Source organism: Phocoena phocoena, chromosome 8 (genome assembly GCF_963924675.1).
Source record: "Phocoena phocoena chromosome 8, mPhoPho1.1, whole genome shotgun sequence".
Taxonomy (NCBI): Eukaryota; Metazoa; Chordata; class Mammalia; order Artiodactyla; family Phocoenidae; genus Phocoena; species Phocoena phocoena.
In genome coordinates, this window is record NC_089226.1 from 12,366,799 (window position 1) to 12,833,931 (window position 467,133).

Below are 467,133 nucleotides of genomic sequence, written 5' to 3' on the forward strand. Positions count from 1 at the left end.
ATTATATATGTGACCCCCATTAGACCCCAAATTCCTCAAGGAAAACATTTAAGGCAGAGGCCTCACAGACGTAAAGAATGTCTTTGTCTCTTATATGAATATATGCATATGTATGTATGTATGTATATATATATATGCATATATACTTAGTATATATGTACATCAAATACCATAATGGGGAAAGGGAAGTGAACAGTTGGTTAGATGGGTAGAGCAGGAAAAGACTCAAGAATTTACAGAACCTCAGCTCCTGCCAAAATATTCTCTCCACTCATAAACTTAAACTTTTCAGTTATGTTGAGGACGTATAAATGAATTGTGGAAGTCATGTAAGGGGAGATACATGTTTTTTATTTGTTCATTATTGTGTACCCACCACTGTGTACCAGCCATTATGGTTAGTGCTATACAATTTAGACTCCATGGTCCAATTTCAATTTTCTTAAATTTACCAAGGCTTGATTTGTGACCCAAGATATGATCTATCCTGGAGAATGTTCCATGAGCACTTGAGAAAAATGTGTATTCTGTTGTTTTTGGATGGAATGTCCTATAAATATCAATTAAGTCCATCTTGTTTAATGTGTCATTTAAAGCTTGTGTTTCCTTATTTATTTTCATTTTGGATGATGTGTCCATTGGTGAAAGTGGGGTGTTAAAGTCCCCTACTATTATTGTGTTACTGTGGATTTCCCCTTTTATGGCTGTTAGCATTTGCCTTATGTATTGACGTGCTCCTATGTTGGGTGCATAAACATTTACAATTGTTATATCTTCTTCTTGGATTGATCCCTTGATCATTATGTAGTGTCCTTCTTTGTCTCTTGTAGTAGTCTTTATTTTTAAAGTCAATTTTCTGTTATGAGAATTGCTACTCCAGCTTTCTTTTGATTTCCATTTGTATGGAATATCTTTTTCCATCCCCTCACTTTCAGTCTGTATGTGTCCCTAGGTCTGAAGTTGGTCCCTTGTGGACAACATATATACGGGTCTTGTTTTTGCATCCACTCAGCCAGTCTAGGTCTTTTCTTGGAGCACTTAATCCATTTACATTTAAGGTGATTATTGATATGTATGTTCCTATTACCATTTTCTTAATTGTTTTGGGTTTATTTTTGTAGGGCTTTTCCTTCTCTTGTGTTTCCTGCCTAGAGAAGTTCCTTCAGCATTTTTTGTAAAGCTGGTTTGGTGGTGTTGAATTCTCTTAGTTTTTGCTTGTTTGTAAAGGTTTTAATTTTTCTGTCGAATCTGAATGAGCTCCTTGCTGGGTAGTGTAATCTTGGTTGTGGGTTTTTCCCTTTCATCACTTTAAATATGTCTTGCCACTCCCTTCTGGCTTGAAGAGTTTCTGCTGAAAGATCAGCTGTTAACCTTATGGGGAATTCCCTTGTATGTTATTTGTTGCTTTTCCCTTGCTGCTTTTAATAGTTTTTCTTTGTATTTAATTTCTGATAGTTTGATTAATATGTGTCTTGGCGTATTTCTCCTTGGATTTATCCTGTATGGGACTCTCTGTGCTTTCTGGACTTAATTGACTATTTCCTTTCCCATATTAGGGAAGTTTTGAACTATAATCTCTTCAAATATTTTCTCAGACCCTTTCTTTTTCTCTTCTTCTTCTGGGACCCCTATAATTCGGATATTGGTGCATTTAATGTTGCCCCAGAGGTCACTGAGACTGTCCTCAATTCTTATCATTCTTTTTTCTTTATTCTGCTCTGTGGTAGTTATTTCCACTATTTTATCTTCCAGGTCACTTATCCGTTCTTCTGCCTCAGTTATTCTGCTGTTGATTCCTTCTAGAGAATTTTTAATTTCTTTTTTTGCTTTGTTCATCGTTTTTTTTCTCTTTAGTTCTTCTAGGTCCTTGTTAAACGTTTCTTGTATTTTCTCCCTTCTATTTCCAAGATTTTGGATCATCTTTACTATCAGTACTCTGAATTCTTTTTCAGGTAGACTGCCTATTTCCTCTTCATTTGTTTGGTCTGATGGGCTTTTACCTTGCTTCTTTATCTGCTGTTTGTTTCTCTGTCTTCTCATTTTGCTTAACTTACTGTGTTTGGGGTCTCCTTTTCACAGCCTGCAGGTTTGTAGTTCCTGTCGTTTTTGCTGTCTGCCCCAATTGGGTAAGGTTTTTTCAGTGGGTTGTGTAAGCTTCCTGGTGGAGGGGACTGGTGCCTGTGTTCCGGTGGATGAGGCTGGATTTTGTCTTTCTGGTGGGCAGGACTGCATCTAATGATGTGTTTTGGGGTGTCTGTGAACTTAATATGATTTTAGGCAGCCTCTCTGCGAATGGGTGGGGTTGTGTTCCTGTCTTGCTAGTTGTTTGGCATGGCGTGTCCACCCCTGGAACTAGCTGGTCGTTGAGTGGAGGTAGGTCTTAGCGTTGAGAGGGAGATCTCTGGGAGAGCTCTTGCCGATTGATATTACATGAGGCCGGGAGGTCTCTGGTGGTCCAATGTCTCGAACTTGGCTCTCCCACCTCAGAGGCTCAGGCCTGACACCCGGCCGAAGGATCAAGACCCTGACAGCCACAGGGCTCCTGCCCCAGCAACCATCACCTCCTGGAAATCAGGGGCTGGGTTACTGGCCGCCATCCTTCCCTCCAGAGTCCTGCCTGGGTCTGACACAGAACAGGCACTGCATTTATAGAATTCCACTCTGCCTCTATCACTCCACAGCTGATGCTTGGCCAGGACCCGAACCATACGCCACCCAATGGCCTAGGTGCGACTGGTTGGGATGACGCCTCGTACTGCCTCTTCCACCAAAATTCTCTAACTTCCTTGAGACACCTTATAAAATCAGTTTGCTATAGCCGTGTACACACGTACGTACGCCTCTGCTTCTTTCAATATTCACTCTTCGGTTTACTCCATTCTGAATTCTTTTTCCACTGCCCTCCGCTGAAACCATACTCGTGAAGGCCACCAATGGATACTTCTGTTTTCATTTTAAATTCATAGTAGCATTTGCTTCCCTTAACCTCTCCCTCCTTTTTGGCCTCTGGGGCATCATTTAGTTTTCCTCTTTCACGCTGACTGCTCCTTTTTAGTCTCCTTGACTAGTTTATCCTCCTCTACTCTACCTCCAAATGTTAGAGTTTCTTAGGGTTTATTTCCAAGGCCTCTTCTTTCCTTTCCCCCTCTAGTCTCTCCCTAGGTCATGTCATCTATTGTCCTTATTTAAATAACATCTTCACGCTGATGAATTACCAGCCCAGACATCTCTGAGCCCCTAGACATGCATATTCAAGTGCCTTTTTAATATTTCCATGTAAGTTGTCCTTAGATGTCTCAAATTTAACGTGCCCAAAGGAAACTCAGTCTCTGTCCTCCAACCCCTCCTAATCTAGCCTTCCCTATCTTAGTAAACAGCACCACTTTCTACACCAATTGCCAAAGCCAGTAACATGGAATTTATTCTGAGCTCTACCAAATGTTATCTATCAATACCTCCAAAATACACCTATCTCTGTCTCCACAGATACCCAGCTCAGAAAGGCACCCTATAAATATTTGTTTAACAAACAACAAATGGGGAAAAGGTTTATATTTGCTCACTGAAGAAACCCTGGAACAGGTTGCTGGGAGTCTTATGGTATGAGAAGTTGGTGCTCTTATAGGGTAAGAAGACGCTGGAATTAAAGCATGCCAGAAAGAAGTGGAGAAAAGATTTCCCCAGCTTCTGGGATAGGAGGCAAACTTGCCTGGAGGTGGATAAGAGTCAAGGTGCATAGATCATCTGAGTCACTGTGTTGTGGTGCGGGAAAGGATGTTCACACAGGATGGGTATCAGACCCTTCTAGTTCACACCATGGGAACTTTCCCCAACTTTCTTCATAGAAGAACTTATAAACTCAGAGAGCGAGGCAGCACTTTGGGGAGCCTATTTAAGGGACTGTAGCATCTTAAGGAAAAAAGCAGTTCTGAAGCATGTAACATGGAGGTTAGTGACAGTAGGAAAGCAGCAGGGAAATTTTATAAGCCACTAAGCATATGTGAGCTGAGGACCCTGCCAGTGAAAGAAGGTCTAGTAAAGGTGAGTTTGGAAGCCCTCAAGTACGCAAATTGCTGCAGGTGCTTTTACACACACATGCACACACACAGCCTTTGTCAAAAATGTCTGGGGAAAACAGCATCCTCTATTACCCTCTTGGAGAGTCGCTGTACTATTCTCCTTATAAATGGTCCAAAACGTTGTGCAGTAGAGAAAATAGTTTAACTTTATTTCATGCAGCGTGTTCCAAACACGTTTGGCCTCAGAGACCTCTGTCATGAAATACATGTCACTGAACACGACTGTTCCCCAAAACAGACAATGACAGGGAGACAAGGTTTCCTTAGCCACAGACTGAGACTCTGTGGGTCCTGGAGAATAATTTACCAGGGGTCTGCAAATCCCTGTGTGCTCCAAACCCTGAATAAACAACACTTCTCAAATACACATGTGCTACTTTTAAAAAATGTGTCAAGATTTGCAATTTAAAAAATACTGATTCTTAATTAATACTAAATGTCTAACTGTGATCCTATTATGTGGGAGCATGAAGAATATGTTCTCATTAAAGAAGAATTTGTATAAGTAAAAGTTTGCGAGTCTACCAAACTTAAAATGATTTTAATCCTATAAATAATAACGGCTAATATCTTTTGGTGCTTCATATTCAGGTACTATACTCAGCGCTTCATAAAATTATCTCACTTAATCCGACAGCGGTCCTATGAGGTAGGTACTCTTATTATCATATTCATTGTATAGTTGAGAAAAATGAGGCTTAGTGAAATTAAGGGCAGGGATTCGTTGAGCATCACAAAATAAAACGTGGTCGAGTTGGAATTTCAACCCAGGAGCCTGACTCCAGAGCCTATATTTTAACCATTTGGCGGTCACCCCTTATCAAGACAATGTGTCCTGAAGGGACTAAGGCCCAAGCCACGTGTCTGAGCTTCGTCAGGGAAGAATGGAGGTTTCTGTGTTTTATGGCAGCTGATTCTGTTCCCGAGAAACTTGTCTGTGGACTTTTCTTCCACCAGACCACTCTTCCCTTCTCCTCATTAATTCTGCAATTTAAAAAGAAAGAAATGCTATTCAGCATTTCGAGGAAAATGAAGGCATGAGAGAAGTGACCTTTCCTCAACTTTCTTTCAGGTAAAAAAATTAATGCTTTTCCCTCGTGAAATTACACCCATCTCCACAGCACCTCACCAGGATTTGGCCTAGAAAGAATTGAAAAAAGCACATTTTGACAGAATTACCAAGAGAGTTATGAAGCAAAAACAGTCCTGAGGGAGAGAAGCCTCAACGTGCTTTTCCTAAAAAAGGGGACTCTGCATGGTTCGATCGAGGCCTGTCGTCTCACTTTTGGTAATAATGCTGAATTATGTGCACTCTCAGTCAGAGACAAGACAAGTGATTTGAGTGAGTTAAGATGTACCTTTGAACCTGTGGCAAGGCTTAATATATATAATTTTTTTAAAAACTGGCACACCAGAGAGCAAAAGGAAGGCAGAAAATGTACTGGTGGTCCTTCATGCATAAAGATGACAATGATTGCAAAGTAAGGGTCCTCGACTCTGTGCTGTATACATTATCTGCTGAGTGCCACGGCCTAATGGCTCCGATTGGCACTGATTTGGTCTTTCTTTCAGCATATGGAACAGATTTTTGCCTACACATAACCAGTAACACCCCACCCCAGATAGTATCCCACCAGCAAAATGGAACATCAAATTGCTTTCCCGAACTGTTTTTCTTTTAGCAAGTTATTTTCCAGAGTTTTCCCAGCATGTCTCAAGCAGCTCTTTAACACCTCAACTCCTGAGGTGCAACAGTATATTATAAATGGTGTACTGGGGAGAACACTTAGTTAGGATCTAGATGGGAGTTAATAATTTAACTGCCTTTTTAAGAGCTGCATTTCGACATTTGTCGATGAAGGCTCCATGGGAGAAACAAAACACTAGAATAGTCTCCCTTAAGCCGATCAGTACTTAGACCACCCAGGGTGACAACACTTGGCATAATTTCTTTTATAGATTAGTATGAGCACACTGTATTGTACAGATGTAATATATATATATATATACTTATATATAATTATATATGATATATAATTCATATATACATGAATGTTCTTCCAACTAAAAGCAGGGTGAAAGAAGAAAAAACAAGGGCAAGAACAAAGAGGACTCCAAAGTGAGGCTTATGAAATGCACACAGCGATGACATACAGTTTACAGTTGGGCCTCAAATCGAGCTTTCCAGATGTTCATTCAACAAAGGGAAGTAACCTTGTCAGTTCACAGCATTGAAAGGATAAAACCAAGTACCCAAGGGATTTTTTAAGCTGTTTTTGGCACCAAGATCAGATATGGCTCTATCCCTAGAGGCCTGGTAAAATGGACGCTGTGTGATGCAGTGATCATCAGACTCAAAAACATTCTGTTTTTTGTTGTTGGTTTTTTTTTTTTTTTTTTGCGGTTCGCGGGCCTCTCACTGATGCGGCCTCTCCCGTTGTGGAACACAGGCTCCAGACGCGCAGGCTCAGCGGCCATGGCTCACGGGCCCAGCCACTCTGCGGCACGTGGGATCTTCCCGGATCGGGGCACTAACCCGCGTCCCCTGCATCGGCAGGCGGACTCTCAACCACTGCGCCCCCAGGGAAGCTCTCAAAAACATTCTTTACAATAGAGTTAGTGACATTTATTGGTTGTTTCTCATAAAGCCCTTCCATCTCAGCTAATAGCATCTCACCAAAGGGTAACTCTGTAAGAATAATTCTTCAGGGGCCCCGTATAGTCTGTATAATCAGCTTTCTGCTGATCAACAATGTGCAACTAGAAATTGAAACCAGAAAACCTTAATTAATAAAATATACTGGCAGGTTATCACCTAACGTGCAAGAAGTTAGACTTCGGGCTTCCCTGGTGGCGCAGTGGTTGAGAGTCCGTCTGCCGATGCAGGGGACGCGGGTTCGTGCCCCGATGCTGGAAGATCCCACGTGCCGCCGAGCGGCGGCTGGGCCCGTGAGCCATGGAAGCTGAGCCTGCGTGTCTGGAGCCTGTGCTCCGCAACGGGAGAGGCCACAACAGTGAGAGGCCCGCGTACCGCAAAAAAACAAACAAACAAAAAAGTTAGATTTTGCCAGTAAATGCTTTACTGAATTAAATTTTGATCAGCTTGAAAAGTCCGAAAAGCCTTTCCACCAGCATAATAAATACCAGAAAAAGGATGCAGCTAATGGCAGTGCATAGTAGCAGCCTGGGAAAGGGTCGTTGTCGTCATCATTATCACCATCATCACAATCGGTTGCATTTCTTGGGCTCTTCTTATGTACTTAGCTCTGTCTATATGCACTTTACATGTGTCATCTCTGTAATCCTCTGTAATCCAATACTGCAAGAGATTTTATTTTACCAAAAAAAGACATTGGCGATTATAATCATTAAATGAATTGCTCAAAGCACCACCAGCTCCTAAGTGGTACAGCCAGAATCTGACTCCAGTTCTGACTTTCTGTCGTCCCATACCACCTTTATATTTCTACCGTTAATTAGGACACCCCCCCCTCCCAACCAGCACCACCAATTTCTTGTAAACCCTTTCTATTTCGTATGACTTCTTTCCAGATGGCACATAGGACTAAAAATCATTTGAAAACAGAAATCACTCTGTTGATCTGTTGAGTAGAATTAATATTCTAGTAGAGAGAGAGAGAAAAGCACTTCTCAATCCTTTTACTTTGTTGGTAGCAGTAGTGCAATCTGAGTCTTGGACGGTCTTGATTTCTACTGACTAACACACTCTCATTAAAAACCACTCACCTGCATTCCCTTAACGAGGTTACTGACCCTTTAACGCGTTTGTGGTAGGGCGTTGTTCTCTGGTTTTGTTTTCCTGCTTTTGCATCTGTTTCGTTCTGTCAGTACACACCAAGACAATGACAGTGCCGCTACAAGCAGCCCTCCATATGTTACAGACGCACTCAAACCATGAGACCTTAGGAAAAAGCATCCCTGTTGGCCTTAGATCGATAGTTCAGTGTCCCCAAATATCTAACCAAGGCTACGTCCATATAATTAAGCATATTGCTTTGAAAGAGTGACTGAGTGAGTGTTTTTGTGGTCAATGATTAAACTTGAAAGACAGCATAGTTCGCCTGAGATATGGGGCTTTTCACTCAATATTATACGGTAAAGAGTTATCCATATGTAGAGTTGTTTTTTTTCACCTTTACAACTGTGGATGGTTCCATTTCCGATTAAATCATAACTTTAAAAAATCTGTCCATTTACTGGCGGACACTTAAATTTTTTCCAGGTTTTTTTTTAAACAGTCTGTTTGTTTTGCTGTTACAAGCTGCTGCAGTGTATAACCTTGTTCACGTCTACTTGTGAACACCTGCAAGAATTTTTCTAGAGTATATGCCGAGATCTGGAATTGATGATTCATAGAGTATTCCTTCTCTTCACCTTTACTAGATACTGCCAATTTTTCTTTCCAGATTACACTCTGACCAACAGTGCAGGTATGAGACTTCTTTTAAGCCAAAATCCTCACCAGCCCTTGGTATTATCAGACTTCTATTTATTTATTTAGTCTCCTTGATAGGTATGAAATAGTATTGTATTATTGTTTTGAAGATCTTCAGGTGTTTGAAAAATAGCTGACTTGGTAGCTCTGTGAAAACGTAGCCTTGTTCTAAATGTAGTGGACGATACATGAGAATCCATTCAGTGTGTTCTATGACTGTGGTCAAGGAGACCGGTTGCAGCCAGTGCTTTCAGCGGCTGTATTTAAAATAAAAATGTCATTGGCATTCATATTTTGACAAATTGTTAAAATATGTCTTCTCCTTTTCCTATGCTACTTGCCTTTTCACCTTTTTCTGTTCAGATTGGGTTATGAATTTGGTGCTACCAATAAATAAGTCAGGATTGGTGCTTATCTGCATGGGGCAAATAGTTGCTTAGAAATTTGAAGGCTTAATTTAGACTGTGGCCTGGACTTCCTTAGACATGCTTTAAGATGTTCCAGATGGCTGAGGTGGGGCAGAGTGGGGTGGGAGGGGGTGGGGTGGGGGATTCGGCCTCTGCCACCGAGACGCAGGCTGGAAGCTGAGTAGGGAGGTGACTGCAAAGGCACCTGTGAGGATGCTTATTTCATCCTTTTAGCCTTGTTGTAGCTCTGCTACAGGGAATTAAGAAAGAGTCCTATGTCCACTTGAGTCCTTTTGTGAAAGAGCGAAAGTGGCCCCAGAGACAAAGGTAGCAGCAAGAGTGATTTGTGATGAGATTCCAAGGTGAAGGTGAATCTTGAGGGGACAGAGATCTGGTCCAGACTCTTCCGTTCTCGCAAAGAGATTCTACCTGCATTTCAATCTTGGAAGGTTTTATTAAGGGAGACTGTGGGGTTTTTTACATTTAGAATTTCCCACAAAGGCTGCTGGGGCAGGTGACCCCTGGCTGACCCAGTTGTGAAACAAACCTCCTAGTCCTTAATTTCCATGATGATGCAGACAGAGCATGATCTTTGAAGCTGGCAAGCTCAAGTTCACATCCACGCTAGGAGAGGTTTGTGAACCTGGCAAATTATTTCAACTCCCTGAGTCTCCAACTCTTCAGTCCTAAAATCAGAGGGAAAAAGAACTACCTGAGAGGGTTGCTGCGGGGATTAAATGGAATTTATGTAAAAGCACCTAGTATCCTACCTGGGACACAATCGAAACGAGAGAAACATTAGTTTCCTTCCTTCCCTGCCCCACCCCATCCTCACCCCTCTGTCTCTGGGACCAGCTTTCCCACAGACCCAGTGCGCCCCGGAAACCCCAGGATCCTTGGAGGCAGGAACCTCTATCACCTTCATAAAAGTTGACCTCTCCCAGACCTTGCCTCTGCTATTGTGTAACTGACTTACAATGATTAGCTCAGTGTTATACCTGCTGAACCCAAAGAAACCGCTCTATCGTCAATGTCAGACATCAGAGCAGGTTTATGGGGGACATGCAGTCTTTGGGAACAGTTGGAATCTCGCTCAGTGTTATACCTGCTGAACCCAAAGAAACCGCTCTATCGACAATGTCAGACATCAGAGCAGGTTTATGGGGGACATGCAGTCTTTGGGAACAGTTGGAATCTCGCTCAGTGTTATACCTGCTGAACCCAAAGAAACCGCTCTATCGACAATGTCAGACATCAGAGCAGGTTTATGGGGGACATGCAGTCTTTGGGAACAGTTGGAATCTCGCAGTAATTAACACTAATGTCCAGGTCATGCCACTTACCTTCAGGGCAAGCCTTGGTGTCCAATTTTGAAGTGAATGGATTTTTCTCCCGAAGTCCCCAGGGAACAATCATTGTCCTTGCTGCCCTTAAAGTAACTGCCTCTCCTCACTGCTGGAAGAGGTTGAGGACCAATAGATAGGATTACGATTATCCGTGACACTCTTTGGTATGAAATTAAAATGCTTTCAATAGTCGGTGGCTGGCTTAGGTGGCTGCCTATGGAACCTTTCGTCTCTCTCATCACCTTTCAAGGTTGCCCCTGCAATGGCAGTCTCCAGGAAGAAAGCAGCCTCTGATAGGGAATTCGAATGGGGTCTCAGCCCCGTGCTTACCCATGGGACACTCAGCTGGCTGGAAACACCCTTCCCTTTGGTACAACAGCTCCTTACGTCGCAGTGGAGAAACGGAAGATCAAACAAGTGTGATCTCTGACCCCCACGCTGGCCGCCTAGCAGGGTTCTGTCTTCAGGGCAAGGGGGATCTGAAATAATTCACGTTGTTCTCCTCACAGTGTTTTGCCTCCACAGGAGGCTGTCAGCTGCTTGGGGTCATCAATCTGACACACCTTTTTAGTTCTACAGGGAGACTAAAATACCACTTAAATCTTATTCCAACATTTCTCAAATCAGGTGGGTATTACCAAGCATGAAGACATCATCCAAAAGCTCAATTTTAAAGGGTTAGTTCTTTGGGAAAAATAAGAAAGAACATTTCCTCCTGTTTACTCTGAGATTTGCTTTTTTCCAATAGTGTGGTCATGGTACCTTTCTTAATCTTTGGAGATTAGGCTTCAATTTTTCACCTAGACTCCAATTTGCTCATAAATCTCTTCATTTTGCTTAACTTAAATGTTTTGGCCAACTTCATGGTTTAATAATGAGAGGTAAAATTGGAGCCTTAATGACGACTAAGGAGGGAATTTTCATTTCGTCTGGAATTAAAAGAGCTGTGGAAGGGGCAGCCATCCTGTCAGACCAGCCGTCACAACCTTAGCCGAAGCATGCCAAATTACACATTTGATATTACACAGTTCTTTATACCCAGGTACGATGACGTGAAAATCCTTCAAATCCAGCCCTACTTACATCCACCTGATTGCTATGCCCCTATTGATTAGCTGCAAACTGTTCATTGAATTCAGGCCACCTGAGAAGCTGCCAGGTCCCCAGAGTGTCCCCCTCACATGCTGCACATTGAAGCCAGGCAAGTTACCCAGCTCCAATAGGCCTCAGCACAAGTTGTATAATGGGGGCCCTGAGACCACAATTATCAGATAACCAGGCAGGAGAGAGTACTGTTTCAGCACTTCCACTTGAGCAGACTTTAACTTAAAAGAAAGAAAGAACTCTAAAAAGTTTTAAAACACTTTCCTCGTAAGTTTACCACTCGAGAAAGGTATCCACCCCATGGCCATGTAGCCTAGAATTCCCTCCTTATTCCAGAGTGAGAGAAAACACTAGCTGGGTAATTCCCCTTGTGCAGAGAGAGGGGCTCTGGTTTCTTTTGCTTGTATAGAATATACTGGGTCCTCTGAGACCGTCGGTGGAGAGGCCACTTGGCACTGAGGAGAATAAAGGGAACCGGCTGGAGATAGACCAGCCCATTTCTACTGGGGGCCTCTTGGATGGTTAGAAAAGAATAAGCTCAGATTCTTCCACCATAGTTACGGCCCTTCAGGTATGTCCCAGGCCATCTTTCGTCACCACCTATCACTTCTTTCTAAGAAGTATCCTGCAATGACTCAATGTGCATTTAACCATATATTGGCTTACGTTAGAATGCTTTGTGCAATTAGATTTCTAATACAGACTGTAAATTCCTCAAGGTTGAAGAACCTTGCTTTATATTTCTTGTTCATTCATTTATTGATTGATAAATGAGTCAGCAATTAATCTACTCATTATTCTAGCACCTACTACGCTGAGAGCACGGTGCAAGGCTGACTTCTTAGAGACTCCAGGGACTCCAGAAAAGTGTGGTACCTAATTCCTGCCTTCTACTAGTTCAGAATCTTGTTGGATAAGCTCAGTGTATATGGAGATGAAGTTAGGTAATAATGCAATGGCATACAGTAAGATAACAATGATTCAAAAACAGTAAAATGACTAGAAGACAAATTTAATAATGAGTGTCTTTTGGTATTGACATTTGGGGTGGTTTATTCTTCTGCTTTTTGGATTTTCCAAATTTTCTATAACGTACGTGTATTACTTTATTAATCGTAAAACACCAAACCTTAAGGTATGAAGTAAGTAGCAAAACAATAGCAGAAGTGTTGCCAAATCAAATTAAGATTCAGGGTCAAATGAGTGGCTCAGAAAGTGAGTTCCTTCTGTGTTAAATGACTTGTTTCTGTATCCTTCAGTATCTAGACAGAAATGTGCACTAAATAGATGTTGAAAGTACTTTTTTGACTATATAATAATAAATTCTTGCTGAATATAAAGTTTGTTGATTATATAACGCCTTACTATGTCTTTTGTAATCATACCTTTCATTATTAAATAAATCTTTCCTATTATTTTGAAACTATGCGTTTCCTATCTCTTCAACAAGATAATAATGTTTTGTGTTCTATATTATCCTCTGCTCCCGGATTACAGTTATGTACATTTGTCTCCTCTTTTAAATGGCACTTTGAAGTCAGACCCCCTGCTGACAATCATAGGATCTCAAGGTTGAAATGAAAAGGACTTTGCTAAAAATAGTGAGATTCTAGAGCAGGGCGCTGTGTTCAGATCCTAGTTCCACCACTGACTTCTAAATCGCTGCTGGTCAAGTAAAATAAATGGTTTCCTTTTCTGTAACAGGAGGAAAATAATATCTTCTTGTTGTGAATATAAAAAGAGCATATACAAAACACAGAGCATATTATCTGGTCATTATTAAGTACTCAATAGAAGATAGATATTACTATTATTATCATCTTACTCTTCTATAAGGGATCATAGCACATCATCTAATCTGACTTACCACAAAATATAAGAATCCGCCCTGATATCCTTAACTTATTAAGGTATTTCTGATACCATCAACTTGCATGCTCACAGTGTTTTGTTTAAAAGTTCTTCTTTCATTGATCTATATCCTGTATCTCAGCAATATGCACGATTAGTTCTAGGGGCTACATAGGATAAAAAGTCCATGGCCTTTTCCACATGACATTATCCATCCTCATATCCTTCAGTGGCACCCACAAATCTCCTTCCCTCCCCACCAGTAGAAACATAGCACTTAATAAAGTTTTATTGGTTTGAATGGGTAGAATTAACTCTTTGCTCACAATGGCTTGGGTATCATTGTAATGGTAGGGAATGAACTAAAATGGAGTAAACAGCTACTGGAGGATCCTTCCAGATTTATAAGTCTAGATGGTAAGCTTCTAGGTCTACGGGGCTTTATGTATAATCTTCCTCATTTACATTGTTATCTCTGATCACTGAACGGGACTCTGTCTCTCTGGAATCAAAAACAGGGCAGCTGGATGTTTACATCAACTAAATGACCATTCTGGTTCATTGAGGTGTGCTGTATTAAAACCATCAACCATCATTGCTGTTAATAATAAGAAACATCAGGGCTTCCTTGGTGGCGCAGTGGTTGAGAGTCCGCCTGCCGATGGAGGGGACTCAGGTTCGTGCCCCGGTCCGGGAAGATCCCACATGCTGCGGAGCAGTTGGGCCCGTGAGCCATGGCCGCTGAGCCTGCGCGTCCGGGGCAAAAAATAATAATAATAAGAAGAAGAAGAAGAAGAAGAAACATCATCGGAGAACCTAATAAAAACTCTTCTTCTAGTAAAATTCCATCTCTAAAGTAATATATTTTAGCATCTCTGGTGATTTCTCAGCATTTGTGGAAGCAGGTTGTTTCAAAAAGTAATGCAAAACATTAGGAGTGAACAAAGTTATAGAAATAAAGTGATTTGTTTGCTTCAACAATAAAAAAGCAAGAATCCTAGCTAATAAAAATCGAGCATATGCAGAACCCTGCCTGTGTTCTATTCTTTCTGGAGGAAAAGCCCCCAGATGGATTGGGATGCAATGGAAGATACCCTGGTAAAGGAGACAGACAGGACTGGGTTTGAATATTTGCCTTTCATTATGAGGTTTTGTCTTTTACTAGCTGTGGAAATTTGGACATGTTATTTAACTTCCAGAAGACTTCTCTCCTGAAATAGTAATATTTAATTCAGAGGGCTATCAGGAGGATTAAATAAACGAACGTTTGTAGTGTGTTCAGTATGTAGCCGATATTGAAGAAAAGCTGGTTCTTTCCCTCTGCTCCTTTCCTTCTTCTTTGATCTAAATGCTAACACTTAGGAAAATAGCAGCATTTTTCTCAACTCGTCAAAACTGGCCAGACTTCCCAGAATGGTAATCAGTCTACATGCTAGAGCTATAATATGTTAACTTTTCAACCATTACTATGTTTTCACATTTTAAAAGCAAATCACCAAGGGGAATTTCTTTCGGTTTTCCTGGTGAGTAAGGAAGAAACTGATTTTGATTATTTTGGTAAAGATGATCATATTTTTTCCGAGCAAGTACCACCTTAAAGGACTTATACTGAAATGGATAGCCCATGAACCAAGTTTGGGTAATTTTAGTTTGGACCAGAAATCACTTTTTGAGGATAATGAGCAGAGAAGGGAGGAGGCTGATTGATTTTTTCCAAAGCTGGCATGGGAGTCAGGAGGCTGAATTCTTATAACCTTTATGACCTGTATAGAAGGCATGTAGACAGCTGGAAGAAAACGTTCCCTTGTACCTACCAATTGGAAACAACTCTCCACCAGCTTATGAATATTATCAACCTGCTGTCCCCACCAGGTTGGTGCCCAGCAAAATAAACGAAATAATATTTTTGCCTTGCATAAATTATTAAGTTGTTCTATGCACGGTTGCTTTAAATCGGAGATGTATTAGCATATTTCTGCCACTCAGTTTCAAACATGCAACATTTTTATGTATATTTGCTCTCAGTTGAATTTGCCTCATTCATTCGTGGGAAGCAAATATGTACAAAGAACCCTATACGCTGTGAACAAATAAAAGATGGAAAGGGCATTTTCTCTGCACTTACAGGGCCTTACGCTGGTAGGTGAGAGTAAACACATATGATTCAATGTAGGAAGTGATAAGGGACAGAGAAAGGTTGGGAATGTTCAGGACAGGGAGAGGCCATTACTGCCTTGGGATGGGGATCATGAAGCCATCATGGGGAGATGACATTTGAGCTGGACCTTAAATATGCGTAGGCGGGGCTTCCCTGGTGGCGCAGTGGTTGAGAGTCCGCCTGCCGATGCAGGGGACGCGGGTTCGTGCCCCGGTCCGGGAAGATGCCACATGCCTCAGAGCAGCTGGACCCGTGAGTCATGGCCGCTAAGCCTGTGCATCTGGAGCCTGTGCTCGGCAACGGGAGAGGCCGCATCAGTGAGATGCCCGCGTATAGCAAAAAAAAAATGCGTAGGCGGCCATTTGCAGCAACATGGATGGACCAAGAGATTATCATACTAAGCAAACTAGTCAGAAAGAGAAAGACAAACACCATATGATATCACTTATATGTGAAATCTAAAATACGATACAAATCAATATATCTATGAAAAAAAAAGACTCACAGATATAGAGAGCACACTTGTGGTTGCCAAGGGGTAGGGGAGATGTGGGAGGGAAGGATTGGGAGTTTGGGATTAGCAGAGGCAAACTATTACACATAGGATGGACAAACAACGATATGGAACATGGAACTATATTCAATATCCTGTGACAAACCTTAATGGAAAAGAATATGAAAAAGAATATATGTATGTATATATATATATAAAACGGAGTCACTTTGCTGTACAGAAGAAATTAACACAATATTGTAAATCAACTATTCTTCAATAAAATTTTTAAAAATACTAGAAGGGTAGACTTTGTCAATGGAGAGTTGAATGGGAAGAGTATTCCAGGAGCTGGGAACTGCCAAAGCATAGGCAGAGGAGAAGAAAAGCATGGGATACACAGGATAAATGCAGAATAGGAAGCGGTATGGTTAGACTGCAGGGTAGGATGGAAGGCAGGTGGGAGAACTGTTAGGAGAAGGTTGAAAGATCAGCGAGGGCTGACTCAAGGAGGGCCTTACATCCTCTGGAAATAATGGCAGGCTCAGCAAATCTGTTGTTTTATTTGCAACAAAAAATAGGCTAGCTGAATAAAAATGTAGTTTCTGAATTCTGTACCTCACTGGCCAACCTAACCACTTTCGTTTTAACAATTTCATTGTCTGACCTTTCTGAAAATTATTTTCTGCCTACAATGGGCAAGGCTATTGATAAGTGTTGAGTACAGAGGAATGTCAACCTGCATTGCTCTTGTTCTCACTGACTGTGTTCTGCTACACCATCGGCAGAACATTTTACTTGGTCACTTATTCATGCTAGAGGAACTCTGTTTTGCAGCTGATGGGGGTGAAGGGGGAGAGGTTTTAAGAAGTCATCTCAGGCATCTTATCATTCAACTGGGAATGGTTGTAAGTAAAACACCTTTTAATTCATGCATCTACATATAGGTTGGCTTAGAAATAAATTACATCCAAGACCGCTCAGTGAGAACCAATCCACTAAAAGCCAGAAGACTAAACCCAGCAATGTTATCTAGAAGCACGGACACAGGCTGAAGTGATCATGGAAAGTGTCTTCTCTCTTTTGAAATGGACATAAGGAGCCCTGATGGGAATCTGCAGGTCTGTGCTAAACTCACATACACACACATGCCAGCTTAGCTTATATAAAGGGGAGCAAAAGCAGTGCAGAGAAATAAATTTAAGTCTCTCTGTACAGAAGTAGTTTTTCATTGGATCCTCTTTAAGCTAGTTTTTAAGTCCCGTTACCACATTTGAGTGTGTGGGTATATACTGTCTCCGGTAATGCTGTCCTGTACTGTTTACCTCTCCTTTGACCATCACATGTCACCAGGTTTTGGTGATTTAGTGTGCTTTTCTATGCCCACTTGGTGCTCCAGGATTACAGATGATGTAGAAATGGAAGTTACATTCTGTTACTTTTAATGGAAAAGATACTAAGAATCTAATCAGAACAATCCAAGTAGAATAATTTTCCAGGCGGACTCCATGTGCTTCAGATAACTGGATGGTTTAATGGACCGAAAAGCAAAATCATTCTGAATGTTCCTGTACATCAGAAATTTGGGGATTTGGTTCTGCATTAATTTTTCACGTAGGTTCCACACCTTCAGTTCTGTATTCACCATCCTTACCCCCAGTTTAAAAAGTATTTGATCTTTTTCTTTTTTAAAGCGCTCATAATCCACTTCAGATCATTTCATTGATTATTTCTCAGTTAGTCTTTCTGTATTCTGTAGAGCTAGGCTGTTCGTCTCTACAGCTAATCCCACTAATACAACTTAAAGAAGCCCAGGAATGAGATAGCGGTGAAAATCTCTAACCAGTATTGGCAGCAAACAGGAAGAAGCATAACAGGCGAGCTGGAATCCTGCAAAAAGGAACGTTGTGGGTAAAACAAAACAACAGCAACAACAAGCTGTCTCTTACCAGAAGGGCACTGATTTCATCTGCATGAATTAACCATATTTCATTCCCAGGGAGATGAAGGGAAATCTTATTTTTCTAGACGTCAAAAAAATTTTTTTAACAAACCCAAGACACAAACAGTCCTGCTTCTTCCCCTAAGCCAATCTCAACTACTGGGAATCTTTAGCCTCTCTGAATGTCTATATGGTTTGTATTCCAAATCACACACTCCAGCACTTGGATATTTTGTGCTTTACTTTCATTGTTTCTTACAAGTAAGTTTTGTCTTCCCAGACAGAGGACAGATAGTTTCTTCCACTTCTTCATTATATCCCACAGAATCTAATGTGGGGCTGTGTACTAAAGAAGTACCTCTCAAGGTCACTCACCAATGTATGAAAAAGTCCCCACAGGGTGAGAGGTCCCTTGGTCCCTGTTCCCCTCTGACTTCTCTGCCATAGTCAAGAGAGAACATTGGATTGCGCGCAAGGGTTACTGAGGAGTGGGCAGGATTCTTTAGCGAATTTTCCAGCAGGAGGATCATTGTACTTATGGGTCTGACCTCCATCCTCTATAATATAGACTCTGCATATTCTAACCTTTGTAAACAGGGTCAATTCCCCAGACACAGCACCGTCACAACGCACTGGTTCTCTGACATGCTTTGTTCAGTCCGACCAGTGAAATATTTAGATGCATGCTCTTACCTAATGTACGGGGAGATTGTATACTCAATTTCTTTACGCCCCTTCTTTGCCCTCAAATATTCTGCCGTTTCTGATCAGAGAGGTTGTTTTTCACTTTATTCGCTTTGTACCCTTTTTTCTTTCTTGATCTCAGTGCTATTTCTACCATTTGTTTAATGGCAATATTCATATTTTTTTCATTCATTCTTCAGATTTGGAAATTGGTATGAAATTAACAAAATTTGAATGATAACGTTCTGTTGATAGTGACAGAACTTCTCTTGCCCAGTTGCCCTTAAATTATAAATGGGGTTGTTGACCTCTTCAGTTCTAAAACTTGGCGACCTTTTTCTTTGCAAGCCACACCAGTTGTGAGAGATGATAGATAGGTAGGTAGGTAGATAGACAGATGATAGATAGCGTGAGTCTATATTTTTTCTGTGAGAAGAGTTTTCTGAAGTCACATCGTCACCACTCTTTGAGTCATACTGTAGGTTTCCCAGGTTGTCAGCCACGGAGGACACTCCGTTGGGCTAATGGCGAGGGATTTGCCTGTGGGGGGCAGGGAGCCACCTTTCACAGAAAGGCACTGGAATAACTCAAGGCAACTAAAAGCTTACTTTTCTCTTTGAGAGGCCCCATAGGAAGCACCAGCTTTAAGTGAAATCTTTATGAAAGGATTCCTTCTCTGAATTTTCCCAACAGGTCTCTTTGTTATTACCCCAAGAGAGCTGCCTACCAGTCAGGGAATCAAATCTCCCTTATCGTGTCCAGACTGCTTTACCGCTGCACACACCCCCTTGGCGGGAGGGCTACAAATGGTTCTCTCAAGCTCCACTCAAACCACCAACCTGCCGTGTCTGAAATGCCCCAGCCCTTTCTGGCCTCGTGTATTTGACTCCTACACCATAGGGAAGTCCCCCTTGGATTCCAAAAGAAAATTAAACTCCTTGGAATTCCAAACTAATAAACTTTCACAGAGTGGCCCCAGGTGGATTGGTTATCATGATATTTTGGTCTCACCTAACCAATAAGAGGGCCGGTTGGCAAGTTCCCAGGATGAATATTCTCATATAAGCTTTGGATTAGAGGAAGCCAAAAGATTTTCGGCCATCTACATGCTCAACTTACACCCCACCTGGGTTCTGAGGTAGAGATCTGGTGACGATTGGGGCCCTGCAAGGCAATTAAAAGAAATAAAGCGAAGTATTATATTTTAATTGATGTAATCTTCAAGCTCCCAGTGGAATCTGGGGTGATATCTGACTAGAGTTACCCCAGGTATCAATAGATGACTATTCTGTGAAAGTGCATTTAGGAAGACAAAACCCTATGAATCCTGAACTTCATTAACATGTGTATCCGTTTGGGGAGGGGCGGGGGATTGGCTCTGCCTCCAGGACTACAAATTGAAAGAAGCCACCTAGATTTTTCTGGGGTCTGAACAAAGAGCGGAAGAGGATAGGGAATGGAGAGGGAGCGAGAAAAGGGCAGGTGGAGGGGAAGACAAAATGTGGATTTCTACTTTTATTTGCTTTCAGAGTACCTGGATTTTAGACACACCAAACCATTCTTTCCAAACCCAAACAGCTTTCATCCATCACTAACATTTCAGGGTTTGTTTCTGTTTTATTGTAAATATTGCAGTCGAAGAAAGATAAACAGACAAGAAAAACGGCTTTATACAGTATACAGAATCAGATAGAAAATACAGAATGAAAAAGAAAGCCGACAACCAACAGATAAAAAGTGGAGACAAACCAAGGAAGAGAACTAGCTGGTTGCACATTCACTCACCAGCTTGAGTGAGGTGCAGCAATGGTCCCAGCAGCTGACAGAAACTGCCTAGCGCTGTCAGTCTTATCTTTACTCCGTGAAAGAAACAGACTTTATAAATGATTCATGTGGACATTTATTTCACCAATCCATTTTATAAAAGTTTGCTATTGATCAAGATATGCTGCTCATAAAAACGAGTTTTTTTGTGTGTGTTTTTTGTTTTTGTTTTTTTTTTAAAAAAACAACCCTTCCTGCCCCACATGACAGTAGGGACCACATTGTCAGAAGCGCGGAATGGAGCTGTGGGTCGGGGCAGCATGGCACCATTGCAGTCTGCGGTCCATCTGCCTTCAGGTGCCCTTCCCACCAAATCCACGTTTCTCCAGGAGGCTCTAAGCAAGGTTTAAAAAAAGACTCATGTCCTGCAGAGCTTGCCGACATTTGATGGTTTAAGAGGGAAAAGTAAAAAGATTCAAATTCATAAGAGAGAAGAGGTCAGCCTAGGACAAAACTGGCATCCTTTATAGGAACCATCGGGGTACCCCCAGGATGACAGTTCTCACTAATAGTCCTGGCACAAAGAAGATGTCGACCCAATGTCGACGGCAAAAGCATGGAATTAAGCTCGTTGTCTTGCAAAGGTGTCTTTATTTTAGTACGTTCAGAACAGAAACAACGCGAGGACGATTTGATTCAAGGTGGTGACAGCGGGGGAGATGGCCCTAGTGGCTGTTTAGTTCTCTCTCCTCTGAATTTTCTAAGTTGACAAACAGAAATTGCATAGAATTTGTTTTCAATCAGAAAATGAAAACTCTCTGTGTGAAACTCCCAACTGGCGAAGCCAACCAAAGTTCAAACAGCTGCTGAGAAGCTTCACCCCTCCCGCTGAGTGCTCCGGACACTGTAAACATCTCACAAGTAGAGAAGTACTTAGCAGGCATCTGACAGCCTGGAAAGCATCAGTAACTCTGATTGTGTAGATGAAAGAGAAGTGAGATGCTTCATGTAAAGTCATACAAGGGGGGGCTACTGCCCATGCTTAGGTGAGGACTCAAGAGTCCCTAGTTCCCAGGCCTGTGTATTGACTACAAGACCCTACCTCTCTCCCAGGAACCCGGCAAATTCTTGATTACTTAAGATCTTCCCATATAATAAACACACACACACACACACACACACGCACACACACGCACACACACACACATTTGCACCGAGGTCTCACATCTAGTAGCAAGAAATCACCCAATCCATGATAGCCTTGGGGGGGGTCTGGCTTCATAGGCAGCTACCGAGTTTGATTAAAAAGAGGTGCAGTTGACAAAGTATGCACCAGACCAGCAGGGCAGCCCCATCCTTCCCCACCTGAAGACAGCACGTTCCTGCTGAAGCCAAGGCCACTGTTGGGGAAATTTGTATTTACCCTCTCTGCTCCTTAAACGAGGGCCTGGGATACTTTGTGCCTTCCACTCTCCTCCGTTATCTCTCTTCTTCAGAGATCACATTCACCAAAGACCAAATCAAACCCAATCATAGGGAAAGTCGAAAAGAGAGAGAAAGAAAGGACAAATTAACCTCTGAAATCCCAGGCATTTCAAGGTCTCTCAGTAAACTATGAGTTAATTGGGTTTTGGCATTTAAAAAATTACTGGACCTTTCTTTGATATTCTCCACCTGATTCACCACCTCCTACATGCCCTGCGGCCCCAGTCACCACACAGAAAGGAGAGTTCAACATCTGGAGTCTGATGCACTGGCCGCTTCATATCCTAAAATTTAGGAAAATGGTAACAGGGATTATTGTGACTTCAATTCCCTAACCCAGCCTCCCCCTCCAAGAAAACGAAACAAAGGAATAGAATTGAGACAACAAAGAAGAAAAGGAAGGAAGGAGAGAAACAGAGAAAACAAAAGAAAAGAACATTAACAAAAATATACAAATCCAGAAAAGAAAAACTTCCCTGTTGAGTTTAATTTTTTTTTTTTTTTTTCCTGTAAGAACTAGACCCAGGGTACAATGGCCCCTTCCTAGGGGGAAATTCCTCTGATGATGCCACCAATCCATCAGACGGTCTGGGCAGGGACCCCCCTCCCACCCCGACTCTTTAGTTTTGTTGAGAGGGAAAGGCCCACTGCGGGAAGAGGGGGCTTGTGGCCAGGTGGGAGAGCGTCCCCTGCCACTCGGGCTCAACGTCTCTGGGTGGCCCCAGCTCCCCGGACCAGGGCGCCGTCTCCGGCTGGGGCGTCAGGCTCTTTGATCGTTTTGTAAAGTTACTGGATCCAAAATCTGGAGAGAAGGGTGGACGCTGTACAAGTCCGGGGGCCCCGCCGGCAGTATGGCGGGCTCAGCGCAGCCCGCCTCCGCACCGGGTCGGGGAGCCGGGCATCCTCGGCGGCGGGGCTACTCGGGCTCGCTGCTGTTGGTGGTCTTCTCCCACTCCAGGCTCTCCTCGCTGCGCGCCGGCGACGGCCGCGCCCGCAGGCCCTGGAAGCGGCGGCACTCGGGGCACACGCGTATGTGCGTGCAGCCGCGGGCCACCAGGGCGGCCTCCTGGGCCAGTCTCTGCGCCAGCTGGTCAGGCTCCCCGGCCCCGCACAGCTTGCCGTTGCTGAGGGTCACGGTGCCCCGGGGCCGGCGCTGCTCCTCGGGGATGGGGGGCTGCGGCGGCGGTAGCCCGGCGCGCCGCCGGCGCGGGTGGACACTGTCCTGACACAGGATGATGCTGCGCAGCTCGCTCACCATCTCCTGGCAGACGGACACCTGGAGGACACGAGGAGGTCACAGCCCGACCTCTCGGGACCAGCCCCCGAGGGTCCCCTGCGGGCTCATTCGGGCGCGCGATTAGGGTGCAGTGTTTCACAATTATATCATCTTACATGTTTGAAGGTCTTTCAATCCACCTCCTCACTTCCACCCGCTATTTAATATTCCAACATCCTCCATACCATCCCGCCAGCTGGTCGTCTCGTCTTTGAACAGCTTCAAAGACACTGATCTCACCATGTTGGGAAGGTGCCCCTACCATTTTTGCAGATTACCCTTAAACGCTGCTTCCTTCTACTGACTTAATTCCTCTCCCTGAACTTTTCATCCATCCATCCCAGTTAAATTTGGACCTTGAAGCCGACTAAGTAAATAATCCCTTTACCGCATGTCAGTCTTTCAAGCCTGTGAAAAAACAACCATGTCTCCATGAACTTTCTGTTCTCAGGCCAAAGAGTCTCATTTCTTTTAATCAGCTGGTTATGGCTGGAAAGGCTGCGTTCTAACAATAACTATAATAACAAAAACAAGGCAATCTACTCCTGCAGCTCTGCCATCTCCTGATAAGAAACTCTTGGGTCCAGCTGTGTTTCAAAATATTTTGAATTTTGACAAGGTAATACAATGCACATAAAATATGTATCACTTCCAGTGGGCTCTGGGGAAGACCCTGTATTCAAACACATTAATGTTTCTGTAGCAAAATGAATATACGTTCACACCAAGTGAGTTAAAGACCATAAACATTAGCCTCATACAAGTCCAAGTCAAGGTTTGTCACCAAAAGCATTGGCATCAAACTTACAAAAAGCTTGGAACTTTTTGAGCTTTTGAGGTTTCAGAATTGTGGATGAAGAATCTTGAACCTGTACCACGACTACTACTGTTATACCCATTTCACAGATGTGGAAATAGAGGCTCCGAGAAGTTAGATACCTTGCCAGAAATTACTCGACTAACAAACAGCTGACCCAGAATTTGAACCTAAACCTACATACTGCAGAGCACATGCATGCTCTGCTTTCTTCTCTGCTCTGTGCTGGAAAGGACACTTTCTCCCATTAGGATGGGAGAGGCAGCTTTCTGTTCTTTCATGTTCCTTCCTCCAGTCTTCCCGTTCTATCAACAGGATAGTTGTTCTACCATAGTCAAATAGTTAACTTAGCCTTTACTGTTCTTTCTAGATGTTGGGAGAGCTTGAACTCCTCACTGAATTTTTCAAGGTACATCCAGACCACTGGCGAGCTCTTGGGAGAATAACCCAGGGTGCACAGATCCTCTACCTGAAGCAGCTACAGAGAAGTAGACTCCCCTAATGGAACACGGCCTGAGTTAGGACTTGAGACCTGGATTCTGGACCCAAGGTTGTTGGTGAATAGCAGAAACTGTAGTCAAGTCACTTAACTTCTCTGTGCTTCTAATAATAATTACAACAAAAACACCTCCACCTGCCTAATCTATTATATGTGACAAGAACATAAAGACATATATTGATATTTATTGACTGTCAACTAAGTATCAAACACTGTGCTTTGCAGTGGAAATACAGACACAAAGGACTCAGTCCTTACTTTCAGGCAGTGCAATGTCTCGTAGCCAGGCTGATACGAAAATAATTGACACACAGTTTGTAAGTGCTCTATGTGCTGTTTACAGGGGTGGTGGAAAGGAGGAGGAATGAGCAACTTTCTGGTCCAGGGAAGAAGGCAGGAGAACTCCGGAAGGTTTCACAGGGACAGGAACACCTGAACGAGGTCTTAGGAAGAGGTAAGAGCACCGCCGTTTAAGGGGTGGACAGAAGGAGAAAGCCAGTAACGCTGGAGAGGGAAGGAGGAGGGAAACCAAGAGAGCTGGGAGCAGGCAAGGCAAGGGAGGAGAGAGTTCTGGAAGGAGCGGTCCACTTCATCGAGGGCCACACTGAGGTCCAATAAGGCCCAGTGGGTTCTCTTTTGGTTTTGTTCATTGGGAGGGGTCAGACCTCTCAGCCATGACCTTTCGGGGAGGGGGTGGGGAGAAGCCAGCTGCCGTGGAGTGAGGCCCGAGTGGGAGGCGAGCACATGGAGAGAGAGGCAGTCGGATCACCTGGGCTTGCGAGAGGAGAGGGGTAGGGCAAGAGCTACAGCATCATGGCTATTATTTGAAAATGTGGATAAACATGAGCATAGTTTTGGACTTGGGGGAGAGAGCAGGCAAAAAAAAATAAAGGGGAGAAAAAGGATAATCCTAGAGGAGCTGAGGAAAGGTGGGAACAAGGCAGAGATGGAGGGATGACCAGAACACCTGTGGAAGCCCTGGGGGTGGCTCCAGTTGTGGGTAAATTTTCAGGTGGGTGTTTTAATTTGGGGCTGGTCACTCCTGAGTTCCAGGTGAGGCAGGAGGTAAAATTAGTCATGGAGGAGCAAAGGGATGTGAGGAGTGGGTGATGGCCTGGAAGTCCTACTGGGAAGTGGGAAGGAGGCTGAGCACAGAAAAGGAAAAGACCGGTCAGCAGTGTTGAATGGAGGCCCTACATGAGGCTGGACCCCCTCGGTTTATAGGGGTGCTGTACTCTTCTGTACTGTTATCTGCTGTTAGGAGCTGTCAATTAGGGAAGGAGATGTTAGGATGATCAGGAGTTGGGAGATTGAGATAGAGGCCAATATATTTCAAAAACCAAACAATGCAAGTAGCGTGTAATGATTTGTGCCCTGGAATGGAGATAGAATGGGGTAAAGTCATCTTCCTTCTCTCAGACTCTTCCATCTGTGTGAAGTTTATATTAACCCAGTTTCTAAGCCACAGGTTTGGGAACTAAACTTATTCAAAACGCCTGAGAAGGAAGATGTCATTAGGAGCTCTCGTGAATTGGGATACCTCTAAACAGCTTTACCTGCAAGGCCAAAACATACGTAAGATGGAAGAACCAAAGCCATCGTTTCCATTAGTAACCTGGTACTTTCGCCTGTTTTCCCTTATAACACTACATCTTAAATCATAGTTGTGTTAAGTCTTTGTTGTTCATAAAACATTTTTCACAGATTTATTTACTGGGCTGTTTCAAGGAAGAATCTGAAGCCCAGAGAGGTTATGTGCCCTTTCTGTGGCTGCATAATTAGTAAGTGATGAAGCCTGAACCCTGAGCTCCTGTCCTCGGAACTGGGGTTCTTTCCGCTGTGCTGCTGTTCCATGGGTGCCCCACCCTCCTGTGGGATTTCACAAGTTCTGTCTGAAATGACCTTTGTCCCTGTGTGAGCCTGTGAACTTGGCCCTGCTTGCCAATACTATAGGTCATACCCCTTAGAAGGTTTACCTCGGTCGCTTCTGAGTGTCGGAGAGTCCATAAAAACTCCAACATAGCCATAAAAATGGCCACGATTAAGCCACAAATAAGAACCACAAAGATTCCACCAATATTCTCCATTCCCAGTCCTGTAAGAAAGTGAGAACGAACAAAAAATAGTGTAAAAGAGCTGGGAGACATAATCATTCTACCAAAAATGCTGAACGACCAGAACTTGAGTCTTGTAGACATTTTACACACATGTTCCTTGAGATATAATTATTCTTTGGAACCAAAAATGCAGCATAGCTGGAGTAGAAGAGGGGAAAGGGCTCTAGATGCAAGTGGAGGAGATTGGTGAGAAGCTTTCTGGGGTGGGAGGGTCAGTCAGTTTTAGAAAAGGGCTAAGGAAAATTTTGATTTAGCATATAGAGACATGATAGCAAAATACCAGTAAATTCTAGCACTTTCATAAAAATTTCATCAATCTTCCTAATATTGTGTTTGCTTCATATAAAGCAACTGTCGTAACCAAACTATGGATAGAAAAAATTACACTGACTTAATTGTGTCAACGTGTTACTAACAGACTTACTTGGAAAGCAAAACGTTTTATCCCAGGTGGTTCCCGCACCTGGCTGCCATCAGAACCACCTGGGAAGCTCATTAAAGGTATGGATTCCTAACCCTCACCCCAGACATACTGAATCCCTATCTCTGGAGATGCGGCCCAGGAATCTATACTTTAAAATGCATTTCACAAGTGATTCTTTTCCAGCCAGGCCTAAAATTTGTTGGCAAATTGGTATTTTGGGAAGCATGTGTATGGCTAAGTTCCTTGAAGGTAGGCAGTTTCTGGTTGTAACCTCATTGCCAAGCATGACACCTGGCATATCATATATACTCAATAGATATTTCTGGAATTATATGGTTGTGTCCAACACTGAGTTAGCTACGTAATTGGATGCTTTTTTTTGTACTAGAGAAACCCAAACGTTAGGGGAGTGTCAGAAACACATGAAACCCTGATTCAAGAGGAGCCGCAATCATAAATCAAAAAGCATCTTTTATCCTGAAAAATGCCAAGAGGGTAGCTTATGTCCTGTGCTGTTGGAATGCCTGCACACTTGAGTGTTTGTTCAACCAGCAGTGGCTTCATGGGACACAGAGCTATGTCGGTGTCAGGGAAAGCCAGCTTCATACAACACTGAGATGAGCCATGGATCAGAAGCAGAAATCTGACACTGCTTCCTACACTTTGGAAAGCTGGGAAAATGGTCCTACCGAGCCATTTTACGATTCCTTGGGTTTTCTTTCACAAAGACTCAAATGGCTGTCTGTTGGTTTTTTGTTTTGTTTTGTTTTGAAAATAACACAGCTCGGCACAGTGCCTGCCTACACCAATAATCTGCTACAATGGCTCCAAGGGCTTACAGCATGAATGTACCTAGTGGATTGTATACTCTGGTCTGCAGGTCCACACAGCCAACTCTTGGGTACCTGTGTGAGTAAACATCCTCTATTGTGAATAATCAGAAAGAGGAGATGACTTAAAAACTCAGTTCTAAGGGAAGGCACACAGCGTTTGGAGTAGATTTCTACCCTCCAAGAGGAAGGTGCTTAGGCTTCATTTGTTCACCTGCCCCCCTAACCTGGGACCATTTGGGAAGAAGGCTTTTAACCATAGGAACATCCGGGGACAGAAGGGACACTTAAGGGGGAATGCACCAAGGACATAGCTGCAGTGTCCAGCCAGATTTAGGGGTGGTGAGAACCGGGTATTGGGACGTGCATCTGAGCATCATGGACAAACTAGTTTCTCCAGCCAGCCCATGTAGAGAAAGGGCTCCCCAGTGAAGGGGAAGTGATGACTGTGATACCAAAGATGCCCACCTGTTCAGGTAAACAGAGCTCCAAGTGACTGGTGAGGTACCACAAGACTTTCCTGTCACCTTGGGATAGCTCTGCCTGATGTAGAAAAAGACAAGGATCCCCTTGAAGGGCTTCAACCTCCCCTCGTGTTTCTGCAGAGGTGTTCTCCCCTCCTCGAGTCCAATTCGGCCATCTGGACTCTAGTGTTTCCCTGTCACCCTCAGTCACCATCCCAGCCCTCCCCAACCTTTTTCCCCTACTGACTCTTTCCCTCAGTGCACACACACACTCACATCTTTCCCTTCTTAAAGAAAAATACAAAATCCTTCTCCCTCCAGCTCTGTCTAGTGAATACCCTTCTCTTTCCTTCCTTCCCTAGGCAAGATTTTTGAAACTGTCTATATCAGAACTATGTTAAGACAGTCCTTAAAAGGCTTACAAAAAAAAAAAGGCTTACATTTGGAGACCCATCCCACATGAAAGCAAGTAGGAGAAAATGCACCCACATCTTATGTTAAATGCATTTTAAAAATTTTGCTTCTGATGTGACAGAGTGGCAAGCAACAGTTAATGTATAATTGGCTGTGATTTCTCAGCAGTCGTTGTTCATACAAGAGAATGTTTGCAAAAGGAGAAAAATCAAACCAAAAAAAATTGTTTCTAGGGCTTCCCTGGTGGCGCAGCGGTTGAGAGTCCGCCTGCCGATGCAGGGGACACGGGTTCGTGCCCCGGTCCGGGAGGATCCCACATGCCGCGGAGCGTCTGGGCCCGCGAGCCATGGCCGCTGAGCCTGCGCGTCCGGAGCCCGTGCTCCGCAACGGGAGAGGCCACAACAGTGAGAGGCCCGCGTACCGCAAAAAAAAAAAAAAAAAAAAAGTTTCTAAATGTAATAACGTTTTTATGAATATTAAATTTAAAAATTAATGAAGTCGAAACAATGTTACATTTTGGAGATAGTTAATTACATGTCTTAATTTGATTTAGCAGTTTTCTTTTTGCATTTTGAAGCTAATAATTTTTTTCAGATCTCAAACATAATTTTGAACACTTGAAAATCTTTTAGGCGCTAGGTGGTCTGTCTATGGTATCTAAAGGAGAAAATGATTGCGTCTGAATTCACTTTTATTCTCCCGATATTCACTTGTCATCCCATGAAATTTTGTCTTGTACCACTAAAACCAAGCTCACTGAGGTTACCAACGAACATTTTGTTTCTAACCTATCGGAAAATTTCCAGTCCCAATCTTAAGTGACCTCTGGTAACACCTGACATTGTCAACCACACCCCCTTCTTGGCATTTTTTTTTTTTTTTTGTCCATGCTGCGAGGCTTGTGGGATCTCAGTTCCCCCACCAGGGATTGAATCCAGGCCATGGCTGTGAAAGCACCGAATCCTAACCACTGAACCACCAGGGAACTCCCCCTTCTTGGCGTTTTATGAAGCCATTGCTCTCTGCTCTCCACCAATCTTCTCAATTGCCTTTGCCTGCTCTGAGGCATATTCTCCCATTTCCCTGCATTTGGCCTCTTATCTCTCCTCCACGCACTGTCCTGCTGATTTTACCTCCTAAATACTTTTCAATTTCTTACCCTCTCTCTCTCTCTCTCTCTCTCTCTCTCTGCTACCACTTCCCTAGCTCAAGGCCACACCATCTCTTGCTTGGACTTTGGCAGCATCTCCAAAGTGATTTCCCTGCTCGTAGCTGTGTCCTCCTCAACTTTACCGTCCACCTAGTTGCCTGAGTGATCCTTCTGATCAGAGATGCTTTCTGATACAACATATGCCACTCTAATATTGCATAAAATAATAATTAGTTTCATGTTATATACCTGGATTTCGCACTAGACTGTGATTCCCTTGAGAGGAAGAGCCATGTCTTGTTCAACTCTATAACCCCTGGCACATCATAAGAGCCCAATAAATGTTTGTTGAAAAAATGAGCTGACAGAAAGAGGATAAGGACATCCCAGGTGTAGAACCATGAATTCTCAAAAGCTTTGGATGCATACTGTGATATGTATTCATTCCTAATTAAATGTTGTTTAAAATAATCATAAAGTGGGCCAGCCCTCGTTCAGTGCTCCCAGCCTGGCGGCCTAGACCGCACTCTGTGGCTGGCCAGAGTGGGACTGAACACGATGTGGACCATCCACAGCATGGACTTGACCACACGCGGTCGCGGGCAGGCGTGGGGGGATGGGCTAGGGTTATAAATGGACAGGTGATCTGTGCTGGGATAATCTTGATCAGATCAGGGAAAGCTTCTTTGAGGAGCTCAGGTTTGAACAGGATGCTGGTAGAAACCATGAGTCACTGAAACACCCCACAGCCTCTCTTTCCCAGCTTCTCGCGTTTCAGGGCCAGCATGTTAATCACGGGTGTTGGCTCCAGCGTGCTGACTCCTCGCTGAGTGGCCCCCTCCTCTTAGGAGCGGGGCTTGTATACCATTGGTGCCTTTAGGAACTTATTGGAAAGTGGAAGCAAGAATAGATTGCTGGCAGAGTCGGAGTTGAGAAACAGATGGAGTGGGGAGCGGGAAGCGGAGTTAGGAGACAGCAGCAGTTCCGTTAACGCTGTCGTTAGTCATTCTCCTAGAAGTCAAATGCCTTCCCCAGCTCAGAGCCCTTACTCAGAGGAGCCTGTCATGTGGACTCCCTCCAGGCTGACCCCAAGGCCCTCCACACCAGCAGGGGAGTCATCTCATCACTCCCCCTTCCCTTCTTCAGACGGGACCTCACAGAAGCCATCCAGACAGATGGCGTTGAAACTGAGATTTTCTCCTGACACTTGAGTCTCTGAGCCTCAGCTAGGCCTCAGCCATAAGACTGTATTAACCGAAATGGAATCAAACTCTCCCCACAAACTCCTGGTTGATTGAAGACCAGCTGTGGTGTGTCACTCACAGATTGCCCACAAATACAAATGATAGTTGACAAATGCAAATGAAGAACATTGTCTCTAGAACTAGAATGGCCACCTGGAAGGGAGAATCTCTGAGTAGATTTGAATCTCCACCCACCCACCCACCTGCTCTGTCTTCCGTTCTGACTGGCAAATAATCGCTTCTTGGATTCAGGTGCACGTATGTCCCAGCCCTTAAAACCCATTCATATCTCCAGATGGCACTGTGGAAGTTTGTAACTGCGATGCAGGAAAGCTCATTCTGAATGGGAGCCTGGGAAGCAAAGAGGCAGGATCACAGGAGCCACAGAGCAGGTGCAGAGGGAGGAGAGACCATTATACCACAATCCCGTCAAGGGACAGTGTATTTAGTCTTTGACTTTGGTCAACGCATCTTTCTCAAGAAAGCTCCCGTGAGCTGAGCACTACGCTAGGTGCTGAAGCTTGGTGCAATCTTCCACATTGAACATATTTGACAAAAACATGGATTCTTTGACCATTTTGACTTTCCAGCACTTCCTAATTCAGAGCTACATTCACCTACATCCATGCAAATACATTAAGTGGGCCCATCTCCATGGACGTATTTGTTGTCAACAGCAACTTCACGTGCCCATACGTGAGCCGACCCGTATCACCTTCCCAGAAAATATAAAGCGAATCATCATGTTCGCACTGCTGAGGACTGTGAAATACTAAGTTTGCCATTTCTTCTTGCATTGACCATGACATCTGTTGACTAGCCCTAGCAGATTCTGGAGACGGTGATGCCAGAAGGGTAGAGAAAGGAACGCAGACTAGAAGAGGGATGGTAGAGGCATCTGATAAATATTGCAATTTAGCAAAACACAAGTCATGGGAGAGGTACTTTACAATTTATCAAAATATAGCTCAAGCACCTCATTTTAAAAAAAAAACATTATCTCATTCAATTATCATTAAAAATACTATAAAGAAAGTCCACGGTTGGCATTTTACAATTAAAGAAATGGAAATTCAGAGAACTTCAAGAATTTGCCCAAAGTCTTCAGAGCTCAGATGTGAAATCTAGATAAATCTGACTCTGCCCAGCTAATATTTATAAAAATAAAGCTGACCTTTATGACTATTTACTATGAGCCAGGTTACCAGGCTAAACATTTTAATTCAATCCTAACAGTTGCCCTGTGAAATTGGCACTACCCTTACCTCCATGTTCCCGACCAGGAAACCAAGGTACTGGAGTCAGGGAACTTGCCCAGGGCTCCACGGCTGGCGAGGGGAAGTGCCAGGTCCAGATGGAAGCCAGAGCCTGAGCCCGTATCCCTACCCTCATATCACTTCTCCCCAGAACTCAGGGCCCCCATGGTCCCTCATGCTGCAAGGGGCGTGCTAACAGACCTCCACCTGGCTCCCTGTGACTGAGTTCATTCCTAGGACCACGCCACCCTCACCCCCAGTGACTGGGGAAGTGAGACCTATGTACGGGCTATTAGTTCCACTTATAAAATCCCCTTCTCTCCTTGGGAACATTACAGCAAATGTCTGAATCGATGATCCATTGACTTAATCTTGGCTCACTTTCCAGACACAGTGGGGCTGTGGTCTTTGTAACTGCTGACCTCCTTTGACGCAGACACACTGGGCCATGGTTCACCTCTGTTCCCGATCGCGCTTTCTGGCACCCCCTCCCCCGGAGTTTCCCAGTCTCTTAGCAGAGTCAAATCTGATTTGATTAGGAAGAGGCTTCCTCGGCAAGCATCACTTCGAGACACTATCTAAACTCCCATATTCAGGTTTCCAGTCTTGGCCCTCTCCAGAGAAACCAGAGAACCAGGATAATAGAGCTGAGCCCCCAGGGAAGAAAGAGAAAGGAAAACCTTCCCGCGATTCCCCCAACCCCCCTCATCACTCGCCCCCGCTCTTGCTAAGATGTCTTACACTTTCATTCCCGCCGTGCCAGACAGCAAACTTCCTGCTCTCTAAGGATTTTGTGAGTCAATGCCACCGGCCTCTTTTCCATCCTTGAAAGGGGACCCTGATTTTCACAGCCTGGTGGTGTATTTATGTTCCTTTGAAGCCTGATTGTGAGCTTGTGTTTTTCAAGATAAAAGTATTTAATTTCCTTGGAATTCACCGACTACCTTTTTGTCTGGCAATTGTTCTGCAAAGCCTTCGGTAATCCAATCCCCTTGAATTGGGATGCTGGCCTCTGTGAGTGGCTAGCGATATTTCTTTTTATAGGAGTTGAGTGAGAAAATAAATAAAATAAGTGTTTTTGAAAAGACAAGGCAGAAGAAAATGAAACAGCTTGGAATGAAGCCTGCTTCTTTTTGTAATTCTCCAGTCTTCCACATGGTCTGCCATTGCGTTTTTCAGCTGTGTATGCAGGTAGCTGGTCACTGAGCTATAGGCAGGGAAAGAAACGGGGAGATGAAGCCAAGGGGTAATGTTGAGGTTCTCACCAGAGCCAAGTAAGACCCGACCAAAAGACTCAGGTGGTGGCGTCATCCCAATGTGAGGATTCTTCTCTGGAATTTGGCAGTGATACCGGAGCTGGTTAGAAGTGGAGTAGCAGCAGATCCTTTTCTTTGAAATTTCTCACATTTTAATAGGATAATGAAGTAGAAAAGGATTATGTGAGGCACTGCACGTTGTCTGGTACATTGCAATTGATGTCACTCTCAGTTTCAGAGATCTCTTGAGAACAGGACCGCCCTCACAGTTCCCTTCACCTCCATCCCTCTCTGTCTTCTCCATCTCCTCCTCCTTTCTTTAGGCACACGTGGAAGCCAACTGATCCCAACCACGAAAAGAAAGATCCCCTGGAAGCTGCGTTGGAAAGCAAATGAAAAGGACTGCCCTTTGTTCAATTTGAGACACAAGAAAAAACATGGTCCTGCGGCTCCATTCCTGGCCACCATGAAAGACTTAAAGGAAGAGATCTTTCAGGCCAGACTGGTCCCTGTTCTTCTGCCACAGGACGGGGGGTGTCTCTCGAGCAGTGAGTTTTATTCCGGAAGTTTGGTGGCTAATTTGTCACAGGGAGACCAAGCAGTGGCTCTGTTCCTTCCAGGCTAGTGCTTCTGGCCTGGCTTGGGGGAGGTCACGTGGACTTTCATTCAGCCAGGAAGCCTTTTAGTCTCTCTGAGTAATGTCTGTTTGGGTTTCAGCCATGGCAGAAATGGGGCCACTGCATTAAACTGGCACTAGCTGCTGCGGCTGGGCTGGGAGCCGAAGCCCTGGTTCTTACGGTGATTTGCACAGCATCTCCCAGACAGACCCCTCTTGGACATCACCACTTATTAATACAGCTCCCCCTCTCGTTCCCAAGGACGACCGCATGAAGGCAAGTTAACATCGGCTGGTTGGTAGAACCCTCGCATTTTCCGAAGCATGTGGGACCCGGGCAGGATGTCTTCCACTGTTTATCTTCCCTCTTCATCTGCTCAGTTCCCTTCTCCGTGCCAGGGAACATTCAGTCCCCCAGTGCGGAGTGGAACGAAGCCTCCTGATCAGTCCTTTCCATCTTCGCTGGGAGCCTGCTTTCCCTGTGTCTCCTCTCCATCCATCCTGAGCTCTGCTGTCAGACCAGGCTTCCTAAAATTCTGTAGAATGGGGAAGAATATCCCAAGCTAACCACTCTGCAAAAACAACAGCTTAATTTTTCTATAAAGGTACCTAACATCTACCTCAAACTCCCATTTCCACCTGATTGCCAAAAATGTAGCGATTTCTTTATGTTTAAATTTCAGGGGCTTCCCTGGTGGCGCAGTGGTTGAGAGTCCGCCTGCTGATGCAGGGGACGTGGGTTCGTGCCCCAGTCTGGGAACATCCCACGTGCTGCGGAGCCGCTGGGCCTGTGAGCCATGGCCGCTGAGCCTGCGCGTCCGGAGCCTGTGCTCCGCAGCGGGAGAGGCCACAACAGTGAGAGGCCCGCGTACCGCAAAAAAAAAAAAAAAATCTTTAAATTTCAGATTTACATTCAGTTAAATATGGTGTTTTCTCTGTTCCCCCTTCACTCCTGGATGTATTTCAGGTCTGGGGCTGGGAAGGAGATTATGTGTCATGGGGGTGGGGTTAGATGTCCCATCCTAATGCCAGATTCCTCTTAGAATTCCAATATCCTTGTCTGGGGCCCCAGAAAATGTAGATCTATCCCTGGGACCTCTCTGCCCTGGGTCCCCATGTGCTATCTCTCACGCACCCACTCCACCATGGCGTGACACGTATTTATGGGGCATGCCAAACTCCAGAAGTAAGCAAAAATCTCTTTACCTCTTGGTATCCCCAACGAATCTAGGAGCTCTCTCTGGCACTCTCCCCCTCCCAGCAGGGCACAAGGCTCCTTCTCAGGGACCTGCCACATTCTAACATATCCTTTCTTGGTCTGCATCTTTTTATCTGGTTCACAGACTGGGTGGCCTGGCTCTTTGAACTTCTAGTGTTAGCTTTATGCAAAGCTTCCTTCAGGTACTGGCCTCCTGTATTCCAAAATAGTGATACTTTGTTAGCAAATCAAAAACCGTGAATTCTAAGAACATTGTCTCTGCTGAGTTGGAACAACTTCTTTTGGAACTTAAAGCCAATAACTGGACTCCGTTCTTCCCGAGGCAATGACTGTGCCCTGGGACCATGAATGCCACCGACAGCTCAGAATTCCATCCACAGCACCTGCTTTCCTGAGGCCACATCTCACTCCAGAACCTTTGAGGTCTTCCACCAATGTCTCCAACTCGGTCCACTGTGCCGTCAGTGTGCCAAGGCATATGCAAAGCTCTGGGGTGTTTACAGGGCATCTTCCTGGTACACTGATTTTACTTAGAGTCTAGGAGTGAAAAGCATTTTTCTACTACATAAACATGCCCCTATTACATTGTCAGATGCAAAATTCACATGTGTTTTTAGGACAAAACAGAAGAGGAAATTCCAAACATGCTGGGCTGCTTTAGACTCTGTCCCCAGATCCCCAAACATGCATACTCAGGGTCCTCTGCTATTAATTCTTTCCCTGGGAAAGTTTGGGACGTACTGGTTTGCTGTCCACACGCCTTGACCTTGTTTTCAATGCCCTCTTAACTCCAACCTCATCCTACTTATCCAAACCAATCTCTGAGTGTGACAACTCTGTTCCACAACCTTCCTAAAGCTGTGACTCGTAATGAAAGCATCAGGGCCCAATGTCTCTGTAAACCTTCCCCGACTATTGTGCAGAATTAATCACTTTATTCTCTGGGCTTCCTAACACTTTCCGTCCAGCTCTATGAAAGCATTCCTACATTGCGACCATTATAGTGATGCTCTGTGCCTCTCTTTAAACCTCTTGAGGGCGGGGCCATGTCTCATTGTTTTTCATATTCTCAGAGCCCAGCACAATGCCTGATACACAGTGGTCTACATGGGGTGTCAGGGCTCCTGTTTGGGGGGAAAAAAGACTTAAAAAGTAGGACCAGTCTGGACGTTCTTGAGATGATTGCCCATTCATTCATTACTTGTTCATCCTTTCATCAAATACGGATGAAATGTCAGATGATATGCTGGTCAGTGGGATAGAAAAATAAATAAGACACAGACCCTGCACTTGAGATTTTCATAGTCCATGGGGGACAACTATCAACAGACAAACCAATGCCCTGAGTGTTCATCTTAGAAAAGCTACGGAGCCTTGAGGAACATCGAGTGGATGGGCGTACTCGTGGCGTTGGATACTATTCAGACCTCAATTTCTTCTTTAGGCCTAGATTTTAGAATAAAATCGGTTCTCATTTCCTTTGCGCCAGTGCTTTGCTGAGTGTTTAACATGGTTTATCTGGTTCAGTCTTCACAATAGCCCGGGGAGGTGGCATTATTATTTCTAGTTCTATTCTCCAGAGGAGGAAACAGAGGCTTAAAGATGCTTCACAGTGTATATAACAAGGCCATTTATGGAGCGGAGTCCATTTGACCCAGTGCCTGTGACCTTGAACCCTGTCTACACTGCCTCAGGGGAGAGAACCAACCTAGCGGCTGTCAGCAGAACAAATAGGTGGGCAGGAGGGAAATATGTGAGCCCCATTCTTAGAGTGGGGCGCGGGGGGAGCCCATTGGACTTCGGGTGAAATCTCTGATGGGAGAGAGAGACAATCTAAATTGAGGTGCCAGAGTGAAAACTGTAAGGTCCCAGCTCCTGTGTCGTCATCCTCATCCTTGTCAATCTGCTGCCCTCCAACTGTTTCTCTATAGATTAGCAGTGAAAATAAACACAGAGAAATAAGGGCACAAAGGGGAAGGGCCTGTGGCTGGGCTTAGGAGTCAAGGATGAAAGGGGAAACTGGAGAGCTGGGATCAACTCAGTAGTGAGTCTCGAGGGGAATCAGGCTCAAAGAGATCAAATAGGGTCAGGTTTATAAAAGAAAGGAAAGCCAGGAGATCCACAACTAGTGGTAAGGAAAAGAGGCGGGAGGCCCGGAGCAGACAGAGCTGGCAGCAGGGGGCCGGTGGGGAGCCTGTGGGTTCCCTGCACCCCTCTGAGCCCTTGCTCTTGCCCACCCCCTGTTTTGCTCCGGCCTCCCGCATCTACAGCATCCCTGCATCCCCGCATACGTTCAGTCAGCTGTTCAGAGGCAGGAACAGCTCAAAGGAGTAGAGAGCTGTGAGCGTGAAGGTTACTCGGGAAAGCATCATAGCACAGTTTCATTTGCCACCTTAGCGTGGCCCAGGAGGACAGTAATTGGTGGCTTTTGACAGCTACCAGTCAGTGGCTTTAATCACACATCCCACAGAGCCCCTACTACGTGCCAGGCTCTGTAGGGAGGCCAGGGACACAGAAGCGGGTGAGACGGGTCCACATCTAAGGTGCCATCACCCGGGCAGAGGAAACCAAGAGTTGTAACGTAGTGTGTTGAGGGCTCCATCCAAAATCACGGAAGGCACCCGACCCACTGTGGGGAGGGGCAGCTGGAGGGCGACCAGGGGCTTCTAGGGCAACAGAAACCTGGACATTTCTCTTGTTTCACTCTGGGTCCCAGGTCCACCTCTCTGTTTCTATTGAGTTTGTTCAGGTTTTTCCGTAAGAGGTTATGGAACAACCCAAACGAACTTTTCGGCCAACCCTAAATTTTAAATTACTCCAGATCAAAAGCCACTACTGTTTCCCTCCATCTCCTTGGTAAGATGGCGCTCCTTCCCGCCACTCTGAAGTTCATTGTTCCCACAGAAAAACATGGACATATATTATCTTACCAATAATCTCACTTTACTTTGACTTTTCTGGGCCCAGTCAGATTTAGACTGCTTTCAATCCATGAGTCTTTTTCTGGGGAGGGGGCGGTGGAGGCACATCCTGCCATCCACACCTTCCCGGGTTCGAACCGTCTAGGCAGCCCAGATCGCCCCACGGGAATGTTTCTTCTCACACCCACACCACCTGCGGTCCCCACTCACAGCCCTGCCCGCTGCACCGATCTCTGCCTCTGCATCCTCCCTCAAGGTGCTTCTTGCCTGCAATGTCCCGCTCCCCGCTTCCTTTCCTATACTGGTCCTGGGCGTCTTCAACATCTAGTGCATTCTTTCAAATCCATGAAAGTTTTCTGATACTTTTCTCTGTACCTCCCCCATTTCTTTTTTTCTCTGAACAAACAGAGTCAGTCTCCTCCACCTTTGACCTTTGGGGAGTGGAGAGCCAAGAATGGTGTGGCCTCCCACCGTTCCTGCAAAGGAAGGGGCAGCATTTCCTCCAAACGACAAAGGGCTTGTCCCTGTAGGTCCACATTCCTGAGCCCTCTCCTCAAAGGATCAAGAGGCACAGGGAGACCCTTAGAAACACAAAGTCATTCCCTTACTGTCTCATCCCGGATAATCACTCACGCTGAGCAGAGAGGGAAGCACAGAGCATCATTCATTTTACTCCCCAGCTGCCTCCCCAGCGGCGAGTGTGCATAGGTAAATTTGCTGCATATTTTAGCAAGGCTGCAGTAGATTACTGGGGTGACCATATGATTCATTGCCCAAGCCAGGACACTTTGAAAATGAAAGGGCATTCTAAAAATAACTAACAGGCATTCATGGATCTACAACAGATGTAACCCGAGACTATCCTGGATATGTTCCCCCTATAGAAAATGCTGGGTGTTCAGGGACCCTCGACACTCTTCAACTACACGTCAGTCAGGGACTGCTTTCTATCCAGTCGTATTTATGATTCATTCAATAAAATATCCATGTGCCAGGCCCTGTGGACAGCCCTGTAAGGAAGACAAACCCTGCCCTCATGGAACTTACATTCTAGTCGAAAAGGCAGAAAGTAAACAAATGAATAGAAACTATACTATCAGGTAGTGATAAGCTCTGAAAAGCAGAGCCCGAGGGAAGGGGAGAGATGTGTGGCGTGGGGAGGGAAGGCCTCTCTGAGGGACCTTCTGAGGGAACAGTGTGCAGACCCCGAGGTGGGAGGCGGCTGGGAGGCTTGGGGAACAGGAAGAAAAGGGGGAAACAGATCAGGAAGGGTCGGGAGGCCATAGAAAGCTCGGATTTGATTCTGAGTGAGATGGGAAGCCGTTGGAAGGTTTGCGCAGGCCAAGGCTGCAACCTTACGTGCGTCTTACAAAGAATCACCCTGGCTTCTGGTGGAAAGAACAGTGCAGAGGCGCCAACACGGGAAAAGGAGCCCAGGCTGTTGTAATCGTATGACCGTGGGGTGCTGGTGGCCTGGGCCATGGCGGAAGAGGTGGTGCTGGCGCAGAAGTGGCTGGACTCAGGAAGCATGGCGGGGGTGGCATCTCTAGGACTCGGGAGCGGGCGGGAGTGGATGCCGTACAGTAAGCCCAAGACCCTGGGACAGGGGTGAGCCCAGCCAGTCCCAGCCCGGCCTTCAGCTCCTTCCGAGGCTTGCTCTCAACCTGGTGTGACTTGGAATTTGGACGCCTCACGAGCAGCAGCTCTGGTCCTCCAGGCAGGCGGGGGAGGCCCTGGCCACCCTTACCTTTGGCTCTGTGGTCTTCCTCCTTGGGGCACTTGCCCCCTTCCCACCACTTGCGCTTCAGAATTTCCAGACGGTTGTTCTCCTGCAACTGGAGAATGGCCAGGTCAAACTCGTCCCGGAAGACGGAGCCTGTGGGTCACAGGAGAGCCCGGAACACAGGACGTGAGCGCCCCCGTCTGCATCTCTCTGCTCCCTCCCAGGCAAACCTCCCTGCCACCCTGCCCACGTAACATAGGAGGGGAGGGACAGGGGTCCCCCCGCAGGAGCACGGCTCTCTACTGGCTCAGACTGAGGACTCTCCGCGCCATGCAGGGCACCAGGCGTTTCTACTTTCCTTCTCTCCACGCTGACTGGCACGCCCAGCCCACGGCCAAGACCCCAGCATGGGTCAAGTGACAGCCTTCCGGGCAGCTGTGCTGCCCACCTCCCCACCCAGGCGCCAACACTTTCTACCTGGGTGAACCCACCTCCCCACCAGCACGCGGGAAGCTGGTTGCCAAGCTCCCGGTCCGCCTGCCCCTGGGAGGCCGAGGAGGGAAATCTTCTGTGACACAAACCTCGCAATCAGTTGCCTATTTTCTACTTTATTGAAATTAGTTTCTCTGCCATTTGTAACTCTCACTACATTACACCCGACAACTGTTTACCCGGAGCGGCCACCAATAAGAAAAGGGCCACCCAGAGCGAGGTGGAAGCTTCCTCTCCTCCATCTGTGTGGAGAATCGGTCTGGGGCACCCCCTTTCCCGCACAGCTGCCTGCTGGGTGCCCCAGAACCCCTGACCCCGTCCACTGCTCCGTTTACATCGCTCCTCTCTCCCTCCTCAGACAGAAGGCTCTGTTGAGTGCAATTCTTTTTAAATTTTTCGTATGGGGTATGGTCAAGGAGCTTTGGTTCTGGAATGTAGGTTTAATCACAAAAACAGGCTTAAATGAAACCGTGGAAAGCTCGATGCCCCCGCACAGGCTAAGGCCTGAAATTATTAAGAAAAATCATTAAGAAAAAGCTGCCAGGAGGCTGGAAGTGAACTAAGCTGCCTAGTTTTCTTGTCCAAGCTCTGTAAAGGCCTGATGTGGACAGACGCCCCAGGGAAAGGGGCTTTGTTGCAGGATACAGGCAAAAGCTGGAACAAATAGATTCCTGCTCTCAAACTTTCACGCACACAGGAATCCCCCGGGGATCTTGTCGACCTGCAGACTCTAATTCAGTGGGTCTGCGGGTGGGGGCTGAGATTTTGCTTTTCTCACAAGTTCCAAGGCAGTGTCCTGCCGCTGGGCCATGGGCTGCACTTTGACAGGTAAGGAACTAGATCAGCTCCCAGATCTCTTAGCACTCTAACAGCCCATGACTCCATAGATAGAACCTTCCCTGCTCCAGATGCAACTACCCTTGGGCATTCAAACCCCAGGCCTGCAGCGCTGAATGTGATCTGGGTGAATGCCAGCAGCACCTCATATATTATATAGCAGGTGCTTACCACACATTTGAAGTGAATGGCTACTGGACCTAACAGATGGTGTTAGGTGGTGAGACTAATGACTATTCCAGGTTTAGAGACAAGTATCCAGCCAACAAGGCATTTCAAGCAGTTTTCGAGGCATTTTCAACCCAATCTCAATAGCACACCAAGGGCCCCATGAAAGGATTATTCTGCTTACTCCGTGTTTGCCCACTTAGCTCCTAAGCTACCCGACTAATTTTCCATCTCATTCCTTGTCCTGTTTCTCGTCATCTTCCTGGGTCTAACCACACTGCTTATTCCATAGTTACACCCTTACTTTCCACTTAAGAAGGACACACATGCTCGTCTTTCCTGGACCTAAATTCTGTCCCATCGATCGACTATGCAATGCTCTTCCCAGGCTGATCTAAGAACCTGGGCTAACCCATAGCTCACCTTCCCCATCTATCCTGTCCTGTCGAGCTGGTGGACCCGTTTGGCAACACGGTCTGAGAGGTGAAATGCTGGATTTGGAGATAGGCCCCCTAGGCTCAAGCACAGCTTTTCTCTCCACTTATTCTGTGACCTTGGACAAGTAACTTATCAGCTCTGAACCTCAGTTCTCTCCTCTAGAATGGGAAGAACCACATCTCCCCTGCAGGTGGGAGAAGACTAAGATAACACATATGGAAACAGCATCACCTCAGACACAGAACCAATGCATTTGCCTCCCCTTTTCCTTGGTTACTGATGAGAATTAGAGTCAGTCTGCTTTACGCCAACTCTACAGGTCTGTGCCATGAAAACTTTTGAAGCACTTGACAGTTCAGTTAACTTGATTAAATTGCTAGAGTATTTCCAGGTGCACCTTAGGTTCATTTTGTGCTTCCCTCCACCATCTTGAAACACAACGTCAACCAGTAAATTTCTCAAAGGGGCCCATAATCTATATTATTAATGAAATCAATGAAATATGATGCTAAGTGGAGAGGGTATGCAGGTGCCCTGAGTGAGGCTTCCGGTTTACAGAACTACTAGGGTCAGAAATGACAGAGTTCAAGAGTGAACCATATTATTGCCTATATTCAGTGGCTTGGTTTCTGATCAGTCTTGAAGAAGTCATCTGCTTTTATCAAATAACAGAGGGAACATTGGAAAATGTGGGGAGGGCACTAATGTTGCCCCTAACAGGCTAAGTGTGATGAAACACTGTGGTGAGGCCAGATTATTCATTTAACCTTTGTAACGACCCTCTGAGGTACATATTAGAAACCTGAATTTAAAAATGCGATAATTGAGACTCTGAGAGGTTAACTAACCTATCCAAGGCCCCACAGCCAGGAAGCAGGGTGCATTCCCAGATCTACCTGACTCCATCCCATGCCCTTCACATGACACAGGTATAAGTGAGGCCTATAATTTATAGAGCTCTGAGTTAGGTACCGATCAAGAGAAGGGGTGTGACACTACTATATATACAATAGATAACCAACAAGGACCTACTGTATAGCACAGGGGACTATACTCAATAGTTTGTAATAACCTGTAAGGGAAAAGAATCTGAAAAAGAATAGATATACACCTGAAACACTTTCCTGAAACTAACTTACACCTGAAACTAACACAACATCGTAAATTAACTACACTTCCAAAAACAAAAAGGGAGAGAAGTGGTGTGTAACATACCAACAAAGATGCACATCCTGTGTATCAGTTTCCCCACATGAGATGATTTCCTCCATTCCTGCTTCTTCCCCCGCTGCTTGGTTTCAGGACAACCTTGCATGAGGACAGACTTGGACAAGGACAGCCCTATACAATGTGGCTCTCCATGGTGTGTGTGGGAAGGGTACATGTCTGAAACACTGGGGGACATTTTCAGACCTCCTCCACAGTCACAGAGTCACAAACATGCTCCCCCCCACCTTCTGATAGAGGAACCATCAGCAGGGGAAGGCCTAAAGCAGGGATATTCTTTACAAGGCACAGCTGGGATACCTTTCTGGAAGCCAAGCATCTCTACCTTCCTATAACAAACCGACGGCGCAGTCAGCAAGGTGAATGCCAGAGCTTTCCTGCCCACTCTCAGCTCCCTGCTCTGACCCAGAGCAGATGGACCAGTGAGATCCACAGATGATGTGAAAGCCACCTCCTCCGATCACATCAGTCCCCTTTCGTAGTAAACCTGTCACCAGGGACACTAATAGCAAAATTAATTCACTTGAGTCCTACCATCTCTTCCATCTCCTTTCCACTGCTAGTAGAGATGGCGGACATCAGAGAAATGGCCAAAGGGCAGGACTCGATGCTTTCACTGCCCAGGGCCTGGGTTCAATCCCTGGTTGGGGAACTCAGATCTCACAAGCTAGCTGTGTGGTGTGGTAAAAAAAAAAAAAAAGAATACACCAAGGGCATCCATGTGCCCTTTAATAATTAATCTATTAATAACTAATCAATTAGCCCTTCCATAATTAAGGGCCTGGGTTCAATCCCTGGTTGGGGAACTCAGATCTCACAAGCTAGCTGTGTGGTGTGGCAAAAAAAAAAAAAAAAAAATACACCAAGGGCACCCATGTGTCCTTTAATAATTCATCTATCAATAACTAATCAGTTAGCCCTTCCATAATTAAGGACTGGGTACTAATCTCTGAGGACTTGGAAGGATGTGGATTGGCTTTTTTTTAAAACCTTAAGAATGCCCATCTCAAGTCCCTGTGAACCTGGTTCTAGAAACAGGGGCTGTCGACTTCAAGGCTGCATTCGACCGTTTGCACTACCCGGAGCCTGCCTGGGCGGAGCTACCCGAAGAGGCTGTTCCTCTCCCGCATACCGACTGGCATGCCAATCCCATAGCCCTTGGTGTCCAGCAGGCCCCCAATCTGAGTGAGGTTGCAGTTGCGCTGCCGATAGTACTCGTTCATGGTGGATTCCAGAAGGAAGGCGTAGTTGGAATTCAACACCCTGGCGATCCCCTCCTCCGTGCTCTTCACGAACACACTCGGCTGCTTGGAGTACATGTAATTCCACATGCGCTGGTAGGTCTGATAGCGGGAATTCTGGGAAAAGAACGCAGGGAAGCAGGTTGAGGAAAGAGAAAGGAGATGGTGGCCTGGAGAGGGAGGGCATCCAAGCGGCCCCTAAAATTCTGGCCCTTCTGCTACCCAGTCCCCTCCTTATACTCAAGAACCCGTTCCCTTTCACCTCACAACGTCACTGCTGAAAGGCAGGTGGAGAGGGTTGTGCCTCTGATACCTTTTACAAAGACAAAGAAGGAACAGGGTCTGAAGGTGTGTAAACTCCGCCTACTGCTTCGATCATTGGTTCTGCTTCATCCACCCATCTTCCGTTGCCAACCTCCATGTCCTGACCAAAGTGAGAATGGAAATTCTGGCTGTGTCCTCTACTGTCCTTCAGTGCAGAGGCAGCAAACTCAGGTTCATTCTGGACTTTTAAGAGACGTCATCTGAAGGAGCAGTGCCGGCTCTTCTCTATCAACCCTAAACTAATCTGTCAATCACATATCCAATGTTGGCTTCTAGTTTACAAATGATAACAAGACTGAGAGAATCCTGGGGGTCTAGCCAAACCCTGTGTCTGCATGATGTCTTCACTGGTCCCTGTGCCAGTACCCCTGAGACTTGCATGGGAAACAGAAAACGGAAGGCCTTGGACTTGTTTAGTGTGATAATGAACTTCTTGGGTCATAGGTTGGATAGACACTCACTGACTCCAGGGGAATCTGCTTCCCTAGAGAGCCTGAAGCAAATGCAAACTACTCCTATGCCTGGCCCGGCTCTGCCTGCCTTGGTAGCCTGCCAGCTGACACACCATTGTGGCAGGGCCGGCTCCTGAGCCTTGCAAGGGAACCTCGGAGAAGCCAAAAGGGTCCTGATCTGAGATCTATCTAGTCTGGGATCAACGAAACCAGCTCGGCTTAATCTAAATTTCCTTACACGTTAGTCATTCGTGTATTACTCCAATCTTGCTTTGTCTAGGCACTACTTATAAAATGTAGCCTACTTAAAAAATTTAAATGCATATGTTAGCCTCATCTTGTGCAGAAATATAAATAAAAGTACAGGTTAGAGTCACTGCATATTTTTTTCTAATACTCATTACAATAAATATGAAACCACTGCAATTAAAAAATAGCTCTACCACTAAAATCATCTCAAGTAGCACTAACCATTCATGTATAACACTTTGGGACAAGGCTGATATTAACCCAAGTGCTTTGGGGACCTGGTTCCATGGGTATTTGGGGGAGCAGGGGAAAAATGAGCCCCATGAGAACCTCCAAACTAGGTGTTCAAAAGGGATGATGGGATGAGGCAAGATGTTTTTATCTCCAGTGGACAGACATCTCAACTTTATTCTGCCCGATTCCTGATGTTGGTGAGCAACCATATGGGTTTACTTGGAAGAAGGTCATGCTGGAGCCTCCGTGAATCGTGCCGTACTCAATGGCGGTCTGGTCCGCCAGGTCATCCACCGACTCAATGGGCACATCCATGCGCTGCACGGTCAGGAAGGCTGCCAGGTTGGCCGTGTAGGATGAGATGATGATCAGCGTGAATGCCCACCTATGTAGGAAAAGACCAAGACGTCATCATTGCCGGGGCAGCCCAGGAGTCTTAAACCCCCTCCCCAGTCCTGCTGCGACACGGGAGAGACCAGGTGGCCCTCTTCTGAGGGGCTTAGTGGGGGAAGAGAGAGGAGGCAGGGCATTTGATGGCAACAGAAACGAACAGCTTGGGAGGGTGGCCTAGAAGAAGACAGTGGTTTTCTTTCTCTTATTTCCTAAAGGAGGTGATTACTGGGTTTCTACTCAAAAGAAGGGTGTCCATGAACATGAGACAGCTTGAGAGATGGTGAGTAATTAGCTAGTGAATGAGCTAAGGGTGCCAGCCCTGGAGGCTCTGTTCAGAGCTAGACCTGGGATGCCTCCCGCAGCCCCGTCATGACGCAGCCGACATTCAGAGCAGCATCGCCATGTACTGAGCACCTACTGTGAGCCACACCCACTATCTCCTGTACTCCCTACAACTCAGGGAGGTGAAAATCTTATCCTGATTTTACAGAAGAGAAAACCGAGGCTCAGAGAAGCAAAGTCATGTGGCCAAGTGCCTGAGAAATTTGTATTCTAGAACCAGTTCTACAAATTGTAACAGCAGAAACTCTTCAAGATGAACTGGTGAAAAGCACCTTCAGACTGCTGAGAAGTTGGAATTAGAAAATGCTTTTAGGGCTTCCCTGGTGGCGCAGTGGTTGGGAGTCCGCCTGCCGATGCGGGGGACACGGGTTCGTGCCCCGGTCCGGGAAGATCCCACATGCCGCGGAGCGGCTGGGCCCGTGAGCCATGGCCACTGGGCCTGCGCATCCGGAGCCTGTGCTCCGCGGCGGGAGGGGCCACAACAGTGAGAGGCCCACGTACCGGGAAAAAAAAAAAAAAAAATGCTTTTACAATGGTCATGCTATTTCAGAATGGAAGGTTGTTTTATTGGGCAGATCGGACTTATTTAAAATTAGAGTAGTTTTGCAACTCAGGCAGCATACATGCTAAAGTCATTAAAACCAGTTTGCTCACTTAAGTAGGTTAAACAAGACTTCTACCATCTGGTCAGCAGTATGGATCTGCTTCCTAATTCATTTGTTTATAGGGGTTCAAAGATATATGTAAGCACAACTGAGGTTGGATAATCGCCAAATTCTGAATCAGTGGAGTCTGAATTAATGAGGCTTCACTCATTATGAAGACATTGCCAACCAAGGCATAGTGTTTGCCAGGGGCTGCAGCAGCCGGCAGCTTCCAGGTGGATTTCCAAGAGCAGGAAGTCCCATGGTCCCCTTTGCCACGTGTCCAAGAATTCCTTCAGGCTGCCTCCCAGGAGTGAAGGAACAGGGGCATCCATCAACTTGATGGGCGCATCCACACGCGCCAGATCACCAGTAAGGGATCTGGTTTTAGTTCTGGCTTTGTCCAGTTCCACCTGTGAGACCTTGGGGAAAAGCCACACACTTCCTCTGAGCTCGTTTGCTTGTCTAATAAATGGGGGATAATAATGTCTGGTCCACCTGTCTTTGGAGTGTTGTGAGATCAGGTGAGATAATATGTCATTAGTGACTAATAATCTGTAAAGGATGACATGAGTGTGAGATACAGAGACATGTAGAGATGCAATGAAAATCATTTGTCCACCTTTCCTACTTGTGACCTGTAAGGGCCAGGAGTCCCTCCATCTGCAAAACCTGTTCTCCTTGCTCCTGCCTGGGCTCTTACACTCTCTTGGAAGTTGTTTCTCATGAGTTTCCCCCAGAGGAGGCTGGGGTGGTGGTGGTGAGTGGTCCCCAGGTGGAGGCGTGCATTCGGAAGCTGCTCTACCACACTGTCACGGGTTAATGAGCTCTGGGTGTGGACAGGACCTCAGAGCTGGCTGGGGAGCTTCCCCCAGCCCCATGGCTACACTCCGGCCTCCGTTCATCCCTGGGCAGCCACGTGGCTGCTTTTGCCACTGGTCACAAAGGACGGGTCAGAGAGAGTAAGGAGCTCATTGCAAGCCCGTCACCTTTGCTCACAAAGCAAATCATGCCCACTCTCCCTCCAGAGGGGCCAGTGGAGGCTTGCTCCTGGGTGAAAGGGGCATTATCATTGTGAAGCTGGCATTCTCGGCAACGTGGCATTTTCCGTTGCTTGCTCTGGGTGAGGGTGCCACGGTAGGCCACGATGGCCCTGTTTTCTGACCTCCCGCTCCCCAGGGAGCCAACCTAACTGAGGCCCTGATTTTATAACCAAGAATTCCAAGAGGCAGAGGGGTGCACCAACACCCCTGGGTCGGGCTGGGAAGGGCGGAGCCTCGCTTCCACAGACGCTCTGGAGCAGCGTAACCGAGCCACCTGGGGCCAGCTATTTACAGCCTGCAGGACAGGTGGTTCCCCTCAGCACCCGGGTGGACTTTCGCTGGAGCAGGGAATTCCTGGGGGTGGGAGCTGACAGGTGGAGGCAGCAGGCAATGGAGCCCTACGTGCAGCACGTGGGAACAAGCACCTCTGGAAGGAAAAGCCCAAGCAGAATGGGATCAGAATCTGCCTCTGACCTCTCATCTGTGGGTTTCTGCCCAGATTTCCTGGATTTTGAGGGAGCTCTGTGGCTGTGCCTGACAAGACCATCCTTTCTGCCAGGGAACGCGAGACCCAGCTCTCCACAGTGATCCGCTCAGTGACTCCTGGGCACAACCTGATAATGGGTGAGCACCTTGCCCCAAGGGTTTAAATCCTACTGTATCAGTCCCAGCTGTGTTCCCACCTGCCGATGAGCCCCAGTCCAGTGGCTCCTAGGTAACTGTCCAGGTCCCGCACTGTCCCCAGCACCCATGCCCCTTTCCTTTTCCTCTGGCTTACACGGGCTGAGAAGGAGAGGAGCGAATGAAGGTTGTAAGTCCTATAAGCTGTGACGCCAAACCTGACAGTGGGTTTTTAAGTGAGGATGGGAAACTTGCCTTTCAACACTACATCGGTATTTCATTTCCCCCCATAATGGCCTAATAGCAATGATTAGTCCAAACATTTATGTAGCACTTCCAAATTTTCAGAGAACTTTCCCACACATTAAATCATTCCACCATGTTCCTTTTGCCCTGCCAAGAGGAGAAGAGAGCTCCAGGAAGAGGCTGGCTGACTGTCCGTGTAGACCATGATGGCAACTTGCTCCCTGAGGTCCTGTCCAACTCCGAGCTACTAACAGCTTGCGTTTTCCCACACCTGCTAAGGTGGACAGGTCCGGCAGGCCCCCAGAGCCAGGTGCAGAGGGGCAAAGCTCCAGAAAGCTGCTGGAGGGGGCGTGGGCTTGGATTTCTCCCGCAGGGACGTCCTGCTACATGCTTACATTTGCATAAATCTGCATATGTGTTCACAGGCCCTGCCTCTCAACCTCTGGTCGTTCTCAGGTCAGGAAGTTATAACTGCTTTGCTGTGGGCCGTCAAGGCATTTTCTCACTCGGTCTCCTTTCCTGCCTTGGCTCCCCTCTGCATCTAGACCTCCAAGGCAGAGAACAGAGAAGGAGAAAAGATGGCACAAAGCGCACCCAGCCACTGCCCCCAAACCCTCTGAGCTGGCAGAGGCTGTCCTAGGGCAGAGCTGAGGTTCCTGCCTACCGGAAGCTTGATCAGGGCTCATCGGAGCACCCAGGATCTTACCAGACGCCACTGACGCAGCGGGTGGATAAGGCGCGAGGCGCGATGGTGGAGCCCTGCTGCATGAAGCCCCCGACCGGAAACCAGAGGCTGTTGCCGAGGGAGTACTGATTCACCAGGAGGTTGCACCGGCCCTGGGCACACGGGTGGGGTGTGTACCACTCGTAGGGCGTCAACCTGTGAAAGAAAGGGACACATACCAGTGCTGCGGAGGGTGGGCGTGAAGGAAGGGGTGCTGAGGGTGTGAGGGCGCTCCCCTGCCTGGCCTTGCCCCGAGACCTTGGTAGCTGGCCTGTGGCCTTGGCTAAGCCCCTCCCCTCTAAGGGACTTGGGTGTTTCCCCTGAAAAATGAGAAAGCTGGACTATGTTGGCAGTTTTGGAACTGTTTTTCTTTAATCAAAGAAACATTTTAATTTTTTCAAAATAAATCAAGTCACAGAATAGACGGCTGGGAATTGCTTGTTCTGCCTCCTTCAGTTCCCCAAAGTGACCAAAGAGAGACCCTACAGCCCCACGGAGCCATGGCTTGAAAGCCGTCGGCCTAGAGTAGTAATTCTCAAACTTTAACTGACAACAGAAACACCAAGAGGGCTTGGGAGAGCACAGATCGCGGCAAAAGCGTCTGATTCGGTACATCGGGTTGAGGTCTAGAATCTGCAAGTGCCTAGCTGATGTGGATGCCACTGGTCCAGGGACCACACTTTGTGAACCACTGGCCCAGATGGTCCCTCAGGCACAGGCCCTGGTTCTCAACACTCTCTGTGTTTCAGACTCACCTGGGAGCTTTTTTTTTTTTTTTTTTTTTTTTTTGCGGTACGCGGGCCTCTCACTGTTGTGGCCTCTCCCGTTGCGGAGCACAGACTCCGGACGCGCAGGCTCAGCGGCCATGGCTCACGGGCCCACATGGATCTTCCCGGACCAGGGCACGAACCTGTGTCCCCTGCAGCGGCAGGCGGACTCTCAACCACTGCGCCACCAGGGAAGCCCTGGGAACTTTTGAAATAATGCCAATACCTGGATTCCACACCCAGAGGTTCTGATTTAATTTGTTCAGGTAAGGCCTGGATATCAGCATTTTTAGGGCTCCCCAGCAGAGCATGATGGGCACACGGGGCTGAGAAGGGTGGCGCTCCCTCCCGCTGTCGCTCGCAGCCTCAGGCTGGCCTCTCTCTCCCAGCGGTACCTCTAATGCCCTTTCTTCCTGCCCACCAGACACATGCTCTCCCTCTTCCGCCCCAGCCTGTCTCCCACACAAAGCCTTCCAGCTCTGATGTGAGAGACGCGTCTGGGCGTGTGCTGAGCAGAGCAGGGCAGGTCTGCCTCTTCACAGGGTGTTACCATCATCCCCGGCCTTCCCTTCAGCCTAGAGCGCATGTGCCGTGCTGCAGGGCTGGCCCACATTCCCATCGCTGCCGCCTGTTCCCGAATACGAGGCCAATGTGCCATCGCTGGCCCCTGCCCCAAGATGTGCCCCTCCTCTTCGTGGCCTGCGGGGCCGGCTTGTACCCGTGGTGCCTCACCTCGGTGGTTCCCAAGCCTACGGGCCATTGGAAGTGAGCTTCAAAAATACAGATTTCCAGGCCTCATCCCTAGAGATTTGGAGACGATCAGACATAGAAATTCAAGTTTTTTAAAGCTCCTTGTGTGACTGTGGTATCAGCTGGCTTGGGAACGGCTGCCTTAGAGCAGTGGTTTTCAAATATCTTTTCACCTCTAAAATCTTACCCGGAAGTACAATATATAAGAGAAAAGTGGAGCTGGTCTGAATGAAGAGCTGTCTGTCCAGCCTCTGGCTGTCCAGCCTCTTCACACCGCCCCTCCACGTCTCTGTAAACTTCCAGGAGCCTCCACGCTCGGGGAACCCTGTCTGAAAGCCACTACCTTGGGCCAGATTACCCTACGCTCAGATATTACGTATATAGGATATTATAGATATCTGTATATATAGGATGTATGATCAGACCTTTTGTACAGTTTCTTCTTGGTTAATCTTTTTGTTAATTCTGGATCCTAGGGGGCAGTGTGTGCATGTGTGTGTGTGTTTGTGTGTGTGTGTGTTTGTGTGTATGTGTAGGGCAGAGAAGAGGGGCTGTTTAAGCCCCCAGGGCTGATTGAAAAGCTTCAGGCTGTGGCAGGGGTGGTGAAGCAGCCGTGTGTGTGTGTGTGTGTGTGTGTGTGTGTGTGTGTGTGTGTGTGTGTGCGTGCGCGCGTGTGTGTGTGTCTGGTAAGCAAGCCCTAAGACCATTTGCAGGCCTCCGAGGTCACCTGAGAGCCATGGCTTACTACACACAGGGGCTCAATCAAAGGGAGCAAGAGCGAACTGCAGGGCAGCGGAGACAGGACTCAGGCAGACAGTTCCGTTTGAGCAGCCGCAGGCAGTGCGGCCAAGTGCAGAGGGGAAGCCTCGCCAGTCGACACGGACGACAGATACTTGACAGTGGCAATGCCTACAGGCCCGGGGTGGGGGGCGGTGGCGCCCGAGTGCCAAAGCATCAGCAGCCTTTGAAGACGACCAGGTTGTAAGCAAGGCCTTTCCCTGTTTGGTTGGATCTCATGGGCCAGGGAGGACTTCCTGAACTTGGCTTTGATCTCCACTGGAAGAGGCTCAGACTGAGTGATTCAATGCCTCTCGGGCAGGCTGGGAACTGCCCCGGGGTTTGGAACCCCGCAGTTCCTTGAGGCTCCATCTTCTAACCGGAGGGAGCACAGTCTCCCCTCAAGCACTGAATAGACATGCTCTTGGGGAAGACCCCACCCCAGAGAGGTGGAATGTTCACTACAGAATCATCGGGCCCTGCTACTGTGGCCCCGAGGCAAAGGAGACCGCTGGACCAGAGCCACTGTCAGCCCTTTAGAAGCTCCTCCAGGGTGGTGAGCTGAGCGCTGGGTGGGAATCGGGGATCTGAGTGAATGACCCTGAGCCACAAGAGCTTGTTCTGCTTCTGGAGAGTCAGCTGGCTCTCCTGAAGCCCAGGCTGGTCCAACCGAGCCTCAGAGAGAAACAACCCTCTCTGTGCCTCTTGCTGGGATGCTCCTCGGCTTCTTCCGTAGGCCCAGGGACAGTCTCTGGTTTCCGGGGGTGGGGGCAGGGGTGCTGGTTCTCTCCCCAGCCCCTGATCCGGACCATTTGTCTCAACTCAGCACTGCTTGCCAATGCTTCTGTCCTGCCCCCCTGCTGTCAGCCGCCCTCCACAGTCCCCATTCAACAAGGCAGCTGTGTTTTCACGGACAGACTCGGGCTGGGGAAGGGCCAGGCCCTCTGCAGAGGAGGCCTCCGTCGCCTGCGCCACCGAGGCCTCCAGTCCCCCACCCCAGATTCGCAGGCTCTGCTTCTTGTCATTCAGCACTTTGTAGCAGATCCTGGCAAGGACGGATGCCAGGGCTGCCAAAGGCTCGGAGCTTAATCAGAGTGATCTTCCTGCCACCTTCCTCCCCTCCTCTCTGTCCCAAAGCTCCTACACAAGCAGGCGGGCTGGAGACTGGGGAACGAGAGGGGTAAGAGGCAGGGGCGCAGAAGCAAATTCGGACAAGCTCGCCTGTCTTCTTTGCGCATAGTAGGGGATGTGGGCAAAGACGGATGGATGGGCAGTGCCAGGTCAACAGCTGGGCAGAGTGGTTCAGGTCCTGAGTCCCTCTCCCGTCCCTCTGGTTTGGCGCCAAGGGCTTCTCAACCCACCGTTCTGCGGCTCCCCACCCCCTCCCATGCAGTTCCCAGAGGTGGACACGAGGTGGCGGTGTGAGGACAGGGAAGGGGAGAGGAGAGTACCGAGCCACTAGGAAGAGGACGCAGCTGACGGCCAGATAGGCTAGAAGCATGAAGAGCCAGACACCAGGAGAAAAAGGGTCCAGGAAGGAGAAATAGCCGGGTCTGCGGCCCTGGAAATGGAAATAAAAACAAGATTCACCGTCTACATTCAGTCTGCATGGCCCTTGGGAAGGGCAGCGCAGGGCAGAGGGGATGGTGACCTGGGTCTGGCCCCAGATTGCATTGCCTTGGGTTATGGGTGATTGGTTTAAATGACACAGGGCTGAAGGTGTAGAGGGGGCTGCTCTGAAACACTTACCCAGCCCTGATCTCAGAAGATGAAACAAAAGAACAGCCGGGGGCCCTCGTTACTTCCTAGGATGAAGGAGGCTCTGTGCTGGGCAAGCAGAACAGCCCTCAGGGCCCCTTATGTGCTGTCCCCACATCCTCCAGGGGCAGTGTGTTTGGGCTCTGAAGCATTTTTGAACTGTTGATGTCTGCGGTGGTGGATGGAACGCTAGCCCCCCACTCAGACACTCACCTCTTTCTCGTGAGGATGCTAATATGACAGGCATCCTTGGTTTATTTGTTTGCAGTGTGATCTCACGCGCAGTGAGACCTCCTCAAACCGGTGCTGTGAGGCCCAGATTCTTATTTTCATTGTATTAGGGAAGAAATCAAAGCCCAGGGCACTCGAGAGATGTGTCCAAGGTTATAGGGCTAATCAGTAGAAGAGCTGGGACTCAAATGCACGCTTCCTGACACAAAGCCCAGGGCTGGTACCATGATGCTGTGGGAAAAATGTTTGTCCCCAGCACAGGGACGTGCTTGACTAGAGTCATGGGAGCCAAAGGATGGAGCCAGGAACAGAGAGCTGAGGACCAAGCTCCAGGGCATTTTCTGTAGGAAAGTGAGATAGAATGAGAAGGAAGGAGCTCCAGAACCTGGTCCCAGTCTTCAGCTGTGTGGTCTCCGGCAAGTGCACACCCCCCTTCAGCCTCCGTTGGAGCTGGACTAGATCAAAGGTGACACTCTGGTGACCTGCAGCCCACAGACAACTTGTTTGTTTACCTGCAGTGCTTACCCACTTTGATTAACTGCCAACATTAAATGATTGGGAGATTTCACATAAAAATCCAGATTTCTGGCTTAAAAAATGGGCGATCTGGCAACACTGGGCCTAATTCTCAACCAGCTGGAGCTGAGTGGCGGCTGCCCAGTCAAGACAGGGCCCCTTTCTGCAGCTCCCCACGGCTGCCTTGGTCTTGCATCAGGCTTACTTCTCCCATTTACTATGAAACCGCTGGACTAGATGCTCCCTAAAGACCATTCTAAATTGAAAATGATATGATTTTATGATTCCAGGAATCTAGGAAGTCCATGGATAGGGCAGAAAATCAGTATTAAGCTCAGGGGTTCTACAAACATGTAAACTTTCAAGCTCAAGTGTATATGAGTCACAGCACAGCCTACCGTCACTAACAAGGTATATGTCACTTTTATACTGGGGTCCCCAGAAACACAAAGGGCAGCTGCCTATGCCAGTACTGATCTCAACCAGCTTTCTGGGCTTTCGTTATCCAAGGACAGCCAGACCATGGAGCCCATGCTGAGAAACTCTGGGTAACAATAGCTCTCCCAATGCAGCATCTAAGGTGCGGGGGAGACAACGCTGCATGGTCCCCTTGTATTCGAACAGCTCCAGTCGTGGGTGATTTTCCACTTCTCTTCTGGTGGGCTTTCCATCCCTTCCCAGAAAGCCAGTAGGCAAATTCCCAAAGCACTTGGGAGTACAGTTTTTACACTCCCATCTGGGGACACAGTCCGGAGGGTACAGAGTGAAGAAGTCAAAGCTTATCCTCTGCCAATGGGGCACCTGTTCTTGGGCCCTTCATCAGTGTGACAGTGACTCCTTGGGTGGTCTGTCTGAAACTGGTTTTCTCTCCCAATAAGGCTGAGACCAGGGAACTGCCCTCTGATGCCAATTGCAAGTACTCTGCCTTATGTGCATTCATGCTTGAGTTGCACAGAACACCCAGGTGATTGGGAAAATAAAACAACTTGAGGGACAAAGCCCAGTAAGCAAGGGAACAGGAGAGAAATGGGGAGTGGGCCCTTTAAGTATGTCTGGTCCTATCACTATGTAAATTCTCTAACAGGAAGAAGGACTCAAGAGCAGCAGAGTTAGTCATTCTTGTGTCCATCACGGGCTAACCATGTCTTTGTCTTCATCCTAAGAGCCAATGGCAGACAAAGGAAGACACAGAGTGAGTCCAGAAGGGGGAAGAAGGCCCTCATGGTGCATATACACCTTCTGCGCATGGGCCACTCCTGGGGTCCTTCTATCCCCCAGAGCTTCTCTGGGCAGACGGACATGAATTCTACGCCCATCGCTCATGACTATTTCACTCTGTGTCTCCCAGTTGAGAGATATCCAAGAGAAAAAAATCTTTCATTGTAGCTTTCTGAATCTGAAACCCCATTAGATGCTCGATGTCAGAAATCTATACCTGATTATATCACAACAAGTGAAATTGAGGAAAATGACAGCACTATTTAAAGCTGCCATATTTGGTTATGGGTGATAAGAAATGATGCACAGCCATGGGAAAAATTCCTGGAGACTCAAGTTATAAAACATAGAACATCACACAAACAAGGATCAAGACATAAACAGAGCTCCATTGGAAACGTATCAGTCACGTTGGCAAGGCAACATCTGATTCCACTTGTGATTGACTGACGCCAACCAGAAGAGCAAGGAATGGGCAGTCATTTGAGATTTGGGTCTGAGCTCGCACAGCCTAGGCTTGGGCTGAGCCCAAGCGGTTTTTCTGATGCCAAAGAGAAGTATGTTACTTGTAAGGCTCTGACCGCCTACCTTTTTTTTTTTTTTTCTATGCAGTTGCTTTTGACTGCTTCCTTCCCCAAAGACATCTGAGTACTGGTGCTTGGGGCAAATCAGGTGTCACATGCCACAGGCATTTCTTCCTAGTAATAGATTTTCCTTAACCCAAAGGATGTATGACGGTGATGCTCTTCTTCTGAAGAACTCAAAATGCTTCACTATGTTCTCTTGATTTCAGTACCCAGTTCTCCATATTGACAGATGGAAGAACTGCGACCCATGGAGATTAAGCGCCTTGCTCAAGTCACTGGTGATGGCTTCAATTTCTCTGGTGCTCATTTGTCAAGCTGTGCCATAGGGATGCCATGCTCTCCTTCTTTCAAATGGCAGCTGTACCGTGTCTCCCTCTCCTTTTTATCTTTGCAATTTGCTCCGATAAACTCCTTAATTAATCCCATGCCTTCTTCCCAATACCAACAGAATCCCAACCTACTCAATCTCACCCCCTTAAAGTACTCTAAACATCATTTATTTATACCCATCATCATTTATGATGACTCTGTTGCATTTGTATTGATTTATACATGTCTCTGTTGACTACAGGTTGGGCTGGTTCCTTCTGGCGAATACAACCACTTTGAAGGTAGATAACTGGTTATATATAGTCTATGCCCCAAATGTCTATGACAGATCAAGTCCTGCAGATGGGGTGGAAAATTAGATGGCACCGAAATGAAAACTGGTTCCTTGACTTTTGTACTGTCCACCTCAGAGACAATGATGCTTCAGACTGACCACATCAGAGCCAGCATCATTGATGCCATCTGATGGTGAAAGAGACTGGGCTGGTCACCAAATAATCACAATCCCTGCATGGTGAGGCCCTTTGAATGTTAGCAGTGGAGCTGTCCATGGAGCTATGAAGTGGTACTAATCTCCCCTTGCCTGTTGAAAATTCCTCTTATCCATAAAGAAAATCTGTGAACTCACTGATACTTCCTTCTCTAGGTACTAGAAGAAATGACATTATAGTAAGGAAGTAATTGCCTTCCCAGAGTCTGGAGCCAAATGCATAAGGACACCAGAGCCAGGTAATGCAGGGCAGGTAGTGAATTAAAACACAGACTCTGGAGTCAGCCCGCCCAGGATTGAATCCTGGCTGTGCCACGTACAATTATGTGTTCCTGTGCAAGTTGCTTCACCTCTCTGGGTCTCCATTTCCTCTTTTGTAACATGGGGGTAGTAATAAAACCTACCTCATGGGTTGTTTTAACACACAGTAAGTGCTATAGAAGTGTTTGCTCCCCCTCTGTCTAATGGTAGCCACGAGTGAAGGGGGTGCAGGGAGATGGTATATGACAAAAGAGGGAACTTCCTTTTATATTGACTCTCCCTCAGTGGACAAGAAATACTCTTTTCTGTCCTATAGGAGCACATGCTAAAGATGCTTGGAGGGAGAATGCCGTCTGGCCACAGTTGCTTTCCATAGCTCCTAGAGTTTCCACGGGTAATAACACATAAATCATGAGGGTTCCCCCAGGGCTCTCCAGGGAAGCGATTAGGGTAATACCAGGCTCTCTTCTGGAAGGCTGGCTCTTAGAAGCTGGTGATTGCAATCTTTGGAACTCAGTTCCACCTCAGCCTTCCCCAAAAAGTCAAGACAGAGTGGCTCAGATGTGCAGCAGGTTCTGCTGTGTCTATGTAAGGGCTGTGCACCCTCATCCCCATTTCCTACACACAAACCAGTGATAGCAACTCTCTTCCTTCCCTGAATCCGCTCCTTCTCCAGCACAGCCAATGACAAAGGCGCATCCTGTCGCCCATGTAGTTTTGCCAGTCTTTAGAACTAAATGGCCATTCATAGAGAGGTTTCTTTCCACTCCTACTTGTCATCAATGGCCAATAAAATACTCTTTAGGGCTAAAGAAAGTGCCAGGAGCCCATGGATAACCTCCCTCAGTGCGTCTGCAGTGGATTTTCTTGATGATACTTTGGTTTAGCACGCACTTCTCACATCCGACTCCAAGAGTAAAAAAGAAGTAAGTAATTAATTCCTTTTCACTTAAAACACCCAGATGGGTTTGTTGCCTAAATAACCCAGATGCTGGCATATCTATTTTCACTATGCTGATTGGAAATCTGGCAGGAGAAGACCTAAGTTCTAAACCTGGCCCTACCTTGCCTTGCTGAGTGATTCTACGTGAGCCACTCAGCTTCTCTGGTGCTGTTTTCTTCTTCCAGAAAGTGGGACACCACAATCAACGTGAAGGGGGCGATGTGAGAACTACTAAAGTAATGTTGATAAAATCCTTGAACTTCTTGAGAGTGGAGAACTCAATAAATAACGAATATTAACATGATTATACATTCAGGGAACCATATTTCCGTTATATGGGCTATCATGTTACTTAGCTTTAAGGAACAGAACTTTATTCATTTTCTGTTTTCTTAGAACAGAGTATTAAGCAGTATTAGAAATGATTCACTGGTTTACTTAGCTTTGTTCTCCATTTTCCTAGACAGTCTTTCTGAGATGAAACAGACCTTCTTGAAAAACAACTGATACATCCAGCAAAAATGCCAGGCATTCATTTAATGTTGACATTTATTTCTTGCTCACTTTTTAATCACTGTCTGCTTTGTTTTTTTCTTTTCTTTCTGTTTTTTTTCTTTTTTTTACTTTTGTTTAGAGATAAGACTCTAGCCAAGAGTTAAGAAGAGAAAAAGAACAGAGTGTGAAACTTTCACATTTGCTATTCAAAGGTGGAGCAGGACGTCGGAGGGGAAAATAGTAAACTCACATTTTCAAGGGAGCCTTAGATGTTCTGGCTGGCTTAGGACATTATATGGGATCATAGATAGTATCTTCTGATTGGAAGGGATCTTGAAAGATCACCTAACACATGACCTTGACACAGAGAAATATACCTACTGTACCATAAAGATAGATACTTGGAAATGTATGGACTTGGAGATCGAAAACCTGGGTTCCATGCCACCCCACCATTGCACTCTCTTTCCTCTTTCCACTGCACCACTCGCCACGACTGGCCTCAGAACCCTTCTGTGCAAAATGGGAATCCTACTGCCTGCCTCGGGGGATGGCTGTACTAAACCAGAGACTATGTGAAAGTGCTTCATGAATAAAGAGGTGTTAGTCAACATACAAATATAGTGGACATACACCCAACCTCCTTGAATATATTGACACTGAATTGTTTAAACTTGATTGTCCATTTGGGGGCTGTACGTGCCAATGTCAAATCCCAGGTTGGTTTCTGGCACGCTCCGATGAGGCTTTGCTTCAGTAGTCAGTGTGTGCTTGAGGCACACAAACTTACTTTAATATTAATCTGAGCAAAACAGCATTAGGGAAATTGCTGCCGCAGAAAAAAAGAGAGAAAATGACATGATATACTCTAACATCAAATGGGAATGGTTTTGTTTTTCTATGATCTTTTCTCTCCCATTCACAGATATTTGGGAGCTTACAGTATGCATCAATTCTATAGAACTCTGGACTGCAAAATGCATCAATTCGATAAAACCCTGAACTGCAAAATGCCCTTGGGATTACACTGCTATGCTAAATACTGAACTTCTCAATAAGAAGAAATGAGCTAATATGCCAAAAATCAAGAGAGTCTTGAACTTCAGATGTCCGGTCGTTTGACTCCTATCTTTGCAGTACCAGGGGACACCCCAGATTCTAAAGGCTGAATCCTCCATGTATGGCCTGGAAGCTCATCTGGCCCCAGCCGGGGGTTCCCATGCCTTCTCAGGTCGGTGCTATGCTGTCCGTGGTATGTGCAGGCATCAGGGAGGGAGGGAGCAATGGGTTCAGGTGGCCGCCACGACCAGGCCTGAGCACAGGATGGGTCTGAGCTGCCCCAACATCTGTCTCCCCCCACTTTTTGTTCTCAAGGCCAATAGGGTAAAGGCCAGAAAGTAAAAAGAAATCTATTTAGGTCACTCATCCTGCTGCCTGGAATACTGGGCCTCCTGGCAGAAGCCAGGCTCCTGGGGGTCAGTGCTGCTCGACCGTGAGCCACCAAGGGAAGTGGTGGTCACTGCCTGCAGAATCAGAGGTCCCTCCCTCCCTCCCCCTTCCTTTCTTCCCTCTGTACTTATCAAGTAAATATCACATGTTTAGGATGAGACATTTTCCATACCAAAAATCATATCATAAAAATTTATGGTCTAATACCATACAATACCACTTATATGTGGAATCTAAAATGTGACACAAATGGACTTATCGACAAAACAGAAACAGACTCACAGACATAGAGAACAGACTTCTGGTTGCCAAGGGGAGGGGGGGCGGGGGAGGGTTGGATCGGGAGTTTGGGATTAGCAGATGCAAACTATTATATATAGAATCGATCAACAACAAAGTCCTATTGTATAGCACAGGGAACTATATTCAGTATCCTGTAATAAACCATAATGGAAAAGAATATGAAAAAGAATATATAGGTACATATGCATAACGGAATCACTTTGCTGTATACCAGAAACTAACACAACATTGTAAATCAACTATACTTCAGTTTTAAAAAATGTATGGTCTGGCAAAAGGGTACCTTCTCCCCAGTGTATCTCCCACTAGGATCTACTTAGGGAGAGAGAGATAAACAAAGAGTAATATAACGCAGCATATAAATGTTATAGAGGTACAGGCAGAGGGCAGCAGCTCAGAGAAAGAAGCAATCAGCTCCATCTAGGGGAGTCACATTTGACAAGCGCCATTTGAGCTGGGTATTAAAGGCTAGGGAAGACCTCGTTAGACAGTTGAGCTGGGTATTAAAGGCTAGGGAAGACCTTGTTAGACAGTTGAGGGACAGGAAGATGAGCGTGAATCCAGATAAGAAGACAGGAAGAGGCTGACATGATGGGAAAAGGAGTGAGCAGTACAGGATGAAGGTGCCTGCAGCAAAGAGATGGAAGTGGAGCAGGAGAGATCGGCTTTTATTCTCCATGCTAAGAAGGTTGGACTTTTTCTCGTAAGTGATGTGTAGCCAGTGAATGATTTTAAGTCGGAAGCTGATATGATGACATTTGTGAAAATAATATAAATAAATAAATAAAATAAAACAACTCTCAGGCTGCAGGATGGATTGAGGATAGATGGTAGTGGGGAGAAGTTCACATACATTTATGAAATGTAATAGCTGGGGGAAGGGATAAATTGGGAATTTGGGATTAATAGATACACACTACTATATAAAAAATAGATAAATAACAAGGACCTACTGTATAGCACAAGGAACTATATTCAACATCTCAACTATACTCAATTACATATATAATTGAATCACTTCGCTGTACACCTGAAACATTATAAACCGACTATACTTCAATAAAAAGTGTAATAACTCACACTTTATTGTACACATGTCAGGCGCTGTTATACGTGCATTACATATGTATCCTCATTAAGTGTGCATGGCAACCCATTTTCACAGATGAATAAGCTGAGATACAGGTGCCCTGCGACCAGTGAGTGTCAGATCTGGGAATAAACCAGGCAGTCTGGCTCCAGAGTCCATGATTTTCACTCTACTGCTTCCTGGTGAATGCTTACAATAACAGTGGCCCTTTGATGGGGACACAGTAATGGATAAGAAACACCTGCCCTCAAGGAGGATACAGGCCACTGGAATGGCAACAGTTGAGGTTAGAGATGAGGAGAGCCTGAACCAAGGCAGATTAAGCGGAGACAGAGAGGATATCTGAGGACTAGTTAGGACGTGAGCGGACCAACTGATCATGTGAGGAAAGATAAGCGATGGACAGCTCAGGTGGCTGGATAGAGATGGCGTTACCTGAGATGGGGCGGAGGAGGGGAGGGAGGAATATACCGAATGAAGTTCGTTTCACTGTTTTTGAGGTGCCTCTGAGATATCCAGGTGGGGATGCCTTAGTAATGTGTTTAAAATATGCTTCTGGAATTTAGGGGAGCAGTCAGGGTTAGATTTATAGATTTGGGAAAGGGTGAGATTATCTAGGCAGAGAATTGGGAGAGTGAGAATAGAAAAGGGCCACGGACATTTAAGAGGCAAACAGAGGGAGAGAGAGAGAGAGAGAGAGAGAGAGAGAGAGAGGAAGCAACAGAAATGGTGGAAGAGGCAATAATCAGAGAGGCAGGAGGAACAGCGGGAGAAAATGGTGACTTGGATGCTAGGAACAGAGAGAGTTTTAATAAGCGAGAGGGATCTACAGTAACAAATGCCAAAGCCAGGATCCTTAGTCAGCCTCTGAGTGGCAGGGAGTAGAGGTCAAAAGAGCAAAACATTTTTCTGATTTTGGTCCTGGAGATGCCTGGGCAAAAACATTATGCCCCAAGGTTGGGAGGAAGGGAAATATCCCATAATCAACTTGTGGTGATCCACATTCATGAAAGAACCTAGGTAATCTGAGATTGCTGGAAATTCACAAATTATTTCCGGTTATCTTCAGGCTTCAGAGACATACCTGCCACCACTTGTTATCTTGGAAGGTTTTGAAGAATTTCTAACTAGTCATTTATACTTTGTGTTAATTATTTTTACTTTTGCACACAGGTTTGACTATCACCAGACGCTCACTTTTCAGTAACAATCACTCCTGACTCAGGTGACCTCAGACGTAGAGCTAAGAGATTCTAGGTCATTATAGATTATAAATGAAATTAAATGAACCATATTTTTGCTCACAGAGAACTATCAATCAGAAAAAATTCACAAAATAATAAACACCCAGCATTCAATTTCATCGACTTAACACTATTGTATCAGAGAGAGCTTCTCTGTGTAGTTTTAGATTTTGGCACTCATGGTGAACTCTGCCGGGCTACCCTTCGGTATTAGCTGTTCCTGCTGATGCCTCTTTTCTTTCAGATTCTGTGAAGTTCATCTCAGACTTGTTCTCATTGGATCTCCCCTGACTTAATCGATTCAGGATCGTTCTCTCCCCAGCTCACCCTTTGGTACTTTCTAAGCATTCTGCCTCATACTCAGAATGCACTCAATAAATATTTGTTGAATAAATGCATAAACTGTCAGTTCTGCTTAGTGTGAGCTGTTCACGCCAGCACCCAATTTTTACTCAGCTTGGCCCCCTGTTAGAAATCAGATCTGAGCAGCTGTGTGGTACACTAGTGTCTCAGTAAGGAGGTGGGGAGAGGGGAGGAATGCTGACCAGAGAGGGGAGCTGTGTGGGTTAGGTTCTCCAGAGAGACAGAGAGAACCAGGAGGGGGTCTGTGTGCGTGCATGCGTGTGTGTGTGTGTGTAAAGAGAGGTATTTCAAGGAATTGGCTCATGTGATTGTAGGAGCTGGTAGGTCCCAAATCTGTAGGGCAGGAAACTCAGACAAGATTTCTATGTGATAGTCTTGATACAGAATCCCTTTTGTTTTGGGAAACCCATTTTTGTTCTCAAGGCCTTTTAAATGATTGGATGAGGACCACCCATATTATCAAGGGTCATCTCCTTTCCTTAACATCAGCTGATTGTAGATGCTAATTGCATCTACAGAATACCCTCACAGTATCATCTAGACTAGGGGTTGACCAAACATCTGGGCATTAGAGCCTCGCTGAGCTGGCACATAAAACTTCACATCCCAGAACTAATGCAGGGGAGCTCATACAGTTATAGGTTTGCACGTGGTAGGAAACATCTGGCCAATGATCCAATTGAGATTGTCCAGAGGATCGGAGAATTGGAGTTTGGTTCTGGCCAGAGTTGATATTCAGGACAATTGTGTCCTGGGTGGTGACGGTAGCCTAGCAACAGATGTTCCCAGGCGGTGGAAACACTTGGGGTGATGCGTCTTCACCCATGTGGTTCCTCTTTGCCCATCGGGTCACGAGTGGAGCTCTAGTGCCCTTGGCCTTAATCAAGAAGTCAAGGTCAGAGCCTTGTCATGTGGTCTGGCCACAGCAGAAAGGCTGTGTGTCTCCATTTCTTTTGGATCCTCTTCAAGGCTCAGTTGGGTGGGGGTGGGGGGCACAGTGGGGCAGGCTCAAGAAACAGCACTGGCTGGAAAGCTGCCTCGGGGGTACCAATAGATGTAATGATGACAAAAACGTTGTCCCAAGAGTCAGGAGACCTGGATTGCAGGCCCAGCTCCAGAGGTGACCTTGGTCTCCTCATGTGTAAGATGGGAAATATAACATCTTCCTTCTTTCCTCAAAGAACAGCCCTGAGGACCAACTGAGAACAGGGGCACAGAGAGCCTCACTTACAAGTTACGCACAGGTCACACAAGGCAGGTGGCAGCCTGGTGTCACAGAGAGAGCACAGGCTCTCACCACACCATCCTGGGTTTGAACTCTGCTCTTACATTAAGTGGTGCATGGGCTTGGCCACGTTTTTAGAACTGATGGCCACTGTTTCCTCATTTCTAAAATAGGAACAAGTCGACTGTATTCATTCACTAGGGCTTCCATAACAAGGTACCGCCGACTGGGGGGCTTAACACAACGGAAATGTATTGTCTCACAGCTCTGGAGCCTAGAAGTTCCAAATCAAGGTGTCAAGGACCATGCTGTCTCTGAAGGCTTTACAGGAGGGTCTTCTTCGTCTTCTTCGAGCTTCTGGTGGCAGCTGGCAATCCGTGGCGTCTCTTGGCTTGTAGATGCGTCACTCCAGTCTGCCTCCAAATTCACAAGGTCTTCTCCCCTGTAGGCCTATGGCCAAATTTCCCATTTTTTATAACGACATCAGTCATTGGATTAGCCCTGCCCCATTCCAGTATGACCTCATCTTAACTTGATTCTATCTGCAAGGACGCTGTTTCCAAGTAAGGTCACATTCAAAGGGCTGAGGGGTGGTTAACGCTTCAATACAGCTTTGGAGGGGACACAATTCAATCCATAACAACAGCCCACATCACAGGGGCCTGAAGAGTATCTGGCACATAAGAGGCGCTCAGTGAATGGGAGTTATCCTCATGGAAAAGAGAGGAGGAGGGATCAAAATCCCCCTTCACTCACAAGACAGACACACCCGTCACAGCACTGACTGTGACCAAAACCTCCCATTTCTTTCTGTGTTAGCCTAGAGAGCTTGGGATTTTGAGGCTGTCTCTTCTTCCAGATGATTTGGCCTCTTTTTCCAAGTCAGGCAGGGGTCACGATGGACGCTGAGGTCCAGCCCAGAACCGGGCTCTTCGGAGCTGCCTGAGTGGGCTCTACAAGAAGACCTTCCTCCTGCAGAAACGGGCCACAGCTCCTGATGCCATGGCAGCTGGCAGGCTGAGGCTGCACATACAGATAATCCCCTTTCTACAAGGCTGAGATCAGAAGCTGGAGGGTCACTTCCTCAGCAGGCATGTGAGGTGAGCTCTTGGGTCCCTCCCTGTTGGGCAGCCTTGTGGTGCCAGGTGCTGGAATACACCATGTTGGCATGACCTTGGACGCCTAAAGTGACTGGACCATTGGGGAAATCCATGTAGTAGCTGTGCACTTAGAGCCAGTTTGGATGAGGGTATACTCTGCTCCCACCAGCCAGTAACTTTGACATCACGTCCATCCTCTGGTGCCCATGGGGGAGCTTTCTCAAACTCATTTTTATACTGACTTTAGCCACCTAACCAGAGAAGTCTTTTTTTGTAAGGAATGCAGAAGAGGGGACAGGCCAGGTATAAGTGACATTATATTATCCGCTCTTTATTCCCCAGTACAGATAACCAAGAGAGGGAGTCTGCATTGCCTCACCAGATGCAATGCGCAAAGTGAACAGAGGTGGGCCTGAAAGTCGCTGAAGGCCTTGAGAAGCCCGGGGTGACTTATCTGGGCTGGGGACCCACCCCCTTGGAGGAAGCAGAGTGACTCATGGGGCCGATGACCAACACACTACGAACCAAGGGTTGAATGATTATTCTCGGCCTTCCCTATTCAGTGCGGCAGAAGCAGTTTTTACTGGAAAGCCCTCAAGTGTGACTCTTCCATTCCTCCTGTTTGCAAGTCCTTGCAGCTGATGGGGGAAAAAATAGCCCAGCACATTTGCATTTAAGTCTTGAAATCTAAATATTTCTGTGAGTCATTCATTATTATCATATAACTCAGTGTTTGCATGCAAATAACTTTAAGGCCATAAATGCTTATAAAATAAATCTCTTACCATATGAACTCGGTAAAGAATGCTAATTCCCAGAGTCATGAATGGCTTTGAGAAATCAATCACCTTCTCCCGTTCAGCAGTAATGGTGAGGCCCGCCACGGCCAGATCTGCTTTCTGAAAGGAACAGACAGAGATCATCAGAGGGGTGGCCACAGGAGATGGGGGCACAGGGACTTGTGATCAGAGGCCGTCACTAATGGGGAGATGTTTCTCTGGTCTGGCTTCTCTGCTTGGGGACTGACCCTGAGTAGCCAGAGGTCTGAACGATCACTCATGAAAAGACATGGATATTGAAGCTGTAACTCATGTTCATTCGAGGTTAGACCCCTTTAAATATATAAATTAGTATTAAAAGGGGGGATCACTACTGACTGTTCAGACAGACTCAAAATGCCCTAGGCGAGGGAGAACTGGCAGATACAACTTCTGGATACTCAATATTGAGTAGTTTTTTATTCAGCTGATTAACTTGTTGAACAACGAAACTTCACTGAGTCCCTCTGCTGTGTGCACTTTGGTGAGGGAGTTACAATGAAAGATAAAAATGATGGCCCCCTGGAAATTGGAGGCAATCTAATGCAACCCCAGGAAATAAAGGCCAAGAAATTGAGCAAGGGGCCCAACATCACAAACCTTGTCCTTGTCAGCGGTAGGACCTCACCTCAGGCTTCCCGGACCACTGGCCTTATGTTTCAGTCAAGGTTAAAATCCAGGTGCCACAGGGCTTCCCTGGTGGCGCAGTGGTTGAGAGTCCTCCTGCCGACGCAGGGGACACGGGTTCGTGCCCCGGTCCGGGAATATCCCACATGCCGCGGAGCGGCTGGGCCCGTGAGCCGTGACCTCTGAGCCTGTGCGTCCGGAGCCTGTGCTCCGTGATGGAAGAGGCCACAGCAGTGAGAGGCCCGCATACCGCAAAAAAAACAAAAGAACACATTGAGGTCAGGGGCTTCCCTGGTGGCGCAGTGGTTAGGAGTCCACCTGCCGATACAAGGGACACGGGTTCGTGCCCCGGTCCGGGAAGATCCCACGTGCACTGAGCGGCTGGGCCCGTGAGCCATGGCCACTGAGCCTGAGCTCCTGGAGCCTGTGCTCCACAACGGGAGAGGCCACAGCAGTGAGAGGCCTGCGTACCGCAAAAAAAAAAAAAAAAAAAAAAAAAAAAAAAAATCCAGGTGCCACAGCAGAACTCAGTGAAGGGTCTCTGGTCCCTTTCATGCAAAATCGCCAGGTGTTTCCTTCTTTTCTCTTTGCCCCCACCGTGTACCTCAAGTGCCCACACCTGATGGAAGTCTGGCCTGAATTAAGGTCTCCTAGGAAAGGAGAGGCTGTCAGCTTCCTCAGTACACCTCTCTGTCCGGAAGTTCTTCCTTGTGTTTAATTTCAATCCACCCTGTTGCAAAGCAAGCTTACTACCTATTGGCGTGCTCCCCTATACATGGAGCGGCGGGAAAGGCCCAGAGCTGGCGTTCAGTTCTGGCCATACTCTGCCCTAACTAGCTAACTCGCGTAGGCTAGTCATTTCACGTCTCTTGGCTTCCTTAATCTCATCTGTAAACCAAGGATGTGGGGTTGAGACAGTGCCAGAATCCTTCCCAGCAATTCTCTGCAAGTGATTCTCAGAATGTGGTCTAGGACCACCAGCATCAGAATCACCTTATTCTTATTAAAGAATAAGAATATTAAAGAATAAAGGGCTTATTAAAATGTGAATTCCTGAGTCTCATCCCAGGCCCCCTGGATCAGACTCTGGTCGTGGGGCCTGGGAATCTGCATTTGTGACCAGTTGCCCAGATGATTCTGACTTATACTGATATTTAAGAACGATGTTTTATAACCTAGGCATGTATCTCAGACTGGTCTCCACTGAGGTTTACATTTCAGCTTCCTTAACTCCTAATTCTGGTGGATCAGTTGATATAAAAGATGGAGAAAGAAATGAGGGAAAGTGAGGTATCCAACAACCTACAAACAGGCCAATCAGTTCCGAATAAGTACACACACACACACACACACACACACACAGAGGCACACAGGCACATACACACACGTGCACGATTCTTCCTAAATCATTGCAAAGGAAGTAAGGAGAGAGACATGCCACCCTCATTTTTACGCACAGGGGATTTATAAGCTGTGAACAAGAAGAATATATCCATTGGCAAAGATCAGTTTCTTCTCATCTCAGCCCCAATCCTCCACCCCAATTCATGCTAAAACAGTCACACGATCCGGCATCGGTTAACAACTTAGGGCCTTACAAAGTGAGGCCAGGCTTAAAAGAGACTAGAGCGCAGATGTAAGAGATTTTTAATAAAAAATGAAAAATGTGAATGACTCATTGGGTTCATTCTGTATTTCTCTGAGAGAGTGCTGATGACTGCTATCAAGTGAATCAACCCTGGAGGAGAGAGTGAAGTTTGATTAGAAGATTGTTAGTGCCTTCATTTGGGGGACCCTTCAGAGAGTTGTTTGGGCCTTTCAGAACCTCAGCCCCTCCCTCAACGATGGCGGCCCCAACCTGAGGTCCTCTCGCGAGCACACGTGTAAAGCAACGGAAATCAACCACAAAGGCGCAGCAGGTGCAGTGCTGGTCCCCTGTGTGCAACCAAGCCCCGCAAGGACCTTGGGAGGAGGAGACAAGAGTTAAATGGGCTGGAGTGAATGAACTGAAGAAAAGGGTAGAAAAATGCAAACTGATAAGATGGTCAAGAGGTAACCACAGCATCCCGTCCTTTCTCTGGTTATTAAAAAAAAAATAGATCTATCCAAACCAAGTATCCAAAATCAACAACTCTATCCTCAAATTTCTTCCCCCGAAACCCCCCACCACAGCCTTCTTCCCAAAAGGGCAAACTTTGGATTGCAATTTGGAAATCATTTCACAAGTTTATAAAAGTTGGCCAGCGATGACATTATGGTGAAACAATTCCATATGGAGAGAAAGATGGAAATGGACAGCGTCCCGGGAGGGCGCTTTCCTGGATAGGAGCAGGACCACACACCCCGGGAGAGAGTCTGCCCCAGGCTCGGACAGGGCGCTTCTGTCGATTCACAAACGGACAGCTCCCCAAACTGGGCCAAACAGGAAAACTGTCTCCTGTGGAAACTGCTGCCTCCTTGCCCCGCAGCCCATCTCTCTCTCCTTTGTCCCCCGCTCAAGAGTAAGCTGGGGGCAGGGGAGGCAGGGAAGGAGGGATGAGAAGCTAGGAGAAACCGCAGAGGTTATGTACTGGTTGTTTTTTATTTTTCATCGACTCAGTATAGAACAGTAATCAGGTACCTTGGCTTCAACGCACCCTGGGGTACCAGCAACAACCTGGTGGGAGCAGGTTATTCCAAAAGGCGTGCATGCCTTTTCTTTCACCTTAGTTAAAAAGACATTGTGCTATAAAGCAGACTTAGATGCGGAGATCATGTGCCACAAAATCAAACTAATGATCAAAGCGGCGTGGCTGCAAAAAATGCTAGCAATTGTGGGCGTGACAGGCCAAGGGAAGAGCGGGCACCATGACAGTTCACCCCAGCCCTTCTGCATCTCTGGTCACTCGTTGGGGAGGGCTGCGCTCTCCCGTTGAAAGAGCCACAGACAGGGCGTCAGAAGACCTGGCTCTCGTCACAGCTGGGCCACAAACTCACCGTGACCTTGGGCAAGTTATTCCGCTCTCCAGGCCTTAGTTTCCTCCACTCTGAAATGAGAGTTCAGTCAGATGCTCTCCAAGCTCTTTTCCAGCCCTAAAATCCCAGGCTTTCATTTTGCAGGGCTCGGAGGGAAGGAGCTTGGTTTAACTGGCCCCTATTTGCTCTAGAAGATGATAGCGGTCTCCAGAATTGAATGCCTCAGACAGGTGGAGGAGGAAACTGTTTATCAGACTAGTCAGCAAAGAGTAGCACCCAAGGCAGGGAAGGCCAGAAAGGTCCGGAAGATACAACACCATCTGGAGAGAGCAGATCCGGAAGTGTAACCCCGGGGGCTGGGAATGCAGAAGAGGGTAGGACACCTGGAGCCAGAGAAGGAAGACTGGGGAAAGGGAGCATGCAAAGAGTTCTATCAGCATCACGATGCTCCTGGTTGCTGGTGTGCGTGTGTGTGCGTGTGTGTGTGCGTGTGCGCGTGTGCGTGCGTGTGTGTGTGTGCGTGCGCGCGCACACACACAGGTTTATAAATACATTCTCTCTGAGAGAAAGACCTCTCTCCTCTTCCCATTTTTGATCGAAAGTGTTCTTTGAAGAGCTTTGTGTTCTGCCTCTGAGAGACCCCCTCTTTTATCTCCTGGATGTTAGTGGCATTTCCCAGGGGAGGGCAGGCTGCAGGCAGCCTGGAGGTGACTTCCAAAACATACTACTCTTCGCCTCCTGGGTTTAAATAGGGGTCATGCGACTGCTACCCTCGCCATCAGAACCTGAAGGCTTGGGGTGGCCGCTGCTCTTCTCCTGGACGTGGGGCCTGGCTGGGAGGAAGACAGTGAATTCACAGCAGGGCTCAGGTCTGCGCCTGTCTCAGCCTGCTGCTCCCACCCTGTGCTTCCCCCGAGATGCCACCAGGGAGGCCTCTGCCCGCAGTGCCAGATCCTGAAAGACCTGAAGGAACAAAGCTTTCCTCTGTCCCCCCTTCCTCCTCTTTTAGACACCTGCTGCCCCCTGTTGGGCCCAATTCTCTCCCTTCCCCTCAGCAGTGCTAAAGCACCCTGGGCAGACTTCCATAGCTTCAGCCCTGCCCCATCCTCCCAGAGCCCCTCCCTTATATGGGGCCCAGTTAATGAGAGGATGGGGCGGGTCAGAAGACCTGGCTGTGCCTTTTGCTGACCAAATGCCCATAGCAACTCACTTACCCTCTCTGGGACTCAGTTTACCAGGCTATACAATGGGGCAATGCCTGCCTATCAGTATTATGTGAGAGTCAGGAAGAGATGATGGGTATGGAAGAGCCCTATAAACTCTGCACACTGTAGAGTCCGGCCACACCTATCTGGGACCATGAAGGCAGTAGAGAGGGTGGCTGAGACTTAAGACTTCAGCATGGGAGAGACCTGTCTGGACTCTGTTACCTACTTACTTGTTGTGTGACCTTGGGAAAAAGTCATGTAACCTCTCTGAGCCTCAGTTTGCTCATCTGTAAAGTGGGGATAATAACAGTACCCATTTCCCAGAATGACTAAGAAAGTGAATGAGATGATGCTTGTAAATGCTGCGCATGGAGCCTGGTTCAACGTAAGTACCTGATAAATGTCTGCTGTTAAGACGATAATGATAGCGATGATGATGATGAACTTGATGACGCTGAGAATCTCAACAGGGACCTCTGGAGACGATATCTTTTTTTAAAAAATATTTATTTGGCTGTGCCGGGTCTGAGTTGCGGCATGCGTACAGGACCTAGTTCCCCAACCAGGGCTCGATCCCGGTCCCCCCGCACCGGGAGCGCAGAGTCTTACCCACTGGACCACCAGGGAAGTCCCTGGAGACAATATTTTAACGCATGATGTAGGCGTGGCTGGGGAGCAGTCAGGCCTGTTCTACCTCCATGTAGGCAGAGGCCTCTGGACATTTGGCCCCTGGTAGCCTTTCCTAGGTGACCCGAGACATCCACACAGCTGTACTGACACACTGTGTTTCCCTGGTGTGACTGCCCATCACTGAAGATCCACGTAAGGACCCTTTTAGGCCTGGTACTGTCCCATCACTTAGAAAACTCAAGGAAAAACTGCCATACAGCTTGGAAACCAAATCGGGTCATTCTCCACAGCCTCTTCCTCGTTATATGATTCTCCTCTGGGGATGGCAGATTAAATGACGTCCCCAGCTCCCTTTGAATTCTTGGATCCACCATGCTATCTCTGATCAGCTTCCAGATATTTTTTCTCTGGCTTTTTTACACGGCCCTCCTGCCTCCCAGTCGCCCAGGGTCCTGCCCCCTGGGGAGGCAGCCGTCCTCTACACCAACAGCTTTCCACTCTTTTGCCGGTCACATCTGCACAGATCTTGTTTCACCTGCTGCTCAGGCCCCATAGTGCCTCACATTCTTTGCTGGTATTTATTTAACTCTGTAATTGTGTTACTTAATGTTGGAAAGCTTTGGGAGGCTACAGTTGGAATGAGAAAACACTACACAGAATAAGGCTGTACTGAGCATTGCTGGAAGCCTTCATTCCAAGGTAATTGTCTCTGGAGATCCCCTGTACATTGAAAAGGCTTACAGAATTCCAAGCAAGGCCAGGCCTGAGGCAGTGAGAGCGGCGAGGACATTATCCATAAATACCCAGAAAGGAAAGACCCCCAAGTCCACCAAACCTGGCTTCCCAGGGAGGGACAACTCACATTAGACTCTGGTGGAGGATCTGCGGGCTGAGGGTGACATGGGGCCACGGAGCTCATCCGGCCCACAGTAAACGCTGTGTCCTGGGCTCTGCCCTTGAGTGTGGAGTCTCAGGGCAGGCAGAAGCCACTGCCCCCTCCCCAGCAATCCCTTCCTCTTTAACACTCAGCATCCCCTCAACACTCTTTATTGACCGCCTGCCCTGCTCCCGGCAGTGTGCAAGGTTCTGGGATACACGGGGTGGGCAAACACAGCATGCCCCTGATGGCCAAGAGCTTGCAGCCCGGTGCGAGAGGCAGTTGTCAGATTGTTGAAGAAAAGATCTGTAAAACTACAGCTGTGGGGGCGGGAAGATGGCGGAAGAGTAAGACGTGGAGATCGCCTTCCTCCTCACGGATACACCAGAAATACATATACACGTGGAACAACTCCTACCGAACACCTACTGAAGGCTGGCAGAAGACCTCAGAGCTCCCAAAAGGCAAGAAACTCCCCACGTACCTGGGTAGGGCAAAAGAAAAAAGAAAAAACAGAGACAAAAGAATAAGGACGGCACCTGCACCAGTGGGAGGGAGCTGTGAAGAAGGAAAGGTCTCCACACACTAGGAAGCCCCTCCGCGGGCGGAGACTGCGGGAGGCGGAGGGGGGAGCTTCGGGACCGCGGAGTGGAGCACAGCGACGGGTGCGGAGGGCAAAGCAGGGGGATTCCTGCACAGACGATCGGTGCCGACCGGCACTCACCAACCCGAGAGGCTTGTCTGCTTACCCGCCGGGGCGGGCGGGGCTGCGAGCTGAGGCTCGGGTTTCGGTTTTGGACGGAGCGCGGGGAGAGGACTGGGGTTGGCGGCTTGAGCATAGCCTGGAGGGGTTGGTGCGCCACGACTAGCCGGGAGGGAGTTCGGGGAAAAGCCTGCACCGGCCGAAGAGGCAAGAGACTTTTTCTTCCCTCTTTGTTTCCTGGCGCGCGAGGAGAGGGGTTTAAGAGCGCTGCTTAAAGGAACTCCAGAGAAGGGCGCGAGCCGCGGCTAAAAAGCGCAAACCCCAGAGACGGGCGCGAGCCTCGGCTGAGGGCGCGAGCCCCCGAGACGGGCGCGAGCCGCGGCGGGAAGCGCGAGCCCCCGAGACGGGCGCGAGCCGCGGCGGGAAGCGCGAGCCCCAGAGACGGGCGCGAGCCGCGGCTGAAACTGCGGAGCCCAGAGACGGGCGGGAGACGCTGGGGCTGCTGCTGCCGCCACCAGGGGGGCTGTGTGCGAGCACAGGTCACTCTCCGCGCCCCTCTTCCGCGGAGCCTGTGCAGGCCGCCACTGCCGGGTTCCCGGGATCTGGGGACAGCTTCCCGCACGGCGGGTCTCAGGCTGGTGCAGCGTCACGCCGGCCTCTGCCGCCGCAGGCCCGCCCCGCACGCAGTGCCCCGCCTTCCCCCATCCCCCAACCCCCGGCCTGAGTGAGCCGGAGCTCCCGAATCAGCGGCTCCTTTAACCCCGTCCTGTCTGAGCAAAAAAAACAGACGCCCTCCAGCGATCAGCGCGCAGGGGCAGGGCCGGGTACAAAGCTGAGCTCCTGTGAGCTGTGAGAGCAGGGAGGAGAGGGGGAGGTCTCTCCCGGCAGCCGCGGAGGCGGCGGATTGAAGCTCCACAATCAACTTGATGTGCCCTGCATTGTGGAATACCTGAATAGACAGGGAGTGAGCCCAAATTGAAGAGGGGGAAGTTAGGAGCGAGATCGGTGATTTTTTTCCCTTTTCCTCTTTTTGTGAATGTGGGCATGTATGCTTCTGTGTGAGATCTTGTCTGTATACTCTTGTTTCCACCATTTGTCCTAGGGCTCTATCCGTCCATGGGTTTTTTTTTTTTTAAAAAAAAAAAAAAAAATTTTTTTTTAATAATTAATTTTAATTGTAATAACTTTATTGAACTTTACCTTCGTTCTTTCTTTCTTTCTTTCCTTCCTTCCTTCCCTCCTTTAGACAACTAATCACCCCAAATTGAGGAGGTGGTCTCTGGGAGCAGGATTTATGATTTTTCCCCCTTTGCCTCTCTTTGTGAACGTGTAGGTGTATGCTTCTGTGTAAGATTTTCTCTGTATAGCTTTGCTCCCAATAGTTGTCCTAGGGCTCTATCCTTCCATGGTTTTTAAAAAAAAAAAAAAAAAAATTTTTTTTTCTTTCTTATTAATTTTAATTGCAATAACTTTATTGTACTTTACCTTCGTTCTTTCTTTCTTTCTTTCCTTCCTTCCTTCCCTCCTTTAGACAGCAAATCACCCCAGGTTGAGGAGGTGGTCTCTGGGAGCAGGATTTAGGATTTTTCCCCCTTTGCCTCTCTTTGTGAACGTGTATGTGTATGCTTCTGTGTAAGATTTTCTCTGTATAGCTTTGCTTCCAACATTTGTCCTAGGGCTCTATCCGTCCATGTTTTTTTTTTAAAAAAAAAAAAATTTTTTTTTCTTAATAATTAATTTTAATTGTAATAACTTTATTGTACTTTACCTTCGTTCTTTCTTTCTTTCCTTCCTTCCTTCCCTCCTTTAGACAGCGAATCACCCCAGGTTGAGGAGGTGGTCTCTGGGAGCAGGATTTATGATTTTTCCCACTTTGCCTCTCTTTGTGAACACGTATGTGTATGCTACCAAAAGATTCTGGGGCCCCTCTGATATCTCCCTCTGGGACTCAAAATTACCTACTTAGCTAAGGAGGTTGTAAGGGAACTCAGAAGGTAAATTACTCCCAGTTACAACCCCCAGACTGAAAGCCACCTGGGGAAGCCAGCGAGTAGACCAAATCCCCCAGAGCGTTGGTAGGCACACTAAGAATGGTGGGGGACGGGGGGGAGCTCCGGGGCCCAGCTGCTCTTCTCTTCATTTTCAAAGAGCAGGGTCTCATGGACCTTTCTTTCTTTCTTCCTTCCTTTCCTCCTTCCTTCCTTCCTTCTTTCTTTCCTCAAACTTCTACTAATTCTCTCTACATTTTCTCCTTCTTTCCCTCCTTCTTTCCTTCCTTCCTCCCTCCCTCCCTCCCTCCTTTCTTTCCTTCTTTGCTTCTTTCTTCCTTCCTTCCTTTCCTCCTTTCCCTCTTTCTTTCCTCAAACTTCTAATAATTCTCTCTACATTTTCCCCTTCTTTCCCTCCTTCCTTCCTTCCTTCCTCCCTCCCTCCCTCCTTTCTTTCCTTCTTTGCTTCTTTCTTCCTTCCTTCCTTTCCTCCTTTCCTTCTTTCTTTCCTCATACTTCTAATAATTCTCTCTACTTTTCCTCCCTTTTATTCTGAGCCGTGTGGATGAAAGGCTCTTGGTGCTCCAGCCCAGGAGGCAGGGCTCTGCCTCTGAGGTAGGAGAGCCAACTTCAGGAAACTGATCAACAAGAGACCTCCCAGCTCCACATAATATTAAACGGTGGACATCTCCCAGAGACCTCCATCTTAACACCAGCACCCAGCTTCACTCAACGACCAGCAAGCCACAGTGCTGGACAACCTATGCCAAACAACTAGCAAAACAGGAACACAACCCCACCCATTAGCAGAGAGGCTGCCTAAAATCATAACAAGGCCACAGACACCCCAAAACACACCACCAGACGTGAATCTGCCCACTAGAGAGACAAGACCGAGCCTCATCCAGCACAACACAGGCACTAGTCCCCTCCACCAGGAAGCCTACACAACCCGCTGAAACAACCTTAGCCACTGGAGACAGACATCAAAAACAACGGGAACTACGAGCGTGCAGCCTGCAAAAAGGAGACCCCAAACACAGTAAGATAAGCAAAATGAGAAGACAGAAAAACACACAGCAGATGAAGGAGCAAGATAAAAACCCACCAGACCTAACAAATGAAGAGGAAATAGGCAATCTACCTGAAAAAGAATTCAGAATAATGATAGTAAGGATGATCCGAAATCTTGGAAGTAGAATAGACAAAATGCAAGAAACAGTTAACAAGGACCTAGAAGACATAAAGATGAAACAAGCAACGATGAACAACGCAATAAATGAAATTAAAAGTACTCTAGATAGGATCAATAGCAGAATAACTGAGGCAGAAGAACGGATAAGTGACCTGGAAGATAAAGTAGTGGAAATAACTACTGCAGAGCAGAATAAAGAAAAAAGAATGAAAAGAACTGAGGACAGTCTCAGAGAGCTCTGGGACAACATTAAACGCACCAACATTCGAATTATAGGGGTTCCAGAAGAAGAAGAAAAAAAGAAAGGGACTGAGAAAATATTTGAAGAGATTATAGTTGAAAACTTCCCTAATATGGGAAAGGAAATAGTTAATCAAGTCCAGGAAGCACAGAGAGTCCCATACAGGATAAATACAAGGAGAAATACGCCAAGACACATATTAATCAAACTATCAAAAATTAAATACAAAGAAAGCATATTAAAAGCAGCAAGGGAAAAACAACAAATAACACACAAGGGAATCCCCATAAGGTTAACAGCTGATCTCTCAGCAGAAACCCTACAAGCCAGAAGGGAGTGGCAGGACATACTGAAAGTGATGAAGGAGAAAAACCTGCAACCAAGACTACTCTACCCAGCAAGGATCTCATTCAGATTTGATGGAGAAATTAAAACCTTTACAGACAAGCAAAAGCTGAGAGAGTTCAGCACCACCAAACCAGCTTTACAACAAATGCTAAAGGAACTCCTCTAGATAAGAAATGCAAAAGAAGGAAACGACCTATAATAACGAACCCAAAACAATATAGAAAATGGGAATAGGAACATACATATCGATAATTACCTTAAATGTAAATGGACTAAATGCTCCCACCAAAAGACACAGATTGGCTGAATGGATACAAAAACAAGACCCTTATATATGCTGTCTACAAGAGACCCACCTCAGACCTAGAGACACATACAGACTGAAAGTAAGGGGATGGAAAAAGATATTCCATGCAAATGGAAACCAAAAGAAAGCTGGAGTAGCAATTCTCATATCAGACAAAATAGACTTTAAAATAAGGACTATTAAAAGGGATAAAGAAGGACACTACATAATGATCAAGGGATCGATCCAAGAAGAAGATATAACAATTGTAAATATTTATGCACCCAACATAGGAGCACCTCAATACGTAAGGCAAATACTAACAGCCATAAAAGGGGAAATAGACAGTAACACATTCATAGTAGGGGACTTTAACACCCCACTTTCACCCATGGACAGATCATCCAAAATGAAAATAAATAAGGAAACACAAGCTTTAAATGATACATTAAACAAGATGGACTTAATTGATATTTATAGGACACTCCATCCAAAAACAACAGATTACACATTTTTCTCAAGTGCTCATGGAACATTCTCCAGGATAGATCATATCTTGGGTCACAAATCAAGCCTTGGTAAATTTAAGAAAATTGAAATTGTATCAAGTATCTTTTCTGACCACAACGCCATGAGACTAGATATCAATTACAGGAAAAGATCTGTAAAATATACAAGCACATGGAGGCTAAACAATACACTACTTAATAATGAAGTGATCACTGAAGAAATTAAAGAGGAAATAAAAAAATACCTAGAAACAAATGACAATGGAGACACAACGACCCAAAACCTATGGGATGCAGCAAAAGCAGTTCTAAGGGGGAAGTTTATAGCAATACAAGCCCACCTTAAGAAGCAGGAAACATCTCGAATAAACAACCTAACCTTGCACCTCAAGCAATTAGAGAAAGAAGAACAAAAAAGCCCCAAAGCTAGCAGAAGGAAAGAAATCATAAAAATCAGATCAGAAATAAATGAAAAAGAAATGAAGGAAACGATAGCAAAGATCAATAAAACTAAAAGCTGGTTCTTTGAGAAGATAAACAAAATAGATAAACCACTAGCTAGACTCATCAAGAAAAAAAGGGAGAAGACTCAAATCAATAGAATTAGAAATGAGAAAGGAGAAATAACAACTGACACTGCAGAAATAAAAAAAATCATGAGAGATTACTACAAGCAACTCTATGCCAATAAAATGGACAATCTGGAAGAAATGGACAAATTCTTAGAAATGCACAACCTGCCAAGACTGAATCAGGAAGAAATAGAAAATATGAACAGACCAATCACAAGCACTGAAATTGAAAGTGTGATTAAAAATCTTCCAACAAACAAAAGCCCAGGACCAGATGGCTTCACAGGTGAATTCTATCAAACGTTTAGAGAAGAGCTAACACCTATCCTTCTCAAACTCTTCCAAAATATAGCAGAGGGAGGAACACTCCCAAATTCCTTCTACGAGGCCACCATCACCTTGATACCAAAACCAGACAAGGATGTCACAAAGAAAGAAAACTACAGGCCAATATCACTGATGAACATAGATGCAAAAATCCTCAACAAAATACTAGCAAACAGAATCCAAGAGCACATTAAAAGGATCATACACCATGATCAAGTGGGGTTTATTCCAGGAATGCAAGGATTCTTCAATATACGCAAATCTATCAATGTGATAAACCATATTAACAAATTGAAGGAGAAAAACCATATGATCATCTCAATAGATGCAGAGAAAGCTTTTGACAAAATTCAACACCCATTTATGATAAAAACCCTCCAGAAAGTGGGCATAGAGGGAACTTTCCTCAACATAATAAAGGCCATATATGACAAGCCCACAGCAAACATCATCCTCAATGGTGAAAAACTGAAAGCATTTCCACTAAGATCAGGAACAAGACAAGGTTGCCCACTCTCACCACTCTTATTCAACATAGTTTTGGAAGTTTTAGCCACAGCAATCAGAGAAGAAAAGGAAATAAAAGGAATCCACATCGGAAAAGAAGAAGTAAAGCTGTCACTGTTTGCAGATGACATGATACTATACATAGAGAATCCTAAAGATGCTACCAGAAAACTACTAGAGCTAATCAATGAATTTGGTAAAGTAGCAGGATACAAAATTAATGCACAGAAATCTCTGGCATTCCTATATACTAATGATGAAAAATCTGAAAGTGAAATCAAGAAAACACTCCCATTTACCATTGCAACAAAACGAATAAAATATCTAGGAATAAACCTACCTAAGGATACGAAAGACCTGTATGCAGAAAATTATAAGACACTGATGAAAGAAATTAAAGATGATACAAATAGATGGAGAGATATACCATGTTCTTGGATGGGAAGAATCAACATTGTGAAAATGACTCTACTACCCAAAGCAATCTACAGATTCAATGCAATCCCTATTAAACTACCACTGGCATTTTTCACAGAACTAGAACAAAAAATTTCGCAATTTGTATGGAAACACAAAAGACCCCGAATAGCCAAAGCAATTTTGAGAACGAAAAAAGGAGCTGGAGGAATCAGGCTCCCTGACTTCAGACTATACTACAAAGCAACAGTAATCAAGACAGTATGGTACTGGCACAAAAACAGAAAGATAGATCAGTGGAACAGGATAGAAAGCCCAGAGATAAACCCATGCACATATGGACACCTTATCTTTGATAAAGGAGGCAGGAATGTACAGTGGAGAAAGGACAGCCTCTTCAATAAATGGTGCTGGGAAAACTGGACAGGTACATGTAAAAGTATGAGATTAGATCACTCCCTAACACCATACACAAAAATAAGCTCAAAATGGATTAAAGACCTAAATGTAAGGCCAGAAACTATCAAACTCTTAGAGGAAAACATAGGAAGAACACTCTATGACATAAATCACAGCAAGATCCTTTCTGACCCACCTCCTAGAGTAATGGAAATAAAAACAAAAATAAACAAATGGGACCTAATGAAACTTCAAAGCTTTTGCACAGCAAAGGAAACCATAATCAAGACCAAAAGACAACCCTCAGAATGGGAGAAAACATTTGCAAATGAAGCAACTGACAAAGGATTAATCTCCAAAATTTACAAGCAGCTCATGCAGCTCAATAACAAAAAAACAAACAACCCCATCCAAAAATGGGCAGAAGACCTAAACAGACATTTCTCCAAAGAAGATATACAGAATGCCAACAAACACATGAAAGAATGCTCAACCTCATTAATCATTAGAGAAATGCAAATCAAAACTACAATGAGATATCATCTCACACCAGTCAGAATGGCCATCATCAAAAAATCTAGAAACAATAAATGCTGGAGAGGGTGTGGAGAAAAGGGGACACTCTTGCACTGCTGGTGGGAATGTGAATTGGTTCAGCCACTATGGAGAACAGTATGGAGGTTCCTTAAAAAACTACAAATAGAATTACCATATGACCCAGCAATCCCACTACTGGGCATATACCCTGAGAAAACCAAAATTCAAAAGGAGTCATGTACCAAAATGTTCATTGCAGCTCTATTTACAATAGCCCGGAGATGGAAAGAACCTAAGCGCCCATCATCGGACGAATGGATAAAGAAGATGTGGCACATATACACAATGGAATATTACTCAGCCTTAAAAAGAAATGAAATTGAGATATTTGTAATGAGATGGATAGACCTAGAGTCTGTCATACAGAGTGAAGTAAGTCAGAAAGACAAAGACAGATACCGTATGCTAACACATATATATGGAATTTGAGGGGAAAAAATGTCATGAAGAACCTAGGGATAAGACAGGAATGGAGGCGCAGACCTACTGGAGAGCGGACTTGGGGATATGGGGAGGGGGAAGGGTGAGTTTTGACAGGGCGAGAGAGAGTCATGGACATATACACACTAACAAACGTGGTGGGGTGGATAGCTGGGGGGAAGCAGCCGCAAGGCACAGGGATATTAGCTCGGGGCTTTGGGACAGCCTGGAGGGGTGGGAGGGGGAGAGTGGGAGGGAGGGAGATGCAGGAGGGAAGACACATGGGAGCACATGTATATGTATAGCTGATTCACTTTGTTATAAATCAGAAACTAACACACCATTGTAAAGCAATTATACCCCAATAAAGATGTTAAAAAAAAAAAAAAAAAAAAAAAACTACAGCTGTAATAAATGTTATAAAGGAGTCATTTGTGGCCCCATGAGCAGGTAGAACAGGGGTTGGCAGCGTCTTCATGGGAGCTTTCTCAAGATGAGACTCAGTTACCTGAACAGGAATTACCAGTGAGAAGGCCTGGGGTGAGCACTCCCAGTGGGAGGGTCAGCACGTGCAAAGGCCCTGAGGCAGGAGGGAGCTTGGTGCATTCCAGGGGCTAGAAGAAGGCCAGAGTGTCTGGAGTACAGAGGGCTGGGGAGTGTGCTGTAAGATGAGGCTGGAGAGGCAGGCAGAAGATGCAATGCCTTGAAGAGCAACTGAAAGGCCCTGAAGTATTTTAAGCACGATGAGACTTGTAATCTTAACACGTCTAAGGCCTATAGCCCTTCCTGTGTGTGAATTTACGAACTAAGCAATTTACATGTGTTACTTCATTCAGTGCTCACAATACCCTTATGAGGTAGGTTACTATTATTACCCTCATTTTACAGATCAGAAAACAGGCACAGAGAGGTTAAGGAACTTGCCCAAGCTTGCACAGCAAGTAAGTGGCAGAGCCAGGATTCAAACCTGGGTCATTTGGCTTCAGAAGCTGCATCCTGAACCTGCAACAGATACAATTGGCTCTAGTGAATTCAAAAGATGGAAGAGAGACAAGAAAGTACCATCCTCCTTTTTATCCTCACTTCCTTGCCATTTATACCACTACACTAAGGGCAATCTGGTGTCTATGGCATTACTTCACCAATGTCACTCCAGCCGGTCAGCAGTGACCTCCATGCTACAATGCCTACGGGGTGCTATCCAGCTCTTATCTTGCTGAATCTCCTAGGTGGTCACTCTCTCCAGCCCCTGCCTGGCCCTCCTGAATGAGCCCAACATCAAGGACATAGCTCTCCCTCCCTCCACCTGCTCTGTCTTGTGACTACATTGTCCTGCTTCTCTGCCACCAGACCAAACTGGGCTCAAATCCCAGCCCTCCAGGTACTGTGTGACCATGAGTAGGTTTCACATCCTCTCCAAGCTCACTTTTCTCATCTGTAAAATGGGGATTATAATTACCAGCTGAGGGTTGTTATGAGGATAAATGAGATAATACATATAATGCACAAAGCACAGTGCCTGGCATATTGTAGGTGCACAATAAATGGTGGTTATTAATATTCTTTTTCTAACAAAATTCACTTTTATGCCATGACAGCTATACCTGTCCTCCCTCTTGATGTGTCTGTGGGAGGAGGTGAGCTCCACATCCATCATCTTGATCTCCACCCCTACCTGTCCTCCCTCTTAAACAAGTATCTATGATCCACACTCCTTTAAAGCCCAGCCTGGGAGTCAGGTCCTCATGGCCCGCCCATCCCTCTGAGTTCAGTTTCATTTTCCGGCACTCCTCCGGAAGCCCCCCAACCCTGGGAGTCTGGTTCAGCCAACTTTCAAACACACCTTGTACTTTCTTACAGGCGGAACTCAAATGATGCCACTCCTTCTACCTGGAATGTCCAACAGTAACTCTACTCTTCAAGGTCCATTCAAAGTTTACCTCCTCTGTAAAACCTTCTCTATCATCTTCCCAGGAATAAGCCTTCCCTCCTCACAATCAATAAAGGAGCTAAGACACGGCTTATACCATTCAGGTGGCATTTGCCATAAATTGCCTTGTATTAGAACAGGGGGCCTGGGCTCATACTCCAACTCTGCACTTATTAGCTGTGTGACGTTGGGAAAGGACTTACCTTCTCTGTGTCTCAGTTTCTTCATCCATAAAGTGGGCACAACAACAGTTCCCACCCTCATGCAGCCTCTATAGGAATTAAATGAGCAACCATGCAAGGTCTCTGCCTGTTGCAGAATAATTCTCAATAAATGTTAGCTCTTACTATTATTATTATTGTCACTGTGGACATTCATGCACATAACTTAGCTCCCCATTAGATTATAAGAAGCAGGGACCATGTCTTCAAAAAACTTAACTTATATAGTATTTCAAAGTTGCCATTTAGCTCCATTTTACAGACGAAGAAACTGAGGCCCAGAGAGGTTATTAATTTGCTCAAGTACACACAGCTAGGATACGGAGACAGCTATCTTCAGACGTACAGATTCTCAGGTCTGCTTTCTTGTGACTGCACTGTTCACAGTGACGTTCCCAAAGTGGACACACAGTAAATCTCTAATTAACAACCACTGCAGCTAACAGTACAGGGTACAGGGGGACAACACCCCGAACATGGCCTATCCTCCAGCCCCTCCTTGCTGACAGCAGAATCAGGCTGATTTCGGACATGTGCCTGTATGTAGGAGGGATTTTGTCAGGAAGCTGGGTCATTATAACCGGACTGAAGTCATGGTCTGGACACTGTGAGATACAATTCCTTATCCTCCAGCCTAAGGAAGACTTGAAGCCCTAAGTTCCCACTAGAGGGCTCCCTTCTCCCCTTGCCCCCTCCCCAGGCTCAGTTCCCTGCAACTCCTCGGGCTACACAGGGAGCCCAAGCAGAAGGGGAAGGGCCTCACACCCCGCCATTAAGGCAGCAGTCAGCGGTGCTGGAGATGGGGGCTGGTTAATTACCCGCCGGAAAGAACGGGGACGCTGAGGACAGGCCCTGGCTTTCGTGCTGCTCAGTGGAGCAGATTAACATCTGCAGTTCAGCCCATTTCAAATTAGATTATCTGCTCACTTCCTGTCTTTGATCCATTCACCTGCTGGGCGCCTTCCTCCCGTCCTCCCCTGCCCTCACCTCGTGAGATGCCCAGGGAACCTGCCGTGATTCACCGGGGTCTCCATGTTGAGCCGCAAAGGGATCTGAAGGCGCCGGGGAGCTCGCTCTCACTCCTGGCTCCCCTGGCACTGGCAGGAACCCTCAGACTCCCTAATAACAGGCCTCAGCAACGTGCACAGCTGCTCTCCTGACGCAAGAGGAAGGCGGCCTTCCCACTCCACCTGCCGTGTGCTGGGGGGCCGAGGAGAAACTTGTAGGGTCCCATGGCACCTGCAAAATGTCTGGTGCCCTGTTCACTGGGGAGGCTGGGGGTCAACCCCACCCTTCCTCCCTTCTTTCAGGCCAGGATATGGGAACAAGGAGTAGGACCAGTTAGTCACCTGTCTCACACACACACACACACACACACACACACACACACACACACAATCAAACCAGCCTGCTTGCTATTCAGAGGGAGGCCTTGATCAGAGCCTTTTCAGATCCATCTGAGCCCAAGTCTGTGGGATTTACTCGTGTTCCCTGGACTCAGCCTACAGTGCTCGGAGTCAGGCCCAGAGGGGCATCAACATTCCTGGGGAAGCAGCAAAATCATTTGCAGGCCCAAGGGCTCCCCAGTGCTACTACTCGAGCTGACAGCATACTCTCAGGGCTGGATGAATTTCTTTAGAGTTAAATTAAATTCCCCATGAAATATTTAGTTAGTTCAGCTCAGGGCTGCGTAATTGGCCTACGTGGGCAGATTTGAGGAAAGAACCAGGCTTGAGGAAAGAAGGGATGGCAATTCATTCACGGGTGAAGTTGTGTAGCACAGGGGTCCAAGCTGGGTCAGGAGGCCAACTAGATATTGCTGACCTTTGACCTCTTATCACATGCTCCCATCTCTGGCCATAGACCCTCTCGCCCTTCGGGGTCAGAGAGATGTATGTCTGAATCCCAGCTCTGCAATTCTCAGCTGAGCAAATTACCTGAAATCTGGGCTTCGGCTTCCTTACCTCTAAAATGGGCAAAAGCAGGCCTATTTCTCGTGATTGTTCTGAGGATTAAATCCGGTAACCTGTGTAGATGGAGCTCAGGGGTAGTCCCGCCCCTTACAATCCCCTCTTCCAACTGTAGCCAGTGGGGTGTTTGAAAGCTAAAGCAGATCATGCCATTCTCTGTATTGCCTTTTTACTCTTTTTTATGCCATGGACCCTGTTAGCGGTCTGGTGAGGTCTGTTAACCCCTTCTTTAAAAATATTTTAGGGCTTCCCTGGTGGCGCAGTGGTTGAGAGTCCTCCTGCTGATGCAGGGGACGTGGGTTCGTGCCCCGGTCCGGGAAGATCCCACATGCCGTGGAGCGGCTGGGCCCGTGAGCCATGGCCGCTGAGCCTGCGCGTCCGGAGCCTGTGCTCTGCAGCGAGCGGGGCCGCAACAGTGAGAAGCCCGCGTACCACAAAAAAAAAAAAAAAAATTAAAATGTTTATTATATTTGCTGTATCAGGTGACTGTATTACACAATACAGAATTACATAATTGTGATACACTGACCACGAGAGCCAGAGGTAGCTCTCATAGCAACATTCGAATGGTACCTTTGGCAACAAAGTCACAGGTATGGCTAATACCACTATGATTTGTTGCCCACATTTGTAATCGAAGGAAATTTTACATTTCAGTTTGAATTTAGAAAAAACATAGATGTAAAATTTTCCCTTCTAAGCTTATGGTCTCTCTTGATGCTCTCCTCAGACGCTTGGGTGTGTGTGGACCCCAGGAAAGGAACCCAGAGAGACCCCCCCAGTTTACTGACTGTGATTCCTTACTACAGCCCACCAGGCATTGTGTGATAGGGCCGCGCCCTGCTTCTCAAATATGACCAGTTCATTTGCGCCTTGGAATCCTGGCATTTACTCTTTCCTCTCCCTGCTCCACTCTGCCCTGGCCTTGGCGAGGCTGGCTTCTGCACACTCTGTTTGGATCTCAGAGTGGCCTTCCCAGAGTGTCCATCCAAAGACACCCTCTCCCTGACACTCTCTGTGTAATTTCCTGGGTTTCTTCCTTCACAGCAATAATCACAATCAAAAATTTTCTTGTTCATTTATTCATCTACTTGTTTATTATCTTTAAAGCAAGTTCCAGGAGGCAGGAACCTGTTGTTTGCTGGGTCCACATGTGTCTCCAGAGCCTGGAACAGTGCCTGGCACGTGATAAGCACCAAACATTTGGTAAAGGAAGGCACAACCAAATGAATGAATAGATGAATCAAAGCAAGTAGGAGCTCAGTTCATGTTATTTTCTCACCTTGAGTCTTGACTCATTGTGTCATAATGACTTGGCTAAGAGCGCCCATGCTATGGCCTCCCTTGCCACTCACCAGCCACGTAATCTTAGGCAAGTGACCTACCCTTTCTGTACCTCAGTTTCCTCATCTGGCGAATGGGACTGTAATAATACATACCTCATAGGTGTGTTGTGAAGACTAAACGAATAAATATATGAAAAGCACTTAGATCAGTGCCCGGAACAGAAAATGTTACAGAAGTGTAAGCTATTATTTTTTGCTGCAAGTTAAAGGATCAACTTCAATGTTATTTAAAACAGTAATTGTTTCAAAAAATCAATGCAGGTTTTGAAGAGAGAACAAAGAAATCCCATGATTGGAAAAGCAATATATACGATAGATGTTACACTGTGTTTAAGTAGTTGGGACGTGAAAAAGAAATAGCACTGAGAGGTTGGGTCTAGGCAGCTTCCACGGATGCAGTGATGCCCAGGGAAGCTTGAACTCTGCTTCCTCGCCTGGCAGCACCATTACCATCCCCGTCATCATCCCCCTGATTTTCTGAAGGTAGACCACTGATTTACACATCAAAGAAAATGATAGAATCCTGTCTAATTTTTCAGGAGGATATGCTCATTCCTAATCCAAATGCTCCTTATTTCCCAATCAAACTCATAAAACCTCCAGCCCACATGAAACTGTGGCCATCAGTAGGCCCTGTGATAAGAGGCGGGGGATTTCCACTGACGAGTTCACACACTTCTGCCAGTTTCCCACCCTGCTGGCTGCCAGAAAAGCTGATTAATAATGGTCTGGGACACAGCGTGAGGCCCTGACATTGAGCAAGGCTAACTGGCCCACACGGGGATCAAACCTGCAGCCCTGACCTTTCAGATAGAGAGCCTGCCTGCACTGACCAAGCCAGTTCTACACCTACTAGGGGCCTCTGGTTTTCAGGCCTGTGCGTGTAAAGCAAACTCAAGGAGGCTCAGACAGCAGTGTCGGCTGCTGGAGAAATCTGACAGTAGCTCTAGCTCACAGGGCTTTCTTTTATTTCCCTTCCCACTTGTCAGCCCTGTATTTAGGAATGGCGTGATTCACAGGCCTGTTATTAGGACTGGTTTTTGTTTTTTGTTTTTTTTTTGTGGTATGTGGGCCTCTCACTGTTGTGGCCTCTCCCGTTGCGAAGCACAGGCCCCGGACGCGCAGGCCCAGCGGCCATGGCTCACGGGCCCAGCCGCTCTGCAGCATGTGGGATCTTCCCGGACCGGGGCATGAACCCGTGTCCCCTGCATCGGCGGGCGGACTCTCAACCACTGTGCCACCAGGGAAGCCCCCAGGACTGTTTTTGTTGGGTGAGATAAAGTACCACCAGTAGCTGAGAGCTCTGTTGACAGCCACAGAGAACTTATGGAGGCCTCCTCTTCACCCCCTCTCTACTCCAAGCCAATGAGCCTCCTCCACTGGTTCCCCCACCCCTTACTGTCCTGCTACACAGAAGGGAGGCCTGAGCTCGGCCTCAGGCTGGCCCCTGAGGTGCGCCAGGGTGCCAGGAAGGGTGAGCAAAGATCTTTTTCTCATTTCTTATCAGCATATGCACAAGCCAAAACCATTGCCAAGGGCAGAGGGCATTTTCTCAGGGATCCCTGCAGTTTTTCCGAAGAGGACAGCTAGAGATGCTGTCATAAACCTCTGGCCACTCCTCCTAGGTGATGAAGTGTGTCTGGTCTACTTCAAAGAGGTGCTGACAGGGCTCAGGTGTCCACCCATAATAACATCCCCAAAGTTCTTTTCCACTGACTGCATTTGAGCCCCATGGCGATCTCAAGGCCAGCAGTAGCCAATTGAGAGACAGGAGAATAAGACTCAGCAAACATGGCGTTCGGTTCGGGACGATAGTTACCTTTCGGGAGGAAGGAGGGTTTAGAGTGAAAGGAGGCATTTTGGGGGGCAGGGAAAGGAGGCATTTGGGGGGGCAGGGACAAGGGTCTACAAGGGTCTGCAGGGTGCTGGTGTATTTCTTGACCTGGATTGTGACTACATGGGTATGTCCCCTTTGTGACAAGTCATCAAGTTGACACTTATGATTTGTGTACTTTTCTATATGTATATTTCAATTAAAAGGTTTTTTAAAAAGGTAAGTGACTTGCCCAAGTAAAAGAGAGAGTGGCTACCGTCAAGCCTGACACTCAGCGTCCTGCTGACTCTTTGGAATAAAAAAGCCTGGAACATACATAGCGGGCTGCAATGGCTGCATTATTTGTGCCAGGGGCTGGTAATTCCACATAGGAGAGAGGGAAGCTCAGGCATGGTGAATCTACTGTGTATCTCTGTTTAAACACCTGTGTGGCTTCTAATTCAAGAAGGGCTAAAAGGAACATCTGGACGTTTTAACTGGATTTGTGTTTTGCATCTGGATGAAGAAAAGTCCAGATCCCTTGTCTGGTCCAAACAACTGAACAGGTTGTGAAACTCCCAGAGAAGCCGACTCTCTCTCTGCTCTGAACACTGGGCAAAGCCCTGGGGGGGACCTGGCGGAGCTGCAAACACCCTCCAGCACTTGCCAGACCCCACTCTAGATGGGTCTTGAAACCCAGAGGAGGGGGACAGCGCTCTGCCCCACGTTGGACAGTGTTCTCGCAGTGTTTTGTGACAGCTGTCAGAGGGTCCTGGTTGAAGTCTGTGTCCTGATAGCTGTGGGCCCTTGGGCAAGTTTCTTAGCCTCTCTGAACTTGTTTTCTCAGGAGTAAAGTATAAATGCTAACAGCTTCTAGTTTACAGAGTTGCTGTGAGGATTACATGAGTTAGCATACAAGGCCTGACACACAGAAAATGTTCACCACTCAATAAATGTTTACTGCTATTATTACTATGCTGTTGCTGGTTCTGGCATCCTGCCTCCATTCTCTGCCCATTTGTCTGAAGCTGCTGAGACCTGGCCTCTGCTTTGGGCTGTACCATCCTGCCTGGTGGGGCTTTTGAAGGCTGAGCTCTTCTACCTAATTTGCTCCTAGGGACTCCCCTTCACTTTTGATCAGACTGACACCAGCTGACACATTTGCTGTACTTACTGACCACACCTACTCTCTGTTTTGATCTCCTGCCTGTATTCCACTGTTCATCACCCCCTGGCAGCCAGCCAGGCCCCCAGTCGGCCACCATCCAGGAACCCAGCAGGTCGGCTCAGGGAGTGTCCTGGATTTGGATAAGGGATCCATTTAGCAAGAGCTGACAGTCCTTCTGAGCAGTTCAAAGTCACTGAATGGACCACCTGCTGCCAGTTTTAGAGATCTACGCCTTCATTCTGTTGCCTAAATTGCAAACGTAGACACAGCAAGAGCAGAAGTTTGTCATCAAGCAAGGGAGCACATCTGAGGGCTGCAGAAGATAAGAAATAATGCCGTAGTTTCTGCACAGGGTGGGGCAGAACGGGGCTCTCAGAGGGCTATCTCCAGAGCTGCCAACACCGCCATTGGCACGATTGAGCCAGGCCTGGTTCTCACGCTGACAAATGGTGGGATGTTAGTTGCTGCTGACAAGCTACAGCATGGCAAGAAAAATAGGCTGTGAATAAGCCCCCCGAAGCATATAAGGATTCTGGCCAGGAACCGAGATGGTGAGGCCAAGCCATGGCAACAAGCAAGTGGAAACCGCAAGACCTTCTGGTGCAAATTCATCTCCGTGAGTGAGGGATGGCCAGAGAACAGAGGGAAATGTCACATTTGGATGCTTTGAAGCAGGCGTGTTTATTCCTAAGAAGGCAAGGGATAAGCAGTGCCCGCATGCCGGGGGTAGGGAGCTGGGGTGGGCAGGGAGCCACAGTTGCAGGATCTGATGACCAAGAGATTGCTAGGTGAGCAAAGCATGGCATGTGTTCAGGGCAGCTCCCCACAGTACTTAAGGGGACATATTACGGACGCATTTGATTTTGGAGTCTGATTCTGTCACTTCTCAGCCCCATGACCTTGGACAAGTGAACCTCAGAGCCTGTTTCCTGATCTATAAAATGGCGATAAGAATACTTTACCTTGTAAGGTTCTTTGACCATTAAATGAGGTAATATTTGTAAAGCAATCAGTAGCACTGCATCTGGCACGTAGTAAGTGCTCAATAAACAGTGCTCATGACTATCTTTAGTGCAAAATCAGTCAAGGGACAGGCACAAGGTCAGCCTAGAGAGTCACAGGGGGTTGAGCACAGCACACAAGAGTCTCAGGGGAGGTGACTCAGACGTCCAGATAGGCGATCCGGGCTCCCGCTGCATGGCGTTCATGGTGTCACCCCTCCACCAACACACATACTCGAGGAAATAAAGCTGGCAAGCACAAGGGGGAAGCTTTATTCCAAAGGCAGATGGAGGATAAACGTGTGTGTGATGCAGGCTGAGCAGACACCCAGTTAGGCCGACTAACTTAAAGAGTGAAGAAAGGGGGATGTGACTTGGGGGGCAAGATAGAAGACAGGGTCAACTTTAGAGTCAGACAGCTCACCCCGGGAATTCCCACCCCATGGGGAGAGGAACGAGGGGTGAGGTGGCTTAAGCTCTTCTTTCTCAAGGCAATGTAGGTCTGGGAAGTGGGGCAGGATTGAGCATACAGGGGTGAGCTGAGGGCCCAGCTGTGGGGACACGGGGAAGGCAGAGCCAGGAAGGGAAGCAGGGATGTCCAGGAAGCGTGTTCAGGCCCCGTGGCTGCCCTGGGAGGACAGGCCCAGGGGAAATGTCATCTCCTGCTGCCCCAGCCTGCTGAATGCACCAGCACTTGTGGGCCACTGGTGTGTTTTCCCTGTTACCAGTCAAAGGGATCATCTGAAAACCTACAACTGATTCTGGCATTGAGATGTTCTGTCCAGGCTCTGAGGTCCTTGGACTCAAGGGCTATAGTGGTTAATTCTTTTACACATGTCTTCAAAGCATCCCATCCATCTACCCATCCATCCATCCATCCAACCAACCACCAATTCATCTATCCATCCACCCATTCATCTATCCATCCATCTATCCCATAATTTCTGAGTGCTGTGTATGCTGGGGCCTGTTCCAGGTGCCACCGGCATACAGATGAACAAGACAAATGTAGTTCCTGATCTCAGAGAACTTACATTCTAGTCTCATAATAAGAAAGGTGATTTCCGTTGGTGATAGCTTCTTTGAAGGTCATACAACAAGGTAATGTGGTAGAGAGAGATTCAGAGAGAGAACGGAGGTCCCTTAGGGTGGCAGAGAAAGAATGCTTCTTGGAGGAGGTGATATCTGGATTAGACCTAGATAACAAGGTAAAAACAGTAGACTGGAGACTTGGGGAAAGAAGTTTTTGCTAGAAGGAAGAGCAAGTGTACACACCGTATGCTGGAACTAGGCATACTATGTACAAGGAACAAAGAAAAGGCTAGAGAGTGAGGGGCCAGCGATGGGAGATGCAGGCCCTTGTGAGCTCTTAGTCATTTCTCCGGATTGTAGGGATGTTGGTGAAATAGTGGCTGGTGAAGGCAGAGCGTGTTGCTCACTGAGCAGGTGAGCAAATGGTAGCCCAGGGAGATTCAGCCACCAGCGTAAAGCCAGGGATAGACCCAGATTTCCAACTCAAGGTATTTTTTTTCTAAGATCAAGAGGACACTTGGGGCTTCCGTGGTGGCGCAGTGGTTGGGAGTCCGCCTGCCGATGCAGGGGACACGGGTTCGTGCCCCGGTCCGGGAGGATCCCACATGCTAAGGAGCGGCTGGGCCCATGAGCCATGGCCACTGAGCCTGCGCATCCGGAGGCTGTGCTCTGCAACGTGAGAGGCCACGGCAGTGAGAGGTCTGTGTACCGCAAAAAAAAAAAAAAAGGACACTTGCCATCAATGCCACCACCTTGTTACCTAACAGAGGTGACTTCTCCCCCAAGAGATGACCCAGAGACCATCCCTCTGGAGGGAATTCCTGCACCTTGTGCCCCCTTTTCCTGCAGAGTGTAAGGACAGGGGGTCAGAGAAGCCCGGCAAGCCGCCATCGCTGCAGACAACCTTTAGAAGGCAGCTGGAGCTCGCTCCGCAGGAACACAACCAGACACGTGGTGCTTCAGTTTTGTATTGATCGATTACACTTTTGTAGTGTCTAGACAGGTGTGGCAAGGAGGGATTAACCCAGGCCAGCCTGGGAGAGGAAGGACCTGGCCCTGGAAGAGTACGTCTCATGGAAGCAGGTGGACAGGCAGGCCTGTGTATGTGTGTGTCTGGGGAATGGATGGAGGGGGAGCTGAGGAACTGGGCTTTAGGCCTGGAGAGGAAGTGCAAGCAAAGCCTTAGGTGGAAAGCTGGGTAACAGATGGCAGGGAAGGAGAGGACAGGGCTGCCTCTCTCTGAGAGTCACTACATGCCAGGGACAACAAGGAGACTATAGTTCATTGATTTCTCATAATAACCCGGGGGTGGATGCTTGTGTCCATTTTGAGGATGAAGACGTGGAGTGGGGTGGGTCAGAAACACTGGGTGGCTTGTCCAAGCCCACACAGAGGGCAGGGATCTGCACGTGGGGGGCCGGCAGGGGGTATGGGGTGAAGGATAGGTGAGAACGCTCAGCGCCCCCCCCCATTTCACTACCATCTGCACCCTGACGACCCCCAAACGGAACTCAGGCCCAGCTTTGCCCTCTCGCTGGCCTTCCTCACCCACCTTTCCCCACATACTGTATTCCTCTACCTCCAAGTCCCGCCGGCACTTCAGACCCACGTCATCAACTGCGTCTTTGCCGTCTAAAGCTTCTCTTTTTCCAGGGACTGTTTCTCAGTCCATGACTCTACCAGGTGCCTGTCCTCCAAAACCGAGACCAGGAGTCAGCCAGAGTCTCCCCTCTGCCCCCGCCATACCACCTCCCTGCTCTCTCTCCATTCCATAAGCAAGCCCCACCCATTTTACCTCTGAAATTCCTGTGTAATCCATCACTGCCACTCGGACCTGACTGCTGCTGGCATCACTCAAGTCTTCCCTGGAATTACTCAGTAGTTTCTGCACTGGCCTCACTGCTCCTAGCTCCTCCCCAGTGCATCCATCCAGTTTAGCGGATGCCAAGGGCACCTGTGGTCCTCGAGCTTGCTTGAACATGCAACACAGCCACCTGGAGGGCCTGTGAAAATGCACATTGCTGGGCCCCACTCCAGAGTGTCTGATTCAGTAGGTCTGGATGGGACCCCAGAATTGGGGTTTCTGACAAGTCCTAGGTGATCCCGATGCTGCTGGTTCAAGAACCACACTTTGAGAGCCACTGTTCTAGAATCGATTTCCAAACCAAAGATCTAATCATACCACTGCCCCACTGAAAGAGACTCCAGCCACTCCCTACTAGCTTTAAAATATGGTCCCATCTCCCTGCAATGATCTTCACAATCTGTCCCAGACTCTCTCTCCAGCATCACCTCAAGCAACCGGCCTCACTTCACCCTAAGATGCAGAGAGGTCGCACTATTCGTATTCCTTACACCTGTCATATATTTCAAACTCCGTGTCTTTGCCCACACAGTTCCCTCTGCCTGCAGCTCTTTCCATCTTGAGGCTTGTCAAATTCCTACTTATCCGTCAAGGTCCAACTTGACTGTAACTTCCCTTAGAGGCACCACAGTATGTTAGAATGACCGTGGACTTTGATGACAGGCTTGGCTTTGAATTCCAGTTCAGTCACTTGTTAGCTGTGTGACCCTGAGTTCGTCTCTCTGTTAACATGGAGTTAACCTCAGCATCCTCATTGTAAACGGAGAATGATGACATTTATTTGTAAGAGAGGAAATGATGCGTGAGAAATGCCTGGCAGGTAGTAGGTACTCAGTAAACAGTAGATATCATTATTGTTAACTCTGTTCTAAAGCCTTACCTAGCTCTGGAGCTGAATTATTTCTTTTTTCCTCTGTCCCCATAAAATTTTGTGTATGATTCCATTTTGCTTATATCACATGCTGTGGTCTCATAATTTTTATACACTAGGGCTCATTCCTAGTAGAGTAGAAGCCATTGTACAAATTATAGGAATTGATCCTCCTAGCAGACTTAGTGGGCACACAACTTGGCGAACTAAAGGTATCTTTGAAGGAAGAAAATTGACAGGTGGATAGAGCCCCAAACCAGAGCACATGCTTGGTAAGCAGCGTGAGGCAGGTTTCAGGCCCCACTCACCCCTTGTACTGTATACAACCTGCACAACCAGCCTTGGAGTCTCTATGTAGGTAGAATATGAGCCCAGTGAAAGTAAAACCTGGGTCCTGTTCAACCTGAAGTCACAACCAATGTTGAATCAATGCATGTAGGGCCAAGGAATATTGCCCGAGGATGGGAAGCACATAAGTAGTATTAATAGGGCCTGGCCCCAGGTTCGGGAACAGGATCCTTACCCCTGGGGCAGGGGACAGTGCAAGAACCAGGGTTAGCAACATTAGAGACTCAGGCTTTGGAGAATAACCAGCAGCTGAATTACTGGGTGCTTTGGGGAACAAGACAGAGGTTAAGTGTCCACGTGCTGAACTGGACCTCTTGAAACGACCCCTGACCTCAGACCACAGCCTGGTGCATGGCTGAGCTTGCAGGTGACACCTCACCTCTCCATGTGAGGTGAGCAATCAGGACCAGAGGATTCTTAGGAGATATTAAGGTACCACTTTCCATAGCTTCCTTCCCTACCCTGGCCCCAAATCAATTCCCTACTGCCTGTCTCTTCTGTGTCACAGCAAGCCAATCTCTCAGAAGGCTTTCAGATGCCTTAATTAATCCATTTTCATTTCCCTAGCAGACCCTCACTCCCCTTAACAGCTGGTACTCGGCAGGGAAGGCGGAAATAATTCCCAAGAAGTGAACCTTTTGACAAATTTCCCAGGCTGCTTCTAGACACCCATGGCGTTTGGAGGAGTTCCCAGTCTGGAGCTGCTGGGGTAGCTCTGAACATAAATGAACTCCAAAGCCCCCTGGGATTCCCATCCATATCAACTTCTTTAGCGGAAAAGAACACTCACGGGGGTCTAAGGACAGCCAGGCAAAGGCTCTGCTCTCTTTTCCTGAGTCTGTGGCTCACCTTCTCTGAGCCTCATGTGCTATGATCCTGGGGAGGGAAGCGGCTTGACACTGCTTCCTGGGAGATGAGGATTTAAGCTGTGCACCCTCACAGGCGATGTACAATGTCTTTCCTTGGTCCTGCCCTGCTTAGGGCTCCCCCGGCAACCTGCTCACCTCTCTCATGCCCACACTAGAGCACACGTTTCTTTTACGTGTCTATCCTCTGCCTACCTCCATACCACCTCATCTGTAAGCTCTCAAAGACAGCAGCAAGTCTCATCTGTCCTTTGACCCCACACCTCCAGCACAGTCGCTGGCTCACTGTGTTAAATTGCTACCTGCTGATGGATTAATCCGTTGACGGCCCTGTTTTCTACACCTCGGGTTGACAGTTGGGTTGATGGAAACCTGCTGAGGAATGAACTCCCTAAGTGTATTCAAGGCATGCTTATCAGCTGGTGCCTTGCTCTGCACGATCCGAGGGAACTCGCTGTTAACACCTGCCTGTGTCCCAGGCACTGTGTTAGGTGCACATGGATATCAGGATGAATAAGATACTGTGCTTGCCTGCAAGGAGCTGGTGGCCTCACTGCCACTAAGAACCCGTCCCGGAGGTCCCCGTTCAGAAGTAATTTCTGCCTCCTACTCTGCTCTTTATATATGATGAAGTTTGTATTTGTAACAGAGCACTTATCCTGTACAACCCTGGGTTAAAATAATTTCCGTCCGTCTGTCTGCCCTTCTTGCTGGACAGCTCCTAGAGGAAAGGGACCTGGCTTCAAATCCTGGCACTTCCAGGTGCCGGCCTCTCTGGGGCTGTGCATTCTTGGTCTATAAAAAGGAAGTAGTGGGCTTCCCTGGTGGCGCAGTTGTTGAGAGTCCGCCTGCTGATGCAGGGGACATGGGTTTGTGCCCCGGTCCGGGAAGATCCCACATGCCACAGAGTGGATGGGCCCGTGAGCCATGGCCACTAGGCCTGTGCACCCGGAGCCTGTGTTCCGCAACAGGAGAGGCCACAGCAGTGAGAGGCCCACGTACAGCAAAAAAAAAAAAAAAAAAAAAAAAAGGAAGTAGTTATAACACCCACTTCCTGGATAACAGGGTTGAGGATGTAAGTGTAATCCATGTGACCCTCTCACACTGGCCACCCAGAACCTCCTCTCTTTTTGCCATTCTCCTGGTCCAGCCTATTCCTTCCTCTCTATTCTCCTAGCAAGTAGACGCAGAGGACAGGAAGGCTGAACCAAAATCACTCTCCGCTCCAGCCACCAGTTCTCACACGCCCCTGGTGATGCAGTAAGACGAGCACAAGACAGGGGTCTGAATAGGGTATGAGTCTGGGCTCTGGCCGCTTGCTGTGAGTCTGAGCTTGGGTTAATTGCTGACTCTCTGAGCCTCCATTTCATCTGGAAAATGGAGTCACAATCCCCGCCATGCACAGATAAATGAAATAGTATGTCTAGAGCTCCTGCCTAGTGCCTGGCCCTTGGTCAGTAGCCATCACCGGCCCCCTCTCCTTCCTGGGGGCTCAGCTTTGAACAAGGAAGAGGTGCCTTCAGCAGAGGACACCCCCATTCTAATTCTCTACAAAGCCATGGGAATGGAGAGGAAAAAGAAAATCTGAAGGCCCATGGCGGAGCCCTTCACTGAAAGCTGGTGATAGACAGGTAGGGAGGTTCACAATCATCGCAGGCTGAGGCTCCAGAGGCCCAGCCACAGTCTTCTGGGGGCTGTGCACCTCACCCCTGAATGCAGAGAGAGGGGAGCAGTCACAGAGGCAGACAGCAGAGCCCAGCTGCATGGGCGGCAGCAGACACAGTCATCTCAGAAGAAAGGCTGTGCGGCTGCAGTCTCCAAACTGCCTTTATTGGCTTTTGATCAGGTGGGTGAAAGGACTCAAGTGACAGAAAAGAACCTCTGAGAACTCAAAATGAGGCAAAGAGTTGTAAAGGGAGGGTCTGATGAGAGATGGACAGCAAAGGCGGTTGTGGTCCAAGATGCAGCCCAGGGCTCTGGCCCTTTTATTCTCAAGGACGACAGCCTGTGGATAATGAACCAGACAAGATGGATTTCCTCCCTTCCCAGGTCTTGGGGGGTGGTATGCAGGGACCACTGCTTGACATGCATCCCTCGAGAAGCCATTCCAGGAAGGACCTTGCTCGGAGTCAAACAGCCCTCCCTCTTCTCCCGAGAGGCAGGATGAGCTGAACCCATGCTTAAAAGTCTCCGGGAAAGGGGGGCTCCCTCACGCAGTAGGTCCTAGAATTAAACGCTGAGACCCCACACCGTCGCCATTTTCTCCCGCGCATCCTCACCGCCATTGCCTTCCTTCGGGCCCCATCCCGTCCCCCTGCATCACTGGACCATCCTCTGATGAGTATACCTGCATCTGGTGTTCCCACCTCCAATCCATCCCCCTCTCCCTGTCGGACTAACCTTCCGGAATCAACGCCAATTACGCCACTCTTCCCCTCCTGGAATAAAACAAACAGACCACCTCACTCTTCAACAGCTCCCCATTAGCTCTCTGGACATAGTTTAAGTATCCAACCATTTAAATCCTGTCACGATTGGCCCCTGCCTACAGCACTCCTCTCCTCCACTCCCTGCAGCACCTGACACCAGCTGCAGAGAACCACTCACACTGCCTGGCATGATCTCAGCCTTTGTTGCACCTAGAATATTCTTTTCTACTGAGATGATGCTTCTCCATCCTCAGTACTCTGTTCAGTGGTCCTTTCCTGGGTGAGCCCTTCCCTGTCCATATCTGTACATACCTTGACAGTGCTTCCACCAGACCTACCCCTGCCACTCACTACCCACGTGACCGTGAACGGGTTCCTTATCTGCTTTGCGACTCAGTTTCCTCACCTGCAACATTTGGTTATTGTGAGGACTAGATGAGTTAGTATAGTCAAGCACTGAAAACAGTGCCTGGCCCACAGGAAACACTTAGTAAATGTCAGCCATCGTTATTCTCATCATTATTAATATTACTAATAGAGCATGTATCACACTGTACGGGAGTTCTTGGTTTGCCTCTTTGAGTAGATCCTGAATTCCTTACCAGCAACCCCTCACATCCACATGGTGCTTGTCAGAAAGGGAGCACTTTGATGACTGAATGAAGGAATGAATGAATTGTTGAATTAAAATTGGAGTTCACCTCTTCCTATTTGAGTAAATGCAGAGACCAGGCTTTAAGGAGGAGAAGAAAGCCGTCCCTGAGTCTGGCCGTCACATGCGGAAAGAGTCGAGCTTGCAGTTTTAGTCCCTGGATCTGTACCTTGATTTTAAAGAATAGAATTCTATGACCTATTTGCAGTTAAAATAGTCTCTGGCTTCAAGGTGAAAAGGAATCCCAGGGGACTAGTTGTATTTTTATTTTCGTTCAGCAAAATGGCTCTGGACAACTTTCCCAGTGGATTAAGGCCACAGACAGCCCACCCTACCAAGTCTCTGGCAAACTCTCTCCACAATCCTTTCTCCCAGGGAACCAGGAGGGGAAATGGAATGAGGTATTTCAGCTTCATTTATACTTAATTCATCAAAATGTCATTGGTAAGAGCTATTCGATGTCCAAAGCTTATGAGCCTTGAATCTAAGCCTTCTAAAGCCCTTTTCTCTTTGAACCTAAACGGGCCGTTCTGCCAGTGTGGCGTTGAAAGCCAGCAGGGTACTTGGTTCTGAGCTTGGAAGCTGGAGGGGGGTCTCTCTCTTCCTGAATGTGCTTTGCTCTCTCCCAAGCTGGGCCCCAAGGATGTGAAATGTAGTCTCTCGCCTTCCAGGATACCAGTGCTCAGGGCTGAACTGACAAGGATGCCTCACACACACCGGGCGAGAGGAGAAGGGGTCAGAGAGCTCATCCGTCCAGCTCTTCCGCTTTAAAGATAACGTGCAATTCCTTTATGGGCCAGAATCAGACATGGGTACCAAATTCTGGGCATCCTCCAAATGTTCTGCCTAGAAGGACCTCTCAGGAGGGGATGCCATTTGTGACTGGAGGCAGATGAGGCTGTAATTCCAGCAGGAGAGGCCATATGCTGTGGCTGAGGACTCAGGTGCCCATTCGCTGGCTGTGGGACCTTGGGTGAATCATTTGTATTTCTAAGCCTCAGGTGCTCACCCATAGGACGGGGATAAGGATATTCACTTCGCAGAGCCATTGTGGATGATAAAGAGGCAATGCTGTGAAAGCAGTTTCAAACATGAAATCAGTGCACAAGGGCTTCCCTGGTGGCGCAGTGGTTGAGAGTCCGCCTGCCACGGCAGGGGACGCAGGTTTGTGCCCCGGTCCGGGAAGATCCCACATGCCGCGGAGCGGCTGGGCCCGTGAGCCATGGCCGCTGAGCCTGCGCGTCCGGAGCCTGTGCTCCGCAACGGGAGCGGCCACAACAGTGAGAGGCCCACGTACCGCAAAAAAAAAAAAAAAAAAAAAAAAATCAGTGCACAAATGTGGGGGGCGACTAGGACAACACCCAGGACAGACACACCCCTGACTGCAGTGCTTCCCAGTTATCCACTGAGGGAAGAAGTGCTCGTGTCTTGGCAAGGATTCCAGATCCCTTCATGAATGCGCCGTTCCCCAACCCTCTCTGTCCTGCCCACCTTGACTGTCATTACCCCCCACCCCCCGCCACGATGCTCCAGCCACGTGACCGTCCCTGCCTCTCCTCAATCCCTGAGAGATGCATTCTCAACTCCCAGCAGCCACTTCCATAAACGATTTCATTCTAAACAATAGCCAACATCCCAGATCCACAGCTCCTTCTAGCTACAACCCTTTATCTTGCTTTCCCATAAGAGCGAAGCTACTTTGAGGAGTATTACACAATGATTCAACCATTGCAGTCTGATTTCAATCCAGCCACCCACTGAAACCGCTCTTGCCCGTGGCTTCTGCACTGCTAAATCTGATGAAGGCTCTTCTGTACTTCCTTTCAAGAGGTGGGAAACTTCTTTACCCACTCTCTCTCAGCAGCCTTCACAGGCTCTCCTCCCTCACCTCCCTCTTGAACGTATGATTTTCCCCCTGGGGATTCCTTCTCTCCTCACAGCTTCAGTAACCATCTACATCCACTCCCGCACCTAGAGCTTCGATCCGCTGAGCCCATTCTAGCCAACTCTTGCTGAATGTCCCTACCTGCGTGTCCAAAAGGCTTTTCAAAGTTACCATTTTCAAAGCTGAAATCATCCCTCTCCTTCCTCCCAGACCTATTTTTCTCCTGAACTTTCCACCTCAATGACTGGCACCACCATCCACCCAGATGTCCACGTCAGAAACCTGGGTGTCATCCTACTCTTGTCCCTCTCCCCTTGGCCACATCCATTTGGTCCCCGAGTCCTGATGATTTATCTGTTAAATAGTTTCAACAGGTTACAAAACAGCATAAGCATTATGATCCAGTTTAAGGAAAAACTTGAGTAAAGTATATACTCATTAAGAAATCAGAAGGGCCCATATGGAAATGTTAACCATGGGTATTACTAGATGGTGGAATTACAAGTAAATTTTTGTCTTTTAAAACATACATATTTTGTAAAGACTGCATACCTCTATATAAAAGAAAAACTGTTATCTTTAAAGATAGCCTCTGAATAGGTACCTTCCTCTAACTCCTAAGTTACTTTTGGTTCTCATCAACTGTTGGAGCAACATGACCTTCTACCCGGTTCCCCTACCTCCAGGCTTGTCCCGCCCCTCCACATTCCATGCTGTAGAAGGTCATATAGGACCTTCGTCAGTGAGCACTGCCCACTTCCTAGCCTCGCTTTCTACCATGCTCTGTTCCAGGTATAGTGACCTGAAAGAGAAACTACCATATGCACCTTCCTGTCTCCACACCTTGGACCCTGGTTCCTTCCCACCTGGCATGTTCTTCTCTCTCCATGTCCCTCCTCTCCCTGGCCAACTTCTCCTGGTCCTTAAAGATTCAAGTCAAGCATCACCTCCTGCAGGCGTTTTCCCTACACATCACAAGCAGAGTCAGGAGGCTGTCCTCCAGTCCTCTCACCATCCCCTATCCCTCCCCATCCTATAGCCTTTCTTCCTCTGCTTTTACCCAACTGGTCCCCCATCAAATAGTGACCTAGGGACTACCTCATTCAACTTTGTTTCTGAATACCTTGAACAATTTCAATTAAAAGCTCACTTTAAATAAATTTAGTGGGGTGATACAGGAGGAGGCTGAGGCTGTTCTGAGGGCATCTTCTTCTTCAAGCTGCTCTAGTCCATCTCCTCCTCTCTGCCAAGTATACCTCCACCAAGACACACCATCACTTCTGTGCAGTCCTGCTGTGGGCTCAGCTGTGAAGGATGTGACTGGAGTAATATAAATGCAAACCCAAGAGGCTCCCAAACAGACATGGTTCTCATCTCCCCTGCCCAGACACAGCCCTGGGGGTGAGAGGCCAGCCACCTGGCCCATTTTATGTGAATCCACTTGTTTTCACTCCAACCACACTCCTACTTTTAATGGGATTTACACCAAAAGACAGGCTCTGATGATTTCTAAACATAAGCAGAAAATATGCTTGAATGCTCTTCCACAACCAACACGCCACATGTCCAAACCGCAACGGTCTTGGGTAAGCAGGTGACAATGGAGGGGATATGGGGATATATGTGTCCGTATAGCTCATTCACTTTGTTATACAGCAGAAACTAACACACCACTGTAAAGCAATTATACTCCAATAAAGATGTTAAAAAAAAAAAAAAGCAGGTGACAATGGATGTGAAAGACTGAGGCTCTAGAATGCCCAGTGGAGATGACCCAGGCCTCTACTCCTTACTGCACATCACTCCAACATCCAGGAAGCTACTGCCTTCCTCACACTCTCTAAAAAGAAGAAATTCCTGTATGTCAAACTTTCTATGCGTGTGTGCATACTCAGGTGTGTGTGATTTTAAATCCTTCCAGAGATTCTTTCTAGATAAACACTGAAGCCTTGGGGGATGGAGCGGAAAAGATAAAATAAGTTACGTAAGAACACCCAGCTAGTAAGGGCGTGAATTGATGTTAGGTCTAACTTCAAGATTCACGCTCTCAGACCACGAGCACTGAAGTCAGACAAGGGCTTAAATGCTGGCTCCGAACTCACCAGCTGTGCGATCTTTGGCAGGTTACTTAAGCTCTCTGAGCCTGTATTTCCTCATCTGTGTAAGTGACAGATTTAGGTGCCGTGACCTCTGTGGTCTCTTCCACTTGGGACATCAAGTAGCCCCAAGGCTCTACTGTTACAACCTCTGACTCGTTCCTGTGCAGCTTGGGGAGGGGGTCGTACAGGAAGGATGCAGGCTCTAGGACTGCTGTGCTCCTCGGAGAACGCTGGGGCAGACACATCAAAGCGTTGAACCCCGGGGCAGAGCAGGGCCGGGGTCACGCACTCCTGCCCAGAATAAGCCCCCACTCCGTGGCATTCAGACGACCTTCTGGCAGACATGCTCTTCTCATTCTTCACACATCAGCTCAAACATCATTTCCCAAGGGAAGCCTTCCCTCCCCTGTCCCCTTGCCTCTCAAGGCTGGACCCCTCCCCCGCAGGTACCCTCTCATAGCTCCTTCTACTTCCCCTTTCTTTGTACTGAACACAGTGTGTTAGTGATATCCTGCTGTGATCATTCATTAATATCTGTCTCTCACTAGTAAGATTCATAAGGGTAGTGAGTATGTTTATTTTGTCCCCCATTGTATCTCCATTGTCTAGGAAAGAGGAAAGTGTTCCATGGATCTGTATTGAACGAATGGGTTAATTAGTTAAGTAATTAATACTACACAGTCAAGTCTTGATGAGACCAAAGCAGCAGTGTTTTGACTTGCAAGCCGACCTGGAGTGAATTTTAAGATCCTGTCTGATTGCCCAAGTCGTTCAGTACGAAGCTGCATGTCCTTGAGCCTTGGATTCCTCTCCTCTTCCTGCAAGTCCATGTCACAGCTCATTTGGGAGTTGATGAGGGTACGGCTGTGCACTGACTCTGACATCCCTGAAGTCACCCCACCAATCACCAGGAAGGCCAAGGGGGCTGAAGAGACAGGCTCAAGGTGACAGAGTACATCGGTAAGAAGGGAAGGAAAAGGCCTAGCATTTCAGCTTTCTGGGGTTTAACCACTGGACTGCATCTCTACCAGGGGATCCCAACAAGAGGACTGCTTCGGGAGGAGCTCTGGGACTTCGAGAAAAGCCGCACATCCTTTGCTGTGGAAGGAAGTGTGGGCATCGTCAGCTGGGGACTTGAGTCTCAAAGACAGCAGACAGCTCCCTGAAGAAGTCTTCACCCTCCCACTCTGCCCCTGTGAGAGGCTCCCAGGGCTCCCTGGGCCTTCTGCCACCTTCTGTTGATTGTTTGCAAGCCTCTCCCTGACAGCAAAGCCTCCCTCTGGACTCTAGGAACTGGACAGTTCACCGTCTCGCTGAACAAGTCTTGCCGCTGACCCCGCTGGGTCACTGCAAATGCTGTCAGGCAAACTCCTCACCACTGTCCCACCTTGGCTCTCAATTACCTTCTCCATGCTCTTGTCTATACAGAACTTTTCATCATGCATTGCCAAGGATCACTTATTTAATACCCGGACTAACACTTTTATCCTTCAAGACTAGGATTTAAAAAATGTATATTTTACCCCAAGTTTGGTACATATAAAGGGTTAAGATCATATTAATTCAATGGATAAAGAGGAGGGAGAAAAGAAGGAAAGAAAAAAGCAAGCAAGAGTGAAAGGGAGGGAGGATAAAAAGGAAGGAGAGAAGGAAGGGCCTAGACTTATGCAGACCTTTCTTGGTGACATCCCACTCCAGCTGAGGTCATGTTCTTAGGTGGGAAGAATGTGGGTTCTGGAGTTAGACAAATCTGGGTTCAAATCCCAGCCCCGTCTCACCCTAACTGTGGCTTCAGACAAGTCATTTAAGCTCTCTGAGTTCAGCTGGCGCCTTTGTAAAATGAGGATAACAGCTAACTAAAAGGTATATTCCCAGAGGAATATACTGGCTGGGAGGCTGCAGGGGCTCCTTCTGCACTCGGAAAGCACAGAGAGGTAGGGACTGGTTCAAGAACCAACCCATAAGAACCTAGGTCTGTGCTCTCCACATTGGATGCCCATCACCTTTCCTGAGCAGAAAAACTCAGTTATGGAAATATGGACAGTGAATGAGTAACAACCAAATTAATTTTTACAGACGTTAACAGTATATACCAAGAAAACAAGAGCTCTGCCCCCGCAAGAACTTTCTATAGCCTTGCTCTAACCTAACGACGACTGGCGCTCTATGACGCTCACCTGCGTTTTAATTGAGTCTCTGCATTCACCCTGAAAATCTACAGTCTGCCCAAGTGCACCTTGGCCCTGGGTCTGTAAAAGCACATTAAGGAGAGCGGAACATAATACAAGAAGTAACGAAATAGCCATAACTGTGACCAACTCCTCTGCCAGGTGATCCCTTTTCCCCTGTTATTTAACCATGTCTCCTCGAGAGTGCTTCTCGAGTGTCAAAGTCAACGGACGTGAGTGTGTTCTACTCTCCCAGGGCCTGTCCAAGCTCTGCCAAAGGCGCTAATGACCAAAAAAATATTCAGAACAAACAAAAAGCACCTGGATTATCCAAGAACGGAGCCCCAATTCTCTAAGCCGCGTTCAGCGATCAAGGCCTCCGTTACCTGTTACAGGTGCTGGACTGGGACCAGGAGAGCCACAGGGCAGGGATCAAGGTGGTCTTATTCTTCAATGTATATTACCAGTGCCTGGCTCGTTGCCAGCTCAGGAAAGATTTGTGCAATAAATGGACAAATAAATGAAAACTGCATGACCGATTGACTAATAAATGGGGGATTCATGAGGATACAGCACAACCTCCTGTCCTTCCAGCTGCCTCCCCAGCCCACCCCCAAATCCAAATCACCTGTTCTTTCCTTACCCGAGCGATCAGCTCCCCGACCATTCCCGTCCAGGTGCCATTGGCCTCAGGCACGCCGTACACGCCGTCCCCGACCAGGCGGATCTTGTAGTTGAACCGGAGGATCTCTGCCAGCTCCTTGAGCATGTCCACGCAGAAGCCCTCGTAGCGGTCATTGCCTTCCATCTCCTGGTGGTTTCCCTTCAGCATTAAATACGGGTTTTCCTGCAGCAAAACTGGGCAGCTGTCATTCTCATCTTAGCCCTGGTTCTCAGCCACATATGACGAGGGGGTCGGGAACACGGGAGGTTGGGACGAAGATGGGGTGGAAGGAGGGAAGTGGCTTGGGTAATGGGGTACTTCGGAGGTGGCAGTGAGCTCCCCTCCCTGACTTCAAGGCACTTCTCTTACCTGGAACGCATAAGGGTCCCACTGCACAGAGGGTCCAGTGGAAGCCCCTCCACCTTGTTTGAGGTCATCATCTGACCCCACCCTGCACTTCATTCCTTCCTTTTTTTCCCCTTCCTTTGTTTATTCCACATAGATGGATCACGGCGGATTATGAGATACAAGGATGCTGACAACAGAGCAAGCGAGATTCTTACATGCACAGAACAACCACAAACCCGAGGCAGGACGCATCCAGCTGTGAGTGTTGGGAGGAGGGTCTTTGTGGTGAAACGTCCAGGGAAGGTTCTATGGAGAAGGTGGGATGCAAGCTGGGCTCCGGAGGAAGACAGAACACGGACAGATGGAAGTGGTGTGAATGGAGGGCTGTTCGTGGGCAGGGGAAAGGCAGGATCAAGGGCAAAATCCCGAGTGAGAAGGAGTGTAGCCCATTCGGTGGACAATGCGGCTGCCCTTGAGTGGGAGCCTGGGCTGTGTGGAGGGGAGGGGTGGTGGTAAATTTAGAAAGATGAATTAGGGTCAGCATGGGCCTTGGGTGCCAGGACGAGGTGACTGTGCATATATAGTAGGGAAGCACTAAGGGTTTTAAAGACTTAAGGATGTGAGTAAAGAATATTATATAGCAAGAGAGAGGTCTGGGAGTGAGGACGGACCCTCTCCTGATACGGGATGCTGAGTCCTGAGCCGTGCTTGGGGTCAGATTGGATTGCAAGGCTGAAGAATCACAGAGAGGGTCAGGCTTGATGCCAGGTTGGGTGTGAGGCCCAGAGGGTAGGTCCTCAGACCCTTGGAGCCTGAGCAGATGACCAAGGATGATGTCATCACGGCCATGGATGGTTTGAAAAGGAAGAGGTTTTGGAACGTGTTGAATCTGAGGTGCTGGTCATCGATCCAGGAGGGCACATCTGACTGAATGTTGGAATATGGGGTGAGGGCAGGATCGGGGGCAGAGATGGGGCAGCCTCCGGACAGAGGTGGGGCTGAAGCTGCAGCATATGAGAGACCATCGGGGGGAAGGACAGCAGAGGGACAGACGTGATCTTAGGGAGGGGGAAAGTGAAGAGCAGCCGTAGAGGAAGACAAAGCAGAAGCGGCCAGAAAAGCCGACGATCGGGAAAATGTGGTCATGAAGGTCAAGGAGGAAAGGGTTTCATGCAGGAGAAGGCAGACATTCCCACAAAGAGAGGAAGCAGGGCTGTGAAAGGGCATCTGGGTCACATGTCCCTGGAGACCTTCGAAGGCAGATTGGGGTGGGGAGGGGGGAGGGGATGGCAGAACCCCGCAAGGACGGGTGTGCACGAGAGGTGCACGGGTGAGAGCCGACCAGGATGTTGAGAAGTTCAGAGACAAATGCTGGCAGAGCTTCTCCACCCAACTACTACCGGCCATGTCTCGCTCCAAACCTCAGTTCCCCCTCTGCCTGCAACAGGCTTGGAGGATGCCCAGTATCCACCAATCCCTTGATGGATGATTCCCTAAATAGGAGGGTAGCCCAAGGACAGCAGGGTGTAGGTAAGGTGGTAGTGATGGCGTCTTAGGATGGGAGGGACCAGAGTACATGTATAGGTACGAAGGGAGGAATCCTTAGAAAAGGGCAGATTAGAAAAGGAAGAAAGAGAAGGCTAGTCAGTACAGCAAAGTCCCGGGAGAGCCAGGGTCTAGGTGAACATGGGAAGTGGGCCTGGGGGTGAGGTGGAGAGCATAGATGTGGGTACAGAGGGGGCGCGGAGGAGGCCCAAGGTACAGAGCCATGCCAGCCCCCAGAGCTGGGGGCAGGTGGGAGGGAAGGCTTGGTGCCTGGAAAGGTTTCCTCGGGGAACACGATGTGGGGTGAGCAGAGAGGAGCGCAGGGTTACCCAGGCCCAGCTGAGTCAGGAGGCTGAATGCAGATGGGCAGCTGGGAGCAGGGCTTGCAAGGACAGTTGGACTCGGGGACGGGCAGGAGGGGAGAATGGCTGAGCATCACGGTGGAGTCAATTCTAGAAGCCAACAGAGGGAAGTGCTGAACTGCTGGTTTGCTGAGCTCGAGCTGGAAGGGGCTTCTGGGCTGGGGAAGATGGGCAGCCAGAGAGGCCAGAGGTCGCAAAGGGAGGAAGAGGGAGAGCGGTCTTGTGGGTGTGATGAAGCGGAAGAGGGGAAGGTCGGAGGTTCCGTGCCAGGGAGAGGGAGCTCCAAGTTGAAGGTGATGTGCTTCTGGTTCATGGTCAAGTGCGCTGTCATGTCCGTGAAACGGGCCCAAGCTCCTTGACTTCCACACATGCTGTCCTCAGCTCACGGGCCTCTCTCTGTCCTGCTTTTGCTTAACCTAACTCATCTCTGTCCCTGGGGTCCCATCCCACCTCTGACCCCAACCCACTTCTCAGAACCCCTACCGCACTCACAGCCAGGCCTCCACACACTCATTATTCGTCCTCCTACACGTGCCAGCTCGCAGGTAGAACGTACGTGGAGCCTGGGACGGACTCCTCCCTGTCTCTGGGGCCCCCACCTGGCCCCAGCATCCAGCACTTGTGGATTGTGTGGGTGAAAAGTGCTGAAATGGCCTCACCGACAGGGCCTGGCTTGGAAGGCAGCCTCCCAGGGTATCTTTAACGATCCCAAGGAGTGTCACAAAACTCTTCTCCCCGAGAACTCTCCGCACTTAAGTTAATTTAAAATTCACTGACATATTTAGAGTAAATAAACAGGAGGCCAGTGCTGGAGGGAGGAACCATGTGGGAGGGGCCAGTGCTCACGGGCACTTTGGAGGGTCTGGGTGCCGTGTGCTGGCCTGGAGCCCTGTCCTGGCGGGCAGTGATGAGGGCAAAGTGCTTAACCCGGGTTCTGATGCAGGGGTGTGCTCTAGGGGCGGGAGCCGCGGCTAATTCTGTGTATTTGCCGGTGTTAACCAATAAATCACCCACAAGTCCCAGCCGCACCCTGACAGTAGCAGGATGCAACAGGCCTGTGTGCTGAGTTTTAAGGGATAAGTCATTCAGATGGCCATTTGCCAAGGAGGTCCCCCAAAGGCCAGCAGGGACTAAATTAAGGTAATCATTCCTGGTAAGAGTTACTGACTTCCACACACATGCACAAGAGAAGGTTCTCATTTGAATCGTACTGGCCATGTTTTTAAATGTTCCCTTTCACAAAAGTGTCCTTCCCCACCCTCATGAGCACACGTGTGCATATGTGAACAACCGTGTGCGTGCATGCACTCACACACAGGCACACACACACAGGGTCAGACTGACTTTCCCAGTCTAGAAACATGACCCTGCGGTCTCAGTGTCCCCGTGGGTCTGTGCCAGAGCTCTGAGCCCCGTCCAATTCCAGTTCCGGAAAGGCAGGAAGTAAAACCCGGCAATGTCCCCATTTCTCTCTCAAACTCTTAACTGGCTTTTGAGGGACATCTCTGACCCTGTAGGAAGGAATTCCTTCATTCAAATTCTAATCATCAGGAACTTCCCTGGTGGCGCAGTGGTTAAGAATCCGCCTGCCAATGCAGGGGACACGGGTTTGAGCCCTGGTCCGGGAAGATCCCACATGCCGTGGAGCAGCTAAGCCCGTGCGCCACAACTACTGAGCCTGTGCTCTAGAGCCCGCGAGCCACAACTACTGAGCCCATGTGCCACAACTACTGAACCCACGTGCCACAACTACTGAGCCCGTGTGCCACAACTACTGAAGCCCGCATGCCTAGAGCCCGTGCTCCGCAACAAGAGAAGCCACCGCAATGAGAAGCCCGTGCACCGCAATGAAGAGTAGCCCCCACTCACCGCAACTAGAGAAAGCCCGCACACAACAACGAAGACCCAACACAGCCAAAAAAAAAAAAAAGGAAAAGAAAATTGTAATTATCAGGCTCCTACTTTGTGTCAGGCCCCCCAGTCTTTCAGGAGCCCTCATTCTGGAAGGGGAGGTAGAGCTGTAAACGCCAACTCTAATAGGAGAAAGGTGTGTACAAAATGTGAGAGGCAGGGAGCAGGCAGGAGGCAGATGAGGGAAGACCTCACGGAAGAGGGGACATCAGAGCCAAGCTGTGAAGGCTGTACAAGTATTTCCAGGTGGAAACAGGAATTCACAGAGAGGGTATTCCAGGCAGAGGGAACAGCATGTACAGAGGCAGGGAACAGCATGACGCAGTGAGGAAGTGTCAGGCAGTCCAGTGCTGCCAGACCCCACGTGGCATGGAGAGGAAGCAGGTACAGCAGGCTGGGCTTCATGACGAGAGGTTTATATTCCAAGCTCAGGGCCGGTCGCTCCTGGGTAGCACTGAAGTGAGGAAATGACAGGACGGTTCTGATTTTAGAATGACCGTGCAGCCAGAAGGGCGGGGCTAGGGAGAGACAGACTGAACAAGTGAGAAGGGGGCCTTTGAGGAGGCCACACGCAGCTCCAGTGAAGAGGTGGCTACACCTATGTTAGGGCATGTGCTTGAGGATGGACAGCAGGTGACAGACTCAGGAAGTCCTTCAGAGGCAGAGCAGGTCCCAGCAATCGAGCGCATGTTGCCCCCACTCGGCCAGGACTGCCAGTCAGCGTCACTGCAGCTCAGCCAGGCGCTCCCAGGTCTCAGGGGCTTGGTGACACCACCCCCACCCCCAAGTCCTGCTGACATTTCCACGTTGGTTCAGAGGGGCTCAGGTTGGGCTGAGATGGGGAGTGGCTAAAACCCTGCGAGCTGGAACTGCCTTCTCCATCCTTTGCTTTGTTCCCTCTGCCTGGAATGTTCCTTCCCGGACGGCCACGTGGTTGTCACCTCACCTCATCAGGTCTCTACTCGGATCTGCCCTTCTCAGTGAAGCCGGCAATCCCTCTCCCCTTCCTTGGCTCTGTCTACACCCGAGCACCTAGAACAGCGCCCAGCACACAGGAGTGCCCCCCAAATATTCACTGAATGAATGACTGAAAGTATTCGGTGAGCCCCTGTCTCGTACCAAATGAAGGGAAAACTCACAAGCTGGACATTCAAGTCCCTAAGCATTATGGGCCCAGCCCACTTCTCCAGCCTCAGGCCTTTCCCTCTCTACCAATGCCCATTTCCTAGAAACCTGCACTTTTTGGCATTTCCTGAGTGCCCGACAACACTCTCCTTAGTCCACTTCTCCCTCCTCATCAGCCCTGTCTTCGGGGGCCCATCCTCAATGTCCCTCTCCTCGGATGGCTTTGCTGACCTCCCCGATGGCACGGGACCTCTCTCTCGTTCACCCCCCATGGCGCTAGGCGTGCGCCTCTTTCCTGGCTTTTATCCTGCTCTGCTCACGGGGGATCAGTTACTTCAGTGCAGGGCTCCTGAGCCCCAGGAGCTCATGAATGTAGTGATGGAGGTCCCTGAGCTCTTTTTATCATCTCGAAAGCCTGAAAGAAACGGACACGTTTCCAAACCTTGCACAGTTAGCAACAGCACAATAAGCTGAACAGGCTAACAGTCGAGCCTGTTCGGGGCTGGGATTCCATCAGTGCGGCCACACTGATTATCTCCTGTGGATAAGATGCTGGGCCCGGCAGGGAAATAGGTTTTTGATTGGTTAAAAGGAGGTGGGGGAAGGGGGCAAACTCATAATTACTTAATACATGCAGTTGGTTAATGGACAAATCTTTTAAAACCTGGAGTCTTCAGGGATGGGGGGCGGGGAGAAGAAGATGACTTTGGCCGTGAACGCACTTGATTCGTGCCATCTAATAAATTACAGCCTGTTTGAGGACAGAGACTGAGTCTTACTCAGCTTCGCGTCTCCAAGAATGAGCACAGTGCCTGGCACGTGGGGGAAGGGCTTGGTAATTGTCGAAGAGAGCTGAATCAAATAAAAAAGGCAGATGGTCCCTTGCTCTATAGATTGAGAAATTTCTTCCGATCAACTGGAAGTGAAGAAATAGGCCATGAAAACCCACTGAGATTCAGGTGTCCACCGCCAGGGATGCAACTTGTACAAGTAGGCGCCAAGGAAAGCAGGCTGTCGTGAAAGAGTAGGAGCCACCCTGGGGGACTTCTCCCGCGTGTCCTAGGTGCCCTGCCCTTGGCTGTGCACAGCTGCCCTGGCTGTCAGGGTGCCCCTGGAAGAGGCGTCCACAAACTGTGCTGCCTTGCCACCCCATCCTGCTTCCCCAGCTGCTTTGGAACTCATCAGATATCATTTCCATATGAAACAACAACTTGAGTTTAATTACACTGTCATAAATTGGCCTCCGTGCTGTGATTAGAGCTCCCATCTTCTGTTCACGGGGAGGCTGGGAACGCCTGGAGATGGAGGAGGCACCCCGGAGAGTGGCAGCTGGGAGGCCCAGGGGGCACCCGCTTACCAGGATGGTGGTGACGACCAGGGTGGTATTGAAGAGACTGTCGGAGACGTTGGAGGCGTAGAGGCGGCTGTCCATGCTGAGGCCGTCTGCCACGTGCCACTGGCCAATCTGAGGAGACCAAGGAGACAGGCTGGGAAGGGGTGGGGGGAGGAGAAGGCTGGGGAGCTGGGGTGCTGAGGTCCTTCGGGCCTCCAGGGCTTGGGGAGCTGAAAGGCCGGTCCCCTGCCTCTGGTGGGGGTACATGTACATCACAGAAGGAGGGAGGGATGCAGAGTGCAGAGCAGAGGGGCGGGACCGGGGCAGAGCTACCAGGGCTGGGGGGTCAGGGGTGGGTGGGGAGACTGCGAGGGGAGGGGAAGACTTAAGAGAGAGGGGGAAGAGGAAAATGGAAAAAGAAATCAGGAATGCAACGCAGTTCAGGGATGCTGTCTCACCCAGAAGGGAAGGGAGCCCCTGGAACTGCATCATCTGGAGGCAGGACAGAGCCTTCCCTTTCGCTACAGTCGCCTTCAATAAACCTCATTATCTAAATAAGAACCAGAATGGCTACTGGAGAGAACTGGCCTTTACGAGGCTCTTCAATAAATGTTTGCTGAATGGTTCAATGGATGGATGAACCAGAAGAGGGAAGGAAGACCAGGCTCTAGTCCTGGTGGATTCACTTTGCGGGCTGCGAGAACCTAGGCAAGTTACTTCGATCTTTGCAAGTCTCAGTTTCCCCAGCTATAGATGGAGGCAGTAGCGTTTGCTCTGCCTTCTTCTCAGAGCCAGCTGAGATCGTGCATGTGCCAGTTCGAGGTTACATGGTTCAGCCAGACCCAGGAGCGTGGATCTCCACTGAGTAAACCCAGAAATGACTGCACCTCTCTGAAGGTTTTTCCTCATCTGTAAAACGGGAATAATAGAAACGTTATGTGGTCATTGTGAGAATGTATTGAAGCTGAAACTCAATAAATGCTAGTTTCCTTCCTTTTCCCCATTGTCTTGACTCCTAGGGGGGAACATATCCACAACTTACTCAGTTCCCCCATTTTAGAAAGTCACCTAAATTGAAATTCATTGGGTTTTTAGGGAGTTTGTTTGTTTTACCAGTGGAACCCTTTATAACTACACATACGTGTGTGTGCTACCAATACATTTCTACTGGCTGGAGCCCCTGACAACTCATTTCTGCTGCTGGGTGCTGGAGGTGGGCCACCAGGAGAGACGGGCTGATAGCTGGCTAGAAAACCAATGAAATGCACACGTACACCTCTGCCAGGCCCCAGCGGCAGCTTCCCTGGAAAACCCTCACAAGTTCCATGGATGCCACATGGCTCTACCCACCAGAGCTGGGCTCTGGGCTCCTCTTGTGGAAGCTCCAACCACAATAAAGACACATCTCACTCTTGGTCCCCGCCCCCCCTCCCCCGGGGCCGGAGCGTTGGGGGTCACAAGGAGCAGTAACCATCTCCCTGACATCATGGTCTGGGCTTTGAAGAGGAGAGGGCCAGGCTGGATGCCTCCAGGTCCAGGCAGGAGCCCGATGGTCTCCCCAGGTGAGTCTTTCACCTGCCAAAGGAGAGATGACCAAAAACCCCTCTCCAAGCCTCAGCGAGGACGCCCCCGGAGGGGGCTGGGCAGCTTTCTCCACCTCCGTGTGGGCAGAAAAGTGAGGCGCGTGTCCCTGCTCATTTTTGTTTACAAGTCCTGTGCTCTGCACATCCACGCCGGAAGCCCCCTCTAGATAAAGAAACTGGTGCCAAGATAGGAGCCCACCCAACTTGCCCAAGGTCACCTCCTCATCAGCTGAGACACCTGAGCTTTACCCCCTGGGCTCTTAACCCTGGATGAGTCTCCCCAAGGAAGGCTTCGTGGCTCTTCTGCCCGGCTCTTCCAGCGTCCTACTGCACGTCTTGTTTACTCGTCCACCTGCCTGGCTAGCCTGCGAGGGGCTGGCACGCTTGCGCTCACAGCCCGGCACCCCGCCCAGGACCGGTACTCGGAGGCGGGCGAAACCATCACTTGGGCTGAGTGCTGCTGTCGGTAGGGCATGAACAGGAGGTAGGCAAGCGTCCTCTGGTCTCTGGAGGGCCCACAGGGGGGACCAGCCAGGTCAGGGTACGGCCTGAGCTTCCCCTCCTCCCCTCTCTCTGCAGGGGAGAGAGATGGGGAAGATGAGGGATAAGCAGCTAGATTTTCAAGTGAAGGGCAAAGGAGAGCAATAGTTACCGGACCCCTCTTGTGCTGGATGTGTTCTATCATCTCTTTGAATTCTCCCACCAGCCTTGTGAAGTAGTGATGATGTTTTTATGTACGAGGAAACTGGGGCTCAGAGGTTTAATGGCTTGCCTAAGGTCACCTGGCTAGCAGGTGATGCACGGGCTTGAACACAGAGCTGTCTGACTCCTAAATCCAAGACTTTTCCGTGTCCACTGCTGTCTCTTGGGCGGGGATGCCAAGGGCTCCTCCACATAAGGAGGAGGAGAAAGGCTCAAAGGAGTCTCGGCCACACAGCAAGAACCCTGGACATGGCTTTTTCCCTCCTGGGTTTTTATATCCACAAAGTCAGGTGAAATGAGGCTACTTCCCTCTCTTCAAAATGGCTAGAATTGGCTTCTGACAGTCTCCTAGGATAGGAAGGGCCAGATTTGGACAGAAGGACAGAAGGACATAGAGAACAATTAGGCCGGATGGCAGCACCTGGGTGTTTGGGACAGGACTGAGCTTCTCCGAGTCCTGTCATCTAAACATGCACTTCACACCGACAGGGCCAGCAAGACCTCACCCCCCCCACTCCCCCCCAGTTTCCCACCCGCATTGTTCTCAGGGGACCCAGTCCTCACTGATTGCCCGCCCCAGCTCCACACTCCCTGTCTGACCCAAGCCACGAGGTAGGTAGGTTGCAAAAACCAGAGATAGAAATGATTTACCCAGACCCAGATCCGACAGCCCGAGCCATGTCGCCTCCCACACCCACCTCTGTGGACGTGGCAAAAAGACAAATCAGCCCCCAAGCTCCAGTCAGGAAATGAATGTCCCACCAACGCTCCCATTAGCCCCCAAGAAATTAATAAACTCATCAGATCCAACAAAACGGCTTTGGCAGCTACTACCCGGAGCAATCTAACTGAGGAAAGGCAGTGGGAAGGAGAGCAGGGGGCAGAGCCAGGCGCCCTGGGGTACAGGCTAATCGCCCCACCCACTGGGCATCTTCCATGCCACACACATGCCAGGAGATACGGCGCTCATCACCGACAATCTGCGGCTCTGTCTCCAGCCAAATTCCCTTGCTCCACCCCGCTGACACCTGCCCCCAAACCTCCTGCAGGAACAGCGGCTTTGTAAACCTCTTCCACATGCCCACGCGTGCCAGCTTGATTATGCTTCAAATAATGTCTTTCCGTGGCCCTCTCTCTGTGCTTTCTGTCTCTCCCACTTGCTCTGCCTTCCCACCAGTTTAGAGACTCCAGGGGTTGCAGTGAAGGGAGGAGAGGGTATGGATTTGGACACCACCACTGCAAGCCCATATAGCACCTTAAGGCAGGTAAGAAAAAGGCACCCCCTGGGCTGATGTGGCCCTGCGGGTGCGCAGCTGGGCATGCTGACTCCAGCCTCTACTCACCACTGAGCTTTTCACAGTCTGTACCACGAATGCAACGGCCCCAGAGTGGGAGGACCTGAGTTTAACTTGGCTTCTCTGCTTATGAGCTGTGTGACCCTGGGTGAGTTACTTAATCCCTCTGAACCTCAGGTTCCCCATCTATAAAATGGGGGTTAAAATAGTAATGATTACTTCCTAGGGTTCTTAAGGAGATTAAATCTGATGGTATATGTGCCAAGAACTAGGTGAGTATTCATAGAGTTTGTCATGCCATCGTCTGAGACAGAAGATGGGAATCTCTCCTGTGCCCTACACTTTGCCCTGCAGACTCCAGTCTAGTAGATTAGACCAGTGTCTCATACTTTGGTTCCCACACCGGCGACGTCAGCGTTAGAAATGCAAATTCTTGGGCTCCATTTCAGACTGACTAAATCAGACAGTCTAGGAGCAGGACCCAGTGGTACGTGTTGTAGCCAGCTCCCCAGTGACTCTGATGCAAGCTGGATTCGAGCAAAGCTCATAGAGCAACTCAGATGACACACATGATGTCAGGGAAAGGCAACGGTGCGGGAATGAAGAGAGGCTGAGGGGGCACCTGTGGCAAGCGAGGAAACGTTTAAAAACTGGCTCTCCAGGAAAAAAGGCCTTGTCTGATCTGCCCACGTCTGTGGTGTAAACACGCCCACCATGGCTGACTTCAAGCTACCCACATGCAGTCACGGGACACCGAGTTGGGAAAAGTGTGTAATGGGCTCTGGCTGGCCGGGCAAGCTGGTGCCACCACGCTCACGGGCCCTGTGCTGGGCGCTCGTTTATGCTTACGAATCTCACTGCCACCCTACTTATGAGTAAGGAAAGTGATGTCCACCTAGGTAATAATTTACCTGAATCTCAGAGCTGAGGTGTGGAAAAAATCAACGTGCTGCTTCATTGCGATCACAATATTTAAAACAAATGTGTATTCCCTCTCCCTGCTGATTCTGTGCTCTCAGAAGAAACTAGAATGCTTTGTCAAATATGAAAATCGAGGTAAATATAACTGATATGACACGTGTTTGCACGTGCACAGGAAGTATCATTTCTCCAACTTCCTCAAAGGACACAGAATCCATATAAATTAATAATAATCATCTTGCTCCCTGGCTGTATAAAAATTAAATAAATAAAATAAAATTCAAATTAAAAAATAATAACGTTGCTCCTTTAAGCACTAAAATTGGGGGGGGGAGGGTCTTAATTATTTATTTACAAGTATTATTTCCCAAAATTCTTTCAAAGGGAATCATACTTTCTGCCGTCCTCTTAAACAGAGGAGACATCTTTACCTTCATGCATTGTCATCATTTTGAAGCCAGTTATTATCCTGTCCTGTGATATAGTGCTGGTCATTGGTTACTGAAATGTGATGGCCTCTCACCCTCATTTCCGTGCTTTCCTACGTTAATTTGTCTACTTTTCATAGTGTCTCTTTTCTGATCGTGAACCGTCATTTCCTTCTGCTATTTGGATAGCTGTCTCGAATTGGTCCTTTCCCTCCAGCAGTTGTGTTTAAGATTCCTGGCTGAGCAACCAAGTGACCAAGCCTGAAAGAACTGCTGTAAGGAAAGTACAGACAAGGCCTGATGGGGCTTAGGGCTTTTAGTGAACAGACACTGTGTCATTGATATGGGCAACCCACGGTCCCCCGGAGAGGTGAGCGTTGTACAGTTGAATGAGTGTGGTCTGCCGTGTGACCCTGGGTCAGCGTGAGCAAGCTGGTCACTCCCTCAGCAATGCACCATGGGAAACGCTTGTCCAGGGGCCCTGACCGCAGGCATCGCCTGCTGAAAGAGCTGGTTGTGTGTCACCCAGAGACCGCATTAGCATCCAGCACTGTGACCTCGGGGCTGGGTGACCCTGAGCAAGTCACTTAATTTCCCCGAGTCTCACCTTTCCCTGCCCCCCACCCTAATCCAAGCTCCCACTGAACTTGCCCTGGACTAGGGTCCCCCGGGGCCTCTCTTTGTTCTGTTCTCCACTCAGAAGCAGCCAGCCGTCTCTATCAAGTCTCAACTATGATCACACCGGCCCCTGCTGAAACCCTTCAATTCTTCTCCCACTTTCGTTTAAGGATAGAAACCAAAATCCTTAACATGGTCCACCAAGTCCCGTGAGGCCTGGCCTCTGCCCACCCTCCACGCTCATCTCACACCATCTTTCCCGGCTTTATCTGTGCTCCTGGCACACCTATGGGTTCACGCGCAACAAGCGCCTTCCTGCCAGGGTCTCTGTGCGTGCCGTTCCCCGTCTGGACTCTCCTTGCTGCCTGACCCTTGGCCCCCAGCCCCATTTCAGCTAGTTCAGGGGTTGGCAGACCACGGACTACAGGCCCAATCCAGCCCGCTGCCTGTTTCAGGAAATAAAGTTTTATTGGAACATAGTCACGCCGATTCACTGATGTATTGTCTGTGACTGCACTCACCTACAGCAGTAAAGCGGCAAAGTCTAAATTTTTACTATGTGGGCCTATTTTATAAAAAGAAGTTTTCCAAACCTTGATCTAGTTTATACCTGTTAAAGCCTCAGGCCTCAGCTGAGAAATCACTACCCTCAGGAAGCCTTTCCTTCAACTCCCAAAGTCAAACTTCTCCCCGAACCACATTCTTTTCCTTTAGAGCAGCTGGCCCGGGCTGTCATCATACATTTATTAATGAGACCATTGCTCACCACCTGTCTTTCTCCCTGTGCCGCAGGGGAAGAGCCCTCCGCTGTCGCCTGAGCTGGGTGGTCCTGCCCAGAGCAGCTACACGCTTCTCGCTCCCGCCTAGAATCACTCGAGGTTGTCATTTTGCCGCTTTGTTCTCTACCAAATAGGTAAAAAGGGATTCGTGTGTAAAACCCTGAGGGATTTCCTGACATCCGTACCTGCCTCTGTGAGTACGCACACGGCTCTGTGACATTTAATATTTTATGTACGTGTAGGTGATCGTTCTTTGCATCAGCGCTGCCAGGATGCAGCTTCTAGACAGGCTGACGTAACTCCGCGGCCTGGCAAGTCCTTCTGCTCCAGAGTCAGAGTTCGCAAACACTTACCGATCACCTTTGCACGCTGGGCACTCAGCCACGTGATCTGCTCATGTACATTTCTCTGATTCCGCATAACAACCCGGTTATCATTCCCACCTGAGAAATGTAGGCGCTTCAGACAACAGTCATAACACTTAAAGGCTTAAAGTAGGCATTTCATACAAGCTTTTGTTGAATGAATGAATGATCGAAATTGAGACTCAGAGATGTCAAACAACTTGCTGAGGATCACAGTTCATAGAGGATGCAACTGGGATTTGAACTCAGGTCCTATTTACTGCTATACTATCTGGTCGGGGTAGGGCAAGTGCAGGCTACCCCGACCTTAAGATCTGGGCCTTCCCACACACCTCTCTGATCACCGTGAACTTGTTCTTTGGAGAATACAGACCTGAAGGTATTCAGCTACAAGAGTCCACGAGAGTGATCCTGACCAAGCCACAGGGTAGTTTCTTAGGGGCGTAGCACAGGGAGATGCAGAGGGAGGGCACCAGGAGACCTACATTTTCTTAACTCTTCTGCTATGCATAAGCTCTGTGACCTTGAGCAAGTCACTTAACCTCTCTGAATCTTCCTCATCTGCAAAGTGGAAATAAACGAATCTGCCTACCCACAGTACAGCAATGCTGTTGCTAATCAACTGAGTTAGTGTGTACCATGGCTTTCGATGAGCCCTAATAAGCCATGGGAACTTAAGATAAAAGCACTACTGTCCGTGTGGTGGAAATGCAGCTGACCAGAAGTCAAGTCCTCCCCTGCCACGTGCTGTGTAGCCCTGGGAAGTCAATTTTGCTGCCTATAAGACAAGGGTAGTTAGTCTTTCTCCCCTTCTCCTCTTATTGGGATGATATGAGGTGATCACAGATGTGACAAAAGTTTAAAGCCCTATGCAAACGCAAGCTCTTTCTTCCAGATCCTTGTTCTCTAGGGCCATCCCAAAGGTGCACGAGCCATAACCAACGACTCCGTTTTTTTAACCTCCGTTTCAGGGTTCAAAGTTGAAGTCCTCACTAGGAAGAATACATAAAATAATGTATTAGTGTCTCCTTGAGTTCACGGAACTAATTTCAACATACAGGCAGGAAGAATGACAGTCAGATGTGAACTACTACGGCTAGAGGCCCCAGGAATTGAGACTGAGTTATAGTTTGGAGTGTCTATAGTATAGGTCTGTGCCTTGATATATGACCAGCCAAAAAGATCTGTAATGTAAGCCTCCGTGGTGAACTCCTGGCATGAAGGAACAACATGTTTATTGACTTTAAATCTAATATCTCCAATCATAAAACTTTACTTCACATGGGAGACTGGATCATGAGTGAGGGCCCCGGCCTCAGGGGTTGACCTGGGGAACAAAGGGAGTTATCCATGTTGGTGGAAGAGCTCATTCTCTCAGCCAAAATATTCTTTTAGCGGAAAATATGTGCTTACATGCACAGTACTGTAAAAACCCAGGATCAAAGGACAACAGTGGCAAATGCCACAGGTAAGAGATCAAAAACAATCCCGGGGAAAGCTGGGAAGACTTCCTATCAAATGAGCCCTTCCTGGGCTGATTAAGCCTTCAGCTGAGTTGGTCTAAGGCAGTGTTTTTTTCAACTGCGCCTGCTACCCGTTAGTGGGTTAGGAAATCAATTTAGTGGGTCCAGACCTGCATTTTAAAAATGAAATATATATCCAGAATAGATCAGAGTGCAACCCACACACCAGGGGCAACTACTGTTTCATAAGCTTTGGTTTCAATTATGTGTAGGTGGGTGTCAATGTGCACCCTGGATTGGCAAGCAGAATGCAAGTCAGGTTCAAAAAGGATGAAAATGCCTGGCCCAGGGGATTCGGACACCTTACCTGTTCACTACTCTATACGCAGCCCCCTAGCCGAGTACCTGCAACACAACTGATGCTCCATAAATACATTTGGGGCATCAGTGAACTCCTTTCCTAGTCACTTATAACTAAAGGACTAACTATAAGGAAATTATACAAGCTGATACTTTTGAGCATTTATCACATGTCAAATACTGGACTAAGTGCTTTACATTTGTTATTTAATCTTCCCAACCACACTAATAAGGGAGGTACTATTGATACTATCATCCCCATTTTACAGATTAGAAAACTGAGGCTCGGAGAGGTTAGCTTTCTTGCCCAAAGTTCCATAGGTAATGCGGATTCAACCCAGGCAGGTCCACTCCACTGCACTGGCCCCAAGATATTAATTTTCCTGGGCTGTGGATGTGTAGTTAAATGTTTGGAAAACATTTTAATTGTTATTCCTTATCCATTGGTATTTGCCATAAGCTTTCCTGCTTGAAAGTCCACATCCCTGAGGTCAGACTTTGCTTTTCCTTGCCTTTGATTCTGACTTACGTACTTATGAGAGGATATTTATTTATTTTAACATCTTTATTGGAGTATAATTGCTTTACAATGGTGTGTTAGTTTCTGCTGTATAACAAAGTGAATCAGCTATACATATACATACATCCCATATCTCCTCCCTCTTGTGTCTCCCTGCCACCCTCCCTAGCCCACCCCTCTAGGTGGTCACAAAGCACCGAGCTGATCTCCCTGTGCTATGCGGCTGCTTCCCACTAGCTATCTATTTTACATTTGGTAGTGTATATATGTCCATGCCACTCTCTCACTTCATCCCAGCTTACCTTTACCCTTCCATGTGTCCTCAAGTCCATTCTCTACGTCTGCGTCTTTATTCCTGTCCTACCCCTAGGTTCTTCAGAACCATTTTTTGTTTTTAGATTCCATATATATGTGTTAGCATATGGTATTTATTTTTCTCTTTCTGACTTACTTCACTCTGTATGACAGTCTCTAGGTCCATCCACCTCACTACAAATAACTCAATTTTGTTTATGGCTGAGTAATATTCCATTGTATATATGTGCCATATCTTCTTTATCCATTCATCTGTCGATGGACACCTAGGTTGCTTCCATGTCCTGGCTACTGTAAATAGAGCTGCAATGAACATTGTGGTACATGACTCTTTTTGAATTATGGTTTTCTCAGGGTATATGCCCAGTAGTGGGATTGCTGGGTCATATGGTAGTTCTATTTTTAGTTTTTTAAGGAACCTCCATACTGTTCTCCATAGTAGCTGTATCAATTTACATTCCCACCAACAGTGCAAGAGGGTTCCCTTTTCTCCACACCCTCTCCAGCATTTACGGTTTGTAGATTTTTTGATGATGGCCGTACTGACTGGTGTGAGGTGACATATGAGAGGATATTTAAATAAAGTTTGAGGAAGAGGACAGTGGGGGACAGTGGAGCAAGTGAAGCATCAGGGGTTCTGGCTTCCTGATGTGGCCCTGTCTTCAGCTGGCCCTGGTCTCTGAACTGAACACGTGACCACTAGCTCTGGCAGCCCTTGTTCGGGCTCATCACAGTCCCCTCCACCTGGGGATGCCCAGCTATCCATCACCCCTCGGCCTGAATGTCCCCGCCTTGGGGAGGCCCTTCCCCACCTCTCACTCCCCATCACAGAGACTCAGGCATAATGCCCTGAACTTCTTCTTTGTAGCACTCATCATATAATTATTTATTTCATATACTTATTTAGATAATTATTTGTTTCAAGTCCATCTCCTGCACTACAAAATACATTCCATGACTGGTGAGGCTCTGTCTTATTCCCCACATATGCCCAATGCCTAGTGAGGAATCAGTGCTTAGTAAATATCTGACAATTGCATTAATAATTTCCCCTTTGGAGCTCCAGCTCCCAGGAGAGTTGCCTGGCCTAGAATGGGTGCTCAAGAAATATCTGTTGAATTGAATTATGAAATTCCTTTGGGCAAGTCCCTTCGTTTTAGTCTTCAGTCATCTAACCTATAAAAGAAGGATCTAGTCTAGCCCCTTCCAACTCATACGTGAATTCCTGAAAGTGCCAGGTAGATTTATAATGTGGTATAGCTTTTCAAAGGGCCTTGGGGCAAAGCCGGGGAGAGACAGGCCTGAGAGGGACAACACAAAGAGGCCTCGGAAGGTGACCGTAGGAGGGCACTGGAAGCTCGGCTGCCTGGACACGAAGATGAAGCAGGTTGGACTTCCCTGGTCGTGCAGTGGTTAAGAATCTGCCTGCCAATGGAGGGGACATAGGTCCGATCCCTGGTCCGGAAAGATCGCACGTGCCACGGAGCAACTAAGCCCGTGCACCACAACTACTGAGCCTGTGCTCTAGAGCCCGCAAGCCACAACTACTGAGCCTGCGTGCCTAGCGCCCATGCTCCACAACAAGAGAAGCCACTCAATGAGAAGCCCGTGCACCACAACGAAGAGTAGCCCCGGCTCACCGCAACTAGAGAAAGCCTGCGCACAGCAAAGACCCAGCACGGCCAAAGATAAAATTAAAAAAAAAGTTCTACTGAAAAAGAAATAGATGAAGCAGGTGGCCACCTACGAGAAGGATGCCAGGAAGGGCACTGTCCCACCTGCCAGGAAACAGCTCTCTCTGAGCCCGGGGGCTGATTGATGCCTGGTATTCCTCCATTAGAGAGCCTGGTGTGAGAGCTGGTCAATGTGGAAATAAATATCAAAGTGTTAACACATTATTATTCAATTCACCAGATATTTATTGAGCACCCAGTCAGCAGCACACACTACTTACAAAGGGATGGCAGGTTTGATGCAAGGGAAGAGAGCGCTCTTCTACTCAGAACACACCTGAATATTGTTCCACACACCACTCTTTCAGGGAAGCATAGACTAACTGGAGTGTATTGCAAGCATATTGACCAGGAAAGAGATTGAAATCACATTCTAGAAGGAACAAGTACAGGCAGTTCTGGGAAGGATGGACTAGACGTGTGGACCCAAGAAATGGAACTAAGGACAAAAGGAAGAGGGCTTCAGAAAGAAAGAATTCCACCCAATAGATGGAGAAACTTTCTAACAATGAGAGCTTCCCAAGATGGAATTTGCTGTCCCTATAGGTATTGAGTTCCCCAACACTGGAGGCATTCAAGCACAGACTCTACTTCATGAGAACACATTTGCAAGAATTCAAGCATTTGATTTGAGTAGTGATCTAGAGGGCCTTTATTAATCCTTTCGGCCCAAGAATGTGGGATCTAGATTCTACTTCTATATCAGGGGAATCAGAAGCAAGGCCAGAGTATCAAGGGGCAGATGAGGTCCTTGGACACTGTGAGAAAACAAGAGAGCAGGAGGATGGGGTCATGAATGCAGAAGGAAAAGGCCACTGTAGGAAAAGTTCAGCCATTCTTGTTTGCTCCTTCCTGGTCTTCTCTCCTGGCTGAACCCATTACAGTTCGTTCTCATTATTCATGGTAGTTGTGTTCTATAAGGTTGCCACAAGCACTGAATTAGGGAGACTGAACCATTTCTCCTAAGGGAAAAGCAGGGTTAGGTTCCTGCGAACCTCTGGCCACAACATTTTCATCAACCAATTAGCACATAACCTCGACTTATCTGCGTTTCCGCTGATAGACATCTTATTTAATACGTACTGTTGATTCAATAACATTGGACAACAGCACTAGATGTCATGCCTGAACAACACCTTTCTAGCGCCTGTATTTTCTCTGTAAGGCACATTGCAGATTTCTTGCCCTTAGGAACACTAGACAGCACTTCAGCATTAAGTGCGGGGGTCATTTTAAACAGCAAAATCTCCAAGAAAAAGTACGAAAATGTGAAAGACATGACACTGCAGAGACTGTGAAAAGCACACTTGTTTACAGTACGAGCCGGAAGAAGGCAGAGCATCACCTTGCTGGACCCCAGCTGGGAACATGCCTGGCGACCCACTCAAATTTTTCACTGCTCTGTGCGTGTCTGTGAAAGCACCATGACTACTGCATTGGGGTTACAAATACATTTTAGTGAGCAGATCAATTTGCAGATACGGAATCTGCAAAGAATGGGGATCAACTGTGCTCGTCTGCACCTGAATTTTCGACTCTTGCCAAGATGTGCCCAGACTTCTATCCCGAATCCCCAACCTCTGGGATGTGACGTGGAATTTAGTCTCGCCCTCACCACTCCTCCTGCCCGAGAGAACAAACCAACAGTGGCTCTGGTGACAGATAAATACTACGTAGGGCAGGAATGGAGCCCAGCTCACCCCACTGGACTCGCTAAATATGCCAATCCCCAGTGAGGCTCTTAGGAATCTAACAGACTCTCCAACTAGCTGAGGGTTTCAGAAGTTAAATTTCCCTGAGCAGGGCAGCGAGGACGCACACATCACCTTTCTTTTTGGACAGATGTACTGATTTTGATGACTTCTTTTGCCTACATCTCAACTCCCTCTTTTGTTCTCATATGGTCCAAAATCTCACAGACTCTCCTCTAAACATTTTGGAAGATAATCAAACTAGCACGGGGTGAGTGCACGGCGGAGTCTGTAAATATGAAGACAGCTGCACAGCCCTCTCTCACCTCCCAGAAGACGGAAGACATTTCAAATTAGCTGCCGAGGAGAGAACTTATCAGAGAGCTCAGGCATGCTCGAGATTTTTCATCTTACAAGAAAATTACTGCCCACGAACACGACACAGTCAGGGCATGGAGAGTGCCCGGCTTCATTTGTTAAGCTCGCCGGGTACAGAAGTATCTTGGAGAAGCAATTGTATTCATAACACACAACTTTGAGCTCTGAACGGCAGATGCCAATTGAACTAATGGTTCTAACGAAGCATCTGGGCTGAAGGATGAAGCTGATCACCCCCATCTGCCGTCCTCCAGGAGTCAGGAGAATGCTGGAGGGTGGGGGAAGATGCATCGCTGAGCTTTCAGGATGGACTGAGGATGGCCCATTGCTGCCCCTAGATGGATGCAGGCTGCAGGTGGGAGATGGTGTGTGGCTGGGCCTCACCGTGCTCTGGGAAGATGGGGAGCTTTTAGCTGGGGGTGGGGGTGGTGGGTGGGTGTCAGCAGCTCTTGTTTGGGCAGTGCCATGTCAGGCGGGCCCTAGATGTGCTGGGGATTCACACCCACCCAGAGCCACTGCAAAGTGGAACTGGTGATACCGCCACGTTAGGGAGTGGAGGACAGAGGTTAGGGACGGAGGAAGGAGAGGGAGGGGTGGAGGAGGGCCATGGGGAACCCTTCCTGAAGCAGGGAATTTATTTCTACCAGCCTGGTTGGCATGGGCTGGCCCTTGCAGCCTTCTTGCAGGGCTCTGGAGTTGCAGCAGGAGTGACGTGAGCATATGGCTCAGCCCTGCTCTGTCTTTCTGTCTTCCCCAAACCAGGCGAGAAGCGAGATCCCGGGAATACTGCATGCAGAGAAAGGGAGATATATTGACAGCCAACCCCCGAGAGACAGCAGGACTAAAATTTGCACAGCAGAGTGGAATCCTCAAAGCACATCTATAAAAAATATTTCATTTTGTTCTCTCAAAAAATTGATGACGCACACAAAGCAGATCCTATGATGACCGTCGTTCCTGTTTTACTGAGGATGCGATCAAGGGACGGAACGTGGGGAGCTATGAGAGCTGGCACTGGCCTGAGCCCTTCCATGTCCCCACGGCGCCCGCCCTGCATACAGCTCCCTCTCACCTCCCCGGATTTCCCCTTCCCTCCGCCCGCCTGTCTGCGCTCCCCACACCTCTGGCCTGGAGCCTGCCCCGTGTCTCATCAGAGCGAACTGATGCGGGCTGCTTCCTGAGACTAAATTAGCAGCTCTCCCAGGCATGAGCCGGCTGAAGAGACGCGGGAAGCAGTCGCTCAGAGCTGGCAAACTTCCCCAGGCTGAGCTCAGGCGGGCTGCGTGATCGGGCATATTACAAGAAATAGATTGCAAACGCAGTCCTTTAAAACCCTGCTCCTCTGTCCCAAAGCAGCTCCCCCCCCCCCCCCCGCCGTTGAAATTTTAAGTAGCTCTAATTTGTTTGCCGGCTGATGTGTGAATAAGCTTCTATAGTCAGTGACTTTTCCATCAGAGCTGATAAGTAGGAAGTCCCTGTGCTTTGGGAGAAAGAACCAGAAATCTGTGGGCCAGGGAGGCAGGAGGAGAGAAGGCCGTCAGGCAACACCCTTCGGAAGCCAGCTCTTCGGCCCCTCGGCTGTCAGTCATCCTGGGGGGTGGCCAGGAGAACCAGATGCCCTCACGGGATGAGGCACTTGATAGACTTTTAATTGACGAGAGGACTATTGCTGTTAGAGAACGGAAAGCAAATGGAAAGGGAGAAACGCATCAGTGATCGGAGGGGCCTTCCACTCCAATTTTCAAATTCCAGTTGCCAATGGGGAGGCTTGTCGTGTGGAATCTCTCTTGGACAAATGGGGAGCAGTGGCTTTGGAACATTCTCGTGACAAAATCCTCAGGCCCCACGCTCTCCGCACACTCCCCAGGTCCTAGCACCCCAGTCCCTCGTTCACTGGTGCATCTTTTCTCCCAGCCCAAGCTGAGCCCCATTCCCAGCTGGGCGGTCTGTACTCACGGGGTCCCCAAGCCTGGAGCAACAGCAGTGTAAGCATGCTACAGTAGAGGCAGGCCCAGGGGGCAGGCTCCCTGAGTTCTGGAGACATGAGCGGGTGGAGGGGGGATGGCACAGGACGGGGCTCGAAGGTGGGCAGGGACCAGCACGTGACCGCCTTGCTCTGGAGCTGCCATTTACCCTGAAAGCCAATGGGGGCCACGGTGAGGTTTTCAGCCCAGGAATGACATTCCCATCTGCGTTCTCTGCTGGAGAGAACTGGACTTGATAACCTCTCAGGTCTCCTCCAACCCTAAGAATGTAGGATATTCTGTGAGATATTGTCAACTATTTTAAACCTCACGCCAACCCCCGTTCTCCCGGTGCCTTAGTTAAAAGGAATAAGTGACTTCTCAGTAACCTTCAAAGCAGCCCCCAGACCACCGATCTCTTTCTCCCCTCCCTCTGGAGAAACTGCTGCTTCAGAATTTCCTCATCAAAGGCCAAGTCTCTGGGAATGGCCCACCAAGCAACACCCCTAGCCGGCCCTCTCTCATCAGGTCCGTCCCCCAGCCGGGGAGCTGGCACGTTTGATTCCTGATTTCCAGCAATCAAACCTCACTCCTGTGCTCTGAGCCAGGACCCACAAAGGCAGCTTCAAAGGATCTGCATATTTATGGTAAACCCCCTCCTCGGATTGAAAATGTATTCCACGGCAGCAATCACGGGCGCCCTCCTAGCAGCTAGCCCACTGGCAACTTGTCTGAGCCTTAATGACTTCTCATGAGCGCAGGTGGGATCTGAGCTGTCCCGGAGGCTCACACTAACAGGGGTGGGGGACCGGGCACAGATGCCGGGGGTGGGTGATGTGTCCATGGAGAGGGTGTCTCCATCCTCACTGTTCCCCCAATGCCGTGTACGGGCAACGGCAACACAGACCATCACCTGACAGTGTGTTTTTAGGATTTTCTATTGTTCTTTGCTTTTCAAGTAGGAGAAGAGGTCTGGAGCGGGGAGAGACCCCAGCAGGTCTGCCACACTTCCTGGTGTTCTGGCTGAGAGGGCCATGATGAGAAGTGTAGCTGTCTTTATATTACTCAGGGGTGCCGCCGAAACACGTTCCATGGCCACAAATGCTGGAGCATCCCACCCAGACCTCCCCGGAAAGGGGGCAGACATGCCTGTGTGTGGGCTGCTGTCAGGGAAGGGGGCAGCACAGGAGATCAAAGAGAGGCATCCTGTCCTCCCAGCAATGGGTGGGACCTGCCGGAACTCCAGGAAGCTGGAGATGGATTCCCCAAACCTTCTGGAAGACACTGCATCCCTGAATTCTTGGTTTGCAAGGGTGACTCACAAAAGCCACTTGTCCACCCTCCTGCGTCTGGTTAGAGCCACACTCAAGTCATTCCAGGAAATCAGGCCCTTGGAAAGCTGAGTTTGTATCAGCTTTGGAAAACAAAATATGGCTGTCGGTTCACAACGTTTTTTATTCGCCCACTCCTGGCCAGCTCTGCCAGTCTCCATGGGAACAGAGTTAAATAGATCCATGGTCCAGGAAAAGGTGGCTCAGGGCTGGTTTCTATGAAAAGTTCACGTGACAATAACCCTGTGTATTTTGGAAGTGGGGATTAGGGGGAGGGGCAAGAGGAGTAATTAATTGACTCCAAGGCCCAGAGTTCAGAATGAATCAAAAATTTGAAGACTAATTCCAGTAAGCGACTTAATGTGGTGAATAGAAACTGAGTGTTTTGAGTGAGGAAGGTGAAAGTCCCACAGGACTCTCAGCTCTGTGCCAGTTTGCCCCATCTGGAAGCTGGTACCCACTTTGGGCCTTATGTTTTAATAGAGCCCCAGACAAACCAAAAAGCATTCGTGGTGAAAGATTTGTCACCTGTGTCGCATTGGGAACAGCTATGGGCCACTGTTTGGGGGAGGAAAAAAATCAGAAGGGCAGAAGAACTCAAGCACTAGACAGTGATCACCGACTGCAGTTTTTGCCTTTCCCAAAAGACTAGGAGCTCTGGAAGGAACCATGACTTATTTATCTCACATTTCTAGCCCTTGACACGAAGTAGGTGCTCAAAAAGTTTTTATGCTAAGTTTCAGAAGAGGATGAATAAATGAAGGGAAGTCAAGCTATTTTTAAATATTTGAAGAGCTGGTAAAAAGAGAGAAAGCTGATTATCCTGGGTTGCTTAATGGGGCAGGACTAGGAGGCAGGTTTTGACTCAGTGCCTGGAAGATTCTGGAATGTGTCCCGGCGGGGGGGTGGGGTGGGGGGTGGGGGGGTTGGTGAATCTCCCAGCCCAGGACGTGTGCAAGGAGAGGCTGTGTGGCTGTTTCCCTCAGGGATGCTGTGGAGAACATTCTTGCACTGGGTTGGAAGATTAGACCAGAGGCCTCAGAGTTTCCTCCAGCATGTTCTGGGCAATTCTGCAGAGTGGAAAGACCAGGGACTTTGAAAACAGCTAGACCCAGACTCAGTTCTCAAGCCTGGAACTAACCAGCTGAATGGATGAGGAACATGCCTTTCTCAGTTTCTTTACTTGTAAGATGGACAGAATAGCTTTTAGGCATGGTTGATAAAAAGATGAGAAATTTTAAGTACGCCCAGCACAGTGTGTCTTGTAGGAGACACCCAATAAATGAGAGCCATTCTTACTATGTCAGCAGAGCACGAAGAGAGGGCTATGCAAATCTAGTTTTCAATAATCCTTGAGCTTAGCCAGACCAAATGTTGAGGGGTTACCATCCTCATTGCACAGAGGAAGAAAGCTGAGGTGCCCTGTTGCGATATACAGTGAGCCAATGGGAAAGTTTCAATTTTCATCTTTAGCTAGAGATAACCCCCTCAACAGACACTACCCGGCCTCATCCCTCCCTCTCCCGAAGGCTTAATTAGAGCCTGTTAAGCCATTTCTGATCCTCAGATGAAAGGTGTGCTCATCTTATTACAGCCCTAACAAAGTCGCTGGGGGCCTGCTTGGAACCTCTGATCTTTAAACCAAGTTAAAATGAAGGAGATTAAGGGCCCTCTAAGACTGTGCTTTTTTTCCCTTGCCTCTTTCAAATATGATTTCTCGCAAATTAGGAAAGGAGATTATACTATTCCAATACCACCCAGGACATCTTTTGTGGGATGGGGAAGGAGAATATGGGATGGAGATGAGATAACTCACACTGGGGGCAAAAACTGGGGGCTGGAGCTAGTGAACCTGGTCCAGGTTTGGAAGTGTCACTTACAGGACACTATAGGGGACATTTTCCCCCAAACAGGCTCCAGTGGAAGCTCCACAGAGTTCCAAGATGGAAAACCTCTCCAAACAGAATCAAAACAGTAATTTTTTTGAATGGTAAAAAAAAACAAAGCCCTAAGTTCTAAAAAACTATTTTTAAAATGGTAATAATCCCTTAATCAGCCACTGGCAGGGAATATGGTATTTGGTTCAGACATTTTACCATTACAACCCACTGGGTCCCTGCATGCTTTCTAAATAGTCAGACCCAGCTCTTAATAGTCACTCGCCCAGATAGGAAGAGAAAGAAAAAAACCAGATCCAAATGAGAAGATACCATGACTAAAGAAAGCCCAGCCCAGCAGGTCACCAGGAGCCAGGCTCTGTCCTGGTTTGCAGCGGGTGGCAGCAAGGTAAAGTGTTTTGATTTGGGGGCTTAGGGATTCCAGGAAAGAGAAAAGCCAGGAAGGGGAGACCCATGAGCATGGGCTTGGGAGTTGGACAAGCCTGAGTGTGAATTCCAGCTCTGCCCGGAGTCCTTGCTACTTGTGGGCTTGAGCCAAGTTATCCACCATCCTTGAGCTTCTGTTTCCTCACTTGTGAAATGGGAGTTTATCTACTTTGAAGGGCTGTCCTCCAGATCAGAAGTGACCTGTGCAAAGTACCCATGTAGCTTCTGCTATACAACAGGTCCTCGAGAGATGTTCCTTGTCACTCTCCCCTCCCCTGCCAGCATCACCTTGGATGGAATTGGGAGAATATTAGAGAGTGATACTGACATTCCTCCTACCCTGGAACAGAAGCCCAATTAATTATCAGTCCCCAAACCATTTCTTCATCCTGTGATAAGCAGGGGAAGGACAGCTGTCAAGAGGCAAAGATTGGGTTGGTGATTGGGATGGGACCTGGGGACCAGAGCTGCAAAGCTATATCTGTGCCCATGATACATCTTGCAGGGTTCTCACTGCTACTCACGGCACGTGAGCCAGACAGGAAAGCAGCGGTATGGTCACCAGATTTGTTGAAGAACAATGGGTAGTAAAGAGGATTATGGTGATTCACTTTATAAGTCCAATCAAGGAGGTGTGCCCCTTAGGGTAGTTGAAGGTCAAAAACATCATCCTCTTTAAAGGTCACTTCTGTAGCAGATTCCATTCAACATTCGCTCAAAAAGATGGGGGTGGGATGCAGGAAGGTCAAGAAAAAATTCTATGCATAGAGGCTGCAGTACGTCTTTGTCAAAGGGCAGCCTGTGGACCACCGGCATGATGACCATCTATCTGAGTGCTAGTTAAGAAGACGCAGATTCCTGGAATGCACCTAGTTTTCTAACTCAATTAGGAAATAACTTAGGAAATAACTCATTTCCTAAGCTGTAGGGCTTAGGAAAGTACATTTTAAGACAAGCACCATTGGTCATTCTTGTGCACACCTGGGTCTGAGAAGCCCTACCCTCCATAGGTGCCGCGGAAGAAGGGGCAGCAGCTGTTGTGTAGGATGCCTCCGAGCAGAACCCCTTGCTGCACTGGGGTGGGGCTGAGGGATGGGTGCTGGTGGCTGGCGATGCTATTTCCTAATGACTCAGGCGGTCTTGCAGCCTGGCAGCTGGGAAAACCAGCCTGAGTGGCGGCTGGTGGAGAAGCACAGGTAAGGTGAAGAGGTACTCCGAGCTTAATGAGCTGTTCTTCAAGTAGAGGGTGGGATCGGAGCGGCCAGCCAACTCTGTCACCGCAGGTGTTGCCTGATGGAAGTGGGCTCTTTCCAGGGAGCATCTCAAAGCAGGGCTGAAGGCCAAGGGGCGTTTTTCAAAGCCTGAGCTTGGGCTTTCTATGCAGGTGGTCTGGGCTTGGCATTGCTCCCCTAACTACTGCTTCTCCCCATTATTTTCTCATTCCTTCCTTTTCCTGACCCTGTTTCACTTTTCCTGTAACACTTACCTCTACTGATGTATTATATAGTATTTGTTTGCCTGCTGTCTGTTCCCTATTAGAATACAGGCTCCACGGAAGCAGACACTAAGCCCACTTTTCACCTCTGTCTTAGAAGACAGCCTGGCACATTACAGGCACTCAGAATATATATATTGAAAGAATGAATAAATGTTCTTTACTTCACATCCCCCACTGGGACTCAGGAAGTCTGCCTGACAATTTTCCTACAGGCAGGCAGCTTCCTTTGTTCCGAGAATTATGAGCCCGAGGGCATGATTTGAGTTTAATAACCTAAAGTGCACTTATTTTTTCCGTCAGTCTCTCTCTCCAGAGTGTGGGCTGCCTCGGTGCAGGGACTGTGCCTTTTCGGTTTTGTTTCCTGAATGCCCAGCACAGTGCCTGACTCATAGGAAGGGGTCAGTACATGATTTGTTACATAGATTAAATGACCATTTTGTGATCCTCCATCCCATAGTTTCTGGCCGCCTACCTAACTCCCACCCCATTTGGGAAGTTATGAAAAAAGGTTGCTGATGTCATTGCTTAAAGATCACGTAGCTCCGGCCCTGAGCTACGAGGAGTCGTTAACATAGCTCCTCTCTCGGTCTGGGACTCCTGTCTTTTACTTTCTCGCTTTCCAAGAAGGGTGACCTGGCCTCGTGGCCCAGCCTCACTGTCCTACTAAAACGAACTCCACTGGCCCCCGTGAGAAGGGCTGAATTGGAGCCTCTCAGGCATGAGGACGGAGGGGAAGGATGCAGATGTGACGGCCCTCCCAGCGCAGCCCAGGGTATCACCTGGATCACCTTGGGTGCCTGATGTTGCAGCCGTTCCTGGGCCCTCTGCTAGGTCTACCCAATCAGATTCTTGTGGGGTGGAGTCTAAAAAACCTGCATTTTTAACAAATTACCAAGGTTAGTCTGATGTACAATTTGTCATAGTGGTTAAGAACTTGGGCTTTAGAATCAGAGGTACTTGAGTTCAAAACTAACTGCCATTATTACATTGTTCAAGGCCAAGTCAGTCTCCTGGAGCCTCAATTTCCTCACTTGTAAAATGGGGATTAATAAAAAGTAACTACTTTGTAGGATTAAATGAGAAAATACAAATGACACACTTCTTGTGGTAAATGGCCCATGGTAAGAGCTTAATAAATGAAAGCCCCTACGATAATGATGATGGTGGTGGTGAAGACGATGGTGATGGTGGTGGTAGTGGTGGGGGTGGGGGTGGTGAAGACGGTGGTGGTGGTGGTGGTGGTAGCGGTGGTGGTGATGGTGATGGTGGTGGTGAAGACGATGGTGATGGTGGTGGTAGTGGTGGGGATGGGGGTGGTGAGGACGATGGTGGTGGTGCTGGTGGTGGTAAAGAAGATGATGATGATCCTTCATAATCTCCTGAAAAGGTGATTCTGTGACCCCTTCAGTGCTACGTTTCCTTGGTCAGCCGCTCTGCTAGGCAGGAGGCTCTTCAGTATGTCTGCTTCCTGCCCTAATTAGTGCATCCTTTCCTACTTCTAAGGCTCTTTAAGGTTGGAGAAAGGATACACTAAGAATAAAGAGTTGATTATTAGAGTGATGGGGAGGTTGGAAGACCTTCCGAGAGGCACTTGGAGTGACTGCCAGAATCCCTGTTTCCTCTGATGTAAGAGAATCAGAGGAAAGGAGAGTGAGAAGGTTAATGGAGGAGAATGAGAAAGGAAGAGGGTGTTGAAAGGAGCTCCAGGGGACAAAGCATCCTGAGCTGGTAGAGAAGACAGGGAGCAGCCAGGAGGGGGAGGTGTGGTTGGCACGGCAGAAGGGTGTGGGTGGGCTGGTCAGAAAAGAGCTGACAGAAGAGAACTGAACGCCGAAGGGATTCCTCAGCCCGATGGGATCCGATCTGTACGTGATGGGCAAGCAACCTGGAATCTAACCCTGGTTCCAGGATTAGGGCGAGATTCAGGGAGTAGAATAATCCAAAGAGTGGAAAGACCTGGGAATTCCCTCCGTATACGATGCTCCCTTGTCTCGCCTCTCCCCACATAAAGCACGGCTGCCTCTCTCTTGGCATTTTGCTGGGGCTGCGGCCCCTGACCCACACTGGCTGATCCTGGTGCAGGAAGGGGGAAGCCAGGACTTGCCAGGAGCCTTGCACTGGACACAGCCTGTTGCTCCTGGGGACAACTGAGAGCAGGAGGCCATCCTGAGTGCCAAGGAGAAATGGGCTGGGGACAGAGAAAGGAACAAGGAGGACGGATCTGCCACCACAGCGGCATGGCTAGGCTTACCTGCCGGAAACCATTCCTTGTGAACTGTAAGATTTTCAAGGCATAGTTGGACCTCTGGCCTTTGCTGTTGAATTCAATGTGGCCGGTGAGACCTTCCAATTCTACCTGTCCAAGAGAGAGTGAGTTACAGCACCAAATAGGCCCTGCCTTCCATGTGGCCCCAAGCAAGCATTCCACCATGTTGGTTAAGGATGCCCAGGAGAAGGGAAGCCATCAAGATCCATTCTCCTGTCCACCTCTCAGCCACAGGATCTTCAGACTATGCAAGTGATGTCTCTGGAACCAATTCAGACTTGACCGGGGCTAGAGGAGGAAAGGATGTCCCACACCCAATGACCTCACAGCTGCTGCAAAAACCGACTTGATGCTGAGATGCTAGCTTGAGCTCAGTTCCCCCTGAGCTCCTCCTCCAGGCCCTTGGCTGTGAATAGCATTTATCCTCCTTGGGCAGCTACTCACCCACCTCCAAGCTGCGGGATAACCTGACTCTAACTGCAAAATCCTAGCCGCTCTCCCCCAGGCTCCTCTGAAAGGAGATGGCTTCTTCGTGGGCTAGAATCACGTCCATCCCACCAGAGATGGCTTGGCTGGGAGAACCCTGGCGGAACCCAGCATCAGGCCAGAAGTGTTGAGCCTGCAACTCCCTGAGGGGCCACAGTCTACGACAGCATCATCCATCTGTCCTCACTTGTGCAGAGCTTTGCAGGGACGACCTCTGAGCCAAGGGGTCAAGTTCCAAGCCTGGAATTCAGAGACCCCCTGACAGTCTAAGGCTCAAAGCCCATTGCCCTGTAAACAAACTTGCCATGGGTTCTCGGCGGCTTTTAGGGATTAGGGAACAACTGTGACGGATGATCCCTTCAATGGGGTCACCACAGATCGCTGTTTTACCCGGGGCTGTGATGTACCAGGGAGGTCTGGAGGTGAGGGGCCCTGAACAGTGGTCCCTCCCACCCCCTGCAGGCTGGGCATGGCCCACAGGGCCCCCAACACCCCTCACCATGCGCAGGTAATTCATGAGGCTGGTGCCGTGCTGCCAGATCTGGGCTGAGCCACAGGACAGGGGCTTCACGCCGATCTCCTGGCTGCGGTTCAGCTCCTGCACCGCCATCACCACAGCGTAGACGGCGTCAAACAGCAGGGCGGAGGACAGCTGGGAGGGGGCAGAGAGACGAAGTGACAGGTGCAAAGGAAGGAAAGGGAAAGGAGGAAGAAAGGAGAAGAGGAGGAAGAAAGAAAAGCAAAACCAAGAAGTAAAGGCGTGTCCCTGATGCCCTGGGCCCACCTCCTGCCTCTGGGGTCCACTTCCCCTAAGAGTCCAGTGCTGGCCCAAGGCGACAATGGTGGCCAAGGCTTCTCTGAAATTGGACCATCAAGCCACCTCCCTGGGCCCCAAATGATTTCAAGGGTATCCTATTCTCTCTTTCCTCCAGGGAAGTAACATCTTCCACTGATCTGAGAAGCCCCAAGGAAGGGGCAGGGGGCTTATCTCAGGAGGTGGAAGGAAGCCTACCCTCAGATTTGCCCATTCTGCAAGGCTCAGTTGAAGGTCACTTCCTCCTGGAAGACACCCTTGATGTTGTTTCTTCCTAAATGTACCTACTATTACGGTCTACTTTGTACTATTCAACATGATGAGCATATATGAAGTATATGGTGAGTTCAAAGCCCAGCAGTAAGCAAGACCCTATTCCTGTGACAGATTAGAGTGGAATGGGGGAGGGGAGATGGGGAGATAGGACACAAATAAAGGTAACATGAAACTGAGTGACACGGGCCAAAAGGTCTGTTGGGGGGTCCAAAGAGAAGATACCTTAACTGGTTGGGTGATCAAGAAAATGTTTCTTGGAGGATTCAGCGTTGGAACTGAGCACTGAGGGATTTGGTAGGAAAGACATTGGATCTGGGGGTGGGGAGAAGCTGGGAAGAGGAGAAAGGCATTCCAGAGGGGGAACTGCGGGGCCAAAGACAAAGTGTGGGGGAGGGTAGAGCACACAGGGGGGGAGGAGGGCAGAAAGCAATAAACCAGAAGTGAGGGGGGGAGAGTGTTGTGAGGGCCTTAAATGCAGGGGAGGGCGAGTGCATCTGTTTGTCCATATTTTCACCTCCCTGTGAAACGGCCAGTGCTTAGGGCAGGAACACACAGGACCTCAATATCGCCTGCATCTCGTCTAGAGCCAGGACCCTGCGTACAGGAAGCCCCCAAGACGTATTTCTTGAACTGAATTAAATGTTGAGTGAAATCTGCCCACAAGGCTCAGCCTGAACACACACCCGGTTAACCGGATGTTTGCAAGCTTTGGGGAGGCGAAGGTTGGGGTGTTTGGGAGGAGGTGGCAGGAGCAGAAGAACAGAAGATGCCTGTCCTTGGGGAATGTGCCATCTGAGGAGGGGGCCACACTCTGCTGTGTTAATGACAAGAGAACCTACCCAGTGTGAATGACTACGGGGTCTACACTGTACGGGGCCCTGAGGGGAGGCCCAGGAAGGCATGCAGAGGCCTCCTCATGGGAGGTGTGATGTTGGGCTCTGGAATTCAACCCTCGGTCCCAGTGCAAAGCAAATTCCTCACTGAACTCTGACATCCCACCGCGGGCAATCAGCACCGTCCCTTCAGAGCCTAACCCGTCAAGAACACTCTCCATGTGGCATCTTACAACCTCCCTCCTAGCTGGCTGGGCCCTGGGACACCGGTCCTTCCAAGGCTGGAGGGAGAGGGACCAGCTTGTGACCTCTTGGATCTTTTTCAAGCTCTCCAGACACAGTATAAGCAGCCTGAGTCAGGGATGTGCAGGAGAAAGGGCTCAAAACTCAGAACACCGAACCCCGAGTCTAGCGCCCAGGCCTCTCTTACGTGCTGAGTGACGGAACCTCGGGGGCAGCAAGTTTCCTGCACACAAGAGGTAGCATCCCTGCCTCACAGGTCAGTGAAAGTGCCCTCTAAACTGCCAGTCTCAGGGGTCACCATACCCGAGGGCGGGGTTATGCACCCCAGGTGCCCACGGGCATCAGCAGGGGCTCAGGAAGCCCGTCCTGGCTGAGCTAGGACCCTGGGGAGTAGCGAGAACAGGGAGCGACGGGGCAGAAAATGGGCTGGGAAGAGGGATGTATTTCCCCACAGTTTTGCTCCATGTTGGGCAAAAAGGTCTGTCATGGGAACTGGGTGGGCTGACTTTGGATAATCTTTCTAGAAGGCAATTAGAGGGAAAAATAGCAAAATAAAGTTCTCTGCCCCAATTCCAGTTTACTTGCACGCAAAATTGCCTGGCCAGTGTGTTCTTCCTTCCTCCCTCTCACCCTCTCTCCCTCTCTTGCTCCTTCTTTCCTTCCTTCCACCCGCCTCTGTCCCTTCTTCACGCATCTATTCAGCTCCTACGATCCGGCAGGTACTGCAGACCTCAGCACCTCCTGTTCTCCGCTGAGACATCCCACCAGGCGTGAGCCATTGTGTCCCCTCTGCCTTCGCTGGGTCTTCTGCCCTCCCAGCTCTATCAATCACCCCTCCTTTCTGGCCCGGTCCTGAAGCCACCTGTGGCCACCTGTGGCCACCTGTGACCTGGAGACCAAGCAGGTAAGGGCACCTAAATCGCATGATCAGGGTCAGTGGAAGCCTCTGTGGTCCCGCTGAGCCGTGAAAACCAGCCACGTTCCTCCAAGTTCATCCATCACCTACCGCATCCTCTTCTCCATCCCACTGCCCTACCCCTAGCAGCTGAGCTCCTCTTTCACTTGATTCGAGGCTCACCTGCGTGGCGCTGGATGCTTCTCAGCAAGCCTACAGCTGTCTTGTCCTTTGCACACAATTCGTTTCCCCCTGAGCACAAGTGGCTCCTTTATGAATGGACCTCTCACATTTCCTTGCCAAAGGACATATGGAAATTATGAATGCTACAGACTCTCCCTTTCCAGCTCAGACACACATCTACCTGAGGGAGAGGTAGCTACCCCTATTGACACTGATTCTCCATCCTTCCGTTTGGCTATTTAAATGATGCCTTAAACTAATTTCTGTCTCCCTTGCCTCCCAGTTAATCTCTCCATCCTGAGATTCTCAAAATCACTCGTGTCAGAGCTGGAAGGGATCTTAGAAATCAACTAGTCCAACCTTCTCATTTTACAAATGAAGGCAGGTCTTCAGCCAGGACAGGACTAGACTGGAAGCCCAGCACCCCTTTGTCCAGGATGGTTTCCACCCCTCTCTGCAGCACTCTTTCCCCCTCCCTTCCTGGCAAGGCTCCTCTGGAGAAGCCAGGGGATGTCATTGCTCTATCAGAATTATCCGTGCCTCGCCTCCCAGGACAGCATGGGGCAATCTTCCTGGATGCAGTTACCTTCTCAACAGCAGATGCGAGCCTGAGACTCTTGAGCCAGAGCTGGGCACAGGGAAGGGTGCTAGGCAGGCTTCTCTGCTACCCTAGGTTTAGTTATCACCCAGTTTGCCTCGTGGTCTGACTGGTTGTTTGTCCTCAAGTTAGCCCTTCAGTTAAGAGCCACTTAGGGCCTCTACTAGAACAGGACTATAAGGGCAGGACAGAAGGGCCAGTGGAAGGTTACCACCAGCTGCCCCCCAGCACCCACTCTCCCCTTCCTCCTAACAGAACCCCCGTTTCCTGCAGGTGTCCTCCCCTCCCCCAATCAGCCATGTGCTTCTGGGGTCCCAGCCCCAGCTCCCAGGTGAGCCTGAGCGCTCCAAGAGTCATCCCATCTCCCCTGCCAATATGGGATTTGGGACTGGGCAGGTGGTCCAATTCTGACCAATGAAACACGAACTGAGTCCTGGAGTGCGGGGCTCCAGCGAGGGGCTTCTCAGACGAGTTTCCTGTCTCTAGGAGAGGCTGTCCTTCCTCCTCCTCTGGACATTACTGGGTCTGGACATGACACCTGGACCTGCCGCAGCCATCCTGGCTCCATCCTGAGGATGAAGTTGACACCAAGGGCGCAGAGCAGAGATGCAAGGAACCTGGGTTTCCAACGACATCGCTCCAGGATCTGCCCTACCTCTGGACTTACTGTGACACATGATAACACACTTCCTTTTTGGCAAGAGTCCGTTTCATTCCGGATTTCTGTTACTTGAATCTCAGAGCATCCTAACTGGTACCGAGGCCTTGGGGACCCCCTTTGTCTCAGGGCAGGCCCCCAGAGAGGCCTGGCCTTCTCTGCTCTCTAACCCCCTTCTTCTTCTCACGAGGCTGCGTGCTGGTCCCCGGAGACTTGCAGACACAGCTCACCATGCCATTTCTCACATCCTCCCACCAGGCCCCAAGCTCCTCCTGCCACATGGTTGCCGCTATCCCCACTCCGTCTGGGACGTGGTTTTCTTCACTGATGCTCCCTTATTAGCAAATGATCCAGACGCTGGGAAATCGGCGTGTGTCTGTTTGCAGTGTTCTTTGGCATCTTGAACTCTGGGGCCTTCAAGATTCTTCGAGTGCTTCTAGTAATTACAGCCCCAGCAAAGGATGCTGGGGGTGGGAAGAAGGAAGAGGATGGAAGGAACATCATCAAGGTCCCTGTCTCCCCTCCAACTGTATCCTGCCTTCAGAGAGGTGACACAGCTGACGTGTCCCCAGTGTGCTCTGGGCTTCATGGGTCCTTTCTGCAGTTCAACTTGGGCTGATTTGAGCTCCTGAAACCTCCTAAGTCCCGAACACCTTCTTTTTTTCTCAGCTCAGCCTCCTAAGGGTCCTCCGTAGATCACCAGCCGGCTCCTCTCTCACAGGCTCCTGGCAATCAGCCCAGGTCTCTCACTGGGATCCTCCAGCTGCTTCTCTGAAACCTTGTCTCCCATCCACACTCCTCCAGCTTATTCCCCCCACCCCGTCCACCATTGCCAATGTCACCTCCGATGGTGTGAGAGCCTGTAATCTAATCTCTGCTCATAAACTTTTCCATCTCACTGAGGGTCTCCATCCCAAAGCACCTTTTTGCTCTCCGAATTGCTTTCTTCCTCTACTATTATTTACTAATTTAGCTCTGGAAAGCATTTGGGGAAGAGTTCCGGTACCCAAATGGTGCTCCATCCATGTCTCCAGGGCTGGGCCTGTAGTGCCCACCATCCCTGCCCCTTCCCGTCGTCCATCCGCTTCCCTTTCACGAGCCCTCACTGTCTTTCTGTGGTTTCTGTTTCCCATCCACATGTGTGTGCCTCTGGGTCTTGTCTCTGATTCTCCTGTCCTGTCTCTTCTGAATATTAAATCCCCCAAATGACTCAGCCCTCATTTAAAATCCTCTCCTTCCTTGGCTCCAAAATGTTGCTTGGCAAACACCCTCGATTCTCTTGTTTTTATATTTTAATTTGTTTCTTCATTGTTATCTTCTTTTGAGCTGTTTGTAAATTGTTCAGGGGAATGAAAGACTCTGTATAAATTAAGATGAATCAACCTGACTCGGAATAGCAGCTGAGTTTCTCCCCCACCCATCCAAATAAAAATAAGAATGTCTTCTAAACTCACACCTGTAACCCTAATCTTCCCCGACATCCCCCAGATCACTGGATTCCCAGAGTCCTCTTGGATGTCCGTTTGTCTCAGAACTTCTGTCGCTTAAACTCTGACCCCCAACATAATACCAGGACAGGAACCGTTAAAATCTCATGGAGTAGTTCTTACAATCTGGGTTTTATTCAATGAAATAAACACTTAATTACAAACAGCTGTTTTAGCCTAAATTCTAATTACTTAATCTAGCCATCTGTAATTTTAATGATTTTCCACTATTTCTGTTCTTTGCCACGCGATGAATGGGATCGGCACGTGAAATTAGAGGGGATGTGTCTCCCTTCACGACACTGTCTTCTGTCATTGTCATCACCTCTGGCAAGAAGCATGTCTGTCGCTCGCTGGCAGCCACCTGGCGGACACAGCCTGGTGGGCGCAGCACTGAGCTTTTTCCTTTGGTGGTCACCCTTCGGTTCAGCCACTCCCTCTCTGTGCCCTTGGAAGTGGGCCCCCGTTCCAGCGAGCTGCAACTGGAATATCACGGGCCGACTGGGAAGATGAGGAAGACAGGGAGACACACTCCAGTTGGGAGGAAAAGAAATGAGACAGAAGAAAATGCAAAGAAAACGTGGCATGTGGGAGAGAAAGAGGAACAGAAAGAGAAAGGAAGGAAGGAGGTTATGGTGACAGAGGAAAGTGGAAAGGGAAGAGTGAGGGGAGGAGATGAGAAGGAAAAGAGAATGGAACCGATGGAGAGAGGAGGGGAGAGGGGAGAGGACCTTGGAGGAAAGGGAGGGGGAGGAGAGCAGTCCCTCCGAGACAGGAGCGGTTGCAGCCTCTTTAGAAAGCTGGATGGGGCGACAAACCAGGCTGCGCTTTCCTGGAACTGATTCTTTCTCACCTCCCGGCTCCCCAGCAGATGAAAGAGCTGGGCTGTTTGTGCTGGGAATTTACGGGAAGAGGCACAGCTTTGCCAAAGGTAGATGCTGAAGCGAGAAGCCTCGAGAAAGATTTGTTGCTTCCAAGTGAGGAGTTGCTGTATCACCTTCCCTTCAGTGACCACAGAGACCATGGCTGGAAGGTTCTGTAAGCTCTAGTCCAGGCTTCCCTGTAGCACCATCCTCTGGAGGCCCTCGGCAGGCCCCGGCTCTCCTCATTTCTCCTCAGTTTCTTCATTTGTCAAAAAGGGATGCACAACCGCTCTTGTCTGTTACTAGGGTGCCATGAGGAGGAAGACGTCAGGGTGGGATAATTTCAAGCATCAGTGGTTCAGCATTCTGTCCGTTTCTTCACTCCCTGACTCTGAGTGTGTGAACGTGGCATTCTTTGGTCAACGAAATGAGGTGGAAGTCACAGTGTGCCTGTCCTGGGAGCCTAGGACTATGAGGTCTTGTGCATTTCCACTTGCTTTGTTGCTCTCCTGCCACCCCCACGAGCACATGCCAGGATAGCCTGCTGGGTCGGGAGAAGGATGAGAGGCACGTGGAGCAGAGCCATCCCAGCCTAGATCAGCCGACCCCCAGGCATTGAGTGAGCTCAGCCAGATCGGCAGAGCTGGCTGCTGAGCCAGCGTAGACTAGCTGATCCCTAGCTGACCCTCAGATGCACGAGCTACATAAACGTTCATCGCTGTAAGCTGGTGAGATTTGAGGGTAGCTTGTTACACAGCATTTCTGTTGCAAAAGCTGCCTGATGTATTTACTAATGCTTCTCCCAGTGTCTGGCAGATGGGATGTTAAATAAACTCATTCAATGAATAACTGTGAATTGAGGATGGAAGCATATCCCATTTTACCTTCACAACAATCCTCTAACATGGTCAAGCGTAATTGCCCAAAATTAGAGAAAAAAGAATCTGAGGCCCAGAAGGGTTACATAGCTACCTAAGATCACACAGCAAGAAAATAGCAAAGCCAGTGTTTGAATCCAGGTCCTGTGCCTCTAAGGCTAGTGCTCTTTTCAGCACATGTGAGCACAGCCAGAGCTGGCCCTACAGCCCTGTGAGTGGCACTGCCTGGCCTTGGTGTTGGGCCCTTATGAGGCAGGTACCAAGGGCTTCCCACCTGCCAGTTCGTGGTCAATGTGAGCACGAATGGAAGGGCTGAAACCCTCAGAGGGACATCAGCAGTGTGGCACCGGGACCCTTAATTTCACTTGGCCAAAGCCAAATGTGGAACGGTTCGGGTTGGAGAGGAGGTGGCAGGTTTTGTTTTCTCTCCTGATACTGTGCTGTGAGCCTCGGAAGTGTGTCAGCACCTCATTACAATACTGAGTCATGACTGTAAGACCCACGGACGAGACCAGGAGCACAGGGCTGCACTCCTGCCAGGAGGGGTGAGCCTGGTCCTACCCCTACCCTGTGCTTGAGGAAATACTCACTATCCCTTAAGCCCCTGGGGGTGAGGACTCCCGTCTTTCAGATGTTTCGCCCCTGCCAAATCCTTCCTATGGAATCTTCCCTCTTTCAGCTCTAAAATACCCTGTTGGGATGTGCTCTGGAACCTTAAGAGCCTTGCGACTCAAGTTCTCACGCCTCCTTCTCCCATGCGCTTCCCTGATGAAAGCTCCCCGAGCTTTGCATGAGCTCTGACCCTTTGGAAAGTTATGTGAGCATCACATGAGCTGCCTTACGGGGCTTTGGGAGGCTTCAGTGTAACCTGGCTAGGACAGATCTAGAAAGCCACGCCATCTCATCTCCTGAGAACCTGTCATTTAGCAAATGGACACGAGCAGACCTTCCTGAGCTGGCCCACAGAGTAAGGACATCAGGCCCAGTGGAGAACAGCCAGGGAAACCTCTGTCTCCATCACAAATGGAGGGGAAGGAAGCGCAGGGGGGCAACACACGGGTGAAGGCACAAAGGAAGTCTCTCTGGACAAGCTCTACCGGGGACAGTGGTCCAGGGAGATGAAAGGCACTGGACCAGGAGTATCAGAATCTAGCGTCACCTGCAAGAGGCCTGGTGATTGTCCTTGAACAAGAGCCCTGCATCCTCGTCCCTCACCCCCATTCCCAGCCTGGGCTTCAGTCTGTCTGAGAAATGAGGGAACAGATCAGCTAAAGCTCTTTCCAGTGGTGAGAGTCTTGGATCCTGAACTCAGGCGGGTCTTAGCAACAGCATCATCAGGAGTCTGGCCACAGACATCACTAAGTGACCCGTCGGGGCCTCTCTCCCTGCTGACTCCTCCACGCTTGCTGCTCACGGCTCCCCACCTCCCCAAACATGTCCCTTGTGACCACTTCCCAGCATTTCTACAGCCTCTTTTTGAGCTGGGCCCGGAGAAGGCTGGAGTCCAGGGGGGTCTGGCGCACAGAGGGGGCGTGCGTGGCGGCAAAGGGGCACCAGGGAGGGGCTTGGTGGGCACTTACTGCGGGCCCCGTGAAGGGCACATGGTCACAGTTCTCCTGCCAGGACTGGTTGAGGCTCTGGGCAAACTCTTGGAAGAAAGCATGGGACTGGTTGAAAATGGAAAATCCCAGGATGTTGACGCGGTCATCCACGAGGCTGTCCATCCTCTGGAGCGAAAACTCCTGAAAGACGCAGCAGTCAGAGCAGAGCAGGGTTAGGAAGGGAAGAGTGGGGTGGGCTCTGCAGGAGTACAGCTGGGCAGTGCGTTCTAGCCACGTGGACACCATTGCCAGGCGCTCTGCTAGGTGTCAGAGTCCAGAGATAACGGAGAGTTCTTCTTCATGTAGCTCACAGTGTTGAGGTGCCAGGAGGGAGAAGAGAGAAATAAACAGAAAGATGTCTAAGAGAGGCATGTGTATGATGCTCTGGGTGGAGAGAGAAAGAAAAACACAGATGAGATTGTGGAGGCAGGACTGGGTCTGCAGAAGGTGTGACCCATGAGCTGAGTCTTGAAGGATGCCTAGGCGTTTTCTGGGTAGAAAATGTGGATGGACAAAGGCTATTCCAGACAGAAGTCACCATGGATACAAAGGCATGGAGGTGAGACAGTGCGTGGGCGCCTGCAGTGTACTTTGACAGAAGCATCGCTCCTCAAAGTGTGTCCGCAGAATACCTGCCATCAGACTCCCCCAGGTATCTGTAAAAAAAGTGATGATCCCTGCACCCCACCGAACACCAGCTGAATCTGCGTCTCGGGAGCCGAGGCCCAGGAGTCTGCTTTTACAGCAGGGCCCAAGGTTATACGCACACTTCATCCTGTAGTGATGGGACCTGAGGGCACTGTCAGCGGAGGAGTGACAAGGTCAAGTTTCCTAAGAAGGTCTGCAGGTGGGGCTGCGCCTTCATTTGTTATTACTATTGTTTACTCATTTAACACACATTTAAGTGCTTATTATGTGCCAGACACGGGCACAGAGGATGTTCTAGACACAGAAGTTGTGAACAAGAAACACATTTCCTGATGTCCAGGAACTTGCAGCTTCGGGGAAAAGACAGATTGTAAATAGACAAATAAATACATATACTGTCAGATATCTATGGGGGGTTAGGGTGGGGCTGCTACTTGAGATGAGGCAGTCAGAGAAGCCCCATGTGGGGCAGTGACATTTAGAAGCTCAAAGGAATTCTCCCAGGAGGCGTGGCCCTCACCCGATCACCTGACCGGGGCCACGTGTTCACTCAGCTATAACCTGCAGGCGTGAGTCTCACTGAGGCCAGATAGTGTCACAGGGAGAAGAATCTCCCTCCTCAGGCAGGGCTGAGCTCAGAGCCCTGGACTCCCAAGACCCACCTTGGCCCTATATAGGGAAACCAGGCAATTCGGCTCGCCAATTCCCGCTCCCGGAATAATGCCTTCAAATGCGGGTCAGGCCATCCTTGTGCGTTGCATTCACATTCATCACACGTTCATTCCACGTGCCTCGCACACAGCTCTGCGCCCGGTGGGCACATGGTCGTTAGGCCCCAGGACTAAGCCATCTGCCACTAGCCTGACAGGACCGATGGCAGGGGTCTTGGGCTTACTTTGTGGCTGAGCAGAAACACGACTTTCCTTCAGGAGGCCTCCTTGTCTTAAGACTCAGCTGCTCTAGGCCCCTGGCACATCCCCGGCATCCTCCCTCACATCCACAGCCACGGCCAAGCCCTTGGGCCGCAGGCCTGAGCTCTGCCCGGAGTCCATCCTTATTAGCTGCAGCTTGCGGACTGAAGTTACAAAGGCCCCTTTGGAGCCACCAACCCCTGACAGTGTAGAGTGGGGTGAGGATTAAGTGTATTTTGGATCCTGCCACACTCCCGCCAGGGGAACACGGACGTGCCAGAGAACGTATTGATTCATAAGCTGATATTATCTCCTGTCTCCCTAATAGGGCAGCTACCCATGCGCCACGGGCTATCAGCAGACACGAGGGGACAGATGGCTAATGAGAAGAGACGCACCTGGCAAGGGGGAGGTGGCAGGGTGCAGAGCCAGGCTGCTGTCAGGCAACCGAGGGGCCTCCCCAGCTGTGGTTGATGTGGAGGGAGACGTCCCCACTCCCTCGGCTTCCTCGTCGATGTGGGCAGCTCATCACGCCCCGCCCTATCCTCACACGCACAGCCTGGTGGAAGGAGGCCCATTTCAGGAATCCCCGACACTGTGATGTCTACAGACGCACCGTGGCAGTAGAGGGGATACGCGGTAGGGGCTTTGGTGTTCCAATCCAGGTCCCACACTATACTGAAATGTATGACCTTCAGGAAGTATGGCCTTCAGGATCTGGGCTTCAGATCCTCATTTAGTAAAGTGGGTGCAATGACAGCAACCTCAGAGATTGTTCAAGGAACAAGTAAGATGCACGCACAAGGCGTATCACATCTGGCCCAAAGGAAGTGTTCAACACGCGACAGTTACCGAAATGCTACCATGAGATCGCGGGCAGCTTCTGGCTCCCTGCTTCTTTAGTTCCACTTGCCTTGGAAACCTGAGTTTGGAACGTGTTTCCTTGAAATGCACGTCACCGGCAGAGTAAGAATGAATGAATGAATGAATTACAGACACTTAGCGACAGCCCCTCCAGAAGTCAGCCAGCCTGTCTTCCTGCCTTTTAATTCCTACCTTCTCATCCCCTAATTATATCCTATTTTCAAAGGCCCCCTTAAGATAAAAAGATCCAGGAGCTTCCTTGATAATCCATTGCATTTATAATGACCCATGGGAGAGCTTGTAAAAGGACAAGAAAGGGGTGGTGTGTTCTCTTACTGTAATTTCCCAGGACACTCCAGGCTCTATTCTTTAAGCATCCCCACAGTTAGGAAATGCTTCCTTATGTCTAAACACTCTCCTGCTGCTATTGAAGACTGGTATCTAAGCAAATATGGGAACCAGCTGACCACCACCAGTCTGTACGCAAAGAAAATCTAAGCTCTAGTTATTTCTCAGAGCGTGTTCCTCAGGACACTAGCTTTTCCAGGAGGCGTTAACAGGCGTTTCGTGAAAACAAGGTCCCACGTTCAAATGAGGTGAGCAAACACTGCGTGTTCTAGTCACCTTTTCAAGATTCACAATGCACGCTAGCACATTAAAGGGTTAAAGAAGGCCTACAGTAAAGCAGCTTAATTTTGCTCAACCCAGAACTTTCCAAACATACTGACCATGGAACACTTTTCCGCCCCAAATCCATGAATGTCTCGCAGGAGCCTTCTACAGAATGTCCGGCGGGAAATGTTACCCTAAGTATATCCAGGAAAACATGTATCATAACTCCCAAACTAAGTGGTGGAGGCATATCACGTAAAATTAACCAGTTTCAGGATGGGAGGGGAGTAAAGGCCCTCTGGCTCCTGTCGTCCACCATGAGCTCTAGCCAAGCCTCACTCAGGTGCCCTGTGCTCCCCCAGCCACGCCGCCCGGCTGGCTGTGACCTTAACCGAAATGACAAAGTGTTAGGAGCCCTGGGGTGGATCAGGTTCTCACGGGGACCTTGATTCTCTTCTTATAAATGTCCCGGGAAGGAAAATCTCAAGGTCCCCACTCCCAATGGCAGTGGATTCCATCATCACCGAGAGACCGGGGGAACCAGGGTGAAGAACAGAGCCAATGGCCGCCTGGTAAGGCCGAGTGGTGGCACAGAGACCAAAATCAAGTCTTCAATTACCCCAAGAGCGCTTGCCTTTGTGACGGTGCTTGTGGTGCCAACATATTTTATGCCTGTGTCTTCTTGCGCCCGAGGCCTGTGTTTTCCTGAGAGCAGGGATGTGTCTGCCCCATTTTCGAACCCCACACTGCACCCAGAATAGTGCCCGATGCCTAGAAGTTGTTTGGTAAATATCAGTCAAGGCTGTTGATGGAAGACGTTTCAACACCCTGGGGTCCTCCCTATGCCTGACTCCGCTCATGGTCTCACCCCTATAGAAGGTATAAGAACCTGCGCAGAACTGGTACCACCCCTTGATTGCCTTCCGGAAGTTACATTATTATGTTTTGAAAGGCAAATCCCTGACAGCTTGTTTTCTTATCACTGGGCTTCCTCATTTAAAAGGTTTTAAATGTGCACACATTTGTGTATGTGTGAGCATACGTGAGCATGTTTGTGTGTGTGTGTGTCCTTCTGTATACAGTGATCTTCAAGGGACTGAGTAACTGCAATTAAAGGTCACGTCATGGCCACAAGTGAATACAGGGGAGTGTTACCTGGAATGAAGGGTGTTCAGAACAGGCCTGGAAGGAACGCGGCACGCGTAAAGGCTTGAGAGCCACGTGGGTGCTGTATCTTAGCTGAGTGACCCTCACTTTCTCCAGCAGCTGTGACATGTCCAATGTCCTGGTTTGCCCACCGGCGTCCACTCACCGGCCCGTTGCAGGGGCCACTCCACGGCCCTACAGCCTGCGCATCCACCAGGCCAGGAGGAAGGGCAGGCTGTGAGGGGGGAGGGGAGGGGGGAGGGGGCAAGGTCAGCCGACTTTGATCCAGACTCGGCTCCTATACTTGACTTTAAGGAGAAAAGCAGGAAGCCAAAGCACAGGTCCAGACCACGTCCTGGGGTCAAGTCCATCTCCTAACCCTTTGCTGCCTAGGCCTGGGTCCAGGTGAAATGGGGAAGTGGGGGAAAGGCATTGTATTCTCTCTGCCCAGCAGCCCCTTCTCCCTTATTTCTTTTCCCTGTTTCTAACCCACCTAGGGCATGACTATCGCCTGGGACACTTAAGCTAGACACTTCAAAGGCAGCCTCAAGCCCCGCTTCCTTTAACTGGTCAATCCTTTCCAATCTGTCTCCTAAATGTCTCCTGAATCTGTCCCTTCCTTTCCAATCCCACCAGGTCAGGCCTGCATCATTTCTCCCTTGCAGTCGCCCATTAAGCGAACTGCCCCTCTGATCTCGGGAGACGTGGCCACTACATGGCACAACTCCCAGCTGCCATTCACATCGATGGTAATGTGAATGGCGCCCCCTGGAGTTGTGCCATGTGGCAATCTCATCAGGAGACAGCAGGATATGGTAGAAAGAGATTTCGAAATAAGACAGTCCTGGGTTCAAATCCTGTCTCGTCACATATCGGTTGGGTGATCTTGGGCACGCCGGTAACCTCTCTGAATTTCGATCTGCTCACCTGTAAAATGCAGATAAGGACAACCACCTTGCAGGGCTAATTCACACATAGTGCAGTCCATCCTCCATGCTGCCTCTTCTCCTTCCTTCTCCTGGTCTCCACACTCTAGCTGGGTCCTGACAAAGGGAACTATCTGGCCTGGGGGCTTCTCTTGCCTTCTCCTCTCCCCCCTCGCTCTGCAAGAAGCTATCCTTAGCTCCTTGTCAAATGAGAAAAGTTTGGCTAAGCAAGTCACCATGAGGTGCTAAACTGCTTGCTGTGGCTATTTGTGTCGAGACAGAAGCCTTGAGTTGAAGCTCCAGGTCTTCCAACTATACATAACTCCAACAAAGCAAAAATTATAATAATAATAACTGAGACCATTTATTGACCACCAACTGTGTGCCTGGCAGAACTAAGCACTTCACATGCGTGATCTCAATCCACCCTTACAGCAGCCCTATGGCATGAGTTTTCAGCGCCAATTTATAGCTGAAGGAGCAGAGACCCGGAGGAGTGAAGTGGCTTTCCCATGGCCACACAGCTGTAAACAGACCCAGACCCAGTGCTCTATGTGCTTGGACCACTTGCTCACCACCCTGAGTGGGGCACCAAGGGGCAGAGGACACTGTGGGTTCGTGCTGATTGTGCCGTAAAAGAGCTGGTAAAATAGAGTTAAATTCATTTCAGAATACACACAACTCGACTTTAAGAGCAGTGGCTTCTTTTTTTTGCGGTACGCGGGCCTCTCACTGCTGTGGCCTCTCCCGCTGTGGAGCCCAGGCTCCGGACGCGCAGGCTTAGCGGCCATGGCTCACAGGCGCAGCCGCTCCGCGTCATGTGGGGTCTTCCCGGACCGGGGCACGAACCCACGTCCCCTGCATCGGCGGGCGGACTCTCAACCACTGCGCCACCAGGGAAGCCCATGATTGATAACTTTTAACTTTCTCACCCCGGGAGCACTGAGAACACCAAAAGATTCCAATTTCTTAAGCCATTATTAAGAAGCTGGAATGATGGAAGACATCCTCAAGACTACATCACTCCTAAACTTGAACTTCTTATTGTTCCACCCCAATCTAATCCCCTCCCTTGGTTGCCTACCTGTGAATGTGACCACTATTCACCCATCATTCAGGCTAGGATCTGGAATTCACCCTCCACTTCTCCCATTCTCACACACCTCATCTCATCCATGTATGCACGCATGCAGTCAGTCATTGTCACTGGAAACATTTCATCTCCTTAACGTCTCTTGAATTTGTCCCCTGCTCTCCATCCCTGTCGCCTCTACCTCAATTCATATCTTCACCAGCTTATTCTTGGACTACAAACGAATTTTGGTTTCCCCTCCTCCAGTCTTGCCTTTCTCCAGGTTCCTCCTTCATGCTATAGCTGGAGAGCTCTTTCTCAACTATCCATTTGATCACGCATCCCTCTCCACCTCCCAATGCTGCTGACTGCACACGGGACAAAACCAAACTCCTGGACATATCTGTCTTTTCACGCTATGACTCCTGTCTACCCCCTGCTCATTCTTCACCTTGACCTCCTCCATCATCCAAGAACTGGCCGCTGTCCTCACAGGTATACCTATCATCACTTAAAGATTTTTATCACATGGGTTTGTTCAAAGCAACTTCCCAAGGACTGGGTGCTATTGAAGGCAACTGTACTTACATTACCAGCAGCTACCCAGGTGCAGAGCTTATGGAAAGAAGTCAGGGCTGGTGACTGAATGAATTGAGGAAGGGAACACCTGTCAGGCTCTTCCTCATCTTACCGCATGGGCAGCCTGGTCCTCTCTACTTTCAAGGCTCTTTCATATGGCTATAGCCATTCATTTTCCCCTGGGACCCAAGGTAGGGTGGAGGCCAGGACCCAGACCCTTGTCTTATAAGTGGCCTTGTAGTCTTTCTCAGGAAAGCCCCAAAGCCACCAGGAGTCCAGAATCTCCTGGGTACGCTCACATCCTCTCCCTCCCTCCAGGGACCTGTCTATTTATCTGCATCAAAGCCTGTGCTCTCAGCAGACTAGGTGATTGCTTTTTGTGTAATAGGTCTTTGAAGAAAGGAGCAGCTGGGAGGCTAATTCATACCTGTCAGTGAATTCCAATTAATGGGAGATCTGGCCCTAAAACTTCCGGCTCCCAGCTCTCCTGGCTTCTTCTCCCTGCGTGTCTCCTATTCATTTATCTCCATGATCTGAGCATGTTACAGCCCTCCCTCCCAGGAACCCTGTCCCTCCTCTGCTTTTCTTTCCCGACATGAGTCCACAAACAGGACTTCAAAAGCAGACCGTATTCTCTTGTTCAGCATTCTGTTGTCTGTACCTTACTCTGCGTCTGTGCTTAGCAAGTGCTCACGCATTCATTAAATGAATTCACGTTCACCAGCAAACGCCCATCAGGGTGGGACCACCTTTACCAGGAAGAAGGAAGACAGAGGCCAGGGGGGAGAACCCTCCCACCTCTCCCCCAGCAGCTCTGTCTTCATTTTGTCTTTAGAAGACTTTTGCGCCGCTGGGGCTAAATAAGTGGTTACTAACTATACAGCCGAAACCTCAGTAGATCAGACTGACACGAGCAATGGTGGAGGCTTTGTGCTCTCCCCTTGGGCTGGGGGCGCCACTGCTTTTCCGAAGGCCTGCTTCCTCTGTCAGGCATTGATTCCTCACCTCTGAGGCCCCCTGCACTCAGGATCCACTGATCAGGCCTTCTGTCTACACGTCAGGTACTAAACCTCTCTCTTTCCAGGTCCCAACTCATTAGCCGCAGGCATGTAGAGACCCAAGGCACCCCTCCCCATCTCAGCAGGGGTGTTAGGAGTTGTTGAGGAAGACGAGTGACACTGTCAGTCAGCAGCCTCGGCCACCTCCCCATTCTGCAGCAGGACCAGTGAGGGGCTCCTACAGGGGCTGGGCGTCTCGCTGCCTACGACACGCTCGAGATCACTCAGGAAGTATGTGACTAAGGCAGGACCGGGACCTGAACCACCGGGCAATCAGACGGGTTCCCACAGCAGGAGGGAAATGTACGTAACAGGAGATTTTTCAGATCTTGGCCATTTTTGCCTCATTCTGCAAAAAAACAAAAACAAACCAAAAAATCCTATCTCTGTCAAGGTACATCTCCTTAGTGGCAAGAGGAGGCAAGTCCCAAACAGTGGTGAGCACAAGTGCCAGGGGCACAGAGAGGGGTGGCCCTTCTCTCAGAATGCCTGTCTATTTTCCCAAGCTGCGAGCTAACTGCAAGCTGAGGCCTGAAAGGTGAGCGGGAGTCAGCAGGTTAGGAGGTGGAGCAGCTTCTAAGACAGAGAAAGCCCAGGATGCACGGAGCCCTGAGGAGTGAGCGAGGCAGTGGCTCCGTGCGGGGCCCTGCAAGCCACCCCGTCTGGCTGGGGTGCTGGGCTACGGGGAAGGGTGCAGGTAGAGCCCAGAGGTCTGTTCAAAAGGGGCTGCTTTGGACTTTATCCTGGGGGTGATGGGGAGTTATTGCAGGGTTTTAAGCAAAAGAGAGGTATCATTAAAAGTAGTTTTAGGGTTTCCCTGGTGGCACAGTGGTTGAGAGTCCACCTGCCGATGCAGGGGACACGGGTTCGTGCCCCGGTCCGGGAAGATCCCACATGCCGCGGAGCGGCTGGGCCCGTGAGCTATGGCCGCTGAGCCTAAGCGTCCAGAACCTGTGCTCCGCAGCAGGAGAGGCCACAACAGTGAGAGGCCTGCGTACCGCAAAAAAAAAAAAAAAAAAAAGTGGTTTTAGAAAGATCTTAACTCTGGGCCAAGATAAAAATCCAGCTTTGAAACTCACAGGAGAGGCGTCCACCATGTGGGTGATGGCTGGAGGCTTCAGCTGGATGGGCAGGTGTCATGCTTACCACTGGGCTGTGAACGGGAGCTGTCAGCACCACAAACACAGGGCCGGGGGAGCCTCAGATGGTGATTCATTGAGCGGTTGGTGCCTTTGACACTGAGGGAAGCCTGATGCTGGGGAGAGAGGAGCTGGATTGCTTAATAATAACAACAGCATTTGCTATTCCTAATGGCGCTTGTAATACAATCACACTTATAATGTAATAATAATACGATTTGCCATAATGTCTTTTCTGCTCAGTTTCTTTATGCTTTCCAAACATTCATTACATCCCAAACACTCTTCTCAGCAGGGCCCAAATTCCTCAGTGCCAGGATCCCCTGAGGTAGCTGCAGCATCCCAAGGGGGCTCAGTTTCCCCTCTGCAGAGCACCAAAGGCGTCGAGGGGCATGCCCCGCCAGAGCCCCGCAGTGGGCCAGCAGAGGGAACCTGGGTCTACCATCTATACTGTCAGGGGATGTACCATTTCCTGTCCTAAGAGACTCCAGGGCCTTCCTCCTGCTTCCCTGGCTCTCCATTCACCAGGTGACTGGGGGGAGGGGGAGGGAGAAAATGAAATAAACTAATTCACATGATCAGTGCACGGAGTAGGCAGGATTCTAAGATGACTCCTGCCAGGATTCCATGCCCCCCACACACACACAATCCCTAGGAATGTGACGGTGTGATGAATTTGACTTCTGTGATTAGGTTATGCTGTATGGCACAGCTGACTTTAAAAGAGGGAGATTATCCAGGCACACTAGCCCTTTAAAAACAGTTTTCTCTGGCTGCTTGCGGAAGAGGAAGTCAAAGAGATTCAAAGTATGAGAAGGCCTGGACTAGAGGGAGATTCTCTGTTGATGAAATGGAGACATCACAGAGGGCATCATGGCCAAGAAAGGGATGAGATGGAGGGGATGGAGGGGTCACGGGCAAGGACCGGAGAGTGACCTCCGGATGCTGAGAGTGGTCCCTAGGCAAGAGCTCGGAAGAAAACAGAGATTCCAGTCCTGCAACCGACCACAAGGATATGAATTCTGCCAACAACAGGAATGAGCCCGGATGAGGTCCCCGAGTTCCTGATGAGAACGTGGCCGGCTGACACCTACATTTCAGCCTGAGCTGAGAGCCCAGCCGTACGGTGCAGACATCTGACCTACGGAGCTGTGAGCCAGTCGCTGGTGAGGTTTAAGCTGCTAGCTTTGTAGTAGTCAGTTTCACAGTAATAGATAACTCAAACAGCACAGGAAAGCAATAAAGATCAGTTTGTTAAGGACAAGATGTGGGTAGGGAGGTGAAGGGCAAGTTCTCCGCTGGACCACTTGTTGATTGAATGACCTCGGATGAAGCTTTCAGATTTCTCTGGGCCTTAGTTCCCTGCTTGGTGGAACTGGAGCCTTGTAGTGATATTTTGAGGATTTAACATCTTGAACATAAATTTCCTGGTATGGTGTCTGGCACATCGCTGGAACTCGGGGGGGATGATGATTACAATACCAGGTTGTGGAAATGGGTAGATTTTTATGATCAGACTCTTGATTGTGGATTATTGGGAATTACTGGATCACTGGACAGAGGCAAGGCTGGGGCATCTCTCACTGAATTAATGGGACTATCCATGACAGAGGTCAAGGCAGGTCTCCCCTCTCCCAAAGCTCTATTAGGCAGAAGGCGCGAGCAGTCAGAGGGGGACGTTTCCATTACGTTTCTAGAAATACTGAGTCAGCGTAGTCCCCAGAGTCTAGTTCTTATTTCAATTTGATTTATCTCACAGGTGCAGTCTGGTGCAGCCTGTCAGCAACACACACACAGGCATGGATGTGGGAGAGCGAGAAGAGAGAGAGAGAGAGAGAGAGAGGGAGAGAGAGAGAGCGTGTGTGTGTGTGTCGGGGCAGATGCAAGGAATGAGCTTCAATTCTGTTAAATGGATGATACCCAAATATCTCCAAACGTGGTTCTGGGAGTCCCGTGGGACCTGTGTTCACTGTCACACTGTTTGTCAAATGTGAGTAAAGGGGCTGACAGATAATTGGTTCCTCCAACGCCAGGGTTTCTTCACCTCCACCAGGGTTTCCACACCCCCTATTGAACACTCCTTCAGTTTCTACTGATTTTCCTGGCAATATTCATTCTGCTCTCATACCCCTTGCCGCACGCCGTTAGGGATCAAGTGTATTTGGAAACTCCTGCCTCACCTTAAATAGCCAGGTCTCACTGTGAGGCCCAGGTGCCGGGCTCCTGTTCCCCAATCCAAGCCCTGGCTGGGATGCTCTCTTTAGGCCAGTGGTGCCCATCACCTTGAGGGGAGAATGGTTGACAGCTATCCAAGTGAGCCTGGAGTGACTCTGGCATTTACGACCAGCTACCACCACAAGAAAGGTGTCAACTTAGGTTCACTTGTGACTCCCATCTTCCTTCTTCACCTGCCTTACGCAGGACAGGGAAGTTGGCAATTGGCTGCCTGTGTGGAGTGATGTGAAGGCTCTGAAGGTTTCTCCCCGCCTCAAAATACCTTCTTCACTAAATCTACAGTCTCCCATAGGATCCACTTCCTTGGTAAAGGCTTTGGTTAAAAAGCAAAGGTCTGAGGCATTAAGCTGTGTGTTTAGAATATCCCCCTTCCCCCCACCCAACCTAGCTAACTATTAATTCTTTAAGGCCACTGGGTGTGGCCTCGTCCAGCAAGCTTTATATGAGCTGGCCAGGCTCACAGGTAATACTCTGTGCATATCTTCATCATTTTAACCCACTGCTTTACAATCATCTGTTTGGGTTTGTCTGCCCTCCTAGTCTGACCTCCTCAGAGAACGGACTTGTTCATTGTTGCCCCTGACCTGCAGCCCAGTAAGTGCTCAATTGATGTTGACCAGTGAATGCATGAAATTTGGAGAGGAGACCTCTCCCGGCCACTTCTGACCACTGTGAGAGCTAAGTCACTTTGCCGCTTCAGTTGTTTTCCCTCAACTGTAAAATGACGAGATTCAGTTAGATGCTCTCAAAGATCCCTCCAAATTCAATGCTGTCATCAGCCATTCACATATTGGCACGAACTGGATTTTCAGTTTGAGAAGGCCCGTTGTCCATCAGGGCTCCGAGGAGGTGGCCTGGATGCGGGACACAGGACAGCTCCTTCTGGGCAAGAGGGTGTGAGAGGACCAGACACTCACGAGCCAGGGGTGCTGCCCACCAGGGTGGGGTGGAGGGGACTAGGACAGCAGAGGGCACTGGAGGGACAAGCCAACCGGATAGGGACACTAGAACCCATGAAGAGGAAAGCCACCTGCTTCATGTGCCAGGAGAATCCATCCAGTCATTTACTACCGATTCATCCAGTCCATAATGTTGACAGAATTGAAGAGTTGAAAGGTCTTTGGAGATCCTTTAGTTTATCCCCAGGGGAGAAAGGTCTTGTCCAAGGTCACATGTGGTCAGTTAGTGGGACAGCCAAGAATAGCCCTTGCACCTGCCAATGCCAGCTTCTAATGCTGAAAAGTCCAGCAATTTTGCAGAGTGGATGGAATGTCATCTGACAGGACCCTTCCTCTGCCGGCCCTGGCTTCCCTCTCTCCATTACACGCCCCTGCTCCAGCCATGGCAGGCACCGTGCTCTTTCTTTCTCAAGCCTACAATGCTTACCTCTGTCCACATGTCACCCTCCCACGATCCTTTCTAACCTTCCCTCAATAAACCATTCAAAGGAAGCCATATCTGCAAACCTCTCTCCCAGTTCCCAAAAAAGCACTAAATACTCCCTCCTCTGGGCTTCCACACCTTGCCTTTATAGAGCTCTTCAAGCCACATCCTACTGCTGCTTGCATTCCCAGCACACAGTAGACACGTGATAAACGTTTGCTGAATAAGTGGAGTTGACTTTAAGCATTTTCCATAGGTAAGTCGCTTAATCATGACTAGCTAATGTTTTTTATTTTGTTTTGTTTTTGTTTTTGCGGTACGCGGGCCTCTCACTGCCGTGGCCTCTCCCGTTGCAGAGCACAGGCTCCGGACGTGCAGGCTCAGTGGCCATGGTTCACGGGCCCAGCCGCTCCGCGGCATGTGGGATCTTCCCGGACCGGGGCACGAACCCGCGTCCCCTGCGTCGGCAGGCGGACTCTCAACCACTGCGCCACCAGGGAAGCCCGCTAATCATTTTTAATCCCATAACTTGGGCCAAGGGACTCCCAACTGTCAGCCAGTTTCCCCAAATGCAAATTCAGAAAATAAGTTTCAGTCAATGCTTCCTGAATCTTTTTCCAATTCTCCCTGCCATTCCCCCTGAATACATCCCCCTCTACCAAGAGCCTAGTTCAGACAACAGACACAAGAGGGTTGGCAGCCAGAGAGCACAATTCTGGAGTAATAACTTCTCCTTAAGATGCTGTTGTACCCATGTACGCCCAGGAGACATCCGTCACTGCCAGATATGCCACCTCTCCGGGTCTGCATTTGGTAGCAGGGGTGCCTGGGAAGCTCAGACAGACACATGGGGAGCTTTCACTCCATTACTCTTTTCCTAGTTGCACTAAAAACATATTCACTCACCAAAGTGTACTGTATTATGCAGAGTGGTTCTCTTAAAAGGCACACTAAAGGTGAAATATGTAGATGGTCTTAATAATTTTACAATAAACTACACTTTAGAACCAATTGCTCTGGCACTGGAAAGTTGTCCGACTGATGGATTGTAGCTGTTGGCTAGCTGTGTGTGTGCGTGTGTGTAGGGGTATGTGTGTGTGTGTGGGGGGGGGTATGCTTTCAGTAAAAGACCGCAAGATATGAAAGACGCTCACGTACCGTGGGAACTGTAGTTCTAACTACAATTAGGCGAGAGACCAATTATGAAATGTCTCTGATAACAACTTTGGCGTTTTGGAAAGCTAGAGGCAGTAAACCAGGACACCAAGGTCTAAGCGTGAACACACTCAACAGGGAAGTGGGAAAGAGGGGAGAAAAGGGAGTAATGTTTACCAGCAGCCCACTGAGGATTAGAAACCTTCCATGTTCCTCACAAAATGATGTTATAGGAATTACCATCCCCATTTTACAAAAGGGAAAACTGAGACTCCAGTAGGTTAACGTGCCATGTGTGCATCTCATGTATGGCAGGGCCCAGATTCAAACTCAGGTCCTCTCTGATCTGAGTCCCCGGCTGCCTCCTTTAAGCCATGTTTCCATCCTCTGTGTCAACACAGCCATGAGGCTCACCAAACCTCACGTGCCAAGTCATGGGGACAGCGGAGAGGACTAGATAATTTCATAATGACCTTGAAAACCTGAAGTAGAGGTTTTGTTTCAAAGACCCTTGGGTTCTGGCTCCATGAGTCTGGTGCCAGGTGCTGGCCTGAAGAGGCCACTTGACCCAGGCTGACCCAGGCATGGTGTGGCCAGTAAAAAAGTATGATCAGTCTTGGTGCCAACGCTGGGCCTCAGGTTTTGACACCTCCCTCACCCATCAGAACCCCCTGAAACCCTGTATCTTAGATCCTGAATGAAACCGCCCTTCCCGGTCTTGCACATACCTAACTTCAAATCTGTTCAGCCCAGAATGGAGGAAGGGCATTCCAGACCGACTAGTTACCACGTGGGCTATGAAAATGCCAAGGCATCCTCGGGAAAGGGGGGGCCGGGCCCAGCTCCTCCTGCCTAAGCTGTGGAACTTTGTGCTCATGGGCTTAGCTGGGATGAGCTAATTCCTACTGGATGAAGGAGATGAGCCATCTCACCCGGCCACCCCTCCTAGTCCAAGACCTCTATCATGTCATGAACTTCTCCATTCATTGACTCAATACGTATCGATTGTGTGCCAGTAGGTGACTGGGGTACAGTGATGGACCAGTGATGGTCTTGCCTTTACGAAGTTCAAAGTCTGGTGGAGAGGTCAGATATAGAAGGAGGAATTCCCACGAGATGGATGCTACAAAATACGGAAGACAAGGCGCTGTGAGAGCGTGTAACAGCAGACTCAACACAGCGGGTGTCAGGGGAAAGTTCTTTAGGAAGCGACATTTTAGGAAGACCTAAAAGATGAATAGGGTTGGTCCGTCAGGGGATCAGGAGAGCAGGACGGTGAGCATTCACGTTCTCTGGAATCATTTGTTTCTTCCCTCCCTGTCTGCCCCGGCTCCCCTTTCTGTAATAATTTTAGCAACTTCAGTTACTTATGGCTAATCTCTCTGATCAACCTCTAGAAAAATAAACACAGGCTCAGTCTGCTTGACAATAACATGGACCCAGAGGAGAAAAATTGGCTGCATATATCCATTCTGCCCAAACAAGATAGAGACTAGGGCATGGAGGGGTTATTTCTGCAAGACTCAGAAGGACCTGGCTACTCCTTGGGAATCCACGGAGCTGTTAGTTTCTACTGCTTCCAGGGCCCCATGGGCCCTCGATCCAATGGATCATCCTCCCCTCTCTCCAGGAAACATTCCCAACCACAGGGTGCTATGAATTGTAATGCCCTCAACTATGTGTAGGATGAAATAAGTCCAGAGCTGGAAAGACCCTCAGAGATCACCTAATACAACATCATAATTTTCAGATGAAGAAGCTGAAGCCCAGCGAGGAGAAATGGCACGTCTAGATAAACGCAGTAGAGTGAGGTGGCTAAGAGCTAACTGCCTGGGTTTGTGCTCTGGCTCTACTACCTTGTACAGAGTATCAAAACTTTATGAGCCTCAGCTTTCTCATCTCTAAAATGGGGATAAAACAGTGCTCTGCTCGAGTTGTTGTGTGAGGTTTAAACGAGAAAATAACTGAGAAGCACTTATTACAGAGCCTTGCATGTAGAAGGTAGTCAATAAATATCAACTATCACTGTTACTATGTCACCCAGCTATTTAGTAGAAGGGCCATAACTAGAAGCCACAGCTGCTTCACTGTCCATCCTCTGCATGATGAGGCCTCCTGCTGATGCAACCCTTCCTCATGCACATGTAACCCTACAGGTGCTGGTATAACCTTGTCCCATGCAGGTGTAACCCTACAGGTGCTGGTGTAACCCTTCTCCATGCAGGTGTAAGCTTTCAGGTGCTGGTGTAACCCTTCTCCATGCAGGTGTAACCCTACAGGTGCTGGTGTAACCTTGTCCCATGCAGGTGTAACCCTACAGGTGCTGGTGTAACCCTTCTCCATGCACGTGTAAGCTTTCAGGTGCTGGTGTAACCCTTCTCCATGCAGGTGTAACCCTACAGGTGCTGGTGTAACCTTGTCCCATGCAGGTGTAACCCTACAGGTGCTGGTGTCACCCTGCGCCATGCCTTCTGACACCCAGCCAGCACTTGGCCCCTTCTCTCTAGATTCCCCAAAGGAAAAAACTCTGAGATGCCGGTGCCTCTATACAAACAGCACTACCCTCCAGCGTGCTGGTGGTGGCATCAAGAGCATGGCGCTCTAGCCTTATCTGTGGCAGGAAAATGAAACGGTGGTCACCACATCCAGCGAGCCATGCTGCCTGCAATGTCGGTGGAAGCCCAGGTGGCCCACTGACCATACAGCTCCCTGCTTCCGGTGCCCACTTACTACCTTTCCTTGACATTTCATGATTCTGGCCCTGACCCTGAATCTCCACACTTCTCCCTGCCAAGGCAGCAGCTCCCTCCTTTGGCACAGGGCTCATCTGTGCTCGCTGACAATAGATTAGGGTGATTTTCTTTTCTTTATTAGGCAGTGCCTACAAATCTCCCTGGGTTCATTAGTAGCTGGATAATTCTCCCAGATTTATTAGCTCAAATTGCACTTCCTCCTTCACCTCTTCTCTTCAGATGACATCTCTGCTCTCTCAGCAGCCGACTGGGCTTTGCCCAAAGGCCCTTAATTCTTCACGTCCTTTATCCAAACTACCATCAGTCTTGCGGAACAATGGTTCCTGCAGCCAAACCCGGAGGCTGACTGGAGGACAGAGACTCCTTCCAGACTAAAGAGCGGAATGAGCCCAGAGAATCTATACCTGTCCAGTGCAGTCCCCAGCTGGAAGTGCCAGACAGGACCGTCAGGCCAGCGGTCCCCCTGGGCAAGACCATTCGAGGTGCAGACCCTTTTAGTTATAAGGGAGCTGACGCCTTTATAATGAAGTGCTGATCGCCACGGATACAGTCAGTTAGCCTCTAAACAGACATGCCAGGGCTTGGGATGCTAATTGCTTTTCCAGCATACGCAAAAGAGACGTATGATGGTCACTAATCATTTAATGATGTGGCAGATACGGGTAGCGGATCAGCACACTCATCTCCTCTTCTCCCTGGACACATGGTACGTGATGTTTCCCCATCGCACTCTCGGTCGGTGTGAGTACGTGACTAAATTCTCGCCAGTGGGATTGTGAGGGGAAATACTTTGTGCCACTTCCAGGCCTGGCCCCCAAAGCCCTCCTGCGTCTGATCCTTTACGTTTTTCCCCATTCCTGGCCTCTCAGAGGACACATTAGAAGCTAGAAGAAGCCTGGGCCCCCAGATGACATTCTGGAAGGCTGCCTGATGATCAGGAACACACTTGGGGGACTTCAGTTGAGTGAGAAATATACATCTACTGTGTGAAGCCATGGGATTGGGGTTTATCTGTTAAAGCAGTTGGCATTGCCTACTGGATACAAAGTGTTATCCATCGCTATTTTAAAATTTTACCGACATCTCTTGAGATGGATATTATTATTCACATTTTACATATGAGGAAACTGAGGCCCCCAAGAGCATCAGGGCGCACAGCTAGGAAGCTCCCGAACTGGGGATTTTCACCAGGTCTGATGGACTCAAGGACTGGTTTTTACACACCAGCTTCTTTCTCCCATTATAAAGCTTCTTAATCAGGACTCTCAACTTCAGCCACGTGGTCTTGCTTCTTTCAGTTGGAAAACTCCAAATAGAAATAAGAAACACATCTGAACACTTCATACCATTAAGATGGCTATTATCATAAAAACAAAAAATAACAGGTTTTGGTAGGATGTGGAGGAACTCAAACCCTCATACATGACTGGTGGGAATAAAAACTGTACGGTTAGAAAGGCGTTTGGCTGTTCCTAAAAAAGTAAACATAGAATTACCATATGATCCAGGGATTTCACTACTAGATATATACCCAAGAGGATTGAAAGCAGGACTCGATCAGGTATTTGTTCACCTATGTTCACTGCAGCACTATTCATAATAGCCAAAAGGAAGAAGCAGGGGGCTTCCCTGATGGCGCAGTGGTTGAGAGTCCGCCTGCCGATGCAGGGGACACGGGTTCGTACCCCGGTCCGGGAAGATCCCACGTGCCGCGGAGCGGCTGGGCCCGTGAGCCATGGCCGCTGAGCCTGTGCGTCCAGAGCCTGTGCTCCACAACGGGAGAGGCCACAACAGTGAGAGGCCCGCGTACCGCAAAAAAAAAAAAAAAAAAAGGAAGAAGCAACATAAGTGTCCACATGATGGATGAAGAGATAAAGTGTGGTATATACATAAAATGGATTATTATTCAGCCTGAAAAAGGAAGGAAATTCTGACACACAGAGACCCCTGAAGACATTATGCTAGGTGAAGTAAGGCAGGCACCAGAGGACAAATATTATAATTTCACTTACATGAGGCACTTAGAAGAGGCAAATTCATAGAGACAGAAAGCAGAATGGTGGCTGCCAGGGACCGGGAGGAGGAGGGATAGGGAGTTAGTGTTTAACGGGTATAAAGTTTCAGTTTGGGAGGATGAAAAATGTTCTAGAGATGGATGGTGGTGACGGTTGTACAACAATGTGAGTATACTTATTGCTACTGAATGAACTTTTTAAAATGGTAAATTTTATGTATATTTACCACTATAAAAAAAAGAGTTAAAAAAAGAATGAAGTTGTGATACATGCTATAACATGGATAAACCTAGAAAACATGCTGAGTGAAATAAGCCAGACGCAAAAGGACAAATATTACGTGATTCCACTATTATGAAATATCTAGGATAGGCAAATTCATAGAGTCAGAAAACAGATTAGGAGTCATCAGGGCTGGGGGGGGAAGGGGAATGGGGAATTACTGCTTAATAGTTAAAGAGCTGGGGCTTCTCTGGTGGCGCAGTGGTTGGGAGTCCGCCTGCTAGTGCAGGAGACACGGGATCGTGCCCCGGTCCGGGAAGATCCCACATGCCGCGGAGGGGCTGGGCCCGTGAGCCACAACTACTGAGCCTGCGCGTCTGGAGCCTGTGCTCCGCAACGGGAGAGGCCGCGACAGTGAGAGGCCCGTGCACCACTATGAAGGGTGGCCCCCGCTCGCCACAACTGGAGAAAGCCCTCGCACAGAAACGAAGACCCAACACAGCCAAAAACAAACAAATAAATTAATTAATTAAAAAATAAATACCCTTCCTTATTTAAAAAAAAAAATATTTAAAGAGCTTCTGTTTGGGGTAATGAAAAAGTTTTAGAAATAGGTAGTGATGATGGTTGCACAACATTGTAAATGTAAGTAATGCCACTTAATTGTAAACTTAAAAATGGTTAAAATGGCAAATCTTACGTTCCATATATTTTACCAGAATAAAAACGTTCAAAAAACAAAGAAAGCAACAAATCTGGATAAAGGCAGGAACCAGTTTCCGAGGTCACTCATGCCTCTGTGTCCTTTGTGTCTTTGCAGAATAATTTTCTTGTTCACCTTGCTTTGTCCCTTAGTTGGTCCATCTTACTCTGGCCTGGACTCTTGACCCCTTACCTTGGCCAACCACCAGGACCTGCCTCCTTCTCGTTCCTCTCCAGATCCCTGGCCAGGTGCATATCCAGGTTCTCAATTTACCATAAAAGTTCTCATGATTTGGACCCCAGGAGCTGACCCTCTGGCTGGGTTCCCGCCTTAGCCAGGTGCCTTCAGGTGACCCATTCCTACCTGTTCATCAGAGGTTTGTACCCCTGATGGGACTGACTCCTGACCCATCAGAACCAGAAGCAGGGACAAGAAGCTGTTTCACGGATCAAACCTCTGACGCCAGTACAAACTACGCCAGATTCTATTTCGAAATAGAGATATAAGTAAAAGACCTGGGTATTTGTTTGCTGTTTGCTATGACTGTCTGCCCTCAGCGGCTCCCAACTTCCTGTACGTGACTTCTTCCTTTGTTCTGCGGCGAGTCTGTCCCTGTTCCTGGGTCTCTGCCCTCTTGCTGAAGTGTCTCTCACATTTGTCACACACCTCACTGAGCCTGGGCTCCCACTGGACCCCCCAGACCTGGCTCTTCCCTGGACCTGTGGAGTTCTTCCCCGGCTCTTCCCGTCATAGCTGCAGGATCCTCCCAGCCAGCCTCAGCTCTCCTGGCCCAGCCTCTCCTTGCATCAGTCACCTCCGTCACTCAAAGCTCAAGGCTGGCACCCTCACTCTCCCTGCTGGCCAGACCCCGATAGAAAGAGACTGTGCTTTCTATGAGGTCAAAATGAATTGATGGTTCAGAAGTTTGATTCATGATGGCTACTTCTGTCCCAAATCGTGTGATGGATGGTCAGCTGATGGAGTCCAGAGCAGTCAAACAAACCCATTGATTACAGACGCCCTAAACCAACTGTAACACCTGGTGGGACAGAGGCATGAAGACCTGACCAACTACTCAGGCATTACTGATACCAGCAAACCCTACAACGGTTCTGAACAATAACTGAACTTCCTCGCTCTAGTCATTCTCTGGAAATCAATAAAATGGCATTTTAGGAGTCACTTTTATAGGCCATTAGAGGCTGGGCAGCAAAATAAATATCTCCTGCTCTTTTCAGTACATGGGAAGCACAAATAGGACTTTTTAAAATAATACCTTCCCTTTACTAAACTTGTACTGTGAGTCAGTTTCTGTGTGGGTATTATCTACCGAGGCAGGTGTTATTAGCGTCCAACAGCTGGTGAGGTCACTGAGGCTCAGAGAGATTAAGTAACTTGCCCAGGATCACACAGCTGATCGCTGGTCAAACTGGAATTCTTAGTCATGTCTACGAATGCCAAAGCCCACACCTTTGTGCTAACTCTCAAAAAGCTAATCTGAGTGCCCGCTGCATCGCTGTGGCAGAATTCAGAGAGGTGAGACGTGATGGGGATCCTTGAGGAATTCAGAGAAGAAATAAATAAAAATTAAAGTCTAGGTGGCATCTGTATTTGGGGAAAGGGACTGGAGAAGCACAGAGGCTCACTTATGAACCTCTACGTAAAGCCCCTAATGCTCTGGCCCAAGACTCCAACAGCAACTGGGCAGAAAGAATGGACTTAAAGATAGTTTTTTTACTCCTCATAGGGTCCGTCCCTTCCAGAGAGCCAAGGCACTAATGAGAAGCAGCCAGCATATTCTCTCACTGACTGATTTTTGCAACAGCTTTGCTTCTCTTTTCTTGGCTATTACTCAGCCATCATCATTCATGCAGTTACTTTTCTGATTTCCTCTTGCAAACTTACAAACCGTGTGAATCCTGTTAATTCCAAGTTGAAAGAACTCTCTGACTGAGGCACGCTCCCAAAGCTCATCTCGTTCTGTGCCCACCCAAGAAGGACAAAAGCTCTTGGAAAGCTGAAAGTATCGGAGTGTTACAAAAGAAATACAGTGCCTTAGCATATGGTATTTGTTCTTCTCTTTCTGGCTTACTTCACTCCGCATGACAGGCTCTAGGTCCATCCACCTCACTACAAATAACTCAACTTCATTTCTTTTTATGGCTGAGTAATATTCCATTGTATATATGTGCCACATCTTCTTTATCCATTCACCTGTCGACGGACACTTAGGGTGCTTCCATGTCCTGGCTATTGTAAATAGTGCTGCAGTGAATATTGGGGTGCATGTGTCTTTTTGAATTATGGTTTTCTCAGGGTATATGCCTCTAGAGGGATTGCTGGGTCATATGGTAGTTCTATTTTTAGTTTTATAAGGAACCTCCATACTGTTCTCCACAGTGGTTGTATCAATTTACATTCCCACCAACAGTGCAGGAGGGTTCCCTTTCCACCACACCCTCTCCAGCATTTCTTGTTTCTAGATTTTTTGATGATGGCCATTCTGACCAGTGTGAGGTGATACCTCATTGTAGTTTTGATTTGCATTTCTCTAATAATTAGTGATGCTGAGCATCTTTTCATGTGCCTCTTGGCCATCTGTAATGGGATCTAAAAAAAAAAATGGTACTGATGAACCTAGTGGCAGGGCAGGACATAGACACAGAGAATGGACTTGAGGACACGGGGTGGGAGGGGGAAGCTGGGGTGAAGTGAGAGTATCATCGACATATATACACTACCAAATGTAAAATAGTTAGCTAGTGGGAAGCAGCTGCATAGCACGGGGAGATCAGCTTGGTGCTTTGCGATGACCTAGAGGGGTGGGATGGGGAGGGTGGGAGGGAGACACAAGACGGAGGGGATATGGGGATATATGTACGCATACGGCTGATTCACTTTGTTGTACAACCAAAACTAACACGGTATTGTGAAGCAATTATACTCCAATAAAGATCTATTAAAAAAATACAATGCCTTCAAAACATACAGTACTTGGCAATTTATATTGCAGTTTTCTTTATCCTCACAACAACCCCGTAAGATTTTATTATCCCCACTTTACAAAGGAGAAAGCTGGGGCTCAGAGAGTCAATGTGACTCCCCCAAAGTCACACAGTGAGTATAAGGCAGGGTGGGGACTTGACCCAGGTCTCCTGACTTCACGGGCCAGTGCTTTCTCCACAAGTCTCCTCATCACAATCATTATCACCATGTTTGAGAAGAGGCAGTGGCGGGTTGCAGCGCGGGTGACGCTTTCTTAAACATCTCCAGGCCAGGCAACCGCGCATTATTCTCATTACCGTCCTGGGAACTTATCTTCCAAAAGACTAGCCTCCTTCAATCTGCAAAGACACCCCCGCGACTCCTTGCTGCCCCGCTCCTTCCTCCTCTGCCGCCCTGGCTAACTGACATGGGGGGTGTCCCTGGCAGGTGGGCACAAGGCAGGTGGCCCCTGGCTTGCCTTTTCCCCCTCCTCCCCTCTACTTCCCAGGCTCCCCAAATGGAACACAGTTGGAGTTTCATCTCTCTCTATTCTTCTGCTAACTTGCTGGGCTCCCCCAGATGCCTCCTTACATTAGGCAAATGATTTTGCATTGCTCTGGGAATAGTCTAATCCTTTTCTACCCTTTTCCATGTTAATGCTGTGATTTACAACAGCAGTGTTAGATAGGAAAAAATAAATAAATAAGCAAACAAAGAAGTTCCTTGTGCTTTACATTTTGAGGGGTAGTGACTGGGAGGGGGCGTGAGGGGGACATCTGGGGTTCTAGCAATGGGCTATTTCTGGATCAGGGTGCTGCTGACACAGGTGTGCTCACCTGGAGAACGTTCATTCAGCTGTGTACATATGATTTGTGTGGCCTTCTATATGTATGCTAGACCTCAGTGGAAAAATTCCAACAATGGAACAGGCAGGTTTGTGGTGGGGCAAGCCTGCCGTGGAGGGAGTCCCTACACCAGAAAAGCAGCTATACTGGATTCTTCGAGGGGCCTTTCAACCCTGAGAGCAAAGGCCTGTAGGATGCTGCAGGGGGAACAATTCCACAGCAGCCCAAAGAAAGGGCTGTTCACGACACTACAGCTGGACAAGAACAGGGACCACAGAATCCCAGCTCGTCTCTTTGGGCAGGCATCTCCTCAGCCTCTCAGGACATTTCAGGAGACCTGGCCCCTAAATCCCTGAAGGGACACTGCACAATCACCTAGGTTACCCTACCACCTGTGTTGGCCAAGAAAGGCTTAACTTCTAGGTAACCTTTTCCATTTTAAGATTCAAGAGTCATAATGGTGAGGTTGAATTCTGCTCCCCAAGCACAGCAATGATCTTGCATTGATACCTGCCTTACATCTTTTAAGTAGCTTACTTTCATGAATGGCTACAAATGAATAATAATTAACTGGCACACCCATTCCTGGCGCAGTCCATACGTTTGAAGTCACTCAAATCTCCAGGTATGTGAATAAGCTGTTGCTCACCCCCGAATGTTCTTTCCTTCTTTGTTTGTCTAGGAAAAAGCCTACCTGTCTTTCAGGGTGTAACTTAAAGGCCCCTTCTTCTATGAAGCATTTCCTGCCCGCTCCAGGTAGAGCAAGTGACCCCTGCTCTAGAGTCTAAAGCATTTTGTGTACACGTCTCATAGAATTTGCCGCTATGCAATAGGACAGGTACCTTGCAATAGGTTTTTCCTGGGCCGGCTTGGTTTCTTATTCCCATTGTAATCCCGAATGCCTGGCCCGGCTCCTGTTACATCAAAGCACGTCTGGATGAAGGGGCTACTTAAATGATCTGGATATCTCGTGCATTTATAAAATAAATAAAGGCATAAAATAATTAAACCTCTTCTCTGAATGACTGTTTCTAACAGCTCTATCTGTAATAGCCAAAAACTGGAAACTATGTCTCTTCATAGGTGGATAGTTAAGGAAACTGGTACATCCACACCCAAGAAATCTGACTCGGCAATACTAAAGGGCAAACTATTGATTTATGTAACACCTTTGATGGATCTTGAGGGCAGTACTTTGAGTGAAAGAAATTAACCTCAAAGGTCATTTACTCATGCTCCATTTATATAAAATTAGAAAATTTAGAAATAGAGAACAGGGTAGCAGTTGTTAGAGGTTAGAGATGGTGGGAAGAAGGGAAGTGGGTGTGACTATAAAGTGGTAGCTTGAGGGAGATCTTTGTGGTAATGAGATTTTGTATCCTGATTGCAGTAGGAGTTACACACATCTACACAAGTCTTAATAGCTTTGATATTTTGATATCCTGGTTTTGATATTTACTGTAATCATGTAAGATGTAACCATTAGAGACAAATGGGTTAAAGGTACATGGTACCTCTCAGTATTATCTTTGCAGCTTCCTGTGAATCTATAATAATCTCAAAACAAAAAGTTATAATTTTTTTAAACCTGTTCTCTGAGGTTCTTTCTACTCTCTAACTGAGTGTGTCTGTACTTCACACCAACCTTTCACATCTCTTAATGCTTTACAATTTCAAAATACACGCAGATTAAATTACATCATTTCGAAATGACGGCAACTCCAGAACGTAGCTGTCCTTATGCCCATTTTACAGATAAGGAAAACAAGGCTCAGTGCTTGTTGAAGGGTACACAGATGGTACATGGCAAAAATAGCGCTCCAACCTGACTCAGTAAAATATCTACAGAATTGTCTTCTCAGCTGCGAAACAAGGGGATTTGGCAAAAATGGCCTCTGGACGTGCATCCAGTTATAACACCTTTGTACATAGGACTCGATACATCTTGTGCTCTAGCTTTCCTACTTCTGAGCCAGCCAGCATAAGGGTCTGGCAGTGTAGAGACTGGACTGCAGGCCAGTAACTGGACCTATAGAGGAGAGCATCCATCAGAGGGCTCAGTGCTATGTTGCTGGTGGCATCTGAATGGAGGCATTAGATTCCCCAAATTTCCATTCTCTCCAGGCTAAGAATTGTTGGGATGAGAATCCCAGTGGCTCCTGGGTTTCCATTTTTCTCAGATGCCTTGCCTCTCTGGCTGGCTTCTGCTCCTCTGTTCCATTTCCCTACTTCCCATCTCCCGGGCTTCATTCCGTCACACCCCACTGACCCTAATTAATGATACTCTCTATGCCAAGGAGGTGAGCTGTGAAAATGTCTTACCAGATTAGTGAAGATGTATGTGTAATAGGCTGACACCATCCCTAGTTCCGCTGCCTGCAAAGGGAAGAGAAGGAGATTAGAGAGGAAAGTAAAAACCCGCTCGAAGTGCGTGAGCAGGGAGGGCTCCAAGTGTCTGCCCTTGGTCTGGCCCACTACCCTTCAGCACCAGCAGAGTCGAACATCTTGATGGATTGTTTCTTACATTGCCCTCGGCCTTGGAGGACGGAGCACAGAAACCCTGGCCTCTAGAGTAAGGTCCCTCCCCCTCCCCCCCACACCTCACCCCTGCAGTGACACTCCTAGTAGCTGATATTCTCAGGTAAAACACATTCCCACGGATATAACTGGGTATTCTGGAAACCAAAGTGACTTTACGGGAAATGAAACAAATAATAAGACAGACTATAATAATCATCCCCACAACCATTGACAATACCAATGGCTAACACTCACTCAGTGTTCAGTCTGCACTAGAAAGCATTTCACTCGGGTTCACCCGATGAGGTAGGCACTATTACTCCTTCACCACCCCCACTGACAGCTGAGCGCTGACCGCTGAAGCACCAAGGGCTGTGCAACTTGTCCAGAAGATCACGCGTCTCATAAATGGAAATGTCTCGTACTCCCCTTGGAGGGCTATGATATTGATGGAACTACTGACACGCTTCTCTTAGGGGCCGAGGCGTAGACAGCAGAGAGTCCGTGGGTTGTAGGCAATTCCCAAATTAACTCCACCCCTAGCAGGATGAGAGTGAGTGAGACTCGTAAGTGTATTCTTGAATCTGCAGTAATGTTGGAAACAGGTGAGTCACCTGCAGACTCTGGTCCTTTACTAGTAGTGAGGAGCGAGTCGCCTGGGACGTGCCCTTGGTCACAGTGCATCAGCAAGTCTCAGCCCACGGTTGAGAGCTGTGACTTCGGAAGGGTCTCCTTTTGTCTGATCTTTGTAGCCATCATAAATACCCCTAAGCAAGCTTCCCTGTCGGCGTGCCTGGCTTGGAGTGTGCTATAGAAGTTGACAAGGAGATCACGGAAATAATGAGCCCAGCTCTCCCCAGGGCCCTCATCCCTCCTGACCGTCGGTTAGATCTGCATCATGTAGCCCACAGCCCTGGGCCCCCGGGAAACCGTTTTTGTCATGACTACTGAGGTGCATGGGAGGAAAATACAAGGCCAGGGATGATTAAATTTTCCCCTTACATCGTGTTGACCCCGCAAGGCACTCCAATAATTTTGTAAGCATTCTCACAGGAACCTTCACAGGCTCCTTGAAGGATAGGCCAGGGTAATTATATCACTGCCATTCCAATGGGAAACAAATGTCTGGGGTGAGATTACACGGGGGGTCCTGATGGAGCCCAAGGACCCTGACGGGAGGCTCTTCCTTCTTCTAGCAAAGCTACATTGCCTCCTCCACTTCCAAGAAGATGGTGGGCACGATGCTCACCTCCATCCCTTCCCTCCCCCACCGCTGTCCGTGCCTCTCACCACTGCCTAGTCCAGCGAGAGCTCCCGGGTTACAGGGATGGGCTGGGGGCAGGGGGCTGGGAGAGGGCACCGTCAGATGGTTAAAATCCACTTTGTGAAATCTGATGTCCTAAAAATAAGAGACAAGAGACCCTTGGCTTTTGAGACCTGAATTCTGGGTAAACATGGAGTTCGTTGCCAGAACAGCCGCTCAATAAGGTAGGGGATTACTCTGGAAATCTTCCTGAAATCAAGAGGCAGCGGAGTGCTGTCTAGCTCTGGGGCCAGGCTCAGGAGTGCACACCAAGACTCCCAGAAGCTCTGTACATCCTCTGATCACACTGCTTCCCACACTGAGTTCATCCTCCCTGACGCCCCTCAAGGCCGGGTTGTAGCCCCGTGAAAGAGGAGTCTGAAGCTCCAGGGAAACATGCGGACTGAGTCCAGGACGGATGCAGGGCCGGCCTGCTGGGGCTGCTAGGAATTCAAATGGGAACAAGGTTTCCTGAAACCTCGCTGGTCACTGATGGATTTGGTTCCAAGGTCACAAGGGCTGAGTCTGACAGGTGGCCTCAGGAAAGCCTGCACCCAGCAGAACCATTTGCTAATAATGATCATTACAAGGGAATTTCCTTCAAATGCACAGCCATAAAAAAAATTAAAGGTGTTTTTAATGAAAATACCCAGTATTGGCAAGGGTGCTATAAGACACCTGTATGCTGCTGGTGGGAGTGTAAATCCTTACAGCCTTTCTAAAAGGCAATGTGGCAAATCATATCAAAATCCTGAAAAGCATATGCATACCTTTAACTCAGTAATTCCACTCCTAGAAATTTATGCTCAGAAAATATTCATGAATTTGCATGAAGATTTATGTACAAAGACGTGCATCCCAGCATTATTTATTATAGCAAAGATTGAAAACAACCTGTATCTCCAACAATAAAGGATGGTTAAATAAATTATGGTACATCCATGGGACAGGAAATGATGCAGCCATTAAAATATTTGTAGAAAAATATGCAATGACATGAGAAAAATGCATGGCATGTTATTAAGTAGAACAAAAACACAGCTTTCCAAAGAGTGTGTGCCGTGTGATAATAATTTTGGAAAAGGAAAAAAATGTGTCTGTAAAGGCAGAAAAGCTAGACACCAAAATTTAATAGTGGTTCTCTCTGGGTGATGGAATTGTGAATGATGTTTATTTTTTTGTGTGTGCTTTTCTGTACTTTCCTAAATTTCAACAATGAAATACACATATTAAAGAGAGGCGGGGAGGCAACTGCATATCCTGGGAGCGATGAAATATTCCTGGGCAAGGGCTGAGCCTAAGACTTCCACCAGGGGACCATCCAGGTAGGAACCAGCTACCGTAGGTTCCAACCCGCCCCTGGCAAGGGGACTGAGGGAAATCTATCTCACTCCCTACTCCCCACCTTCCTGAGGACTCCTCAGCCTTTATCTCTCGTGCCCTGAGACTTAGAGGAGCTTTTCTGTCTTTGATGACTTCCTCGATCATAGCTCTGGACATAAGAGAAGAAAGAGAAAGACAAAAATTCTGTGTTTGAGTGTGTGAGTTGGGTATACCCACACAGGCAGACGTGGGTTTGGAGCTGTGGAAAATTACTATAGCAACAGGCTGAAGGGACAGCCCGCAGTACTCAGAGAACTCATTCTAATCTCTTATTAATTCTGAAACAAAACTAGCTGGGGTGGGGAGGTTAGGAGACAGCGAGGGAAGGAGAGGAAGAGAGAATCATCGCGTGTCTGCCGGCCTCCTCATGGCTCCACAGAAGTTAATGAGGAACCTCACTCCCCCACTGGAAGATGGCAGGTTGCAATTAAATGTGCAATTAAAATGGCATTAGAAGAGGCCAATGTGCCTGGAGAGGCTGCGGGAGCTGCCAGAGCCATGGCGGAGCCTGGAAGCACGGTCTACTCTTTCTGGGGCTGCTTGCCTAGCCGAGCCACCAGCCCAGGAAGTGGAGCCAGTGATTCCAAGGATGCCCAGCAGTTTGCAGCTGTTTGTCCAGAGTGGACCCCCAGGTATTGACTTCTCTCTCTCTCTCTCTCTCTCTCTCTCCATTTCCATGTGTATATGTTGATTCAGGAGCTAGCACCCTGCCCCTCTGTGTCCCGGGGGGTAGTAGAAATGGGCTGATTTGCTGTTAAGAGAACCAATGCCAACTTCGCTCTGCTCCTCACAGGGCCGAGCCTTGGACAAAGCTGCTCATCTCGCAGAGTCTCAGTTTCTTCATCTGCGGAGGGAAGATATCAGGCCCACCTTACGTGGTCATGGGGAGGATTACACTGAGAAATTACATGACATCACTTGGTGAACTGTAGTACACGTGTAAGGATTACACACAGGCCCGATATTCAGTAATACACACGGATGTGACTGCCCTGGTTGTCAAAATATGGAGATGCTTCTACTCCTTTTGGCAAATAGCCTCTGTCCCAAGTCCCCAAGTGGCCCACGCCACCACCCTAGCCCCTCCTAGGAACCCCTGGACCACAGAGCTCCTGGCAGGTCTAGGCTCGGCCAGTGTTTCAGCTGGTGGCTGCCCTGTTGCACCATGAGTTACATGTTTCTATGACATTGCCATCACCCTGCTTTCTCCTTTTAGCTCTCAGGAGCCGTCCATTGAAACTGAAGCACAAAGAGGTTTGTTAGGGTCAGAAGTCCAGCCCCGGGCTCCTTCAGCCTTGGCGCAGGAGGATGCCCAAGGCAAGAAGGGAGCAGAGTGCCAGCTCAGAAGGAGGGGAAGGGGAAGGGGAAGGGGGAGGACGCTCGGCGCCCACCAGCACCCGCCCGGCCCAGCGCCCACCTTCAGGAGGATGGTGTGGGACATGGACGCGTTGGCATGGATGATGATGGTGGCTGTCTTGTCGTCCCGGATCTCCTTGAGGAGTGGGGTGGGGTCCCTAGTGTCATCCAGCATCCGGACCGAGAGGGTGTCCTTGGAGATCAGGAATTGCCGGAGCAGCTTCTCGAGGTTTAAAAGGCCTGCAGGGGAAGAGAGGACAAAGCCCCTGAGGGTCCACGGCGCTGCCTTGGGAGACACGGGAGCCAAAGCAGGACAAGCGAAGACTCGTGCCGGAGTCAGGGTCGCGGGTCTGCCCCCTGTTGGTTAAGCAGGCACATCCTAACCTGAGCGAGTCTCTTAACTTCTGGGGCGTCCTGTCACCCCATCTCAAATGAAAAGAACCCTCCTCAGCGCCCAAGGCCTACCCCGACTCCCTGGGGAATGCTCTTTTAAAGCAGAGAATGAGGCTCCCTTGAGTCCGACAAGAGAATCCCCAACTCCTTCTCACGGCCCTGGGGGCAGCGCTGCCCGGAAGCCAAGACCTGTGTTCAGAGACCCACCAGGCCTGGGTTTCTTCCCCTCACTTGGTCACTTGCTCACTGGGTGACCTCACGTGGCCGGGTCTCTTGACCTCAGTTGCTCATCTGAGAAATGAGAATACAGGCAGACCTCGGAGATACCGCGCGTTTGGTTCCACGCCACCGCCATAAAGTGAGTCACAAGAATTTTTTGGTTTCCCGGTGCATATAAAAGTTATGTTTACTCTGTACTGTGGTCTGTTAAATGTGCAATAACATTACGTCTAAAAAAAGCAATGCACATACCTTAATTTAAAGATATTTTATTGCTTACAAAGGCTAACCATCATCTGAGCCCTCAGTGGGTCGCAATCTTCCTGCAGGGGTAACATCAAAGATCACCAATCACATAACAAATATAACGATAATGAAAAAGTTTGAAATAGGGTGAGAATGATCAAAATGTGACACAGAGACACGTAGTGAGCAAATGTTGTTGGAAAAATGGCACCGACAGACTTGCTTGGGGCGGGGTTGCCACAGACCTTCAATTTGTAAAGAAGCAATATCTGCGAAGCGCAGTAAAGCGAGGTGTGCCTGTAATATCAGCGGCCAGAGCTCGGGGCTGTGGAGAAGATTAAATGAAGTAACACGCCAAGTGCTTAGGCCAGAACCTCACGCATGGTGAGCCCTCATAAATGTTACATCCAGCCTTTATTTCCGTGGTGGAGGTCGGGGAGCAATTCCCTCAATGTCACAAGGCCCAGAAAACAGGTCTAGCGAAACCCTTTGAACTCCTCAGAGCACCACGGCTGCACTGAGACAAGGTATTATTATGATTCTGAAAGAACAGGTGTTGAATTGCATTCCAGCAGGCAATCAAGTGGGAGCAGAACAAAACAGAAGACTGGGATTGTGCGCTAAAGACTCTCCCCCTCCCTCGCTATCTGCCTTCTAGCATACGGGAGGAGGGATTCGGGAGGAGGGATTCCAGAAGGATGTCACCGAGACACAAAGGTCTTAATCCTGCTTTGTCTCTGAAAAGGCAGGCCAGGAGGAGGGTGTGTGGTTGGGTGGGAGGTCTCCTGAGAAGTCAGCAGGACTTCCAATGGAAAGAGACCTATAGGCATTTGCTCTCAAAAGCCAATCAATGATAAGAGTAACATTTTTCTTATTGTGTTCCAGGCAATGAGCTAAACATTTTAATGGCTCATCTCATTCAAGTCCTCCCAAGGATCCTATAAAGTATTCGAATCCCACAGCACAGAGGCGAACAGGAGGCAGGAGAGGAATAACTCTCCCAGACACAGTCTGCACACACACAGGATGGCCTGGGAAGGGCTGCTTTCTAACCAAAGATCCCAGTGCTCTGGTGTCTGTACTGGTTAAGGGAATATTAAATGCAGAGATGTCATGAATATGACCCTCCCCGTTCAGGTCACGCCCCCTCCTGACCCTTGAGAACCAAAAGGTAGGATGGGGGGCATCTGAAGAGCATTCGTAGCACCTCCCTCATTTTGTAGAGAGACGACAAGATGTGCCCGGGAGCACAGCTGGGACCACAATCCCCATTTTCTCGTCTCCATCCAACCCTCTTCCCCTGAGACAGACTGCCTCTTAGGATAAAATGCAGCAGGGAGCGTCAGGCACGGAACCCAGGGAGGCCTGGAGACACGCGTCTCTGGGCTTTGGCGGGGAAGCCTTGGTGTGTCGTGTTAACAAGGAAAAGGGAGCAGGGTAGAGCCCACGGGCCTGGCATGATGGAGACTGGAGCTCCGGAAGGTGGGGTCAACCCCTAACTCCCATCCCCCAGGTCCTGAGAAGGTGGTCCCAGGAGCTGGAGGCTGCATCAGGGAGCAGGGAGCCCCCGGAGGGCCTGCTATTCACAAAGAGGCTTCAGAAACCCAGGCCGTGCAAGCCCAGCATCCGGTTGGCCTTTCCTTCCTTCCCAAACAGGCCTCAATAGAGGCTTGTACAGACCCCCTGCTGCTATCGGTGCCCCTCCCAGCCCCTCACCACCGGCTTCCATCCAGAGTGGCGCTGATGCTGCCAGGGCACTTCCTGCCAACCCAGATGCAGAAGATCTGGATTCAAGCTCAGGGTCAACCCTCGCTGGCTGTGTGACCTTGAGAACCATCTAACCTCTTCAAGGCTCCACTCTTCATCTGTAAAATGGGCATAACAGGTGAGAACTCACTGAGATCCCATGTGAAAGCACACTTGGAACTGGCATGCGTAGAATCAGTGTTACTTCTTTTGTGTCTACTCATCCCCACAAGAACCCAAAGGTCAGGAATGGTGACTCAGTGAGGCAGAAGGAAGAGGGAGGAAGGTACACGTCTGTTCATCCAGCACTCACTGTCCTAAGGGCCCGGCACCCGGCCAATAGGACACCAGCAGAGAAGATGGATCAGGCACAGACCCTGCCCTCAGGAGCTTAGAGGCCAGGAACCTGTAGCTAAGTCTATAGCAAAGTTCAAATCATATCCCCACTACCATATATAAAATACAACTAATAAGGACCTGCTGTATAGCACAAGGAACTCTACTCAATACTCTGTAATGGCCTATACGGGAAAAGAATCTAAAAAAGAGTGGATATATGTAGAACTGATTCACTTTGCTGTACACCTGAAACTAACACAACATTGTAAATCAACTATACTCCAATAAAAATGAAAAAAAAAAAAAAACCCAACCCAAATGATATCCCTATTTTGTTTGGTGGCCTGAAAATCTGGTTTTCTATGGGGTAGCTCCACTGTGTCCTGTCTGTAAAATGGAGAGAATATTCACATCTTCTCAGAGATGATGGGAAAAGCAAAATCCCACTTGGACAAAGGTCTGAGCACCCGATCAAAGGACAACGAGCTTGGGGAGGCCACAGAGCTGGAGCTGCTGAAGTCATGGCCATCTCCTTGGCTCAAGGAAAGATCTGCCAGGACACATTCTAAGGGAGCAGCTGGTGGTATAAGTAACGGAGGAATGGTGGGTGTGAACCCCCATAGGGCCTGGAATGCAGCAGGGAGAATCTTTGGAGCCTGACGGGGAGAGAGGCCAAATCCCCTGGGATCCTTCAGATGCGCAATGAGATTCAGTGGGAGAAGACAAAAGCCTGGGGAGTGACAGTACAATTACACACAGCACGGAGCAGCCTGGCAAAGGCAGCCCAGGGACCCTTCATCCCGTTAAAGCTGGCAGGTGCACTGAGCTCCCGGGTAAAAGAGCCCCAACGTGTCAGGGAAACTGGGGACCCTGCTCTAATAGATGCCCACATGCTGCACCCCCCGCTCCCCCTTGGGGTGCTCTGGTGTCTTTTAAACAAGGAAGCAGCATCCCTTCCCCTTCTCATCCAACACTGTTTGCAGGGAGGCAGGGAAGGCCCAGGGGAGGGCAGGGGAGAAGGGCAGCGAGTCCCTGGGAGGTCCGCAACTGTCCCCAGGATCTCCTACCCCGTCACTCCCTTTCCCAGGCTGCACTGCACCTGAAGTGACAGAAAGAGCGCCAGGTGGGCCGTGAATCCCAGCTCCTGCACCACCCATAGGTTAGCTAGTGTGAGCCATTCTCTCTGCCCCTCTGCCCCTCCATTTCCTCATCTGTGGGATAAGCGTCAAGACTACCTTACAGCGGGAGTCAGAGGATGGCAAGTCAGCAGCACAGTGTCTGTCACCCAGAAGGCGCCCCCCCCCCAATCTGGCTTCCATCCATCCCCCCCACTCACTCACATCCCAACCGTCCTTCGCCCCGTCTCCTCCCCCAAACCCTCTGTCCCATCTCTAGCCCCCACCCACTTCTCTCTTCTCCCAACTCACACAGGATTTATTACCCAATTCACAGAATACAGCCCTTGGTTATAGACCATATGAAACATCTGGCAGCACATGCTTAGGCATATACGCCTGCATTATGACAGACAACACGTGCTGCAATTATTTCACAGTGTCAGGCAGGCCTCCTATTTCAAACTCCTCGGCACATCCCCACCGTGAGGTGGGAGGCACGGTGCTTGCTGGTGGACTGGACACAGACCTCTGGGGGAAGAGAGAGACTCTGCATCCTAACAGATCAGGGCAGCAGCACTGCCAGGTGGGGACAGACACCACGTCACTTGAGGAGCCACTAAGGAAGTGTGTGCCTGGTCTGAGGAAGAGGGGGAGGGCTGTCATAAGACAGACCTGCTCCTGAGTTGTAGTCAAGGGCTAACCCCAGAAATAATGAATGGATGGAAGTCGCAGGGGGACACACTTAGCTATCATAAGGAAGAAGCTCTGTTGGAACCATCTAAAGAGGCAGTGGGCTGCATCAGGAGGGAGTGAGTCCCCCATTGCTGGAGGTAGTCAAGGAAAGACTGAAGCCCCAGTTGAGCACGGCTGTAGAGGGAATGAATCCAGGGGTCGGAAAGCTGAACTACAAAAATGTCGATGTCTTTCCAGCCCAGAGAGTCTTTATGAATCGGAAAAGGATCCTTTTTTTATTCTAGGTAGAGGAAAGCATCTGCAGAAGAGGAAAAGTGGTTTAGTTACATAAAGAAGATTAGAGTTTTTCAGTGCAGTTTGGTATTTTCCAATTGTCGTTCTCCTCACCTCTATCTGTTTCATGGAACTAAGGGATTTGCCAAAGGCAGCTGCCACCAGAAGGGTTAAAAGCTGCTCTCTCCCTGCTTCCCCTCCACTTCCACCCTGACCCTCCTCTCCTGAGGGACCCTTGGCCCAGCAGTGAGTCTGCCTGCCGAGGCCAAGGCTGAGCGGGACCTGGGGAACCTATTAGTCTCGCTCAGTATGCAATGGGATGGATCGATGTGAAACCCAGTAGGCTGGCTGTTCTAGGAAGAAGGAAGGAGACTGGCTTCTGGGACTGGGACCCAGGGGCCAGGTGGGGCGGGGAGGAAAAGGATGGAGAGGCTGAGAAAGGCACAGCAGGGGGTTACACAGGTCTGCAGGACAAGGACACAAACGCCTAAGGGATGGGTCTGCAGGGGACACAGAGGACCTTTGCATCAAAAATTAAGAATAAATAATCATGTCAACGGGCATCCCTCCTCTCCACTGGCTGATTCCCTGGGCTGCAAGCTTTGATTCTGGAAAATGTTAATATTCCCAGCAGGGGCGACACTTTAAAATCTTGTGGGAGGCAGCTGATGGAATACCGACCAGAGGATTATGGTGAGGATTTAGGGAGACGATGTGAGTTCACCACCATGCACCGTGCCCTAAACCTGGTACATCTCCAGTCCCCTCCCCCTGCTAGGTGCAAGTGCCTCGGGTGTACGGTTTTCACGTCCTGTTTTTCCAGGGAGCAGATTCTGATGGAGAGAGAGGGAGGAGGGTCCGAGGTGTTGTCAGTGGGGCAGGGGCACGGAACAAATTCAAATGTTTGAACGACGTACGTATTTCACCTGCTTCTTGGTTTTGTCCCATCCCACACCTGGGCTTGGCCCCAAGAAAGGACAGAAAGGGCCAGACCACGGGGACCAGAGGAGGAGACAGAGAGCGGACGGAGGAGGAGGCTGAGACTTCTCAGTCCCAGGAGGACCACCTGCTGCCTGCTCGGCCATGGAGGCGGCCCCCTTCTCTGACGGCAAGGATGGGCGTGGGGAGAACCTGCCCTCTGCGCTCCCCTCGGCCTCTCCACTTCAGGGTGTTTGTTGGTTTATTAATTACTGGGCCCAGGAGACATCCCTGCCCTGAGAACTGCCTTCAGTGTTTCCTAAGCTTCTTCACATACTGTTGATTTAACCCTACAAGTGCCCTGGAAGCAGGTATTATCATTATTCCTGGGTAGAGACCAAGTCACTGCAGCAGGAGAGATGCTGGGACAGATCACAGAACTAACTGGCCAAGGTCCAAACCCAGGTTTCTGATTCCAAGTTCTGGCCTCTGATTCACCACTTGAGTTGCCTGGGAAGAAGGCCTCAGTCCTCCCATAATATAGGAAAAATGGTCCCTCACTTCTGTCTCTTCCACAGTGTTCAGAGATGCAGGGAGAGAGGTAAGAAGAACCATGTGACCTTGAAAATGGACTTAATCTCTCTTTTCTTCACGCATATAATAAAAATGTCTATAGAGCCCATCTTATGTGGTTAATGTGAGGTTTAAATGAGATAATTTCAAGCTCTCAGCAGACTGTTTGTCATATGGTAAGTGTTCCGTAAGTGGTTAATTTGTATCACCGTAAGCAAAAGCTCTCTCACAGTGCCTCCTGGGGGGGTGGCACTAGAAAGGCCAACTACTGCCCCTCCCGTCCCCCAGCTACTCACACGGGACTCTGGGTATCATTCCCAGCACACCAGTCCTCCACCCGCTACTGCCACAACCAGGGTTGCAGGATAAAGTAACAGTAATTAAACGTGTATTACATTCTGGGCCCAGATACCTTCCACCTGATCACCCTGAGAGGCATTATTATCCCCACTTTACAGGGGAGGGAACTAAAGCTCAGAGAGGTAGAGTGACCTGCTTCACATCACACAGCTCATGAATAGTGGAGCAGCTTGGTTTGCTTGCAAAGACGGTTCCCATTTTACGGAAACAGCCTGCGTTTCTTTTCAGCCGCACTTCCTCCCCAGGAGACAAGAGTCTCTCCTCTCCAACATCTGGACCGAGTTTAGCCAACACAGGTATGTTACAAGGATAGAGCGGAACTCCGGTCACGCCACTGCAGGTCCTGGCCTGGCCTTGTTCAAAAGGGATTCCAGGAAGGAAAGAGAGTTAAAACCATGTGTGCTGTGTGTTCCCTAGGTGTGGATGCTGTTATACACCATGTGTCATCCTATTTTATCCCCTCAACCACCCTGGGAGGGAGGAAGCCTCATCCCCATTTTATAGATGAGACAACAGAGGCTAGCAAGTGCCTAAGTCACTTTGCCAAGATCACACAGGTAGCACATAAACGGCAGAGGGTGTAGGGGCTCAGGACTTGTAGCCACAAAAAAAGGACATTAAAATACTTAGAAACACCAAAGCAAGCCTGAAAAAAAAGTTGATTTGAGCTATGTACAATGATACCAGGAAAATACACGGAATATTATACTTGTGGCCACGAAGAGTGAAAGGCTCTGGGTCCAGCTTGAGTGTCTCAAAAGGTAACTCTGTGGCAGGGCTCACCAAAGGGGCCTTGGGGACAGTCGTGGGGAACCCCAACTTTCCTAGGAAGTCCCCTAACAGCAAACTACCCCCCTCCCCAGGCTCCGCAGGGTTGACGAGATGGCCGTGCCTGGATTCCTCACTTCTCCTCCCCCAGCCTCACTAGAACTAGGTACTTGCAGAGATGTTCTAATTTTTTCCCCCCATTAAAGAAAAATAATGTAATCCACAGTACAACTCTACTTGGTCCAAAACCTGCTTATTGAAAATCTACTTTGGGGAAGAAGGAGAGTACATGGCATGATTCCCCGGGGAATGATCTCTGTTATGCTTAATTTTGACAGCAGGAAAATAGAATTAGATTCCTGTTCCTAATTCGACTTGCAGCGTCTCTTGGCCCTGCATTAATAAGGAAGATGGAAGAGTGTCTCCTCCCAAGCTCTGAGCTGCATTTCCCTTCAGTCCCTCATTTCTTCAGCCTTTGATTAGATTTTGAATCCTCTTTGCCCTTGAACTTCTCCTGCTCTGCCCCACCTTCCCTCCCCCTGGTAGGTGGGGCCAGAGTCACTCAGCAGCCTCCATGAGTGCTCGGAGCAGCACTGTGTGGTTGATGCGTCTCCCCTGGGATGTGGGCCGGCCTCTCTAGCACTTGGGCAGGCTCATCCTCTCCAGAACTTTGTGCTCAGCCATCCCGCACCCCACTCAACGGAGCAAGGGGACACACTGCTCCAGGGAGATCTCTGCCCTTCAAAGGACCCTGTGCCTGCTGGGTAGAGCCCACCCCGAGGTGCTCCTCTGAGTCTGCTGGTACAGCCCAGGAGGGTGGGAGGGGCATCGGAGGAGGAAGCCCTGGCTCACAGTCGGAGGACCGGAGTTAAGAGTCTTGGTTTTGTCATGTACCAGCTTCGTGACCTTAAGTCAAGTCACTTAGCAGCTCCAAGACTCTTTGCTCAGCTCCGAATGACTGGGAAAGAGGGAGGTAGAGTGGGAAAACATAAGTGAAAGTGCTTTGCAATCTGCAAGGAACTGTTAGAATGTCAGAGAATGTCAATTCCAGTGGAAATAGCCCTGGGCTAGGAGGCAACAGTATCTAGCGTGGTACTTGGCACACAGCAGGTGTTTAACAAACATCTGAACAACTTACTTCCCAAAGCCCAGTAAGAGCTGAAGCAGAGGAAACAGGGCTCAGCTTCAAAGCAAGAGGGACTGTGGCTAGACACAAGAAAGAACTTCCTGTCAGGTTGGTGAGACGCTGTAGCCAGCACAGATGAGGACTGCAGGACAATCTTTGCCTGGGCATATTTACAGCCTGTCCTCTGTCTCTCAACATTCTCGCTGGGTGCCTGGGGTGTGCCAGTTCAGTCCTGCCTGAGTGGGCTCGTGGCAGAAATTTCCGGGGGAGAATCCTTGATTCTGTTATACCTTTCAATGCTGCGAGGATGCTACACGAGGAGGGCCACCTGGTGGAATGCAACATATCCCAGCTCTGTTCCATCAAATGCTAGCATCCTGTGAGCTTTTAGCTCAGCATCCTTTTGGGGGCATATGATCAACCCTATTTGGAATATGCTGAGGTAAATAGTTGTTTTGGCCACAGGACAACTCGGGGTGTCCATGCTAATGTGTGCTGAAAATCTCCACGAGGGAGAGAGAGAACGAAGTGTTATCTAAACATTTCTCTCTTTTTTTAGCCACAAAATGCTTTGTCCATAAAACCCTTATGGTCTAAAACAATGCTGTCCAGTAGCACTTTCTGTGAAGACAGAAATGTTCCATATCTGTACTGTCCACACGTGGCTCTTGACCAGTTGACGTGTGGCTAGAGAGACTGAGGAACTGGACTATACATTGTATTAAACTTTAAGATGGGGAATTCCAACATTTCCAAACCCACAGGGTTGTTGTAATAATTAAATAAGGTATCCAAAAAGCATACATAGTTGGGACTCAGCTACTTTGTTTCTTGGGTAGCACAGAGCAAATAATCACGTTGTGTTGAATAAATGAATGCAGGTACAAGTGGAGTCAGTAAGGTGCAGAGGTCCCGTAAAGAAGATGGTTCTGACCCTTGGCAGGGAGGGGGCTTTTGTTTTCAGATGCTGTAGGGATTCCAGGATGGAGGAGGGACTTACACTGCAGAGCAGTTCTGAGGAGCCATAGAGAGGAGCCTTATGGAGATGGCGAACCTCTTCCACTGCAGCCCACCCAGACCCGCAGGGGAAGACTTGCACAGGTGAGCCACACGACACAGACGCCTGCATCTCGGGCTCCGGGCCCCAGTGGTAGCCAGTAGCCAGCACCTGTCTGACTGTGTGTGGTGCACAGCTGTCACCGGGAGCACACAGATGCACAGATTTGCTGGAATGTGCTGGCTTAAATTAGCTAAATCTCATAAACACTAAATTTATGTCGCAAGTTGAGACTCAGAGAAAATGCATTTCTAAAACCTGCATTTGCAAAAACAAACAAAATTTATCGGGAATTGACCTTGGACCTTGTTCCATCAGAAAAATCTACGCTCTGAGGAAAGAAGCTCTTCAACCCATCAAGTACAAATGCATCTAATTTTATATTTTCCCTCTCTCTCTCTTTGTAGCTCCTTAACAATGAGGCTGAAAACGTGGGAATTGCGTTTGCAGATGCCAAAAGGCTTAGTGGTTGGCCAGTCTCCCTGTAACTGAGCTCCTCTCCGTTCCGCGCATGCACAGGGAGTTCTGGCAAAGGGTGTTCCTGGACTGCTCTCTCTCTTTCACCTACACACACGGACAAACAGCCAAGGACACTTAAGAATCCGCGAACCCTTTGGTCGTCGTTCCCACGATTGGAAAGAGCCCGCCCCTTCTTGGCCTATCATCTGCGGCCGGGGGGCAATGCAATCAGGTTGAAATCAACAAGATCTGACCATCTCGGGTGGAGCCAGCCTGGGGAAACTTACATTCTGCTTTGGCACAGATGAGGCAGGCGGTGGTGCAATTGAAGAAGTTCAGGATCCCAGCTACAGCCACGCTGATGTCAGTGCTGCTGGGGTGGAGGTTCAGGGTTGTGAATCTCTGGAACTGGAACTTGATAAACTCCTCCGGGGCCACTTTGAAATGAGGGACCTGGGCGGAGGAGCAAAAGTGGGCAGCAGGGAAGATCCGGAACCAGCGAGACAAAAAGAAAAGAGGGATGAGTGAAACAAAGCTGCAGAGGGTGGCTTCTTTTGTAAAAGACCTTTGCCTGGCAAGAGATGGAATTTGCAAGACTCGGGGCACCCACTCCACAGGAGGAAGGTGATGTGGCATCCATGACAACGCTTGAGACCCAGAATGGGAAACCCTTCAGCCGGGGACCTGGATAAATGTACTGTGGACCTTGCAGCTGGGGTCTGTGGCCCTGAGAAGACAAAACAATAGGTCTTTATTCTCAGAAGAACAGACCACTGCTGGGCAGACAGACAGATGGCTCTTGAAGGCATAATCCTTATACTATTTGATGTGTGGTTAATGAATCAGAGCAGAGATGCCCTGGGGACTAAGGGAGGGGCCCCCTCAGCCCAGCCTAGCCAACAGATAAACCAGCTCCCATCCTGGGTAAAGGCCTGGGATGGGTTCCTCCGTAGACTCACGTGAGGAGGGGGAAGGAAGCGCTGCAGGCTGGGAAACCATCTAGAGGGCCTCCGGATGGAGCCCGGTAAATAACTACCTGCTATGGCTTCATTAGGACAGTGTCAGCTTCCCTCTGCATCCATTCCTGACATTTCAGGGAGGCACTGCCCCTGCCTTCTGCCTCTCTTCTCCAGGAAAGAGATATTAACAGGCTGGAATGGCTGCTTTACCGGAAGCTTAGACTACTGGGTAGGTAATAGGAAAGTTAAAACGTAATAAGCTGCCATCCACCTTGATTTTATTATGTCACCCTGGTACCCAGAGCCAGAAGAGCTAAAGGCTGCTTGTGCCTCTATCAGAGATGGGGCTGAAACCTCAACCCTCATCCTCACTTAGGGTGCCCAGTGTGAGGGCCAGATTACTGTGAGCATGGGTTTGGACTGATGTGAAAGTGAGTAAGATTGAGGGTGGACAGCAAGAAGAACTTCCTGATGGTGAGTTGGTTGGTTCCTAGCATGGGTTATTCAGACATGATTGCAGAAGTTTACCCTGCCTGGGCTGGCCCAGAGTCTGGGATGACATTGACACTGTCTCTGTAGGATTCTGCTACCTTATCCTTTTAAGCTTTGGGAAGAAGTCAGCCAGAGACCAGAGCTCCTCTGAGACTGGGATGAGGGGAGGGTAAAAATTTAGCAGAACCTCGGGAGAAAATTCCTGAATTCAACTAGGATTAGCCCTTGAACCACAGAGAGAGGGCAACCAATATTTTTTAGCAGAGACTGAAAAGCATAAAACTGGGGAGAGAGACTGGTGAGTAACGACATTAAAGAGCGACGTTGACCTGGGGTGTGTCCTAAGGGGTCTTTCTTCCCACGGCAATGCTTACAATCTGTCTAAAATGAATAACAAATGCACTTTGAAAGGGAAAAAGGTCACAGAAGGGTAAGATGGAGGCCAGGCTGGGCAGGGGCAGGGTGGCCAGGCTGGCTGGCTTACATATCTGAGCATCTCTGCCCAAGACCCTCCCCGTGTGGCCATCCAGCCTACTGGGTTCCAGCAGCAGCTAACTTACCCCCCCATAGAAAGTACCCTTAGAGAGTCCCTTGGATCCACCAATCCCAGAGATGAAGCAGGCAAAAGGCTCAGGAAAGCGAAGAGTCAGGAAAATGCGTTTTAGAGTCTACAGTCCTGGGTTTGCATCTCGGTTCTGCTGTGTGATTCGGGGCTTAACCTGGCTAAGCTTCATTAACATGGAGAAACAACAGGTGCTTCTTGAGCTTTGGGAGAACAAAACGAGACCCTGTGTGTGAAGGATGTGCTAGTTCAGTTCCTAACATGTGGGGTAAGTGTTTAGGCAATGCCTTTTCTCATTCCCTTCCCCCTTTCTCCCCAAATCTTGAAGCTCCTGGAAAAGCTCTTAGGTCTGTATGTGCAAGGGGTGAGGGCTGAGGGGCCTCCCTAAGAAGGGGAGCTGGTGCGAAGTCTCCAGCACAGCCTGGCATCTTGAAGGCTGCTGGGAGGCAGCCAGCTGCTCTGATGGGCCCCAGAAGGGATGGCCAGGCCAATCCTGCTGAGTCTCTCTCTGGGACAGAGATGAATCCAAAACGGATCTGCAGGTGCAAATGCAACCCCGGAAGTCATCATGGAGGGGTGGGGGGATGGAGAGGTGAGCGGCACGGAGGGGAGGGCAGCAAGGCAGAAAGCAGCCAGCCACAGGGGCTGCAGACATCTTAGCAGCATTTAAAAGAATGAACTCCTCAGTGAGAACTCCATTTCTTTTCCTTGAAGCTGAAGGGAATCAGTGTGAGGCAGTTCAGCCTCATAAAATAGTAGAAGAAGTGCAAAATCTGAATGGAGAGGGAAGGTTGCTCTGGAAGGAACATGACCAGACAAAGGAGGGGTAACCATCTGGCCATTCCCTGGGCAGCACAGCCCGCCTGGCTGGTCACCGGCACAGGGTCCGGGGCGGCGGGATGGGAAGGTGGGTGCAAATCAGGGTCTCCACCTCCGGCCTGAAATGCCAAGCAGGGTTAAGGGATGTGTTCGCTGAACACCAAGAGGAGGCCATTCTGGAGTGGGCACTGGGGGGATGACTGTAGGGGACAGTGAGGAAAGTGTGCTGGGGAAGAGGGAGAGGGGGGGAACAAAAAGGAGAGAGCAGAAAAGAGGAAATGGGCAGCCGAAGTCTTGGCAAGCTCACTTGGTGAAGATCAGAGCAACTGGGAAATAACAACCTGCCACAGATCTGAGCTGTTACGTGGAGCCTGGCAAGAAAGACTTAAATTAAGCATCAGGTCTAACTTGCAGGGGCCCAGACCTGGGAGATGCTGGAAGGGACTGCAGTGGGACAGAAGCTCTTTTTTTTTGGCCTGGGCTGGCTCGGGAGTCATCTTCCAGGACATGTGGGAGGAAGGATGGGGAGTTGTCAACACAGACCCTGCCCATGGCCTGAAGCTCAAGGATTCCGCCTACAGGGCAGTGGTAAGTAAGACCCATTGCAGGACTGGAGCTAGGACCGCAGGGCACTCTACCGTGCTGATAACAATCCCGAGAGTACGTTCCTAAAACAGAGAAGACCAGTATTCTTCCCAAAGCCGCGGGGACCAAGCCCTCTGATCATAAGAGAAGTGGGAGCATCAAGAGAGTGGCTTCCAGAGGGCCTGGGCTAAGCAGGGGCCTGTCTATTGCTCCACTGCCTCGGTGAGGGCAGCTCACTAAGGAGGTGCCCCATCCTATTGCAAGAGCTGGATCCTCCCAAAGCTAACACCTCTGGAAGGCTGAGCCTCTAGGCTCCCAGGACAGGTGCAAAATTTGCCCTTCTGTCTCCTGTCCCTCCGCCCTGCCCCTCCACAGCTCCTGGCCATCAAGCTCCATCTGTTCCCAAAAGACCTGGCTAGAAGGCCCTTGGGAGGCTATGGGGTCACCTTGCCACTGTCTCCCAGGATTGTATCTGAAAGGGGAAGGACTGATTGATTCCAAGAAGGACTAGGAAAGATTCCGGCAATACAATCTCTGAAGTTTCCAATTTGTTTCCTCTGGGGGAAAAGGAGGGATAGAGTTGCTGGAATAGGGAGCAGGCCCTCTTTATCTCCCAGGGAACGAGGGCTAGAGGGAATGGACCCAGCAGTTTGGAGAAGTAAACCCTGGAATTGGTGAATGAAGAAGAAAGCGAAATAAAATCTCTTTTCTAGAGAGCTTACAAAACAGAGCTTTTCAAACTTTATTTCAGCACTAAAATGTAGCAAGGCCTGGCCCCAAAGGCATTCTTCCCCAGAATCCCAATATCTAAACAGAGACTCCGCAGCTGTTCCTGTGGAGCTCAGACTTCTGCCCTCTTGGCCTCCCCTGGACCACCACCCTCCCCAGCCTCTCCCTCTACCCGCCGCCTTCAAGGGACACCCCCTTCCCCTGTCACAGGACCCCAAGACTCGGAGGGGCTCAGCTTGAAAATATTATGAAACTCTTCCTCTGAGTCCCCTCCATCCAAGCAACCTGAAAAAAGTAAGTGCCCAACAAAGGCCCAGTTCTTTTATTTGTATTGATGTTATTAGTGACACCAACCAGACCTTGATTCACTCTTGAGCCCTTAAGAATCCACGATATCTTTGGGCCTGGGGCACAGGCTGCCAGCCTGCAGAGAGCCCCCCAACCCTGCCCAGCACTCACCTCCTTCTCCCCACAGATGTTGCTGATGATGGAGCTGGAGGCCGGGCTGGAGGATGGTCCCAGGACAGCGACCACCCCCTTGGGAAGGATCTGACACACTGCAGCCAGCGGCAGGGGCAAAACGTGGGGAGCAGGAAAGGAAACAAGGCGCTCATCAGGTGGGGCGTGGGCTTCGGCCTCGAGTCCTCCGATCTTCCCCCCGCTGGCCCCTCACCTCCCGCCCACCCCCGTCCCCGTCCTGGTACCCCTCCTATTCTTCCAAACCCAGTGCCTCTCCTCCCCTGGACTACTGGGCTCCAGGACAGTTTTATTGGAGTTTATGGATGGTATTAAATGAGGAAATGACCCAGGTTATGACAACATACGGCCTCAGCCGACAGGGTGTATAAATTGTCTGGGCTGTCACCGAAGGATGGAGGCGCACAACGGAAACCTGCACGTCCCACCCTCTTTCTGCCTAGCCTGTAGGATGGGTGCTGGGAGCCCGGACATGGCTGCTGCAGGGGCTACGGGTCTAGCTCACAGGATGGCCAGCCAGCATGCAATCTGTTAGCCACCCCGCCAAAGAGAGTCTAGAGAGGAAAAATGGTAGACAAGCAGAGAGAAAAAGGATAGTGAGGATGAGGCAGGCAGAGAGAAGAAAGCAGCCCAGCTAAAGTCAAAGGGAACAGGAGAGAGAGAGGAGAAGGAAGAGAGAGAGTGAGTGGCCGAGAGGGCCCTCATCTTTCAATGCCACCCTCCTTTCACCTGGCCTGGAGCCTGGCGCTCCTGCTTCCCTGAGCCCATCACGTGCCTTCCTGACCAACCAGCACGCTCTGTGACCTTGTACCTCCCCCCTGGGGAAGGCGCCCTTCCCTCCTCTACCCCAGATGCTCACTCACCTGTCAAGAAGCACCTCAAATGCCACCTTCTCCTTACCCCTCCCGCAACTCCTTTTAGTAGAATCCATCCTCCCTGGGGCTCCGAGGCCCATGGATTTTCCCTCTGTTCTAAGACACTTGTAAATGTGTCTGTTTCAGTTTGTTGTTTAGATGTGTTTCTCCTCTCGCTAGATTTCAAACCTCTTAAAGGCCAGAGCTGAGACGTATTTATCTCTAAATCCCCACTTCGCATTTCCCTGCTGTCCAGCACAGTGTTTTCTAAGCGCCCAGTTCATGTCTGTCCAATGAGTGAGTGGATGGGTAGGACACGCAGTCAGAAGAGGAGAGAATGTAAGATTTTAAAATGCTACATCCTTTCGAATGATGGTTTTCTCCAGATATAGGCCCAGGAGTGGGACTGCTGGGTCGTATGGTAGTTCTAGTTTTAGATTTTTAAGGACCCTCCATACTGCTCTGCACAGTGGCTGTACAAATTTACATTCCCACCAACAGTATAGGAGGGTTCCGTTTTCTCCACACCCTCTACATCATTTATTGTTTGTAGATTTTTTTTTTTTTTTTGCGGTACGCAGGCCTCTCACCGTTGTGGACTCTCCCGCTGCGGAGCACAGGCTCCAGACACGCAGGCTCAGTGGCCATGGCTCACGGGCCCAGCCGCTCCACGGTATGTGGGATCTTCCCGGACCAGGGCACGAACCCACGTCCCCTGCGTTGGCAGGCGGACTCTCAACCACTGCGCCACCGGGGAAGCCCTGTTTGTAGATTTTTTGATAATGGCCGTTCTGACCGGTGTGAGGTGATACCTCATTGTAGTTTTGATTTTACAATAGCCAGGACATGGCAGCAACCTAAATGTCCGTCGACAGAAGAATGGATAAAGAAGATGTGGTACGGAGATACAATGGAATATTACTCAGCCATAAAAAGGAACGAAATAATGCCATTTGCAGCAACATGGGTGGACCTAGAGATTGTCATACAGAGTGAAGTAAGCCAGAGAGAGAAAGACAAATATCGTATAATATAGCTTATAAGTGGAATCTAGAAAAATGCTACAGATGAACTTATTTGCAAAGCAGAAATAGAGTCACAGAGGTAGAAAACAAACTTACGGTTACCAAGGAGGAAAGGAGGGGGTGGGATGAATTGGGAGATTGGGATTGACACATATACACTATTGATACTATGTATAAAATAGATAACTAATGCGGACCTACTGTATAGCACAGGGAACTCTGCTCAGTGCTCTGTGGTGACCTCAATTGGAAGGAAATCTAAAGAAGAGTGGATATATGTATACATATAGATGATTCACTTTGCTGTACAGCAGAAACTAACACAACATTGTAAAGCGACTATACTCCAATAAAAATTACTTTAAAAAATATTACAGATTGAGAAAGGAAGGGGGGAAGAAAAGGAGAAAACAGACAGACAGAGAACGTAGGACAATTCTCAGCACACACATGGTGATATCAGAACCACAGAGCTGCCCCTCAGATTATACTCTGTGGTTCCCAGTCTCGCTACGAGACGTCCTTCTCTTCAAACCTCAAAGCTCATCTCTGGACACATTTTCCTCCTATTCACATCAAGTGTCAGGTCAGTACAGTGAGGTTAAGGAATCAGTCCAAGCATCCTTACTGAGCCAGCTGCAAAGCCACATCTGCAACCTGGTGCTCTTTCTCCTAAAGCAGAGTCCTAACCACTGGCCCCTACAGCCAAGTTATGGCTCTGATGGGGCACAGGCGGTGGGGTAGAGCACCAGGGTTCAAATCCCGGTGCTGTAATTTATCACACAAATGACAGATCTGTAATTTATCACACAAACGATAGACCTGTGGGGTCTTCTTTCAGCCTGAGGCTCAGGCGGGGGTCCTTTAACATCGTGGATCTCAGCTGACTGACAGGTTGCCAGCAGTGGGTGCCTGAGGGGGACTCAGTAGTACCAAGTGTCAGAACCATCCCCAGCAACAGAGTAACTTTGGACAGGCTTTACCTTTGAAGAACACTCTTCAAAGTTCAAGCTACTTCCATGGCTTGAACAGAAGTAGCTGGGGGCTCTAAATTCATTGGCCATCAAATTCCTATTCCTACAGCAGCCTCAGGGGTGGAGCTTAGTTCCTGATTTTACCTATAAGGCAACAGCATCCTAGGGATGTTAAGTGACTCCCCGTAAAGTCACACACCTAATAAAGGTCTGAGCCAGCGCTGGAATTCAAGTCTGCGGACCCCACCCAGTGTTCGTCCCACTACCTGTTCTGTCTGCCCTACTCCTTGCAGCCACTTTGCCCATCTCTTTTCAACCCCAGACCACACCCCATCTTGTCCTGCTGCACCTGCTTCCCCAAGGTCACCAATGTCTCTTAGCAGTTCTTATCTCTCTTTTTGTAGCATTTGATGCCGCCGATTGCATTGCTCTTTTGAATTTCATGACGCTATCCGATCCTGATTCTCAGCCGCTTCTCTGATTGGTCTTTCTCACTTCCTTAGCCAACTCCTCTTCCTTCTCCTCTCCACTAAATTCAGATTTTGTCCATGCCTCACTCTCCCTGGGCAATCTCGACCTTGCCTGTGGACTCCACATCTCATCTCTGCCCCGGTGATCCTACACCCTGACCCATGTCCTGGGTTACAAAACGCGTTCCACCTACCTGCTGGGCGTTGCCACAGGGACTTCCTTCTGGTGTCTCTTCCAGAGAGAGAGGCAGAAAGGCAGAAAGCACAGTCCTTAAGAGCACGAACTCTGATGCAAGTCTATCTGAGTGTGAGTCTTGACTGGGTCACTTACTAGCTGTGAGACCTTGAGCAAGTTACCCAAACTCTCTGAGACTGCTTTCTCATCTATAGAACTGGGATGCTAACAGCACCTCTCCGGCAGGGATGTCGTGAGAATTAAAGTGAGTTAATACATACAAGGCACTTAGAGTGGTACTGACGTGCTACAGGACTCATTATTATTATTCCCAATACAGCATGTCTGTTATATACTTTTCATACATAATCTGATTTGATCTTCACACTGTCAGGAAGACTCATTATTATCCCCACTTTACAGATGGTGAAACTGAGGCTTAGAAAATTTAAGTGCCTTGTTCAAGGTCACACAGGTCATATATGGTAGAGCTGGGCTTGAATTTGGAGATCCATCTGGCATCAAAGCCCAAGCTCTTAACCACTTCACTTTACCCCCCTGAGCTCCTGAAGTTCAAACCATGGTCGCCCTTGACTCTTCCTTACCTCTCCTTACTGCATCTACTCACTCGCTATACCAATCAGGGGCCAGGTTCTGACCATTTGACCTGCTCACCCCCCACTATCCTTTCCTTCCCACTCCCACTGTCACAGATCCATCAGCCCCTTTTGCTACCTGCCTCCTAAGGGCTTTCTCCGTCTCCAGGATTCTTCATTTTCCAATCTGTTCTCCAAAGCAAGGCCAATTATAATCCTAAATGTAGGTCTGTGTGCTCCTGCAGGGCAGAAAGCTTGTCTTATTTATCTCTGTGTCCTCCATGCCTAGCACAGGGCTGGACTCAGAGTTAACGTGCTCAATAAATAGCTGTTGAACCACACTGAAGCCCACTCAGCTCTTTTCATAGAAAATTGGAAATAAGCTAAATGTCCAATCATAAGGCAATAGTTATCTAAAGTGTGGGTCATATACCCAAGTGGAATATTACTTAGGCATTTAAAATGCTTATGAACAGTTTATAATAATCTTAAAAATATTTATGTAATAATATTAAGAGCAAGAAGCAGGATATAAAATTATATGTATATCTACATGAAGGCTACAACTAAGCAAATACAGAAAATTGTTATGCACTGCGGAGTGACTGGAAGAAGAGGTTATAAAAGCCCACATTTATTAAGTGCTACTTATGGCCCATTCTAAGCACTTTATGTGAATTGACTTATTTAATTCTGGAAACAACCTGATGTGATAGATACTGTTACTGTCACCCTCATTTTACAGACAAGAAAACAGAAAAGTTAAAGGGCAGAGTCAGGGTTCAGACTCCCGACCCCTCACTCCAGGGTCAGCTCCCAACCACTGCACTCCCACTTCCCGCCAGCTCACCTGGAATACACCTGGAACCTATTCCCAAGTTGTTCTCTCTGACTAGACCAGGGGTCTTAACCTTCTGCCTGAGATCTGTGGGCAGAAGTCAGTGGTCTGTGAACATTCTGGGGGAAGAAAAATGGCATTATTTTCTCTTAACCCCTAACAGAAATTCAGCATTTCCTTCAATTTGGAATATAGGCAATAAACCACAGTATATTAACAGTTGCTGTGACTTTGTCATTGACAGACATCGTGAGTGTTTTCATATCACATTACAGTACTGCAGATGTCTTGAGATATCATTCATATTCATAATTACTTTGAAATTACACTAGTCGTAACATTTGGCTATTGAATGCATTAATAGATAGGATGTTTAAAAAAAGTTTTTAAATGAATAAAATTACATAGATAGGATGACCAGGGAAACCAATTACATGGAAATACAGTTAAAATACATTAATATATCACTATTAAAATATTTTAACTGCATTTCCATATAACTGGTTTCCCTGGTCATCCTATCTATGTAATTTTATTCATTTAAAAACTTTTTTCTGAGAAGGAGTCCATTAGCACCCACAGACTACCATGGTCTAGGCCCTCTCTTGCCCTTCCGCCTGGAAAACTCCTACTGATCCTCCAGTGCCCCACTCAGTTCTTGCCCATGGGTGAGAAGGTGCCATTCCCTCCCAATATTCACATCACACCGTGGCTCTGAGTCAACTTCATGCTCGGCAGGTCAGCATCCTTGTTCTCTGAATTCCTGGCCAGCTTCTGCCCCAAGCTAGCTCATTATGCTGGGTCTCAGTAAGGAGAAGCTTATCCTAAAAAGAAATTCTTACAGAAGGTCACAATCCCTTATTCCCAATTCCAAAATCCAAAAGGCTCTGAAACTGAATGGTTTCATCAAACTCATTTGGTGGCAAAATCTGATCTAAATAGATAGATGTGAAGCTATTTATAATATATGAATATCTGAATGTAAGCATGCATTTAATTTTGAGTGTGGGGTTCAGCCCCAAGCCCCATCTGAGATGCTACTTAATGTATGGTATAAGCACCACATGACCTTTCCAGTATCCGGCAAGTTCTGAAATCTAAACACATCTGGCCTCAAGGGTTCATGGACTTGTGCCTGCTGTTGTGAGTGTCCATCTTCCATTTCCCACTGGATCGGAAACTCCTTGAAGGCCGGGGTCACATTTATTCAGTCCTGGCAAAAAGGAATTAGTCAATAGATGTTTGTTCAGCTGAACTGAAACGATTCAAAATGAGTGCAATGAAAGTGAATTATCATCTTCCCAGTAGCCATGGCCTGGGGATTTCCTGGGATCTGGGAATTGTTCTTTCATTCCCTATGAAGGGTGGAGGCATCGTTTCAGTAGAAATGAAAATCGGTTATAAAGGACCTCAGTTCTGAAACTTCCTGGACCCTGTTTCTGCAGGCCCCGGCTGTCTCGTGAGGATCTCTGAGCAGTTTGAGGGGTGGAGGAGAGGGAGGTGCACTCTGCTTCTGCCTCCCAGGGAGCAGGGAGAGGTGAGAGATGTTGCCACGGCAACCAAGTTTCCCAGAGGAGTTGGAAGGCAACTGACAGAGCAGCTGCAGGAATAAAGCACCATGATGGGATGTTGTAAGAAGGGGAAACTTCTTCCCCTGGAGATACCAGCTCCGGCCTGGATTTGAAGTCTCCTTAGACTCCTGGGCTGGACAGGAGGTGCTTATGGGAACGTCACCTTCTCTGAGTCTTCACAGGGAGGGGAAGGGTCTGGCTGTGCTGAAGGTGGTGCAGAGCAGTTACTCACAGGCTCACTGGTGGCAGGCCCTCCAGGGAAGGGGCAGCTTCCGGGGTGGGGACGAGGAAACTCAGCGCCACAGCGTGGCGCTCCCGGAGCCCCTGTGGTAAACAATCGGGGCCACCGGTAGCTGATATCGATGTGGAGCAGAGGCCGGGAGAGCTCAGAGTCCTTCACATAAAGATAGCGGGCTTCCCTGGTGGCGCAGTGGTTGAGAGTCCGCCTGCCGATGCAGGGGACGCGGGTTCGTGCCCCGGTCCGCGAAGATCCCACATATCAGCCGCGGAACGGCTGGAGCGGCTGGGCCCGTGTACGGAGCCTGTGCTCCGCAACGTGAGAGGCCCGCGTACCGCAATAAAAAAAAAAAAAAAAAAGACACTTCAGGGCGCCGAAGCCCGAGTGGAGTCAGAGCGCAGGTCTCTCTGTGTGCTTGGTCATGCTATCGGAGTGAGGCAAACAACCGTCCCCATCAGCACCAAGAACTAACCCCTCCTTGTGCCAGAGCCTCGGGAGCATGGTCCACTCTCAGTTCTGTGAATGGACCAGGGGCTGAATGGACTGGCCATGCTGGCCTCAAGAGCCGAGAGGGGTGCTGTGAGGGTGCAGTGCCAGGTCTGTGCACTGTCACGCCCCACAATGGGGACCTCCCTGGTGAGCGTGCCCCAGCGTATCGGAGAACTCAAAACTGCCACTGGCTGTCACAGGGATGAAATGAACAGTGTGGGGAATATAGTCAATGATAATGTAATATCTTTGTATGGTGACAGATGGTAACTAGACTTATCGTGGTGATCACTTTGTAATACATAGAAATATCAAATCACTATGTTACACACCAGTAAGCAACAGCGCTGTAGGTCAATTATTCTTCAAACACAAACAAACCAACTCATAGGAAAGATCAGATTCATGGTTACCAGAGGCAGAGGGTGCGGGGAGGGGGCATTGGATGAAGCAGTCAGAAGGTACAAACTTCCATTATAAAAGAGCTAGGGATGTAACGCACAGCGTGATAAGTATAATTAACACAGCTGTATGTTCTACATGAAAGTTGCCAAGAAAGTAAATCCTAAGAGTTCTCATCACAAGGAAAACATTTTTTCTGTTTCTTTGATTTTGTATCTATAGGAGGTGATGGATGGTCACTTAGCTTACCGTGATAATAATTTCACGATATATGTAAGTCAAATATTATGCTGTACACCTTGAACTTACACAGTGCTGTATGCCGATTGCGTCTCAATAAAACTGGAAGGAAAACAAACCCACCATTGGCTCCTCTCACCAACGGCGTATCATTCAAAGCCCTCAGCCTGGTCCCAGACCACCATGGAAGCAGCAACACCGTACGGGGAGTTTACACATGCAGGCAACGGGCTGGCAGACACAACACCACCCTGAATCCCTACGATGATCCAGAGAGCGAGGAGTTACAATACTAGTTCTACTACCAAATCATACTAATAGGTGAAATTTATCAAGAGTTCACCTGACTCCTGGCACTGCTCTAAGTTTTCTAACCGCATCATCTCACTTAATCTTTCAGCAACCTCATGAAGTGAGAACTCTTATTGTTCCCATTTTACAGATGAGGAGTTTGAGGCACAGGAGATAAGCCCACAGTGCTGGCGATTAGGATCCTGACCGCTATTCTACACAGCTCTCCAGTCCTGGCCTTCACCACCGCACCCCACCCCCCCCCCCACCACGGCAGATGCTCCCTGTTTTAGCCACACCCAGCTGTCATTGTGCCCCAAGGTTTCCGGTTTTTTTCCTTCCTCAAGCATGCTATTAAGGCTTCTGCGTGGATGCCCTCACCTGTCAAACATTCCAAGTTCTGGCCCAGCGGCCTTACCTGACCGCCTAGCTACACCTATGACCTATTTCTGACCTCATTCTGCCCTTGTCTGAGCCACTCCCTGGCAAGCCCACAGCAGAGCTACTGAGATTTATGTCACTTTTCAGATGTGTGGTCTCACCGCCTCCTGGGAAAGACTGTGAGCCTCAGTTTCCCCATCTGTAAAATGAGGAGGTTGGGCCAGGCCATTTCTAACCACTGTAATTCAATGCATTTCTGCGTCCCTGTTATGCGTACGTGAGGTGGGAAAGGGAGGCGGGGAATGCGTGTTGAATGACTCATCACTATTCCGATGACTTTCTCCTCTGGCTTCTCACCATTTTCCCTCATGCTGACTTGGAGTCATTCTATTGAGCTGATGGAGGGATGTTAGCCTTTACTCACTAGAAGCAGCCCTGAATCAGCAGAGGTCGTGCCCACAGAGCCTTCGAGAAGCTCGGGATCCTGTGCAGGAGGGGCGGCTGGAACCTCACTCTCTGTGCCCATTTCCAGGCACTGGGGCCTCACGGGGCCCGAGAACCAGTGAGCCTCTGGGTTTCCAGGGGAAACAGTGTGGACAGCTGATAGCACGCTTGTCCTCATAGAGACAAACCAGGGCAGAGGTGAGGGGCTGACAGGGAGGCTCCTGCTTCTAGCTCTGCAGTAAATTAAACTTCAGACTGGCTCTGGCAGCAGCAGGGATGGTGCCTCAGGGTGTCTGGGTGATAAGGGAGGGGGTGGCACTTAGTTTAGCTCTAATACGTTCGCTGTAGGAGACACAGGGATCTATAGGAACAGAGGAGGGCGATGCTGTGGGAGCTTGCTGCACGAGAAAGGCAGAGATGGAGATAAGATACTTGAGCCAGGAGGGAAGGGATGGCCATGCGGGGAGGTGACCTGATAGGTCTTGTCCAGCCCTCTTATTTCAGACCTGTGGGCTGCGCAGAGGGAGCTGGGAAGTCAAACATCAAGAAGCCTGAGGCAATGATGGTGACCAGGCAAAGAGGTAGAGGGGATTGGACGAGGGTCTGAGGAAGCTTTACGGGTGACCCTCACTTTAAATAAACCCACTATATGAAAATCTATCTGAACCAGATAAAAGCGGGGTGGTTTGCTACTTGTATCTTTCCAGTGTCCACGTCGTTATTAACACCCCGTGTGATACTTTCCATCTCCCAGCCTTGCTTTCAACTATCAAATGAGATAGTTGAACTCCAGCATCTTTAGTTTTACACTTCATCCTCTTTGATTCTGAAATTGCCATTGTTTCCCTTGAATGACACGCCCGTCCCAAATGTGACTCATTATTTGTGCAGAGTTTTTGAAACTCACCTATTGCCCTATTGCCGAGAGTGGGCACAAGAGTTCCCTGTAGGATTGCTACCACCTCCATTTAGATCAGAGCCTCTGCTTTCCGCAACCAAGGATGTCATCACTAGGATCGCTTTTATCCCCTTGAAGTGGAGTCTCGGGGCACCGGGTGACAGGTGTGAGGTTGGGGGCATTCGTCAGGGCCCCAGAGCCACTCAAGTAGTTTTACATTAACAATGCAAATCAACCCCAGGCCACCAGCCCAGGGAAGACACAGCCACCATGAGCTGGAGCAGTAGCTGGCTCTGGGAGGCACACAAAGGCTCGGTGCTGTCGGATGCATCAACCCAGAAAACGGGGAAGAGAGGGGAATATCCAGTTATGATCGAGGCCCCACGAGGCACCTGACATTAAGACAGGCGGTGTGAGAGGAGTCCGGGAGGTAGATGGTGCTGCCAGGTAGGGATGGCTGAACTCTGGGACAGGGAGAGAGACATGATGGTAAGAGGGGGAGGAAGCCAGCTCCAAGGTGGGGAGGCGGTGGTGGTGAGAGAATAAAGCCAACAACGAAATCCATAGCTGCCACTTACTAACTACCTGGTACGTGCGCGGTGCTAAGGAACTCACCTGCACTGTCTCGTGTCCTGCTCCGAATGACCCTAGGAGGTGTTATCACCATCACCTCATTTTACAAATGAGGAAACGGAGGCACGAAATGGTTCAGCAGCCTGTCCACTGTCACACAGCTAGTAAACAGCAGAGCCAGGATTGAAACCTGGTCGGTCTGATCCTAAAATCCATGTTCCTACTCTTTATACCACAGTCTCCCCAACGTAGGGATCGCAGAGATGTCGCTCCTCCTTCATCTGGGGATCCTGCCTCCTTTTAACCTCCTTCCCCCATCCCACCACTGACCCCCCCCAGTCCCGCCCCATCCCGCTTCAGCTAAACGCGGTAACCCACCACCCACTCTCCCCCTTATTGTGGGAGGGAAAGAGCAGGCGGGGCTGGAAGCTTTCTATGAACTATCTGGGTGGTGTTTAAAATCCACTGTGGGAGAGCAGCTCAGGCGTTAGATGAAAAGCCTTTGGGGTAGAAAGATCCAAAAGCCCTCTTTTCTAACAAATGCTCATCGTGCCTCAAACACAGTGACATGTAAAAGCTGAACCAAGGGCCACGTGTTAGTAAAATACTTGGTGCCTAAAAGAGGGGCCTTAGAAAGATGCTCCAAAGCTCTGTAATGTGGAATAAAGATACCAGTTTCCTTTCTTCCCCTGATTCATCCAGCTTAATATTTTAGATGTATTGACTCCACTAAGCCTGGGTCATTGGGAGAAGAAATTTACATCTGCTAATGACCCCCATCCTCAGTGGGCAATCCATGCTTTCTGTTCTGCGAAGGAAACCCTGAGGAACCAAAGAAGAAGAAGGGGAAGCTGGTTTTTCAAAGAATAGGCTACAGAACTATTTAGGCCCCCTGTCTGCGACCTGCCCTCATGGACAAAAAAGAAACACTACAATACAGACAGGACCAGGAGATTCATGAGAAGTCACTGCTAGTATTTCTGCTTTCATTTTGAAGATCCTGAGAAATCTGAATCTTCCTTTTGTTGGACTCGAATTTAACCTCTATGACAACTAGGATTTCTACCTGTGCCCTGCTGAATCCCCATTGCCTAGGATAGAGTACAGCAGGCACTCACTAAATATTTATTGACTGACCAAGTGAATAAATGAATGACAATTCCAGGTACCGTTTCCACCATGCCTTCTTCTGAAGGAATCTGTGTCCATAGATCCTGCTGGCCTCAACAACCCTGTTTTGTGTGATAGAAATCCACCCTCAGTCTTTCGGAGTGGACTTTTTCCCCAAGGGTAGCTCTTAGGTCATCTGGTCAATGCCTGTGGCTTGTGAGACAGGACCAACCAGATCCTCTACCTTGTCTCCAAACCAAGAGGCACTGAGGGAAGCTGCACACTGAAGAGAGACTGTAAGCCACCTGAGGGCAGGGACTGTGTCTCTCTTGTTTTCTGCATTGCTCCCAATGCATGATATCCTGAGTCAGGCCTGAAATAGAGCAAATGCTCTATAAAAGTTTCCTGAAAGGATAAACAAATTGTCAGCTGGGCCTGGATGGCCATTACGGGACATGATGAATAAACCAGGGAAACCAAAGTAGCAGAGAGGGAAGAGCATGGATCCAATACAACAAGAGCACTAAAGACGCTGTGGGACAGACAGAGAGCCACTGCCTTCCTCCCGTCCTGCTCTCTTTGGATCCATACAATATCCTACCAATTGTACTTAAGCCAGTGTAAATGTGTTTCTTCTCTTGCAATATTAATAACCCAGACGAGAGCATGCAGACGACCAGATGTCTGACATGTATATTTGAGCGAGTTGTTCTTTAGTTTGGTTTGGTTTTGCCACTGAGTGTCATTAAAGGTTGAAATGGGCTAGAAAGGGAGGAGATGGGACTCCAGAGCCTTAGGGAATGGAGGCCATCATCTCTCTGGGCTGAGGGTCTCCCGCTCTTTCCCTCTGAACTGGAGTTGTTCATTTCCAGCTTAGCTACAAGCCACCACCCCACTAACCTGGAAGCTCATCCTGTAAAGTCATCAAAGTAATACCAGCCACACACCAGAGAAGTGCAGGGGAGGTGGAGTGGATGGGACACTAGACGTGCAGGGTCGTGATGCAAGTTCAGGGTCCAGGACTTGCTCAGCCATTGACTAGCTCTGGGGTTATCCAATGTCTTTGAGCATCAGTTTCTTTGGTAAAGTGGGAATAATAACACTTAACTCTCTGGTTGTTGGGAGAATTAAAAGCAGTGCCCAGCACATGGGAGGGGCTCCGTAGGTGTGACTGGAGCGACCAACTGCGTGTGAACGTAAAGCACTCCAGCTCACAGAGGATTCCCCTATACTGCAAGTCATTTAAATCTCACAATGACCTGCAAGATTTGCGAAGTAGACCTTAGGGTTCCCATTTTACAGGTGAAGAAACTGAGGTTAAACAGAATCACTGACTTGTCCAAGGTTACCCACAGAGTGAGTGGCTGACGTCCAGCCCAAGTCTCAGCTTCTTCCCACGACACTGCCCTCAGCAAAAGAAAGCAAGACAGGAAACAGATGTGCCATGGCTATGCTTCCCTGGGGCTGGCGGAATCTCTCCTTTCTTAAGCCCATACAAGGTTTCATTCAGGGATCTGTGTACAAAATGTCCAGGAGATGAATGAATCAATATATGAAGGAGTGAATGAGTGGGTAAATGAAGGAACGAATGAATTCCCTGTCTTAATTCTACTCCACACGTGATTTGCAACAAAACCTGGGATCTTGTCTCGACTAAGCCCTATAGGGCTTCCTGGTGCATGTTTCTCTTCCTCTCTTGGGAATATCTACATCACAGGCCCGGCAATGGGTGCGGCTCACACCACCAGCCCCTCCTCTGCCAGCAAGGGAAGCAGAGGGCAGCCCTGCCCATGCTACGTACTGGTTTCTGCAGTCTCGTACTCGCTGTCTCTGAGAAGCTCAAAGATGTCCACTTCGACCTTGGCCTTGCCCAGCCTCTCGGGAGCACGGTTGATGCGGTTCTTGGCCAGGGTGATAGACAGCCGCTCCCCTCTGCTGCATTCCATGGGGTCATCCAGGATAGCAGCTGTGGGCAGGCAACCACATGGACACAGTTGGTACCCTCTACCGTTACGCGTCCTCCTACTCCAGTCTCCCCCGCCGTGCCGCCTTCCACCTCCGCCCTGCCATCCTCAGAACTGTCCCCAAAGCAAGTCCCCTGCATGCTAAGGGTCTAGGTCTGTAGCCAGGTGTGGCGGTGAACTCTCGTGTGGCTAGTCACCTCAGGGACACTGTAATGCCACGGCAGGCCACCAGGGGCCCTACCTGGAAGAGGTCCCCAGGCTCAGGCATAGCGATACCCTTGGATCTAGGTTCACCTGCACACATGGGCACACGTGTGCAAAGGGAGGGAGATGGCAGCAGTCCTTTGAAAATGGTATTCTGGGCATATGAGAAACTCTCCTTGAGGTGATCTAGGGTTGAAGAAGGCCAGGTTTGAGAGGGAGACCTGTGGTATCAGGACCCGCTACAGGGCCCTGCTGAATGCCTGTTGTCCACCGATGACACATGTCACCTAGTGAGCTACATAGTTTCTATGAACTTCTGTCCTCACTGAACATGGGGAAGAATAAGACAACCTCATGGGGCTGGTGTGAGAATTCAGTAAGACAATGTATATAAGTGGCACACCCTCAAAATTTAATCAGTGTGACAATCAGTGTGAATGGCTGGAGTGGTGTGGTACCAATAGCTGCCCAACTTCTGGAAGCAGTATTAAGGATACGTGTTAACCTGAGTTCAAATCCCGGCCCCGCCCCGTCTTAGCTATGGGGCCTCTGTCTCCTCACTTGTAAAATGGGGAGAGAGCCTCTCCTTTGGGCTCCAGTGAAGATGACACGGATAATGCGTGTGAAGCGCTCAGTGCAGCATCTCGTGCACAGCACACACTCAGTAAATCTAGCCATTGATACCATTCGTTCTCTTGGTAGAGGAAGTTACACAATTGGAAATCTCTGCACAAAAACTTGTACACAGCAGTGTGGGTGAAGGGATAAATTAGGAGGCTGGGATTAACATATACACACTGCTATATATAAAATAGATAACCAACAAGGAGCTCCTGTATAGCACAGAGAGCTATACTCATTAGTTTGTAATAACCTATAAGGGAAAAGAATCTGAAAAAGAATATATATATATATAACAGAAGCACTATGCTGTATGCTTGAAACTGACACTATATTGTAAATCAACTATACTTCAAATTAAAAAGCTAAAAATAAAATATGCCCTAAAAATACCATTACTCTGTCTAAATAATAATAAAAAAAACTTGTATACAAATGTTCCAAGCAGCATTATTCATAATAGCCAAAAAGTGGGAAAACCCAAATGTCCATCTACTGATGAGTGGATGAACAAAAATGTAGTATATCTATTCAATGGAATATTACTCAAACACAAAACGGAATAAAGTACTGATGTATGCCACAACGTGGATGAACCTTGAAAACATTATGCTCAGTTGAAGAAGCCAGACACAAAAGGTCATGTGTTGAAAGATACCATTTATATGAAATGTCCGGAATAGGCAAATAGAGACAGAAAGTAGATCAGCTGTTGCCCATGTTGCCCAGTGGCAGTGGTGGTGGTGAGTGAGGAAGCTGGGGAGAAATGGAGAGTGACCACTAATGCCCATAGTGTTTTTGGGGGGATGACAAAAATGTCCTAAAATTGATCGTGGAGATGGCTGTACAACTCTGTGAGTATACTAAAAAACGCAGAATTGTATACTTTAAATGGGTGAATTGTGTGTTCTATGAATTATATCTCAATAAGGCTGCTACAAAAATAAAGATCAAGCTTATCTTGCAGAGCTTGAAGCCGCAGAAGAGCAGCACAGAGAATCAGACCAAATAGATTTCACTGGCACGTGGCCCTTGAATCTCTGTGGCTGGTGTGGACAGAGACCCAGTTTCTATGCCATCTTTTCTGTATAAGGTTCCCATATCTCCTGTGACCCATTTTCCAAACCAAAACCAGGACACAGAATATGACAAAGCACTTTTTTTCTGATTTGTGGATTTATTTATAGGCATAGCCTTACTGAACAATAGAAATTAGATTTCATTTACACGGGTTGGCCATACATGGGGCCACAGAGGTACATCCCAAGAACTAGGCGATAAAGTAGGCTTCTGTGAGTTAAGTAGCAAAGTCCATGCACACCTGATAGGATTAGCCCCCTGAGGGAATGGACAAAGGACTGGTAAATGTATGACTGAAGAGCCCAGAGACACCTAAAATTCCTACCCAGGTCACCTTAGGGAAGCAAGACCAGAATGAGATTATTACTTAGGAAGCAGAAATGTGAACAATTACACTGTGCTGTCCCAGGAAAGGAAGACTTTGGGAATAGAAGGAAAGTGGGGCAGCCCAGAGGAGCGATTCTCAAATGGTGTTCCCTGGAGGGCCCCTGGGTTCTTTCAAGAAGCAGAGGGGAAGGCTGAAGGGAGGTCTCTAGCCCCACACCAATTTCAACCAGCACAACTCCACATCCATCAGTTTTAGATATTGGAGTTCTCCAAAATACACATCGTGGGGAAAAGAAAAGTTTCACTCTTAAAGATATAATAGAAACCATTAACCCAGCCCTGGAGCATAGAAAAGAGACATCTAAAGTGTCAGGAATTGGCAGTGCCATCCTGCATGAGTCACAGGAAAGAGGCACCGGGTCCATGGGATACTAGCCTCACGTTAATAGGTACACATTTATCCAGTGACAACGTCAGGGTAAGTCCTAGTGGACTTACCTAGTCTCACTTACTGTCTGCAACAACTCTGTGAGATAAGAGTGTTATCTGTGTCATCCTCACTTGGAGATGAGACAACAGAGGTCACAGAGGTCAAGTGGCCCGCCGTTGTTCACAGGGCTGGTGAGTGTAGAGGAGGGAGGGGATCCCAGGTCAGTTTCATATGGACCCTGCATTCTTAACCACAGGTCATATTCCTTCTAATGAAATTCATCTTCCCAGGGGTTTGCTGCTGAGAAGGGAGTAGGCTAGGTAGGTGTGTCTTAGCTCACACTGCTATAAGAAAACACCATAGGGGCTTCCCTGGTGGCGCGGTGGTTGAGAGTCTGCCTGCCAATGCAGGGGACACGGGTTCGTGCCCCGGTCCGGGAAGATTCCACATGCCGCGGAGCGGCTGGGCCCGTGAGCCATGGCCGCTGAGCCTGCGCGTCCGGAGCCTGTGCTCTGCAACGGGAGAGGCCACAACGGTGAGAGGCCCGCGTACCACAAAAAGAAAAAAAAAAAAAAAAAGAAAACTCCATAGAGTGGGTGGTATTTATTTCTCACGGTTCTGGAGGCTGGGGAATAGGAGATCAGGGTGCCAGCATAATTGGGTTCCAGGGAGGTCCTGCCTCCTGGTTTGCAGATGGCTGTCTTCTCCCGATGTCCTCACACGGCAGAGAGAGGGAGATCAAGCTCTCTGCTCACTTTGAAAAGGGCACTGGGGTCTCACCTTCAGGACCTCTCCTAAACTCAATCACCTCCCAAAGTGGGGAGGGATAAATTGGAAGTTTGGGATTAGCAGATACAAATGACTTTCTATAAAATAGGTAAACTACAAGGTCCTACTGTATGTATAGCACGGTGAACTATATTTACTATCTTGTAATAAACCATAATGGAAATAAATATATATAAAACTGAATCACTTCGCTGTACACCAGAAATTAACACAACATTGTAAACCAACTAGACTTCAATTAAAAAAAAAACCGGTGTGTGCTGTGGACTGAATTATGTCCCCCCAAATTCCTTTGTTAAAGCTCTAATGTGTGCATTTAGAGAGATAGGACCTTTAAGAGGTAATTAAGGTTAAATGAGGTTATAAGTGTTGGGCTCTGATCGCTTGGGATTGGCATCCTTAGAAGAGACAACAGAGAAGGTTCCCTCCCACTTTCTTCCACCCCCAAGGCAGGAAGCAGGCTGTCACCAGGAACTGACCCTGCAGCACATTGACAGCAGACTTTTAGCCTCCAGAACTTGAGAAATAAATGCCCCTTGTTGAAGCCACCCAGCCTGTGGTATTTTACTATGGCAGCCCAAGCTGACAAAGACAACGTGCTAATTAATATAAACCCTCACATGCAGGACGCCAGCCAGCCATGTGACACCACACAGTGAACTCACAGAGCGTCACCAGACACACTTTGAGACAGAGGGATCATGGCTGGGGGTGGGGAGAGGGGATGGCAGGGAAGAGAGAATGTGGGAATGATACACTACGGGGCACATGAGGTCCCCTCGGTGCTCAGCACTCAGGACTCTGCCTTCAGAGGTACCTGGCAGGTGCTCACCAACTCACTAAGATCCACAGTCCCGCCCTCCCTCCCTCGCCAGCCCCCGTGCCATTCTGGGCACCACTTTTTCATTAGGGTTTAGGTTTTAGACACTAATTAATTTCTGGCTGGGAACAGCCTCAGCTGGGTGGTTGGCTGGCATCAAGCATACTGGGATCAGAATAATTAGGATGACCACAGGAGCCAGATTCCAGGGCTGGGGGCAGCAAGGATGAGGTACAGGCTCAGGCCTTCTAGGGACACCAGAGGAGCATGTCCGCAGCAGGCATTACGGAGCAGCATCCCTGCTGTCCAGCTCTCACCTGCGGGGCCCGGGGGGTGAAGGAGAGCAGCTGGCACAGGACTGAATGTGTGGCCGCTGCCCCTAACCTTCAGCCCCAGGCCTGGCTGTCGGGCTGGGCCAGGATGCTGAGTCCCCAGCCGCTGCCTAAGGAGGAGTCACGTCATCTGGCACATCCTCCACCCCTGCAGACAAGTCAACCTGCAGCCACAGTGAGGCTGATCGGGGCCGGGGGTGATCTGCCTCTACAGCAAAGGCCAGGCTGAGACGGGGAGACGTGTTTAGGGACCAGGGTCTGCCCCCTTTCCAGCCATGGGGACTCTGCAATGACTCTTCAAACCCACATGGACTCATGAGTCCTTCCTGCCCAGGGAGCCACGAGCCCTCACGTTTCCCTTGGCTTTTCTCCCCATGAGCCAAGTGCTTTACCCTCTGCTGGGACGTCTCTGAGTTCTAAGGCTCGTGCCAAGGAAAGGGCGGCCTGTTGACTCTGCCCACCTCCACCCAAGCGTCCCTCCATGTTCTGGGCCCATGCCTGTGTCTACTCTGGAGAGGACGCCTCCCCCAGGGCTGGCAGGCTGGGGCTGCCCACTGGGGTGCTTTCTTACTCACCCCTAGTGGTCCTGGCCATGACCACCCAGGGGAGGATGTGTGATCACTGACCCGCTCAGACCCCTTAAGCCTCCCCGTGGTCTGAAGGGCTGGTCCCAATCGAGCCTCCAGGATGGCATCAGGCCCTCCACACCTTTCTACCTGTGGCACACCTTCCATCCCGCTAGGGACAGCTCCTCTGAGCTAGGACCTGGGCTGACAGGTTATGTTCCCTCCTCTATGCCTCTACTGACACTGGCCCTGCCTCTTATTCCCCCTCTCCCTACAAGGCCCACCTCAGACCACCTCTTCCAAGAAGTCTCCTCTGACTCCCCAGGCCAGTGCTCTCCTTGGATTTCCACGCACTGCCTTGGAGGGGTATTTACCTTTCCATTTCCAGGTGAGTTTCCTCATCTAGCTTGTACCTTAAAAGCCCAGAGCGATCCCTCCTTCCTTTGAAACTCCCCAGATTCCCTGTCCCACATCAATTATCCCTTCTCAGAACACTCACAGGAACTTCTCTGTACTTGTCCTCAGACAGTAACCACTTCTGACTTTCTATTATTTATTATGCCCATTTGTCCATCTTTTCTCCCCTAGACAGCTGCCTCCCTGAGGGCGAGGGCCATGCCTTATTCATTTCTGCAACTGTGCAATCCCAGATACATACGCATTGAGCCCTTAATGAATGGTATTGAGTGAATAAATAATGTAAGGCCACTGTATTCTCATGCCCTACAGCCAGGAGCAGACACTGTGCCTGGTGCAGTAGGCATTAGACTAGGCGTGGACTGGGGACAGTTCCTATGCTCAGGCCTGCAGGGCAGAGGACCTGGGCGGACCCCTCCTTCCCAGGTTTGGGGCTTTCCTGCTCTCTGCTCACCTGTGTCCATCAGAATGGGGCTTGCCTTCCCTCCACAATTTCTCAGCAGCCCATAAGTGACCCCTCAGATGGAAAATCAGCCTCCTTAATCCCTTGGTCCTTCCAGAGTCCCGCTGCTGAAGATTTCGAAGCACTTCGATAACTCTTACCTCTTTAAGGGCAGGAATAAAGAGGTTTTACTGGAGAGTCTTTATAGGCAGTATCTATGACGCGCCTACAGCTGTTAGAGCCCTGTGCTAACAAGAAGAGGAGGCGATGTGAGCCTCCAGGGAATCCGTTGGCTTTGCTCCCAAGCCAAGCCCCGGGCTGCTTGCTCCCTGGGGCCCCAGCCCCTCACCATCACTCATCGGGCATCTCACTCACCTGTGTCCTCCCAGTGTCCCTCGTTTCACCCCTGTTGGTCCCAGTCATCTTGCTGGAGGCAACCGCACCACTGGGCAGGCTGCTCCCACCGCAAACTCACACCCTCCCCCTCACCTGGGGGGCAACACACATCATATCCTTGTCCTCTGACATTACAGAGTATCTGTTTGCTGGGGCTGCCGTAACAAAGCACCATGGACAGGGTGGCTTAAACAACGGAAATTGATTTCCTCCCAGTTCTGGAGGCTAAAGGTTCAAGACCAAGGTGTCGGCAGGTTTGGTTTTATTCTGAGGCCTCTCTCCTTGGCTTGCAGATGGCCGTCTTCTCCTGGTGTCTTCACAAGGTCTTTCCACTGTGCCATGTCTGTGTCCTAATCTCCTCTGCTTAGAAAGATATCGGTCATGTTCGCTTATGTCCCACTTATACGACCTCACTTTAACTTAATTACGTCTTTAGAGACCCTACTTCCAAATACAGTCACATCCTGAGGTCCTGGGTGTTGGGATGCTAACAGATGAATCTGGGTGGGGAGGAATGGTGTACAATTCAGGCCACACCATGGACCTTCACCTCTAGCCACTGCCCGCTCTCACCTCCCCACTCTCAGCCCACAGGCTGGCTAAACCGAGGCCGCTCTCGGTGAACTGCCTCAGCTTTGTGCCCCGACCTCTTTCCACTGGGCTCAGATGAGGCGGATCCTGTGAGAGGAGGTCCCCAGGCCTGGCTCTCTGCCTCACCACGCCTCCCTGCTCTCCTTTATGTTCAGTGTCTGTCCCAGACCCACTCATTCCCCTCCACTAAAACATGGCCAGAGCCCTCCCCTCCCATCAGGACCCTCCACTGACCACACGGACCAAGCATGTCCCTCCGGCCCTCCCTTTACCACACCTGCAACTCAGGTCAGGCTTCTCCAGCGATGGATCAACGTTTTCTAACGCTACCTTATCCCACCCTGGACTCTCCCTCTGTCCTCACCACCCACTCAAACTGTACTCGCAAGGCAAATAACCTTCAATAGCCCTTTTTTGCAAAACTGGTGGACATGTTTGATTCCTTGTCTTATCATGTCCCGAGCTGGCATGACTGTTTGTATCTGCCATGTGCTGTTCAAAGAACATCGTGTGTATCACCTCATTTAATCCTCACACAACCCTACAGCTTACTGTCCCATTTTATAGGTGAGAACACTGAGAAAGAGGCCGGTTAAGCAACTTGCCCAAGATCACCCAGCTCTTAACGGCAGCCTTGGTCCAGCCCATGAGCCACTAGACCACGTCATCAGGTCGCCTCCTGGGTTCTCTTTGCATCTGAGGGTCCCCGGTGCTCTTTTGTGCCTGGGACCCTCAGCTTCTGTGGCTTCCATGGCACGACACCCCTGGGACCTTCCTCCCGCTTCTCTGCCCATTCTCTCAAGGTACACTTCTCCTGCCTGACCTTTAAATACCGGGGAACCCCAAGGGGCTGTGTAGAGCCCTCTTCTCACCTCACTCCCAGGGGCTTCCTAAATGACCTCGCTCACAGCCACCTCCATGGGGGTACTTGACTTATGTCCACCTGCCTGATGATCTCTCCATGCAAATGTCTGACGAGGATCCCAAATTTAGCAAAACCCAGACTAAACCCACCCTCTTCTCTCCTGTATTCTCCCTGATATATTCCTGAGTTTAGTTAACGCAGCACCAGCTACCCAGGCATCATGGCCTCACCCCAATTCCTCACCTCCTGGTTGCTTCTGATCTTCCCTCCTCAAGATTTCTCAAATCACTCCTTTCTCTCTGGTCTCAACACTGCTGCTCTAGTTCAGTCCTTTCATTTCAGCGATTTCACCGCAAACTCATAACTCTCACTTTTTACTTTTAATTTTTAATGTTTTGATTTTTATTTATTTGTTTTTATTGAAGTACAGTTGTTTTACAGTGTTGTGTCACCAGAGTTTTAACCACCACCCAGCACTCCACAATCACTCCTACACACAGCTGCCAGAGTGATCCTATTAAGGTACAAACCCTCGCTTTTAGCTTCCAATCTCCAAATAAATGAATTACTTGATATGGCAGACAAGAGCTGGCTCTAGCTTTTGAATCTTGTATTCTGCTTCTCTGCTCATCTGTCTCCAGCTTCTAGAAATACCGAACCACCTAACTCCTATAGTACCATCTAAGGTGCGCGCGCGCGTACACACACACACACACACACACACACACACACACACACACACACACACTGCTGCCTTGTGCCGGATACTTCAGCTCAATCTCCTCCCCCTGCGTCCTCACCTTTGCTCACTCACCACTTCTACTCAGAATGAATCCTCAGCTCAGACCTCCCCTCCTTCCGGAAGCCTCCTCTGAACACGAAGCTTGATCAAGTGTCCCAACTATGTATATTCATAGAATCCCATGCATCTTATACTCTAATAATCGGTTTAGTCTTTAACTTTCACGCTTTCATTTTTTCCGCCCCCAGTGCCTGGCGCCTCACCTGATAACACTTTATCAGCGTTAGAGCCAAATTTGTTTTGGCTTTTGAGGAATTATATGCTGACTTCTATTCTTCCATCAAAATTACTCTTCTGATCCACACATATATGGACAACTAACTTTGACAACAAAGGTGCAGCGAGAAAAATGGGCTTTTCAACAAATGATGCTGCAACAACTAGATATCCATGTGTTTTAAAAAAACTTCAAACCCCGTCTTATGCAATATACAGAATAAACTCTGTCTCACACTATATACAAAAATTAATGCAAAATGGATCATAGACTTAGAATTATAAAACTTCTAGAAGAAAATCTTTGTGACCTTGAGTTAGAAAAAGATTTCTTAGATGTGATGACACCAGAAGCAACACACATGAAAGTAAAAATTGACAAACTGGACTTCGTCAAAATGTTAAATATCTGCTCTTCAAAGACACTGTTAGTAGAATGAAAAGATAAGCCACAGACCGAGAGAAAATATTACCTGCAAAGCATATACCTGAAAAAGACTTGTATCCAGAATATACAAAGAGCTCTCAAGACTCAACAATAAGAAATCAAACAACCCAATTTTTAAAGATGGGCAAAAGATTTGAACAGACGCTTCAACAAAGAGGTTATATAGGCAGCAAGTAATCTGTGAAATATACTCAACAGCATTAATCATTGGGGAAATACAAAGTAAAACCCTAATGGGATGTTGTCAGAAACCCATTAGCATAGCTAACACTTAAAAGCTCAACCACACCAAGTCGGTGAGGAGGAACTGGACCTCTCATATGCTACTGATGGGGCTGTAAATGGGGTCTGACCACTCAGAAAACCATCTGTCAGTTTCTTGAGAAGTTCAACATACATCTACTGTATAATTCAGCCATTCCACTCCCAGGTAGGTATCCAAAAGAAAAGAAAGCATGTGTCTACACAAAAATATGTAGACAAATGTTTATAATTTCTCGATCCAGAGCAGTCAAAGACTGGAAACAACCATCAACAGGTGAATGAATAAACGAACTGTGGTCTCTCCATACAATGAAATACTAGAATGAAAGAAGCCAGACAACAAAGACAACATACTGTATGTTTCCGTTTTTATATATTTCTAGAAAATACAAACTAATCTGTAGCGCAGGAAGCAGATCAGTAGTTGCCTGGGGCTGGGGCTGGGGCAGGAAGGAGCAGGCTGAGGAATGAAAACGTGACACTCTTTTTGGGCGATGAAAAAACTCTCTATCGTGGTTGCGGTAATGGTATTTACAGGTGTACGCGTGGCACAACTTATCAAATTTTACCCTTGAAAATACGTACAGTTTATTGTCTGTAAGTTATACGTCAGTTTTTTACATCTTTATTGGAGTATAACTGCTTTACAGTGGTGTGTTACTTTCTGCTTTATAACTAAGTGAATCAGCTATGCATATAATAGATCCCCATATCTCCTCCCTCTTGCCTCTCCCTCCCACCCTCCCTAGCCCACCCCTCCAGGTGGTCACAAAGCACCGAGCTGATCTCCCTGTGCTATGCGGCTGCTTCCCACTAGCGATCTATTTTACGTTTGGTAGTGTATAGATGTCCATGTCACTCTCTCACTTCGTCCCAGCTTCCCCTTCCCCCTCCCTGTGTCCTCAAGTCCATTCTCTACAGTCTGCGTCCTTATTCCTGTCCTGCCCCTAGGGTCTTCATGACCATTTTTCTTTTAAATTCCATATATATGTGTTAGCATACGGTATTTGTTTTTCTCTTTCTGACTTACTTCACTCTGTATGACAGACTCTAGGTCCATCCACCTCACTACAAACAACTCAATTTTGTTCCTTTTTATGGCTGAGTAATATTCCATTGTATATATGTGCCACACCTTCTTTGTTACCTCAATTTTTAAAACATGCTTTTATGAGAAAAACATTACTATTCCTCTGGCTTCTTACTACCTTCTCCGTCCCCTCTCCCTCCCCCTCAGCAAATGAAGCATCTTAAACTCTGTGGTCTACACCTACTGCCTCCAATTTCTCTGCATCTTCTCTATCCCGAGCCTCCACCACCTCTGGACTCACCCTCAGAAATCACCAAGGCTCTCCTTCCTTGGTTTTCAGAGTTTTGAAGCTCTCTGAAGCATTTGTGACTGGAACCTTCTTCTTGGCGTCATCTTTTGCCATCCGTGATATGACACTATTTTGATTTTCATTCTGCGCACCTTCACCCCAACCCCCTTCCCCAGCTCCCTTCCCTTCTATACAACCCTAGTTGTCTGTGTTCCCCAGATCTCACACTCTGGATTTAGTCCTCAGTTCATTTTCTCTTCATGTGCATTTTCTCCCCTTGAAGAATTGATTCATTCTCAACTATCAGCTTTATGCAGATAACCCCAGAATCTCTGCCTCCAAGCTCGGTTTTTCATCTACACATTAGGCTCCTGTTTCTGGCTGCTAAAGGAAAACATCCCCTTGGAGATCCTTCCAAACTCCATGTCCCAAATGTAACCCTTTATTTTTCATAGAATGGTGGGGGGTCTCTCTGACTTCCCCAATGCAATTAATAGCAGCAGTGTCCCACACATCATCCATGTCAGAGCCGTCTTGCACACCCCCATCCTTCAGCCGCTCTACCTGCTCAGTCACTAAGGACCGCTAAGGGATTTGCTTCCCATCCACTGCTTTCTTTCTGTCCCCACTGCTGCCACCCCGCCTCTCTCCTGCAATTCCCCTAACCTGTTACCTGCCTCCAGTCTCTCCTGCACTCATCCAGCTACTCCACACTGCAGATTCACCTGCCTGGCCCCTAACCCCTGCACAATCTGGTCCCCACTTGCCTTTCCAGGCTCACATTCTACTAAATTCTTTGACCACCTAGTTAACACCTAGGCAGTCCTTGCTGTCACTCTGCCCTGAGTCTTTTCTCCGGATGGTCTCTTCTTCCTGGAAAGCTCTTAGCTTTTCTTTATCCACATCTAAATCCTACCTAAATGATGCCCCACTCTGCTGCCCACTCCCACCCTGCCCCTGGCAAGCGCTGGACTGCTCTAGCCCGGCTGGTTTTGCCCTCTTCAAATCCCCCAAAGCGCGTATTATCAGCATCATTCATTAAGCACGTAATCTGTGCTTTGTAACTGATATAAGTAATGCATCCATTCATTCAATCATCCCTTGATTAATTCACCAAACACCTATTAAATGCCTATCTTAAGCAAGGTACTAGGTATATAGAAAAGGATAAGATATGACCATAAACGCAAGTGGCCACAACCCAATATGGTATGTGATTGACAAAATCATACTACACTCCAGCCATAAGTCACTCAGGTGCTCACTGTGCCGGGGACTCACAGACAACTAAGACCAGGTCCTTGACTCTCAAACCTTTGGCCCCTCCTGGGAGTTGGCAGGGGTGCTGGGAGAGACAGACTGTTACTGTATAATGAAGTCAGTGGTTCCATAGAGAGAATCACAGATGTCTAAGGAAGTACAGATAAAGGAAAACCAACCTCTTCCAGGTGATGGAGGGAAGTTTTAGGGAAGGCCTCATACATTTCTCCAACACACACACGGTGAGACCTACTAACTACCAGGCACTGTGCCAGGTTCACAGAAGACGCAACCTTGAAGGAGGCACGTGAGTTTCCCTGGAGAGGCAGGGCAACCAAGTGTGTTCCCGTGTGGGGAGCCCCCAAAGGCATGAGGAAGCCTGGGTTGACTGGTTCAGCTGGCATGAGGGGCTCGAGCCGCTGGCAGGGGAGGCTGGACAGGAGGACAGGAGCCTGAGCATGAAGGACCTTGTGTGTCACGCCAGGGAATTGAGAGAAAACAACAGGAGGATTTTCCGCAGACAATGACGTCATCTTTGCATTTTAGGGTTATTACTCTCACATCAGTAGTAGATATATTGGCGAGAGTTCATGAAATGGGAGCTGGGAAGATCAGTTTGGGGGTGACGTTAGTAGCCCAGGAAAGAGAAATGAGGCAGGTACTGAGGGGCAGGACGATGAGGGTCAAAGACGTGGGGCACATTCAAGCGAGATTCAGGAGGTGGAATCAAGAGGGGCAGCTGGGAGGAGATAAGAAGGGCTCTGGCTTCACTTATCATTTAGATGGTGACATCACTGACTCAGATGAAGAGTAAGGGGAGAGCAAGGCTGTTCTCTTTTGATTCTGGAGAAGGGTAGGGATGATGAGTTTGGGGTAGTATTCATTAAGTTCGGGGTACGGTGTGGAGCAGCAAAGTTGCTGGCCTGGCTTTCCCGAGAACCGTCCAGGCCGGAGACACAGTCCTGGGAGACCTCGGGGTTAGGGTGGTGATGCCAATTTGGATTCGGCATAAGGTGAAGGGTAAGGAGAGGAGAGGGACAGGGCTAGGGCCAAGGGACTCAACCTCTGAGGAGAGTGTGGAGGAAGAGAAGCTGATGCAAGAGACACAGTCGTCAGAGTGGTCGGGATGGGGGAGGGAAGGAGGATGGACGTCAAGTAGAATAAACACTAAAAATTTTCTATGAGATCTGGCAATCAGGAGGTCACTGGCGATACCAGCAAGAGCTGTTCCCATGGAGAGGTGGGGGCAGTGTTTAGGTGGCCGCAGGTGAGAAGTAGCTGAGAAGTGACCGGAGTCAAGCAGCTCGTCTTCAAGAAAGGAGAGCGATCAGGGCAAGAGGTGGAGTGAATCACATTGCCCAAGGAAGGGTCTTTAATTCACATGAGAGGGGCTCAGAAGAAGGAGCTGAAGGGGAGGGAGAAGCTGATGATGTCAAGAAAGGGGCCACTTTCTGAAGCAAGTCCTGCAAAAAGGCTGGTCAACAAAGAGTCTGAGGCACAGGTTACAGGTTCACCTGGCCTGGGGGCGGGGACAGCGGGGAAGGGGGAAGGAGGCGGGGCCGACAGTGCTCACTGTGCCCCTGGTGCCCTCTCCTTTTCTCCCTTTTAACAACAGAACACCCCGGTGTTACCTGGACCCCTGGTAACTACAGATTCATTTCCCAATGTCCTCTGCAGCTGGGGGAGGCCAGAGCTGAATTCCAGCCGTCAGTATGAGTGGACGCAACCGTGGCACATCCAGGCCATCTTGCCCTGGACTCTCCTTCCCTTTCTTGCTGGCTCAAATGGTGACAACAGGAACATGAGGAAACGACATGTTCATGATGGCAATGCTGCTTCTGCCTCTACCACCCCCCGCCAGCCTTGGACTACCACCTGCCTCCGAGACCCTTCCATCTTTGAGCTACTTCATTTTCAGGTCTCCTTGTTATAATAGCTCAGCCTAAATTCTAACTCAGTGCCATCCAATAGAAATATAATGCAAGCCACACATGCAGCTTTAAATTTTCCAGTAACCATGTTGAAAAAGTAAAAAGAAACAGGTGAAATCATGGAATTAATTTTAATAATATATTTCATTTAACCAAATATTACTATTTTAAATTCTAATAAATATAAAAATCACTGAGATATTTTGTATTCTTGATTTCATACTAAAACTTCGAAATCCAGGGTGTGTTTTATACTTACAGCACATCTCAATCCAGACTAGCCGCACCGCACGGGCTCCGTGGCCAGCGGCTACCATATTGGACAGCGCAAGTCTACCTAATTCTAATAGATGGAGCTTTAGATAGATTTGGGGGGCGGGGTTGTTGAGAGAGACTGAGCTTGAGCTTCTACTTCCTCTGAAAAGAGGTAAGATAATCACTTTCTGAGCCAGAGTGACACAGAAGGGATGGGTAGTTTCAGGTGAAAGCTTAGCATAGGTGCTCTGAGATGTAAATGTATTTCTGTCTGCGCCCAGTTGAAATGAAGAAAGTCGGTGTGTTTCTGCGAGCGGCCTCGGGGCATGGACAGGAGCAGGGCAGGTAGACATCAGAAGTGTCAAGAGTAGGAGTTATTAGGTGGGTGGGCAGGACGAGGGGACAAAGGAATTGAAGGCTCTTACAGGAGCGTTAGTGGGGTGACGGGCCGTGTTCTTTCCCCTTGATGGGAAAGCCAGTGAAACCCAGAAAAAGTTGTCCAAATGGTTTGGCCCAGAGGGGCTGAGGAACACGTGGGGCACTTGGATTGTGAACATATGGAAAAGCATTGAGAGCAAGACGGTAAGAGCTAGGGGCAGAGGATGCTGTTTTCAGACTGCGGGATTTTGAAATTAAGGTTTTAGAGGCAGAAGAGGACCAAGAGTTGCCACAATCCAGAGTGTGGTTCAGACAGTGACGTGGAGAGGGAGAAGGTCACTGGAAGGGAGGACGTTGAGGATCCCCAAGGCAGTGGCACGAGAAGGAAGGATCCACAGGCACTGAAGATGAGCAGGGCGAGAGCCAAGGTAGGATGAGAGGAAGGCTGTGAGCCAGGAACCAAAGCCACAGATGAGAAAGGCAGGCACTAGGTGAGCGGAGGCTTGTCCTGGGGGACAATGGTAGCGGGGGAGCAGGTAATCACACCTGCCTCTCTTCTGAGTGAGCAGTTGCCTCTGGAGATGGCTGGAAGGGAAGCACTGCGCCTGACAGGTTTGGGTTCTAGCAAGTGGAGGGGGGCTGTGTGATGGGCTCGACATCTCAGCAGAACTGGGGCTCCGTGTCAAGCTGACACGGATGTGGAGGGAGGTCAGGAGGGGGTGTCCGAGTGGAGGAGGCAGCACAGAGCGGCAAGGGGGAAGCATCCGAGGGATGATGGGCACTGGGGTGTGCACACAGTGGTGCAGAGGGCTGCGTCCTGCTACCGCGCGACTGCTCTCTGGGCTGGGAACCCTGTCTCCGCTTTGCCGGTGTCCTCCATCTCACTCAGCACAGATCCGGTCAAACTCGTTAAAAGACTCGATCCTCATGTGTGTTAGTCGTCACACGTTCCAAACACGATTTGCCTTCCGGTCCATTCCTTAATCCTTCATACTCCCATAGTTAATGAAAGGAGATGACCTCCCGGAAAAAAATGTACGAATAAAGGCCTCTGTAAGGTCTCTGCACACCCTACTGATATTCCCAGTTAACCCCAAGCTCTTCCTTTCTCTCCCTGCATCTTGCCACTTCCCTCTGGGTTGTCTTTGGGGAAGGAGAGTCCCCTTGCGTTCACATGGTCACAGGTCTGCGGCAGTTCCCCTGGCCAGTTCCGGCTGGACCAGTTGCACGACTGTGGCAGGGCAGTGCCCCGCACTGCCACACTCAAGGCTCTCTCTCTGCACACAGCCAGGCGGGGGGACAAAAGAGCGGGCCGGAGTTGCCCGTTCGTCTTCTGTAACAGCTGCTGGTGACAGCTTTCCGGCCAAGTTATGGGATGGAGCGGACTGAAGCCAGAGGGCCGGGGAGCGATGGGGGATGCTGAGAAACTTAGCGGGTCTAGCTTGTACAAGGGTGACAGGCAAGGTCTGCTTTTACTCCACAGGAGACCGAGCCCAGGTCAATTTCACAGTGGCGGGGCGGGGGGGATTCAATTTGATGAGCCCTTACTGAACGCCTATCTGACTCCAGGCACTAGTGGGGTAGATGCATTTGAGAACCCAAGACATAGAGGCATGAAGCAGCCCTGGCCCCTGTTCTAAAGACTCTGATTAGCTGGGGAGATGGTGATGGGGGCAGGGAAGGAGAGCAGAGAGCACAAGCGACGTGCTGGGCAGACTCTGAAAGGTGAGCTCAGCTGGGCAGCTGCCAGGTGCCACCCACAGAATCCATGCTCCTCTGTCACCACTGCTCCATGCTGTCTGTGACTCACCTGTCAATTTCCATCACATGATGTCACCATTGTTCCATGCTCCTTCCCTGACTCTAGGGAGGGAGATCTTAAGCCGTAATCCCACTGAGGGGTTCTCATCTCTACATTTTACCCAAAGCTGTGATAAATGAGAGTGGTGCCCACCTGAATCCACAATGCAGAAGCTTGTCACCTCCAATCACAAATGGCAATTACGATGGGAGCTAGAAGTCTGACACATTGGTTGATGCTAATCTCTCTTCCACCCAAGCAAGTGAGAGATAAGGACAGATAAGAACTGCTTTGAGTTCTTTGCAAGAATATGGCTAGAAAAATCTGAAGGGCCATTACTTTGATTGTTTCCACCTTGGAGTTATCTGTCTCTTTTCCCAGGAGATCAAAGCACAAGTAACGGATCTTCTCATCATCATCCCCCTGGGAAACAGTCAGAACAGGATAGAGAAATTTATCCAGGAGGACCTGGCGTTAGAGCATCTAAGCTAGGGCCCCACATGGGAGAAGTGCTCTGCTTAGTACTCATTCACCAATTTATTTGAAAAATATTCAGATAATGTCATCTTCTCTTTTGTGTTGTTTTCCTAAGGTGGAAGGGAGGAGATTCATACCAAGAACATGTGTCAAAATTCTAGGTCACATTGTAATGACTGTTTCTGATTGGGGAGGACAGTCATTGTTCTATGTGCTGGGGAGACAAAGTCCTCATGGAGTCTACATCTAGAATGTAGGGAGGAACTCTGCCTCACTGCCTCTTCAGCCTCCCTGAGGCTGGCACCTCCCTATCACCCTGCCTCCCTCATAATCTGCACATGTCTAAACATCCTTTGTGACACTTCACCAAAACCAACACCTCTTGGGTCTCTCTTCCCTCAAAAACCCATATCATGCACCATATTTCACTTGGAGACTAACTCACTTGTTAGCTGGTATCCATGGGCACCTCAGGGTGTCCCTAGGGAATCATGTGTGCTGGGCTTTGTGGAGGGACAGTGGGGGGTTGGGGTGGTCCCTTCAGGGAAGAACAATGGTACTGGCCACCTGGAGCCCAGAGGAGCAGCCAGGATGGGGAGGGGAGCCCTCCAAGGTGAGGGGAATCTGCTCAAGTTCTACACCAGAACCCAGCAGACCACGTCTTGTTTTTCTGGGCAACTTGACACTGACTGGCTGAGTTCCCTAATGAGCTGTTTTGGGCTGAAAGAGATGCTCAGCGGCTGCTGTCAGCATATTTAAAATGCGTAGAAGGACAAAGGAAAAGAAGTAGCACCAACCTGCAAGAGATAAAAAGCAGTCCCATTCTGATGCCATATGCCCCAGAAGCAAAAAGCTAGTAAATTTAATTTAGCGTAGACCAAGCAATTACCCACTTTAAAAATTAAGGACTGAGACCATAAACCCAGTAAACTTCAAATCTTTATAATGAGCAGTTTAATGAGAGAGAAAGGAGAGAAAGCAGGACAAAGGAAGAAGAAAAAGGCAAGAGGAAAGAGGAACGAGAGAAGAAAGAGGAGGAGGGGAAGAAAAGGGGAGGAAAAAGAGACACAGGATTAGCAGGACAGAGCGGGAGACAGTGAAAAACAGGAGGGAGGAGAAACGGAGCATGTGCACGTCCCCAGAGGGATTTCCCGTTCTTGGGGTCTTCTGAGTCTGTTGCTAAAAAGATTTAAAGTCACAACGGTAGGCACAGATGGTGACAAAATCTTACCCTGCGGAATAGAAAATATTCACTCCTGTTTTTTTCTCTCCATCCCCACAACTGCCACCTTAGTTTAGAGCAGGGTTTCTCAACCTCGGCACTACTGACATTTCAGCGTGGTAGTTCTTCGTTAGAGGGGGCTAGCCTGGGCATTGTACAAAGTTTGGCAGCATCCATGGCCTCTACCCACTAAATGCCAGGAGCACCCTCCCCAGTTTTGACAACCCGACATGCCTCCAGATACTGCCAGGTGTCCTGGGGCGGGGGAGAGGAAAACTGCCCCCAGGTGAGAACCACTGGTTTAGACCATCATCATTTCACAAGTCCACTCTGGTCCCTGAGAGCTGTCCTTCCTTTCAGAGTCTTGCTGCTCCGCCAACCCTCTACATAAATCCAGAAGAGATTCCCCCAGGGCCCCACGTTGAGGGGGTCGCTTCACTATTCAGAACCACTTAAGAGTATCCCAGTATCTACTGAATACAAAAATAATACGGGATACTCACTATGTGTCAGGTTTTGTTCTAAGCACTGGAAATAGACTGGTGAACGGGGCCAAGACCCAAACTCGAGGATCTTATGCTCTAGTCGGGGAAGGCAGACAGTGAACATGTTAAGGAAGAAATGTAGGATAATTTCCGAGAGCGAGAAGTGCTTTAAAAAAAAAAAAAGGGGTCTCAGGAGAGGATGATGGGGGTGGTCAGGGAAGGTGTATCTGCAAAGAGGCATCATCTGAGCCGAGACCGAAATAATGAGGAGGAAGAAGCCATCGGGGAGAGGAAAGAACATTCCAAGTTGAAGGAACAAGAAAGAGCTTGGGGCTTCCCTGGTGGCGCAGTGGTTGAGAGTCCGCCTGCCGATGCAGGGGACACGGGTTCGTGCCCCGGTCCGGGAAGATCCCACATGCAGCGGAGTGGCTGGGCCCGTGAGCCATGGCCACTGAGCCTGCACGTCCGGAGCCTGCGCTCCGCAACAGGAGAGACCACAGCAGTGAGAGGCCCGCGTACCGCAAAAAAAAAAAAAAAAAAAAAAAAAAGAGCTTGGCAGGCATTGGAGTGCAGTGGCTGGAGTGTAGTGAATGCGGGGAAGAAGGAAGGAGGAAGAGGGGGACAGAGGCGTCGTATGCCTCCTGGGTCATGATGAGAAGTTTAATTTTATTCCAGTTGCAATGGGCAGTCACCAGATGGTTGTAAACAGAGCCCAACTCCCTAACCTAACTCTAGGCTTCATAATCTAACCCCTAACCCCCCACCCCCCCAATCTGCTTCTACTCCTGTACAAAGCTGAGTGTGCATCCGTCTCCCCCAAAGGATATTACAACACAGACTGCCTGGTCCCATTCCCAGAGTTTCTGACTCAGTACAGGTCTGGGGAGGTGCCCAAGAATTTTCAGTTCTAACAAATTACCAGGATCTGCTGACACTGCTAATCCAGGGACCACTCTTTGAGTAGCATTCTCTGAACAAACTCGACTGCTTCTGAGATGTGCCTTCAACCATGTTATTTTCCTGAGCAGACGACCCACAAGTCTATCCCTCCTCTGCAATTTCTGTGTATCAAAATCTCAGCCATTCTTCAAGGTCTGGTTCAAAAACTAAGTCTCACACATCCCTTCAGTTATCACCCCAGGCAAATGGACCACTCCCCCTGTCCAATCATCATTCGGACACCATCTGTAAGTGACCTGCAGTACACATATTGGTGTGAGAGCCTCAGTTTCCTTCTAAACCACGACTTCTTCCAGGGCAGCGCCCTCATCTTAATAAATTGGTTTAGAATCCCTCTCTCTTTTCTGTTTTGAATGAGGTGAGCTATAATTAAATCAATTACTTATATAAATCACTAACACTGTGTCTTCTTTTTTACCTCACATTCATTTGGATGGCCATTACCAAAAACAAAAACAAACCCCCCCCCAAAACAAAAAATAACAGGTGTTGGCAAGGATGCAGAGAAGCTGGAACACTTGTGTACTGCTGGAGGGAATGTAAAATGGTGAAGCTGCCATGGAAAATAGTACGGTGGCTCCTCAAAAAGTTAAAAATAGAGTTACCACACCATACCCAGCAATTCCACGCCTGGGTATATATTCAAGAGAATTGAAAGCAGGGTCTCAAAGAGATATTTGTATACCCACGTTCATAGCAGTGCTATTCACAATAGCTAAAACATGGCAGCAACTCAAGTGTCCATCAACAGATGAATGGATAAACAGAATGTGGTGTAGACATATGGTGGAATATTGGTCAGCCTTAAAAAGGAATGAAATTCTAAGACATGCCACAACATGGATGAACTGTGAGGACATTATGCTAAGTGAAAGAAGCCAGACACAAAAAGACAAGTACTATATGATTCCACTTACATGAGGTATCTAGAGTGTCCAAATTCATAAAGACAGAAAGTAGAAAGGTGGTCGCCAGAGGCTAGGGGAGGAGGGAAGTGGGGAGTTATTATTTAATGGGTACAGAGTTTCAGTTTTGCAATACGAAAAGAGCTCTGGAGATGGATGGTGGTAATGGTCGCAAAACACTGTGAATGTACTTAATACTGCCAAGCTCTACACTTAAAGATGATTGATATGGTAAATTTCACGTTATGTGTACCTTACCACAATTAAAAATAATTTTTAATGGAAAAATGGGTCTTCTTTTATAGTTTACAAAGCACTTTCACACATCTTATCTCATTTGCACCTTTTAATAATCTAGAGGATGATAGTAAAATATTAGCATTCCCATTTTACAGATGAGTAGTAACAAGTCCAGAAATATCAAGACAACTCAAGGACACGCCGCTGATGCGTTGAGGGGTTAAAACTAAAGAACAGATCCTTTACTACCAATATGCTGTGCAGTATATCCCAGTGCTTTTCCTGGAATGTTCTGTGTAATAAACACATCACTTCTTAGGTGCTAAGTGATGTATGAACACTAGCTGGCGAGTTGGGAGGAAGGAAAGAAGGCAAGGAGGGAGGAAGGGAGAGAAAGAATTATTTCATGTGCGGAAGATGCCTCTCTCATGATTTAGGGAAAGAGGGAAAACCAGTATTTGCTGGATGTTTCTATGTCCCTGGCAGTCTGTATACGTTTTTTCTCTTAACTTTTACACACCACAACCCTATAATGGTGGGTGATAGTTTTATTCTTTTTAAAAATTTTTATTATTATTATTTTAATTTGTAGATGATGATAATGAAAACCAAGTGCTTAAACCACCTGACCATTTTCACCTCTACTTTGAATCCAGGCCGGTGTGACTCTGGGCCCAGGCTCCCACTACTGGGCAACACGGCCACCTCCATGTTCTAGAATGCTCTGGTTAACACACATTCCTGTCCTCGATTAGCAGTCAACTGATTATGTACCCAAGTCACTGTCTTCCTCCACCAGCACCCCAACCAGGGCACTTAGAATTCAAAGAGACGCTTTCCTGAAATGTTCTTCCCTCTCGGCAGGCCCTCTGACCAGCCCATTCTGCTTGGGCTCTCAGGGTGAGCAGAGGTCAGGCCTGTGGGAGTTTCTCCTTCACTCTCCTTTCCTCCTGGCTCACACAGGCCTGTGCACCATCTCCTGCAAGACTGGTTGGTCCCTCCTCTTTGTCACAGGGCTCACACCCCCCAGGGTCTTCACAGCGGGCAGGGAAGAATCGTACCCAGGCAAACACTCCTTTGTCCCAGCCCTTCCCCTCCCTCATGAAGGAACACACCACGGGGGCCAGCACTCCCCGCTCCTGGGCCTGATGGACAAGCAACAGAGGTACGTCCCGCCAGGGACCGGACTGCTGGGCAAGGCTCCCGGGAAGCCCACTCTCTCAACTCACCAAGGCATCTCACACCACCCCTTGCACGCCAGCTCATTCCCCCAGCCCTGCCTCCAAATAGTCTGGTACTTTGGAGCTGCCCGAGCCAAAGGCATCCCCACGTTGCCCTGTTGTAAGAATGTGTGTGGAAGGATCTGAGTCCCCAGTGATTTGAAGCAAGGGCTCATCGACCCCTGCGTGATGGACTTGGCTGCAAATGTGGCTCCAGCCCCTGATTCTCCATCACACCCTGTCATCTAGTAGCTTTCATTCCTCAGCATCCGGAACTGGTTAGCCTGGCACATGTTAACCCGCTCCACGAATCTGATGGTAATGAGGTGGACTTTCACTTTACTTATCATTAGAGCTGGCAGACCCGAAGGGTAAGTTAGTGTTTGAAAAGGCCGCTTTTAAAACTTTATGTCAGGGGACGCATTGCCAAATGCAGCTTAATAACTGCATCATTATATACAGACTCAAGTCTTTATTTAAATTCACGTTCTCTCATCCCTGTCTATAAAACATAGGGACATGTACGGAGTCAGTCTTTAATCTTCAAAATACATTTATCCTTCTTGTTTTTCTCCCCCAGCCAGTCTTCCTGGCGTCTGCAGAAGCTTGCTGGAGGTCTGATCCTGTCTCTCTCAGGCACTTTTCAGCTCCTGTCCATCAAAAGGACATTAATTATTCAGCAAGCCTCTACCACTTGCCCACGGTGCAAGCGGTGGAGATGCAAGATCGACATATTCATGGTCCCTGCCCTCAAGGAGCTTACAGACTTGTATGGAAATGGACGCAAATGATTGCAAGATGAATGGCCGTGAACACTCTGTCCCACTTTGTTTTTGTCCATAGCACTTGTCAACTTCCAACGCTCCACACTTCCTTGCTTATTTGCTGTCCCTTGGTCTCTGCTGCAATGTAAATCTCCGTGGGGCAGGAATTGTGTCTATTTTGCTTTCTGCTATACTCCAGCCCCAGCACAGCACAGGGAAGGCACTCAAGCAATACTTGCCGAAAGTGGGCTGTATCGGTGCCGTGTAGAGGGGCACGCAGAGTGATTCTGGGGTGCTAGGAGGGACCTCCTTTCTCTGGGGAGTTGCCTAGGAAGATTTCACAAAGGATGGCACATTTAAACTGGGTCGTGAGATACAAATTTGCTTGTTGGAGAAAAATTCCTAGTCCATGGGCACAGAGAAATGAAAACAAATCGTTCCTATAGCTGGGATTTGGGGTCACTGGAGAGAAGGGCAGAAAATGAGACTGGAGGTACTGGTGATGGGGACGGGGTAGACTGTTAAGGGCCTTTTGTAAGCCATTTAGAGAGACGTGAACCTTATATCAAAGGTACTAGTTGAGAAACCTGTAACAGCATCTTTAGAGCTGGAGAGCAGACCCCCCCCCCAGGTGAAGTTTCTAGTTCCCTGACGACTCTACCAGCACAGGAGTCTGCTAGGCCTATGTAGTAGTCAGGCCACAGACGGCCCCAATGATCTCTGCATCCTGGTGTTCACACCCATCTTCTAACTCCCTCCCACACTGTACTGGGGTTGATCTGACCGATAAATAGCATACCGCAGAAGTGATGGGATGTCACTTCTGAAACTACCTTCTTAGGTGGGTCTCTCTCTCTCTCTGTGTCTCTCTGTCGGTCTCTCTCTCTCTCTCTCTCACACGCCCTTCCTGCTCTGGGAAAGTGTGCTGCGTTGTGAGCAGCCCTATGGAGAGAATCACATGGCCAGATGCTGAAGCCTCCAGCCAATAGCCGGCAGGGAACCGAGGTCTGCCCAGGTCCACATGAGTGAGCTTACAGATGACTGCAGCCGTGGTCAATATCTTGACTGCAGCCTGGTGAGAGACCCTGAGTCAGATCCACCCAGCTAAGCAGCTCCTGGATTCCTGACTCTCAGAAGCCATGTAAGACGATAAACATTGCTTTAAGCCACTGAGTTGGGGGTGATCTGTTATGTAGCGGTAGATCATTAATACAGCCTAATTCCCCTCCAAGAGCATCCAGCAACCTCCCACCTTTGGGACAAGACTGGAGTAGAGATGGAGGCTGTCACTTCTATAAAGAGATTCCTAATGAGGTCAGGCAACGAGGAAGGGGAGCTCCAGCCTCCCAGGAAGTCAGCTTCCTGATGAGCTGGGACAGACATGGGACAGCACTCTCTCCAGCTCTGGGGCTTGCAGCTCCCGCAACCTGGTGCTCTGACCCACATGAGTCCCAAAGATGCAGCAGAGAGGTAAGCATGCAGCCTGTTTCCTGCTTTACTGCTTCCCCAGCCACTTAATTCATGAGCTCAGAGGGTACTGTGGCAGCATCTGCCTAGCAACAACAGAACACACGACACGGGACAGGCACAGCTCCTGTTGACACAATACTCAGAAGCTAGCCTTTCTCTGTCATGTTTAGTAAGTGTTATTAGCTCTCGTAAGAAGGCCTCAACGTGCAGGTTCACAGTCAAACCAAGGTGCCTTCTCAGGGAAGTCTCCCCGGCCTGACATCACACCACACAGCCTGCCCAGGGGGCCCAAGCGACAGCCTGTGGTGAAAGAAGCTGGGCCTGACGCCAACAACATTATTTAATTAATTATTGGGATAGAACTGACACGTAACACTGTGTAAGTTTAAGGTGCACAAGGTGTTGGTTTCATACATTTACATACTGCGGCGTGATCACCACTGTTGCGTTAGCTAATACCTCGAGCATGTCACGAAATCATTTCTTCTCCGAGGTGGGAAAATTGAGATCTAGTCTCTCGGCAACTTTGAAGTTTATAGGGTATATTGTTGACTACGATCACTATGCTGTGCGTTAGATCCCCAGGCCCCAAGGACAATAATAAAATCATCTCCCAAACACACCAAGAGGGTGTATCGTAGGGCGGGGAGCCCCCCAGTCCTGGGAGTCAAGCACTCCCGAATTCCAATTTCAGCTCTACAATTGATCTTTTGCCCTCCTGCAAATACTTGATTTGTCTGACCCAAGTGTTCTCATGGGGTCGTCATGGGTTTTAAAAAGCAGCCGCATAGCAAGTGCCCACCGGGAGGGTCTGGAACACAGCAGGTACTTGGTAAAGGTCTTCCTCAGCCCAGGATGATGTGTAAAAACCTCCTACCCCATCCCACTCCAACCAGTACACTGGAACTTCCCTTTTCTGTGCTTCATGCATATATTGAGTGTCCTTAAATAGTATCTGTTGTGGTTGTTATGTCTTCTAATGTTCAAAGCACTTCTGCATTCATGAACTTGTTAGACCCTTAGATAACCTGGTGAGGTCTGCGGGGCAGGTACTGTTAGCCCCAGTTTTTGCCCAAGTCACACAGGTGGTAAAGGGCAGAGCTGGGACCAGAAGCCCGGCTCCAATTCCCGTCCTCCTGCCGCCTAACCCCAGCTGCCTCTCTAGGCACTTTTCCCTCCTTCCTCTCATCACATGATTCTCCCCTTAGGGGCCCTTCTGTATAGCTAGTGTACAGTTTCACACGTGAGACTCCAGATCATTCAGTCGACAGCAGATTCTAGGAAGCTGGGGCCCTGAGCATGATCAGGTGTAGAAGAAAGAGAGGCCCAGGGACGTTCCAAGACATCAGATAAGGAGGGACCATGTGACAAGGTCCTCATCCAATACCAGTGAAATGAAGTTAGAGGTACTGAAACCATGAACTGCCCCTGGGGTGCTCAGGGCAGAGAAGCGGAAGAGAGGGGAGGGCTGCTGGGTTCCCTCATCCTCCTGCCCCATCCACACACCCACCTGCACCTACTCCCGTGTTTATGTCCTCTCCCAGGACATAGGTGTCACACATCCTAGCATCAGCTAGTCCCTCTGCTGTCACTGAGATATTCACTCATTCATACATTCATGCGCTCACCAGGCTCAGCGTGCCCCACGTGGCTCAGGAACTCCCTGCCAGGGTCCTACCACTACCTCTCTGCCTCCCACTCCTCAGCCTCCCGGGCATCCTAATCACCTCACTCTCAGCAGATCACCTTGCCTCCCAGCTCACAGAGAGGACACAGACTCTCAGGTCCCACTGTGTGATGGTCAGTTCTGTGCGTCAGCTTGGTCACGGTGCCCAGATGTTTGGTAGAATTCCAGTCTAGAGGTTGCTATGAAAGTTTTTTTAGGTGTGATTAACATTTAAATCAGTAGACTTTGGGTAAAGCAGATTACTCTCCATAACGTGGGTGCGCCTCATCCAAACACTTGGAGGCGTTAAGAGAGAAAGACTGAGGTCCCCAAAAAGAAGAAATCCTGCCCTCAGACCGGCCTTCAGACTCAAGCTGCAACATCAGGCTTCCCTGGTCACCAGCCTGCTGGTCCGTCCTGCAGCCCCGCAATCACACGAGTCAGTTCCTTAAAAAATTCTGTCTCCATACAAATGCACCTGTACACACACACACACATACACCCTATAGGTTCTGTTTGTCTGAAGAACCCTAATGCCACACCCCAGCAATCCCTTTAGCAAACGCCTACCCATCTATGCTCAAATGTGACCAGGGTGAGGCCTGCACTGACTCCCCCCGGGCTCTGTATCTTAGACCCTGAGCACCTTGCAGTATGAACATGACTGTCTGGTGCTGGAACTGAGTCCATCTGTGGGTTCTTTAGCACCACTTCCTTTCTCCCCCCAAACATTTTAATTAATTATTTTTTTTTCTGTGTAGGTGCTACTAGGGATTTTTTTTCAGCTTTATTGATATATGATTGAAAAATAAAATTGTGAGATATTTAATATGTACATCATGATTATTTGATGTATTTATTGTGAAAGGATTCCTCCAATCTAGTTAACATATCCACCACCTCATATATAACATATATATATGTATATATAAAATATATCATATAATATGTGATATATAAATATAATATAAACTTATATGTATATACTATATATAATTTTACATACATATAACTGTAACTAGGTAGATAGATAGATAGGTAGATAGATAGTGTGAAAACATTTAAGTTCTACTCTCTTAGAAGATTTTAATTATACAATACAGTGTTAGCTACTATAGTCACTATGTTACACATTAGATCTTCAGACCTTATTCAACTTATAGCTGAAAGTTCTCCCTATTTCTCCCACCTCTGGCTCCTGGTAAACACTTTTATACTCTCTGTTTCTATGAGTTTCACTCTTTTCTTTTTAATTCCACATGTAAGTGTTTGTCTTATGTGCAGTATTTGTCTTTTTCTGACTGGCTTATTTCGCTTAGCATAACGCCCTCAAGGTTCATCCACATCGTTGGAAATGGAAGGATATTCTTTGTTCCGATGGCTGAATAACGTTCCATTGCGTATGTGTGTGTGTGTGTGTGTGTGTGTGTGTGTGTGTGTTTGTATGTTTTTTTTTTTTAACAGCTTGTTTATCCATTCATTCACTGACAAACACTTAGGTTGTTGCCATATTTTGGCTATTGCGAACAATGCTGCAATAAACACAGGAGTGCAGATCTCTCTCTCTTTTTTTCAACATCTTTATTGGGGTATAATTGCTTTACAATGGTGTGTTAGTTTCTGCTTTATAACAAAGTGAATCAGTTATACATATACATATGTTCCCATATCTCTTCCCTCTTGCGTCTCCCTCCCTCCCACCCTCCCTATCCCACCCCTCCAGGCGGTATCTCTTAAAGATCCTGTTTTCACTTCCTTTGAAATGAACTGCTGGATCATATGGTAGTTCTATTTTTAATTTTTTGAGAAAACCTCCATACTGCTTTCCAAAGTGGCTGCACCAATTTCCATTCCCATCAACACTGCATAAGATTCCCTTTTCTCCACATCCTTACCAACACTTATTATCTCTTGTCTTTTTGATGATAGCCATTCTAACAGGTGGGAGGTGATGTTTTTGGTTTTGATGATGTTGTAGCTTTGATTTGCATTTCCCTGATGATTAGTGATTAGAACCATTTAATGCAGCTGTTGGTCATTTATGTGTCTTCGTTGGAAAGGTATGTAATCAGCTCCTCTGCTTATTTCTTAATCAGGCTGTTCAGGTTATTTTGCTATTGAATTGTGTGAGCTCGATGTATATTTTGGATATTAACCTCTTATCAGATATATGATTTGCAGAATTTTTTCCCACTCCACAGGTTGCCTTTTCATTTTGTTGATGATTTCCTTTGCTGTACAGAAGCTCTTTAGTTTGATGTAGTCCCACTTGTTTATTTTTGCTTTTGTTGCCTTTGTTTTTGGTGGTAAAGCCAAAAATTACTGCCAAGATTCACATCAAGGTGATTACTCCCTATGTTTTCTTCTAGGAGTTTTGTAGTTTCACGTCTTAAATTTAAGTCTTTAATCCATTTTGAGTTGATTTTTGTGGAGGTGTTAAGATAGGAGTCCAGTTTCATTACGTGACATGTGGCTGTAGTTTTCTCAAAACAATTTACTGAAGAAACTGCCTTTTCCCCATCATATATTCTTGGCTCCTTTGTCATAAATTAATTGACCATATAAGTGTGGGATTATTTATGGGCTCTCTGTTATGTTCCATTGATCTATGTGTCTTTTTTTTTTTTTTTGCGGTACGTGGGCCTCTCACTGTTGTGGCCTCTCCCGTTTCGGAGCACAGGCTCTGGATGCGCAGGCTCAGCGGCCATGGCTCACAGGCCCAGCCACTCCGCGGCACGTGGGATCTTCCCGGACCGGGGCACGAACCCGTGTCCCCCGCATCGGCCGGTGGACTCTCAACCACTGCGCCACCAGGGAAGCCCAATGTGTCTATTTTTATGCCAGTGTTATACCGTTTTGATTACTATCGCCTTGTAATAGTTGAAATCAGGAACCGTTATACCTCCAGATTTGTTCTTTCTCGAGATTGATTTGGTTATTAGGGGTCTTTCATGGTTTCATATGAATTTTAGGGTTGTTTTTTCTACTTATGTAAAAAAAAAAGTCATAAAATTTTGATTATGTTTACACTGAATTTGTAGATTGCTTTGAGTAGTATGGATGTTTTAACAAGATTAATTCTTCTAATCCATGAGCACTGAATATCTTATTTATTTACATTATTCAATTTCTTTCATCAAAGTTTTATAGTTTTCAGTATATAGATCTTTCACCTCCTTTGTTAAATTTATTCCTAAGTATTTTATTCTTTTTGATGCTATTGTAAATGAGATCGTTTTCTTAATTACTTTTCTGGTATCTCATTGTTAACATATAGAAATGCAACAGATTTCTGTATATTAATTTTATATCCTGAAACTTTACTGAATTCATTTATTAGTTCTAATAGTTTTTTGGTGGCATCTTTAGAACTTTCTATATGTAATACCATGTCATTGGCAAACAGTGTCAGTTTTACTTCTTACTTTCCAATTTGGATGCCTTTTTTTTTTCTTGTCTGATTGCTGTGGCTAGGACTTCCAATATTATATTGAATAAAAGTAGCACGAGTTGGTGTGGACACCTTTGGCTTCAGTTGTTTGGGATTCTCTTTGCTTCCTGGAACTGCATGTCAGCTTTCTTTCCCAGGTTATGTAAGTTTTCAGCTACTACTTCTTTAGATAAGTTATCTGCCCCTTTCTCTCTCTCTCTTCTCCTTCTTGGACCCCCTATGATGCCAATGTTAGTACACCTGATGTTGTTCTAAGGGTCTCTTAAACTAGCCTCATTTTTAAAAATTCTTTTTTCTTTTTTCTGTTCAGTTTGGCTGATTTCCACTACTCTGTCTTCCAGTTCATTGATCCATTCCTCTGTATCATCTAATCTACTATTGATTCTTCTAGTGTATGTTTTATTTCAGTCATTGTATTCTTCAGCTTGGTTTGGTTCCTTATATTTTCTTACTCTTTGTTAAAATTATCACTGTGTTCATTAATTCTCCCAAGTTCAGTGAGCATCTTTTTAAAAAAATTCTCTGTATTCCCCATGTTGTACAATATATCCTTGAGCCTATCTTACACCCAAAGGTTTACACCTCTCACTCCCTCACCCCTATATTGCCCCTACCCCCACTGGTAACCACTAGTCTGTTCTCTATATCTACGATTCTGCTTCTTTTTTGTTATATTCACTAGTTTGTTGTATTTTTTAGAGTCCACGTACAAGTGGTATCATACAGTATTTGTCTTTCTCTGTCTGACTTATTTCACTTAGCATAATGCCCTCCAAGTCCATCCATCTTGCTGCAAATGGCAAAATTTTGTCTTTTTTATGGCTGAGTAGTATTCCATTGTGTATGTATGTGCTTGTGTGTGTGTGTGTGTATCTTTATCCATTCATCTGTTGATGGACACTTAGGTTGCTTCCATGTCTTGGCAACTGTACATAATGCACTATGAACATTGGGGTGCATGTATCTTTTTGAATTAATGTTTTTGGGTTTTTTTGGATATATACCCAGGAGTGGAATTGCTAGGTCATATGGTAATTCTATTTTTAGTTTTTCATTGAGCATCTTTATTATCATTACCTTGAGCTCTTTTTTAGGTAGATCATTTACGTCCATTTCATTTGGTTCTTTTTCTGAGGTTTTGCCCTATTCCTTTGTTTGCAACATATTACTCTGTCTCCTCATTTTGCCCAATTTTCTCTGTTTATTTCTATGTATTAGGTAGGTTGGTTACATTTCCCAATCTTGGAGAAGTGGCCTTATGTAGGAGACATCCTATGGGGTGCAGTAACACACTACTTTCTTGTCACCAGAGCTATATGCTCTAGGGGGTGCCCCCTTATGTGGGCTGTGTGGGCTCCTCTGTTATGGCAGGGCCAAATACTGTGGGCATGCTGGCAGGTGGGGCTGGCCCCCAGCCTGGTTGGATGCCAGGTCCTACCTTGTGTGGAGGCTGCTGGCCCACTGGTGGGCAGGGCCGGGTTCTGGCATAGCTGGCTGCATGTCCTGAGGGGGCCTGGGGCTGATGCCTGCCCACTGGTGGGAGGGACCAGGTCCCAGGGCAGCTGGCTGCATGGCCCAAGGGGGTCTGGGGCTTATTTTGGCCCACCAATGGGTGGTAAGCCCCCAGCACTAATAGGCTAGAGCGAGGATTCCAAAATGGTGCCTGTCAGCACCAGTGAGGTAGAACAAGTTCCTAAAAATGGCTGCCGCTTGCACCTGTGTCTCCAGGGGGAGTCTCAGTTGCCTCCTGCCTCTCCAGGAGGATTTCCAATATCAGCAAGTGGTTCTGATCCAGGCTCCTTTCAAATTATTGCCTCTGTGATGGTACTTAGAGCACGTGAGATTTTGCACGTATCCTTTAAAAGCAGAGTCTCTTTCCTACAGCCCTTCAGACCTCCCATCACAAGCCCTGCCGGTCTTCAAAGCCAGACATTCTGAGAGCTTGTCTTCCCGATGTAGAACCTCCAGGTTTGGGAGCCTGGTACAAGGCTTTGGCCCCTAGCTCCTTGGGGAGAACCTCTGCAATTGTGATTATCTTTCCATTTGTGGGTAACCTACCCGGTGGTATGGATCTTGACTATACTGTGTCTCCACCCCACCGCTCAACTCATCTTGTGTGGTTCCTTCTTTATAACTTTATTTGTGGAAAATCTGTTCGGCTAGTCTTCAGGTCATTCTCATAGACAGTTGCTCTGTAAATAGTTGCAATTTTGGTGTGCCTGTGGGAAGAGGTGAGTTTAGGGTCTTCCTACTGCATCATCTTGGCCTCACCTCATTGATCTGTTCGATTGTCTTTTTAGTCTCTATTTCATGTATTTCTGCTCTAATCTTTATTATTTCCTTCCTTTAACGCTGGGTTTAGTTTGTTCTTCTTTCTCCATTTCCATGAGGTGTAAAGTTAGGTGTTTATTCGAGATCTTTCTTTTTTCTCAATGTAGGTGTTTAATACTATAGACTTTCCTCTTAGAACTGCTTTTGCTGCATCCCATAGGTTTTGGTATGTTGTATTTCCATTTTCATTGGTCTCAAGATATTTTTAATTTCTCTTTTGATTTCTTCTTTGACCCATTGGCTGTTCAGTAGTATGTTGTTTAATCTCCATGTATTTGTGAATTTTCCAGTTGTTTCTTAATAGCTTATTTCTAGTTCATACCATCGTGGTGAAAAAGAAGCTTGATATGATTTTAATCTTTTAAAATTTATTGACTTGTTTTGTGTCCTAACACACGATCTACCCTGGAGAATGTTCCAGGTGCATTTGTGAAGACTATGTTTCTGCTGCTGTTAAGTGGCAAGTGCTCCGATACATCTTTTAAGCCCATCTAGTCTAATGCGTAGTTTAAGTCCAATGTTTCTCAACTGCATTTCTTGAGGGTCTAATCCTGACGTCAGCTGCATCTGCTTACTCTCATTCATGAGGCTTTATCTGTGGGAATCCTTTGCAGCCATGGTTGAGGATTCATCCGTTTGAGAGGTTTAATTTTGCTTCTGTCAGAAGTTCCAGGAGCATAACCAGCCTGTAACTACTTTTTATACAGATGCTTCCACTTGGTAATTCTTGGACCAGCATGGAGTATAAACTCAAACCTCAGACCCATTAAGGGTACCCCGTGGTTATAAAGTCTCAGAGAGACTATTTTTTCTTACTTAGAGCCCAAGTTATCACCCTGTGCCTATGAGTGGGCTATTTTATAGGTCCCCGTTTCACTGAGGGCATCATCTTTATGTGGGGTTCTCAATTCTAACACTCCACCTTACAGGTCTTGCCTCCTATCTCATCACAGTCAATGAAATCCAAACTCTCTGAATCCCAACACTAGCACTTCTCCACTTCCCCACTCCAGGCTGCCACAGCATCATTTCACATGCTCACCACTTTGGTTTTTAGCTTTCTCTTCATTTTGGGTTCCTGGTTGTTTTCCTTCCTTTCATTCCTGCTCAGCTAGTGTTGGAAAGGTTTGCTATTATAGTTTATCCAGCATTTCTTGGTATTTTCGTGGAGAGGAGTTTTCAATTTATTAGTCAACCATACTGTCAAAAATAGAAACCTGCTGCATTTTGATTGTCTTCACATAAGCATGGGCTTCAGAGCACAGGCTGACTGAGTTCAAAGCTTGTCTCTGCCACTTATCAGCTATGGACCATAGGTTACCTAATCTCTATGTCTCAGTTTACCCATCTAGAAATAATGATAACATTGGCATCGCTGTTATGATGATTCATTGAAATAATACATGCAAAAATCTTCAAACAAAACAAGCACATGATAAACACTCAATACATATTGCTATTTGTGTTAGGAAAGCACACAGCAGATAGGTGCTCAGCAAATATGTATTGAATTCATTATTTTCAACTTTATACCCTCATCACCTTACATAGTAATGCTGGTACATCACAGCACTCAATATATATTTAATGAGTTAATATGACTAAATGAGTGAATGAATGCATCAGTACTTATACCCATTTTCCCTCCTGTCCCAGGGGAAGAGACCCCTCACCTGATCAAGGCCAATCCTTCTAGCAATATTTTAGATCCCACCCTTTCCTGCTCTTCCCATGCCTTCTCTCTACCTTCCCCTCCCTCCTCCCCAGCATATAACATGTTCTCATTTTTCCCATGTAAAGCACTCTCTCTCTCTCTCTCTCTCTCTCACACACACACACACACCACACACACACACACACACACACACACACACACATTCCTTCTTTGACTATATATCTCCTAATTGCATATCCTGGTCTATGGACCAAGTCCAGCATCTGGACCAACTCCTTTCTTGACTTCCTGAGCTTGGGTTGGATGCCCTTTCCCATGAGCCACTGTTTTCTGCCCTAATGTCCATCCTGACCCTTAAGCATTGCATGGTAATTGTCCACTTACTAGAGGATAGGGACTATCGCTCTCCTCTTGGGATCCCCCAGTACTTAGCACAGAGCCTAGCATGTGGCAGATACTCAACAAATGCTGTTAAATGAATGAACAGAAGCCAGTGATAGCACAATATTAACAATATTCATCATCCCTACCCCCAGGAGCTAAAAAAAAGGAAGAAAGAAGCTTCAATCAGCCTTGGCATCGCCAAAGTGAGCCAGTTAGTTGTCAAGGTTCCTAATTAGATTTGTCTTCTTGCTGCCCTGATGAATAGGCCTAGAGAGAAGTGAGGATGGCCAGGGGCTGGTGGGGCAGGGGGGAAGCATAGCTCGATGAAAAGAACATACATTTTGACACAGTCTGAACTTCTAGGTTCAACTCTCTGCCCCACCAATACTAGCTATGGAGTAACTCTGGGTCAGCTAGTCTCTCTGAGCCTCAGTTTCTTTACCTATAAAATGGGCATAATGGTAATGGCACGATCTTTTTTTTTTTCACACACACACACTGTATTTTATTTTTACAAGAGATAAATAAACTGACACCAAGCATTGTAAATGGATGACCACAACAAAAGCAACAATGATTGCAATTACCAAACACGAAACACTCATACCATGTCATAATATTGACATTCAGTCCAGTAAATGGCACGATCTTTGCCTTACTATCTCACAGGGTTTGTGAGAAACAGTGTGTGTGTGTGTGTGTGTGTGTGTGTGTGCGCGCGCTCTATGAACGGTAAAGTGAAACCCAAACATTGTTTAATATTGCTGTGATTTCTGCTCTCTTTCACTTCCAGCTCCAAACCAGTCCCCACCACATGCTTGCTTTGGCCTGAAATTACCTGCTCCAGAGACAAACTCTCATTGCATACCAAAATGCATACACAGGATGAGGAAAAAAGCCCTGAAATTCATTTGAAAGAAAGTACACCCTGTAAGCCAGTCTCCAGTGGGACTGGCCAAAGGCAGATCCTTGTTAATGATAAAGGATGGAGCAAGGTCAGAGAGGAAACACACCCTGGTACAGTGACAGGACTGGAAAAGAGTTTGCCACTCAAAGAGGGAACACATCTTCAGAAAGGATGGCTGGAGCCAGAAGCTGAACTTTGGTTGACTTCCCAGTTTAGTTGAGGGTTAGCCCTCATTAACTTTCACTGTGTGGCATAAACAGATGCTGGGAGTTGAGGTCGTTTCATCATGCCACTGTCACCGGGCGGCTCTGTACCACAGAACATGGAAAGATTTGTGTCTCTTTGTCTTGGATGCCATGCCTTTGCCATAAAGGAGAATCATTCAACGCCTCTAGCTTCCCCTATTGTACCCATGGGGGCTGCAAACCTGGTAAGCATTTCAATGACTACTTCCTGACTGACTGCAGGTATGCCACAGGGTCTAGCAACAAAAGTGAGGGCCCTGTCTTCAGGAAGACCCCGCTAACATGCACGGGTTTTGGTGTTACCTGGAAGTGAGTGGGAGATTCCTCAGCCCATTGCCACAATTTTCCAGGGTTAATTCTTTAACTGGTGTATTGGTGAAGCTGGTAGGGCATCAGGGCAGTACCCGGGCGGGAAGAAGGGAAGAGCATCCCAGGAGTGGCTGATGGAGGCTTTGTGTGCCATGAAGCATTGCAAAGATATTGTGATGCTCACTGTCTATAATCCAGCCACTGGACTTCCTGCAGACCCTCAAAAGGACCAAGTTCTCAGTGCAGGACACTGAGGTTGACTCCCATCCACTCCACCCCTCCCTCACTGTGTGACAGTGACATGGCTTAGGGCTGAACTCAGTCAGCCTGTGCTCTGAAGCCCATGCTTATGTGAGTTCTGATCAATCTAAGGGGGGGTCACCACACTACGGCCTGTGGGCCAAATCTAACCTGCCACCTAGTTCTTTTGTAGGGGTGAGGGTGTGGCAGGGGGTTGGTATGTTCCACAAGCTAAGAATGGTTTTGACATTTTTAAATGGTTGGGGAAAAAATCGAAAGAAGAATATTTCATGATGTGAAAGTTACATGAAATTAAAATATTAACATCCATAAATACAGTTTTCTTGGAACACAGCCACACTCATTTACTTACGTCTTTTCTGTGGTTGCTTTTGTGCTACAAACGAAGTTGTAACAGAGACCGTAGGGCCCACATCTTACCAGTGTCTTCTACTTTTCTTGCAAGAACCCAGACTAAGCTAGTCAGAGAAAGGCATTCCCCTGTGATGCTAATTAGTTCAGGGTGGTTATGTGCTCCAAACTGGCCCAGTAAGGCTTGCAGAGTCTGCCTGGTTCTGCAGACAGACAGTGAGAAGTCTGTCTGGTTCTCACTCTCCTACAAGACTTGAAAAAAATTGCTACTAATAGCCCACAATGTAAGGGGGAACTGATCTCAGGATAAAGCTGATGCTGTGGACTCTGGAGTGGACAATGGGAAAAACCCACGTTCCCGCTGCCACCACTGAGACACTACAAACAACCAGCGATGCTGCCCACTCTACATCCAGAGAAGGCAACTGTGGAAGCCAGTTCATTTTCTTATCCATTAAGTTGCTTCGGTTTGGTTTTCTGTTACACGCAGCCAAAAGCATCTCTCAACTCTGGCCGTTAGAACATACTGTTCCCTCTGCCCAGAAAGCTCTCCTTGTCCCATCCCTTGCCCAGCTAACTTCTACTCATCTTTCAAGATTCACAATAGTTAGCAATGTCCTAGGAAGGCCATCTGTGACCTCGTAGACTAGGTGACGCCCCTGTGCTGCATACCATCCCCATCCACAGTGCTCTGGACTTGTCCTTTGTAACACACATCACATATCTATTATGAAGTGTTTACCTCACCCTCCTGGCTAGTCTTCCTGCTCCATTATGGCCACGACCAACCATGTTAATTTCGCTCTCCACTATATCCCAAGGGCCGAATACAGTGCCTGGCAACTAGGTGCTAACTAAACTGCATAAAGGACGGTAGCTGGGGAGCTCGAGGTGCCTGTGGCTGCGGCGCTGAGGTCGGAGCGACTGCGTGTGTGCTGGCTGCTTTTGTGGCAGCTGCGGCTGGAACTGGAACATTTCCCGAACAAAAGATTAAACTTACAGAAGAATGCAGTCGAGTGATGGCTTTTTCTTTAGAATTTGAATATGGAGGCCACGGGGACAGATGAAGTTGCCAAGCTAAAAACTAAATTTATATCTGCCTGGAACAACATGAAATATACCATGGGGCTGACAGGGTCTTGGTGATCCAGCCTGTTGTCAGGCCTGAGCCTCTGAGGTGGGAGAGGTGAGTTCAGGATATTGGACCACCAGAGACCTCCCAGCCCCACATAATATCAATCGGCGAGAGCTCCCCCAGAGACGTCTGTCTCAACACTAAGACCCAGCTCCACCCAATGGCCAGCAGATTCCAGCAATGGATGCCCCATGCCAAACAGCTAGCTAGACAGGAACACAACCCCACACATTAGCAGAGAGGCTGCCTAAAATCATATTCAGTTCACAGACACCCCAAAACACACCACCGGACACGGTCCTGCCCACTAGAAAGACAAGATCCAGCCTCATCCACTAGAACACAGGCAACAGTCTCCTCCACCAGGAAGCCTACACAAACCACTGAACCAACCTTACCCACTGGGGGCAGACACCAAAAACAACAGGAACTACAAACCTGCAGCCTGTGAAAAGAGACCCCAAACACAATAAGTTAAGCAAAATGAGAAGACAGAGAAATATGCAGGAGATGAAAGAGCAAGGTAAAAAGCCACCAGACCAAACAAATGAAGAGGAAATAGGCAGTCTACCTGAAAAAGAATTCAGAGTAATGATAGTAAAGATGATCCAAAATCCTGGAAATAGAATGGAGAAAAAACGAGAAATGTTTAACAAGGACCTAGAAGAACTAAAGAGCAAACAAACAATGATGAACAACACAATAAATGAAATTTAAAATTATCTAGAAGGAATCAGTGGCAGAATAACTGAAGCAGAAGAATGGATAAGTGACCTGGAAGATAAAATAGTGGAAATAACTACCACAGAGGAGAATAAAAAAAAAAGAATGAAAAGAATTGAAGACAGTGTCAGAGACCTCTGGGACAACATTAAACACAACAACATTTGAACTATAGGGGTCCCAGAAGAAGCAGAGAAAAAGAAGGGGTCTGAGAAAATACTTGGAGAGATTATAGTTGAAAACTTCCCTAACATGAGAAAGGAAATAGTCAATCAAATCCAGGAAGCTCAGAGAGTCCCATACAGGATAAATCCAAGGAGAAATACACCAAGACACATATTACTCAAATTATCAAAAATTAAATTCAAAGAAAAAATATTAAAAGCAGCAAGGGAAAAGCAGCAAATAACATACAAGGGAATCCCCCATAAAGTTAACAGCTGATCTTTCAGCAGAAACTCTGCAAGCCAGAAGGGAGTGGCAGGACATATTTAAAGTGATGAAAGGGAAAAACCTACAACCAAGATTACTCTACCCAGCAAGATCTCATTCAGATTCAAGGGAGAAATTTAAAACTTTACAGACAAGCAAAAGGTAAGAGAATTCAGCACTACCAAACCACCTTTACAACAAATGCTAAAGGAACTTCTCTAGGCAGGAAACACAAGAGAAGGAAAAGACCTACAAAAACAAACCCAAAACTATTAAGAAAATGGTAATAGGAACACACATATTGATAATTACCTTAAATGTAAATGGATTAAATGCTCCCACCAAAAGACACAGATTGGCTGAATGGATACAAAAACAAGACCCATATATATGCTGCCTACAAGAGACCCACTTGAGACCTAGGGGCACATACAGACTGAAAGTGAGGGGATGGAAAAAGATATTCCATGCAAATGGAAATCAAAAGAAAGCTTGAGTAGCAATTTTCATATCAGATAAAAATAGACTTTAAAATAAAGACTATTACAAGAGGTAAAGAAGGACACTACATAATGAACAAGGGATCAATCCAAGAAGAAGATAGAACAATTGTAAATATTTATGCACCCAACAGAGGAGCACCTCAATACATAAGGCAAATGCTAACAGCCATAAAAGGGAAAATCGACAGTAATAGTAGGGGACTCTAACACCCCACATTCACCAATGGACAGATCAACCAAAATGAAAATTAATAAGGAAACACAAGTTTTACATGACACATTAGACGAAATGAACTTAAATGATATTTATAGGGCATTCCATCCAAAAACAACAAAATACACTTTCTTCTCAAGTGCTCATGGAACATTCTCCAGGATAGATCATATCTTGGGTCACACATCAAGCCTTGGTAAACTTAAGAAATTTGAAATTGTATCAAGTATCTTTTCCAACCACAACACTATGAGACTAGATATCAATTACAGGAAAAAAAACTATAAAAAATACAAACACATGGAGGCTAAATAATACACTACTAAATAACCAAGAGATCACTGAAGAAATCAAAGAGGAAATCAAAAAATACCTAGAAACAAATGACAATGAAAACACGACCACCGAAAACCTATGTGATGCAGCAAAAGCAGTTCTAAGAGGGAAGTTTATAGCAATACAATCCAACCACAAGAAACAAGAAAAATCTCAAATAAACAACCTAACTTTACACCTAAAGCAATTAGAGAAAGAAGAACAAAAAACCCCAAGGTTAGCAGAAAAAAAATCATAAAGATCAGATAAGAAATAAATGAAAAAGAAATGAAGGAAACAATCACCAAGATCAACAAAACTAAAAGCTGGTTCTTTGAGAAGATAAACAAAATTGATAAACCATTAGCCAGACTCATCAAGGAAAAAAGGGAGAAGACTCAAATCAATAGAATTAAAAATGAAAAATAAGTAACAACTGACACTGCCGAAATACAAAGGATTACAAGAGATTACTACAAGCAACTATATGCCAATAAAATGGACAACCTGGAAGAAATGGACAAATTCTTAGAAAAGCACAACCTTCTGAGACTGAACCAGGAAGAAATAGAAAACATAAACAGAGCAATCACAAGCATTGAATTTGAAACTGTGATTAAAAATCTCCCAACATGGGCTTCCCTGGTGGTGCAGTGATTGAGAGTCCGCCTGCCGATGCAGGGGACACGGGTTTTGCTCCAGTCCGGGAAGATCCCACATGCCGCAGAGTGGCTGGGCCCGTGAGCCATGGCCGCTGAGCCTGTGCGTCCAGAGCCTGTGCTCCACAACGGGAGAGGCCACAGCAGTGAGAGGCCTGTGTACAGAAAAAAAAAAAACATCTCCCAACAAACAAAAGCCTAGGACCAGATGGCTTCACAGGCGAATTCTATCAAACATTTAGAGAAGAGCTAACACGTATCCTTCTCAAACTCTTCCAAAATATAGCAGAGAGAGGAACACTCCCAAACTCATTCTACGAGGCCACCATCACCCTGATACCAAAACCAGACAAAGATGTCACAAAGAAAGAAAACTACAGGCCATTATCACTAATGCAAAAATCCTCAACAGAATACTAGCAAAAGAACCCACAGCACATTAAAAGGATCATACACCATGATCAAGTGGGGTTTACCGCAAGAATGCAAGGATTTTTCAATATATGCAAATCAATCAATGTGATAAATCATATTAACAAACTGAAGGAGAAAAACCATATGATCATCTCAATAGATGTAGAAAAAGCTTTCGACAAAATTCAACACTCATTTATGATAAAAACCCTCCAGAAACTAGGCATAGAGGCAACTTACCTCAACATAATAAAGGCCATACATGACAAACAGACAGCCAACATCGTTCTCAATGGTGAAAAACTGAAACCATTTCCACTAAGATCAGGAACAAGACCAGGTTGCCCACTCTCACCGCTATTATTCAACATAATTTTGAAAGTTTTAGCCACAGCAATCAGAGAAGAAAAAGAAATAAAAGGAATCCAAATCAGAAAAGAAGTAAAGTTGTCACTGTTTGCAGATGACATGGTACTATACATAGGGAATCTTAAAGATGCTACCAGAAAACTACTAGAACTAATCAATGAATATGGTAAAGTAGTAGGGTACAAAATTAATGCACAGAAATCTCTTGCATTCCTATACACTAATGATGAAGAATCTGGATGAGAAATTAAGGAAACACTCCCATTTACCACTGCAAGAAAAAGAATAAAATAAGTAGGAATAAACCTACCAAAGGAGACAAAAGACCTGTATGCAGAAAACTATAAGACCCTGATGAAAGAAATTAAAGACGATACAAACAGATGGAGAGATATACCATGTTCTTGGATTGGAAGAATCAACATTGTGAAAATGACTCTACTACCCAAAGCAATCTACAGATTCAATGCAATACCTGTCAAACTACCAATGGCATTTTTCACAGAACTAGAACAAAATATTTCACAATTTGTATGGATACACAAAAGACCTCGAATAGCCAAAGCAATCTTGAGAAAGAAAAACAGAGCTGGAGGAATCAGACTCCCTGACTTCAGACTACATTACAAAGCTACAGTAATCAAGACAGTATGGTACAGGCACAAAAATAGAAATATAGATCAATGGAACAAGACAGAAAGCCCAGAGAGAAACCTAGGCACATATGGTCACCTTATCTTTGAAAAAGGAGGCAAGAATATACAATGGAGAAAAGACAGCCTCTTTAATAAGTGGTGCTGGGAAAACTGGACAGGTACATGTAAAAGAATGAAATTAGAACACTCCCTAACACCATATACAAAAATAAACTCAAAATGGATTAAAGATCTAAATGTAAGGGCAGACACTATAAAACCCTTAGAGGAAAACATAGGCAGAACACTCTGACATAAATCACAGGAAGATCCTTTCTGACCCACCTCCTAGAGAAATGGAAATTAAAAAAAATAAACAAATGGAATCTAATGAAACTTCAAAGCTTTTGCGCAGCAAAGGAAACCATAAACAAGACGAAAAGACAACCCTCAGAATGGGAGAAAATATCTTCAAATGAAGCAACTGACAAAGGATTAATCTCCAAAATATACAAGCAGCTCACACAGCACAATATCAAAAAAACAAACAACCCAATCCAAAAATGGGCAGAAGACCTCAATAGACATTCCTCCAAAGAAGATATACAGATTACAGCAAACACATGAAAGGATGCTCAACCTCACTAATCATCAGAGAAATGCAAATCAAACTACAATGAGGTATCACCTCACACTGGTCAAAATGGCCATCATCAAAAAATACACAAATACTAAATGCTGGAGAGGGTTTGGAGAAAAGGGAACCCTGTTGCACTGTTGGTGGGAATGTAAATTGATACAGCCACTGTGGAGAACAGTATGGAGGTTCCTTAAAAAACTAAAAATAGAACTACCATACAACCCAGCAATCCCACTACTGGGCATATGCCCTGAGAAAACCATAATTCAAAAAGTCATGTACCACAATGTTCACTGCAGCTCTATTTACAATAGTCAGGACATGGAAGCAACCTAAGTGTCCATTGACAGATGAATGGATAAAGAAGATGTAGCACATATATACAATGGAATATTACTCAGCCATAAAAAGAAACGAAATTGAGTTATTTGTAGTGAGGTGGATGGCCCTAGAGTCTGTCATACATAGTGAAGTAAGTCAGAAAGAGAAAAACAAATACCGTATGCTAACACATATATATGGAATCTGAAAAGAAAAAAAAAAAGGTTCTGATCAACCTAAGGGCAGGACAGGAGTAAAGACACAGACGTAGAGAATGGACTTGAGGACGTGGGGAAGGAGAAGGGTAAGCTGGGATGAAGTGAGAGAGTAGCATTGACATATATACACTATCTAATGTAAAGTAGATAGCTAGTGGGAAGCAGCTGCATCGCACAAGGAGATCAGCTCGTTGCTTTGTGACCACCTAGAGGGATGGGATAGGGAGGCTGGGAGGGAGATGCAAGAGGGAGGGGATATGGGGATATATGTATACATAACAGCTGATTCACTTGTTATACAAGAGAAACTAACAAAACATTGTGAAGCAATTATACTCCAACAAAGATGTTAAAAAAATAAATAAATTCCATAAAGACCAGCATTTCCCAGCTTCTGTTTAATGGAATACCAGTGTCCCACTCGTTATTAGGGAAGACACCAAGGCATTCCGATTTATTTACATCCATTGTAGACCAAGTAATATCTGATGATTATTTTTAGCTGTCCCCCTTTTCTCTGCAATGGTTCACTCAAAGGGTCCTGTATGGGTTATATTTTTAGATATAAACCCGACTATTAAGTTTCCAGATCTGATATTTAAATAATTCTGAGAAACAAAGCTAAGCCGTTGTGTTTCCTACACGATTTCTCAGAGATCTGACTGCAGTGCAGGGCAATGCTGAGGCCCTGACTGTGTAGTGCTAAGAGGGTAATGTAACATGTAGTATTTTCCAAACTTATTTGATGATGGTCCCCTTTTCTCTAAACCAGTAATGCCTTACTGAGCGCTCGACATTTTGTGGGATTTTTTTGTTTGTTTGTTTCGTGTTTTTTTTTATTTGAAATGCTGGCTGAGAACCTTTGGGAAAAGACAAATGCAGAGGCAAAGCATTAAGAGATCCTCAGAAATCTCTAGCGCAAAGCAACTAGTTTGCTAAAGTGCTCCAGAAACACAGATATTAGGCGCAGGGGCCCCGTAGGTCCTCAGGATGGGATGCGAGGCAGTAGCCAAAGGTGGGTGTGGGGTGAAGGGGAAGTCCACTGCCTGTTCTATGGCATGATGTGCCGCCCCTGCTCCCGGTGTGGTGTGAGGGGCACAGACCACATTGCTTGAGCCTTAAGGGATGCAGGGGTGAATGCATCTAGATGGGTCCCCTGGAAGCCAAGTACAGTCCCCGCCTGGCATCTCGGCCCAACCTTTACTCCTGGGCTGGGAGCTAAAACTATTCCCGAAGCTTGAATTGCAGGCTATGGAGATAATTCTTCTGGTGAGGTGGGGCCGCAATTCTGCATGATTCCCCTTTGCTGGCTGTGATATCAGTCTCCATACTGTCAATTTCATAAACTGCAAGGAATTTACAAAGTCACTCATTAAGGTCCTGCCAAGGAGAGCTCCTGAGGCACCTGAGGCTGAGGTTCCCTTCATGTTTTCTGAATGCATCAAGTAGGGGGTGGGAGTGGAGGAACCCTTCCCCCAGAAGTCCAGAGGGAAGGAATCCCATGGATTCCACATTTCCCCCAGCCAAACTCTCCTCCACAGACAAGTGGGGCTTGGTAACAGCCCTCTGATGACTGAAGAGGGAGGAAGACTGGAAGCTTCCTGCCCCAGAGGGAAAACCAGTGTTTAAATGTATCTTTCTTCCTTTCTGGAGCCCAAGCCTTATTTTGGAACCCCCAAAATAAAACAGAGAGGTCTGGGAGACTGAGGTTTCACTGCTTCCCCCTGACCCCAGGAGCTCTTCTCCCTTTTATAGCTCTAGAGGTGGACAGATTCTCCAGAAAGAGAGATTAATAGTTACTGAGGCCTCCCTGGGCCTCACACCATCCTTGGTATTTTCCGCATGTTAAGTAGTTTTTCCTCCCAAATAGTGACACAGGTTCCCACATTTTACAGGTAAGGTACCTGAGGCTCAGGGAAGCCAGAGGACTTGTCCAAAGACAGAGCCAGAGTGAAATAAAGGTGAGATTTGGCTAAAAGCCCATGCTCCTTCCAGTAGGCCACAGCACCTTCTGGAAAGCCCCAAAGCAGAGATCAGACCCAGCAGACAAAACCCGCTCTGACCTGCCTGGTGGCCCTCTCCATTCTGTCCACCAGAGGCTGCTTTCAGGGGTCTGTTGGTATCTCTGCAGGGCTGGTGGCCCCTGATGGCCAAGGATGTGCCTCCCATGGCCTCAGCGGTCCCCCTGGGAGCCTCTCCCCTGCTGGGAGAGGAGCCAGGCCCCCCTGAGGCTACTGCTGTGCCACTGATGAGACCAGACTCTCACGGGCCATTGAGCTGACGGGCATACATTCGGTTCACTCAAGGGTGAATCCTGTACCTCCTTCAAAGAGCAGAAAAAACAGCTCCACTGAACTGTGTCCTCAGGCAAGAAATGAGCCGAGCTCTGGCTGGGATGTCTGGCTGCAGGTGTTTGATGCAGTGGGAGACAAAGGTGGGAAAGGAGCTGAGTTATCCTGGCTGCATAAAGCCTGTGGGAAAGCTGCCTTCGGCCTGGGTCCCAGCCTCGGGCGGTGGGAGGGCTGGACACTCCACGGAACTTGCTTCCTGCCTGTGGGGGAGGAGTCTTGGGGTCAGAATCTGAGCTGTGTGCCCTCTGCAGACCAGTGGTAGATCCATGGGGTGGAAGCACAGGGGTCCATCTGCATGAGGGACTGAGGAGCCACAAGAGAGGATATTTGCCCTGAGAGAAAAGGGAGTAATGGTAAATTTGGTTTAAGAATTTAAGAAAAACTGACAGGAAGAGAAACGACTTTGGGTCCAGTGTGGCTCATGGGCCTAGCCCTGCCTTTTGGGCCAAATACTCGAGAGCGTGAAACAAAGAACAAGCCAAAACAGGAGAGAGGTTTTCTTTAGGATACGGAGCATATAAGGCAGCCCTGTTCCCTTCCCCGGGCAGCTGACGGTACACAGAGAGGATGGGGAACATTATATCCACATCAGGACACCAAAAAGGACTTGAGGGTCAGGAGTTAGAGATGGGCCTGGAGCCACTGGGACTCACGGAGGGCCTGAGGTCAGGCTGGGGGGTCCCAGCCATTATGCTGGAGATGGGGGCGTAATATATAGAGTAGGCATACACAACAAATGTTTGATGAATGAAAATATACCTTCAAATATACCGTTCCTCAGGCTGGTGTGGCCTGGAGAGCCCAGAGTTGCAAAAGCAATGCCACATATTGGTCTTGGGTAGAGCAGGTGACAAGTGGTTTATCATCTGGGGCCATGAGCATCACCCCTGTCTTAGGGAGGGCGCCAAGTTTACACAGCTGGGGTCAGTCGGGTCTGGAATCCAGTACATAGAACAGAGCTCTGTGATGCTGGAGGGAACTCACCCCTGTCCTAACCCCAATCCCAACAATTAACGATTGTCACCTTGGGCAAGTCACTTAACCTCCCCAAGTGACAGTGACGATGACAGTTCACCCATCAGTTTATCATGAGGATTAAATATGATGAAATTGTCTTGGGCCCCACAGGGAGCAACAGAAGAATCCAAGCAGAGAGCCCTCCCAGGGTGAGGGGCTAAGCCTCCCACATCTCTGTTAGCATAGAAATGAAAGCCACTGGGGCTTGAGGGGCCTTCAAAGCACTTTATTTTCCTAAATAGTTTTCACTGCTCATTTGCATAGTAAACCCTTTTTTAATAGCAGAGTTAGCTCCTCCTTCCCCAGGGCTCTGCCATCAGGACTCATCCCCTTGGCTAGATGATACGTTTGTTTTCTCCTCACTGCAGACTGTGGGCTGCAAAGGCAGGCTTTGCCCTACTCACCCTTCTATTTCCAGGGCCTGGTACAGTTCCTGCCACAGACAGTCTCAGTAACTGTGTGTTGAATGGATGGACTTTGAACCTCTACCCTGACCAATTCCAATTCCAATTCCAAACTATCAGAGTCCAAATTAATGAGGTTTCAGTGTAATTAACATTGACATTTTTTTCGCAATTCAGATTCAGATATCTTGCTTCAAAGGACATCATCAAGAAAGTGAAAAGACAGCCCACAAAATAAGAGAAAATATTTGCAAATCATAAGGGACTATATAGACTATATAGAGAATTCTTACAACTTAATAATAAAGACAACCCAATCAAAAATGAGCCAAAGGGGCTTCCCTGGTGGCATAGTGGTTGAGAGTCCGCCTGCCAATGCAGGGGACAGGGGTTCACGTCCCGGTCCGGGAAGATCCCACGTACCGCGGAGTGGCTGGGCCCGTGAGCCACGGCCGCTGAGCCTGCGCGTCCGGGGCCTGTGCTCCGCAGCAAGAGAGGCTGCAGCAGTGAGAGGCCCGTGTACCGCAAAAAAAAAAAAGAAAAAAAAAATGAGCCAAAGAACGGAATAGATATTTCCCGAAAGATCTACAAATGGCCAATCAGCACATGAAAAGATGCCCAACATCATTAGCCATTAATGTTGAAATACAAATTTGAAATACAAATCAAAACCACATGAGATAGGATGTGCAGAAATACATGGCCAGTGGGAATGTAAAATGGTATATAGTCCGTTTGAAAAACAGTTTAGCAATTCCTCAAAAAGTTAAACATAGAATTACCATACAACCTAGAAATTCTACTCCTCGTTATATGCCCAAGAGAAATGAAAACATATGTCCACACAAAAACTTGTACACTAATGTTCAGAGCAGCATTATTCATAATAGAAAGTGGAAAAAACTCAAATGTCCAATAACTGATGAATGGATGAATAAAATGTGGTCTATCCATCCAGTGGAATATTATTCAGTCATGAAAGGGAATGAAGTACTGATACGGGCTACGACATGGATGAACCTTGAAAACATTATGCTACGCGAAAAAGGCCAGGCACACAAGGCCACATATTATATAATACTATTTGTATGAAATATCCAGGGTAGATAAATCCATAGAAACAGAAAGTAGATCAGTGGTTGCCAGGGGCCGGGAGGGATGAGGAGATTAGGAATGAGGGCTAAGAGATACAGGCTTTCTATTTTGAGGTGATGAAAAATATTCTAAAAGTGATGGTGGTAATAGTTTACAACTCCAGATATACTAAAAACCACTGAATTGTATACTTTAAATGGGTGAATTGTCTGGTATGTGAATTATATCTCAACAGAGCTGTTTAAGATAACAACACAAAACAACAGACCAAAAAAACCAGATGACTTCCTTTTCCCGACATCTAACTCTCAAGCCTCTAACTTTGGAAAACAAGGATATGAGCGGGATCTTACCTATCGAATCCTCCACAGCACCTAAAACAGGGCTGGAGGTAGAATACCTACTCAAAAAATATTTCTGGAATTGAAATGATGACCAATTAGTCAAAAATGAAAATAAGGTATGTAGCCTCTCATTCAAATTCAAAATCATCAGGGTAACCATCTCCTGACGTCTGGAGGGGACTCGCTGACCTATTTTAGCTTTGTCTAACCACAACTGGTTAGGATGGGTATGGTCCCCATTTTACAGAAGAGGAAATCGAGTGTCAATGAAATTCAAGGATTGGTCTGAGGTTGCAGCTAGTGGGTAACAATGGTGCAAATGGTTGGACTCCAGTATTCACGACCTGTGTTACTTCTCCCTTCCCTAAGCAAAGCTACCCTAGCTTACCTCCCCTCCCCGCCCTACACCCCATGTTGTGTCTGATCACTCACCTGCTCACCAGGGCTTGGCATCTGGCTCTGCTCCCCAGCCTCAAGCCAGAAGCCCCTCAGATTCACCTCAACTGGCTGAACGCAGAGCAGGGCTCAGGTGAAGCCCTTCTGCTCTGGGGAAAGCTGGGCAAAGCTCCAGAGCGCTCCTGTCTTCTCCAAATCACCAACCCTGCTCTCAGCCTCTTCCCTGCCAAGGACGTGGTGGGATGTGCAGGGCCACCTTGAGTACAAGTGCCCCCCTGCCCCCAGCTGAGTACCCCTGGTACTCTCAGGCCAACTTCCCTGGAGGCTGCAAGATGCAGAGAGTGAGGAGGGGGCAGGACCGAGGAGGCGGCGGCCCCTCGAGGGCATCTTCTAGCCCAGGCCCGCAGTTCTTCTGCCTCCGCCCCAGGATTAGGCGGGACGTCCTCTGACCTCACCCTGGAGAAGAGGCTCAGAAGCCTGCTGTGTGTCACCAGTCTCTGCCATGTTTTGTGCCTTGGCTGTGCAAACAGTGACAACAGGTGGCCCTTTCTCCCCTCTTTAAAGGACCAGAGAGCAGAACAAAGGAGAAGCAAGACAGGTAGAGTGAGCTCTGGACAGGGCACAGGTGTGGAGGGGGGAGGGGGGTAGTGCAGGAGGTTGCATCCCAGTCCTGGCCCCTCAGCAAGGCTGTGTGCTCCCTGCTCCCCCATTGCACAGAGAAGGTTAGAAGGCATCATCGATGAATGAAAGTGGGAGAACTTTAAAAGTAAATTTAAACTGATGACCTTTTTAAGGGTCACTCAAAGGCCAACTTTGCTGAGCTAACCATGATTATGAGAAGACCCACCGGGCCCAGGAAAAGAGCAGATCTCCCCACTTCCTGCCCAAACTCAGATTACTTCTGCCTTTGCAACAACTCTCAGACTGTGGACCGGCCCCACCCTGGCAGGCTGTGTGACTCTGGACCGAGTATCAGATAATGTGGCAAGGGGGCTCTGTTGAGGATGACTCCCCATGCAAAGTTACACCCCACTAATTACCACAAAACTCCACCAGGAGAGCTGTTGCTTCATTTTCAAGGACCTCACTCACTAAAACGCAGCGGATTTTAAATCAAACTCTCCTGCTTCTTGACTGAGTGACCTTGGGCTTTTCTTGGCCCATCTGAGGGAGGATCTTTTCCTCCTTTGTCATAGGAAGTTGGTTATCTCCTCTTCACAGGTTGTGGGGAGACTTCAGGGTGAGGGCCAGGCCTTTGTGGGGCATGCGGCGTCCCTGGGGAAAGGACCCTGTCACCCTGCAGGGAACACTTGGCATCTCATCAGCGCCCACCCCATTACCCTCAAGTAGGGGTGCTCAAAGTGTGACTTCCCACCCCCCCAGCTGCGTGCTGGAAGTCAGATTCCTGCGCCCCAACCCTGACAAACCACATCAGTCTCTGAGATGGACCTGGGGACCTCCACTGTGACAAAGCTTCCCAAGGATTATCCTGCTTACTCGACATGGAGAATTGCTGTTCAGAAAGCACAGAGCCTAGCCCCGAAGTCTGGCAGGGCTGGGGAAGGCGGGGGAGAGACCCTTCCAGAAAACATGGGAGAAACCTGCAGAACTGCGTGCTGGTGGAACACAAGGGCTGCTTTTATTGAGTCCAGGCAGCTGCCCTGCTGTGTCTCTGACCTGCCTGCTTCCTCTGGAGCTGTAGCCTGAAACCTGCCCCTCCCCCACTCCACCCTGCCCCACCCAGAGCCTTGCAGGGAGGGCTCCTGGGGACTCTAAGAAGAACTCAACAAAGCAATAATAACTTGCTCTTCGGAACACAGGCTTTGGGAGTCCGCTTGGCAGCTTCACCAGCCCATTCATTTTATTTATTTTATTTCATAAAGCTATGGATAGGGCTTCCTATGCAAATGACTCCCAGATGAGATGCAAATTGGGATTCAGAGCCAAGAACCACTGTGGGTTTTGTTTTACCTTTCTTTCTTTCTTCTTCTTCTTTTTTTTTTTTTAATTGCAATAGCACTGAGGCATCTCCTACCTGGTCCTCTGCCCTTTGCTCAGCATCTTGGCATGTGCTTCCCACAGGCAGCCACTGGGCAGGGCGCTGCGCCCTCCCGCCAGGCACCAGCTCTGAGCTTGCCACGCACGGGAGAGCTGGTTAACTGCGCTCAAGTAGGGGACCTGGGTGGTGAGCAAGCCTGCGGGCCCTGCCAAGGTGAAAAGGCACCATCCCCTCTCCACCGAGATTCTCATCCTGGAGTCTTCCCACCCTTCCTCCTCTGCACACAAGGTAAATCCAACGCAGGTATGTTGCGAGGACACCTCTCTGCTAGACTTGTACACTGCAAAAGCCTTGACTGCCCATGTATTTATTTGAGCCCTAAAGATCTAGGTTCAAATCCTGACACAACCACTGTGTGACTCTGAGCAAACCACTTAATTTGTCTGAACTTCCATTTCGTCATCTGTGATGAGGGTAACAATGCCTGCTTCCTGCCTTGGTAAAGATTACATGGAATCATTTATCTAAAGTACTCAGTACAGAATAGCTGATCAATAGGTTATGAGAGTATTTTAATAAAATGGAACATGGAGTACCCCACTTTGAGGAGCTTGTGCTCTAGAAGACAGAATAACAATTGCACCAAAAAGAATAAAATACCTAGGAATAAACTGAACCAAGGAGGTGAAAGACCTGTACACTGAAAACTATAATATGTCGAAAGAAATTGAAGACATGAAGAAATGGAAAGATATTCCATGCTAATGTCCATAGTACCTGAAGCGATCCACAGATTCAGTGCAATCCTTATCAAAATCCCAATGACATTTTCCACAGAAATAGACCCCCAAAATCCTAAAATTTGTATGGAAACACAAAAGAACTCAAATAGCCAAATCAATTTCAAGGAAAAAGAACAAAACTGGAGGTATCACACCCCCTGGTTTCAAATTATACTACAAAGCTGTAATAGCCAAGACTGCATGGTACTGGCAGAAACACAGGCACATAGATCAACGGAACAGAATAGAGAATTCAGAAATATACCCATGCATATATGATCGATTAACTTACAACAAAGGAGCCAAGAACATACAATAGAGAAAGGAAAGTCTCTTCAATAAATGGTATTAGGAAAACTGGACAGCCACATGCAAAAGAATGAAACTAGACCACTATCTCGTACCGTACACATAAATTAACTCAAAATGGATTAAAGAATTGAATGTAAGACCCGAAACCATAGAACCCCTAGAAGAAAACATAGACAATATGCTCTTCGACACTGGTGTTAGCAGTATCTTTTTGGATCTGTTTCCTCAGGAAGGGAAACACAAAAGCAAAAATAAACAAACGGCATTACGTCAAACTAAAAAGCTCCTACACAACAAAGTAAACCAGCAACAACAACAAAAATAACCTACCAAACAAGAGAAGATCTTTGCAAATCATATATCCATAGGTGGTTAATAACCAAAATATATAAAGAACTCATACAACTCAACAACAAAACAACAAACAACCCGATTAGAAAATGGGCAGAGAGTCTGAATAGACATTTTTTCAAAGAAGACATACAGATGGCCAACAGGCACATGAAAAGATGTTCAACATCACTACTTATTAGGGAAATGCAAATCAAAACCACAGTGAGATATCACCTCAAACCTACTGGAATGGCTATTATCCAAAAGGCAAGAAGTGGGAATTCCCTGGCGGTCCAGTGGTTAGGACTCCATGCTTTCACTGCCTACCTGCCGAGGTCCTGGGGTGTTCAATCCCTGATCCCCCAGGCCACAAAGCGTGGCCAAAAAAAACGACAAGAAGTAACAAATGTTGAGAGGATGTAGAGAAAAGGGCATGTACAGTGTACACTGTTGGTGGGCAGCCACTATGGAAAAGCATATGAGGATTCCTCAAAAATTAAGAGTAGAACTACCATATGACCCAGCTATTCCATTTCTAGGTATTAGTCCAAAGAATGCTCCTTTGTCCATAGCAGCATTATTCACAACAGCCAAGATCTGAAAACAACCTAAATGTCCATTGACAGATGAATGGATAAAGAAGATGTGGTGTATATCTATGTGGACTAAGCCATTAAAAGAAGATGAAATCCTGCCATTTGTGACAACACAGATGGACCTTGAGTGTATTATGCTAAGTGAAATAAGTCAGAGGGAGGAAAACATCTTATGATTTCACTCATATGTGGAATACAAAAAAATAAATAAATAAATGAACAAACAAAACAAAAACACATAGATACAGAGAACAGACTGGTGGTTAACAGAGGGGAAGAGGGGTAGGGGAAGGGCAAATGGGTAAAGGGGGTCAAGTGTATGGTAATTGATGGAAATTTGACTTCTGGGGGTGAGCACACGGTAGTGTATACAGAAGTCAAATTAGAATGTTGTACATGTGAAATTTATATAATGTTATAAACCGATGTTACCTCAATAAAAAAATTTCCTTTAAAAATGAAAGGGAGGGCTTCCTTGGTGGCGCAGTGGTTGAGAGTCCGCCTGCCGATGCAGAGAACACGTGTTCGTGCCCCGGTGCGGGAGGATCCCACGTGCCGCGGAACGGCTGGGCCCGTGGGCCATGGCCGCTGAGCCTGCGCGTCCGGAGCCTGTTCTCCGCAACGGGAGAGGCCACAACAGTGAGAGGCCCGCGTACCGCAAAAAAAAAAAAAAAAAAAAAAGAAAGGGAGAGGTTTCTAATCTGAAGATCCGTTTTCACGACTACAGAAGGGTCAGCATGTACTAAGCCCACGTCTCAATAATTTTTTTTCAAATCAATGAACATCTTTTTAATGCCTACTGTGCCCAAAGCACCAGGAGAAACAAAGAGCCTCCACCCTCGTGTTCCGGAGCTTACCCCGCCCCTTTGCACAGAGCCGTACCAGCCTGGGGGTCAAGAGCATCGCATCCTGGTCTCAACTCTGCCGCAAAGCAGCTGCATGAACTCCAGCAATTCACTGCCCCTCTCTGCCCCAGTTTCCCTGCTCGTAGAATGAGGCGGCCACACCAGGACTCGGGGGCTCTGTCCAGTGCTAACACCAGATGCTCTATCCAACCTTCGTCCTCCCTTCTCTCCCCCAGCACAACCGAGAAAGCATGTTAACAAATAGCTCTCGCACACGCAGTACACCAACCGTAACCTTGGGACCCACTGCCAGATTGATTTCCCTTTTCCATCTGTCAGTAAAAAATTAATACATGTAAATTTAAAAATGATTCTGAACCTTTTCGCCACCCCATCAGCCCTCCCGTGGAATCACGGCAAGGATGCCTTAGTGAGGACACCCTATTTCAGATCTGCAGAAGACTGTGTAGTGGTGGAGAGGGTGGGGACGTGTGGGAGGGGGCAAAAAAAGTACCAGGGGCCAAGCACAGATATGAGTCTGCCTACAGAAATCTCAAACCCATGCAGCTCTCTCATCCCTGCTTAAATAACCCACCTCAGTCGAAAATCAATTTCCATTCCTTAGAGGTCCATAGACAAAGGAGGAGCTGGAGGCCTAAAAACTTGAAAACAGCCATAGAGCCAAGGCAAGTGAACTAAAAATAGGAATCCACTAAATTTTCAATCCGGGTGATGGGTGGTCAACTCCACCTATGAGGTTGTTTGATTAAGAAGTTCTCAAGCTCTTTTGGTCTCCATTTCCCACTCAAATCCCAGGACACACACCAATGGTATGGACTGCTCAGAATTTGGTTAAAGGGCATTCACATTTTCCTGAGGAAAATAGGGATGCTTTGTCAGAGGTACTGGGGAAGAAAGGCACACTTCTATAACAACTCCAGCAGGTGGAAGGCTGCAGCTTGCCCAGCCTCTCCAGCTCCCAAAGGACCCTGGAGGACTCTCTGTCTGGTGGTTTCAACAGGAACCTTACCTTTTTCATGTGAAGAGCTAGAAGATATCTATGAGATATTGAAATTCCCAGATGTGACATATTACTGCCATCATCATAAGCGCTGACAAATATTAACAGAGGGGTCTACAGTGGGTAGCGGACACTGTGCCATCCATTGTGGGGCGTCTCAAAGAACAATAACCCATGATACCAATCCCCCAGCAGTTCATGACATAGGAGGGGGGACATAACAATTAATACAAAATACAAATAAGTGACAAAGTGCCCAGGAGAGAGAAGCAGGGCGCTCCAAGAGAGTCCCGAGACTTGAGCTCTTGCCCTGGTCTGCTGCTGGGCAAACCTGGAAAGGTGATTCTCGGGGGTCAGTTTCCATTTGACGAATGAGAGTGTGGGACCACATGATTTCTCATGGTAACCAGGGAGGGCTTGACAGAGGAAACAGGTTTGGGGGTCCTACTGAGAATGATGAGTAGGAGTCAGGGGGAGGGGAGGGCATTCACCAGTGGGAGAGACCCAGATGCAAACGCAGAGCCCGGAAAAAACAAGGCACATTTCATTCATTCATCTGTCATTCTCTTCACCAACTATTCATCACTCTCCTGTGTGCAGGTGCCTTCTAGACACAGGGGTCCCAGCCATACGGTCCCAGTGCCTGGGGGAAAAGAGGGGACATGGAATCTGTGGATTCCGGTGCCACCACGCATCTTCTTACCCAAGACACGTACCCAATTCCCTCTTCTCTCTGCAGACGCTGGGGCCTGCTTCTATCAAGGACAGGTTTAAAGGTGATAAATAAAAGCAAGGAGAAAATGAGGTGCAAGAAGAAGACAGAATCAATTATTCCAAGCAAATTAAAAGTGCTCGGCAGGGGGTGGCAGGAGATGGAAGGAGGAAGGCGACCCTTGAGTAGGCTGAGGAGGGAGGAGGGATGATCTGTCAGCGTTTCCTGAGACCACCTTGGAGACACACAAACACCCCAACCAGGCTTTGGAGGTGAATGGAGAGGCCGAAGCCTGGCCCTCGGAGCAGAATCACATTCCCCGATGGTGCTTCTTAGAGAGGATATTGAATTAGCTACAATAATCCACACAGGTGCCTGGCACGGGGTAGCAGTGATAAGCTTAATTAAACCATTTAGTTACTGGATCATGGGCTTGGGTTATAGTCAAGTTCAAGCATCTTGTTAAGGATTCAGACCCACATGGCCCTCACCCTGGGTCTTATGTGAAAAGCATAGTTGGAGAGGGTGAGGCTTGAGAACTAGGTTGTGTGTGTGTGTGTGCGTGCGTGTGTATGTTTGTGCACACAAAGATTTTGTACCAGGCCCTGTGCCCACTTCTGGAAACTGTGCTAAAATTCTGATTAAATTATCTACAATAATGTTCTCAATATTAACCACAATACTAAAAATATTACCAGCAATGCTTGGCTGTGCTCAAAATAAATCACTAAACCGAAGCATCACAGACAGGAATGGTGTACAGCACCAGGAATCCTGGCAGCCTACTTCTCGCCCCTTCACACAGCCCACCCCATATTGTTCTGAATACTGCCAGAGCAATTTCTAAAGCTCAGCTATTTGTCTGAGTTTCTCAAGAACCTCAAACTACCTTATCACTCCTGACTCTACATCTAGGTAATCCATTTACGGGGTTTGGGACTTTTTCCATCTCTTCCTGGCCTCCTTCCAGACATCTTCACTTCCTCTAACACTGACTCGGTTTGTCACAAACCCTCGGAGGGGAGGAACCCGTGGCGAGTCAAGGCAGGCCGGGGATGCGTGGGGCTCGCTCAGAATGGAGGTTGCCCAGGGCCTGTCAGGACCCACAGTTAATCAGCTTCCAGCTAATGCCAACTGACGACCAGCAGATTAATAGGACATGCTGAGGAAGAGCCTTCTGCTTGCCCACTAATTGCTTGTTTACGTAACTGACGGAGCATGGCGCTCATTAGGGGTTGTTAGCACATCAAGGCAGCAGTACTAACTGGGAAAGCCCTGAGTTTGTGGACCTTAGTTTGTTGTCAGAGTCGGGCAACAGCATACACAGCAGCTACTTCAGGGGTTCTCTACCCCACAGAGCTGCCATGTATTGAGAGCTTACTCTGTTCCAGATATGTTACCCCAATTAATTCCATAGCAAGCCTGTGAGGAAGCGATTATTTATTATCCCTTTTTCAGCACTAAGGAAACCCTGGCTCAGAGAGGGTTTACGTGATTTACATAAGGTCACACAGCTTACCCGTGGTGGAGCAGGGATTTCAACTCCACAGCATTAACCACTCGGTTGAACTGTCCCCCTCTGTCAACACCTGCCTTCATACATAGTGACATCATCGACGCGAGAGTTATCCAGATTGGAAATTCCAGAGTGATGTGGTAAGAGAAGATGAGAAAATCCATGCTCTGCCCACCTCTTTTCTGAGGAATCTGGGATACCTAATGATGGCAGAGACCTTTTCGTCTGATGCTTGCAACTCCTGAATATTTCTTGATTTCTCCAGAGCGAGACTGAATAAAAATGGGAACTTTATTTCACCTGTCAGGTAAGTGCAAGCTCCTCCCGGTCTGGTATCTAGGACAGTCCCTTGGCTCCCAAGGTATTTTTTATGCCAGCACCCCGTGTTCTGTGTCCTTGATTTCTGAGAGCACAGAGCCTTCCCCTCCTGGCCAGGACACAGGTTTGGAAGAAGGATCAGTTTGCTCTTCTCGTATTGCTCCCACGACTTATGTATCTACTTACCTACCTGTCCTACCTACCTATCTACCTACCGGTCCTACTTACCTATCTACCTACCAGTCCTTACTTACCTATCTACCTGTCCTACCTACTTACCTGTCTTACCTATCGGTTCCACTTACCTATCTACCTACCTGTCCTGCCTAACTACCTGTCCTGCTTACTTACCTATCTGTCTCATACTCTATCTAAAAAGCAGCAGAGCACCTCTGCTTAGGTGTACCAAATCAGACGGATGTTCTCTGGTGAAAGATGCTACTGATCACAGGTTTGAGCCTCTTACACAATTGTGTCACCTTCAAATCTTCAGAAGGGGAAATTCTGGCTTAGAGAGGTTTCATAACTTTCTCAAGGTCAAAAAGCAAAGCGAAAAAAAAAAATACACATCTGGGGCTTCCCTGGTGGCGCAGTGGTTAAGAATCCACCTGCCAATGCAGGGGACACGGGTTCGAGCCCTGGTCCGGGAAGATCCCACATGCCACGGAGCAACTAAGCCCGTGCGCCACAATTACTGAAGCCCGCGCGCCTAGAGCCCGTGCTCCGCAACAAGAGAAGCCACCGTGATGAGAAGCTCGTACACCACAACGAAGAGTAGACCCCGCTCACCACAACTAGAGAAAGCCCACATGCAGCAACGAAGACCCAACGCAGCCAAAAATAAATAACTTAATTAATTTTTAAAAAAATACACGTCTCTCCTTTAGGCCCTGGGACGCAGCACTGTGGTGGAGGCTTGGGGAGGCGGGGGAATATTTCGGTCAGTTTTAAATAAACCTCAGATTCATTATTAATAAAGACACTGACATTTAAGTAGTGCCTTCTACTTTACAGAGCAATATTACAAGAATTATAATATTTAATCCTTATGAAAACTCTGTGAGGTGTGTGTGATGGTCCCCATCTCACCCAGCAAGAGGTTAAAAATTGCACCTGAGTCCTGAGTTCATCAGTGGCAGAGCTGGAATCCCAGTGCTGGTCTTGGACAGCAAGTCCCAAGTGCCTCATGCATCCTCAGTGCTCAATGGTAGCTGTTATCTCCCATTTACATCCCTACTCAATTCCCTTTAGTCACCAAGTCCCATCAACAGCCGAGGTAGCAAAGGGGGTTATCACTAACCTGGAAACCCTCCCAGGTCATACCTCTGACATTGTCAGTGGGGATGGGGCTTAACGTCCCATATTCCAAAACTAGCTCCATCTCCTTCTCAACCTTTGTCCTGGCCCCAAATAAGCAAAAGCACCGATTTCCAGAAAGATCTTTCACAATTTTGCCTACCTGTCTGACATCATGAGAATCCATTTGATCTATGGGGCAGAGGTTGTCAGATCTCATTTTTCAAGGTCAATAATGTTCGGTTGATTCTAATTCAAAATGTTCATACCCTCTGACCCAAATCTTTCACTTCGAGGTATTAATCTCCAGAGACACTCCTGCAAGTGTGCAAAGACTCTGGCACAAGGATGGAAACAACCCACATGTCCTTCAAAAGGGGAACATTTACTTAAATGATGGATATTCATATAAAGGAGAAGCATTCCACTTTTAAAAAGAAGTATGCAGATTTATATAAAGTGACATGGAAAGCTGTTCATAATATAGTGAAAAAGGCCGATTCTAATACACCATGTATAGAATGATCCCGTTTTTTTTTGTTTTCTGTTTTTTGCGGTACGCAGGCCTCTCACTGTTGTGGCCTCTCCCGTTGAGGAGCACAGGCTCCGGACGCACAGGCTCAGCGGCCATGGCTCACGGGCCCAGCCGCTCTGCGGCACGTGGGATCTTCCCGGACCGGGGCACGAACCCGTGTTCCCTGTGTCGGCAGGCGGACTCTCAACCACTGCGCCACCAGGGAAGCCTTCCCCTGTTTTTTTAAAGAAAAAAAGGTATGGATTTTTATAGAAAAAAAATCCAGAGGCATGTTCATCCATGGTGGTTAACTTGGCAGGTGGGAGAGAGGGAAATTACAGGACTGGGGAGTAAACTTTCTGGAAGATGCCAGTGGATTCTGGCAGGAATTGCTCCTCTGTCTCCACTGTTTTCCCTCCAGCTGTGACGAGGACAGAAGCTTGAGGCTTCTCTCCCACAGTCATATCTGGACATCAATAAAGATGCTGTGGGGAAAGTCACTCCCATTTACATCCCTACTCAATTCCCTTTAGTCACCAAGTCCCATCAGATTCAGAATGAAATCAAATAATAAAACTGAAACACAAAGTTATTTACCACTGTGGTAGGATTGGCCCATTCTTTCCTATCAATTTCCTAGCCCAGAAATTGCCTTTTAAATGGATAATGATGATTCTGAGGGTCCAATTATTACCTTGAAACCTCACATTTTGATATATCCAAGGCTGTTCTCTTATATAAATAACAGTTATTATTGCAAAGTGATATTTTCCCCTGCACTTCCAAAGTGTGCCTGCAGGAGACGGCAAGAAAATGGATTCCATTAATATTCCACTTAGAATGGTTGCCTTTTCCAGCACTAACGTCCACATAAATCTCCTCTGAGTATTTTATACAAACGCCATCCCTTCTACCCTGCACCGCCCCACTCCCTCTACCCATTTCTCTTCCTCCTCTCTCATCTCCTCTTCCCCAGAAAAAGACTCTCCATCCTCTGGTTGGTTAGTCAGTGGCTCCGATGATGCTGCCACCTGCGTTGCCCAGGTCCTGGCACAGAGTTCCCGTGGATGATATTATTCTCGTCACCGTTTACACCCCCGCTCTCCCTCCACCAGCCAGGGAACGAGCCTTTCAGCATTACTTTCCTGACTATTTAGTCCTAATTAGAACCCCCAAGTAAAATGCATCAGCAACAAAAAGCCCAACTGACTGACATGAGCCCGGCGGTGTCACGGGTACGGCTGAGGCCAGCATCCAGGCTGGGGTGGGCTGGGGGGAGGGAGAGGAGGAGGCCTGAGCCCCACAGTTTCCCGCACGTTCCCAGCCTCCGTGGAGCCGGATGGAGCTGGGCTGCAGCAGGCACCTAACAGCCTCATTAACGCTCCCGCCAGCCCCGCTCCCGCTGGAAACTGTGTAGGTTGTTGTTATTAGGAAGTATTTATAAAAGACTCTATCACGGCAAAGTGCTTTACAGTCATTTCACGGGAGAGACCAGGGTGCCGGGAGAATCAGACTCCATGCTATCGCTGTCACCGTCTCCCCAGTTTTGCTGAGCCCCTTCAAGGACCAGTCCTGTCTTTCTGTGCTGTAACCCGAGATCCCGGCTGCCCTCCGCACACCCCCTATGCCGGCCTCGCTGGACCAAATCATTACAGCGAAGAGACAAGTTCACATCTAAAGAACTTTCATCCTCAGTAAACCGTTTCATCTCTGCCACAAGCTTGAAAGGTAGGGCAGATCTGACTGCTCCCGCTTCATAAATGGGACAATTGAGGCTCAAGGAGGTTAGCTAACTCGTTCAAGGTCACAGAGCTAGTGAATCAGATAAATATTTACTGGTGCTGCACCTCATGCTGGGTCCTTTGACACATCATCTTTGCAACAGGAAATGGCAGCGCTAGGAGGAGAGCCCAGGCCTTCCTCATGAGAATTCCAAGATTCTATGAGACCCAACATTTCCTCAGTTCCTGAGAGGAAATCCCGTCTACAGGCTCCCAAATCAGGCTTGCTCCTCTGTGTGCCCAGGTAGTTCACACACGCTTCTACTGCTGTACCTGCACTTCTACCACTGCACATTTACCCATCTAATCTCCTCGGAGCCCGAGAACTCCCCTAGGGCAGGGGCTGCCTCTTACTCCGCTTTCAAGCCCCAGCATCCACTACGATGCTCAGTGGGGCTCAATGGGTTCTGGTTGTTTGAGTGAACGAATGCATGAAGAGCAAGGCAATGACTACCTGTTAACGTGAATGTGTGTGTGTGTGTGTGTGTGTGTGTGTGTGCGCGTGGAGTGCATGCGTCAGCACACATGCGTATATAATGATACCCGTGGGAACAGAAGGAGGATTCTGTCTGACCTGAAAGGTTAAGCTCCCCTCTGTGGCATTCACATGAACAGAAATTCCCCCTAGGAGGGAAATCTACATGTTTGTTCTTTGCAGAAAGGCAGGAGGGCACCATGGTTAAGAGTACACAGCTGGTTCTACCACCTTTTAGACATGAAACCTGGGGCCAGTTTCCCAACTTCTCTAAATCTCCCAATTCCTCAACTGTAAATGGGGGCGCTGTGATTGGTAGGTAAATTAATGCAGGCACACATTCTGAATGGCCTCCAGCATCTGGTAAAGGCTCAATGCTGGCAACTGTACCAGGGAGGGGAGCGCAGCAGTGAGCTCTGGAGCACTTCCCAGAGCCCTGCCCCAGGGGATGTGTCTAGGCACGTGCCCTGCACACCACCTGTGGCCTCTGAGGCCACACCTCCCTCAGATGGTTAGGTCCCTGGCCCAACTGGCAGACCCAGAAATATGGGGTGGGACAGGGTTGGGCATCTCAGGGCAGTCCTAGCCCTTGAGTTCACAGAAAACCAAAGGAAGATGCCATCTCCATGGAAAGGTGAGGGTGACATGAGACAGTCCATAATCAAAGCATTTTGCAGAGCACATGACCAGGAGAAGGGTGAGGGGTCCACTGCACTTTACAGATGCACTGAAGTTCTCACAGGGAAGGGGACTGACTGATGGGCAGGAGGGAAACTCACAGCGCTCCCACCCCTCACCAGTCGCTCAGCTCCTGACACAGTGGCTGAGATGATCTCCTCTGGACCCACCCAGGGAGGCCTTTTGGGCCAGGCAGATCCCAAAGATAACTACAGTGATCCCAGGTCACCAGGCAATGTTGGATCCCTTCCCTGCAAGGGCACTTGCCCTCTCTCTGTGGGGGCTCTGTGGAGGTGCAGTGCATGGTAGGCTGAGTCCCAGCTGAGACAGGGCCACGGGGCAGCTGTAGACAATGGGGGGTCAGCACGTTCCTGTGGGGATGGCCCAGTCCCTGCCCTTACTCTAGCTGGAGGCTCAGCCACTCCTGTGTGTTGGGGCAAGGCAGGGGCTCAGAGCTACTGCCATGGTGAGAGGCCAGCTGTGATTGTCCCGGGTGCCCTTGGTCTTCAAATCAAAAGCAGCTGCATGGACGGCATATGACTTTCCCAGTGGCCTAACTACAACCCACTCCTACGCTCAGGTATAAGAGGTTTAGATTCTAGAGTCGAGCCAGGCTCAGGTATTTTATTAAAATTCCCTGAGGCTAAGAGTGGGCTCAGAAAGGGGAGGAAAGGGCAAGCTACACCTACCGACCTGTGATGCCAGATAACAGGTTGAATCTGCACAAGTTCGGCCAATCATCCTTGTGGTCCAGATCCCAAGCTGTTCAGTGTCATGCAAACCAGCCATCTGCGTTTACCAACTGCAGACTTTAACCACCAGATGGGCTGTCCCGGTGGACAAGGCTGGAGCTCACGTGAGGTAAGCTGGCTGGAGCACAGTCCTACGACACGGGTCCTGGATCCAATCCATGTGCCATCCTGTGAGTGTGATTCTGTTTATAGCCACGAAAGTCACCTTTGGTTTAGGCCTCCCCCCTAGATATGAGACAGGCATGTGATTGGGCCAGCTCAGTGCCAATGCATCACAGATGCTAGAAAACGACCGCATATGCGTAACTGATGCTCAGCATTGTTACCTGAGCACAGAGGGATAGTAACAGAAAGAGAGACAGAGATGGATCCACTATCCTTTTCATCCTCCAAAATGCCCCACAAAGCAATGTAGAATTTTGGTTCCAACATATACTGAACACTTGGTCTCAGAGCAAAACACAATGGAAGAGAAAACTCTAGAAGCAGTAGAATTTCTCCCTATGGGCTTCAGTTTTCTCATCTACAAGATCATCTCTGGGGTCCCTGGCACCTCACAACTCCCTGGGCAGCAACGGTCCTGCAGGATATGGAGCAAGGCTGGGAGGAGGCCCAGGCTCAGTCTCACAAAAATGTCTTAAACTCCTGACAGAGAAAGTAAAGCAGCAGACCTACAGGAAGCTTAAGGGACCAGATCAGCTAAGACTGGCCCCACCTGTGTGGCAAGCCCAGCTATAAGCACTTTGAGGGCACTAATCCATTGCATTCTTTTTTTTATTTTTTAATTTTTATTGGCGTATAGTTGCTTTACAATGTTGTGTTAGTTTCTCCTGGACAGCAAAGTAAATCAGCTATACGTATAGATATATCCCCTCTTTTTTGGATTTCCTGCCCATTTACGTCACCACAGAGCACTGAGTAGAGTTCCCTGTGCTATACAGTAGGTTCTCATTAGTTATCTATTTTATACATAGTAGTGTATATATGTCAATCCCAATCTCCCAATTCATCCCACCCCCCTTTCCCCCCCTTGGTGTCCATACGTTTCTTCTCTATGTCTGTGTCTCTATTTCTGCTTTGCAAATAGGTTCATCTGTATCATTTTTCTAGATTCCACAGCCAGGACATGGGAGCAACCTAAATGTCCATCAACAGAGGAATGGATAAAGAAGATGTGGTATGTATATACAATGGACTATTACTCAGCCATAAAAAGGAAAGAAATTGTGCCATTTGCAGACGTGGATGGACCTAGAGACTGTCATACAGAGTGAAGTAAGTCAGAAAGAGAAAAACAAATATCGTATATTAACGCATATATGTGGAATCCAACCCATTGCATTCCTGCAGAAACTATGAGGTGGGCGCTATTACTATGTCCACATAGGTGAGGAAACCCAAGTCTGGCTCTGCATCACTCTGCCGTCCTGCTAGGATGCCTCTGCTCCTGGGCAAGGTGGGTGGCTACACAGTGGGGTCTCTAGCCTCAGTAAACAAACAAGGGTGAGGTTGGGGGACTGGCAGGTATAGATCCAAGGCTCCAAAGCTCCTTTCAAATTGCCAGGCTGCTCTGAAGAGGGCATCCAGCCTGCTCTAAAGCTTCTCTGCTCCAACTTTTTGGCTCTGATCTTTCAATGAACAAAAGGGTCTCCTGTTCCTCTATGTCAGCAAGTCTGAGCCGGCTCCCCACTGGCTGTGTCTCCAACGCCCTGGCCTGTGCAGCGTCCGGGCCCTCCTGTCTCACCCAGATGAGAAAGGGCCAGCCGTGGCCGAGCTCTGGAGGGAAGAATGGGGAGAATTAGTTCTCTCAGCTTTGCCAAAGCAGAGGGTGATGGAGATCAGCAGTCTTGGCTGAAGGTGCTTTGATCTGACTGGCGTCCACTCAACAGTTGTCTGTTGTTGCCCACAAGCCTGGTGCCCCCCCTGCCCTTCAGGCCCTGCTCACCCTGCATGCGAAACACCAAGCTGGCCACCGGCAGCCTGGTCTCCTCAGCATCCTGCACTGGCCGGAGCAGGATGGGGGTTGAGGCTGGGGGTAGGGTGACGGATTTCAGCAGAAGAACGGGCCATGCAGCTCATCTTCAGGACCGGGTGCCCGTGCCACGGGGCTGGGGAGAGTTGCCTTCCTGCCTGGCACTAAGACGGCTCAAGGGCTTTCCTGACACATCCCTCAGCCCTGCCCCCTTTACACCACTCCAGATTCCCCTGAAACAGTTGTTTTTACTCCATCTCCATCGCACTTTCCATTCTCACCTTCACCCAGCCCACTGGGCTGGGTTTCGTCCTCACCACTCCAAGACAGCTTCCACTAAAGTCCCCAGTCACCTACATCTCATTGAAGCCCATGGATAATCTTCTATCTTCACTGTATTTAATCTCTCAGAAGCATTGACCAGTGAACTCGTTTACTCCACCTTCAAATACTTTCTTCTCTAAGCTCCCGTCACATCTCACACACCTGTTTATTTATAGCTGTCGTTTTGTCTTCCTGCCTCAATGGCTCCTTCTCAAATGTCAGGTACCCCCAGGATTCAGTCCTGAGCCATCTTCCCATCTATACTCTCTCTCAAGTGACTTCCATCCTTCCCATGGCTTTAAATTCCACTTATATATTCATGACTTAAAAAAATTCTTTACCTATTTATTGTAAAATAAACCATAGATGCAGAAAACCACACAGAATAAATATAAAGCTTAGTGGGTGAACAACCTCATAATAACTACACGGGTTAAAATATACAACTTTGCCAGCCACCCAGAAGGCCTGCTGGTCCCCATCCTAACCACAGCCCCTCCTCCCCTCCAAAAGTAACCACTTTCCTGACTTTTATAGGAATCCCTTCTTGTGTGTTTTTTTCCCCCTTTTGTGGTTTTATCACCCAAGTGCATTCCTAGACACTGTAGTTTAAGTCCTGCCCAGTTTTGGAAATTTTATCTTTTAATTCTCTTTTAATTTACAAATTTCTCTTTCATCTCTTTCTTTTCCTCAAAATGCATCTGTTCCTTTGCCCTGTAGGGTTCCCCACCGTCTGGATTCTGTTGCCTGCACACTCCTGGTGCAGTTGAACACGCTCCTCTATCTCTTCCTTCTTAAAACTCAGCCACTGGGGGCTTCCCTGGTGGCGCAGTGGTTGAGAGTCCGCCTGCCGATGCAGGGGGCACGGGTTCGCGCCCCGGTCCGGGAAGATCCCGCATGCCGTGGAGCGGCTGGGCCCGTGAGCCATGGCCGCTGAGCCTGCGCGTCCGGAGCCTGTGCTCCGCAACGGGAGAGGCCACAACAGTGAGAGGCCCGCGTACCGCAAAAAAAAAAACAAACAAAAAACAAAAAGATCAGCCACTGGATCCAGAGGCTTGGTCAAGCTCAGGTTCAGACCTTCAGCTGAGACTATAAGTGATGCTATGTTCTTTCATCAGAAGGCACATAATGTCTGCCTTTTACTCTTTTTTCAGTATTAGCAACTATAGGTGCTCAGTGTCTAACATCTAAACCTTAGATCCATTCATTCATTTAAGTTTTCATATATCAACCTGAATAATTTTATACAGAGACGCTGCCCGCCATGTATTATTTAGTTACCCAGGGGCACAGTTCATATAGGAATGACAGGATAAATGCTAATTTCCTTTCATTTACATGGTTTTCAAGATAATTAGTTAGCCCCCCGTCATCCTCAGATGATGACCAGTCAGGTAATTTTTTACATGTCATTTTGAACTCATGCATACAAAATTATTAAACCCATGTTTAAACATGGGTTTCAATCCATTGCAATTATTATCCTTATTAAAGCTCAACTTGTCATCTTTGACCAGTGGGAGTCCCTTCAAGTTGGCTCCTAAGTCCTTCTGACATGACTGGTCCAGGTGGTCATTTTGTACAGTTCCTGCCTACACCTGGGATCAGCCATGTCTCCAAGAAGCCCTGGTTTCTTTCAGTGGGAAATGGTATAGCACGACCATAATCTGGTTGCACCTCTTGGTCATAGTTTCTAGGCCTTTTTCAGTGGACAGAGCTAAGGGGCAAAAACAAACAAAAAAATCTATCTATGGATAGGTAGAGATATAGATAAAAAATATTATATATATATTAAACAAAATATATAACATATAGATAGATGGATATAAAATATTTATACAAAATTTATAAAATAAAAATTCAAGTCTACAGGGTTTTTACTCTGCCTCTTCTATAACTACATCTATATTTCCATTCTTTTGCACTGAGAATCCTGGTTCTCAAGGACACCAAAAAGACAGAAATAGGGTGACCCATAATTATTTATTTGCTTTATCCCACATCACACATACAACAGTCTCAGAATAACCATACTTATTGGTAGCAATACTAACACCACTCCCAGCCATCATGATTACGTATTAAAAAGGTTTAAAATATCTTTGCATATGCCACCTCTGTTCCCCAATTCTTAACACTATACCTACATTGTCAGATGACATTGCCATTGCATCATGCAACGTAGCCCTGGGAACACTCACTTAGTTTTGTTGCTATAAGTAACCATACGTTTAATGCTCAACACTGGTCTTACACCCATGTCTCTCTGACCATTGGGTTTTCTGAACTCATTTTCTAGTAGATTCCTGAGGAAGGACTCATAGGGACAATATTCTCTGAGTTCTTACATGCTATTTTAATGATAGTGTGTTCTTTATACTTGAAGGTCAATTTGGCTGAATGTACAATCTTTGGCTCATGTTCACATTTCCTGTTTTGAGTACCTTTAATATGTTACTCCATTTTCTTCTGTCATAACATGTGGCTGTAGAAAAGTCTGATGATAGTATCATTTTCTTTCTCATATAAATCACTTACTCTTTTGCTTAGATGCCCAAAAGATATTTTTCTTTTTCTTTAAAGCCCGGTAATTTTACTAGAACAAGCCTCCATCCTTCTGGGTCAATATTCTCAGGTACAAAGAGTGTTCTTTCAATATTCAGCTTTAAATTTTCTTTTAATTTCAGGAGGTTTTTTTGAATTATATTTTTTATGATTTGTTACCTTGCTTTAGTTTTCTTTTTGCCTTTCAAGGATGCCTATTATCCATATGTTGAACCTTCTTTGCCTTTCTTAAATATTTGTCACTTTCTCTCAAACCATATTTATCTCTTTCTTAACTTCTTCTTGGTTTAAAATTTTCCCCTCCTTTATGCCTTTTATTTCTCATAAGGTATTATTTATAGTGTTTATTTGCTCTTGTGTTCCTTCTAGTTCATGCCTCACTTATAAATTTTCTTTTCTTTCTAATTCTTGAATTCTATCACTACATTTCTGTTTTTCTAAATCTGATTTATATTACGTTTCATGCCTTGTACCATTTTTAAAAATTTTAGCTCATTGTGAAATACTGTGTTATAGGTTTTTTTTTTTTCTGGTTGTTGTTGATTTTTGGGGGGGTGGTTATTTATTTATTTACTTTTTGGTGTGATTTCACTGTCTGCAGGGATGTTATTCTCATTTTGTCTTCCTTACAGTAACTTTTATGGGGTTTGGATGCAATCATTTCATTTTTAAGTGAAATGAGTTTTCCTGAACTTTTAGAAAAAGACTTTGTTCAGGTGTCTTTTGTAACTCCACAGAGCTCCCTCTTCCATTGTTTTATAGAGTGTTAAAAAATAAGCAGGTTGGGCTTCCCTGGTGGCGCAGTGGTTGAGTCTGCCTGCCGATGCAGGGGACATGGGTTTGTGCCCCGGTCCGGGAAGATCCCACATGCCGCGGAGCGTCTGCGCCCGTGAGCCATGGCCGCTGAGCCTGCGCGTCCGGAGCCTGTGCTCCGCAACGGGAGAGGCCACAACAGTGAGGGGCCCACGTACCGCAAAAAAACTACCTAAAAACTGTGCTGCCGCTATCTTTCCAAAATCTCTCCTGCTGATAACTTTCAGTGTTATCTCCAGACTGCATCTCTCACTTGACCTTATATACCTAAGTATTAATTGATATCTCCACGTGGATGTCTTTTTTTTTTTTTTTTTTGGCTGCACCACACAGCTTATGGGATCTTAGTTCCACAGCCAGGGATCGAACCTGGACCCACAGCAGTGAAAGCATGGAGTCCTAACCATTGGACCACTGGGGAATTCCCTCCACGTGGATGTCTAATAGGTGTCTCACACTTAAGTTGGCTGAAAGAAGTCAACTTTCCCCCTCAATTCTATCATCTCTCTTAATCTTCCCCATCTCAATAAATGGTACCTCTTCCCTCCCAATTGCTCAGGCCGAAAACCTAGGAGTCAGTCTCTTTCCCTCATACTCCAAAATTAACCATATCCATAGGCTCTGGCCGTTCTTCCTCCAAAACACATTTCTAATTCAATTACTACCTACCATCTCCATGCTTTTCCCCGATCTAGGCCTCTACTACCTGTCTTCTGGACTTCTGCACTAGTCTCCTGGTCTCTCTGCCTCCACTTTCCCTTCAGGGCAGCCAGAGTGGTCTTTCTAAAGCATAAGTCAGATCACATCATTCCCATGTTTAACACAACCCCTAGGCTTCCCACTGCAAACAATGAAATTCCACACATAACCATGACCTATAAGACCTGCATCATTTGGAGAACTTTGGCTTCTTTGTCGCCCTCTCCCTCCACTTCCCCTATATTCTCTATGTTCCAGACACCTGGTCGTCTTTTTGCTCCCAAAGCATCCCATATGCTTCCCATCTCAGGGCCTTTACCACCGCCATTCCCTGTGGTTGGAATGCTTTCCTGCTAGATCTTTGCAACGCTGCCTCTTCTCATTTTCAGGTCCAAACTCAGAGAGGCCTTACTTAATTCCCCAAGTAAAGCGCTTATCTATTTTACCTTCTTCTTAGCACTTACCAGTGCCAGCAATTATCTTTTTCATTCACTTGTATATATAAATATACTCTGTAAATATACCCTCCCACCCCTACCACTATTAGAATTCTCCTTGCGGATAGTGATACCACCTGGCACATAATAGCTGCTCAATAAATATTTATCAGCTAATTATTTTTCCAAATCCCTCTGAATATAGCCAAGGGAACCAAGCCCTGCTACAGCAAGCTCTGGAACATGAATATTTTCCTAAAATTGCCAGCTGCCAATGTAAACTGTTCTCTCAGGACACAGCCTTGTCTATACTGATGGATAAAGTGTCCTGACCGCACAACTCTTGTGAGGAGGAGTAGTCCTCAACCCTATTACAATCAACACTCCCTTTCCTGAACCAGTATTTTATAATATGCCTTTTCTATCCCCAAATAAAAATTCATATATAACTACATACCTAACGTTTTTTTTAAATCCACCTCATTCCCCTAATTATAATACAAAGGAGTAATAAAAAGAAAGTAATTTATACTAAAATGATAAGTATTTCATTATGCAAATGCTTGAGTATGATTAAACTAGAAGACAGAAGGAAGGAGTCAGATGTTTGCAGCTTTATGTAGCATCGCCATGAATACAGCAACTATAAATTCAAACTAATACAAAAAGTGTTGTGCTGGCAACTCAAATACCACAGCTAAGTTGGCAAGAGTGATGAAGGGTGATGTGATTTTCAAATGTTGACCAACTTTTGGTAAATGCTGACCAACTTTTGGTAAAATTCAGAATAAAACAAGGTATGGCCTTCCCAATTTTCTTAGTGAATTTTCATGGAAAATTCAACACATACTAAATCTTGACAAAAATATCCTGTGTTTACAAATACATAAGATGTATTTACAAAATGCCCCCTTGGTTTATATTATTGCAAAATAGCAGCCTTGTCCATGGTCTTCCAAAACTGGAAACAACCCAAAAGTCCTTCAACTGGTGAAGGAATAGATACACTGTGGCTCATCCATACAGTGGAATACTGCTTAATAATACAAAGGAATAAACTTCTGATATTGGCAACAACCTGGATGACTCTCAGAAGCACAATGCCAAGTGGAAAAAGCCAGACTGAAATGGCTACATACTGCTATGTCTTAGAATACTACAGAAATTTATTTCTTATAGTTCTGAAAGCTGAGAAATCCAAGATCAAGGAACTGGTAGATTCAGTGCCTGGTGAGGGCCTGCTTCCCAGTTCATAGACAGCCGTCTTCTCACTGTGTCCTCACATGGTGGAAGGGGCAAGAGAGCTCTCTGGGGCCTCTCTTTATAAGGGCACTAATCCCATTCATGAGGGCTCCACTCTTATGACCTAATTACCTCCCAAAGGTCCCACCTCCAGATACCATCACATTGAAGATTAGATTTCAACAAAGAATTTTGGAGGGAACACATTCAGTCTATAGCACTGTATCATTCCACTTATATGATCTTCTGAAAAAGGCAAAAGTAGGGCCAGAAAACAGATCAGTGTTTGCCAGGAGTTGGGGAGGGGAGAGGGGCTGACAACAAAATGACACAAGAGAATTTTCAGGGGGGTGATGCAACTGTTTTTATATCTTGGTTGAGGTGGTAGTTACATGATTGTACGTGTTTGTCAAAACTCATAGAACTGTACACTATAAAAAATGAAGTTTACTGTATATTATTATACCTCAAATTTTTTAAGTCTTTAAAAAAATAGGTAACTCCCCACTGAGAACCACTGGTATAGAGCTTCACTGAGTATAAAGCACTTTCAGATGTCCTGTGCACCGTGAAGAAGGCTGGGCAAGGCTTACTGACCCAGTTCTGGGAACGAGTAGCGTGGTATGTGGGAAGCTTTATATGGGACTTTCTGTGGGAAAACCAACACTTAGATTGAAGGTCTAGTTCCAGAGCCTGAAATTTACCAGCTGGGTACGTTATGGTACCCAAGTAACTGCTCTGTTCTGAACCCTAGTTTCCTAGCTGTTGGTCCTAACCCTCTTTGAGTCAGCGATTTGCCTGGGGCCAGGGAGCAGGGGAATAGCTCGTTTATGGCAGGCTTCTGGGTCCTGGTCATTACTCCTTATCCTCGCTGTGCTGATAACCGGAATACTTCTCAGAGGGAGACCCACCCATCAGCTGTCCCCTCCTGCTCAGGGTCAGTGCAAAGGACAGGGGCTGGGAACCAGGCCCAGCAGAGCGGGAGGCGGGAATCACTGAGAACGGGCACTGGAGGGAAGTGCCCACGGCAGGTGGGTCAGGAATTCAGAAGGGGGAGAGTCTGGGCAAGACAACTCTGTGACAAATAGGAAATCAAGGCCATCTGGCTGCAAACTGTCGTGACCTTGACAAGATCGTCTTTCTAATGACCAGCAGCACAGGGGTTCCCAAGGCCTAACTTTTCCCTTCTTATTCTGCTGCCCCATTTACAGTACACCTAAGGCTCAGTCATTCCTGAAGGCTCCCTGTCTGATCACCTATAAGGGGTAAAGGAAGATACTTTGCCCCACAGACTTCCAGAGGGTCTTCCCAGGCTGGGAGCTGAGCCCCAGCCTCCCGAGGAAACCCTTGTGGTACCTTTAAGAAGAGTTAATACTAACTGAAGCCTGTTACACACTGGAGCCTAAGCCACCCAAACAGAGCAAGGAAGGGCCAGTTAATCAGAAGTCGAAACACAAACCCCAAACTCAATATTTCACATCTTCCTCTCCAGCTCATGCAGCCTTTGGAACTTGAACCCTTCAAAATCTTTTGTTTATGATTCTGCTGTTGAAGCACCATTTACTGATGAGAAATGGCTGCTGTCTGAATAAAGCCCTGTTAGTTACCGCTTCCTTTAAACTTCGTTAAGGAAAACATAATTACCGAGCAAATCTCATTTGGATTCACTCAGTGCTCCAAAGGCTTCCGCACAGACTGTTCTTTGCCCCTTCTTTATAGAAAGAACAGTACATGGGCTTGCAAGAGATTCTTTGAAACCTAGAGACAATTAGTGCGTATGCAAATGAAGGAAGCAATGTTTTGGGGAAGCCTGCTCAGCTGCCCAGAGAGGGAAATGCTGGTTCCGTTCAGAACAGCCCCAACTGGGAGCCTGACGCCCCGCTGGAATCAAGATGTCTCTTTGGGAAAGCCTCAAAATCTTTCCGATCCTCAGTTAATCCTCCTGCAAAATGTCATTACCTCCGTCATGGTGGAAGCAGTAGGATCTAATGGAGAATTTTGAAAAGAAAAATGCCACATAGAGCTACATGAACTTCTCAACTGTAATTAAAATGATCACTGCTGAATGAGCATTCTACAGCCTGTGCTGAGACTCGCTTGGCATCCACTAAAGAGGCAGCACAGCACACTGAGGGGGACCACCAGCCCAGGAGCCAGCCTCCAAGCCCAGTACTAGCTGTGTGATCTAGCTCAAGTTCCTTAACTTCTCTGAACTTGACTTTCCTCATCTGTAAACTAGTAGTACTTAACTCCTAAAGATGCTGTGAGAGTTGAGCTAAAACATGTACATTACTGAGAAGAGTACCAAACATACAGGAACTGTCCAATAAATGTCATGTATGATCCCTTAACTGCCTGTATTAACCATATCTTTGATTTTTCAGTATGCTGATGCTTTCACATCTGGAGCCTTGCTGACCCGGGATGGACCGCCCCTCTCAGGGTTACCCAATTCCTAGAAATATTAAACTAGCCCATAAGGGCACTTTTCAAATACAAACCACCCATTCCACACCTCAGCCTCCTCCTTTATTGGGTACTCACAGGGCACTTACACTCCAGGCTACTAGCTATCTGCGCTCATCACTCCCAGGACTAGGTACCAGGCAACTCGGGAGAGGCCCTGTGCCCCGGAACTCACTGAGATTATTCAAACTAGCCAATCCTAAGCCTATGCACGCTGCCTCACCTGGTCCTCCATGAAGAAACCACAACAAAGACTCTTACCCACATTGCCCCAAGCTCCCACTGCCTCCTGACAAACCCTGATGCTTCCCATGTGGGAAAATTAATGCACAGAAATCTCTTGCATTCCTATACGTGAATGATGAAAAATATGAAAGAAAAATTAAGGAAACACTCCCATTAACCATTGCAACAAAAAGAATAAAATACCTAGGAACAAACCTACCTAAGGAGAAAAAAGACCTGTATGCAGAAAACTATAAGACATTGATGAAAGAAATTAAAGATGATAAAAACAGATGGAGAGACATACCATATTCTTGGATTGGAAGAATCAACATTGTGAAAATGATTATACTACCCAAAGCAATCTACAGATTCAATGCAATCCCTATCAAACTACCAAGGGCATTTTCCACAGAACTAGAACAAAAGGTTTCACAATTTGTATGGAAACACAAAAGACCTCGAATAGCCAAAGCAATCTTGAGAAAGAAAAACGGAGCTGGAGGAATCAGACTCCCTGACTTCAGACTATACTACAAGTAATCAAGACAGTATGGTACTGGCACAAAAACAGAAATATAGATCAACAGAACAGGATAGAAAGCCCAGAGATAAACCCAGGCACATATGGTCAACTTATCTTTGATAAAGGATGCAAGAATATACAATGGAGAAAAGACAGCCTCCTCAATGAGTGATGCTGGGAAAACTGGACAGCTACATGTAAAAGAATGAAATTAGAACACTCCCTAACACCATACACAAAAATAAACTCAAAATGGATTAAAGACCTAAATGTAAGGCCAGACACTATCAAACTCTTAGAGGAAAACATAGGCAGAACACTCTATGACATAAATCACAGCAAGATCCTTTTTGACCCACCTCCTAGGGAAACGGAAATAAAAACAAAAATAAACAAATGGGACCTAATGAAACTTCAAAGCTTTTGTACAGCAAAGGAAACCATAAACAAGACAAAAAGACAACCCTTAGAATGGGAGAAAATATTTGCAAATGAAGCAACTGACAAAGGATTAATCTCCAAAATTTATAAGCAGCTCATGCAGCTCAATAGCAAAAAAACAAACAACCCAATCCAAAAATGGGCAGAAGACCTAAATAGACATTTCTCCAAAGAATACATACAGATGGCCAACAACACATGAAAGAATGCTCAACATCATTAATCATTAGAGAAATGCAAATCAAAACTACAATGAGCTATCACCTCACACCAGTCAGAATGGCCATCATCAAAAAATCTAGAAACAATAAATGCTGGAGACAGTGTGGAGAAAAGGGAACCCTCTTGCACTATTGGTGGGAATGTAAAATTGATACAGCCACTATGGAGAACAGTATGGAGGTTCCTTAGAAAACTAAAAATAGAACTACCATACGACCCAGCAATCCCACTACTGGGCATATACCCTGAGAAAACCATAATTCAAAAAGAGTCATGTACCACAATGTTCATTGCAGCTCTATTTACAGTAGTCAGGACATGGAAGCAACCTAAGTGTCCATCGACAGATAAATGGATAAGGAAGATGTGGTACATATATACAATGGAATATTACTCAGTCATAAAAAGAAACGAAATTGAGTTATTTGTGGTGAGGTGGATGGACCTAGAGTCTGTCATACAGAGTGAAGTAATTCAGAAAGAGAAAAACAAATACCATATGCTAACACATATATATGCAATCTAAAAAAAAAAAAAAAGGTTCTGAAGAACCTAGGGGCAGGACAGGAATAAAGCCGCAGACGTAGAGAATGGAATTGAGGACATGGGGAGGGGGAAGAGTAAGCTGGGACGAAGTGAGAGAGTGACATGGACATATATACACTACCAAACGTAAAACAGATAGCTAGTGGGAAGCAGCCGCATAGCACAGGGAGATCAGCTCGGTGCTTTGTGACCACCTAGAGGGGTGGGACAGGGAGGGTGGGAGGGAGACGCAAGAGGGAGGAGATATGGGGATCTATTATATGCATAGCTGATTCACTTTGTTATAAAGCAGAAATAGCACGCCATTATAAAGCAATTATACTCCAATAAAAATGTTAAAGAAAAAAGAAATAACATCCTTTAAAAATTAGTGTTTATGTATACTGTGGGCTTATGCTTATGACAAAGCACGAATCTATTTAAACCACAAGAATAAAAGAGGCATTTTCCTCAGAAATAAAAAAGAAAGAATGAGAGAATAACTGCATGAACAAGTAAACTCAACCAGCGTTTACAACCGGTAGATGTCCTTAACTATGCGCACCTTTCTCTCTGTTCCCCCCATTCTTCCCTCTTCCTTTCCATCACCACCCAACTCCTGCATCCTTTCTATCACATGCTGAAACAGAGCAACAGACTCTTCATTCACCTTCCCAATTCCAATATCTCCCCCTCCAACCCAGACTGCATGCCACCACAGCAAACTCCTTAAAACGTGAACCATAAATCTTCCATCGACCTCCTTCCCTGCCCCTCCCCAGCCTGCACCCTCATAGACTTAACGTAACGCCCCAATTGCTTCTCCTCGTGTCAGCAGCTCCTCCCTCTCTGCAATCTCCTCGGCCTCTTCTCCATCTGCCCGTGGCTGTGCATCACCATCGCCCACCTGAAAGCTTATTTCCTTCCCAGTCTCGAGCTGTCCCGACCAAAACAGGACACGTGTCAACACCCTCAGCTCCCAACTCCCACACTGTCCAGGCCTGGGATCTGGGGGCCCAGCACCATCCCAAACAGCCTCTTACCCCCCATAGGCGTAGGACTGCCAGGGATGCAGCCTTGAGACCTGGAATGTGGTGGGAAAATCTATATTCATTTGCTCTCAGCCACAGACATGTCAGAGGATGTCTGGAGAAAACAGTCTACAACAAACCAGAGTCAAACACAAAATGGAGTGTTGATCAATTTCATGACCAATCCTGCCTCGGTGGACCTTAATGTGCTGTGACCGGCAGAAGTAGTTTTAACGGCCATGCCGATAGGAGCCCTCGCCTTTCAATTTCATCCTCTCCTTTCCTCCCCCTCTCTCTTCCTTTTACACACACACACTCTCGACGAGCTCTGCATTCTAGGTACAAGGTAGTGCAGTGCTCCACAATTCAGGTGTACTTTTGCTTTATGCAAAAGTTGTTTCCTGAAACCATTTGAATTTTTGTAAGTCAAATCCCAGTTTCCCCAAATCTTACTTTTCTGATGTCCCTTCTCCTTTTCTCTACTTATTCTTTAGGAAACAAAGGTTCCCGATAACTCCTAATATTTATTCCTGTAGCTTTCAGCCTCTCTTGACAGTTTCTCTGTCAAATGATAGCATCTAACACGGACAAAAATGCTCTGTTAGCAGAAGAACCCTAGAAAATATCATTATGCAAAAGAAGGATGCTTCCATAAGAAGTCTAGCCATTGTCCCTTAATTTTCTGTTTTGTAAATTCCAATTTTGAATATTAGGTGGGAGAGAAGCTTATCTAACTCATTTCAGATAAATCTGAATCTGAAATGAAATACATTTTTAGTATGAAATGGAGTGTCTTCAATAACTCGGGACTCCTGAAGCCTAAAGGAAAAGAAGAGCTTCCCCAGGCCTCTAGAAGACTGACAGCACATACTGTATCTCAAGGTCATCTTCACAATTAAAAGGTAGGTATTATCGTCAGTCTGACTTTACCAAGAGAGAGACAGCACTTAAGATGCAAGGCGTCAGGTAGCTGGCCCAAGACCACACAGGCAATGAGGGGCAGAGCTAGGGTCTGAATCTAGATCTGACTCTAAAACCTTCACCTTCTTCTAGGTTGTCTTTGGAGGAGGCCATCTGGTTGACCTCCACCCCACCTCTAGTTAAGCCGGACAGATTATCGGAAATACTGCTTTATGTGTACGCACAGAACTTGCTCTAGTCTTCCTATATTGAAAAAACCTATTGTTTTACTTCTGTAAGTACCACATTCTTCTATAAAGGATTGGAGGAGGCCACCTGCTTTCTTAGCAAATCATCCCCATGACTAACAACTCGTATCAAAACTGGGGCTCAGCCAGTCGTGAAACTGTTCAGATCAGAGTCAGTGTGGAACCCAAACCAGGCAGGATGATGGGGAAAGAGTTGGGGAAAAGGTCCATGCAGCTTGGGAAGCAGGCAGAAAACAGGGCGAGGAGGGTCCTGCAGCTGCCTGAGGTAGGGAGTCAGGAACCAGAGGCAAAGTCACAGCAGGACCAAGGTGGACGCTGCCAGCACCTGGGCTGGGAGAGACGCAACAGCAGCTGGGCTGATCCTCCCCAGGCAGCAGCCCGGGATACCCATGGGTCCAGCAAGGTGAGGATGAAAGCTCCCCACTTAGCTGAAGCTTCATCATAAAGACAGTGCTCAGTATGTGAGCCTCTCCCTCCTTCCTTCCATCTCGGGGACAAGACTAATCCCCTGCTGGGGCAAGGTTGTACTTACAGCTGGAGCTTAAGTGTCCCCTGGCTTAGAACACCGGAGAGGAACAGGAGAAAGGGGCCCAGCAAATCACTCGATTCAACGGCATCACATGCTTTCTTAGCCCAAACCTAAATCCGGCTTGCTGCTGCCTACATCTATTTCTCCTCAGTCTATCCTCAGGGAAAACGGAAACTGGCAAGCATCCTCCCCTGAATGTGGATGCTTTAGCATCTTAGAGACTTGGTCACATCACTCCTCAGTCTGCTGGGAGTCCGAGGTTTTTCTGCTGTTTCTGGAATGGCTGGGTAAAGACTGGGAGAGGAGAAGGTGGCTGGGAGGTCTCCGACTGACTTACAGATGCGGCAGTGCAGAGCATATGCACATCTGGTGTGTGCTGGCTTCCTTGGGAACTCCAGTGACAGTCACACGACTGCCCAGTCTTTATTCTTGGTGAGGAGATGGAGGAAGGAAGGAGTCAGAAAAGAGGGGAGATGGCAGGAGAAAGACGCCAGGCTTCTCAGCACCCAAAGCAGCAAGCAGGTGACATCTGACCTTCCTTCCCAGGAATCAGGTGTGTGTCTAGACAGACACTTAAGTGGGGGAAAAAAAGCCGAAGTGACTTAATTCTATTCAGAATTTCCTCAAACCCTCTTGCAAAGGCAACCGCCTTGGTTCAGAGGGCAGAGCTGGGGCTGGGGAGGCCACCTTGGTGATTTTCTGCCCCAAATCTATGTGGGGCACAAGGCTGCTGGGCCCCCAGGAAGGATGGAGCCTGAGCGTTCCTGCCCACAAACCCATCTGGAACGTTGCACCTGGACTGGGCTTCCCTGGTTAGATCCCCACACACCCAGAGGGTGCTCCCCACTGATGCACTCTCTCTTTTACTACCTCACTCAGCCTCCCTGCCTCATCTTGGTGAGACAGGATGCGGGAGGATCCTTAGTTCCCTTCTTACAAGCAAGAACACGGGGACCAAAGAGGTCTGCTGATACAGCCCTGGTCACAAATCAAACTCTGGGACCCAGTTTTGTGGCTTTTGGGGTTCAGATTTCCTGGTCCTGTATGGTCCTTCTAAACAGGTTAGGAGGTTAGGAGGATGGTGGCAAAAGAGAGGAGTGGGCCCTGTCTCTCTCCACCATCTCAGCATTGCCAGATCCTTGGTGCGTTCGCTGTCCCTGTGAACAGGCTCAGCAAACGGAAAGAAGGAAGAAACCCCACGGGCAGCCTGGTCTCTGCCCGGTAACAAGGCAAACATTTCCAGCGGGGGCCTTTCTGGAAGCATCTGTTCCTGCAGCGTTGCCCACCACCCGTGTGTTTGCAGTCGCTTCCTATTTCTCATCCTTCAGTTACATTTGAATTAGTCCAGCCAGGCGACCCTAGCCCCTGGCTCGCATTAAGGCGACCAGGTATGCAACAGACGCATGGCATTCGGCCTCCATTTAAAGGTCATTCGGTCATCAGGGAGAAATCTCCCGGCTGGACCCGAAACTGCCCCTCCGAGCACTGAAGAGATGCTTCCTCGGCCTTTTCTCTCCTCTTGGGGATGAAGAGTTCCCCACAGCAAATATTTAGAGGGTTTGGATCCTAAGCCCTGCCCATGCCCCCTCTAACCCTCCAAGCTAAAAGCTCAGCCCAGGGCTGCGCAAATAGGGTTTTGTCTAGGACGCTGAGCCGCTAAATGGAGCTCAGGGGACTACCACACCCTAGAGCCAGCCCCCCCCCCCCCCCCAAGCGCCTTGTGAGTCCGTCATTAACTCTGGTCAGAGTGGCGGCTGCTTGGGAAGGCTTTCTCTCCCGGCAGCCTCTGGGAGAGAATTCCTTTTCTTCCTCCCAGCGCTGGAAGGGTTCCTGCACAGGGCAGGAGAGTGGCTGTGGGGGAGGTGCCGAGGTATCTGCTTCCTCGCATCTACTCATCACACTACGTTTCTGTTTCCCCGGCCAGGCTGCCGACCCTTTGAAGGCAGGGACAGCACCTTGTCTTTGCATCTCTTGGTGCAAGTTCTGAGCCTGCGAATACCAGGCACTCGATTCATGTTGGGTAAATTAATGAGTTCTATAACTGCACAAATCCACGTTTGGGCTTCTGCAAGTCAGGCTCCGGTTCCTTCACTTCAGATCTCCATTGCCATCTCAGAAACCACTGCCAGCTCCCCACTGCCTACAGAATAGTCCGGACTCCTCACCCCCCTTGCATTTCGGACCACCATGGGGCTCCAATCTGCCCTGGAGCCTCATCCCCCCCATGGTGACATCCCATGTGCCCAGTCCTTGAGCAACCCTGAAGCCCTTTCCCTGCTCAGGATAACCCTGCCTCTGCGCCTTTGCTCGGGTTATTTCCCTCACCTACGATCCACACGAAGAACGGACTCAGGAAGAATATGTTTAATTCATTTGAATTAAATGCAAGTGGGAACCCAGAGGAGGCTGCGTCCTATTTTCTGCTTCAGTCTCCCCAGCTCTGTCTCAAGGTGCGACTATCTGCCCGAGTCCATCGGCCCCACCAAAGGGAGCCAGTGAGGTGCCCATGGAGCCTGGTGTGAGATGATGCTGTAAAAGCGTGATGCTTCCTTTCGGTGGTTTGGGGACACCGGGACTTGAGAACCCCTGAGCCCTTGGCAAATGTCATTCTCCATACCTGACTGGGAAGTCACTGGTGGGGAAAACGAATGTCTAGAAAAGGAAACAGGAAGGGGGAGAAGGGGAGAGAGGGACAGCAGGATGAGACGATTAGGGAAAGGAAGGGGTGGAGACCCGTCCTCCCTCCAGGGAGGTGCATGAGAGCACGGGTTCTTCATCTGAGTTCACTGATCAGCCTCCAGGGCTGCATAAGCTTCGAGTCTCTTTCTTTATCTGAAAGACGACTCACAGCTTTCATTGGATTCCACTGGGACTCCTAAAAGGGCTTCTGTTTCTGGAGTATTTGCTTACCTTCAGAGGCTGGTGCTCAGGATTCTGTCCTAGATGCCCCCTCCCTCTTGGTGGTAGCATCCATAACCATGGCTTCGATTATGGTTTGATAACTTGACTCCCGTCACCCGGCCAGGACTAGCATTAGCGCCCTAGTGCTAGCAGAGACACAGTGAATTCCTGTTCCCAGACTACACCTCTCTTCTGAGCTCCAGAGCCACACATCGAGTTACCTACAGGTTACACAGCTCCACCGGGAAGCCCAGGGGCACCATTAGCAGGACCTAAACCGAGCACCTTCAGTTCGTTCTCACTGCAGCTGGAGGAGTCTCTTGAAAACAGAAACCTGATGATGTTCCTCCCTGCTTACAACTCTTCAGTAGCTTCCCCCTGTACTAGGCGGAAGTCCAACCCTCCTCAACAGGACTGCTAAGACCCTTTATGATCTGGCCCCTGTCTACCTCTCCAGGCTCATGTCTTCCCACTTCCCTCTCTCTCTCTCTGCATTTCATAAAAGCCTCATGTTGTCTCTTGCCCCCAGCCTTTGCACATACCTCTCCTTCTCAGTACACCACCCTTCCACATGCTCTTTACCAGGGCTAACTCCCAGCTTTTACTGAAACTTCAGGTCTCAGTTTAAGTCATGATTTGCACTAGGAGAGTTTCCCTAACACCCAGATCAGGTCACAGGTCCTTGCTAAGTGACCCACACAACCTCACACTTCCCCTATGAGGACATATTTGACCCTTTTAAATAAGTGCTTAGTCCTCTGTATCCGCCACTAGATTCCACGTTCCAAGAGGCCAGAAACTGCACCTGCCTGTTCACCACTGTGCCATAGCACCCGGAGCAGTGCCTGGCACACAAAAGAGCCTCAATAAATAATTGCTGATAGACAAAAATAAATGGGAGGATGAATGAATAGAAGGAGGGAGGCGGAGGGGAGAGATGGAAGGCAGGGAAGGATTGGTCTTTTCTAAGAGCCCCTTGCTTTTACTCCAGGGTTACTTCCTGACATTATTAAACATCGAAAAGCCAGGACGGCGGATCCCACGCTTTGCATCCCGCGTGGTGCCCAGCACGGTGTCTTGCATACACCGAGCCCTGTCGTAACAACAGAACCTGTTGGTAGCCCTGCTAGGCTCCCCTTCACGACACGCTGCCGTGCATATCATCTCACAAATAGTGCTGGAGGAGGCATGAGTGCTGAGCGGACATGAAGTCCCATGAATGACGCCGGAGGAGCAGTGTGTGAGTGGCGGGAACATCAGAGCCCGAGACCCGGATTCCAGCCCCGTTCTCATCCTGACTATTGGCAGGACCTTGAATCAGCCGCGAATCCACTCTTGACTCAATTTCCCCCTCTGTAAAACCGAGAATTGAGCCCTCCTTTCCCTATCTGCCAAGGTTGCTGTGAAGAAATAAGGCCAGAAAGGCACTGCTACTGCAGGGAACTGTGAACGTTCGAGCCCTACATCTCTTAGGGCGACCTTCGCAGCTGTCACTCATCCAGTCACTGGTCACCACCCCTCCACCTTGCAGAGTTCCCAGCTCCAGTCCCACTCGTCTTTCTTCCTCCCTTAGACATCCTCAGTAGCCAGAGAGGATGAAAGAGACACATCTATCACCTCCTACAGCGACGGTTATAAATCCCACTGCAATTAAACCCAGCCTGGGAAAGGGCTCGAAACACAGAACACCCTGTTATTTCGCTTTTGCCAATTACAACACGACAGTGATTGAATAGCCCGGTGGCAGTGATGCAAGGGGACCCACTTGGCCTTCCTCCTGCTCCCATATGGAGTTACCAGCCAGGGTCTGGGGGTTGCAGGTGTCAGGGGTGACAACACACGGAGCATGCTGATCAAATCTGCAGGGGCCGTAAGACTGGGAGGGCGAGCTCTTAGCATGTCGGGCGATCGAATCCAAACTCAAAATGACTGGCAGGATAGAAGACTGAGGGAAACAAATAAAAGGAAATCTTGGATGGAAAATACAAAGCCTTACATTTGGATTCCAGAAATCAGTAGCAGACCTATAAACAGGGGGACACCTGGCTTAGCACATTTATTAAAAGAAAAAGATATGGCTTTGCTTGTTCATTTATTTTTTGTTTGTTTGTTTGTTTTTGCGGTACGCGGGCCTCTCACTGTTGCAGCTTCTCCCGTTGCGGAGCACAGGCTCCGGACGCGCAGGCTCAGCGGCCATGGCTCACGGGCCCAGCCGCTCCGCGGCATGTGGGATCTTCCCGGACCGGGGTACGAACCCGTGTCCCCTGTATCGGCAGGTGGACTCTCAACCACTGCGCCACCAGGGAAGCCCCTGTTCATTTGTTTTTGCACCCCAAGCTTACATGAGCCAACTGTGATAAACTGCCCCTTGTAAAAAAAAAAAAGTGCAACCCTGGGTTGTGTTAATGATAGCAGAGTGTCTGGGACAAAGAAGGAGAATTCCTCCCTCTGATCCCTGCTCTAAGCCAGACTAATGCCAAGCAACGGGACCATTTTGGTCACCACTTTCACAAGGACAATGACAAACCAGGAAAGGAGAGGGTCCGGGCTAGTGACACAAAGAGAAATCAAATCATATGAGAAGTGGCTGAAGGGGCAGGAGGTATTCGTCCCAGGGGAGACATCTAAAAGGGACACGATTGCTGATTTCAAGTGCGTGAAGGGCCATGAAGAAGAATTAGGGATACACTTCCCTAGGCCCATGAGAGTCCAACCGGGGCCAGCAGAAAGAAGTGACAAGGCTTAGATTTGGACTCGGCCTCAGGAAAAGCTAGCCACCAACCAGGGCTGCCGCCCCAGAGGCAGAGCACAACCTGTCCCTGGCAGGATCTAGCAAGAGGCTGAATTTAGGAGAAAACAAAAACAGCAGAGTCTGTGGCCTCGGCTGACACTGCCTCCGCAAAACACAGAAATGACTGAATAGGAGGAAATTTTCCTGACTGAGCAGAAAATGGTCACAGACTGATTTGGCTGAGCTGCTTCAGGAGACCAGCAGGGCTGCTTCCGTGTCTTCTCTTACATCCTGCCACTCTGGGCTCATTTTCTGCCGCTTTTGCCCGTCTGTGCCCAACCCCCAGCCCAGCCCAGCGCATGGCTGGACACCAGGACACAGCTTCTCCATCATGTCTGCTGAGAAGCCTTCCATCAGCCCCAGGAGCAGGCTGGGTGTCCCTATACCCCGGCTCCCTTAGCACCCCCATGCTTGTGGCATCAGAATACTTTCCCCCTTTGCAGTGATTGCTTATTTACCTGTCAAATTTCCCTGCTGCGTGTAGGCAGGGTGAAGGCAGAGAGCGTGGCCAGTTTGCTCTTTACTGTACCCAGAGCACCTGGCACAGGGCATGGCACACTGCGGGCATGAAATTAACAACTCTGAGTACATGAATGTATGAATGAACTGGATTCTAAATGGAGAATCCCAAACTAAAGGATGGGGAGATTCCGCTGCTAGGTCCTCCAGGCTTCCCATCCTCACAGAACCCACCTTCTATCTTCTCTGGGCTGCATGGCAGCTTTAAGGCTTTTCTGCCCTGCGGCCTCAGGTGCAGGGGAGGAAGCCCCTTCCCCCTTAACCCCGATAGGCCTCCCGCAGCTTCTGGGTGCTTGAGCTACATCTCCTCATTCTGTCAATGGACGTTTTGGAAAGTTCTTTCCTGAAAAACAGTAAGGATCGATCTGTTTGATATGGTTTTGCCAGATGGTTAGAGATTGCAGAAGATGGTCTCTGAGACCCCTTTCTGCCCTGGGAATCTCTGCTCTAGGATTCTGGAAGGGTCTGTCCTCGTGCGCTTGGGTTATCCTGACAGAGGCCCCTTGAATAGAAATAGGCCCCTTCCAGGGTGTGTCTCCCAGCGTTTTGAGATGGATCCACGGCATCCCAGGCCCAGAGGTAGGAGTCACCCCAGGAGGAGCTTGCTTTTTCTCCCTGACATGGTGGGCTGTGTGAGAGGCAGGGGAGGGGCCCCAGGACGGCTCTGACTTGGGACAGTAGATGAAGCTGGACTATTCACACCAACTCGGTCAGCCCGTTGAGAAAGTTAAGACCCAGGGAATTCAATGCCTTGGCTCCGCTCTGGAAATGCTAATCCTACTCTCAGGAGTTAACACAGTTGCGCTTAAAATGAACATTTTCTAACTACTGTTTACCCTCTGCCTCCATGGCCTCTCTTGCTGCCGTTAATATTTAATGTCTCTCGAGGAAGGCACGCTTCCCTGACGTGACAGCCCTGGTGCAATATGCATCAGAGAGGCCGACTGGGCTCTCACGGCCCCCTGCAGCTCAGCGGGGCCCACCCTGGGCCAGAATCGGGGAGCAGGGCCCTGCCGTGGCTGGCTTGTCCTCTCCACCTCCTGCAGGCATCCTGGCTATGGCTGGGAGGCTGGAGGCTCAGGTTCTGTGCTGTCCTCCAGGTAATGGCAGTCCTGGAATCTGCTGAAGGCTCCCCGTTTATTTACCGGCTTCCTTACTCACTGGCCTCTGGCAAAGAGGTTTCCAGGCACGCGGATTTTAAAATAATACAAATCATTAACACTGAAAATGGGAAAGTGGCAACGGTTCATTCTGCTCCGTGAGGGGGCAAAGCATCACAGAGAGAGGACCCAGGAGTGGGCTGTGCCGGGCTCCGTCCTTACACATAAGCCCCACTGGGGACAGTCTGGAAGTGGGCTCACTTCCTTGGAGAAAGGCCAGCTGCTCCTGGCTCCCCTTTGACCTCTGTACAGGGAAACCGCCCATATATTCCAATCTGGGAAGAAAGACTATTGTGAGTCACAGCGCTCAGGAGAAAGGGGCCCAAACAGCTGGAACTGGGCATCCAATGCCCAACTGAGACAATGCCATCTATCAGAAGGAGGTAGGGTGGGGGGCAGAAGGCCCAGTTACAGCTTGACTTTTGTCATTGATAAGCCCATGGTCTTAGCCAGGCCTCTTAAACTCCCCTCAGCTCAGTTGAACTCAGTTTTCGCATCTGACTAATAGCAGAATTATTTCATTTTAGATCTGGAAGAGGCCCCAGGAAATATCGAGTCCAATCTCCGCTCTGTACAGATAACGACTGTCCTCCCTACCTCTCAGCGTTGCTGTAAGGGTTAATTAGAATAGAAGGCACCTTCTGTATCTGTGAATTTGGGATTTAAGACTTGACATGGAGTCAGTCCTTTCATTTTGTTCCTGCCTTGCCTCTTGCTGACCACTATTCAGCCGGGACCTGTAGGCAACTTAGAAAGCAAGGCACAGAGTTCTCATTACTCATCATAATGCTTTGCATGTGTCTGGTTCCTGCTCAGTTTTCAAAGCACCACACGTGCTTTATCTGTTTGATCCCGATGAGGTGGGCTGGGAGGTATCAACATGGCAGATGGGAAAATGCAGACAGAAAGGCACACTCCACGTCTCATGGGTCATAAGTGGTCAAGGGGGACTTGAATCCTGGTCATCTCACTCTCTGCCCAGGACTCTCTCTTCTACACCCCTCTGCTTTTTTTTGTTACACAAAACAGACTCTCTTTGGTATCATCAGAAAAGCTTAAAGAGCCTCGGGAAAGAAGGGGCTTTGGGAAATGGATGAACAGCTGCCCAAAGCATTCTGTGTATGGAACAAATACTTCTAGATTTGTCTCTGTGCAGGGATAGTCAAAGGTGCCATATACAAGTAAAGTATGGTTATTATTAAAATCCATATTGCCAAACCAGATGGCATCAATTCCCCAGAACTATCAAACTGACCTTTTATTTCCTATAAGCTAGTCAGCATTTGTAGATAATCCCTTAGGAAGTAATTCTGAAACCCTGCCAGAAGGTAAGGAGAGGGGTCAGGGAAGTGAGTCCTCATTTTCAGATGATAACACTTAGTCCAAGAGTTTTTGGAAACAATTATCCCCTCCCCGTCAGATACCATATCTCCAGCCCCTAACGACCCGCGGCAGGGACAGAGGTGAGTGAACTGCTGTATCTGGCTGTCTAGATTGGGGGAAGGGATTACAACTGGGTCTCAAACTTGAGAATTCCTGTGAATCACTGCATGCTTGTTAAAATGCAGATGCCAGATTCAGAAACTCTAGATTTCAGTAGGTCTGAAATCTACAGGCTGTTTTTTGGGTTTCTTTTTTTTTTTTCTTTCTATTTTTTTTTTTTTTTAAATTTACATTCTTAATAAGCTTTCCCCGGTAAGATTCTAAATAGGTGATCCTTGGCCCTCCCTTTGAAAATTATGGCTCAGAAAGGATTCTGAATTCCCAAGCTGGCAGGTTCTCCTGAGGATATTTATATGTATGACATCCACACAGTCTGCCCCCAAGCTCTTGGGTTTTATAAATAACCCCAGGCCAGGCAGGTAAAGGTTACTGCCCTGACTTTGCTCAGCTCAGGGCCATTAGCAACGAGCCAGCTGGCTCCTTGGAATCCTACAAACGCACAAACCAACCTCCCAGGGTGTGGGAGTGGGTGGGAGGTAAGAGACGGCAGAGGACTCCTTAGGCAGCAGTGCTGGGCCTCAGGACAGCAGAGCTTTGGGCTGGCTCAACGGAAAGACTTAAGCCTGTGCAGTAGAAGGACAGGCCTCAGACACTGCTTTCTGGCCTAACACTGCTGAGGGCAATTACCCTTTAGAGGGGCAGCTTCATTTTGGAATCAAGCAGCTGCCTCCATCTTCTGGAGCCTGTGTTCCCACAAGGAGCACCGGGCCGGGGCATCTCCCTGGATGTGGCTCTGTTCCAGAACCCAGAGATTCAAAAGGAAAAAAAAAACCCACACCGGCCAGTCTGTCAGCTGCTGGGGCTGCAATTCTGAGCCCCGAGCTCGTGCCCGCCTCTGCCTGGCTATCAAGCAGGAAGATATTTCTGGTCTCTCCCTGGTGAGGATGATCCATCAGGGATTTCTGTCGAGCTGAGCTACAGGTGGGAGGGAATGGGGAGACTCAACACACGCAAATCCCATTCGCGTTTTTCCCACAAAGGGTCTCCCACATACACCAGAGAAGCAGTTCAAAAGCTTCGTGCTTCCCCACCTCTCCACTCCCCAATCTCCCAGAGCAGAAACAAGTTTCCTTGTGCCAGTGGCAGGACTCAAGCCCTCAGCACCTTGCCTTTTACCTGTTCCCATTTCATCAAGTCCCTTAGGATCCTAAGGATGTGGTAATGTCCAAATATGGCTATCCCTTCCCTCTCCACGGCTCATATGGAGACGGTACTTTCCAGAAATGGTCAACAATATCTCCCATCCCACATGCTCTTCTAGTGATGTGACCCTGGAACCCCGCCCCTTGAAGGCGGGGCCTATGGCCCCTCTTCTGGCCTCCGGGTGGGCTTGTGACTACAGTGGATGCGACACTACGTGACTTCTGCTGGGTCAGAAAAGGCAATATAGCTTCTTCACAGTTCTTTGGGGTTGCTCGGTCTTAGCACCTGGCCACCATGCTGTGAGGAACTCAAGCAGCCTGCACAGGAGCCCGCGTGGAGAGGTCCACATAGAGAGCAAGAGAGGCCCCCTCCAGTCACTGCCAACCTGCCAGCCACGTAAGGGAGGCATCTTGAAGTAGATCCTCCAGTTTTACGCACGCCCTCCCAGCTGCCCCAGTGGATGCTACGTGGAGCAGAGATGAGCCTTCTGAACCTTCCCCACTGAGCCTGGCCCCAGGTGAAGACTTATGAGCTAAATAAACGACCGTTGTTGTGTTCAAGCACTCTGGTTGCCAAGCCACTCAATCACTCCCCTTCACCTTTGTCAATCTGTCACCAAAACGGGCTCTGCGATCACAGAGAGCCACACGCGTTTATGCGCTAAGACAAATGTGCGGGATCTGCAGGGGGCAGGGCTCAGAGTGGATTCAGTCCACACTGACAGGTCCCTCCTTGGGCTTCGACTCGATGGCTCGCCCCGAGCAGAGTGGCTGTGCCTGGTAGGCTGGCCGCCAAGGCGTGGGTCTCAGCCAGTGAAATGATACACGGCAGTATCAGGCTGGGGCAGTGTGGGGTAGCCTTTGGCGTCTGGTATGATGACGTGCTGACTGTAACAAAGAGGAACGGTGCTTGTAGGAGACAAGGCTGCCGAGCAGGGGGGCACCTGCAGACCAGGGGCCTGAAATCGGGAGGCAGCCACAGAGGGGGTGGGCCTAGTTGCCATCAATCCAGTCACAGGTTCCTAGGGTCTTGGTCATAAGCCCCCCTTTCTTAACCTCCCATGTTGCTTTGACACTGCATGGAACAGACTCCCTGTACGTCTTATGCGATAAAGATCCCTGCAGGTTGAGTACTTCCTGGGCCAGAAATCGACCCCAGACCTTGAAGGGGTCCCCTGTACTCCTAAAACCTTAGAGCCACACACACAGCCTATGGGCCTTGCAGTCCAGCCGTCCAGCGCATTCCCTGTTGTGGCCTATCGGTGGCCTCCACGCTCTGGTGTGTGGAAGCCAGGTGGCGGGCAAGGCGGACTTGAGGAGAGGTTCACACACAGACACGTGAGCACACCCACTCCTTCGGAACCCCAGCAAGCTGTCACAGTCATGATGAGAGGTGCGGGAGCTGAGAAAGGAGAGCTGTGAACAAAACACTGGGGCTGGATCGGTGAGGAGACCAGGCAAAATTGGATCTGAACGATGACAAGAAATCTACTTTACACAGAGCAGCTAAAGGAGTGGGGCTGGCAGCAAAAACACGTGAAAAGAATTACAGGCAGGGATCAGGGCCAGCTCTAGGGCCCTCAGTCCCTTCCCAGGACTTCCAGGCTGGATCAGCAACCTCTTGCAAATAAGCAGGAAGAGGTTCCTGTGTCTCCCCTAAGTGGATATCAAATGGACTTGGTCATGATGTCTGCCCAGTTCCACAGATCTCCGGAAAGCTCGGACCTGGCTGGACGCTGGGAAGCAGTTCTCTGGTGTTTAGGGTCCAGTGCTGGGAGTGGGATATCTTGGAGGCCTCACTGTGGCTAAAGGAGGATGTCGGACAGTAGCCCGAGACATTGGGACCCTGGCGAAAATGAGCAGAAAATGTGGATTGGCTTTGGACTTTGGCACCGGAAATGACCGAAGAAAGAGGCCACAGAACTATGTAAAAAGTGGCTTTGAAGCTTCATTAACTGTGGTATTGTGATTTATATATTTGGTCTTCATCCCTGCTTCTGGCACAGAGCTCTTAAAACCCTAGGAATTTCCTAAGTGATAAGAGCACAGGACCATCTTTTGTTCTGTTACTTAGTCTTTGAAGTCACAGGGTTCCTGAAACCCTTGTGGTTGCCTGGGCGATAGGAGTGTCTTTTGTTCTAATGAGGCATCTCTGGGTGGGATTCTGAATGGGGGCTGGTCACCGGAAAGACCAAGCCAGGATTAGAAGCTTGGAATTTTCAGCTCTGTCCCCCATTCACTTGAGAAGGGACAAGGGCTGGAAATGGAATTAATAATTGATCATGCCGATGTGGGGAAGCCCCCATAAAAACCCCCAAAATACAGGATTCAGAGAGCTTCCAGGGTGGCAAAAACATTCACACCTGGAGGATGATGCACCCCAACTCCACGGGGACAGAAGCTTCTGTGCTCAGGACCCTCCCACACCTCACCCTGTGTAACTCTTCATCGGGCTGTTCATCTGTATCCTTTATCACATCCTTTGATAAACTGGTAAATGTAAGTATTTCCCTGAGTTCTGTGAGCCGCTCTAACAAATTAATTGAACCTGAGGAGGGGGTCGTGGGACCCTCCGATTTGCAGTTAAATCAGACAGAAGCTGTGGGTAACCCGGGGACCTACTACCTGCGATTGGCATCTGAAGTGGGGGCAGTCTTGTGGGACTGAGCCCTTAAGCTGTGGGAGCTGACACCATCTCCAGGTATTTTGCAGAACTGAGTTGTAAAATTAAATTGTAAGACACCCAGTTGGTCGCAGAGAATTCCTTGGTGTGGGAAAAACCTCCACACATTTGGTGACCAGGGGTGACGTGCTGTATGCGAGCAGTAAAGGAGACACACAGGAGGAAAGACTGCTGGGTTTTTCTCATACATTAACCATGGCCAATAAAAAGAAATATATATCACATCATTAACCAGGACCTACACGTATATATAAAACTGAAACAAACATCTCATGAAACAATAACTTTTTACTGTCTGTGACAACCTGATATGCTCTTTTCCATTCTTTTTCATTTTTCTGAAATTGCTGGTTGTGACCCATTAAATTGAGTTTCCAACTTACTAATGGGTCTCGACCTGCAGTTTGAAAAACAGTGCTCTAGAACAAAGGCTGGCAAACTACGGCCCACAGGCCAAATCCTGCCACCTGTTTGTTTTTGAATTAAGGTGACATTCATACAGTTCATGTAATTTCATACATACATTTTATAGCATGCGATTCGATGGTATTTAGTGCATGCCTTCACAACACTGTACAACAATCACCTCCCTCTAGTTTCAGAAATGTTTCCTCACCCCAGAAGAACACCCGATACCCTTTAAGTGATAACCGCCCCCATTCTCTCCTTCCCCCATCCCCTGGCAACCACTGATCTTCTTTCTGTCTCTATGGATTTGCCTGTTCTGGACGTTTCACTTAAAGGAATCATAAACTGTTTTTCTTTTGTGTCTGGCTTCTTTCATTTAGCATAATGTTTCAAGGTTCAAGTTGGAGCTTGTATCAGTACTTCATTCCTTCTTATGGCTGAATAATATTCCATTGTATGTATATAACAATTTGTTTATGCATGCATCTGTTGATGGACATTTGGGTTGTCTCCATCCTTTAATGATGCTATAAACATTCATGTGCAAGTTTTTATGTGGATATACATTTTATTTCTTTGGGGTACACACCTATGAGAGGAATTGGTGGGCCATATCGTAATTCTATGTTCAACATTTTGAAGAACTCCCAAACTGTTTTCCACAGTGGCTGCACCATTTTACATTCCCACCAGCAATATACAAAGGTTCCTATTTCTCCGTATCCTTGCCAATACTAGTTATTTTCTGGGCATTTTTTGTTTTTATTTTTTATATAAAAAGCCATCCTAGCAGATGTAAAGTAGTATTTCATTGTGGTTTTGATTTGCATTTCCTTAAAAACCAAAGAAGTTTTACATCTTTTTCACACATTTGTTGAACATTTGGACTTTGGAGAAATGACTATTCAAGTCGATTGCCAATTTTTTTTTAAATTGGGTTGTTTGTCTTTTTGCTATTGAGTTATAAGGGTTCTTATTATTTACTAACCCTTATCAAATTTATGATTTGCAAATCTTTTCTCCCATTCTGTAGGTTGTCTTTTCATTTTTTGATAATGTCCTTTGATTCACAAAAGTGAAGATTTACTGCTGTTTTCTTCTAATAGTTTTATAGTTTTAATTATTATATTTAGGCTCTTGATCCATTTTGGATTAATTTTTACACAGGGATTGAGGTAGGGGCCCAACTTCATTCTTCTGCAGATGACATTTATCTACATATAGAAAATCTCCAACAATCCACCAAAAAACTAATAGAGCTAACACACAAACTCAGCAAAATTACCAGGTACATGGTCAACATACAAAAACTAGTTGTGTTTCATGATACTAGCAATGAACAATTCAAAATGAAAATTAAGAAAACATTTCCATTTATAACAGCATTAAAAAGATAAAGTACTTAGGAATAAATTAAACTCAGGGGATGAAAGACTTAAGCACTGAGAACTACAAAACAGTGCTGGAAGAAATGAAAGAAGACACAATTGAGTGGAAAGACAGCCCAGGTTCATGGGTTAGAAGACTTAATATTGTTAAGACGGCAATACTCCCCAAAGTGGTTGACAGATTCAATGCAATCCCTATCAAAATTCCAATGGTGTTTTTACAGAAATGGAGAAGCTGATCTTCAAATTCATACAGAATTCCAAGGGACTCTGAATAGCCAAGACAATACTAAAAAAGAAAAACAAAGTTGGAAGACTCACACTTCCTGATTTCAAAGCTACTATAAGCACAACAGGGTGGTAGTGGCATCAACACAGACTTATAGACCAGTGGAATAGAATGGAGAGTTCAGAATAAACCCAAACATTTATGGCCAGTTGATTTTTGACAGGGGTGCAAAGACTATTCCATGAGGAAACAACAGTCTCTTCAAGAAAGAGTGTTGGGGGCTTCCCTGGTGGCGCAGCGGTCGAGAGTCCGCCTGCCGATGCAGGGGACACGGGTTCGTGCCCCGGTCCGGGAAGATCCCACATGCCGCGGAGCGGCTGGGCCCGTGAGCCATGGCCACTGAGCCTGCGCGTCTGGAACCTGTGCTCCGCAATGGGAGAGGCCACAACAGTGAGAGGCCCGCGTACCACAAAAAAAAAAAAAAAAAAAAAGAAAAGAGTGTTGGGACAGCCCGTAAACCACATGCTACCTGCTTATATAAATCAGTTTTATCGGAACATATCCTGCTCGTTTGTCTGTGGCTGCTTTTGTGCAGAGGTGAGTAATCACAACAGAGACAGTATAGTCCCAAAGTCTAAAATATCTACTATTAGGTCCTTTACCAAAAAAAAAAAAGTGAAGACCCTGTGTAACATATTACTTCTCATGCCCACCTGTGGACTTTCCTTCATTTAACAAACATTTATTGAGCACGTACCAGGCATTGCTCTAGACAGTGAACAAAACAGACAAAAATATCTGTCCTCATGGAGATTACACTCTAGCAGGGGAACTATCCAGGACAGCTCTGCAATCTAAAGAAATCCAGTGATCCCTTGGGGAGGAGAAGCAGTGTGACTGTCTGTAAATTACAAGCAGACTTCTAAGCTGAGATAGAGGCTATGAGCCCTCTAGACTTGGGCTCGTCCAGGTGCTGTCTGTTGGCCCCGGTCATGTCTCATTCAGCTGCATGTCCTGAGTTGGGGCCAGAGGTATCCAGCAAGCACTAAACACTGTGGCTCTTCCAGAGGACCTAATATGTTTAGCGGATTGTGTAAGTGCTACAGAGGACAATGGTCCCTACATTGCAGAAGATCACAGTCTAGTGAAGAATAAACTAAATACACATCATCATAAGAAAAATCAAGAAACAATAGCACTTAGGGGAGAGGGTTAAATTAGGAGTATGGGATTAACAGATACATACCACTATACATAAAATAGATAAAAAACAAGGATTTACTGTATAGCACAGGGACCTGTATTCAATATCTTGTAATAACCTATAATGGAAAAGAATCTGAAAAAAGAATATATACACACATATAAAACACTGAATCACTTTGCTGTACACCTGAAACTAACACAATATTGTAACTCAACTATAGTTCAATTTAAAAAAAGAAACACTATCCCTTAATGAGCATTGTGCAAAAACTTCTATCTGTAGCATCTCATTTGATCCTCAAGAGAATGCCTGGAAGACTTGTATCACATTTCATAGACAAGGAAACAGTTTCAAAGAGCTGAGTATTTCCCCTTTGACCACAAAGCTAGTGGATGGACACACAGGAATCTGAACCGACACTATAATGAACCTAAGTTTAGCCATTAAATTATTAAACAGACATTTATGGAACTCCCACAAATTTCTAAGCATGACTCCGGGCTCTAGTGATACAAAGATAATCAAGACTAATGTTCTTTACACCATACCACCCTATACCCACCATGAACAGGAGACAGGACATGGATAATTCACCTATCTGCAGGGATTTATAGGTAATTCAGGAGTCAGGACATAAACATAAGTGAGATAGTGACAATAACAGCAGGTACATCCCAAGCTTCCAAAAAGACGCTTAAATAACAATATTTCAAAGCAATCTTAGGGATGGGATGGACAGGGGAAGCTTCACAGAGGAGAGGGAATGGACAGGTGCTAGGATTTATATAAATAGTCACATGTACTAGGTACACCCTGCCCTCAGGTACACCCAGCCCACAGAGCTGGGGCTGGGCTGAGCAGCAGAAGATAAGGGCTTCAGGACACCTCGGAGAACCTGTCAACTGGCTAATAAACCTGAGAACTTTGGAGGAGCCCCTAGGTCTTCTTCTCCAACTCTGCTCTCCCCAGAATGCACCAGCTCAGGCCAGCCTAGTCCTCTTTGGAACATCCTACCACCTCCTTGGGGAGCAGAGGATAGTTTGGGAAGATCCACGGCTTTGGGTCAGAAGGCCAGGGTTTACATCTAGGTTTGTCCACTTAGAACTGCACTGTCCATGAAGGTAGCCACTAGCCACAGGTGGCTCTTTAAATTTAAATTAATTTAAGTTAAATACAATTAAAAAGTCAGCTCAGTTGTACTAGCCACATTTCAAATGCTTCAACAGCCAGATGTAGCCCAGAGATCCAATACTGGGCAAAGCAGGTAGAGAACATTCCCATCACTGCAGAAAGTTCTATAAGCCAACACTGATTTCAAAGCCCATGACCTAAAGTTAGCTATGTTTTCTCTTTGCGCCTCACTTTCTCCATCTAAAAATGGGAATAACCCTACAAATACACCCCTACCAGGACTTCTTGTGGGTAAAATGAGATAATGAACTTGAAAGTGTGCTGATATCTTCCTCTTTCCCTTTTTTTTTTTTTGCGGTACACAGGCCTCTCACTGTTGTGGCCTCTCCCGTTGCGGAGCACAGGCTCCGGACGTGCAGGCTCAGTGGCCATGGCTCACGGGCCCAGCCGCTCTGCGGCATGTGGGATCTTCCCAGACAGGGGCACGAACCCGTGTCCCCTGTGTCGGCAGGTGGACTCTCAACCACTGCGCCACCAGGGAAGCCCCCTCTTTCCCTTTTGATACAATAAATCTTCCCTCCTGCTTTCTGCAGGACTGGTGCCTCCAGTTCCACCCAGACAGAAATGCCCCCACCATGGGCTCAGCTACTCTTCCCCAGACCATGACCCATGGAACAACAACAAAAAATGTGGAGCATTAAAAAGAAAAGTGAAAAAAAAAAAAAAAAAAGAAAAGTGAGACAAAAGTCCCCCCAGAAGTGGGCCCACCTCTCAGTCCTCACGCTACTGGGTCTCTCAGGAGCACTTGTCAAAGCAGATCGCTCTTTCCTTGGCTTCCAGAAGACCATGCTCACCTGGCTTTCCTCCAATGCTTGGTGGCATCTCCTCATCTCTTTGATCTGTTAATTTGAAAGTGCCCCAGAGCTTTGTCCTTGGTCCTCTTCTCTATCTACACAAATCCAATCTCATGGCTTTAAGTATCATCTATATGCTGATAACTTTCAAGTCTGTATCTCCAGCAGAATCCAGTCACTTGAACTCCAGACTCACATTCCAAATGTCACTGGCATCTCAGAATTATACCAAGACTGGACTCGGGTAGCTTCTAGTCCCAGGCCAGCCCACTCTCCTTTCCTATCACTGCAAATGCCAACTCCATCCTTCCAGAGGCAAGACAAAAACCTTGGAGTCACTCAATTCCTCTCTTGCTCTCACATCTCATATCTAAACCAACAGGAAATTCTGTTGGCTTTACCTTCAAAATCTATCCAGACTCCACCACTTCTTACTACCTCTGCAGCTACACCTGGTGCAAGTCAGCATCATCTCTTGCCTGGATTCCTGCAAGTCTCCTAAATTGGTCTCCCTGCATCTTCCCATGCAACCAGAGTGATCTCTTGAAAACTGAAATCTTCCCCTGCAACCAGAGTGATCTCTTGAAAACTGCAAAGCCTTCTGTTTCCCACAGCTCAATTAAAAAAAAAAAAAGCAATCAAGAAATGGGCAGGGGGCTTCCCTGGTGGCGCAGTGGTTGAGAGTCCGCCTGCCCATGCAGGGGACATGGGTTCGTGCCCCGTTCTGGGAGGATCCCACATGCCGCAGAGCGGCTGGGACCGTGAGCCATGGCCACTGGGCCTGCGCGTCCGGAGCCTGTGCTCCGCAACGGGAGAGGCCACAACAGTGAGAGGCCCGCATACCGCAAAAAAAAAAAAAAAAAAAAAAGAAATGGGCAGAAGATCTAAGTAGACATTTCTCCAAGGAAGACATCCAGATGGCCAATGGGCACATGAAAAGATGCTCAACATCACTAATTATTAGCGAAATGCAAATTAAAATGAGGTACCACCTCACACCAGTCTGAATGGCCATCATCAAAAAGTCTACAAAAAATAAATGCTGGAGACGATGTGGCGAAAAGGGAACCCTCCTACACTGTTGGTGGGAATATAAATTGGCGCAGCCACTACAGGAAAGCAGTATGGAGATTCCTTAAAAACCTAAAAATAGAGTTGCCGTATGATCCTGCAATTCCACTCCTGGGCATATATCTGGAAAAGATGAAAGCTCTAATTCAAAAAGATACATGCATCCCAATGTTCACAGCAGCACTATTTACCATAGCCAAGACATGGAAAAACCTAAGTGTCCATCGACAGATGAATGGATACAGAAGATGTGGCACATATATACAATGGAATCTTACTCAGCCACAAAGAAGAATGAAATAATGCCATCTGCAGCAACATGGATGGACCTAGAAATTATCATACTAAGTGAAGTAAGTGAGTCAGACAGAGACACATATCACGATATCACTTACATGTGGAATCTAAAAAATAATACAAATGAACTTCTTTACAAAACAGACTCACAGACAAAGAAAACAAAGTCATGGTTACCAAAGGGGAGGGATAAAGTAGGAGCTTGGGGTTAACAGATACACAGTACTATATATAAAATAGATAACCAACAAGGACCTACTGTATAGCACAGGAATTCATATTCAGTATTTTGTAATAACCTATAATAGAAAAGAATCTGAAAAAGAATATACATATGTATAACTGAGTCACTTTGCTGTATACCTGAACCTAACACAACATTGTAAATCAACTATACTTCCATTAAAAATCAAAACACAACGCCTTCTGTTTCCCATTTTACTCTAAAGAACCCACGTGGTCTGAGCCTCACACCCACCTCTCTGACCTTGTCTCCTATTGCTCTGCCAGGTCAGCCCGTGGTTGTGTCCTGGACATGCCAGGCCCACTCCTGCCTCTGGTCTCTGCGCGTTTTGCACGTGCTGTTCCCTCTGTGACTTGCTCTTCCCCTGACACCTGCCTGGCTCCTCTCTCACTTCCTTTACGTCTTTACTCGAGCATCACTCTCTCAGTGAGGCTTTCCCCGGTCACCCCATCTAAGAATCTAACACCCCTTCCCTTGGACCTTCCCTTGAGCTGGAGGCGCAGGGAGCCACAGAGGTGGGGACACGGGAGCAGCAGCAAGCGGCCACAGCACGATGGAGGCAAAACTGCCTTCAAAGGTGAAGCACAGAACAAGGTGAGCTGGAAGGATATTATGAGTATCACCAGGGGATGGTATCCAGAGCAAAAGATGCGGGAGGGGAAAAGTCAGCTCTGGGCAAAAAGCTTTAAAATACTGCATCTCATTAATATCTCTCATCCACACAGGGGGCAGCCATGGTTCTGTGGAATTTATAGATGGGGAGCCAGGAGCTCAAAGAGGCTAACTCACTTGCCCAAGGTCACACAGCTATTGGTGGCTGGATACAGAATTTTTTTTTTTTTTTTTTGTGGTACGCGGGTCTCTCACTGTTGTGGCCTCTCCCATTGCGGAGCACAGGTTCCAGACGCGCAGGCTCAGTGGCCATGGCTCACGGGCCCAGCCGCTCCGCGGCATGTGGGATCCTCCCGGACCGGGGCACGAACCCGTGTCCCCTGCATCGGCAGGCGGACTCTCAACCACTGCGTCACCAGGGAAACCCTGGATACAGAATTTGATCCAAGTTTCTCTAACTCCAAAGCCAGTGCTTCTTAACAAGAGCCCTATGAGGCTTTCTGGAAATTTGGGGGATATTTTTGCCCTCTAAGTGTAGCAATTTATATACAGGTGCACCTTGGAGATATTGCAGGTTCCGTTCCAGACCACCACAATAAATCGAGTCACACGAATTTTTTGGTTTCCCAGTGCGTGTAAAAGTTATGTGTACACTATACTGTAGTCTATTAGCTGTGTGATAGCAGTATGTCTAAAAAACACAGTGTACATACCTTAATTAAAAAATACTCTATTGCTACAAAATGCAGACCATCATCTGAGCCTTCAGCGCGTCATAATCTTTTAGCTGGTGGAGGGCCTTGCCTCGATGTTGATGGCTGTTGGTCGGTCACAGTGGTCACTGCTGAAGGTTGGGCCAGCTGTGGCAATTTCTTAAAATAAAACAAGAATGAAATCTGCAACATCAACTGATTCTTCTTTACGAATGATTTCTCTGTAGCAGGCAATGCTGTTTGATAGCATTTTACCCCCAGCAGCAGAACTTCTTTCAAAGTTGGAGTTAATCCTCTCAAACCCTGCTGCTGCTTTATCAACTAAGTTTAGGGGATATTCTTAAGTCCTTTGCTGTCATTTCAACAATCTTTACAGCATCTTCACCAGGAGTAGATTCCATCTCAGAAAACCACTTTCCTTGCTCATCCGTAAGAAGCAACTCCCCATTTGTGCAAGTTCTATCATGAGATGGCAGCATTCAGTCACATCTTCAGGCACCACCCCTCATTCTAGTTCTCTTGCTATTTCTACCACATCTGCTGGTATTTCCTCCACTGGAGTCTTGAACCTCTCAAAGTCATCCATGAGGGTTGGAATCCACTTCTTCCAAACTCCTGTTAATGTACATATTTTGACCTCTTCCCGTGAATCACAAATGTTCTTCATGGCATCTAGAATGGTGAATTTTTTCCTTTTCAGAAGGTTTTCAATTGACTTTTCCCAGATCCATCAGAGGAATCACTGTCTATGGCAGCTATAGTCTTATGAAATGTATTTCTTAAATAATAAGACTTGAAAGTTGAAATTGCTCCTTGATTCATGGGCTGCAGAATGGATGCTGTGTCACCAGCATGAAAACAACATTAATCTCATTGTACATCTCCATCAGAGCTTTGGGTAACCAGGTGCATTGTCAATGAGCAGTAATATTTTGAAAGGAATCTTTTTTTCTGAGCAGTAGGTCTCAAGAGGGGACTTAAAATATTCAGTTAACCATGTTGTACACAGATGTGGTGTCATCCAGGCTTTGTTCCATTTAGAGAGCACAGGCAGAGTAGATTTAGCATAGTTCTTAAAGACCCTAGGGTTTTCAGAATGATAAATGAGCACTGGCTTCAGCTTAAAGTCACCAGCTGCATTAGCCCCTAACAAGAGAGTCAGCCTGTCCTTTGAAGCTTTGAAGCCAGGCATTGACTTCTCCTCTTTAGCTATGAAAGTCCTAGATGGCGCCTTCTTCCAAGAGTAGGCTGTTTTGTCTACATTGAAAATCTTTTGTGTAGTGTAGCCACCTTCTTTAATTATCTGAGCTAGATCTTCTGGATAACTTGCTGCAGCTTCTATATTAGCACTTGGTGCTTCACTTTGCACTTTGATGTTATGAAGACGGCTTCTTTCCTTAAACGTCATGAACTAACCTCTGCTAGCTTCAGATTCTTCTTCTGCAGCTTCTTCACCTCTCTCAGTCTTCACAGAATTGAAAAGAGTTAGGACCTTGCTCTGGATTAGGCTCTGGCTTAAGGGAATGTGGCTGGTTTGATCGTCTATCCAGAACACTGAAACTTTCTCCATTTAGGAAATAAGGCTGTTTCACTTTCTTATCATCCATGTGTTCACTGGAGTAGCACTTTTAATTTCCTTTAGGAACTTTTCCTTTGCATTCACAGCTTAGCTCACCGTTCGGTGCAAAGGCCTAGCTTTTGGCCCACCTCAGCTTTTGACACGCTTCTCTCACCAAACTTAATCATTTCTAGATTTTTTGATTTAAAGTGAGAGAAGTGTGACTCTTCCTTTCACTTCAACACTTAGGGGGCATTGCAGGATTATTAACTGGCTTAATTTCAATATTGTTGTGTCTCAGGGAAGAGGGAGGCCCGAGGAGAGGGAGAGAGATGGGTGAACAGCCAGTTGGTGGAGCAGACAGAACACATACATGTATTAAGTTTGCCGTCTTATTACACGTGTTTCATGGTGTCTCAAGACAACTATAACAGTAACATCAACGATCCCTGATGACAAATCACCATAACAGTTATGACAATACTGAAAAAGTCTGAAATATTGTGAGAATTACCAAATGTGACACACAGACACGAAGTGAGCAAATGTTGTGGGGAAAATGGCTCCAACAGACTTGCTCCATGCAGGGCTGCCACAAACCTTCAATTGGTAAAAAAACAAAAAACAAAAAACAACAACCCACTATCTGTGAAGTGCAACAAAGCAAAGCACGATAAAATGAGGTGTGCCTGTACTGAAACACCTTTTATTACGTTGTTGTCTTTTAACTTATCCCTTATGTTATATTTTGGATATTATACGTTTTTACATCATGTGTGCAGAAAGGTTATAGTATCGGTGAGTTTCACTTTAGGATAGTAAAGCGGGCTTTTTCAAATACTTGTAAAATACACTGGATCCAGTTGAGAAACATCACACTACACAAGGCCAGAAAGGGCGAGTGATGTCACCTTAGCTCTGGCCAAACCGTCCCACCCCTAACCCCAGGACCTAGAAGGGGAGAGGGCGGTCCAAGCAGGAGAAGGCCAGGGGAGGGGTGTAGACTGATGCGGGAAGGTGGAAGGGCAGGTGCGTGAGTGAGACCCTCTGTTGAGAGCACCGGGTTCGCATGCACTACTGCACTGCCAGCCCTTCCCAGAGGAACTGGGCCCAACCTGACGGCCCAGCCCCGCACGCCTCCCCAATATATTACACTAGGAGGGTTGGTGGTGGCCAGCACACCTGATGGTGCCACTGACACCTCCACAAAAGCCTTTCTGCTGAAGTAAATGTGCCCTTGTGTGCTTTGCGGCTCATTCCTAGCTCATCTGTAACCCTTCCCTTTGGCAGTCAGTGTCACACTCTTAAAGGTCAGACTTAGCGAGGCCAATTTGAGAACAGCGTGCTGTCAGGCATTTAGGTTCTGGGTTAGCTGATGCTTTGGACTGTTCGTCACTGTTCCCCTAGACCAGCACAACCAACCAGGGCTCTAACTGCCACACCTTCGAGAACAGAACTGGCTGCTTAACCCAGGTTGAACCACCCTGGCCCTGGGGCGGGTCTGGAGGGATGTGGTCAGGGAAGGAAACAAGTGTTGGGAAGAGGATGGGACTAAGGATGGGTGGAAGAGGCAGAAGGCAGATTCTTTCATAAGGGGAAACACAGACACCAGTGAAGGGCAGAGGTAGGAACGCTGCACCAGGCGCTGGACACCAAGGTTCCCAAGGTGGGGCTGCCCCACCATGATCCCATCTTCCCCCTGGGTCTCGGTCTTCTCTTTTGTAAATGACAGAGCTGGACCAGGAGATTTCCAAAGGCCTCTTCCAGCTCTGACAGCCTATGAGCTGGGGAGTTCGTTGGAAGGAGGGTGCAGAGAGCACAGCTTTGGCCCTGCAGCTGGCTCTGTCCAGCAGGCTCTCTGTGGTCGCTCAAGACACCCAGGTGTGGGAGTCGCCCGGGGCTCCCCCCTCCCTCCTGTCCATCCTGCTGCTGCTGCCTTGGCCAAACCCTCATCATGTCTCCCACCACCCGCTTCTCCCCACCCCAAGCCCATCTGGCTGCCTCCAGTTCTCTTCCAAAAGAGAAATACGAGGAAGCCACCACCTATGCTAACACGGCACCGCTCCCGGGATGACGCCTCGACTCCATGCTGGATGCAGGGCTCCGACCCCCCTTTCCGACCTCGGCTCTCTCACCTCAGGACTCGGCCATCGCTGCTTCCTGGGCTCTTCGGCCCCATTTCCTCCCCTCACGTCTATCTAGAAACATTTCGGATTTCGCCTCCCCGGGAAGCCTTCCCTGAGTCCCCGGGCAGAGCTTAACAGCCACTACTCAGCTCAGCCTGTCCCTCTAGGCCTCTGCGCACTGGGTTATAACTACCTGCAGAGATCATCTCCCTTTCGGGACCCAGACCCCTCAGGACAGAGGGGGACCCTCACACCATACCAGCCACAAGCCGGAAAGACTGGCCTTCCCGAACGCCAAGTTCGCTCTTATCTCCACACCAACCAGCTCTGTGGTCTTAGGGAAGTGCCACATCTTCCCTGGGCCTCAGTTTCCTCATCGGTAAATGAGTGCGTAGGATCTTAGTCTGAGGCTTCTTTCCAGCTCTGAGCTGAGGTGGGCCCTGCCCGTCCTGGCCCACCAAGAAGGATTCCGGGACTCCGTGTGGGTGGTATGAGCTGGCGGCGCAGGCGCGTCTCCTTTCCCGGTCACCACTGGGGCCGACAGATGCGCTCACACGCAGCCCCTGCAGAGATCCATCCTCCCACTCTGCACTCCCAGGGTTAATTAGCCTGCAGCATCTATAGGGCTGCTTTCTGCTTTAATAGCCAATTAGATCTTGTTAGCTCTATTATCATTTATAGGACAAGTTACAGAGGCGCTCCCGAGGCTGCTGTCCCATCTTGCAGAAGCGGGCAGCCCAGATCCCTCTGCTGGCGAGGGAGAGCTGGAGGCCTGCCGCTGGAGTGAAGGCTCAGGGAAGAGCACCAAGGCAAGTCAGCTCAGGGAGCCGGAGTCTCCAGGCCCCTGGGGGGAGGTACGTGACAGCCTGGTGCTTTGCTCCTCCGAGGCCACATAGCGGGGCTCTGTGTGCATGGTGGGAGGTCCCTCAGGCCTCTTCTGGTGTTGTCACCTCAAAATGCTCCCTCTGAGGGCTGCACACGGCTGGGCGGGGTGGTCTGCGTGGTGGCTCCAGCTGCCAACCCCCAGGCCTCTATAGGGCGGATCGATATCCAGCCAGGCTGCCCTGCTAATGACACTGCATCCCAGCCTGGTCACAGGGCTCAAGACGAGGCGCGGGTTGTGCTAAAGAGGCAGGGGCAGCTCTGCCCGGCCCTGCCTTCCGCCCGTGGCCGCCTTCCAGGCCAGGGAGGCGGTGGGCTGGCCAGACCCCGTAGGCTGGTCTCTCTTCCTCTTCTGCATAGATGACATTTCTCACAAGCGTGGCCTCAAGCGCCCTTGGCGCTGAACAGCTGACGTCTTGACGTGGCCAAAGCAACCTCTCTCGCGCTTTGCAGTAAGTACAGAGTGAGTCTTTGTCACAGGGGCCTGGGTGAAATATGTTTCTTGGAAACAATCCCTTGGCGAGTCACAGAAGGCCCTTCATGGCAGGACAGAGCAGCCATGCTGGCCAGAGGGAGAGCCAGGGCCTGGTTGGGGGAGCAGCCCGGCACCCGGGAGGCTGGAAGGGAGGGGACAGGATGGCCCCAGGCATAAGCCCAGGGCCAGGGGAGCGGAAGATCCCTGGTCTATTTATAGCCCCTCGGGGAGCTGTACCACAGCTGGCAAACTCACAGCTTGGAACACAGCTCAGCACAGCCTCCATCTGCAGGCGCAGGCCAGCTTGCGTGAGGGTTAGCCATCCATACTCCTGGGCTGGAGGAGCAGGGCTGGGGCGAGCGCTCTTAGCCAGGGGTCTCTGAGTCTCCTCTTTGGGGACTGTGAATCATAAATAGCACAGGCCTTTGAAAGGGGTGAGAAGCAGAGCTGGCTTCAGCTGAGGCTCAAGATCTTCTTTTTTTAACCTTCCTACATGTGCTGGAGGGGAAAAGGAAATAATAAAGTTCCTGTGATCAAGCCTGAGGATGATAGACTAGGAAGAATGGAAATGCAGGAGGGGATGGGGAAGCATTACAGGAGGCTGCAGTGTTTTATGGCCTGTGCTGCTTTTCTTTCTCTCTCTCTTTTTTTTAAAGGAAAACAAATTAAAGGGCTTGGATTTTAATTAGGCTACTGAAAGACAAAAATTATCCTGGGCCTGTGCAGGTGGGGATGGGCTCCAGGCTGCCTTTTCCTCCCCCATCTCCCACTGGCCCTACTGCAACCTCCCAAAGGCCTAAGGCACAGTCTCTCCCTCTTGCACCCAAGCAGGCTATGAATCAGTTTCCAGAAAGCTGGCGTTGGAGGGAGGGGATCTCAGAAATCACACAGATTTCTGATTCTCAAACTGTGCTCCCCAGAACGCCCTCAGAGGCCACGGCTGGGAGTTGGGAGGTGGGGTGAGAAGGGAAGCCAATCTCCAAGACCCCGACCTCCTGCTTTGACCCCGGCAACTCAGTTTTTTTTACCTACTGTGATTCTGTGTGTGAACAACAGATGTACTGTAACCACTAAAAATAAGTTTGAAGACCACTGATCTGGTCTGATCATCTCATTTTACAGATCAGGGCCTCCGAGGCAGTCCAAGAGGGAAGAGCTGGCCTTAGGATACACTGCAAATGAATGGCAAATCTGAGCCCCAAGCCAAAGCATCTCGATGTTTAGTCCACTGTTCTTTTCACAGCACCATTCTTCCGGCAATCATTTTGTCTGCTCTCACAGTTTCCTTTGCTGACAACGCCAAAGCTACGCTTCCAGTCCAGACCCCACCTCTCATACTTCAGACCTTTGTATCCAGCTGTTTACCGAAGGTCCTGGGCACCTGCAGCCCCCTGACATCTCCCTCTCACCCTCTGCCCCTGGGGGATGTCAGTCTCCCAGTCTCCCAGTGGCAGTTCCAGGATTTTTACAGGAGAGAATGAAAGGCAGTCAGGCTGAAAGGGGAAACGGTGCTAGTGAACTTGTCTTAGAGCTGAGTCTGCATGGCAAGAGCACTGCTTTTCTTAGGTTATATGCATAATTGGGGTGCTAAGGATGCTAATGGAAGACCTCCTCCTGACTCAGCCGCTGCAGTCATCCCGAGCGGAAATCAGGGGACATCCTTGCCTCCGTCTTCATGTTCCCTGCCCACCCCATTTGATCAATAACCCAATCCTGCTAAATTGACCTCTGAAATAATTTTTTACTTCATCTTCTGTCTTCTATCTGCTCTACAAGAGAGGTCCGGGCCTCCTCGCCTCTCCTATGTCAGCTTTAGAGGCCAGGGCTCTGTCTTTCTTATCCACCTCTATATACACACACTCCCCAAGTACCAGATACATACTAGGTACTCAGTAAATATTTACGAAAAGGATGGACAGATAGACTGATGGACGGATGGATAAACAGATGGACAGACTACTGCAACAGTCTCTTAATTGATCTCTCCTTTTAAAGTTTTACACCCCCCCCCCCAATATGCCCTCCGTCTTACTGCTGGGAGGATTCATCTAAGAGGTAAGTTGCCAAGGCACTCTCCTTACTTAAAACCCTTCTTAATAGTTCGCTGTTCCTCCCAAAGTTGAAGTTTCCTTCTCTGGCACACAGGGTCTCCACGATTTGTCCCAGGATTCCTCTCCAGGCTCATCTCCCCCGCTCCCTATCTGCCCTCCTTACAATTTCCCTTTGGCATATCCTTCTTCATCTGGCCCACTTTCACTCTTCTTTTAAACCCGGTTCAGGGGACGTCGCCCTTAAAAGCCATTCCTGGGGGCTTCCCTGGTGGCGCAGTGGTTGGGGGTCCGCCTGCCGATGCAGGGGACGCGGGTTCGTGCCCCGGTCTGGGAGGATCCCACGTGCCGCGGAGCGGCTGGGCCCGTGGGCCATGGCCGCCGGGCCTGCGCGTCCGGAGCCTGTGCTCCGCGGCGGGAGAGGCCGCAGCGGTGAGAGGCCCGCGTACCACAAAAAAAAAAAAAAAAAAAAAAAAAAAAAAGCCATTCCTGCCGCTGCCACCCCTGTGCTAGGCTGGTGGGTGCCTTGCTTCCAGTGCCATAGTACAAATCTCCATCCCTGCAATCGCCACCCTCAGTCGAATGATGTTATGTGTCGTCTTCCCCATTATATTGCTCACTCCTTGAAAACAAGTCCCCTGTCTTATTCATCTGTCTTCCCAGTACCCAGCACAAAGACCAGCACAGCAACCACAGTTGGGTTCTGAAATGAGTAAATGTGCCTCCGTGGGGCTGATTCAGAGAAGCAGAGCCTCAGAAGTCTTCCCTAGAACTCAGTGTGCTCCAAAGGAAGGGGCTGAACCAGCTTTTTTCTGGCCTCCCCCCAGGTCGTCACAGGCATTGGTTACCTCCAGTATGGGAGAGCCAAGCCTTTCCCTTTATATTTTCTGATGGGACATTGCTCTTGTTTACTCTTACACAGTGGGCAGGAGAGGGGGTGGAAAGGTTGTCAACAGCACAGCGGTAGACCCTTTCCTGGCTCTCCACTGAGTGGCAGGGAAAGCAACCATCATCCCCGGTACCACTGAAACTTGGTTAGTTTGCCATGTCGGGCTATCATGTCCTCCCCCTGCTGCTTGGCTGGGTTCGGAGAGGAATGGGATGAGAGCCACCCACAGCGGGGCCATGCTCAGCCCAATCCAATGCATAGGCATCACAGGAGGGCACCCTCACGGCAGCCCAATGGGATCGGAAAAGGGCTGGGTACAGCATCAACCAGTGGGGAAAATTCCCAAGCTCTAGGCTACGGAATGCTCTCCATCCAGCTCAGGAGTGAGGAGTAACGGTAACCCCAATATGCCCCTCCAGGCCAGTGGCAGGGTATCTGGGGACATATGGGTCCCACTGCACAAGAGGCAGGAAATAACCTGCATTCAGGATAAAGGGAGAGGCATTTGGACCAAAGCAGGTGAGGTGTTTTCTTTTTGTTTTTCTCTTTCAGGACATGCCAGAAGAAAGCCACTGGTCCCCAGGATCTGGGCTCACTAAGGACAAAGGAAACAGAGTCCTCACCTTAATGCTGCTCTGGGTTCCAAAGCTCCCTCTGCAAGACCCTCTCTTCCTACTTTCTTTAAAGGAGGCTGCAGAGAGTGGAAAGAAAAGACTTCTGGGGGTCATCTCACAGCCTGTGTTCAAATCCTAGATGCGCCATTTATTAGCCATGCGCTCATGGGAAAGTTATTGCACAAGTTTGAGCCTCAGTCCTTAACTGGGAAAAGGGGGCAATAATATATATCTCAGATGATTATGTGAGACTTCATGGAGATAATTTATGGGTGAAGAGTCTTGCAAGGTGCCTGTACATCATAGGCTCTTGGGACCTGCTGGTTCCCTCCTTCTACCCTAAACCTTCCTAGATGCCTCACCCCCACCTCAGGCCTGAGGACTGGACCATGGTAAGGATACGCCCATTCCAGGGGAAGGCGAAGTTCAGGGTGGATGATTTGGGAGCAGTGAGGCCCCAAAAGGTAAAATAAGACACACACAAGAGCTTCATGGCAGGCAGGGGCCAAGAGTCCCCAAAACGGGGTCCCTGACTGTTGAGGCCATTCTTGGAACACATTCTGAAGTTCAGGCCTTCTTGCTCTTAAAAGAAGCCAAGAAGGGAGACTGAATACAAAGAAAGGTAATAAAAATGATTAAAGGAATGAGAAGGCTTGACCTATAAAGGGAGGTTAAAGGAACATAATATGTGGGACCCAGAGAACCAGGGCCTAGGAGGACATGATAACTTCCCATAAATATGTGAGACAGAGCCACATAAAAGAAGGGCAAGAATTATTTCAGGCAGCTTGGGACACCATTAAAAGAAAAAATGGCCTGAAACTAAAATAAGAGAAAGTTAAATCTGGGCCTTGGTTGGTGGGGAGGGTGGGGGCCAAGACACCTGGCTTGTTGGTGCAGAGTCATCAGGAAATGAAAGCCAGAGGTCCCAGGGCTGTTGTCCCCGTTTGGGAGAAATGGCCCGTTTGGGACCCATCTGGGCCGCTCGGGAGGTGTTCTGACTTTCCACACTGAACTGCTGTTTCCAGGCGTCCAGTTCCTGACAGGTAGGGCGCTGGCGCTGGCTGCCTGGCCGCCCCCTGCTCGTGCTCAACTTCATTTCCGAAATAAAGAGACAGGTGCATGAGCTTCCCTGGTGGCGCAGTGGATAAGAATCCGTCTGCCAATGCAGGGGACACGGGTTCGAGCCCTGGTTTGGGAAGATCCCACATGCCGCGGAGCAACTAAGCCCGTGCGCCACAACTACTGAGCCTGCGCTCTAGAGCCCGCGAGCCACAACTACTGAAGCCCACGAGCCACAACTACTGAAGCCCACGCGCCTAGGGCCTGTGCTCCGCAACAAGAGAAGCCACCGCAATGAGAAGCTCATGCACCGTAACGAAGAGTAGCCCCCGCTCGCCACAACTAGAGAAAACCTGTGCACAGCAATGAAGACCCAACAAAACCTCACATAAAATTTATCTTGCTTTTTGCCTGAAATTGACTATAAAAAGAACTTAATTACAATAAGAGGCAACTAGAACAAAACACATGGAAAGCCCATTCAATACTCATGTATTCATTCAATCAATAAATATTTATAGAGCAGTGGGAACGCACTGTGAGGTGTGATGGAGACCACAAGATGAATAAGGCCTTCTTCTCTGCCTTCAAGGAGATTGCCCTGGGTGGGAGGCAGCCACCAACAGACAGAGACACAAAAGCTCTAAGATAGGCAGAACGTGATTTATTTTAACAGAGGGGTAAACTATTAGGTAACTCAGAGGAGAAATGAATCATTCTGACAGAGAGGATCAGGAAAGCTTTCAGAGAGGAGGTGACATGTGACAAGGGCCTTGAGTAAAGGGTAGAATTTCATCAGGCATAGATGGCAGGGAAGGGCATTTCAGGCATAAGGAACACCATGGACAAAGCCATGGGGGCAGGAAAACGCTGGTTGTCTACAGGAATCGTAGTCCAGGAAAACTAGAGAACAGGGCCCCAGGATAGGGTTGGGGAAGGTGCTGAAGATGGTGAAAGGGCAGTAGGTTACAGTCAGATCACAGGAGGGCCGAAGGCATCCCAAGGATTTTGTACTTTATTTTATAAATAAGAGAAACCCTAAGAAGTTTTTGAGTGGTGAACAACAATGGCCAGGTCCGAATATTAGGGGAAAAACATGGGTTCAACGTGTAGGATAGACTCAGGAAGTGAGAGTCAGGAGGTAGGCGGAAGGCTCTCACCAGGCAAGAGGTCATTGAAGACCTGGCCAGGGCAGTGGCAGAGGCAACGGAAACTCCCAGTTTCTGTAGGATCACGTGCGTGTTATCGCAATATTGTAGCAGCACATTTCCTCAACCTATTGCTTCTGCCTAGAATGTCCTCCACCGCACCCAACGGGCTCACCTGAGAGATCAGCTCAAGCATAGCTGGCCCCCCATCCCCAAGCCCTGTCCCTATTCTGTGCTCCAATGCAGCAGGGACATTCCTACATCGAGTGCCTAGTACCACGGTTATTCATCATCTGGCCACTTGTCAACCTTCACCACCAGACTGTGAGGTCCTGAAGGGTAGGACTTTGGTCTTCTTTATCTCTGTATTCGCAGGACCTGGTCCAGACTGGGTACTCAGAAAGGGTTCTGTGATGGAAAGGATTACCCCTGAAGCACTGTGCATACAATGTCTCTCTTCCTTTCATACCCACACACATAAGCACACTCCAGTTTGGAACACGTGCAGACCAGTCCCGTGTCCAATGCTTCTCCATCCCACTCTCACTCTGAGCCCCGTCTCCCTATTTTCAGCGTTCGTTATCCTGACTAGCCTCTGTCAACCCCATTAAAATATGATGACTTTTTTGCAGCTTTCATGCAGGACTCCATATTAGGTGATTCGGGCTGAAACACAAGCTGTTTGCTGATATCAAAATGCTGCTGCTCACCTGGGGGATTAACACTGACAAAATCATTAGAAACCTGATGGAGTATCGAGGCCTCCTGAGCTTGCCGAACGCTCATTTCTCAGCCTAATGAATAACTTCCTCCTGGGCCACGGAGTTACAACCCATCCATTTCCCTGTCTTCTTCCTGGCTGGGCAGCCCAGAAACTCTAGTAAATGCCTTGGGGAAGGTTCACCCCCAGTTAGCTAGGCCACCTCCCAAGACCCCCCCAGCTAAGAACTGCCCACATGAGCTGTGGCATTTTTGTGTTGATAATAAACATCGGATTTCCACTTCCAGTTAGGAGGGGATAGTTTGAGGCAGATCAATAAACACTTCCACTGAGAACAACTAGAAATGCCAGATAAAATACAATGTTCATCAGTTTTAAGGCCTCATAGACCTGCTGGAGCAAGAGGGTTAGAGAGGATAAAATTACAGAGAGGGGAAAGTGAGGAGATGCGAACTCATGTTGCACAGTTGCTTCTAACCTGGAAGAATCTGCCATTTCTGGGCGCAGGACAAGAGGCTGAGGATGTAGGCTTTACACAGGCACAGGGCTGCTGCTGGGGTACAAAGAAGTCAGCAGAGCTTCTGGCAGTATTAGGACTGGGAAGAGAAAATTAGGGGCAGGAGGGGCCTCAAACACATGGCCAGTTTTCCCCTGAGGTCATTTACAAAATTCTGAAGCTGAATGTAACAGAAGGCCAAACAAACATAAATTAAGCAGAAAGCCTCCATGAAACAGAGTTTTTCTGCAGTATTAAGGTACTGAAAAGACAAGACTAGAATCCAGGACCTAGCAAGGAAGGGACCCGGTGAACACACCAGGCTCTCAATTAATGCTGGCTATGCCCTGGAAGAGGGGCAAATCAGACTGAACGTTATCAAAACACCACCTCACATGGACTCGATTGAGTCTTTAGTTGGATTAAGATCACTGGTTGCACTCTGTCTAGCAAAGAGTAAACCCTCTCTTGAAGATCAGAGCATCTTACAGCCTATACAACGTCCAGCATTCAATAAAAAAAAAGTATTAGGTATACCCAGAGTTAGAACCATATGACCAAAATCCAAGAGGGGCAAAAAAAAAAAAACAGAAACAGACCCACAGGTGATCTAGATATCAGAGTTCAAAGACAAGGACTCTAAATGTGATATGTTTGTTCAAAAAACAGAAAGAAAATTTACAGAATAGATTAAAATAAAGAATTTAACCAGAAAATTGGAAACTATAAAAAGAATCACCTGGAAATCTTCCAAGTGAGTCATAATAAACATCTTAAAGAACTGGAGGTTCCTTAAAGGAGCATGATAAAGTGGGAAAAGCACTGGGACCCAAGAGTAAAAAGACAAAGGCTGTGGTTCCTGGCTCTGCCTATATCTAACTAAGAGAGCCTGGGGAAGTCATTTAATTTTTCTGAGCCTTGGTTTCCACATCGGGCAAATAGGAAAATGAGACCTACTCTATGTACTTCAGGGCATCAAGAAGATAAAATTAAATAACATACATGAAAGCTCTTTATAAATCATTACACAAATGTAAGGCATCATTATTATAATAGGCTGGCATCAATTCAAAACACAGAGCTTCTGCTCCATCACCAGAAGTATTTTATGTCAATAAGCGATTAGCGTGCCCTTGACTGATGCCCATATTGTTATAAAGGGGTTTGACCAGAGGAAGCTGAGAGAAATAATAATAGAACAGCCATCTCTCAGTTACGTTGGGGTTGATTATTCACTTTGCGGATTATCCCTGGATAACTGAAATCCTAAATGAGCTTCTCCCACCGCTCAGTGCACTTTTGGATCATCCCCTTCAGTTTCCCGGATGGTGTATGCACATGGAATGCAGAGTCATTTTGATGTGTGCCTGATGGAACATAATCAACAAGGTAGATCGGAAGCAGAAACATCACAATGCCTTCCAAAGCCAACAGCACTCATGCTGGGACAGTTGGTTATTTTGATTCTCCACATCGCTGCTCTCTTCTATTAGCATATGTAATGGAGAGTAATGTGTTGGCTTTCACAGGTAAAGGTGATGCAGCCTATCCACTACCAGTAGGACATCTGAGCTTCCCTGGCATGAAAAGGACAGGCACTGTGCAGGTCTTCTGGGAAATAAAACTACTATAAGGTCAGAAGCCCAGCCCGAACAGAGCGTTTAGTCTTGCTAGGAAGATGTCATACGCCTAAATAATTATAGTACCAGGTATAAGTGATTTAAGTACCATAAGAGTAACAGAAATACAGAAATTTGTGCAAAAGCTCATTTGGTATTGAGTTGATCATAGACTTCAGGACCAAGGTGGCAATAGAGTTTAACCTTGAAAGACAGCAAAACTGGAAATGATCCAAGGGGAGGGGAGATTATGAGCAAAGACACAGAGCTGAAAAAAATGCAGCATAGGTACAAGGAATTCAGTTCGATGGAGGTCCCTATCAAGAAGAATTTTTTAAAAAGTAACAACATTTATGAAGCATTTCTTATGTGTCATGTTTTTTTTTTTTTTTTTTTTTTTTTTGCGGTACGCAGGCCTCTGACTGCTGCGGCCTCTCCTGTTGCAGAGCACAGGCTCCGGACGCGCAGGCTCAGCGGCCATGGCTCATGGGCCCAGCCGCTCCGTGGCATGCGGGATCCTCCCGGACCGGGGCACGAACCCGCGTCCCCCGCATCAGCAGGCAGACTCTCAACCACTGCGCCACCAGGGAAGCCCTGTGTCATGTATTTTATATACATTGTCTCAACTGGTCTCGAAAACGCTCCTCTGATGTAGATATTATTCATCTCACTTTAGAGGTAAACAGACTCGTAAGCAAATTAATTTACTCAAGACCCATCAGCTGACAAGTGCACGGTAGGATTCAAGTCCAAGACTGTTTGGCTCTAAAGCCCACACACTTGCTGCCTCTGAGGGTAGCATAACTGACCCTCAGCCTGAATGGTTCTATCACACATGGGGGACCTCCCACATACAGCTGACATGGAAGTTGTTCACATCGAGATGGTAGTCACAGCCACAGAGTGGACAAGACAGCCCAGAAAGGGTGAGGGAAGAGGAAAGGGCTCAGGGAAGAAGAGTCAGAAAAAGAGATGAAGAAGTAGTTAGGAGTAGAAGAATGGGGAAGACTAATGGAAACGAAGGTCAAGAGAAAGTTTCAAACAGGAAGTGGTCATCAAAACTATAACTGCTGCACAGAGGTAAAGGAGGTTGAGAGGATGAAGACCAAGAAAACGCCATTTGGTTGGTGGTCTTGAAAAGAATGATTTTAATGGCAAGAAGAGTGCCTACATCCAGGTGTATGCATGGTGAATAGCTGGCCTGACCCAGGGACACGGGCCACAGCTGGAGTTGAGCTTTCAAAACTGCCCTGATGGCAGGAAAGTCATCATCTGAGGGTACCTGTTAAAAATATGAATTTCCAGGTCTCAACCCAGCCCCACCAGTTGGAATCTCCAGGGAGGAGGGCCCGGGAAGTGGCCCAGAAGCTTCTTTTATTTTAAAAAAAATTTTTTGATTTATTATTTATTTATAAATTTATTTATTTTATTTATTTATTTTTGGCTGAGTTGGGTCTTTGTTGCTGGGCGCGGGCTTTCTCTAGTTGTGGCGAGCAGGGGCTTTCTCTAGTTGTGGCGAGCAGGGGCTACTCTCCGTTGCAGTGCGCGGGTTTCTCGTAGCGGTGGCTTCTCTTGTTGTGGAGCACGGGCTTTAGAGCGCAGGCTCAGTAGTTGTGGCGCACGGGCTTAGCTGCTCCGCGGCATGTGGGATCTTCCCCGGGCCAGGGCTCGAACCCATGTCCCCTGCATTGGCAGGCGGATTCTTAACCACTGTGCCACCAAGGAAGCCCCCGGAAGGTTCTTAAATCACCAGCGCTAGATTAGTGTTTCTCAAACTTTAATGAACCGGAGAATCACCTGGGTGGTTGGCTAAATTGTAGATACTGATTTTATAGGTCTGGGATAGGGCTTGAGATGCGGCATTTTAACATACTCCCAGGTGATTTCAATGCTGCTGGTCTGAGGACCATAATTTTAATGACAAAGGACTAAACCAAAACTTACTCATCTCAGAGAGGTGGGTGCCAACACCTGTTCTTCTTGGCACCTTCTGTTTTTACCACCTGCGGACCGTGCTCCTGGCTCCTTTCCACACTCACCGATAGATGGCAGCAGATCTAAATGTCATCGTCCACAGAAGTACAGGCTCAGAGATTCCATTTCACTCCATCTGACCTCCTGTATACCCTAAAAAGCACCCTTCATTCACTTCCCCAAGACAGGCAATTGGATCAGATGAGCACAGAAAAGCTTCCCTTGATGACTTTGGTACAGAGAAAGTGAGATCTCCCTTTACTAGGCTCCTATACCATATATTATCTGCACCTTTCATTGGGCACTTAAATATGTTTTGCCTTACTACAGTTATTAAGTTGTCTTACACTGTCATTCAATTTTTCATATGTGTTAGTATTGTCTCCACAAGCCCTTGGAGGTCAGGAATCAAATTCTATCCTTTTTCTTCTTAAGATTGACTATGAATGAGAGAATGAATCCATCAATCATCAATTAAATCAAATGTATATTCTATTTGTTGCATTCTGCTTTCTCCCAGAAAAAAAAAGAAAAAAGAAAAAAAAGGCTTACCAGAAAGTGTTAATGGTCTGGAAAAGTTTTGCGCTTATTTGCAAGTCTGTGTTCATGATTTATCCCTTGAGAATCTTCTAACACATCACTAGGAAAAACTTTTCCTAGCCTGGCAACTGGACACTCCAGGGCTAGTGTTTGCTTTATCTAGGATGGAGTGTGAGGTCACATTGGACTGACATGGTGTCAGCCAGTCTACCAAGAGACATGCTGATCTTTCAAAAACATTCCCTATTTTTCTATAGCTAGTCTACCATCATTGGCCAATATGCCCCCCAGACATAAAATTCAGTTTTCCATTCTTACTTGCCAATTAAAATATTTTGCCTGGTTAAGTCTTTAGATACTTCAATCTTGCCGCTTACTGTGGATTCACTAAGACTATGTCTACTTTGCCAAATGGTGTCTTTCTTGAGTAATGTTTTTGAGTAAACATTTTAGGTTGCTCAGTCCTAGATTCTCCATACCGTTCTCTCCCTAGAAGGCTGCCTGATCCCGTGGCTCAGGATCCCACTTACATGCCAGTGACTCCCCTCTTTATCTAACCGTCCAAGACCTCTCTTCTGAGGTCTACTGTCTTATAACCATTTGACTGCCTGACATCTCGACTTGGATATCTCACAGTTCCTAACCTCCCCTTCCCCCAACCCCAAACCCAAGGCTGCTCCTCTTCCATTCTTCCCCTTTTTAATAAATGACACCTCTATGGGCTTCCCTGGTGGCGCAGTGGTTGAGAGTCCGCCTGCCGATGCAGGGGACACAGGTTCGTGCCCCGGTCCGGGAAGATCCCACATGCCGCGGAGCGGCTGGGCCCGTGAGCCATGCATGGCCACTGAGCCTGCGCGTCCTGAGCCTGTGCTCCGTAACAGGAGAGGCCACAACAGTGAGAGGCCCACGTACTGCAAAAAAAATAAATAAATAATAAAATAAAATAAAATAAATGACACCTCTGGCCACCTAGCTGGTCAAGCCAGAAACCTGGTCATTCTAACCTTCCTTCATCCTCCACATCCAATTTATTACCAAGACTGATCAATTCAACTTCAAAAAGATCCGTTTACTTCTCACCATCCCATTTTTTGAGTTTTCAAAAAACTTTTTGAGCACTCATTTGTACCCTCAACAATTTAGAGTGCCCACTCTATAGTGATCAAAGCTCTCAGAAGAGCACAGCAAGTTCAGGAAAGACCCATAAGCAAACCTGCTAGGATAAAGGTGTTCCTAAGACATAATGACCCAAGAGAGTGTGAACAGTAAGAGGGAGGGGAAAACGGTGCCCGGCAACACTTCATGGGGAACAGGACATTTAAACTGGGTTTTAGAGAATGAGTAGGGATTCATCAGGCAGTTGCATGGACAAAGTCCTTCTGGGTATGGTGACAGGTAAAGTATGACATGTTCAGGGAATCCAGCAGAGCAGAGTCGGGAGGGTAGGTGGAGATGTGACTGGTGAGACGGGCAGGGGCTAGATCACATGGGGTGCTGTTATGGACCGAACTAGGTTTCCCTAAAATTCATATGTTGAAACCTAAGCCCCCTGTACCTCAGATTGTGACTATATTTGGAGATAATATCCTTTAAAGAGGTGACTGAGTTACAATGAAGTCATTAGGGCGGGTCTTAATCCAATCTGACCAGTGTCCTTACAAGAAAAGGAAATGTGGACACACAGAGAGAACACCAGAAGGGCATGTGCACAGAGAAAAGACCACATGAGGAAATGGTGAGAAGGCAGCCGTCTGCAAGCCAAGGAGAGAGGGCTCAGGAGAAACCAAACCCACCAGCAGCTTGATGTTGGACTTCCAGCCTCCGGAACTGTGAGAAAATTAAGTTCTGTTGTTTAAGCCACACAGTATGTTGGCATGGAAGCCCTAGCAAATGAATACAGGCGCTATATGCAACTGAGTTTGAACCTGGAGGTTATAGGTGACTGGGGAAGGGTTTAAGCAGGGAAAAGACTCTTTATCCATCCATCCCTCACTCCACATATGCGATGTGGAAGCTGCCTCAGGCACTAGAAGTACAGGTCAAAGAAGCCCTATCTGCAGAAATGATACTTTAGCCTGGGATGAGAAAAAGGGGGCGGGGATGTCAAATTATGGTCTAGACAAAGTATGTGTGAGGCCCTAAGACAGGAAGGCTCTGGGCACATTCAGGAACCTAACATTAGACCAGTGTGGGCAGAGCTGGGTGAGAGAGACGAACTCTAAGAGATGCAGACGGAGGGGTCAAGGCCAGATCATGCTGGGCTTCAAAGGCCTCATAAGCAAGTGTGTCCCTTCTCTGGAGAATTCCCCTCTGGGCCCAGGCCAACTCCCCGATGGGGGCAGAAGCTGAGGCCACTTCCCTTCCACTGAGCAGCTGGGGAGGCTCTCCCCGCTTGCCCGTCTGGCTGCCCATCAGCCGCCAAGGTGACACCACCAAATGCATTTCTTCCCAGCCAGGGCGCTGAGAGACACAGGATTTGCATTTCAATTTGACTTTATTCAGATGATTCCAGCCAAAGCTTGGAAATCACTCCCCTTGTCATTCTCTCACCAGTTCTGTTTTCCTTTTTTTCCTCCCTCCACCCCACGGAGGGCTCCTTTTTCCTTGACATCCTGCTCCTGGATGCTGAGAAAAGTCATCCTTAACAGCAGTTTTATTGCCAGGTCATACGAACACAATGAAGGAAATCACTGTTAATTTTTATGAATTATCTCATCATCTGCAACTGATTAACAGCTGCAGAAAGAGCAGGAATTCTGTCTCCCCTCGGACAGCCTTTACCTGGAGCACGCTTCCCAGCCGCCCTACTCTTGCTGTCAGGAGGGTCCTCTGCTGGAGAAGGGCACTTCCTCTCCAGCAGCCTGCCACCTCCACAGCCCCCAGCCCCAATTCTGCGCTTTCTGGCCCGCCCCAGCCTGGGCAGGCAGCGGGGGGCGGGGGCTGACCCTTTCCACTCAGCAGTCGCTGGGCCACCTGTGATGCAGATGATTTAGGTTAGCTGGAAACTTTATTAAAATCCAATCTAAGTGGGCCGCCGCTGCCCTGTTCTCATTACCCTCTCTCTGCAAAATCAGGCCTTGGCCCCTGTGCCTCTCCGAATGTGTCTACAAAACTGAGTGAACAGGCAGCCAACAGCTAAATGGCACTTAATCAGGGTATAATCTAAACCCAGGTGGACAGTAAATACTTAGGGGGGCAGAGGGAAGAGAGCAAGGGAAGAGAAAACAACGGAGGAGAAGGACAGGAGGACGCGCAAATGCATCTGTTGCAGCCTCCAGAGAGAGGAACTGCCGGGAAACACAGAATCCCGGGCTAGACAGGGTCCGGAGGACCACAGCTGGAGAAACGGGGGCCCAGAGGGGTGACGTGACCCCTTAACATTCAACAGCTCGCGAAGCCTGGGGCTCATTCTCCTCCTGGGCTTCCCTCCCGAGCCCTGAGCTTCTCCGGTCCCGGTTCCTGCCCGCGCCGGCTTCTGCCCCCAGTCCCTCTCTATCTTCCACCACCTAACCGCGTCCCTTCTTACGGCTGTCTGAGGAGCCTCTCCTCAGACACCCTGGCATGTGGCCAAACCCCAGGCGGCTGCCGGTTGCGTCTGCAGAGATGAAGGGAAGGGCACGGAGGGATGGGGGTGAAAGGGTGCGAGGCCGGCCCACCCCAGCGTGGGGCAGTGCCTCCCCGGGGGGGAGTTGGGCATCAGATCCACTTCGGGCAGGGGGTCCCTGTGATGCTGGCCCGAGCACGCAATCCTCCTTCTAAAGGTAAGATGCTCCAACAGTGTGTCTGCTAGAACTGAAAAGGCCAGAGGCTGTACGTCATGTTACAGGGAGGAGAGGGGCACTGGGAGGATGTTCTGGAAGTTTACTTTTTGCACCCGGCCTGCGTCTCTTTCTCCTCCTTTCTAAACTCTGAGACACACAGCCAGCTAACATCTTCCCTCCTTCCCCCGCCAGAATGTTCCAGGCCCCTTGCCGTTCTATTTCAGTATGTGTAACCTAGCTCCTGTAGTCCCTGCTTCCTGCCCCAGGGGCCCCATTTTCAAAGCCATTGGGTATATAGTCCTGAGGGGAACAAACACCTTCTCCATGGTAGCCCAAGGTAAGAACTGAGTCATTCATTCATTCATTCATTCATTCATCCCACCAATGTTTACTGAAAACCTGCTATGAGCAAGGCTGGGGGAGTGACAGGTAGTAAGACGTGGTCTTGGCCCCCAGAGAAACCAGCGCCTGAACAAACACTCGTCACTATGTCACGTGGGCTGAGGGCTGAGGTGGAGCCGGCTGCCCACACCGTGCTGTGGGAGCGGGAAAGGGCAGAGAGCCCTGTGAGTGGGGAAGGAAGGGACAGTCAGGGAAGTTTTCTTAGAGGAACAGCGAGGCCTTGAATGATGAAGAAAATTCTGCAGGGCACGTAAGGTGAGCAGTATTCCAGGCGGATGGAGCAAAGGTCCAGAGATTGGAGAGGCAGGGGCGTTCCGGGGACGCCAGTGTGTCTGGAGGGCAGGATGCCCACTGGTGAGCGTTTACAGGGCAGGGATGGGAATGGGGACGTGATGATGATGGGGCTGTCTAGATGGTCTGCAGCCTGCCTGCAAAGGCTTCAGATGCCCTGGAAAGGAGCTTGAGGTTCCTTCTAGAAAGACGAGCTGGGCAAGAGGGAGGAAGTGAGAGGTGAAAGGGAGAGCACCCAGGGGCTCCGAGGGGCTGTGGTGGGACAGGTTCTCCTGTGGTGGGATACGGCTTCCCATCCTTGGGCACCAGGGCCCAGAAGTGCCCAGGCCTCTACCGCCTCCACCTTCAGATGCCCTGGCTGCCCCACTCTGGGGCTTGGGAGGGGAGGTCCCATCGTCCGAGAAACCTTTACTCAACATCCTGAAACCCTCATTCCCCGCCCCACCCAGTGGCCTGCTCCAGGTGTGTCCCAGGTGGCTCTGGGTGGAGCATGCCCTGGGGACTGCTGGCAGCTCATCCCCGAGCAGGTTGTAAAGCACTCAGAAAGCACAAAGGAAGCCAAGAACTCCAGTCTCCACATGCTTTTCAGGCCTCAGGGACAAGTTTTCCATTCTTTTCCTGGGCTCTTTACTCAAAAAGTTAAGCTTATGCAAGAGGAGAGGACACTGGTTTTGAAGTAGGCAGGACAGTATCATGGGCATACAGCTGCCAGAGGTTTTGATGCCAGCTCCGGACACACCAGCTGTGTGACCCTGGGTAACTTATTTAACTCTCTGAGCCTCAGTTTTCTCATCTGTAAAACAGACACGATGGCAGCATTCAACGACTTTGAACAGCGTGGTCCCTGGCACATAACAAATATTACTTAATAAATGTTGCTGTTATTATAAGTCTAGATATTTCTGACCCCCAAAGCCCCAACTCTTACTTTATACTCTTCTTTCCCTTTTTTTTAGGGTGTTCTCTCCAACTCCCATCCCCACTCCCTCTATACCAAAGGACTGCTCCTTTTTTAAAAAAAAATACTCCTGGGGCTTCCCTGGTGGTCCAGTGGTTAACACTCCACGCTTCCACTGCGTGGGGTGTGGGTTTGATCCCTGGTTGGGGAACTAAGAGCCCGCATGCTGCGGGGCACGGCCAAAAAATAATAATAATAAAAATTAAAAGTACTCCCAGCAGAGCCTGTCACCTGGTCTTCAGGACCACCTGCCAAGCCCCCTTCTCTCTCAGTCCCCTGGGGCTTTGTGCTGATCTTACAACGCAGGGACTCTCCGGGTCCCTCTCCTAGGCACCTTCCTGGGAGAGAAGCACCCAGTACGTTTAACAGGGCAGAATAAACAGCAATAATAATATATGTTGAGGCATTAGCCACATAAGTAATCAAAGATCACCGCCATATGATTCCTGGTTAAACACCATTTGGAACCTAATAAACAAGTGGCTGTAAATACAGGCAGCGAGCAGATTCGTCCCCCCTGAGCGGCGCAGCCTCTGCTCTTATTTTTAGCCCAAAGGTGCCTTCAGCGCTACTCTTGTGGTTCAATTTTAAGTTAATTTCTCTGTCAAATGTCTGCAAAGGAAACCGGCAAGGGCAGGGGGCAATGAGCGGGGCTCAGGTGCGGCGTCTGCCTTCTGCTCTCTAAAGAAATCAAGGCGTCCCAGGGGTCTTGGGTAGAACTCGTTCATACCCACCTTCTCCCCACTCCTCCCAGGGGCTCCGCGGAGGGGAGCACAGTAGGGGTTAAGGATGGGGAGTGCCTAGTGTGGCGGACAGAGCACGGGCTTGGGGCCAAAGAAATCTGGGTTCAAATCCAGGGTCTTGGGGCTTCCCTGGTGGTGCAGTGGTTAAGAATCCACCTGCCAACGCAGGGGACCTGGGTTCAAGCCCTGGTCCGGGAAGATCCCACATGCCACGAAGCAACTAAGGCCATGCTCCACGACTACTGAGACTGCGCTCTAGAGCCATGAGCCACAACAACTGAGCCCACATGCCACAACTACTGAAGCCCGCACGCCTAGAGCCTGTGCTCCACAACAAGAGAAGCCATCACAATGAGAAGCCTGCCCACTGCAACAAAGACCCAATGAAGCCAAAAATAAGTAAATAAAATAAATTTATAAAAAAAAAAATCCAGGGTCTTCCATGTTCTGCATGGGTGACCTCAGTCTCTCCAGGCCTCGGTTTCTGTACCTACAGACCAGACATTATCAAACCTACCTCTGAAGATCGTTGTAAAAATTAAATGATGTAATTTATAGACAGTGATGGGCACATATTAGGTGCTCAGTACACATGAATGCCATTCCATCCCCTGTGATACGGTCCTTGAAAGTGATGGTCCCCCACCCTCTCATTAGATGGAAACAGGCAACATATCAAGAAGGTAAAAGAAGCCCAAAGTGCCAACGTGCCCATGGTGCCCGGACCACAGTCATCATTGCTTAACTCTGGAGCTGGCCGGTTGGCATTCAATGCTTCCCTGCTTTGTGCTCTCCTGGAGCTCCTTCATGTCTGAGTTTTGCCTTTTCGCATTAGAACATTAACAACAAAATATACTGTTTCCAGTATTTCCCACAGACCCTGGCCCGCTGCAGGGCGCTGTCAGCGTTAAATAAGGACCAATGGACAGAGGAACAAAGTTGGACCAGCCCTAAAGCCCAGGTCTCCTAATTCCTTACTCATAGCAATACCTTCCTATATCACATGCCTTCCTAAAACACAAGAGGATCTGTTCCTTTCTGGAAGGATGACAAGCAGAGTAACAGACAGTTTGCTGTGACTCTGGGGGGACATTATTCTTTCTAGGCGCCACGGCAGGAAATAAACACATCACTCCAAGCCAAACCCAGCAGAGCCCACGTGACATGGCTTCAGATAACATTCTGCTTGTAGGTTACTCCTTTAGAGGCCTGACATGTTAAATCAACGTGATGAAGTGCTTCCCGTTACACAGTCCCTTTCCAGCTCTCTCTCTCCTGTGGCACAGTCTCAGTCACAGTCATGTGGCCGTCCTGTCGGGGTCCCTCTACCCATCGAGGGAACGCATTGGCTTCAGGGCTCTGGGCTTGTCTGCTTCTCATGCAAAAGATTGACCTTAACAGGAGTCAGGCAATCAGATCAAGGGTTGGGCTGGGGCCAGTTTCCAAGTGCACGCACAGTCCCCTGCACACAGCACTGCTCCAGAGAATGAGTTCAAGAGGCTCAGGCTCCTATTTTGGGAGCCATCCAAACAGAGGAACAGAATAATGGTCCCCAAAGATGTCCACGTCTTAATCCCCGGAATCTGCCACGATTCTTCCATGGCAAAACGGACTTTGCAGAGGTCATTAAGGTTACAGACCTTGAGATGGGGGGATTATCCCGGATTATCCCAGCAGGCTCAATACAATCTCATGAGTTCTCAAAATCAGAGAACCTTTTGTGGCTGAGGTCAGGGAGCTGTGATCTGAGTATGACATGATCCTGAGCTTTGAGGATGGAAGAAGGGGGCCGTGAGCAAAGGGATGCTGCAGACTCTAGAAGCTGGGAACAGCCTCAGCTGACAGCCAGTAATAAAGTAAGAACCTCGATTTTATAACTGCAAGGAATTGAATCCTGCCAGCAACCAAAATGAGCAGGAAATGGATTCTCCCCTAGAGCCTCCAGAAAGGATCACAGCCCTGCTGACATCTTAGTTTTAGCCCATCAAGACCCATGCTGGACTTCTGACCGTAAATTAATAAATTTATCTGGATTAAAACACGAAGCCTGTGGTAAGTTGTTATGGCAGCAGTAGAAAATTGTAGTAATAGTAATTATAATAGAACTACTGATAATAACTATTATTTATTGGCCTCTTACTAATTATCAGGTACTGTGCTAGCTGTTTTGCATACATTATCATACCTAAACCTCAACAGACAGGGTGAGTATTATTACCCCCATTTTATAGTAGCAAACAGAGGCCAAATAATTTGCCCAGGGTCACATGCTGAAACTATAATTCATTTCCAAGTCTGTGTGTCAATAAAGTCCAATCCCACCCTACTACCCTGTGGTGCCACCCGGAATTATGCTTTGCCATAATGTTGGGCAAACTACTATTTTTGCAAGAAACAAAAGAAAGGGAACTGATATTTATTAAATATTACTAGAGGCTACACACCATGTATGGTACTTTACATATCTCCTTTCAATTAACACGATAAACTCCTGCATGCTAAAGTGTTATCTCCAGCTTACAGACGGGAAACTGAGCATGAGAAAGGTTGAATAATTTGCCTGAAGGAACGTGGCTAAGAAGGGAGAGTCATACCCGTGGATTTTGAATCCGAGGCTTCCTTGTCCATAATGCCTAGGATATGAAGACTTGAATGTGATGTCCAAGCTCCCCCAGGTGGCCATCCTCATGGCTTCATGGTAAGATAGGCACTGGATGGAGACCCAAGAGGGAGCCCCGCCCAGGCTCTAACCACAAGCCAAAGGCAACAGGTCCCGCACATCCCACAAGAGGGTGGCCCTGTCCAGCGGCCAGTACTGCTCTCTGCGAGATCATTCCTGGGCAGATGAGGAAGAAGTTGATTAAATAAAGGGAGAGCTCCAATGGGGGCAATCCATAGATACTCACACGCTATTTCAACTCCACCGAGTCCGCTCATTTGCACTTCACAACTAAATTCCTTTAGCTCTCAAGGTTTTCCCAACTGGCTCTAAAGGGGAAATTGGCATTCAACCATCATTAGAGGTAAAGATCCCTTTAGGTTCAGGAACTCCAAGGGCTCTGGGGAGAGTAGGGAAAATTCCCTACAGATGGCCATCGGAAAGCGCTCCCCTTCCCTGTCCGCTGGCCCGAGGCTGCCTGGTGGCCAGCTACTGCTACTCTGTTCCCACCCAGGCCTCTTTGGAACGAGTCCTTAGCAGAGCTTCCTGCTGAGGCCCCCAGGCCTATCCACTTCCCTTTTCTGTCATCTCAGAGAAAATCCCTCTTCTTTCATCTGTGAGCTGAAAGCTCAGTCTCACGTGGTTAGATCCCTGCCACTGGGGGAAATTTATGAGTGTTGCCAGCAAAGTGGCATTCCCTCCCCTGCCAGTGTCACTCCCTGCTTGAAAGACCATGTACTATAAAGGGTGGGAAAGCACATCTCGGAAGAAGCCACAGGGGTGACACAACCTAGGGAACCTCCCAGCACCCGACTCCTTAACACAGGTACCTTCAGACATGGGGGCAACCTGCTGCCTGCTTTCAAAGAGTGGCATCAGGTCTGGGGTTGAGAGCAAAGTCAGCCTGAGAAGAGCCGGAGCAGGAGGTGTGAGGGCGCATCTCACAGGATGTAGATGGAGACCTAGATGGGCTTTCTTTAGCCAAAAGACGGGTCAGCCGGGGCTTGGCGGGCATGGGTCTGACCGGGGGTTCTGAACCTGGAGGCCAGATCCCATCAGGCCGGAGCAGGTGCCTGTGCTGGACTGGAAGCAGATGAGGGGAGTGCCTACCTCTGATTTGGGGACACATCCTACCTGGGAAGGAGAAAAGAGAAAACCCATTCAGAGGAGGGTGACCAGGATGACAAGTGGAATCCAAATGCTGAGAGGGAAGGAACAGTCAGATGAATCTGTGAAACGAAGAAGATGCTGGGGGCTGTGAAATGACAGCGCTTCGGACCTCGGACACGCCGTCCGAGGGAAGAGCGCAAGGCCTGTTCTGTAGGCTCCCGAGGGACAGGCGGAGCTAGGACAGTAGGTGGAAGGCACAGAGAGACAGGTTTGGCTCAACAGAGAGGAAAACCGATGGTCGGAGCTATTCAAAAGTGGACTGCGTTGGGCTACCCTGGTGGTGCAGTGGTTGGGAGTCTGCCTGCCGATGCATGGGACACGGGTTCGTGCCCAGGTCCGGGAAGATCCCACATGCCGCGGAGCGGCTGGGCCCGTGAGCCATGGCCGCTGAGCCTGTGCGTCCGGAGCCTGTGCTCCGCAACGGGAGAGGCCACAACAGTGAGAGGCCCGCGTACCGCAAAAAAAAAAAAAAAAAAAAGTGGACTGGGTTATACTGGGGATCCTTGCCACCATCGAGATTTTGTGAATCTAAGTACAAGCAGACAGGCCAGGTGAAGCACTTGGAGAGTCTGTGGCAGACAAGAAGCAGGTACCCTGGTGAACATGGGCAGTTTCAGGAAAGAGCTGGAAGCAGGTGGCAGGGTCCCAGCTGGGAGGCTGGGTCCAGATTCAGGTCCCCAAGCTCTACGAAGACTAAGACAAGCAAGGTCTGATCAGAGTCCCACGGGAGCTCAGAAACAGTCGGAATAAGAAAGTGAGGTTTCAGACTTGATGACGAGACAGAAACTTGAGCACTGCAATGGCCGTACAGCTGGGGGAGGTGACTCTAAATCAACAGCTCGGCGTTTGGATCTGAGGGACAAAGTAAGACCAGCAGACAAGACTCATGTTGATGCTGAGTCATTAACCTGCTGGCTTGGACTACCTCAGAATGGGATGGAGATTAGCCTGTGGACCCCGGGCTTGCCGCAGGGATCAGAGAACCTGGGGACAGGAAGCCAGCAGGGCCAGTGCACTGTCCTTGGCAAGGAACACTTGTTTAGAACTTCCTTTGTGTTGAGTGAGGCCATCATCATCTCTGCCTTCCAACAGCTTTCAAGTCTGAAGCTCCTCTGGACCTCCCTTGGGTCTGCGTCATTCACTCATTCAGTAGACATTTAGTGAGTACCTTCTGTATACCAAGCACTGTCTTACATGCTGGGGAAACAGCAGAGAACAAAACAAAGGGCTTTTTGCCTGATGGGAGCACTCAGATAATAAGCGAATAGGACCCAGTCTGTCAGATGGCGACAAGTGCTATAGAAAAATCAAAGCAAGGAAGAGAGAGACAGAGAGATGGTGAGCAGGGCATGACCTACAGTAAGTGAGAGAGTGAACCATGCAGACATCTAGGTGAAGACTGTTCTAGGCAGAGAGAACACCAAGGAAGCCAGGGGGAGGGGCTGGTGTGGAGTGAACAAGAGGCAGAGGAGTAAGAGATGAGAACAAATAGTCATAGAACAGTGGGGCAGATCGTGGAGGGCCCTGTGGGAGGGACCCCGTAAGGACTCTTTCTTTTCCTCTGACTTGAGATGAGATGAGATGAGAAGGCACTGGAAGAGTTGAGCAGAGGACTGATGTGATTCAACTTACATTTTAAAAGAATCATCCTTGCTGCCATTTTGAGAAACAAAAGTGACAGTAAGAGAGAAGCACAGAAACTAGTAGGAAAGCTTTACAGTGATCCAAGGGAGAGAGAATATTGTCTCGGAACGGGAAAGCCACAGCGGAGGTGGCCAGGAGTGGTTGGGTTCTGGATATACTTGGAAGGTACAGCAAACAGGATTTGCTGATGGGAAGGGTATGGGATATCAGAGAAAGGTGGGGTCAAGCGTGACTTCAAGGATTGGAACCTAAGTCCAAATAGAAAGAATGGCGTGACCATGTATGCAACAGGGGAGACGGTAGGAGAAGCAGGCTTAGAGGGGCACAACGGGGGAGACGGTAGGAGAAGCAGGCTTAGAGGGGCACATCAACAGTTTGGACAAGTCAAACTTGAGTTTCTCTTAGACATCCAAAAGGGAATGAGGAGTAGGTGTGTACGTTTGGAGTTATGGGGAGAAGTCAGAGTTGGAGATGAGACCAGAGAGTCACCGCATCGAAAGCCATGAAACTGAATGAGATCACTAGGGAGTGGGTGGAGAGAGAAGAGGTCTAAGGACAGAACCCTGGGGCACATCCGTATTCAGAAGTCGGACATACGAGAAGGAATCACCAAAGGAGCCTGAGAGCCCAATGAGGGAGGGCAAGAACCAAGATGGAGTGCGACCCAGAAGCCGAGAGAGAGAAGCGTCGCAAGGAAGAGCGATAGAAAGACTATGTCAAATGCTGCCTGTGAAATGAGACCTGGGGACAGATGACTGGATGAGGCCGTGGGGGCACCATGGATGGGGGTGAAAATCTGATGGGAGGGAGGCCTATCGACTGGGTAAGAGAGGAGAGGAAATGGAGATAGCTTTGCATAAGAATTCTTTTGCAGAGTGTCTCTGCAATGGGAAGGAGAGAAACAGGGGGTTAGCTGAAGAAGGATGTGGGGTTAAGGGAGGTTTTTAAGATGGGAGATCATTCAGATCCACTAGCCAGTAGCGGGGACCATTACCTCAGTGTGAAAAGCCCGCGACACCGGAAAGGTAGAGAGAATAGAGCCCAGTCTCTCAGGATGCTGTTAGGCTGGTGGGACGGATGAAATTCAAATAAGGTTTTTTAAATGTTTGCAAAAATTGGCGGGTGTGCATCAGTGAAGACACTGCAACCCGTGCGTGACTGAGTCAGCATGTGTACCTCTCGCGCTCTGAGAATTCTGGAAGTAAGAGCTTTCCAAACCGGGTGTGGATTCTCGGCTCTTAGAAAGAGGTGAATTTAAAGCAGGATTTAGAAAAAGGGGAGAGACAGCATTTGGTGGAGGAGTGGAGAAGTGTGCTCCAGGCAGGGGAAGGCTAAGAGACGCCAACGGTGCCATTCCCAATAACAGGTGTCACTTTCCTAGCACTTACTGCACGCCTGACACTACTCTAAGTGCTTTCTAGGTAATAACTCATTGAATTCTCATAAAAACATGAGGTAGCAACTACTGTCATCCATGTTACAGAGGAAAAAATTGAAGTACCAAGAAATGAAGTTCTCGCTCAAGGTCATATAACTAGTAAAGGGTGGTGCTTGGATTCAAACCCAGGCAGTCTGGTTAGAGCACAGGCTCTGGCGTCCACCTCTACACCATGATGGAGCCTTCCTGAGCCAACCCCAGTGCTACCCAGAACACATCAGGCTCTGTGGTGTCCCCCTTGCTCTCCAGACTCCTATCAGCTTGGAATAGCCATAGAAGGCAACTGGGTGAGTCAGGACAGAAGGGGCTAAGGGAAGAGGGAAACACATGGGGGACCCTCTGACGGGCTGTCCCAGGTGGTCACCCACCCCCAGTTACGTTGGTTTTCCTCCTGAGTCCAGCACGGTGGCACTACCTCCCGGTCAGGGGCTGGGCACGGCCCCGGCATGGCCCCACCAGGCACCGGCTGAGCCCAGACTGGATGAGTCGGCCCCGCCCTCTGCATCACGCCCCTCGTCGGTGTGGGCTTCAGCGGCAGCGGACCCCCCACAAGCTGATCGGCTCCGAACTCAGCTCGACGGGAAGAAACACACACCAACAAGACACAGAGGGGCTGCTGGCCAGCCCGACAGCTATCGGCAGCCCCCGCCCAGCTATCTGCCCCCGCATCCAGACTAATGAGACCTAAGTGTGACCGCTGTCTTGCCTGCAGCTGAGCTGCGAGGCTGTGGGCGGGATGCGCGGGCCCCGCCGAGGCACACACGTGTCTCCCGCCCACTTGGGCTCACACACACTCAGGCGATCAGCTGAGAGCAGGCGGCAGCCTCTGTGCTTCTCCGACACCTCGGCGGTGGCCGCAGGGAGAAAAGAAACACCCAGACAGGTCTATACCAACAGAGTAAGGAGACTCAGTAGGGCTTCATGTCTTATCTGGCTCAAGCAACTGTGGCCGAATGGGGTCATGGCTTAAATGAGGCAGACGGCTGCCTCCACTCTAAGCTCCCATGAATGGCTGTTAATGAGAACACGAGGATAAGAGGATGCCTCCCAAAGAGTATGAGAACAGACCAAAGGCTAAAGTGTTGTAGCACAGGAGCCCAGCTTGGAAGGGGTCCTGGAGGTACCAGGTCCAACCTCCCACTGACGCTGAACTCTGTCCAGCCCAGCTGTGGGGACCGCGGTATCAGAACAGCCCATTTCACCTGTCGGGTAAACATTTTTTTACATCAAACCCAAATCTCCCTCCATAATTATCATCTCTCCCTACAACAAACCACCCTCCCAAAACTAGAGCTTGCTAATGACTCACTCCCCATCCCAAGACTCTTGTAAACCACTTCACAGAGCTGGAGACAGGCTTTTGAAATTCTGACAAAATATTACCATGCCAGTTCTCTCAAAGCATGTGTGTCTCTGCTAGGCAGGGCTTCATCCAGCAGGACGGAAGATACTGTGGGTCAGCACATGTGTGGAGGGGGCAGAATGAGAGTCCGGGAAAACCAGGCCATTCTAGCACCAATGGACACAGGCAGCCATGTACCAAAATTATTTGGAGATCAGCTCTATGATCTAGGGCTTTTAGCTAGGGAACAAGAGCCACCTCCCTTCTCTCCAATACCCCTGCTTCTGGGACTTTTCCCAGTTTCCTCCTGCAGACTCACCATGACACGTTTAAGAAAACATAATGTTTCCTACTGTCACCTGCCTGTTCTCTTTAGCTCAGCCTGATTTCGTGAGGTCCTGGGTGTCGGCACTCTGGCCCACGGTGGCTTTCCCATCAAGAATGTACTGCTGGGGAACTTCCCTGGTGGCGCAGTGGTTAAGAATCGCCTGCCAGTGCAGGGGACACGGGTTCGATTCCTGGTCCGGGAAGATCCCACATGCCGCGGAGCAACTATACCCGTGTGCCACAGCTACTGAGCCTGCGCTCTAGAGCCCGTGAGCCACAACTACTGAGTCCGCATGCCACAACTACTGAAGCCTGCGCACCTAGAGTCCATGCTCCACAACAAAGAGAAGCCACCGCAGTGAGAAGCCCGCGCACCGCGACGAAGAGCAGCCCCCGCTCGCCGCAACTGGAGAAAGCCCACGCGCAGCGACGAAGACCCAATACAGCCAGGAAGGAAGGAAGGAAGAAAAAGAAAGAATGAATGTACTGCTGGGACTTCCCTGGCGGTCCAGTGGTTAGGACTCCATGCTCCCACTGCAGGGGACATGGGTTCGATCCCTGCTCAAGCAACTAAGATCCCACAAGAGGCGCAGTGAAAAAAAAAAAAGAACGTACTACCAACAGCCTAGGCTATTCAGGACTCCGCCACCTCGGCTGTCCTCTGGTCCTCTGACTGGACGCAATAGGCCAGGCCCCCTTTGTTGCTGCCTGGGACATGTCCTATCCTCTTACTGCCCTCCATGCGAGCTTGCGCAAGCCCCAAACTCTGTGAAGCTCAGCCTCCTCTACCATAAGATGTGTTTACTTCTACCGACCTTGCAGCTTGTTGGGGAAACTGAATTAACACGTGTGTAAGAACATGTTATACACTGTAAACCGTGGCACCAATGTCACCAGGCAGTTGGGAGTCAGGAATCCTGGCACTGCCACAGTGGCCTTTGCCAACTCACTTTGCCTACTGGGACCCCAGTTTTTCACATCTGTGACATGGAGCACCTAGGCCTAATTCATCCCTCACTTCTCAGCAGAAGAGACTATGGCCGGAGCCTGTAGTTCACAAGTGGGTTCTGGAAAGGTTGAGAGAAGATAAACGTCTTCCAAGTATCCGGTGTGGTGCTCCTGGCAGCAGACCAAGCAGCAGGCGAAGACAGATGACTCCACACGGTACACTGGCCTGGATGCCTTGCTAACGGCAGCCAAGTCTCCCTCATCCCTCTGAAGATGTGGTGGCAGCAGGGGTGGGGCAGGAAGGAGAGGAGAGACAGCCTCGTGCAAGCACACATGCGGGCAGACACCCTCATGGACTGTCTTTGACAAAATATTTACTCTTGCAAATACGTATTTTGTACACTTATTGTTATATAAAACCAGTTGGCATTTTTGAGCACTGACCAATATCTGGGAGAAGAGAAATTTGAAAACTGACAGGTCAATTCAAGATTCAAAACTTGCCATTAGATAGCTCATCCTGCAAACATTTCCAAAGAAGTACCCCTATGGGCCAGGCACTGTGCTAGACCCAGGAATACAGACATAATAAGAAAGACACAGATCTCCTAAGGTGATCGTCAGGGGAGGGATCTGTGTCCCAGAAAGCTTTGTGCGTGGATTCCGTCTCTAGATGACAGATGAAGGAGAAAGTCATCTATTTGTCACTAATGTGAAAGACCGACTGATTGCTTATATGGGTGACTCAGTGTGGCAGAGAGATCAAGAGTTACACACTGCTCGAGATCTCATAAATCACATCACGTGGTCACAGTATGAAGGGGAGCCCACTACTCAAAAAAAACCCACAGCGAGTCCTCGGCAAGGCACAGAATTCTGTTGGTATATTTGGATCTTGGTGTGTCCGATATATTTAATACATAGCAGAACAGGATAAGAAAACCAGTGCTTTTTATTCCTCCCCCTTGCCTCCCCCAATTCTTTTATTATCTTCATCTTCATAACATTTGAATGTTCTATGTTTAACATTCTCTCTGCAGGACTTGGAGCTCATTGAGGGAAACCACCTCAGTAAGAAAATGGGAGTTATAAAGTGCTTGGGGTCCTAGTAAGACGGAGTGTCAAATAAATCCAAGCTCTCGCTGCTTCACCTCACAGGGGAAACTTCAACAAGAAAGAGGTTCAATCGCTACAATAACCTGCTGATGTCTAGTGCCACCCACGCTGAGCAGGACTCTGTACCACCCTGAGCGAGCCTTTCAAATCCCCAGGCCTCAGTCTCCTCATCTGTCTGATGGACTTTGTCTGGGTCCTTAGGAAATTATTTGGGAGTAAAAGAATCAAAAAAGAGCAACAGACTACAAAAGCAATAATGATTCCATCTTTCAATTCCTTTGCCAGATAGAACACAATATATTTAATGTGACTGCTGTGATAATGGGATAATCCCAAATGTCTCCAGGGGTGTAAAGCTGCAGTACAGCAAAGAAGAAAGAGAAGCTTTGGAGACAGGTTCGAACTGCAGCCTCTGTGTGACCTTAGATGAGTTATTTAAACTCTCCAAGCCTCTGTTTCTTCATCTATAACACCTGGTCGTTAATTCTGATGTGAAGATTGCCTGAAATATGTGAAACACCTAGCACAGTGCCTGGCAGAGTGGTAATTATTAGGGGGATCATTATTATTTAGCGCTGTGTCCTCAGTGTTGGCACATAGCACTCAATAAATACTTGTTGAGTGGATTCATACATGAATAGTTGAATCCCTCTTTTTACCATCATAGCCAAAACTTGCCTTAGAACCCAATCAGGATCTCCAGCCCCGTTCCTCTTTTCCCTTTTAAGTAAGACAGATAGATGGACATATTCCCTTTCTCCTCCTTCTCCTTTTTCTTCTACTTCTTCCAATAAGTCTACCTCTCGAAGCACAGGGAAGACCAGAAGAAACCTTAGAACAATGACGCTGCACGTGCTCTTGGCGAATCACATCTCGCAAGGGCCGTGGACTCATCCACCCACCCATTCACTGAGTTTGTGTGATATCCTCGCATACGTCAAGTGGCGGGACCTGTGTTACGTGGTCGATCTCCCTTGGAATTCAGAATCTGGTGGGAAAATGCCATAACACTCAGAGCACAACCCAGTAAGGGTGCTGGAACAGGGGAATGGGAGAATGGTTGGAAAGAGATGATCTGACTGCCACCAGCCCCGCCCCCTACTTGCTGTGTGACCTTGGCCAAATCACCACCCCCTCTGAGCCTCCCTCCTCATCTGCGAAATGAGCAGGTTGGAAAATGGAATCCATAGAATCCTTTACGGTTCTAAGATATGATGATGATCCCTTTAAGTCATGGAGGGCTGAAGAGATGGTGAGGGTGGTCTTCTCGGGGCATTTATTAACTGGCGGCTCTCACAGTCATCACTCAGAGGACCCAGAGGGACAGAAGCAAAATCAAAAGACATTTTCAGAAGACAGATGACTGAAACAGGTTGACATATGTGTGAGAGTTTGGGGAATTTATGCGGGCAGCCTCGCCATCATAAATAAAATCCCTTTCCCCCTCCCAAAGCCTCATTCGTTGAGTAAACACCGGACACTGTAATAGACAATTTGGCTGTATCTCCCTCCCCGTGCCTCACTTGAATGAAAACCAGCAGTCCCACGGCAGGGTGGTGGGCTCGCCACCTCTTTCCAAACGTCCACGTTGTCACCAGCTGACAAGCGGGGCGGGGGTTGGAGCAGGCGGGGCAATTTATCTCCGAGATTCCCGGTCCCTCCGTGCAGCCTCACTCCCACAGCCATCTACTCTGAGGCTGGAGGTTTGGGAGGAACCCCAGAAGGATCAAATGTGGGGAGAAGTGACCCGTAGGAAGTGGGGGAAGGAGCAGCAGCCCCTCCCTTTCCTGCGAGCCTCTGGAGGACCTGGGGGACACGTCGCCGTCAACGCTGGTCCAGCCCATCTGTGTGCAAGGCTGCCTGCCACTAAGCACAGCTACTTGTGTCTTCTTGACCTACTTCTCCTCCCATCTCTGCCCTACTCCACATCCCCTCTGGAGTCCGTGTAATTAGCACCTTTCCATCCATAAAGCTCCCGGCTCCCAGGATAACCAAGGAGACAGCAAAACAAGCCCTGGCATTGCTGTTGTGGCTTTTCTTTACTTTCCTCTGTCTTTGCTGGCTTCACTCTGCTTCCTGGCCTCTGGAGACTAGGCCCAGTCTGACCTTGCCAGCCAGCAGGGCCCCTGGCTGGAGATCAGCTGGACGTAGCCTGGCATGAACCAGAACGAGTGCCAGCAGAGAGGACAGAACTGGACAAGCATTGTTCCAAGTGTGGGGATGGGAGCCTGAGGGGCCCTTTGAAGCCCTCCACTGTCGCACAGCAGGCCGGACAGGGATCTGTCAGCTCCACTTTCTGCTTCTCTCCCGGGGGACAAGTGTCAGGAGAGCCGAGGCCGCGAGGAGCTGCCAATTCTGGCTCAATCCCTTTCCGCTTCCCATTAGCCACAAATGGAAATTGATGGGTTACCGCTTTAGCCACTTATTTAGAGGAGGAGAAAACCTCACAGCAAATGCTGAATAACTGGAGGCATCTTATAAATTACGCATCTTAAGGATATGAACTGTTTTACATTGCTGCTAAACAGAATTAAATGAGGTTTTGAAGTTTCAGTAGAAGTGAATGGGGAAGAGGGAGGGAAGATTTTGTTTTTAATTCCTTTTTTCGAGTATGCAGAGTGGTGACCGAAGGCAGGGTGAGGGGAAGAACTGAGTCACTGGTCTTTGTTTCTGATTCCAATCAGCTGCCACTGTATACGCACGGAGAGACGTGCCCATGTACCCACGACGGAACACGGAGTAACTCGGGGACCTGCAGCTCAGCCTCTGGCCCACGATGCCTGGCCTTGCCAGGGCCTCCTGACCACCCACACCACCATCATGCCCATCTCTGGGACCTTAGAACCAGTCCTAATTGCAAGTAGAGGAATTCGGGAGCTTGAGGCCAAGTCCTTGGGATCCTGCATCATAATCTTCATTCTAAATCATCCTCTAACCCTTTCAGGTTCAAGTTTAGAATCCTGCCTCACTCACAGGTCCACTTTCCCCCCTTCCCACCCCAGTCTGGGCAGAGGGGCTTCACGTGGGCCCCCGTCTGGATAACTTGCCTGGTGTTTGGGTCCCTCTAGGGCTGTTGCTTGGCCTTGCCCGGGGTTCCTGCCATTGGACTGATCTTCTTGTGACCAACACACCTGCCTGGATTTCTCAATGCTGTGCCCCACCTGTCTGTCCACAATGACTCCCTTCCCTATACACATGTACACACCCCAATCCCTGATACCCCACGTCTATCCCAGGCCATCAGATGACCACACATTGTCTGCTGGACTGGACTGTGTCTCCTTGTCTCTACAGCTGGGGCCGTGTCCCCAGGACCCGGATCAGCAGGCAGTGGCCCAGCCTGAAGTTAAGGAGCTTTGCTCAGTCTTGGAGGTGTTGGGGGACAGGGGAGGCAGTCGATTTCTCAGGCACTCCTGGACCCCGGAAAGAGCCAAGTCTTCCGCCAGGCACGGGGACGCTGATGGGGCCAGTGGCGGCAGTGCCTGCCCACACCCAGAACGGGCACCCCCATGACAGCAATGACAAGGGAGGGAGCTGGTGGACACACGACACTGAAGTGCCCTGTCCTTCCTCTCCAGAACCAGGGTAGGGTGAGCAGACACCAAGGCAAAGGCCCTGACAAGCAGCTGGGTCAGGGGCACCAAGAACACTTCATCTGAGCACACCCTCCAGGAAGCCTTCTTGGATTGATCAGAGGAGAGAAGAGATGATCTCTGCTCTGCTCTCTAGCCCCTGGATTTGGAAGCCCCATGGCCATTCCCACCCTCCTTCACCTACAGCTGTGACCAGCTGAGTCCATCACAGACTGCAAAAGGCACTCAACATCGTTTTTCTCATCACAAGAGGAGCTGGGCAGCTTGAGCAGATTGTAGCTGTCAGCCTGTCGGCTGCCTCACCACCACCACCCTTGTCCCAGCCAAACTCAGGGAGGGCAGAGTGCAGGGTCAGATGTCCCCTGCGGACACCTGGGGTGTGGAAGGGGCATCACCCAGGGCCGGGCTGCCTCCAGGGTGCCGTAGGGGCAGCACTTACCAATCCTCAGGGAGTGCGGACTGCAGGCAACCATCACGAGCCACGTGGGAAGCAGCACCAAAGGCGCCGAGACGCGGGGCATCTTCTATAAATCCTCATGGAGCCCTCTGCTGGTCTGGGCATGACATAACTCTGCGGGAGAGTGAGGGAGCACGTGAGTAAGAGTCCTATTGGCCCAGGGGCCCAAGCTACCACCCACACAGCCTCTGTGGAGAGGACCAACACTCCCTCCACGAATCGCTGTGCCTGTAGGGGAGCTCCAGGCCGGCTCCAGGCCTCTGTCCTTCCTGCCTCTGCCCAGACTCACAGAAGCCTCAGGTTCTAAAGCCATCCTCCACCCTGACCGCCATCAAATCAGGGGTTAGGAGGGTGTGACTGTGGTTGAATGATTCATAGGGCTCCACTTTTTAAAAAATGTCTAATTGGGGATGAAAACTTTCATCTGCTCTTAAGAACAGGAGCCATGGGTGAGCAGAAAAGGAGTGGGTGGGAAGGTTAGGCCATCGTCCCGGGCACATCACATGCCCTGCTCTCTGGGGAGTGATGTTGGGGGAGTGATGGGTTCCAGTCCAGCTCCGCCACTTGCCAGCTGGGTGGCTTTTCTCGGTCACTCAACTCCATTTCCCCTCAGGTAGACTTGGCATAACAACACGTGCCTGGATGGGTTGAACTGAGGCCGAGGAGAACACAGGAGAGGCCTGGCCTAGAGCAGGGGCTACATAAATGTCAGCTCCTCCCTGGCCCAGATGGGAGAGGTCGCTTCTCAGCAAATACTGAGGGCAGAAGCGCACATCCCAGGTCGTCAGCTGGTTTCCACATCTGCTGAAAACTAACCCCTCTCCATCCTTCCTCCACCAGCCCCTCTCCCTCCTAAGTCTGGGGTCAAAGCCAGAACCTTGAAGGAGCTGCCTCCCTGCAAGGCAGCATGGGTATTGTCCCTCCCTGAGACCTCCTGGCACCCTGAGATCAGAGTCTGCAGGCCACCAGCCCTGCCCCATCACTGGGGTGAGGGAGAGGCTGGTGAATATGCAAATATGCTAAACCAAGGTCACCTTTGGTTAGGAGACTAGTATTAAAGTGATTCATCCCCCCACCTCCAGACAGACAATCCGATAGAAAAATAGGCAAATGACTAGAACAGACACTTTGATAACGGTATATCAAAAGCTCTTGGAGCACACTTGGAAAGGTATTCAGGAAAATGCAATTTTTAACTGCAAGGAGATATCATTATACACCCACCAGAATGACTTAAAAAAAAAAAAAAGATACTATCAAGTGTTAGCAAAGATGTGGAGCAACTGGAACTCTTCTACTGTGTCAGTGGGAATGTAAGTCAACGTAACTGTTGTGGAAAACTGGTCTATTAGAGCTTTACACATACCCTAATGTCCAGCAACTCTACAATAGGCATTTCCAGTAGAAATGCATGTATACACTCAGCAAAGACATACTAGAACGTTCACAGCAGCACGCTTTGGGTTTGCCCAAACTGAGGGAGAGAGACATTGTCCATTCATACAATGGAATCTTACATGGAAATGAAAATGAACAATCAACAACTCCATGCACCTGTGTGGATGGATCTCACAAACATAACGTTGAGTGGAAGAAACCAGGTACAAAAGAGTATTTACAGTATGATTCTATCTATAAAGAGTACAAATGCAGACAAAACCATTGTGTGCTGTAAGAAGTCCAGCTAGTGATGACCCTTGCAGGCGGGTGGTGACTAGAAGGGGACACAGGGGGTCTTCTAGAGGTGCTGATGACATCCTGTTTCTTATTCCAGGTGCTGAGCAAAGTGTGCTCAGTTTGTGAAATCTCGTCGAGCTGTACATATCTGATGATAATGTTCACTTTTCCGTATGTGTGTTTCACTTAGTAAAGGTTTTGTTTTATGACAATCCCCCCTCCCCACAGAAGCTCGGTGTTGCAGCCTGACCCAGTACCTCGCAGCTTCCTGCACACAACTAGGCCCCTCTACCTGCAGTGTGCTCCTCTCCCCCCAACCCCTGCCATGTGCCAGGAGCGGGTGCCTCTCTATGCCATCCCAGCAGTGCCAGCTTCTCAAGGGCCAGGACTGTTTCCAGTTTACTGCTGTATCTCCAGAGGTTACTTATACAGAACAGGTGCACAGGAGATATTTGTTCAATGGATGGAGAGTCTCAAGCCACTGCCTGCTATAAGGAGACAGAGGAGAATAAAGGATAAAGGATTGGACTGCTGCAAACCTGAAACTAAAAGGACATTGTAAATCAACTACACTCCAATAAAAATTTTTTTAAAAAAAAGGATAAAGGATTGGAGCAAAAGCAACTCTGCTGTTGGCAAATCAGGCCCAGAATCTGTCCCTTAATCCATGGGTGCTGATGCAGGAAGAGATGAAAGCAAACACAGTCTCCAGGGAAGCTTGGCATTCTTACTCGTTACGGGTAAAGTCGACTGTTCAGTGACTGTCTCCCCACTAGAATTCAAGCTCGACGGATGTGGGACAGGAACAGAAATCCTGTTTGTCTGTCTTCTCAGGGCCCAGAACGGTGCCTGGCATATATTACAGCCTCAATAACTACTTGTTGAGTGGCGAAATGAATGGATTGTCAAAGAGGAAAGAACTGTAAAAATCTGGCTAGGCTATATAAAAATAATACTAAATATAATCATTTCTGTCAAATGCCTTCCATTTATGCCCAGTCAGCCCGCCACACAATAATTATTATGCAGACCGCTAAATACGTGTCAGACTAGCCCGCGTAAATTGTATTTGATGACAGAACTACACTTAATCCATGCAGGCCTGACAGTCATTGTTCATGGCCTTAAAGGCTGGCTGATCCTGGAGACCACATGTAAGGACAATGGCTGAGGTTTTGGGCTGCTCTTGGATACAAAGATGAGAAATAATCTCCTCCCAAACCTACAGGGATAAAAAGAACGATCATGCCACATGTTTGTAAGGCACAAGGGTTTGCAAAATTCTTTCCGTAGTCTTTATCTTATTTAATCCACAGAACAAGCTCTATTATTGACAAGGAAGCTGAGCTCAAGAAAGGTGCCTAGCTCAAGGTCAACACAGCCCTTACGAGGCAAAGCCAGGGCTAGCCAGGTCTCTGACTTCGCTGGGTATTCTTCTGTCACTTACCTATCTGCATATGAGAGCAGATCATGAAGCTTCCAGATTCTTTAACAAAAAACACAAAGAAATTTGAGGCCTTATTTTCAGTTTAATGTTTAGACGAATCTGGTCTTAGAACCTAACTGTGCAGCCTTTATTAACTGAAAATAATTTAATAATTTAGGAATAAAAAAAGAAATTTTCTAGAGGTAGAGCACCTACACCCTCTTCCCACTAACATCACTCCTGGGGAATTTCACCTCCACCCACGAGTTATTTCCACCTGCACGGTGTAGCTTCTAAATCAGCATCTCAAGCCCAGAATCAAGCCCAGAACACCTGCACTGAGACGGCTTCCTCCTGAAACCTCCAGCTGGATTCCCCACAGCATTTCAGACACGCCTCATCCTAAGGAGGAGGTCTCCTCTCCCCCGCTCCCGCCATCTGCTTCTCCTCCTACGTCCTCCTTCTTAGTGGGTGGCACCATGATCCACTAGTCGCCCAAGCCAGAAAGCTGAAAGGCACCCTAGAGCTCTGCTCCCCACATCTACTCAGTCAGCAAGTCCCAACAGCCCTGCCTCCATCACCACCGACCCGCCGCAGTCCAGACGTCCGCCAGCAGCAACCGGGACTCTGCAACAGCAGCCATCTTGGTCGCCCTCCCTCTGGCCTTTCCCTCTCCATTGGTTCTCTGCTGAGTGGTCAAGGGTTCTTACCCAAATGTGAACTTGATAATGACATACCCCCGCCCCAAAGTCTTCCATAGCTCTCCACTGCACTGGGGATCAAAAGCAAATTCTTAACTCCAACAGATAAACCCTTCATGATCTGCCTCCTGCCTTCCTGTCTCTACCACCCACCCCACTGCACCGGACCTTCCACGGAGCTCCCTCAGCACCCACCCTTTGCCTGTGCCCAGACTGCAGTCTCACCCCGTAATGGCCCGAAACTGTGACTTCCAGGCTCACCGCATTACCTCCTCTCTGAGGCTTTTTGTGATCCCTTTCCCATCTGCTGCCACCACATCTTGAACATTCGTCATTAGGGCACACACCCTGCTTATGACGATGCTGCCTGTCTCCCCACAGAACGGTCAGCTGTGATGCAGGGGCCGTGGCAAGCACCAAAACACTATCCGGCACACGGTACGTGCTCTACTGATATTGGCTGAATGAAATCAATGAACAGATGGTGTCAAAAAGGCATTTTCTGAGTTTACACCAAGATGAAGTAAATTCCCAGTCTGGGTTGTACATTTTGTATATTCGCTGTGGTTAATACAAACAATCTAAGCAGACAGAATGTTCTAGATAAAGGCAAAGGGTCATCACATCAATATATGTTGAAAAGGGGAGGGAAGCATTTACTGCCCTTTTCTTCTGTGCCTGGGGCTTGGACTGACCGTCACAGTTAAGGACATGGGTTTGAGTCCTGCACTGCCATGTAGTAGCTATACACCATGGGCAAGAGAGTTAACTTCTCTAAACCTTGATTTCCTCATTTGTAACATGGGAGTGATAAAAGTACCCTCGCAGAATCATTATGAGGAATGAGGATAAAATGTGTATCCTGAGCTGCTCGAAGTGATTAACTGTTCATGACTATTATTCTAACCCTATAAAATAGTATTGCACGCCCACTTCACAGATGTGGAGGGTGAGGCTCAGGGAGGCTCGGTCATTTATCCAAGGTCATGCAACTAAAGCAGTAGCGCTGAAGTTCAAATTCAAGAGTCTAACCATGTGCAATCACAAATCCCAGTCTCCTTCTTCAGCTAGAGTTGACTATGGAGGCACTGGCAGAATTGAAGTCCAAAGTGGGCATAAAAATATGGCTTCTGATTTCTGAGGGTCTCTGACAGTCCCCACCTAAACGGAGCCAGTCTTCAATCCTGTGCTTTAGGTAACTCAAAAGGCAGAGAGAGTCTAAAAACAGAACTTTGCCATGCAACTGAGGACGCTGTTCTTGACATCCTAGGGCAGCCATGACAGTCCTAACAAGTGCAGATTAAGGCCCAACGTGGAGGGAGGCCAGGTCGGATCTGCTGTGGTCCTTATGGAGGAAATCTCCAGAGCAGCTCCACCTCTCAGAGCCCATTTCCTCATTGGTAACAAGGGAATATCGATGCCTATCTCACAAAGTGATGAGCACCAGAAGAGCAGGGAACACATTAGAATTTTCCACCTGCATCACCGGTGCCTGGCACAGGCTGGCCCACAGTATGCACTCAAAAAATATCTGTTGAAATAACGAAAGAATCCAATCAGGTAATATATGTGGAAAAGGCTCTGTGGGCATGAACTATTTCCTTGCGAGTTACTTTCAGAGTCCTTGCCCATAAGGAACGTACAGTCCAGGTGCAATTCCTCCAGCGAACAAGCTCAGCTCTCCTGCTCTGAACCTCTAGCCAGCACAGGCAGCATCTCACCGCTCGCTGATCACACGCTGATCGCATGCTGCCCCGTGAGCGCTTGAAAGACGTGCTGCGGAATCAGACTGGGGGTCGAGGCTTCTTGGGTCTCATCCCTGCTTTAGCATTTACCTGCCTGGGATGTTTCTGGACCCAAACACCAGAAATGAGAGGTCCCCACTTTCTCCAGAGGGGGAACCTAATCTCCATTTTTGCAGTATCTCAAGACTCCTCAACTTCCTCAAGCTAGAAGATCCGCCCACGTCTCTTTCAGACCTCAATATCTGTGACTCTCTCTCTGGTACTTGTAGTTTGAATGAAGCCCCATGAGGACAGGGCCTTCTCCCTCTTATTCACTGTTACACCCCCAGCACCTAGAACAGTGCCCGGTGCAATGCAGCTACGAACAAACATCGACAAATGCGTGAACGAATGAATGAACGGCTATTTAACTTTGCACGTATTTATGCCTTCTCTCTGTTCCAGATCATACGCTCCTGTAAGGCAGGGGAGCACCTCTCTCAGGCACGTATCTTCCTGACACATTTGCTATGATGCTTATCCCAAGGAGAAGCTCCACGAGTGTGTGCTGACTCCCGACCAGCACTGGTTAACACGCACAGACAGGCACCTCCCGCAATAGGCCCTGTGTTCCGCGGTGAACGGTGTCTGGACTCCCCGGCCCCAGTTGTGCTAGATGGCCTCTCCTCTCCTGACTTGTCAACAGTCCCTCCGCTGGTCTCTCTCGCCCCCATAGGGCTATTACACCATTAATCGTGATTTTCCAGGGTGGGTCCGAGAGGAGGCTGACAGCAACCAGACAGTGCTTGGTGGCGAGAGGACAGAGGAAATCAGAGGGGCAGCCAGATTGATTACAGGTTTCCTCTCAGCTCTAGGCAACAAGATTTTGATTACTCCTCATGACGCTCCAGGCTCCTCAAGACAAATGCACGTGGGCTTCTCTGCCCTTCTGACTACTCTGACAGAGAGAAACTCCCAGCAGCAGCCAGCAGCCTCAATGGCATATGCAGGCAGTGAGGAGCGGCACCCCAGGCCCTGTGGCTTCCTTGGGGACAGTCATCCTCTGTGACCTGATACAGCTGGGCAGTATGCGTAAGCATCCTGTCTCCCTGGCAACAAGCATGCGATGATGCCCAGACTCAGATCCTGTCCTGGGAGTCAGGGGCCTAGGTGTTCACTAGCTCTGAGCTGCTCTGAGCCTCTCTGAGCCTCAGTTTCTCATTCTGTAAAATGAGGGAATCAGACCAATGATCTCCAAGGTTCTTTTAAGCTCTGAGAGTCTGCATTTCTAGGAATTGTACTTTATGATAACAGATAACATTTACTAAATATTTACTTTCTATATGCAAAGTACTATTTTAGACTCACTGCTCCTCAGAACGCTGCGAGGCAGACCCTCATTCGCCCCCTCAACCCCGGCAGACAAGGAACCCAAAGGTGGAGAGGTCGAGTGGGACTTGCCAAGGTCACATCGACAAATGTGACCTTGAAGTGCAGGGGCTGGTCCTGCCCAGGCCTGACTTTAGGGGAGGACATTCAGGGAGCAGGGCCACTGCACGTATCTGCTAGCACTCAGGACATGCGACTAGGGAAGCTGTTCCCAATTCTCCGGCACTAATGAGTGAGCTATGGGGGATCCCAGTCTGTCTTCCTCTCCAAACCACCTCCCGTGTATATTTCAGACCAAAGCCCTCAATCCACCTCTAAACAATGTTCCCCTTCCAGGGGCCAGAGCAGACGTCTCTGGTTTCCAATCCCGGCTGTCACTCTGCATCCTTAAGCTGATTACTTAACCTCTGAGGGCTTCACTTCCACAACTATAAACCATGGGTGATGAGGTCTCCCTTGAAAAGCTGTTGCAAGAGATCTCAGGTGTAATGCAATCAGTGACTGCAACTTCCTGTCACTCTCTCATCCCATCCTAGGCACCCCTGACCGCATCCACATCTTCTCCGAATGAGACCACCTGCCACGCCTCTTGCTAATATTAATCCACAGCCCTCTCACCTCCAAAATGTTGCTCCAAGTCAGCCCCATCCAGAAGCTTTCCCCAAAGAGCCAGCCCTCCTTCCTCACTTAGACTCAGCCTGGCACAGGAGCAAAGGCAGGGGCCGGATATGGAGAGCCGTGTGACCTTGGGCCCATCTCTTAACCTCTTGGGGCTTCCATTTCTTCTTCTGTGAAATGGGGAAATTACACTCCCACCATCTACCTTACAGGGTTGCTAAGAGGCTCAAAGGAGACAATGGCTGGAGAATTACTTTGCAGGTGAGTGAAGTGCTTTCTAAGAAAAATGGTGTTTGTTGTTCCTTTACGCCAGACTGGCCAAAACATATAAAAAGACTTAATACTGCTACATGATTTACACTTCATTCATTCAACAAATATTTCTGTTGTGGCAGGGTCCAGGCCCTAGGATACAGTCCCTGCCCTGGTGGAGCTTATAGTCTAGGGAGGAGACATTAATCCATATCCAGGGAGCTAGATGCCATAATGACAAATGATAGAGGAAAAGTACAGGCTGCTACAGTGTGTGTGGCGGGGTCCACATGGGGCCAGAGGGGAGGGCTTTGTTGAGGACGAAATGTTTGACTTGAGTCAGCCAGGTCCTTTGAAGGGGGCAGTGGGGAGCAGAGCCAGACAGAGGAAATAACACAGCACAGGAGACGAGAGGCTCTGGTGGGATGCAGCGCCATTAGCGTCGGAAATGGGAGGAAGCCCACGAGGATGGAAAGCCGAGAGCATCTTCTCTACGTGACTGTTGCGCTTATGTGTCTCTCTCATTAGGCGTCCCCAATCTCTCTCTGTCCCCAAGTCCAGGATAAGGCTCTGCATCTAAAGCCGATTACCATCCTGAACCTCGTGCTGGACCCAGCATCCTTCACAGAAAAGGTGAGGAGGCCACAGCATCCAAATCTCCTCTCTGCCACAAAGGAGGTAGTTAGAGGTGAGAAGATAGAGAATTAATCACCAGTCGAGGTGAGCCAGGAGAGGTGGGAAGAGGACCACTGGGTCGGATGTGGAGGGCAAGACTGGCTCTGGACGATGAAAAATGTCCCTGGCATTTACCTGAGGCCACCGGGCTGGGCCCTGGGGAGCCAAACTACTAGCAAAGACCATGTGAGCTGAGGCTTTGAAAGAAAATAGCTCAGTGCTGGAGCCATTTGTAACACATTTAGAGCAGAGAGACCTTGCAGGAGCGTCCACAGAGGAAGAGAGAGTGAGTGGGGAGAAAGATGCAGAGAGAAACTGCTTTTAAGGACAGCATTCTAGTTACCTCCAGATAAATAACAGCCCTCCCTCCCCTGCTTGGGATCTGTGTGGGTGTTTGGGAGGAAAGGGGCTGCCCTGCAGAAGCCTTGGAGTGAGGCTATGTGCACTGCAACCTTCCATAAAGAGATGTGGGAAGAGCTGGGTTATGCAGCCTGGAGAAGACAAGGATGGGGGTGGGAGATGTATCTGAATTTAGCCATCTATAGTCAGAGATGGGTTATTGTAGACTCACAGATGATGGGATGCAGACAATCTCCAGCCTCACTGAGGTCAGAGCCAGAGGAAAGTGCTCTGTTATTGATAAGGAAGGAAGTCCTGGCCTGAGAGCATCTGGGTCACAGCCATGAGCTCCCTTCCCTTGGCCTGGCTCCATCTCGCCCACACGGTCACCTCATGTACACACTGGCCTTTTTGGTGTCTCAGACGTCATTGGCAGAAAGTAAGGCCCTGTCTTTTTTTTTTTTTTTACTTGATTTTGGTTGCACCGGGTCTTACGCATGCCGCAACTAAGAGGCCTTTAAAGCCCCAGCCAGAGCAGGTGAGAAGGCAGCTATCCCAAGGTTCACACATTCCTCAGGGAGGCCCAGGACTAGCCCCTCTCCCCCAGCACTCCCAGGGGTGGGAGAAGGGAGGGGGTAAAGAAGATAGGAAAGCTAGATATTGCACAATAAAGATCCATAGCAAAATAAGTGGTGTCCCCCTCAGATTGCAAAGTGATAGACTTATTCCACTGGTGTCACCCAAGCGCAACACAACCTCTGGGAACTGCCTAAGAGCCCACACAGAGTCCCCTTCAGCCCTTGCCCGCACCCAGCTCCATCAGCACTGACAGGCATCTGCCTGGCACCAGGCTCTGCGTGGGGCGGAGGACAGAAACTGCAGCTGGCCAGCTGCCCCCTGCAGAGAAGGTTCTAGAACTGCAGTTGGGGTAGGAGGCAGACTTGCTTTTCATTCTAAAGTGTTCTCTACTGTTTGCATTTTAAGCTAAGAGGTTGGATGGCTTTTTCAATTAAGAAATCTAGTTAATAATTTAAAAAACAATATAGAATCCCAGCTTTCTCAATGACTGGCTCCAAGACCTGGACCTGTTACTTAACCCCTGAGTCTGGGCCCCCTCCTCCATAGAGGGAGGCTAATCACACCTCAGGTTCAAGTGCTCAGTGACTGCTGGGCCTGCTCAGGTCCCTCACAGCCTCTCTGGACCACCTGTCACTGGTCCAGGTGCTCTGGCTGCCAGGACAGTAAGAGCCAAGCCGTTGCTCAGAGGTGATCCTGGAGAGTGTTCTCGAGCCACAGTTCCCTCCCAGCTACAGTCTAACCCCAGCACCTCCTCCCCCCTTGCCTCCACGGCTACTGCCCCCAAGTCTACCTGCAGTTTCCATGCTTACCCACCCCGCCCCCTGACACATTCAAACACATTCACAGCTCTGGTTCTTAGCAGGATCCCAGGTCCTGGGTGAGAGGAGGGTCCTCCCTTGGAAGGAGAGATGGGGAGGAGGATGGGGGGGGGCCCTCTATGTTGATCCGATCTCTGAGGGGGTCAGGGATACAGACAGCACCCTCTCCAGGAGCCACCCTGGGCTTCTGCATTAGTCACAGGCCACAGAAGCTCTCACCCAGCCTGTCAAAGCCCCATCACCTTTCCTCTGTCGTGGCCTGGGGATGTCACAGAAACCGGAGGCAGAGCCAGCAGAGTCTTTGGGTTGAAGTCCGGAGGCTGAAGGCTTTTCACCTCCCTTTGCACATTCTCAGGGTGACTTTCAGGAAATCCTTGACTTCCTTAGCTTAGCAAAGGGGCTGTCCCTGCACTCAACACTTCCCCCGCCACAGGGCCCTTGGTGAAGGGGCACGTAAGCACAAAAGCCCAGCTCCAGCTGCCAGGAGAGAGACAGGCTGTGAGTACCACTTGGGTGGGGCACACTTCCCAGATCCTGGCAACCCTGCTGCACTGCACCAGCATCTCTGCACACTCTGGGCCCACCCGGCTCTGTGCTGGGTACTAATGGGCTGTGAAAGTTCTCAGATATGCTGACTGCCCTCAAGGAACTTACTGGAAAAGTCAGATGTCCTTGTCGGAAAAGTAAGTTAAGCGGCACACCTGTAAACTCCTGATGCAAGAAAGCAGTGGAGCATGGTTCTGTTACTCAGATTGTTGAGAGCTCTTATCGTGATGATCGCTATTATTGTCCACAGCCACATCACCAGGATTTGGGGGGACTGGTATCTGGGTACAGATTTCCCATTAGTGTGGATGACTGTGAGTACTCTGTGACTGCCAATAGATTAAGCCTCTTATCACTTTCAGCTGGAGAAAGCTTTGAAGTGCCTCACCCCACAAGCCAACCTAACATCCTGCTATCAACTGGCATCTGGGGCTGGGGGCACCGAGTTGATCACTCGTCCTTATGGCGCTAACCCAGCGTTAATGGTGCAAGTGAATTACAAACAAGGCCCACCTGCCATGCTCAGTAACGAAACATGGCAGGGGGGTAATTGTCCAGAACTTGAGCACAGGGGGACACAGCAGGCGTGGAACACATGAAAATGTGGAAGGGCAACCACCTAACGCTCCTTCTCCCGCTCAGACCCAAGGAGAAGCCAGCAGGCCAGGGGAAAGGAACGCGGGTGCCAGATGGGGAAGGCTCCAGAAGAACAGATCTTCCAGACGACCACGGCTGGCCGCCCAGCACAGCTGAGGGGAAGGGGAGAGCATCCGAGTCAGCTCCACGCAGCCTGGTGTGCCCGTGGGAGCTTGGAGGCCGAGGAGGTCCAGCATCGCTCTGGGCCGTGGCTGGGCGTCCCACCCCACAGGAAGGCAGCCTCTTTGTTTTTAACCTCCCCACCCAGGAGTGACTGGGGTAGATGATGGCCTCACCCAGGCTGGTGGCATGAAGACCAGTCGCTTGTTCATTCATTTGTTCATCTCCATGCTGAGTATGCATTCACTAGTCATCAGCTGCAAGCGGAAAGAAAGCTACCATGACACAAGACGTTCTTTCAAGGGGAAACAGGCACAGACATCAGTCGCCAGGCGCAGGCTGGGAAGTGCAGTCACAGAGCCAAGGTATAAGGCAGGGCTGGCATGAGGCAGAGGGCGCTCAGTGCTGCCCAGGCATGGTCGGAAACAGACCCTTACACTGGTCTTGAAGGATGGAGATACACAGCCCATACATGCATATACTATATACCACACGTGCAGGTACATACACGTACACACATATCCTCAGGTTTTAGGCATCTAAATGGGAAACATGCGGCCCAGGGCTCACACAGCTCCACTAAGTTCTCAACACGCTCTGAGACCAAAAGGAAAAGGACAAACTCAGCTACGCAGCAGACGGCAGTCCTTGTCTTTGACCATCTTCACTGTCTACTGCAGGCAAGAAAAAGGCTAACCCCTTCACCTTCTCCCTCACAGCTGGGGAGGTTTGCCGATGGCCCGGGAAGTGACTTTGTAGTCGGACTTTCCGCCTGGCCTGCTTGAAAGAACAGCCTTCTTCCTCCTGCTTCCCGCCTCACGAAAGGTCAGACCGTGGAGAGGCGCAGTGACACTTCAGGAAGCCATGAGAGTAGCGGGCAAGTGCATTACCTCCGGAAGGCTGGGTTCCAATCCCACCTCCTTCATTTACTAGCCATGATCGAGACAGTGACCTCTGAGTCTTAGGTGCCTCATCTATAAAATCCTGATAATAACTGTACCTACCTCACAGGGCTGCTGGCAGTTTTAAGTGAGAAATGCATGTCAAGTGCTCAGCAACAGTGCCCGGTACATAGTTAAGCCCTCAATAAATATATTCTAAATATTCTTCATGACGGCATCCCATCCCTGCTACCCGGAAGCAAACAGCTCTGCTGAGTTCGACCCACACATCTCATCCAGCAGAGAGCATTTCACCAGCACTATTTCATTCGTTCAACAAGGATCAACTGAGCACCTCGTGTGTGGGAGGCATGAGGTCTTGGGTAAAAATACAGGGTCCTTGTCCTTGAAGCATCTATGAAGGATAAGAAACCCACCTGTGTCCTGCCGAACTGTATACACGAGCAGTCGCGCCCACGTATATTCACACGCTTCTGTGCACACACAACCCCTGCCCCTGGAAGCCCGTCATCTATCGATACGTTTAAAGCACTATTATCCCCACTGTAGGACGTGATGGTTAGTAAAGTCTAGGCAGCAGACAGCACAGGAATAACTATCCTCTGTGTTCTGGAAGCGGAAACTGAGGCTCAGAGAAGATAAATGCCTTGTCCAAAGACCAGGGGAAGGGTGTGCCGGGAGCCAACGTTACCGGGCTTGCACACGCCGTGCGTGTGCGGTGAGCTGGCCCCTCCACGTGGTTACTTCATCAAGCCCCACGACAAGCCCATGAGGCCTGGGTCTGGGCCCTCCTGCAAAGATGAAGAAACAGAAACACAGCAACGTAATTTGCCAAGGATCACAAAGCCAACATGCGATGGGCCAGGAGGCAAACAGTTTTGTCTCCCGCAGGCCCAGCAGCCCGTGCTCCGATCGCCAGCAAACACTGGTGGCGGGCCTGCGTGCACCAGGCATGGCGCCCGGCCAGGCAACGCCGGGTCCTCTAGGTGCCCCACGCATCCCCTGCACGGTCCCACTTTGGGACCTAGAACGTTCTTCCCCCAGAAAAATTGACACACGCCCTCTCCTTCTTCACGTCTTGACTCAAATCTCAGAGTCTCAGGAGGCTTTAACCTCCCTGCTCTACTTTCCCTTTCTTTACGCAGCACTCACTGCCCCCTAACGTACATAATTTTCTTATCCGTGACGTTTCTTAGTTGTATGGGTTGCTCCTGTACATGCTTGCGAAAATGTAAGCTCCCGAGAGCAGGGATTTTGTCTACTTTGTATTTATGTATGTATATATGTATGTATGTATTGGCTTCATTGGGTCTTCATTGCTGCCCGCGGGCTTCCTCTAGTTGCGGAGAGCGGAGGCTACCCTTTGTTGCGGTGCGCGAGTTTCTCAGAGCACAGGCTGAGTAGCTGTGGCACACGGACTTAGTTGCTCCGCGGCACGTGGGATCTTTCCGGACCAGGGATCGAACCTGTGTCCCCTGCATCGGCAGGCGGATTCTTAACCACTGCGCCACCAGGGAAGCCCCGTCTACTTTGCTCTTTATGTGTCCAAGCACCTAGAACGATGCCTGCCATGTAGTATGTGCTCGACACATGTGCTGAAGAACTATGAGAAACGCGTGAACAGTAAGTGGGTACTGGGATTAAACACTCACAGTGCTGACTAAGGCTGCGGCCACCAGGAGCCTCCCGGGTCTGCTGGGGGGAGGGTGGCGTCAGGAACTTGTAGATTCGACACCTTCCTGTTGATCAGAGACAGAGGCCTTAGAAGCACCCTACTTACAAGGTTCTCGCAGCAAGCGAGGTGAGAAGGACGTCAGAGAATTTCAAGGCATTCTTGCCCTGGATTCAAGGAGAACCCAAGGCCGCCACTGGCTGCGCCTGAGCCCAGCTGAAGGCTAGGAACCAAGCTCCGCTTATCAGCACATCCTGAAGGAGGGGCCTGGAAAGTCGAGGGAGACTAAGAAAGCAAAGGCATGATGCAGAAGACGCATCCAGGATCTCGGAGCCGCAAGGGACCTGGGAGATCACCCAGCACAGAATCCTCACCTCACAGACACCAGAATGAGGCTCAGAGACGGAAAATGACTTCCTCGAGGTCAAGAATCTGTGCCAGAGCAGGTTCTAAAACCCGAGTCTCCTGGCTGCTGGATCAACGCCCTTTTCATGGTGGGTAGCACTTACTCATTAAAATGTTTTTGTTTGTTTTGTTCTGTTTAACTGTCTTCCACAAATCAGCTCTCTCCTTGGTAGTAGGGACACAAGACAGTGTGCAAAACAGATAAACACACAGGTAGCCATCAAATTCAAACACCAAGTGCATGGTGTTATCATGGAGGAAGTGTTGCCTGGTTGCCACGGGAATGTTGGGAAGGGGTCCCCAAGCCAGGCTTGGGGAGGGGGTCAGAGAGGACTCCTCTGAAGAAAGGACATCTAAGTGGGGACCTGAACAATCAGTTGGGATCAGCCAGAGGGAAAGGGAGGGGTGGGAGAGGAAACAGCACATACATGGCCTAAAGGGAGAGGAAATAGGGACCTTTAGGGATCGGAAAGCAGTGAGAGCTGACGCCCAGATGGACGCAGGACCTGGTCATCCAAGGCTTTGGCAGCCATGCTAAGAAGTGTGAATTTTATTCTAAGAGCCATTGAACGAACGGTTTTAGGTAAAGGGGTGACGTAATCAGAATTATAAAAAGAAAATAGAAAGATCGCTCTGACTACAATTCAAAAATAGTTTTAGAGGGGTTGCCTCTGGAGTCTGGGAGATCAGTTGGATGGCTGATGTAGAAGTCCTGACAAGAGATAAGGTGACTTGAAGGAAGACACAGCCCGTGGGGGGAGAGGGGTGTTTGCATGTGAGACCTTTTCAGGAGGTAGAGCTCACAGGACCTGGTGATCTGATGTGGAACATGAAAAAAATGGGAAAACAGGATGACTTCCAAGGCTTCTAGACTGGGCAACTGTGCGGCTGTTGGTGCCTCCAGAGCAGAGACTGGGGTGGAGGACAGAGGAAGGAAAAACTAGAAGAAAGGGACAGTAAGCCCAGAGATGCCAGGAGCGTCTGTGGTGTGGATGTCTAGCAAGACGAAGAGAATGAACACCAAGCCCTTGGAATCCTTCCATCCAGAGCTGACCTTGCTGACCTGAACTCCAAGTTCCCCTTTGCGCCTCTGTCCACGGTGCTGCGTATTCAGCCGGGCCGTACTTCACAGACTGTGACTTCTCCCCAGGGGCTGACCCTCTGCTCTTCAAGGTCAAGGGGTCACCTCTGACAGGGAGGATGTTAAGAAAGGCACCGAGAGTTGTTTCTAGTTCCTGAGAAAGGCAGGCCTCTGCTTTTCATGCCGCTTCAGAAGACACAGTTGAGAGGCAACACAGCATGTTACTTAACTTCTCTGTGCCTTGGTTCCCTTATCTGGCAAACGGGGTTAAACATAAGCGCCTCTTCATAGAGCTGTGAAGGCTAAATGATTTAATATTTCTTAAAGAGCTTAGAAAAGTGCCTGGAACATAGTAAGTGCTACCTAATTGGTAAATTAGTAAAAATGAATGCATAAGATGAAGATTTAGATGCCATCACGGGATGCAAGATAGACCGAGTTGGGGGAGGTGCACTTCTGTAGGCAAAGGGGACCCAGGAGAAAGAAGGAGCATTTTGCAGTTTAGGATTTAAGCACGCGGGCACGCTTCGCTAGGAGAAAACCTGGGCTGAGTCAAACGGATAGATTCAACCAGCTTTCGCCTCAGATCGCGCCCAAACCTAACTATTCCGGGTGTGGGTCTTCTTCGAGAAGTAATGTTTACTTCAAAACCCAGCAATTGCACCCCAAATGGCTTTGATGTATGTGGAATTTGACCAGCCTCCATTACATTAGGGGAGGTAGTCCTGTTTTATGCATCAGGCTCTCTCCAAAGCACCGAAATTTACAGCACATTTGCTATGTGGTTCAGCAAAAGGTGTACGAATAAAGAATAACCTGCTCAATCAACACCGCTCAGCCAGAAGCTGCTCACTCTGCCTGTGATTTGCCAAGCACCAATGGGGGAAAAAAAAAAAAAAAGCCCATCCCATCAGGGCACCCTGACATTGCATTTAGACAGGCTCATGTTCCTGCTTCCACTTTTGTTACTTGCTGGTGAAAACAGTACAGCCCAAACATGAAGTCACTCATTTGCCCAAAGAGCATGGGCTCCATGCCTATCTGGCTCTCCACTGTGCCTTGTTTCTGGAAAGGAGAGGAAAAAGATTTGTTCGTGTGTCTGGTCCCTCTCTTGCCTCCTCTCTTTCACTTCCCTCCCTTCCTGCATCTTCTCTTTCATTTCTAGTTTTCATGACTCTTTCCTCCCAGCTGACCACCGAACACCTATGTCCAGGGAGGCCCGTGGCACCAGGGTCCTCAGATACAAAGGGGGCAGAAGCTCATTTTGCCTCAGCTTGGCGTCTGGTCTCTGTGAAATGCCAGGAAAAGTCTGATCCTGCCCAGCCAGACACCTCTGACCATGGTCCTGGACTCCAGTCCCATTCTCAGGGAGCCCATTCTCCGGGCTAAGGTGGAGCCCAGAGTCCAGAGAGCAATACTCTCTCTAGGGAGGAATCCTAGTTGGTCCCCAAGGTCCCCCAACACAGCTTTCCTAAGCTGCTTTTCTTAGATGTCAAGACCAGCCCCAGGCAAAACTGTGATGTAGGCAAGATTTGTTCATTCACTCATTCAACCAATGCTTTTTGAGAATCTACTCAGTGTCAGACACTGGCCTAGGGCTGAAAATATCATGGTTCGACCTTCCTGCCCTCACAAAACAATACAGAGTGCCACGGGGGGCAAACAGAGGGGCATCTAAGCTCCCCTGGGGATCGGAGGTCAGAGGAGGGTTCCCAGGAGAATACCATCGAACATAAAAGACAAAAAAAGAGAAATAAAGACATGTCCGAGAATATTTAAGGCATCACTGTTCATGAGTGTCAAAAACTAAACATCCAAACATCCATCAACCATAGAATCAGTAAGTGATGGCACATTCAGACACTGGAACACAGCAACGAAAACGGACGTTCAGTGGATGAATCCCACAAAGAGAATGCGGAACAAAAGAGAGCCAGACACAAAGACTCATGCTGTACGGTTCCATGTTCATCCAGCTCCAAAACAGGCCCTGGGAGTCAGGACCATGGTCAGAGCGACTAGTTGGGGGCCTGAGAAGGACAGTGGGGTGCCGCTTCTCAACCCAGGTGCTGCATAGAAGGGTATGTCTACTTTGTAAAAAGTCAAAGCTGTATACTTATGATTTCTTCATTTGGGGGGTATATCTGATAGACTTCCGTGAAAAAGTTTACATTAAAACATTTTTAAGACAAACAAGAGATAACCTGGCACAGCAGGGGGCCTGCCTGTCCTCAGTGCCCTTGTCTCCCCTCCTCTGCTCTCTACCCATTATCACCCGACCTTACGCCCCTCCCACCCTGCAGTCCCGTGGGACACCATCGGATTAGTTAATTCACACTAAATTGTCCATGACTGACAGCCGTTCAACAGTATTACCCCTCCCTGGGGATTTCTTTTTTAATAAAGCAGAACCACCTTCACTCTAAATAGTAACTACAACCAGGTAGCAGAAGCTGGCGAGGTTAAGTGATGGGGTGTGGGCACGGCCCTAATTCACTTCAACGCACCCTATGCCACTACTTAACCTGAAGCCCTAGGACACGCTGAGCCTCTTGCCTCTTCCTGGAGAGTAAACAAAGGGGGCCAGGCAGCTGGCCTCCTGGGTCACAGCGGGGAGGCAGCGTTTGGGCATCTAAACCGTGAACTAGGACTCTCAGGGCAGGTCAGTCCCAAGGTAAGCCTAGGTGGAGCAAAAGAAATGTGAAAATGCTCCGGGCAGAGGGGAGCTGGCGGAAGACATGGGTGTGACCGTGGAAGGCTTGCCAGGGCATCTGCAGTTTTACAAACTGCCAAAGGACCAACGGGACTGTGACCTATGCCTCCCAATTTACAAAGCTGATTTACTGTGCTTCGGGCAGTTCTGTCCTGTTTCCAAGAACTATGCCAATAGTTCTCCCATTCTGAGCAGGTGGGGAATTGCCAGGTTTGTAACTTCACAGGCAGATTACCTCTGAGAAAAATTCACAGCAGGCAGAGCAGGAACCAGACACGTCGTAGGGACCATGACCTGAGGCTTTCGCAGGGATTCTTGGCCACATTGGCGGCCCCCTGCTGCCCTCCCATCTTCTTGGTCCCAGAGGGGAGAAGGGGGGTAGGAAACGAATTCCTTGGCTACTCAAGGTCCCTTGGTCTCACTGGTCCGTTTTCCCCTGGGCTTTGCTCCCGGCTGCTAAGGCTGAGCTCAACGAGGCACGAGGGGCGGGGGTGGGGTGGGGTCCCCATTTCCCTTTCCCAGGCAGCCAGAGATAAGAGGTGATGCAGTCTGGCCACCTGCTCCACCCGCCTGGTGGCTCCATGAGCTGGGCAGGGAGCCTGGCAGGGAGGAGGGAGAGAGAAACCCCTGGCAGTCGGTCTCATGAGAGCTCCGGAAATAAACCTCTTTCACTGTCCTGACTCTGCCCCCTCTCTCTCTTCAGTTCCCAACCCGCTGTCTCCAGATCAGTGGGTTTTCCAGATATAGCAACAGGTCCTCCATCTGACAGACTCAACCCTGAATGGTCCCCGGGGGGACGAGGTGCCTCTGGGGAAAGGCAGGCTGGCAGGTTGGGAGAGTCTTGTGTCTGGAAAGGCTCTTTCCAGAAAAGCCAGGGCACGGCCCTGCAGACAGGCTATGCAGAAGGCTAACCAGGGCGAGACCCTTTGGGAATAGGAGGCTCTGTGTTAGAGGCAAGCCCTTTCCAGGCTGCCTCTGCTGCAAATGGCCAGAAGGAGGGGCTCTGGTTTGAATCCCAGCTCCACCCTCTATGAGCTGGCGGACCTCCGTATGGCCCCGGAACATAGTAGGGGCTCAGGAAATGTTAATGGTCAAGTTCGATGACTAATATTCTAACCACCTTAGAGTGACAAAGAGAGAGAGAGTGCCACCAAACACGGGGCACCAGGGTCCACTTCCTGCCATTTATCAGGTGGCTCACAATGTCTCAGGCACCATGCCGGGCACTTTACATACATCCGCACTCTTAATCCTCACACTAACTGAAAGGTGGGTCTCAAGAGCCCCCTTTTGGAGACAGGGTTCAGAAAATTGCCGCTGCTGCTCTGACATCACACAGCCCGCGAGGGGAAGCAGCAGGATTTGAACCTACGTTTGGCCGCCTCCGAGGTCTGCACTGCAAACCACTGCACCATCCCACCCCGACCCGCACTTGCTCAGAGACCCTCGGCTGCAAAGCAAAGGGGTTTGCAGTGATCTTTTTGCATCTCCCATGAGTAGATGTTCTGTAACTGAGGCCCTTCACTCCAAAAAATCTCCAAGCCCAGCCGTGCTTTCTCTGTGCCTCTGCCGGGCTCCCCCAGCAAACACCGCGGTGCCGGCAGAGAGAAGACAGAGGCTCACATAGCGGCTCTCAAGCCCCACTCCCAGGGGGCGTCTATTACTGACCCAGCCCACCCTCTCTCACCTAGGGAATGTAACATTTTCATTTCCCTCTTGAAAAAGAGCAAATCAGTACAGTTTTAAAGCTGAGAATTTAACTTTATTAATAAACACTAAAAGGTAAAAGCTTCTCAGGTCCCTGATTGAACACCATCAGTGACAGGTGCACCAACCTAACTCCAGACCAAGGGTGATGTGCTGAGACCTTCCAAGCCAAAGTATTTTAACACAGATACATGCGAGCACACACATATGCTCACGTGTACAGAGGTCACTCCGGAGACAGGGGCCCCTGTCTGCAGGGAGCCCCCTTTGTCCCAGGAAACAGTTCTCTCTGCTCCTTATACAGAAGGGCTGAGAGTCCTATGAGGCCTGGCCCCGGAGTAACTGCCTCCCTGATTTAGAGAGCTGTAAAAGCTTGACTTGGACTCAAATATTTAAGCACTTTAAATACGCCGATAATGATAATTACCCTGCTCATGGCATTTCCTCTTAAATGAACCTCCGCGCCAAGAAGACTCTGAAATCACTGTCACCCAACAGACACTGCTCTTGGTCGACTCTAATCGTCACCATTGTGCTGGTGGCCCTGTGGGCAGCTGTCACCCAAGGAAAAAGGCCCTGAACTTAGAGCCGGATGACAGGGGTGCCGTCATCTGATTGTGTCCCTGGGTGAACCGGGTGACTTCTAAGTCTCCTCATCTGTAAAATGAGGATGGTATAGCCGGCCTGCCTCACAGGTTTTGTGTGAGGGTGAAGGAAACCATGTGTGACCTCCAAGGGGGTGACAGACAGGAACAATTAACAAGGCATCAGCATCAACTCCCCAGTAAACCCAGCAGATAAGCGCACTCCAGTGGCCCCATTCTCAGCACACAGAATGAATGTGCCCAGGTCCCTGGGAGAAAGGCTTGTTCACCAAGAACACGGAGGCCTCTGGGGGCAGCTGGTGGTAGTGCAGGGGGCTTCAGGGGACGCTCGGGATCCATCAGTTCAGTCTGTGCGTTCCCCCCAACCCCCAGGGCGACTTAAGTGCTATCCCAGAAAGAGTAAAGTTTTCAACAAGATAAACAGGCGGCAGGCAGCAGGGGGAGGCGAGGACTAGAAAAAGAGGGATGAGTTTTAGACCTTTATTTTTACGGCCCGGCGCTAACTTGGAGGTAGAACTGGCCAGCTAGTGAAGCCTTTGGGGATGAGCCCATAGTTCTAAGTGGACCCAGGATTCGAGGGGCGTGCTGTAGCTTGAGAATATGGGTGAAGAAAGGAGAGAAAGGGAGCAATTGGGTATTGAAGGCCCACTCTGAGCTGGGCCCTTGACATAGTTTATCTCAATTAGTCCTGATAAATCTCTGAGGTGTGTCCTGCCGTTCCTATTTTTCCAGATGAGGCCTGAGGAGCTCAGGAGCTGTCCCGCCTGCTGTACAATATATGATTGTGCTGGACTGGAGCAGGGCCACCTGATTCCGTCCTCATCCCATTCCTCCCCCAAGCCCCACGCTCAGGGCTCCGGGCAGACGTGTCCTGAGTGCCTCCTACAAGCCCAGCTCGATCCTAGGAGCTCGGGGGTAAAGAGGACTGAGACCAGACCCTTGTCTTCCAAGAGCTTTCAGCATAATTGGAGAGACAGGCCCGAGCCTCGGGCAGTAATCAGAACAATCAGCCCTAAGTTAGGAGAAAATGAGGAGTCTGAGGAAAGAACCATCTTCAAATTTTCTATCATGACGTCAGCCAGGAAGGACTCTGCTGACTTCACGGTCCTCAGAGGCCTCTGCTCTCTCTCTCTCTCCTCTGATGATGCGGGGGCTGAACCTACCAGGCTTCTCACACCCTCCTGGATCCCTAAGAGGCGCCCACCCGACCTGGAGGCCCGGCCCTGGATGCCACATCCACCCACGCTGTGCACTGACGTCCTAGGGGTGGCGGCCATCTGCAGCCTGGCCACCCAGAGCGCGGCCCACAGACAGCGGCAGCGGCATCACCAGGGAGCTTGTGAGAGACGGGGAAGCTCAGGCCCCACCTCAGACACCTCCCGAGTCAGACTCCGCCTTATGACAAGGTCTCCAAGTGACTCCTGTATAGTTTAAAGTCTGAGAGGCACTCCGGAACCCCCATGCAGCCACACGGCCCACGCGATCAGAGCTGGCAGGAATGATGATAATAATGGCCATGACAATGGAAGTAAACGTGACCGTTGTTGGGGTCTGAGGGCTGTCTGAGTTGGACACTGCGCTAAGGGCTCTATGTGCGTCTCTATCAATTCCCACAGAAGCCCTCGGAAGCCAATGCTGTGACCATTCCTGTCCTACACACAAGAGAGCTGAGGCTGAGAGGGGTCACCCAGCCTGTAAAGGGGACAAAGCTGGGACCCAGACCAGGACCATCCAACACTCTAGCCCACGCATGTCTTATTTAGTTGGCCAGAGTTCTTCTCCAGGAACCCACAGGTCACCTAGGCACACCTTCTCATTCTACAGAGGAAGCAACAACAGGTCCAGAGAGAAAAGGGGTGCTGCCAAGACCCCACAGCCAGGACTGCAGCCCCGCCCCCCTCAGCCCCCAGAGCTGCTGCACAGAAGTAGTTGGAGTCATTTTAAAGTCGGCAAAGCTAGTCAAATCATTAGCTCATTTTTGCTCAAAACGATATGGACTCATGGTCCCTAATAAAACCTCTCTCCCCAGAGGGTTTTTTCCTTACCTGAAGTTCCTGAGACAGGGTCCTGGCTACCCAGAGCCCAGCCCAACGCCCTTGGAAGAGGAGTCAGGAGCCAGCTCCTCTCCGGGGGCCACTTTTTCCTGGTGGCACAGGGAAGGTTGGCGATGGCTACTGGCTCAGAACCACGGGCAGGAGCATGGCTTCCAAGCCAGGACCGTATCCTCTTCCCAGCGGGCTCCCAGGAGCACAGGCAACCTTAAGAGATTCTGGTTCACCGGTCTTCCTCAAGCATGTTTCGATTTGTTTCAGGAACACTCAACGACACCACAGAGTGGTCAGGCAGTCTTCTGTCTGAGCTAAAGAGCAGGCCACCGGAGCCCTGGCTGGTCCGCTCCGGAGGGGCTGAGCTCCGGCACCCGGGCCACCTCTGCTGACCCCAGAGGCCGAGAGGTGCGAGATGCCCAGGGCTCGAGGGCCCGTAAAGGGCAGTGACGAGGAATGGCCGCAGCCTGCAGCGGGGCGGGGAGAGAGGCAACCCTTCCCAGCCGCGTCACTCACAGGCTGAGCTCTGGGGCTCCTAGGCCGCGGCTGGGAAGGGACGCTTCCTGCTCTGGGCCCACGGTGGCCCTGCCACCAGTACAACTGCCAGGCGCCTTTCATCTCTGCGCTGGGCACTCGGCACCGAAGTTTTGCCGGTCCAACTGCAAGTTCAGTGATATTGGATTCACACTAGGACAGCCGGGACAGGCCCAATTAGCACAGAGGCCTCTAGCCTGGTGCAGAAAAAAGGTCAGGCCCCAGAGGGGCGTGGGCAGATTGCCTCTGAGGGCACGGCATCCCCCCTCTCCTAGCAAAAGGCCAGCTCCCCAGCCGTGCAGCATGGGAGACGCCGGGAGGAAAAGGTGGCTGGAGCTGTTAATACAAACAGCGGTGGCCCGGCAGGGAAACTTTCTGCCTCGGAGGACAATTGGAGGGGGCAGGAAGGACACTGGGCTTAATTCACACCTGCTTGAGGCGCTCTGGCCTTCTCTGCTTGGGGAGAGTCGATGGGCCAGAGGCCTGAGTACATAACCAGGTGCACATGTGGCCCAGAAGGAAGATTCAGGGAAGCTGAGAGGGCATGAGGAGGGCAGCTGAGGAGCAGCTGCAAAGCAAAAAACGTAACACCGGCAACAGTAGGAATAACAAGGGCTACCATGTTTGGAAGGTGCATGTATTCTGGAGCGACCGGGCCCTATATAGTTTTTCTTTTATTTCATTTAATCCTCAAACAACCCTATAGAGGTAGATACTGCTACTGTCCCCACTTTTCATATGAAGAAACAGAAGCTCAGATAGGAAGGTGACTTGTCCAAGGCCACACAGATATTCAGTGGTATAGACAGGATTCAAACTCAGATCATCAACCACCGCCCTGCACCAGTTTTGTTCTCACCACGTGTTTCCCTTCACCTTCCCCACCTCTCCAAAGCTTCCCGATCCTGCAAGGCCCAGCTCTAGGCCACCTCCTCCATGTCGCCCTCCTTGACTGCACCAGGCTTTCCCAAGCTCACTCAAATGGCTATGCTACTCCCATCGGTGCCTGCATGCCTGCTTTTACCGCCCAGTTCAATGGCTATTTCATCTTCCTGACTAGTTTGTGAGTTCTAAGAGGGCAGGAGACATGTTATTCATCCTCAGCATTCTAGCATATCGTACGGCTTACACAGCTTGCTTAATAAATATTTAAGAAGGAAGGAAGGGATGGAGGGAAGAATAGATCTTTCCCTGAAACGCTCTTTACTTCACATTTACTTTTCATGGTCTGGAGAAGACAGAGAGGACTGAGCATGGGGTTCTCACCCTCTCTGGAGAAGTCTTCCACCCCAGGAGCCGGTAAGACGGCCAAGGCCTCAGGACCCAACCGGGTGCCATGCGGTGGCCTTCCTCAGGCCTCCTTGAAGCTGATCACCTCTCTCCTCCTCTTCCATCCATTGGTGAAACGGACCAGAACCCCTAGGAAGCAGCTGATGACCTTTATGTCATCCTGGGCTTCCGCCTTCACGAGCCCCTCTCTACACGGCCACGTGCTGTCAGGACGAGCCCTGGGAACACAGCTCCTGGCTTCAGAGAATCCACAATCCCCAAAGGGTGCTCTTACTCAAAGGGGCATATGTGGCTCAGAGAGGCCCCAGTGAACACCAAAGAAACGGACTTTCAAGAGTCAGATTCCTTATTTCTACCAGGAAAAGGCAGCTAAGGAGCAGTGGGTGGTTTGGGGGGTGGCCTGGTGCCACGAGCTGAAGGTACATTTCTGGGGCAAAAATCAGAGCCTCCTCCACGCAGGGAAGAGGTCAGCACCCAGAGATGTCAGATGAAGGGCTGGGTGATGAGGACAGAGCCTGTTCAGCCTCCCTCCACCCACCAGCCGGCCAAGCCTCTCCCCACGCTTGAGCCATCTTTGCAGCACCCCTCCATGGAGCATGCCCTCATTCCTAGCGCTCCTTTAGCACCCCTACCACAGGCCCCCAAGGCTACATGCTGATAATAGCCCTTTGCACTTTCCAAAGGACCCTCACGCACTTTGCCTCTGACCATCTCCATCGGGAGCACCCTCAGGCCCATTTTACAGATAGGGAGACTGAGGCCCAGGGGAATTAAGGGGAACTGCAAATTGTTGGCAGTGCACAGGCTCAGGAGTTGTCTTTGGCGTGTGCCTCGGTCATAACATGTGTTATGACTTGAAGAACGATTCCACGCTGGAACTGGGCAGTGTGCGGCCAGATGGCGACGGCTCTCCAGGGACCCTCTCTGCTCGGCCAGGCCCTCGTGCGCAGCTCCAGCAGATGCCTCCAAGCTACAAGCTCATGCTGCCCGTGGCCCGGCGACCAAGGCCGCAGCAGCCGTGCTGACAGCTTTGCTTCAGCAGCGCCCACCCTTGGGGACAGGTGGTCTTCCTCCCCAGGAGGTGACTCAGCCTTCGGGAGCTGCCAGGCAGTCCCGGGCTGCATGTGGTGAATCATTAAAGGACGAACAAGGCCTCGTTACACAAGGGAAGCAGGAGGTAGAGACAGGAGGGAGGAGGCTCACACTGCTGGTCCTGCAGGCCCCATTCCGTCTCCCAGGCTGGCTCAGGAGGCTCTGGGACGCACAGGATGGAGTAGGGAAGGGGAGGGGAGAAGAGGGAAGTCCAGGACCGGAAGGGACTAGCGGAGCCGCATCCGCCCCATTGCAGAGAGGCCCACGGAGATGCAGGGACAGCGACTGAGTGCATGGAGCCAGCGTCAGGCAGAGGCAGGATGAGAACCCAGGGTTAGGACTCCCCGCCTGGGCTCTCCCTGCACCATACTGTACGGCTTCTCCTTCGGGGAACACCAGGCGAGTGAAGGCTCCCCTCAAAATCCCGTTTGGGGACTCATGGTGTTGTATTTTCTTACAAATAAAAGACTGGATCAACTTGGGTTCCATGATATTCGTTCACCAACCAACTTCAGTGAATATTAGTGAAATACCTACTACGTGCTATCCCTGGGGATTCCACAGTAAAGTGAACACTGAACCACCCCAGCCCAGATGCACCCCCGGTACCGACCCAGGGATTCCCAAGGCAACTTCAGCACAGACAGGGCCAGGCTTCACCTCCACCTGGCCCGTTTCTCCCAGGTGCCACCGACCAGTGTGCCCTGGGCCTTGGGCAGTGGAGGAGACCCTTGAACCTCCAGGTGTCAGCTAGCACATCAGGAACTGTCATGGTCTCCCCTGCTGGGGCTGGCTCTCTGTCAATCATGTCAGGCAGATGCCTCTTCAGAGCAGACCACAAGGCAAACGTTCTAGTTTCTTCGGTCCTACGAATTTCTGGCTATGTGACCCTACCATCCTTCTGATGAGCCCTGGACAAGTAGGAACAGGCGGGAAGTGCAGCAAGAGGGTTTCCAGACCATGTGGGTCCAAAGCAGTGAATGGGCAGCAGCTTTGGAGTCCTTGAGATTTGATCCAAATGGGGGTTCAGACAGAGGGTTGGACTTAGTGAGCTCTGGGGATCTCTAGGGGCCCAGTGTTCCCTGGGGAAAGCCTGGATCAAGGTGAGCTTGAGAAGTGAGTGCACCTAGAAGTAGTGTTAGTCTGGCCATGGGAAGATGGTAAGGCCAGAGGATACAGGGTCCTAGAAGCACCATCCTGTGTGGCCTTGAAACAGCACAGCTTCCCCACTCCCACCCCAACTCACAAAAGAGATGTCACTCTCTCTTCCAAGGGCAAGGGAAACTCATTAGCTTCCTTCCAAGAAAGTGTCTACGTCAAGTCAATGAAAGCAAGTAAAATGACTTCAAGTTCTTCCCGGCGTCTAATCGGAGTACCTTAAACCGATTCTTCATTCCCTGGTCTCTGTTCCCCTGGTGGCAGTCTTGCTTCATTTGTCACCAGCACACAGGGGAGGGAACTAAAGTCCTCCTTTCGTGGGCTACCAGTAGCCCTCTAGATCAGTAACAGCTGTAACGACTCAAAGAGAAACACATCATGTTTTTATGTGATTCCCCAAATGAATTCTCTTTTTTAAAAATTAATTAATTTGTTTATTTTTGGCTGCTTTGGGTCTTCGTTGCTGCGCACGGGCTTTCTCTAGTTGTGGCGAGCGGGGGCTACTTTTCCTTGCGGTGCGCAGGCTTCTCATTGCAGTGGCTTCTCTTGTTGCGGAGCACGGGCTTTAGGCGCGCGGGCTTCAGTAGTTGTGGTTCATGGGCTTCAGTAACTGTGGCTCACGGGCTCTAGAGCACAGGCTCAGTAGTTGTGGCGCACGGGCTTAGTTGCACCACAGCATGTGGGATCTTCCCGGACCAGGGCTCGAACCTGTGTTCCCTGCACTGGCAGGCAGATTCTTAACCACTGCACCACCAGGGAAGCCCAATGAGTCCTTTTTGAAAGCATCTTTGTTGGGGAGCACTTTGAAATAATTAAAGTCGTCCATCAAATGATCCTGGAGATCCCTTGCTATGAAAAGCCTTTAATTTCATCCTCCTTAATGTAATTCTATCCCAGCAGATGAACTCGGCTTTTTATATTTCTTCAAATACCGTGTCAGGGCCTTTAATCAGAGGTAGGATCTGAACGGAAGAGGGCTCGGGCAGTCCCTGTGCACTGGAGCCTGCGGCAGGGCAGCGGCGGCCACCATCCATACCTCCCCACACCCCCACAGGCCGCTGTCTCCTCCGCCGACGAATCGGTTCCACCTGGAGGTGCTGATTCACCCATCCATCCACCCACCCTCCCACCAAACACACCGTTTCTTCCATAACCCTGGCTCTCTGTTTGGAACAGAAGGATGAGAAGATAAAGAAACACAAGCCAGATAGCACTTCTGTCCACTGAAACTCAGGCCAAAATGTGGCCTCTACCAGACAGATGGAGCTGTGTCTGTTAAAGGGGGAGATAGAAGGACCTAGAGAGAAAGCGCAGCTGAAGAGCTGACCAGTCAGCATCGCCAATGTTAGTGATAAGAGGCAATGCTACTGGAACTTCCCTGGTGGTCCAGTGGTTAAGAATCTACCTTCCAATGCAGGGGATGCAGGTTCGATCCGTGGTCGGGGAACTAAGATCCCACATGCCTCGGGGCAACTAAGCGCGCACACCCCAACGAAAGACCCCACGTGCCGCAACTAAGACCCGACGCGGCCAAAATAAATAAATACATAATACATACATACACATTTTTAAAAAAGAATACACCATTCACGTGTAATCTATTAAAAAAAATAGGCAATGATACTGAATCCCTAACCTAAAATGAGGTTCCGTACTGCTTCTGCAGATCAGGCCCCTTTCTCGCTCAGCCTCCCCTGGCCCTTCTTCCCTCCCTGCCTTGGCTGACCACACTATGAAATTAAAATCTATTTTTAAATATTTGTTTACAGGGCAGCTTCATGACTGCTAGTCTTTAATTTTAATATGAGCGCATCTCATCTTTTCCAGGTCTCTCTTCAATCCCCACCACTGCCCTTCCCCCTGGATAACCAGATACACGAAGTGGTCTTCATTTAGGTGTGGCTTCCTGAGCTTTCTCTCTGGGGCAGCAGGTGGGGAGAGGGGCTGGACGGGGGCAGGGAGGTGGGAGCTGGTTCACAGTCCTGGAAGGAAGAAACAAGGGTCTGCACTGATGGATAAGGAGGAAGGATTGAGCTGTGAGCAATTCCCAAGGCACCCCCAAAATGCAAACACTCTGGGGAGGGTAAGAGATCAAGGGTCCGTCAGTCTTAAATGATGTCCTGTGAAGAACTTCACCCAGGTTGCTTTCTCCCTCTGTGCCACCTGGCTCCAGAGAGGGCTCAAAGAAGCTGGGGCGGCCAGCACTCTGAGATGGGCAGGACAAGCCCTCCAGAAGCACCTGTGGGCTATTTAGCAGAGCCTTATAGGGTCTGTATCCTGGGTGTGAGGATGGGGATGGGGCAGCCGCCAAAGGCAAAGTCCGCTAGAGCCTGGCCTGGAGCCCAGCTTGGCACGTGGTTATAGGTGAGGGGCTGCAGCGGAGGCAACCACGCTGCCCAAAGATTTCTGTCCCGTAGGGTCCCAGGTTGATGTCCACAGAAAGGACTGAGCAGCCAGTTCTTGGGCTCTCTGTTGGCGATGCCCCCTGAGAACCACCAAGGGGGCCTCAGGAGCCACTGATGAAAGGCTGAAGCGGCACACTGAGATGTTTGGATTTCAGCATAATTACTGCGATAACAATTTAATCATTTAAAAACACTATCTTGTGCTGCTGTAATGAAGAGAGAGGCTCTTTTCCGTATTGTTTGTGCCATCTGTGAACAATTTTCACATTAGCCTCTTAGAATGGCAAAGCAGAAGACTGACAGTGATGTAGAGGGGCAGAGCAGGGGCGGGGAGGGGAGAGAACATGGGATGGGGTAAGAGAGCAATCAAGCCCAGCAGGGAATCAGGGCCCCAGGGAAGGGTGGGGGCTGAAGTGTGAAGTGTGACCCTCTGTAAGCAGACCCAGTCCTGGGGCCACGGGAGAGAGAGCGGATGGAGATGTGGCCCTGCTTTGAGGGTACTTCACATTCAGATGGGAAGAAAGTTCCTAAATTTGTGGGGACGGTAAGGAAAAGCAGAAGAACCCAGCACAGTGGTTTTCAAACTGTCGGTGGCAATCTGTAAGTAGGTCCCTGGTATTAATTAAGTAGATTGCAATCAGTAAACTTTTTAATGAAATAGAATAGAATGGACAATATCAAAGAAATATCATCCCCTACTGAAAGAAACCAGGGGCGACCTAAAGAAATTCCAGGTAAGGAGTAAGGAATACACAAGGTAAGCCTGCAACGTCTTGTGCTAAAGAGCAAGGAACTGCCCCTAGACTAGTGGGGCCTAATGAACAAGGGGCTGCCTTAAAGGGGCTCCCACTTGGCCAACGATGGGACAATCTGAGCTTCAAAAGGAATAATGATGGTAACTGATGGAAATTCATTGAGAGTGTAAAAATTCACCAGTCCGTAATTGTAGTAGATTATGGTGGCTCCCCTCAAACATAGGTTCCTGTCCTAATCCTTGGAACCTACGAATACTACCTTATATGGCAACCTTATATGGCAAATGGTGTGATTCAGTTAAAGATCTTGAGAGGAGGGCTTGTCCTGGACTATCAGGTGGGTCCTGAAGGTAACCATATGTATCTCTATAAGATAGACACAGAGAGCAGAAGGGACACAGAGGGGCAATGTGAAGATGGAGGCAGAGACTGGACTTATGCAGCCAAAAGCCAAGGATGGCCTGAAGCCACTGGAAGAGGCACAGAACAGATTCTCCCCTAGAGCCTTCAAGGTAACTCTGCTCTGTCAGCAGAGATACCTTGATTTCAAACTTCTAGCCTCCATTCAGACAATATTACAAAGCTACAGTAATCATAACAGTGTGGTAATGGCACAAAAACAGATATATGGATCAATGGAACAGAATAGACAGCCCAGAAATAAACCCATACACCTAGAGTCAATTAATCTTCGACAAAGGAGGCAAGAATATACAATGGAGAAAAGACAGTCTCTTCAGCAAGTGGTGCTGGGAAAGCTGGATAGCTGCATGTAAATCAGTCAAGTTAGAACACACCTTCACACTATACACAAAAATAAACTCAAAATGGCTTAAAGACTTAAATATAAGACATGACTCCATAAAACTCCTGGAAGAGAACATAGGCAAAACATTCTCTGATGTAAATCCTACCAATGTTTTCTGAGGTCAGTCTCTCAAGGCAATAGAAGTAAAAGCAAAAATAAACAAATGGGACCTAATCAAACTTACAAGCTTTTGTACAGCAAAGGAAACCATAAACAAAACGAAAAGACAACCTAGGAACTGGGATAAAATATTTGTAAATGATCCAACCGACAAGGGATTAATTTCCAAAATAAACAAACAGCTCATACACCTCAACAACAAAAAAACAAACAACCCGATCTAAAAATGGGCAGAAGACCTAAATGGACATTTCTCCAAAGAAGATATACAGAATGCCAACAAACACATGAAAGAATGCTCAACATCACTAATCATTAGAGAAATGCAAATCAAAACTACAATGAGGTATCACCTCACACCAGTCAGAATGGCCATCATTAAAAAATCTACATATAACCAATGCTGGAGAGGGTGTGGAGAAAAGGGAACCCTCCTACACTGTTGGTGGGAATGTAAGTTGGTGCAGCCACTGTGGAAAACAGTATGGAGGTTCCTCAAAAAACTAAAAATGGAGTTGCCATATGATCCAGCAATCCCACTCCTGGGCATATAGGCAGAATAGTAATTCAAAAAGATACATGCACCCCTGTGTTCATGGCAGCACTGTTCACAATAGCCAAGCTGTGGAAACAACCTAAATGTCCATCAAATGGATGAATGGATAAAGAAGATACAGTACATACATACAGTGGAATACTACTCCGCCATAAAAAGGTGAAATAATGCCATTTGCAGCAACATGGATGGACCTAGAGATGATCATACTAAGTGAAGTAAGTCAGACAGAGAAAGACAAATAGCATACCATATCACTTATACGTGGAATCTAAAATATGACACAAATGAACTTATCTACGAAACAGAAACAGACTCACAGACGTAGAGAACAGACCTGTGGTTGCCGAGGAGGAGGGGGTTGAGGGAGGGATAGATTGGGAGTTTGGGATTAGCAGATGCAAACTAATATATATAGAACAGATAAACAACAAGGTCCTATCCTACTGTATAGCACAGGGAACTATATTCAATATCCTGTAATAAACCATAATGGAAAAGAATATGAAAAAGAAAGCATATATATGTATAACTGAATCACTTTGCTGTACACCAGAAATTAACACAACATTGTAAATCAACTATACTTCAATAAAACAAATTTCAAAAGAAAGAAACAAACAAACAAACTGGCCTCCAGAACTGTGACAGAACAAGCTTCTGCTGTGTTAAGCCCCCCAGTTTGTGGTCCTTTTTAACAGAAGCCAGAGGAAACTGATACAATAATGATACCCAAGAAAGAGAAAGCCAAAAGCAATGAAAATAGGAACTGTCAGAGCACAGAGCACACAGCATTTCGGTTTGTATACACATATCTCTGGGTAATCTGGGTTGGGCTCTGAAGTGTATTTCTTGCTGTGCATTGTGGTCAAAAGATTGAAAAACTCTGGCCCAGTGCTTGAGCACATGGGCTCTGGAATCAAGCAGCCCAGGTAAGCAACTCACTTCTGCCCTCTTCAGACCATGTGGCCTGGGGCAGGTCACTCACCCTCTTGGAGCCTCCGGTCCTCATCTGTACAATGGGATTGCTGTGGGGATACATGAAATAGCGCACCTGCCGTAGAACCTAAGGTGCTCTGCGTCCTCAAGAAATGCTAGCTGCTGCGGATTTGTTGTTATGGTTACTACTACTACTAAAAATAATAATAAAAGATATACATGAAGACAAGCACAAGCTCTACCCCATGCCCATGTAGACTGTTACAAAGGCTCTTCGTCCTGACGTTCCAGCTGAGAAGCCTCGAGGGATGGCAGAATCAGGGTGTGTCAGAACTGACCAAAATCATGCAATCAAGTCCCTCCACTTCAGAGAGGAGGAAACTGAGGCCCAAGAAGAACACTGACTTTGCCCAGGTTACGTAGTTAGTAAATGACAAAGATGGGGCTAGAACTCAGTCTCTGAATTCCCGACCAGAGGCAGAGGCACGCTATCCCCGACTCCCCTTAACCTTCCATTTGCCCCTCAGCCACTCCTGCTGGCCTCCTTCCAGCTCAAGCCTTCATGCCACCACCAGGGTCCCAGGGGAGGCTCCTCATGTCCACCCCCCAGGAAATCCCTTAGATGCAACGTCCATTGATCATCCAGGAGAGGGTTTCTGTGCCATTTGAGCTTTCTTTGCACCGAACAAGCTCACAATATCCTATGATTACCTGTTGAAATGATTCCCATATTTCTCCCTGACAGCTCCAAGTGCCTGACGCCCTGATCCTGTTCTAGCAGGAGGGCCTACAGGCCTCCAAGCAGCCAGCTGATCAGAGACAAGAAAACGGGACAGTGAGAAAGGCTTCACTGGGGAGAGGGTTCCCAGGATCTCCTGCCAGCCCTCCAGACTCCCCGTACCCTGAAGCTTTCCTGCCCTCACCCAGGACTCAGAGCAATCAAGTTCCTTTCCCAGTGGACAGGGGCTTTGGGCTGGGCAGCGTATAGACTACTCCATGGCATCTCTCAGCCAAAGAGAATTCAGCTGATCTGGAGAAACAGGGAAAAGGTTAGAGCACTCCTTGTTCTCAGCACTGAGCCACCCAGCCCGGAAATAAGGGCTGAGGATACACAGGGTTTAGAGTCAGGCAGACTTGGATGGGAACGAGGGCTTTTCCACTGACTGGCTGTGTGATCCTGGGCAAGTGGCTAAGCTGTTCTCTGAGCCTCATCTGTAAAAAAGCGGTAATGATGTCGACCTCTTTGGACTGTTTTAAGGATTAAAAGAGATCATGTTTGTCAAGGGCTTAGCACAATGCCTGGCACATCATGTATGTCCCATAAATGGGGGCTGGGAGGAGAAGAAGACATAGTAGTGGTGGTGGCGGCAGTAAGCAGTAATAGTACTACTATAATATCTGGCACATGACTGGAGCTAAATAGATGTTTACTAAAAACACTAAACAAGAAATTTTCCACCGGGCTGTGAACATCTGCATTAAAAGCTTTCCCCATCTATGAACGTTTATTCCTTTTAATCACCTAGTCATCTAGCAATTATTTATCAAGCACTGCTATAAACTGAATGTTGGGGTATGTTGGAATCCTAACCCCCAATGTGATGGTATTAGGAGGTGGGGGCCTTTGGGAGATGACTGGATCATGAGGGTGGAGCCCTCATGATGGGATGAGTTCCATAATAAAAGAAGCCCCAGAGAGCTCCCTTGCCCCTTCCACCCTGTGAGGTTATACCGAAAAGATACACCAAATCTGCTGGTACCTTGATCTTTGACGTCCTTGCCTCCAGAACTGAGAGAAATAAATTCCTGTTGTTTATAAGCCAGCCAATCTAGGGTATTTTGTTAGAGCAGCCCAAACGGGCTAAGAAAAGCCCTAGCACTGGGAATGCAATGGAGGGCAAGGCAGACAGAGCCCCGCTCTCACAGAGCTTATCGTGGTTCTAAACCTTAACCGTCTGGGGGGAAAAAGAGTATTTTGAGAACCTGATTGAAAGTTTCAAACTCTCTCCCAGAAAGACACACATGACTACATATACATAACATTTTGCCGACATTCAGGGGGCTCAGAGAAGGTTCTCACTGAGAATCTTGGTCCTAAATGAACTTACTGCTCTAGCCACACTTGCTACCGTTCCTGGACCCTCTTGGACCAATCCAGCAGAGGACGAGGAACCCAGAGCAAAAGCGCGGTATAAACTGTCTGCTGCAGAGAGGGTCCTGGAATCGCTTGCACAGGTAATCATAGTGTGTCACAGGCTCGCTCAATGCAAGGAAAACGCAGTGGTTCACGGCCTGATGCAGAAGGGCATCTGATAAAATCTGAGCGGACCCATCCCATGTCTGGAAACTGCTTCCTTGAGGTCCTGACTTGGTTCCACATGCTGGCCTTAGGTTTTCTGAGCACCTTGGGAGAGGTCTGGTGCCTCTTGCGTGCCTGTCTCTAATCCTTCTACCGCCCACTCGAGGTTCTGCCTCTCTTCCTGCACAGGGGCCAGAGCTGCCCACTGTTCCTGGGTGCTTGTTACAGACCCAGCCTGACTCCCCCCAGCTCTTCCATGCTGGGCAGGGACGTGATCCTGCCATCCCACCTTTCCTTGTACAGTTTCCCTAGAGAGGAATCCACTTTCACCCTCACTCTCACTCTTACCCAGTAAATCCTCTGGGGAATTTTCAACCATATCCCAGTCTGTGGTACTCCCTCCTCTTCTGCATTCATCTTCCACAGATGCTGGGAACATCTGACCATGGCCGGTCTCTGCCCATAGGATCTAAGCCCCTTGAGGGAAGGGTCTCTGTCTGATACATCTGTAAATCCCCTGGAGCTGAGCACAGGGCCTGGCACATAGTAGGTGCTTGGGCGATGCTGTTTTCTTCTTTGGGAAAACAGAGACTATGGCCAGAGAGGGCTGGGGCAAGGGCAGCCTGGGAGGCTGGTGAAGAGGGGGGCGCACACCAGCTGAGCCCAGCGCCCTCAGGCTGAGGCAATGTAGGGCCGTTCTCCTAATCCATCCACCCTGGTGGAACAGCTTAGGGCCAAATCCTCTGGACCTAAGTAGCCAGCTTCCATCTGGTGAGAGAGAGGCCTAAGCACGTCTCCTTGGGGGACATCTCTGTCCCAGCCAATGTGAAAGAACAATCCAACAGGCTCTTCCTCAAGACCCCCTTACGAAAGCCCTGTTCTCCATCGCCGTCTTTATGACTGAGCTCCAGCTAAGGGATCACTAGGGATCCCTTAGTGACGGGGTTATTGGCCCAGAAGCCCAGCAGGTACAATCCATCACGGCATGGTCCATTCCACCGGACCTCTGCTCCTGGGGCTGGGCCAGACGCCAGCGGCTCAACTCTGGCTGTGTTCCCAGCCCCCTGTCCCACCCACCACACACAGATCTCCCCGTCCTTCCCTCTGCCCCTTATTCCCACAGAGATCCAAGGCCAGCCATGTTTTCAAGTTCCTAGGACAGGCAGGGTCCAAGGTCTCTGGGACTGTTCTAAGGATCCTGGGTGCTTGAACTGTCAGCTGGCAGACAGCTGGGACCCAAGGGAGACCGGCATCTGAAATCAGCCGTTAAGCCTCTGCCGTCTCTGTAACCCAATTCCATCCTGCCTCTCCCTGACTCCTGGGATTTGGGGATTGGAAGGGATACTAGGTTCCGTCCTCAGCACACGAGGAAACTAAGGCCCAGAAAAAAGACGTACAAGGACACACAGCAATTAGCGGAACTTAAATCAAGATCTCCTATTCCTACCCTGGGCTCTTCGGCCATGCGATTAAAATGAAAGTGAGCACCCAGCTAAACAGGGCCCTGGGGTCCCCTGCCCACAAGCTGTGATCATGAAGCCAGACGGCAAAGTCACTGTTCCAGGCCCTGTGGGCAGGGAGAGTGCCAGCCAGGCCCAACAGGTGGAACGTGTTCCTGAAGGTCTCCGGGAGCTCTGTGGGACAAAGAGAATGACAAGCAGGTGCTGGCACGACTGGGCTTTCTGGAATCGAGGGGGGAGCTGGGCCCGGCAGTTGTCAGGCCCTGCCAGGCAGAGACAAATTCATCAAAGGGCCAGAGGCTGGGATGTTCTTCAGAACTTGATTTAAAGGCAATTCCCATCCACCCAGGCCCAGGTCCCCCTCAATCCGTAATCCAGTTATGGAGTTATTGACGGACATTTAGAGAGAGTTGACCTCATTCGGGTATCTTTACACAGAGGAGGCCCACAGGACTAGCCCACCCAACGTGTCAGCATTTTGGGAAATGCCAGTTTCCCAATAAGCAAGCGCCCAGATCTTGAGATGAGGCAGAAGAGCTGGTACAGGGCAGAGTGAAGGCCCCGGTCAGAGTTCCAAACCTGCCTCCTACCAGCTGTGTGAACTGCGGTGAATCACTTAGCCGCTCTTTGCCTCTGTTGCCTCAACGGAAAAATAATTTACATTTTTACCCTATTTTTAAAAAAAATTATCCTATTTCATGGGATACAGAGAGAAGCAAGATGAGGCATGCAGGAAAAGCACTGAGTACGGTGTCTGGCATCCCGGAAACCCTCCATAAATGACGATTTGTTTGTAGTTTTCATAAATCAGATCACTGCCCGGCTCTTCAGGAAATAAAAATTGTAGAAATGCTTCTAACCCTGGAGGGCAGCTGGCATCTCCGTGTGAGACGGTTATGGCCCCAGGAGCTGCCCGTATCCAGTGGGCCAAGCACGGGTCTGGTCTGCAGGGAGATTCAGGGCGGCCAGGAGAAGCCATGGGGCCCTGCCCACCTCCCCTCATACTCTCCGACTTGAGAGCTTCCAGCCTCGGGCACATGCAGCTCACCTGAGAACTTTCTGGTCCCTGGAGCCCACGCAGCCCACGCACACAGGCAGGCCCCAAGTGTCACATACTTCGGTCAGCGGCCAACAGGATACCTTGCCCTCGGATGCTGTGCACTCTCTCCATGGTCCCCAGTGGGGCTGGGCGCCGGTTGCCCATAGTTACAACCTACTTTATTGTCTTCCTTTCCTTTGCTGTCTCGCTTCTCAGGCAAATGAGTATTTCCTGAGATCCCCTTCCAAGTAACTTGCACTTACATCTTCATCCCAGGTTGGCTTCTGGGGGAGCGAGGCTGGCCAAACCAAGGGTGCGGGCCAGCCACTGCACCAGGCGCCTGCGCTCACCACCAGCAGAGGGAAGGAGGAAGGAAGGAAGAAGGAAGCTAGCAAGGATGTGGGCGGAGCCTACTTATAAGGAGGAGGAGGGAACAGACGGGAGGGCGCACTAACTTAAGACCAAAACCCAACTCCTAGGAGAAAACAGACTGTCAGCCACTGAGTCAAAGCAAAACAGAGTGTCTATAAGTTCACAGATTCCCCAATTCCGGGCTACAGTAGGGCTGGCAAGTTTGCCAGAAGGATTCATCGGGCCAATTTTTAAATGTTACAAGCATCCTGAGACATTGAGGAGGGCAGCATGCAGAAAGCTCACCCTGTGCCAGGCTCTTATTCAAAGCTTCCCTTGGACCACACAGACGTACATTCAGAACTTAGGTACTTCTCAGCCCCAGAGCCCGGGGTCAGACCTTCTAACCAAGAAGAGAGCCACAGAATCTCTGGGATAGACAGACGTGGAGGGCATCTCCTCCAAGTCCCGTCTGATACATTAATCCCTACCCATCACTTCTACGGCACCCTCAAGGGAAGCATAAACAGTGCGTGTACGTGCACAGACACACATACAAACCAGTGTGCACACACATGTACATACACACATTCATTCATTCTCTCTCTCGGTTGCCCTGCCCTCCTGGTCAGTTCGCCCAATGCGAATCAGCCCTACACAGATTAAGAGGATTATTGCTTATCGAGAGCTTTGTATCTCCAAAGCTCTTACCAACACCAGCTAATTAAACAGACACAGCCCCCTTTCCCTCCGCTGTAGTGTATACAAAGTGTAAGCCGTGAACTGACAAGACCTGGGATCTAGTCCCAGGTGGGGAACATGTCACCTTGCACAAAAGACAGAGGAGTCATTATTACGGTATCCCACGCAAGAGGGTATAAGTAGCTTGCCGGAGGTCAGTCAGTTAAGAAGTGGCTGAGCTCGGCTATAAACTTAGGTCTCTGCAACTCCAGAACCCGAGTTCCCTTAGTCACTCCTATGTATGTACAGGTATTAGTCATTACCCTCATCATTTTCAGTCTCCAAGATGACATGCAGAGACCAACCCTTCCAGCCTCGAAGGACTGTTTATCCCACACCCCCAGCGCTCACAAATAGCGCTCTACTGACTGGGCGGGTAGCTGGTCTGAAATGGTCTTCTTCTCACGCAAACACTCAAGTTAACATCATGGGCTCAGAACCCCTCTCCCCTCCCTGGACTCCAAGTTGTGGGCAGTCACTTCTCTTTCCCCCGGGTTCCCTGCCCCTGGCCCTCCAGAGCCTTGAGCTCAGGACTCCACGTGTGGGGAAAGCTCAGAGCTGCCGGGGCCTCTGCCTGGCCCAGAACCCGAGCAGAGACCCTCTCCCTTGTGATATCTCCCAGATATCACAGGGAAAGCCCCAAAGCCAGGGACCATCCACCACAAGGCAACCCAATTAACCAAGCTGTTCATGAGGGCTACATTTACAACTTCTGTTGTTCAAATCGAATAATCCTCTTTAACTGAGATCTTTGCCTTCATTAAGGTAATCAGTGCCTGTGAGGAAATGATCAGAAAACCTCTCAGGATTTCCACCCATCACATGGAATCCCACATGCCATATGTTTCATCACTGGGATGCAGGTTTAGTCAATCCTTTCAAACACTGTCACTCTTTAACAAGGCTAATACACCTTCTTTTTCTTTTCTTGGCTTCGAAAGTCTTAATAGGATAGAAAATTTGAGGAAATCAATCAGTAATTAATTACCCATTAAATGTGATTTACCCGGTACTGTGAGGACACAGAAGTATTTAATAAGATCCTTGCTTTCTGGGAGCTTAGAACTCTGGATAAGCAGAGAAACTAGCATACCAAGTAATGAGGTAACAGCTGACTAGGCTCCTGGACTAGAAACAGAGTTAGAAATCATTCATGCCTTCATTCACTAATATACCATGTAGACCCCACTAGTAGCAGAATCTATACAGGTGGACACTGTGGTAGTTCCTAGGGGCAAGAGGTGTCCAGTAAGGAGAGCCATGGGGTATACCCCAAAGAACTCGGAGGACACAGGAAGCAAGCGACTACAGGACAAGGTAAAATGACAAATATGTCCTAAGAAGAATGAACTAAGTATTCAGAAAAGACGGAATCAGCAGGACACGAGCTGCAATTGGCCCTGTAAGGAGGGAAGCTGGGTCACAGGCTCCCCGTCACTAGGAGGGGATGCTCTAAACACCAAAGCACAGCGTTCCCTGCACAGCATGAGAGAACTTACGATTAATCTTGGAAAATGAGAAGCTATGTTCATACCCACTGGGTTCATTCTACGCGGTGCTCACCAGGCCTGGGGTTAGGTCATTCATTCATTCAGTGACCATTTACCAAAGGCTGATGCTAAGGGTACCAGGGAGAATGAGGCACAGTCCCTGCTCACAGAACTTACAGTCAGATATGGAGAAAGACAAATTCTAGAGACAACACAGATGGATAAGTGCTTGTACTGCATGCAGGGGGTTGCGGGATCCAGACTGGGGTGGCGGGTGACAAGGCAATATGCCCAGAGGAGGTGATGACTGAGGAGAATCCCGAAGGACAGGTAGGAGGTAGGAGCGCAGGCTGCAGCCCACGACGATGGTAACAGTAACGGGAATTCTCATACACCATCGTTGCCATCATTTTCTGAGTGCTTACCTTGTTTTGGGACAGAAACTGTACTTGGTATTTCTCTCTCATACACACACACACACGCACACATCAACTCAAATCATTTTTGAGTCCGTGTGTTTAGGATGTGAGTGATCCTAACAGCTGCACTACATGTTCAATGTTATCATTCCTGTTTGATAAACGGGTTGACTGAGACCCAGAGAGGTGAAATGACTTTCTCATGGCCACAGAGCAAGTGCCGGAGCTGGGACTTGAATCTGTCTGCATTCTACCCACTACTCCAGACTTCAGAACTGTGGGGTGGAGTGTGTAACTGAATTCCTCCTTGGCCTCTTGGACCACTGAACCATCCACAGGTCCACGCAGTCAGAGGAGTGACCCCATCCCCGGGCCTTGGGCCCCCAGTCTCACACTCCAGTCCCTAGTCCCTGAGGAGGGAGCTGACCCCTCTGATTCTGCCTCAAGCTGTGAGCCCAAAACAAAGTCTCTCCCCCTCACTTCCAATTGGAAACTGTTAAGACGTGGCCTAAAGTTTCCTTCAAGACTGCCTGCTCTGACAGTCTCAGACTCTGGCTCTAAAAGGACTGACGGAGCAAACAAGGTAGAACAAGAGACAGGTCGGAGTTTCCCACCCACACGCTTCACCTGGGCCCGGCCAGGTGACTTAGCAAGGATGCCAGTCCAGCAGAGCAGACCTCCCCAGAGCAGGGGTGCTAATCCCGGAGCTCCTGAAGCCCAGGACGCTGCAGGGGGCTCCTCTCTTCCGTGGTCTTCCCGCATTTCACCGCCTCTGAAGTGGGTTCCATCTAGAGATAGCCACCTTATCCTGAAGCTCCCTCGAAAACTTAAGAGTCAGCTCCTTGGGCCATGACGGACACGCCACCTTGTCTTCTGGGCGCGCTGCTCCTGAGGGATGGTGACCTCCATCCCGTGCCCCCGCTGACCCCAAGTGCCCTGACTGCCGTGCTCCTGCCTTCCACTCAGGTGAGAAAGCTCACTGGCAGGAACCGTGATGCCAGAAAGCTGTCCCTCCACCAACCCCACCGGCCACACACACAGCAACCCCAGGTTTCCTGAGGCTTCAGGGATGGGAACCAGGAGTCTGCACACAAGAATAAACAATCTCATCTCCGAGTGTATATCCTGTCTTCGTTACGCCACCACGAAGGTGTTAATATACAACTTACAACATATTAATCAGCCCTCTAACTTCCAAATGCTAAATGCATCATTAACATTCATGTTTTCTTCAATTACTTGGCTGCTCTGAGGGAGGAGAATGAGTCAGATCTTCAATAAGTCCATCTCCCGTGGACGGCTCAGGGATCATAAAAGGCAGCCCGGGCCTCCACCCTTACTGTGGAGAGGGGAAATTCCTGCTCCCAGACTTTATCACTGCTGCCTGGCCCAAATGCAGGCTGGCCATAAAAAAGCAATTGAAGCTGAGGAGTGAAGGGGAGAAAACAAAAGAGGGAGGAGAAGGCAGGTGGGAGGGAAGAGGGCAGGACACGGGGAGGAATCATATCAGCACCCAAGGATCATGGAGACCAATTAGTCTAACCACCTCATTTTATAAATGAGAGGACTGTGGCTCAGAGAGGGTGAGTGACTTGCCCAAGATCACACAGTGCATTAGTGGAGAGAACAGAGGAAAAAGGGGAGAGGAAAACAGTGCAGAAGAGGAAAGAGTGATAGCAGGAAAAGCTGGCAGAAAACTGGTCAGTAAAGATAGAAAGAGGGCGAGAAAGAAGCAGCAGAGAGGAGGGGACAAAAGATGTGTTACAAAGAGGAAAATCTGAAACAGATGCAAGCGCAGAGTGGCCCTCAACTTCAACCCCAGCTGCTCAGCTCCCAGGTCCCTGAGGCAGGAGAGGGTTGAGCTATGGGTGTAACATTTTGGATAGGGGACGGACAGACCGGAGGTAAGGGGGAGGGAGGAACCGGGAAGCACTGGGGTTGGGACTCTGCCCCAGGCCTCCAAAATTTAGCCAAACTAAATACACGCCTAATTAAAATGCCTTTATCCCATAGTGGCGCTATCCAAACTTCACTTGGAATTTGTTACAGACACTGGTGGCTATAAAATCAATTTGCAAAGCAGATTCAATCACCTCCCTGCAGCCAGTGGACTGCAGACCAGTCCTGAATTGAAGAGGAAAGAGAAAAAAAGGCTCCTGCTGGCCGGTCACTTTTTTGTCCACAGGCTGCCACCCAGACAGGCCTGTCCACCTTGAGGTAGAAGCATCCAAGGTCAGCACACACTGGCGCTTCCAGAAGGCTGAGCTGGGGGGCTCAAAGTCCAGCGAGCGGAGAAGCAGGGCCAGCTCTGGGGCCACCGTCCGGGGTCCTCCAAAGACACAGGCCCTGATGGTTGTTCTGACCATAGTTGAAAACCCACACAGGTCAGCACCACCTATACAGTGCTCTGAAACGACCAGCTGTTTGAGTCTCATGACTCAGGAGGTGGGCATGGTGGGCTGCCTCCACACTGAGGGAAAAGCCTCAGAAGGATTAGGAGCGTAGCGAAGGTCACCCTCTCAGTAGGGGGGTCAGCAGAGACCATGTATGTTAATGACGACAGCATTCAGCCCTGGAACACACAGACACACTCACGATACGGCCGAGTCTACAGACTCCCAGCAGAATGTGACTGGCGGGGCTGGCCCTGAGAGCCACTGCAGATGTGCCCCCGAGCCGGGCAATTTTGAGTTTTACCAAGTCTCCCCTGCAAGCTGCCGCCCATCTGTCTCTTCCTTTCTATGCCCACTGCTATATTCCAGGCCGGGACCTGGGATGCCTGCAGCAGCCCCCTTGCTGCCTCTGCTCTCTAGCTTCTGCTCCCACTACTCAACTGAAAATGCTCCCCAAACACCCATGACCTCCTCATTGCCCAATGGACACTGTTTCGTCCTCACCTTCCTGGACCACTCTCTCAGTGCACCTGTCTTCTCCAACCCCTTCCTTCCTGGAAACTGCTCCGGGTTTCTGTGGTCTCAATTGCTTTTGTCTGTTCTTCTACCTCTGGTACTCCTGAGTTGACTCTGAGCTTCCTTCCTCAGCTTGCTCCATAAATTCTCGTGTTTCCCAGCTCTTTCTTCTCTCATCTGTTCTTCTAACCCCTTATGTGACTACAAGTAACTTAATCTGAGCCCATGGCTTAGGCTCCACCTCTACCCAAATGAAGCTAGATTCTGTGTCTGGAGCCCACACCCCTCTCCTGAATTCCAGATCCCATCAATCAGCTACTTGCTGGATGTTTCCATGTGGCACCCCAAACTCAACATGTCCAAACTCAACACATCGTCCCCCTTTCTGCCTCAGATGACTACTCCTCCCAAATTCTCTCTTTCTGAACGGCATCATCACCTAACCAGTTGTCATCCTTGACTTCCACCTCTCTCTTACCAACCATACAGATGCCAACAGTGCCCCTGCACGTATCCCCTTGGCAAGCGCCATTCCTGTACGGCAAGCACCTGTGACTCCCGGGCTGAGGACTTTCTCCTGCAGACCACAGTGCTGGGTAATTAAGCATGGATGCAACCCTTAGCCAATGACATACGGGACCCAGATGATGATATCCCAGCTCCCTGGCCCTTCAGGTGGGACACCCTGAAGCCGTGTTCCCCACTGTCTCTGCAAGCCCCCAGCACAACGGAGCCCCGTGTGCCCACAGCACTAACCTGTCCTTTAAGATCCTTGCATTGAATTCCTTTCCTTCCCTGTCCTATTTTGCCATTGGTGTTTCCTGTGATCACCCCTCAAATAAACCTCTTACAACCTAAATCCTGTTCTCGGGGTCTGCTTTTGGGGGAATCCAGCCTAAGTGCCCACCAATCCTGAATCAGTTACACTGCTGAGTTCACATCCTAAATGTATCCTGAAGCGGCGTCTTCCTCCTCCACCGGGATCCAGCCCTCATCACTCTCCCCTGGGTTACAGAACCAGCCAGTTGATTGGCTTCCTTGACCCTCCTCTTGTTCTGCTTCAAACCATCCCCAATTACACATTTGATACGGCATTCCCTGCATTAAAACCCTTCAGTGGACACCCACTGTCTATAAGATACAGCCAAATCCTTTTATCCTCATGGCTTCAAAGGCCCTCCATGATCTGCCCTCACCTTCTGTCCACACTCAAGCCCATGAGGCTCCTCCCTCAGCCCTACAATCCCAGCCATACTGAGTAGCTCCCAGATCCTCCAAGGCACACTCCACAGTGTCCTTGCCCTGCCTCTGCCCTCTGCACACTTACTCTTAGCCAAAAACTAAATGCAAGGATCCCTCATTCTATGAAGTCTTTCTCTCTGCCCCATCCCCTCGCCATCCCCCCAAGGGAGAACCCCATGCTTTCCTCTCCATACTCACAGTTCCTCTGACGTGCTTCTCCTTGGACACCTATGGCACTCTGGCGCCCTGAGTGCCACATACACCTTCCTCTTTGAAGGTGAGGCAATAGTTTATCATCTTAAAATCTCCGGGGTTTAGCTCAGTGTCTGCCACTTAGTAGGGGCTCATGAAATGTCAGTTGAAAGCATGAGAGCTAGAACGGAGGGAAAGAATGAACATACTCACAGCCTCTTCCCCTCAGGCGCTGCCACTGGCTTGGCCACTGTCTGACATGGGATCTGGAGACATCTGGCCGAGACCTTCCACAAATGTTTATGATGCTATGCAAATAACTCTCCCCGGGGATGATACGTGCGGCCTTTCTGCCCCTGGTATACAATGTTCTGTGCCAAGTGGGCTGTCAGTGGGGACACTCAAGCGAGACACTGAGGAATGTAGGTCTGCAGTGGAGGGGTGGGGTGAGGGACTATAATAAAACACTACGCGAACCAATCTGGGCCCCATGCCATGGAAAATGTGCGTCTGTCCTTGACTTCGGTGGCAAATGAGGCGTGAAAACATATCAAAATGTGATATTCAATATATGGATGTATTTAATATTTCAAGAGACTGGAAATCGGTTACCAGAGGTTTAAATGATAAATCAAGCCTATGAACTTTCTCGTGTCTGCACCTGGTACGTACCATTCCCAGGAAGAAAGGAGGGGAGAAAGAGAGAAACAGAGGACAAGAACAAAGGGCCTAGAGACTCTGAAAGGCAAGATCCAGAGACACCCCCCCCCCGGCCCCCTGCCACCAACACACCTCTTTCAAACCTCCCCCAAGTTTGCACATTGAGTCCCGGCTGCCTGCAAGCACCTTGCCCACCTAGAGAACTTCATTCATCCTGCAAAATCCAGTGCTTCCTTTGGAATTCTGTCTAAGCAGCTTCCCTGGCCCTTGTACCCTCTGGCCCCAGACCCACAGAAAGCAGGACACGTGTTGCCTATGCTCAGCCTGGCCTGGCGTTCTAGATGCTGAAGTGTTGGTGGTTTAACACAGCTGCCTCCCAACCACACTGTAAGTTCTCTGAGGACCGAGACGAGGTCCCCCTCACTTCAATATCCTGCAGAGCCTGGACCATCCCTGACACAGAGTAGACACTCAATTCACATGGCACTTGAACCGAAAGAGAGGAAGGTCCAGCAGCGAGCACTGTGGCCAGCAGACAGCTCTGGGGAACCTGCTGTGGCCCAGATGCTAAGCTAGGGAACTTGGTTCTCACGTTGCTCTTTCACATAAACTTCACCAAGACCCTGTGCTCGAAGTAGTATTTGTCCCATTTAACTGACGAGGAAAGTGAGGCTCAGAGAGGTTTTGTCACCCGTGCTGAACGCTATTCTGTGCGCTCCCAGAGGACAGGAGACCCATCCGCCTCCTGACGCAAGCCCACAGCAATGCTCCGCGGGCGGTAAGTCTTAGAACCTTGGTTGCATGAGTGTTGATTCCTAGCCTCCCTTGAATATTCATTTTGATGTTGAATAACATGCTCAGGTATCCCAGGTCCCCCCACTTGGCTGGTTATCAGTATCACCTGGGAGTTTTAAAACTTTCAGAGCTCTGGGCCCCTCTCCTGGCCATTCCAATTAAGTCCAGGGTAGGGACTGACCATAAATATTTTTTCTTATTAAAGCTCCCTGGCTGATTCTGACAATGAGGCAGATTTGGGGACCACCAATGTGGTCCTCATCTCAGAACCTCTCATCTGCATCTTACCCATGCTCTCTCCAGCTCGGACGTTAGGGCTCACGGGGTCCAGCTCCCCCTTCCTGGGACAGGAGCTCTTTTTGTTTAGTACCACCCCTCCCCACTCCCCGGTTCTTTTCCTTGTGAAAACCTCCCGTGTCCTCATTTGTCTTCAGGTCACAGCTCCCTATGCTTGGGGATGACCGTGAGCCTTTCCTGCCCCAGGTCTGTGCATAAACTTGTCCGAGCTTAACCCAGCCCCACTCTGAAACCCACCTCAGCAGGACAGTCGGCTCTCCCCATATGGTAACTCCCTTCCCTGACCAAGGTCAAAGTTACCCTTATCTAGTCCATCTTTTCCTGAGACATGAAAAGAAGGGAAATATTCAAGGGGCACCACCGGCTCAGCCAGGGGCCCTCGACCTCAGCACTGCCGGCATTGGGGCTGGAAAATTCCCTGTTGCTGCCCTGTGTACTGCAGGATGTGTAGCATCACCCCTGACCTCTGCCCACTCCATGCCAGCAGCACCTCCTCCACTTGTGACAACGAAAAACGTCTCCAGACATGACCAAATGTCCCCTGGGAAGCAAACTGCCCCCGGCTGAGAACCAAGGAGTTAAGCCATGAAGGAACATTGAACTTGAAGGCAAAGGACTGAATCCCAGCTTCTGGCCCTTCCCTCCCTGCGTGCATGTCTTTATCTTTGAGATGGGTCAACGACATCTCCATGCTGGGTTGTTGCAGGAAGTAAGTGAGATTGAATTGAATAAACTGAGTTGGGAGAATATGCCTAAAACAAACCAGAGAGACTTTTCGAGAAAGGGTTGAAAGCAAATACCACGATCAGCAGTGCGCAGGTAAACTGGCTCTCAAGAAACATCTATCTAGACGAAAAGCTCTGATTTGTAGTGTTTGCTGAGTTCTACGGTGTGACTATGCCCAATATAGCCAATTTCAATCCACCAACCTGATGTTACTGAACGTGGAGTTGGGGACAAATGTGCAGACTCCCTCTCTCTATTGGCCAGCCAAGCCTATGAAATAAGTGTGACCCAGGCAGGCAGGAGGCTGTTGGGAAAGGTGGGCCTGTAGCCTCACCAGTAAATGCCCACCCTGCCCAAAGACGTGCAAAGTCATTTCAGAGCGACAACTTCTTTGGACAAACAAAGCCTGTCTGCCCACAGGATGCAGCCCGCCCATCTATGACCTCAGCTCTAGCGATTCCCCATTGGAAAGCACTCCTCAGCCCTCTTCCTCCTTCTCTCTGCCTTCCAGCCTCTGCTGTCAGAGCTGGCACTGAACACAATGAACGCTGAACAGGATACTAATATTGTTAGTATTAACAAGATACTAGTGAAAATGTAGTCAGGAAAGTCAGGTAAGACAGAGCCCCTCACACCCAGTCAGGCCTTCAACAGGGACAATGGCATTGGGTTCAGACAGTTCTGTGTTCAAGCCTCCTTCTGCCAAGGTAGAAGCATACTCCTTCAAGTCTCTGGGCCTTTATTTTCTCATCTGCAAAATGGGCTACCAATGCCTGCCCCACCCCACCCCACCCCCACCCCAAGGGCTGTGATGATGCCAGCCTGAGAGAAAGTCTACAAGATGCCAAGCTAGCTCCTCGCTCCCTCTTCAGGCAGGTGCCAGGAGGACCATCCACCCACTCCTCGAAAGGACCTAGCAGTCCCTAAATGGGGCTGCCGGGCCTGCGAGGAGCCTGTAGGGTGGTAATCAGTTCCTATCAGGTTCTATTTTACCTATTAAATGGAGACTGGCCCCAGGAAGCAAAAATTCCCATCAGCTGAGAATAGCAAAAGGATGTCATCAGCTTCCTCATCATGTCAGAGAAAACAGACATGGGGCATCCAGGGCTTGTCAAAGGCAACAAAGAAAGAGGAGGGGCCCATCTGAGTGGAGCTGGTGCCCAGGGGCTCCTGATCAATACTGAAAGTGAAGCAGTCTAGAAATTTAAGGAGCCGTGGATTGAAAGGGAAGGATGAGAGCAGACAGCGGACAGCTCCAGGGTACCTGGCTGGTGCCTGATCTGGTGTCAGGAACCCTGGCAAAATCAAGGGCCAGGATCAAGGGCCTAGAAGATGAGAGTTCCCTTTCAGTCCTCCAGGCCTGCCAAAGTCGGGGGACACACCAAGCCCAGCCCGGGGTCCTCACTTGAGATTGGCAAGTCCTGAGCTCCATTGTTCCAGAAAAAACAAAATACAGAAACTCGCTCCGGCTGTTTATCATGTTTGCTGCTCCTTTTCCTTCTCATTAACTCTGGCTTCAGATTTGCTCCCATTCAGCTCTGAGTTAGTTTCACTCCAAACTCACAGTTGCTTTTTACTTTCACATCCCCCACACATTGAGCCTGTTTATTCCTTATTTATTTTGCTCATCTCAGCCCCTTTACTTCTGGGAGTGATTCCAGCTACAAAAAAAAAAAAGAAAGAAAAGAAAACAAAAACAAAACAAAACCAAAAAAAAAAAAAAAGAAAACCCCAAAACGAAAAAGACCCACCACATACAATCAATTAAGAGACAAGCTGCTTGCAAATCACCAGGAAGTGAGAAAAGGCCTCCCCTCCTCGCTACCGGCCCCCTCCCCTTAAACGTGGGGATTTGATCTTTAAACCAAAAGCCACTAATGTGCTGTGTGATTTGAATCAAGTCACTTGCCCAGTCTGGGCCCAAGGTTCCTCTTGTCCGCGATGAAGGAGCTACACTAGTTCTCCGGAGTCCTTAATCTTCTTTAGGATCACCGACCTCTTTAAGAGTGTGAAGAAAGCTGCAGGTTTAGCTCTCCAGTTCACTTTCTATACATACACGAATGTGGCCTGTAATGGCGGGGGCTCCTGGAACCCCTGACCACCCTCGTGAGAGGGGTTCCTGGGTCCCCGAACGGGATCTCCTGCAGCCCAGACAGGAGGAGCGAAATGGAGACCGACATCTCTCCCCTGCCCTCTGTTCAAGGAACAGACGAGGGCCAGGCGGGCCTTCCTGGGAGCCCCTGAGAGTGGAAAACCAGTTTCCCTGGCTTAGCCTGAGGCACTACTTCTGGAAGGCTGCCATTCAGGCAACCAAAGCTGATGTGACATTTGTTTAATTTTCAGGAAAACTCTTTACTCTTTTTTTTAAAGACACAGAGGGGAAAAAGCCACCCTCACAAAACCTTTCACTCTCTTGCTCTAATAGGACACGTAAAGGCTGACAATGCACAAGAACTCAGTCACGCTGAGAAGCCCACAGGCCGTGTGGAGAGGGTGCCGGGGCACTCCCAGGGTGAGAAGGGCAGCCTCCGGAGCCTCTTCTTCCAGGGGCAGAGGATGCAGCCTTCGGTGTGGAGCTTTCAGGCTCCCACACTGGGGTCTCACCTCCCCCTTCTCCCCCTCCCACCTTGGCAACTGGAGCAAGCAGTTCACTACCACCTGAACCAGAGCTGCCAGAACCACCCCCCGGAACCTTCCGCCGGGGGCTTCAGCCGCCTGCACCATGGTCGAGGGGCGAGCTCCCTTCCGGAGCGTTTCTCCTGTGCCAGGCCCTATGCTAGGTATTCAAGCCAATGCAGGAAGGAATACGACCAAAACCAGCCGATAATTTGAACCAGTCTTAGCTGCAAGAGACACCAAAGGCCTTTCACGTTTGGGTCCCAGGACTTGGGGCCTGGCTGTGTTTGACTCACTCCCAGAGTGATTCACCCTGACAAGGCCGAGCTGGGGAAAGGCCCACGGTGTTTACACCTCCTACGCCCCTGTTCTCTCCCTGTTGGAAGGTTTCAGGGAAACGTTGAACTGAGACCTGAGGGCCTAATAGTACCCAAGGCAGGCTGCCTTGAAACCGGTTCCCCTAAACATCTGATTATAGCAGTTTCTACTCAGAAAAACAGGTCACCGGGCTTCCCTGGTGGCGCAGTGGTTGAGAGTCCGCCTGCCGATGCAGGGGACATGGGTTCGTGCCCCGGTCCGGGAGGATCCCACATGCCGCGGAGCGGCTGGGCCCGTGCACCATGGCCGCTGGGCCTGCGCGTCCAGAGCCTGTGCTCCGCAACGGGAGAGGCCACAACAGGGAGAGGCCCGCGTACCGCAAAAAAAAAAAACCAAAACAAAAAAAACAGGTCACCATGGCCTTGGAAGCACAGGAGAGAGGCTGGGCGTGCTGGGAAAATAGAATGTGAGATAAAGCTGTCAAGGTATACAGTGACTCTGTCACTGCTCGGGTTCTTCTGAACCTGTCCCTCCTTCAAAGAGCCTGAAATTCTCTGGTCTGCATTTCCCAGACCATGGAGGGAAAACCACGTAAAGTTCAGATGGAGAAACTATGGAGCATGCTGTGAGCCCTAGAGAAGGGTGAGGCAGGGAACACAGAGCTGCCCCCTCCTCCATCCTGTAGCTACAAGCCATGGAGCCAGGACGGTCCCTACCACCACTCCAAGGCAATCTGAAGCAGCTGGTCCAAAGAAATAAAAATAATGAAAGATAATGGCCAGTTATGAGAACGTGGATAAATTACCAAAGGGAGGTTTTGTTTTCTCATCCTCTGCATGTTAAAAACAAAACAACAACAAAATGAAACATCTGTCTGGAAACAGCCTTGGTGATAGCCTGTCCAGATGTAGAGGATCAATAAGTCCCCTCTCCAACCCTCAGCTGACAGGACCAGGATTGTGAAATGGCCCTCTGAAGAACACTACCCTTTGTGGTAGAACAAAATGACCACAAAAGCTTCCCATCTCTGATTGCGGCCCGTTGTACTGCCGCTTCCCAGCCGCTCCCATCAAGAGCTGGAGTCTATTCTCCACCCCTTGCATCTGGGCTTGAACACGTGGCTTCCGTGGCCAATTGGACGTTAGCAGGCATAAAGTAACAGAGGCTCTAAAAGCGCTTGTATGTTGGGGCTTCCCTCCTCTGCTGCAAAGAACCTTCCACCACCACGTGAATGAGTAAAGACAGACAGGATTCTAAACCAGCAGAGTTATTTTCAAAGATGAAGGATGGATATCCATGGCTACATCTATGTCTACAGCTACATCTAGATATGAAACACATAGAAGACGGGCCAGGCCGGGGCTAGCCTCCTGGAGGATGAGACCGTCTGGCCCTGGCCCCAGCTGATATTGACGCAGGCCATCCCAGACCTTCCAGTCCTAGTCAAGCCAGCCCAGACCGTAGGAGACATTTAGCTAACACAGAGCGGCAGAAAAACAACAAAGTTTGTTGTTTTAAGCCACTAAGTTTGGGGGAGGTTTGTTACACAGCAGAACTAAGTATGGGGGAGGTTTGTTACACAGCAGAAGCTACGCACTGCACTCTCCCTGCCATTCACTCTCAAGGAAAAGAACTGGCCGGCTCCTCAGGGGTTGGGCTGACTGGACACAGCAGGCCAGGAAAGCGTCCTGGGCCAACGGGGAAAAGACCACCCAGCACCAGAAGCCTGAATTCAAACCACTGTTCTGCTACCTGCTAGCTGTGCGTGAGCTTGACAAGATGTTGCAGGAGTCTGTGAGCCTCAGCTTCCCCATCTGCACAATGGGGACAGCAAGCCACTGCGTGAGGTCCTTGTGGGAAGGAAATGAGAGAACGTCTGGGAAAACCGCTACTCAAAAAGCGTTTGTCTCGCTTTGACTCAGCCAGACTAGATGGTCATGGTGTCTTCCGCCTTAAGTGCACAAGAGCGGACAGTACAGGAAGGGTGCCCAGAGGGACCCACTCTCCCTGACTCCAGACCTGCTCAAACGGGAGTACCTCGCAAGGGCAGGAGGGAAAGTCTGTCGCTAAAACAGCCACTCGGATCTGTCGCTGAGGCCCTTGGTTTTTAATCTCTGAGAAAGAGACTCTTCATCCCACATTCACCGCATCAGCAAATCCATAAGCAAAATGTAGAAAACACAATGTCTTTATTCATTTCATCAAGCGGTAATTAGGGCCTGGAACAGGAATCTTCCATCAGCAGGCACTCTGGCTCCTAAAAGCCAGGTAGGTTTCTAATTGGGCTGGAGGATGACTTTAGGGGGATCTCAGAGTCTGCTGAAGAAGGCCTCATCCACAGCCGCAATTTCTCTTTTCCATTCACAGCCTTAGAGAAAAAATTAGAATGCTGAGCTGTATTAGGAAATTAGACAAAGTGGGAGCCGCTGGGCAAAACACACACAGCCCACAACCTGGAGGACCCCTGCAGGTCCCTTAATGTAAACATGCTGGCAAAGCGCTTGGCTCAGGTAGCCAAGTAAGATGGAGAGGCAATTTTATTCTTGTTGTTTAAAAAGAAGCAGCTAAAGAAACTGCCTTTATGTTACACTGAGACTCTGCTGCCTGCCGCTGGGCTCAGTTGAAGAGCCAGGGCTCGGGCAGGGAGAAGGGGCAGGTCAACACCTGCTGGGTAGGGCAGCCAAGAAGGGGAAGAGAAAGGACAGGGAATGGGCAGTTCTTGGGCTCCCGTGGTGGCAGGTCCTGGGAGAGGTGCTGTGCCTACATGATCCCACTGCATCCTCCTGAGAGTCCAGCAAGGGAAGCATCATCGTCCCAGTGGGAAGGGATGTGACGCCGGTCTCCCAGCAGGTAGGGAGCAGAGCCAGATTGGAGCCCAGGAGGAGAGGGGTCAACCATCAAGGTGAGCGGAGACACTTCTGACAACCAGGGCTCCCCGGGAGCGAGGCCTTCTGAGGCCGGCCTGGCAAGAGGCTGCGGTGCTCCCAGTTCAGTGAGCAGCCGCGGACTAAGCCAGGGGTCCTGAGGGCCCCGGGTATTTACACACACAGAAGCACCAGGTAAGGCGAGAACTGGGTGGGATACAAGGTTAGCTGCTGAAGCCCCTTCTCAGACCATAGCTCACCTTCCCTGCATGTATACACCCTCCCTTACCTCGCCGGTCTGGCCGCTTCTTCCATATATGTTATAGATACAGATATATAGTTATAGACACAACATCGATCTCCATCCTTCCTCTTTGGAAATAAATTTGCTGGTGTGAACCCCACTCTGCTCTCCTCCAACTTCCTCCCTGAAGCTCTCCCCTATACCCTATATCCTACTTCCCAGGCAGAATTTTGGTTCCTTCACGTGTGTTCACATAGCCTCTCTTCCCACACTCATCACATTGTATTATATTTACTGGTTAATAGGCCTCTCTCCCTTCCTAGAGTATGAGAATAGAGGCAATTTCTTATTCATCTCTGTATCCCCAACAGTTAGCACAGTGGTTGACACACAGTGGGCATTTAAAAATATCACTCAAAGGAATCAATTAAACAACTAATCTTTGATCACCTGCTATGAGCTGGATGTTCAGGATACAATGATTTTAAAAAGTGATAAAGAAGGCATTCCCTCAAGGAACTCAGAGTCCAGGGGAGTCAGACAAGTGGGGACCCACAGTACAGGCTGGTAAGTGCTTCGGTGGGTAACTGGGGTCCTAAGGGTACATGGTCTGGGGAGGGAAGCTTCAGGAGGAGGAAGCATCTCAGCCAAGACCTGTGGAAGCATGGGAGGTGCTGGGTGAAGAAGAAAGAGCTGTTCCAGGCAGATTAAGCTGCGTATGCAAAGGTCCAGAGGTGAGAGAGACTAAGGAACATTCTAGAAACTCTAATACCATAGGTCAGAACAGCTGGAGTACAAAGCGTAGATGTCACCGAGTAGCAGAGGAGATGAGAAGGAGGAAGAGCATGGATCAGATGGCTCCTCCATTCATGCAATCAGTCGGGCCAAGGTGATGAACAAGATATACCGTCTCTGCCTTACGGAGCTTACAGGAGGGGAGGAAAAAGTGAAAATAAGAAATCATTTCAAAAGGTGCAAAGGGCTATGAATGAAACTACTAGGAAGTACACAGGGGCAGGAAAACCTCTGTGTGAGAGCAATCTGAGCCTGAAGGATGGAAAAGCACTGACCACATGAAAAGCAGGTGGAGATGCTCCAACCAGAGGGAACAGAATGTGCAAACCTTCTGTGGCAGGGAAGAGCTTGGCATGTCCACAGGCTGAAAGGCCAGTGAGGATGGGACACAGCGGGTGAGAGAAAGGTTATCAGTTAGGATGGGTTCGGTTGCAAGCAACAGAAAACCTTCTTAATGGTGACTGGAACCGTAAAGACATGTATTAGCCCACTGAAGACGAGGCTGTCAATTACAGGGTGGATTCTGCCACTCAACTGCATCTACAAGGACCTGACCCTCCTATCTGCCATCCTCAGGGAGTGGCAGCATCCTCTCCCATCACGGTGCCCAAGCACCAAACACATCCTCACCAACCAACATCAGAAAAGCAGGAAGGGTGCCTTATCTCCCCCTCCTGCCTAATTCTCTCATGAGGGCAGTGCATCTTTCCTAGAAGTCGCCAGGAGACATTCTTATCTTTTTGTCTTTTAATAAATTTATTTATTTATTTTTGGCTGCACTGGGTGTTCGTTGCTGCATGTGGGCTTTCTCTAGTTGCGGCGAGCAGGGGCTACTCCTCGGTGCAGTGCACTGGCTTCTCATTGCGGTGGCTTCTCTTATTGCGGAGCACGGGCTCTGGGCATGTGGGCTTCAGTAGTTGTGGCACGCGGGCTCAGTAGTTGTGGAGCATGGGCTTAGTTGCTCTGAAGCATGTGGGATCTTTCCGAACCAGGGCTCGAACCCATGTCCCCTGCGTTGGCAGGCGGATTCCTAACCACTGTGCCACCAGGGAAGTCCACAGTCTTTGAGTCCCATGGTACAGAACCAATCACGTACCCACCCTTAAACCAACTGCTATCAATGGAGTCATGGCATTACCACGATTAGCTTAGATTAACCATGGTCACATCCTGTGCAAGGGAGAAGGGCTCAGCTTCCCTGAAAAAGTCACCACCTTTTTCGTGGAAAATCCCCCTTTCTGAACAAAATTGGGGTTCTGTTACAATGGAAGATGGGAGGAAATGGCTGTTAGGAGGGCAACCGCTCAAGAAGAGGGGGCACAATGAGGATGGGGAATTAGATAGGTGGGCCAGATCACAGAGAGCCTTATAAGGCGCAGCAAGGAGTCAGGATTTTATTCTAAGGATAACGAATAACCACTGCAGGGTTTAAGCAGAGGAATAACATGCAACAATTTATGTTTTTGAAATGCTGTGCTGGGTGAAGAACTGGGAGCAAGAGCGGCAGTAAAGAGACCAATTAGGAGGCTATGGTCCTAGGTCAGGAAAAAGATGACGGTGGCCTGGACTGGAGGGTGGCAGGGCAGATGGAGAGGTGTACATCTGAGACACATGTTGGATGTAAACCGGCAAAACTTGGTGGGATATGGGATGTAGAAGGTGAGAGAAAGGAGAAATCAGGGAGGACTCCCACATTTCTGACCTTGCAAATTGGAGGACATGGGTGCCATTTACTGAGATGGGGGAAGATGTAGGGAGAAACAGATTTGAGAAAAGAAATCAAGAGTTTGGTTTCTTTTTACATGTTTGGGATATCTGTAGAACATTCAAATGAAAAATTCAAGTAGATAGATAGAATGGCAGGACCTGAGCTCAAGAGAGGAATTTGGAAGTTATCACTATATAGATGGTATTTAAGTTTGGCAACAGGTGAGTTCACCTAGCGAGGGTGTACAGATGGAGAAACAGGCCAAGGATCAAGACGTGGACATCCAATATTTAGACAAGAGAAAAGGAGGAATAAACGGAAAGGGGGGTGTGGGGATCCAGAGAAGCACAGCCTTTGGAGCCTAGAGAAAGGGTTTCCGAGAAGGAGAGGGTGTGGAACGCTGCTGAGAAGCCAAGATGAGGACAGCAAAGTGTACGTGGGAGTGGGCGACACGGAAGCTACCGGCGACCTCCAGGAGCTGTGAAGTGGGGTGGTGGGGAAGGACGCCAGATTGAAGTGGGCGGGAGGGTGACTGGGGTGGACAGTGGAGGCGGTGTGTGCCGACAGGACTTCTGAGTTGTCTGGCTGTGAAAGGGAGCAGAGATGGCGCAGGAGCTGAAAGACAAGGTACGATCGCAGGCAGCTTGTAGCTTTTTCAAAGATGACAGATAAGAGAGTAGGTCCGGACACTGCTGGAAAGATCCTAGGTGAGGTCTCTGAGAAGGTGAGAGGCTGGGAGCCAGAGCACAGGTGGAAGGACCGGGCCTTGGAGTTTCAGGAGGGATGAACCCGAGCACAGCTGCAGTGGGCTCGCAGCCTTAGGGGCTGGACGGATGAGGGGGCTCCAGTCTGATGCCTCCGTCTCCTCCAATACCCTGGTGAAGTCTGAAGTGAGATGCTGAGCTCAGGCTGAGGTGTGGGAGGGGAGGTGGGAGATCTAAAGGAAGAGAGGGGAAGAAATAGGCACCCTGCAGAGTGAAAAGTGAGTCTACCAGAGAAACAGACAAAAAATCTTAAAAGGCCATTGTCTTGAACTCCCATTTTGAGTTAGGCAATCTCCACCCAGCCTAAGGGAACACAGGGCTGAGCAGGAACAGGGATCAATTGGGAAAACGGTGCAGAAAGCTTAGTTCCTGTTGTCAGGGCTCATCATTAAAGAGAAACTGGTACATTTCTATGGGGGTCTCTGGCGAGCATCTCTGAAAGGGTGAGTGCGGTCCCGTTTTGGTGAGTCAGCCCGCATTTCCCTACCAGCTTATATACAATTTCCCGGATGCTTCATCTTCTTTTCTGAAGGATCTGTAATTGGCACTGGTTCTTAAGCTTGAACATAAAGTTTTCCTGTCCCTAAAGTCCCTCTGTCTAGTACTTAATGGCCTGTAAACTGCTTAAATAAACCAAAGGAGCTCCAATTTTAAGGGACCCAGCAGCAAATCCTTCTGTCAAGTGACTTTTAGTAACGCAAATAGCCTGGGCCTAGAGGTTTTCCTAAAGAGAGGGCCACTTGCATTCTGAGCTTTGTGGCCAAGAGCAAGCACAGGTGCTTTGTACTGACATCTTTTATTTCCTAGGACACTGACACACATCTGCTCAAATTAATTACTCTTCCAAGATCTCTCCCCTGACTCACTGGATGAGAACGAGAGCTCCTGGGCGGATGCGAATACAGAAGGGAGGGGGGATGCTAGCAGGGCAGGCCTAGAACAGACAGTCTGCGACGTCTCACGATGGAAGCAACAGCACGCCACCACTTACAACCGAAATGTTTGTCTGTGAGCATCAATCCAGAGCCACCTGGGACAAAGACAGAGAGAGAAGAAAGCTGTTGTGACAGTCCCGATCAGCGGAACTCCAGTAAGAAGGAGCGGGGAGAGGCAGGGAGAGGGGAAGGAGGCAGAAGGAAGCTGGGGTGCACACTGAGTGCATCCACGGGGAACCCCGCCAACACGCTTTTCAGTTAAGCTCCTGCCATGATGTGCACTACGGCTATGATGAGCAGATATCAAGAGGTAGGGCATGGAAAGGTAATCAAGTTACTCAGAGAGAAGGTGGCCACGGATGGATGATGCCCCCCAAGGCACCAGCTCCCCTGCTGACCAGTGGCACAGCCAGGCCCAGGCCCACCTGCCAGACTTTGGGAGGACGGGAGAAGGGGAGACAGATGTGGCCGATCTCCCAGTATGGTGACTGGCCTCAGTTTACCCCTCCAGTCGAGAAGGAAGCAGGTTAAGAAGCCAGATCCCCTGTGACTTAACCACTCAACAATAACCATCACAACTGTGTCTCTTGGCCTTAGGTTAGGGTCAGCCTAGAGGGACTCAGGGAAGGGAGGGAGCTGAGGATTAGTTAAGTCACATCGTCGCTAACCTCTCGACATCTTCATTTAACCCACCTTTAAAAGAGAGATAGTGATACCCAACCCAGGGGTTGCTGGGAGAATCCACAACGTGGGTAAATCACTTAGCGCGGTACCTGGCATCAGTAAGTACTCCCCAAATGAAAGGCTACGTGGGGCCTGGGGGAAGGGACCCCGTGGCAGAGGCTGCCTCCAAAGTGCCATCAGATCCCACTGACATGGGTCACTGAGTCGTGCCTGTATCACCATATGGTCAGCCTTGGGGTTCCCAAGACATGGCCTGAGTCCAGATCAGGAGGTGAGTAAAGTATATTCACGCATCCCCTGACTCAACTGAATCGAGTGCCAATTACATGTGAGGCATTGTGCACAGCCTAGAAATACAGCACGAGGGAGGCGGCAGGCCAGCAGAAGGGAGCACCTGGACATCAGCGAGTGGGGACCCATCACTGAAGTTTCACCTGGAGCCGCCGACCCCAGGCCACCAGGCTGATCTGCATGGCCAAGGGTTCCTTCTGGGTAGGAAAGCAGAGCCTGCCCGATTTCATTCTATTTCTCTGGGGAAGACAAAGCCGGAGGCTATGAGGAAATGTGCCGCCCAAGCAGGATGAACTGAGAAACCAGGGTGTGGGGAGGGGCCTCCTAATGCCCGCTGAAAGGAAGCAGAGGCAGGGGTAAGTGACAGCTGCTGGGGAGGGGCTGAAACACTCGGGAGAAAGAAGAAAAAGCCAATGGGAATTCATCCTTCACGGATAAAAAAGGCATTGAGACCTCCCAGGCCCAGACCTGGACCTTTGAGATAGGTTATTTCCTTGAATCAGCAGGATACATCAGTCAGAAAGAGCAGAGTCCACAGCTGTCTCCGCCCCTCCTTTGCCATGTGACCCTGCAACCCTTACCTCCCTCTCTGGCCTCAGGGGTTTGGGTAGAATAACCTTTGAGGCCCCTTCCTGCTCTGGTCTCCAGAAGTGATGGAAAGAGAAGCCTTTACATGTGAAAATGCCAACAGACCGAGCAGGGTTGTGTGTGCCTCCCTCCGGCCTTTTTGGCCATCAATACCTTTTAAATATATATTAAAAGAAACAAAAGCACTCTGCCCTGCTAAGGATGGTTGTTATTGCTAATGAGGGGCAGAGCGGGCAGGGGGGTGGGAGGCTAGTGAGACCCCTGGAGGACCCTCTGTGGGGAAGGTCATGTTTTGTTTTCCGAGGTCCCCCTGTGAGCCAGGGAGTGCAAACAGGGAGTGCCCCCAAAGCAAACTGTATTAGGCTCAAAGTCTTTGTGCATTTTTCAAACCTTCTGAGCCCCGTCCTTCTGCAGCAGCTGCATCTAATTCTAAAGCTTGACTGGCAGCATGAGACACGGATAGCCAGCAGTGAGGAAGCTCCTAGGGCTGAGCCAGGAGGAGTTCCTGAGACTTTACCTTGGACCCAAAGCTTGCTCTCCAACCTGCCGAGCCCTCCTAGAAAGGTCTTTACAATTTAGATGGTGCCCAAGGTAGGACTTTGACCTCTGCTAGGAAGAGGCCGGGCACTGCATACCTACAGCCTGTAGACTGTTTCAATAAGCCTGGGCAATGAGTTAAATTTAGATCAGTGTTTCTCAAAGTGTGGTCTCCAGACCAGCAATATTGGCAACACCCAGGAACTTGCTAGAAATGCAAATTCTTGGGCCCCTACTGAATCGGAAATGCTGGGGAGCAATGCTGGGGACCCAGCAATCTGTGTTTCACAAGCCCTCCAGGTGATATGGGTACGTGGTAAAGTTTGAGAACCACTGAGATAGTATAATAGGTAGGGGTCATTCTTGGGCCCAACACAAGCTGTTTTAACAACTAGTGTCTTCAGGGACTTCCCTGGTGGTCCAGTGGCTAAGACTCCATGCTCCCAATTCAGGGGGCTTGGGTTCAATACCTGGTCAGGGAATTAGATCCCACATGCCACAACTAAGAGTTCGCATTCCGCAACTAAAGATCCCGCATGCCGCAACGAAGATACCACACGCAGTGGTGAAGATCCTGTGTGCTGCAACTAAGACCCGGAGCAGCCAAATAAATAAATAATTTTTTTAAAAAACAACAACAACAACAACTGCCTTCAGCTTGGCCTACTTGGTGCCTTTATGTTACCAGCCAGCTGGGCCCCACACTGCATCTGACTTTTTTGACCCTTGGCAGAGAAGGTAGTTCCATTCCAAGCAAAAGTTCCTGATGACCAAGTGACATCGATAGGTGAATGGATAAACAAAATGTGGTATATACATATATACATACATCCACATACAATGGAATATTATTCAGCCTTAAGAAGGAAGGAGCAACAAATAATCCTAAAATTGATATGGAACCACAAAATACCCAGAATTGCTAAAGCAATCCTGAGGGGAAAAAAAAGCTGGAGGCACAACCCTCCCAGACTTCAGACAATACTACAAAGCTATAGTAATCAAAACAGCATGATACTGGCACAAAAACAGACAAATCAATCAATGGACCAGAATCGACAGCCCAGAAATAAACCCACACACCTATGGTCAATTAATCATCAAGAAAAGAGGCAAGAATATACAATGGAGCAAAGACAGTCTCTTCAGCAAGTGGTATTGGGAAAGCTGGACAGCTGCATGTAAATCAATGAGTTCAGAACACACCCCCACACCATACACAAAAATAAACTCAAAATGGCTTAAAGACTTAAATATAAGACATGACTCCATAAAACTCCTGGAAGAGAACATCGGCAAAACATTCCCTGACATAAATCCTACCAATGTTTTCTTAGGTCAGTCTCCCAAGACAATAGAACTAAAAGCAAAAATAAATAAATGGGACCTAATTAACCTTATAAGTTTTTGCACAGCAAAAGAAACCACAAACAAAACAAAAAGACAACCAGGGGACTGGGAGAAAATATTTGTAAATGATGCAACCAACAGGGGATTAATTTACAAAATACACAAAGAGCTAATACAGCTCAATAACAACAACAAAAACACAAACAACCCAATCAAAAAATGGACAGAAGACCTAAGTAGAAATTTCTCCAAAGAAGACATCCAGATGGCCAATAGGCACATGAAAAGATGTTCAACATCGTTAATTATTAGAGAAATGTAAAACAAAACTACAATGAGGTATCACCTCACACCAGTCAGAATGGCCATCATCAAAAAGTCTACAAATAATAAATGCTGGAGAGGGTGTGGAGAAAAGGGAACCCTCCTACACTGTTGGTGGGAATGTAAATTGATACAGCCACTATGGAGAACAGTATGGAGGTTCCTCAAAAAACTAAAAATGGAGTTGCCGTATGATCCAGCAATCCCACGCCTGGGCATACAACCACAGAAAACTATAATTCGAAAAAATACATGCACCCCAATGTTCACAGCAGCACTATTTACAATAGCCAAGGCATGAAAGGAAACTAAATGTCCACTGACAGATGAATGGATAAAGCATATGTGCCCGCCCCCACAACACACACACAATGGAATACTACTCAGCCATAAAACAGAATGAAATAATGCCATTTGCAGCAACATGGATGGACCTAGAGAACATCATACTAAGTGAAGTAAGTCAGACAAAGACAAATATCTTATGATATCACTTATATGTGGAATCTAAAAAATGATACAAATGAACTTATTTATGAAACAGAAACAGACTCTCAGACATAGAGAACAGACTTACGGTTACCAAACGGGAAAGTGCGGGAGGATAAATTAGGAGTTTGGGATTAGCAGATACTAACTACTATACATAAAATAGATAAACAACAAGGTCCTACTCTATAGCACAGTGAACTATATTCAATATCTTATAATAAACTATAATGGAAAAGAATCTGAAAAAGAATATATTTATATACATAGATACAAATACGTATATATTGTATTTATATATAAATGAATCACTTTGCTGTACACCAGAAACTATCACACTTTGTAAATTAACTATGCTTCAATAAAAAACAAAAATTAAACTATATGGGGAGGCTAAAAAATAAATCAATAAAATTTTAAAATAAAGTTAAAAAAGAAGATGGAAGGAGCTTAAGACATTATGCTAAGTGAAATAAGCCAGACACAAAAGGACAAATATAGTATGATTACACTTACATGAGGCAGTTAGAGTAGTCACATTCATAGAGACAGAAAGCAGAAATAGTCCCCAAGGGGCTGGGGGTGGGGGGTATGGGGAGTTAGTATTTAATGGATACAGAGTTTCCATTTGGGAAGTCGAAAACGTTCCAGAGATGGATGGTGGTGATCACACCACAGCATGTGGACACACTTAACGCTATTGAACAGCACGTTTAAAAATGATTAAAATGGAAAATGCTAAATTTTATGATGTGCATAGTTCACTGCAATTTAAAAAACAAAGCTCCTTGTGAGAGTTCGTCGATGCCACAGCTTCTCTGAATCATCTGCTCATAAAAGGCTCCCCCTTATTTCCAGAATGAAGTCCTAACTTTCTTTTTCATCTTGCAAGACTGAAACTCTATACTCATTAAACAATTCCCTTTTGCCCCCTCTCCCCAGGCCCTGGCAACCAACATTCTACTTTCTGTATCTATGAACTTGACCGTAAACCTCATATAAGTGGAATCATACGATATTTATCCTTTGGTGACTGGCTTATTCACTTAGCATAATGTCCTCAAGGTTCATTCATGCTGTAGCATATGACAGGGTTTCCTTCTTTGCTAAGGTTGAAGAGTATTCCATTGTATGTGTATATATACATAAACCACATTTTGTTCATCCATTCATCCATCAATAGACATTTGGGTTGCTTCCATCTCTTGGCTATTATGAACGGTGCTGCTGTGAACATGGGTGTGCAAATATCTCTTCAGACCCTGCTTTCAATTCTTTTTTTCGATATATACATAGAAGTGGGATTTCTGGATCATATGGTAGTTCTATTTTTAATTTTTTGAAGAACTGCCATACAGTTTTCCACAGTGGCTGTACCATTTTACATTCCCACCACCAGTGAACAAGGGTTCCAAATTCACATCCCTGCCAACACTTGTTGTTTCTATTTTTTGACAGTAGCCATCCTAATGGGTGTGAGGTGGTATCTCACTGTGGCTTTGATTTGCATTTCTCTGACGATTAGATATCAAGCATCTTTTCAAACACTTACTGGCCCTTTGCACATCTTTGGAGGAATGTCTATTGCCCATTTCTTAATCAGGTTATTTGATTTTTTGTTGTTGAGTTGTATAGTCCCAATTTTCTTAACGTGAAACCCACCGCCCTTCCAGACTCGGCCCAGCCAACCTTTCCACTCTAATCTCTGACCACCCACTATGCCGGCCAGCGATTCTCAGTGGGAGTGACTTTGCACCCAGATGTTTGACAAGTCTAGAGACCTGTTTGGCTGTCACAACCTGGGGACTGGAAGGGATGCTACCGGCATCTAGTGGGTAGAGACCAGGGATGCTGCTAAATACCCTACAATGCCAGGACAGTCCCCACAGGAAAGAATTACCTGGCCCGAAATGTTAAGAACCCTATACTGCTCCCTGACACCACACTCTTCCACTCGTTATTCCAAAAACCTTACCCTTGGCTTACACCCTTGACCTCCTGGAATGCCTCCCGGGCCCTGACGCCTGACTGAATCCTCCTGAAAACCCCACTGCTGCTGTAAGGCTTTCCCAACCAGTCTCGTTCACAGTAACTCCCTGACTCCGAGAACCTAAAGTTTAGCCAGTAAATACCTTGTATTATGCCTGCTGCCTCCACCTCCCAGAATCCCTATCCGCCTCTGCTCACACACAGTAGGTACCAGATACACGCTCGCTCATTAGTCGCCAGGCAGTAAGAAAGGGAGTCGACTGGCAGGGTACTCACCTTACTGTAATACTCCAACACCAAGAACACTCTACTCCAAGAAGCTTCTGCCGCAGCTGACCCCAAACCCAGGCGCAGAGAAACCCGAGGGCGGGAGGCGTCCACCTAAGCTCTTTCCTCCCTCTGGATTCCGTGTCCTCCAGAGCAGGCCACGCATGAGCAGAGACAGGCGCTCTGGACATCTGTGTCTTGTTAACCTCCGGCCACCCGCCCTCCTGAGTCCTCCAGAGCTCACAATGCAGACCCATACACAGAATCCAGGAATACGGTTTGGCAAATCCTGGCAGCCAAGCGACTGACAGCGGTTTTCACCCTGAGCCCTGCAGGGCTGGAACAATGAACACGTATCAGTTTGGAACGAGAAACGTCTCTTAATAATGCAGCCAGTGGCTCCGCAGTGGCAACCTTGTCCAACAAGGCCCCGCTCCTCTCACTCAATTCGAAAGGCAGCTCAGCAGCCTCCCTCCCTATGAAGACGTTCCCAGTACCTGGACAGGTAATCCAGCAGACCCAAGACACCACAACGTTAGGCGTATCTGCCCATCCGAGCCTTGGCCCGGCCAGCCTCAGGAAAAGACATTTTCCCCTACCCTTCTCGTTTCCTCTGGTTGGTCTAAGAATCAAATTGACATGAGACATTAATAGGAGAAAAATCAAATCAAAGTTTAATAACATGTATACATGGGAGAGACCCAGAAAAACTGAGTGACTCACCAAAATGGCTGAAACCCTCACCTTAAATACCGTCTTCAGATAAAGACAAAAGAGGATGTTGGGGGTAGTGGTTTGGGACCTCAAAGGGGAGGAAGGGAATTCACATCGACAGGGAAAAGCAAATGTTTGGTAAATGTCTGGCAGAGACAGTAGGACACAGAGAGGAATTTTAAGAAACAGACTTTGCTGGGTTCCCCTCCACCCCACCCCCGCCTACACTATACTTCATACTATAGTGATCTATGCTGATAGCTCCTGTCCCGGAACAGGTCCTCTATCTACATTCTGTTAGGCAGTTGGGGGAAGGTCCGAGATTCTTCCTGAGTCTCTTGGGCCTTAAAAATATTCAAGCCTAAATGAATCCTTGTGCCAAAGAGACACTTTGGGGTGGCAAATTTGCTCCCTGACACTTGCAAACAGGGTCTAGGATGAATGGGCTGGGCCTGAAGAGCTCTTGACTTGCTTGCTACACAAACTCCCAGCCCAAGCGCCTTAGCACACCCAGCCCTGCCTAGAACCCCCTTCTGGAGCGATCAAGATAATAATAACTACATATGTCTGATACTGCACTAGGCAATTCACATCTGCCATCTCATTAGGTATCATTATCCCTATTTTGGGTGTCAGAGACTTGAAGTAATTTCTCCCAGGTGACACAGGCAATAAATGGCAGAGAGCTAGAATTCAAACCTTGAGCCGTCTGATCCAAAGCCCAGGTTCTTCTCCCCTTATAGTCTTATAATACAAATTACAAGCGACATTCTAAGAACCTTTTTTCCATGTCAAAACGGCTGCGTGGTTGTTCCCCTCCAACCACCCCTGCCTGGCCCGCGCTGCCTTCCCCGGGGGGCCTCTCACCCCTGATTGCCAGTGTTGTTACATTAGGCTTCTTTTCAGTCTAATTCCCATTATATCATCTCAGCCTGGCATTATAAAGCAGCCCCACCATAAACATCAGCTTGATTACAAGCAGAGACTGTTGCCTCCAATAAATAAGCATGCATAATGTATACAGAGGCAGAAAGAGACACCTCTATATTTTCAGCTTTGTAAAGACAAATCACCTCAATTGTTTAATCAATAATAATGCCTCTCTAATTCCTACTGTTATTATGAAGCAATTTCAGACAGAGTGAGAAAGGAGCATCACATCTGTATTCCTGTCAGGACAGATGGGGTCTGATTAGGCCGACGGATGAAAGCTCAGACCTGATGCCAGTCCACTGAAGGCCTGTGTCTGGACCCCCATCACCCCCATGCCTGGGCAGAAGAGAAGCTGCAGGTATCTCAGGAGCACCTGCACATCAGGTCTGGGGGAGGCCGAAGCACAGAGATATTCACCTAAATTGTGGGGTTTGATCTAATCAGGGGATCCCTGGGGACAAGCACACTCTACAGGTCACAGGAAGGGCAGCCTTGCTGGTGGTGCTGAGGGAGGGGAGACTAGGAGTAGAGGGTACTCATCCTGAATGTCTCACCCTCACCTCTAACTCTCCATCCCTCCAGCCACTGCCAAGTTCAGACACTCTGCGTCTCGCAATGTACACATGTGCCTCCTCACTGACCTTCCTGATTCCTGTTTCATGGCCTCTAATTCACACTGTGGCCCTGGTCATTTACCTCAAATAAACATCTGAAGGAACAAGGGATGGCCCCTCCCTCACAGAAAGTTTGCCATCGATTCCCCTGATATATACACGAGAAAGTCCAAGCTGCTCTCTCTATGTAAAGGCCCTTCCTGAACTGGCCTTGTCTTCTTCCAGACTCCCATCAATCCTCCTAGCCATGCACCTTTTCTCCAGCTGCTCCAAACTCTGAAGTTTTCTGAACACCCTACACTTCATGCCCTAAAGCCTGTGCACATTCTGATCCTTCCCCTGAAATTTCACTCCCCAGATCCTCTCTTGGCAAACTCCTGCTCACCTTTAAGACCCACTGACTTGATGTCCTCCAAGGCCTTTCCCTGCTCCACCCTATACTCCTGCCCCAGGGCTCTGTTGCACCTTACACACACCTCTACCTCTGAATTCAGCACATAGCACTCTTAAGTGTCAGCTTACCTGTCTGTTTCTACGTGCCAATGACTTGTAAAATGTTTGTCTCCAGCCCTTACCTCTGCCCTGAACTTCAGACTTATATGTCCAGCTGTCTCCTTGCCTAATGCTCTCAGGCCTATGGGCACCTCCAAAATATAACTCTAAACTTCCAATTCCCAAACTTGTTCTCTCCAAGGGTACCCCATCCTAGAAAGTGGCACCCTGATCCAACCAGTTAATTGAGTCAAAACTCACAGTCACACTTAATTCCTCCTTCTCCCTCATGTTCCACATCCAAAGACAAGTCCTGTCAATCCTATCTCAAAAACATTTCTAATGCAATGAACTATCAGAAAGAGAAATTAAGGAAACAATCCCATTTACAATCGCACCAAGAAGAATAAAATACCTAGGAATAAACCTACCTAAGGAGGTAAAAGACCTGTACTCAGAAAACTATGAGACACTGATGTAAGAAACTGAAGATGACACAAACCAATGGAAAGATATAATGTGTTCATGGATTGGAAGAATTAATATCGTTAAAATGACCATACTACCCAAGGCAATCTACAGATTCAATGCCATCCCTATCAAAATACCAATGACATTTTTCAAAGAACTAGAAGAAATAATTTTAAAATTTGTACGGAAACACACAAAGAAAACTGAATAGCCAAAACAATCTTGAGAAAGAAAAACAGAGCTAAAGGTATCATGCTCCCTAACTTCAGACTATAATACAAAGCTACAGTAATCAAAACAGTATATGGTACTGGCACAAAAACAGACACATAGATCAATGGAAGAGAATAGAGAGCTCAGAAATAAACCCATGCACTTATGGTCAATTAATCTATGGCAAAGGAGGTAAGAATATACAACGGAGAAAAGACACTCTCTCCAATAAGTGGTGCTGGGAAAACTGGACAGCTACATATAAAAGAATAAAATTAGAACATTTTCTCACACCATATACAAAAGTAAACTCAAAATGGATAAAGGCCTAAATGTAAGACTAGAAACTGTAAAACTCATAGAAGAAAACATAGGCAGAACATTCTGATATAAATCGTAGCAATATTTTTTTGGATCTGTCTCCTAAGGCAAAGGAAACAAAACCAAAAGTAAACAAATGGACCTAATTAAACTTAAAAGCTTTTGCACAGCAAAGGAAACCATCAACAAAATGAAAAGACAACCTACTGAATGGGAGAAAATTTTTGCAAATGATATGACTGATAAGGAGTTAATATCCAAAATATACAAACAGCTCTTACTACTCAACATCAAAAAATTAAACAACCTGATTAAAAAATGGGTAGAAGACCTGAATAGCCATTTTTCCAAAGAAGACACACAGATGGAAAAGATGTTCAACATTGTTAATCATCGGAAAAATGCAAATCAAAATCACAATGAGATATCACCTCACACCTGTCAAAATGGCTATCATCAAAAAGACCACAAAAAACAAGTGATGGTGAGGATGTGGTGAAAAAAGAACCCTGATACACTGTTGGTGGGAATGTAAATTCATGCAGTCACTGTGGAGAACAGTATGGAGGTTCCTCAAAAGACTAAAAATAGAACTACCATATGTTTTTGGGTTTTTTTTGCAGTATTTGGGCCTTTCATTGTTGTGGCCTCTCCCATTGCGGAGCACAGGCTCTGGACGCGCAGGCTCAGCGGCCATGGCTCACGGGCCCAGCCGCTCCACGGCATGTGGGATCTTCCCGGACCGGGGCACGAACCCGTGTCCACTGCACTGGCAGGCGGACTCTCAACCACTGCGCCACCAGGGAAGCCCTAGAACTACCATATGATCCAGCAATTCCACCCCTGGGTATATACCCAAAGAAAATGAAAACATTTATTTAAAAAGATATACACACCCCAATGTTCACAGCAGCATTATTTACAATAGCCAAGATATGGAAGCAACCTAAGTGTCCATCAACAGATGAATGGATAAAGAAGATGTGATACACATATGCTATGGAATATTACTCAGCCACAAAAAAAAAAGGAAATTTTGCCATCTGCAACAACATGGATGGATCTGGAGGGTATTATGCTTAGTAAAATAAGTCAGACAGAGAAAGACAAATACTGTATGATATCACTTGTACGTGGACTTTAAAAAATAAAACAAACTAATGAATATAACAAAAAAGAAACAGACTCACAGATATAGAGAACAAACTATGGTTACCAGTGGGGAGAGGACAGTGGAAGGGGCAAGATAGGGGTAAGGGATTAAGAGGTATAAACTACTACATATAAAATAAGCTACAAGCATACTTTGTATAGCACAGGGAATATAGCCAATGCATCATAATAACTATAAATGGAGTATGACCTTTAAAAACTGTGAACCACTGTGTTGTACACCTGAAGCATATACTGTAAATCAACTATACCTCATCATCATCATCATCAACAACAAAAGAATGATAGATAACAAAAAAGAAAGAAAGAAAACAGTCTCTGCCACATAATAAAAATGCAACAAATCTAGGACTAAACAAATTTTTAATTAAAAAAAAACACATCTAATGCAAAAGTAATTCAATGGAAGACGGATATCTTTTCAATAAGTGGTGCTGAAACAACTGTATATGCATTTGTAAAAAAACAAAAAAACAAAAAAAACCAGAACCTTAACTCAAACCTCTCACTATATTAAAAAATACCTCAAAATGGATCATAAACTGAACTTTGAGAGGAAAACATAGGAGAAACTATTTGTGACCTTGGATTAGGTGAGGAGTACATAGATACGATACCAAGAGCACAAACCATAAAAGAAAAAATTGAGAAATTTTTAAATCAAAATTAAGAACTTCTGCTCTTCAAAAAGCACTGTCAACAGAATAAAAAGAATCCAAAAGGAGTAAAAGCAGGGTCCCAAAGAGATATTTGGGATATCAGTTTTACAGCAGCATTATTCACAATAGCCAAAAGGTGGAAGCAATCCACGTATCCATGAACGGATGAATGGATAAACAAAATGTGGTCCACACACACAATGGAATATTATTCAGCCTTGAAAAGGAAGGAAATTCTGATACATACCACAAGATGGATGAACCTTGAGGGCACTATGCTAAGTGAAATAAGCCAGTTACAAAAGGATAAATACCGTACGATTCTACTTAATGAGTAGTCAGATTCATAAAGACAGAAAGTAGAAAGGTGGTTGCCAGGGGATGGGGAGCTATTATTTAATTGGTACAGAATTTCAGTTTTCAAAGATGGAAAGGGTTCTAGAGATTGGTTGCGCAAAGTGAATGTACTTAATGCTACTGTACTGTACACTTTAAAAAGTTTAAGATGGTAAAAATTATGTCACATGTATTTCACTACAATTTTAAAAAATAGAAACAACAAAATTTAGACCGTCAAGATAGGATTCTCAAAGAAGCTCAAGAAGAAGAAGTGGTCTTCTGGAACTATTCCCTGAATGACAACAGAGACGTGGTCTCTAATTTTTAAAATTATATATTTAGTCTTCAGTCTTGGTTCTGTTTTCATAAATATACGTGGTTTTGTGATTTAATTTATTTATTTTTGGCTGCACTGGGTCTTCTTTGCTGTGCGTGGGCTTTCTCTAGTTGCAGCGAGCCGGGGCTACTCTTTGTTGCGGTACACGGGCTTCTCACTGCGGTGGCTTCTCTTGTTGCGGAGCACGGACTCTAGGTGCGCGGGCTTCAGTAGTTGTGGCATGCGGGCTTCAGGAGTTGTGGCTCGCGGGCTCTAGGGTGCAGGCTCAGTAGTTGTGGCACACGGGCTTAGTTGCTCCGCGGCATGTGGGATCTTCCCGGACCAGGGCTTGAACCCCTGTCCCCTGCATTGGCAGGCGGATTCTTAACCAGTGTGCCACCAGGGAAGCCCCTGGTTTTGTGATTTAAAAGGGAGAGAAAGTGAGAAAGACACAGAGACAGAGAGAGAGAGAGGGAAAGAGAAATCACAGACTGGGAGAAAATTCTTGCAAATCACATATCTGAAAAAGGACTTGTATCCAGAATATATAAGGAACTCTCAAAATTCAAAAAAACCCAAAAAAACAAGAATACAGGAATGTATGAAAGACTTAAACAGATATTTGACCCAAGAAGATATAGTGATTGAAAATAAACCGATGAAAAGATACTTACATCTTTTATCATCAGGGAAATGCAAATTAAAACCACAATGAGATACCGCTATATACCTATCAGAGTGGAAAAAAATTTAAGGACGATATCAAATGCTGGTGAGAATTCAGAGAAACTGGAACTCACATACATTGCCAGTGAGAATGCAAAATGGTACAGCCACTCTGAAAAACAGGTTGGCAGTTCCTTATAAAGTCAAACATACACTAAGCAGATGACCCAGCAATCCCACTCCTTGTATTTACCCAAGTGAAATGAAAACAGGTTCACGTAAACACGTGTACGCCAATGTTCACATTCGGCTGAGCTTTACTTGAAATTGCCCCAAACTGAAAACAACCCAAATGTCCTTCAAGTGGTAAATGAATATAGAAACTGATATTTCCGTAGAATGGAACACTATCCAGCTGTAAAACGGACAGTGAACTCTTCAGATATACGGCAACATGGATGATTCTCGAACGCGTGATGCTAAGTGAAAGAATGCATTATGCTAAGACTCCATCCGCTATATACCATATGATTTCATTTATGTGACTCTGTAGAAAAGGCAAACCTATGGGACAAAAAGAAGATCAGTGATTGCCAGGGATGGAAGACAGGGGAACGGATGACCCCAGGGGCACAGGGGAGTTTGGCAGGTGATGCAATGTTCCATATCTTGACTGTGGTGGCGGCCACACAATGACATTCGGTTGTCCAAACTCCCAGAACTTTACACTAAACAGGGAAAATTTTATTGTATGTAAAGTGTACCTTCATAAAAAAAAGGCAGCACACGTATCTGGAATGTGCCCGACAGGCATCTGCTCTTGCCAGGGCCACTCTGTTCAAGCCTCCATCAGCTCTCACCCAGCCTACTGCTACCCATCGCCTCTTAACTTTTCCTCCCCTCTAATTTATTCTTAAAGGGCAGTCAGAATTACTTTTCGCAAATATAAATCAGATTATGTCTCTTCCCTGCTTAAAACTCCTCCAGTGCCTTCCCATCTCTGTTTAGAATGCAATCCGAATTCTTCCCAGGCCCAAAGAGCCTGCTGGCACTCTGGCCTCCCCACACACCCTCCCCTTTGTCGGCCACGAGCCAGCCACTCTGCCATCCTCTGTCTCTCGAGGACACCAAGCATGACCCACCTAGGGGACTCTGCTCCCGCCTAGTTCCCCTGCCCTGGAGGCTCTACCCTGACCTCTGTCTTAGCTTTCAGGTCTGAGTAAATGTCAGTAAATGTCACTCGCTTAGTTCGTCGCACCTCGTCATCCCGCACCCTAACCCCTCATCCATCCCAGGGCTGTCTTTTTTTTTTGAACTATAGTTGATTTACAATGTTGTGTTAGATTCAGCTGTGCAGCAAGCTGATTCCGTTTCGTATATATATGTATTTTTTTCAGATTCTTTTCCCTTATAGAGTATTACAAGATATTGGGTAGAGTTCTCTGTGCTATATGGTACATCCTTGTTGATTATCTATTTTATATATAGTAGTCTGTATCTGTTAGTCCCAAACTCCTAATTTATCCCTCCCCCCTTTCCCCTTTGGTAACCAGAAGTTTGTTCTCTACGTCTGTGAGTCTGTTTCTGTTTTGTAAATAAGTTCATTTGTACCATTTGTTTAGATTCCACATATAAGCGATACCACATGACATTTATCTGTCTCTGTCTGGCTTACTTCACTTAGTATGATAATCTCCAGGTCCATCCATGTTGCTGCAAATGGCATTCTTTCGTGCTTTTTAATGACTGAGTAGTATTCCATTGTGTATATGCACCACATCTTCTTTCTCCATTCATCTGTGGATGGGCCTTTAGGCTGCTTCCATGTCTTGACTATTGTAAACAGTGTTGCATTGCGTTCTGATAATATTTATTTACGACTGGTCACCCCCGCGCCACGAGAGTACCATCATGCTGACCTTATCCACTTCTAAATCCTCAGTGTCAGGACAGGTCGTGGCACACAGTGGGTGTTCAATTAACGCTGCTTGGGCTGTTATCTTCAGGGAGGAGTCTGTATCTGAGCCCTCCTAGGCACTCACGGTGGGGCTGGGGTAGAGAGGGTCACTCAGACGTGAGGAAAGAACAGCGCTGCCCGCAGGATCCCCTACCCGGCTCTGGGTGGAGTACATAACCTGGAACTTCCACTAGCCGGTTAGTGACACAGCTCAAACCCAGCCCGTGGAAGTGGTGGCATTAACAACCCTCTCCACCTCCCGCTCTGAGGCTCTACAGAGATGGGTCAAGCTGGAGCCATGCAAGAAAGGAAGGAATACACAGCAGGGCAGTACCAGGATCCTCTGGCCTCCTTGGCCCAGCCCACCCCTTAGCCCTGCCCACTCCCAGTAAGACAGGCTGGGACCTGGAACCCTTTGCTGCAATGCTTGCACCTGGACAAATGTCTCCTCAAGCAACAAAATACAAAGAAACTCTAAGGGACTAAAAATAACTGCACGCATGCACAGTTGGGGCAAATTATGGACAAGATACAAAAAGACCACAAAGCCAACTGCCACTTTTGAAGAGCCAGGAGCAAAAGCAGGGTACTGCGCATGTCCCTGCACACAGCATCACCTAAGGGGTGGGCAGACCACCTAACCCACCCCTGGACACACCCCTACGCTCACCCCATATAAGGAACCAGCTCATCCCACCGTCCCCACCGTGGAAGCAAGCGAGTGAGCAAGGGAACCTGTTACTTGTTCTCGCACGCTCTTGTTGCAGCAGGAGCCCCAGAAAAGCCTTGCCTGAATTTCTTGTCTAGCCGCCTATCAGTTTCTATTGATTAAGGAGGCCAAGAGCCCTGATGGTAACATTAGGTTCCAGGGCTGAGGGACAGCTGCTGAGCGCTTCTCGCATTAAGAATCTGATGAAAATAGCTGTACTGAGAGCCAGGCATGTGTCTGACACTGCGTTAGGCATCTTTCAGAGAAGGGAAGGTGGCTGGCGTGGCTTACTAGGTGTCTGTATGTCCTAGAAGCTCTAGCCACGTTGTCTCATTAACACCCACGACAACGCTGTGAGGTTGGCAAAAGCATCCTCATTTTCATGTGACCTCAGAGAGGTCATGCATTTTGTAAGTGGCAGAGCCTTTTGGACCTGTGAAAATTAATAAATGGAAACCTCATTTAAAACGGAGTCCGGAGGCCAGAAGGGGGCGCTCTCAAACCCTGCTACTCAGGTCAACTGCATGCTCCACAGGTACCATGCACTCCCAAACAGGAGATGCAACTACTTTACCCTCCAAAGGAAAGGTTTCTCCTCGCTCAGCAACAGCCCAGCCAATGAGAAGCCATCACTGCCCTGAACTCCTACTTCCATCCAATGAACTTTCATTTAGAACAGCCCCTCCCACCTCCCCCCTTCCCCTATAAAAGTAGGCTCCCTTCCTTTATTCTCTGGACATGCCTGTGGTTCCCCATAGGCTGCACGTTCTGAGTTGCAATTCTTTGCGGTTGCCAAATAAACCCATTTTGCTTGGTAAAGTAACTTGCTGTTTCAATAATTTAATTTTTGGGTTTTTTTTTTTTTTTTTTTTTTTTTTTGCCACCCAGCGTGTGGGATCTTAGTTCCCCAGTCAGGGATCAAACCCATGCCCCCTGCAGTGGAAGTGTGGACTGTTAACCACTGGACTGCCAGGGAAGTCTCTGTTTTAATAATTTTAGATGAATAGAGTCCTTGTCTAGAGCTGGTTCCATCACATGCCTAAGGGCAACTCTACACACATCCTCTCTCCAGCTTCTTGGGGAGTATTAATTCAGCACGTCCTCAATCTAAGAGTGGGGGAGCAGAGCAGAGAGCCCAGAGAATCCTGCTGCTGTTGTAACATCAGGCCTCCCCTTTGTTGCCCCTGGGCTGTGCCCACTTCTGTCCCTTCATGTTCTCATTTCCTGTCTCCCGTGAGAGCAGACTCACAGCTAATGAACCAAATGTCCCTGCCCTGGGGAAGACAACTGGTGCCCTTCTGTCTCCCTGCCCCCGGCCCTGTGGCTCCCCTTCTCCTGCCCCCATCTCCCTATCTGCCCCGTGTCTCTCCCTTTGTCTCTGTCTGTTTCTTTGCCCTGTGTGCATGCGCGCGCGCACACACACACACACACACACACACACACACTCGCATACTGCCACCACCCCTTTTCCACCTCACTTCCTTCAACTGTTGAATTCACTCTGCCCAGAGGACAGGACCATGACAGATTAAGCCTCTGGATAACCTGCTGCAGGAACTCCAAGAGATCAAAAGAATGTCTGGGCCGCGGCTGTGGTCCCCTGGGCTGGAGCCGAGAAGCCTGTGCACCGCGCAGGGGCTCGTGGCCACCTGGACCCTGCTCCAGCATCACGCCTCCTCATGAAGCTCTCAGCCTTGCTAAGTACATACCAGTCCACCAGTTGGCCACGGCTGCACACCTGGTCACCAGCGGGGACGGGCTCTGTCCAGCAGGTGCTCTGGGCCAGATCAGCTGCAGCCCAGTAGTGCGGTTGGGAAGGGCTAGAGAGGGGAAGGCAGGGACTGACATAATTTCACGTCTGGCCTTTCCTAGCCGACAGGCAAAATGACTCTGTGATCCCCTAGCTCTCTAAATTAGTTGTATTTTACAATCCCCCTGTCTGGCAGGAAATGTCCCATTAAATCTTAATGATCTGCCTTCCGACAAACTCCCCAGGCCCTCTGTCCCCTGGACGACACCGAGCCCTGGAAAAACAGGGTGGGGTGCTGGTTGGGGAAAGGGGGAGATGAACACCCAAGAGATGGTGTCCGGAAGGGGCTCCCAACACCCTTCATTGGGCAGCTGTCTTCAGAACAGGAAGTAAGAAGGTCCTTCTGAACCAAGAGCTCTCCATCATTCCATTTTGTGCTTCACAGGACCCAACCCTCCCTCTCTCCTCTCAGGCCACAGCCTACCCACCTATCTGAAGCCCACCTGGCCCCCTCCATCCCAGGCGCCTGCTGCTGTCTCTAGGCTACAGAAACCAACAGACTCCAACTCCACAAGGCAGAGAATTCGGGACAGAGCTGCACCCTGCCCCACTTTCCATGCACACAGCCCCGGCCAGGGGAGAAATCTCTCTTTGAAAGAAAGACGCCGCATGACCTCCAGGATTATTCAAATATTAACTACCTGGATAAACAGTTTCTCCTATATTCTCATTACCACCTCTCTGGCTGAAGCTAAAGTGCAATATTTCTCTTTTATATCCAGAGTGAAGATGCTTCTGGTGGCTCCTGGGGAGAGGGGAAGGACGACGAGAAAGAGAAGGAGAGGTCAAGCTTAGGGGAGAGCGAGCAGGATCCTTCCAGGTCCCTCCTCGCCCAACACAGGCAATCTGGACGCCCAGCAGGAGTTAAGGGGAGACCTTTAGCGGGAGGCTAAAGGCCACCCAGGCCAAACAACAGCCAGCACTGTCACTGGCCCAGCACAGACTGGTGGTCACAGAGGGGTCTTGGGAACACAGGCTCATGAGGCTCCATCCATCCACCTCCAAGAGCCCCTTGCATGACCTTGGCCTTGTCATCACTTGGGCCTGCTTCTCAGGAGGCACCACCACTTGCCCCTGGCCAGAGGGGCTGTCCATGACCATCAGAGCTGTAAGCAGTGTTCCTCCTCAATGACCTTCAAGTAAACACTGCACGTTCTTGGCTGGACCCTTTCTTTTCTCTCTTTATTCTCTTGTCTCATGTAACCTTTGGTCTCCACCAGGCCAGGATATGAGAAAGCTAAGCACAGGTGTGTGATCCCTCCCTGCTTCCTCCACCACCCCTGGCCACTCAACACTCTCCCCAGGTCAGTAGCACCTGCTTCTCCACACTCCCAGCGCGCCCTAGAAGGGGAAGAGAAAAGGGAGGCCTCCGTCCTCCTGAAGTCCAGCCTCGCCCGGGAGAGAAGACAAATCCATCACCAACCCGCATTGTCACAGCCCATTTTAAAGTTATCACTGTGGGTTCTTAAGACGTCGACAATGAGGAAGCCTATCATCCCACTAATTAATTCAGCAATCTCCCTGAAATAACAGGAGTTGTAATTGCAGTTCCAAACTCACCCCTCGACCACTGGTATCAACTCATTAAACAACAATCAGCCAGTACCAGGCTTTCATGAGGAAGAGGGTCTACACCTTTTTATAGCTGCAATTAGGAGACACATTCAATAATCAGAATGGAATACAAATTTACCCAGGAGCCCAGTAAATTATGGCCATTCATACTCTGTTTTCCTAGGTTGCCTCCCAGAAGATGAAAAGGGGGCTGCATCTTCCAGCTGCAGCAGGACACCACCTGGACCACCTCTGAGCTGCCCCTCAGGGTCCTCCTCAACAGCTCTCTGCGGCTCAGTTCAGAAGCGCCAGGCAAAGTGTGGAATGTGCTGGATGCCCACGCCTAGTTCTGCCAGCATCCCAGGGGTACGCCGCAGGAGGTCAGAGTGGCTGGAGGCGAGAATCGGAGTTGTACACACTGTCGTGCCTGGGTGGGTGTGTGACGCACACGCCCCAAACACACACTCGTGCTCTCAAGAGCACAAGCCCTTCAGAACACCCTTTGCATTGTCTGCAAAAATGCCCCAGGGCGGGAGAAAGGCTCGGAACATGGGGGGAAGACCCACAGGCCAGAGGGAAGAGATGCAGATGAGTTTCATGAGGAGCCACTGAATAAGGTGTGAAAATTAAATCAGGTAAAAGGCAGTGGCTGGGCAGGGAGAGGGGAGGAGAGTTGTGAGAAGATACACGGAGAGATACCAGCACCACCAAGGCGTCCTCGGCCCACCACAGGCTGAGCGGAAAACCTGCAAGTCTTCAGAATTTGCAAAAACGCTCATGTCCTCAAATGGAGGGAGCAAAAGATCCCAGCATTAAAGCACATAATCGAATCATCTCAGTTGGTCTACCTGAGCGATCCTGGGCATGGCAGGGCTCTCCGAAGTCGAGAAGGTTCCAGAGCACGGCACCTGTTCGCCCCTTCCAAGAACTCCCAGATGGCAAAGCAAGAGTGATTGACCAAAAGCACAGGAGAGCTTTAGGAGAAATTCAAATGAAGGGATTTCTTGGCAGAAGAAACTGGAAACTCCTTGCGGTCACGGGCTCCTTCCCTGTCGCTTAGTAGAGACCTGGGCACATAGTAGGTGCTCAATAAATATACGTTAAGTAGAGGGGCTGGTTTCCGGGACACCTCTCTACTCAGTGGGCACTGCGGCGAGACGCAGAGGAAAGAGCCCCCCTCCCTGAATACTGATTGACAGAGCGCTTCATGGACCACAAGTGATGCTCTCAGAATGTGTTTGTTCATTCAACCAAAAACATTCATTGAGCGTCTACTCCATACCACCTGCGTGCCAGGCACCAGGGGCTCCATATGAGCAAGACAGGCAGAGCCCTGCCCTGACAGAGCCCACAGAGCCAGGGAACAGACGGCCAGGAAGAGCGAGAAATGCAGCAATAAGGAGGTAGAGGGTTACAGCCTCCCCCAGAGGAAGAGAATTCAAACTGAGACCTGAGGAATACATAGCAGGAAGCCAGGCGTCTCCATGCCCTCATCTGTAAAATGGAAGTAATAGGAACGCCTGCCTCATAGGGTTGTGGTGAGAATCAAGTAGACGATGTACGAAGGTGTTCTACTAGGTCTGGTGCCCGGCACACATGGCTTAAGCGTTTGCTATTTCTACTACTACTACTTCTACTACTACTCTTATTATTATTACTATCATCCCCTCTTTGGGAGAAGACCTCTAACTACAGAGGTCCATCCTTCCCAGAGGCTTAGTCTCAGATGCTCTTCCCAGCACCGTCCCCTGCCCATGTAGGCATAATCACACGGTGTGGCCCACTGTTCAGTTCGAGCAGCATTTACAGAGCCCCTACTGCACACCTGGCACAGGCTGGGGTGTGTTTTGGACTCGCTCATGAGAAGCTTGTGATAAGGGTGGAGAGAAGACACACAAATGACTAAATCTCATATTTCCCAGACTATCCCGGACGCACTGGTATTGGCCCTGGAGGTGGGAGGATTTGTCAGGCGATGTTCTCAGGACTGGAAGGCCCTCCTAGGGCAGCAGCTCCCAGCCCGTGAGCCAGCGGGGATGAGTCAGCAGGAGCCCCAAGGCCTGGTCATCAGCTGCCTTCTGTCTGGGCCCCTAGGATGTAGAGGAGCCAAAGTGAGAGGCACCTCCAGATATAAGGGGCTGGGAGAGGGTCCTGAGCCCCAAGCCCTGGGCCTCAGTGGCTCCCTGGCTCCCAGTTCAGGCCGGTCCACAAACGGTGCATGGCGGCCAGGACCAGGGCCTGCTGAGTCCCAGTGCAGCGTCCCCCCACTCCTCCTTCCTTTCCTGGTCTGCCCTCTTATGTACTCGCTCATGACCATTCTGAGTCCCACATGCTCCAATTCAGACTTCCCATCCCCACGTGCAGCTCCTCCTCCACCCAGGGAGACAAGATTTGAGCTGGACACTAAAGGCCCGCCAGCGAGAGCTGAGGGATGCTGAGCTGGGGTCCAGGGTCCCCAGCAGCTGTGGGGTGGCATGGGTGGGGTAGCGAGGCCTGGACTAATTCAGTGACTTCTTGTTTTCTGCTCAACTTCTCAGCAATAAATAGCCAAGGCCTTTTCCGTGTGCCCCAGCTCTTGGAAACCATGAAGAATCGGATTGAGCACGCTTAGGGGTACATGCAAGGGGAAATTCTCACACACGTGAGTACAGCTTTATCCCCTGATGACAATGGCAGCATCAGCTTTATTGATCAAGAACCAGCGTTCTCAACAACAAACATTTATGGGGCTCTCGCTCTGAGCAACTGCCTGTCCTTCAGCCCAAACCGTGGACCCTGAGGACCCCATACTGAATGGGCAAAACCAACCGGAGAGTCACATCCTCGGGGTGATTACAAGCCACAAGGGGCCAGTTTGCTTTAAATACAGTTTAAATACCTCAAATTGAAAGACACTGGGCTTTTATCATGCCTAGAACTCTACTAGATCAATAATAGACTACTAAGTAAATGAACGAATGAATGAGTAAATAGTCACCTTCAGTGGCTTTGAGCCTCAGTATCAGATTTATGGATGACTGAAGCCTCTTGCTTTTCCATCTTTTTGTAGCAGAATATTAAATGGCCTTACTTGGGTCACTTCATTGCTCATTTGTACCTCAATCAGAAGCAGAAGGAGGGAGCAGAGGGGATGAAATGGGGAAACACACAAATCATTCAGTCTTGTTCTATTTAGCAGCTCTGGAAAGGTTCTGTGGGTAGGAAAGATTGAAACGAATGGCTAAAGCCGGGCCTGGGAGTTATCTGTGGATTTTTATTTATGCAAGACTCCTGGCATGCATTGCCATCTTGCTTGCACTCGGCCTGGGAAACATCCCAAGAAAAGCAATGCTCTAGGCGGGGCTTGAAAGAGGGACAGAAGGAAGCCGGTAAGGAGGAGGCAGCGTCCTTAAAGCAGGCCGGGCAAGTCCTCCCAGAGACAGCCCGCAGGAAGACAGGCCCTACCGCTCTGTTCAACATCTCAACACGCTCTTACCCACTGAGTTACAAGGGACTTCAGAGGAGCCTCACTCTCTCTCCCACGCTCTTTACTCCTTTACCTGCGGGATTCAGGCCTGAATTCTTTCAGGCAAAGGCTAGTAGGCCTGTTGTAGAGGGGATCCCTCCACTGACTTCCTGCCAATTCAAAGGGGCATGAGCCAGGGGGAGGGATAAATTAGGAGTATGGGATTAACAGATACATCACTATATATATCAAATAGGTAAACAACAAGGATTTACTGCATAGCTCAGGGAACTATATATTCAATATCTCGTCATAACCTATAGTGAAAAAGAATCTGTGCCTGAAAATAACACAGTTTGGTAAATCGACTATAGTTAATTTAAAAGGGGAGAGGGGCGTGCGCAGAGCTGTAGGACAGGCAAAGCAAGCTGTAGGACAGTGATGGCCTTGATCCTTACGAGGATCCTGGATCCTTGAGCCAGTGGATCTGGGTCCAAGTCACAGTTCTGCCACCTACTAGTGTGATATGTGCAAGGGCCCCACCACCAACCGGCCTCCCTAAAACTCAAAATCCTCCAGCAAGATGAAGGAATAAGAAAAAGGACAATGTGAGCTACAGAAAACAGGAGGGAGAGGGGACTGCTGAGCACCAGGCGCAGAGGGCACTGGTCCAGAGTGTACAGTGCCATTCCACAGACTGTGGTCACCACGCCCTCGGCCACTGCACATCTTTCGAACCCGAGAAAACTCCTGGAGAATGTGCTCCAACAAAACGATGGAGCAAACCAAAAAAGAAGATGCAAGATCCTAGCGATAGGGAATGTAAATCACAGAAGGGCAAAGGGAATTCCCAGGCTCAGAGCAGAGGGAGGTCCCAGGATAACACAGCCGCAGGCCTGGGAACAAGCTACCTCAGACAAGACAGAACAGAGGTGTCCGGGAGCAAAGTTTCCGAGAAATCTACTGGAACTGATTGATTGCCTGATGAGAGTGACCTTGAGGAAGATTATTCTGAGAGGCTATCGGTAGACACAAAGGAAATTAAAGCAAAAAAAATTCAGCAAAACAAGGCAGTTATTAACAAAATCAGGAAAAAAACAAAAGAAACATAACCACAGTATAACAGTCAGGTGTGAATAATACTCAAATAGGCGTAACATTGTAAATCCTGAATATTGATTTAAGTAAAATTTGAATACACTATATAAGGGGTAAGAATCAGAGGGGAAGGCAGTGTGAGAGAACTAAATCCTCATTACCATAAATAGTCAATAGATAATATAACCAATGCATTAAACTATAACAATACATACATATAATTTAGAACTATGGAGATACCTAAATGTCAGAAGAAACAGGCGAAAAGTCAAAAGCCGTTGTTTCTAGGAAGGGAGGCTGTGGGACAAGGGGGTTTAGAGCAGAGAAATACTGTCTATTGTCATAAGCCTTTGAATACAGCTTGACCCTTTTTTTTTTTGTATAACAGAGTGAATCAGCTATACATATACATACATCCCCATAACCCCTCCCTCTTGCGTCTCCCTCCCACCCTCCCTATCCCACCCCTCTGGGTGGTCACAAAGCACCGAGCTGATCTCCCTGTGCTATGCAGCTGCTTCCCACTAGCTGTCTGTTTTACATTTGGTAGTATTTATAAATCCATGCCAGTCTCTCACTTCGTCCCAGCTTACCCTTCCCCCTCCCCGTGTCCTCAAGTCCATTCTCTACATCTGCGTCTTTATTCCTGTCCTGCCCCTAGGTTCTTCAGAACCAGTTTTTTTTTTTTTTTTTTTTAGATTCCATATCTATGTGTTAGCATACGGTATTTGTTTTTCTCTTTCTTACTTCACTCTGTATGCTGTTTGACTTCTGAACTACGAGCAATTATTACAATTAGTTATCTTTCATTTTTTTATTGTGGTAAAATACACAAAACATAAAATTTACCATCTTAACCACTTTTAAGTGTACAGCTCAGTAGTGTTAAGTATACTCACATGGTTGTGAACAATTTAGCTTTAAAAGTCCTCAAACCCTGACCCTCTGGTGAGGGCCGTGGAGGGAGGCTCTCCAGTGCGGCAAGGCAGCAGCCTCCTTCTCCCCTGACCTTTGTCACCTAAGCTTCATCTTGTCCTGGGGGGGTCTCACTGTCTCACTCATTATGCTGACGCCAGCAGGGTGGTCTCAGAGGCAGTCACCACCCCTTTCAAATAATGCTTCGCTGTGGACGTGGGTCCGCTGCCTTCATGCCAAGAAACACAACTAATGAGACTGGAATGATTAAATAAGACTTTTCTAAGAGCCTGGAAATACAAAGGGGAAAGGAACAAGGAACCTGGCTTTTTGTGGGTAGTCAGACCCTCTTCGGGGTTCCCAGTTCACGCTTACGACCTAGACCCTGCCTGCCCATGCAGAGACAGCAACTTTCCCTATGCCCAGCCTCCTCCAAGTCTGTATTCACAGGAGTGGGGCCCAGAGCTTCTCCCCTGCCACCCTGGGGTCCTCCTGGCCACCCCTGTTTCCTGGCTAACAATGCTCCTCTTCTCTCAGGGACTGACCCTCGGCAACACTGCCCTTTAGGGACGCCCACACCTCCTCCCCCAAATCAGAAAGCAACACAAAATCCCTGACTCTCACAAGGGGACACCCACATACAGAAATGGGAGGATGAGAGACGGGGAGCCTCTTAATCTTGGACAAAGTAGTAAACACCTGAGAGCCTCAGTTTTTTCATCTGTAAAATGGGGACTATAGTACCTGTTCCAATCTTAGAGTGCTAATTAGGATCAAGATAGAGATGGCTAGAAGGCAGCATTGTAAACCCTTACAAATGTGAATTATTATTGTTAATACTAATTTTTTTAAATTAGCAGGCTATGAAGAGATCTTTGAGTGGCAGGAGAACTGCCACTGAAGTTAAAAGTCTCCACAGCGGGCAGCCCTGTCCTTCGGTAACCACAGGGTGCTTCTTGGTCGGTCTATTCTTCTACCTGCAGTGGTGCCGGCTGCCGCGCCTGGAGCTGCAGACGCCCAGGGCACAGACCTTGATGCCTCCGGTCTCTAAACACCTGTGCCATTTCCCCTTAATAAAATAAAATCGCTCACGAATGCGCCTCTGCTCCTTTCATACAAATGGCAACAGCCGTTGTTCTTATTGGATTGTAGATGAATCACTTGGAAAATATTTTGGGACACATTATAGAGGGAATAACGTAAAAGAATCTGGAAAATGTCTCTGTGTTGTTTTCCATTTTGCAAACCCAAACTGGAGCCTGGGGTTGAGTTACATATTTTTGTCTCCTGTTTTTGAACAGAAGTGCTTTGCTCATTTCCTCTCCACAATGGGGAAAGGGATGCGTTAATCACTCCTGAGTGGGGTGTGAAACCCTCCGAAGGCCGAGCTCCGTCTTTGGCAGCAAGAACTTGAGTGAGAGGAGAGATGGGACTTACATATCAGCCTTCAAATCTAGGAAGAGTGACTGGGAAGATGGCAGTGTACACCTGTCTCCTCTGAGGACAGAAGAGAAGGGGCAGCAGCAGTGAGAAATCAGGCTGGACCCCAGGAGGACCAGCCTCACTGCAGGGAAGTGAGCAACATTTGATCGCACCCCCTGAAGAGGTTGCAAAGTCTTCGTTGGAGATTTTATGGGGCTAGACAACCATCTGTATGGGATGTTTTGGGTTTATACCTGCCTTGTGGCAGGTGAAGGGACAGATGACTTGTGAAAAGCCCAACAGTGTGACATGCTAGTTACACAGGAAACTCCTCCTGTTGACATCAGGTGACACTCGGTACCTAGGGCCGGGCGTGAGGGTATCGGAAGGGAATATGGGCTTCTCTCTCTGTTCTGGAGACCATCACTTCATCAGCCTCTTCCTCTGTTCAGGAAGGGCCAGCTGGCCACTCTGTGGCCTCTCTTGGAGCCCTGGCACCCAAGGCTTTCAATCATGTGTCCACGAGTCCATTCTACACCCATAGTTCTGCTAACCTCCACAGAAATCCCCTCTCCAGCCCCTCTCCCATCCTGCTGAGAGCTTTTTAAGTATTAATTCCAACATCAACACACCAAAAACATAGAAGTGGGTAAGAACAAGGACGAAGTCCTGCTAACATGCTCCTCGAAACTCCCTCCTAGCTGACAGACATCAACCCAGTGACTACTCAACAAATTATGAATCCACTTAACTCTACCATCTCCCGTTGAGAAAACTGAACCTAAAAAAGCAAAACTATGGAGATGATAAAAAGATCAGTGGTTTCCAGGTGTGGAGAGGAGGAAGAGATGAATAGGCAGAGCCCAGAGGATTTTTAGGGCAAAGTACTCTGTATGATACTACAGTGATGGATTTACGTCATTATACCTTTGTCCAAACCTATTAAGGTACGGCACCAAGCGTGAACCCTTAGGTAAACCATGGATCTATGGGTAATTATGACGTGTCAGTGTAGGTGCATCCTTGGTAACAAGTACCATTCTGTGATGCTGATGGTAGTGGTGCTGATAACGGAGGAGACTATACATGTGTGGGAGCAGGGGGTATGTGGGAAATCTCCGTACCTTCTCCTCAATTTTATTGTAAACCTAAAACTGCTCTTAAAAAATAAAGTCTTTTAAAAAAACTGAACGTAAAGTCAAAAACAAGTTTGCATGCTGTTAGAACAGTTTGTGATGTACATGCCAAGCACCTTCCTTATTCCAACTCTGGTAGGTCTAAAACCACATCATATGTTGGCCCAACTAGCCCACAGATTAGTTTGCAATTACCTCAAGTAGACCGTATTTTAATACAGCATGGATTTATCTGACGTCCGAGGCCTTATTCAGAAGGGATGTGAGGTCTGGTCTCCTTTCTCAGTCACTTCCTGGCTGGATCACCCTGGACAAGTTGTTTAACATTGCTGGGCCCCCGTCACTTCCCTCTGAAAAGCAGAGGAAATAATATCTCACCTTGATCAGAAGATCTCTCGAAATCCCTTAGATTGTTGCTCAAGGGCTATAATTCCTCACTAAATGGCCTCTACAAATGAAAAATTTTTTTCCCATTTCATCTGTCAACTAAAATCTGAGGCCTAATAAAAAGGAACGAAATTGAGTTATTTGTAGTGAGGTGAATGGACCTAGAGTCTGTCATACAGAGTGAAGTAAGTCAGAAAGGGAAAAACAAATACCGTATGCTAACACATATATATGGAATCCAAAAAAAAAAAAAAATGGTCATGAAGAACATAGGGGCAAGACGGGAATAAAGACACAGACCTACCAGAAAATGGACTTGAGGACACGGGGAGGGGGAAGTGTAAGCTGGGACGAAGTGAGAGACTGGCATGGACATATATACACTACCAAATGTAAAACCGACAGCTAGTGGGAAGCAGCTGCATAGCACAGGGAGATCAGCTCGGTGCTTTGTGACCAGCCAGAAGGGTGGGATAGGGAGGGTGGGAGGGAGGGAGATGCAAGAGGGAAGAGATATGGGGATATATGTACATGTATAACTGATTCACTTTGTTATAAAGCAGAAACTAACACACCACTGTAAAGCAATTATACTCCAATAAAAACCTTAAAAAAAAAAAACACAAAAAACCCCCCTGAGGCCTAGGGTAACAGGCAAAGTATAGGCTTTGGAGTCTGAAAGACCAAAGTACAGATCCAGGCTGCCATTTACTAGACCCTGGGATATATGACTTAACCTCTCCAGGCCTCGCTCAGATCTCTTATCATCAAGATAATGACAGCTACTGGCACCACAGTTAATGCATAGTAAACACACGATCACCCCCCTTCCGGCTTGAGTACCAAAGAGCTGCCCAAGCCCAGAACAGCTACGCAGCTCAGCTCTTTCTCCTGGATTTCCTGTCTCACCTTTTCCTCCCTTTAGGAAAAGGTGGCTTTGTCCATTCCCTACCAACTAATGTGCTATTAGTTTTCTCTTGTGGACAGATATTACCTCTGAATTATAAGTGGAAAGACTGAGACGTAGGGAAAAGCGGGGGGTGGGGGGGGGAGGTAGTAATTAAGGAGACAAAGCCTTAGGCCAGACCCTGTATTTCTGCTCATTAACCAGTGAGCGCTGCCCTGGGTTGGAGACCCTCTTCCCCTACCTGTCTCTCTGCATTCGGCTGTTCTGTTGTATCTCTTACAATACTGGATCTGTTAAATGCTGTATATTCCATTTGTCAACGCAGGGATGATTCACAGCAAGATTGGGTTATTACAAATTCAGGAGGCACTACATACACGGCTGTCATGTTTCAGTTACCCTTTCTCTCGATTTAATAAAATTTGCCACACTAATACAAAGCCATCTTTTATCGTTTTCCCTTCAGTTGTAACAACTTGTCCAGCTCCCTCCTGCTAATTGAAGGAGGAGAGGATGCAGCAGCTCGCTGGAAAGCGAGTTTCCAGGGAGGCTGTCATCTTTGCAGCCACTTAGCTCAGGTTCTTATGGACCTTTAACGGCCCTCTCCTCCATGATAGGAGCCCTAATGAGGTCAGCAGCTGATGGCGACACAGCAGGCAAAGCCCTGCTTGGCGCAGCCCAGGTACCTCCACCCGCTGGCAGGAGAGCAGCACAGCACTCCCCCTGGGCTGGATGACGTGGGCTCCGCAGTCTGTCCTCCCACGCCTGCCCCAGCATCACTGCCTAGGCCCTGATTTGTGTGACAGCCTCCCTGGCAAAAGGGTCCCCAACAGAATAACGGGGATTGGGAGGTGGGCGGTTATAGAGGACCTCCTCGCCCCATCCCCGCCGCCCCCCGCCCCGGGTGAAGCAGATAACCGGAAAGGGGGAGGAGGTGGGAGAAAAGGAAATGGAAAGGGAAAGAGGAACTGTGAACAAAGAGCCGCCCTTGTGCGAAGTCCTGAGATGGGTCCAAAGCAGCCCGCTTCCGGAAGGCCCACGCCTCGTTCGTCATCCCACTCGGGAGCCTTTAGGGAGCGAGGCAAGGAGAAGGGCGCCTGTCTTCACTGAGAACATCTACCTCCGCGCCGGTCCCCATCTGTCCAGCTAATTACCTGCTACGGCAGCCGGGGCCACTGCCCTTTAACAAAATAAGGAGGCGCGGGCGAGCGGGCGCATTATTATTCCGGGCGCGGGCAGCCTCCCCTGGCGGGGTGGGCAGGCACCGGCAGACTGTGGCTGCAGGAAGCCCAGGGACGGGGGCTACAGCGCCCTCAGGGCAGCGTGGGGAGCCGGCCCCGTCCTTCCCCAGGAGACACCTCCTCTCTGGGTCCTAAGACCCTTTCCGTCCGTGCGCTTCGACCCCACTCCTAGCGCAAAGTCTGGGAATCAAAGCAGGTCAGGCCGAGGTCAACTCTAGGGCGGGGGCGCTTGGGGCCGGGCGGCCCCTTCCCGCCCCTCGGCTCTGCTCGCCCCGCTGATTAGCATTCGGCGGCCGTCGCCTCTGCCTTCCCCCGGCGGCGCCCCGGATTCCCCGGCCCTCTCGCCGCGAGCGCACACTAATAAGTTTCCAAATGGAAGCCGGTGGGGCCGGTTGCAATAAAAGGCAGAAGCTCCGCTCGGGCGCTTCAATGAGAGCATTTTCCCCCGTAACAAGGGGCTGGATTCAGCTGCCTGCTGCCGTCTGAGCGGGGCCAGTTGCCAGAGTAACGAAAGCCTAGCGCACACTTGGGGAGAGGGAGCAGGCGGGGGCTCCAGCGCGCGCTGCCGCCATCCGTGCCCAGGCCCTGGAGCCCTTCCTCAAGCCCACAGTCCGTTCTTCCTGAGCAGCGGCTGCCCTTCCCCAACTTTCCACTCTGCACGGGCTCTTACGATCCTGCCCACACCGCACACCCCCGCCCCCAGCCTCTGAAAGGTTCTCTGGGAGCTTGTATTACACCCGAGACACACCTGGAGCACCTAGTCCGCGATGGATAATGTGCCAGGACCCCGGGAGTCAGCCGGGAGTCAAAATGGACCGTAGCTGTGCTCATGGCAGGCCTGGGCAGCAAAACTGACCCCTGGTATGGTAGGTGCCAGAACTGGCACAAAAGCCGATGGGGATTCACGTCTGTCTGAACACCAGGTGGGCTTTTCTGAAGCGCAGGGAGGAATTCAGAGCTAAATAATCCGGAGCGCCCCGTCTGATTTCCTTGGATGGAGGAGGACCAGAGGACAGAGTTCCAGAAATGCTGGGGTCTGCTAAACTGAGGGAGGAGGCCAGCTGCGTGATGAACAAAGCCCACATGCCCCTCATAACCACAAGAGGGCTGCTGCTCTCCCCCAGCCCCCAGCCCCCAGCCTCCAGCCTAAGCGAGGCCAAGACTGAACCTAGCTTTTGGTCCTCAGTTTTCAGAAGTTCCCATTTTACTCTAGAAAGGCATGGTTGTCATCCACCCTGCTTTCCTCCCAGGATCCTAAAAATATAAGGAGTCCCTTATCTCCTTTTACAAGCTTCTCCTTGGGCACCAGGTTCACCCAGGCCCCAGAAGTTGTCCCCTAGAGCCCAGAGAAACTGGAGTATGGGGGAACCTGGAAGCAACCCCCAGGATCTCACAGCTCCTGTCCCAAAGCTAGGCTGAGGGCTTCAGGGCAGCTGCCTTCCAAATGGCCATGTGCTGGTATCCTAGGAGAAACTAGGTCCAAAAGCAGTGCTTACTGGCCAAGCAATCCTTAAGCCACACGGGAAAAGAGGACAATAATAGACACTGTCCATATGTTCAATACATGGAAAGTCAACTTCCTTTGTAACCGACAAAGAAGAGGTTGTGCCTTCGGGGAGGGCGAGGCGGGGAGGCCCACTTCCCTAGCCCAGCTCCCGGGAGCTGGGCCAGCTGGGTCCCTGCCTGCATGACTGACATCTCAATAGGCACATGCATCCCACAGCCCAGTGGTCATAATGCATCTACTGCACCCACATGAAGTCAGAACAGGGCCTGTGTCCACGGTGAGGATCGCCACTGCCACAAAGCAGGCAGGCCACACATATCTGGGGACTGGCTGCCCATCCTGCTGCCCCAGACCTGGCTCCTCCCTTCTCCACAAATGACACTCCCCATGTCCAATCAGCACAGAGTCCTATCAATTCTCCCTTCTAGAAAATCTTTCAGATTTGTCCACTTCCAGACCTTAGTTTAAGCCACACACGTTTCACACTAATGTCTGCAGTGGCCTCGTGGTTTTTCTGCCTTCTGTTCAGCTACCGAGAGCAGCGGTCCCCAACGTTTTTGGCACCGGGACTGGTTTCGTGGAAGACAATTTTTCCACGGACCGACCGGGGGTGGAGCGGTGGGGAGGGGGTGTTTTCAGGCAGTAATGCGAGTGATGGGGAGTGATGGGGGGCGGCAGATGGAGCTTCGCTCGCTCACCCACCGCCCACCGCTCACCTCCTGCTGTGCGGCCCGGTTCCTAACAGCCCGTGGACCAGTGGGTTGGGGACCAGAGGCTCTCAACCTGGTCCCTTTTGTATAAATCCCCGCAGTGGCTTCCTGGTGCCTTTAGTCTGACGCACAAGGCCCTTCACGATTTAATTCCTGCCAACTTCCTAGCTTCTCCCCTTGCACCCTGGTTCCAGCTGCTTGCTGTGACCCAAACACAAGTCCTCACTCCCTTCTGTGTGTTTGTTGAAGCTCCTCCCCCAGCCTCATGATACCCTACCTCCCATTCTTCCCCCAGCTGGCTCCTATACGTTCTGCTAGATTCAGCTTGGACATCACCTCCTCCAGGAAACCCTCCCTGGTTCCTTGTCATCCATCCTAGGCTGAGCTCCCCACTCAAATATATTCATCTGCTCTCTAACTAGACTGCGAGCTTCTCGGGGGCAAGGCCTGGCTCCCTCAAGTTTTCAGCAAGGCCTTATTGGCAAGTGATTCAAAGTGACTGAAAGCCAGATTTCTTAGCTCCTCCATCTGGGAAGGTCACTTAATTTCTCTGAATCACAGTTCCCTTATTTAAGTGGATAACAGTAATATCTTAAGGATCTTAGGGTTAAATGAATTAATGTGTTGAAAGGATTTAGCACAAGGTTTGACAAAAGGTGAGACAGACTCTTCTCTTTACTGTTTGTATCTCCTTGGCAATCAGCACATCCGGCACGTTCTAGCCACCAACTCACAATGGCTGAGTGAATGAATGCCTGAAAGGAAGAACATGACATGGTTCTGAGTTCCCTCACCACCTGGCCAATCTCCCCTAGATAGGCTTTGGTTTGTTTGTAGCCCTTTCAGAGTGGGTCACAAAGAGCTGGTGACCAGCTGACATGCCCATCATCAGTTGTCAAGAGTCAAACCCGGATACCTGCATGGGTGAGAAGGCAGGAGAAAGCAGCACAGACGGGGCTGCAGGTGGGTGCCTGTCTCTGGGTCATCTCAGGGCTTGAGGGAGGAGAAAGGGAGCCATGGGGATGGTCAAGGTCTATAGAAAGAGACTTCACCCAGATCTCCTCGTCTGCTGTTTCCTGACCCCTGGAGATACATGTGCTGCCCGCTCTGTGTGGTCCGAGAGACCATTTCTATGCGTGAGACCCTCTCACAGCGTTTGCCATTGCTGGGACAGGGGATGCCCAGGACAGGCTCCCCAGCTTCCCAAGTGGCTCTCCAGCAATGCCAGGAGCTATCAGAACTGATGCTTCCTCTGAGGTGGGGAGGGGGGGGTTGCCTAGCCGGTGGGTGGGTGAGTAGGCAAGAAAGCCAGGTAGGAAGCCTAAAACAGGAGGCAAAGAAGAGACAGAGGGGCTTGAAGCCCGGGCGGGGCAGCCTGGATGCAGATCTAGAACAAAGAGCGGGAAGCCGCCGTCAAAACTTCTGAACTTCGGGCTTCCCTGGTGGCGCAGTGGTTGACAGTCCACCTGCCGATGCAGCGGACGTGGGTTCGTGCCCCAGTCCGGGAAGATCCCGCATGCCGCGGAGCGGCTGGGCCCGTGAGCCATGGCCGCTGGGCCTGCGCGTCCGGAGCCTGTGTTCCGCGACGGGAGAGGCCATGGCAGTGAAAGGCCCACGTACCGCAAAAAAAAAAAAAAACTTCTGAACTTCAAAGTGGGCCGAGCTGATGACCTGCAGTAACCAGCCCTCTCCTGACTGCCCTCAGCCCAGGGTCTGCTCCTGTTTCTGCTCCAAAGCTACTGCTAAACTAACACACCATTGTAAAGCAATTATACTCTAGTAATGGTGTTTAAAAAAGGTGCTTCTGCCTGGAGCCCCTGCTCTGCCCACCCTCACCCTGAGACCACACACCAGGGAGCTGGACAGGCTGACTCCCTCCCTCGCTGGTTTGCAATTTTAATTCCTCACCTTCCTAAACAGCCAAGATTTATGGCACACTTGACAGAAATATTTAATTTTCCAAATGTCTATTATTCAAAGGCTGTGGAAATCTCCAGACCTAACATTTCTGCATTAATATCCATCTAACACTGAGGCCAAATAAAGATCTTCCCAGAGACATGGAAGGCGGAAAGGAGGAGTGTAATCCCGGGCAGAAAGGAAGGGCCCCTACACAAACCCCCACGAAGCTCACACCATCCCTACCAGATGCACCAAATCAAACATCGAAGCTTTTTTTTTTATCATCATTTTTAACATGAGCAAATGCTTATTATGTGCCAGGTATTGCGCCAAGCAATTTTAACAGACAGGACCTCATTTAATCCTTACAACCCTACGAGGTCGCCACTATAATTATAATTATCCCATTTTTCAGATGAGGAAACTGAGCCATGCAGGAATTAAGATCACCCAACCAGACCCCCAATTTCACTAACTCTCACCCACAGTCAGACTGTCTCTTTTGTATACATAATGGAAATGCTCTCTTTCTGTCCAGTGGTGTAACTATTTCTATTTCCAGTGGAACTAACTATTCAATTTAATTCTCTATCTCAGTAAGTAGATTCATTGATAAAGTCAATGTGTACATGTGTGTAAGGACCCTGCTATACATGGAGCACTGCTGTGGGCAAAACGAATGTAAAGTCAGGTCGCCTGTGGACCATGATCTGAAAATCTGGAAAACTGGGCACATGGGCAAACAACGCAGCATCGACACAGGTAGTACCGTAATACCACCCAGCTAGGGGCCTCAACTCTACAGAGATAAAGAAGGAAACGGAAAGGACTCAGAACAAACAAGGGAGACCCTCGTGGCCGCCACTCTAAGCCTAAATCCAGGAGAGTTTATTCCCACCAAGTGCAGAACAGGGAAGAGGAAAAGGGAGGCCGACAAGCTGGCAAAAGTAAGAAGAGACAACCGACGAAGGAGGAGAAAAGAGAAAAAGCGCAGAAAGTGGATAAGGAAGCTAAGGAGTTCAGCTGTGGGGGGGAAACAAACTATCCCACCAGGCTCTGGAGTACTGGCTCCTTAGCACACAGGGTAGCAGCTAACATTTACGATAACAGCCCTGAGTAATGAAAAAATGAACCAATTTTGTTCTGAGTACACTGGTTAAGAAAGCATGCATACTTTTTTTTTTTTTTTGCGGTACACGGGCCTCTCACCGCTGTGGCCTCTCCCGTTGCGGAGCACAGGCTCCGGACGCACAGGCTCAGCGGCCATGGCTCACGGGCCCAGCCGCTCTGCGGCATGTGGGATCTTCCCGGACCGGGGCACGAACCCGCCTCCCCTGCATCGGCAGGCAGACTCTCAACCACTGCGTCACCAGGGAAGCCCAGCATGCATACTTTTAGTCACACTTTGTTTATGTCCATTTGGATGGAAAGAGTTCATTAAAGTGGCCAAAATGATTTTTTTTTTTAAGTTTTGGTCCTTAAAGAAGTGAGTTACATTCTGTAACTGGTTCCGTAATTAAGTACCACAGCCAGTCAGGACCGGGAGCGCCTGGCGGACGAGAAGATTGTCTGGCCCTCTCTGCTCAGGGCCCAGCACAGGTAAGGACCCAACGCGGGATGACAGTCCTATGGCTGCCCGTGCCCACATGCCTCATTCACACTGAGAAGGTAGGGGAAGCCAGGGAGTCCGTGCCCCTCTCCCCCAAAGCCAGTTCTGGGAAGACGGAGACCTCATTTCCCAGTTCCCAGGAGGCCAAGCTTAGAGCAGAATTGCCACCACCTAGCCCGCGGGGGCCTTTGCTAACCCCTCCGCGTCACCACTCCCAGACTTCTCTAGAAGGAGTCCTAATCAAAACTGTCAGCAGATAATAGGGGAGGTTTCTCTATTTCCCTTTGCCTAGTCCTAAATGGGTCTAGTCACTTGCTGCCTGGAAAAGTGACAGAAAAATTAAACGAAGCCAAAAGATGAGGCCCCATCACCATCACCATGGTGAGGCTTTACTGATGATGTCAGAAATCTCTGTAAAACCAAACGCTCACAGTTAGTGAACCAGAGCAAGACAAAAAGTACAACACAAAAGAGAGACCAATCTATGAAACCCATACCACGTCTGGAAGGTGAAAACTTCTGCCCATTTTCTTTCTATGGTGAACCTAAAATATCCCCTGAATCTGTCTACCTCAATCAACTGAATTCATCCAACTGTTCCTTCTATATAATCTAATTGCCTGTTAAGTTTCTATCATTTATGTTGTGTGTCAATGCCACTACATCCGTACGGCTGAACCAAAAACACCCATGGGGTTTTTAACTTACTTCGTATGGGGGAAAAGGCACTAACATTTACAGAACATTTACTATAATACAGACACTTCACACAGGTCTCTCTCATTTCACCTCATAACAGCCCTCCAAGAGGGATATCATTCCCATTTTACACATAAGAAAACTGAGGCTCAGAGAGGTTAAGTAAGTTGCTCAGAGTTGCACAGCTAGTAAAAGCAGAGACTGTTTCAGGAGCATCTGACCCTGCCTCCGATACCACCAACGATGGCTTCTTGATGTTATCACGAGCGGAAGGGCAGAGAGAGGCCTCTCGGGTGGCAAATCCGGGAACAAGGAAGATTGCTTCTGACTTCAGACAAAAATGCTCTTCCTTTTTGCCCTAAGCCTGGCTGGCATTTCGGGGACTGACTCACATGATGAATGGGCTCAGGGCACACACGAGATGTAATATGTCTTGATTTAGTGAAGCGCTTGATAGGTCGTCTGATTAAATTTTACTTGCAAAATTAATTCAGCTTGTCTTGGCTGGGTGCTCCCGTCACCCAGACAGCTGAGAGGCTGGGAAGCCGTAAACAAGTGGTCAAGAGAAGAGGCTGGTGATGGCAGAGCACGGCGCCAGAGGCAGGGAACTGCGTCAGCAGGAGGTACTGTTTTCTCTACCCCAAGGCAGCAGAACTAGAGCCTGCGGCAAGAAGGGGGCAGGTAGATGGAAGGGCACCGTGCGGAACAGAGAGTTCCAACGGGAAGAGGGCGCTTTCTCTGGTGGTGACGGTTGGAAGGTGCTAGCTGATGGCAGAGGCCAGGGAGGGGAAATGACCTCGTAGGCCTCCTTCCAGTCCCTGAATTCTCTGTGGTCATAACACACGGCCCTGAAACACACTGCTAGAGCCACAAGAGAAAAAGAGTCAGCCCTGGTCCCTGAATGCTGTGAGCAGGCAGTTCTGGACGGAGGGGGTGCTCCAGTGAGGATGTCAGCTCACAATGGGAAGGGGCGGTCCACCAGGAGGCCAGGGACCCAGGATAGGGTCCTTTGTGCCACTGGCGGGGAGGGAGTGTGACGACTGAGGAGGAATCATAGGCCCGGTGCAGACTGGAGGGAAACTAGCACGGGGGGTGGGAATGTGTGACTGCAGGTCACCATTAATGGAGCAGCGGAGAGAAGATGAATTACTGTAATTATGAACCTATGGAGCACAGCTTTTTTTAAAGTGTCCTCTTATGTGTGTACGCAGTAGGTGATGGGGGGCGGGGTTTGTCCTCCTAAATCAAAGGGTAGGGGTTAAGCCCCAGATATTGAGGACTTATGCAGAAACCTAGGGACTTTTAGAGAGAGTGGGTGGGCAGAAAGAAAACCAGGCAGATCCCCAAAGAAAGCAGGCGCCCAAGGAATCTTTTTTTTGCGTTACACGGGCCTCTCACTGTTGTGGCCTCTCCCATTGCGGAGCACAGGCTCCGGACGCACAGGCTCAGCAGCCATGGCTCACGGCCCCAGCCGCTCCGCGGCACGTGGGATCTTCCCGGACCGGGGCACGAACCCGTGTCCCCTGCATCGGCAGACGGACTCTCAACCACTGCGCCACCAGGGAAGCCCCCAAGGAATCTTGATCCCCACCTCTTTGTGGACTTGGCAGGAGAGAAGTGGAGTTGACTGGGGTCGGGGGTGGAGGGGAGGTAGATGCTGCCTCCTGGATGTACTCTGCCTTAACCTTGTGAAATGACTTGATCTTACTTGCATTTTAAAGGTTTACTCTGGTGGTGATGTGAAGAACAGACTGTGGGGTTGGGGAGAGGGGTGAACAGGAACAGAGTTGAAGAGGGTGGTAGTTCCATCACCAAGTCTTGGGTGATGGTAACTAGCAGAAGGTGAAAAGGGATTAGATTTGGGGTCTATTTTTCAGGTAGAACAAACAGGATTGTTGAAGAATTGAATCTGGGGTGGGAGATAAAGAAAGGAATCGTGAATGAATGAATATATGCATGCCCCAGCCTGGCCGCGTTGTTCTGCGGACCCAGTGGAATGACCTTTCCTTCTCCCAGGCTGAGCCCCGCTCCCCATCAATCTCCCCTTCAATTTAAACCTTGACCTAGTCTCACCCCTTCCAACTAGCTGATAATTTACTTTAATCCAAGTTAAACAGCCCTTTGTGTGCTGGCAGAGGAACCTAACCATCACCTGAAAATGTATTTCTATGAGAAAAACTGTTTTCAAGTAGCCAACAGCCAAGTTATAAACAAACTGCTAGGAATACAACCTGTACATAAGTGGGAAGTGCCTATATAAACACTGTCATTGCCTAAACCGTCAAATCCAAGGCAAAGCAATTTCTGTGGCCTCCGAGACTACTGGGCACAGCCAGGCCGTGATTCTCGGTGGGCAGAGCCAGCGACAGTGATGACGGTGGGAAGAAGCCCCAAGGCCTCTCACAATAACAGAACAGCTGGGGATGGAGGTAAAAGGGACTTGCGGACTTGATGCCACTCATAGATTTCCCAGAGGTGCAAAGGGCCAGGGGTAAAGGGCAGATCTGTCTGCCCACCCCCCCACCAATGCCCACCTCACCACCTAGACGCTGGGTGCTTCTCAACTCTATTTGTCAAATAAGAAACTGCCCGGAAGGGAAAGGCAGGTGGACCGTGAGAGAGAAGGATGCCTGCTGTGTGCATCTGGCAGCAGCCTCAGCCCCAGCGTGAATTCTACTGAGGGCAGATGAGAAGATCTGGGAACGCTGGCTGGGCGAATGGAGTAGGTAAACAGACCCAGGTGGAAAGCTTTCTTAGCGACCTCGATGCAAATCAGAATTGGAGAAACACAAGCCAGCCCTGTGACTGCTGTGTCAGCTCCAGAGAAGCTCTTCTACCCTCATCTGGCCCCATGCCTCGCTGTGGCTTCTGGTTCACCACCCGGTAATGAGAGTGCCCAGACCTAATGAATCAGCAGGAAGCTGCTGACTGGGCTCTACATTCAAAATCCCCGCCAGCGAAAACCACCAGAAACGTGGGCTTTCTGGGGCTGGAAATGTCTCCATGTGCAGGAGGTAAGCGTGGAGTCATGGTAAAGACTGGTAGATAGCACAGCAACACCTGCGCTCTGACCCAAGTGTGCATAACCTGCCCCGTCCAGCAGACCTCTGTGGACCACCCTTCCGGGACACCCGGTTGCAATGTGGCCGCAGTCTGCTCGCCACACCCTCAGGCCGAGCAGACATCCCTCACTTGAAAGGAAGGGGAAAGGGGCATGGAGGCATCTGAGCCCACTCACAGGAGACTGGAAAGGAAGAGGAAGCCAGGCCTCCCCTGTGACTTTATGCTACACACCAGTTTGGGGAGTGGGGAAGAGAAACTGGGAGAAAAACAAAACCAAGGTGAAGGCAGGAGTCCATGCAGTGGCTGCAAGGTTGGGAGATACTGTCGTCCCACGCTGACACCTGACAGCAACCCTGACACTAAAAGAGACGGCAGGACATGCTGTGAGCCCGCCGTAAAGGCTTTCACCGTGCAGAATAATGAGTCGCCCCTCCGACGATCCAGGGCTGTTTTAGAGCATAAACTATCTCTGCCAAGACATCCTGGGCTCAAAACTCACACAATCAACAGACCTTTCTCCCAGTCCCCTGGGGGCCCGACCCTAGGTGTTTTAATGTCAGATATTCATTCACTTTTCTTTTGTTCGTGGAGACTTACGGGTGCCTGTAGCTCAGAACTATTCCAGGAACTGTGGCGGGTGTGAAACCCTTAACAATCTCCCCGATGTAAGTGTCCCTCATGCATGCACCCCCTCCAAAGTGGTTTCTCTGTGTGAAAGCTTGGCCTTGTCACCGAGGCCTGGACCTTCCTCAGCCCCCTCCCCCCGAGCCCCACTCTGCCAGTATCAGGAGAGCACTGTCTGCTTTACTACGGAGTGAGAAATCTCCAGGCACAAGTGACCCGTGGGCAGGAAATTTACACTCACTCGCTTGTTCAGATTCCACAGGACACAGCCCTCACCCCGGCCTGGTCCCTGACCCCTTTTCACGCCTGCTTCCACGTCTCCAGGCCCAGAGCGTCCTCTCACCCACAGCTCAGGGCCCAGAGGAAGCCAAGTGCTGTTTTCTGGTTCCAGATATAACCCCCAAGTTCAGGTCCTAACTTCCTTTCCCTGTAGCCTCTTGGAAAATTAATTAAACCCACTTCTCATTTCTCCACACCCAGGTCAAGTTCCCGCGTTTCTAACACTGTCAATCCCTCTGAACCCACTCACGGTCTTCCCTCCCTCCCCCTCCCCTCTTCACCACTAGGTCACCGGTGCCATCTAAAGGAATAATTCCCGCCTCCCAGGATGGCTGGCCTGTCCTGCTCCTCCTCCCTTTGGTTACCGTGACACCACCTCTCCTGCATTCCTCCCTCCCATTCACCCCCAAGGCTCCTCCACTCACCCCTTAAATGTTGAGTCCCAAGGGTCTGATCACTGGCCCTCTTCCTTCTCATGCCGCACCCTCCCTGGGCAATCTTGTCTAAACCCCTCACCAATTCCCCGCTGGCTGATGACCCCAAATCTTTATTTCCACCGTCTTTTCTATCTCAGAAGTTCTTGGATACGCATAATTATTCCTCCTAATAACCTCTCCCTTGCAAATGACCTCAATCCCTTTGCCCCTTCCTCCCTCCTTCCACTCCCCAGGCTGAGCCCCAAGTCCACCTGAATCCAACTCTCCATCTTCTCCACACCTGCACCTCAGTCCCCGAACATTTCTGGAGGAGACCGCAGAGCCAGGCTGACTTCTCGCACTTTAATTTTATAGCCACAAGCTTCAAACAGGCACTCAGCATCGCCCCGTAATATCCTCCTACAGATCCCTGGTGAAGTTACCCTCCAGTGCACTCAGACTGCTGCTTTATGCCTTTCCTCCTTCCTCAACTGCCCCCCGCACTCTTAGCTCTTTGCCTTACCTTGTAGTCCACTGAGAAAACAAGGTAACAGAAACCCCCTTAATTTCCTACCACCAAATCGACAGCCTTACCCCCGCCTGATCTCATCTTCTCTGTCATCCCTCCACTTATGCTCCCAGCAGAGGCCAAAGCAGTTGTTTTCCAACCCCTCACTTTCATTCAGGAAGGGATCCCCCGCTTTCCTGTATTATCAATGTATTCCCCCTCCACTAGATCATTCCCATGCTCTGCCATCTCCTGTCTTTAAAAATAAAATGCCCTCCTCAGAACCCACATTCCCCTCCAGCCACAGCTGGAGGTCTGTCACCAATGACCGCCATGTTGGACACTTCTCTGTTCTTCTTTGTGTGACCCCCTCAGCACCCCTGGACACAGCTGACCTCTCTCTGCCGGGTGCTGTGGGCCCACAATGCCCTGGCTGGGCTCCTCCATCTCTAGCCCCTCTCTCTCCATTTCCATCGCTGGCCTCTCCACTTCTACCTGATTCTAAGATTGGCAAACTTCAGGGCTCTGCCCTCAGCCCTATATTCTCCTCAGCCTCTATATTTCCTCCCTATGTTACTTTGACTTTCTTCCTGATCACTGATGATGCCCAAATTAATCCTGACTTTTCGTCTAGGCAAGAGACTGATACCCAACTGCTGACTTGTTATCTCTGCTTAGTTGTCTGATCAGCATCTCCGATGGAACCTGCTCAAAAGAGAAATTCCAACCCATCCCACCCACCGACCCAACACTCCTCAAGCCCTGTTCCCAGTCAGCGTCACTAACGGCCCCATCCTCCTCCCAACCATTCCCATCCTTCCAGGCCACACACAGCAGTCTCGTTGACTCTACACCAGCTACCCCAGGACTTGGCTGACATCTGCCCCCTCTACTATGACCACCCGAGTTTAAGCCACTCCTCCTCCCATCTAAAGGGCTGCGACGGCCTCTCGAGAGGTCCCCCGCTTCCACTCGTGCCCCTCTACTGCCCATTCTCACCCCGCAGCCAGAGTGATTTTTTTCCACGTGTAAATTAGACCATGCGTCCCTCAGCTCAAAACCCTTTAATAGTTTTTCGTTGCACTTGGAACCAAATCCATTGCGAGTAACAGAAAACCCAACTCAAACTGGCTTAAATGATAAAAACTAATTTATTGATAGCAAAATGTCTGAAGCTGTTGCAGACTGCATATCTTCGCACCTCAACATCCAGGGGAGCCTTTTCTAAATGCCACGAAGGGCCCCGGAGGCCAGGAGCGGCCCTGGCGTAGGGCTGGAGTCCTCAGCGCCCAGGCGCTCTGGACGCTCGCGGATTTCCCTGGTCTCCCCTCACGCGTAGTGGCTGCCTCTCCCAGCTCCTCCTCGACACCTGGGCTCCAGCCGCTGCCCAAGCCACCCTCCTCAGCCTCTGCCCGTTCCGGTCCCAGGCTTCTGCTCTGCGCCCAGCAGCGTTCTGTGGCCCGTAACCTTTCCGGGCTTGGGATGGGGGCGTTTTGGCTGTGCCTCTCCCATTTCCTCTCCCTCCCCATGTCCTTTTAAAGGATGGAGACCTTTAACCATGGGCTGCTGCAGTCCCCATGAAGGGTTCCCTCTTTCTTGCTAACACTCTGTGTTGGTCCTCAACTACTGTCGAACAATATCCCACAGGGTGTGTGTGCGGGGGGCGGGGGCCGCAGCGTATTTCTTTGATAAGGAACAGTCAAGAAACAGAGTATCCTTCAGACCCCCCGGGGTCCCACGGCTGCCTGGGATGACAGACGGTGGCCAGGCCTGCCGGGGCTGTGTGCCCACCCCAGCGTGTCCGACGGGCATCGTATGGTTCCAGGTTCCCGTGGGGCACACGTGCCCCAATTACAGAGGTGCTCTCCCCTGCACAAGGCCCTTTCTCCCATGCAAATCTGCCGCCCCTGGCCCGCTGAGGGACTTCCCATGAATCACTGAGCCTCTCAGGGTTCGGTGTACTGTCCATGAAACGTAGGGGCTGGGAGGGTGATCTCTGGGCCTCCTGTGGCTCTAATATGCGATGCTTCTCTGGCCTAGAATGTTGGTTTAGAGCTGTTTCCACGCAAAAGGCCTGGCCCCAAAGAAAAAAGTTTGCTGATGCAACACAAAGGGTCTTGGGGCTGGGGCAGGTGCCCAGGGCCGTGCCTCTGCTCCACGGCGTCTGTGCCCGGAGCCACACACAGGTGGTAAGACTCCTCCCACCCACACCTGTCCATCCTCCACGCTGCCATCAGAGAGCTCGTCCCCAAACGTCAGCGGGATCACGTCGTTCTCTCTGGTCTGAATCCTGCAGCAAGGCAGTCAGCAGCCAGCTCACGCCCAGCCTCCTCTCCTGCAAGTCAAGCGAGGCCGCCTCCTCTGACCACCCCCTCCCTTCTCCACGCGGCCCCACCTTCGCTCAGCGCTCCCTCTGCCTGCAGTGCCCTCGACTTTGCGCCCCATGTCTCCACCTCGTGCAATTCTCGGCTCCCGTGTCCTTCACGCATCCTTGCCCACTCCCACGCCCATCAGAATTCAGGTCACCTGGACATCCACGTACCGAGGCCTCTTCTACACGCCTGCCACAGCCAGCGCTCACAACACGGCGCGATGCGTATTTCACGCATCAGGGAGCTCCTGGGTGCCGGGCAGGGTAAGGGAGAGAGCGTGGGCCTGGAAGTCTGGCAGCCTGAGCTAGCATCACGCTTCCAGCACCAGGTAACAGGTGATGACTCAAACAGAGGCTTTCATCAGGACGCCTGTGCCTGCATTTCCCCAGTGTCTGTCCGTCACGCGCGCCCTTCCATGGAGACCCTCGGGACTCACCCTGACAAAAGGCCAAGCAGCCCCTCTCACCCTGGCAGGCGCCCAGTAGCGGTAGGTTACAGATTCCCTGCACACCCAGAGCATCTATCCCCCTAATGAGAAGTTTCTTAAAGCTCTAACCAGGCTCTCTCCATCGAGCAGGTTCAGGAACAGATTCTTATAAAAAATAAATTCGGCACATTAAACCCCGATTTCAGCACATCAGTGGACTCAGGGAGAGGGGACTGAACTTACCAAATATCAGGCCGTTGCTGTCTTTTAATTAAAAAATAATAATGATGAGCTGTTGTAATTTCTGGTCTCTCCCTAAGAAAGATTTTCTGGTTTTCCCACACAAGACATTTTGGTAGAAAAACTGCATGTTTATGTTGGGACAAAAACCACGTCTGAGTGGCTGGAATCAGGGCTAAGTCTTCCCCGCTTGGTCTCACCAGCTCCAACCTTCTTTCTCCACTTATCTGATCACTGCCTTGAAAGTGTGTGTGAGGCTGCATGCCTGTGTGGGCATCTGGCCACCTCGGACGCTGCTGCTGCCTGAGCCCCGCCCCATGTCATTGTAGTATTCATCCCTCTGTGTCCCTCCAGCCATCAAGCCACCTGCTGTGGTCACTGCTGCTGGGAGCTAGACATGCCCAAGGCAAGGTCTCTGATCTCGGGAGCTCACAGTCTAGCTTCAAAGAGAGAAGTCAAAACAAACGAGCACAGATGCTAAAGGAGGCCGCAGTGGACACAAGCCCAGGGTATTCCTGGGGCAAGAGGAGGGGACTGTTTCTAGGAAAGGCTTCCAGGCGAGGCTTCACAGAGGAGAGGGCCACTGAGCTGGCTCCTGAGGATGAGTGGGGAGGCGAGGGGGGCAGGCACTTCGAGTAGATGGGACGGCCGTGCAAAGGGACTGGGGCACACCAGGCAAGAGCTCACAGAGGGAAAGAGCCAGAGCCCAAGGGGCAGGCTGCCAGGGGAGGCACCCCGGGCTCTGTAGGCAAGAGGCTTAAGCTGGACGGTCAGGCAATGCCAAGGCCCCCTCGCTGTTCTGAAGCTGGGCTCGGTCCCAGAATCTGGCGGGATTAGAGATCAAGGTCATATTTGGTTCCTCTAGCAAGATTTTGAATTGTCTTCTTTATATTTCTGTTCCATACCCAGTTCATGGAGGCCTGAAACTCCCCACAAATTCCATCCTTACACCTAATAGCCACATAGTGGGGAGGTGACTCTGGGAGGGGGTGGTATCTGTGACTCAGAAAAGGGAGTGACACAGTAGGTACTCAAGGTTAATGGTTGAGCTGAGACAGGCGACAGGTCCCAGGTCCCGCCCCGTGCACTGCCACAGACTACACCCTTCACCTTCTACACGCTCTGAGTGACAGGACACCCCGGGGGACATGCTGACCAGCCCCCCTCAAGGTGCTGGACTCTTGTCCAGATGCAGTCCCCTTCCTCTGAGTGATCTCTAGAGAGAAGGAATCAGGCGATTGGAACGGCAGGTGCAGAAGCCACACACCCTCAGCCTAGCGGGAAACAGGCAGGCACAGCCCCCTAACGAAGTCCTCTGCCATTCCTGAAAGAACAACTGCAAACCGCTCGGTCTGTTCTCACATGGCTCCCCCTCTCCCCACCTCCTTGCCTTCCTTGGAAAATACCCCTGACCACTTCTCTGGACCAGCTCTAGTGCTGAGAAATGCACAAGCAAACCCACGTCTGCTGGGGATGCACCAACTGAACAGGAATGGCCATGCCGATAACGTAAGGGGTGGTTTTCAGTGAGAGATGCTGTCTGCAAACACCTCCCTTCTCCTCTGCGCACTGGCTCCTTAGAAGCTCAGGACTGCCGTGCCCCGGGGTCAACACCTTGACCGACCCATGAGGACCGAGGAAAGACTCTGGGCCATCGGCCACAGGGGCACCAAGGGGAGAAGCCGAGGGCACCCGGGCCACACTGTGGGTACCAGACCACAAAGCAAAGCCCAAGGAAGATCAGCCCAGAGCCACTCCCCTTGCCAAGGACGAGGGAGACTCTGTCCCTGGCTCATCCCTGTATGCACGCAGCCTCACCCAAGTGAAGGGCTCAGGATGGAGTTCACCTCAGTGTCTCTCAGTACCTCCTCTGTCTTCGCAAAGCCTAAGTTAAAGAACCGCTAGATGTTGTTATCTAAAGATTCCTGAAACTCATGGTCCCCACCTGACCACTATAGTCGTGATTTCTCAGGTCTCGAGTAGGCAAAACCCAGTCAACAGCTTCAACTCCTCCCTTTCCAAATCCGTGGCTATTTGCTATTTCACACAAGAAAGAGGGAATTAAGAGCCTGGGCCCTGGAGTCACATGTGTATAGTAAGATCTCATCATTTCCTGGCTGTGTAACCTTTGCAAAGTTACTTAACCTCCCTGAGTCTGTTTTCCTCACACATAAAAAAGGGTTAATAATGGGGCTTCCCCGGTGGCGCAGTGGTTGGGAGTCCGCCTGCCAATGCAGGGGACGCGGGTTCGTGCCCAGGTCCGGGAGGATCCCACGTGCCGCACAGCAGCTGGGCCTGTGAGCCATGGCCGCTGAGCCTGCGCGTCCGGAGCCTGTGCTCCGCGACGGGAGAGGCCACAACAGTGAGAGGCCCACACCGCAAAATAAAATAAAATACGCCATTGTTTCTCACCATCAAAAAAAAAAAAAGGGTTAATAATAAAAGTGCTTACTACACAGCATTCAACACGTGTCAGTTATGATTATTAACATTATACACGGTAGGATTATGGGCCATTCCCACTCTCTACTGTGTTTTTAAACTCTCTTCAATGAGCATATACCATTTTATAATAAGAACAAATTGTCTTAGGGAAAAAACCTTCAATTAAATTAATTCAATATCGTTTCAGCCAAAAGAATATTCTAAAGCCTAGAGATTAGGTGGTCTGGAGTGAGCAGAGCTCCCTTTCTGGTGTGACTACATAACGCACAGAAGTGCTCTCGGCCCCGTTTTCAAAATGACTCCCATGTCTCCTCACAACCGTGGCTGAAGAACTATACCCCAAGGTGAAGCAGGGGCCACTGGTCCGGCCACCCCCAGGCCAGGCCCAGACCCTCTCTGGTTCGCTCAAGCCTCTCTGACTCTGAGATGCGTCCCCCAGCGCAGCCATGCCTCGCAGCTGGACCTCTGCAGCCGAGTTCTGACCCCACTACAGACAAGCTGTGTGGCCTCAGGCCAACAGTGCAACCTCTCTGCCCCAGTTTCCCCATCTACAAACTAGAGAAAACAGGAATCTCCAGCACAGGGCTGTTGTGAAGATCCAGTGAGGCACCTCGGGCACCCCACCTGGCACTGGAAGGGAGCCTGGGTTGTGCTCAACACCTCAGGTCCCGCACGGTGTCCTCTCCTCAGTCCACGTGTGAAACAGGCCACACGTGGTTCCTTGATGACACCTCTGGTGACTCTCTCCAACCCTCCATGTCCGGCCCTGACCCCTCTCCTACTTTAGGCCCAGAGCTCTGATGACCCACAGGACATCCCCCTTCCTTACTTGCCCTGGTGACCAAACTCAGCCCGTTCCAAACCCAAGGAAATATCACTGGGGAGGAACACAGCTTTGCCATAACAGCAGTGCTGCAACTGTTCCAATTGCCAAGCTTAAAACAAAGGGTATTTTTCTTGATACCTAGCTGGTGTGGCCATTTTGGTTGAAGGGGCTTATTCAAGTCAGTATAACACATTTTATTGAAGGTGGACCACCCCTGCCCTCGAGAAATACTTAGTCTTCTGGTGAAATAAACACAGGAATAAATGATTTGAACACACTGAGTGGTAGGTGCTCTGGTAAACCTGTTTAAGCTTTGATGCTGGCTCAAAGAGGGGGCAGTTGGCGCTGCCCAAAGGGGAGGGGTTAGCAAGCCTTGAAATGGGTCTTGAAGGATGAGTAGGAGTTTGGTAGGTGGGCAAGGAGGCAAAGACAGAGAGAGCAGCATTGGCAAAGCCCCTGAACTGTGAACTAGCATGTTCAGGGAAGCTGCGCCTAAATCCCGTGCCTGGTCCCCAGGCTTGTGGGGAGGTGATATAATATGCTGGCCAGGGCCTTATGTAGCACACGAACAGGTGGTGCTTTGTATTTCTGAGGCCATAGCCCTCTGTGAGAACCTGATGGACACTATCGACCTCATACCTCAAAGGCACAGATTCACAACTTTGCATCCAACTCTGGAGGCTTCCCAGCCCTGAACCCTATCAATGTCCCCTGCATGTTTATGACACCCAGGTTATGAACCCTGGGCGAGCATCCTCAGGAAGAAACCTGGTAACAGGTGCTCAGACCCTGCAGCCTGTGGTGTGGGTTATCCTTCCCTAAAAGCATCCTGACACACTTGCTCGCGTTAAAGCCACCCTGCTCTTTGCCGGCCACCTGCCTAGGCCGGCAAGACCTTTAGTGATCTCTGCCCAGAGGCCAGGAAGCACCTCCGACAAACCCAGGGTTACCATCATTCCCACAGGTGCCACCCGGCCAGGAAACACCCCATTCTCTGCTCGTCCATCCCACCCTTCTCTTTCTGCTGCCAGCTTCTCCACCGGTGATCGAGTCATAGCCACAGCCCCAACGTAACGCAATTCTTTAAAAATTGCCTTTGGGACTTCCCTGGCGGTCCAGTGGTTAAGACTCTGAGCTTCCACTGCAGGGGGTGCAGGTCTGATCCCTAGTTGGGGAACTAAGATCCCACAGGCCACGTGGCCAGAAAAAAATAAATAAATAAAAATTGCCTTTTGCAGGCAACCTTGAGGAGGCCTTTGGAAGCCAAGCAGGTTGGAGCTGTTGGTTCCCCTTTACCTGGCTGCCTCTTCCCCCGTCAGGGTCCCCACTCACACTCCCTGTGCAGAGACCCACCATTGGGCTGCCAGTGGAGGTGTCTGGATGATATGTTTGGTGACCCTGTTCAGCTGGGAAAAGCTGACATGGCTTTAAATATTTAACCACTTTAAACACAGAGGTAATGATAATAACTTTGCTGATGGCATCTCGAATTAAGCTCCAGATTAAGTAAGATTTGTTGAAGCCAAAATAGTTCCAGTTAAGTCCCTGGCCAGCTTCCCTCACAGCAGACGGCCACAAGGGACAGCTGTGTATCCCAGACAGACCGCTGGCCTTGGAGTCCACTTGCGAAGAGGGATAGATAGTACTCTCTCTCACTGCGTTGCTGTGAAAAGCATGAGATCGTGAGATCGTGTTTGCAAAACTGCTTCTTTTGGTGACCTGTTATTAAGTGGATACAAATGTAAGGGATTATTATCACGGAGAGTTTAAGATGCTCCCTACTCACGCGACGGTTCCACGCTATGATCTGCCACACCTCTTAGGCTCAGGACTGTCCCACAGGCCCCCAGAAGCCACCCCAACTCTGGCAAAGGGGCTATACTCTCCTCCCACAGAGTGATTCTTCCTCTGAGGGTGCGGTCCCCTAGGTGCTACTTCCGACCTTAGGGAGCCCTCCCCCAGCTAGAACCTGGGCTGAACGCCTTTCACCTGCTCTGGACGTGGCTCTGCTCTTGATGTTACCAGCGCTGCTTTCCTGCCCTTGCACAGAGTTCCCCAGCCTGGGGAGTAAGGAGAGAAGAAACCTCTCATCTGACCTCTGGACCAGTGAGGACACTGGCCTCTCTGATGCCTCCGTTGGGAGGACCCCAGCCCATCCTGGGATGCAGTCAGAGCCCTGAGCCCCGGCTGGCATCAGAAGAATCATCCTGCAGACTTAGTTAGATTGCTTTGACTTGCCAGTGGAGAAACTCAGCCCTTTTTTCTTTCTGACTTTCACCTTCTCTGGGGCGAGCCAGGTGCTTGAGCAGAAGAGCTGCCGGTTTACGGGTCTCAGACAAACAGCAACTCTAGCACCTGGCCCAGCTCTGCACTTGAGGAGAAGGGCAGACCCGAGGCAGTCTGCCCACCCAGCCCTAAGAAGCAAGGAAGCCAACGATGATGGCTAATGCAATACACACAATTTCATTACTATGTGAAAACTGATTCTAACTCACGGAGAAACAAAAAGGAAATCTGCTTGGAACGTTAAGTCCCAAGGATTCGGAATGGTTGGATGGGCCTGTCTTGAGAGAGTAGGCCTTTTACAACGTAGACCTCATGGGGAGGTAATCAGATAGACGCTTGTGTGGTGGACTGGGGTGGGGACAGCGTCAGAGGTTGGAGGTGTCACCTGGACACTTTCTATTTCCCAGAATAAGTACCCACCTGTAAGTAACTCCTATGCTCCACTGTTTCTTCCCTGGAGGAACAGCATCTCCAGAAACACGCCTCCTCCCCAGTAGCCTGGTATCAAACCTGGCTGGGAAAACAGAGCCACCAGGAGACAGGCACATGTCTGGAGGGCTGTGAGGGGCTTCTGAGACTGTGAGTAGTGTTGGATACCCAGGCTTCTTCCTATCGTGAGAGGATAGGAAGACTTCTGCCCACGTTAGATCTATGTGATACACGGCTATGACATCAAAACACACTTTTGTTTATTAGGGCTAAATAATTAAGACCAGGTTTTTATTTAAACATTGGCCTTGGCAATAAATCATGAACTTGCTCTGTGGTTTTCCTTGCTGTATGATATACAGCTATAGATCCCCGCCCTCCACCCTGGGTCCATCCCCTTAACAAAGAAACCTCATTCAAAGGTTTGTTTTTGTAAAGAACAAGCAAGTATATGTTCCAACCTGTACAGAGAAGAATACATATTTATTCTACAGCAGATTCACTCATTCATTATTGAGCAGCTACTTTGTGCGTGGCACGGGGCCAGGGCTGAGGCTATGAAGGGGAGCAGGCAGCTCCACAGTGTCGGGGGAGGAGCTGCAAACGCCCATCCACAATGCAGCCCATCCACAATGCACTCCGAGCTGCCTGCTGATAGTGGCGGGTACAGCGGGCTTGGAGACCAGAGAAGCAATGATTAATTCTGCCTCGGGGTTTGGGGAGAACTTCCAGGAGGCATCTGCATTAGCTCCCTTTACTGTGGGTTTCCAGGTGGGACTCCCCCGGGCAGTACACAAGCTGCTCTGCTGAGATCTCGGACATTTCATTTGTACACACCACACATCTGCCTTCTTTTCATGCCCAATAAAAAGCGATGCAGCAGCCTTACTCAGGCCAGTGGCAGTTTATTTGGAAGCTGGCTGTACGGTTGGGACCTGTGACGCATTTGGCCATCCCCACCTAGAAGCTCCCCGCCTGACACCAACTCACACTTCCTCCTGCTTTCCATTCTCTCATTTCTAAAGAAACTGCTAGCCAGGTAAGGAGGGAATGCTGGAACTGTGGAAAAGAAAAGGAGGTGTCCCCTGTGTCTGCAGATGGGGCAAAGAATAAGGGACAGTGACACAGATGAGTAAGGTTCTCTCTCCTTGAACCACACGGCGGACCTCCCAATGTTTGAAGCAGTCACCCGGAGTCTTCTTTCCCACCTTCCTGCAGCCCCCTGGCCATCTTGCTGGCTAGCTCCCAGATGCACTGAGGTTTTGTTTTGTTTTGTTTTTATTGGGGTATAGTTGCTTTACAATGTGGTGTTAGTTTCTGCTGTACGGCGAAGTGAATCAGCTATATGTATACATATAATCCCCTCTTTTTTGGATTTCCTTCCCATTTAGGTCACCACAGAGCATTGAGTAGAGTGCCCTGTCATTGGTAGAGCAGTGGATCGACCTACAGACTGTCATACAGAGTGAAGTAAGTCAGAAAGAGAAAAACAAATAATATCGTATATTAACACATATATGTGGAATCTAGAAATATGGTACAGATGAACCTATTTGCAAAGCAGAAACAGAGACACAGACGTAGAGAACAAACATATGGACACCAAGGGGGGAAAAGGGAGTGGGGTGAATTGGGAGATTGGGATTGACATATATACACCTGCTGCACTGCGGTTTTAATCAACCTGTCTCAGAGTGAGGCACTGGGTCCTGGGCCCAGGGCGCCCCCCACCATGATCTAATCAGGGTGTGGAGTGGGGAACACGCCCTTCACCTCAACACACCATCCTTTCCTCAGATTGCATTGGGGCCACATGGAGCTTGTGTCAGCCCCACCTCCAAGTCCTCTGCCCTGAACGAGGCCAAGTCAGGCCTTCCCGTTCTGTGTTCATGTAATCGATTTTTTCAAAAATCTGGATGCGAGACTTCTCATCTGCACGTGGTTAATTCCATCGGGATGGTTTTGGCCCGTTGTTCATCATCGATCATCCTACATATGGATTATGTCACCCAATGGAGTAGCTCCTCTCCCTCCCAGCCTGGTAGCACGCATGCACTTAATAATCTGCCTTCTTTCTCTTCATCTAGGACATCCAAAGATACGTCACCCAGGACGAGCCCAAGGATGACACCCTTGGCCCTAGAGACCTACAGGAGGGGCTCAGTTAATATTTGTCACACAAATAAGTGAGCAACTGAATGGAAGCTCAGACAAAGGTGAGTTCTCTTTGCGTCCACATTGATTCTTAATGAAGCCTCTGGATCCAACTATTCAACCAGCTTTGAATCCACCTGTCTGTACATCAGGGCCATTTACAGATTTTCTTCTTATTCCTAAAACGCAGTCAAGACTTGGCTTAAAGCTCTCTGAAATTAAGACCCCCGTGTCTAAGATATTTAGACTCAGTAAGTTTTTGGAAAAAAAAACAGAAGGTGAGGCTGACCTGGCATGTTCTTCGTGAGCACTGCTGGCCCTGGTGAGCACCTCTGTTTTCCCAGAGCTCCAAAACTACCTGCTCCACTCACTCTTCCAAAATGTTGGAGGAAAATGGCCTAACACTTATTGCTTCATAATATTTTTTAATCTACCTTTTTCTTCTTTGTGAAAACATCTGCCTGTCTCCAGACTTCTGACACCTCTCATCCTCCCGGCAATTTCTCAGCACAGGGTCTCTAGAATCACGTTGATAATCTTCCACAGCTCCCCTAAGAATGACTTTATGGTTACCTTTGTTGGTCCTCATCTCAGATTGACCCCTAGCTTTGGCCCACGGAGGTATAACTGCAACCCTGTGGTCAGGAGCTGCCTGTCAGGCTCACTAATACTGTATGCATGTGCACTCACGCCTACCACCGAGAAATAAAAATTATGCCTGCTGATTGGAGGCGGCTTGTAGCATCACTTTCATATCTTGAGGACTGCTCATTATGTGTGGCGATGCAAATGTGCGTGGGTATGCGTACCAAAAACATTCAACATTCATTGGGTTCCTGCCTTAATAAGAATAGTTCATGTTCACGTCACTTACTATGCTCAGGTACTAAGTGCTTCGTATGTTTTACTCGTTTAATCCTCACTTCAGCCCTATGTGGTGAGTGCTCTCATTATCCCCACTTTACAGCAAACAGAAGCACACAGCTGGAAGCAGTACAGCTGGAATTGGAAGCCAAGCAGCCTGGCACGCGAGTTTGGGGTCTCAACGACTGTTGTCTTAGGCATATTTGTTTACATCAGCAAGACCCCATCCCAAGATTTCCACTTTGTTTCCTTCAATCCACCAGCACATCTCACATTCTTTACATCTGGGCACTCCTCATTATTCCCTGAACATTCCATGTACTTTCACACCACTGTGCTTCTGTTCATGCTATTGGCTCTGTCCGGAACCCCCTTCCCCCTCTTCCCCACTCAGAAAACTCCTATTCGTCCTTCAAAACCCAGTTCAATGTCATCTTTTCAGTGAAGCATGTCCCACTCCCATTCTGGATAGAATGATTTATTCCCTCCCTTCTGGTCCTATAGCAAGCTGTTTGCACTACACAATATCATAACTGGCTAGATCAGGCTTTATAAATAGTGCAAGATTCTGGAACAGGGGTGTAGGAGCCAGGCAGCTGACAAAAAATAGCAAGGAAAACGTTTGCAGATTATTTGGGGCTTTCACTTATTCATTCATTCCATACATACTTATTTAATGCTAACTGTATACCAGGCACTATTCCAGATACTGGGGATTGAGCAGTTAACAGAACACAGAAACCCCTACCCTCATGGAGCTTATATTCTAGTGAGGGGAGACAGACAATCAACAAAACAAATAAGTAAACATACCAGAAGGTAGCAAGGGGAAAAGAGGGGAAGGGGCAGAGAGCACAGGGGAAGGACAGGGATGTTCTGCCACAGGATCCTGATCTCTGAGACTTATGCTCAGTTGCCACTAGAAGGTGCCAACCAGAATGGCAGAGGGTGTTCCTTTAACTTCTCACGGAACTTGGCCAGGGTCTCAGAGAAAATGCGGGCCCCTCAGCTGTCTCACTCCTACCTCTAGCAGTGGTGATGGTGCGCCAAGACTACTCCATCCATTGGAGGAGGCAGATGCAGATTAGAAGGACCGGCCGACGGCACAGCTGGAACTGACCCACAACCGCAGTGATGATAGCTATAACATTAACTACCCACACAGGTACGCTGCCCAACACTTTACGTGGATTATCCCTTTGAATCCTCTCAGGTTTATAAGGTGAGTGCTATTATTATCCCCCTTGTAGAGATGAGAAAACTGAGGCTTGGAGAGGTTAAGCATCCTGGCCAAGGGCCCGTGGCGTCTAAGTGATGAGACTGGGACTCAAACACGGGTCTGTCTGACTCCGGGGCCACTAAACCCCTCAAGGCATTAGTCTAGAGCTGCCGAGAGTTTTTCTCTGGGTCCCCAAAACATGCCCAGGAGCAGAGACAAAGTACACCAGGAGGGAGCAGAGGGGGACTCTCAAAGCCCAGCCCTGTTCCAAGGAGGGAGCCTGGATGGTCCTGGGGTGGCAGCGGGGCTCCTGGACTAGGCATTCAGTTCTGCAGCCAGGATGAGGGGCTTGGCTGAGGGGAGGGGCTCCCAAGCCAGGCCTGACCAGGTGCTTCCCTCCTGGGCTCCCACACGCCTCTCCTGCCTCCCCAGACTCAGCCCAGTGTTCCCGAAACCACGCCCCATCCTTCCCTGCTCTGGAAGAGGGTTTCTCCACGTCCCTCGCAGTACAGCCAAGTTATAGCACAGATACATCTACCCAAATGTAGGTCACACGACTCCTGACCATTGTTTCATCTTTCCCCAAACCAGCACAACTTGTACCCCTTCTCTCCTCAGCTGCCTACTGAGCCCCGTCACTCCCTAAATTTCTGTGCCTCGGAACACAGTGGGTCACTCACTCTTTCATTCTCCAGGCCCAGGCCCGCTCCACACCCTCCAGCAGAGTCTTCCCTGCCCTGATTGGCCTGAAATTCATGGCCGATTGCCTCGCTAACCGTAACCCTGAGCCCTCCTACCCCCCCCTTGACCTTCAATCACCCTTGTCCTACCAAACCCCAACTGGCCAGCTTCTTCCCTCCCGTCTCCTCAGCAGCTTCTCAAGGCTGTCGAAACAGTGTGGTGACCGTACGTGCCACCACCCACCCCGACCATCAGTGCTGCTCCGTGACCCTTGGGACCCCGGTCTGCTCCCTCCCCCTTCTTCCACAGGCTTTCCCAAACTCCTCCAGCCTCTCCCCTACCACCTACCCCCTTCACACTCCAAAAGCGAGTTTGCCTGTCCTTCCTTGAGACCATCAAGGCAGTGGCAAGGCCCCGATGCCCCCGCCCCCTGCATTTGGTCCACCCTTGCCTCCTTATTCTGGTTCCCACTGAGGGGAAGCCTCTCCTGCCCCCGGGGGCCCTTCCTGGGCTCTCTCTCTCCCTATCCCCTACCCCCTGTGTGCTGGAGCTGGTCCAGACCACCCACCTCTTCCCAACTCTGGATTCAGTGACATCATGTTGGTAGCTTCCATGGAGCACAGCAGAGACCCCTTGTCCAGCACCGAGCAGCTCACCGCGGGACTTAAGCTCTCCCAGGGTGACCAATCGTCCCAGTTTGCCTGGGACCATCCTGGGTTTTAGTCTCGAGTCCCAGGCATCCAGGACATTTGGTCACCCGCCCCTCTTCACAGTAAACTGTGCTCAGGTCTCCCTCAGGTTGGAGGGGCTTCCCAGGAAGCTCCGTCCCTGCCCAGGGCTCCTCTTGGTCTCTCCTCCCCTCTCCTGCCAGGATACTGAGACCACCTATTACAAGTCCTCCCCTGTCCTGCCCGACACTCCTCCACTACTGCAATCACCTCCTTCCCGTGCCCTGCCTAGTCTTCTCCCTGCAAGGTCCCCAGGGATCCCCGAGTTGTCAAATCCCTAAGCATGATTTGCCCTTGCCTTACTTACTGTACCTTTCTGTAGCGTTCCACACTGTGGACCATCCCCCCACTTCTACCTGGGCTTCTGTGATACCTTTCTCTCCAGGCTGTCCTACCCCTGGCTCTTTCTTCCAGTCCCTTTCGTGGACAGGCTCCACCACCCCATCATCAGCCTTCCTCTCTTCTCACACTAAACATTCTTTCAAGGGGAGCTCATCCAAATCCGTGCGCCCCCCAATTTGCCCCAGTTCCAAAATCTGCATCCCCAGCCGTTGCCTCTCTCCTGGGCTCTCGGTGTGTATATTCAGCTGCTTGCTGGACATCTCCACGTGGATGTCCCTCAGTCATTTCAAATCAGCTAGTCTACAAGGGAACTGAATCCATCACCTCCTCCTGCAATCTAGTCCTCCCCTGTACACCCTGTCTAGTGAATGACTCCCAGCTGCCCCAAACGAAGACACTGGGATTACAAATGCTGGAGAGGGTGTGGAGAAAAGGGAACCTTGAGCGCTGCTGGTGGCATTGTAAATTGGTGCAGCCACTATGGAAAACAGTATGGAGGTTCCTCCAAAAATTAAATATAGAACTACCACATGATCCAGCAATTTCACTTCTGGGAATACATCCAAAGGAAATGAAAACACTATGTCAAAGAGATACCTGCACCCCCATGTCCATAACAGCATTATTTACAATAACCAAGACATGGAAACAACCTAAGTGTCCATCGATGGATAAATGGATAAAGAAGGTGTAGCATATATAATGTATAACTGAATCACTTTGCTGTACACCTGAAACTAACACAACATTGTAAATCAACTATAGTTCAATAAAAAAAAAAAGATGTGGCATAAATAAATAATGGAATATTATTCAGCCATTAAAAGAAAAATAAAACAGAGGGGAATCCTGCCATCTGTGACAACATCGATGGACCCTGAGGGCATTTTACTAAGTGAAATAAGTCAAACAGAGACAAGCAAAAACGATATGATCTCACTTATATGTGGAATCTAAAAAACAAACAAACAAATCAAAATTATAGAAAAGATCAGACTTGTGGTTACCAGAGGTGGGGAAGAGGGAGGGGGTATTGGAAGAAAATGGTCAAAAGGTACAAACTTCCAGTTATAAGATAAATAAGTACTGGGAATGGAACATACAGCATGCTGACTATAGCTAACACTGCTGTATGATATATAGGTAAGCTGTCAAGAGACTAAATCCTAAGAGCTCTGGATTTAAGGATAGAAAAACAAATTTTTTTACTTTCTCTTTTTATTGTATCTATATGAGATTATGGATGCTAATTAAACTTACTGCAGTAATCATCTCATAATATATGTAAGCTAAACCATTAGGCCATACCCCTTAAACTGATACAGTGATGCATGTCAATTATATCTCAATAAAACTGGAAAAAACAGAAAAACAAAAAAACTCTGTCCTATTAGAGTAACTCCTATTAAGAATTCTGTTAGCCAATAAGCCTTACGGTTACATTTAGAGGGCATGAAGTACCAGAATGCTTTTTGTTTTTATTAAATCATGTTTAGTTCGTTTCTTGCCAGGCCTCGTATCTTGTCTGTGTTTTGAAAACATGCTATCAACGAATTAATGCTAGTGAGTCAATGGTGTATCAACTTAACGGTCTTCAAGATTCGCGCCGCAGCTGAGTCTACTGGTCAGCAGAATCAGCATGTTGCAGCTAGAAGGGGTTCCTTTCTCAGTTTAGGGAACGCCAGTGTGAGGTCTTTATATGATAAAGATATTTGTATTGATTGGGGAACTGTGATATTGGGATTTATAATAAGAAATATATATGTCTCCAGTTCTGGCACAGAGCTCCTAAAACCCCTGGAATTTCCTAAGTGATGACAGTGAAAAAGTATCTTTTGTTATGTTAATGAGGTGATGTTTGGACCCCACCTGAGGATGGGGGCTGGTTGCCAGGAGATCTGACCAATAATTAGAGGGTTCCGGGAGAGGGGAGGGACTGGAGGTTGAATCAATTGTCAATGGCCAAGGATGTAATCGATCATGACTATGTAATGTAACTGCCATAAAAAGCCAAAAGGACAGGATTCGGAGAGCTGCCAGGTTGGTGAACATGTGGAGACTTGGGGAGAGTGGCACCTCTGGAGAGGGCATGGAAGACCCTTGCCCTTTCCCGGTACCTCGTCCTCTGCACCTCTTCCATCTGGCTGTTCCTGAGTTACATTCTTTAACGGGTAATCTGGGAAGAAAAATGTTTCCTCAGTTCTGGGAGCTGCTCGAGCAAATTAATCAACCCCGAGGAGAAGGTGGTGGGGAAACTGATTTATAGCCAGTCAGTCGTCCTGCGTTAGAGGGGGTCGTGGGAACCTCCATCCTTAGCCAGTGGGTCAGAAGCACAGGTAGCAGCCTGGGCTTGCCGCTGGCATCTGAAGTGGAAGATGGTCTTGTGGGACTGAGCCCTTCACCTGGGGAATCTGATTCTGTCTCCCGGTAGATGGTATCAGGATTGAGCTGAATTCTTCAACACCCTTTTGGTGTCTGAGAATTGCTTGGTGCTGTGAGGGAAAACCCCTCTTGCACACATTGGAAATTACTCTCAGAAGACCAAAAGAGGAACGGTAACAGGTAATAATTTGACTTTTGATGAGACTTTATCCATGCACTTGAACAAAATAAATTTTTGTAAACTTTTGGTTAAAAAAAAAATCTAAGAGTCATCTAAACACCTGCCTTCACCCACCGTCCCTCCGCCTCATCCAATCAACCCCTAGGTGTCCTGCAGATTCTGCCTGCCCCGTGTCTCTCGAGCCCGTGCCCGCCTCTGCGCCCGAATTCCCCCGCCTTAGCCAGCCCCCAGCCCTTCTCGCAGGGTCACTGCCCCGCTCAGGAGCTGCTCTCTGTGCCTCCGGTCTGGATCAAGTTCCACCCACCCTCCACACTGCAGCTAGAGGGATTATTTCTAAAAACAAACCTGATCAAGCTAGTCCTCTGTTTAAAATTTCTCAGTGGCTCTCTGTTGCTTTCAGGATAAAGTTAAAACGTTTCAATGTACACATATAAGACCCTCCATAATCTGGTTCAGCAAGGACACCCCAAGGTCACTGACCCGTCCCTCGGGACAGTCACAGCCACGAGGCAGCAAGATGCTGAAGGAGGCGGCACTCCTGAATCAGACACCTGAGGTCCCCGTCTCTGGTCCCTCCGCCAGGACAGGTGGGATACAGGCTCTGCCACCTCAGCCATTAAAGGAGGTGCCAATGGCACCTGCATGTGGGGTTTGTTATAAGGACTGAACTAGATAATCCAAGGAAAGCCCTTAGACACTGCCCGACTCTCGGTGAGTCTCAATACAGTATCATCGTTGTAACTATTATCAGTACCTGGCCTGCCTCTCGGCCACCTCTCCCTCCAGGAGCCCAGCCATCACTCGCTGCTCGCTCTGCCTGGGATGCCCTCAGCCAGGCTAACCCCTCCTTGTCCTTTGAAATGCAGCTCAAGCTGTTTTGCAGGCACTGCTCCTCCTCCAGGAAGCCTTTCCTGCTGCCCACATCTGATTTCAGGGTCCTCTCAATGTCCCCATGGTCCCCTGCCTTGACCATCATGCAGCAATGTCAGTTGTTCACTTCTCCATCTCTACTACAGAATGCTGAACTCAGGAATTTGTCCCCTGTGTGCTGATCACAGGGCCTGGCGTAGAGCTAGTGCCTCGTTGAATGAATGAATGAATGAAGCAGCAAAACCAGGGCTCATCCCCTAGGTCTCCAGGCCACTTCCCTTTCCACTCCTTTCCAGAGAACATCTCAAAGCATTTAAATCCCCAAAAGAAACGCACCAAGCAGACTCCGTCCTGGGTCTCCAGTCGAGGAATGAGTCTTGGGAATCCACTTGGGAGGGACTAAGGGCCACGGGGAGGCCAAGGTTGGTGCCAGAAAACAGAAGATGCTTATTACGAAGCCAGTGAAATGAAACTCAGGTTGGGGTGCAGGGAAGCAGCCCACATTAGAGAAAGAAAATCGAGGACAAAGCAAGCAAGCTATTTCAGCAGTCAGCGGAGACTCAGGGGGGAAGGACAGAATAAATCAAACCCCTGACAGGCGATCAATGGATATTCAATTAACAGGTAAAATATTACTAATTTACACAAAATGTCTAAGCAATACCCATTCTCCCCACTGCCAAGACCTTGCATTCAGTGCCTCCCAGCTGTTGGGACTTCCCCTGCCAACACTGCAGGGCCGCCAGGCCCCGGTGCCCACACCTGCGGCAGACCCCATGGCAGTGCGTCAGCCAGATCAAAAGACACTGGAGTGAAGGGTGGGCCTCCGCGAACACTCGGAGTTTGGCCTCAGGGCTGGGGAAAGCGGCAGGGCCACTGGGGAGGCGCAATCGAGGATTCACAGAGGCCAAAATCAGAATCAGGCAACCACCTCTGCATCTACAGCCCAGGAGTCCGAGCAGCCACAGGCGCCAGCTTGGCCTTTGGATGTCTGGCTCCCCGCAGTCCGTGGTGCTTGGAAGGTAAAATACTGGCCGGGTGCATTGAAGTCTTTCTTCCTGCTCAGAGCATCCGGAGATGGGGCAGGAGGAGGGTCTCCATTTGGGGGTAAAAGAGAGGAAGGGGGATGGTAGCCACTCCACAGGGACACCCCGAGGTCACTGACCCAACCCTTGGCATGGCAGCCGTGGGCCAGAACCTTGAGGCAGCAGGATGCTAGAGGAGCCAGGCAGAGCTCGGATCTAACCATGACCTTGGGCAGGCCCCTCACTGCTCTGAGCCTCAGTTTCCTGCTCCAGAAAAATGGGATAATACTGGTGCCCACCTCAAGGCTGGCTGAGAACTGGAGAACACGTGTGCGGAGTGCTGAGTCCACGGTGCTGGCGACTCTTGCACCAAAGCACTGATTTGGGCGGCGCTGCAGAGCTGGTGTCCATGGTGGGGGTGGGGAGGGCAAAGGGAGGGGGGAGGGGAGGCAATGCCACTCCTCGTCCATCACTGCTGATGGATGCAATCTGAAAGATGTTGCAGGTACTACCTAGACACGCAAATCCAAAACCCCCTCACATTTTCTAAGCCCAGCAAACGCCCAGGTTTAAGCAAAGGCATTTCTTGAGGAAAGCATGAGCGCTGTCTCCAAATATCTGAAAGGCTGTCATATCCCTTCGACTTACACAGCCCTGTTTTCCCCCTTGATCCTATGAAGTGAGCCCAGTGGGTCTCATCACCCCCATTTTATAGATGAGGAAACTCAGTCACAAAAAGGCTAAATGAGTTGCTCAAAGTCACACAGTAGCAGGTCTTATCTTTCTTAAGTTATATTTTTTCCAGCCCGGGATGCTGCTGAGACACAGCAGGACAGATGAATTACAGGGAGAGAGGTGCTGTCTATCGTAGGGGAGAGGGGTGGTCTGAGTCCCCTCCACTCCCCAGGGCCTGCTGTCTCTCTTCCTAATTCCCAGGCATCATGGAGCCTATATGTCCCTTCATTTTTCTTACAACCTTCTTAGGTCTCTGCCCTGCCTGGCAGGGCCCATCCTGCTCTATAACTCAGGTGTCAGAAATGGAGGCACGCATTGGATGGCAGGCATGGGACCTTGCAGGAAGCGGCTTTCCAAATTACAGATTTTAAGCACAGAAAACTGAAATAGACACTTGAGAGCTATTCCCCCAGCCAACAGCTACCTCCTCAGACTGGAGCTGCTGCCACCGTTGGCAAATGTGCTTTCAACAAATTTTAACATGCAGATTAATGACTTCTCGAACTGGACCAGGAAAACGACCAAGTGTGGAGAGCTGCCCCCCAAAATAAGCCCTCCCATCCCCCAGCCCAGTAAGGAACCTGCAGTGGCTTAGCCCCCATGTCACTCGTCTCCATCCCGGCATCCTCTCCCCACAGGCCACTGACCAATTCATTTGCTCACCATTATTTTTAAAACTCAAATTTCATTAGCAGTGCAGCACGAGTGCTAAATAATAATGCACTGTTTGCACCTGAGTTGGCCCTGCCCGTCCTGAGACCACAGGGCTATTTGTCAAAGCCAGACTTCCTCCCCACCCGCACTCTGTGGTCGGGACACAGGCCTTCCAAGGTCACGGACTCTCAGGGGCCAAGCAAAGACAGGGGTGTGCTCTGAGGACTCACACTTTGGGGTTCCCTGACTCCTAAGCAGGGCATTGAGCTGCCTGGAAGGAAGAGCAGCTACAGTGGGGCTGTAATGCTAGAAAAAGAACTGGATCCTAGCCCTGCTGCTTACCAGCTGTGTGACCTGGGGCATGTCGACTTAACCAGTCTGAACTTCGTTTCCTCATCTGTAAAATGGGCCAATAACACCCACTTCTCAGGGCTGCTGGGGGATTAACTGAGAAACTGGATCTGAAAGCAATTTGCACACAGTGGGGACAGTAGCTGCGGGGGAGACTTCTCTCCACCAGGCGTCTAGGCCACCTGAAACCACCTCCATCCAGTTCCATGGAAGGACAAAGGATGGGCAGCACCTTTCCTGGTTGCCCCCAACTCCCCACAGGGGGCTGACACATTTGAACTTCCAGGCACATTTGTGGGACACTCTGATGCAGCATCTGTGTGCAGATGTCAGGAACTCAGCACTGAGCAAAACAGATGTGGCCACTGGTGCCCACACTGGGCTCTAGACTCCTGCCTCTACAGCTGTTTGGGGGTTCAGACTCAGCTGGAGGGAGTCATGGCTAAGGGCATTCTTTCCAGGGCAGGTGGACACAGCAGCTGGGCTCCCAAACTGAAGCGCTGGAACCTCACCCCTCACTTTGGTGCTCAACGGCCTCACTTCTTTCAATAAACATTCAGTAAGATCCTCTGTGTTAGAGGCTGTGGCACAAAAGTGGATGTGACGGCCCGATCCAATCCCTGGCTTCTCAGAGCTTGGTGCCCAGCGGGGGAGACTGAACAATGAACAGGCCGTTACAGTGCAGTCTGGGGAGTGCTCCGAAGGAAAGGAGAGCAGGAGTGGGCGGAGCTGCAAGAGGGGCCCCCTTAGGCTGCAGGAAGCAGCAGGAAAGGGCTTCCTGGAAGAGGAATGGAGAAGCAAAAGTAGGAGAGGAGGTGGAGGAAGGGGTTCCAAGCAGGTGAACAGCACGTGCAAAGGTCCTGAGGCAGAGAGTCAACTCTACACTGGGAAACTAGAGCCAGAACTGCGGACTGGTACTTGCTACATGGAAGGAATCCCTAAGGGAGGTCCAGAGGAAGGGTCCTCATAGTCCCTGCCTTCAGCCAGCCTCCAGGCAAATAGGGGTGACAGGACCAACGTACTAGAGATAGACTTAAGATAAAAACAATCATAAACAACCAGAACTTGCTAGTGTGTTTACTCTGTTCACAGTGTTTATGTACCTCCTTGCTGAGGGCTGGGATGTAACCATCAAGAGCTGAAGGGGTGGGCTTCCCTGGTGGCGCAGTGGTTAAGAATCCACCTGCCAATGCAGGGGACACGGGTTTGAGCCCTGGTCCGGGAAGATCCTATATACCACGGAGCAACAAAGCCCATGCACCACAACTACTGAGCCTGTGCTCTAGAGCCCACGAGCCACAGCTACTGAGCCCGCGTGTCACAACTACTGAAGCCCGCACGCCTACAGCCCGTGCTCCACAACAAGAGAAGCCACCGCGATGAGAAGCCCATGCACCACAACGAAGAGTAGCCCCCGCTCGCCGCAACTAGAGAAAGCCCGCACGCAGCCGTGAAGATGAAAAAAAAAAAAAGTATGTGAATTATATCCCAATGAAGGTGTTAAAAAAAAAAAAAAAGAGCTGAAGGGGTTTATCAGGGCAGGCCTCCCAGAGAAAGTGAGCGGCTCTGCTGGCACAGAAGCTGTCTGCCCTCCAGCACCCTGAATGATGCTACCAGGCCCTCGTTTTCCCATGTGATTGGAAACATTAGACAACAATAAGGCTTTATCTGCTTTGCCAGTTGCATTTAAACGCAAACACAGTGGCATCTCTCTCCCACTAGACAAGGGCACAGGGCAGGGCTGCTTAGTCTGAGTTCCGCTGACTTCCTTAGCCAAAGAATAAAGGCAACGAAAGTGCCTGACTTCCCATCTTCCTCCCAGCCCCCAGCCCACCCCGGGAAGAGGCAAGTGTGCCCCCCGCTCTTCCTGGCAGCAAGGCCTCTGTGAAGGTGCAGATCCCCTGGCACAGCCTCTGGTGAAGGAATTCGCATTATGCAGAACAGCTCCCTCTTGCCCTGGCTGCTGGGAGGAGAAATACTGCCATTGTCCCTCTTACCTGGCAGGGATCTGCCCTGGAAGGTTTCAGTTGAGCAAGGCATCATTTGCTCTGGACCCCCCACATAGTCCCCTCCCCTCCCCACCCCGCCTGCACGATCTAGAGGCTCTGCAGACAAATGCGTTCATCGGGTTCCTGCTTCCCACTCACTCCCATTCTGGAGGCATCTCCAGATTGGGACCAGCTCAGGACAGCGCTGTTCCGCATCTTCCACCACAAGCTGCGGGCCGACGGGGCTCTGGTACCTTCAAGTTAAGAGACAGCACAGACCCAGGAACCACCGCCCCCCCCCCCCCCCGCAACCCCAGTTAGCCGAGGAAGGGGTCAGGGCAACATCTATGTCCTTCATGCTCTACCGAGGGGGCCGCTCTGGAGTCAGACCCGGCCTGTGCCCACCTCTGCCCCAGGCTGGCTGACTTTGGACGACTTATATAACCTCTCTGAGTCTCAGTTTCCCCCCTTGTAAAATGGGCCGTGGAAGGATTAACCCGCTACCATCTCTACTAACGTCATTCCAGGTCTCCTCGTGGGCATTCCGTCAAGCGTCTGGCTGTTAAAACCCGGCCATTCTAAGTATTACATGCACTCTTTTAAGAAAAAGTTTTTAAATTGAAGTATAACGTACGTACAGAAAAGTGCACTAAGTGTAGAGCTCAGCGAATTTCCCACAGAAACAGCTCTCAGATAAAGAAAGAGCATTATGAGCATTCTAGAACCCTCTGCATCCCCCTTGTCCTCTTCCAAAGGCAACCGCTAGCCTGACTTTTATTACCATAGATTGCTCTCCCTGTCCTTGAATCTTATGTAAAGTCGTACAATATGTTCTGAAAGCACCTGACTTAAGAAGCCCTTCCATAGATGTTAACCTATTTGCTCTTCCCCAAGCCCTAGATCATGTGTTTTATTATCCCCCTTTTATTGCCGAGCAAACAGAGGCTTCAGACATAGTAACAGACTTGTCCAAGGCTGCAGAGTAAGTAAAGAGGTGGGGACTCTAAGCCCAGGCTGGCCAAGGCGCTCTGCTGTCATCTTTCTACCACACCAGGCTACTTCCCATACATCACACCAGCCCACCCTCCACCCCAAGCTCCAGGGAAGTCCCCTCCTCCAGGAAGCTTCCTGGGATTGCTCAGAGGAGAGCAATCAGCCTGTCCCACTCTGCCCATTTCAGCCTGGACACTGGGTCTTAACACACGGCTAACTGGGCATGTCCCTGTCCCTGACAGGTGTGTGTTTACTGCCTCCTGCGGGTTTGCAAGACGTCTCTGCCCGTCTCTTCTCCACATGGCTCTTGGGATCACAACTCCCAGAGGGCAGGGCCTGCTCCCAGGCTCATTCCCTGCTCTGCCCGGGACCGATGGGGCTGGCTAGCAGCTAGGGAGCATGGGGGCACCAGTGAACAGGGAGCAGTGGAGCAGGGCACTTGCTCCCCTGGTTTGATAAGAGACTCCTGGAGAGCCAATCTCGTGAGAGGCGTGAGACGAGGAAGAACCAGGGGCCAGGGCACCCCATTTCGAATCCTGATGTTGCAAGTGATGTGGCCTCGGGCAAGTTACCGCCTCTCTCTGAGTCTCAGTTTCCCCACTTGTAGAATGAGCTGATAGGACTAAATCCGACTTGACAAATTTATTGCTCCCTGTGCCCCTGGAAGACATCCCAAGTCAAACCCAGGCCCCATCCCAGGGAGCCAACGCTCAGACCCAGACCCTTTTCAACCCAGCACTGCAGGCACCGCCACCAATCAGCAGAAGCGGGCCAAGGAGGAAACCCAGCAGACACCGCTGACCACAGCCAGCACCAGGCAGCAGGCGTCACTGGCACCCTGCATCCACGTGCGGCACCTGACTGTGCCCCAAGATCCAGGGGCTGAAAGGTCAGACAGGGCCTCGGCTCACGCCCCAAATCCTGGGGCCCTCCATCCCCACGAAAGGCAGTTACCTTTTCCTAGGTCCTCTGCCCCACAGTCCTTACGCCCACCCTGCCCGCGGCCCTTCCACGTTAACTCTACCAGGAAGAAATGAGTTCTGGAGGCATGCCGTCCCTGGCTCACACTGCGTGTGTAGGGGAGCACCCCCGGCGCTCAGGCCTCTGCTCCCAGAGCCTCGTCCTGACTCACAGGAGCGGCAGTGTCCCCACGCTGATCTACAAGTCAGAGCTCTCCCCGCACGTGCCACCCCCGCTCCCACTAGACACCCCCGTCCAGTCCCCCTCAGCCCCTGATGCCAGGCTCGGCTGGGTTTGAGGAGGGGTTGGAGTGCTTGGGGCCACGGTCCAGGAGGACCAGGGCTGCCCTTTGTACTGGTTCGGCTCCATCACGGGTTGTGTTAATCCCACTATCCACCGGGCAAATGTGCTTTGAGATCTACACAACTGACTCTTTGGTCCCACACGTTTTTGAGCTGAAGCAGCCCATCCAAGCTTTCCAGAGCCGAGGCTCACTGCTAGCCCTGGGCTCTACCATCCCGGGCCTCTGCACACAAGGGGCTCCCCAAAGAGGCCATTCATTCAACAAATACGTATTGAGCACCTACTATATGCTGGTACCATCCTAGCTGTTGGGGATGCAATGCTGAGAAACAGACACAGGCCCTGTGCCAGCGGAGCTCATGTCCTGGGGAGACAGACAATGACCTCTGCTGACCTCCTTGAAGCATATGACTGTGGCCTGGCTGGCTTCATGGTCACCTGCCCTTGACCCTCCCCGAGGTGAGCCGTTTAAGTTCCTCCCCTACGGGGACTGGAGGCTCAGGCAGAGACACCTACTGGCTCCTTGGAGAGGCACTGACCACCAGGAGAAGCCACAGGTATAGGAAAATGGGGCAATGCTATGGTCCAGCTGTGTGACCTCTGATTACCCGGCTCTCAGAGCATCCGTTATCCCCTGGGTCAAATGGAACCAATAATCCCTACAGTGTAAGTTGCTGTGAGGATTTGCCAGGACATATGAGGACGGACACTTGAGACATGACAAGAGGGACATGGGACAAAGGTCCACCCCAGTTCCTGAGGCCCAAGGTCAAGCCCTGAGCCACCCCCTCTGCTAAGCCCTCCCCAAAGAGGAGCTGAGGGGAAGAGCTAGCCCACGAGCCGCCAGCCTGGCTGGCCTCATGCTGAGGGAAGAGCACTTCCTCAGCTGACTTCCCACTACTCGCCTCATGCAATTGCCTTGTTTGCTTCCGATCTGCACCCTACCTGGCAGATCTCATGCTCCAGCCTATTTACTCTGGACTCTGGCAAGACTCTTGCTTTTCAAAGGAGAATGGTACAATGCTACTTTCCATACTCACCCAAACTGGGTGCGCTTTCTCCACCTAGTTGCCTACCCTTAGATTTGGGTCATCTGAACTTTTCGGCCCTCTGGTGGGGGGTCTGCAGCATCACCTGGCCTCACAGGAGCTCAAAGGAGCAGGTGGTCACCTTGGTCCTCAGTCCCCTGCCCCCAGGATCTGAGGCCCAATCCATCATCTGACAGATTCAGAAGACACTTCTGCACACTTTTAGTAAAGGCCCAACCCTGGGGGGAGCCCACCCGGGGCCACTTTGTGTCCGTGCCTGCCACCTAAGAGGCACTCGGGCAATGTGTGCTATAAATGGACATGACCAAGGATCGGGCATCATGGGTGAGTCTTGAACAGAAACGCAGGAAGAAGAAGGCTTTGCTTCTCGTTCACGAGGTATCTTCACATCCCCAGGACTGGAAGGAGAAGAAGGGTAGAAGTGCCTCATGGGGCTCCAAGGAAGGGTGTAGAACAAGGACCCGTGGGAAGTAGATTTGGCTCCTATGAGGCAAAACCTTCTGATACTTTTGGAAGAGAATCATTAGCATTTCCTGAATACCTTCTACATGCCAGGCAATGTGCTGGGTGCTCCCACGTGCTCCCTCATTAACAGCTTCCCCGGGGAGGGATGGCCTGCCTCACGAATGGTCAAAAGCACGGCCCAGACTGCTGAGTTTATACCCAGGCTCCACCGCTTACTGGTGTGTCACCTTGGGCAAGCTATGCAACTCTCTGAGCCTCAGCTTACTCGTCTGTAAAATGAGATGATAGTCCCTACTTCATAGGGCTGTTGGAAGATCAACTTAATACATCTCAAGCAACTAGAACACAGTAAGTGCTCAATAACGCTAGCTTTCAGAGGATGAGGAGGGACTTCCCTGGTGGCGCAGTGGTTAAGAATCCGCCTGCCAGTGCAGGGGACACGGGTTCGAGCCCTGGTCTGGGAAGATCCCACATGTCGCGGAGCCACTAAGCCCACGCACCACAACTACTGAGCCTGCGCTCTAGAGCCGCGAGCCACAGCTACTGAGCCCACGTGCCACAACTACTGAAGCCTGCGTACCTAGAGCCCGTGCTCTGCAACAAGAGAAACCACCGCAATGAGAAGCCCACGCACCGCAACGAAGAGTAGCCCCGCTCGCCACAACTAGAGAAAGCCCACACACAGCAACGAAGACCCAACGCAGCCAAAAATTAATTTTTAAAGCAAAGTATTATTAACAATGTTTTTTAAAAAAAGAAGATGGGGAGGAGGGGGAGGAAGAGGCAGCTGAGGCTAGATAACTAGCCAGGGGAGATTCTGTCTGTGGACACGAGGAAGGCATAGGTAGGATGCTGACTGAATGACCTCAAGTTCCTTCCAGGAATAAGATTCTGTGATTCATTTAATCTCCCTGGGTTTCAGTTTTCCCAGCAATAAAATGGCACTATCATTCTTGGACAAATGTTGCTTTATTCTGTGCAACGTTCTCAACCTGAGGAAGAGCAGGTGTGCCCTAGGATCACTGCTTCTACCATCCGCACAGGCAGCGGTGGCCTTCCCAAGGCCTCAGGAGCCCTGGATCCTGATCCAACCTCTCAATCCCTAACTCTTGTTTTTGGCTAGTTACTGAAATTCTGAGAGTCTGGAATGATAATTCCTACCTGCCCCATCTACGTCACAGGTCTGTGGCCCTGTGCCATCCTTGGGGGAGAAGAAATCACCAAGACATCACAAGTCTCTGCATATGTGATACCCACCAGGAAGTGGTACTGGCAGCCTCAGCTCAAGGGCCAGTTGTGCTGATGGAGGAGTGAGGTGGGGTGTGGGCCCGGTGACAAGCTCCACCCACAACCTCCGTCAGGAAATGACGCCATGGGGGCCTTCTGCCCCCGCAAACCTACTCTAGCTCACTCTACTCCCGAAAAAGTCTTTGCTGCCTCTAGAAAGAGAGATGCCCAAACTCCCCCCGTCACCACCCTTGCTGGGGACGGTCTTCTGCTGTGATCTTATGAACCACACTAGGCCAGGGAGATGCTGTAAAGATCAGTAATAACCACACCGTAACAGCAGGGTGCCTTCAGATTTTTTCCAGGCTCCACGATGCTTCTGAGAGTCCAAGACCCCAGGGAGATCCCCCCGATACTCTGGGCAGCCACGCAGAGAAGCTTGGACCAGGGCCCTGGGGGTACAGTGAGCACACTGACCCTGGCTGGTCTGGGCAGGGTGAGGCCGAGGACCTCGCGGGGTCCCGCGTCACCTGAGCTCCATCATGCTCAAACTTTTCGGCTCACGAGAGTCTTGTGAAGGCTTCACGTGGCTGCCTCCTCTGGCCTCCACCCCAGGCCCTCGCCTGGATGGCCTCCGTGTTGGAAAAGACTGACACACGATCGGGTACTACTGCAGAAGCTCTGTTGGGGGTGATCTTTAATCGTTCCCCCAGTGTTGTCAGTGTGCTCTTACTCAGGGGTCAAAGGAATCAGGCCAAGGGAAGACAATCACCGGAGCGTCAAGAGTCCACTGCTCCCTTCCATGCCTGGCCTCCTTGCTACAGGATGCGGAAGAGAAGTAGTGAGGGAGCCAGAGGGGAGTCTAGGAGATTAGGGGAGAATCAGTACATATTTCACATACACGTGCATGTGTGCACACACGTCTATGCACCCACACACACACACAGAAATTTTACCACCAGAGTGTGAAATCAGACCGCCTGGGTATAAATTCCAACTCTGCTTCTTACTAACTATGAGACTTTGGGCCAATTAATCACCTGCTCTGAATCTCAGCCTCCTCATCTGTAAAATGGGTGTAATAATAGTACCTTAAAGTTACCGAGAGGATGAACTAAGATCCTATACGGAAAGCACTGTGCATCATACTTGGTACGTAACAAGCAGTCGATAATTATTAGCTGTTATTATTGTCATTGGTGGTGGTGCTGTGAACTAATCTGTCCACTTACCAAGTATATACTGAGTACCTACTCTGTGTCAGCCAAGTGCTAGAGACAAAAACCCAAGGCTGTATCCCTGCCCCCAAGGAGTGCACAGCCTGCTGCCTTAAAGAATCAAGATCTTTCTCCTTCTTAGTTCTAATCGGATCTTGTTTGGATGCCGGCACGGGACCAAATGATTTGTAGAAGTCTCTCTTTTCCAGCCTCTCACTCCTGTGTGGAGGGCCACGAAGCCCAGTGAAAAGGATGCCCCAGCTCTGCCACTCCCCACCTTATAACCTGGACAAGTGACTTAAGCTCCCTGAACCTCAGGGCCCTCCTCTGTCTGGGGTTTGGACTGAACTCACTCTATCGACTTCTCTGATGATTTCAAAATATGCCCCTGCTGCCTCCCAATAAGGCCTTCCCACCCTCTCACCGACCTTGCTAGGGATGGTATTCTGTAACATCTTAGGAACTGAACAGGGCTGGGAGAGACTCTGTAAAGATGAAAACGTAATCGTACTTCTAACAATAGCAACCGCAACCATTTAACAAGCACTTAGAGCGCCTGCTGAGACTCACAGAGGTGGGCATGTCGCTCCTCAGCCCCTGGCCAACACCACATGATGGGACTGGAAGACCTGGGATTGGATTCCCCTTGCGGTCTGATCCAGGAGTGGCCACCACCGCCCCACACAGCCTCTGGGGGAAGAACAGGCCCTGCTCAGGCCACCCGACAGGCAGAGAGAAGCAGAGAGCTGTCCCCGAAAGATGACAGCGGCACTTCATCCCTAAACCCAGCCTCCCCACTCAGGGGCCCTGCCAGGCTGGACAGCAGAAACGGCCTCAGCTGCCCCGGCGCCTGGGATGTGTCCATCCCCCTCGGCTTCTTAAACTTTTCCTTCTTATTAAGTGTGCTTTGTAGCCGGCCTCTCACTTACACACTGTAACCTCCTCCGGGCTATTGACTTCTCATCTTATTAAATCCTCAGCTTTAACTCCGGCCCTTAAACTCCAATTCTAGGTATGTGTTTTCTCCACAGCCACTCTCCCTGTCGTGGGGGGTCGCACCCCTCCCTGCTCCCTCCTCCGGGGAACCTCTACTCCACATGATTAACTCACTGAATCAGGAACCCATGATGTCGAGTCTATCGTAGGCCCCAGATTGTAGAGAGAGGAACCTGAGGCAGCGAAAAGTAGCCTGGATTTCCCGTTTCCAAGCCAGTCCTCCCCAACGGGTCCACAGCATACCTCCTCGCCACCCAAAATGCCCCCCGAGACTGTGCACACCCAGCTTCCCTTTCAGCCTCTCCATGGCCAAAACATCCCCCCAGCACCCCAAAAAGAGATAACCACTGACACCTGGTTTTCTCTGCTTCCTCTGAGCAAACTGTTCCCTGAGAAAAGCAGAAGAAGGAATGAGGAGGCAAGAGGGGGACTTCAGGTGAGGGGCGGGGCTAACCCCGCAGGTGG

General features: G+C 48.8%; 1 protein-coding gene across 1 annotated transcript; it reads right to left on the reverse strand.

Moving 5' to 3' along the window:
* Positions 1-22,685: 22,685 nt before the first annotated feature.
* On the reverse strand, positions 22,686-337,844 carry GRIK4 (glutamate ionotropic receptor kainate type subunit 4). Its single transcript, XM_065882791.1, has 19 exons — positions 337,763-337,844; positions 202,586-202,750; positions 189,198-189,295; positions 184,880-185,045; positions 174,366-174,544; positions 170,065-170,118; positions 144,471-144,632; positions 135,662-135,814; positions 134,662-134,766; positions 112,167-112,274; positions 105,498-105,701; positions 66,353-66,466; positions 53,416-53,525; positions 49,653-49,826; positions 45,877-46,042; positions 44,290-44,515; positions 40,020-40,148; positions 26,338-26,456; positions 22,686-23,045 (listed from the first exon to the last, which is right to left on the reverse strand). Exons 1-19 carry the CDS (start codon positions 337,842-337,844, stop codon positions 22,686-22,688), a joined length of 2,874 nt encoding a protein of 957 aa, XP_065738863.1.
* Positions 337,845-467,133: the final 129,289 nt, after the last annotated feature.

What these genes read in the sequence shown, in the direction of transcription:
- GRIK4 (XM_065882791.1), bottom strand. Translation starts at nt 337,844, where the DNA reads ATGCCCCGCGTCTCGGCGCCTTTGGTGCTGCTTCCCACGTGGCTCGTG. An exon ending in TCGGGGAGCTGATCGCTCGG is followed by an intron (nt 66,467 to 105,497) that starts GTAAGGAAAGAA and finishes TGTTCCTTTCAG; the next exon opens with AAAGCAGATCTGGCCGTGGC. An exon ending in TTCTTTACCGAGTTCATATG is followed by an intron (nt 53,526 to 66,352) that starts GTAAGAGATTTA and finishes TTCCATTTCCAG; the next exon opens with GGCCGCAGACCCGGCTATTT.